Source organism: Neoarius graeffei, chromosome 2 (assembly GCF_027579695.1).
Source record: "Neoarius graeffei isolate fNeoGra1 chromosome 2, fNeoGra1.pri, whole genome shotgun sequence".
Classification (NCBI taxonomy): Eukaryota; Metazoa; Chordata; class Actinopteri; order Siluriformes; family Ariidae; genus Neoarius; species Neoarius graeffei.
Window position 1 is genome coordinate 70,658,229 of NC_083570.1, and position 576,716 is coordinate 71,234,944.

Sequence of the window (576,716 nt, forward strand, 5' to 3'; positions counted from 1 at the left end):
GGCAGGGAAAAAAACCCAAACAACCCAGCAGGTTATTTGTTCAAACGTATACAGCAAAAACAGAAAGATTTCTCATTTTTGTGGAATTAATGTGGCTGTGTTTAGTTTAAACCCTTTCGAGGGGTTTAGTTCCAAACTTACTGTATAGATTATAAAGATTAACTTTAATTACTTTCAGACATTAAGGTCTGTGAATATTCTTCTATTATGATTCAGTATAACTGAATGACAGACATATATAGATGCATATACTCTGCATAGGCAGACACACACACACACACACACGTGTGTGTAAAACTTGCATTTGCAAAGCATGGTGTAGATAGTAGGGCATCCTATGCACCTTTTGGGAGACTATGCTCTCGCAAGGTGAGATGCAGCTAGAGGAGAAGGCAGGCTCGCGGTCAGCAGGGAGCGAGTGGGCCGCCGGGAGAGGCTCTTAACTTCTGTCAGGCACAAATAACCACGCCATTTTTCACCTCCTGATTTTGAGCCCAGCAAGTCTCCCCAGTCATTTGAACTCTACACACATGCCATGATTCAATTTCGACTCTGGACACTTTGAGAGGCATGAAAGCAACAGATCTGAAAACAACACACCATGATGCAACTATTTATCTCCTCACCATGAAGTGAAACAGAAAGTTTTAGCTCTAGGAACTGATTCTTTGTGTACTTTCAACGTACTTTTCAGACGGTCTTTTGTCTCCATATTGAAGGGTGAGGTCTAAAAGTAACATGGTAGATAACATATTTATAATTCCCTCTCATAGCACATTAAAACTGCCTGTTAAAAGATTTTTAACAGGAAGATTTTGTTTGGATACTTGCCGTGAACAGGTGGCGAATGAATGGGGAAGAGGGATTATGAAAGCATTTCAGTCTCAGCTCTCACAGTTTTGATGGAGATCTTTCAGAACTGCTAGGTGGTGCTGTTTGGTAGCACTGCCTATCAGTAAGGCATGTGAAGTTTTGTTTCTCTGTCTATTATGTCAGTGGTAATCTGTAGTCATCATCAATCCTGTCAGTCAATATTAACTATATGATTATATTCCATTTTAGTTAAATGGCAGTAATGTGACTAGTGACATCAGATTTGAGAAAGGTTATTACCAAAGCCTTCTCGATAATGGACAGCTTGTAGATTTATGTCTTGATGAAGACCAAATGTCCCCACAAGGAGAGAAATTTGACAGTTCTGACCCTGTGATGACATTTGTCCGGAAACTGCTTACCTTGTTTCCTTGTCGCTACTGAGCTTAATGTTGGGGTTAGAGTTGGGTGTAGGCTTAATATTAATTAGCTGCATTAATACATATGTCAGTGGAAGGTCCTCACAAGAATAATAATACAAACATGTGTGTGCATTTGTATGTGTATGTCAGGTCTGTCTGTGCCTTGCTTCACATTTCACATCAGTCATTGCTTTGAACTGCCACAAACGTGTCACTCTATCTATCAGTTTGATGCTTCTGTCAGATCAGGATCTTAAACACATTCGTTCCCCTCTGTATTCACTCTGCATTCTCACCATCATTCCAAACTGTCATTTTCTTTCCATAAATGAATAATATGTGGCTCATATTGCAGATAATGGATTTATTTTTGCAATGATATGAAGTAAATCATACTTTATTTCTGTCTATGTTCTATTTGAGTGCTGTATTGGTTTTGTACAAACTATATGTACACCTTGCATTTATCAGACAATTAGCAAGGAAAAAGTTCTTTCTATTTTTACATAAAGTGTAACAAAGGTAAAAGGGGGCAATATTCAATTACAAGCTCATAAGTGAGAAAGAAAATCCATACAACTGAGGGTCTTTCCCCTGATATCTGGTCTCGATCGATCAATCGATCGATTGATCGATCGTTCGATAGATAGATAGATAGATAGATAGATAGATAGATAGATAGATAGATAGATAGATAGATAGATAGATAGATAGATACTTTATTCATCACAAAGGAAATTAAGGTATCCAGTAGCTTATATCACACACACACACACACACACACACACACACACACACACACACACACACACACACACACAAACCTTATATTTACTATGAAACCATAAAATCTGAATCTGTAAAATTACCATGTATATGTGGAGCTATGGTTTATACAATAGGTTTGATTATATTATCCATCCATTATCTGTAGCCGTTTATCCTATGCAGGGTCGCGGGCAAGCTGGAGCTTATCCCAGCTGACTATGGGTGAGAGGCAGGGTACACCCTGGACAAGTCACCAGGTCATCGTAGGGCTGCACATAGACAACCATTCATAATCACACCTACGGTCAATTTAGAGCCACCAATTAGCCTAACCTGCATGTCTTTGGACTGTAGGGGAAACCAGAGTACCCGGAGGAAACCTACGCAGACACGGGGAGAACATGCAAACTCCACACAGAAAGGCCCCTGTCAGCCACTGGGCTCAAACCCAGAACCTTCTTGCTGTGAGGCAACAGTACTAACCACTACACCACCGTGCTGCCCCAGTCTCCTTTATTTATGCTTTATTAAAGCATCTACAAAAGTAGATGGACTGAAAGTGTGTGGTTGGGCATTCCATAATAAAAATGCCTTTTAGTGTCAAATTGGACTTAATTCTTTCCTCATTTAAAATAACTCAGATTAGATCAAGTTCTTTTTACATCATGTAATTTAATCTGTTTTTATAAAATTATAATTAAAATTCCCAAAATGTACATTTCTGTCTAGATTTTATAATAACTCTTCCTTAGTGCTGGTCAGTAACTCCCGTGAACAAAGTGTAGCTCAGTAGTAGTGTGTTTTGAGCTGCAGTCTTTAGCTGGTGAATGTCCTGTCTGGGGGCCTGCGCTGTCCTCTTCTTCTGCTCTTTTGATTTGAAATATTGTCTTACATAATGAGGGAGAAAAATAGAGCGAGCATGCACTCCTGTGCCAGTGTCAGCTTAATCAATCATTTTTAAACACAGGCAGGCGTGGAGCGCCTCCTGCCTCCCATCCGACGCATCCTTCCCCTGCTCCAGCGTAGCACAGCGGCAGCAATTCATCATCACTCCAAAAATTAAGGCGCCGTCATATCACACTCGTCCTTGCCTCCTTTCCGCGTTAAACACAGAGGTTGGGGGGAGGGGGGCTGAACGGTGGCCGCATGATTAGTCGTGTGAGGACAGAGACTTTGAGTTTTCCCTTGATGGTCTCACTCTTTCTTTGGTACATATTCTTTCTTTTGTACACTTTCCCTCTCTCTGTCTTTCTCTTGTGCTCCAGTTTCTCCCCGTTCCATGTCATACAGCTGCACCTGAGAAAGAGGAAGGGAGGACTGTTGGAGTCAAGGTGACTGGGTGGGATTGCTGGAGGTCAGAGGATCAGAGCACCATGGGAGAGGTGCAAGAAGAGACAGAATAGGTCTCATCTCAGTGATGCGTGATAGTTCTACCTAATTTTTTTCCCTGGAACACTGACCTCCATCAAGCTTTTTCCAATTGTACTGTAGACACTTGGGATTCCACGAAGCAAAGTTCGAGTGTACCTTTTCAGTCTCATTTCAGTTGCTCAAGCTGCAGGAAAAATGACTCTTGCTTTCATCATATGAGTTTGAACACCACAGAGAGTGTCAGCTTGAATGACTGGAGGGACCCAGCATTGGCTGGTCAAGCCCACCATGATCGAAAGAGATCCACACTTTTCAAATATGTCTAGACCGTCACAAGGGGCTGCTGTGCGGGCTGGTGGAAAGAAGCAATTATTTATTGAGACATGCATTGTGGAGTTCTCAGTTTCACTGGTGGCTGGTCTGTTGTTTCAGACTGTTGGGTCACACCTGGTTGTTGGAGACACACAATAAGTAGTGCCGGAGTATGAGGGTGTTTTACACATACATACATACATACATACATACATACATACATACATACATACATACATACATACATACACACACACACACTGACATTTAAAGCATAAGTGTAATTAGAACTTCCCATATAATTCCCATGTTCATGCTCTGCTTTTGTACCAGGAAATGCCATACAATGGATAAATAATTCCCATACACTTCCACAGCAGCATGTATTCTCTCCCAGCCTTCAAATTTCCTCTCACCACAGGGTATCATAAGTCAAGTCAATCAATTTCTTACTCACAGTGAACCCACAGTGACTGACATAATTATTCATGCAGAGTATTAATTGCCTGGTTTTGTTTTTTGAACGTATCCTCTGTTTTTAATTGCAAGCTCCTTGCTGTCTCAGTGATGGAAACTCAGAAGAACACACTGAACAGGAGCGCAAACAAATGCAAACAAGATTGTTCCCAGCTTCTTTTAAACCAATCATGCAAGTAAAACAGTGTGCAAACAATTACCTTCAGTCACAATAGGTAACGCTGGTGTTCGAGCTCATTAGGCCTGGCTGGTGCTCTGTACATGATAATGATGACTGTGAAGCACAGCTGGAACTGAATATCAATATCTGAAAGGAAACACAGTGAGTATGCATCTGTTTATGATAATTCCCACTTTAATTTCTTGTTTAAGAGATTGGCACGATCTGATTCAGTGTGCTATTCTGAATATTTATACTTGATTTTACATGTCTATTGCAGGACACTATATACAATTAACATTTTTGCACGAACATTTTGGACAGATTTTGGACACAAGAAACTGTTACTGGTTCTTTGTATGATTCTATGTTTCTTAGTGCCTTCTGAAAGAGATCTCTGCTGTAGGGTTCAGTATAAAACCTGTAAAAGTTCCCCGAGTAGGACACAAATGTTAGATTTACTCCTTATATCAACCCCACAATTTTTTTCAGTGTTTTTATTATATTGGTTACAGAATTACGGCACTGCCATACGGCACTATGCAAAATCTGTGTAAAGAATTTCTGTGAAATAAAAATGTTTTAGAAAGAATTCATTATTAGCACGTCCAGCCAATAGGCGAGGACCTTATGCCATCCTGTGTTGTCCAGCGTCTGTCCGGCGTCGTCCACATTTCACGAAAATTGCTTCTTCTCTCTCGATTCTTCACTGATTTTTATTATTTTTGGCAGGAAGGTAGGTCTGCCTGGGATGCATACCCAATTTTCTACCCAAATTTGCATCAGCTCAGCTCAGCTCATCAGCGACCTCGGTCGGATCTCCATCACAAATTTTCTCCATAATTCACGATCTTCCATAGTTTTTGGTAAATTTGCATAATTGCAATTAATAATGAAGATATGGAGTAATTAAGCCCTAACAAGCAGTTTCCACAAAAATCGCTTCTTCTCCATCAATTCTTCAGTGATTTTGATTCTTTCTGGCATAAAGGTAGGGGTACCTAGGGTGCATATAACTTCTACCCAGATTTGCTTAATTACAATTATTAATCAAGTTATGGACTAATTAAGCCTTAATAAGCAGTTCAACAAAAATCTTTTCTTCTTGGTCAATTCCTCGCCATTTTGGATTCTTTCTGGCAAATACCGCTAGGTAGGTATTCCTAGAGTGTACAGTATATAGCTTGCAACATTTATTGCACAAGGTGGCCCACTTTAGATCGTTCCTTATGGAACAGACAGGGCTGGAGTGAGCCACGCCATCATCGACGGTCTCGTTTCTTTTATTCACTGTTTTTCACTGGGTAGACAGATAGTCTATCCCAGGAACGCTGGGTACAAGGTGGAAATGCCCGAGATAGGACACTAGTTCACCATCCATGCACACATTTAGAGTACATGGGTAATTTAGAGTACCAACTCTAACTCTCTGCAATGTTTTTTGGGAGACAATAGGAAACTGGAGAACCTGAAGAAACCCACTGGGACATGGAGAGGACATGCAAATTTCTGTTCAGAGACTAACACATGCTCTGGATTGAACTGGAGGCCCTGGAGCTGTGAGTCGTAAAAATAATAAATGTAAAACGACAAAAATGTTCCTATAAAGAGCAGTCAGCAGTAAAAAAATAAAATAAAATAAATCCCTATTCAAATACATATTTGCTGTGACCATCCTTTGCGTTTAAAAGTGCATCTTTGGTACATTATGGAAGACAAACCTAAACGTATGCAGACTAGATTGCTTAAAACTTTGCACAGCATTGAGCACAAAACTGTTTTGCTTATAATAACACCTACATGAGACTACAAAAGCCCATAAGATCTTTCCCTACACTTTTCATCTAAGCAGTGCTTTATATTGCAGCACTGAGCATTATGAGCTCCTGAGATTCCTGCAGCTTTTCCACACACTCCTCTGCTATTAATGACAAAAGAAAACCTCAGCATAAATAACATGGAGCAGCATATGCTGTATGCCTTTCAGCCGAAGTTATTGAGAATTGCACTCATCTGTTTTGGTGCTGGAAAGGGCTGAGAATGCAATATTGGAATTTAAGCTTATCTTCCTAGAGAACATCTTTTTTTTTAATTTTTTTATTTTATTTATTTATTTATTTTTTTGGACTGCCTTGCTGTAAACTTTCACAAGAGCAGGAGAAAGCCTTTGTAATATTTCTGAGTTATTTGTTTTATATATATATATATATATATATATATATATATATATATATATATATATATACATATATATATATATATATATATATATATATAAAGGACAAACAAATTTTGGGAGCCTTATATATGCTGTTCTCTCAGGGAATTAAAGGAATTGTGTAACATGGCAGACACAATAAACATCTCAACTCTTGATATACAGCATGTCTGTGATTTTAGGGTGCTTTCTGGATACATCTGTTTTGTTTTAGCTTGTGTTTGACAGTAGGATTAAATGATGATGGTTTCTAACACATGATCTAGGGAAAGGTAAGCTAGGGAAAGATTATGCTGTATATTAGACACATAGTAAAACAAATACTGATTAGCAAAGTCAGCAACAAGATCTTAGTGTTGTATTTAAACCTGATATCACAAAAAAATGTGCCTTTTTATCACATAACCTCCTGCTGCTTTTCCTTGGCAGTGCTAAGAGCATAGATGTATGCAGTTACAGATTTAGGTCACACCACATGAACGATTAGGCGTCTATAAATTTACATCAAACAGTAGATTTGTTGTTTGGTGTGAAAAGTGTACGACACCCTTCAAGCAATATATTATGACACTTACAGAGTTAATATGAAAGTATTCACTCTGCATGCCACTCTACAAATACCCTTGTCAGTCAACATGTTGACTTTATTCCCTTTTAATTTCAATTAGTACTTAAGATCTCAAAAGTGCTGTTTAATAATATACGTATACTGGAATGGCAGAAAGACAGTGCAACCAGTGAGAGAACTACCCTGAGAAATAAGAGATGATGACAAACAGATGAGGACAGGCCTGACGACATGGCACTAAAAGCTGTTTGCACTGTAATTAAAACTCGTAGCATGGCAGTAATTATCCCTAAACAAAAGTTACGTAACACAAACGTTCTATCAGAAATCATTTGCACATATTATATCCATTGCGCCAGATGAAAAACCGAAAGACATGGACATCTTGAGCTACAGACGCGCAGCTTGTGAACAGGCAAGGCAGGCAACTGCTTGGGGCCCCCTGAGAGTCGGGGCTCGAGGGCTTATTTATTTTGTTTTTTATTGTTTTTATTGTTCTTTACCATTGTATTTTCACATTTGGAATTTAAAAAACTTTGGTTTCATACATTTTTCATTGGTGTCAGATTATAACATATTGGTGATGAACACTGGTCAGAAGGGCCCCCTGGAAATTTTTGCTTGGGGCCACAACAGACTCTAGAATCGCCTCTGTTGAGCTATCATAACTGTAATGATAAATATGTTGCCTTTTTTAATCTACTTTAACACCTTGCTTATCTTATCACTGTCTGTAATTAGAAATGGACCAAAGTGATGAGAGAAACTAGCGAGGTGTTCAGCGGGAGAATGATCCATGCGGGAGATATTACGAAGTGTAATGCAGTTGCTGCTTCTCCAGCATTTTGGAGAGCTCAAAATGAGGTGACCATTAAGAGGACAGCGGGAGCTGTGAAACCATCATTTAGTCAGGCCAGCTGTCAAGGCTTTACATGCTCTTTCAGCGTTGTAAGAGAATATTTAACACATACACGAGTGTGAAAGCAATATAACAACATAGAATGTCTTACTCTCAGCAAAATATGGCACATGGAAAACAAAACGCATCAGCAAAGAGGGAAAACAGTGAGCATTCATTAATGGAGAAATGAATGCACTTATTGCAATAATTATTTAATGAAGAAGTTTTCTGCCTAAATTCTAGTCTTATGTGAGTCATATACGTCTGATCAGTACTTACGTTATAATAACCTTATAGTAATCCCCCCTCTTTTTTTTTTTGGAATCACAACCAAATTCTGTTGCCAAATGACTTGCCCCATAGGGTGAAATAAAGAAAAATTCATCTGGCAGGCTTTCTGCTTAGGGTAATTGAGAAATTTTTCTGTATATACTGTAAGAACAAGACATTAAAGCAGTTAAAAGGATTTACAATGAAATGTGATGCTCAAAAATGGAAAGACAGATTCAGACATTAATAAATTGTTGATTATAGTTTATGCGTTCTCCTGTAAGAGAACACATAACTTTTCATGAAAATCCAGTATAACTGGTAAAATAACAAATAGCTCCTGATTTGTTCTTGATTATCATGGTTAATAAAAAATAATAATAAAGAATAAAACATGTCAGTTCATAGGGAAATAATCCATGAAAACCCCCCAGCACATTTCAAAATGTTTTATTCCTCTTATACCACAGCAATTTGCTAAACATGACCGATTTTAATTTATTAATAAACAATGACAATGCATTTGTATCCATTTACAGTTACCCATATTGTTATGGAATATCCAGGAGACGAGTTAGTTTTTGTCGCCGCTTATAGCAGCCATAAAAAGTCTTTCTGTTCACTCTCTTTTTTTCTCTCTGTTGAAATTAATAAGACAAAAAAAAAAGAAAAAAAAAAACCTCTACAGCTTATAATGTTAAGGAGAAACCAGAAAGTGTAAAATCCTACGTTGTGTCCTGAAGAATCTTGTAACACATTTCAGTGTCAGTTTACTCCCTCCATAAATGATAAATAAACATCTCCCCACAGAAACCGTCACGATATCAATGATTATACATTTCTGATTTGTTAAATAACAACACATAAATCCATTTCAAATCCATTTATTATTAGCCTTGGATTACAGCTTGTCCACCATACAGCTGTCACTGCGAATGAGCTGTTACTAATGGTAATGTATTAGAATAAGCAAATATATAATCGTGTTTGAATTACAGCAGGAACTACTGTCAGAACAATGGTTTTATAGAAAATTGTTGAATTCACTAGCTATGTGGTAAAAATGTTCTTAAAAGTACAGAATGTTTAAAAAAATTTGGTATCAATCTATGTGATAACTTAGAAGAAGAAACCTTTATTTGTCACATGCACACTTCAAGCACAGTGAAATTCATCCTCTGCATTTAACCCATCTGAAGCAGTGAACACACACACACAGAGCAGTGGGCAGCCACACTACAGCGCCCAGGGAGCAGTCAGGGGTCAGGTACCTCGCTCAAGGGCGCTTCAGCCCAAGGCTGCCCCACGTCAACCTTGTCTAGGCTGCAATATTACTATTATATTAATATATATTATTAATATATTATTCCCTTTTCATATACTCCCTCAGTATGCACACTCAACTCTATGGAAACCCACGCAGACACAGGGAGAACATGCAAACTCCACGCAGAAAGGCCCTCACCGGCCGCTGGGTTCGAACCCAGAACATTCTTGCTGTGAGGTGACCGTGCTAACCATTACACCACCTTTTCCGATTCTCATTCAACTGACCTCAAATTTTGACAGCAGGTGTGGAAACAGGTCAAAATTTAAGTTGAATGTTTTTTGTTTTTATCTTTTTAGGTATAGAAATGACATTCACTGGAAAAGAAAAGGCGTTTTGTGTGTTAGAGTGCCGTATCTCAGGCAGCGCATATCCTGAAAATTTCATTCATGGAATCCACAAACCTTTGAGGGACGGCACGGTGGTGTAGTGGTTAGTGCTGTCGCCTCACAGCAAGAAGGGTCGGGTTTGAGCCCCGTGGCCGGCGAGGGCCTTTCTGTGCGGAGTTTGCATGTTCTCCCCGTGTCCGCGTGGGTTTCCTCCTGGTGCTCCGGTTTCCCCCACAGTCCAAAGACATGCAGGTTAGGGTAACTGGTGACTCTAAATTGACCATAGGTGTGAGTGTGAATGGTTGTCTGTGTCTATGTGTCAGCCCTGTGATGACCTGGCGACTTGTCCAGGGTGTACCCCGCCTTTCGCCCGTAGTCAGCTGGGATAGGCTCCAGCTTGCCTGCGACCCTGTAGAACAGGATAAAGCGGCTACAGATAATGAGATGAGACAAACCTTTGAATTTCTAATTCAAATTTTGAGGAATAAATCTTATATTGCTCAACATTAAGCCCGTTCAGTTTCATTTGCCTAGACTATGTAATTTCTGGGATATTTACATCTCAAATAATATCAATTTTTTTTGGAAACACCCTCTACTTTGAGCAATTGATGATATAAATGATATTTATTTATTTGTAACTGTCAAGGGAAACATGGGGAAATTGAAAAATAAGATTACTTTGGTATTATACAACATATTAATCAAGGCTTTATTTATTGGTCATCTCAACCATATCCAGTTGGTACAGTACACAGTTAAAATAATTTAAAAAATACGTTTCTCCAGGACCATGGTGCTACATTAAACATCACAGGACTACAAATCTACAGTACAACGTAAAGTGCAACGAGTGCAACACTGCAGACAATAAACTGCACAAACAATGTAAAGTGCAGAGTTAAGTGTGCATACTGAGGGAGTATATGAAAAGGGAATAATATATTAATATATTAGTAATATATATTAATATAAGAGTAATAGTAATAGTAATATTGCAGCCTAGAGTAGCCTAATCCTGTGTAAGCTCAGTGATTCCTTCTTATGTTCTGAATGCAGTAATGTTATTTTCAACTACATTTCTTTCCATATATTTCCTACTTGATGAAAAGCTTATCTGACTACAGTTCAGATCCCAATTAGAATGGCAAGCACTGTCATCTTGCAAGGCATGGCACAATATGGAATTGTTTTTTTCCCCTGAAAACAGTATAAAAACAAAAAGGTACTCTGGGTGACAAACCTGATTTCTTATTGCAGGAAAAGATAGCTGCAGTATGAAAGAGAGACCTTGAAGTCTTGCTGCAGTTTGAAGTTTGCTGATGGATTTTATTTGGCTGGGGGCTATCATCAGTGTAAACACAGTGTCAACAAGCCTTGAAGAGAGGCAAGCACGAAAAACACAAAACTGAGCACCAAGTTGGGTGATTTTCAGTGGTAGAATTGCAGATGTTGTGTGTTAATATTAGACGATCATTACTTTTGTTTTAACAGGCAATACAATGTTTTGAACAAGAGTCTAGGTTTGCATGTTTCACTGCCCAGACAAACCACATGAACAACCACGTGTCATCAAGTGTCATTAATATTTGACTTGCATGTAAGATGACAGTATTACGCAGTGTACTATAAGCTTTGATCAGGTTTGTGACTTTCCATGCCTAACCTTTATACTGATGAACCCTCTTTGTTATTTTAGTGAATTATCATTGTGACTTGTTACTGAGATTTACTTGTTTGGATTTTATTGTATTTAATTATTAATTTTTAAAACCTACAGGTACAAATGGCAATTTTGGTCATGCCAACTATTTTGCAGATTCCTGGATAAATCACATCCATCCATCCATCCATCCATCCATTCATCTATACTACTCATCCATCAGGGTCGCAGGTGAGCTGGAGCCAATCCCAGCCCAGCTGATTTCAGGCGAGAGGTGGGGTATACCCTTAACAGGCTGCCAATCTTTGCAGGGCTACACAGAGAGACAGACAGCCATTCACACTCACATTCACACCTATGGGCAATCTACAGTAGCCAGCTGAGCTAATCCCAATGTCTTTGGACTGTGGGGAAACTGAAGCACCCGGAGGAAACTCACACAGGCATGGGGAGAACATTCAAACTCTACACAGAGTTTGAATCCATTCGGTTGGCAGGTTTGAATCCAGGACCCTCTTGCTATGAGGCGACAGAGCTAACCGTGCTGCCCAAGCTGTAATATGTCTTCTCTTACACTGTAGCAACAAAAATATAAAAACTTATTGGTGACCACTGCATTAACTGAAACAGCAAATTTAAGCTCCACACACTCAGCACACTCACTTCTTGTCATATATCCCTGGAAAGCTTGTTTCCTGATATATATTTCAGGGTATATGTCATCATAATATACATCTCACTACATTCTGAAACTGTTTTACCCTCAGAATCAGTTCTTTTCTATAGTGAGAGACAAAAATCTCAGTTATAAGATCAGCTGCATTCATGCAATTTTCCATAATCCCCAATTTGAAGGACATTAGGGAGGAATATCCCCAAATGGTTGGTTGGTTATTGCTGGATTACATTAAACCTTAGACTGGAAAGTAGCATCAAATATTTTTATAACAGTGCATGGTATATACTTGAATGAAATGATAATCCAACAAACTTTTCTGTAAGTATATCTCTTGAAAGTGTCTTCAGAGTGAAATCCATCCATCCATTATCTGTAGCTGCTTATCCTGTTCTACAGGGTCGCAGGCAAGCTGGAGCCTATCCCAGCTGACTATGGGCGAGAGGCGGGGTACACGAAATTGGGCGGCACGGTGGTGTAAGTGGTTAGCCTCACGGTCGCTTCACAGCAAAAAGGTTCTGGGTTCGAACCCAGCGGCTGGCGGAGTTTGTGTGTGGAGTTTGCATGTTCTCCCTGTGTCTGCGTGGGTTTCCTCTGGGTGCTCCGGTTCCCCCCACAGTTCAAAGACATGCGGTTAGGTTAATATGGGATGGCCTTGGGCTGAGGTGCCCTTGAGCAAGGCACCAAACTCCCGACTGCTCCCCGGGTGCTGTTAGCATGGCTGCCCACTGCTCTGGGTATGTGTGTGTGCTCATTGTGCATGTGTGTGTTCACTGCTTCAGATGGGTTAAATGCAGAGAGGAAATTTCACAAGTAAGAAAGAAAAGAAGCTTTCTTCTTTTCTTTCTTTCTTACACCCTGGACAAGTCACCAGATCACTGCAGGGCTGACACATATAGACAAACAAACATTCACACTCACATTCACACCTACGGTCAATTTAGAGTCACCAGTTAACCTAAACTGCATGTCTTTGGACTGTGGGGGAAACCGGAGCACCCGGAGGAAACCCACGCGGACACGGGGAGAACATGCAAACTCCACACAGAAAGGCCCTTGTAGGTCACAGGACTCGAACCCAGGACCTTCTTGCTGTGAGGCGACAGCGCTAACCATAACACCAAATAAATATTTTAAGTATAACCTCAAAAGACTAGATTTTAAAAAAATTTAATATGCACATATTCAGGGCGGCACGGTGGTGTAGTGGTTAGCACTGTCGCCTCACAGCAAGAAGGTCCGGGTTCGAGCCCCGTGGCCAGCAAGGGCCTTTCTGTGCAGAGTTTGCATGTTCTCCCCGTGTCCGCGCGGGTTTCCTCCAGGTGCTCCGGTTTCCCCTAGCCTGGCAAGCCAAACTAAATGTGAATATTTAGCCTGGCCTCGATCCGTAGACATTTCCGATGGGTGGGAGTGGAACAAACTGCTGTCTTTCAAACTGTCTCTGTGCTTATAGGCCAACGCTCTGACCAATCAGCGCAACAGTGACTGTGACGTAGTCAGAGCGCGCAGTGGGGGAGACCTTGAAATAAATAATTTTTCAAAATTCGTATTAATTAATAAACAGGTTCTAGATATTAAGGAGTTTGGAGATAATGACCACAAGTTTGGAGTCTGTACCACATACTTAACATACACTTATTTTTTTCAAGTGTTTTTCAAGGGTTTGCTTAAACTGTTTTTGAGAGTTTTTATTTAGTGGTGTTTGGTGAAATAATTTCCCTTAAATTTAAAATAACGGGAAAATAAGAAACAATCAAAAAGTAATGTTTCAAAGCTGTTTATTAATTCTTCGTACTGCACAAACTAGCCCCATCCTTTTGGCTATGAGCAGAGCCAGCTGGTAGATCAGACTTTTGCCATAGCCGGTCGGCAAAACAGCGAAAACGTCCTTCTTGAAAAGGAATGAGCGCTGCGGAGAGCCTCTTCCTGCTCATGTTTCAACGAAAACTCCAAGTCTAATTCTTCTAAAACTGATTCCAAAGCAGAGTCAAACGCGCGCTGTTCACTAGCCGTAGCCATCTTTCCTGCTGTGCTTTCTCCAGCGTCGCACAGCTTTGTCGTCACTCCTGCAAAAGCCCGCCCAAAGAATCCAAACAAAAACCTTGCGTTGTGATTGGTGGGCACCATTTGATGCCCGGGGTGTTTTTGTTTATATGGTGCGAGGCTAGACCCACTCACTAGGCAAAAATATTTTTGGCTGCTAGGCGGGTGGGTCTAATTTACTAGGCTAGGTTTCCCCCACAGTCCAAAGACATGCAGGTTAGGTTAACTGGTGACTCTAAATTGAGCGTAGGTGTGAATGTGAGTGTGAATGGTTGTCTGTGTCTATGTGTCAGCCCTGTGATGACCTGGCGACTTGTCCAGGGTGTACCCCGCCTTTCACCCGTAGTCAGCTGGGATAGGCTCCAGCTCGCCTGCGACCCTGTAGAACAGGATAAAGCGGCTAGAGATAATGAGATGAGAGATGAAAGAAAACTGTCTGAAAAAATTCCAAAGCAAAAACAAAACTTTTAAGACTATCAACAGTCAACTGCCAAATATTTATTATGATATTTATTGTTAAAAAAAAATACACGCAGTGTCTTGCCTTAGGCCTGTGTGTTAGGCCAGCTAGCCTACTTTCTGTCTATGTTACAGTTAGTTGGCAATGTCATTCTTAGTTTTGCCACGTGGAAAATTTCTTTGCGAAAGTCATTTGCAAGTGTCACAGCTTTGCTTGTTCACAGCGCCGCGTTCAGGATTGCTGTAGTTCATTTCCCTGAGGTGTGTAGATCAAAGCCCTGCGGTTTTACAGAACCATGCCAAAGTCCACGTGCGCTGCTTCAGAAGGGCGGGGCTTCAGGGTCACGTGCAGCAGGCGTGGTGTGTGTAATTAGCGGCACGCAGAGACAGACGCTGCCGGAAGAAAAGCAGCTAAGGAGGGAATTCGCCAAGTCACACGGGCATGCGATCAATTTTCGTTGATGGAATGGGTTATGTTTAATAACAGTCGGGAAAGTTTCCTCTGCAGTGACAGGCAGTGAAGGTTTTAGTCAGCTGCGTGGTGCCAGTGTGAATTCAGACCAACTCAATCTACTGAGGGAGATCAGGCTCTGGCTAATCTCTCTCTCTCTCTCTCTCTCTCTCTCTCTCTCTCACACACACACACACTATATTCAGTAGGCTATTAGCTTAGTCCTAGTAAAAACATAAAATAGTCAATCAGTTCCTTAGTATCCTACATTCACTCACTTCTTCCAGCTTGTCCCACTTATGTGTATGGGGTCGCTGCCATGTGGACCCTTATAATCCACATGTCATATTAATTAGATCAGAGATTTACACCAGATGCCCTTCCTGCCACAACCCTCTCATTTCCAGACTTGGGAAACAACCATTCACACCCATGGACAATTTAGAGTGACCAATTAACCTTTGGACTGTGAGGGAAACCAAAGGAAACCCACGCAGACACGGGGAGAACATGCAATCTCTACACAGAAAGGCCCCCGCCAGCCACTGGGCTCGAACCCAGAACCTTCTAGCTGTAAGGCAACATTGTTAACCACCATGCCGCCCGCCCCCTTAGTAGCCTACATTCTTTGTTGAGTTCATTTTTTCAGCTCAACACAACACAAGGTTGTTGCTGTAGCAATTATTAGCCACTTAGAGCAATATAAAGTACATAACATCAGGGTCATCGGTACCAATTTTGGCCCCTCAGACAGGATCATTACACCACCTCGTGCCCTGGCTCAGTCAATTTCCCTGCCTTAGAGACTCCTTGGGCTCCCTGTCTACACCCCTTCTTTTCATCTTCTTTCTACTGGACCCCTGCATAACATGCAACATGTAAATTATCTATAATCATTAACTATCGCCATTATCTATATCTCACTGCGGGTGGAGCTGGAGCCAATCCCAGCTGACTTCGGGTGGGTGCAACATGTTTACAACTTATAATAATAATAATAATAATAATAATAATAGTGTGGGGGGGCACGGTGGTGTAGTGGTTAGCGCTGTCGCCTCACAGCAAGAAGGTTCTGGGTTCAAGCCCAGCAGCCGGCAAGGGCATTTTTGTGTGGAGTTTGCATGTTCTCCCCGTGTCTGCATGGGTTTCCTCTGGGTGCTCGGGTTTCCTCCACAGTCCAAAGACATGCAAGTTAGGTTAATTGCTGGCTCTAAATTGACCGTAGGTGTGAATGGTTGTTGGTCTCTATGTGTCAGCTCTGTGATGACCTGGTGACTTGTCCAGGGTGTACCCCGCCTCTCGCCCATAGTCAGCTGGGATAGGCTCCAGCTTGCCTGCGACCCTGTAGAACAGGATAAGCAGCTACAGATAATGGATGGATGGATAATAATAATAATAATAAAGTCCTTGGTTCAGTCTTGATCTCAGGTTAGCGTCCATGTGTAGCCTACATATCAGTTTTCTCTGGGTCCACCGGTTTCCTTCCACTATCAAAAACATGCAGACTACGCTACATTGCCCCGGGTGTAAAAGAGTGTGTGAATGTGTGTGCATGGTACCCTGTGATGTACTAGCATCCCATCCAGGTGAATTTCCCTGTTATGCAGTATTCCTGGGATAAGCGCCATATCCACAGCGATCCTGACCATTATAACACTGACACTGAAGATGAACCAGTAAACATCATAGACGATGTTTGATTTTATTTCAGCTCCACTTTGTTTTGTAATTTTTTGGGGGGAGAGAGAGAGAGAGAGAGATGAGTAAAATACATAAATGTGTTAAACCTGATTTGAGAATGGTGTTTTAGAAGATAAATGTGAGTGGAAACCTTCACTGACCCACACACCTGTACTTTATATTATACCAAAACATACAGCATCTTAGAGTTGGCAAATATGTCGACATGTATCCGTGAAACCTAATATAAGGGCATGAAAGAGCTGTGGCTCAGTGTGAGAGGGCTCTTAAGAGCGCTCACATCCATTCATCGGCTATTGACAGCCTCTCCCTTCCCCAGTGCTGCTGGAGCTCTCTCTAGCGCTGCCAGTGGACAATCAGTCCCACACACCCTCCTGCTTCTACTCGCCTTTTTTTTTTTTTTTTAAACAATTCTTACTTCGGCTGTAAATTTACCCAGCCAGACGAAGCGTCTCAGCTCGAATCTCATCGCGACGGCTCGTGATATCGCAATTATTAGTATTTTTTTTTTTTTTTAGATTGAAAAAGCAGTTCTGAGATACAACATGGAGTCGCCTCCTGATCCGACGAGCGAGCCGGGTAAGAGCGCCTCCGAGGCGGCGAGCGTGCTCAGGGAGAGCCCGCTGAACCTGGACGCTCTGCGGAAAGCCGAGCACCAAGCGCCGGTGCGCAGACACAGCTGCTCCAGCACCAACAGAGGTAAGTGCGCTCCAATCCCACCTCTATATATCCGCAGCAGTGCTCGTGCACCAAACTTCAAAGTGAATTCTTTCTTCACAAGAATCAACTTCACACGCATAATGGAAATTTATTTACAAAACACACACGAGATTGTTTAGGGAAATAGAACAACGACTGACAAGTGCTGTTGCTGTTCATGACAACACTGGCTTCCAGACATGATCAGAATATTCATGAGAGAAAATTGAACTGATTATAAACAAGTTCAAAGTCTTGATTGTCATATGCACAGTGAAATGCTTAGTTTGATGTCCACCATGAATGCCAATTACAGATAAATAAACAAGCCCTGAATTAGAAGAAAGTGATTAGAAGTTTTGCTGGGCATATTTTTATTTATTTATTTATTTATTTTATTTATTTACACACACACACACACACACACACACGCACACACTTTAGCCCCAGCTGTTTGTCCCGGGATATGTGTGCTTATGCAGGCGTGCAGCGGTGTGGATGTTCCCTGTTTAAGCTGTCAGTACAGCTCGCGTGTCAGTGCACGCGCTTCCGAGCTGGGTGTCACGCGCAGTCGAGACTACAGCTCTCGCGCCTGCATCTCTCAGCTGTCTCGGGATAACGGACGCGTTATTAAAGCGACCAGACGCGCAGAAATGGCTCACTGACGGCTCGGGAGAATCACCGACATGCTCTTTAATCTAACTGATAGGAATACGAGTCCGGTCTGATTAGGAACAGTCCGTGTTTTACAGTAGAGACAGTAAGGGCTGGTTTGGCCACGCCCCCTCGGCTGTGCCTCCATTCAACCGAGCTGTTCCGAGTTGAGCGGAAAATGTAGCTCACATTCACAAAAAGAAGTGTTTTTTTTTTAGGCGAGTGTTTGGGAATGTGCTATGTGTTGTGCTTGACTTTTATTTATTTGCTTTGTCCACGTTTCACACTGGAAGCGTATATTCAGGCGCTGATATGAGGAAGGAGGAATGTAATCTGGTTATGTAACAAGTTTTGCTATAAACAGAGGAACGCGCGCGCATGCGCATGAGAGATAGAAAGAGAGAGGGGGGAAAAGGGGGGGGGGGGTGTCCTGTACTTGCTCAGCTCTTTGAACAACTTTTGCAATCATACACTACGTTGAACCATTTTACCACCTTGAACAAGTTCTGTAAGCACTAAAAGACACAGCTTCCACTTCATCCCTTCACTTGGTCGTTTTCCAAGAGTTATGTAATAGCAGCAGCCAGCAGGTCTATGACAGCATGTCAGTTTGTTAGGCTGGCATGACCAGAGCCAGGCTTTTCTAGTGAAGAAGTGTGGCCATGCTTCACCCCTAACCCCCTGACCTATATTCACCCCGAGATTTTAGTGCTAAAAAGACTAAAGTGCATCGAAGGCAGAGGGGAAGAAGAAGAGGAAGAAGAAGAAAAAAAGACCGCCTCAGTTCTGTTATGTAACATTGTGAATGGGCGATAGAGAAACACAGTGTTCACTTCCAAGGCCCTGATCAGGATTGTTTCAGATACACTACCGTTCAAAAGTTTGGGGTCACCCAGACAATTTTGTGTTTTCCATGAAAAGTCACACTTTTATTTCCCACCATAAGTTGTAAAATGAACAGAAAATCTAGTCAAGACATTTTTCTGGCCGTTTTGAGCATTTAATCGAGCCCACAAATGTGATGCTCCAGAAACTCAATCTGCTGAAAGGAAGGTCAGTTTTATAGCTTCTCTAAAGAGCTCAGCTGTTTTCAGCTGTGCTAACATGATTGTACAAGGGTTTTCTAATCATCCATTAGCCTTCTGAGGCAATGAGCAAACACATTGTACCATTAGAACACTGGAGTGAGAGTTGCTGGAAATGGGCCTCTATACACCTATGGAGATATTGCACCAAAAACCAGCAGCTAGAATAGTCATTTACCACATTAGCAATGTATAGAGTGGATTTCTGATTAGTTTAAAGTGATCTTCATTGAAAAGAACAGTGCTTTTCTTTCAAAAATAAGGACATTTCAAAGTGACCCCAAACTTTTGAACGGTAGCGTATACTCAGATTTTATCCTCTTTGACTTGAGGAACAGCTCAGACGTGACTGAAGAAGAAACCTTTATTTGTCACAGGCACACTTCAAGCACAGTGAAATTCATCCTCTGCATTTAACCCATCTGAAGCAGTGAACACACACACACACACACACACTCAGAGCGGTGGGCAGCCACACCAGAGCACCCAGGGGTTAGGTACTTTGCTCAAGGCTGATTGTGGGGGAAACCGGGACAAACCCATGCAGACACGGGGAGAACATGCAAACTCCACACAGTGAGGCCCTCGCCAGCCACTGGGTTCAAACCGAGAACCTTCTTCCGTGCTAACCACTACACCGCCGTGCCGCCCAGACATTTACAAATCATTGCTCCTCAATGCTGAGGCCCAGGCTTGAACCAGGGACATTTAACACTTCAGTCTAATGCTCTCCCTACTGAGCTATTTCAGCACGTTATACTCAGATTTTATCCTCTTTGACTTGAGGAACAGCTCAGACATGACTGAAGAAGAAGAAGAAACCTTTATTTGTCACATGCACACTTCAAGCACAGCGAAATTCATCCTCTGCATTTAACCAATCTGAAGCACTGAACACACACACGCACACACCCAGAGCAGTGGGCAGCTACACTACAGCGCCCGGGGAGCAGTCAGGGGTTCGGTACCTCGCTCAAGGGCACTCCAGCCCAAGGCTGCTCCATGTTAACCTAACTGCATGTCTTTGGACTGTGGGGGAAACCGGAGCACCTGGAGGAAACCACATGTTTTATTGCAGTTTATAAAATCAGAGATAAGGTCAGGAGATAATATTCATACTGTCTTCATCTCCAGCCCCCATTTTCTTCAAAGTTATCATGATATCAAAATGTAGAGTGAGTAATCATACACCTTTGATATTCTTGTGTTGTCATGCGTTTGGGGCTCAGTAGCCTGTAAGCAATGTTCGTTCATTCATCTTCAGTAACCGTTTTATCCTGGTCACGGTTGCAGTGGATCCGGAGTCTATCCTGGGAGCACCAGGCACAATGTGGGAAGACACCCTGGATAGGACATCAGCTCATCACAGGGCGTCATGCACATAGATTTACCCTTATTCACATCTAGGGCAATTTAATATCCTTAACTGAGATTGTCTATTCTTTAATATGTGATATTGGTGGGGTTTTTTTGTATTGTTAAGTCGTTAGAGCAACATCCTCACTTGTTTTACCATATAACTCGTGTGCGCGCATTAATATCTCGTGCACACGCCTTATAAGTCGTTCCCACGCTTTGTTATTTTTTTATTCACCATGTCCCCTCTACGGCTCCGTAGAAACACAATGTAGCAACAAATTTTTTTTTTTTATTGCACGCCAACCATGACATATGACTGAAGATTTTATCATACCCAGTTATAATGTAGTTTATGATGGCATTTTTTCTGACTAGAATTTGCAATTTGTGTTTAACAAATTATTTCTAAAACCAACAAATATTGCTGCTAATAAATTGTAGCGACAACATATTTTTCTATCTGTTGTCATATCATACTATCCGAACAAAGTTTCTGACCATTGACTTGTGCAGTAAAACGTGTTAGCAAGCCGTCATCCTTAAATGTAAAAGGCAAGTGCAAAAAAAAAGATTATAATATATATTAATTAATTATATAGACATGAGTGTTTTACTGGGAAATACGCCACTCATATTTTTCATACGAACTACATCTGGGACATTGAGTAACATATTTTCCAAAATCTTCACAAGTGAGGATATTGATGAATTGTTTTGATTGACTTGCATAGTTTTTGTTTGTGAATGTGTCTATATAATAAAAAAAAATACACGTTGGTTTAAAGATATGAAGTTTATCTTCTCGTATCGAAAAACTCATATTTTTCATACGAAATGCATCGCGGATCTGAGTGACATATTTCCCTATATTTCATTCTGATGATGTCACTCCCAGTGTTTTCCCGCTGACCAGACGTGCGTTGTCAAAATGGCGACCCAGTTCAAAAGTAAAATTCTTTTGATTAACTTGTGTATTTTTTTGTGGCTGTGTCCATATAATCAAAGGAATATTACATGGTGGTACAAAGATATGAAGTTTATCTTCTCATGTTGAAAAATATTTCATTTTGTTTCTCATCGCATTTACACAGGAACTCCATCCATCCATCCATCCATCCATCCATCCATCCATCCGTAGCTGCTTATCCTACCCCATAGCCCTTCACATAATATTCATTTTAATCTGTATTATTATTATTATTATTATTATTATTATGTTTTCCCATAGCATTACTGCGTTTCGATATGAACCTTTATCTTGTAGCAGTAAAATGTATCTCACTCTGAGGTAAAGTTGGTAAATCTGAACTTTTTTTAATTCAGAAGCACTCACACTCCTGCTGTATTAAAAGCATATTTCAGCATTGGCTCTTGTAAGATATCTGATGGTGCAGAGCCTTAGAGTCTTATGTGTCTGCTAGAGTCATTAATGAAGAGAAAAGGCACCATTATCACGGTGCAGCATCCCTCACCTTTGGAAGAAGACATTTGGAAATAATCAATATTAATGCTGTGATTAATGGCAATGGAAACTTCGACTGTGTGAGGATAGTTGTGGCGCTGTGACTGTGACTTTAATGAAGGTCCTGTTACTTTTCTCCCAGATTCAGCCGTTATTAGCCAGGGTGCGTTCCTTGCTGATTTGAGATGAGCTTTTTGGCATTTATTCTAAAAGCTGACTAAGAAGGATGGTTATAATTTTGAGATGAACATCAATTTGCAACTTCTATCCTTCTACTCAGCCTTGAAGCTGTATTGGTAATTGTGCTACAGCCGAATATGTGGGGGGGGTTTAAGGTTGAGAAGGCTGAATATGAATTTTTCAGTGAATTTTCTATAAATCTGTTGCTACTTAGTGCTGCATAATTATGACAAAATGATGGCACTTTGCTTGGTTGATAGTGGAGATACTAGCTCTACTAGCTGCTAGAGAAATTGAGAGACAGATGTATTTATTTATATCTGCCATATATTTTCTGTACAAGAAATAAGTGCTATATTCTATGCAGTACAAAAAATAATATTAAAATGTTTCAGTAGGTTTGCTATGAATATATATCTTGTTCTCTCTGCACTGTGGCTCAGGCGATTCAGTAATATTGGTAATTGGCAGGTGTGTCTGCTTATCTGGTGCAAAGGCTAATTAATTTATGGTCATCTTAACGTCACATTTTGGTGCCAAATTGAAGCTAATATAACAGTTTTACCACATTCCCTACTAACACAGATGACATCCTATTTGCAGAACGAATGCCTGTTAACTGCGAGTCTCAGTAAACATGTGTGACAAATGATATTGACGTTCTCAGTGGGCAGTTCTGCAGAACACCTGAAATCTGTTAACTCCTGTTGTTGAAACAGATGATATTGATCATCATGCTCAACAATCCCTCACCGGAAGTTTTTTGTTGTTAATCAAAGTACTCATTTGGCCATAGCACTCTTTATAATTAGGCGATCTTCATTTTAAAATGATTTTTCAGTGCTAAATTGTAAACATTCACAAATAACTGAGGCTAAAATTGCATTTTGCATCTGTCTTTTTTTTTGACAGAGTGAGATACGGTTACAGTTGGATGGTTAGTTTTGTCCTGTGTGTGCGTTGATACACTCGTCAGTGCTACATGGGGAGAGATTACATCTTAGGGAATGGAGACTAAATTTGGTTTATATATATATATATATATATATATATATATATATATATATATATATATATATATATATATATAAAACCCCAATTCCAAAAAAGTTGGGACAAAGTACAAATTGTAAATAAAAACGGAATTCAATCATTTACAAATCTCAAAAACTGATATTGTATTCACAATAGAACATAGACAACATATCAAATGTCGAAAGTGAGACATTTTGAAATTTCATGCCAAATATTGGCTTATTTGAAATTTCATGACAGCAACACATCTCAAAAACGTTGGGACAGGGGCAATAAGAGGCTGGAAAAGTTAAAGGTACAAAAAAGGAACAGCTGGAGGACCAAATTGCAACTCATTTGGTCAATTGGCAATAGGTCATTAACATGACTGGGTATAAAAAGAGCATCTTGGAGTGGCAGCGGCTCTCAGAAGTAAAGATGGGAAGAGGATCACCAATCCCCCTAATTCTGCGCCGACAAATAGTGGAGCAATATCAGAAAGGAGTTCGACAGTGTAAAATTGCAAAGAGTTTGAACATATCCTCATCTACAGTGCATAATATCATCAAAAGATTCAGAGAATCTGGAAGAATCTCTGTGCGTAAGGGTCAAGGCCGGAAAACCATACTGGGCGCCCGTGATCTTCAGGCCCTTAGACGGCACTGCATCACATACAGGCATGCTTCTGTATTGGAAATCACAAAATGGGCTCAGGAATATTTCCAGAGAACATTATCTGTGAACACAATTCACTATGCCATCCGCCGTTGCCAGCGAAAGCTCTATAGTTCAAAGAAGAAGCCGTATCTAAACATGATCCAGAAGCGCAGACGTCTTCTCTGGGCCAAGGCTCATTTAAAATGGACTGTGGCAAAGTGGAAAACTGTTCTGTGGTCAGACGAATCAAAATTTGAAGTTCTTTATGGAAATCAGGGACGCCGTGTCATTCGGACTAAAGAGGAGAAGGACGACCCAAGTTGTTATCAGCGCTCAGTTCAGAAGCCTGCATCTCTGATGGTATGGGGTTGCATTAGTGCATGTGGCATGGGCAACTGACACATCTGGAAAGACACCATCAATGCTGAAAGGTATATCCAGGTTCTAGAGCAACATATGCTCCCATCCAGACGACGTCTCTTTCAGGGAAGACCTTGCATTTTCCAACATGACAATGCCAAACCACATACTGCATCAATTACAGCATCATGGCTGTGTAGAAGAAGGGTCCGGGTACTGAACTGGCCAGCCTGCAGTCCAGATCTTTCACCCATAGAAAACATTTGGCGCATCATAAAACGGAAGATACGACAAAAAAGACCGAAGACAGTTGAGCAACTAGAATCCTACATTAGACAAGAATGGGTTAACATTCCTATCCCTAAACTTGAGCAACTTGTCTCCTCAGTCCCCAGACGTTTACAGACTGTTGTAAAGAGAAAAGGGGATGTCTCACAGTGGTAAACATGGCCTTGTCCCAACTTTTTTGAAATGTGTTGCTGTCATGAAATTTAAAATCACCTAATTTTTCTCTTTAAATGATACATTTTCTCAGTTTAAACATTTGATATGTCATCTATGGAATTTTGAAACTTCCACATCATTGCATTCCGTTTTTATTTACAATTTGTACTTTGTCTCAACTTTTTTGGAATCGGGGTTGTGTGTGTGTGTGTGTGTGTGTGTGTATATATATATGCACACACGGTTAGTCAAAATTATGTTAACACGAATGGATTATTTTTCTTCTGCAGATAGACGTACACCATGGGTGACAGATTAAATGGTACCGTTGCTCGCTGGTTGAACACGATGGCGAACAGGTTGAGACCGTCATGTACTGTAAATCATCTTGCACATGTCATGTCTGTTTTGTGAATAAATGGTTTCTACCTTTTAAGTGTTAACATAATTTTGACTAACCCTGTATATCCAGTCTTTTAAAACAACAATAAAAGTTTAATTGTATGGCTTCTGCATTTATTCAGTTTCTTGGCAATATGAAAATGAGCAAGCCTTGAGAGAACCTTTTATAAGGATCCCCAGTGGGAAGTCTTACTTCTTGCACTATTAGATGCTTTTATCAGATGCCTACAGGGGGTAACATCTCTACTCTTAGTTCGTAAAGTCACAAGAGGACTTCCAATCAGTCAGCCAAGTGGATATGAAGTCTCTCTGGCTTAAGCGAAGCTTGTTTTTGTACTTTCCCACATTGTGGGGAGCAGTGGCTTATTTTTCCTGCAAGTGGCAGCACTGTGGGGTCTGCCATCTGTGAAGGACTAGCCTATAATTACTTATTAGTTGGCATGTCAGACAACAATATTTTGCTTCCTCTTTCTCTGTGTTACTGTGCCATGGTGAAATCTGTCACCTGGTGGTGCACTGACTGACTCTCCCCAGCAGGGGCAATAGAAAGACAAGCTGTGCCCTCTAATATGACATGAATCTTGGAATCAGCACAATAAATGTTATTCTGTAAGACTAGTGCTTTACTAGAAACTAGCGTCAATCGCCGAACAAAAACATTCACATTTCCGCACATTTTATCAGCTAGTGCTGTGCTTCACCCTGGCCAAATAGCACCATGTAACTCTGCTTAATAAAAACAAGACACCTCTTAATATAGTCGGCTGGTTAGAGCAGTTGTTTTCATTGGCCGGTCAAAGACATTGGACAGAGAGTAGCCCAACACTTGTGGCCTACAGTGTCTGGTTGCTTAAAGTGGACTCTCACCACCACAGCCAGTACTACTGAACTCAGCACTCTGGCAAGAGTGTGCATCATGCTGCTGACAAAAGACAAATGGGACCTCGAAAACAAGGTTTGTGCATTAAAGCCTTACAAAGCCTGGAGGTGGCATGATCATTACTAGTTTAACTGATAGCCCTGTTTTGAAAAGCCAATGGCATGCTCAAATACCAGGCATTGTTTTTTTTTTTTTTTCCAGAAGAGGCTCCCTGTCGAACACTTGGTGTTGATCTAGGCCTCGGACCTCCTAGATTCTAGGAGCACCTGCTCTGATCCAAGTCCTCACAAACCTGACTTTAGATGAGAGTTTAACACAAATGTGTCAGTACTGCCCACAATCAAGCCCATATCCTGGAACAGACCCAACAAGAAGATCACACAGGGATGACCAAGCAGATGGCCCCCTGACATAATGACATAAGATCTCTGATCTTCAGCAGTCTGAGATGTTGTGCCCATGCTGTGCGTAGAATGTTTGCATAAAGGTTATTGAAGCATCCTATGTGTACTTTGTAAAAATACTCAGGGTAAAGGATTTCCACCACAGAGGATTCTGATTTTGTGGTATTTTCCTGAGTATAACATGCACACTTGCAGTCTTTCTCAGAGCAACACAAAGAGCTTCATGAACGTCTGGGACAGCTACTATGCCAGAGCATATCCGAAAGCTTCCCAAGCAGTTTAGCAATCATTTAGAAATCATTATTAGCACACCAAAGTCCATTTGTGTCTGTACAGTCATCTGCTATGCAAACTTTGAAACTTTGTGTTGCAGACAGGCTACAGTATATCCATAAGATAGCACATATTAATCTTACATGCAATCACTAACGCAATGAATATGTTTTTAAACATGTAGTTATTATAAACCATTAGTTCGCCTCATCATATCGAATACCATTTTTGCATGTGAGCACAAATCTAAATATTACATTATTGTTATAGACATGTCCTCGGACCTTGATTGATTTCAAAAAGTTCATAGCTCAAAATCATCAGGGTCATCCTCAGCATACCCCTGTGCATACTGTTCTGTCACATGCAATTTAAATGACAAATCATTGACAGGAATACTCCTGAATTTATGTTTTGGTATGGCTCATTCACGCAGCCAAAATACTTTCATACCCATCACATACTGCGCCCTCCAGAATTATTGACACTTCATGGAAAGAGCAAAAATTAATATATAAAAATAATAACGCATACAATGAATGATACAGTTGCATGCAAAAGTTTGGGCACCCCAACCAAATCGCATATATTTTATTGCGTTTTGAAGTAAACACAACCACTGCAACATACTATTTGTAAAATTAACATTTTCTTCAAATGTTATTACACAGTTACTTTATATTTCATGAACTTAAAAAAATAAATAAAAAAAGTAATTATGAAATATCCAAAAGTTTGTGCACCCTTTCAGGTGTAAAGTCTGAAAACCTAATTGACTCATGATGGGAGTCATTACTCAGGTCAAGAATCGTCAATAGAAATTGTCATCAGAGCATAATAAATTCTCAGACACTTCAAATTTTGTGCTGACCCTCAGAAAATTAAAGGTAGACCGCCTTTCAGATTTTTCAAGTTCAGGTCATAAAAAGAATCTTCCCTGAGACCCAATTATTTTTGTTTAGTGGACTGAAAGCCACTGAATTCGAATCACAGACTTCCAATTGTATTAGTTTTTTTCTTTTAAATAGAACAATTAATGAATTTAGAGCCACGTGGCCCTAAATTTGCCTCTATTTTTTCCTGCTTCACCATGACCCAATTCAAGATACTACATCATGCGTCACATGGTGGGCTTTCCCTGTTTGCCCAAGGCATCGTGGGACACAAATTTGAAATAGGAGAGGAAAATGGAGGACGTGAGTGTGAAAATGAAACATGAAAGACTGACTACAGTAACAGAAAGTGAGAAGAAAAGACATGATGTTGTGAAGGAAAGGAAACACAGGACCAAACTAATAAATATTGGCGGTCAGCGAGCACCTCGGTGTGATCAGCTGTTCGTTTAGTGACAGAATGATGTAACTGTCAGTGCATGGTCAAAGGTAAACCTGTAGATGGCAGTATTTCAATACTGGATGCCAGTTGCTGTAAAACCCAAAAGAAGAAGGAAAAGAAGAAGACGCAGGTAAACCTGCGCATGCACACACCGGACTTCCTCTGTCTGTTTGACTGCGCGAAGCGAGCGATTTCATGCACATTATTTGCTTGGGAATCCCCTCAAATTAAATAACTTCCCAGCCACAGAATGGCCTGATATTTTTTTTGAGATATTGCAGAAATAAACATATATCACAATGACCAAATTTCAGAGGGAGCTAAATTTCACCGATTTTGTGAAATCGAAAGGCCGTCTAGCTTTAAGATAATTGTTGCCTATTAAGCAGAGGAAGATATCAATGTGCCTCCACCTCACAATTTCAGCTGTCTCAAACGTCATTAAGAAATAGCAGTTAAGGGATCTGTGGAAGTCAAGACAAGATCCGGAGAGCCAGAGGCGTTTTGTAAACTAGTGCTGTGGACTGGTGAAGTTAAAATGGAACTCTCTTGGAGAAAAAAAGAAGCAGAATTTGATTAAATAAAAGAACAGGGATGCCCAAACTTGCATACAACTGTATTTGAGCTCAAACGTAAAGGGACACTGTATAGCTTTATTTAACTTTTTTTTTCACACACTCTCTCTTTTTATTGAAGTATTGCAGTCTTTCTGCAAATCCTAGGTTTCAAAATTATTTGTCCAACTTAAAAAATAGCCTAATATTTAATCATGGTGATGGCTGTGTGATTAAGGCTCTGGGCTACTGATAAGAGGGTTGAGTGTTCAAGCCCCTACACTGTCACGATGCCAGTGTCTGGCCCTTGAGCAAGGCCCTAAACCCTCTTTACCCTGAGTTGCATCATGGCTGACCCTACACTCCAGCTTAGGAACAAGCTGGGATAGTCAAAGAAAACATTTTTATAGGACTGTGTGTGTGTGTGTGTGTGTGTGTGTGTGTGTGTGTGTGTGTGTGTGTGTGTGAGATAGTAAACACTTTCTTTCTTTATTCTTCTTTTGTAAAGCCTTCCCTGGAGAGAATAAAAACACAGTCTCTTTCTTTAATGTCTAACAAGAATGGAGACACTTGTATCTTAGTCCACTTGTACATGTAGAATATTTCAAGCTTCTTTATATTCTTAGGTTTGCGCATGCAGCCTTCCCTCTTCAATTCAGATCTGGATTGAAACCTGGAGACTGTGATGCTCAGCACAAGACATTGATTGTGTGTTTCACACTTTTACCCTTTAGGTGTAGATTTGGAAGTATGTCTGTCTCATCGTCTTCTCAAAAGCTCTATTTATAGCTGAGTCTGGCAGAGGCAGCCAGGTTTTGAGATGGAATACCCTAGTACATAGAAGAATTAATGATACTATCAATTTTCACCAGAGCGCCTGAACCACCAAACGCAAAACAGCCCCACCTGCAGTGGTCCACCTCTTTATTTTACAGAGGGCTATTAGAAGATTTTCATTGAATGCAGTCCACTATTAATACCAATGGTATGCCTGACCAATATGTTTGATTTTAGCCTCAGCGGGCCATAATACATAATGTTAATTGTCGTTATCGGCTGTTTTAAACAGGCTTTTGTTATAAAAGTGGTGTTTAAGAGTTGATTTGGAAACTATTGAAGCAATCGCTTTTAATTAATTTTTATGAAGGTGCCAATAATTCTGGAGGGGACTCTGTTTTTCACTGTGTTTCCTGCTTGACTTTTGGATATGTTACAAGGAACGGTCCTACATCAACATTTCTGATATACTTTCAGAAATGAGTTGTGTGCAGCAAGAATATTGTACCACGTAATTGCACATGTAAAACTCCCTGGTTTTTCATTAAAGTAGGTCTGAAGTGGTCTTAGTGTTTGTGCGTTGCCAGCTTAGAGTGTCAAAACAGGATTCAAAATTTCTCAAATGACTCCAACTTTACCTAAATTAGGCTACGATCATGGGCAGTTTTAAAGTTTAGGGGATGTAAGAAACATGTCCTATATTTCCTATATTATTTATCAAAATACGATTAATGTTATGGTGTCCGGATTAGGCGAAGTTTAGCCTCTTTGAACTAAATTTGAAAGTTGTGCCCTGTTGGGACAACTTATTTTGGAGTGCAAGCCACCAGTGGTGCAACCGGTGCTGGCAAACAGGCCTTCTGTTCGAGACAGGGACCAGATTTTTGATGTCAGATCTCCAGTGACTGGGCACCACTCAGATCTATGTCCCATTTACAGAAGCTCATATCTGAGTTAGATGGTTTAAATAAGAATAAATGAATGTAGTCCACGCTTTATGGGATCGCTTTAAAGGCATCTAAATTTACTGTTGCATGCACGCTGTGACCCAGCTATGCCTGTGGCGTAATTGAAGGCATGGCACTGAGTAGACTCATGAGAGTTGATCACTCAGTGGAATTTTCAGAGCCTGGCACTGAACACATGCAGGTTGGGAAAGGTAACGTGATGGATCAACAGCGTGATGACAAATTAAAAGTTTCTTTTCAAGCAGTAACCTGAAGTGGAAAAGCATAACAATCAAATTCCCCCTGCTCTCATGCGACAGATGAGCTTTGCGTGTGCACTTCCATTTAAAGCGGACTGAAATCGGATCGCTTCGTTTTGTGGGAGTTGTCCAGTGAGGGTCACACACCCAGCGAAGCTAGGATTACTTACTTACCTTTCCATAGTGTCGTGTTGTGTGAGCATGTGCTTTAAAATAGTGAGTGTGAAATCTGTAGCATTTGTACATCATTTCCCTGGAGTTTCTTATCCCTTGTTATTCTCCTCAGTGACTTTCGAATGACTAGTTTTGGCAGAGACAGAGCTGTTCACCCGGCACTTCTGATGAATGTGTGGCCAGAAAATGAAAGGCTAAGTGGAAAGTGTCAGCACCATTTGCTGCTTTAATACACCATGTGGATGTAGCGGTAGAACTGCCAGCTGGTTTGACCTGAGCTCAGTTGTGCATTGTTTGTTTTTCTGACCAGTTAAAGCTACGATTTTTGGTACAAATAACTGGTCTTAGAATAGCATTAAAGCAGTTCTACCCAGAGCTCTGTGTGGGTTACGGATTCTGTCTGAAAGTTGTTGTTTGCGTTAGCCAGAGGTTGTATAATGTTGTCTGCTTTTCATTTTAACACATCAAATTTTCCTTTACAAGGTGTGTTCACCTAGTCATAAAAGCATGTATGGAAACACAGAAGGGACATGAAAATCTAGGCCATTTCCTGGACTTGACTTGATATTTTCTTTGTCCCTGAAGACTGGTTGTGTGTGTGTGTGTGTGTGTGTGTGTGTTGCTCTTTCTGTATGGAGATATCATCTCAGTCATGCTGCCTGGTTTATAATTCATGTATATACTCTTGTGTCTGTCACGAGTTTACGCTTGTATGATTGGATTACCGTTTTAGCAAAAACAGCAACGAAACAAGCCTCATGTATCGAATTTAATTCTTGAGCATCTTGGAAACAGATGCATTCCATGCATATAATTTCCATTTATTTAGCCAAGTAAATAATAAAATTAGTTGACCTTTGTAAACGTGTGCTTTTGTGACTTTCGATGCTTAATTCACATCTAATTAAATCGAATCCAGCCCCCTGTACAAATTAAAGTTTGGTTTAGCGCAGTGATGAGTAATTTTGAATTTTAATTAAATAAAAACACCATCAATGTTTTTATTCATCTAATAAGCACCTACGATGTCTCCTAAATAATTGTTTCCCTTTAGTTTTAGCACATCAGACCTTTAACGACTCTCACACAGGCACATTGGCATTCCTCGAACACCCCTGGTGATCAGCTGCAGTTTATAGTAATTCACTAAATTCTTTAGAGCTCGAACACAAATTTCCCCTCAGATGAAACAACCAACATACTTAATTAATATCAGCTGTCCTTCCTTTTGCATTTTTACCAATTACAATGGACCACAGCGGCTAAACTATACCCATACGCAGACCTATTAATCATATTGAATTCACACCGGATGGGAATCCATTAATTCATTCTTTATTTAAATATTTTGTGGTGTGCTTGTGTTTTGTCCCAGGACTTTGTATCCTTGATGACCTTGAGTGTAAGTCCACGAGGCACTAGAAAAGATTTTGTAATTGAATATTACTGTAACAGGGACATTGTCCCTATTGTCCATGCTGTATGAGAAGTCATTAAATTTATTCGAATTAGCTACTATGAGAACATATTTATATTTCTAAATGGATGAACACTGTGTTCATTCATTCATTTTTTTTTAGTAGCCACTTTTTCTTGGTCAGGCTTGTGATGGATCTGGACGCGATCCTAGGAACACTGGGTAAGATACAGGAACACACCCCGGATAGGACGCCATTCTATCACGGAGCACCATGTACACACATGCATATTCACACACTCGTTCACCCGTGGGGCACTTTTATTATGCCATAGTAGCCAGTTCACCTACCAGCGTGATTTTGGGAGGTGGGAAGAAACTAGAAAAACTGTGGATTGTGTTATTTCTATGATACCCTGATAATTATTGGTCGACTTTATTAAATAAACAACACAAAGCTGCTGAATACTTATTGTAATCAATCTAAAACAGCTGTGATTTAAACAAATATTTTGGCCATGTTTATGTGACTGTCACCATTATTGAATGTTAGCAATCAAGTATAAAGCCATGTGTAAATAATTCTGGGCTTGGGCTCTTCATTCCCAAAGCTGCATTAAATTATTTTATGCGCCAAAACGTGATATTGTTTATACTCTGTAGTTTCAGAATGTCAGGATCAGATTTGTTGGCGTTAGCTAGGATAGCTAATGGGAAAATAACGTTTGTTACTTCACTGGCTGCCTCTGTCTCACTTATCTCATACTGGCGGATTGAAAACAACGATTAAAAAAACAGATATCGTATAAGCTTTGATACCATGTGGTGGTAATGCTGGAGGCTCAGGCCTGATGAGAAAAAATAAAACTATAATGTCATAATACAAGAAATACAAGACCAGCTGGAAATATTAAAGCCACCTGACGCCTCGTAGTGCTACTCATTAATGACTTCAGACAAATTAAAATACCAAACCACTCCTTACTGCTGTACTTCAACCAATTTGATTAACAAGAAACTCTTCCATGAGATATTATTCAACAGAACTGCGACGTCTTTCTTGTTTAATGGGTGGTTAATGGCTGCATATGCGGATGAAGGGTTATGGCGTGGAAATGACACTAAGATAGGCTTCTAATCATCGGTGAGAATGTAATTACAGACTGTGACAGAGAAGAAAAGCCTTTCTCCCCAGGCACATCCGCATCTCTAGGCAAATAGTTTATCCTCCTGGTCTATCAGTGTTTGGCCATTAAAGTCAATTAAAATACTGGGGTTTCAGATGCAGAAATTTATGTTAGGTTATTAAAAATTATACATGACACAAAATGACACAGCAAAATGCAAAGATAAAAACTTCTTCCTTTTGCGGATCCACAAAGTAGATTTTCGGAAAATAGCTTTTGTTCCTATGATGTGAAAAACAAGAAGTTTAAACAAAGTGAAAATTTATTCAAGCACTAATGTTTGAGAAAATCCCCGTGGAAGAATTCAACTTCGAAAATATTGCAGCTGTCAGCTTATGGGTTATCTGAGATCATTAGGATTTGATCCATACAAGTTGAAATGAAATTTGAATAAGCCTGATAGAAATCACCTCAGGGGCACCAGCGAATTTGTCTACCAAATGACCTGCTATGCCTCAGTGCTTGTTAATGAAGCTTATGAATTTTATTATGCAAACCTATAGTTTCCTTACCTCTAAATTATAGTGTCATTTTCATAAAAAAACAAAACAAAACAGGATTTGGTCAAGAAATTTCATCTATGCTTGTGGCACAATGCCAAGTACTGTGATTTGTACCGTACACTTGGGTAGCGTAATGGCCCGTCACTGGGAAGTGGAGGGAATAAGTGGAAGCACCCTGACTTTTCCAATTCATATGGTTAAAATTAAACCCCCAGTCCACAGAAGCACTTGAGTGAAGGGGGAGCTCTGAAATTATGATGTGACAGGCCTTTTATTGAGCACATCTGTCATTCGTATCAACGGGAGTGCATTTGCAGCACGTGGTCCTCGAAACTTCGTCTCACATGACATTGATTGACCAGTCTGTTCTGGAGGTGGCAGTTTGTCCAAAATGTACACTCTTTAAAACACACACCAAGGCAAATGACCGTCCTGCTATTGTGGCTTTCACTCTTACCTGGCGACATGCCACCATATCTTCTCAAAGAGCCACTTCATCTCTGTCAAGGCCAGGTGGAAATTTGCTGCACAGTTCTAATTGGACAAAGTGCCTTTCAAACTCCTAGTTATCACTCACAGATCAGATTAATAGGGCCAGCTAGGTGTCAACATAGTTTCTCTCTCTCTCTCGCTCTCTCTCTCTGTGCCTCTCATTCTATCTGCCTCCTAGTGGTGTAAGGCCTAATTATCAGCGCTGTATGCTCTGGTCTTTCATTCAGTGGTGTGAATAGCAAGCAAATAAAGAGGACACCTTTTTGAACAGCGTACCATTCAAGGAGAGATACCTTTATGCTCTTTTCGGAAAAGAGTTGAAGCAATCTCTCATTTTATGGAGATTTATGGAGATTTTATTCTTACATCTGCTTTTCTACACCTGTAACATTGAATTAATAATGCAGTGGGAATATAAAGCTGATCGTTGACGTGTGAAGAAAGAAACGAGTCATTTGTAGAGTACAAATTGAGATTTGTAACATTTGCTAGACACCTGCTAATTTTTAACCAGTTTCTTTTTCACACTGAAGACATTTGGTACGAATATACAGTACAGAGGAAATGATGCTTTAGACACTTCCAGACTTGTATTGTATTAATTCCTGTAGCCGAGCTCTCCAGTAGACCTTACTTGCAGAGTTTTCCGAATAAGGACTGACAGGACAAAATGGAAATGTCAAATGGCTCAGTTTTCCAACAGCTCCAGCTATGCTTACAGCTCCTGCTAATCGAATAAGCCTGTCACCTTTATGCTAGGTATCAGTTACATGTTTTACAAGCTCGAACCACAGAATCAGCTCGCTGAGAAATCCACTCTGCACATAATAAATAAGTGACAAATAAGCACAGTTGGATATAAAAGCCAGCAGGCAGGCTACAATGCCAAGCGTGTGCACGTCAGCATAGTTGGTTGCGGCCATGAGGGAGAGTGCGGACAGGATTATACTGATAGTGGTGTCCTGACTCGGACAGATAAAAAACTGATGGTGCCCCACAGGCATTAGAGGAAGCATATAGCACTACTGATTTAGGTGAGTGCTTTTCCCACTCGATGCAAATGCGGGGGCACATTAAGCCATTATTCCCAGGAAGATTGTGCCAACATGGCCTCGAGCACTGTACCGCTACTGATTCAGGTATCAGATGTACCTGAGAGAAAATCCCAACAGTCAAGAACAGACATTAATAAAACAGAACACTGGATTGGGTTGCAGATTATGTATGAGTGTTTACAGAGCCATATGCATGCACATATAGTCTCACAGTGCATCATAATTTAGTCATGTTAAACCTCTTTTCGACTGAAAAAGTGCTGGAGATGGGAATGTTACCCGTACCAGGAACCAGTGAAGCTTTTTATAAAATGGTCTATATCTCTACTGGCTTGGGTGCCATAATTAGATGAAGTCATTACTGTGTGTTTTACCTCACAGTTTAGTTGAATCTTGATGTTGACAAGTTTTAACACTTTTAATAATTACTAGAAGCCCTTCCTTAAAGCAACTTGCACCTTAAAGTTACCAAGTGACATTGAAACTACAACTGTAATCGAGTGTTGATGTGTGATGAGCTCAATATCAGAAATTTTGGTCACCTACTCCGTCAGTATGTTTAGTAAACTAATGGGACTGCATATAAGGAAAAAAACAAAAAAAGCCTCATATCCGTAATAAAATATGGCAGGAGATTGCTAGCATTTTAGCTCTGGTTGTTTCTTCACACACACGCACGCACAAAATAAGTATTTTACAACTGGGTTAGATGTAGGGCTGTGCGATATGGGAAAAAATGAATATCCCGATACATTTTCTCCATTTCACGATATACGATATATATCTCGATATATTTAAATCTCCTCTAAAGGACCCCATGAAATCTAACTTTTACTCTTTACTGTTTTCACTACAATCCCTGCAGATTAAATAACATTCTTGGTTAACTTTACAGGTGGTTTTCAGCAACACATTTTAAATTTTCATGTTAGTGATTTAATCACAATTGAGTTGAAATAAGACTATTTTTATTCAACAGAGATGTGGCACAAACTGCAAAAACAATCTTGAAAATTGCAACAAAGGGGCAACACAATACAGAGCTGCTCAGAGCTCAAACCAATAAAGTGCAAGCTCAACACTGAGAAAGACATTTAGCCTAAATAAGAAAAGTGCTCATTCATTAAATTATTTTAAAAAATAGATCTCTAAGCTATTAACCTGACTACTGAGAACCACTGGAACATTCACAATAGAGACAGAGATTGAGGGAGAGAAGAGAGAGATCTGCAAAACATCATTTTTCTCTTTGCACACTTTTGAACTGAATGTTTTCTGGCTCTGCCTCTCAGATGTGTAGAATTCCGGCTGCCCTTAGGGCCTCTGCATGCTCTTGCGACAAGGCTTTCGCAGATAGCTTTTCGCAGACAGTTGTAATTTATTGTTGAGCGGGGAGTAACAGGCGTGCGCGATGTTATTCACCGCCACAACGCAAGGGGGCACGAAGTCGCGAAATCGCTAGGAGTAGTTGGTGGGTGTGGTTAGTGGAGTGTTTATCCTCCGGTTACTTATAATGACTAGAACTGGAGTCGTATAGATGTACGTACTTCCTCACTTCCTCGATCAACCGCTCTTCGTGCTGCTCCATCTTCGCTCGTGTTTTTAAAAATGGCGGTCGTGAAAACAAACCAAACCGGGAAAGTAGGGAAGCGGAAGTGCGTGTACAGCGGATGTAGAGTGGACCAATCAGAGCCCTCTTGTCTGCGACGCTGTCTGCGAGGCTTCTGCGGTGGTCACAATTTTTGGGAGGTGCGCGCAGAGTGTCTGCGAAGGGGGGGCTACACAGACGCCATCTGCGATGCCATCTGCAAGGACTGCGTTGTCAGCATAAATTGACCTTTAGGCAGCCTCTCACGTTACTGCCTGAGGGACAGGGAGAAAACCACCGGGAAAGGTTTTAAACAAACACGAAACGAACGCAAGTCGGAAGATGACCATAAAATACTCGATAGTTACGATATAATAATTTTATGTATCGCACACAGAATTTTCGGCGATATGTAGAGTATATTCGATATATCGCACAGCCCTAGTTATTGTAGATGTGAATAACTGGATGAAACTGAAGAGAGCAGTCCATATGCGCAAATATTAAGGAGGTTAAACTGTTCTGCTTAACCGAGTGACCAGAAGAGACCCAGTGCTCTTATTCTCTTGGCTTGTCCAAATATTAATTGTGGGGTGCTAATTCTTTTGAAACTAGTATCTCATCTCATTATCTCTAGCCACTTTATCCTGTTCTACAGGGTCGCAGGCAAGCTGGAGCCTATCCCAGCTGACTACGGGCGAAAGGCGGGGTACACCCTGGACAAGTCGCCAGGTCATCACAGGGCTGACACATAGACACAGACAACCATTCACACTCACATTCACACCTACGGTCAATTTAGAGTCACCAGTTAACCTAACCTGCATGTTTTTGAACTGTGGGGGAAACCGGAGCACCCGGAGGAAACCCACGCGGACACAGGGAGAACATGCAAACTCCACACAGAAAGGCCCTCGCCGGCCACGGGGCTCGAACCCGGACCTTCTTGCTGTGAGGCGACAGTGCTAACCACTAAACCACCGTGCCGCCTGAAACTAGTATTTTCAAGAAAAAAAAAGTTACTTAAGATATTTTTTTTTATTGACAGGTGGTGCAGTGATCAGCACTGTCGCCTCACAGCAAGAAGGTTCCGGGTTTGAACCTCATGTCTGATAGGGTTCTTTGTGTGTGGAGTTTGCATGTTCTCCTCGTGTCTGCGTGGGTTTCCTCTGGGTGCTCCAGTTTCTTCCCACAGTTCAAAGACATGCGGGTTAGGTAAAAATACCAAGCCACTGGGATTGTACAAGCCAGTATGTGCTTAGTGCAGGTCCCAAGCCCGGAGAGACTGGGGAGGGTTGTGTCAGGAAGGGGAGCTGTTGTAAAAAGCTATGCCAAATCAAACATGCGGATGAGCTGCTGTGGCGACCCTGAACGAACGGGAGCAGCCGGAAGAAGAATTATTTTTTAAAATCATTTGGTTCAGATGAAACTATTGAGCGTACCCACGTTTGATCTCAGTGGAGGTTATTCATTTTATAGATTTATTTTTGCTCATTTTCATTTTCAAACTTCTGGTCATACTGGCACGTGAGGTATTCTTCTTCTGTCTAATGTTCTGTGAGCAGCTCCCCTCAGCCACTCGTTCTCTCTTCCTGTTTCTCTTTTTATTTTCTTTGCCTCAAATACCAAAACTGGTCTAATGAAACATGTGAGCATGCCAGTGGCTTGTGGAATGCACAAATCTTGGAGCATTTATGGTTGTGTGTGTGTGTGTGTGTGTGTGTGTGAGAGAGAGACGCATGTTTGTGTGTGCACCTGAGGTTCTGCTTCACTTATCTCTTTGTAGTTTAACAAAACACGGTTCACAGTTTGACAACACAGCAGTTTGACCTCTCCTAAGGATGCAGTGATCTTTCCCTGACCCTCGTGCTGAGTGTGTTTTGGTGAGGTTTCACAAAAGCCACTCAATAGCTTTTTCACTGCAAATATCCTTTCCTCATTGTATAAAGAAATGCACAACCTCAATGTACTGGGCACTGAGGTTTTCTGTGTTCGTCTGGAGCTGAAAAAAAAAACCAGTTCAAACATAACAAATATTTAAGTTGAATTTCTGGAAAAATTAAAGATGAACACTGTCCACATCTCTCTACCATGTTCAGGGTTCTCCAGAAAATCTGAAGTAGCCGGCTAAAAAAAAGTAGTAGGCGGCTCTGGTGCGCTAATGCTCCCCCCCTCAAGAAAATTTAGAAATTTACATGCCTTCTGGTGGCTTCTGGTGCATTCTTAGCTAATAAATTACTAACCATTTCCCTGTAAAATACTTGTAAAATATGTATGAAATTTCCCTCCAGATGTGTGTGTGTGTGTGTGTGTGTGTGTGTGTGTGCTTGGCTTTCTCAGTTACCCTCTGTAGTTTGCTGCCTGACTCTGGAACATAACTACATATGCTACGGTCATGTGGTCCGGCTCAGCCAATCAGAGCACGAGAATTGATCAACAAATATTGTGCCGCTTCCGGTCATGCTAGACCCGAATCGAAGACAATTTCATGGTGAAATAATTGGATTTGCAGCAAATTATGGGCAGTAGAGACGATATAAATCGCTTGAACATCGAATGGCAAGGTTTTTTTTTTTCTGGGATTGAGTAGCCGGCGCAGACCGTCTGTGTAGGCGGAGAAAACCACCAGTCGCCGGCACTTGTGGACATCTCTGATGTTATGTGGTGTCTGTGTGGTTTATCAAGTGGGTGTGGCTAATGGTTAGTGAACTTGTTGCCTCAGATTCCAGTTAACAAGTAGATATTTAAGGGTACGCTTTTCAGCTAAACCCAACCGATCAGGTCAAAGATTAGCAACAAAGGGCGAATTTCAGAATCAAAAAAAGATTCGATAAGCCAAAATGATTCTCCAAGCAAGAAAACCAAAGAGCAGTTATATAGCAATAATAAAACAATTATATAAGGGGGAAAAAACCCACAAATAAAACCAGAATAAAGAGAGAGCAATAAACAGACCAAGTATTTAAGTACATATGTTTCACTTATTATTTTTATTTGGAGGCAGAGTCTGTTTTCAAACTTTCATTCTTCATAAAATAGTTAATTATAATTCATAGTTTGCTTCTGGATCGTGTAATTTTATTTAGTATTTTTGTCACAAACTCAACACTGTATAATCCTGATTTGTCACAGCCGGTACAGTAGAGTTGCTGAGCTTCTTGGTGTGTGTGAGGCAGATGGTGGAAGGCTGCTGGATAATAGATCTCAATATTAACTCCGCTGCATGCTGGGCCTGATGGTGGATGATGCTCGGTTGAGAAGTGTTGACCTTCTGTGCTGTCATTTAGCCCCCCACGCCCCCCTGCACTCTGCTCAGATTACTTTGTTTTACTCAATTAAAGAAGACGGCTGAGCATGACGAGAGCGGACATTTTTCGCCCGGTGACACACTGCGTGCTCTCACCTGGACTTGCTTGACATTAGTGCTCTGTCGTGGGGTGAAATTGGGAGAAAGATGAAAGGGAAATGGGCCCTTCACTACACTCGCTCAGATTAATGTAGTGGAGGAGTGACGCTTTCACTGCTGTCTCTCACAGCTATGCCTGACACTGAGAGCTGGAGTGTATTACCACAGCGAACACACTGGTGTCACGGGAAATGTTTATCGTTCAGAAAATATGGTCTTAAATAGAAATTACAGTGTCATCAAGAAAATATTGTATGAATAAACAGACACTATGGTAACTATAAATGAACATTTATAGAAATGATCTAGAAATGAACAAATCAATCAGACTGATCCTGATGAGATCTGAAATGTTTAGCTGTACAGATAATAATGTTTTTAATAATAATTATTTAATCAAATTAAATATTCGGGAAAAATTGCCGATAATTATTAGTACTATATCCTGCCTGGGGTGTATGGCTGTGAGTGTCATAACTGATTTAAAAAAAAAAAATCAACTGTGTACACAACTTTCCCTTTTTCAACTTAAAGATGTAATATTATGGGGCTGTCTTTTGTTTTCTCATAATCGATGACAGAACGGCGTAGCACAAAACAATACGTGGATAGTGTGGAGTGTGTGTGTTGATGGTGCTTAACAGTCAGACGCACACAGATTATGTGCTTGAAGGGCTGGAGATCTCTGCCAACAGTGACAGTTGGGCTGGGAATTGGTGAGATCCGGCTGGAAGAACCCACCGGGGTCTGGGGCCCTCTCTTAGTGGCCTTCAGGGGCAAAAGCGACCCCTGGTGCAGCTTGATGAAGAGCCGCTGATGGCTGAGGCCTTTTAAAGGCAGTGTGCTGATTTGAAGAGTGTCTTTTAACTCTCTCCAGCCCAGGCTTGGACAGACTTTTGTTGATCTAGCCATCTTTGCTCTCAATGCCCACGCGCTGTCCTGCCAAGAGGCCCCCAGCGTATGTCATTTGTTTTACTTTCAGCTAAAAGTTGATGGCTTACCAATAAAGTCCCCGAGTTATCGTTTGATTGGTAGTGTGAAGCATATGGAGAGAGTGTTGTAACAACCAAACAGCATTTTCTCCTGCTGCTAAATCAAGATGGCAGGGACAGTTGTAGCAAATTAAAAGCCATACGTCAGACTGATTGAACCATTTGCTGGATGGGGGCAGATTCAGACCCCGATCATGTGTGTCACTGGTCATTCTGGCACTTGCACGTGTGTGTTGTACTGTGGGTACTCCCACCTACCTGCACAACAATGTAAAATCCCCCAACACGTCTTTCCTGAGCATGATTTTAGGGTGAAATCCTGCAGATCTGCATTTAATCTATCAGTACAGATTCTGCTGTTGACTAATGTCTTCTCATGCAGAGTTTTGAGCACAATATGATGAAAAGCATGTTTCCTGGTGCACAAAATTGTTTGTCTATGATAAAGTGTATGCCTTTGTGTTTCCATCTGTACTTTGTCTCTGGTTTTTGTTTTGTTTTTTAACAGTGACAGAAGAGGATGAGCTAGTAATAGGCTTATGATATTAGACTGTATTTAAAAGGTGCAGGACTTATTTTTCTGATCTGATGTCAGGCTGGTGATTACGACTGTCATTTTTGGGATGATGTAATTTCGTGAAATTGTCTGTGTAATACATTCTGAATGCATCCTTAGTTATATTAGTAAAACCTTTTGATTTTTGATTTTTTTTGTGGACATGGCACGAGGATTAAGAATGTGTTTTGCACAAATTGATAAAAAATTAATTACTGTTTACTTTTATGTTTTTTTTTTTCTCTTGTATCAAAGCCACTTTTCAGTGTTGTGTTTCTTTTCCTGTGTTTTTGGAGTGTGCTCGAGTGGTGATGATTTAATGGAGAAAATAAGCAGTCGGTATTAAAATGCCTGCCCTGGAGTGTGTGTGTCTGTATAGAACAGTAGCATAGATCTTACCACAACAGCCAAACCAGGTTGCTTGAACGCTTTATGCTGTTTTGTACAAGTTGTATAACGAGACCGTCAATGACGGCATAGCTCACTCCAGCCTCATCTAGTCCAGAAAGAACGATCTAAAGTGGGCCACCTTGCGCAATAAATGTTGCAAGCTATATACACTATATACAAGCTATATATAGAAGCTTGAATATAAACACCCTCGGAATACCTAGCTATTTGACAGAAAGAATCCAAAATGGCGAGGAATTGATGAAACGATTTTTGTTGAACTACTCATTAAGGTTTAATTAGTCCATAACTTGATTAATAATTGTAATTAAGCAAATCTGGGTAGAAGTTATATGCACCCTAGGTACCCCTAACGTCATGCCAGAAAGAATAAAAATCAGTGAAGAATCAAGAGAGAAGAAGCGATTTTCATAAAATGTGGATGACGACAGACAGATGACGGCCAGCACATGATGGCATAAGCTCATCACCTTTCGGCCAGATGAGCTAATAATTAAAAGGTGGTGTGTATGGTGTTATAAGATGTAATGTTACAGGTCAGAATTGTAGGTCAGGTGGAATTTTTCAACCTAGGTTAGAATTTTTAACAGAGTTCATAATTTGCTACTTGTATTAAGAAGACTTAGGATTTGGGAAGATTTTGTATTTTAAATGACCTGATGATGTAATAAGACTGGACTCATTAATAAATTCGAAATATATATATATATCACTCCTTCCATCGCAGTAGTTGCTGGTCTAGTGGTTAAGGTGTCGGCTTAAGAATCAGAAGGTTCTGAGTTCAAATTCTGGATAAGCAGGGAAAAAAAGATGTTAATTAGGGAGATAGGGGTAGTCAGATAAGAGGAAATACTAGGTAGGTGTAGATAGAGAGGAAGCGGATGGAAGAAAGTGAGACAAAAGAAGTGAAGGAAAATTCCTTTGAAGAATCTTAGACAATCTAAAACGTTACCTAGGTTAAAAATGGGTGGTGTAGTGGTTAGCACTGTCGCCTCACAGCAAGAAGGTTCCGGGTTCGAACCCAGCGGCCGGTGAGGGCCTTTCTGTGTGGAGTTTGCATGTTCTCCCCGTGTCTGCGTGGGTTTCCTCTGGGTGCTCCGGTTTCCTCCACAATCCAAAGACATGCAGTTAGGTTAATGTGGGGCAGCCTTGGGCTGAGGTGCCCTTGAGCAAGGTACCTGACCCCTGACTGCTCCCCGGGCGCTCTGGTGTGTGTGCGTGTGTTCACTGCTTCAGATGGGTTACATGCAGAGGATGAATTTCACTGTGCTTGAAGTGTGCATGTGACAAATAAAGGTTTCTTCTAAATTTTAACCCAAGTCAATAAATAACTCACGTAGGTTGAAATGTTTTGACCTGTAACATAAACATAACGATGTTTAAAATGAAGACCTATAGATTTCAGGACATCGAAGTTACATGAGACGGTCGGTTTTGTTACTTAGAGATGCTTTGTATGCTCCCAGCTGCGTTATTGCTTAAAAACACAAAACTATTTCCACTAAAATATCTTTTCCCGTCCATTTCCTGTGTTCATATCGTCTACCTGTCCGTTCAGCAAGTTCCATGTAGAGGTGTTCTTGACCTGCGACCTCCTTCTTCTTTTTGCATGTGTCAGACAGGGCTTTTTTTATGTGCTGAGGGAATCTGATTGCCCCCCCCCACACCTCGTTACCGACCAACATCTCTGTTTCTGGAGACTCCATTAGGAAGTCCAGAGTGTCCTTGGAAGTCTCCTCTCTCGCTGTATAACTTTTCTCCCCGTCTTGCGACTGTCTCCAGCTCTCGTGCGCTCATTTTTTCCATCGCAAAAATGTAGGGCGGAGGTTATTAGGGTGAATTTGATATAACAGCCCATCTGATGCAATGGAGCGCCCTGTCAGACACAAACAATAGATAAAGTTGGAGATATAATGGGAGGTAAGGAACGTTCTGGTATTCCCAGAGAACGCTCCCTAAAGAGTGAGGAACATTTGTCTGCATATATTTGCTGAGAACACTAGCGGGGAGAGAATGAAGGTCGCAATAAAATAAATCTATTTCCATATTGGAAGAAATTAACTGTAACTCCTTGTTCAGGAAACAGCAGCGGTTCAGCTATTGTTCCTGTAGGACATAGTACAGTTCTGACAAGGGCTCTGAGCTCCTATCAGCCCGGTCCAAAACTTGCTGAAGTCTCACTGTTTAGTGTAGATGCTGATTTAGGTTCGACCACCAGAGGTTTACTGCATAGATTCCAGTTTTAAAGCCAAACATGGAGTATGTAAAGAAGTACCAGATGTTAATGGTTGCGTAATAGCAGAATGAGGTTGTGGGTTCTCTAATGTCAATCAAAAGGTTTTAATTCAGGCTGACCCTGTTTAGGCGGTGTGGGTGCGGATGGGGGATTAGGTCTGTGTGTGTGTCACAGCTGAAATGAGCTAAAAACTTGTAGCTGTGCTCCAAATTTGAACTCGTTGGTATCACGGAAGCTAAACCTTCATATCTTCGAGTGTGCCCATGTAAATCAGTTAATCTTGCAGGGATTAACCCGGCATCTCGGAGTTTGATTTGAATGCTGATGTAGATGTGCTTGTAAAATAATTCCGGAGTCAGGAGCTTGACGCAGTTTTAGAGCTGATGTTATTTTTCATGATGACCACTTTGTGACTTTAAAGCAATTATCATTTCTATTCATCAAAAAAAAAAACCACACACCGCTAGGTTTAATAAATGTCAGTGTTGATTTTTATTAAAGCTCTTTGATACGTTGACATTTTTCAGTGAAGAAGATTATGCAAAAACAGTCCAATTACAGTGTTTTACCCCATCCACGCAGAATCAGTTGTTTTCCTGTCCCTAACAAAAGCGCAGTCATTTTAGCATGGCTATTTTAATTTGTTATTCTCTGGCCAGTATTTCTATAAAATAACTTTTAAATATGATTGTTAATGTTCATTACAGAGATGGTGCTCAGCACATGAAGCTTCGTGTTGAAAGAGTACATTTTTAGCGTTGTTCCCTTTTGGATAAACTTGAAAATGGATCATTTCGACTGAAACTTGTGGGCTATGAATAAGTTTTCGTTGCTGCATGCTGAAAATTTACTGACAGTGATGTAAGACTTATTTTGATTAAAAGTTTCCGACCTTCTCGGTTAAAATATGTTTCTTTGTTGGTATATTTGAGCCACTGCTTTGTCACATACATTTCACAACAAGCGTTAATGTACATAAAAAATTAATAATAATAATAATAATAATAATAATGATGATGATGGTTTTGTAGATGTGTGCTCCCACACAATGGTCAAGTCCACTACACAGGCACCTTGTCTGAGCTGTTCAGACATTAATTCATGTGAAATGTCATTTTAATTAGAACTCATTTTCCATTAATGGAACAAATGAGTGCGTATCTGTGGAGGTGATTCAGAATTGTTACGTCTGAATTAGATGATGCTTCCTCTACTGCATTTATTCAACTGGCTGTGATTTAGCTGGAACCGTGTGTGTGTGTGTGTTTGAGAAATTCAGCAGAGCTCTGTGCTCACACTGACTTCATTAAAAGCGATTAAGGAATAGGTCAGTTTTCTCTGCTTGAGTTCAATGCGCCAGATCCAAGGCAATGTGTTCATCTTCATCTGGCCAGGGTGTGCGGTTCTGCTTAACCAGTGAGGCAGGAAACAAAAGATGTCATATTTTGTATGTGGGCTTGTCTGATTATACCCTGCAATGACTCACATTCATGCATTTTCTGATGTTTTTGGTGTGTGTGTTGATATAAATCATGTTTACATGATTTGCTGAACAGTTTTAATCAACTGTATATATTTAATAAGTCCACATATTATACTGTCGCACATTTTCTTACTCAATCATAATAATTCGATTTATCACACCTAATGGACAGGATTTATTTTTGCACACGACTCCATATGGAACATAGCGCTAATGTCCAGGGAGAGAGCTGACAAACACTAACTGTAAACGTGAAATTAATTTTTCAGGGCACTTTGGCCACCTGTCTGCTGAGACAGAGAACAGGGCTTGCCATTTGGTAAGGGTACGGCGCGAGTGTGCCAATGGAGACCAGGTGGGCAAAAATGTTGCCCCATATGTCACCCGATCACTTGTACACTCCAGGTGCACTGATGGGACAAAGTTATCGGTGCTATTTTCCCCTACCCAACGTATCATCTCCAATTTGTGCACTAATGTGTTACCTGTGCAGTCTCGTCATGTTTGACCGCTTGAGTAAGTGCAGCGGCAGAATCCTTGAGCCGGGTATTTTAGAACAGCGAAAGCATTTGGCTTCAGTTTTAGCAGTTCTGAGTAAGTTAACAGACGGCACGAACACCTGGACGAGAGAAAAACAGAGCGGGAGAGAGAACGAGACTGCGAGGAAAGGCAGGGTTGTGCAGAGCAGCGCATATTGAAGCAGTCTTGGAAAGAATGATTTCACTCAAGCGTCTCTTTGAATTAAGCTGAGAGAGAACAGCTCTTTGCAGTCATTTGTCTTCCTTAATCATACAGCGCGGTGCATTTTTCAGAGGCGGCCCATGATGCACGTTTACGCGCACATCTGTGCAGCAGGAGTTAAACGAAACATGTCCATCCCTCACGATTACGAGCAATGAACCAGAGGCAGTCTGTATGCATGGAAGCAGAAAACTGTTTGCCAGAGAGAAGGTGGTTTAAGGACTGAGAGTGATGGAGAAAATCTTTTAGAAGTGGGATTGAAGGATAAAGGGGGGGCTTTAAGTCGCTGTGGACGTGGGTAGGAAGTTGCCCCATGCTTGTCAGAGTTTTAGCAAGTTGAAAATTGATGGGGCCCACAGGCAGCACGGCTAATTTTAGGAGAAATCACCTAAGTGGTTTGGCTAATTTATCCCTCCTCCTCGCCCTTACCCCCTGGACACCCCTCTCCCTCCCACTGCACCGCCCCTACTTTTCTCTCTTCTTCCTTCTTCGCTTCACTCCTATCGTCTTTGTCATTCCCCTTCCTTCTTCACTTTTCTTTTCTCCTCGCCCTCCTTAACTGTCCAGAGCATGAAGGTCTATCATAACGTGACAGAAGAAACAAATTATGTCTTTCTTCCAGCTGCCTCTAATAGCTCTACATATACAAAGCCAGCTCTTATTTTATAGATTGTTTGTTTTGGTTTGTTTTTGTAATTCATGCATGCAACTTTTATTTTTCCTTTCTGTTCAGGTCAAAAGAAATAATGGGTTACGCGAACAAACAGAGCTCAGGTTCTGTATCTGACATTGTGTTCTGGCAGACTTGTTTAAGCACTATAATAAATGTAGAGGAAACTGTTCAGAAGTTGCCTGCGAAACAGAAAAAAAGCTATAGAGCAAAGCGCTAAAGAAAGGTCAGCCGGATGAAGAATCGGACGAGTGAGTCATGACCTTGCTGTGAAAAAAGCGACTCTCTATTCTCATACACTCCAGGACTGGGATGAATAAACCTGGTGAAAGTTTTGTTGAAGTGGCAAAACGTTCTCCAATATCAGGACATTTAATCCCTTGGTTAATGTTCATGGTTATTATTTGGCTTATTTTTTTAAGGGCTGATTTGTTAATGTGACTTCAGGTGTGTTAATGCTGAAGGGTAGGGTTCGTGTTAACGAATATATTAAGTAATAATAATGCACTCAATTAAGGGACCGTAATCTAAAGCATTACCTATATAATAATAATAATAATAATAATAATAATAATAATAATAATAATAAAGAATTATTTCCTTTATGTAGTGCTTTCATTTTGAAACTACCACCCCATGTTTACGCTCTCACAAACCACAGCTTATCCGACATTTATCTTTGCTCTTCCACTTTCAGGAAACTTGGGTCCCAGGCCGTCTCTTTTCCCGTGATGCTGCTGCCAGAGCCACCCATAAATAAACAATAAATAATTTCAGCCCTTTTACTTAGAGTATTAAGAGAAAGGCATAGTCTGGTACAAGTCCGGTAAGAACTGCTAAAGATTTTTATACACATCCTCTATGTAAGAATGATTTGCGGAAGTTTTATACATACTGGCCCAGATCCACAAACAACTAACCGGGGGGTCTCGGAATTAACCCAGTACTCCAGTTAAGAGAAAAGATTGCCACGATGTTGAGAGATCAGTGCAGAAATAATAATAATAATAATAATAATAATAATAATTATTATTATTATTATTATTATTATTATTATTTAGCTTAGAGGGAAGAAATAAAACCCTGACCATCCAGGTGAGATATTAGATGTATTTTGTGATTTGTGACGTATAAGGGAATGAGGTTGGCACATGAAGATTGTCTAAGTTCTTTCACCATTTTTAAAGATGATTAATGTTAGCATGACAGTAAATAATGTTATTCAAAGTGTCCTCATGAAAACATAACTATAGAATATTGGTATAATGTGACAGTTCATATTTTCTGTCCGCTTATAGATATTCCATACCACTACTCTGCCAGCATCACTGCACTCATCCTGCACTGTTCAGGGATGGGTTTCCCCAATAACATTGCACTTTAGGGCTAAAGAGCAAGTTTAAAGACACTCTTAAGCAACAAACGTTGTCTCTGTACATGGTTTTTCCGAACTTACTCGTAAGAAGGAGTCTTGAGCAACTTTGCTAAGAGTGTCTTTTGTACTGTAGTTGCTAGGCATTAGTAGTTTCTAAATCCAGTCGATAAGGTCACATGATGTTCGTTTTTAACAACAACAACAAAAAATAAATATAAAGTGCTTAAAATATGTTAATATATTGTATCATTGTGAAGCATAATGTGGTAATTAATAATTAAAACTCATCTCATCTCATTATCTCTAGCCGCTTTTATCCTTCTACAGGGTCGCAGGCAAGCTGGAGCCTATCCCAGCTGACTATGGGCGAAAGGCGGGGTACACCCTGGACAAGTCGCCAGGTCATCACAGGGCTGACACATAGACACAGACAACCATTCACACTCACATTCACACCTACGGTCAATTTAGAGTCACCAGTTAACCTAACCTGCATGTCTTTGGACTGTGGGGGAAACCGGAGCACCCGGAGGAAACCCACGCGGACATGGGGAGAACATGCAAACTCCACACAGAAAGGCCCTCGCCGGCCCCGGGGCTCGAACCCGGACCTTCTTGCTGTGAGGCGACAGTGCTAACCACTACACCACCGTGCCACCCCATAATTAAAACTATTTTACATTTTTGGACAATAATATTTTTTAATTCCAAGCGTGTTTTTTTTAATTAAATAAATAAACGTTAACACGAAAGAATGAGCAATAAATAAATAAATAAATGTTTTTCCTGTGCCTGCTCATTTCACTGTTACCAAACATGCAGTCAGGATTATTTCAACTCTTATCTACAATACCAAGTTGGCAATGTTCTTCCTTATATATAAATATACACACACACAATGTTCGAGGTGGAGAAATTTGTCTCATTTATGACACTAAATGAAATAATCACTCGCCTAATGGAGTTAGGTTTTGTTAAAATATACCGATATCAGTGTGACATTACAATATCCTTATGTAATTCCATAATATATTGAAATATATTGCATATATTTATTTAATAATTAACTTAATGTACTTGCAATGTACAAGAAAAATAATTGAACATCTGCAGCAGATTCAACACCAGTCTCTGCCCACTGATTGTGAGAGTGCCTCAGGCCCTGTTTACATTATTTCGAATCAGCGGATCATCAGATTAACGTTTTTAAAACGATTCGCGTACACACACAAAATTTCTGTGCCCGCAACAAAACCGTTCCCCATGCACACAGCAACGCCAATACACGGATACGCTAATCACATGACTAATTAGACGGCACGTCACATGATCCCAGTGCATATCGGGCATGCGCAAGTCACTCACCACTTGCAAGTGGAAGGATGTCGTTGTAAAAAATGAAGTATGCCAGTCTGTTATCGGCGGTACTGGTACTACAATGACGCCTTTTTTACACCGTGTATGGCCTTCGTGTTTATGCTAGAAGGATCTAACAGTGTTCGGTACACTCTTCACCTCGCAGAACGGCCGTTTTTTGCGATTACAACAAGACTATTTAGTGCTACAGTAACCAACACACTTCCTGTATTGCTCATTCACTTAATGACTTCCTCAACACACTTCCTGTATTGCTCATTCACATGACCAACGTGGCATGACCAACGCCAGCGAATCAGGAAGGCGGATGTCACAGTGACGTTGTCCAATGACGACGTCAGCTAGAGCTCAGCACTGCGTATCCTCGTTCCTCAATGTTTACACAGCACCGGATCAGATACGTACTGGGTTGAATACGTGGGCCCTGGCGGATTCAAACTGTTCCGCCTGTGGAGTCGTTTTCCGGCATTTTAATGTGCACGGACAGTGCATCTGCAACGAAAACGATACGGATACGGTCTAATGTAAACACCACCTCAGAGACACATGTGCATTCTGTGTATTCGGCTGTGAGGAGACGCTCTTTGCTGTGAAAGAGTGATTCAGGTTCATCGTAAGTTAGCTTAACGATGGCTCTTAAGAGCCAGTTAAAGTCTCTCTTAGGCCCTGTCCACACGGCAACGGATTCAGGTGAATCCAATACAATTGTTTATCGTTTCGGCCTGGCGTCCACAGGGCACTGGCGTTTTGGGTGCCCCAAAACGCAATCTTTTGAGAACGGGTTCCAGAGTGGAAAGATCTGGCAACGTTGCCGTTGTGAAGTCGTCTGGATGAGTAGAACGGATTTGTTTACGATGACGTCACAACCACATGACTGTGAGTGCTTCACGCCGGGTAGAAGTGTAACGAACTCGATGCGAGTTGTCAACAAATCCTATAACTTGGTTCATGAAACGCGGTTACAAAATATTTTCACTGTGAATATTTATTGTGTAATGGTGCAAAGTGAGAGAGAGAGAGTGTGAGAGTCAATCCCGCCAGCAAAAATAGGGAAAAAAAGGAGCGATCTCACCTCTTCAGATGTTGGTTTAAGTCCTACAATACATTCCTCAAAAAGGGCGTAGAAGAACAAATTAATCCATCAACGTGTAGCATTCAATTTATTCCGGACCATTAAAGATGCCGCCTTCCGCGTAGAATCATACGTCATCCTCGCCGCCATATTGGATGGGGCAAAGCGGAGAATAAAGATGCCTCATTCATGTGTTGCGTTTAACTGTACCAACAGGTTTGCTGTCCAAACGAGATCACATGGGATTACCTTTCACAGGTGAGACTGGAAAAATACTCATCTCATCTCATTATCTCTAGCCGCTTTATCCTTCTACAGGGTCGCAGGCAAGCTGGAGCCTATCCCAGCTGACTACGGGTGAAAGGCGGGGTACACCCCGGACAAGTCGCCAGGTCATCACAGGGCTGACACACAGGCAACCATTCACACTCACATTCACTGGAAAAATACTTTTCATTGTATTTGGTCATTATAATGTAATTTTACGAACAGATTTTTCTGACTTTGTGGCTAATATGAAGTCTCGCGCATAATAGTTTATGTGCATGCGTCCTTACTTCTTCTATTGTTCTGGTGTCTCTGAAGGGACCGTCTTACAGCACCCCTAGAGGTGTGGCATGTGTATTGCATCGTTTTCAGCAAGCGTTGCGTTGCCATATGGACCTGATATTTTACTGATCGTTGCCCATGTGGATGCGATATTTTTTTTAAATAACATCTCGTTGCCGTTGTTGTGTGGATGTAGCCTTAGCCTTCAGAGGCTTTCAGGAAACCCACCCCAGTACTTTAACATGCCATTTACACTACAAAATGGACCACTTGCATTGTTGCACAGACTGTGCCACTTTATCCCATAGTATTCTTGTGCATATAAACAGCTGTACATGTGTGTTCGTACTGCTGCTGCACAGACTGACACTTTATTGTACATATAAACAACTGTACATATATCCTCAGTACTGCTAACTGTACATACAAACCTAGATACTCTCAAATTCTGTCCACTTCCCCTCAGTAAATATCAGTGCTGTAGCTGAGTCACTAAACCTCGAGTCTGAGTCCAGTCTCGAGTCCCCAGTGTTCAAGTCCAAGTCAAGTCCAAATCATTCAAGAAAATTTCGAGTCGAGTCCACTATTGATCTGAGGCCCTGTCCACACGGCAACGGATTCAGGTGAATCTGATAAAATTGTTTATCGTTTCGGCCTGGCGTCCACACGGCACCGGCGTTTTGGGTGCCCCAAAACGATATTTTTTGAGAACAGTTTCCAGAGTGGAAAAATCTGGCAACGGCGCCGTTGCGAAGTCGTCTGGATGAGTAGAATGGATTTGTTTACGATGGCGTCACAACCGCATGACTAGAACAAGCAGCACTCTCGCTGTTTTGTATGAACCACTGCATTGCATTCACTTTTGTATACAGCTTTTCTTTTAAATAAACAAGTAACTGAACCATTTCTTGAATTTCTTTTTTTTATTGGATAAGACTGCTTTTCAAAATGTTCACACACAATATAAAAAGTTATCTAAATTATATAAAAATGCTTTTCAAAATGTTCACACACAATAAGAAAATTAAGTTATATAAAACTATGCACACTAATAAAACTAATTTGTACACACAGAAGGCACGATTTCCTCGCGTAGTCGCAGCCATCTTCTTCTTGTTGTGTGTTTGTTCCTGACAGTGCTTCACACCGGGTAGAAGAAGGGGTTTATGCGCATGCGTGTACTTCTATTGTTCTGGTGTCTCCGATGGGACTGTCTTACAGCGCCCCTAGAGGTGTGGCATGTGTATTGCATCGTTTTCAGCAAGCGTTGCGTTGCCATATGTACCTGATATTTTACTGATCCGTTGCCCATGTGGACGCGATATTTTTTTAATAAAATCTCGTTGCCGTTGTCGTGTGGATGTAGCCTGAGTCGAGTCCGAGAACAAGACTTCAACCACACCATTTGATGGTGGCCGTTTCTGCCTTTATGTGAAACCGTCTCTGCTGCTGTGTTGGACTAACGTTACTGCTCGACTGCCCCGTTTTAGTTAATAGGCTACAGATAAAAAGCTTGTTCATCGTTCAGCAAGCCCCGCCCACTATCAACAGGGCAAATAACATGAGAGAGGGTTAACACTAGCTAGTTCATCGCTCAGCAAGCCCTGCTGTCAACAGAGTAATGAACATAGCATATCACTTATTTCTCTGGGTGGAGTCTTGCCAAATGACAAGTGAAGCTCGAGGTTGTCCCCGTCGTCTCCTCGATAGTTCTTCTACATATGGAACGCATAGCAGTGCATTTTTCCCACTGCACGAGAAGTCTGTATAAGCAAAGCGGACAATCCTCGGGGCGTTCTCTCCAGGCATTTTAGCGCCATTAACGTTAGTTTGTTCCTGAACATGACGTATGAACAGGTGAATGTGCGTTCTCTGGCACGAAATTAGCATAAAACTGAATGTAGATATAAATATCTTATGCCAAATTATTATGGCATGTTACAAAAAATAAAGAAGAAATCCGAGTCCTCGTCTCCAGTTTACGAGTCCGAATGCAGTTAATTCAGAAGTCCGAGTCATCAGTGCCCAAGTCCAAGTCAAGTCACGAGTCCTTATAAATAATTAGGGCATGAGTCGGACTCGAGCACGACAAGCCTGGTAAATATGCATTTAAATATTTACAAACATCAAGTCAAAGTCCCTTCCCATGCCGTGTGGCGCATAGGGCAGCGCCGATCTCCATTTCCGTAGCCCTCAGCCTCTCGCCTATTACATAGCTGGGGTTACAGTGGGGGCCTAGTCCTCTGGTAACCGCGAGAGTTTGAGTTATAGCATCACTATGCTGCAGTATTTACTTCTGGCACTTAGCTGTAAATAATACTGTATTTTGCACTTCTGATTAGATGCTAACAGCATTTCATTGGCTTTGTACCTGCATTCTGTACCATGACAAAGTTGAATCGAATTGAATCTAATCTATGTTTAATGTTGTGGAAGATCCCTGAAACAAGTTACGTCCTGTTATTACTTTACACTATAGCAGTAAGAAATGGTAATTCCTTTACTAATCTCTCTCGAATTTCTCTTGAATTTAATTAGAAAAAAAAAAAACACACCAGAGTTTCTGATCCTGAGAAACTGGTAAGTGCAAAGCCCTCTGTCCTGCAGACTGTACTATGGTGGAAAACCTCCTGACTATGACACCTGACAGTCCTTCCATAAGTGACCAAGCTTTGACCAAGTTATATGTTTAAATCGTGTGTGCTGTTAACATTTCAGACTTGTTTAGATTCAGCGTCGTCTCTTCTGCCTTTATTCTGCCTCTACATTTATCCTTCCTCTTATTCTGCACAGCGAATGTGATGACTTAATCATTTTTGCTTGTTTATTCACAACTCAAGAAATAATAAGACAGAAACTCTGCACAAGAGGGTCAGCTTGTCAGCATATTTATATTCAGCACTTGTAGTGCTAATAAGATAGCAGTGCCTGCGAACACAGAAGCATCGCTGACTTCTGAAACAGACCACTTGTGGTTTTGCTGGGATTTGTATTATTATCTTCTTTAGTGCCACCTAATTGAATTTCAAGCTCTTATCAGGTTGTTGAGGATTAAAGAAAGAATACTATTGTGTGCGCTACATCACAGGTGAACGAGCCATGCAAGTACATTTACTCACGATATAAAGAACGCCATTGCTAAACGTCAGTATTAATATCTGGCCGATCGCTTCCATCCATTCTTTCTAAAGGAGAGCCGAGGGGAGCTGATAGCGGCGAGTCTATTATGCATTAGAGTCCTGTGAACCCTTACATTCAGAATGAGTTTGAGACAGAGGACGGAGTGTCTCCAATTCCCCTCTCAACATTTGTGTCACACTGATAAAAATCATTAGGACAGTCTCTGGTTCCCTGTGCCTGTCTGTTAAGTGCCTTCCCTGCTTCCCCATCCTCAGCCGTGTCTCACAGAGCTGAAGAAAATGATATCTTTGCAGTCTTGCATCGAAGCCAACCGCTCTTGGCAGCATGCAGTGCACGGCTCTGCTTGCCAAGCACCTGGTCAAACTGAACACAATGAGCAGCTTATGGATGCTGTCCATCCTCAGACATCATTTTTAGCCATGATATGCTGCGAAATGGTTGAGTTAGAAGGGAATTCTTGTGGGAAGAACTTGAAAGGAAAAGTCAACATTTTTTTTCTTTTCTTTTTTTTTTATTCCTGCAGAATTTTTTAAGCATTGCTGCGCCTCGCCCGCTTCCCTTCCCCAGACACTGAAGAGGATTTGACTGCTAAGTAGTCTTCTGCTGCCAGTTTTGTCTTTTCATAATTAACTCATCGTTGTTTTCAGTTGGTTTGCCTTTTTATGTTGCTCGGTACAGTTGTGCTTATTTCCTGTTATGGATGTTTATTCTGTAATGGATCCAAGTTAGGAACAATTGAGCGTTGCTGTTTGTTTGTTCACTCAGAGTGGTATTTTTTCCATTTCATCTGCTAAAATGCAGACAGGAAAATGGTTTAAACAGAAAACTCAACTTTAATCGCAACTGCATCCTCTGCATCCACCTTCTTTTTTTTTCTTCACAATTCACATCATGTTGGTCTTCTTTTTTAGTAAAAATAATCAGAACAAATGTATGATTCAAATTACATTTAATTGTCATGCACGAAAGAGGGAACTATTATACATGGGTTCTTTTTTTTAAGCATTTAAAAATGCTTTTAAGAATTGCTGTGTCTCAGAGCCAACAACTGCAGGCAGTCTGAACTCACCGTGCCGAATGAGAGGACTGGGCTTGGGCGTCACACTGCAGCCTTTTACTGAAGTGAGGCAATGTGGTTGAAAGCATGAATTTTACACTGGGAACATCTGCATAATTTCTGTTTTATTCCACTGTTTAGTACATTCAGATATCTGTTTATTATAAAATATGTTTACTACAAATATCTGATTTATTATAAATCTGTCAGATTATACATGACCATATATAGAAAGTTTGTGAGTAACAAGGTTTTGAATTTCAGATTTTAACCAACACAAACGGTCAGACTGATGCGGGTTACAGCCTAAAGTATAGCTCATGTGTTGTTTAGATCATAACCACATCATGTCAAATACAGTGCGAATTAAAGAACTGAAGGCAATTTTTTTTATTATCAAAATTCTATTTATCTCATTTTATTAAATACAGGAATGCATTTTTGATCGATATTTTGTCGCTGCTATAGCAAGTTATGAGTGTTTGAAATATGCTATGTAATGTATATCAGTCCATATGTCAAAGCAATGGCCGTAAACGAGCTTCGTTGAGACCTGTGCGAGACATCGTAGGACGGAAGTAAAACGTACAGCGGAAATCAAAGTGACCAACATCTGCCAACGTCGTCAAAAGACTCGTGCACCCTCTTTCGAATGCTGATGTAATCAAGCTGGAAGTTGTTTGTTTGTTTTGATAGCAATCAGGAAAGTTTGAAAAAAGTAGGCAGTAATCGTCATTTAAACTCGTTTTTGTGCAATATTTTGTTTGGAAAACAGTTTTCAAAATGGCGGCACTGACACCTGGCTGACACTTCACGTTTCGAAGTCTCGCACAAGTCTGGTGAAGATCGCGCGGATAAGCGACGCCTGCCGTGGACCAAACGAACTACATTCAACACGGCTAAAAACCGAACAGGCCGATAAGTATAATATTTAATTGCAATTAGTTGCCAATACGAATCACGATATAAGGTTACTAAAACCGAAAACGTAATTGAATAACACGTTAATTAAGAAATAAAGCAAGTTTAAAAATGACTTCATTTCTCCTTTAAGGGTAGATCTTGAATAATTAAAATGTCTCGACGATCCTTTTCTACAGAAAGATCAAGAGTATCATGATATGAAACTTTTTTTTTTCAGATACACTGAAAACTCTCATATATGGTATCTCGTTTTTTTTGTTTGTTTGTTTTGTTTTTTTTGGACACATGCTTTGACACCTTCTCTAGTCTTGCGTTTTCCCTGACAGACACATGACCAGAACAATAATAGTCAAGAGTAGGAGGTTCCTTAGCGTACGTCCCTCCTCACTTTGTATGGAACTGCTAGATTTCACACAATGACACGGCTCAAACAATGGTTATTTGCAAAATATGCAAAGACAAGACTGGCATGCAGAGGAAACAATAATAATTTTTTAACCACTAAGAAAGCATCCCAAGAAGTGTGCTGAAATTCGCAGGGCATGCATGTGAACGTAGCAGCACCACAGTCAGAAACAGCACTGAAGTAACCAAATGTGTTTGGCACTACTGATGAGAAAACTAACGAGCTCTGGAAAAACATCACTGATGCCATGGCAGTTTACCTGGCCAAGTATATAATACCCATCAAAATGGGTTTTTAGAGACTTCTAAAAATAACTGATCTTTAGTATAACTTACTGAGTTTGAAATATTTTTCCTCAGGTCTACACAGAATGCTATGCTGGCGTATTAGGGCCATTGTAGGTAAAAAAAAAAAAAAAAAAAAAGGTGTGTGTGTGTGGGGGGAATATTCTGAGGAAAAACTCAGAATTTCCAAGATTAAGAAGCCCCAAATTTACAAGGAAAAAACCTCTCATGCTTCCTCGCTGCAGTGCAATCTGGGAAATGTAGGAGAAAATCTCTCATGGCGGCATTTCCTGTAACTCTTGGCTCAGCCATTTCAAAGTAACAGAGATTTGGGAAGATGAGAAGAATCCAGGCACTGAAACTGCTGTTCCACTATAATGATGCATGCATAAACAGCTAAGACACAAAAATGAAACGGATAAACAAAGATGTGCAGTTAATATGTTCATCTCGCATTGAATCCAGGAAGCACAACAATCAATTCTGTTTTTCCTGGCTGTAGTGCATTCTGGGAAATGCATTTGAAAATCTCTGAGAAATTTATTGTTTTATATTGCATGATCGAGGAGAAAAGACTGCATTTCTTATCGCTCTCGGCTCAGCCATGGCATCTGTGGTGTGATGATGGTGATCCTTGCAGAGTGAAGTGATCGGGTTCCTTGACAAAAATTAAATTAAATTAAATTAAAAATTTAAAAATACACTACCGTTCAAAAGTTTGGGGTCACTTTGAAATGTCCTTATTTTTGAAAGAAAAGCACTGTTCTTTTCAATGAAGATCACTTTAAACTAATCAGAAATCCACTCTATACATTGCTAATGTGGTAAATGACTATTCTAGCTGCAAATGTCTGGTTTTTGGTGGAATATCTACATAGGTGTATGGACCCTTTTCACGTGACGTCACGACAAACGCGGCCGCCATTTTGGACATGTACTACCAGTAGTTTACCACAGCCAACATTGAGGAACGGCAGCAAAGAAAGTGTTTATTTTCAGCAAGACTTCCATCATGCCACTATATTGTTGTGCATCTGGATGTAGTAACCATCAACAAACAAGGCAAGGGTTATCATTTTATCGGATCCCGGTAGATGCTGACCGACGGAGAAGATGGATAGCGGCATACCAACGCTTGTGTACTGACCACTTTGTTGGAGGTAAGACGAATAAAATTAGCCAGAAAAGGCATTACATTGCTGTTAACATTCCATTCTAGTTTACTGTAATTATGATCTGGCAGCTATTTACACCGGATCCAGTGTAAATAGCTGCCGGAGCCAACGTCCGAGGTTCCGGAGCGCGCTAGCTCGCGGCCCGGCCGGAGCGCGCTCCGGCAAGCTCAGACATTGGCTCCGGCAAGCTCAGACGTTGGCTCCGGCAGCTATTTACACTGGATCCGGTGTAAATAGCTGCCAGATCATAATTATAGTAAACTAGTAAATACAGTTTTCTGCATCTCGCTCCTTTTTCTTTTATGTTTATCGCCTTCCTCGCATTCAAACCGATTCGAGCCGAAGTCCACTACATGTCCAAAATGGCGGTCGCGTTAACGAAGGTCACATGACTGAAAAGGGTCTATAGAGGCCCATTTCCAGCAACTCTCACTCCAGTGTTCTAATGGTACAATGTGTTTGCTCATTGCCTCAGAAGGCTAATGGAGGATTAGAAAACCCTTGTACAATCATGTTAGCACAGCTGAAAACAGTTGAGCTCTTTAGAGAAGCTATAAAACTGACCTTCCTTTGAGCAGATTGAGTTTCTGGAGCATCACATTTGTGGGGTCGATTAAATGCTCAAAATGGCCAGAAAAATGTCTCGACTATATTTTCTATTCATTTTACAACTTATGGTGGGAAATAAAAGTGTGACTTTTCATGGAAAACACAAAATTGTCTGGGTGACCCCAAACTTTTGAACGGTAGTGTGTATATATTTTTAAAAAAAACTTTTTCCAAGTTTTTTTTTTTTTGTAAATTCTTGACTTTCAATCTTGAAATTTCTTACTTTTTTTCTTGCAAATTTATGACTATAATCTCAGACAATATCTGATATTTTTTTTCTCATAAATGTCCCACTTTAATATCACAAATTCTGATGCTTTTTTTTGGTGTATATTACCCCGACCTTCAGCTCTGTATTTTTTTTACCCTACAATGACCCAAATATGCTATCATAAAATGACATGAGAACTGAAGAAAAAAGAAAAAAAAAACCATGAAACAAAACGAGTATATAAACCAACTCTGTTAATGTATTCATTAATTAAACCAAGTTAAATACTCACTTGCCTGTCAATCACCTTTCCATTTATTACTTTTAAATACTGAAGACGTTAGTAGAGGCGATGTCCTTTTTATTTAACATTTTTAAAATGAGCTATCCACGCTTGATTGCTTTCATTTTAGAAATCAATTTGTAATTTTGTTGTAAATACACTTTGTTCAAATTAGTTTGAATTTCTTACAGCTACATTTCCCTCAGTAGGCAAATTAGTGTGGTTGCACTAATAATGTGGTTCAGTAACTTGCAAAATAGCTTTCAAAACAACATGCAAAATATTCACGATGATATTGTGCAATGTGATCCAACCTGAAAAAAAGATGATGTGATATTTTTGCCAGATTCCTCACTCATGGTAGGATTAAAGGTTAATATTCTCTCCACAATCACTGGATATGAGCAATCACACGCTCTGATTGGCTACTCTACTACGAGGATATCAGCTCATATACCATGAGTAGAGAAAACAAAATGGCGGAGCGTGTTGCTGAACCAACCGAGGATGAAATACAAAACCCTAAAAAATACAAAAAGCAACAAATTATGGAATAAAAGTATTTGATGGTAAGAGTGTATCTTTTTTTTATTTTTCAAGAATTATGATTATAGCATATTTCACAAATTGCTTCTGTCATTTCGCCAGTTTGTTTACATCCATCCATCCATTATCTGTAGCCGCTTATCCTGTTCTACAGGGTCACAGGCAAGCTGGAGCCTATCCCAGCTGACTATGGGCGAAAGGCGGGGTACACCCTGGACAAGTCGCCAGGTCATCGCAGGGCTGACACACAGACACAGACAACCATTCACATTCACATTCACACCTACGCTCAATTTAGAGCCACCAGTTAACCTAACCTGCATGTCTTTGGACTGTGGGGGAAACCGGAGCACCCGGAGGAAACCCACGCGGACACGGGGAGAACATGCAAACTCCACACAGAAAGGCCCTCGCCGGCCACGGGGCTCGAACCCGGACCTTCTTGCTGTGAGGCAACAGTGCTAACCACTGTGCCGCCCCGGTTTGTTTACATTCTAAGTGGAAATGATTTTGTCCGACATTTTGTATAAAGTTTTTATTTATCAAATTTGCAAAAAAATAAAAATAAAAATGCCATGTTTCTCAAAATCCACTGAATGTGGATAGAATAAAACAGTTATTCTACTCAATCTCATCGTACATGGCTTATAACCTATCAGCTCATGTACGGCTTGCTTTCGTGGAATAACTTTTGTATTTTAAATAGATAGATAGATAGATAGATAGATAGATAGATAGATAGATAGATAGATAGATAGATAAGCACTGCCTAAAAGTGGAGCTCCCGATGAGTCTAAAATCTGTTAGTAAAGATTCCTACAGTATGTGGTTTTATTGAAAAGCAAAAAATAAATGCTGGATAAAAACCCATCTGTCTTATGTAAATAGAGATACAAATTTTATTTTCTGGTGGTCATGTGTTTAAGCTACATTGCCTTGCATTTATGATCGGGTTCCCCGTGGTGAACGTACGTCGTTCATATGTACAGACGGGCGTCATATGGTCGCAAAAGCCATCAAAAATCAGGTCTATGCATTACTATATTCTCTTAAGTATGGAGCTTTTTTCTGCTATGATGAAGAAGAAAAAACAAACACTTAAATTATTCCTTCAAAATATTCCATAATTCCTGGGGACATCGTGGCTCAGGTGGATAAGGCGCCATACCATAAATCCGGGGACCCGCGTTTGATTCCGACCCGAGGTCATTTCCCGAGGTCATTTCCCGATCTCTCTCCCGCTCATTTCCTGTCTCTACACTGTCCTATCCAATAAAGGTGAAAAAAGCCCAAAAAAATATCTTTAAAAAAAAATTCCTTTATAAAAATAGAATTAATACAATTAGTAAAAATTTCTGTCGATTCCATATACATCTCAGGTGACCCCATAACCTGTGCTGTATATGTATGGATGATTGGTATAGTATCTTGTCCCTGCTCCCTTTTAAATAATTCTACTTAAACTTCTACTGTTAGTGATGCTCCGCATCTCACACTTTATGCTGTTGTATGGCATACCTTTTCTTTCACAAATTAAATTATTACGCTTATATATTCTATCCTCTTTCTCATGTCTTCCATGGATGCTCCATAGTGCATGCTTTTCCTTTAACACAAAAGGATGAGCGATTGAGACCTGAGTGTCACACTCGTGCGGATCTAATAATGGATGGTGCAGATGGGGTTTGCTGGAATGGAGCAGTGTGCTGACTCCATGGGGTTGAGGAAAGCGCAGTGTCAAAGCGACTCCCATGCTGAACGCACTAGTGGGGAATGGATGCCGTCTGGCAGACAGGTTGGCACTCTGCTCTTTCCCCCTGTACCTGCGCTGGAGGTAGTCCAGGGTTAATTATAGTTGAGCACTTGAGTCTAGTGTCAGCACGCCGTACAGAGGGGGTGTCACACGTCCATGTCCTAAACAGCAAAGACAAGAGGAAAGGCATGCTCTTCTTTGGCCTATGTTTCACCATGCCCTCTGCATAATGTAATAAAAAATATATCTGTATAAATCGCTTGTAGTAACAGGTGTCATGTGTGTCTGCTTTCGAAGAGAGCAACTTGTCAGAATTTTTGTCCAGTACTTGCTGCTGGTGGTTGTGGAAATTTTTCAAAGTCACCTCTTTAAGAGGAGTTAAAAGATATTTTTGTTCAGCTATTCATTTTTCCATCACGTACAGTATAATCAGTTGCTTTTCTTATACACCGTGAGGCTCGCACTGTCGAGTCACGCCGGTGTTCTCTGTCCTAGAAAAAAAAAGAACACTTTGCGTTTCTAAAAGTTTTGTTCTTGCTGCCCAGTTATTTTTACGATGGCCCATTTCCGCGGTTGTTGTACCATTATTTTGACCTTACACAGAGCACCTTCTCCCAAGTCAAATTAGCTTTCACCATTCAGAGAAACAGAGTAATGTAATGGCTTGACGGGTTTTTTTTTTTTCTTCTGGAACGTGAAGAAATGGAAGACGTGTGTCATTGGGGTTAATAATATTCCTTTTCTTCAACAAGTACCGAGGGATGCAGGGCGTCCTTGAAAACGACAGCACCTCATTCCGCTGTCCGTTTTCCCTCACGCTGCAACATGACCCAAAACATATCTGTCAATGAACTGATCGTATCTGTGAAACATTTTAAATATGGCGTACAACTAATGTAGTTCTTCTAACAACACAATTCTCACTGGGAGTAAGAAGCGTATCAATGGATACTCAACAGATTTTTGTTTCAACGGAACGCAGGCAAAACTGGGAGGACGTAAGTCATGCAAGTCAATGAACACCTGGGGACTGAGCTTCCAGAGGTGGCTGAACATGATGAGGGAGAGGAAGGGAGATGTAGAGTGAAAGAAGGAGTTACACTCTGTGTTATTGTTTGATAGGATGAGAGTGACTGGGAGGGGAGCTCAGTCTGAGGCCCGCCGAGGTTTGCGCCACCTGTTTGTTTTCCTCCTCATCCGTGCATAGAGCTTTTAAATGCCTTGCTGTAGCCAGCCCCGTGGGACCCAGGGGTGTGAGATCCAACACAAAAAAGGTGACAGAGGAGTCATGGGTTGTTGTATTAACTTGGGGATTTATGATTTATTAATCTGCACTTCTTTAAATCTGAACCGAAACGTTGCGAGGTTACTCAGCTCAGTCCCCCCAGGAGTAATCTTGCTGCTGAGAACAATTGAGAAGCGCTGCATTTTTTTTGTCTTCTTTAACTGCCGGAAAGTGCTCACTCCATTACTCCTCTGAGTGCAGCTGGGGGACAGGGGCAGTAGAGACCGAGCGGAGGGAGAGAGAAGAGAGGGGGGAGCAAGAGAGCTAGGAGAAGGATGCAAGGAGAACGCAAAAGAGGAGAGGGTCATGCACGGCCCAGCCACAAGAAAGTTTGTTATTCCTCCGAGGGCTTTATTTTCATCCTCCACTCACAGCGATTCCTCATTTTTCCGCAAATTGTTCTGGGGAAGAAAAAAATCTCCTGCACATGAAGGAGTGTGAGAAGAAGCAGTGTTTATGAACATTCCCCCCACCCGTTCTTCCGCTGCTGTCTTTCTATAAAATACCGACACGTTTACGTAACATGTCTCATAATTTATCACTCGCACTTATCGACTCACACTTAATCTAGGAATAAAGCACAAAACTGCCACCTTGCATGGAACCAATTGTACGTACAGTGTGCAAAGTTTCCTGCACGTGATGGAGTGCTTCTCCTTGGTACCGTGACTGCTTAAATCAAAGTCATTCGCACCTGAAAGGCTGAGATTAGGCGAAAGTCACGCTGAAGGTACAGTAATGGCCCGAGGTCTCTACTCCTCCACAGTGGAGACACATTCAGCAGGAGAGAAACAGGGCTGGTGCCAGACAGATCTTTGGCAGGCCTCTCTCTCTTCACTTGGCCGGGTGGTCGATCACACCATCACAGCCAACAAGACGGTTAAAAAAGCAACAACATGGACGTGCAGGCGGTGGAAGCTGTCAGCATGCAGTAACAATGCTGGTGTTTTACCTCCTTTAGTCATGGAGGATGGATGAGTAATGCATCAGCACCAGGCTGGAGAAGGTGTCGTTATTTTCATATTAATAATATACCACATGTTAGTGTGGTATACTGTATGTATTTAGGGGTTTTCATTTAAAAATTTTCATTTTGTAGAAACAATTTTGTGTGACCAATCCACTAAATGTGTATTGCATAACTGAAACAAGGGCCTAAAACACAAATTCTTACTCGTTTTTAGTCCCCCGGCATATAATGCTGGGGGACATAGCTAATCGCTCTGTCCGTCTGCCCGTCCGTCTTTGTCTGTCCGTCCATCTTTCTGTCTGTCCGTCTGTAACCATTTTACAGGGTGTTTCAAAAAATTTGATATTATTTGAGATGTAAATATCCCGGCGGCATGGTGGTGCAGTGGTTAGCGCTGTCGCCTCACAGCAAGAAGGTCCTGGGTTGGAGTTTGCATGCTCTTCCCGTGTCCGCGTGGGTTCCTCCGGGTGCTCCGGTTTCCCCCACAGTCCAAAGACATGCAGGTTAGGTTAACTGGTGACTCTAAATTGACCATAGGTGTGAATGTGAGTGTGAATGGTTGTCTGTGTCAGTCCTGTGATGACCTGGCGACTTGTCCAGGGTGTACCCCGCCTCTCGCCCGTAGTCAGCTGGGATAGGCTCCAGCTTGCCTGCGACCCTGTAGAACAGGATAAGCGGTTACGGATAATGGATGGATGTAAATATCCCAGAAACTACATAGTATAGGCAAATGAAACTGAACAGGCTTAATGTTGAGCAATATAAAATTTATTCCTCAAAATTTGAATGAGAAATTCAAAGGTTTGTGGATTCCATGAACGATTTCACAAGTTTTCAATATTCGTGAACTCGCTCGACCGTCTCTTCCGATGCTGGCGGTCGTCCAGATCCTTTTGCCCTGCACACACAGCCTTCCTCTTTGAACTTTTTGTGGCATGTCCAAATCTGCATTGCAGTTGGTGCATTTTTAGAGAATTCTCTTATAAATACACGCTGCACAGTCTGGTTCGACTGTGTTCGAGCGTACTCTAACACACACAGCGCCTTTTCTTTTCCAGTGAATGGCATTTCTATACCTAAAAAGATATAAACAAAAAAACATTAAACATAAAATTTTGATCTGTTTCCACACATGCTGTCTGTGAAATTTTGAGGTTAAGTTAACAAGAATTGGCAAAGTTATTACATTGTGAAAGGATATCAAATTTTTTGAAACACCCTGTAGTTTCCCGGAGCATAATTCAAAAACTATTAGGATTTTTTTTTTTTTCACAAAACCTGACTGTTATGTTAAGTGACTAAAGGAGTTGTGCCTTTTGACATTTTGGGATTTATGTGATTTATTTTTTTTCCCCCCCATATTTCCATGGCAACCAATTCAACTTAGGAAAATTTGGAGTGGGGTTTCATGTGGGGGCCGGGAAGATACGTCATCTCCTGATGATTCTCTTTTTTCTCTTGTTGATATGGTGATGTTCATCTGTAGGCCAGATTTTGTGGAAACATCTGCAATTGATTATGCTGCTATATTTTCCATTGATGGTACCGTATGTGTCATTTTGAAGCATCTTGTTGAGTTGCAATTGAGATATTTACAGTTACATTTCTCATGACAGCATGTTCTGGTTTCCTTTTTCCTGTCAGACTGTTTCAAAAAAATACTTTTGTGCGTAATACTAGAAGAAGAACATACATCTGGGGTTGTGAATATATAAAAAGAGCTTTTCATTGTTTTACACATCTTACTTTATAATATTAAATTATTCTTTAAAATGTGAACACGTTTGTCAGCAAAATACAGTTTGCTAACCTATAGTGCAGGAAATTTTCACTCATTCATCTTCAGTAGGCGCTTTATGCTGATCAGGGTTGCGCTGGAACAGTAAACAGGACGTAACAGTTTATTCTTCTGAAGTAACTTTCAAAGCATGGGCTTTTTGTTGTCGTAATTTGATAAAAGATACAATATCCTGGGATAAACTCTGGATCTCCCATGCCTCTGATCAGGATAAAGCACTTGCTGAAGATGGGGAATAAAAGAAGAAGAAGAAGCTAAGCTAAGAAGCTAAGCAGCCTTTATTTGTCACATGTACACGCAAGCACAGACGTACAGTAATCACACAGTGAAATTTAACCTCTGCAATTAACCCATCTGAGGCAGTGAACACACACATGCACACACAAGTGAGCAATGAGCACACACACATCCCCAGAGCAGTGGGCAGCTATGCTACAGCGCCCGGGGAGCAGTTGTGGATTTGGTGCCCTTGCTCAAGGGCACTTCAGCCCAACCTCAGGCCATGGCTGCCCCATGTTAACCTAACCACATGTGTTTGGACTGTGGGGGAAACCCACACAGACACGGCGAGAACATGCAAGCTCCACACAGAAAAGTCCCCGTCGGCCACTGGGCTCGAACCCAGAACCTTCTTGCTGTGAGGCAACAGTGCTAAACACTACACCACCGTGCTGCCCAAAATACATCTACACTGTAAATCTGCCAGTTATAGTTTCACTTATTACCCCAGAAATTATTTCATACTGTTTCTTGTCAATGGTGTCATTCGTTCCTCATCCATAGTAGTTTCCTCTCACTGTTTGAATTACTTCACTTGAGTTGAATCATGATCATGATTTTGTCTCCAGACTGTTTGGGCCACTAAAATGATCATGTAATTGATATACTTCATCCACCAGCGTAGTGTAATTCAGTGTGCAGGACTGAGTGTGTGGGTTTTTTTTTTTTTTCCCAAACTGCCAGAAATTTGCATAAATTTGAAAATAGACCACACAGATGTCTGTTAGGAGCACAGACCTTGAAGACTAAACAAAGTGGTTCATACATGAGTCAGTAGAGGGAAAATTTGTAAGAGAAAGTGCGCTCGCAACACATGGATAGCTAAAATAAGAAGCAAAGCTCTGATTAGAATCGCAGCAGATGGATGTTGGAGGAATAAAGTGATGCCAGTGTTGTTCTGTGCAGTCAGGTGCCAGGTCTGGGCTCTGAGGAGCAGCGGCGAACCGAGCAGAGCTGATGTAATATGACAGCTTTGCTGTTCTCAGAACAGCCACTCCAAGGTCACTTTGGCTGGAGCACACTCTGGAGAGAAAAGGGTGGTATGTTACATTGATCAAAATAGTGATTAATATGAATACACACTGAAAGGCTCACAAACTATGCTGTGTATGTGTGAGTATGTGTGTGTCTGAGTGTTTGTGCACTCTAATATGATGAATGAGATCCTTTGCGAGGTTTAGCCACACAGGGAAACTATCATTCTGTTCTGTTACTACTCTCGTCAGGTTTTGCTGCCACTGACTGTGCATGCATGTGTTTAAAATGCCAGATCCAGATTTCACTGTTCCACCTCTATCTAAGGATCCTGTCTGAAGTTCCTTAATGAGTTTGACAAAGTTTGAAAATGTCAGTTCTACCTGTAAAGTTTCAGAGGAACCGGAGGCTTTTTTACCCCATGCACAGGCTGCGCAGAGCAGCGTGGTTTGCTAGTTAATAAATCATGCAGGATGAGTTTATCATGGAGATAGAAAAGCCCCCTCTAGGCTCCGCTGGGTAACACTGTGTTTCTGGGAGCTGCTATAACGCATGATGAAATGCTGCTGTCAAAAGCATCACTTTTATAGCTGCAAACTTTTTATCTTTATCGCCGTCAATAGCAGGGTTAGGAGACTTGTTTATGAAGTTTGATATGCATTGCAAACTAAGTAGAAAGTAAACAAGAAGGCATTTCTCATTGTTCAGGTAGTCATATTATTAATAACATTCTAAGGTAAAATTTGCTTTGCTCTTTTGTATAAAGTCCTGCATGAATTAAAGACAAAGGGTGGTTTGATAGCTCCCTTATATTTGTCAAACACACACACACATACATTATATATATATATATATATATATATATATATATATATATATATATATATATATATATATATATATACACATAGACACAAGTGTTTTACTGTGAAATACACCACTAATATTTTTTATACGAACTACATCCAGGACATGGAGAACCAAAACCGTGACATAAATCTCTATATGTCACTTCTAAGGAAATCGATGAATTGTTTTGATAAATTTCTGGACTTTTTGTTCGCGAATGTGTCGATATAATAAAAACAACATCACATGTTGGCTTGAAGATATGAAGTTTATCTTCTCGTGTTGAAAAACTCACATTTTTCATACAAAATACATCACAGGTCTGAGTAACATATTTAACAGTTATTCCACGAAATCGGGTCGTACATGAGCTGATAGCCGATGAGGCGCATAGCACCGAGTTGGCTATAAGCCATGTATGACGAGCCTGAGTGGAATAACTCTTTTATCCTATCTACATTCACTGGATTTTGAGAAACAGAGCATTTTTATTTTTATTTTTTGCAAATTTGATAGATAAAATCTTTATACAAAACGTCTGACAAAATCATTTCCGCTTAGAATGTCAACAAACCGGCGAAATGACATTAGCAATTTGTGAAAAATGCTATAATAATAATTCTTGAAAATAAAAAAAGATAACGTTCTTACCATCAAATACTTTAATTCCATATTTTGTTGCTTTTTTTTTTGTATGCTTTGGGGTTTTGTTGTTGTTCTTCTTCTTCTTCTTTAGGGTTTTTGGCGGGTGGAAAACCAACTTGAAGGTGCATTACTGCCACTGACTGGGCTGGAGTGTGGAACGGCGATACTGGGAGGAAAACCTATATTCTTTGAGCTATTTCTGTTTCTTTTAAATTCTTGATAACGGTTTTGGGGGTTTTGTTTTTGAGTAGAGTTTTTATTTCATCCTCGGTTGGTTCAGCAACATGCTCCGCCATTTTGTTTTTCTCTACTCACGGTATATGAGCTGATAGCCTAGTAGTAGAGTAGCCAATCAGAGCGTGCGATTGCTCGTTTCCAGTCAATGTGGATAGAATATTTCCCGATATTTCACTCCGATCACATCACTCCCAGTATTCTCCCGCTGACTGGATGCACATTGTCAAAATGGCAAACGGGTTCAAAATGAAAATTCTTTTGATTAACTTGCGTATTTTTTTTTGTGTGTGGATGTGTCCACTTTGCTCACTCATGAAATATGTTCACCACTTGAAGATAAACTTAATATCTTCGCACCACTGTGTAATATCCTCTCTCTATACAGGTAGTCGTCGACTTATGACCTATGCGACTTACGACCAATCAACTTTATGATCGTCTGGTTATGACTGGCAAGTGTTTCCCAGCTGAGCTAGCTGAGCTTACGACAGTTTCCGCCCCAGCTCCCGGCAGCGCCCAGCATCCAGCCAGTGTTGCCAGATACTGCTGATGGTTTCCAGCCCAAAATATGTTCAAAACCCACTAAAATGTACTTAAAACCGCCCAATCTGGCAACACTGCATCCAGCCTCTTCTATTATGTGTGCAGTGTTTCGCTGGACAAACAACGCGTGAGCTACAGCGCGCGTACAGCTTAACCAGATCTTGTGCTATAACGTGCGCAGCTGGTAATCAAAGTAACTTTCACTTTTCTGTTCTGTTACACTGTTCTGTGTCCAAAATGAAAAGTTAGTTTTCAACTGTTCAGCTAAAAAAATGTAATTAAAACGATTGTGTTGTTGAAATGATGTGTTTGCAATTTATTTATAATCAAAAACTGATACAGGTGGATGAAAGAGTGATAGTGTGATTAAAAAAAGTACTATACTAGTACTACTGAGTGATAAGAAGTCCTAGTGAATGCTTGATAAGTAGACAATAATAAATAATTAGCTGTATTTTTCGGCGCTCGCTGCGCGCGCGCACTATGGCTCAAAATAATATACCGGCAAGAAATAAAAGTTACTTTTACCCCTGAGTATGCAGTGTTTGACTTAAACCAAATAATGAGCCAAGGTAATGAAATAAAATGTTGATAAAATAAGTCTTTAAGATGATTACAATATCATTACACATCACAATATACTTACGTTCATTTAACATGGGCCGACTTACGACCAGATCGGTTTACGACCGGTCAGTCGTAACCAAATGCAGTCGTAAGTCGACGACTACCTGTATATGTATATATGTAATGAGGGATGTATCCAACTACTAGGTTAATCAAAAACAGATAATGTTTTCTAAGTAGAAACGAATATAGAAAATATTTACCAGAAAGCTTAACAGGACATCTAGTTGAGACTAGTGGTTAGCATTTGGACTGGTGAGTGGGAGGTTTTAATTAGGCTACTAGACAGTGCTGGTATTTCTGTCTCTGGATTTTTCCCGTTGTCTTCTACTGTTTCTGTATTTAATTGAAAAGAAAAACCTTCTGGTTTAGGCCACACCTAGGTATTTTGGGTTTAAATCTGAATACAGTTACAGACAGGATTATTTGGAGCACTAAACAGATACAGATAAAAATACATTGTGTTATACCCCAGAACAGTCTAACCAACACATTTTGTATAAAGATGCATAAGACACTGTTTTACCCACTGTTTGAGCCAACACATTTACCTGTATTTCCATTTATATTTTCGGCAGATTGAATGAAAGAGACATTATCCACTGATGTAATTAAATGTCCATTAAGCGAAGACACTAGAATAATTTGTTTTTCTCTTTTCCAGAATGTGTTATGTCTCACTGTTCAGTCTGTGGCGTAATTGCTTCTCAGAACACACATTTTCGGTCAAGGCTCCAAACTCTTGAGAGTGACTTTGAAGATAGAGGAACAGCAGTGCCCCAGTGCTCCGGCAGCGGCGGCACATTTTAGGGAATAGAGGAGGCAGTAATGGGAATCTCAACTAATGACTTGGGAGAACAAACCTTGGTCTCTTAACATCAAAACCTTATTATTTTTAGCTCTGGCCAATGTTAAGCTTATCCCTGTTACTGGGACTATTCTTTGTGCTATCAGATGTGGAAATTAAAGCTAAATGACTTAAGGGGATGACTGTTCATACTACAAGTAGGCTAGGCTGCCCTTCAACAGAGCTCAACTTGACATCTCTGTCCATTATAGGCTTTCTCTTTTTCTCAAATTGCTCTCAGTTTGGCAAAAGGACGTGATTCCTCTGACCGTAGTGGGGTTTGATGTCACATAAAGACCTAATAATAACTTACAGATGTGTTAGCAGGTAATCTGACAGACTAAAAAAAAAAGTCTCCAGGCACTACAAAAATTTGGACGAATTATCATCATCTTGACTAAAATTATGTAAAGTACTTGTCTAAAAATACTTTTTTATCTGATTGTTGTGTGATTCATAATGCTGATTTACTTCCATTATCATTTCTTTGGTTCCCAATGATGAGAGCAACATCAAGTGATTCTAGATGCAAATGCAAAATCTAGACTCAACTATAGCTCTTTTGATCTCGTGCTTATGTAGTTGCACACATCTTTTTAACAAGTGACTGACTAGCCAATTCGCCATTTACTCACAGTACCTTGAAACAAGAGCTATGGCTAAGACTCAAGTGTGTCTCATCCAGTATAGTTGTAAAGACCCTCAAGGTCATGTGTACTAATGCAGCTTGTTTACTGAGGACATAATCAGTCTACAATACTTCGTCAAGTCAAAGAACAGACTGAGAGTTTTTCTTTATTCAGGTGGAAATAGTACAATTTAATTTCTCTGTCTTATAGATTTATTTCATGTTTCTTGTATTAAGGGCTTAATTTAACAAACTACAAAGTCGCCAAACCTTAAATTTTTAACCTTTTCTTATTAGTTTTGGCATCACAATATGTTCTGATTTTGGCAAAGATATATGATAAAGTGCAACCTTTAAAATTAGCAAATTAACACATTTCCTTTATTGATAAACTGTAGAGTAACACTGTGGTGCAGTGGTTAGCACTATTGTCTCACAGCAAGCAGGTTCTGGGTTCGAACCCATGGTCAACTGGGGCCCTGCTGTGTGGAGTTAACATGGTCTCCCTGTGCCTGTGTGGGTTTCCTCCCACAGTCCAAAGACATGCAGGCATACATTAGGCATTAGGCATGCATTAGGTTAACTGGATACTCTAAATTACACATAGGTGTGAATGTGAGTGTGAATGGTTGTTCATTTCTGTGTTAGCCCTGAGACAGATTGGTGGCCTGCCCTGGGTTTACCCTGCCTCTCGCCCAAAGACAGCTGGCATTGGCTCCAGTTTTCCCTGCAACCCTAATGGGTAAGCGATATAGATGGATAAAATGTACATTACGCAATTATTATTGTCATTATATTTGCACTACTTCACCACTACTACCTCTGCCATCTCTCATCGATGCAATTATTATGTGCAATAATATAGGTCTTAAACTATTTTTATACATACTTATATATATTATACAGAGTCTACCTGTAATGTGCAATTTTTCCGAGCCTCTCAATAAGGCAATATTTCTATACTTTTTCACGGTAGATAATGCAAATAGCCCTCTGTATTTAATCCTTCGTTTGTCTGATTTTTATTTCAGTTTTATTTTGTTATCTGTATGACATTATCTTGCTACTGTAACACGTGAATTTCCCTGATGTGGGATCAATAAAGTGAATCTAATCTAATCTAATCTAATCTAATCTAATCTAATCTAATTAATGACTGCACTTTGTAGGTGTACTGTCTATACTCACTGTCCAAATGATCTTTTAAGCAGGCATGTTATTTGAAATAGATTATGCTGAACTTCCTTTTTTTCATCATGGCTTGTAGTATTGGTCACACATGGAAACATGAAAAGAGCCACATTTGGCTTTTAAGCAATACTTCACAAAGAAAGACAAACAAAAATGGGGTTAAATGCTCTATGGGAAATGGCTAAGATCAATATAAAGACTGGACTTCTATGAAAACAACATGGTAGATTGAGGACTTTGCATTGAATGAAAAACCACACCCAATGAACTGCCTGCTGTTTGTTATCTGACTTCTTTCTGGAGGTTTCTGACTCTTTCGGCATCACTGAATCATTGGTTCACTGTGTGAGCTACTGTCTGTGTGGAGTTTCAGGGAAACAACAGCAGATGATACCGCAGGATGTGGAAAAGCATCATTGTGATCATGTTCAGCCCAGGGTAGGAAGTGAGCCCACTCATCTTGGCAGTTGTAGCAGTAAGTCCTTAGAAACCTCCAGAGATCCTAGTTTGCAGCTGTAGTTGACCATTGGCCTGCGGGTGGTAGCCAGAGTTGAGGCTTACAGTGACCCCCAATCTTTTTAAGAAGTCTCTCCAGACTCTGGATGTGAATTGAGGTCCTCAATCCGTGACTGTGTCCTCTACGCTGCTATAAAGTGAAAAGTTAAACAGTATATTAGCAACCTGAAATGCAGTAGGTCCAAGATTTAGGTCGTTTTCACACTTGAGGTTTTTCTAGACTTTGGGTCATCCCCCCCGAGAGTTCAGTAAGTTTGGTGAAGTATGAAAGCTGTTTTTGAGCCTGGGAGCGGTCCGCAGAACTGATCTGGTCCTGTAGAAAATGGTGGTCTGGGGTGTGTTTCAACTGATCCGTGGTGAAGTCCACATCAGGTGTGGAAGAAGTAGATCTGCTGTCAGTCCTGCATGGTGAGTAGCATGATGGGTTCAACTTCTCAGGTTATTTCATATTTCCTAAGTTTCTTAATGGCCAGGAAACTGTTATTATGGTCAGCAGATGAGGCAGAATGCCTTACTGATGTATATGGAGTGAAGAAGGCATTCAACACACTTGGTCCCAATTCATAAAAACTCTGAATTGTTTGAGAGCAGATTCAACTCAAAGGGTTCACTTGAACAGTTTATCAGTGCTGAAATAAAATGTTTAAAAAAAAAACTGTCAGCAGTATTAAGTATGTAACTCATTGAAAAAGACAAGAAGCTTAAAAGAAGAAAAATAATTTTATTGGGACAGGAGCAAAGTTTCTGTAATTAGCTCACCTTTATAGTCCTTAGTAAGTGAACACTGCATCTTGCCATCCTCATCTCATCTCATTATCTCTAGCCACTTTATCCTGTTCTACAGGGTCGCAGGCAAGCTGGAGCCTATCCCAGCTGACTACGGGCGAAAGGCAGGGTACACCCTGGACAAGTCGCCAGGTCATCACAGGGCTGACACATAGACACAGACAACCATTCACACTCACATTCACACCTACAGTCAATTTAGAGTCACCAGTTAACCTAACCTGCATGTCTTTGGACTGTGGGGGAAACCGGAGCACCCGGAGGAAACCCACGCAGACACGGGAGAACATGCAAACTCCGCACAGAAAGGCCCCCATCGGCCACGGGGCTCGAACCTGGACCTTTTTGCTGTGAGGCGACAGCGCTAACCACTACACCACCGTGCCGCCCCTCTTACCATTTTGCATGGCTAAAAATCTTTTTTTTTCCCCCTGTGAGTTTCATACTTGCAATTATGAGCCCTCAAACAAACCCAAAATCTGTCCTAGGTACAGATTCAAGTATTCAGTTCAAATGTGGGATGAGATGGCAAACTTTTGAAACTAATTGACTGCAACTACTATTGTAAACTTCTAAAATTAACAAGTCAGTCATAACGTCAAAGGAAAAGTGTGAGCGCAGTCATTTTGGTACCAGCATCAGAGAGCATGAGCATTTGTTCATGTCAAAGGGGCTTCATGAAACATCATCCATGTACAACAGCTTGAGCCAAAGTAGGCCACAAAAATGCTGAAAGGGTCTGTGTAGTTTGTGTGATACCCAGGTGTCCTGTAACTATTTTGGGACGTGCCCATGTGATTAGGAGGTCACGTGGGTGTGTAGATTTGTAGCGTGAATGTCTGGACCTGGATCAATGTGCGTTCCTCAAAGTTGCCAAGTACAGGAGCCACAATGCACGATACACAAATTATCAGAGAGAATTTGGAAAAGTAAGACAAGTCGTCTAATAGTAATGGCTAATGTGCTAACTACTAATTTCTACTAATAAACCTGTTGATGAGTAGGAATGAACTGGGATCAAACACTCAAAATATACCAGGCAAGCTAAACTCGTAATCCCTCATAAGCATCTGAATGGCTATATTTCCTGGTAGCCCACGTGTCTGCATAACATATGATCACTTTATTTGAATGCTATAATCCTGATATGATGACAAGTGAATATGAAGCAGGTTTTATACTGGTTATATCTGTCATTATTATATCCACATTCACTGGATATGAGCAATCGCGTGCTCTGATTGGCTCCTCTACTACTAGGATATCAGCTCATATACCATGAGTAGAGAAAAACAAAATGGCGGCGCGTGTTGCTGAACCAACCAAGGACGAAATAAAAACTCTACTTGAAAACAAAACCCCCCAAAAATAAAAAAAAAGCAACAAAATATGGAATGAAAGTATTTGATGGTAAGAACATGTCTTTTTTATTTTTCAAGAATTATTATTATTATTATTATTATTATTATTATTATTATTATAATAGCATTTTTCACAAATTGCTACTGTCATTTCGCCGGTTTGTTTACATTCTTCATCTTTAAGCATTAAAATTTGTTGAATTTTTTTAGACTGGTTCAAAAGCTCAAAGAAGTTTGAAAATGACAAAACTGAAATATCAAAGGAAGAATTAAATAAATGTCTAAAGCTAATCTGTACCTCGGCACGACAGCAAGACGGCACTTTCTAAAAAAAACAAAACAGCACTAAAGTCAGTTCATGCAGTCATCAATAGGTTTTTAAGCAGTCCACCTAAACGGAAATGTTTTTGTCAGATGTTTTGTATAAAGTTTTTAATTTATCGAATTTGCAAAAAATAAAAATGCTCTGTTTTTCAAAATCCAGTGAATGTGGATAGAATAAAACAGTTATTCCACTCAACCTTGTCGTACATGGCTTATAGCCGCTATCAGCTCATATATGACTTGATTTCCTAGAATAATTGTTAATTATAATGGCAAAAAACTAAATCCTAGAAGTCTTGCTAGATGTAAGAATATGCAGACAATTGTGGAGAAAAAAACTTTTGCACTCTGTCTTCTAGTAAAATTATATCTTTAATTTATTATTCAAGCAAATAAGCAAACAAATCGGGTCAGTTTAATCCATTTTTATAACCTTTATTTTGTCCTTTTAATGATCTCCCAGCAGACAAAGTCATACCCAACAACAACAATTTTCTCGACTCTTTCAAAGTGTCCATCACTCTGTGATTGGCAAAAATTTTCAGTCTCAACCCATGGATGAAAACAGCAAAGTACAGCAAGTAGCAGTGGTCAAAAACTTTTTTCCAACATGAGCTGTCCAGAAAAGCCCTACTTGTACAAATCTCTTTACTCTGAGCAAGTCTAAAGCAAAGATTGTTATTTATTTCAGAGGATGTTTTTGTAACCCAATTTAGCTCATTTCTACATCCGTCTGCCTGAAACCCACTTAGAACCGTAGAACCCACTACAATGGAACATCTTCCTTGTTTATTTAATGGGATGTACTTCAAAGTGGCAGTCAGGAGCCGAGGATGTTGGCTTGACCAGTGTGGATAAGTGCATTTCCATTCATTGGATGAGTGTTCAGTAAATGATAGAGGGATATGCTGATCAACAACTGCATTTGAAGGAAGCTGGCCTCTCTCAGACAGGTCTTGGTATGACACAGGAAAGCTCTCTCTCTTTCAAAAAAAAAAAAATCCCTCCTCATCTAGGACAGACTTGAGCTGACAGTACACGGCTCAGCTCCTCTGAGGATACTGGACCCAGACAGGCTGACTTATTTATCTGTATTGTGCGCTATACTCCAAGATCACATATGGACACTGTGAACTTTTCTTCTGCTAATTCAGTCTGGGATTTATCTTAAAACAACAGACCATTTATTATTGATGAGAACATGCCCTTTTAAGCTGTATAACGTGAACGAGTTCACGTTTTAATGAAAGTTCGAAGTAGGGTAGTTGTATTTATTAGGCCTGAGCTTGAGGCACCGTATCCCATCCTGAAGTTTAGCTCTTTCCCACTCTTTCTAGTACTGGAAAGAAGATAAGCAGAGAAAATCTCAAGATGCCTGCCAACAGGCTTTGGAATATATTTAGCAAAGTGTTTATGATGCCAACGACCTGGGCTGGCTTCTCATTAGCTGATAAACCACTCACAAGGGTTTGGGGCGACATTAGTCTTTTGGGTGCTTCTTCAAACACATCCCATATTTATACTGTACCCATCAAGTGGCAGCGACTTCTTCTCCAGACGCCCTCATGCACATAAAAAAAAAGTTGCTTAGTTCAATGCCACCAAATGAATGCAAAAGTGTGCAGTAAACTTGAGGAGATCAAACGCACGGGCGGATGTTGAGATGCTGGCCAGTGTTCGGAGTTCTGCATAATTCATGATCTCCAACTTGGGTCCTCCCTAATGATGATCTCGTGGCTGTTTTTGGATGTTCAATGCACTGAGGAGGAGAAAAACTTGCTTGTGACACATGCATACTGAAGCGGCAAAAGCCTCTCAGCACCAGCACAGAGAAAAGAGATACTGCCTCTAACTAGAGAGAGCACTTAAGGCAGATTTGGTGAGTGCACCTTAAACTGCAATCACTCAATTACTTAGCAGCACATAATCACAGCCAAATTGCTTGGTTTGTTCCAACCTATTGCAGCTAATTACACCATGTCCTAGTGACTAGTCAATTAGGGAAGCATTTTCATTCGAATCATTTCAAGCAACATTAAGCCTGAAGCTAGAGCTTTGCCTTGGAACACACAAAAACTAAATGACTTAAATACACAAAACATGCAGGACTGACTGTATTTAGAAATCTAGACACTGGTTGCGTAATTAAAGCAGTAGAAATCAACACTACAGGTCTCAATACTCTGTGTCAGTTATTCTTTTGCATCAGGCAAGGCTTGTACCAAAGCAATACTGCTGGCTGTGCAATCAATCACTGTAACAAAATAGGGATTATCACACCAGGAGGGACTGCTTTAGAGTGAGCTCCTCCTAATCAAAGCTAGTGTAACCACAGCAGTTATTAATACCAGAAATCCCCTCTCCAGTGGACACCAGTGTTGCTTAACCATATAATCATTTCATACACTACCGTTCAAAAGTTTGGGGTCACCCAGACAATTTTGTGTTTTCCATGAAAAGTCACACTTTTATTTACCACCATAAGTTGTAAAATGAATAGAAAATCTAGTCAAGACATTTTTCTGGCCAATTTGAGCATTTAATCGACCCCACAAATGTGATGCTCCAGAAACTCAGGCGCTGTCCACACGGCAATGGATTCAGGTGACTCCGATACAATTGCTTATTGTTTAGGCCTGGCGTCCACACGGCACCGGCGATTTGGGTGCCCAAAACGCAATCTTTTTGAGAACGGGTTCCAGAGTGGAAAGATCTGGCAACGTTGCCGTTGTGAAGTCGTCTGGATGAGTAGAACGGATTTGTTTACGATGACGTCACAACCACATGACTGTGAGTGCTTCACGCCGGGTAGAAGTGTAACGAACTCGATGCGAGTTGTCAACAAATCCTATAACTTGGTTCATGAAACGCGCTTACAAAATATTTTCACTGTGAATATTTATTGTGTATTGGTGCAAAGTGAGAGAGAGAGAGAGAGAGAGAGAGAGAGAGAAAATAGCCCTTAGGGCAGAGTCAATCCTACCAGCAAAAATAGGGAAAAAAAGGAGCGATCTCACCTCTTCAGATGTTGGTTTAAGTCCTACAATACATTCCTCAAAAAGGGCGTAGAAGAGCAAATTAATCCATCAACGTGTAGCATTCAATTTATTCCGGACCATTAAAGACGCCGCCTTCCGCGTAGAATCATACGTCATCCTCGCCGCCATATTGGATAGGTCAAAGCGGAGAATAAAGATTCATGTGCTGCGTTTAACTGTACCAACAGGTTTACCGTCCAAACGAGATCACATGGGATTACCTTTCACAGGTGAGAAACAACAAATTAATCCATCAACGTGTAGCATTCAATTTATTCCGGACCATTAAAGACACCGCCTTCCGCGTAGAATCATACGTCATCCTCGCCGCCATATTGGAGAGGTCAAAGCGGAGAATAAAGATTAGCTGCGTTTAACTGTACCAACAGGTTTGCCGTCCAAATGAGATCACATGGGATTACCTTTCACAGGTGAGACTGGAAAAATACTTTTCATTGTATTTGGTCATTATAATGTAATTTTACGAACAGATTTTCCTGACTTTGTGGCTAATATGAAGTCTCGCGCATAATAGTTTATGCGCATGCGTCCTTACTTCTTCTATTGTTCTGGTGTCTCCGAAGGGACCGTCTTACAGCGCACCTAGAGGTGTGGCATGTGTATTGCATCGTTTTCAGCAAGCGTTGCGTTGCCATATGGACCTGATATTTTACTGATCATTGCCCATTTGGACACGATATATTTTTAAATAACATCTCGTTGCCGTTGTCGTGTGGATGTAGCCTCAATCTGCTCAAAGGAAGGTCAGTTTTATAGCTTCTCTAAAGAGCTAAACTGTTTTCAGTTGTGCTAACATGATTGTACAAGGGTTTTCTAATCATCCATTAGCCTTCTGAGGCAATGAGCAAACACATTGTACCATTAGAACACTGGAGTGAGAGTTGCTGGAAATGGGCCTCTATACACCTATGGAGATATTGCACCAAAAACCAGACATTTGCAGCTAGAATAGTCATTTACCACATTAGCAATGTATAGAGTGTATTTCTGATTAGTTTAAAGTGATCTTCATTGAAAAGAACAGTGCTTTTCTTTCAAAAATAAGGACGTTTCAAAGTGACCCCAAACTTTTGAACGGTAGTGTATATGTATGCCAGGCGGCTCTACTTACAGCCTTATAATACGAAGGTCACTGGAAATATGATGGAGATACAGCATAATGCAATCTTATATTACTAATGTTACAGAAAAGTGTAAATGGACACTATGTACAAAAGTTTATGGACAGTCCCATTCCCCATTCCAGGGTTCTCACTTGGCCTTTTCAGCGTATCGGGCCAATACACAACATTACCTTACCACTACGCCCACAATACTGCCGGCACGCCTGTAAAAGTTGCCGCTACACTAATAAAAAGACTTGTCAATCTTGAAAATGTAGTGTTTTGATTAATTTTCTCTGATTATTCCCACGCGGCAGCGACGGTGCACCACCAAGCGAATGTTCTACATTCTGACATATTCCACTCCCCACCCACATAAGCGTCCAGTGCAGAGCTTCCCGAGTAGTTCTGTGTGGAGACTGTCACTGAGGATGCTAGTCCGGTTTACCTCCTTCCTGTGTTCACAGTAAAGTACCATCCGTGTTAAGAGGCACTTACGCGCCATGCACACAATACGTGCCGGTCAACGGCAATTTTTTTATGACGCAACACAGTGCATTGAAACCATCGGAGTAACGGTCAGTAGCGGAAGGCCTGCCTACCTAGCCTAAGGCCTAGCAATGCTGGGCCTAGAGTAATTCAAGAACTCATCAGCTGTATCTGGATATGATCACCATGGATAAATTTGTTGTCAGGGCTACTGGAAGCACTGCAGTTGCAAATTCAGTGCCACCTAACCAACTGGCTGTTTTATTCTTATTCCATAAGTATGTCACCAATATAGTTGATTATTATACATACGGGCCACTTTTTCCATCGAATAAAAACATGTATTCTATTCCCTTCTTGCAGGTTTATTGATGGGATGCAATATTGTTGTCATATTGCTTATCCTCCATGTATTATGCCACTCTCCCCAATGGAGAATGAGCATGCAATATTGTTATAATATTGCACGTTGTCAAGACAACACGACGTCACACGTTGGAGCTCATGTGGAGATCCAATGATGAAACTTTTCTGCTGTGCATGCGCAGAATCATTTCTTTGTCGGTTGGGAAAGAGAGAAGACGAGGCTAATCCAGTGCTCGGTTTAAGCACTAAATAAATAAACTGAAAACTGAAACTAAAGATGCATTGAACACCCGAAAGGCTGCCAAAACTTCATTATATGTTCTTCACGCATATTTACAAGGGAAAAACATACCAACGGACATTGAAAAACTGGAAAAGAGACACATCAGAGATGTAAAACTTCTGCGTGAGCGAGTGACTGACAGTTTGTAAACAAACATGGCCGCGCGGTTTGCTTTGTTAAAAGCGGAAGATTTAGAGAGAATTTTGGCTGCCAGGTCACTCCATTGTGTGTAGTTGTCAATGTTGATTTTAAAAGTAGCTAAGTAAATTACACAGAGAAAATATAATAATGACTGCACTAGCATTGGCCTGTGCTAACACTACACCAGCTAGAAGGTAACTGGACTGCCGCGCTAACAGCACCGGGTTGCGGGTAAGCTAGCATTGGCCTTCGAGAATGCTGAAATGAAGAGTGTGTATGTATTATAATAATAATAATATTGGGTGGCTTTTTTTTCGTGGTCTATCAGATATATTCCATGAAGCTAGCATGATATTGAATGAGTCGAAGACAAGTTCAGTATCATTGTAGCTGAATGGAATATATCTGATAGACCACTCAAAGCCAGCCAGTATTATCTCATCTCATCTCAGTATCTCTAGCCGCTTTATCCTGCTCTACAGGGTCGCAGGCAAGCTGGAGCCTATCTCAGCTGACTACGGGCAAAAGGCGGGGTACACCCTGGACAAGTCGCCAGGTCATCACAGGGCTGACACATAGACACAGACAACCATTCACACTCACATTCACACCTACGGTCAATTTAGAGTCACCAGTTAACCTAACCTGCATGTCTTTGGACTGTGGGGGAAACCGGAGCACCCGGAGGAAACCTACGCGGACACAGGGAGAACATGCAAACTCCACACAGAAAGGCCCTCGCCGGCCACGGGGCTCGAACCCGGACCTTCTTGCTGTGAGGCGACAGCGCTAACCACTACACCACCGTGCCGCCAGCCAGTATTATTTAAATGTTAATTATAAAAAGTCTTCAATCACAAACAATCACACAACTAAGAGTGACTTTCAGGGAGGCCTGCAAGTGCCAGGAAGTGCACTAGAGTGCATCTCTGAGCATCTGGAACCCGTGAGCTTTCAGGGGTCTAAGGCGGTCCCCGAACCCCTGACCGTTATGACTGGCGCCACTACACTGATATTTTGGTCTAGTTAGAACCCTGCCATTCATTTCGTCCTCCTTTGCTATTAAAATAACTTCCACTCTTCTGGGAAGACTTTCATCTCGATGTTGGAGTGTGGCTCTGGGGATATTTTTGCTCATTCAGCCACAAGAGCATTAGTGAGGTCATGCACTGATGTTGAGGAGGCCTGAGGTGCAGTCAGCGTTCCAGTTCATCCCAAAGGTGTTCAGTGGGGTGGGGTGAGGGCGATGTGCAGGAGTTCTTCCATTCCATCCTTGGCAAACTATGTCTTCATGACCTTGCATTATGCATAGGGGCGTTGTGATGTTAGAACAGGTTTGATCCCTTAGTACCAGTGAAGAGAAATTGTAATGATATCCTGTATAATAGTGTCCTTCCAAGTTTGTGGAAACAGTTTGGGGTGTCAGATCACGAAATCCAGGGACACATGTCGGCCCGGGGGCATTTTGAGTTATTGACAGATTCAGAAAGTACAGTTTCTAAGCTTTCCAATGATGCCTTCCATGTGGAGATCTGACAATATTTGAAGAATGTGTGGCCTTTTGAAAGTTCATACCTCTTAAAACAGGAAAGGGAGAAAATCGCCCTCAAAGTTTTCCTTCTCAGTTACTCTGGGTGTAGGGCGGGCACATAATGGTGCTCATTTGCATGACATTAAGGAAAGCCCTACCCCCTACTAGCTAGCACGATGCTACTTTCATGTAAACAAAGATCACCACTTCAATTTTCCTTCCATGCAAAGTATGCCCAAAACAATTATGAAGTACAAAAATAAGTCCTAAAGTATACTTTAACATTTTGTGGTTGAAAAATTACTCACACCGTAAGAAAGAAAGATAGCACGATGATAACAACTAACACAACGCTAGCTTCATGTAACCAAACCACAACACTCTCCGTTACATGCAAAAATAACCACACAACCTTAGATTAATAACCTTACCCCATCAGAAAGAGAAACGTCGCCTTGCACACACCAGTGCCTCCGATGGAATATGTAGTCCTAGAACACTTCCTTTTGGTTGCGGTTTTTTTTTGCTAGAAATGGTCATCTCCGATGTAACTACCGTGCGTCTGTTTGCTTCGCGGTGTTTCAGCTCCTCTGCGATCTGTTTAGCTTGCTCCATATTCATTCCATAGTGAAATTACATGCCTGTATGCAACTTAAGTAGCCACGAGCTCAGCTCGTATCATACAGCTGATTGGCGAAAAAAAAACCAAAAGACTTAAATCGTTACGTGAATGGCCCATATGGTAATTTACCCACACCCCCCAGCAGGCTACAGTCCTGACAAAAACGAGACAATTTGCAACAAAAAAATTATGCTTTTCCAACAAAACAATCTATTATCTGAAATACTGATTGCATTCTTCAAGATCTCAACTTGCACATTATGGAAAAAACCGAAAATCACACATTTAAAAAAAAAAATGCTTCTTTTGCAATTTTCTCGGATTCGTTTCGGCCGACATGTGTCCCTGGATTCCGTGAAGTGACGTGTGTGATGTTCGGGTGTCCACAAACGTTTGGTCACATAGCGTAACTGGATTTGCACAACTACTAATTTCTACTAGTTGGCCGGTATGAAGACTTTTACAAGCTTTAAGCAAAGCCTGTTTCAGGATATCACTATTTTAGGCTGGTTTATTTTTGTGCAGCAGTGAATGTCAAACCATATTTCAGTTAACTCCAAATTAATTTTCCTGCTTCAGTACTTTTTAGATTACATTGTTAATGAATAAATAAATCAGTGCAATAAATGTGCATAATAATAAATCTGTATATCAAATTGCATTATTTTAGCATGTGCCAGTTGATAACACCTCGTGTGCATGAGGTGGCAGCTCAGCTGAAATCGTTGATTCTGAAACTGAGAGCATGCAGCACGGAAGCTCCTTAGCGCATAGTGATGGGTGGAGGATGTAATGCCTATAGCAGCATCGGGGGTGGTTCTGATATGTTCAATTTTGGCCCTAGTAGCATCCAAAAATCTTTGAGATCACACATCAAGGCTTCATACAAAGTGGTATCAAAGTGTTAATGATAAAGTAAAGCAAAATAAAATAAAACAAAACAAGAAGACAGAATCATCTACAGTGCCTTGCAAAAGTATTCATTTTTTTAGGGTAGGTCTTGACTGATAATATCGGTTATCGTAAATCATAGAACTTTTTTATTGTTATCAGTATCGGAGCCAATAATCCCTTACCAGTCAGGTGCTAGTGGTTATTCTTGGGTTTCAGTCACGTGACTTTTCTTAGCGATTTCACTTCCGATAAAACAGCTGGTGGTCTAGCAAACCAAAACGGCTGCTGTAGTGCAAACAACTAGCGATGACTTATCAAATTATGCTCGTAATCTAGAAGCCACTGCTCGCTTTAGATATGTTCAGAAGATTGCTATGTGCAATGGAACAGACACCTACAGTCTGGGAAAGAAGGATTTGTCATATGATCTCAAAAACTACCCTTCAGTCGAGTTCCCCGACATCTCGAACTATCTGGTGTTGCAGACGTCCTTCTACACCGCGAAACAGATGAAAGCGTGGAAGAGTATGGAGGCTTACAACTTTTTTGTATGTGGCTGGGTAAATGACCTCGGTATCAAGTCACTGCTGAATGAATCCTGTATTGTTTTTGCCCGTGTAAGTAGGTTTTAAAGCTTTTCATTTGTGTCTTTACAACGAAGCGCTGCAAGTTGAAGTGTAAACAAACAACAGTTCCCTTGATTCTCACTTGTGTTGGCTCTTATCTCTCAGGTAAATCATTCACAAAGATCATCAGAAACCCCTTTAAAGACCTGGATCTTAGTTAAACAAGACGGAGTAGTGATCACGGCGCATCGTAACTGTACGGCTGGGGAAGAATTTTGTCGCAACCTTCATGCATATGGACTTTGTAAGGAGTAAACAAAGAAACATCTGGGGACTTGAACGCTTCGTGACTAAAAAAAAAAAAGTACTGTAAAATAACGACACATACCGTAGCAAGAAAAGTACTCGGAAAACACTAAGGACATAGCTGAGAGGGAGATACAAACCTTTCACGAAGTGATCACTGCAAACTCGAGCATGCCTCGACTCGGCTCCCTTTGATTTCAGTGAGAGGCTCAAAAGCCACCTTTCTCGACGTCTTTTTGTGAAATCCTGTTTGTTCACCTTTTTTTTAATTAGTTCACCAGGAACCCTGAAGAAATTTATCAGTTTCACGGTTTGATCAATTCGAACAACCTAAAACAACGCAAGCGTAAGACATTTTTCATGCAAGCAATGCGCCTTCTCCGTACAAATGCTTTGTCAACTGAGCTTTGGTAGACCACCAGCTAAAGTTCTGAATAACTAATGAGGCAGATGTGACATCACGTGAAACCCAAGAATTAGGGAATATATTTGTTGACTAGTCTATGCAACCCCTAAAGGTAGCCCATACAGTATATATACAGGGCTCGAAATTCATATATTTTTTCACCAGCCAGCCGGACTAGTGACCTTCCAAAGTAACTCGCCAAACAGAAAATCAACTCGCCAAAATTTGTTCATGTATGAATTTTACTTCTGTCAAAAATAACACAAAAGAGAGTAGTTACCATTGTTCATGACTAATGTGCATTTATTTCAAGACCCGAGTATTTTGATCCTGTTTTTTTTTTGCACACTTTACAAATTGGCATTTGCTGTTCCACGTCCTCCTCGCGATATCCAAAAAAATGCCAGATGACTGACCCCTTACTAGTTCTTCTCATCTCATTCTCATTATCTCTAGCCGCTTTATCCTTCTACAGGGTCGCAGGCAAGCTGGAGCCTATCCCAGCTGACTACGGGTGAAAGGCGGGGTACACCCTGGACAAGTCGCCAGGTCATCACAGGGCTGACACATAGACACAGACAACCATTCACACTCACATTCACACCTACGGTCAATTTAGAGTCACCAGTTAACCTAACCTGCATGTCTTTGGACTGTGGGGGAAACCGGAGCACCCGGAGGAAACCCACGCGGACAACATGCAAACTTCACACAGAAAGGCCCTCGCCGGCCCCGGGGCTCGAACCCAGGACCTTCTTGCTGTGAGGTGACAGTGCTAACCACTACACCACCGTGCCGCCCCCTTACTAGTTCTTTTAGGAACCAATTCGTCCGCTTCCACGGTAGCCTATGCAACACCAGCGATTGCACGAACTGAGTCAGCGCTGTAAACCAAAACTAGGAAATCTTCCCGCAAGTTCCTTTCAGCACTTAGATGTCGCCCGGGATTGGTTGGCGAGTGCGTGACTTTATTGTTTTTTTTACCCTTAGGCAGCCTCTCACGTTACTGCCTGAGGGACAGGGAGAAAACCACCAGAAAAGGTTTTAAGCAAACGCAGCAAACACGAAACAAACGCAAGTCGGCAGATGACCATAAAATACTCGATAGTTACGATATAATAATTATATGTATCTCACACAGAATTTTCGGAGATATATCGAGTATATTCGATATATCGCACAGCCCTAGTCTGAATCTTCGCTTCATATATATTTTTTATTTTCAACTAGCCAGCCGGGCTGGCTAGTGACAGGAATTACCCGCCAAATGACAAATTAAGTCGCCTCGGGCGACCGGACCACCGCAAATTTCGAGCCCTGTATATATGTGGTGTATATTTGTAGTAACCCCCAGGAAAAATATAGTCGACAATGTTAGTCCCTGTTTAAGCTCATTCTAGCTCATACATTCTTTACACAATTTCTTTAATTTTATATTCATTTTGCTCATGTTTAGCTTCAAATGCTCTTTTCACTTGAACTCAGCACTAGTTTGTATATAAATCTGTTTCATCTTTTTGATGAAGTGTATCACTGCCAGCATTTAAAAACTGGAGAAATATTTACACGTTTACTGAAGGACACTTAAATAGATTGCAAATAAAATAAGAAAATTGGATGGAAAATGAATGTATAAATATTTCAGAGATGTAAAAATGTTCATTCAACAGTTATGTAAATTCAACCGTTCGAGCCAGATAAAAACTATTTACCTATGAACTATTTAACCTCTTAAAGCCGTCAGCAGGTCCAGATTTACACTGCTCCCTTTTAACTACATAGCCGTTGCTCTTTCACCACAGTTACTGAATAATACACTTTAAGAGGAATAACTGAGTAATCCCCAACTGAATTTCACTGTTTTTCTCATTTCAAAGTCTCTGTGCCTGTTCTCAAAGTGAGACCTAAAGAGCTCTTCTCCTCTCATATGGGATTCATTGAACGTTTATAATCTACACTTCTCTTTTATATTTGCTTCTCTGCAAGTTACAATCAACAGATTATTACTATAAAGTTACGTGTCTTGCTATTGCTGGTAATAACTGCAACTTCAAAAGATTTAGTTTGTATCTTAGGGCGGCACGGTGGTGTAGTGGTTAGCACTGTTGTATCACAGCAAGAAAGTTCTGGGTTCGAGCCCCGTGGCCGGCGAGGGCCTTTCTGTGCGGAGTTCGCATGTTCTCCCCGTGTCCGCGTGGGTTTCCTCCGGGTGCTCCAGTTTCCCCCACAGTCCAAAGACATGCAGGTTAGGTTAACTGGTGACTCTAAATTGACCGTGAATGTGAGTGGTTGTTTGTCTATGTGTCGACCCTGTGATGATCTGGTGCCTTGTCCAGGGTGTACCCCGCCTCTTGCCCATAGTCAGCTGGGATAGGCTCCAACTTGCCTGCGACCCTGTACAGGATAAGCGGCTACAGATAATGGATGGATGGATAGTTTGTATCTTTAAGCAATATCGCACGAGCAAGGGTGTGGTTATTCTGAATATCGGCTTGGCTGTAGGCATGAGGCTACAGGTAATCACAGCCATCTCACTGCACAATTGCAAGTGTGATATCGCTTTTATACAACAGTTTTACAACCCCAATTCCAAAAAAGTTGGGACAAAGAACAAATTGTAAATAAAAATGGAATGCAATGATGTGGAAGTTTCAAAATTCCATATTTTATTCAGAATAGAACATAGATGACCTATCAAAATGTTTAAACTGAGAAAATGTATCATTTAAAGAGAAAAATTAGGTGATTTTAAATTTCATGACAACAACACATCTCAAAAAAAAAGTTGGGACAAGGCCATGTTTACCACTGTGAGACATCCCCTTTTCTCTTTACAACAGTCTGTAAACGTCTGGGGACTGAGGAGACAAGTTGCTCAAGTTTAGGGATAGGAATGTTAACCCATTCTTGTCTAATGTAGGATTCTAGTTGCTCAACTCTCTTCGGTCTTTTTTGTCGTATCTTCCATTTTATGATGCACCAAAAGTTTTCTATGGGTGAAAGATCTGGACTGCAGGCTGGCCAGTTCAGTACCCGGACCCTTCTTCTACGCAGCCATGATGCTGTAATTGATGCAGTATGTGGTTTGGCATTGTCATGTTGGAAAATGCAAGGTCTTCCCTGAAAGAGATGTCGTCTGGATGGGAGCATATGTTGCTCTTGAACCTGGATATACCTTTCAGCATTGATGGTGTCTTTCCAGATGTGTAAGCTGCCCATGCCACACGCACTAATGCAACCCCATACCATCAGAGATGCAGGCTTCTGAACTGAGCGCTGATAACAACTTGGGTCGTCCTTCTCCTCTTTAGTCCAAATGACACGGCGTCCCTGATTTCCCTAAAGAACTTCAAATTTTGATTCGTCTGACCACAGAACAGTTTTCCACTTTGCCACAGTCCATTTTAAATGAGCCTTGGCCCAGAGAAGACGTCTGCGCTTCTGGATCATGTTTAGATACGGCTTCTTCTTTGAACTCTAGAGTTTTAGCTGGCAACGGCGGATGGCACGGTGAATTGTATTCACAGATAATGTTCTCTGGAAATATTCCTGAGCCCATTTTGTGATTTCCAATACAGAAGCATGCCTGTATGTGATGCAGTGCCGTCTAAGGGCCCGAAGATCACGGGCACCCGGTATGGTTTTCTGGCCTTGACCCTTACGCACAGAGATTCTTCCAGATTCTCTGAATCTTTTGATGATATTATGCACTGTAGATGATGATATGTTCAAACTCTTTGCAATTTTACACTGTCGAACTCCTTTCTGATATTGTTCCACTATTTGTCGGCGCAGAATTAGGGGGATTGGTGATCCTCTTCCCATCTTTACTTCTGAGAGCTGCTGCCACTCCAAGATGCTCTTTTTATACCCAGTCATGTTAATGACCTATTGCCAATTGGCCTAATGAGTTGCAATTTGGTCCTCCAGCTGTTCCTTTTTTGTACCTTTAACTTTTCCAGCCTCTTATTGCCCCTGTCCCAACTTTTTTGAGATGTGTTGCTGTCATGAAATTTCAAATGAGCCAATATTTGGCATGAAATTTCAAAATGTCTCCTTTCAACATTTGATATGTTATCTATTGCCGCTTTTCCACTACAAACGCGGCTGAGCCGTGCCGTGCTGAGTCGAGCTGAGTCGGGCTGAGCGGGGCTGTTGGAGTTGCATTTCGACTACAACCGCGCTGAACCGTGCTGGCTGGAAGTGGGTGGACACATTGGGTGGAGTTAGCGAAAGTGGGTGGACGTCACGTGATGTCGTTAAGCAGCGCAAACAGTGACATCAGTGACAGTGGCGGAACAAGTCAGAGCCGGGCCAGGGGCGGGGCAAATGACCGGGCCCTTTATTAAAGCTTATCATAACATCATTTTAGGCTACAAAATGTCCGCAACTGCGGTGTTTACCAATTTCAACACTACCGGGTGCAACTATGTTATTTAGTACCTCAAGTCCTTCAAACGAACATGTAACTCAGAAACAAAAAACATTAGGATACTGTACATGGCTCATAATAAAACATCAATAGCCTATACTGCGCACATTATTTGAAGGGCATACGAATGAGCGCTCAGAGGTTGCAACGGTGACAGGAAGAGTCAGAAATAAAAGGAGGGCGGTGCAAACCTCACTGAATGCACTGTGTTTACCAATTTCAACACTACGGGGTGCAACTATGTTATTTTGTACATTAAGTCCTTCAAACGAACATGTAACTCAGAAACAAAAAAACATTAGGCGACATACTGTACATGGCTCATAATAAAACATCAATAGCCTACTGTGCGCATTATTTGAAGCCTTGCACTCCGCGAACTCGTCCACGATGCTCTGTATGTCACTGATTCAGTGATCTTTTAAGCGGTAGTCTCACGACCCGAATAGTAAACAATAAACATGGAGGACATGGAGTCGTTAGTGTTGCTGGTCTTGGTGCTGTGGCTTGTTGTCACCGACAACGCGGACAGATACTGGCAAGAGCGTATAGATGAGGCGAGGCGCATAAGGCTTCAGAAATTCTCGTAATTCGTAATTCTTCTTCTTCCGGGTTTGCGGTGTTTACAGATCCCAGCGTGCTCGCGGGGCGTGTGTGGGCGTGTGAGGACACTCCTCCTCACCAATCAGTGCACAGGGGAGTGTCTGCTCACGCCCCCAACCTCACTCGGCACGGCTTGGCTCGCTTCAGCCCCACTCCAAAACCGTGCGAGTTTTAGGGGCTAAGCAGGGCTGAAACGAGCTGAGTCGTGCTGGTTTTTGGTAGTCGAAACGCGAGCCGTGTCGGGCTGAAGTGAGCTGAAGCGAGCTGAAAAAGGGTAGTGGAAAAGGGCCATATGTTCTATTGTGAATACAATATCAGTTTTTGAGATTTGTAAATTATTGCATTCCGTTTTTATTTACAATTTGTACTTTGTCCCAACTTTTTTGGAATTGGGGTTGTATAAATAATAAATTAAAATAGGGTAACTGACATTTCTGGCACAACATGGCCAAATAATTTGTTAGCTCACTGGCCGTAGGCAATGAGCTATTGCCATCACGCGGCGTCCATCCGTCCATCCGTCTGTCCATCCACAATTCACAAAAATTGCTACTCCTCCCAGAGTTTTCAATGGATTTTCATTCTGATTGTTTTCTTTGGAAGATCTAATCAGTCTGCACAAAAGTTACTCCCTGGTTTTGTGATTTCTCATTAACAAGTCGCTAATTAGGCTGATTAAAGAAAGTATCTCGTAAATAAACAAATTGAGCTAAAAGTTGGTCTTTATGTCTGTCCTCAAGCTGCATGTTGAATTTGTTATTCACGATATAACCACTAAAGTGATGAAAATAGACGGGACTATTTTTTGTCATGGAGGCCGCCATAACTCCATCGTGCATGATGTCATTTTCCACGAGCACAGCGGAGGTGTACAAGTGCATGCTATATTAGTGTCAGCGGGACAAAGTATTTTGTCAGGGATAGTTGGAGACGGATGTAAGTGTAGAAGATCTTTATTATAAAGAAAAGTGCAAACAGGCAAACAGTCCAAATCGGCAGGCATATATCGTGAATGGTAAAACAGGCAAAAGGTCGCGTGAGGCACAAACAGAATATCGTAGACAGAAGCAGGGTCAAAAACGAGGAACAGGAATCAGAACCCAGGAAATCAGTCAGGAAGCAAGGCTCAGGAATGTGTCACAACAACGCAATACTTCGCCAAGTAAGTCTGCATTCTGAGTCCTTATTTAGGCGCACTGATTGCGCCTTAATCCTGTGCAGGTGTGAGTCAGCTCGGAGCGCGCGCTGTCCAGAGCGTGCGTGAGAGTCCTTCTGTTGTGACAGAAAGAGTATAGTATAATATTATGCTCTAGCGTGACTTCTCGGTCAATTTATTTGCATTTCTCCACAAAAATTATGACAACAGAGTATTAGAAAAAGAATCAAAATAAAGTAGTGGCTAGTTTATTGACTGTTTATTTTTAAAAAAATATATTTCCCTGCTTATCTTCCATCCGTTTGATGCATGACACGGTATGCTGTCGTGCCAAATCCTACATCACACAGCACCACCTTCGTTTTCCCCTTCTAATACAGTGGTGCTTGAAAGTTTGTGAACCCTTTAGAATTTTCTATATTTCTGCATAAATATGGCCTGAAACATCATCAGATTTTCACACAAGTCCTAAAAGTAGATAAAGAGAACCCAGTTAAACAAATGAGACAAAAATATTACACTTGGTCATTTATTTATTGAGGAAAATGATCCAATATTACATATCTGTGAGTGGCAAAAGTATGTGAACCTCTGCTTTCAGTATCTGGTGTGACCGCCTTGTGCAGCAATAACTGCAACTAAACATTTCCGGTAACTGTTGATCAGTCCTGCACACCGGCTTGGAGGAATTTTAGCCCATTTCTCTGTACAGAACAGCTTCAACTCTGGGATGTTGGTGGGTTTCCTCACATGAACTGCTCGCTTCAGGTCCTTCCACAACATTTCAATTGGATTAAGGTCAGGACTTTGACTTGGCCATTCCAAAACATTAACTTTATTCTTCTTTAACTATTCTTTGGAAGAACAACTTGTGTGCTTAGGGTTGTTGTCTTGCTGCATGACCCACCATCTCTTGAGATTCAGTTCATGGACAGATGTCCTGACATTTTCCTTTAGAATTTGCTGGTATAATTCAGAATTCATTGTTCCATCAATGATGGCAAGCCGTCCTGGCCCAGATGCAGCAAAACAGGCCCAAACCATGATACTACCACCACCATGTTTCACAGATAGGATAAGGTTCTTATGCTGGAATGCAGTGTTTTCCTTTCTCCAAACATAACGCTTCTCATTTAAACCAAAAAATTCTATTTTGGTCTCATCCGTCCACAAAACATTTTTCCAATAGCCTTCTGGCTTGTCCACGTGATCTTTAGCAAACTGCAGACGAGCAGCAATGTTCTTTTTGGAGAGCAGTGGCTTTCTCCTTGCAACCCTGCCATGCACACCATTGTTGTTCAGTGTTCTCCTGATGGTGGACTCATGAACATTAACATTAACCAATGTGAGAGAGGCCTTCAGTTGCTTAGAAGTTACCCTGGGGTCCTTTGTGACCTTGCCAACTATTACACGCCTTGCTCTTGGAGTGATCTTTGTTGGTCGACCACTCCTGGGGAGGGTAACAATGGTCTTGAATTTCCTCCATTTGTACACAATCTGTCTGACTGTGGATTGGTGGAGTCCAAACTCTTTAGAGATGGTTTTGTAACCTTTTCCAGCCTGATGAGCATCAACAACGCTTTTTCAGAGGTCCTCAGAAATCTCCTTTATTCGTGCCATGATACACTTCCACAAACATGTGTTGTGAAGATCTGACTTTGATAGATCCCTGTTCTTTAAATAAAACAGGGTGCCCACTCACACCTGATTGTCATCCCATTGATTGAAAACACCTGACTCTAATTTCACCTTCAAATTAACTGCTAATCCTAGAGGTTCACATACTTTTGCCACGCACAGATATGTAATATTGGATCATTTTCCTCAATAAATAAATGACCAAGTATAATATTTTTGTCTCATTTGTTTAACTGGGTTCTCTTTATCTACTTTTAGGACTTGTGTGAAAATCTGATGATGTTTCAGGCCATTTTTATGCAGAAATATAGAAAATTCTCAAGGATTCACAAACTTTCAAGCACCACTGTACATCCATGTATCTGGCTAGTATGGCTGTGCCTGGAGAAATGGCCAACGGACTGATGTTACAACTTTAACATGTTTTTTAAGCTAAAGTCCACTTATTTTTTCCATCTAGAACATCTTGTATTAATATATAATGATGACATTTCATAATCCCATAATTTCAAAATTTCCTGGTTAATCGCTTTAACAAACTTTCAGGAAAATCACTACTCCTCCCTCAGTTTTCAATGGATTTTGATTCTGATTGTTTTGTTGGGAAGATCAAATTGTTCTCATGAAGCTAATTATAAACTTAGCTAATTATAAATGAGTCTGGTTTCTCATGGTACGGTCGTGTGAGCTACTGCGTCGCTGACACTCTGGTTTACTTTTGCGCCACAAACTGAAATAGATCCTGAACAAGTCACATTCACTGGTAGCTCACAATGACTTCTAAATTCGTATTAAAGGTGCAAATTGGCTTCCCTTCTTCCTTTACCTGACGATCTGAAATATGTTAAGGCGGAAGTTATATTCATGAAAAGTGTATCATTTTCATTGTCTGCCGATGAATTCGCTAACTCTGTTGTAGTAATGGTGTCGGTGGGACTGCTGCTAGAATGGGATTCACACAGAAAAGCAGAGTGATACAAAGAGTGAAATGTCCCAGTGCGGTTATACTAAATATGAGCACTCTAAGAATGCTGCTTATCCAATCAAATTTGTGGAGCGTAACTAACTGTTGTATAAAGATTGCATATACTGTAGATGCTGAAAATTAGATCCGCACCCCTCCTCCTTTTAAAAGAGAACTAAAGGCAAATTTTTAATTGTCAAAATTCTCTCTCATTTTATTAAATAGGCGGCACGGTGGTGTAGTGGTTAGCGCTGTCGCCTCACAGCAAGAAGGTCCGGGTTTGAGCCCCGGGGCCGGCGAGGGCCTTTCTGTGCGGAGTTTGCATGTTCCCCCCGTGTCCGCGTGGGTTTCCTCCGGGTGCTCCGGTTTCCCCCACAGTCCAAAGACATGCAGGTTAGGTTAACTGGTGACTCTAAATTGACCGTAGGTGTGAATGTGAGTGTGAATGGTTGTCTGTGTCTATGTGTCAGCCCTGTGATGACCTGGCGACTTGTCCAGGGTGTACCCCGCCTTTCGCCCGTAGTCAGCTGGGATAGGCTCCAGCTTGCCTGCAACCCTGTAGAACAGGATAAAGCGGCTAGAGATAATGAGATGAGATGAGATTTTATTAAATATAGGAATGCATTTTTGATCACTATTTTGTCACTGCTATAGCAAGTTATGAGTGTTTGAAATATGCTATGTAATATATCAGTCCATATGTCAAAGCAATGGCCGTAAACGAGATTCGTTGAGACCTGTGCGAGACATCGTAGGACGGAAGTAAAACGTACAGCGGAAATCAAAGTGACCAACATCTGCCAACGTTGTCAAAAGACACGTACGCTGTCTTTCGAATGCCGATGTAATCAAGCCGGAAGTTTTGTTTGTTTTGATAGCAGTCAGGAAAGTCTGAAAAAAAGTAGGCAGTAATCGTCATTTAAACTCGTTTTTGTGCAATATTTCGTTTGGAAAACAGCTTTCAAAATGGCGGCACTGACACCTAGCTGACACTTCACGTTTCGAAGTCTCGCACAAGTCTCGTGAAGATTGCATGGATAAGTGACGCCTGCTGTGGACCAAATGAGCTACATTCAACACGGCTAAAAACCGAACAGGCCGATAAGTATAATATTTAATTGCAAATAGTTGCCAATACGAGTCATGATACAGTATGAGGTTGCTAAAACCGAAAACGTAATTGAATAACACGTTAATTAAGAAATAAAGCAAGTTTAAAAATGACTTCAGTTCTCCTTTAAATTCTCTGTCTGAAGATTTGTCCCATGCTAAGAGATCAAACAGGAATGTGGCGTTGCTTGACTTGACTTCTGCAAGTTGTACCGTGAATATCTGAGTCTCTCTCTCTCTCTCTCTCTCTCTCTATGTGTCCATGAACCTGTGTGGCTTTGTTTGTGTGTTCTTATATGTGTGAGACAGTGTGTGAGAGTGTGAAGTCACGACTATATCAGTGCATGCCTCATGCAGTAGTGACACACTAGACCTTGACACCTCTATTCCCCCTCCTGCAGGTAAGTGATCCTGATTAGAATCTATGAACGAGAGTGTGGTGGAAGATGCCGCGTCAAACACTGCCTCCTTCTGCTACTTGCCCTGCTAACTCCACTCTCCTGAATCAAGGGATGCTGTAAAAAGGGCTGTTTCCATGGCCATGACAACATGAGGAAAGAATGAATGTGTGAATAACATTTACTCCCTTTTTATAATTACCATTTCTGCTGCTGCAACTCGGCAACCCGCATTTCAAAGGACATTGATTGTCATCAGGTGAAAAAAAAAGTGAACTCGGTTTAAAAAAAACAACAACAACCCAGCTTTATTGTGCTGAATAATACGCTTAGCCCTGTGTTTCTATAGAGCAGTGCTGCTGTGTGGATAGTTCCTTGTGCCCTCCAGGTCATCCGTGGACACAGCAAGCTCTCTGTTGCCTGCAGAGGAACAAACAACACGTGTCAAAGGAAAATCCCACACTCACCTCTACAGCTCCTGTCCCTATATGACCCCCTACCTACACAACACAGCACCATTTTCTTCTGTCAGGAGCCCGAGCTTGGATATGACCCCTAATTGAGCTTTTTTGATGTGCTGATGCTTTGTCCTCTGACTCAGCTCTGAGTGCAGCACTGACTCCGCTGCCTCCTTGCTGGAAGAAAGATGGAGAAAATAAATGGCTTTGTTCAGATCAGTATGACCCATGTTCAAATTTTAAAATGAAAAAAACAATACTCAAACGTTTGACGTTTTCTAACGTGAATCTGTGTGTAGCTTAAATATGCTATTTAAACCAAACCATGCACATTTTTCCTTGCGTGAAGGAAGCAAGGCAGTGAACGCAATTTCCAAAGGTCTTTTTTTTTCCATTCACTTCTCACTCTGTGTCAGTCTTTAGCAAAACTGTGTATTTCTGTAGCTTGAATTACAAATGCTTGTATACACAATTACAAAATGGTTACGCTTAGTAACTAAAACTAGCATGAAAATAAACTCGCTGTCAGTATGTTAAAGTGACACAGGTTGATGTATTAAAAAGATGAATAGTACCCTGTGGAGCTAGAATAACCCCTAGGTACTTGAATCACACGCTGTATTGCCCGTTACCTCATGCCTGTGAAGGAGAATGAGTTGGAAAAACACTGCACGCTAATGTTTACACTTGGGTACGGAAACAGCTGGTTTATCCTCATTATAATATTATAATGAGCGAGGTCACAACAAACATGGCGGAAACAGCGGCCTCCGACACAGAAACAAGCGCTCCATCGGGAAAGCTGGCCAGCAATATTTACTCGGTTTGTCTGTCGTGTTTTTTCCCTCTCTTTTCTGGCGCGTTTTGGCTCTGACAATATCCGATACTTCCTTAAAATTGTCTTTCTTGTTTTTTTTAAAAACTCAATTTAGGCGTCTACGTTCAATCTGGGCGATCCGCCATGTTTGCTGTGGCTCCGCAGTCGCGACCTCTGACCCGCGCATGACCTCACGTGATTTTTCCGAACTGGCTGCTGAGTGAGCGGTTTGTAAACAGACTAACATGCCGTTAGGACGCCCCACATTAGGAAATAAAATGTATTGAAACAAGATGATGCATACCAGTGATGGGGATGGGTATCAGCTCGAACAATTCAGAAAGGGGAGTGGATTAAATGGTTCCTGAACCAGCACATCAACCTGTGTCACTTTAAGTCACAAATAGTAAATTGGACAATACACAAAGCCAAAAAAAAAAAAAAAAAACCACCACTCTGTAAATGGTTATAGAGAAAAACCTTATTGAATGTATATAAATAGGCCAATCACAGCTGATTCCCCATTCCCATCTGACCTCCTACTCAGGTGCTGGCCATCTGTAATACAAAAAAAAAGAGCACTTCTGAAATTATTTCGTTCATTTTATTGGATCCTACAGAATAAAGATATACAAAACACTTTTTCAGCTTTGTAATAGGTTTTCTACAGTTGTGAGGGTTTTTTTTAAAGGGACAGTATGCTCTCTCTCCCCTTGTCAGTCACTGTGACACTAAGCAATAGTGAGTGTGTGTGAGCTCATGTATCCCCAGGAGGGTAGATGGTACCTTCCTCCAAGTCTCTGTGATGCAGCAGTTTAGTTGAATCAGTTAAAGCTAGACAGCCTTTCAATTTCATAAAATCAGTGAAACTTAGTTCCCTCTGAAATTTGGTCACTGTGATATATGTTTATTTTTGTAATATTTAAAAATAAACAGGGGGGCGGCACGGTGGTGTAGTGTTTAGCGCTGTCGCCTCACAGCAAGAAGGTCTGGGTTTGAGCCCCGTGGCCGGCGAGGGACTTTCTGTGTGGAGTTTGCATGTTCTCCCCGTGTCCGCGTGGGTTTCCTCCGGGTGCTCCGGTTTCCCCCACAGTCCAAAGACATGCAGGTTAGGTTAACTGGTGACTCTAAATTGACCGTAGGTGTGAATGTGAGTGTGAATGGTTGTCTGTGTCTATGTGTCAGCCCTGTGATGACCTGGCGACTTGTCCAGGGTGTACCCCGCCTTTCGCCCGTAGTCAGCTGGGATAGGCTCCAGCTTGCCTGCGACCCTGTAGAACAGGATAAAGTGGCTAGAAATAATGAGATGAGATGAAAAATAAACAGGTCATTCTGTGGCTGGGAAGTTGTTTAATTTCCCAAGCAAATAATGTGCATGAAATCACTTGCTTCACACAGTCAGGCAGACAGAGGAAGTCCGGTGTGCGCATGCGCAGGTTTACCTTCTTCTTCTTTTGGGTTTTATAGCAGCTGGCGTTCACAGTGTTGCATTATTGCCATCTACAGGTTTACCTTGACGGTGCACTGACAGTTCCATCATTCTATTGCTAAACGAACAGCTGATCACACCGAGGTGCTCGCTGACCGCCGATATTTATTAGTTTGGTCCTGCGTTTTCTTTCCTTGGCCACATAACGTCTTTTCTTCTCACTTTCCGTTACTGTAGTCGGTCTTTCACGTTTCATTCGCACACTCACGCCCTCCATTTTTCTCTCCTGTTTCAAATTTGTATCCCACAATGCCTTATGTGAACAGGGAAAGCCCACCATGTCATGCATGACGCAGTATCTTGAATTGGGTCATGGTGAAGCAGGAAAAAAATAGCAGAGAATTTAGGGCCACATGGCCCTAAATTCATTAATTGTTCTTTTTTTTTTTAACTAATAAAATTGGAAGTCTGTGAGTCAAATTCAGTAGCTTTCGGTCCACTAAACAAAAATAATTGGGTGTCAGGAAAAATTCTTTTTATGACCTGAATTTGAAAAATCTGAAAGGCGGTCTACCTTTAATGCTGAACATACTCATTTTAATGTTTAATTGTTTCATTTGTTCATGGTTAGTCAATAACTACTTATTAACTGAGTGCGAGGTCTTTACGGGAAACTGCTACAGCTTGGTCCGTAAAGACCGAGGTCTGATATTTTCCTGTAAAGACAGAGCAAGTGAGGTTAATAAGGAGTTTATTCATCTCATCTCATTATCTCTAGTCGCTTTATCCTGTTCTACAGGGTTGCAGGCAAGCTGGAGCCTATCCCAGCTGACTACAGGTGAAAGTCGGGGTACACCCTGGACAAGTCGCCAGGTCATCACAGGGCTGACACATAGACACAGACAACCATTCACACTCACACCTACGGTCAATTTAGAGTCACCAGTTAACCTAACCTGCATGTCTTTGGACTGTGGGGAAAACCGGAGCACCCGGAGGAAACCCACGCGGACACGGGGAGAACATGCAAACTCCACACAGAAAGGCCCTCGCCAGCCACGGGGCTCGAACCCAGGACCTTCTTGCTGTGAGGCGACAGCGCTAACCACTACACCACCATGCTGCCAGGAGTTTATTATATGTCTTTTTTATTTATAAGATAAATAGACGGTCATTATAATGAGGCATAACGCTGCTTTCGGTCACATCAAATTTGTAACATAGTTGAGTCACCATGCAGAATAAACAGCTAGTGGTTTAAAAACTGAATTTCTGTTAGCGGTTAGCGGTTTCTGAATGCTCTTTGTTGCTCATATCTTGAATAACTCGGAGACTCTTGTTTGTCTTTTGTGTTTCAGACGTTTTTGATTCTGTTTTGATTTCCAGTTAATCTTTTTTTGTCTTTTTTTTTGCATCATTGAAAGCCGGCACCTTGGAAAGAAAGACCGTTAATCGTCCACGAGCATTACGGGAAAATAGTGCCTGCCAAGGAACCAATCAGAGCACACGATTTTACCGGAAGTAGCTCGTGCCATATAATAATGAGGAAGTAATGCTGAACTGATCATTATTACAGTATGTCCACTGCTTGGTAGTTTTGTTATTCCATTCCATTGACTGCCTGTGCAGTGATGTCTCTTATCCTGTACTGACATGATCAGATGTATACTGAACCCTTTGCTGTTCTCTTGCTGTACCCAAATCCTTTGTGTGAGAGAGGAAAGCAGTATCCAGCCCCGTCAAATATCCTATCTTCTTACTGTTGCTAAACATTGCGGCATTGAAATGATGCCAGAGCCTTTTTCTCTCTCTGGAAAATCTGGAAAATTAGCATTACAGAGTGGACTCCGGGTTGAGATCCCAAATTGCTCTGATGAGAGTGCTCAGAGCAGCGCGGCTTTTCAACGAAAACAACTGTCTTTTTCTCTTCTGCTCAATACTAATGAGTCGTGTTTCATCCAGGATCAATTAAACCGGTGTTGTCAAGAGGCAAGCGATTTTTCGAGTGACAGTTTACAGAAAACACCAAAGGGAACGATATGTTGGACAAATAGGGTATTTGCCCGTTCTGTTGTGTCTGTTTAACAGCTGTGTCAAGGCAAGACACAATAACAACAACAAAACGTTGTGCAAGTTCCATCCCCCTTTTTTCTGTGAAAATGGCCGTGGCAGCTGCTGATGTATGATCACTGCTTCTTCTTCTTCTTCTTCTCCTCAGAGCTGACAGAGTGGGCAGGGCCTGCATGTTCCATGACATTTAAATGCTTATTATGGCCATTGTCATGGTGGGCGGATCTTTTCCTAATGCTGCCCACTGACATTCGATTTGTGGCATTGAGTAATTAAATTAAAGGTGGCTGGTGGGTGTGTCGGCGCAGTGCGAGGAGGCGCAAGCCACCACCCCTCTGCTTCCCCACTGCCCACTCGCTGACTCAGTAAATGCTACATTTGCATAATTATCTGTTTAATTGGCGAGCCTGAGCCATCATGTCCCTTTATTGTAAGCCTGGGAGTCTGGGCTGCTCTGACTGCAGCAGAATGAGAGATTACTATGCCAGCAAATCGCCAGCTCATATCATTACGTCTCTCTCTCCTGCTTAACCTGATAATGGACCATGTTAATAAACTGTTTCGTGCACACTTGTCCACTTCAGCTACTTTCTCGCACCAAATTTGCTAGATGATTAAAAAAGATTAGCAATGACTCTGCCTCCTTTCAATTAAAATTGAAAAGATTATTATCAGAAATCCCATGGCTGCAGATGCTAAGCATTACTGTTTTCCTGTGAGGTACACCAACATATAATTGCCACATGAGTCAGTGGTTTATAAAGAGGAGAAAATGATTTGTAACAGAATAATGGCAACAAATAAGTGCAAAGCTCAGGATTATAGAAACAAGCGAGGTTACGCCTGGGTGAATGGCCTCAAAGTGTAACAATGGCTTTTGTTGAGCTGTTTTCAAATGAGCTCGGTAAAGAAGGCTTGTTTGAGATTAGGTAAGTCAGCTCTGTGTGGAAACAGAGAAAGACAGAATGAGAGCAAAAGAGAGTTGAAAGTGATGAGGCATGAGGTGTGTGTGCGTGTGTAAAGAATGAGTTGGATATGAGGGAGTCCCATCTGGGCTTAACAGTCCACTTCAGATAAACTCATAGTCGTATTAGAGACCTCCAGCTTGACACGCATCCAAAATGATCTGGGGAAGTGTGAAGTATAATTAACGTGGGTCGTATTTCATATTTTATCTGGAAAGGAAACAGCAACAGCTTCCTAATGACACTAATATCAAACAATGCTCCATATTAGTAAACCTCACTGTGTAAAGGGGTTTTGCCGATTTTTTTTTTTTTTTTCTCCCTCAGTACTTCCAACGAGGATAATGTTAAGTGCTTGACTCTGGTCTGTGACCATATGGCCAACCGATTGGCTTGTGTGTCGCTTAGCGACGGGGGAAATGGGGACCTTACTGTATCATCATTCTCTCTTAATGAGAACGCAGCCAGTTACATCCTTTAGAAAAGAGAAGGGCTTTGCAGTTTGCACTTGCTCAGTGAGCCAATAATATTTGTGTGTATTTTATTGGCTTGCCATGGATAAATAGTTTCATTTGCATATTATTAATTCTACAGGAAAATTATAGGCACTTTACATGGAGCTTTCGAAAGCTTTACCTCATGCTGTGCTAAACCTAGCTGTGGATTTAGTGGATCATCTCTGTATGGTCAACATCAATAATTGTTTCTGTCATCTGGGCAAATTTAAATAAGATTGCACTACGAGCCACTTTAAGAAGAGAACATATATTGGTTCTTTGCTGCTTGTTGTCTGTGGTGCAATAGGATTGCGTGAGGATGATGAAGGTGTGTGTTGAGGATGCGGTGCAGCCTGAGATCTGTCTGGGTCGAGTCTGCAGAGGACAGTCTCTCCTTTCAGTTCTTTTCTAGTGTTCAGAAAGTAAAGCAGGAAGTCTCCCAGGTTTTGCTCTTTGATGTGCTCCCTGACAGCAGTCATCTCTCTGCTGCAGAGCCATTCCGTCCCTAGCAGGTGGAGGTAAAGGGAAGATGGACAGAGAGTTAATCGGTTAGTTACAACATCTAACACCAGCTCCTGTTTCAGTCTCAACTTAATTTTCTCGCCATATCGATGTGTTTTTCATCCAAAACTTTAAATACAAACTCAGAAAACAAAGGAAGTATTCGCTCACGTGTGTGTGCATGTGTGTGTTCACTGCTTCAGATGGGTTAAATGCAGAGAGGAAATTTCACAAGTGTGTGATGAATAAAGTTGTGCTTTCTTTCTTTTCCTTTTATTTTTTTTTTAGGATATCTGAGGGTTGGTGGGGTTTTTTTCCCCGTCAAAGACTGAGGCCATAATCAGGGATCATATTTCCAAAGCACACATCACAGTGATTTCATGATTTCTTGTCAAATTAGACACTAACTTTTTATGGAATAAAACACACAAGGTGTACTGTTATAAGAAAATAATCAATGACCATCTATAAATGAATTATTTTATAATAACAGCGTTTTTATACGCTGTTATTTACCATGTTGTACATTTTATCCAGGCGGCACGGTGGTGTAGTGGTTAGCGCTGTCGCCTCACAGCAAGAAGGTCCTGGGTTCGAGCCCCGGGGCCGGCGAGGGCCTTTCTGTGTGGGGTTTGCATGTTCTCCCTGTGTCCGCGTGGGTTTCCTCCGGGTGCTCCGGTTTCCCCCACAGTCCAAAGACATGCAGGTTAGGTTAACCGGTGACTCTAAATTGACCGTAGGTGTGAATGTGAGTGTGAATGGTTGTCTGTGTCTATGTGTCAGCCCTGTGATGACCTGGCGACTTGTCCAGGGTGTACCCCGCCTTTCGCCCATAGTCAGCTGGGATAGGCTCCAGCTTGCCTGTGACCCTGTAGAAGGATGAAGCGGCTAGAGATAATGAGATGAGACATTCTATCCATTTATAGCCACGTTTAATGTTTTGTAACAGCCACAAAACAAATTAACATGTATTTAACAGTTATTCTACAAAATCGAGTCGTGCATGAGCTGATAGCTGACGAGACACGTAACGCCGAGGTGGCTATAAGCTCATGTATAATGAGATTGAGTGGAATAACTGTTTTTTATTATATCCACATAGACTGAATTTTGAGAAACGGAGCATTCTTATTTTTTGCAAAGCCAACAAATAAAAACTTTATACAAAACGTCCGACAAAATCATTTCTGCTTAGAATGTGAACAAACCGGCGAAATGACAGTAGCAGGTTGTGAAAAATGCTATAATAATAATTCTTCAAAAATAAAGTTATGTTCTTTTTTTTCACCTTTATTGTATAGGACAGTGTAGAGACAGGAAATGAGCAGGAGAAAGAGACGGGGAGGGATCAGGAAATGACCTTGGGTCGAACCCAGGTCCCCAGATTTATGGTATGGCGCCTTATTCACCTGAGCCACAATGCCCCCAACAATTTTGTTGCTTTTTTTGGAGGTGGGTTGTTTTCGAGTCCAGTTTTTATTTCTTCCTCGGTTGGTTCAGCAACACACTCCGCCATTTTGTTGTTCTCTACTCACGGTATATGAGCTGATAGCCTAGTAGTAGAGGAGCCAATCAGAGCGTGTGGTTGCTCATATCCAGTGAATGTGGAGAGAATAAAAACTGTTATTCTCTGTCTAGCTTCTTCTTTCTTTCTCTCTCTTGAAGTTAATAATACAAAAAAAGAGCAGTGAAAATACTGTTTTTACCCATTTTATATGGAGCAGCCACTCTCGGAGTCCCCATGAATGAACTATTACTATAGAAGCAATAAAGCATTAGAATGAGCACAATAATGTAAACCTGTGATTTGCCTTGAAGCCGGGACAACTATCAGAGCTGTGCTGTTAGGGTAAATTAATCAACAATTTCTGACCAATCAGAAATGAGAATTCAGCAGCGCTGCAGTCTATATTTATACAATCTATAGTGTCCATTCATCTTTTCTATGGGATCATCATGACAGTGCAGCAGACTCCTCACAGACTGCTTGGCTTATGAGAGCAATGGTGAAGGTCGGTGAGGAGCAGTTGCTGTTAAACACACTTAGCAAACACTGTTATGCTAATCAGGGTGTGTAAGGGTGTTATATTTGAATAAACACAATTGTATTTCTCAAATAATTTATTTTAAATCCCAATTGCAATTCTATCCCTAGTCCGAAGTATCAATATTTAAATGGTGAAAAAGTTGATATGTATTAAGAAACATACTTACTAATAAGTTTATACAGAGTATTTTGCAGAATTATATACAGTTCTATGCAAAAGTTTGGGCACCCCGTCCAAATGATGCTTTGTTAATTTTTGAAGTGAACACTTCAACACAACGTCCACAGCAACCTTGGTTGTTGGTTTTTGTTTTGGTTTTTTTTATAGTATTTTCTGCAAATACTTATGCATAGTTACATTATAATTGATGAATTTAAAAAGAGAAAAAATTATGATCATTGTGGCAAATATGGGCTCTTCTGTGCTCCTCTAAGTTGGTTGCTGAGGTTTGAAGAGTCAGAAAAGTATTACTTGCTGAAATTATTCCAAATGACAGTTCTTGACCTGTCTAGCAATTCCTAAAGTCCGAAAGAGTCAGTTAAGGCAAGTTAATGATGTTTTGATATTTTACAACTGGAAGGGTTTCCAAACATTTTCACATGCCACAATTGCTTTTTTTTTAATCTGTTTTAAATAGTTTGCTGCAGAGGTTATGTTTACTTCTTTTCATTTACAAAATGAATAAAATATGTACTTTGGCCAGTGGTGCCCAAACCTTTGGATACAACTTTAGAACTTCACTAGCAAGGATTTAGGGTTGGAAATGTTTCCAATGTTTTCCAGATACACTGCTTTTTCAAAATGTTACGCTGGTGTTCTCAATAATCTAATATGAAACTAGCATTATTTAACATTATTTTACAATGACTGTAAAAGTAAATAAATTAATACATAAATACATTTCATGTGTGTCCAGAATGATATATCGTAGTGTATATTATTCTAATATGATAGAGAAAGCTATGTAGCACTGAGAAACATGGTGTAAAAATAAGTACCCTATGGGTACATGTGACTGCTGCTTATAAATAAAATTTTCTGATACCATGTCTATACAGTAAATATAGCATATTTATTTATTTATTTATTTATTTACTCTATGAGGCAGTAGTCACAAAAATGAAGCGTAATCCAAAAATGAACAATTTAAAAATCACAAAAGTAAAATATACCAAGTGTCTGTACTTTATATTATTCTACTCTTACCTCTTATAGTTTTCGAAACTGAAACCTCCGAACCGAGGCTGACATACACACGCTGTCGCCATGACCCAAACTCTTATTTCCCGGAAAAGGCCCGGCGCTAGAGCTCAGTGGTCTCAATACTCTTTTCAACAACTTCCCGTAACAACTCGGAAGTGCGTCACATCAATATCACACATGGGACCACTGGCTGAAGAAGGCGAGGAAAGGGGGACAACCTGGAGTAGATTTTAAAATAGGAACGCACTTTCCCTCGGTAATAAACATAAACATGTCTGAAAGCGATTTCTTTCGTCTAGTCCATTTATTTCGAATGGTGAACCGAATTATATACACTCACCGACCATTTTAATAGGAACACCTGTATGCGTACTGTATGTGCAGTGTGCTATTATTACACTCATTCTTACAACACGATGACAGTAGTGGCTACAGCCTCTATGAGGCAGAAGCCACAATAAATGATTTGGAAAGCAGTGATCTTGCAGTGAGCAGAAACTGCAATATACAATATATTGTATGTTTGCAGTATATCAGCCATTTAATACCCCCCCCCCCCCACACACACACATACATACATATGCTTGAAATTCTTAATAACATACCTCATATATGGTTTTGAATTTTGTAGATCTACAGGGTGTACATTTGAACATTTGGCATGTTTTCGTTTACAAAGCAAAAATTGAGGCAGAGTTAAAGTAGCAGGAATATTAACTCCCAGTGGTTTGTGCTGTAAGATTGATGCGAGGCGGCCTTTTATCTCCGAGGAGAATGTGCTTTCATGATTTATTCCAGCACGTAGGCCTTGGAGTACTGGCTCTTTTGGGGCCTAGGTTTATTTGGTAACGTTTGGCAAATGGAGGACTAGAGAACACATTTTGAGGAAGAAGTGATTCATGGCACAGAGCCGAAGTCATTAGATGAGTGTTGGACTCTTTTGTCCCATCAGACTCTGAAGGTGCACCACTACTGTTCTCCAAACACTGGCATATGACATTGCACCGCAAACAGTTCTGCTTCGTCCACACAGTGAGTCGTAATCCCCTTTGGAATAATTGTGAATAAAGTGCCTCCCTTTTAGACAAACAACAAAGTCAGAGTAGGCTATCACAGAGTGTATCTTTTCATGGTGGCACATCCACACACACCCCAAACAGATTCTATCATGTAACATAGCTTGATGGAGAACTGTCCACTGAATCTTGTCATACTTGTACAAAGACAATGTTTGTATTTATATTCACTTGGTAGTAAGGCTCTACACTCTCAGAATTAAAAGGTACTAACTGTACTCTTCCTTGTTCCTGAGCCGGTACCATCAAGGGTGCATCTTTCACCTTTACAAATAAGGCACATATGGTAATTGCACTTTTAAATCATAATCTAAAAGTTAATTTTAAAGGTATATCACGTGCACATTCCCAGGTAAAAGACATACTAAAGATATAAAACCTTGAAGATCTTTTGATAGTCCCTCTGCCGTGACGAGGAAAAGTATACCTTTATTTCTGAGAACGTACATGCACATAAAAGCCTGCTGTTGCTAAAGTGCTTGTAATTGGTAGAGAGGATGAGAAACCAAAGGGGGAAAAAAAATTAGGGAGGACCTTTTGGTCACTTTTCTTTTGTCAAACCTATTGCAGCTGAAGTGTTGCCAGGACAACAATCTATCACAACTGAATGGAGTGTACGGTATTTGTGAGGGAACACACTCGCTGCTCTTAGGCCTTCATTGTGTTAAAATTGCTTATAAATAACTAATGCAGAGGAATTAAAACGTGCTTTGTGACTCCGCTTCACAACGGCTTAAGTTGTCTTTGTGTAATGTAAATCCAATAAGCACGTTTTGAGCAAAAAGAAAAAAAAAGAGGCAAATTAATGGTGATGAAGTTAATCAGGAGATGTGGACAGGTTCTCATTATTATGGAGTAGTGAGGAGGTAAAGGATAAATTGATATAGCTGAGGCTAAGCAAGCAGGATTTCCAGGTGTTTTTTTTTTTTTAACAGTTAGGGACCCCTTTAACAGTAAAATAATATATAAAAATAAATAAAATAAAACATGTGGGCGGCACGGTGGTGTAGTGGTTAGCGCTGTCGCCTCACAGCAAGAAGGTCCGGGTTCGAGCCCCGTGGCCGGCGAGGGCCTTTCTGTGTGGAGTTTGCATGTTCTCCCCGTGTCCGCGTGGGTTTCCTCCGGGTGCTCCGGTTTCCCCCACAGTCCAAAGACATGCAGGTTAGGTTAACTGGTGACTCTAAATTGACCGTAGGTGTGAATGTGAGTGTGAATGGTTGTCTGTGTCTATGTGTCAGTCCTGTAATGACCTGGCGACTTGTCCAGGGTGTACCCCGCCTTTCGCCCGTAGTCAGCTGGGATAGGCTCCAGCTTGCCTGCGACCCTGTAGAACAGGATAAAGCGGCTAGAGATAATGAGATGAGATGAAAATAAAACATAGGCACATTTATTCAGAGGTTGTATTATTTCTGAACTTTCTACCCATAGATCTCATTTTATTAAAATGATCATTAGATTCCTGTTGACATTACGTAGATCAAGTTTGATAACGATCGCTTGTGATTTCCACCACTGTAACAAAATTTCTGTATTATTATTATTCTAGAAAGCTATTTTTGTTGGAGTGTTTCATCCATATATTCACACGTATCACACTTGCTGTTCTGTAACAGCAAATAACGCACTGCATTATCCCACCCTTTCATCTCCTCCATCTATTTTCTTAGTTTCTAATCTCCTGGACAGATAGGAGCTTTGCCACGACCGGCTCCTTTACACCCATTGGAACCAATTGTTGGAGAAGGGCTGTCTTGGATGGCCCTGGTGGAGTATGGTGGGCCTCATTAGTTAAATCCCCACTGAGGGTGAAAATGTAAAGTGGGAGGGAGAGTAAGACATTTCTGCTTTCTCTCTGTCTTTATTAGGGCTCTCTCTGCTTTCTCCACTCTCTCCCCTCCTCTTTTTCTCGCAATTTTCTGCATGCATCAGCAATAGCCAAGAGGCCAAGCCACAGCCGCAGTGCTGTTCTGAAGCCGCCCCTCCACCCCGAGAGCAAAGCACTGTGGGAGTTTCATAAGGTGAACTCTGACTGATCAACTCAAAAGCTCAGCTTTTTTCTTTGGGATTGCACCAGATGGAACTCGAAGCTTGCTGTTAAAAATCCCTTTCACTGATATCACGAGCCTCTCGTTAGGTGTGCTGATATCTGCTTCCATGCCAGCAGCCTTGACCCCACCTATAATGGGGGAAGAGGGAGTGGTTTGGGGGCGAGGCTGTACATAGCTGCATATCCATTATGCCAACCAAAAAAGTGCACGCCATTTGACCTTTCCCTTCGGTAAGTGGGCTAAAGCTCTTGTTTTGTTGGTAATGACGAAGTGGGAAAAGGGAAGGTAACGGAGGCAAGCAGGTCCCCACTTAACCAGAATTTATCTTTTTGGCACTTAAAGGAGGGGTGTGCAGCACCATTATCTATGGGCTCCCCCCTGAACAAGCAAACAGCCCATTCATTATTAACTCAGGATTAAGGTAGAGCATTAATCCTGCCTGACAGTGAGCCTACTTGTTAAAGCAGCCCAGCTCTCCAACCACAGCAGATGGCTTTCAGCTGTGGCTATCTCAGTGTTAGAACCACAGGTTTAAACCTGCACTAACAAACACCACTGCGGTGAGTTGGTGAGTTGGACTTAACACTTAATTGACACGACTGTTTTCAAATTCTGCTGCTTCAAATGAGTCTCAGGTCTGCCGCTCCCACCGGATGGGACAAGGTTGCATCAGCTGAACAAGTCCTCCACCGAGATGTGAACATGCTTTATTTCTGGAGGCCGCTCAAAGCGAAAGGTGTTGAGACCCAGACAAGAGGGAGGGATTCATGACGGTTTTGAGGAATGTGCAGTGCTCCGGAGTCACTCCATACGGGGCTGCTGCACCTGCTCTCTGCATGGCCTGCTGTGGCCACTTAGTGCTCAGCTCCAGACAAACCATAGACTGCTCAGATGCATCCATGTTGGTGCAGCTTGACCCTGCTGCTTTGAGCATTCCATCATTCCCTCCTCGTCATTCCCTTCCCATAGTCTTCAAATTCTCTTTTGGCCTAGAACTTCTCTGATTTACATGTTGCTTCTGCTTCACGCTTTCTAAGACTCTTTCTATTCACCTGTGTATGCATATTTTTTGAAGACATAGTTTTAAAAAAAATCCTGTCCACAAAAAGTTTGAGAAAATACTGGATCTCCATCCACATTGAAACCGCTCACATCAGGACATAAGCCCAATGATGGTACGTCAATTAACAGTTATTCCACAAAATCAAATCGCACACGAGCTGATAGACGGCGAGTCGCGTAGCGCCAAGGTAGCTATAGGCCATGTACGACGAGATTGAGTGGAATAACTGTTTTATTCTATCCACATTCACTGGATTTTGAGAAACGGAGCATTTTTATTTTAATTTTTTGCAAATTTGATAAATAAAAACTTTATACAAAACATCCGATAAAATAATTTCTGCTTAGACTGTAAACAAACTGGTGAAATGACAGTAGCAATAATAATAATTCTTGAATTTAAAAAAAAAAAGTTACGTTCTTACCATCAAATACTTTTATTCTATGTTTTGTTGCTTTTTTTTTTGTATTTTTTGGGGTTTTGTTTTCGAGTACAGTTTTTGTTTCGTCCTCGGTTGGTTCAGCAACATGCTCTGCCATTTTGTTTTTCTCTACTCATGGTTTATGAGCTGATAGCCTAGTAGTAGAGTAACCAATCAAAGCACGTGATTGCTCATATCCAGTGAATGTGGATAGAATAAAAACTGTTATCAAATACATTCAAGGATAACATAGAACAAACACATTGAGCAGAAGAAGGTGAAATGTGGGGGGAAGAAACACGCCAACGTGGCCAAAAGTTTTAAAACAAAACGACAAAGATTCATATGTGATATGTGTAGACTGATGATGAGGTATTATTTATTGCTTAAGCTTGCACTTGAATGCAAAATGTTCGCCTGGGTCTCCATTCACAGTACAGTTTGTCCTGCTGGAGTGGAGGGTTTAGGAGCAGTACAGCGTGTATCACATTCTGGCACTTCACCATGTGGGTGCAGTAATAAAACAAGGCGAAACTGAATCACAAACATGCTATCAAATAAGAAATTACGGACCAAAAATAGTTTGTTTGTTTTGTTGGGTGTGTGTGTGGACAGAAGACCAAAATGCAGAGGGGGGAAAATACTATTTTACTACTGTTTTCAAAAATGTCTGTATTTATGTGGACAAGGCAGAAATGTCCTTTCTCTTTACCATTCCTTTCTTTCCTGTCTTTGGCTTTCTAACTTTATTTCTCTTTGTCTGTCTCTCCATTCACATTGCGTAATGGGTCCTGATGATTGTTGAGCCAGCTGCTGGGGAGCATGTCCTGACATGAACTGAGCTGCTAAACTGACTCACCCTGAGAGAGAGAGGTAGTCTGAGAGATATTTAGAGAGAGAGGGGAGGAGGGTGAGTCTGAGAGACACCCCAGTGTGGTTCGCTGCCTCTGGCCAGGCCATTTCCTTTTTCCTCTATAACAAGCTCTAACAAATCCCACCACTACTGACCACTGCTGGGTGAGCGTGTGTGATTATTCGAGTAAAACCTCATTTACATTAACGTTTAGTTTCTTTCTGCATATTTTTGTATTTGAATTACATGTCAAATTATATTTTCATCCTTTGTCCAACTTAAAGTAACTCTCCTACAATATACATTAGTTGGAAGTATGACTGCAGCCATGGTGAGCACGTGTTATATATTGTCTGTAACCATATGGTCTGTAGTCTTTACTTTAGACTTCATTGAGCTTGATATAAAAGCAAATAGTGCGTTTTAGTTCTTAACATATGCACTGGTGACACAACCTGTAGTAGAAACCCACTTTACTTTTAGCACATCTGCTTATTTCATGTGAGCAGTTTGTCCAAGATCTTCTACAGCTGGCCACAGTCCTATAAACTGCAGGGAAAAGCAGGCAGGATGGTGGATTGGAGCCAGATGCTGACTGATACCAAAGACCGCCACCATCAGGCAAAGTTACCAAGAAACAAATTCCAGACATGTTCGTAATTCATCTATTAGTCTGTTTTGGGATGTTTAAAAGTTGAATGTATTTGTTCCTTGACTTGTCTGCATATTGAGCATTTAAGTGATCTTAAACAGTCTCAAACCCACATTCTGTGTGTTGATGATCTTTGGAGAAACTAATGATATGATAATTGTGGACATACAGTACCAGTTAAAAGTTTGGACACACCTACTGGTAGTTCAATGTTGTTTCCTTATTTTTATTAATTAAAAGACACTTCATGTCTTAAAGTAATGATGGATGTCGTTTCTCTTTACTTAGTTGAGCGGTTCTTGACATAATATGGATTACTACAGTTGTGGAATAGGGCTATTTACTGTATTATTATTATTTACTAATTGATCTCAAACACATCAAGAAGGCAAGAAATTGCAGTAATCAACTCTTGACAAGACACCTGTTAATTGAAAAGCATTCCAGGTGACTACCTCATGAAGCTGGTTAAGATACCTATTGAGGTATTTCACCTGACGTCACAGGGTCCCGTGACGCCCTGGTGTCCGCCATTTTGAAGGTCAAGCTAGCTAATGTCAACAACATAGTAGCTAGTATGTTACTGTAGCAATGTTTACGTTCAGTCATTTGGATGACTGTTAAAACCTTTCAGTCTCAAGTTTTTCCTTTACTGTATTTACTAGTTTACTGTAATTATGATCCGGCAGCTATTTACACCGGATCCAGTGTAAATAGCTGCCGGAGCGCGCTCCGGCTTGCTCCCCCTCAAATTAAGCAGCGCGCTCTGGCTTGCTCCCGGAGTGCTCCGGCCGAGGTTCCGGAGCGCGCTCCGGCTTGCTCCCCCTCAAATTAAGCAGCGCGCTCCGGCTTGCTCCCAGAGTGCTCCAGCCGAGGTTCCGGAGCGCGCTCCGGCTTGCTCCCCCTCAAATTAAGCAGTGCACTCCGGGAGCAAGCCGGAGCGCGCTGCTTAATTTGAGGGGGAGCAAGCCGGAGCGCGCTCCGGCAGCTATTTACACTGGATCCGGTGTAAATAGCTGCCGGATCATAATTACAGTAAACTAGTAAATACAGTAAAGGAAAAACTTGAGACTGAAAGGTTTTAACAGTCATCCAAATGACTGGACGTAAACATTGCTACAGTAACATACTAGCTACTATGTTGTTGACATTAGCTAGTGCTAACAGCTAGCTGCTAGTACACTGCTACAACACAGACACTGACCCTAATGATACAGTTCTTGGTCATTGCCTGGTAACAGCAAATTTATAACGGGCCATGTCTCGACAGACTAAGAAGTTATTTCAATGACATTTAATAACATTTTGTTTATCCTGAGGACCGAAAGTAAATGAAAATGTGAACAAACCTTAGCTGTAATAAGATGGCGACCACCGGCTCCAGGGACGACCCGCTGATGTAGGCATGTTACCCAGCCTGACACAAAATATTTGTAGGCATCCAAACTCTTATACGCTTTCAGATCAATACCTGTGTATGGCGATGGGTTTTTAACGACATAGGTATACAGATCATGTGGGCCGAAGTCAGGTAAAGACGAGGGCTTCGTGTACTTCCGTACGTTAGTGAACAATCCTGGTGGAAGCAGGTAAACGTCGTTCTCTAAGCCTGCTAACCTCAGTTTTTGCAAATACCTCTCCCTCTGCTCGCCCTGTAAATGCCCTACGTCGCTGGATAGTGAAGGTGTTTTCTGCATCTCGCTCCTTTTTCTTTTATGTTTTTCGTTTGTTGCCTTCCTCGCATTCAAACTGATTCGAGCCGTGACGTCCAAAATGGCAGCCTAACGATGCATCACATGACTTGGTCACATGGGTGAAAAACCTCAATAGTGTGTAAAGTGTCATCAAGGTAAACGCTGGCTACTTTGTAGAATATAAAATGTGAAACATATTGTTTTTCTCAAACACTTTTTTGTTAAAGAGAAACAACAGTCCAGCGTTACTTTACTTTAAGACATGAAGTATCTTTTAATTAATAAAAGTAAAGAAAAACCATTGAATTAGCAGGACTCCACAAGACCTCTGAACGTGTGCTGTGGTCTCTGACCACAGCACAGCTGTAAGTTGCGAGGTAGGGCCTCCAAAGATCTGACTTTTGTCCAGCACATCCCACAGATGCTGAGACCTGGGGAATTTGGAGGCCAAGTCAACACCTTTAACTCTGTGTCATGTTCCTAAACAATTTTTTATAGTGTGGCAAGGCGCACTATCCTGCTGAAAGAGGCCACTGCCATTAGGGAATACTGTTGCTGTGAAGGGGTGTACTTGGTCTTCAACAATGTTTAGGTCAGTGGTATGTGTCAAAAGTAACATACACATGAATGCAACCACCTAAGGTTTCCCAGCAGAACATTGCCCAGTGCATCACACTGCTTCCGCCAGCTTGCCATCTTCCCATAGTGCATCCTGGTGCCATCTCTTCCCCAGGTAAGTGACACACACATACCTGGCTGTCAACATGATATAAAAGAAAATGTGACTCATCAGACAAGGCCACCTTCTTCCTTTGCTCCATGGTCTAGCTCTGATACTCGTGTCTATTTTGGTGGTGGACAGGGGTCAGCATGGGCACTCTGACTGGTCTGTGGCTATGCAGCCCCATACATTGCAAGCTGCAATGCACTGTGTTATGACATCCTCCTATCATAGCTAGCATTAACTTTTTTCAGCAATTTGTGCTACAGTAGCTTTTCTGTGGGATCTGACCAGACAGGCTAGCCTTCACTCCATGTGTATCAGTGAGCCTTGGGCACCAATGACCATGTCACCACTTGTCCTTCCTTGGACCATTTTTGGTAGGTACTATCCACTGCATATTGGGAACATTCCACAAAACCCACCATTTTGGAGATGCTCTGATGTAATCGTCTAGCCATCACAATTTGGCCCTTGTGAAAGTCACTCAGATCCTTACACTTGCTCATTTTTCCTGCTTACAACACATCAACTTTGAGAACTGACTGTTCTCTTGCTGCCTAATATATCCCACTGCTTTGCAGGTGCCATTGTAACAACATAATCAGTGTAATTCACTTCACCTGCCAGTGATTTTAAGGGTGTTTTCACACCTGGTCCCCTTTAAAGGAACCAGACTCAGTCCTCTTTAAGTGGACCAAAAAGTGGACCAACAGAAAAAGAACTCAGTTCTTTTTGTGTTCACACTGTGAACTTATTACAAAGAGAACTGGGTTCTCTTTCTGGTCCAGTTAAGCTTTGATGGGGCCTCAGTCCTCTTTCTGTTCACACCAGGTCCTGTAGAGCCCTCAGACCCCCAGTGCACGGAATTCTGGGTAATTTTCTCTTGAATCAAAATGTCTGCTGCCATGCTTGCCCTGCTGTATTCTTTGATCAAAATAGTGCGGATTAAGGAAAATAACAGTAAGTTCAGAGAACTGTAAAGCAGCTGTGGTAAGTTCCAAAAGGAAGTTGAGTTTCCCTGCTACAGTCACGTGACCAATTACGGCAAACGAAGAAGGTTAAACTACAGTGAAAAAGGCGAAGTGAACCCGGTGCACTTTTTGTTCATAATGCGCAGATTAGGCGAACCGTACCATTGATTTTTAGTGAACCGTACTGGGACCACCTCCTGAGGTGGTCTCAGTTCGGTTCGCTTTAAAGGGGTCTGGGTACGGTTGGAGTGTTCATATATGCGCAAAAAATGCTGAGTCATCGATCTGCGTTCGGTTAGATGGCTGAAAGGGACTAAGTGTGAAAACACCCTAATATTATGGCAGTTTGGTGTATATTATGATATCACCTGGATTGTACCTTGAGGAGACAGCACGGTGGTGCAGTGGTTAGCACTGTCACCTCATAGCAAGAAGGTTCTGGGTTCAAGCTCAGTGGCCGACGGGGGCCTTTCTGTGTGGAGTTTGCATGTTCTCCCCGTGTCCACGTGGGTTTCCTCCGGGTGCTCTGGTTTCCCCCACAGTCCAAAGACGTGCAGGTTAGGTTAACTGGTGGCTCGAATTTGACTGTAGGTGTGAATGTGAGTGTGAATGGTTGTTTGTCTCTATGTGTCAGCCCTGCGATGATCCGGTGACTTATCCAGGGTATACCCTGCCTTTCACCCATAGTCAGCTGGGATAGGCTCCAGCTTGCCTGCGACCCTGCACAGGATAAGCGGTTATGGATAATGGATGGATGGATGTACCTTGGGGGACAGAAATGGACTCCTACTGTACCCCTGTTTCTGACAGTGTAGGGAAATTCAATTAAAGTGATTATTAATCTACATTATGTCTTAGTATGAACTTAGGCCCTATCCACCAAGCACTTTTGGATGCAGGAGTCCTAGAGTGAGCTGAACTTTCCAGCATTGGCACTCTTCTGCAGGGGGCCCAGGCTAGATGGACCGGCCGTGTTGTTAGGGTGCCAGACATTTGATTGTCCAAGAGGTTGTTGTATGGAGAGCTGTGCCGGGAGAGGCGCTAATTTGGGGGGCAGAGGAAGCACTTTGGGGACGGTCTCAGGGTGTCCCTCAAGGCTCTGGGAGTCAGCCTCAGCTCCTGGGGGTCACTTGTTCGGGGTCGTCCAGCATGGCAAGCGGGGCTCGCCAGTGGCGCACATGCAGCAGGGATGGGGCGCAAGCTGCATGGAGAGCTCGAATTGTCACCACCCCCACTGCAGCACCTGCCCACGTGTGCCTGACATGTGGGTGTACCTTCAAAGCCTGGATTGGCCTCATCAGTCACCTCCGTACCCACAACCGCCACCTGCTGAATTGAAGTCATGGTCATCTTCGACCCGAAGGATGAACATCATCATATCACCCAGCATATGCTATGCCTACACCTAAATTTAACCTTAGCCTTAGTAACTTAAAGGATATACTGTGTTTATTTTTTGTTTTGTTTGTTTAAAACTACATTAAAATTTGGGCCGTGCAATTCTTTTCTTCTTTTTTAAGGTAAAAATACCATATATTCCTAGGTACTGCAGTGCATTTTCTTGTCATCTGTACATGCACGCATACACACATACGTACTGAACTGTGGACAGTAATAATCAAAGTAACAGATTTTATCAAACCTTGCTGACCTTGCAATCATCATCCTTTTTGTCATGGTTCCTGCCCTGAAAATATTCTCGATCCACCATTTTGCCTTGCCTTCCATACAGCAGCTTTATCTTAGCTCTCCTCAGAGACTGCTATACAGGCAGTCGACATAGCCTGCTTCCCCCATGGCACCACACCAGACATCTATATGCACTCACACTCACTTAATTATTTAGTACAAAATGAAACAATGGAATCTGCAGAGACTAAAGATGAGCTGTCATTGTTCAGAGACTAATCAGTGTCTTATGCAAGTAGAGTAAGTTAATCATATACTGGCTTAGCCTTGGAGCTTTATTCCACATCTGTACCTTAGCAGCAGGTGCAGTGTGTACCATGTTTGTACAGCACTGGATTGTGTAACAATTTGCACCAGCTCACATTAGATCCAGGGAAAGAAGCTTGACGATGAATGTTTATTAAGGAGTTTGATGTACAGAAGAGTGAGCAAAAACAAATCTTCGAGCTAAAGAAGTAAGAAAACTTAAAACGTAATAAAAATGTGGCTTATTTTTTCTGGCTTGCTTTGTCATAGCATCAATTACTCAAGCTCAGCAGCCCCAGGCGCTGTCTGTAGCACTGTTTATGATACACTAAGCTGTATTTTCTTACACCATACATGGTTTATTTGACTATGTAGTAACTAATTTCTGTAGCGTAGGAATTTCTGAAATCAAGATAACATGCAATTAACAGAAATGACAAATGATTATGTGTCCCTTATGTCAATGAATTGCACCAAAATAGCCTCCATAGGAACAAACACAAGTTTTAAAGACTAAAAAGTTTGGTTTAATCCTTTTTTTTTGTTGTTCCTAATTTGTATCAGTGGCAAAATAGCATTCTCACATATGTCTGTATTCAGAATTGGCAACAATATTTGTGCAGGGGAAGTCGCTTGTGTTCAGAATCTGTTTATGCAGGTACTTCAGTCAATTTTCTGAACAGTCCATTCAGATGCGGCATGGTGTTGTAGTGGTTAGCGCTGTCGCTTCACAGCAAGAAGGTCTGGGTTCGAGCCCCGTGGCTGGCGAGGGCCTTTCTGTGTGGAGTTTGCATGTTCTCCCCGTGTCCGTGTGGGTTTCCTCCGGGTGCTCCGGTTTCCCCCACAGTCCAAAGACATGCAGGTTAGGTTAACTCGTGACTCTAAATTGACCGTAGGTGTGAGTGTGAATGGTTGTCTGTGTCTATGGTGGTGTTTACATTAGACCATATCCATATCGTTTTCGTTGCGGATGCACTGTCCGTGCACATTAAAACGCCGGGAAACGACTCCACAGGCGGAACAATTTGAATCCGCCAGGGCCCACGTATTCAACCCAGTACGTATCTGATCCGGTGCTGTGTAAACATTGAGGAATGAGGATACGCAGTGCTGAGCTCTAGCTGACGTCGTCATTGGACAACGTCACTGTGACATCCACCTTCCTGATTCGCTGGCGTTGGTCATGCCACGTTGGTCATGTGATGCGACTGCTGAAAAACGGCGCGGACTTCACTTCCTGCTATTTGTGTGTGTACGCGAATCGTTTTAAAAACGTTAATCTGATGATCCGCTGATTCGAAATAATGTAAACAGGGCCTATGTGTCAGCCCTGCGATGACCTGGTGACTTGTCCAGGGTGTACCCCGCCTTTCGCCTGTAGTCAGCTGGGATAGGCTCCAGCTTGCCTGCGACCCTGTAGAACAGGATAAAGCGGCTAGAGATAATGAGATGAGATGAGCCCATTCAGATTATTAAAATTACCTGCATATAGTCTAAGTTTTTAAGGTGGCCTGAATTCTCTTGAGTATAGGTTTCTGAGATGAGGTTTTTCAGTAGTGTCTTGACTACTCCTTTAAAAAACAAGTGTTAGCCTTTAGACCTGAAATGAATAGGAATCTAGAAAATGCAGACTGTAAGTAGCAGATTAGGTTTTTTTGTATTACCGTCTCGCTTCACACTCCAAATATGGCCCTTTGTGCAGCAGCCATTTAGAAAATTCACACCTTACTGCTCTCGGATAGCTTACATTACATAAAAACACTGTTTCTGCTGAATGAAATAAAGTCCATGCAGTTCCACTTGATCACCTGGGTGTTAATAATACACTGCATTGCATTGAATTCCCTATAGTGTACAAACTACACTATACTAAAAGTATGCAAACTGGGACAAGGTGAACTTACTGATGGACACACAACAGGTTTTAAAAGGCACCCAGTTAATCAGACAGGTTCTTCTCATCACCCATTGACATTCCCTGATCTTCTCTGTGCCCTGTCAGTTATCTGGCCTCACCCCCCTGCCTGCTCCTGATTCTATATGGGCTTTGTATATGCTTTACAAGTGCACAGGATGTTTCTTAAGGTGTTTTGTTGATGATGTTGTTCCATCCATCCATCCATCCATCCATCCATCCATCCATCCATCCATCCATCCATCCATTATCTGTAACCGCGTATCCTGTGCAGGGCTGTGGGCAAGCTGGAGCCTATCCCAGCTGACTATGGGCGAGAGGCGGGGTACACCCTGGACAAGTCACCAGATCATTGCAGGGCTGACACATAGAGACAAACAACCATTCATACTCACAACTTAGAGCCACCAGTTAGCCTAACCTGCATGTCTTTTGGACTGTTGGGGAAACAGGAGCACCCTGAGGAAACCCACGCAGATGCGGGGAGAACATGCAAACTCCACACAGAAAGGCCCCTGTCGGCCACTGGGCTCGAACCCAGAACCTTCTTGATGTGAGGCGACAGTGCTAACCACTGTCTGCCCCAAATGTGGACATGTTTACAGTAAATCACTGCACAGAGCAATGTCATAGTATCATGATTTGTTCATGAATTCTTTGAGTTCTACAGACACCATTATGTTAATTTCCACCATATTGGATTTTCTATCGTTTATCTTTTTTTTTTTCAAAAGCAGGTTTTTTTCTTTCTTTTCCTGTAGATTTTATCTAATTATCAGTAAGTATGGATGATGGTATTGTGAGACCAGCCCAAATTGGATATTTCTCAGATATTGACACCAAACTTACATATGTATACAACATGACCTCATGTTATCAAAGAAGTTTTGATTCATTTGCACCTTCGGAGGGCCACTGAGAACTAGACAGCAACTGCTTTATGCTTTGCCATCAAATTTACCATCTCAATGTGAACATATGCTGTTCATCCCAATGGCTTCTGGTTTCCTCCATCGTTAAGGGATAAGGCCTGAAAGTGCTTGGCCTGCTAAATCGCATTTATATTCTTTCCTCAAGCCATAGTTCTGCTCTCTGAAGATAGTAACAATGAAATGTTTTTACAAGTTCACTTAGTACAAATCTAAATATTATTGCACGCGTACATTTTCATTATATTTCTTCATATTTTATCCTGTCAAAGATTCCCCTCTATCATCAACCGACTTCTGTTTTGAGCGTGTACTGTGGAACTGTAAGGCCCTTTTTTTTCCCATTTACTTATTATTAATTTTGTAATTATTGTCCTTGGAATGTTTTCTGGGGACGTTTGTTATTAATGGAGTTGGAAAATCCATACCAATGTACAAAAGAATAAATATTTCTGTGGAAAAGTGCCTTTAAAGAAAGTAAATATCTACAAAATCATTGTGGTTTACTTCAAATGGCAGTACACTCACAGATCAAAGCAAATGTTTCTTACATCCATCAGCCTTTTAGAAAATAACTTTCAAGATAAATAAATCATTTTATCAAAGTGCTTTCTCTTTTTGCAGCCCCCCCCAACACACACACACACACACACACACACACACACACACACACACACACACACACACACACACACACACACACACACACAATAACCTTTGTAGTCTCACTCTGGATGATATGGTTGGATGTGACAGATGCCAGCTAATTCTGAACCATCTGACACACCCACAGGGGTCTAAGCGTGAGCCTCTCTCTCTCTCTCTCTCTCTCTCTCTCTCACAAACTGTATACACAAAGCTCATTTTTTTTATTTTATTGTGAAAGAATCTGCCACCAAAGCACTCCAGTCTGTCAGGGATACCAGCGGGCTGCGTTTCTTGTCATTCTCAGAATGCTGGTGCTTTTTAACAACCAGGAAGTTCCATTAAAAGCTCATGTGGCTCGAAAAAAATAAGACAGCACTCGGCCTGGGGTTGCTGCAAAGAGGGCTTTGAGTGCCGCGTGCTAACACACTGGGACACATAAATCAATAGGGACCTGTGGGAATAAGGTGTGAGGCTGGGGACGTAGAGAAAAGAAGAAGGTCTCTCATGTTTTAGAGTCCACCTTTTTTCAGTTTGAAGCAAAATCAGTCCCTTAGTGGCACTGGGAGCCTGTGCTGACATGAAGAGGCATCCTGTGATATCAGCTCTGAATAACAAGATAGACTGGTGCAGTCTAGAGCTGCTAACAGCACCATCTGAGAAATGCTTCTGTCCTGGAGGAGACTGCTCTCTTATCAGTGATTTTTACACACACACACACACACACACACACACACACACACACACACACACACACACACACAGAGAGGTCCTCATCTTACTGTCCTCGTGAGGACCAAAATAGATTTTGAAGCAGCTGATTAATATTATGCCTACACATATATACCTAGCAATAACTATTACACCTCTGTTAGGGTTATTGCTTTTTTTTTTTTTTAAATACATGCTGCCTTTTTGTAAAAACAAAACAAGCAAGGAAAAAAAAAGGTATCTAGACAAATGTCCCCACAAGATCAAAACTGTTAGATTGCCCTATCCATTTGGTCCTCAGAAAAATATAAAAACATGTCTGTCTGATTGTCCCCCCCCCCCCCCCCCCCCCACACACACACACACACAGCTCATTTCTTTTTTTTTGTACCTTTTTATAGTCTTCGGTTCGTTGTTTGATCACTAACAAGCAAGACCATTTTGAAAAATGTAGTCCTTTGTAAAATGATGTGCTGAAATTAAATATTAAAGATTGCAGACAATTACACTGGTAAGACTTTCAGCAAGTGCAGCAAAAAAATAGTCAAAAAGATGTGAAAACTTTTGCACAAAAATAATTCTAACATAAATTACATGGAGTATATTCGGAAAAAAAAAACCGACCAGCCATGCCGTTTCGCGAAATGCCGTTTCTCACGGTCTAAGCTTTCCATAAACACATCAACAGTGCCAGGACAGAGGTTGAGGATTAGCGCGCTGAAGGATAGGAAAAGTTCAGTCGAGTGACCAAACACGCGAATGAAATGGAATATCATATTTAGTGTGCTCGCTTAATTCGGATTAGGCAAAAGCAAACATTTAACCAGACTCGGCTGTTTGGAGGGGAATGCAAATGTCATTTGGTTTGCTCCTCACTGGAAAGTCTGAAATCACAGCTCAAGATTGAAAAGCTCTGGGATCATGCTTTCAGCAGAAAGAGAGAAGGAGAGAGAAGAGAGAAAGAGGGAGGTGACAGTCAGAGCAGGGTCTAATCTCACCAGCAAGGTTAGATAGAAGGCAATGCATGGGCCTCATCTTCTCTTTCAGCTCTCTGCCTCTGTCCATCCTGCGTGAGTGCATGCGTTTATGTGAGTGAGGAAGAGTGAGGGAATGTGTGTGTGTGTGTGTGTGTGTGTGTGTGTGTGTGTGTGTGTGTGTGTGTGTGTGTGTGTGGGCCCGCTCTACACTGTGCTGGGGGCCAAAACACTAGAGATTGCTTTGATCTGGATTCTCGGTGTCTCGTCCAATCACAGTCATGTCACCGACTCGCCCAAGGCACCGCATACTTACTCCGGCTGCTGAGCTGAGCCACGACGTTCCATTGTGTTATATCCATTTTATTATACGCCTGCACAGGAAATAGGCTCCCCTCATTTGTTTTAGGCAGCCCAGGCAAAAGGCCAAGGCCTCAGAGTTCATGAAGTGACAGTAACACTGTGCACTCATCAGAGCTTTTACACGCTCTCTGAGGAGCTCTTGGAGGCAAAAAGACATTGTTATAAAGTATCTCTGTGTGTTTTACTTTTCTTTTTTTATATAGTTCAATTTGCTCATCGTTCTACTTTATGATTCCTCAATTGCCGTTAGACTCAAATCGATCTGCTGTATTCAGGAAGAAGTCGGCGAGTGGAAAATAATCAGGCTGTTCGATGGTTAACGCCCAGCTTCACCTTTATATTCAGAAACTCCTCCCACCTTTCCAGCTTTATTTTATTTCCAAGATGCAACAGTAAACTTCTAATGGCATTACAACACAGCATGTGATGTTGTTTTTGTATGTCTCGTAGCACAACTCATCAAAATGCTAAACATAGCTGGGTGTTTTTTTTTTCTTTGCTAAGTTGTTGCATGGAAATGCAGGTAGCCTAATAAGCATGCAGTCAGCGGAGTGACTAACTGACAGTAAGACAAATTTGTTGATAACACACCCTGACACTGAGTGATGGGGGACCAAATTGTCTATTCTCATTACCTTCTGAAATTGAAATACAGGTTTTGTCATTTCCTGGTGTAGCCATGGCAACCTGGCCTCTGTCTACTCTGGCCTGCTGTATAAATTGCGAAGACAGAAGAACTTAGTCGTAGTGCTTTCCTCTGTGCATGGCTCATAGATCATTGTGTGGTTTGAGCTTACTATCAAAGAAGTGACACGTCTGTAATGGAGGGTGAATTATGATAGTGATTATGATGTTAAAGGCTGAAAGCAATTGCGAGTCATGAGTGTAGATTAAAAGTTGTGAGGGTTTTTTTGTCTGTCCATGGCAAGTCTGAGCATTATATGTAAGTGTTGAGTCAAGTCCAGGGCGGCACGGTGGTGTAGTGGTTAGCACTGTCACCTCATAGCAAGAAGGTTCTGGGTTCAAGCTCAGTGGCCGGCGAGGGCCTTTCTGTGTGGAGTTTTCATGTTCTCCCCGTGTCCGCATGGGTTTCCCCCACAGTCCAAAGACATGCAGGTTAGGTTAACTGGTGGCTCTAAATTGAGCGTAGGTGTGAATGAATGGTTGTCTGTGTCTATGTGTCAGCCCTGTGATGACCTGGCGACTTGTCCAGGGTGTACCCCGCCTTTCGCCCGTAGTCAGCTGGGATAGGCTCCAGCTTGCCTGCGACCCTGTAGAACAGGATAAAGCGGCTAGAGATAATGAGATGAGCCAAGTCCAATGGGGTAAAGATGGTTTTATTTATATGTTTAGTAAAGGGCAGCGCAGTGGTGAGCACTGTCACCTCACAGCAAAAAGGTTCTGGGTTCTAACCTGGTGGTCGACTGGGACCTTTCTGTGTGGCGTTTGCATGTTCTTCCAGTGTCTGTGCGGGTTTCCTGCAGGTGCTCAGGTTTCCTTCCACAGTCCAAACACATGAGGATTAGGTCAACTGGCTGCTCTAAATTTCCCATACGTGTGAATGTGAGTGTGATTAGTCTCAGTGTTCGACCTGCGATAGATTGTCAACCCACCCAGGGTGAACCCTGCCTCACACCAGAATTCAGCTGTGATTGGCTCCAGTTTCCTCTTTGACCCTGACGGATAAACAATATAAATAATGGATGGATGGAAGTTCAGTTAAACTTTTTAAATTCAGATATATACCTCCGTTTCAGGGCGGCACGGTAGTGTAGTGGTTAGCGCTGTCGCCTCACAGCAAGAAGGTCCGGGTTTGAGCCCCGTGGCCGGCGAGGGCCTTTCTGTGCGGAGTTTGCATGTTGTCTGCGTGGGTTTCCTCCGGGTGCTCCAGTTTCCCCCACAGTCCAAAGACATGCAGGTTAGGCTAACTGGTGACTCTAAATTGACCGTAGGTGTGAATGTGAGTGTGAATGGTTGTCTGTGTGTCAGCCCTGTGATGACCTGGTGACTTGTCCAGGGTGTACCCCGCCTTTCGCCCGTAGTCAGCTGGGATAGGCTCCAGCTTGCCTGTGACCCTGTAGAACAGAATAAAGCGGCTAAAGATGATGAGATGAATGAGACCTCTATTTCACAAAATCCTGTAATCCTCCTACTGGTGGAGTTTGGAGAAACAGTCACACTCTGAGAATCTAATAAAAAATTTCAAACGCTGTCAGAAATTCGTCGTTGGCTGCCATAGCACTGTAAACAATGATTTGTTGTTTTAGCTTAAGAAAGTTAGAACCCTGTTTGCCTTAAAATTTTGAGTTCATTGAAACTCATATAGTAAGTTAGCACAATGAGGTAATCAGTTAGTATTAGTTGATCCAACAGCCCAGTTCTAACTTTTTTTTTTAAGTTAAAACAACAAATCATTTTTGTTAGCTCAGCCTTTGGCTGTCTGTATATGTATGTTTAACCGAGTTTGAGCGTGTTTAAGAATGTAATTGGCATGCTGCCTCAGGTGGCGATTCCACAGTTGTGGTGTGGTGCCACTGTATACCGACTATGTAAGTGCCATGTTACATGACCTCGGGTCATAGTGTAATCCTCCATGGCTGAGTGGTCTACAGTGCTGTCTGGAAAAAGAACAGACTTTACAACGCAGGTTTGAATCCTGGAGTTGGCATATTTCTGAGAGGGCTTATTTTTCCTATTTATGTACCGTAGCTTCTATCTCCCAATCAGACAAAGGCTGAGCTCAGACCTGCACAGTTTACAGCATGGTTGGAATGGTAAACCGTAGGTGCTAAAGAAGGCAGCTGGACTTGCTTGAAATCCTTGAAGACCTTTCATCTGAAAGCTTTCTTCAGTTCTGCCTGACTAGTGGGGAGTTCCAGGTATTTATCCTCTAGTAGACCAAAAGCAGCCCTAAAGAGAGCCGTTGAGGTCATATGGGTTGTTGACACTCTCAGTCATCCTGTAGGTTGTTAGGGTCACTGGGAGCTGGGTGTGAACGGTGTTAGCAGCCTTGTTATGGTGATGTGTGGGTTGTTGGCTCTCTCTGCTATCCTGTGAGTCATTGAAGTCAGCTGAGGCCCTGTTTACATTATTTCGAATCAGCGGATCATCAGATTAACGTTTTTAAAATGATTCGCGTGCACACAGCAACGCCAATACACGATTCGCGTGCACACAGCAACGCCAATACACGGATACGCTAATCACATGACTAATTAGACGGCACGTCACATGATCCCAGTGCATATCGGGCCTGCGCAAGTCACTCACCACTTGCAAGTGGAAGGATGGCAAGCGAACACCTTCTCCAGCAGATAAACACACCTGGCTGTGATGTTCATGTTCTCACTGAGTTTAAGCGCCTGAAGGAGGTTGAAATGTGTAAATAAACCTCAGTGCAGCTCAGCGCTTCTTCCTGCGCTCCAAATCACTCCGCCCTGAACAGCGAGTGCCCTCTGGAGGGTGCGCACTCCGGCCCTGCGCAGCTCACAGAGCGCGCGAGTGAAGCACACGAGCAGTGATTCGGGACTGAGCCGCTGTGTGTGTGATCCCAACGCCAACGAATCAGGAAGGTGGATGTCACAGTGACGTTGTCCAATGACGACGTCAGCTAGAGCTCAGCACAGCGTATCCTCAATGTTTACACAGCACCGGACCAGACACGAACTGGATTGAATACGTGGGCTCTGGCGGATTCCCGTTTCCCAGCGTTTCCCGGCGTTTTAATGTGAACTGACAGTGCATCCGCAAAGAAAATGAGACAGATACGGTCTAATGTAAACTTGGCCTGAGTCTTGGTGTGGATGTGTATTCAGTTTTCTGGGAAGTGTGCCAAGGACTGCACTGTAGGTGGCTGATAACTGGTGTCTCAGACCGCCTCCTGTATTCAGCGATGGTCATTCCAGGTTGACGAAGATGGCTTCTGGTCTTCTCTGGCCTTCTTCTTCATTGTAAACTTCTCACGGTTTACGATGACCTGGATAACTGAGAACCTTCACAGACAGTTGGAATGGTACTTGATAATCTATGGGAGAACACTCACATTATGTAGTTTAAGACTGCCAATATCAACACAAGACCAAAGAATCCTTTTTTACGATGTGTGATTTTTGCCTGCTATCCCAAAATCCAGCCAAAATCACATACCGGGCTCAAAACACTCCAACTGAGTGTCTCTGACCTATCAGAAACATAAGATTTAACAAAACATCTAGATTGCTGCTCTGTATATTGTGCGTAAAAAACTTATTTATGCACAAAATCATAGAACAATGTACCAGGCAGCAGGATAAACTGTCTTTTTCTGTTCATTTTCAAGGCAATTTGATGATGCAAGGAAAGGATTCACACTGACAACCTGGGACTTGACAGTTGGCTCAGTGTCTCTAATATTACAAGAAATAAACTGCATCTCTCTCATTCAAAAATTTGTGAAGTAGCAATGTGCTAAAAAAAAATAGCTCGAGGATGCATTCCCTCCCACCCCATCTTCTTCCTAATTTATTCGTGGCCAATTCCCACCCACCAGACAGCTCTCCCCATCATATGATTGATACCAGCCAGGAAGAGTGAAGGCTATTGAGTGCATCTTTTTCAAACTGCTACTCATGCAACATCAGGGGGCGGAGTAACGCACTCGGAGGAAAGCGCTATCCGCCCATCTCCATATGCATGAGCTTTCAGACACCCATGATTGGCTAGCATTACTCTAATTGACAGGGGACAGAGATTATTCCACCCATCCCTCCCTGAGAGCACGGCCCAGTGTTGCTCTCTCGGGCTCCTTGCTAATGATAATGGCTGTGGCATCATCGGGATTCAAACTCATGCTTTGTGGTTTATAGGGCTCGGGAGCACATGGTTTTTAACAAAATAAACATGAGCTCAATCTTAAAGGGGAACTGAAGGCAAATTTTTTATTATCAAAATTCTGTTTATTTCATTTTATTAAATATAGGAAAGCATTTTTGATCGCTATTTTGTCACTGCTATAGCAAGTTATGAGTGTTTGAAATATGCTATGTAATATATCAGTCCATATGTCAAAGCAATGGCCGTAAACGAGATTTGCTGAGACCCGTGCGAGACATCGTAGGACGGAAGTAAAACGTACAGCAAAAATCAAAGTGACCAACAACTGCCAATGTTGTCAAAAGATGCGCACACCCTCTTTCAAATGCTGATGTAATCAAGCCGGAAGTTTTCCCTGTGTCCGAAATCGCTTCCTACTCACTACATAGGGCACTATATAGTGGGGACGCCATTTTGTAGTCCTATCCGAAACCTTAGTGAGGATTATGTGGGAAATACGCTCAGTATAGTATGTATTTATCACAAAAATACATGCATGTATTTATTATTTTGAAAACCCACCAGCCGCCTGATCTGGCACATTTTAATTGTGCGACAGTAATGACGTAAATACTAGCGTGACGGACTAGTCCTTATCCTGTCGTCTTTCCAACTCTACTCCATGTTGGTTCGAAGTCGTATGGAATAATCTCCATCGCTGATGAAGCTGGCAAATCTTGAAATTAATCTAAATTGGAATGATATGGTGATCTGGCCGCTGTGTAAACAGTTTTCAAAATGGCGGTGCTGACACTTCACATTTAAAGTCTCGCACAAGTCTCGTGAAGATCGCGCGGATAAGCGACCCCTGCCGTGGACCATACAAACTACATTCAACATGGCTAAAAACCGAAAAGGCCGATAAGTGTAATATAATATGCCAGTATGAGTCACGATATAAGGTTAATAAAACCGAAAACATCTCATCTCATTATCTCTAGCCGCTTTATCCTTCTACAGGGTCGCAGGCAAGCTGGAGCCTATCCCAGCTGACTACGGGCGAAAGGCGGGGTACACTGGTCATCGCAGGGCTGACACAGAGACAAACAACCATTCACACTCACATTCACACCTATGGTGAATTTAGAGCCACCAGTTAGCCTAACCTGCATGTCTTTGGACTGTGGGGGAAACCGGAGCACCCGGAGGAAACCCACACGGACACGGGGAGAACATGCAAACTCCGCACAGAAAGGCCCTCGCCGGCCCCGGGGCTCAAACCCAGACCTTCTTGCTGTGAGGCGACATCGCTAACCACTACACCACCGTGCCGCCATAAAACCGAAAACATAATTGAATAATACATTAATTAAGAAATAAAGCAAGTTTAAAAATGACTTCAGTTCTCCTTTCAGTTGTTTTTTTCTGAGAGTTCACAGCTCTTATCGTTTTCTTAAAAAACATAATCTGTCTCATGTAAGTGGTCCAAGCACTCGCATTACCGTCTCAGTCTTTGTCTGGGTCTGACCCAGTCAGCGCTAAAAGAGCCTTTGCAGCACCGTTATGCCACACTGCAGCAACAGAAGCAGTAGTGCGTAGTTGAAGAGGCGCGAGTGTCTTCTGTGCAGCAGCACAAGTTGTTTTTGAAAGCAAGAGTTCTTGCATCTAATCGCAATGTCTATTCCCGTGAGCTTACTGGTTACGGCTGTCTCGCTCCTCTACCTCGCTGCCAGGAGTCGCTGTATTTTTAGGCTGTTGTGAAGTTTCCTCCACTGCATAGGCAATGAGGCACTTGCCTTTGGGGGGATGTCGAGTTTGAAGATGATGTCCTTTGGATTTGATTAATTCAGTATTGTGAGAGAGAGAGAGAGAGAGAGAGAGAGAGAGAGGCTGAAAATAGAATGCCTGTAAATGACTGTATCGTACTTGTTTTCCCTGACTTTTTAACTTGCCTCTGTCTTGTAGCCACTTATCTGCACATTACGGTGGGAGGGTAAATAAATGAGTCAGGGCCAAAAGAAACAGTGCATCTGGATTTATTGTGTGTGTTTTTGCTTGTCTGCCTGTTTACTATGTATGCGAGCACACAGAAATATTCTCTTTTCAAATCAGCCAGTTGTTTATTTATTCCCCTTTTCCTCTTATCTATCCATTCTCATTTTCCTTTATCACTTGTTCTCAATCACTCTTTGTCTTTTCCACATCTCCCATCTAGGTGATAGCGCTCTGATTTCTGTTGTACTGTACAGTACAGTCAGTGCGTTTACATGCACATAGAGAAAATCAAATTTCTGCCGTTGCTCGACTGAAATCGAAGTTCTAAATGCCATGGAAACACCTTAGCTCGGCTGAAATCGAACCGAACTTGATTTCTCGTAATCGAGCTACACGACCTAGATTATGCGATTTTTGCCGAGCTACTTAGTGCATGTAAACCCTATCGAGCTACGTAGTCGAGCTACTTACTTCAGCACTGCCCCTTCCGGAAGTGACGAGTGACGAGACCACAAGCGGGAAACATGACAGCCTCGGTCGGCATGACAACAGTAGTAGCGAGCAGCAGAAGAGGTCAGGAGGAACAAACGAAGAAGAGAAAATGGCGAGCAGAAACGTGCACTTCTGGAGCAATGAGGAGACAGAGTTCATGCTCATTCAGCTTAAGGAAGTTGAATATATTAAAATTCATGGACGGGAGAAAAACGCGCAATGGAGAACACGGAACTGATAACTTTGTTTATACTCTTGAATAGCTCTTCTTCATGATGACAACCGGAAGTGTACCAACACGATGGGGCGTGTAGCGCCACCTGTGGCTCGGGTGCACAGTGTACCTCACACAATAGCTCGATTTCCTTGTGTGCATGTAGGATTGGATTTTTCTGGCACCCCTGCTGGGACCCTTAGCTCGATTACCGACAGCAGCTCGATTTGGATGTGCATGTAAACGCACTGAGTGTGTGCTAAACAAGACTTTGGTCCTCCCTACCAACACATATCTAAATGCCCCCCCCAAATACTTGTGAACTGAAGTTACAAGAGAGAGTTTGCGTGAAGCATAAATAAAAACTTTTTACCGAGTAAAAGAGTAAAATACGAGTACGGCTGCCCGTGCATTGCCTTATTTCCTGTAGGAGACTTGACCCGAGTTCTTGTTGTAATCCAAAATGATTGTTCATTTAACCCATGAGCAATACCACAGACATTCTCCAAATGTGCTGAAACGCTTGAACAATGTTTGAAACATTGTTCTGTGCACCAGAAAGTAAAATGTGAAATACGTTCTTCGTGAGATCAAATCTGTTTTTAAAATTAATTTTGTCATGACTTGAACTTTCCAAGAGCTGTTCCATGACCAAGAGCTGTTTTTATTTCATTTGTTGTATTAAAAAAAAATAGGATTTTACTAAACCGTATTTGTGAAATGAAATGACATAAGTCTTCACTAATTACGTTTACATTAAATTTGCTTTATTGGCCGACCCTTTTATACAAAGCGACTTAAAATTGAGACAGGATACAATGTAGAAATATAGCCGAGTTGTTTTAGGTTAAGGGTTTTGCTCACGGGCCCTGCAGCGGTATGCTAGATTTCCTGGGATTTGCTTTTCCAATAACTAACTGTTTTTAAAGAACATACCATTTTAATCAAATGTATGGCATTATGAAATGTGCCACAGTGTGCAGGATGCTGTGATCTCAGACTTTAGTGTGTTCAAATTTCATGACTTCATTCTCGTATGCAGCAACAGGAATTAAATATAAAATGCACCACTGAGGCAAGTTTTAATTAATTTTTGTTTTCATTAAGTTTATAATCTTTGTGATAATATTGATTTACCCTTGCAATTTCTGAACAAGTTCAGCCTTTTGTTCTTCAACCAGTTAAAATATATTGCAATTTTGAATAATGTAATCTTAAATCATAAACGTTAAATAAGGGTTTATATTATATCGACATGAGTGTTTTACTGGGAAATACGCCACTCGTATTTTTCATACAAACTACATCCAGGACACCGAGTGACAGATATTTAAATAATATTGGCTGGCTTTTTTTCGTGGTATATCAGATATATTCCATTCAGCTAGCATGATATTGAACGAGTCAATATCATGCTAACTGAATGGAATATATCTGATATACCACAAAAAAGCCAGCCAATATTATTATTATTATTATTATTATTATTATTATTATTATTATTATTATACATACACATTCCTTTCAGGTGTTCAATGCATCTTTCTCTTTCAAAATTCTCTCAAAATCTTCCATCTTTAACGAAGCAAACCTGGCGGCCATGTTTCTTCACAAATTGTAACAGTCGCTAGCTAATGCAGAAGGTTTACGTCTCCGACGTGTGACGTGTTGTCTTGACAACCATGCAATATCGTAAACCATATTCAACACTCATTCTCCATCAGGTAGAGTGATGTAATACACGTAAGATAAGCGATATGCTAACAATATTGCATGCTATCAAACCAAATGAATGAAACCCGCTAGAAGGGAATAGAATACACGTTTTTATTCCACCAGTAAAGTGTCCTGTATGTATAATAATCCCTGATATTTCACTCCGATGATGTCACTCCCAGTGTTTTCCCGCTGACTCGGCATGCGTTGTCAAAATGGTGAACTGGTTCAAAATTAAAATTCTTTTGATTAACTTTTTTTTTTTAAACAGTGGCACAAAGATATGAAGTTTGGCTCACACGTGAAATATCTATTCACTACTCGAAGATAAACTTCATATCTTGACGCCACTGTGTAATATCCTCTATATATGCAGCTTTATGGACTTTATGATGCTCAGAGTTTTGGACCATAATATATGAGGAAAGGTTTGTATGAACAAAGCAAATGTGTACACATTTCATCACTGTGAAATAATAGGTGTATGTTCATGTAAATTGATGTAAGATGTAACTGAATACAAGTACAGTATTCAGAATGAACAGATGATGTGTTCTAAATAACTACACATAGGAGTTTATTTATTTATTTATTTATCTATCTGGCGGCACGGTGGTGTAGTGGTTAGCGCTGTCGCCTCACAGCAAGAAGATCTGGGTTCGAGCCCCGTGGCCGGCGAGGGCCTTTCTGTGTGGAGTTTGCATGTTCTCCCCGTGTCCGCGTGGGTTTCCTCCGGGTGCTCCGGTTTCCCCCACAGTCCAAAGACATGCAGGTTAGGTTAACTGGTGACTCTAAATTGACCGTAGGTGTGAATGTGAGTGTGAATGGTTGTCTGTGTCTATGTGTCAGCCCTGTGATGACCTGGCAACTTGTCCAGGGTGTACCCCGCCTTTCGCCCGTAGTCAGCTGGGATAGGCTCCAGCTTGCCTGCGACCCTGTAGAACAGGATAAAGCGGCTAGAGATGATGAGATGAGATGAGATTTATCTATCTATCTATTGAAGACAGATCGCCGGAAAGGTTCTGATTCAGACGACAGAAAAAAGTCACGTGAGAAGGATGTTTTAACTTTCATACGGGTGTGAAAGTGCTTGGTCTGGCTGCTACTAATTACATTAAATGATATTAGGCTACTGATTTGGGAAATGGAACTAATAATATTTGTGAGAAAATCATGCCGGCTGGTACAAAACAAAAATTAAAACTGCATGAGCAGGATTTTTAAAAAGTCCCGTGCCAATTATGAACTTGATTGATGAGGTGATGAATACGGATACAGGTACTGATACTAATATTTGGAGCACTAAACAGTGGCATTGTGTTCCAGCCCTAATGTTAACGCAAGTCACTTTTTGAGTGTTGGTCCAGTTTTAATCACCATCTTCTAAAAACCATTAAGCTCTTCACCCCAACAAAGAGAGCTAGCTCCTCATTTTCTTATTACTCGGTGACATTTTTAAGAAGCTACCGTTATTTCTCCATGTTGTACGGTTGTATGAGCAACACTATTAGAATTCCGATTCGTTTATGGTCTTCGAGTGAGATTAATGACATGAACAGTTCTTACATCAAACCGGGAAAGATGAAAGGAAGTTAAAACAAAAGCTCATTTATTTCTACTTTCATATGCTGCTTTGATTCGATGCTAATGAGATCACGAGCGGTGTCTTCTTGCTTAAATCTATTCACATCCTCTAATTAGAACACACAGACACATCACAGCGAGGTAATATGTCAATATTTCATGTGTTTTGGTGACGAGGACAACAAACGGACTGTCAAATAGTGACAGAGGGCCAGTGAGGATGTGAGCGTGGCTTGGTGATTTGTCTCAGACTCGGCCTTAGGAGGAGCTGGACGCCAGTGATAGCCACAGCGGCTTCTGAAGGGGCTAATTGTGTGCCTGAGTGAACTGATCACATCTCCTTAAACAGCTAATGAAGAATCTTTAGCTTTTGAGCATACCATTCAACCTCCATTAGAACCTTTTCTCATTTTAAATGTGCCCCGTTCTGCATACTGAGGCATCATTAAAACAGGTTTGGACCGTACAGAGCCCGTTTCTTCTGAAGATCTTTCTGCAGAAGTGTGTTTTTTCTAAAGAAAGATGCTTTCCGTTCTGTCTCAGCCTGGCATAAACACAGCAGCTGCATAATTTGCATGCAGATTTATACAAATGAGCGTCATGCTTAATGCAGACTTTAGATAATAGGGGAGAAAACGAAAAGCATTTTAAACCAGAAGGATCTGAATTCTGAGACGCACAGAAAGGCTGTGTATCAAGCAGCAGCTTATGTACCACCGTCTTTGTTTGCATTCTGCGCATGTCCTGGGACTTATCTGATCTATTTTCACTCTTACGCTTGCTGTTCGCTCAGCCATATATACTTCCAATTGATTGCACAGCTTATGCTATCTGCAGCTAGTCTCGCTGGAAGGGCTGCATGACAAGGAAACGATGACCTTCCACTTTCCTGGGTCAGTATCAGAGCGGTGAGCTGACTATGGAGGCGGCAAATCACAGGCAAACACTCAAGGCTAGCAGCTTCGGTTGACAAAAACAGTCACTGGTGTGAAAATGGCTCAATTAGAGGAGCTGTATACTCGTTAAGGCTCACATAGGACCCACTGAGGGCCAGTACTGAGTTTATGCTGGTCGCAGCAGTCAATATTGTTTCATCACATTAAAACGCAGGGCTGATGGGCGCTCAGGAGCATGGGGATGTTGACAGGAAGTGGTCTCCTGGTGGACGTGTAAACAAAGGAGGAGCCTGATCTGCCACTGCTGCACAGGCACAATTACACATGCTGTTTTCCTGGGGAGAGGAACAAAAGCCAACCCAGCAGCCTTGGCTCTCTCTCCTGCAGGCTAATAGCAGGGTTTCATGCTTACGGTTTTTTATGCTTGGCAACAGAGTGTCAGAATCAAAACATGCCATCCAGTAGTCAGAGATCAAAGCCTTCTACTGTGAAATCGGTGGCCTGCAACAGGTACTAAAGATATGGGGTCCTTCTGATTGTGAAGGAGAGATGGGGAGAGAGATAGTGACTAAGAGTGAAATTGTCACAGAGCACACCTCTCAATGAAGACAGAGAGGATGAATGCACACAGACAGCAGGATTAGAGTGTCAGTTTGGGATGCCTGTAGAGCAGCTTGCCCTCTATCTCGGTGTCTCTGATAATTAGACTCTACTTCGACAGGGCTCCCTGCTTCAGTCGTCACGTTAAGAGAATTTGTCAAATTTTCAGCCCATCAAAAGTGCAGGGTGGGCTAGCTACAGTCAGTCATTCCCCCATTAATAGCAGCCCCCGATTAGCTTCCCACCATGACGTGCCCAGTCGAAGAAAAAAAAACTTGCAGTGGAGAAATCATTTATATGAGCCGCATCTCATTCGGCCTCTGTCGCACTGCCATGCTGAGCTTCGGCAGGTCCTGCGATGCATCGGCCGATGCATAATACATCAGACGGCCCATGAGACGACCGCAAGACATTCATCACTGTCCACCTTTCAAATTAGATCTTCCAGACATGGCAATCAGTCAGTGTTCAGCACTCAGAGCTGGCAGAAGCCTCTCATATGCAGCGACGTGCTCAGATGCTCTCCGCTACTATAGGGTTCGGCTAAATTCCCAGATGGCCTAACACACTCCCCTAAAGACTTTTTCAAGTGCTTAACTCAGCATATGACAGGGACCTCGGTCCCTGTGGACATCCAGTAGTAAGAGTGTCCTTTTCTCCTAAAGCAGTGGGATCAGTCTGACGTGTGTTCAGGTGATTTCTGCGACGTACTGCCTTTCACTTGGCTGCCTGTTAGTGTTTGTTGTTGTTGTTGTTTATTGTACAAAGTCTTTAAAGTGTTTAATGTCCAGACTAGGGAGTGTAAATGATCCTTAGGAGATAAAAGTGCTGAAAGCATATCCGCAGAGCCATGGCCTCACTTTCGTTTATAAATGCCTTGAGACCTCAAGAATGGCACAGGAATAGTTTTAAGCGTTAAAATAAATCTAATATAGTCAGTTTTACGATTAAAATGATTCATATAGCTTGCGGTCTGAGTGAATGACCTTAACGTCCATAACGTCACAGCAGGAAGTCTATCGGTCTCATAACCATTTTTGCTATACTAAAACACAGAGCTGACTGCAACTCCGATCCTCCATTTTGAGCTAATTTATCGCCATGCCACGTAGATGTGTTGCTGGCGGGTGCAGCAACACGACAGAAGGTGGATTTATGTTGCATTCATGGCCCAAGAATGTTCAAACTGCAAAGATTTGGACGCGTTTTGCGAGAAGTTCATGGGCACATTGGGCGCCTACGAAGTGGTCTCTCCTCTGCTCTGCACATTTTACTGAAGACTCGTACAAGACCTCTGATCTGTTGAGCAGTGCTGGCTACAAGTCCGTATTGAAAGAGGGTGCAGTACCAACAATTAAAGGAAAAGAAAACTACAAGAAAAGGAAAGTATTTATTTATTTATAAAAGGAAAGCGAGTTCAGTTGCACCAGTTCTCCCAGAGTAAGCCGAGGATCGTTGCTAAAACCCGGGACGGAACGGGACAGGACATATTGCTCGGGCAGTGACCTCCCCGCAGTTGTTGCTAAAATCGGTGACATCCCATTCCGTCCCGGGTTTTAGTAATTGCCTGAGCCAAGCAGTAATGGCAGAACGCACAGTATGAAGAAAAGTGTATGAGTGTAGCAGCTGTCTTATTTCTAAACTGGATATTGCTGCCATCTCGCCCTTACGTGGAAGAAGTGAATGAACGGAGAACTGAAAGTCAGATTGTTTCAAAAACAATCGGCCACAAGATCGGCCTTCAAGAAGCGAGAACACATGGGTAAGCTCCGACTCTCATTTGGATAAAAAAGCCCACCACGTTGTTTACCTGCATTTAGATTAATACATGTAACTTGTATTGCATGTTTAAGTTAGCGGTATAAGATTATTTAATTTGCTTCAGAATGCGATTGTCTCAGTTCATCTGATTATTTAATTCGCCTTTTACGTTTTATCAGTGAAAATGCATGCATGTACGTGTATGTTGCATAAGTTATAACACCTATCCTGTTTTAATGAGAGTCAACCCACAATCAATGAAGTCAAATCAGTCTTAGCTGAGCAAGTCGGTAACGGGATTTCTTACTTTCACCATAAATGATTTATTTATATGACTTTGGTCTATAGCTGTAAAAGGCCTCGGCCTTAAAACCGGTTACCGCTGTGACGTCACGCACTCAGGGCTGGCTGGCTCAGCGGGGCAGCTCGAACGCCAACTTTGCGGTCGATTTTAACTCTCAAAAATATATATTTTTTATTCCCATTTATGCAGCATACAAGAGTCAAGGATGGAGATAGTATCCACTCAGAAATGTATTTAAAAATAAAGGCTCTGCGTATCTCCTCTAAAGATTGAGCTGCTGTGAGGAAATTCAGAGACTTTCTGTTTTTCTCAGACGTTTCCTGCGTGTTGTTTCACTGCACAGGATAATGTCCCTGTGGTTTATAAAAACGAGTATTTTGTTTCTACTGATGAATTTAAACTGACGAACAAGTGGTCTATTATATTCAGACTTTCCTCTGGTGTGTATTCCAGTTCCCATTTGGTATTCCGAGACAATACTTACAATCAGGGCCGGACTCAGCTCTCACTAACAGGGTGGGCCAGGAAGATTTTTTTTTTTTTTTGGGGGGGGGTGGGGGTGGGGGTGGGGGGTGTCAAATGTTACATACATATGACTCTCTCTTTTTTTCTCTTTGGGTGGGCGGGCCAGCCTTGTGATTGGGTGTGCCAGGCCCACCCTGGCTCCCCCATAGAGCCAGACCCGCTTACAATACAGTCCTACAATATTGTACTCTATCAAAGGAGCTTAATATATAGCTTCAGTAACATTCCTGTGACAGTGTTGGAATAATAAAATTAAACATGCACTCTTTTAACTTTTCTGTAAAACAAAACAAGGAAAGCCTCATCTGCCTTTTATTTTTATTACCATAGTTTAATCGCAGATGAGCCGAGTTGAACGGAGCACTCTCACGTTTCTTGAGGAATCAGCCAAGGTTGTTGTCTTCAGCATATAACCGCAGAAATTATACAGCCTTTAACACTCAAGCATCACTGTAAAACCTCTGTGCTTCCCAGACTTTCATGGTCATAAATGAGATTGAGCATATTATGCTGTAGTTATGGTACGTGTGTATGTGAGAGGAGTTGCGTTTGAGAGAGAGAGACAGAAAGAGAGAGAGAGACGGGTAGTGTGGTGGAGTTGCTGTGGTATGTTACTGAAATGCTTTCCTTAGCTATTACAAATAGTTAATTGCCTCTAAAATGGAAACAGTTTGGCTCGTTGTGGTTGCTCATGTGAAGCCGGAGTGGAAAAAACACTTCCTTTAGTCCAGAGAGAGAGTAACGTCAGTAGAAACTGGTAGATATAGCACATTTTATTTCTCTTCAGGCAGTAATTATTTCAGGACGAGACTTGTGGTTTGAACTCGGAGTGGAATAAAGTTGTTTTGGTGGGTGTAGTTCCTGGATTATGTGATGTATAATTTGTGATGCACGTAAACACATTAATGAATAAAAACTTGGCAGAAGTGTTGCAAAATTAAAGACTGAAAAGAAGGGTGTATGTATTTTGTGATTAAACTTTAAGGATGAGCACCGTGGAGGCAGTAAGTGAAACAGCAGGTAACCCTTTTTTTTTTTTTTTTAAATCTCACTTTATCTGCTTTTTTTGATGGATATTTTTGGTTGGTGCACTGGTGAGACATACGAAAGGCAAATGTTTCATCTCAGAGTTGATCACTATCCAGTAACCTTCTACCCTTCTGTCCTCAGAACCAGCTGACTCATTTCAGGGTTCTACTCTTGGGTCTGTATCACCTGAAAGTGCAGCTTTTCTTTGGGATTAAATCATGCACTCATATTTCTTCAGCATGCAGGGCTTCTGTCAGATACTGGTTCCATCTCATGTTGCTGGGATAATTAAGTAGACCTCAACTTCACTTCCATACAGCTATTAACGATAGTGTGAAATTGTGTTTTTATTGCATATAGTGAACTTCTCTCTCTGGAAATTATCACCAGCCAATTTATTAGGAACACTTGTACACCTGCTCATTCATGCAATTATCCAGTCAGCTATTGTATAAAACCATACAGTTCATAAACCTCAGATAACATTCATATCAAACATCATAATGGGGAAAATGTGATCTTGGTGGCTGTGACATGTTGCTGATGCCCAACTGAGTATTACAGAAACCAGCATCTCTGTTCACAAGAGTCTCTAGATTTTACATAGAATGGTGCGAAAAATAAAAAACGTCCACTGAGAGTCAGTTCTGGGCGCTGAAACTTCTTGCTGATGAGGGAGATCAGAGGAGAATGGTCCAACTGGTTTGAGCTGACAGGAAGGCTGTGGTAATTCAAATGAGACTGTGGTGTAGCTCACTCCAGCCCAAATCTGGGTAGAAGTTATATGCACCCTAGGTACCCCTACCTTCATGCCAGAAAGAATCAAAATCGGTGAAGAATCGAGGGAGAAGAAGCGATTTGTGTGGAAACTGCTTGTTACGGCTTAATTACTCCATATATTCATTATTAATTGCAATTATGCAAATTTGGGTAGAAGCCATATGCATCCTAGGCAGACCTACCTTCCTGCCAAAAAGAATAAAAATCTGTGAAGAATTAAGGCCCACTTTACACGGGGACGGTCTGAAACAAAAACGCAAAAGTCCGTTTTCGTTCTCACTTTTCTCCGCGTCTACACGACCGTTTTCAAGGAGGAAATCTGCGTCTATACGGTGACGCATAAATGTGTGGAATTCAATTGGATGTGCATGCCAGGCGGCTTAGTGGTGCTGTGAAAGACCTCCGCTATGTCTGCACGCATGCGCAACGTCTTCCGTCTTGTCTGATCTGCACATCTGCGCCGCGAAAACTTTGACTACTCTGGCTATGGCTACTCGTGAGGTTGCCAGAGCAGCTTGAAGGTCCGTTGGATCGATGTAATCAGACATGCTGTAGCCGTTCTATATGAGTGGGTGGAGCACAGAGGACGGCAGGACAGAGATCAGGTTTACAAATAGGCTTTATTGCCACACTTTTCAGTCTAACAATATTTTTAAACCAACAGACACACACGCAACCGGCGTCTAGCTTGGGGATGAGCTTCTCTGCTCTCCCTCTTTAAATAGGGCGCGGTCACTGGGAAGACACACAAACACAGGTTAATTGACATCAGGTGTAGTGATTCTGCCACTTACCTTCCCTGACTCCACCCTCCTGTCACAGACCGGCGCTTGACCACGCCCCCGCTGCCACACATACTCTTACTATGACGTAAACGCGTACCCGACGTGAGCAGATCCGAGCAGAGTTTCGCGCATTGGGTAGTTTAGACGGATATGCAACGGGGGCTGTTTTTAACTTATCCACTCTGGAAGGCGTTTTCAATTTTTTCCGTTTTTCAGCCTCGAAAACGCCGTCCCCGTGTAGACGAAAGGCAATAAGGCGATAAAATGTTTAGTCGTTTTTACCCGACAGCGTCCTCGTGTAAACGGGCCCTAAGAGAGAAGAAGCGATTTTTGTGAAATGTGGACGACGATGACGACAGACAATACATGATGATACAAGTTCATCGCCTGTCGGTCGGATGAGCTAATAACTCTTTACACCGTGGTGAAAAGGAAAGCATCACTGAACACACAACATGTCAAACCTTGATGTGGATGAGCTACAACAGCAGATCACATCCACTCCTATCAGTCAAGAACTGAAATCTGAGGTTACAGTGGGCATAGGTTCACCAAAACTGGGTGGACAGTTATTTTTATTGAGATATAAAGAAATTACTTACTTCTTACTGAGGCCACCCACAGGCGTGTCTGCTGTCTCACACGCCAGTCATCCCGATTGTCCATACATGCTGTGAGTTCCTCTTTTGTGTTGACACCAACATCATCCAGTGTTGTAGTCGAGTCACTAAACCTCGAGTCCGGGTCCAGTCTTGAGTCCCCAGTGTTCAAGTCCGAGTCAAGTCCAAGTCATAAAAAAAATTTCGAGTCGAGTCCAAGTCGAGTCCGCTATTGATCCAAGTCGAATCTGAGTTGAGTCCACTATTGATCCGAGTCGAGTCCAAGAACAAGACTCCAACCGCACCATTTGATGGTGGCTGTTTTAGCGCCATTAACATTAGTTTGTTCCTGAATATGATGTATGAACAGGTGAGTGTGCGTTCTCTTTGTCAGGGAGTGCAAAGTATTCTGTCAGAGATGGTTGGGAGACGGATGTAAGTGCAGAAGGTGCGTTTATTAATACAAGTGAAGATAGATAAACGATCCAGAATGGCAGGCAAAATCGTAAAACTGTGAAACAGGCAATCGGTCGAGCGAGACACAAACAGGCTATCGTAGACTCGGCAGAATCAAAGACAAGAAACAGGAAATCAGGGATCAGGAAACCAAACAAGGAAATAAGGCTCAGTAACTTGTCAGCAATTCAACTCAATACTTCCCAAAGTAAGTATGTTTTTGCAGTTTTTATATTGGCACGCTGATTGCACTTTAATCCTGTGTAGGCGCGAGTCGTTTACGGCATGCACGCAAGAGTCTGCATTTAACCCATCTGAAGCAGTGAATGCACACATGCACGCACAAGTGAGCAATGAGCATACACACATACCCAGATCAGTGGGCAGCTATGCTATAGCGCCCGGGGAGCAGTTGTGGGTTAGATGCCTTGCTCAAGGGCACTTCAGCCCAACCTCAGGCCATGGCTGCCCCATGTTAACCTTACCACATGTCTTTGGACTGTGGGGGAAACCGGAGCACCCGGAGGAAACCCACGCAGACACGGGGAGAACATGCAAACTCCACACAGAAAGGACCCCGTCGGCCACTGGGCTTGAACCCAGAACCTTCTTGCTGTGTGGCAACAGTGCTAACCACTACACCACTGTGATAAAGGGCTTAACAAATGATAGTCTCTAACTGAACACCTACAAGGGAGAAAGCATGAGTGCGCGACAGAGTGAGCGAACATGGAACCAAAAAGTCTGAATACTTCTCCAAGTATGCCATTTCAAGTCCTATGCGTGGCAGGGCCTTTTAAGGGGTGGCAGTATATGTTTGAGCAGCTCATTTGTGCGTTATGGAAAGGAGCGAGGCTTCACGAGGGATATAGAGAGTGAGAGAGTGATCAATAGCTGACAGGTCGTGCATGCATAGTGTGACGGTAAAGTGGGTGAACAGACTCCTCTTGGGCATGCATGTCTCCAGACTCTAAGCTATAAGATCACTGACAGCAGGTACACACCCCTCTACCAACACACACACACACACTCTTCACACACCTCATGGGCTTCAGTGCCACCAAAGTTCTGCAGGGAGAGAAGTCTGCCAGGCAGAGGATGTGGCCTGCAGGAGTGAGCAGCCTCTAGACAGGAGAAAGATGACAATCAAGAGTCGTGATCAGGCTTCTTCTTTCTTTTTTTCCCCCCCGTGACTGATTTCCAGCTTCACCAATTCTTTCATGGGACTTCCACATCTGCAGGATTGCTCCCACTTTAAATGTTAATTCACTCAATATTTTGGGTAGTAGTGGCATAGACCTGACAAGAAGCGTAAATTTTTAATCGCTTGCACAATTTTACAAGATGAGAATTTTCTAGAGCGTTTTTGCATACAGTATTTGAGCACTAGTATTTTTTTTTATTTGCGTGTTAAAATTTCTCTAAAATATCCATAGCTTACAGATATTATGAACACAAAGAATTGTCAATGTTATGTGGCGGAAAGCTATTTTAAATCCTTCTGAACTTAAACCAATAACAGCTGTGGGTTTTTTATGATGATTATTATTATTTTCACTGTAGACGTAGATTTAAAATTTCCCGATCTGTATGCATGTGGTGTAAGAGGTGCAGGGAGTGCTTTGGATTCCTGCAAGGAAATACAATTACTTACATGAGAGAGCACGCCTCTATAAATGAGCTTTTAACAAATCAAACAAGCAATCGGCAGGTGCTGCACCATGTTGGTGGTTTATGCATTCTGCTCAGCCAGGCAAATCAATAGTCATAATTTAATAAGAGAAAATGGACTTGATGGAGAAAATGAATTGCCCATCTCGAGCATCAAAGAAGCTATTTAGAGTCATGTTATTATTTGTAGTAATGAGATGGAGGCTCGGTGTGTCACAGACAGATCAGTAACTCCAAACATGTTGTGTACTGAAGGAGGGAGGCGGAATATGATTTTATTTTTGATGCTTCATTTGAATTGTATCACGAGATGCTCAGTGATTCTCAATATCATTATGAATCAACCTGATATTCTCATTGTTCAAAATATTGTAAACACGTATGTAAGTCTACACACAATATTGGCATCGGAGAGCTTTTATGCATGAGTTATGTTCCATAGATCACAAAGACATACTGCAGTCTGCTGGAGGAGATCAGAGGGATCCAGAGCTTTGGCTTTGGTTGGGGGAAAAAAATGCTCTGCTCTCTGTCTCATCCCCACATTCTCCTTGGTCTGGCCACCATGCCTATGGCACTGCATGGACGTTTAACAGTCCTCTCGCTGTGGACAAATATTTCTGCAGATATATTGAATTGAGCATACTTCAATATTGCATCCAGGGGTTTTGAACACACCCAGACCAATACTAAATGGCTTAATGGAGGTCCAACAAATAATCCGACAAATAAATACCAGCAAAGCCCTTCTGTGTTGGTGCATGGCTTTAGTGAATGGAATGGATGGCAGGAGGAAAGATGAAGGGACATAAGACTGAATACCCTGTGCACTACACTCTCAGAAGAAAAAAAAAGAACTAAACTGTACGTTCCATGTTGCTGGAGTTGTACCATCAAAGTGTGTATCATGTACTTGGGAAGGTGCATATATTATATTTTTAGCCTAAAATCTAATTTCAGTCCATATATATATATATATATATATATATATATATATATATATATTGTCAGCCTTGCGATTAAACTGGTGACTTGTCCAGGGTGTACCCCGCCTCTCGCCCGTAGTCAGCTGGGATAGGCTCCAGCTTGCCTGCGACCCTGTAGAACAGGATAAGTGGCTACAGATAATGGATGGATGTGTGTGTATATATATATATATATATATATATATATATATATATATATATATATATATATATATAAAACATGTGTATGTATTCTATCCACATTCACTGGATATGAGCAAGCGCACACTCTGATTGGCTACTCTACTACTAGGATATCAGCTCATATACCGTGAGTAGAGGAAAAACAAAATGACGGAGTGTGTTGCTGAACCAACCGAGGACGAAATAAAAACTCTACTCAAAAACAAAACCCCCCAAAGATGCAAAAAAAAGCAACAAAATAAAAGTATTTGATAGTAAGAACGTATCTTTTTTTTTTTTTTTTCACGAATTATGATTATAGCATTTTTCAAAAATTGCTATTGTTATTTTGCCGGTTTGTTTACATTCTAAGCAGAAATGATTTTGTCGGACGCTTTGTATAAAGTTTTTGTTTATCGAATTTGCTGAAAATAAAAATGCTCTGTTTCTCAAAATCCAGTGAACGTAGATATAATAAAACAGTTATTCCACTCAGTCTCATCATGCATGGCTTATTGCCAACTCGGCAGTATGCGACTCGTCGGCTATCAGCTCATGTACAACCCGATTTCGTGGAATAACTGTTAAATATTCACACATTTATCATTAGGCTGCTCTGACTAATGTATATAATTTATATTATATTATAATATATTATATATGTGACTAATGTGTGTGTGTGTGTGTGTGTGTGTTTATCTAGAAGAACTGAAGTAATTTTTAAACTTGCCTTATTTCTTAATTAACGTGTTATTCAATTACATTTTCGGTTTTAGTAACCTTATATCATGACTCATATTGGCAACTATTTGCAATTAAATATTATACTTATCGGCCTGTTCGGTTTTTAGCCGTGTTGAATGTAGTTCGTTTGGTCCACGGCAGGCATCACTTATTCGCGCAATCTTCACCAGACTTGTGCGAGACTTCGAAACGTGAAGTGTCAGCCAGGTGTCAGTGCTGCCATTTTGAAAACTGTTTTCCAAACGAAATATTGCACAAAAACGAGTTTAAATGACGATTACTGCCTACTTCTTTCAAACTTTCCTGACTGCTATCAAAACAAACAAAACTTCCAGCTTGATTACATCAGCATTTGAAAGAGGGTGTGCGCGTCTTTTGACAACGTTGGCAGATGTTGGTCGCTTTGATTTCCGCTGTACGTTTTACTTCTGTCCTACGATGTCTCGCACAGGTCTCAACAAAGCTCGTTTACGGCCATTGCTTTGACATATGGACTGATATATTATATAGCATATTTCAAGCACTCATAACTTGCTATAGCAGTGACAAAATAGCGATCAAAAATGCATTCCTATATTTAATAAAATGAGATAAATATAATTTTGATAATAACAAATTTGCCTTCAATTCTCCTTTAAAGGTACACTCAGTGGCATTTCTCGATTTTCTGGTGAGATTTTTCAACTTAAAGGATATACGCAGAACCATGGCCTCACTTTTTGTTTATAAATGCCTTGAGACCTCAAGAATGGCACAGGAATAGTTTTAAGCATGAACAATAAATCTAATATAGTAATTTTTACGATTAAAATGATTCATATAGGTAGCGGTCTGAGTGAATGACCTCGACATTTGTGACGTCACAGCAGGAAGGCTATCGGTCTCATCGCCATTTCCGCTATACTAAAACACAGAGCTGACTGCAACTCCGATCCTCCATTTTGAGCTAATTTATCTCCATGTCACGTAGATGTGTTGCTGGCGGGTGCAGCAACATGACAGAAGGTGGATTTATGTTGCATTCATGGCCCAAGAATGTTCAAACTGCAAAGATGTGGACGTGTTTTGTGAGAAATTCACGGGCACATTTTACTGAAGACTCGTACGAGACCTCTGATCTGTTGAGGAGCGTTGGCTATAAGCCTGTATTGAAAGAGGGTGCAGTACCAACAATTAAAGGAAAAGAAAACTACAAGAAAAGGAAAGTAAGTTTAGTCACACCAGTTCTCCCGGAGTTTGAGCCGAATAGCAATGGCGGAGTACTCAGTATGGAGAAAATGGAGAATGAGTGGACCAGTCGTTAGATTTCTCTGCTGGATATGCTTTTTTTCCCGCTGGATATGCTTGCCTCAGCAGCAGTATCTCGCCCTTACATGGAAGAAGCGACTGAACGAAGAACTGAAAGTCAGATTGTTTCAAACCAATCGGCCACAAGATCGGCCTTCAAGAAGCGAGAACACAGACGGGTAAGATGCGACTCTCATTTGGTTACATAACAACAACAACACTCGTTGTTTACCTGCATGTAGATTAATACATGTAACTTGCATTGCATGTTTAAGTTACCGGTATAAGATTATTTAATTTGCTTCAGAATGCGATTGTCTCAGTTCATCTGATTATTTAATTAGCTTTTTACATTTTATCAGTGAAAATAAATGCATGTACATTGCGTAAGTTATAACGCCTATCCTGTTTTAATGAGAGTCACATGAGCCTGTCAGTTCAATTCCATCCAATTCTCTAGACAGCTTTGTTCTCTGGCTTTATTTCGTAAGGTGGGAGGCTACGTGGCCGACGTGTTACTATTGGATTCACTTTCCGATGGTTTGAACTGATACGGTTCTACGTGTATAGCAGTACCATGTACACACACTCCAATTTCAGGACTATCACAGTCAGATGTATTACTATCTGAGGAATCCGAAGAATCTCCAATAAATCTGAACAAAGAGGCCATTGCAACCACTCTCGCCTGCCGAGTCTGGCTTTGGTCTATAGCACCGGTTCCCGCTGTGACATCATCCACCCAGGGTTGGCTGGCTCAGCGGGGCAGCTCGAATGCCAACTTTGCATTTGATTTTAACTCTCAGAAATATATATTTTTTAATTCCCAGTGATGCAGCATACAGGAGTCAAGGATGGAGATACAATCCACTCAGAAATGTATTTAAAAATAAAGGTTTTGCGTATCTCCTTTAACCTCCTAGGGCTTAGCGGTCACATGCGTGGACAGCACTTTTTAGAAATTTGGAACAAGAATCCACATATGTGGACATACTTTTTCTCTAAAAGTACATCTTATCAAAGATGATGCTTAGTTTTTATTCTAATCAGGTTCTAATAAGCCCAAATAGCAAAGAGAAATAAAAAATGCATGTAAAAAAACAGCTTGGGCCTTAGGAGGTTAAGCACAACATACACTCTTTTAACAAAGAAATAATTACCACACAGACTCAAAGCAGGTGTGGTGACCATGTCTACTGGCTGCGGTGCAGCTTGGAAACAATATCATTGCTCCTGCACCGACCCGGCAGCACCTAATTCATGTCATTTTGAACTTATGAGATTTCACCTCCTCTTAATCAATGAAAAAGAAAGAGTAGATTAGTCCATGGTTCATGGTTCTTTGAGAACACGTTCCTCAACATTTGTGTTGACTCAATGAAATTCACACTGCTCCCTGTAATGTATAGATATGATATAACATCTCAAATTAGCCTATTTTACCAAAAGTACCAAAAATTATTCTGGATGAGTGATGGCATTGTTGATGCATCTACATTAATAATACAGCATTAATAATGGAGCTACTACACAGCTAGGTAGCTTATCTGCTACATTAATCCTAACTCTGTTTAGTTCTAGCTTAGCGAGTTAGCTCGCTTAGAGCACTACATTTCAAATAGCTAAAATTAAACAGACAGGTGCTTTTTAAATTCCATTAAAAACATACCATGATGCTTTTGTCTCCTTTCTTCCTCATTTTTCCTCTTCTTTCTCAACTGCGCCCCAGATGGCTTTGATCTTTTCATTAGTACAGACAGACGGGCAGCAAATTTCAACAGTGAACTTTGCAGTGAACTTTCAACTGGTGCACTCACCCACCGTCCACCCCTGCCCCCCCATCATCTCACTCGTATAACAAATAAATAAGTCTTAATGCATGTGTTATTCACTTCCAGACTGAACTGGAATACAAACAGTACAGTCAAAACTTTGGCTACACCTTCTAATTCAATGTTTTTTCTTTATTTTTATTAATTAAAAGACACTTCATGTCTTGAAGTAATGATGGATGTCGTTTCTCTTTACTTAGCTGAGCGGTTCTTGACATGATACGAATTACTACAGTTGTGGAATAGGGCTATTTACTGTATAATTATAATTATTATTTACTGTTTGGTCTCAAACACATTAAGAAGGCAAGAAATTGCACTAATGAACTTTGACGAGGCACCTGTTAATTGAAAAGCATTCCAGGTGACTACCTCATGAAGCTGGTTAAGATAATGCCAAAGTGTGTAAAGCGTCATCAAGGTAAACGCTGGCTACTTTGAAGAATCTAAAATATAAAACATATTTTGTTAATCACTTTTTTGTTCACCACATAATTTCATATCAGCAGCACGGTGGTGTAGTGGTCAGCACTGTCATCTCGCAGCAAGAAGGTCCTGGGTTTGAGCCCAGCGGCCGACAGGAGCCTTTCTGTGCGGAGTTTGCATGTTCTCCCCGTGTCCGCGTGGGTTTCCTCCAGGTGCTCCGGTTTCCCCCACAGTCCAAAGACATGCAGGTTAGGTTAACTGATGGCTCTAAATTGAGCGTAGGTGTGAATGTGAGTGTGAATGGTTGTCTGTGTCTATGTGTCAGCCCTGTGATGACCTGGCGACTTGTCCAGGGTGTACCCCGCCTTTCGCCCGTAGTCAGCTGGGATAGGCTCCAGCTTGCCTGCGACCCTGCACAGGATAAGCGGCTAGAGAAAATGGATGGATAATATAAACTAGAAGAGCACTCAGTAGAGTGTATACCGCTGCTAAGCCACATATTCGGATTTGCATCAAAATCTAATCAATTGTTCTTCTAGTTTATATTATCCATCCATTATCTGTAGCTGCTTATCCTGTACAGGGTCATGGGCAAGCTGGAGCCTATCCCAGCTGACTACGGGCGAAAGGCGGGGTACACCCTGGACAAGTCACCAGGTTATCGCAAGGCTGACACAGAAACAAACAACCATTCACACTCACATTCACACCTACAGTCAATTTAGAGCCACCAGTTAGCCTAACCTGCATGTCTTTGGACTGTGGGGGAAACCAGAGCACCCGGAGGAAACCCACGCAGACACAGCGAGAACATGCAAACTCCATACAGAAAAGCTCCTGTCGGCCGTTGGGCTCAAACCCAGAACCTTCTTGCTTTGAGGCGACAGTGCTAACCTCTACACCACCATGCTGCCCCGAGTTTTTATTTTTATTATGATGATGATGATGATGATGCAGCATGGCTGTGTCCAAGTAACCGAGTACTTACAATATGGACGTAGAGTGGTTGGTTGCTTTGAGGGGTAAAATCCAAGAAAAATGTCTCAGGATCTTTTTATGTAAATTAACTTAACGTAAAATCTAGACTTCCTTCCTGTATAAGCAAGAGTTACATATATTTAAGTTATTTTTGCTCCACTTCCGAAATGTACTTACTTAGCAGTCTCTTAAATCACTTTAAATCACTGTAAATTTGTAAAGCCATTATCACAAAATGACATTCTTGCTGACATTATTAGTTCATATTTGTTGCATGAAATAATTAATTTATTTAAACATTCACAAAAGATCCATATTAAAACAACATAATGTGTATCCTTGAAGATACCAACCCAGTGACATGGAAAAGCAGTCTAAAGTGCTATTGTTTTCTGTGAGAGGAGTGAGCATGAAGGCCACATATCATATGTGTGTGAGATATATGTTTGATGTTTGATAGTGTGTGTGTGGGTGTGCATGCGCACATATCAGCACTCATTTCTACACTATCACAAGCAGACTGAGCACAAGATTCATTAGTAGGGGGCTTGAACAGAATGTCCTGAACCTACACTGTAAGGTCCTATGATGTCTTAACTCTATACACACACACACACACACACACACTCTTATCTCGAGCATTCCTTTGAGATATTGTGGGGGCATTTAGTGAACACGACACTATGTATCACTTCATCCTTCATTTCCCTTTTCTCTCTCAGCTTTTGGTGGTTGCATTATTAGATATGTTTTCCCCCAGCTCAGCGGTTTATGATATGAAGACTTTGCCAAAAAAGCCAGATAGAACCATGTAATTTCAGTCCTCAGTGAATATTATGTGACATGTTCTACACTGCAGTATTAATTAAAAGTATAAAATATATCAAAGTAAAAAGTTGTATTGACTTTGATTTATTGTGGCTCACAGTTGTGTGGCTCAAAATCCTAAAATCACATAATTGTCGGAGAGAAACATATAATTCCAAGGGCTTGATATTTACATATAACTGTTAATTAGGGCTGCATTTTCTGAAAATTATCCCAAATCTTAGCCTTTGCAAAAGAAAAGTATAAGGAATGAAATTGTACAGCTTTTCATCATTTGTCATCAAAGTAAATTTCCGTGTTCTGAGTTTTATTTCAGCCCTTAATTAGAGAAACGTATCCAGTGCTCTTATACGGCAATGTCAGCATTCTTATTTCCCACACTTTTTTACCCTGAGATGATGTCAAGCATGTTTCGAATCAGCATTCAGCGTTGCTTGTTTATAAACTGCACTTGCAGTAGTTTTTAATGCTGAATCTGAGTTTGTTGTTTGTTCAGTGCCTTCTGTAAAATTTTGCACCCTTCATCCAGAACTCAGACAAGTGGGATAGGAAATTGTTGCCTGGGTATTGTTTGTTGAGCTGGCATCAACGGCATGTGGGTTCTCTGGCTAGCAGAGGCGTGCTTGGCTTGGCATGGTCCATGGGTGGACCCAAGAATTGCCTTGGAGAGATACACACACACACACACACACACACACACACACACACACACACACACACACTATTACTTTTTTATAGTAGCGTCTGGGGGAGTGTCAGAGTCAAAATCCCAGGCTAAGTGTTTTGACTCAACCGAAATCCTTGTAGACGCCATTAATGGAGTGCACACTCTACCCTTCACCTACCAACACTAAAACAACACCAGATGGAGTCTACTATGTGTTACACTTTTCCTACTCCCTCCTGCCTCTTTCCCCTTACCATAATCTCTGCACTTAGATTATTCGTTTGAATATGCGATTAGGAAAAAAAAAGTCAAGCATGGCTAAAGGGCCAAGTAGTGTAGGGAGAATGGTGCTGAGGAAGTAGAGGGGGTCAGGAATGTAAAAATAAGAAGCCCAGCAGGAGCGGAGAGCCAAGGTGACCCGAGCTGCAGCACCAGGGCCGGGCTGGGCCGATCGAAGACATGGCGAAGGGGCTGCCGGAATTGTGGCCACCAGTCTCTCAGGACTGCTTCAGGAAGATCTGCTGCCATACCTGAGGCAGCCGCTCATTTATCTGGAAAGCAGCGCTCCGAACTGCTAACGACCAGCTCAAATTGGACTATTTTTTCCCATTTGTCAGCCAAGCAGCTGCACTAGCTCCGCTGGCACATCTGCGCAAAGAGGGAAAGCATAGGGCAAAGAAAGTTTTGCGCTCATTTTTCTCATCTCAGTCTCTTTCCTCTGCTTCTCCCGCTGCTCAATCTTTCTCTCCATCCTGTGCTTCTCGGCATATTCTTGGCGTCTATCAGTCTTGGAGACATGGTCTGAGCTGCCTCCAGTCTCAGAGGGAACTGTGCCTTTGGCATTTGGCAAAGTCGTTTCCTCTGACATATTTTAGGTCTCGGCACAGTGGGAGCTCCTTATTGAGAGTTGTAATCTGGTTTATAGCATAACAGTTTGATTTATTCCCAGACATTTTGTAAATGTCTTTCTTATAATAGTGACACATCACAATATTAATTAGATTTTTGTTGCTTACACTTCTTTTGACCTATTGACCATGTGGGGGGAAAAAAGAAGCCTGTGTAAAAGCAAGAATAAAGACTTGATCAAAAAGTTTAGTGACTCAGAGTTTCTTTGTTTTACTGATTTTCAGCAGATTGAGTGCTGTTTTGGCATTGGACTGGATTTGGATTTCATTTTTTCCTGTCTTTTTTTTTTCCCCTATGATTTTTTTTCTGAAATCGACCTTCAATAAATGAGATTTTTGTAGTTGTTTAGCTGTTTTTGCTTTAAATTTGAACTTTATTTGGACAATCACAGATGCATAACTAAAGCCAGAATTGCCCAGCCAGTTGTCCGGCCTTAGTCATACTTTTCCCGAGAAACAAATTCAGCTGGCTGATTGTTGTAAAACTGAACCAAGTAAAATATTTACAAACCTGTTCTTCCTCAAGAAACACATCATTAATTTGGATGCAGGCCTCTCACATTTAATTGAGTTAACCTTCTCCCCTTTCTCTCTTTATATGCCTCACAACCAGATGCTGGGGCCAGACGCAACGGGAACAGAATTTTTATTTTATTTTTTTCAGCTGTTGTCTGTTTTACCTTCATGGAAATCTGCTTTCTGACTTGCTGCATATACGCATGTTTACGTGATTATCTCATTTACATCATTGAGATTTTATTACTATTCTATTTTATAATACTGTACTGTATGCTGTCTCAGGTTGAATGACGTCGTTGTGCGTACTGGGATGACAGAAAATTCATAACACGATACTTGAAGGCATTTCAATAGTGCATAATATGTATCATGATAAACAGACGACCAGCGAAGCAACAGTATTGCATTTTTAAAGATATCTGTGAAAAACTAAATTTAACCGAGATTTCCAGTCTATTAAAGAAAATCAGTTTCTAATTGTGATCCGAGATATCTGACATATTTTGTGACATAATTTATCACAACATTGATATTATATTGCCCACCCCATGTGTATATGTGCATCTGTGTTTGCATGAGTGTGTATGCAGTGTGTGTTTTCACGTGTCTGTGGGCTAGCGTGCAATTTTATACACCATTTGATCGTTTGAAGATTCATCATGCTTGATTTGGAATAAATGGTCTGCTGTGATCTTTAGCTGTAGCCCGGTTAAGAGAGCAGGAGTGGAAGGTATCTGGTGTAATAGTGCTGAAACTGGTGTTTGGTGCCAGAACAGAGGTATTGTCTTTGCGTATTACTGATGCTGCAGCAAATTGTCAGTGTATATTCAGCTTGTCTCAGTTTGTTTGGATGATGAAACCTTTTTGCAATCGGCCCATGGCTACGTTTTGCTCTTTCATGTGTCCTTTGCCGCTGTACCTTCGGATTTCTTTGAAATCACTGAACACATCTGTGCAGTTGAGGTCGACTTTCATTTCCGCTCGGGTAATAGTTTGAAGTCCCCGGTAAATCTTTTCAAATGTAGTCGCTGTTCGACACAAAAAGCGATAATACAACGAAAGGGTGATGGTCCTCACTGAAAAAGGACACGTAACATTGCAATTAGGACTTAAGGTGAATGAATATTTTAGTGTGGGTGCGCGTTTAGGTTTCTGTGAAGTGCAGATGAAGTTGATTAGGCTGCTGTCTTGCAGACGGTGTGTAAATTGTTGTGAGAGTCGGTCATCCCTCAGGACCCTTGCTGTCGACAGTGGTTGTGTTAATATTCATCACAATAATGTGTATCTATTGCTTTGGTAGGAAAATGGAGATGGGAAATACATTGGGTTTTTTTATGATTCCATATTATTTTTGAAAGAAGTAATATACATCCGCATGGACTTGGATAAAAATACACTTTTTGATATTGTCTCTTATATAGTGTCAGGTTTTTATAAATAGCACCTTTTTTTGCATCCATTTTCATCACTTCCTGTACTTTTCTTTTCTCCTTCATTAATTAAACTTAAAAACACTGTCTCCCCGTGTCTGTGTGGGTTTCCTCCGGGTGCTCCAGTTTCCCAGACAGTCCAAAGACATGCAGGTTTGGTTAATTGGTGGCTCTAAATTGACCGTAGGTGTGAATGTGAGTGTGAATGGTTTAGAGGTCGACCGATATGGGTTTTTCTAAAGCCGATGCCGATACCGATATTTAGAGGTCAGAGTCAGCCGATGGCCGATATGAGCTGCCGATTTTTTTGGGCCGATATGCTATCGTATTGTCCTTAATTGGCATGCTAAAATATCATACTAGTAAGAGGACGCACAACACTTATAAACTTAACACGATTTATTGAAAATTGAACACTCTGAAAAAATGCCTTCAATGTTACTATGTTACTATATGTTAATGAAAGAAATTATTAATTTCATTTAGATTTTATTATTCATAACATATATTTATTTTATTCATTATAAATAACATAGGGCGGCACGGTGGTGTAGTGGTTAGCGCTGTCGCCTCACAGCAAGAAGGTCCTGGGTTCGAGCCCCAGGGCCGGCGAGGGCCTTTCTGTGCGGAGTTTGCATGTTCTCCCCGTGTCTGCGTGGGTTTCCTCCGGGTGCTCCGGTTTCCCCCACAGTCCAAAGACATGCAGGTTAGGTTAACTGGTGACTCTAAATTGAGCGTAGGTGTGAATGTGAGTGTGAATGGTTGTCTGTGTCTATGTGTCAGCCCTGTGATGACCTGGCGACTTGTCCAGGGTGTACCCCGCCTTTCGCCCATAGTCAGCTGGGATAGGCTCCAGCTTGCCTGCGACCCTGTAGAAGGATAAAGCGGCTAGAGATAATGAGATGAGATAAATAACAATATATAGTATAAATATTATGTATTATATAAAAATGACTGTACTCATCATAACAATAAGAATTAACAAATTAATGACTTAAACGTATTAAAATGAATAATCAATAGACTAACAGAGTGCAAGAAGACTTCCATGATGTGACAACTTCAGATAGTTACTTCAAAACGGCAAAATACATGTTCAAGTTATACAGTTTCACTGTGGAACTTCCATGCCTTGAACTTTCACACGTTTCCGTTTCAACAATATAAAACTCCGTCTCCCAGCATGCTGTGCAGGAAACCGGAAATAGGAACTGCAGAGGTCTAGCATCGGTCTCTGGTTCACAATCAAATCAAACATGTATACATCACGAAAACGAATGGACATGGGATGGCAATGTTATAATACGTTCACAGGTTAGTTTTGCGTCCTCTTTTTGTTAACTTTTCACTTAGATTGTCCGTTACTACAGTTTAGATCGGAACATAGCGGTCACCAGCGTTAAGGGTGCTTACATAGTCGACGCATTCCCGACGCACTCGCGGCCACAAGGCTACGCATCGCAACGTTTCATTTCAAGAGGAATTCTACAACTCTGATGCAGTTGAAATGCTATTCGTTTTTCCTTTCGCTAAATGAAGCAACACATCACAGATTACAACTATCATGAGAGCAAATATACGACTTTAGGACATTGAAATGTAAGAATTGAAGCCTTACCTGTAGGCTATCTCTGCTGACTCCTGAAACGTTTGTTGGCTTGGGTCTTTTGCACGCCGCATTCTACGTAGCTGTCGTGCCTGACTTTAAATCGGCGCGACCAAATAAGAAAATCGGCCGATGCCGATTCATTAAAAAATGGCAAAAATCGGCCGATTAAATCGGCCGGCCAATAGATCGGTCAACCTCTAGAATGGTTGTGTGTCAGCCCTGCGATAACCTGGCGACTTGTCCAGGGTGTACCCCACCTCTCACCCATAGTCAGCTGGGATAGGCTCCAGCTTGCCTGCAACCCTGCACAGGATAAGCGGCTACAGATAATGGATGGATGGATGGATGGATGGATGGATGGATAAAAACACTGTGGTCCATCTGTGGATGATATTTGGTCGTGCTTTCCAGGTGGGAGGGGTGACGTAGTCTCTCAGTCGCCGGTGTGTTTGAGCTCATATATGTCAAAGATGGTGGTTAGCGCTTTACTCCATGTATGTTACGCTGCCCTGTGATGCAGCATCAGCAAAGATGCTGTTGGTTTGCTTCACGTGTCTCAGACGACTGTGGCCCTTTTTACATATTGACAATTGAATGGATATTTGTCTTAAAAGGTAACCTGTCAGAATTTCCTTTTGCTATATGGACATCTCAAACCCACATTACTGTGACAAGGTGTGAAGAGTCCTCCACTGTTGAGTTTCAGATGCTGTCCTGAGAGACTACAGGAGCTCTTGTATATGCTACTGATATTGTTCTACATTATATTATGCACAGTAGCATACGTTCCTGCACAATGCCACTCATGGTATAGATAGTTCTCACTCATACACTCGCTCACTTTCAGTAGCCACTCGTCAGGGTGGGTCCAGAGTCTCACTCCCAGAATACTGGAATCCATTCCAGTCCAATCCTTCATCTTACCCAGTCCACCTACTGACATGTTTTTGGGAAGTGGAAACTGGAAAACCAGAGGAAACCCACCCTTATCAAAAAGAAGTATACTTCAAGTTCATTTTATGAAGTATACTTAAGTCAACTTAAAGTACATTTCCTTAATTATACTTTTGTGTACCAAGTATACCGATATCAATGTACTTACAGTATACTTGTAAGTAAACTCAGCTAATACTTCTTGGGACTAAATTGGCCCACTTTTAGTTCATAAAAAGTATACTTTAAGTCTAAGAGAAATAAACTTTGAGTATACAACTAGTATTTGTATTTTGTACTGCAAGTATACCACAAGTAAACGTATATCCTAATAGTTTACTAGTACTGTACTTGTAGTCCACTCTTTAGTTTACAAAAGCATACTTAATAGTATACTGGAAATATACTATGAGTTTACTTGCTTTATACTTCTAGTCCACTTTTTAGTTTACTAAAGTATACTTTGTAGTATACTGGAAATATACTATTGGTTTACTCGTTACACACTTCTAGTCCACTTTTTAGTTTACAAAAGTATACTTTATAGTATATTGGAAATATACTATTAGTTACTGGTTATATACATCTAGTCCACTTTTTAGTTTTGAAGTATACTGCAATTACCCTTCTAGGTATACTATTAGTTTTCTAGCCCTAACCCTTGCCTCAGGCACACTACCAGTAGACAACTTAAGTGTTTTGAGCTGACTACAAACTTATGGTACATGTAGGTGTAAAAGATGGGATTTAAAACATGCTGCCGTATATCACAAAGAAGCCAATATGTGTGAAAAATAAGTATTTTTTAGGCTACTATCAAAAGGATAAACACAAATACAGGGCAAGTATACTTAAACATCTCATCTCATTATCTCTAGCCGCTCCATCCCTCTACAGGGTCGCAGGAGCCTATCCCAGCTGACTACAGGCGAAAGGCGGGGTACACCCTGGACAAGTCGCCAGGTCATCACAGGGCTGACACATAGACACAGACAACCATTCACACTCACATTCACACCTACGGTCAATTTAGAGTCACCAGTTAACCTAACCTGCATGTCTTTGGACTGTGGGGGAAACCGGAGCACCCGGAGGAAACCCACGCGGACACGGGGAGAACATGCAAACTCCACACAGAAAGGCCCTCGCCGGCCCCGGGGCTCGAACCCAGGACCTTCTTGCTGTGAGGCGACAGCGCTAACCACTACACCACCATACTTAAACATAAGGCACAAATATTTTAATACTTTATTACACTTTTGTTAAGTATATCTTGATCAAAAGTTTAAGTATGAGCTTAATATACTTAGACTTTTCTATATACTTTTCAGTATAAGCCAAGTATACTTATGTATAACTTTATGAAGTATATCTCTGATAAGTAAATAAAAAGTAAACTGAAAGCATACTCTCTTATTTTTAGTTTAAAAGAAGTATACTAGAAGCGCACTTGAATAAACTTCTTTTTTGTAAGGGCACCCAGATATGGGGAGACCATATGAAACTCTACACACACAGTAACCAGAGTTTATGATTGAACCCGGGACTGTGGATAGCCATACTTCAGTGAGTAGTGCTGAGGTGAAAGTTTCTGTGAATGGATTTGAACCTGATCTCATGAGAAATATATACAGATTTTAAAGTGTTTAGATTTTGTTCGATTACGTACAGTATGTATATGAAGTTGTAAGAAAATGCATTATATGAATTCTAACCCAAACACTAATCCTATCTTTATCCTTCCTGATAGCAAGTGTGTAATGACCCAGTGATGACTCACGCCTACCACTTCATCTGGTCTATATATCATCATGGAATGATGAAATTGAATTCATCCAAAGCTGGCAGCTAGATCACAGCTAAAGCTAAGCCTAGATGAGATCATAAGTTTACAGCTGGCTCACTTTCTGCCCCAAATTAAAACGCAGCACAACCATTAGTTTCATTTGGACCATTTTTGTCAAGGATTCCAAATGCTGTTAAAAACTTTAAATGTAACTGCTTACCATTGGACCACTTCAGGCTCAGAATAGACGTGCTATTGCTGTCACTAGCTCTCATGTACTGGCCCTTATGCAACCATATTTGGCCTGCTATTTTCATACAAATGGAGTCAGGCGAAATGTTAACAATGTGCAAGTGTGAGACCATGTTAGTAGATTCATTTTGAATCCTGGCTTTGCTCTGTGCTGCCTGTGGCCAAAGATAAATGTGCTCAAGAACAATTTCCTATCAGGAAGAATAGGAGGAGAATATTGTGAGGTGTGAGGCAATGATGTTGTGCACTCTGTTGAGTATTATTGTCCAAAATTGAGATATTTGCTGCGAGTCTGGTAGTCTAGAGGCTGTTAACAGGATATTGAGGTTTTAGAAAAAAAAACATTATCCTGCTCACATTACTAATCTTCTAATGTAGATAGATGAGCTCCAGTTACTGTTGTTATGGAGTTTCGCGTATTCTTCCTCATATCCGTGTGGCTTTCCTCTGTATTTTTCGGTTTCCTCCCACTTCCCAAAAACATGACGAGAGGTGGATTGGCTGTTTCAGATCACTCCAAGTATGTGGGTGTATATAGCTGAGTTTCCATAGAAGGCTGTTTGTTGATTGAGGAGATTAAAATGGAAATTGTGTATCATGTTTTATGAATGTCTCCTGTACAAAATCTTCTTTTGTTAAACATTAGAGGATACTTGAAGTTGCAAAAAAAAAAACCCTACATTGCAAAATTACGGAAAAACTACACTGGATTTGGGCAATTTTTAAAAGCAGCAGCTTTACGCTTTGTGTTGAGGACGGTGGCCACCTAGTTGTCAAACATAATGGTCCTTTTGCAAGTGTAATTCAAAGTCCTTGTCATCATTTAACAAGGATGTAGTCAAAGTAATGATCTAATGGCCCAGAACACATTAAATGGGCAGTGTCTTGTAGCGGTAACGTGGACAGTAATTTCATTTCGCTGCTTGTACATTTGCATATTAATAATTATGATAATTACCTGACACATAATTATTCTACATTGGCCATTATGAGCTTGACACCTCAGGTTATTGAGAAGCTAAAGTTTCACAATTATTAGGTGATATACTGAACATATAGTGATACAGTGAATGGGGGGGGGGGTTCTTTTTTTTTTTTGCAACAATACTTTTTTTTTTTTTAAGGAAATTACATAATTACGTAGAGCTTTTTATCAAATGTAGATACATCCGGAGCAAAATTTGTAAATATTTTCCATGCCTTTTTGTGGCTACTGCCTCATAGAGGCTGTAGCCACTATGTCATCGTGTTGTAAGAATGAGTGTAACAATAGCGCACTGCGCATACGCATATAGGTATTCCTATTAAAATGGCCAGTGAGTGTATACAATTCGGTTCACCATTCGAAGTCAATGGACTAGACTAAAGAAATCGCGTTCAGACATGTTTATGTTTATTACCGAGGGAAAGTGCGTTCCTATTTTAAAATCTACTCCAGATTGTCCCCCTTTCCTCGCCTTCTTCAGCCAGTGGACCCATGTGTGATGTTGACGTGATGCACTTCCGAGTTGTTACGGGAAGTTGTCGAAAAGAGTATTGAGACCACTGAGCTCTAGCGCCGGGCCTTTTCCAGGAAATAAGAGTTTGGGTCATGGCAATAGCGTGTATGTCAGCCTCGGTTCGGAGGTTTCAGTTTCAAAAACTGTAAGAGGTACAAGATAAAAAGTAGAGTCACTTGGTATATTTTACTTCTGTGATTTTTAAATTGTCATTTTTGGATTACGTTTCATTTTTTGTGGCTACTGCCTCATAGAGTAAATAAACATATATCTCATCTCATTATCTGTAGCCGCTTTATCCTGTCCTACAGGGTCGCAGGCAAGCTGGAGCCTATCCCAGCTGACTACGGGCGAAAGGCGGGGTACACCCTGGACAAGTCACCAGGTCATCACAGGGCTGACACATAGACACAGACAACCATTCACACTCACAGTCAATTTAGAGTCACCAGTTAACCTAACCTGCATGTCTTCAGACTGTGGCGGAAACCGGAGCACCCGGAGAAAACCCACGCGGACAACATGCAAACTCCACACAGAAAGGCCCTCACCAGCCACGGGGCTCAAACCCAGGACCTTCTTGCTGTGAGGCGACAGCGCTAACCACTACACCACCCGTATGGACATGGTATCAGAAACTCATCTCATCTCATTATCTCTAGCCGCTTTATCCTGTTCTACAGGGTCGCAGGCGAGCTGGAGCCTATCCCAGCTGACTACGGGCGAAAGGCGGGGTACACCCTGGACAAGTCGCCAGGTCATCACAGGGCTGACACATAGACACAGACAACCATTCACACTCACATTCACACCTACGCTCAATTTAGAGTCACCAGTTAACCTAACCTGCATGTCTTTGGACTGTGGGGGAAACCGGAGCACCCGGAGGAAACCCACGCGGACACGGGGAGAACATGCAAACTCCGCACAGAAAGGCCCTCGCCGGCCACGGGGCTCGAACCCGGACCTTCTTGCTATGAGGCAACAGCGCTAACCACTACACCACCGTGCCGCCCAGTATCAGAAACTATTTTATTTATAAGCAGTAGTCACATGTACCCATAGGGGACCTATTTTTATTTTATCTCTTATATGCAGTAATGGAGGTTGTGACACCTCTGGGATTCTTGTGTCCAGTGTTCCTGAGTAGTCTCCATACCCTGATTAGTTATTAAAGATGATTGAATGAATGACAGAACACGAGAGTGAGTTTGTTTACACCTCAAAATTGGCACATTAAATACAAATCATTCTCCAGTTTCAGGCTTCACTGTTCATATGGTTAGTAGGTGTCCTGCAGTTGAGAGTAAATAACAGTCAGTATAAACAGGTTGTGTTTATCCATTTAGTCTGGACATTGATTTGTTGATTTGGAGTGAACACGTGAATATGAATGCAACCGATTTAGCATGCCTCAGTGTGTCTCCCTGCATCTCACTGTGTGTCTATGTATATATATATGTGTGTGTGCGTCTGAGCCTGTCCTCTGTTTGTTTGTTGTCAGTGAGGTGTGGTGTGACAGGCCCGGCCTCAGCTCAACATGTCACTCCGGGAGCACAGTAACAGGAAGTGACACAGTGTGAGAGATGGTGTGACATGCACAAATCAGTGCTGATGTGTGATGACAAGATGAAGGCACTCCACACACCTGTATGTGTGTGTGTGTGTGTGTGTGTGTGTGTGTGTGTGTGTGTGTGTGTGTGTGTGTGTGTGTGAGAGAGAGAGAGAGAGAGACGTTAGAATCACTAACTCCGTCTTTGTTTCCCACACTCCTCTGCTTATGCCAGAGTAGTTTTGTACTTGCTCGGATGTACAGTTAGGTCCATATATATTTGGACACTGACACAAATTTTGTTTTTTTACCTGTTTACTGAAACATATTCAAGTTATAGTTATATAATGGACATGGACATAAAGTCCAGACTTTCAGCTTTCATTTGAGGGTATCCACATTAAAATTGGATGAAGGGTTTAGGAGTTTCAGCTCCTTAACTTGTGCCACCCTGTTTTTAAAGGGACCAAAAGTAATTGGACAATTGACTCAAAGGCTATTTCATGGGCAGGTGCGGGCAATTCCTTCGTTATGTCATTCTCAATTAAGCAGATAAAAGGCCTGGAGTTGATTTGAGGTGTGGTGCTTGCATTTGGAAGATTTTGCTGTGAAGAAAACATGCGGTCAAAGGAGCTCTCCATGCAGGTGAAACAAGCCATCCTTAAGCTGCGAAAACAGAAAAAACCCATCCGAGAAATTGCTACAATATTAGGAGTGGCAAAATCTACAGTTTGGTACATCCTGAGAAAGAAAGAAAGCGCTGGTCAACTCATCAATGCAAAAAGACCTGGACGCCCACAGAAGACAATAGTGGTGGATGATCACAGAATAATTTCCATGGTAAAGAGAAACCCCTTCACAACAGCCAACCAAGTGAACAACACTCTCCAGGAGGTAGGCGTATCAATATCCAAATCTACCATAAAGAAAAGACTGTATGAAAATAAATACAGAGCGTTCACTGCACGGTGCAAGCCACTCATAAGCCTCAAGAATAAAAAGGCTAAATTGGACTTTGCTAAAAAACATCTAAAAAAGCCAGCACAGTTCTGGAAGAACATTCTTTGGACAGATGAAACCAAGATCAACCTCTACCAGAATGATGGAAAGAAAAAAGTATGGCGAAGGCGTGGTACAGCTCATGATCCAAAGCATACCACATCATCTGTAAAACACGGCGGAGGCAGTGTGATGGCTTGGGCATGCATGGCTGCCAGTGGCACTGGGTCACTAGTGTTTATTGATGATGTGACACAGGACAGAAGCAGCCGGATGAATTCTGAGGTATTCAGAGACATACTGTGTGCTCAAATCCAGCCAAACTGATTGGTCGGCGTTTCATAATACAGATGGACAATGACCCAGAACATAAAGCCAAAGCAACCCAGGAGTTTATTAAAGCAAAGAAGTGGAATATTCTTGAATGGCCAAGTCAGTCACCTGATCTCAACCCAGTTGAGCATGCATTTCACTTGTTAAAGACTAAACTTCAGACAGAAAGGCCCACAAACAAACAGCAACTGAAAACCGCTGCAGTAAAGGCCTGGCAGAGCATTAAAAAGGAGGAAACGCAGCGTCTGGTGATGTCCATGAGTTCAAGACTTCAGGCAGTCATTGCCAACAAAGGGTTTTCAACCAAGTATTAGAAATGAACATTTTATTTACAGTTATTTAATTTGTCCAATTACTTTTGAGCCCCTGAAATGAAGGGATTGTGTTAGTTCCTCACAGTTTTATGCAATCATTTTGTTCAACCCACTGAATTAAAGCTGAAAGTCTGAACTTCAACTGCATCTGAACTGTTTTGTTCAAAATTCATTGTGGTAATGTACAGAACCAAAATTAGAAAAATGTTGTCTCTGTCCAAATATTTATGGACCTAACTGTATATGTTGGTGCAGAGTTAGACATTTCACCTAAATGTGTACTTAAGTTTCTCATTATTGTAATACTACATATATTTGTTCAGGATGCCGCAACACACAGTATGAGGTTTTGATCTAGGTCCAGGATAATCTACCTGGTGTGCATTTACAGTGGAATGCACAATGTAATCGCTTCGGGTTATTAAAAAGAAACTGTCTGTTATTCTTCAGATTATATTTTATTGAAACATGAAATTGAGAAATTCCCCCATCATTAGTCTGTGAGTAATGCAAATTGATTAGCTACATTAATAAAGTGTGGGTTGTATATGCATTTGCAAGTGTGTGTGCGCGCATATCCCTGTGTGTATATGTTAGTGTGTTTATATGTTTGGGGTGAAACGACGGGGAAGTTTTACACATTCCTGTTGTGTTTACTACACACTCCTTTACAACAAGTGAAGCAGAAATTTAATCATAACTAATTAGCTCCCAATAGGATTAATTGGACCTGCAATCTTTATTCCCTACTTGATCTGAGATGTAGTACTAACATTAATCTCCTGAGGTGAAGGAGAAAAGCAATGCAGAGAGCGAGCGAGAGAGAGGGAGAGAGAGAGAGCTCGGAGGAAGTGAACTTGAAATTAATCTGTAACAAGCTTAATTTCTGTGCTATCTTTCTCTAGCCCGTCTAATTGAATGTGCAAGTGCCAATGTCAAGCAGCATTACACTCCAGCGAGGACCAGGTCAGTCCGAAACTTTGTTCAGTTGTCTGATGATATAGTGCCGGCGACTCCTCACTGACACTGGATGTTAATGGTAATGAGAGGCACTTCAGCGTTCAGTGTACCGAGACTTTTAAAGGGTGGCTGGCTCCAACTCCAGCTCTGAACAGGTGAGACGTTCCTTAGAGAGAGGACATGTTTAAAAAAAGGACAGTTGTTTCATTTGGATGTTCTCACCTGAGAACTAAAGAGGCTACTACAACCCACCCTCCTTTCCCCACAACAACAACACACACACACACACACACACACACACACACACACACACACACACACACACACACACTACCATCTGTCCACCTTGACTTTGTGAGTAACTTAACTGGGATAGCGGCTCCTCTCGCTGACATTCCACTGTACCAGTTCATCCCTGTTTGTCCTGGATTAGGATTTAGGCCTCTGGCATATTGTTCATTTTCTCCTTGATGAATTGCATGAGCGTGATGAGAGGTTAAAACAACTATGAAACAACCAAAACAGGATATTGGGTCTCGGAGAGTTAGTTTAGCTTGGAGAGAGAGAGAGAGAGGTATAAAATACCTCATGAGGTAAAAGAGAGCTAGAAAGAAGGCGTGGCACAGGAAATATTTATCCTTCCCAGACTATCATCTATTGACAACATTGTACATCCTGTTATGTTTCTATAGTGACTAAATGTTCCCTCTAACCCCATTCATAACTAAACAGTAGGATCATGAACTTATAGTGTCAGTTCGCCAGGGTGACAATTATTTTCTCTCGGCACAAAGCATTTCGTTAACCAAGCTTGTTTCCATTCATTAGGCCTGGATCACAGGCTGTGCGTGCTCGCTGGCTTAGGTTTCAGCCCGGGATATGATCTCATAACTGCGGCTTTTAATTTGTACTGAGACACTGCATATACGTCTTCATGTTGAGAGGTTCTATTTTTAGCGGCGTGACAGGCAAACAAAAGTCGTCTCTGACACGCTGCCTCTTCTGTGTTTGTAATGAAGCGCTGCAATGTAGAGGGGAAAAAGTGCAAAGGATAAGCAGCAGAGAAACAGAGGAGCAGAACATTCGCGTTTAGGAGTTATGTCATTTGATTTTTCCACTCTTACAGCCACTGAGCCTTGGACACAATTCTGATCTAACTGACTCCAACAGCACACACTGAACCACATGCTGCTGAACTCACTTCCCCTGATTTTCTCTGTCTACATTCTCTCTCTCTCTCTCTCTCTCTCTCTCTCTCTCTCTCTCTCTCTGTGTGTTTAAATAACGGCTTTCTGGAAAATATTTCACCTCGCGCTGTCTCCCGAGTCACTGTGTGGTGCAGCGGCTTTATTTTGAACCACATAATGAGAAAGCATTACACGTGGCGTCTCACGTCTGTCAACACATAACTGTTTTAAAAGCATTAGACTTCATCACATTCCACAGGAAGCGTCACTTTGTCAACTCAGTGGCACGGCTAGAATAAGTCGTCAGAAAACAAGCCCCATAGGAGGGTTGAATAACAGTGAATTGATAAACAGGGAGAATGTTCATGCACAGTGTCACTAAAGTATGCAAGACGTGCAGGTGAAGGCAGAGAACGAGATTAGCATGTCCTGCTGGGACGTGATAAGAGGCCAAGGCCCAGGCGCAGCATTCTTAGTTTCATTCCTCACTGGCGTATGTGGCAATATACAGATATTACCCACCAGAAAGTGTGTGAATAAATAAATAAACAAACAAATAAACCCTGTGTATGATGTAGTCATTACAGAAATGCAAGTCATTTGAAGGAAATAACACCTTTCTTTAAAAAATGGCAAACCTTTCCTATATTGTTCATAATATTTAGTATAATATGTTCTGATATTAAGACATCATTTGTTGGTCGAACACTTCTTCTCGTCCTGACAGGTTAAAAATCCTAAGCAAATCTCACCGAATTGTCATACAGTCAGTCGCCAGAATAATTCAGAAAAGTGAAGGGAGTCCTGGTGTTCAGTTTAATATTATAGCCGTCTCATAATACAACCCCGATTCCAAAAAAGTTGGGACAAAGTACAAATTGTAAATAAAAACAGAATGCAATAATTTACAAATCTCAGAAACTGATATTGTATTCACAATAGAATACAGACAACATATCAAATGTCGAAAGTGAGACATTTTGAAATTTCATGCCAAATATTGGCTCATTTGAAATTTCATGACAGCAACACATCTCAAAAAAGTTGGGACGGGGCAATAAGAGGCTGGAAAAGTTAAAGGTACAAAAAAGGAACAGCTGGAGGACCAAATTGCAACTCATTAGGTCAATTGGCAATAGGTCATTAACATGACTGGGTATAAAAAAAGAGCATCTTGGAGTGGCAGCGGCTCTCAGAAGTAAAGATGGGAAGAGGATCACCAATCCCCCTAATTCTGCGCCGACAAATAGTGGAGCAATATCAGAAAGGAGTTCGACAGTGTAAAATTGCAAAGAGTTTGAACATATCATCATCTACAGTGCATAATATCAAAAGATTCAGAGAATCTGGAAGAATCTCTGTGCGTAAGGGTCAAGGCCGGAAAACCATACTGGGTGCCCGTGATCTTCGGTCCCTTAGACGGCACTGCATCACATACAGGCATGCTTCTGTATTGGAAATCACAAAATGGGCTCAGGAATATTTCCAGAGAACATTATCTGTGAACACAGTTCACCGTGCCATCCGCCGTTGCCAGCTAAAACTCTATAGTTCAAAGAAGAAGCCGTATCCAAACATGATCCAGAAGCGCGGACGTCTTCTCTGGGCCAAGGCTCATTTAAAATGGACTGTGGCAAAGTGGAAAACTGTTCTGTGGTCAGACGAATCAAAATTTGAAGTTCTTTATGGAAATCAGGGACGCTGTGTCATTCGAACTAAAGAGGAGAAGGACGACCCAAGTTGTTATCAGCGCTCAGTTCAGAAGCCTGCATCTCTGATGGTATGGGGTTGCATTAGTGCGTGTGGCATGGGCAGCTTACACATCTGGAAAGACACCATCAATGCTGAAAGGTATATCCAGGTTCTAGAGCAACATATGCTCCCATCCAGACGACGTCTCTTTCAGGGAAGACCTTGCATTTTCCAACATGACAATGCCAAACCACATACTGCATCAATTACAGCATCATGTCTGCGTAGAAGAAGGGTCCGGGTACTGAACTGGCCAGCCTGCAGTCCAGATCTTTCACCCATAGAAAACATTTGGCGCATCATAAAACGGAAGATACGACAAAAAAGACCGAAGACAGTTGAGCAACTAGAATCCTACATTAGACAAGAATGGGTTAACATTCCTATCCCTAAACTTGAGCAACTTGTCTCCTCAGTCCCCAGACGTTTACAGACTGTTGTAAAGAGAAAAGGGGATGTCTCACAGTGGGAAACATGGCCTTGTCCCAACTTTTTTGAGATGTGTTGTTGTCATGAAATTTAAAATCACCTAATTTTTCTCTTTAAATGATACATTTTCTCAGTTTAAACATTTGATATGTCATCTATGTTCTATTCTGAATAAAATATGGAATTTTGACACTTCCACATCATTGCATTCCGTTTTTATTTACAATTTGTACTTTGTCCCAACTTTTTTGGAATCGGGGTTGTATTATGATATCATAATATTCTCCTGGGCATACAGAAGATTGTGCACAGCATTTATCAATGTAGACATCATCATTATGGACAATATCCTGGTAGCGAAGAACTCCAGGCCAAATTCATTTGAGTTGATGTACAGTATATAAGGGCCGGTTATATGGCAATGGCATGTGTCTTGTGATCAAAATAATAAGTCGCCATATTTAAATATTTCAATGGCAATTAGAATCTGGGTAAAAATGTCCCAAGTGCAACTAATGATTGTGTGGCATTTACATTTTGGGGTTGAAAGTGGTTTAGCTGTGAGCTCTACTCGAAAGTATGGTCTCATTAAGGCTGAGTTGTGGCTGTGTTCTGGCAGTCACATCCAGCTGAGTTCATCACCGCAGTGCTATACGGACCAGATGAAGTGGTTAATGTGGGCCAACATTAGACAATTGCTCATTTGCTATCAGGGAATGGCAGTGGCAGCTGATCACAATACAGAAAGGGAGGGTGAATGAATTCTAATACTGATCAGGAACTCTGTGTTGTTACTTCGCCCGCGACGGAGTAAGTGGGGCGAGGCGTTGTAATCAGTGCGGTTTGTTTGTTTGTTTTTTGTTTGTGTGTCTGTCTGTTAACAATCTAGCGTCTAGACAGTTGCACTGATTCAAATTTCAGGGTAGGTGGGCAATGGTCTATAGATTACCTGATTAAATTTTGGAGGTAATCGGGTCAAGGTGAAGGTCGAGGTCACTGGAAAGGTCAATCTTTTGGTCAAAATAACATTTTCCATTATAACTCAAAAACTGTTGCCGATAGACAAATGTTCACTATGATGAGCATATAGGAACTCCTATATGGCCTTTCATTTGGCACCATGAGCTTCGACCTTGAGTGACCTTGAAAGGTCAAACTCAAGGTCACAGATTTTCAGAGGGCTGTAACTTGAAACGGTTGATGGTAGACAGATATTTACCATTATCAACTTCTTGGAAGTGCCATATGGGCTTTCATTTGGCACCATGACCTTTGACCTTGAATGACTCTGAAATGTCAAACTCAAGGTCATGGATTCTCATAGGACAGCTGATGATTGAGAAATATTACCATTATCAACATCTCATCTCATTATCTGTAGCCGCTTTATCCTGTTCTACAGGGTCGCAGGCAAGCTGGAGCCTATCCCAGCTGACTACGGGCGAAAGGCGGGGTACACCCTGGACAAGTCGCCAGGTCATCACAGGGCTGACACATAGACACAGACAACCACTCACACTCACGGTCAATTTAGAGTCACCAGTTAACCTAACCTGCATGTCTTTGGACTGTGGGGGAAACCGGAGCACCTGGAGGAAACCCACGTGGACACGGGGAAAACATGCAAACTCTGCACAGAAAGGCCCTCGCCGGCCATGGGGCTCGAACCCAGACCTTCTTGCTGTGAGGCGACAGCGCTAACCACTACACCACCGTGCCGCCCATTATCAACATATAGGTATAAAATAAGTGCTGCCGGGCGAGGTCTGTTTTGCCCGGCAACACTTGTTTATTATTATTCTGAACATTATGGCTGAGATTTACAGCATAGCATCTTATCATAGGCATAAAACTATTATACAGACACATATGAACACACTCACTGAAGGCAAGACCATTCATGATTGCTATTTTTTAAGTGATTCGAGTCTGTATTCGAATTTGTATTTAAACAAATTAGCTTCAGTTCAATCTGAGATGGGGGGGCGTTTCACCAAGTAACATTCAACTCGACTGGTCAGTAATACACTGTCTGGTTTGAATCTACACTCTGAGCAAGAAAAAACTCAGCCCTAATACCTACTTCATACCTTTCTATATGTCTTTACTTAGAACCATTTGTGGTGCTTTTGTTCTTGGTTCTGCAAAAGTAAAAAATAATCCAGTGTAAGCCATTTAACACCAGTTGAGACGATGTGGTTGGCAGGAGTGTTAAAATCAGATGGCTGATGGAAAAAATTTGACCAAATTAGTTTAAAATAAATGTATTATTATCTATCATCACTGATGATAAATCAGTTATTATCTAAGGGCAGATAACTGGTGTATAAAAATATCTACGTTTTTAAACGTTGTGTGTGAATAGGCTAGTAAGGTGATTTAACTTTGATTAAATAGTCATTTTTATGTCATTATCATTCACAAAAAAAAAACAATGGCCCTTTCCCAGATTCTGAACAAAGCTGGTTACATGTCAGTCGGAGGCCACTGAATTGTATTGAACTGTATTGAAGCAGATTCAATGATCTTGTTAAATATCAAATCATTGCCTTAAGAATTGAAATTGTCTTAAGTTTACACCCCCTACGTGATGCCAAAAAAACCCTGTGCCTTATTTTTTGTGTTGTTTTTGTTTTCATTGGAAAAGATGGAGCGATTAGTCCTGCTGGCTCATTTGAATATACTATGATCAATCTTCCTATTCAATCGAATCTATATCAAATATGTCTTCTGTGCATTTCTCTTACAAACAGGTTTCGGCAGAAAATCTGAAGTAGCCGGCTGAAACAAAATAGGAGGTGGCTAATGCTAATGCGCTAATGCTAGAGGGGTCTGGGGACCCCCCCAGAAAATTTTGAAATTTACATACCTTCTGGTGGCTTCTGGTGCATTCTCAGCTAATAAATTACTAACCATTTCCCTGTAAAATTCTTGCAAAATATGTATGAAATTTCCCTTCAGATGTGTGTGCGTGCGCGCGCTGGCTTTCTCAGTTACCCTCTGTAGTATGCTGCCTGGCTCTGTAACATTACATACGCTACGGTGTGGTCACGTGGTCCGGCTCAGCCAATCAGAGCGTGAGAATCAATCAACAAATATGCCGTCGCTTCCGGTCATGACCTGAATCGAAGACAATTTCATGGGGAATTAATTGAATTTGCAGTAAATTATGGGCAGCGAAGACGATATAAATCACTTGAACATCGAAAGGCAAGGTTTTTTTTTTCAAGTAGCCGGCGCAGACCGTCTGTGTAGGTGGAGAAAACCGCCAGTCACCGGTGCTTCTGGACATCTCTGTACAAGATTGACATTACAGACCACCATAAAGATAGAACTTAGAATGAGGCACCTCACTTCCTGCCATGTAAAGAAAAGCAGACCCTAAATATCCTAAACCTAAACATTTTGTTTCTAGGTGACAGGGACAGTAATTACTTCACTGAAATTGGAGCCTGCTAGTCCTTCTGGGTATTGCAGGTGAATGTAGAGACAATATTGGAATGTAGTAATTGCAAAGTCAAGCCAAGAGGCCTGAGAATAAGTGTGTGTGTGTGTGTGTTGTAGGCAAGGGGCTGTGCTTTACTGAGAAAGGTCAGAAGTACCCAACAGCAAATGAATGATGTCTGGATCACACTTATCACTTTCATCTTGCCTAATCTGTGCCAGGCTGCCAGAACACAGCCAGACCTCAAACCTGATGAGAGATATCTCAGCCATGATATATACTGATAACTGAGGCATGTTCAGGTCAAAAGTATGATCCCACCCAAGCATCACAGATTACCTACATTTGGGCCGGTTTGGTCCCAGATCGCAAACTTGAATGCGGTGAGCTCACGTAGCTCGAGTAACAAAGTAGGGCCACAATATCTATCATCTCAACACTGAATACATAAACGAGGTTATGCTTCTTTATTTCCCTCCTTACTTTCTCTCCACAAATGATTATTTTATTATTTGATGAATGCACTCCTGCTATTGTCACAATACTTAGACATTTCCAGCTAAGGCGAAAGACAAACAGTCGCAATTTATTTCTCCAGATTAAATATTGATCAGTGGTTCTATAGTGAGCGTCAGGTGTCTCTCTGATAAATGAATGCCAAGTGATGAACATGCTGAGAGGTGTTGTGTGTGTGTGTGTGGGTGTATGTGCGTCCACATCATTGTCTCTCTGGGGACTAAGGAATAACTTCAGCTGCACTTTTATGACAAAAATAGCACACATGTCTAATTCTTGTAAAGATACTGAATTGTTGAATCTGAATTTTAGAATGTTCTAGTTAGGATTTTAAGATAAATATGGGACAAAGGTGATCTACTGAGTGCGACATTTCACTGCATGTTCAGTATAAACACATTTTGGAAGGTTTGATGGAGTGTATGAACAATGTCAATATGCTAAAATAAGCTATGCTTGGGCTCCTGAGTGGTGCAACAGAAAATTGTTCATACTATCATCTGGAGATTGCTTGTTCAAATCCCAGTGATGCCACAGCCACCTGTGGCAGGGATCCCAAGAGAGCAAAATCAGACATTGGAGGAGACAGCATCCTAATCAAAGATATTGCTAATCTCACAGACTGGATTTTTTTTTTTTTAATAAAGTTTAAATTAATTTCAGATGAACTGTAAGTGTAGCAGAGTGAGTGAGTGCTCAGTCAGCTTCTCTTTCAAACCTTGGGCATGTATTCTTTACTGAAGAGCACAAAATTAACAAAAACATTGGTGTTATTTTATTAATTCGGGAACCAACAGCAGTGAATTAAAAGTGTGATAAAATTGCGTCCATCCTATATACAATTTTTTGAGCTAGATTAGTTATCATGTGTCTGGGTCTTTAGTACACATTTTCTTTACCACAATTGTTTTCTGGCATAAAAGCAAGTATCGTACACAGTTGTGAAACCGTCCTCTAATGCTTCTACTAAAAAAAAAAATCTGGCAATCTTGAAGGTGCGAACTACACACTTGAATGGAGCACTGCATTATTGTAGCTTAAGCAGCTGTGGAGCCCATCTCTGAATATGCATAAGTTTCCATACATACGTAATGGTAGTAATTATAATGTTAATTATCAAGATTGAACTTATCAAAGTTTCTTTCTCGAGAAACCTAGCTTTATGTGCTTATTAAGAAAAGATTTGATGCTTTATTGAATTAATACCAGAACATTTAACATAATCCCCTCCTTGAATCGCCACCTTAACATGGTGGAGGGGTTTGAGTGCCTCATTGATTCTAGGAGCTATGTTGTCAGGGGCATTTGCCCTTGGTATGGTCTCCCAAGGCAAATAGGTCCTAGATGAGAGATCAGACAAAGAGCGGTTCTGAAGACCCTTATGAGAGAAACAGCAAGGACCTGAGTGCCCTCGCCCAGACCAGGGATACCGGGGCCCCACCCTGGAGCCAGGCCTAATGGAGGGGCTTGTCAGCGAGCACCTGGTGGCCGGGCCTATGTCCGTGGGGCCCAGTCGGGCCTAGCCCAAATGAGCAACACAGAACCACTCTCTTGTGGACCCACCACCCACAGGAGGTGCCGTAAGAGTCCTGTGCATTGTGGATCGTGTGGCAACCAAAGGCGGAGGCCCTGGCGTACTGATCCCCGCCTGACAAAACTGGCTTTTGGGACATGGAATGTCACCCCTCTGGTGAGGAAGGAGCTTGAGCTTGTGCATGAGGTTGAGAGGTACAGATTAGCTATAGCTGGGCTCACCTCAATGCATAGCTTGAGCTCTGGAACCAATTTCCCGGAGAGGGGTTGGACTCTCTTCCATGCTGGAGTTGCCAAGGGTGAGCGGCGCTGGGCAGGGGTGGGGCTATTGGTAGCCCCCCAGTTTGGCGCACTAACATTGGAGTTCTCCCCAGTAAACGAGAGGGTTGTTTCCCTGCGCCTTTGGGTCGGGGAACGGTCTCTGACTGTCATTTGTGCTTATGCGCCAAATGGTAGTAAAGAATACCCGGCCTTCTTGGAGTCCTTGAATGGGGTACTAGACAGTGCACCATGAGGGGACTCCATTGTTTTACTGGGGGACTTCAATGCTCACGTGGGCAGTGACGGTGAGACCTGGAGGGGTGTGATTGGGAGGAACGGCCTGCCCGACCTGAACCCGAGCAGTGTTCTGTTGTTGGACTTCTGTGCCATGCACAGTTTGGCCATAACGAACACCATGTTCAAGCATAAGCATGTCCATAAGTGCACGTGGCACGAGGACACCCTAGGCAGTAGATCGATGATTGACTTTGTAGTTATTTCATCTGATCTGCGATCATGTGTCTTGGACACTCAGGTGAAGAGAGGAGCAGAGCTGTCAACTGATCACTACCTGGTGGTGAGCTGGATCAGATGGCGGGGGAGGAGGCCAGACAGACCTGGTAGGCCCAAACGTGTAGTGAGGGTATGCTAGGAACATTTGGCGGAGGCTCCCGTCTGTCGGATCTTCAACTGCCATCTCCGGCAGAGCTTTAACTACATACCGGGGGAGGATGGGGACATTGAGTCCAAGTGAACCATTTTCCATACCTCCATTGCTGAGGTGGCCATGCGGAGCTGCGGCTGCAAGGTTGTTGGTGCCTATTGTGGTGGTAATCCCCAAACCTGGTGGTGGACACCTGCAGTGAGGGCAGCCGTCAGGCTGAAGAAGGAGTCCTATTGGGCTTGGTTAGCCTGTGAGTCTCCAGAGACAGCTGACAGATACTGACGGGCCAAGCGGAACGCAGCTCTGACTGTCACTGAAGCAAAAACTCAGGTGTGGGAGGAGTTCAGTGAGGCCATGGAAAGCCACTTTCGGTCAACCTTGAGGAGATTCTGGCAAACTGTCCAGCAACTCAGGAAGGGGAAGCAGTGCTCTGTCCCAGCTGTTTACAGTGGGGATGGAGTGCTGTTGACCTCAACTGGGGACATCATCTGGCGGTGGAAGGAATACTTCGAGGATCTCCTCAATCCCACCTTCATGTCATCCAAGGAGGACGCAGAGTCTGAGGGTGCTTGGGAGGACTCGCCCATCACAGGGGCTGAGGTTGTCGAGGTGGTTAAAGAGCTCCTTGGTGGCCGGGGTCCAGGGGTGGGTGAGATTCGTCCTGAGTTCCTGAAGGTGCTGGATGTTGTTGGGCTGTCTTGGCTGACATGCCTCTTCAACATTGCATGGAGGTCAGAGACAGTGCCTCTGGATTGGCAGACTGGGGTGGTGGTCCCCCTTGTTAAAAAGGGGGACCGGAGAGTATGTTCCAACTATAGGGGGATCACACTTTTCAGCCTCCTTGGGAAAGTCTATGCTGGGGTGCTGGAGAGGAGAGTCTGGTCGATAGTTGAACCTCAGATTCAGGAGGAACAATGCGGTTTTCATCCTGGTTGTGGGACACTGGACCAGCTCTTTACCCTTGCAAGGGTACTGGAGGGTGCATGGGCGTTTGCCCAACCGGTCTACATGTGTTTTGTGGACGTGAAGAAGGCTTATAACCATGTCCCTTGGGGTGCCCTGTGGGGGGTGCTTTGGGAGTATGGGGTTCGGGGCCCACTGCTGCAGGCCATTTGGACCCTGTATGACCGGAGCAGGAGTTTGGTTTGCGTTGCCGGCAGTAAGTCGGACTTGTTCCCAGTGCATGTGCGACTCCACCAGGGCTGCCCTTTGTCACCGGTTCTGTTCATAACTTTTATGGACAGAATTTCTAGGTGCAGCCAAGGGGCAGAGGTTGTCCAGTTTGGTGGCATCAGGATCGCGTCTCTGCTTTTTGCGGATGATGTGGTCCTGTTGGCTTCATAAATCTGTGACCTACAGCATGCGCTGGGACAGTTTGCAGCTGAGTGTGAAGCAGCTGGGATGAGGATCAGCACCTCCAAATCCGTTGCCATGGTGCTCAGCTGGAAATGGGTGGAGTGCCTACTTCGGGTCAGGGGGCAGTTGCTACCTCAAGTGGAGGAGTTTAAGTATCTCGGGGTCTTGTTCACGAGTGAGGGTAGGGGGAGCAGGAGTTGGACAGACGGATCGGGGCAGCATCAGCAGTGATGTGGACGCTAAACTGGTCTGTTGTGATAAAGAGAGAGTTGAGCCAAAAGGCAAAGCTCTCAATTTACTGGTCCATCTACGTTCCCACCCTTACCTATGGTCACGAGCTGTGGGTAGTGACCGAAAGAATGAGATCGTGGATACAAGCAGTCGAAATGAGTTTTCTCCGCAGGGTGGCTGGGCTCTCCCTTAGAGACAGGGTGAGAAGCTTGGTCATTTGGGAGAGACTCAGAGTAGAACCGCTGCTCCTCCATATCGAAAGGAGTCAGTTGAGGTGATTCGGGCACCTTGTTAGGATGCCCCCTGGATGCCTCCCAGGGGAGGTTCTCTGAGCATGCCCCACTAGGAGGAGACCCCGGGGCAGACCCAGGACACGCTGGAGAGATTACATCTCTTGGCTGGCCTGGGAACAGCTCAGTATTCCTCCGGAAGAGCTGGTGGAGGTGGCCGGGGAGAGGGAAGTCTGGGCTGCTCTGCTTAGGGTGCTACCCCCGTGACCCGGACCCAGATAAGCAGCAGAAAATGGATGGATGGCATTTAACATAATTAAGTTATTCCACGAAATTGAGTTCTACATGAGCTGATAGCCAATGAGGCATGTAGTGCCAAGTCGACTATAAGCCATGTACGATGAGATTGAATGAAATAACTGTTTTATTCTATCCACATTCACTGGATTTTGAGAAACAGAGCATTTTTATTTTTTGCAAGTTCGATAAATAAAAACTTTATACAAAACATCCAACAAATTAATTTCCGCTTAGAATGTAAATAAACCGGCAAAATGACCATAACAATTTGTAAAAAATGCTATAATAATAATAATTCTTAAAAAATAAAAAAGACATGTTCTTACTATCAAATACTTTTACTCCAACGGGTTTTGTTGCTTTTTTTTATGTATTTTTTGAGGTTTTGCTTTCGAGTAGAGTTTTTATTTTGTCCTCGGTTGGTTCAGCAACACGCTCCGCCATTTTGTTTTTCTCTACTCACGATATATGAGCTGATATCCTAGTAGTAGAGTAGCCAATCAGAGCGCACGATTACTTATATCCAGTGAATATGGATAGAATAATACTGTATATACAGTAGTCAAGGTTTGGATTTTTGGGTGATGGTGTTGTCTAAATGTTCTGATTTTTAAACAAAGCTTGCACTGTTTATCTGCAGAAATACACTGCAACCCCAATATAACGAACTCTTTTACTACAAACTTTCGTATATAACGAAATAAGTTCATGTCCATTGGCTTTAATGACAATGGGTCGGAGTCTTAAAAAAAAAATCACTGAGCCATGCGCTCCTCTTCCCCAGAGACAAACAATAAGTAATCAAGTCCATGGTCAAGTTAATAATACGTGTTAATGCCATAAAACAAAGTCGTAATGTACGAGTATGGTGGCTCGCCTTGAACTGCTGCTGCTCACCTGCACGCCATGCTCAAGCTCATGAAGGCTAATTGCTGTGTACCTGTTGTCTGTCAGAGCGCAATCACAGCACGCACTTATAAGGACTCTGAAAACACAGTCTTTGAGAAGTATACGTGCTGTACCTTGTGTCTCTGTATTGCCGTTCTGGTTTGACTTTGTTTTGTATATTTGGATTCTGCCTTTTGTTCTTCCCTCGGCTATTCTGTTTATGCCTTGTATGACCTTTGCCTGTTTCCTCATTCTGTTTTCACATTACGTTTTGGATCTGTTTGTCATTAAGCATTCTTTCTGTAATTACATCCGTCCATCTGCCTCCTTTACATGACACATAGAAAAGTGTGACTTATTTCTTTTACTTTGTAAATATGTAAACGAATTAAGCAGAAATCTAAATTAAACACAGTTGGTCTTGTTTTGCGTAAGAGTGAGTGTTTGGTGTAACAAGTGGGTCCATTTCAGTATTACAATATACTTTTCCGTATAACAAACGATTTAGACCTCCCCCAAGGAGTTCATTATAGCTGGGTTGCAGTGTAATTCACTAACGTAAGTATCACACCCAGGCCAACAGTGACTGCACACTTTCAGTTTTCTTCTCATTACGGTTTAGTGAAGTAGAAAAAAGACTGAGTGCTTGAAGTAGCCAAGTATGAACAAACCTCCCTGTTTGGCAGTAGAAAGCACATTTCAAGTCGTTCCGGAAGAAACATTCTCTCTATTATACTTAAGAAATAGTCAGAATGTAGTTTTAGGGAGAACTGTAAAGTAAACCAGCAGCAGAAATATTCCAAGGAATAGAAAAGGCCCCATTGATGCTGTTATGTTGTCTGTTCACATTTGGAAAATTTGGAAATGATTACTACAAAGCATGGACTAACACACGTGCATGGCATGCGTGCACACACACACGCACAGGTGCGTGCATACACACAGAGTGGGGGGGAAGAGAAAGCGGGAAAGACAGGAAGGAAAACAAATTGGTGCGCAAAGGAGCCTGGAGATACAGTTACTGACATAAAACAACAAGTTATCAAATCTAATTAAATCCATGCGGCTTGAGGGAACACTAACACGTCTCACTCTGCACACTGTGTACACCATTAAAGAGCTATCACTTTATGATAACTAGATGTCAATATACACATCGAAACCTGACAGAAGATTGTAAAATATAAAGTAGCAACCTGTTAAAGGTCCTTCTTAAGGAAAATGATTCGCTGAGGTCACCGAAGCCAAGGAAAAGGCTTTAATGCCAAATGTGATCACAGAAAAAGACAATGAGGGAAGGTTGCACATTTGTGGTAGTTTAAAGTTTTATAACATATAAATGTTGTGTATGGTTTTCATTTGATTTGACCACCCAGGGCCTTTAAGCCTGGGGTACCCTACTTCCACATAAATATTAAAAGAAATAAGTAGAACAATCGTATCTTTTTGTTTCTTTATTGAAATGAAAACAGTATGACGGCATATTAGGGCCATTGTAGGTTAAAAAATAGAGCTGAGGCAGGGGGTAATATTCTGAGGAGAAAAAAAACCCTCAGAATTTCCCAGATTAAAGTTGTACATTGATGAGGGAAAAAAAAACTCGGAAATTCCTAGATTAAGAATTCACAAATGTACAAGTAAAAATCTCTCATGCTTCACGGGTTCCTGGCTGCAGTTCATTCTGGGAAAATGTAGGAGAAAATCTCTTCGTGTTTTATTCTTTTATGTTGTATGATCGAGGAGGAAACAAACAAACCTGTACAGGCGTTCATCTCCCATTGCATCCAGGAAGAGCAACAGTCAATCAAGTGCTTCCTGGCTGCAGTGCATTCTGGAAAACGCAGTCGAAACTCTCTTGGCGCTTTATTCTTTTGGTGTGTGGTGTGATGTTGATCCGACCTTACAAAGTGAAGCAATGTAGTTCCTTGACAAAAATACTATTTTTCCAATTCCCCCCCCCCCAATAAATTTGTGACTTCCTAAACTTAAAATTTCTGACTTTTTAATCTCTGAATTTCTGAATTTTTTTCTTTATCATCTCAGAGAATAGGCGGCACGGTGGTGTAGTGGTTAGCGCTGTCGCCTCACAGCAAGAAAGTCCGGGTTCGAGCCCCGTGGCCAGCGAGGGCCTTTCTGTGCGGAGTTTGCATGTTCTCCCCGTGTCCGCGTGGGTTTCCTCCGGGTGCTCCGGTTTCCCCCACAGTCCAAAGACATGCAGGTTAGGTTAACTGGTGACTCTAAATTGACCGTAGGTGTGAATGTGAGTGTGAATGGTTGTCTGTGTCTATGTGTCAGCCCTGTGATGACCTGGCGACTTGTCCAGGGTGTACCCCGCCTTTCACCCGTAGTCAGCTGGGATAGGCTCCAGCTTGCCTGCGACCCTGTAGAACAGGATAAAGTGGCTAGAGATAATGAGATGAGATGAGATGAGATCTCAGAGAATATAATCCACCAGCAACCCTACACCTTCTTTTCGATCAGCTGTTTTCACTCTGTTTGCTTTGAGGACTCAGAAGTCTGAAAAGTTTGCCTTTTTGTCTGAAAAAAGTGGGGTGATTGACTCGGCCTAGGATTGACTTTTTGTCTCCGAAAACCAAAGGTACAGAGTAGCCGTGTATATCGTAGTGTATTATTGTCTCTACATGACTCTGGAATGCATGATGTACAGGTGAACTGTTAGTACTAGAGTGCCAGTCAAAAGTTTAGACACACCTTCAAATTCAATAGTTTTTTTTCTTTATTTTTATTAATTAAAAGACACATCATGTCTTAAAGTAATGATGGATGTCATTTCTCTTTACTTAGCTGAACAGTTCTTGACATAATATGGATTACTACAGTTGTAGAGTAGGGCTATTTACTGTATTATTATTATTTAGTATTGACTGTTTGATCTCAAGCGCATTTAAGAAGGCAAGAAACTGCACTAATTAACTTTTGATGAGGCACCTGCTAATTGAAAAGCATTCCAGGTGACTGCCTCATGAAGCTGGTTAAGATAGTGTGCAAAGCGTCATCAAGGGAAACGCTGAATATGTTGAAGAATCTAAAATATGAAAATGTGTGTATATATATATATATATATATATATATATATATATATCCATCTATTATCTGTAGCCGCTTATCCTGTCCTACAGGGTCGCAGGCAAGCTGGAGCCTATCCCAGCTGACTACAGGCGAAAGGCGGGGTACACCCTGGACAAGTCACCAGGTCATCACAGGGCTGACACACAGACAACCATTCACACTCACATTCACACCTACAGTCAATTTAGAGCCACCAGTTAACCTAACCTGCATGTCTTTGGACTGTGGGGGAAACCGGAGCACCCGGAGGAAACCCACGCGGACACGGGGAGAACATGCAAACTCCGCACAGAAAGGCCCTCGCCGGCCACGGGGCTCGAACCCGGACCTTCTTGCTGTGAGGCGACAGTGATAACCACTATACCACCATGACACTCGCTCTCTCTCTCTCTCTCTCTCTCATACAGTATATATAATTTGTTGTTGTTGTTTACCATATAATTCCGTACATGTTCCACATGTTATGTCATAGTTTTGATATCTTCAGTATTGTTCTATACTGTATAAAATAGTCAAAATACAGAAAAAAATATGAATGAGTAGGGGTGTCCAAACTTTTCACTGGTACTGTACATTGATAGTATTTGCTGAATTCAGACAAGAGCTGATTGCTCTAATATGTTATGTATCATGATATTAACAAGCATCTGGAGAGTGAGGTCATCCTGAAAAGAACTCGGCTGGTCCTTCTTGTAGTTACCCCTTAGCAAAAACACACTGTTGTGTCTCATCATCATCCATATCTATATTTTATAAAACTTTATCCTCAGAAATGGTGCAACAGTTGTGGGGAAAAGATTAAAGACACAGGAATTCAATAAAATCGTGTGTGTGTGTGTGTGTAATCAGACATTGTCTCACCTTTAAAATTATACTTAGTTTGAGAAGCAATTTAGTGGTAGATTGTGTGTTTTATAATAGTGTGTGTTCATGTGTGTTTAGCATCCTGTGCTTGGTTGGCAGTAAACGGTTTTGTAAATCTCATTCAAGGAGGGAGAAGAGAAAGATTACAAAAGTAAACACGAGAGAGAGAGAGGAATGAGATGGAAGAGGGGTAAGCAACAATTAGCTTCTCCAGGGGAGGAATAAAAAGCACAGGAAACTAATGACTGTATTGAGTTTACCCGCTGTTATATAATTTATATATCTTGTTAAGTCATCCATCAGCTGAGCGGAGCTACAAGTGTGTGCTGCTCTGATACCGAAACTGCAAGCGGAAAACGCAGGGCTAGGGACAACAGCACTGCTTAAATTAAATCACTATCTTTGTTTCTCACTAAGATGTTTAAATAATATTTTTATTGAATATAATATGCTTCAACAGTGTAATGTAAACTATGTCGTGTATTATATTTTGTTATATTAGCTCATCTCATCTCATCTCATTATCTCTAGCCGCTTTATCCTTCTACAGGGTCGCAGGCAAGCTGGAGCCTATCCCAGCTGACTACAGGCGAAAGGCGGGGTACACCCTGGACAAGTCGCCAGGTCATCACAGGGCTGACACATAGACACAGACAACCATTCACACTCACATTCACACTCACGGTCAATTTAGAGTCACCAGTTAACCTAACCTGCATGTCTTTGGACTGTGGGGGAAACCGGAGCACCCGGAGGAAACCCACACAGACACGGGGAGAACATGCAAACTCCACACAGAAAGGCCCTCGCCGGCCCCGGGGCTCGAACCCAGACCTTCTTGCTGTGAGGTGACAGCGCTAACCACTACACCACCGTGCCGCCTAGATGCAAACATAAAAAGTATAAATTAATCAGACAATTTTTAATTAAGCACAAAAATGGCTAGATAAATATATTCTGGAGTTACAAGTAGTTACGTATTTAATACAGATTGTAAAGTTCACATACGAATGTTACAGTGTATTTTTGTTTTTTAAAACAAGCTGTTTTCATGTGTCATGTTCTTTAGTTCTTTTATTTGAAAGATTTTCAAAGGTCATGCTACATATCCCGATTAGTTTGCGTTCGTTTATGAATAGGTTATGGTGAACAGAATTTGTCAAAAGTTGCATACATTATTAGTTTACTATCTTTATTCTCTTAACTCTGCTTCTTAGAAGAAGCCTTTATTTGTCACATGTACACTCAAGCACAATGAAATTCCTCCTCTGCATTTAACCCATCTGAAGCAGTGAACACACGCATGAACACACAAGTGAGCAGTGAGCACACACATACCCAGGGCAGTGGGCAGCTATGCTACAGCACCCGGGGAGCAGTTGGGGATTCGGTGCCTTGCTCAAGGGCACTTCAGCCATGATGGAGGGAGGGGAAAGTGCTGTTCATTCACTCAACTCCCCTCACATTTTCCCTGCTGGTCCCAGGAATCGAACCAGTGACCCTTTGGGCCCAAGGCTGCTTACTGATGTTTATTAGAACATTTAATGAATTTCCACAGTATGAACAGGCACCAGCAAGATCTGATGTTGCACATATGTTTTCAGTCAGAAACTAGACATATATGAAGTAAAGGCCAATTTATGCTGACAACGCAGTCCTCGCAGATGGCATCGCAGATGGCGTCTGCATAGCCCCCTCCCCTTCGCAGACGCTCTGCGCGCACCTCCCAAAAATTGTGACCACCGCAGAAGCCTCGCAGACAGCGTCGCAGACAAGAGGGCTCTGATTGGTCCACTCTACATCCGCTGTACACGCACTTCCGCTTCCCTACTTTCCCGGTTTGGTTTGGTTTCACGACCACCATTTTTAAAAACACGAGCGAAGATGGAGCAGCACGAAGAGCGGTTGATCGAGGAAGTGAGGAAGTACGTACATCTATACGACTCCAGTTCTAGTCATTATAAGTAACCGGAGGATAAACACTCCACTAACCACACCCACCAACTACTCCTAGCGATTTCGCGACTTCGCGCCCCCTTGCGTTGTGGCGGTGAATAACATCGCGCACGCCTATTACTCCCCGCTCAACGATAAATTACAACTGTCTGCGAAAAGCTATCTGCGAAAGCATCAGTACTGGTTAAATATAACTTTCCTGGTGTCGCATTACGACAAATGTTTCAGCAATTTACACTCACTCAGAGCAGCCTAATGATAAATGTGTGAATATTTAACAGTTATTCCATGAAATCGATTCGTACATGAACTGATAGCTGACGTAGCGCATAGCAGCTGTGGAGCCCATCTCTGAATATGCACAAGTTTCCATACATACATGGTGTTAGTAATTGTAATGTTAATTATAAAGATTGAACTTATCAAAGTTTCTTTGTTGAGAAAGCTAGCTTTATGTGCTTATTAAGAAAAGATTTGATGCTTTATTGAATTAATACAAGAACATTTAACATAATTAAGTTATTCCACGGGTGGCACGGTGGTGTAGTGGTTAGCGCTGTCGCCTCACAGCAAGAAGGTCCGGGTTCGAGCCCCGGGGCTGGCGAGGGCCTTTCTGTGCAGAGTTTGCATGTTCTCCCCGTGTCCGCGTGGGTTTCCTCCGGGTGCTCCGGTTTCCTCCACAGTCCAAAGACATGCAGGTTAGGTTAACTGGTGACTCTAAATTGACCGTAGGTGTGAATGTGAGTGTGAATGGTTGTCTGTGTCTATGTGTCAGCCCTGTGATGACCTGGCGACTTGTCCAGGGTGTACCCCGCCTTTCGCCCGTAGTCAGCTGGGATAGGCTCCAGCTTGCCTGCGACCCTGCACAGGATAAAGCGGCTAGAGATAATGAGATGAGATGAAGTTATTCCACAAAATCGAGTCGTCCATGAGCTGATAGCCGATGAGGCACATAACACTGAGTTGGCTGTAAGGCATGTACGAGGAGATTGAGTGGAATAACTGTTTTATTCTATCCACATTCACTGGATTTTCAGAAACAGAGCATTTTTGTTTTTATTTTTTGCAAATTGGATAAATAAAAACTTTATACAGAACGTCCGACAAAATAATTTCCACTTAAAATGTAAACAAACCGGTGAAATGACAGGAGCAATTTGTGAAAAATACTATAATAATAATTATTGAAAAATAAAAAAAAGATATGTTCTTACCATCAAAAACTTTTCCATATTTTGTTGCTTTTTCGTATTTTGGGGGGTTTTGTTTTCGAGTAGAGTTTTATTTCATCCTCGGCTGGTTCAGCGACAAGCGCTGCCATTTTGTTTTTCTCTACTCATGGTATATGAGCTGATATCCTAGTAGTAGAGTAGCCAATCAGAGCGCACGATTGCTCATATCCAGTGAATGTGGATAGAATAAAATGTGCATCTCCATTAAGTGACACCACCAACCCAAAACTCAGCCCAGAAACATATATATTTCACCCCTTTTATGGTGATCGTAGGTATAAAAGACACCACGCAAGAGTGACGCTTCACATCAATGACACCATGTGTCTATATTAAATAAATGTGATGATATCAATATCAGACTTTATGTAATATACTGTCCTAACATAAAACAATAATATCAGGGAATGTTTTGTAAACCATTTCTGAATGTTCCTGACAGACGGAACACTAAAGTGGAGCATTTGCCTGCTAATGAGGTAAGCAGGAAGCGCGTCAGCCTTTGTGTTAGCGTTGTTGCTATGACTCAGCCCGGATTAGAAAGCATCTGATGCTGTGAGTCAAGCCTTCACCATCTTCTCAGCTCCTTACAAAAGCCCACCCCCTCACATCAACATCCAACAAACAAGCAACGCCTGCTGCCCTGTCCCGTCTCATCAGCGTTACGGCACAGATTCACTGAATTCGCTGTCGTTCTGGTGACAGCCTTCTGATTAAACACCTCAGTAAAATCGAGAGGTGTTATAAAGATGCATCAGTGGAAATTTGGCTTGTACTTTATCCAAATGTTTGTCATTTGGAAAAACAGTGAAGGATAGCTAGTAATGATAGAAGACAAAACCAGCTGCTGATGGAGAAAGATATAGAGAGAAACAAAGTGCCATAAGGATGGATGGTTTGATAAAAGCAAGAGACCACAGTGTAAATACAGTGGGGGGGGGGGGGGGGAGTTATGCTAGCAGGATTAGAGATGAATCAAGGACTGGTGAACATATACTGTGCATAAGATTTTTCTCGTCATGGTCCTATGCTCCTTTTTGTTGAATAATTTATGTTTTGACTTCTTCGCCGGTCTTCAATATGATTGCATGTTCCATAGCTACACACTGAATATGGATGCTCTTTCAAAAGTCACTGTAAAGACGGAGATGAAACAAAAAGATGGGTTTGATCGTGTCACATGCTGTTTAAGGAGCTTGCGCATGTGTATGCCATTGTGCTGATGTCACACAGACTGATGTTTTATCACTAGGTTCACTGACAGATGTATCACTATAAAGCGTCGAGATTATTTTCTGCCTTGTATGTAGTTGCACAAGCGCTTATGGATTTAATAAAGTGCATTACAGCACTGACAAGGTGAAAGGTTACACATCTGCTTGTTCTCTTTGCTTGTTCAGCATTATGTTAGCCACTTATTTACACTGAGGGTCAGATTCCAGCGTAGCACTCACTCGATTTCCCTCACGCTATGTCTGTCAGACAGATGAACAGTGCTCTTTTTAAGTCATTCTCTCTGCTGCCTCAACCCTCTCGCTAAAATGTCTCGCAGTGAGGCTTTATTATTTCCTTATTTATGTATGCCACATTTTTTATTCGGAATCACAATTTAATGAACTCTGTCATTACGGCCTTTAAATTTTTAATTTTCCGCTCTGCATCTGCTTCTGAAGATTGCTAGTGGAATGTCTGTCTCGGGAGGGGTCGAGAGCGCTCCCATCCTCAGCCCCTCCTCCTTCCTCGTTGCCGCTGAAGCCGAGCCCCAAACCCAGACCGCTGTTTTCAAGCGAACCAGAAATGGGTTTCCTGGACCGCACCTGGATTTAAAAATAGCTTTCACACTTGACCAAATGTACTGAACTCTCAGAGCAAAAGGCCTCAAGTCCAGAGGAACAGTGCAAATGCGAAACTGCACCAGAGTTCTTGAAGGGAAAAACCATCTTTCACATATCACACAACCAAAACAAGAGTTTGAGTGCAGACTTTGCAGACTGATTCCATTACCTTCGCTCAAATCCACGAGCATAATTAGCTCCAGCTTGGAGGTTTTTTTGAGTCACAGCCCTTTTCTCATCATCTCCGTCCATCCTTTAGTCAAGTCCAGCCCTGTTCCAGTTCAGATTTCCTCAGCTGAGTCGTGTGCACGCTTCAGTCCTGATAAGGTGTGAATCCTGTCTGCTTCTGACTGACAAGCTGGCATTCACCACGCCGGTGTCTCACACACGATAAAAGAAAATGTCAGCTTGATTTTACAAAATGTCATTTATCTTGCACCTTCCTGGCCAGACACTGTTACCAACCATACTTTTGTTCTTTTCCTGAGATCAGTCTATTTCTCATAACGGGAAAAGCTTGGAATTTAGGTAATCGGAGGCTGAGCAGGGTGAAACCATTAGCTGTAACCACAGAACATGCGATTACTACTATTACTCAACAGCTGTGAACGTGTAGATCTGTAGTTGGCACAAAAGCTGTTGTGTTCGACAAAAGCTCTTTGCTACCATTTGCAATTTCTTCAGTTCATTAAATTCGCTTCTTGAAATGACATTTAAAGAGCACAATTTGTTTTATTTTTTGGCAGCCGGACTAGCAGCTCAGTCATATCTCAGACATTTCTTCAAAAAACATGATCCTATTGCTGTTGCTATGCAGTAAACAAACCTAAGCTGTGGTATTGATCTGGTATAAATGTAGCCTCAGGGGACAGTTCCACAGCGCTATATCCCATTGTGGTATTTCAGCAGTGTGTCTGAGTCAGTACGAGATATATTCAAGCATTATTCTTATCTCCGCTTGAAAGCATATCGCACTGAGAGCTGTGGACATATAGGGATTCAACCAACACAAGACAAAGATCCAATGTAAGAGATGTTACACAAGATCTCTGACGCACATGAGTATGTTTGCGATGGTAACCAAGCTTCCAGATCCACATGCCAGTTTGATTTGCTCTGTTGGCTGCTAGTGTGTGGGGGCTGCTATAGGTTTTTTTTTTTTTTTCTTTACACTGGTGAGGGGAGGTGTTGCTACGTTATTGAGAGAAACAATTCCTTCTCCAAAGATGAGTGGGCTAACAGAAACCATTAATTGGTTTAGAAAGATTTCTCAGTTCAAGTTCCAGTTTTGCCTGAAGGCTAAGAAATGGTTATATTCAGATGTATTCAGCAAGTGCATAGCACCCTCCCTCCTTTAGCAAATGATCTCAGTCAGAGAGGGTGTTTAGCTTTACTTTTAAGCCTAAGGTTTTGATATGGGGGCCTGGTGATGAAGCAAAGCAGAGTTTGTACTCGCGTCATCACTTTTAATGTTGAATTCAAAGCCCAATCTGTCATATATTATTCAATGAGTTTTCGTTTTTCCTCCTGAGCACTATGCTAGCTGTACCTTTCGACTTCGTTTTCACTCAAAGCATCCCTGGTACTAAATCAGAATCAGGTTTGTTTCTATCTTTTCCTTTTTTCTTCTGAGATGTTTCGTCTTGAGTCATCACTGAGTCAAAGTGACAGTTATGGAGCACACTGATGAAGCAATTCTTCCTGGCTCCTTAAGCCATGCTCCCATAGTCTCATACAGAGCACTCGTCTGTGTGCATGTTTTTTATTTTATTTTATTTTTTCCTGGGCCCAAAGCTGCCTCCATGATCTACAACCCAGACGGATCACAGACTGAGAGAGGAATACGTCTTGAACGCGAAACTCCCTGGCAGCCCTGCGGGAACCTACTGAGTGTGTTGTCTCTCGCTCTTAGTCAAATTTATTGCCACTCCATCTCTGATACTCCTAACAAAGGCACTCGGCCTACGATTCCCTGCTTATTTGTCAAATCGCCGCACCTGTGAGGGTTCCAGCTCAAGATAAATTTTAGGTTGGAGTGGCTGGCCACGAATAAATCTTTTCCGCTGTCTTTTTTTTCCCTCTCCCTCACTTGTTTTGTAGTTGCTCTGTTTGGGGGAATGGTGGAGCTGCAAAGGAGCATTTTCTTCTCATGAAACGGAACAGTGAAAGCTGTGATAAATTGCGCTCTTTGTTGACACCTTCATTGGGTTATTTATGGCTCATTAATTGAACTGAAAAAGAGAGTTGTTGTCACAGCAGGGGGGAGAGAAAAGGGAGAGAGCCTCAGTTTGGTTAAAACCCTCAGGCCTTAAATTGAGGAGAAAGAGAAAGAAGGGTTTTTTTTAATTTCTATATCTACTTCCTGTTTCTGTTTGCAGTAGGATGGAATACGTTCACCTGAGATGGAGGTAGAAAAGAAACGACAATTATGAGCCCACCTGTCCCCTTCTGAACCTCCTCTGTCTTTCTTTCTTTCTTTCTCTCAATTTAAATTCTATCAGTGTGGATTTATTTGGTTTGTGGAAGGGAATATACTTTAATCTCGTTGAGGCAGGAATATCCCACACACAGGGTGCTTAGTTTTGCTTTCCTCTTTAATGATTGTGAAACATTTCCTAAAATGTCTCTGTTAAAATCAGTTTGGCGTGTGCTTATTTAATTCCTGGCAAAAAGAAAAAAAAATCCCATCACAAGCAGATTGGTAAAAGTTGGGTCTGTCAGCATTAGTGCTCGACTGTATCAGTGGAACAATGGAGGCAGCTCTTTTGATATCAGCATGCTTTCAGGCCTCGGAGCCTTGCGAGGAGAACGGGACACTTCAGACACCCACTGTTAATTAACAAGTGGATTAAAGATGCTCGTTTTCATGGGTTGAAGTACCTCAAAGCACTTCAAAGTGTGATTGGAGTGCAGCGTGAGGTGCACTAATGAGAGGGTGCTTGAGTGCAGAAAGGCTCTATCTGCTGGGCTTGCATGTCCTTGAGCGGAGCTTGTGCATGGCCTGGCTATGTGCTCGTAGCTCCACTGCTCCAGCTGTCAGTCAGCATGATGCTCGTTCTGCCGTGTCCCTTCCCTTTTTACCTCTCAGGACATTCTTCTCTCCTCAGCTTCTTCCTGAGGTGTGTGTGTGTGTGTGTGTGTGTGTGTGTGTGTGTGTGTGTGTGTGTGTGTGTGTGTGTAATCTTCAGCTCAAGCCATGGATCAGGTGCAGGATCTTCTCCCTCATTCCTTCTCATTCTTCGGGAGTCTGTGACGCTCACGGATAAACCGATTCCGAACCATTTTCCTTTGCTCCAACTCCAGCCATTCTGATAATGAAGTTACAGAAACACAAGTTTAAGCAAAGCCCCAAACAGACACACAACACTTCCTGGTTCTTTAAAAGAAATTGTGATTTGGTGAAACATGAGTAATAGTCCTCTCCAGTGCACTTATACTGCACACCTCATCACATGTGACGTGGCTTCCGGGTGACTGCAGCTGAAGACTGTGAGCTTTGAGGCAGCTGCATCTTGAAAGCTCTCATAAAGAATCCTGCTGAGAGTGTGCATTTATTTACGTGTAAAACGAGTCTGTGTGTTTTCACTGTACGTGTAAATGTGTGTGTGAATACAACATGGGGGGCTAGCATTCACTGAGAAAGATTTTTCAATCTATTTATCTAAGAAACAACTGTATTTGCTCATATAAACGATATACAATTATGATCAACAGTAGTACAATAAAAAGTCACTACAATGAAAATAATTTCATGTGTTTTATATATTTCTGTGATTAAAAATTTATCCAAGCATTCAAAAGGATTTTCTGTGAATTTTCCTTTGGTTTTGGCCGCTTTGCCCTGACCAAATGATCTCATGCTGCTTTAGTTATGCTGTGGTCTGAGGTTCGGTCTTTATCCCAAGATAAAAAATGATGATAGATCAAAATCTTTCAGAATTTAACACTGATTTTGAATAAATTCATTTTATCGTTGGATGAAATGCCCTCAAACCATGACAGAGCCAGTGTCAGAAATCTACAGACAGATTGTGTGTAGCAGCGTGTTTTCTCACCAGCTCCTTCGACATGCTGCTGCTTTGGGGACCCAAAAACTCAAATTTAGGCTTTCTGCTTCTGGTATTCTTATCATTCTTTAAGAATTTTAATGTAGAGAAGCTTGCCTCTCTGCAATATGGCTGCAAAGACCATTTCATCATGACTTCTGTTAATATTTCAAGAATAAACAAGCATTGGGCTTAGACTGTAGGATTTATGGCCTGATTTTGCTGTTAGAGACAAAAATCGTACAAGAAAATGAATGTAAAGGAATTCTTTGTTTGAGATCAGCGACCTCAGAATGCATAATGTGACGGGCTGAACAGTGGCTCGTTGTGTGTCATTGTCTGCAGTGTAATGTAATATATATAGATATATCTGTGTGTGTGTTATTTGAGTTATTCCACTCAATCTCGTCGTACATGAGCTGATAGCCGACGAGGCGCGTAGCACTGAGTTGGCTCTAAGTCATGTACGACGAGATTGAGTGGAATAACTGTTTCATTCTGTCAACATTCACTGGATTTTGAGAAACAGAGCATTTTTGTTTTTATTTTTTGCAAATTCGATAAATAAAAACTTTATACAAAACATCCGACAAAATCATTTCCTATTAGAATGTAAACAAACCGGCGAAATGACAGTAGCAATTTGTGAAAAATGCGAAAATAATCTCATCCCCATCCCATCTCATTATCTCTAGCCGCTTTATCCTGTTCTACAGGGTCGCAGGCAAGCTGGAGCCTATACCAGCTGACTACGGGCGAAAGGCGGGGTACACCCTGGACAAGTCGCCAGGTCATCACAGGGCTGACACATAGACACAGACAACCATTCACACTCACATTCACACCTACGGTCAATTTAGAGTCACCAGTTAACCTAACCTGCATGTCTTTGGACTGTGGGGGAAACCGGAGCACCCGGAGGAAACCCACGCGGACACGGGGAGAACATGCAAACTCCACACAGAAAGGCCCTCGCCGGCCACAGGGCTCGAACCCGGACCTTCTTGCTGTGAGGCGACAGCGCTAACCACTACACCGCCGTGCCGCCGCGAAAATAATCATTCTTGAAAAAAAAAGATACCTCTTCCCATCAAATACTTTTATTCCATATTTTGTTGCTTTTTTTGTATTTTTTGGGGTTTTGTTTTCGAGTAGAGTTTTTATTTCGTCCTCGGTTGGTTCAACAACACGCTCCACCATTTTGTTTTTCTCTACTCACGGTATATGAGCTGATATCCTAGTAGTAGAGTAGCCAATCAGAGTGCATGATTGCTCATATCCAGTGGAATATATATATATATATATATATATATATATATATATATATATATATATATATATATATATATGGGTGTGGGTGGGTGGGTGCTTGAGGTGTGTATACTAAAGTGCTAAAGCGTCACACAGCTGTTTTAATAGCAATTTGCATTTAAATAGACATTTGCATTTTTATTTGCACAGCTGATTCTTATATTTTGCCGAGAATTATTGATTTGTTTACTCAAACAGATGCTATGCTTAGACCAAGGCCCTTTATCCCCAAGCCCTTTTAAGTTGCTTTCACTTATGCAGTACATCACTTTTACATCCTACTTCTCTATGAACAGTGCTTAAGAGCTGTTTGGGTCTGATGCATTCCTTTGTGCTTTCTGTAGACGGCTCTTTCATAGACTCAGTGTGGCATTAATAGACACGTATCAGCATTAGGACATGTCAACATGCCTCTTGTCAAGAATAGATTTGGTCTCATCTCATCTCATTATCTCTAGCCGCTTTATCCTTCTACAGGGTCGCAGGCAAGCTGGAGCCTATCCCAGCTGACTACGGGCGAAAGGCGGGGTACACCCTGGACAAGTCGCCAGGTCATCACAGGGCTGACACATAGACACAGACAACCATTCACACTCTCATTCACACCTACGGTCAATTTAGAGCCACCAGTTAACCTAACCTGCATGTCTTTGGACTGTGGGGGAAACCGGAGCACCCGGAGGAAACCCACGCGGACACGGGGAGAACATGCAAACTCCACACAGAAAGGCCCTCGCCGGCCACGGGGCTCGAACCCGGACCTTCTTGCTGTGAGGCGACAGCGCTAACCACTACACCACCGTGCCGCCCTAGATTTGGTCTGTATGCAGCAATTTATCGGAATGATCACATTAGGATACTGGATCAGAGCACAAATGTGACATGCGTGCATTTTTTTCCCCTGGTATATTTACTTCCATCTGTTCACATATTATTTAGGGATGTTAAAATTGTGAAGCGTTCCCTCACTGTATCTTTTTCTGTTTCTCTTTTCGGGAATGCTGATTTCCGTCCTGCAATGCTTCTTCCAAATCCAACCATGAAGGTAAGCAATTTCACAATTTTTTTATTTGAATCCAAATCAAGTCTAAATACAATACAAGTTAAGAACAGAGGATAGAAAGCATCGACACAACAGTTTAAACCTTTATCAATAGAAATAATTTACCTTGCTTTCATATGCTAAATATTGCTTTAAATGTTTCATAGGGTTTTGAAATGATGGTACTTTTCTTTATTTTAACATAATATTTTCCTTTTTTTTCATTGTGCTTATTCAAATTGTCAACATTTTTATCACGCATTATGGTACACATTGCAAAATATGCATCCTGTCACTGTTTCTATGTCCACCATTAAAGTACTGAGCCCATTATTACAACACTAACACATACACAAGCATTTTTCAAGCTTCGTGTACATTTTTTTTTAGACAGAAAGCATTAATTTCTTTCAGTGCGTCACACAGGATACAGTCACAAAACATTCATCACAGCATACACACCTACTGTCACTCCTGTCACTCCTTTCAGTGGCAGGTATTCAGCTAATCCATGCAGTGAGTAACACACACTTCGAGTACCAAGATGAATGGTTAATAATCTATCTTTTTTGTCTGTTAGTACGCAACTGTATAGAGCAAACATGGAGAGTGATGATAAACAAATTTAATGCAGTTTAATACAAATTTAATACAGTTTATGCCACGTCGTTGTGGAATCCTCGATTCCGATTGGTCAGAAGGCGTTGATTCATTTTCTAAGAGCAGCAGCTCTGACAGTAGTGCTGGCTGCTGGGTAAATTACATGTTTATATTCATCAGCTTGTTATTATTTCTGTAGTAACAAATTGCACGACTTGTACATTGGATGCATATGTACAAAATGTGTTTAGTTGATATGTTGATGTTTTCTGAGAGGGGAAAACATTTATTTAACATTTGTAGAAGGAGTCTCCAGTGTCACAGCTGTGTAACAGTCAGAGTTAAAGCTGTAACTCCAAGTTTTGCGGCACGGCAAACTCTTCAGGATGTAGCTCTTTGTGGTTTCTCAGTAACAGGACAAAGCACAGGTTTTTTTTTTTTTTTTGTCTTATTTACTACAAGAGAGAGAGGCAGGTAAGGGAAAGATTATTTTGAGCTGCTGTAATGCCAGTGATAACATTTACGAACTTGTCTCAGAGATGTTCCTCAACGTTAAAAGTAACTATAAACAAATAAAAAATATGACATATCATTATACTCCTGCTCCGAAGGAGAGGGGGGGATACTGGTTTACCTCTGTCCATCCATCCATTCTTATCTCCATCCATATAAAACACCCTTTTTCTCAGCAACCACAAGTCATAGCCACTTGGTACGAAACTTCAGCTTGGGGTTCTATACTGTGTATATGGTTTTCAGGCCTGTCGCACATCAACTTCCTGTTTACCGACTGAATGTATTTACGAAACGTATAGTGTGGATTTACAAAATTTTCTTAACATTTTTCTCAGCAACTACAAATCACAACTGCTTGATATTTGGTACCAAACTTCAGCTTGGGGTTCTATACCATGTATACCGTTTTCAGATCTGTTGGACATCGACTTCCTGTTTACCGACTGAATGTATTGACAAAACCTATAGCATGGATTTACAAAATTTTCTTAACATTTTTCTCAGCAACTACAAATCACAACTGCTTGATATTTGGTACCAAACTTCAGCTTGGGGTTCTATACCATGTATACCGTTTTCAGGTCTGTCAGACATCAACTTCCTGTTTACCGACTGAATGTATTGACAAAACCTATAGTGTGGATTTACAACATTTTCGTACATTTTTCTCAGCAACTACACATCACAACTGCTTGATATTTGGTACCCAGCTTCAGCTTGGGATTCTATACCATGTATACCGTTTTCAGATCTGTTGGACATCGACTTCCTGTTTACCGACTGAATGTATTGACAAAACCTATAGCATGGATTTACAAAATTTTCTTAACATTTTTCTCAGCAACTACAAATCACAGCTGCTTAATATTTGGTATCGAGCTTCAGTTTGGGGTTCTTTACCGTGTACACCGTTTTCAGGTCTGTCGCACAGCAACTTCCTGTTTACCGACTGAATGTATTTATGAAACATATCGGGTGGATTTTGACACTATTTCAAGAAGCAAAATGCTATTCCAAAATGACAGTTTACCAGGATGCTATTTGAAATCCCTGGGGAGAACACTGCTCTTTACTTACTTGTTTCAGGGTTAATTATTTGTTGAAGTCAACATTCATAATAAGTGTCCTATTCCTTCGATTGCTTGCATTCTGATATAAGTGAGAGCGGGGGGGATACGTAAGTGAGCAGTAGATCACAGTTGATCTTGTTTATTTAGCATATAAAAAATGCTGTAGTATAAGTGGAATAAGAAATGCTTTAGGCTGCATCAAGCGTCAAACCTCAAACCCAGTTGTTTGTTATTTTCCTATAAGAGTACACCCTGTCATGTTTTGATCATGATTATTGTCAAGATTAGACTTGAGAGCAGCATGTTCCCTTTGGATAGTGAAGGATGCTTAGTGTCTTAAACAGATCCAATTTGCAGCCGTGTCCGAAAGATAAACACTGTTGTCGAGTGCTAACGTGTTACAAGAATGAAGTGGTACAAAGAGTGCACAGTATATATTGAATATTTTCCTTTTCCAGTGTTTTTGGTTGTCATCTCTTTCCCTTGTGGATTTTTTAAACATCGGTAATCTGATAGCAGGACAATATGCATACAGTCCTGCAACTTTAACAATTACAGATGTCATAAAACAATATCCTTCCTTTATGGTGACGGAAGAGTGACATGAATAAATCTGTTAATCTTGATTGCAGAAATGTAAATATATTTTACTAAAACCTGGGAAATAGTCTATGCATTTTTTTTTAATGTTTTTGATTGGTGATAGAAAAATCTGGCTGTTCTTGAGTGACATGTTTCCAGGGAAGTACTGCACATTGTGGGTCTCAGAAGAGCACGGCTGTCACCCTGACAGCTTATTGACAGGCTCCTGAGTGGTGCTAGTGTCTGCATGCTGTTTGAATCATATCTGGCACTCCAGCAAATACAATCTCCTCTGATGGCCTTGCACGAAACAGCCTGATGTCCTCTAGCTATAACAGAAATGACAGCTTACAAATAAACCCATAATTATCACATCTCCAGTCATCATCACAGGCTGCATTTGCATAGGCCACCTCATTGAAGGGAACTTCTCTAATAAACCCTTAGGGACCAGCACTCTTTATTAAATGGGGAGCAGACCATACCCTGTGCGACAGCATCTGCGGATGTAAATGTGAAGGTAAGAGCTGGAGATACGCTGCAATGCAAACGCTGGGATTTTACAAAAGATTCCAAATAAGAAAAGTAGACCAGGGGACAAGATTGCTTCTATTGTGTTTCTACTGTGCTTTTCCCTGTAGAGGAAAAATTTATCTTCAGCCTGTTAAGAAGGAAAAAGACTGAGGGAAAAGTGGCCAACATGTGATTTTTTTTTTGAGTGTCCAGAGGACAAATATAAATTTCTCTTTAATTTTGTCTTCAACCCATCACAAGAGCTATGTTCAAGCAAGTCTGAACACAGAAAGCACGAGAGAGCAGACACCAGGCAGCATGGACTCTGTCTGGACCCAGGATTAGGCAACTATTAAAGAACGAGAGATGACAAACAAAGACTGAGGGAATTAAACTTCCTTAAAGAATAGCATGGGATTATACACCGATCATGCATAACATTGAAACCACTGACAGGTGAAGTGAATAACACTGATTATCTCATTACAATGGCGCCTGTCAAGGGGTGGGATATACTGTACAGTATTAGGCAGCAAGAGAACAGTCAGTTCTTGAAGCTGATGTGTTGGAAGTAGTAAAAATGGGCAAGCGTAAGGATCTGAGCGACTTTGACGAGAGCCAAATGGTGACGGCTAGATGACTGAGTCTGAGCATCTCCAAAATGGCACATCTTGTGGGGTGTTCCCAGTATACAGTGGTTAGTACCTACCAAAAGTGGTCCAAGGAAGGACAACCGGTGAACCGGTGACAGGGTCATGGGTGTCTAAGGTGCATTGATTCGCATGGGGCACGAAGGCTAGCTCATATGGTCCAGTCCCACAGAATAGCCACTGTAGCACAAACTGCTGAAAAAGTGAATGCTTGCTAAAACAGAAAGGTGTCAGCATTAACTTTTTCAGCAGTTTGTGCTACAGTAGCTCTTCTGTGGGACTGGACCATATGAGCTAGCCTTCATGCCCCATGTGAATCGATGCACCTTCGACGCCCATGACCCTGTCACTGGTTCACCGGTTGTCCTTCCTTGGACCACTTTTGGTATGGTAGGTACTAACCACTGCGTACCAGGAACACCCCACAAAATGTGCCATTTTGGAGATGCTCAGACCCAGTCATCTAGCCATCATAATTTGGCTCTTGTCAAAGTCGCTCAGATCCTTACGCTTGCCCATTTTTCCTGCTTCCAACACCTCAACTTCAACAACTGACCGTTCTCTTTCTGCCTAATACTGTATATCCCACCCCTTGACAGGTGCCATTGTAATGAGATAATCAGTGTTATTCACTTCACCTGTCAGTGGTTTTAATGTTACTGCCAACTGGTGTAAATGCAGTATAGTGAGTATATGATCTGAAACAAACCTGATGTCCTGGATAAAAATGTACATATGCTCATGACAGCTATATTTACACTATAAAGAGAAAACCGTTTCATGAGCATGTTAAACCGCTCATCTATCTTAGCACATTGTATTTGTGTGTAGTATGTTTGCACATGTGTTTCATGCATAAGTATGTTTTCTCAGACAGGCTGCTTTGCTCCTCGGGGTAACTCCCACCGGACTCTGTCTCTGGGTCCCTCCCACAAAAAGTGCTATGAAAGCTGCGCTCTTTGGGTTCACTTCTTTAATTAGCTTGACTTGGTTGCATGGCTGCCATGAGAAATTCAGATGGGGTGGAGTGATAGCCGACATTTCCCTCTCTCTCTCTCGCTCTCACTCTCTCGTTCTCTCACTCTCTCCTTCGTGCTCTGTTGCTTGCCAGCTCTGCCTTTCGCTCGTTTCCCTGTCTGATTCATCTCATCTTCATTTCCCCAGATCCTGTTTTTAAATTTTTATTTAGGGTGTCATTTATTTAATAAGGGATTATTTATTTAGTGCATCAAATCACTCTGAAATGAATATTTATATATTTGTGGGGGCTTTAAATATTTACACGGTCTCTCTCCTTCCTCTGGTGCCAAGCCCCCATAATGAATGTTGTTGTTGGATATGCAGAAAAATAACAAGACCAGTTTCAAAGTAAATAATCCTTTGCATATATTTGAACTTAATTGCTTTGAATGCATTACGAGAGACGCAGCTCTGATCTAAATGTAATTGAAAGTATAATGTGTGGGCCTGTTTGGCACTGCCGCTGTTATAGCATATGTACCATGAATCTGAACGAAGATAAATTATTCATATAGTAGTTGGGATGGTAGTAAGTAGGTGGTGCCATCATACTTCAAGGTGCCTTTAACTCTTCCTGATTCCTCCATCACCAAAATCCATTAATGCGTAGGCACGCTAGACTAATGCACTTTCAGTCAGTGCCTCTTGTTTTACATGGATTTAGGTGTGTAATTATGGATTACATGCTGCCACGCTTTGTTAATATGAATTGCATGCTACAGCTAACCTGCCGGTCATTATTTTGGCATTTCCCTGGACCGAACAGCCATAAACACTCCCCAACAGTGAGCAAAACCACTGGTCCAGCTGCGCAGACATAACTCCACCTGTGTGTATCAGCGCCCTCCACAGCTAAAGGCTTATTAGTGTTAGCTGCAGGCTGTAGCAAGAAACGCAGCGCCAGCCAGCGTGACTGTTCACTCTGGGTTTACACTTCGCCGCCAGAACCTACGCTTCCTAATGAGGAGCTCCTAGCAGGAGTGTAGGGCCAACAGCGGAGCCCTGATTTGTTCTGCATGCTAAATATGGCCTGTAATTTTTATTCCTCTGAGTAGCTTATTAAAAGTGAAAGGAAGATGAAATCCCCCGATGGCCAGACCATTCCTTTTCCTCCTGTTTATTTGAGGACCCTTTCCCCCCCTCTCTTAATATTAAGGTTATGGTAACCTTAGCGGGTGATTGATGCAGCAAGTGACTGCTGGTAATAATAGCCATGATGGATCCCCACCTGAACCCTGGAGATGTAATCTAGCAGGACGGGGAAGATAAAGTAGTGAGCGGTTGAAAGATACACACATAGATGCAATCCCCATCCAGTAGCGCTGTTTATCATGGGCCAGATAACACCAGGATGCCCAAATATATGACAGCTCACCCTGTCTTTAATATATCAATGCTTAATTCAGAAGCAATTTTTTTTTATTATTTGTTTATCAAGAAGAAGCATGGCTTTTTCAGTGGGAAATACTGTATATGGCATATTTATTGCATGTTTTTTGACATTTACCATCACATGCACATTTACATTGATTATGAATAATAATAAAGAAGAATAAGAAGAAACAACAAAACATTAGCACTTTTTTTTTTATTCCAGTTGTTCTTGGGCAAGGCCATTAAACCTATCAGTTCAACCCATCCACAGTGACCCAATGAAGAAGAAGAAGAAGAAGAAGAAGAAGAAGAAGAAGAATTTCTGACAGCGTCTTACTGATCTTGTTCAGTGTTTAAAAAATAACATAAATAAATCTGTCTTCAATACGTGTGGTGGCCATGTGAAAATCCTTCAAATGGATTTTCTGGGTGTTACAGTTTCTCTGTTTTTCTTTTGCGTGTTTTACAACCACAAGTAAAGTTCGACCATTTTAATATCTGGTTAAAGCCAAAAGTGAAAAAGGAGATAACTGCATCTGAAGATTCCACTCAGGCGATTTATTATTACTACTATTACTATTTAGTAGTTCATTTAATCATTTGCATTTAATTTAACGTGAATATAACATGCAGAATAAAATAATTTAAAAAAAACAACAACTAAATATGGCCATGAAAACTATGCCTCTCATTATTCTAGCTCCTGGTTCCTTATCCACCAAATGTCATCTTTGCAGTACACATAGGAAGGTTTAGAAAGTTATTAAAAATCATTTGGGGAAATATTATGTATGATATGTAGAGGTGCCAAAATGTATAATAGACAGAAAAATCCAATTTTGGTGAACATTTATTTGTTTGTTTGTCTGTCTGTCCATCCATCCATTCATCCCAAATTCAGCAGCAACATCTGTCAGATTTTCCTCGACCCCCTCACACATTGCTTTGCGAGACAATGGATCAAATTAATATTTCAAATATAATACACAGCATCATTATTTTGCATGGAACACTGCTTCATTCTCTCTCTCTCTCTCTCTCTCTCTCTCTCTCTCTCTCTCTCTCTCTCTCTAAAATACATCTGTACAGAGCTACTTCTCATTATAATACAGAACCATGCACTTCAGAAGCCCATCCATGACACTGTCCAAATGCTCAGGTAAATCTGTATAATGATTGCCATTTTAAAGCTGGTTCAATTTTATAACTACAAGGTTTATAGATGTATTTCTCTTAGTACTGCAGCAGATGAAGCACATTTAATCTAAAATTCATTTAATCAGGCCTCAGAGGACTTTATTCACAATGAGGAGAATTTTAATAAGATTAGGCTTCACTAAGTGAAGAAACAAACCTCATACATTTAATAAATTAATTTGTCTTATGCTGTCATTTGTCATCAGACCTCGTTTCGATATATCATATATCTCACTCTGGAAGCTGAGATTATAGTAGTTCACGAAAAAAAGCAACACTAAAAAAAAAAACACATCACGTTACTATAGCATCAATAGACCTTGATGGAAAGTGTGTATAAAATTCATAGAAACACTATTAGAGTATTCTTGTAGATGCAGATGAAGGGTTTTGTAAAAGTGATATCTGGCATGGAGGCAGCATGGTGGTGTAGTGGTTAGCACTGTCGCCTCACAGCAAGAAGGTCCTGGGTTTGAGCCCAGCGGCCGGCAAGGGCCTTTCTGTGTGGAGTTTGCATGTTCTCCCCGTGTCTGCGTGGGTTTCCTTCGGGTGCTCTGGTTTCCCTCACAAATTGACTGTAGGTGTGAATGGTTGTCTGTGTCTATGTATCGGCCCTGTGATGACCTGGCGACTTGTCCAGGGTGTACCCCGCCTCTCGCCCATAGTCAGCTGGGATAGGCTTCAGCTTGCCTGCGACCCTGTAGGACAGGATAAGCGGCTACAAATAATGGATGGATATCTGGCATGTAGTCAAAACAATCTCGGGAGACAAATTCAGGCAAGTATTTAGTTAAAGCGCACAAAATGCAGGTACAATGTACTAAAACGTTAAAGGTGTTGACTGCAAAGTTGAATTCTGGGCAAAATGTTCTATTTCTATCACTGTTGGAGTTTCGAGAAGTTTCGCTACTGCATACACCGTGTACCCTATGTGTAAAAGTTTTGCTGAGATAAAATTCGTCCCGCATTTGAAGATTCTGGAGATTGCCGAAGCAAGTGAGCAACAATATCACGTGACCACCATGGGGCGTGTTTGACACACTTTTAACCAAAACAAGTTGGCATGGGCAAACATGGCGGACTCGGCTCTCCCACCAGCTAAAAACCAGCAGAAAAGAAAAGGAATGTCTGCCTAGTGAGTGCAACTGCAAGATAGAGCAAGGTTAGATGACATGTCATTTTTCTGGACAGATAACTAAATCATTCTAGCTAGTGCTTTGCTGTCTTAGCCTTAGAATGCAGGGGCTCGACTCCACGGTAGCGAGTATGGAGTTATCCACCTCATGTTTTGATCTGACAGAGAAAGAAACGATAGCACAAAAGCAGTAACAGAGAAAATATATATTAATCTTTTGTTTCACGGATCCATTCACAAACGTCAACCATAAATTGCATCCTTGCGACTCAAAACTCTCTAAGGTCAATGCAGAGTCACGATGTTTTCCGCATGTCGCCATCTTGGTGTGACGCAGTTCCATAGTTATGCTAATTAGTTAAAGCTCCTCGCATTCGGCTGTTTCCATAGGGCCATACGGTTTACTTCAGGAGGTAGATTAGATTAGATTAGATTAGATTAGATTAGATTAGATTAGATTAGATTAGATTACTTTAGATTAGATTAGATTAGATTAGATTAGATTAGATTAGATTAGATTAGATTAGATTAGATAGAACTTTATTGATCCTTTTGGGAGGGTTCCCTCAGGGAAATTAAAATTCCGGCAGCATCATTACAGGATAAGCAGAGAACAGAAAATTGAGAAAATTTCTAGTTAAATTAAATTAAGTATTTACATACACAAATATAAAAAAGAATAAGATATGGGAAAAGAAGAAAGAAAAAGAAAAAAGTCCAGCAGGAGAGGTATTGCACATTATATTGCACATTTACATTGCATATTGTCCAGTATTGCTTTTTGTCAGGCTTGGCTAGACCACTGCTCCTTCCCGTCCTCTGTCCTCCTGTTACACCCCCCCCAAGAGGAGTTGTACAGTCTGATGGCGTGAGGGACAAAGGAGTTTTTAAATCTGTTCGTCCTGCGCTTGGGAAGGAGCACTCTGTCACTGAACAGGCTCCTCTGATTGCTGATGACAGTGTGCAGAGGGTGACTGGCATCATCCATGATGTTCAGTAGTTTGTCCATAGACCTCTTCTCTGCCACCGTCACCAGAGAGTCCAGCTTCGTGCCGACCACAGAGCCGGCCCGCCTGATCAGTTTGTCCAGCCTGGATGTGTCCTTCTTGGATGCGCTGCCCCTCCAGCACACCATGGTGTAAAACAGGACATTGGCGATCACGGACTGATAGAACATCCACAGGAGTTTCCTGCACACGTTAAAGGGCCGCAGCCTCCTCAGGAAGTATAGCCTGCTCTGTCCCTTCCTGTACAAGTGATTGGTGTTGCAAGTCCAGTCCAGCTTGCTGCCCAGCCACAGCCTCTACCTCGACTCCCTCGATCAGAACTGGTCGTGACCTTGGTCTGGACCTCCCAAAGTCAATGACCAGCTCCTTGGTCTTCGAAGTGTTGAGCTGCAGATGGTTCCTGTTGCACCAGACGGCAAAGTCCCTCACCAGGCTCCTATACTCCTCCTCTCTGTCGTCCCTGATACACCCTACAATGGCTGTGTCATCGACGAACTTCTGAATGTGACACAGCTCCGAGTTGTAGCAGAAGTCCGTAGTGTACAGGGTGAAGAAAAGAGGGGCCAGCACCATGCCCTGGGGTGCTCCGGTGCTGCTAATCAGAGTGTCAGACATGATGTCCTTCAGCCTGACATACTGCGGCCTGTTGGTGAGGTAGCTGGAGATCCAGGTGACCAGGCAGGGGTTCACTCGCATCCTGTTCAGTTTGTCCTGAAGCATAAGGGGCTGGATGGTGTTGAAGGCACTCGAGAAGTCCAAGAAGAGGATCCTCACTGTGCCATTTCCCTTATCCAGATGCGAATGGGCTCGGTGTAGCAGGTAGAGGATGGCGTCTTCCACACCAATACCTGCCCGGTACGCAAACTGCAGACAGTCCTGGGCGTGTTGCACCTGGGGTCTGAGGAGGCTGAGGAAGAGCCGCTCCAACATCTTCATCAGATGTGAAGTGAGTGCCACCGGTCGGAAGTCGTTCAGCTTGCTGGGCCGGTTCTTCTTGGGAACTGGAACGATGCATGATGTCTTCCAGAGGGTGGGCACTCTCCCCAGCTGCAGGCTGAGGTTGAAGATGCATTGGAGTGGTTCACCCAGTTCAGCAGCACAGGTCTTCAGTAGTCGGGGACACACCTTGTCCGGTCCTGCTGCTTTCCTGGGGTGAAGCTTCCTCAGTTGACCTCTGACCTGGTCTGCAGTAATGCATGGAGGAGTCTGTGTTGAGGTGGGGGAGGAGGGGGCTGCTGCGATGACTGGGGGGAGGTGTGTTGAGTTAAGAAGGAGAGATGGCTGCAGTGAGGGGGAGAGTGGGCGGGACATGGGGTGGTTGAACCTGTTGAAGAAGTCATTTAGCTTGTTAGCTTGTTCGCCCTCTCCACTGTCCCCTCAATGACTCTGGTCTTTGTGATGTGGCCTGTGATGGTTTTCACACCTTCCCAGACCTTCCTCACGCTGTTCTCCTTCAGCTTCTGCTCCACCTTTCTCCTGTAGCTATCCTTAGCTTCCCTCACGCAGCGTTTCACCTCCTGCTGTGCTGCTTTCATCGCCTCCCTGTCCCTGCTCCTGAAGGTCCCAAAATGGAGGAAAGTGACCCTCAGCGCATCAAAATGATCACACCTTGTCTGCATGATATTGTTCTTGCAGGACATAGGAAAATGTCATGCACAATAATTTTTTTTTTTTAATTTCAGATGACTTTGCAGTCAGCGCCTTTAAGCAATTATTTGTAATGTGAAAATGTTATACTGATCAATGTTATATGGAACGTTTGCCTCTGTAGTGATTTTCGAGACATTGTGAGACATGCAAACATAGCAGAGGCTTTTTTGGTCTATAGAAAGATGGCAAATTAAAGGAAAAACACATTTTACTGGCATGCTGTGGGTCCACTTACACTCTTCGGGGGACATATCACTGCATATCAGTACAAAGTTATTCAAACCTTATTCCACGATGAAGCATTTCTATCTTGATGGGAGTGGCGTGCTCCAGGATGACTCCGCCCCCATGCTTAGGCTCACTGAATGATTTGATGAGGATGAAAATGATGTAAATCATACATTGTGGCCTTCACACTCACCAGATCTCAACTCAAACACCTGTTAGGAGAGTTTGGAGTGACATGTTGGACAGCGTCGTCATCACCATCTTCAAAACTGTAATATCTTTGAGAAGAATGATGTTCGTCCTTCTAGTACAGTTCCACAGATATACAGAATCTGTGCCAAGGTGTATATCGACTTTAGACTATTAGAATATCATTGAATATTTAACAGTTATTCCACGAAATCAAGTCGTACATGAGCTGATAGCTGACAAGACGCGTAGCGGCAACTTGGCTATAAGCCATGTACGATGAGATTGAGTGAAATAACTGTTTTATTCTATCCACATTCACTGGATTTTCAGAAACAGAGCATTTTTGTTTTTATCTTTTGCAAATGCGATAAATAAAAACTTTCTACAAAACGTCCGACAAAATAATTTCCGCTTAGAATGTAAACAAATCGGCGAAATGACGGTAGCAATTTGTGAAAAATGCAATAATAATAATTCTTGAAGAATAAAAAAACGTACGTTCTTACCATCAAATACTTTTATTCCATATTTTGTTGCTTTTTTGTATCTTTTGGGGGTTTGTTTTCGAGTGGAGTTTTTATTTTGTTCTCGGTCGGTTCAGAGTATATGAGCTGATATCCTAGTAGTAGAGTAGCCAATCAGAGCGCATGATTGCTCATATCCGGTGAATGTGGAGAGAATATCATCAACTATTTTAATTATTTGGTATGTTTCTCAGCAACAGTCTTTTCAGAATTAATTCTATATCATTAATTTGGTTTTCTTCCCTTCATTACCAAATTATATCCACAAACTATCATTTGGATTTTCCAAAGTAAGTGCATGTAAATATTTAGAAATGTATGTTTTAAGGAATACAAAAGCTTTGGGTACAACAAGCAGAAGTGTGCCTCTGATAACTACTGTATAATAATGCGTGTACACACACAGCTATGGCTTTCGCCTGCTGCTCTACAAATGTATAGCAAGGTGCCACAGTCATTACTCCATTAGCAGGTAATTAATGATGCTCATTTGTGTAACTTTTATTAAGCCCTTTGAAAGATTGTTTGTGTTCAGATGAAATGAAATGCATCCCAGAAGCCATTTATTGTGGCGGGCCGAGATTAAAAGAGCATTGGCGCGCTTTGAAAAATGTTATTTTATCGAGGGCGATTTTTCACCGTAGCCTCTGGGGCGCCGCTGACAGGGAAACACTGCAGTCCTCCTTCATGTTGTACTTCTTTTTTTAGTCCTGGTACTCAGGGAGTAGACTAAGTGTGATTGATTCATCCCATGATCAGTAAAAGGTGTCAGGCAGGTGAGAATGGATGCACCCCAGTATTGACAGGAAGAAATAGCCTCCTTGTTGTCCTGCTCACTCAGACCGGATAAAAAAAGAGCGGTGGAGGGCTTGATGAGCAGCACGTCCTTTACTGTAGCCAGGTGTAGACGGCAAGGTTGGGCCCCATGGATGTGCTTTGTGTAACCTTTGTTCTGTATTTTAACGAGCGGTGCTTATTGTATGATATTACAGTATACGAGTTATGGATAATATGGTCTGGCTGTGTTTAAACCTTTGATCTGTGTCGTCTTTTTTTAAAGGATGTCTTGTTCTCACCAGGTCTGTTTTGCTCGTGCTATTTTTCTCCTTTTCTTTAATTTCATTTACCCCGTGCCTGCTATAATCCAGCCTTTATGATTTCCTGTGTGATATTATCATTTCCCCTCACCGACGTGAATGGGAGTGAATAGGCTGCTTCTCTGATTTTCCTCAAGAGAGGATCATATTGGCTCTTTTCTTCTTTGTAGCCATGCACTAAAGCACAAGGGAGAATTTTTAATGGGCTTTCTGACGTGATACAGTGTGGGAGAAACCAGAGGGGATTGGGTAGAAGAATCAAAAGTAGTTTGTGAACAGACATGGAGGCAGATCTCCTAGTGACAATGCTCCTCATTATACACACACTTATATCCTGACACTTGAGCAGACAAAAACAGGCAAGAAGCATACTTTTTTTTTTTAAGATGTATATTAAGCACTGACTTGCTTATGAAATATATTATAAATGATGTGAATTTATTCCACGTGCACTGACACGGCAACACAACATTATGCCTTGATCTGGTTCGAACCCAAACTGTTGGTTGCCCACGTCTTCCTTTTTAATCAGCGAGTGTTTGGGATAGCCTGCAGCAGGGACCCCGATAAAAGGATTAGCTGAGCCTCGACTAGTTAAACCACGCTTAGATTGTGCCAAGAAGCTCAAAATATGAGCGGAAGATGGATTTAACTATCACTCATTATGGGTATGAAAGAGAACGTGCAAGTTTTCATGTTTCATGACTGATTTTCATGTTCAATGTCTGATTATTATGAATTGATGCATTTTTCTACTTGGATAAACAATATAAAAGGTAATGGAAATGTTGTTGTTGTTGTTGTTATTGCTAGGATTTAATTTATTATAATTGTAGAAGAGCCTTTATGCGACGCTCAAGATGCAGAACGAATACTAAAAAAAACCTCATTTGTTTTGTTTGCTTTAATAACTTTACATCTTAATTACTGATAAAGCTTTTTTTTTTTACCTTTGTAGTAGCCATTTGTATTTCAGCGCATGTGAAAACATTTCCCATTTGCTAGAAAAAACAAATTAAGACGACGGTTAGACAGGTTCCATTTAAATAACATCAGTTCTCATGCTAGTTTCAACCGATCTTTCTTTCTGCACGTGACACATTTTCAAAATATTGGAGAAGACTAGTCAAACGTGTGTGTCATGCTCACACACATTAAAATGATTTTATTAAAAAAGAAGAATGGCGCACGCGATGAGTGCAGAGCCCTGACTCTCTTCTGGCCAGCAGACCAGCGTCTGGATCGCACAGTCTTTTAGAGAGGAATCACCTCTTTTGTCATCTCTGCTGGCATTAGCCTGAGATTTGCATACATTTCTGAAGGAAAGCATTAAAGTAATACAAAAAAGAGACTAATGCACTATTGAAAGACCCCCCTTTCAAGATTAAAAGCCGCTCTATTAGAAATGTATGACTGCTCATGTAGTTTTTATTTTATTTTCTGTCACTGCTCTCCTTCCTCTTGTAAAAGCTTTTGATTATCCTTGAAAAGAGAAAAGAGGAAAGACACAGAGCCAAGGATGCCTTTTGTGTGCGCTGCTTAGAAGTCTGCTATTTTCTTTTTTCCATATTAGCTTCTTCATGGTGTGATAATATTTGGGCATGTTTGAATATTTGTTTCATGATGACTGGAGCTGGAATTTCTACATTCGAAAATGAATCTTGTACCCTTCGCTCACTATTAGCTTATTATTAGTCGTTAAATTCACAGATGTAGTTGGAAGACTTGCTTTGATAAACAGTGAGCGAAAGTTGTGTAAGTGTGTTGCGTCATATTGTTATTACAGAGAGCGCATGTGACAGTGCGGTGGGCAGAGCACAGCATCCTACATCATTCTTCTTCGCAAAATCACACCGTAACCAGCTCAGTCCACGCCACAAACACTCACACACACCTGGAGTGGAGCATGCAGAGGCGCACTCCTCCAGGACCATGCCCACAATGCTTATCACTCTGACCTGAATTCTGCGACAGCGGACAATTTCTCAAGCAGCTGGGGATCAATCAAAACCCACTCCGAATGTGCCCACCTGCCAATTTTACATTAGGATGCCATGCTGTTCAAAATAGGGCGTTTTTCACTTGTGTTTTTGATTACTGCTCAGGCGTAGTTGTACTCCTTACGGGTCCCCAGGAGCCAAATGAAACCTTCCTTCCTTCCCCAAGTGCTATCTCTTCTCCACAGGACTGGTTAATCTGTACTGGGGAGGTGGATGTGGACATGAGGGGGACAGGCTGGAACATGTGCCTTCACATCTGGCAGAGGGGCTGCTTGGCACACGAGTAGCAGGGCTGTAAATCATATATGCGTGCTGTGTTCAGTGCCACGCTGTAGATTTGCTTTAGCTGGATGTTATTAATATGTGGTCAGTTTATGTGTGTGACCAGTCTACAGGACTACTCTTGTTGCTGATCTGAGTTAGGAATAGTGGTGATCTGTGCCTTTTTCTCCTCGCCTTCCTCCTCCTCCTCTTCCTCATCTTGCTGAAGACTAACTCAGAGTCCTTCCTTTCCCAGCAGGTGTCAGTGTAATATTATCAGGCACTCACACACACACACACACACACACACACTCACCACTTGATACAACAGAAAAAAAAAAATCTTACACGCCTTAAAACCACACATGCGTGCATACTACTTCTGTTTTGTGCATATAGAGTTATTTAGAGTGTAGAAAGTAACTCTGAGCTTGAGGGTCAGGGATTAACAGGTGCTGAAAGAGTTGTTCGAGTGTGTTTGGAAAGCAGGTGTGGTGGTGTGATCAGTTGTGCTCAGTTGTGCTGGCTTGGTCTTGCACCTGCACATTTCTCCTTGCGATGGTACAGGATGTAAATGCAAATGCAAATTTAAAAATAGTCATAATAATCAGACGTAAAGTCAGTATTGTACTAATGCAAGGAGATTTAACACGATTACAGAGCCATAATTTCTCTGGGTAGGAGGTTTTTAGATTATAAACTACAGCTAGCTTTGGCTGTGAGGTCATTTATCTTCTGTAACCTACCCTGGCATTCATCACCGAGTCATAAGAGCAACATGAGGCCAGAAAACTCAGCCAGGTTCTTTAAGAAAGGGGTATTTCAAACCCTTTGCATCCACGGACCAATAAATAAACAAACAAACAAATTAATTAATTAATTAGGGCGGCACGGTGGTGTAGTGGTTAGCGCTGTCGCCTCACAGCAAGAAGGTTCTGGGTTCGAGCCCCGTGGCCGGCGAGGGCCTTTCTGTGCGGAGTTTGCATGTTCTCCCCGTGTCCGCGTGGGTTTCCTCCGGGTGCTCCGGTTTCCCCCACAGTCCAAAGACATGCAGGTTAGGTTAACTGGTGACTCTAAATTGACCGTAGGTGTGAATGTGAGTGTGAATGGTTGTCTGGGTCTATGTGTCAGCCCTGTGATGACCTGGCGACTTGTCCAGGGTGTACCCCGCCTTTCACCCGTAGTCAGTTGAATGTATTATTATTATTATTAAGTCTATGATCCTACGTATACGTACAAAAGTAGTTTGCTTATTTACCGGTGCCATCGAGCTTTTTATCTCTTAACCTTCAACTCTCAGAATACATTTGTATTAAAAGTTATTACTTGATATTATTCATCGGCCTACTTTTTCTTTACATTTACCATGTGCTTACATTCAACCGTTCAATTCAAGTGTCCAGTCAAACAGGTTAATATCTCAACAGGTTAAGAACTCAATAATTAATATAATAGTAACTATGATCATTAAAATACCGGGTTGTAGCATTCAATGATATTTTTAACAGGATGCTTCTTCACCAAAGTGATTTTTCAAGAAGGTCCTGTCAAAACTAATTTGTAATTTCCACTAGTGTAATTTTTTATAAATCACAGAGCCTTGGGACTCGCCAAACCTCACATTGAGAACTGTGGCTTTACGAGACTGTGTAGCTAAACTGTAGAAAATTCATCATATGACGTTTTCTCAGCAGCCATGTCTAATCTGGGTCCTCATCTTCCTCATATTTGTGCCTTCATTTAGCCACAAACCCAAAAGTCAGGCCTAGATTTGCCACATATTACTTACCACGCTGTTGCTTTGTCTTTAGGACTGAACCAGAATAATCTAGATTAGCCTGGATAATTATGTTGCCCAGACCTATTAATTCTGTCAGGTGAGAGGGTGAGGGAGCAAGAGGGCCAAATAAATAATCTAAGCCTGTCTTCCGATGCTGGGTCGTAAAAAATGGGCATCCTTCCAAATGCCGCGCTCAACTCATTCTAATTGGCCTCATTGTTGATGAAAAATTAAATGGCCAGCCGGGCTATTAATGCTGACGGTTATGGATGGGATGCCATTGTACTTAATACAGCCTTTCACTTGTCCCTTTTATTTCCTGCACACTGTTCTGTCTGCCTGTGATGTATGCGCTGGCGTAGGGAAATCGCAGACACACAATGGAGTTTCAGCCTACTGGCTGAGGGCCAGCTTTAGGGGTGTCAGGACGTTAGCGTAATTGCTGGTGTGGGTTTTTTTTCAGATGCTGCCCTGTTGCACTGATCTGAATGTTGGCATGATTTTAAGGCGTTGTTTTCTGGTTATCTAAAAGAAATGTTGGGCTTCCGTGTCTAGATTATTAAGGTTAGTGTTTGGGTCAGAGAGGCCGCAGCAGTGTCATGTTTGGGGCTTTGTAGCCGTTCTGCAGAGGTCCACTCTTCCAGATGGAGACCTGGAGATGGAGGAAGCTGCCGAAAGGAGTGTGTCTGAAGGCCCTCATGTATAAATAACAGTGTCTTCTTACTTCTGCCCGAGGCAGATGTTGACTCTTAAAGACAAGCTCTGATTGCAAGCTCTGAGTAAAATGATCCAAAAATGATTTTTTTCCCTTTTTTTTTTAGTATATATGCACTCTTTATGTATAATTTCCTGTCACAATACAATGATTTATACCTTTGACTGCTGAACTTAGCACAATTCTGCTTCTTTCTTCTTCCCCTTCATTGGTCAAGCACTACAGCATTGACAGATAATGCAGGAAATCTGCGAAAGTAAGGAGTTTACATTGCCTGGACTGGACTTTTTCAAACTCATAAAGCAGTCTCTCTGAAGGTTTTGGCAGCCACTGAGCGCACAAACTGCACAAGCTTAAGACTCTAATGGAGACTTGCTGTAGTATTGATCATATGGTTTGCTGTTGTCACTGGAAATTTTGTTGTTGTTATGAGTAGTAGTATTAACCAGATAGCAAAACATTGAGCTAACTGCGCTTATAAAATTCTAAAGGGAATACGATCTCATCCGTTGCTATGGGAACAGAGGTAGGATGAAGATGTTACTGCGTATGATTGTTGCCAAGACTCGCTGCCTTAGTCGTGTGTGTGTGTGTGTGTACATGCTAACAAATATAAGAAAGTTACTGATACAAGTAGTGCATGGAGTGTTATCACCACTGTATCTATACGCAAATGAATTTGTTTGTTTGTTTGTTTATTTTATGTTCATTTGAGTTGATTAATTAATTGTGTTTTGCTGAGAACTCGACTGTTTGCCACATTGAGAAAAGCTATTTCATCATTCGAATGGAAATAACCTCTTGTCTTTAATTGAGTTTTTAATCTGCTGATCTTTTAATAATCCGTTAGTCGCCTTGATTAGCAGTGATAAAGTAGCGGCTTTATTCAGACATTGGCTAGGATATGCCCATAAGTGAGAAAATGATACGCATGCCTCCTCAGGAGTCGTGGAGCAGGTGAGCTTTCTGTCTCGCTCTCTGTAGCTTGAGAGGAACCTAATTGGATTGAGAAGGAGGCGTGTTACAGGGTCCTCCACATGAAAGCCTGTCTGTTAGACTGCAGTGGCTGCGTCTGCACCCCAGACACAGCTGATAGCGCTCAGACTCCTTTCCTTATCCTCTCAGCACGCCCATTCTAATTGGCTGTCTGTTTTATTTTCCATTCCTTGCAATTGCGGTGGATTGTTTTTGAAAGGCTAACATTTTCAGTCTCAGTCTGGGAGGAAGACTTTATAGATACAGTTCTGTCGTAACTCAGTTTGGAGTCTATATAGAGTTTCAGGGTATGGTTGATGATCTCGGATTAGGTGTGGGGTTGGTTTGTTTGTTTGTTTGTTTGTTTGTTTGTTTGTTTGTTTGTTTGTTTGTTTTAGTGTTGCACCGATACCATTTTTTTGGCCCCAATACCGATACCTATACCTGGCTGTGCAGTACCGGCCGATACCGATACCATACCGATACCACTCCATTTGAAATGTGTATATATATATACATATATATATATATATATATATATATATATATATATATATATATATATATAGCTGCATACTTGGATGTAAAATCATTGCTATCATGGCTTTGTCAGGCTGCTGCTTACCTTTGTGAAACAGGAAAAAGACTAATACAAAGTGAATCCAGTAGAAACTCTTTGTGTTCGTTCACGTTTCATCTTCAAATGTTTTATCAGGTTCGAGGTATTGAAACTGGCCGATTTAACTCCACCTCTCGAAACTTTCAGGCCGCAAATCTTGCATGTAGCCATTGTACTCGCCGGAGTTTCTATGCTGAAATATATCCAGACCGCCGACATTTTCTTCTCGTGGTTTGTTTTTCCTCCGCATGAAAAAGCTGCCCCTGTATTGGTTAAGAGCGGCTATTGGCCCGCTCTCATTGGTCTGGAGCAGGTCAATAGCAATAGCTGCTTGGCGTGCTTGGCAGGCATGCACAGTGATCACGTGTGATCACACAACACAGAGTGTAGTGAGTGTCGGGAGAGAGAAGGCTGCGTTCAAGTGTCATACTAGCATCGGTAAATGGTATCGGCGCCCTATTTCTTGCTACTCGCCAATACCGATACCACCATTTTAGTGCCAGATCGGGGCCCCGCCCGATACTGGTATCGGTATCGGTGCAACACTAGTTTGTTTGTTTGTTTAAATCGTGTTCAGTACATACCATATAGCAGAAAATATCCTGTCTGACAGTACTGTATAGGAGTCATTAACATCAGCTTTCAGGTCTCGTCTGCAGCTCATTTAGAGGCATGTGGGAAGCATGAGATGGGTTTCTTGCGGCAGTGGGAGTAATATTGTCTATTTATTTCTAAGGCCAAAAGGAAACATCCACTGCATATACGCACAACAAAAACATGTCCAGGCATGTTAACTCGCCTGGGCAACACTGCACACGAGGAGCCGGCACACGAGAAGAATGCACTTATTAAGTGCAGCACCTGCAGGCAGGAGCATTCAGCCCACACTAACCAGAAGACAAACTCGGCAGAACAGAGGCTGAGTGAGCTTCACGGTGAACTCTCATGCGCTCTTTTTATTCATCTAAGCCAGTTGTCCTCTGCACACATGCCGTGAGGATGAAAATGAAGGATTTTTGGCCATGCAACCTCATTACAGAAGTCTGTTAACATTTAACATACCCCAAAGAATGAGATCATTGATGGCATCAAATCATTTAAATATGTCATTGTTTATCAGTCAGGCACACAAACACCTAAATGGTGCAATCGCACAAAACGTGTAAACATATAAATTCAGCTTTTTTTTTAGTTACTTCTTTTTTTTTAGAAATTAATTGGAATTTAAAAAAAACCCACTTTGAATAACTTTCTTAAGGTGTATTCTACATGTCATTTTCTCTGGTTGAATGTGTTGTTGCAGTTGAGTAGGAATTTCCAACCGTTTGATCAATGCAAAGCAGACCACAACCCACAATATTTTTGATGTAGCAGTGTGTGAACTGTGAAGGGGATCATAGAGAGTCAGGAGTCATAGTGTCATGGGGCATTTTGTGGTCTGTGTGAATTGACTGTGCCAATAAAATTAATTAATTAATTAATTTATTTATTTTTCCCACCATGTTACATCGAAGTTTTACGCTGTGTATTGACCTACACAGATCAGAGTTGTATCACAATTCTGCTATCCGTATCTGTGTAGCGCAGCAAATTTCTCTAACATTTGTTTCTTCAGTATCTCAACCCTTACTACATCACCAGTGTTCCTCACTGGTCTCAACCAGTTGCCCTGTGAATGTTTCGGTCAAGCTTTCTGTCCATTTCTTCCCTAAATCTGGGAATTAAAGGTTCTCTCATCTCATCTCATTATCTCTAGCCGCTTTATCCTTCTACAGGGTCGCAGGCAAGCTGGAGCCTATCCCAGCTGACTACGGGTGAAAGGCGGGGTACACCCTGGACAAGTCGCCAGGTCATCACAGGGCTGACACATAGACACAGACAACCATTCACACTCACATTCACACCTACGCTCAATTTAGAGTCACCAGTTAACCTAACCTGCATGTCTTTGGACTGTGGGGGAAACCGGAGCACCCGGAGGAAACCCACGCGGACACGGGGAGAACATGCAAACTCCACACAGAAAGGCCCTCGCCGGCCACGGGGCTCGAACCCGGACCTTCTTGCTGTGAGGCGACAGCGCTAACCACTACACCACCGTGCCGCCGGAATTAAAGGTTATACCTGATAATAGCCAAATAATAATGTTTTACCACTTTAGTTATTGAGTTTGTTACTTTCTAGACAGCTGAGAAAATTTTGCGATCAGAAGCTATCTGATGGGCGGCACGGTGGTGTAGTGGTTAGCGCTGTCACCTCACAGCAAGAAGGTCTGGGTTTGAGCCCCGGGGCCGACGAGGGCCTTTCTGTGCGGAGTTTGCATGTTCTCCCTGTGTCCGCGTGGGTTTCCTCCGGGTGCTCCGGTTTCCCCCACAATCCAAAGACATGCAGGTTAGGTTAACTGGTGACTCTAAATTGACCGTAGGTGTGAATGTGAGTGTGAATGGTTGTCTGTGTCTATGTGTCAGCCCTGTGATGACCTGGCGACTTGTCCAGGGTGTACCCCGCCTTTCGCCCGTAGTCAGCTGGGATAGGCTCCAGCTTGCCTGCAGAACAGGATAAAGCGGCTAGAGATAATGAGAAATGAGATGAATGAGAAGCTATCTGGATGTGCGGCTGCATACATAAAAGTATGAAAAAGTATTTTGGGCCAGTCCAAAAAGCTTGTTTTTCGATATTTTTTTTACTCTTTCATTTGTTAAATGACTGTATGGGCTTCCCAGAGGAAAACGTGAAGCCCTTACTCACACATTGTTCTGGCCCGATACAAAATGAGCCATGACCCAGTGGTAGAGAACCTCTATTATAAAATATGAGTCTGACAGTGTCACACTGTAATTCTATAAAAAGTAGAAAAAGCTTATTTTTGCGTTTGTTCTCGGAGCAGCTTTCATGAGCCTGAATTGTCACAAGCAAACCTGAATCTGATCTCAGGTCAGTTTTTAAGCACAAGTGAACAGAGCTGATAAGATGTCCATTATAGCAAGGGAGAGATAGAGAAACTCGGAGCATTGTTCTTCCATTTGTTTTTGAGATAAAAAGAGAGACCCTGCTTATCAACACTGCTTAAAGTGTCTCAATTTTTTTATAGCACATTCGCTCCTGAAGTATTTGTTCTTCCGCGCATTGGGCGTTGCACACATCATATATTATTGTGGACGGTCTTATTGGTGTTCTGTCACTCCTGTATTATTACTTATTATGTAACTCATTGAAATAATAACATGTTGTAACAGCTGAAGAGTTGCACATTGGACTTTAATCGTAGCTGCCAGCATCAGCTGTGTGCTCATAGTGTGGGAAAAGAAACCAGACCTCCTAAGACTGAATGACATGTTCAGTTCTCCTTGGAGTTTTTTTTTACACTGTACAAAATGAGCTAATTATGTGCTCATGGATTAACAGCATATGGAGGAATAGCTTTACAGGTGCTGGTGCTCCATCACAGAATTGTTACCCAGAGATTGATCAACATCATTCTGAGAAGGCGTATGAAAATAAAACCCATACATCCATGTACAAAAAATAGATTTTAATAAATATTTTTTTGGACGGAGCATGAAAAAAACCCAGCAAGTAGACTGATTGTGAACAGATGCTGGTACACCTGTAGCACTTCTCATTTGTCCGTGCAGATTTGTTCACTGGTTGACTTCGAGGCTGCGAATGCAGCGGCGTAACAACACGCCGAAATAGGCTGGAATAGACCCTCTGTTTTGGAATCAGCCGAGAAAAAAACCCTCTACAGCTCTTTAATGGTGAAGTATGAGCCCTGTGTTTCAACACACAAATTGTTCCAGGAGCAAATATAGATGTTAATGTTGATGTACATTTGCAGGCAAAATTGATATACACCCTAATAACATAGGCATAAGTAAAAAAAAAAAAAAAAAGAAAGAAAGAACGAAAAGGGGGGAAAAGTAAGTTGAAATCTTATTCGGGTCTTTAGGGGTTTAAGGTTAAGGGGGTTAAGGGTGGCTGGTTTGGAGGTAGAAGAGAAAATGGTTGATGAATTGTAGTAGGCCTCAGTTGCTGATCCTGAGATTGTTGATCTGTGTATTACCAGTGGCACTGCTGCATATCACACTGCCAAGAAATGAGAGACAGAAAGAGAGAGAGAGAGAGAGAGAGAGACTAATGGACTGAATCCAGCCAGTGCGTTTTCTTGCCCAAAGTGCCAGTGCTTGGTCTAAATAGATGGCCAATTTGTAAAATTGTCTGCCTGAACATAAGCATCTTGGGCCACTTTAATTGGTCAATTTCCCACTTGTATTGAGTGCCCAGATTGATTTATTGCCGTTTTTATGAGGCTGTGGGGACCAGTGGGAACAGCTGTGCCAGACCACGAACGCACATGTGATGTAGTGAAAACAATACGCTACACGTGGAGCATCGGACAGCAGTTTAGAGAAGAGAGGAGAGGACATGGAGAGGAAGGGGGAGTGGAAAGAAGCAAAGAAAAGAGCGGAAAGGAAAGCATAAGAGGAGGGCAGACAGCTGGCAATAGCAGTGTCTGGTGTTTGGCAGCCCTGGAGAAGAAGGATTTATCCCAGCAAACAGTGCATTGTGAGCCGAACCCCAGCCCTGATGGAGCTGACACTCTGACGGAGCATGCTTGATTGCTGTATTGTCACGATCGCACAAGTCTTTCACTGATTGCAGGGGGAAAAGAGGGGAGAAAAAAGTTCAATGTGTTGGCTGTGTGCTGCATCGAGTGCCATGTCTATCAGAGTTTGATGGATTGCTATCAAATGTGGCATCACCCATTTACCAGTGCTCCTCATGAATAATCAGTTTATATTCTAAATATAGAGCAATCCCATGAAGGGGGGAAAAAAAGAGATAATGCGCTATCAGGAATCATTTGAAGTCTGACAGAATCCCAAGAACATCGTACATCTTGTGGTGTACTGTAGATTGTAAATTCTGGTATTAATAACAAAACGCATTGACACCGGCGTCGTGAAAAATAGCACAGCCAAAAGCCTTAGGCATAAATGCACACACTTTTTGTCATAAGGTTTAGCGTTAAATGGCTTTGTTTTGATGATATCTCTTGCTTCTGACACCTTTTTATCCGTGACAGATCTTGCACATGCATGGTCATGACAGCCAGACAGACGCTGTAAAATTACCTTCTTAACCACATCCAAACGCCTGGATTTTTTTCCCTGACATTTTTTCCCCACTCACTTCCTTGCTCTTGTGGCAATATTTTGTGTATAGCAGTAGCGCTACAGTGAAGGACAAGTCACTTATAACTGGAATCACTGACATCTTTTACAACTGAGGACGATACACCTTGAGCTGAAGTAATTATTCATGCTGTTTTATCTCGTGAAGTTCACAGACTACTGCGGATTATCCAACACATGCTCCAGCAGAGTTCTTTGCTGCTTTATGGAGGCTTTATTCAGTAGAAATGTTTTGTACCTCAGGGAGGTTCTGTAGGAGAGGGAAAGGAGAAAGTTGAGTATGCCTTATTGGTAAGGCAATTCTTGGAAAATATTTAGCACTGGAGATTATGGACGCTACTTTTCTGCAGGCGTTTTCTCTCGACGTTTCTCTCCATGCAGGCGGGGGGGGGACGATCTGTTTTGAACAGTTCACAAGATATGGCCCAGGATTAAGATGAAAGGAATTTTCGATTTCAGTTTGTCTCTCAGCTTGTCCTGAGCCACGATGGGAAAGTTTTACATTACACTGTATTACATACTGTACACTCACCGGCCACTTTGTTCTTGATTCTAAGATTCCTGTTCTTGGCTGGTAGGAGTGGAACCCAATGTGGTCTTTTGCTGTTGCATGCTGAGATGCTTTTCTGCTCACCACGGTTGTAAAAAGTTGTTATGAGTTGCTATACAAGCCTCAACGCCAGGCAATGCCCGATTTGCCCGACCAAGATGCTCAGGCAGAAATATTTTAGCGAGTTAGGCCCGTTCGGGCACATCTATGGCCGGCTTCTTTAAGCACAAAAATGATTTTCGAGCGAGTATATTACAAAACATATTAACCAGCATCCTCACCTCCCCTGTGATTGCCGTTTTGTTTTTTTCTTCCCGATTTGTAACGGCAATTTTGATTGGCTCACTTTAGGCGTGCAAGCGCGCGCATTTGTGCTTTCCATCATTACGAGTGGTCGGTGGTGCCCTCTATATTTTCCCGGGTTGACTTCAGGACGTCCACATATAGACCCCTTACACTGGCGTCACATTTACCTTAGCAACCGTTGCTTCCTGATGCCTGGGGGGCAAGCGAACTTTGTTCACATACTGAAGCCAAGCAAAGATGTCTGGCGTCTGTTGTCCGAAGAAAACTACAGCTAAAAAAGCTCTACTACTGGATTACTTGGATAATCTTAGTCAGAAAGAAGCAAAAGATAGATATATGGGGAAATTAGAGTTTATAAGCAGTTATGATCCTTACAAAATTCATCAAAATGACTAGAGTGACGGTGCAGATTTGTGGCCTAGCGTTAGCATTAGCTACATGTTGGAGTATACCTTCTTTTTCCCGAAAAGTCCCAACACGGAAGAACAGTTTAAAAAAAAAAACTACAAAAGCAAGAAAACCTTCTTTGTGTAAAGACTTTTCCCCGACATCAGCTTTTGGAAACAGAATGCTGCGAAAGCCAAAGCATTTACTCTCAAAGGACTCCGACCTGAACTGTGGGCTAGATGATATTTCGGCCCTCCATGTCTAATCAACTCCACGGACATCTAGTTACAGGGCTATCTGCACTCTGTCATTTATACAGTGACGCTTATTACTGTTAAAACGATATCTGAAGTGTTATTTGTAAAATAACAAAATATCTTGCTCTAGACTTTCAAACAATGTTGGAAGATTTTATTTTAATTTTATCTAATAGTGGATGGTACAAGACTTACAAACGCTAACAGAATCAGCACATTCCCGTTGTAGCTATAGTCATATAGTAACTATAATCACTCTTGTAATCATAAAAGCTAGTGGTCAGTACATTCAATGAATGGAAAGACATGCTTTTGTGTCTCAAATAGTAAACCACACCCTCTACAGTAAATATATATCATTTACATAGTGAATTATCCCATAGATAAATCTATCTTATCCCATGTATCATTTGACATTGGCCCATCATGCATGTGTAGATGAAGAGGACAGGTTGTTTAATTTCCTCCTAAATGCAATGGCAAACTGAATGATAAGACAGTACTGCAGTACAGACTCCTGTTTTATAATGTTTTTAGTTTTATAATTCATCTTTGCAATATTGCTAGTCATTGTTAGGCAAAACAAAGTGTGTTTTGTGTCCTAAACTCTATATAAAAAGACTCATGACGTACTCACACCGTACGGAAGTCTTACATATATGATATTGATTTATGTTTCATGTTTTCAAGGCTTGTCTTGTTCTTCTGCTGCAGAAATAAGTGCTTTTAAAAATAAATCTTCTTTAAAAAAAAAGCATGTACTTTTGTCTAAATAACTCAATTGTACCCCTAGAAAACATATCAGTATTGCCTTGAACCATGTACTTGAAAACTTGCTGAAATACCACAGAATTTTAGGGCAAAAGGAAATTCAAGGGGGGCAAAACTTTTTTGCCCCTGCAGGGCAAAAGGTGTCAAAAGTTAACGTTGAGGCCTGTTATACAGTGGTGCTTGAAAGTTTGTGAACCCTTTAGAATTTTCTATATTTCTGCATAAATATGACCTAAAACATCATCAGATTTTCACACAAGTCCTAAAAGTAGATAAAGAGAACCCAGTTAAACAAATGAGACAAAAATATTATACTTGGTCATTTATTTATTGAGGAAAATGATCCAATATTACATATCTGTGAGTAGCAAAAGTACTTGAACCTTTGCTTTCAGTATCTGGTGTGACCCCCTTGTGCAGCAATAACTGCAACAAAACATTTCCGGTAACTGTTGATCAGTCCTGCACACCGGCTTGGAGGAATTTTAGCCCATTCCTCCGTACAGAACAGCTTCAACTCTGGGATGTTGGTGGGTTTCCTCACATGAACTGCTCGCTTCAGGTCCTTCCACAACATTTCCATTGGATTAAGGTCAGGACTTTGACTTGGCCATTCCAAAACATTCACTTTATTCTTCTTTAACCATTCTTTGGTAGAACGACTTGTGTGCTTAGGGTCGTTGTCCTGCTGCATGACCCACCTTCTCTTGAGATTCAGTTCATGGACAGATGTCCTGACATTTTCCTTTAGAATTTGCTGCTGTAATTCAGAATTCATTGTTTCATCAATGATGGCAATCCATCCTGGTCCATATGCAGCAAAACAGGCCCAAACCATGATACTACCACCACCATGTTTCACAGATGGGATAAGGTTCTTATACCAAAATGCAGTGTTTTCCTTTCTCCAAACATAACGCTTCTCATTTAAACCAAAAAAGTTCTATTTTGGTCTCATCCGTCCACAAAACATTTTTCCAATAGCCTTCTGGCTTGTCCACGTGATCTTTAGCAAACTGCAGACGAGCAGCAATGTTCTTTTAGGAGAGCAGTGGCTTTCTCCTTGCAACCCTGCCATGCACACCATTGTTGTTCAGTGTTCTCCTGATGGTGGACTCATGAACATTAGCCAATGTGAGAGAGGCCTTCAGTTGCTTAGAAGATACCCTGGGGTCCTTTGTGACCTCGCCGACTATTACACGCCTTGCTCTTGGAGTGATCTTACCACTCTTGGGGAGGGTAACAATGGTCTTGAATTTCCTTCATTTGTACACAATCTGTCTGACTGTGGATTGGTGGAGTCCAAACTCTTTAGAGATGGTTTTGTAACCTTTTCCAGCCTGATGAGCGTCAACAACGCTTTTTCTGAGGTCCTCAGAAGTCTCCTTTGTTCGTGCCATGATACACTTCCACAAACGTGTTGTGAAGATCAGACTTTGATAGATCCCTGTTCTTTAAATAAAACAGGGTGCCCACTCACACCTGATTGTCATCCCATTGATTGAAAACACCTGACTCTAATTTCACCTTCAAATTAACTGCTAATCCTAGAGGTTCACATACTTTTGCCACTCACAGATGTGTAATATTGGCTCATTTTCCTAAATAAATAAATGACCAAGTATAATATTTTTGTCTCATTTGTTTAACTGGGTTCTCTTTATCTACTTTTAGGACTTGTGTGAAAATCTGATGATGTTTTAGGTCATATTTATGCAGAAATATAGACAATTCTAAAGGGTTCACAAACTTTCAAGCACCACTGTATACTTCCTGGCAGCTCAAGCCAATCTGGCCATTTTCCTCTGATCTCTCTTAACAACAAGACGTTTCCACCCACAGAACTGTCGCTCACTCAATGTATTTTTTTGTTTTGTTTTTCGCACCATTCTTTCTGTGTAAACTCTGGAGCCTGTTTGTTGGGTGTGAAAACCCCAGGAGATCAGCAGTTTCTGAAATACACAAACCAGTCCATCTGGCACCAGCACAGTGAAAGTCACAGAGATCACAAGTTTCCCCAGTCTGATGTTTGAAGTAAATCTTAACTGAAGCTCTTGATTTGTATCTGCATGATTTTATGCATTGTGCTGCTATCAAGGGATCGGCTGATTAGAAAACTGCACAAAACAGCAGGTGTTTGGGTGTTCCTAATGAAGTGGCCTTTGAGTGTCCACAGTTTATGAAATACTGCCAAGTGTTTCTTCAACGACTTTGTCAGTGCTGCATGTCCCTGTCCTCAAATCTATTGTAACTGATTGCTTTATCTGAGCTGGAAGAATAATTTCACTGTAATAAATGAAACCGTCTCTCAGTCGTGTGGGGAAGGCCGGATAAAGACTAGTACATTATGTAACATGTGGCCTACTCTGACTATCCACAGACCCCAGTAAAGCTTTCAGAGAACAGGAAGCATATATTGTGTGTCTACATCTGTCTTGCTGCCTGTCGAAAATCAGCTGAATTGTTTTACAAAGCAGAGACTCTTCCCTTTCATACGGTATAGACATTTCCTCTGTCCCAGACTTGATGAAAATATTTCCTTGAGTAGAAACGGAAGATGGGCCAAATGAATCAGAGGGCCAAGGTCAGCTGAAGTATGATGTAACCCCACACTGAAGAAACAAAAGCATGTTGCTTTAAAAGCACTGTTGCAACAGCACTGGGGTTGAATAAATCATAAACCTGTCCCAGGGTTTGGATGCTCAAAACCACATTGTAAAAATAGTGGTAGCTAGCGTAATGTCATAACGTATGACGAGCTAGTTTGCTAGTCTGCATTATTCCAGACTAAGACAAAGAGACACATTTGTGATTATGCTTTTCTAGCAAACTTTCTAATGCAGCTCCTATTATCTGCCCTGAGATACATATATATTATTACCATCGTGAAATACCGTGACCGAGGTCTTGAAAGTACTGAGCGAGGCCCTCTGGGCCGAGGTCAGTATTCAAGGCCGAGGTCACGGTATTTCACCATATGGACCGACCTTAAGCTGGTAAATAATATATTTATTTTTTTCTTTACCAAATTCTAACAGAAAACGAGAGCGCCCGAAAAGGGAAAACCAAGGTGAGCCGCCATTTTGAATCCTCATTCACGGCTGTAATGCAAATGGCTTCCTCCTCGGTATACAAGTGCACTTCCATGGCAGGAAAAAAAACTACATTTTGCCACCTATGTAGTTCCCTATTTATACAAAATTGAGTCATTCAGGATTCAGCTATGTTTTTGCTCGGCTTTAGCAACAGTTACAGGTTTTTAGCTTTCTCCTGAAATGTTTTCTTTTCTTTCTTCTTCCTCAGGGTCGTAAAACTCGTTTTCGCTGTGAACACTGTCGTTATCGCTATCCATGATGTAAAATTAATGCTATTCTCCTGAGAAATGCGAAAATAAATGTTGACAAAAATTGCTACGATGTTTGTTGTTATTGTGAATGAGCGAGTTGCCAGAGGTCCATAACCAGGGTCCGTAACTGGGGTCCGTATCGTAAGCCAATCAGAGCGCAGCCAAACCCACTCACCAGCCAATCAGAGCGCAGGATTTGATGGAAACTGGACCGCGAAAAAAATAAAGTATGTTTTTCTATCCACAGTCACTGGATATGAGCAATCACGTGCTCTGATCGGCTACTCTACTACTAGGATATCAGCTCATATACAGTGAGTAGAGAAAAACAAAACAATGGAGTGCATCAAGTCAGATATATCACTTTATCAAGTATTTACAAGAAACAGAAATCACTAAAAGAATATAGCACCTTTAAGTTGGTTTGCCAACCATCAAAAAATCCTAAAGAAGAAGAAAAACAAAATGGTGGCGCGTGCTACTGAACCAACCGAGGATGAAATAAAAACTCTACTTGAAAACAAAACCCCAAAATATACAAAAAAGCAACAAAATATGGAATGAAAGTATTCAAACAGAAGAATACTATAAGAACGTATCTTTTTTATTTTTCAAGAATTATTATTATTATCGCATTTTTTCACAAATTGCTACTGTCATTTCGCCGGTTTGTTTACATTCTAAGCGGAAATGATTTTGTCGGACATTTTGTATAAAGTTTTTATTTATCGAATTTGCAAAAAATGAAAATAAAAATGTTCTGTTTCTCAAAATCCAGTGAATGTGGATAAAATAAAACAGTTATTCTATTCAATCTTGTACGGTACATGATTTATAGCCTACTCGGCACTATGCGCCTACTCGTCCATCAGCTCATGTACGACTCGATTTTGTGGAATAACTGTTAATTATTTTGAGTCTAACTAGTGACTTCAATTTCGGCACCAAACTTTCATTTCCTCTGTTTCATCATGTTTCCACATACCTGCGTTGTTCCTGATTCTGATTCTCTACTAAAAATCATGAACTGTCACCTAGATCACACCTCAACTGGTGTGTGCAGTGCACCAAGCGATGGGATTTACAAGAGTGTGCTATAGGCACAGCATCAAGGTGTGTCATACTACTGTGAACTTTATTCATTTTAAATATAGCTACGTAGAAAATTCTGTTTTGCAAAAGTGAATAAGGTAGTAGATCTTTTCCCGGTTTGTTAAACCGCCAGGCAACTACAAAAAGTGTGGAAATGTACTCTATTTGTTTTTATATTTTAGTCTAGTTCAAATTAAGCTTCATAAGATTAACAAGATTCGAGGATTGATAAACTCTGGTGTTTACTACACCACAGATTCGTGTGTGTGTGTGTGTGCGCGCACTGATGCTCACCACACTTGCCTGCATTATGACAAACTGCTGGGCCTTACTTCAAAGCTTCTCCTCTCCTTATTGTTCAAACATATGGTGCCAATTGTCGGCATTCTCTCAGGTACAATATTCATAATGTCCATTAAAAGCACCTGTTCAGTTTGTAACTTCATACTCTTTCTCTCTCTGTACAGTAAAATTACGTGTGCTACTAAATTCACCCCCCCCACACACACACATACACACACACACACAAGCTCAGTGTGAGAAATGCATAGAAAAAGCACTACACACACACACACACACACACACACACACATACACACACACACACAAGCTCAGTGTGAGAAATGCATAGAAAAAGCACTACACACACACACACACACACACACACACACACACACACACACACACACACACACACAGTTCAGTGTAAATATGGCACTCTGTTTCTAATACTTGGCTTATCACATGGGAAAAGACGGCTAGCTCAGCTGCAGAGGGCAAATCTGTCTTTTTTTAGGAAGACTGAGAGACGTCCACACAAGCTGCTGTGCAGCTCTTGGATTCTTGTCTCGTTCCAACCTTCCCCTCATCTCCTTTTCTCTTTTTCTCTTCACTGCTCTCCAGCAGCATTCCTTATACACACTCGCAAATTAAAGATAAATGTTGCTAATTGAATGGGAAAGGGCTAAATTGAGTGTTATGTAGTTATTAAAAGGCAAATGTGATTAAGGTGTAAAGTATTTTGATTTGTGAAGTGCTCAGTGTGAAAGGCTAATGCAGAGACTTCAACCAAGCATGTAATGCCATAGCCTTTTATTCACTCATCGCTATGCTGTTGAACGGGATGGAAATAAAAGCAGACTAAAGAAATGGTCTGAGCTTGAATCACGGTTATAAGGGTGTTTTAGCAGGGTTTTTTTTTTGTTGGTTTTTTTTAAACAAAAATTCTTGCTAATATTGTCATAGCCAAACACTCTCTAGTGTGTGTCTCTCCTTTCACACAGTACTATTCTGGTAATGGGGTTTATGATATGCATCTATTGGCAAGTTTCAGTGTGAGTTGTTGCGTCTTTTGTTATGAAACACTAGTATAGAATACCACACCATACTGAACATGTCTTTGAGAAAGTAAATAAATTGCTATTCCATTTCTTTTTCCTTATGATTGTTATATATAACATTATGCAATATTATATACCATATTATATTGTTATATATTGTATGTATCACAACATCTTATATACTAAATTATATTGTTACTTTACTATAACAGCATATATACTTTTAGGTTCTATTTACCATCCTAACGTGTTCTTTGATTTGTCCCTCTGGTGGAGCCCTTAAAGATTGTTTATAGAACATGTTTTTTTTGAGAAAAAAGGTCCTAAGTAGAACCTGTATAGAAACCTAGAACCCTTCTCCCCCAAGTGTATGAGTGTACAGTGCTATTTATTTAAAAAAAAAAAACTGTAGATGTGGGTGAGACAGTTTTTCTTCATCATAAGTACAAAACCCATTTCCAGAAAATTTGTGCTATTTTCCAAAATGCAATAAAAACAAAAATGTGTGATTTGGTAATTCACGTGAATCTTTATTTAACTGACAAAAGTACAAAGAAAAGATGTTGAATATGTTTTACTGACCAACTTCATTTATATTTACAAAATAGAATTAAGTTAGAATTTGATGTCTGCAACACACTCAAAAAAAAAATTTGGGACAGAGGAATTATTACCATCGTATTACATCACTATTCCTTTAATAACACTTTTTAATTGTACGGGATCTGAGGATACTAATTGTTGCAGTTTTGCAATTGGAATCTTCTTGTTTGATACAAGACTTCAGCTGCTCAACAGCCCGTGGTTGCCGTTGTCTGATTCTCCTCTTCATGATGTGCCATACATTCTCAGTAGGAGACAGATCTGGACTGGCAGCAGGCCAGTCAAGCATACACACTCTGTCTATGAAGCCATGCTGTTGTAGCCCGTGCAAAATGAGACCTGGCGTTGTCCTGCTGAAATAAGCATGGACTTCCTGGGAAGATACATCATCTTGATGGCAACATACAGTATGTCTCTCTAAAATCCCAATATACGCCTCTGCATCAATGATACCTTCACACACATGCAACTCATTGATGTCCCCCATACTGTCACAGATGCTGTCTTTTGCACCTTTCTTTGATAACAAACTGGACACAAACTTTTGCCACAGAGAACTCGACATCCAGTTTTCCCAAAAACAAGCTGAAATGTGAGCTCATCTGACCACAGCAGATGTTTCCACTGTCTTACAGTCCATCTGAGATGAGTTCAGGCCCAGAGAAATCAGCAGTGTTTCTGTATAGAATTGATGAATGGCTTCCTCTTTGCGTAATACAGTTTCAGGTTGCATTTCTGGATGCAGCGGCAAACTGTGTTAAGTGACACCGGTTTCCAGAAGTTGTCCCAAGCCCATGTGGCCATATTTGTCACCTTAGCATGACAGTTTCTTAGGCAGTGCCGCCTGAGGGCTCAAAGGTCACGGACATTCAATAGTGGTTTCCGACCTTGTCCTTTACGCACTGAAATGTCTCAGGATTACCTGAATCTTTTCACAATATTATATACTATACATTTTGAAAGACCTAAAATATTGTGGTGGGAAATGTTCTTTTTGAATTGACTAAAGCTGGGCATATACTGTGCGATTTTTGGCCCGATTTTGACACGATTTTCACTCGTGCGACTATTTCGGAGATCGGGCCGAGTTTTGGCTCAATCGTGCATCTCGGATCTTGTAGTATACATGGGGTAACGACAAGCGATTAACACCTCACGACCTCCTCCCGATCGATCGGATGAAAATCAAACCTGTTTGAAATCCTGAGCATCGCATCCGAGTATTGCATCCGAGCATCGGATCGTATAGTGTGAGAACAGGAATCGTAAGCTGCGTGCTGCTTACCCCTGCGATTCACTCGTACAGTATGAGCAGCAGCTGAATACCGCGATTGAAAAAAATCTCACAGTGTATGCCCAGCTTAAGAATTCTCTCACAAATTTTGGTACAAAGTGGTGAGCCACAACCCATCCTTGCTTGCAAAGACTAAGCCTTTGGTGCATACTCCTTTTATACCCAATCATCATACCCTCACTTGTGACCAATTAACCTGCTTATTGTGGAATCTTCCAAAATGGCGTTACCTGAATATCCTGTAAACTTTTCAGTCTTATTTTGCCTCTGTCCCAACTTTTCCGAGTGTGTTGCAGGCATCAAATTCTAAGTTCATTTATATTTACAAAATGTAATGAAGTTGGTCAGTAAAACTATTGAAAATCTTTTCTTTGTCAGTTCACGTGAATTATCAATTTACAGACTTTTGTTTTAATTGCATTTTTGAAAATATCCCAAATTTTCTGGAAATGGGGTTTGTAAATCATGGCCAACTAGCTTTGCTCAGGTTCATCAGCAAACTAACAAACTCATTATTATTCTAAACAATAAAGGAAATTAAGAAAAATAGAACATAGTCGGTGACTTACGTAAGTCAGTTGGGAAAGTTCTCAATTTTATAACTTGGCCTGTGCAGGTGTTTAACCTGATTTTCTGGATGACCCATACAGATTACTGTAATTTCCTTTATACATGCCTTTCAGGCTGCCAGATTTTTCTTGTGTAGGGGTGTCAAGGAAGGAATTTTTCAGTGGAGTCCAGACAACTCCTTTTAAAGCAATTCAATTTTTTAAATCCAGGCAACCGAAAATGCACATTGATAGAACTGATCATATTCTGTTGTTTATTTGAGCTTAAAAGCAAGAGACAGAAAGTTGAGACAGATTTGCCAGCACTATAACGATCATCACTCTTTTAATCCAGCAGAGCTCTCCAGTGAAATGAATAACATGCAGCACATACCATAATACATAGCTCATGAAGTCAGCCACTGCATCTTTTCAAACTGAGGAGGGATATACATCTATGACCAATTCACACAGGGTATGCTGTGTCGGAGATGGGAGTGCCTTCATGATGTATGCACAGTCGTTACACCAAAAGTTCTTTCTGTACTATGTACACCTTATTGTTTTGACCTTTATTATAATTGCTTGTTGTAGTGCTTGGTGCTGTGCAAGTTTTGCTTGATCATTGGTAGGTCATTAGCCTCCAGAAGCATTGCTTGTTTTAAATGTCATCTACATATTATTGTCCAGCATTTCATACTTTGACAGTACTTTGGTTTCTGGAAGAGACGAGAACACTTCATGGAGATTCAACTATACTGAAAAAAATTTTGCACTGAACATTCACACTGAGGCGGCACGGTGGTGTAGTGGTTAGCGCTGTCGCCTCACAGCAAGAAGGTCCTGGGTTCAAGCCCCGGGGCCGGCGAGGGCCTTTCTGTGTGGAGTTTGCATGTTCTCCCCGTGTCCGCGTGGGTTTCCTCCGGGTGCTCCGGTTTCCCCCACAGTCCAAAGACATGCAGGTTAGGTTAACTGGTGACTCTAAATTGACCGTAGGTGTGAATGGTTGTCTGTGTCTATGTGTCAGCCCTGTGATGACCTGGCGACTTGTCCAGGGTGTACCCCGCCTTTCGCCTGTAGTCAGCTGGGATAGGCTCCAGCTTGCCTGCGACCCTGTAGAAGGATAAAGCGGCTAGAAATAATGAGATGAGACATTCACACTGAACTTTTTAACTATTCAGATAAATTTCTCCAGGTTCTTTTATAGTAGGTAAAAGTTGGTAATATTTCCAGATGCAGGAACACACCGTCTGTAGAACTGACTGACATGACACATTCATGGATGAGACTAAGGCCCTGTCCACACGGCAACGGATTCAGGTGACTCCGATACAATTGCTTATCGTTTAGGCCTGGCGTCCACACGGCACCGGCGTTTTGGGTGCCCAAAATGCAATCTTTTTGAGAACGGGTTCCAGAGTGGAAAGATCTGGCAACGTTGCCGTTGTGAAGTTGTCTGGATGAGTAGAACGGATTTGTTTACGATGACGTCACAACCACATGACTGTGAGTGCTTCACGCCGGGTAGAAGTGTAACGAACTCGATGCGAGTTGTCAACAAATCCTATAACTTGGTTCATGAAACGCGCTTACAAAATATTTTCACTGTGAATATTTATTGTGTAATGGTGCAAAGTGAGAGAGAGAGAGAGAGAGAGACTCTGCCCTTAGGGCAGAGTCAATCCCGCCAGCAAAAATAGGGGAAAAAAGGAGCAATCTCACCTCTTCAGATGTTGATTTAAGTCCGACAATACATTCCTCAAAAAGGGCGTAGAAGAGCAAATTAATACATCAACGTGTAGCATTCAATTTATTCCGGACCATTAAAGACGCCGCCTTCCGCGTAGAATCATACGTCATCCTCGCCGCCATATTGGATAGGTCAAAGCGGAGAATAAAGATTAACTGCGTTTAACTGTACCAACAGGTTTGCCGTCCAAACGAGATCACATGGGATTACCTTTCACAGGTGAGACTGGAAAAATACTTTTCATTGTATTTGGTCATTATAATGTAATTTTACGAACAGATTTTCCTGACTTTGTGGCTAATATGAAGTCTCGCGCATAATAGTTTATGCGCATGCGTCCTTACTTCTTCTATTGTTCTGGTGTCTCCGAAGGGACCGTCTTACAGCGCCCCTAGAGGTGTGGCATGTGTATTGCATTGTTTTCAGCAAGCGTTGCGTTGCCATATGGACCTGATATTTTACTGATCGTTGCCCATTTGGATGCGATATATTTTTAAATAACATCTCGTTGCCGTTGTCGTGTGGATGTAGCCTAAAGCTCCAGAGATACACCAGTAATAATAATGTTACCACACCTTCCCTGTAAAGCTAATCCCTGTAAAGGACAACTTTATTGAAGGATCAACTCCCAAAACAAAGCGCAAACGATGCAGTGTAAGTAAGCTACCATGTACTTCCCCTTTTAGTGTTTATGTAGGGAGATAGAATGTAATATTTGACCCTGTAATCCTAACCGCTTCCTCTAACAGCCCAAAGATTGTTGTAATCTGGTAGCATGAGCTCTGGGAAAATCAGAATGAAGAAAATCAAAATCAACTTAAACTTAAAAAATAAATTAAACAGTCCCGTTGTGTTTACAGTGCTTACTTGACTGAGTGAACTCCTTGCTTGTGTTCCCGTGCACGAAGCGTTTTGTATTTTCTTACGGCTTTCTCGTCGTAACCAGCACCCAGCAAAAACGATTTCACTGTGGGTTCTTCTATGATCAGTATATCAGTCTTTCGAAGCTCTGATGCCAATCTTTTAACTTCTGCAGGTAAGTAATTGTTGGAACACCCGTTTCGACAGACGAAGAAGGCTGCTGACTGTCACCCGAAAGTAGAGATGTTCAAAGCGTTCGATATGATATTTACGAGCGCTTTTTTTTTAACCGATTCATTTCTCGAAGTCCACAGAAAAGGCTTTGCAGATTTCTTTAAGCTTTGGTTTAGTTAGTTTTGACACTTCTTTGAAGGTTTTAGGGAGATTTAAATTTGAAAGATTACTGTCAGTCTGCGACAGCATGTTGTTTTAGTTTGTTTATATTTTGGTTACCCCCAAGGCGCAAAGCATTATGGGTAACGTGAAAGTAGTCAATTCTGTCTACATGAGATAACAAACACTATCCTTTCCACCCAGAGCAGGACCAGTTATGCTTTTCGACTCTTGGACCTTTGATGGCTGTAACATCATGGGGATTCAAACTCCTTGCTAAAATATTGGATAGATAAGAGCCTTTAGACACCATTACTAGAGCAGCAGACAAAGGTACACATGTGATTCATACTGTATGTCTACACAGTGCCATTTCTAATGGTTGTTCTCTCTCTGGGGAATAGGGCTGATGTTTGTCCGCAAGTGCTGTGTGTTTAAAATGATGCAGGAACCACAGCTCACCTCACTTGCCACTGCTGCTGGCCATCCACAGCTGATAAATCATTCTGCTCCTGTACTCCCTGAATCTCTGTTTGCTTTTTGGAGCAGCCAATCAATGGGGACTTACTTCATTTCATTGACCTGTGCATAAAGCTAACCGTCTACGTTGAGTCCCTCTCTCCTACTCTCTCCATCTCTCACACAGACAGCAGGGGAGGGTTTTGAGTTGCTTATTGTTCAGCCTGGAAGAATTAATGTGCTGTGAAATTAGCATTTTATCGGACTCCAGATACAGTAATGGAGGCAATTAGAGAGCTGGGGAGAGCCCGGCGCTAGTGCCAAGGTAGAGATGAGGCTCCAGACAGAGATGCTTAGTCTGATAACACCTCCACCGCTGCTCTGATAACACAGCTGAAGATCCTATGACACTATAAAATGCTATCAAATTAGTTTGCAATGGAGAAGGAAGCAGTCCTAAACTGAGTAAAAGATTTCCAATATGCAGTTTTGCTCAGAATAAAATGCTATCAGGCTATCTGTCACATACTTAATGAATGGCAAAAACATTGTTTCTGGAAGCTGTTACAAAAAAGGAGAGAACATTTAGAATAAAAACCCGTTTTGTTTTTGTTGTTGTTGTTTTATCTAACCTGGTTCTTTCCTTTCTAGGTTTTTTTTATTTTTTATTTTTTTAGGATCCAGCTCAGCTGAACAGTTCTGAGCTCTATTCTTCCTGACGAGCACAGAGCCTGAGCTCTGTTGTGCTTTTCCGCTTATCTCGCAGCAACATTAGAAAGTTGATCTGCAGATTAAGAGCTGATGGCAAAAAAAAAAAAATATATCAATGCCATCAGATCCTCTGAAGCAGATATGCTCTCGTTTGCACTTCAGAAGATAAGATAAGAAGATGCCATTACAGCTCCAAGGGTTCGGTTTTAGTCTTTCCACTTCAGGTTTGCATATATACACAATTTTCGAGAAATACTGACGTGTCAAAGTTTTGTACATGCCACATACCCATGCTAGCACAGCATTATTGGACTCTTGAACCTTCATCCACCTTTTTGGCAGGCATAGCTCTGTTGCAATGTATACTATTTTAGCTTCTATAACCTGCCACAGCCACCTCAAATATTGACACAGTTTTGTGTTACCCTGTATGCATTCCTGGGTGTGAGAGAGAGAGAGAGAGAGAGAGAGAGAGAGAGTGTGTGTATGATCTCTGGATTCAGTGCTCACTTTCTTTCTGTTTGGTGGACCTGGGCATGAGGCTGGTCAGACCAAAGAGGATCTCAATGAAGGAACCAGAGGACTCTTACAAGAAATTGCTTTGTGTCAAGTGATGAGTAAACAAGTGGAGATTGGTCTGATGATGCCTATCCATATCACAGCTTTGAGTGTTGAGTGCACTTCCAGCAGCATGGCTAATGGGACCAGAAGTGCCTCGGGAAATTGGAGAGATCTGACACTTGCTGAGTAGGCCCCTGTCCAGTCCTCTTAGCTCTCTGCAGTACAGAGAGTCCATATGAAAGCTGCACACAGTCTGTATCTCAGTTTGACAGATGGACTTGGATCAAAATGGCTTTCTGTTTGTGTAGAAACTGAGCTACACTGTGAGATCCAGTCTACAGGTTTTAAAGCCCGTATTCACAATCAAGCTCAAGCGGACAGTTGTTTTTAGGATCCATTTTTGCTTTTAGTACCACTTGAGACAGATGGGTAGTCCCAGATCAGAGTCCCTACTACAATTTAGTCTCTAGGCCTAAATGTTTGCACTAATATACAGACCTAGATATGTGGCCTTCAAATTCTCCACCTTCACTTCATTCCATTATTAGATTCATAAATGCAACATTTCCATGCATTGTTTATCATGTTGGGTTGTGCCTTTGGAAGCCAAGGTGGAATATTTGTCTGTTTCTCATTTCTATTTCCATTCATTGCTTAGATAACAGTTAAAGCCTAGACTGCTCTTGCCTAGACTTCTCTCGTTGCCCCCATGTGGGCTCTACATGAGCATTCTGATGGCTGGCACTGGGAGATCTAAGGCTTTAATCCCCCTGCCTCTCTCTCCCTCTGCTTTTCTGAGTAAAGACAGCATGACTTCTGCAGCCCTCAGGATCGAGCACAATAAGAACATTATCCTAGTGAGTGCAGCGGGGTGGCAAGACTTACAGATAATGCCCCCTCTGCTCATTTAAAACTCCCTCGCATGCAAAGACCAAGAGGGTGGCTGAGGACAGCAACGATGAACTCCAACCAAGAGGAAGTTATACAAGCAAATACCTCACTCCTGCCCTATTTACACACTGCGTGTACCCTGTTCAAAGTGATCCAGAATACGTGGACAGATACATTTTTTTGATATTCAACTGGATGCCTGTGTCCAGTAATAATCTGATTACAGTTAGGTTGTGTTAGCTTGATTGTCTGTCACCATTTAGATTCTTCAATAGTGCTAGTCAACACTTTTTCCACATGGTATTTGGGATACTTTTGACTTGCAGCTGACGGTTGATGTTTGGCTTTGTCCACAGGCTGGGGGTTGAACGTTTTGCATACTTTAAATTCATTTTATCAATGGTTTGCAATCCAAATAGGTACACTGCCAGTCAAATGTTTGGACACATTAAATAGGCTGTATAGAATATATATTATATGAATGCTAGTTGATTTCTCCATTCAAATAGGCATTATAGATGTACAGTATTAGTCAAAAGTTTGGACAGCTACATGTTCATAGGTATTTCTGTATTTTGACTGTTTTCTACATTGTAGAACAATACTGAAGACATCAATGAAATAACATCTGGAACATATATGGAATTATGTGATTAACAAAAAAAAGTGTTAATAAATAAATGTTTCATATTGACAGCACGGTGGTGTAGTGGTTAGCACTGTCACCTCACAGCAAGAAGGTCCTGGGGTCAAGCCCAGTGGCCAACGAGGGCCTTTCTGTTGGAGTTTGCATGTTGTCTGTGTGGGTTTCCCCCACAGTCCAAAGACATGAAGGTTAAGCCAATTGGTGGTTCTAAATTGACCGTGAGTGTGAATGGTTGTTGGTCTCTATGTGTCAGCCCTGCAATGGCCTGGCGACTTGTCCAGGATGTACCCCGCCTCTTGCCCATAGTCAGTTGGGATAGGCTCCAGCTTGCCCGTGACCCTGTACAGGATAAGTGGCTACAGATGATGGATGTTTCATATTTTAGATTCTACAAAGTAGCCACTGTTTACCTTGATGACGCTTTGCACACTATTGGCATTATCTTAACCAGCTTCATGAGGTAGTCACCTGCAATGCTTTTCAATTAACAGGTATGCCTCATCAAAAGTTAATTAGTGGAATTTTCCTGCCTTCTTAATGTGTTTGAGATCAAACAGTAAATAGTAAATAATAAAAATACAGTAAATAGCCCTATTCTACAACTGCAGTAATCCATATCATGTCAAGAACCGCTCAACTATTTAAAGAGAAACAACATCCATCGTTACTTTAAGACATGAAGTGTCTTTTAATTAATAAAAATAAAGAAAAAACATTGAATTAGAAGGTGTGTCCAAAACTTTTGACTGGGACTGTATTGTATAACAATGAACAGATGGATAGATGGTGGTCATGGTCACTGCTAATCAATCCAAACTTATTCTGACTGATCAGTTATATCCTGTGATGAAACATTCCTATTCTGATGGGAGTGACTTCTTCTAAGATGACTCCACCCCCAACCCCAGGGTCCAAGGGCTCACTGATACCCCTTTTCCACCAAATCAGTTCCAGGGCTGGTTCAGGGCCAGTGCTGGTGCTGGTTCACAACTTGTTCAACTTGCGAGCCAGCTGAGAACCAGTTTGCTTTTCCATAGCTCGCGGTGCTAAGGGAAGCCACATCATTACGTCACTGTATACGTCATTACGTCGCTGTATACGTCATTACGTCACTACGTTTGCATAAACCTTGGCGCGAATATCGAAGCAAAAACAACGCGGAAGAAGCAGCAGCAGCAACAACAACAATAATAATAATGGATGACTTCGCGTTTGTACAGCTGCTGCCTCTCGTCGCTTAAAAATGGCGATCTTTTGCGGTCTTGTTATTGTTGTTGGTCTTAACAACTCCGCCCCCCCGACGTAAGCGGTTCTTTCCTCTGGCCCAGCAGAGAGTTGGTGCTAGCCTGGAACCGGTTTTTCTGGCCCCAGAGCCAGTTCTTTGTCAGTGGAAACAGAAAACCCGGTTTCAAACTAAGCACTGGCCCCGAACCAGCCCTGGAACTGCTTTGGTGGAAAAGGGGCATGAATGGTTTGATAAGGATTAATATAATGCAAAACATCATGCCCTTCACATTCAACACTGAACACCTAGGGGAGATTTGGGAGTGAAGTGTTAGACAGTTCTCTCCACCATTATCTTCAAAACATAAAACTGAGGAAGTATCTTTTGGAACAATGGTGTTCATCTCTTCAGTACAGGTCCAGAGACTTGTAGGGTCTCAGTTACTCAACACCTCAGTATGACACTTTGTTGTTTTTTATTTTAGTTTGTATGTAATGAGACCCTTTTAGTAGTTTGTTGTTGTTGTTGTTGTTGTTGTTGTTGTTTTAACATGGAAAGTGTCAGTACTTCTTGGTCCCAAAGCTGCTTTAGGCTATGGCTTCCCCTTAAAGTAGAATTGTAATATTGCAGTATATGTAGCAGTCATAGTCTTGATTTGGTGGTCTTGAGATAGTCAGATTTTGAGTTTTGGAAATGGACTGGTTGTGTTTCACAATTGGATGGCTATTGGTCTGGTTTTTCACAAAGACCTGGTAACACTGCTGCTAGTGCCATAGTCCCTAATTGACACGCCCATGTGGAACAATGGAGAGAAAAAAATAGCATTTGGCTACAGTGTTTATGGAAGCATTTGGAGGCAAGATGTTTTTTTTTTTTCTTGAATAGTTAAAGTTATAATTTATGTAAGGGTTTTTCCAGAGCTCACTGAAAAAGACAGGAAGACAGGCCCAAGCTGGAGTTTGAGGAATTCTTATACTTGACAGAGTTATGCAGCTATTCCAGCTTGGTTTCAGTGATTTTTTTTTTCCCTTTGGGCAACCCCCAAACACCCACCCCCCCACACCGCCCGGGCTCAAGATGAATGCCAAGATGAACCTATCACCCGTTTGCTTTGCATTAACACACTGCTATGAGGCCAGACCTTTGAGGCTTCATCAGACATTCAGCAGAGGAATGGTTGGTTCTGAGGTCAGCTCTGCCTTTAGGATAAGACTACACATATCGTTTTGTTTAACAGCAAGGTAAATGGTGTGTTTACCGTATCCTCAGTGGAGGACTTAAGCCAAGGGAAAATCGATCTAAATGACTGTCAGATGTAAAGCAGATGTGTTGAAATAAAAGAAATCATGTTTTGGTACATTTTGTAATTTTGCTCTACTCTGTATGAGGACAAATATATTAAGGCAAGTGAGGTGTGAGCTGTAGTTTGGGTTCTGAATAAAGATTATATGTCAAACTAACATAATGAAGTAATTCAGTTAATTGTATAGCACGTTTAACAATGGACATTGTCATAAAGCAGCTTTACAGAAATATATAAATGCCAGATGTAAGTTTTAAATGTATGAATATATCACTGTTATGTGTTCAGTGAGCACGTGTGGTGTGATGGTCAGGTATCCATATACTTTGGCCGTATATTGTATTGATTGGTTGTTATAAAGTCTGCCATTGTTTAGATAATGATAATGCAAAAACCATAAATTTTCGTGTGTGAACAGTGGTGTAAGCACGTCTTTACACTCCTTCCCAGACAGTGCTCCATTAATGCATATTTTGTATGCAGAGCAGTCACACCCTTATCACTCAATTACCCAAAAGTGCAGCTCTGGCAGTGTAGATAATAATACAAATAAGCCTGGACCAGAGTGGATCTCCTGAGTGTGTGTGTGTGTGTGTGTGTGTGTGTGTGTGTGTGTGTGTGTGTGTGTGTGTGTGCTAATGACACCCAGCTGAAGTAGTTCCCTCTCTGTCAGGGAGCATCAGTAAACAGTGGCAGAATGAAAATGTTCAGTGTAAGCCCATCTCCCACAGTACACCAGCCGAGAATGAGAGTGGAGCAGAGCCAGGTCAGCATTAATTACACATACTGCTGGGAGCAGGAGAGAGATTACACACTTACTTTACCACAAATATTTATTCTGCGCCCTGACCCCTAATAGACAGCGAGGGAGAGATAGCGAGAGAGAAAGAGTGGCTGGACTCTGAGAGAGCTGACAGGTCAGGATACAAGCACTGCAGGGTTAAAAGATTGTTACTTTGATGGAGTTTACATATGTCCTACTCCTTCAGCCCCATGCGGAGCACAGATTTCTCTCGGAAAATGTTGGCCGTGCACATGTGGCTCGAAACAGTTAGCGCATATACTGAAATTCTCCTGAACCCTCGTGCATTTTCGAACTAAATTTAGAAAAATTTAAAATGACAATCCAGCAAATAAAATGCTCAAATAATAAGTGAGTATTAGTCACCAGTTTGCAGAGCTGTCGTACACAATCACTGAAATGCATTTTTATATCTGGTCTTTGCTCTTCAAGGGGAATTTCATGGATTTTTCAACAAACGTGTGCAGATTCAGATCGTTTTGGTGCAAAACACACCATTCTAAAGAAACATGCTGAGTCAGAATTTTTTTTTTTTTTTACAAAGGCATTGATAGGTGGTTCTGAAGTATTAAAAAACATCTGAAAGTGACCACACACAGGGTACTTGTTTCAGGAAATGGTTAGAATTTCATTCTCACTGTGATTCATTCAGGTGAGCCCAACACAAAGTCAGTACAAAGTGATTCTGAATACTCACCTTTACTCAACCCAGTAATGAAACTTTTGTTTCCTAATGCATGTGGTCTCTTTGAGAATAACCCCACGCCATCCACAGGGCTTACTGGCTTATGGCTTAATGAGTGTGAAAAATATGCTGTGGTCTTCACAGTCAGCAGATCTCTACCCAGTTGAAGCTCTTTTGGAGATATTGGACTGGCGTGACATCTTCACCACTATCATCAAAAAAACAGTTGAGGGAATATCTTTTGGACGACTGGAATTCATTCTTCAGTATGGTTTCAGAGACTAATGCCGCTTTTCCACTACCAACGCGGCTGAGTTGGGTTGAGCCGTGCCATGCTGAGTTGGGCTGAGTCGAGCTGAGTGGGGCTGTTGGAGTTGCATTTCGACTACAACCGCGCTGAACCGTGCTGGCTGGAAGTGGGTGGACACATTGGGTGGAGTTAGCGAAAGTGGGTGGACGTCACGTGATGTCGTTAGGCGGCGCAAACAGTGACATCAGTGACCTTTTAAGCGGTAGTCTCACGACCCGGAGAGTAAACAATAAACATGGAGGACATGGAGTCGTTAGTGTTGCTGGTCTTGGTGCTGTGGCTTGTTGTCACCGACAACGTCAACAGATACTGGCAAGAGCGTATAGATGAGGCGAGGCGCATAAGGCTTCAGAAATTCTCGTAATTCGTAATTCTTCTTCTTCCGGGTTTACGGTGTTTACAGATCCCAGCGTGCTCGCGGGGCGTGTGTGGGCATGTGAGGACACTCCTCCTCACCAATCAGTGCACAGGGGAGTGTCTCCTCACACCCCTAGCCCTGCTCGGCTCGGTTTGGCTCGCTTCAGCCCCACTCCAAAACCGTGCGAGTTTTGGGTGCTGAGTAGGGCTGAAGCGAGCTGAGTCGTGCTGCTCTGAGGTAGTCGAAACGCGAGCTGTGTCGGGCTGAAGTGAGCTGAAAAAGGGTAGTGGAAAAGGGCCATTATAGACAGAGGTGGACAAAGTACCCAAGTCATTACTTAAGTCAAAGTACAGGTCCCACTGGTTAAATCTTACTCCGATACAAGTGAAAGTTGTCCAGTCAAATTTTTACTGAAGTTAAAGTACTGAAGTACTTGCTTTTCAAAATACTGAAGTATTAAAAGTACATTTTCTGTCAATGCACTATTGTATTATTGCCACAATGCTTACAAAACCTAATGCCTTTGAAACAACTGACTGGATTTTCTGACTAGTTTGTAGAACCTGTAGAGCTGAAGCTCCACCTGACATGCTAGCAAACTCTTTTCAAACTCGAAATCATATTGGGTAGCTAATGCTACTTGAAAAGAAAGATTTCTACATTATGTTTATTTGGCAAGATTATTATTCATGTTAGCGTGACTCTATTTTTACATGCTAACTAACAATGTCCAAGTTAACTAGCTATGTGTAAATGGTAGCCGTGGACAAGGAGATGGCAACTTGGCGGGCAAATCCATAGAAAATCATTTGACTAACCAGACTGCATAGCTATTGCAATGTCATCGCTAGCTCTAAAAGCACAAACTTCATTGCAAGCTTTCTCTTGGAATAAAACATTTACATCCCTCAATATGCTTCCGCAGGTTGGACGGCGAATTTTAGAAGGCTGTGATGTGATTCGTTTTAAGCAAACAAAACAAACATTTAAAACAAAACGAATCTTTAATCCTTTCTGAAAATTGGCCATGGGTGCGTGCATTCTCCAGAAAAAACGCCTCTTTCCGTTCTGCCATCAACTAATAGTGTTCAAAGAATACTACTGAGAAATTGAACTTGATTTTATCTAGTCTGTGGATGTGACGTGACCCTAGTGATTACTGATAGGCCATCTCAGTGTCACCTGTGGAAAAAAAACAATCATGTTTTATAAAAGAAAACAAAAAACATCCACTTTCAAAGCTGTTTCATAGTAACGAGTAATGAGGACCTTGATAGAAATGTAGTGGAGAAAAAAGTACGATATTTGTCTTTCAAATGTAGTGAAGTTAAAGTCATAAGTTTAAAAAAAAACTCAAGTAAAGTACAGATACTCAAAAAGTGTACTTGAGTACAGTACTCAAGTAAGTGTACTTAGTTACTGTCCACCTCTGCTTGTAGAGCAAATACACAAAGCACTGATCACTTGCACTGTCAGGAATAGGGGTGCAGTAAGAGTCCATTTCTGTCCCTCAAGGTACAATCTATATTAATGTACCCCCTTAGGGCTCATTATTGGACTTCAAGGTAACTATGTGTACCTTGTCAGGGACACGAAAGTACATGTATGTTCCTAAGCAGTATAGAAATATTTTATATATATATATATATATATATATATATATATATATATATATATATATATATATATATATATATGGGCAGCATGGTGGTGTAGTGGTTAGCGCTGTCGCCTCACAGCAAGAAGAGGGCCTTTCTGTGCGGAGTTTGCATGTTCTCCCTGTGTCTGTGTGGGTTTCCTCCGGGTGCTCCGGTTTCCCCCACAGTCCAAAGACATGCAGGTTAGGTTAATTGGTGGCTCTAAATTCACCATAGGTGTGAATGTGAGTGTGAATGGTTGTTTGTCTCTGTGTCAGCCCTGCGATGACCAGTGTACCCCGCCTCTCGCCCATAGTCAGCTGGGATAGGCTCCAGCTTGCCTGTGACCCTGTAGAACAGGATAAGCGGCTACAGATAATGGATGGATATATATATATATATATATATATATATATATATATATATATATATATATATATATATATATATATATATATATATATATATATATATAAAACTATTTTAGAGGGGGCGGCACGGTGGTGTAGTGGTTAGCGCTGTCGCCTCACAGCAAGAAGGTCCTGGGTTCGAGCCCCGGGGCCGGCGAGGGCCTTTCTGTGTGGAGTTTGCATGTTCTCCGGGTGCTCCGGTTTCCCCCACAGTCCAAAGACATGCAGGTTAGGTTAACTGGTGACTCTAAATTGACCGTAGGTGTGAATGTGAGTGTGAATGGTTGTCTGTGTCTATGTGTCAGCCCTGTGATGACCTGGCGACTTGTCCAGGGTGTACCCCGCCTTTCGCCCGTAGTCAGCTGGGATAGGCTCCAGCTTGCCTGCGACCCTGTAGAAGGATAAAGCGGCTAGAGATAATGAGATGAGATGAGACTATTTTAGAGGATGCTGCCCCAGTGACAAGACGTTATACCCATAATGATACAATAATGTACTTTAGTGTTTTGTTTTGGGGTTTTTTAGATTATAAAATTTCTTTCTGAGTTAGTTCTGTTTTCATTCATTTAATTGCTGAATTGTTGATATATTATATCTATTACTTGATTATCATTGCCAGTTAATTATTGATTAGCACAGATGAACTATATTGTTTGTATTAAAATCAGGTATAGTGTATCGTATAACCATTAAAGAGTTAATGTTCCCATCCCTCTTTTTATAATGCAATGTTGCCTACTGGCTCTGTCTGACACGCTGCTAGGTGCTTCTCTTCAACGCTGTATCATAATTTAATTCCTTCTTTTGGATATTCTTTAATCTCTTATCTTATTAATCTTTAAAAAGCTGTATTTTTTGCCTGGGGCAGCAGAAGTGGAATTTGTGTTTAGTGGATTCCATCTCCCTGATGAGAAGTGCTAAATGAGTTTGGAGGCTGCCTGAATGCTCTATAATTGTGATGAGGCTCCTCACCTCTGAACAATTAGAGATGCAGCAGCTCTGTAGAGACTGGTGGCCAACCGGGAGAGATCTTTAGAGCACCGGGGACCACAGAGATGTTGTGTGTTTTTTTTTTTTTCTTATGATGACCACTCTTTTTTTTATCACTCATTTTATTCTCCTCCACATTTTATCCTGCTTGACTGCACAGCAGCTGTGTAGGTTGGATAAGTCAAGGTCGGCATTGCATGCTCCGCTCTGATCAATCTATTACCCCTGTCAAAGTGTAGGATAAGGGGTTTGTAAGGGCTGCCAACTTCACTTTTTACTACTCCTCTCACTGCTGTGCAGTTTCATGGACAGATAGTTAAGTCAAAATTGAGCCTTGGGCCTCATTTCTTTGAGCATCTGTGACCTTATCAAATAACAAACTGGATCTACTTCATCAGCAGTATTTCCGAAAAGAAACACCTTCTAATAAATATCTTGCTGATTTATCCATATTTATGTTTATAGTGGAACAAACGATCATGATGCAAAATTTGAGTGTACATTGGATTACATATAAATATTATGAACAGACGACAATAAATATGCTGGCCTCAACTGTAGAGAAGCTGTCATGTGATAATGTGTGAGGCGGGGAAGGACGGAGGCATAATGAAAGGATGAGTGGCAGATATAAAAGAAGCGTGCCTGGCCCTAAGCCAGAGGCCACATGGGGGATGAAAGAGTAATAGGCCATTCAGAGGGTCAATCTACATGAATGCAAATATTTATACAAGCCATTAAAACACCCCCTCATCTCCTGCCCACTCCATTCAAATTAAGCTGCGAAGCAGTTCATTTCCTAAAGGCAAGACTGGAAAAGGAACCAGGAAGGAGTATTTATGTGGACGTAGAAAGAAGGAGAGGGGGCAAGGTAAATGTGAGTCACTGGCTTTCTGGCACAACTGTAGACTAGTGTAGAAAGGGCTTTTATATTTTGGATGCAGATCTCTTTTTAGGCTTTTATCCCCTCAATAACATGTCAAAGGAATTTCACATTGCCATTTGGTGAAGGACAGAGATGTAAAATAGACACATAAGATGTGTGGAGACAGAGTATATACTGCATTAATATATATATATATATATATATATATATATATATATATATATATATATATATATATATATTTTTTTTTTTTTTTTTTTTTTTTTTTTTTTTTTGTGTGTGTGTGTGTGTGTGTGTGTGTGTGTGTGTGTGTATTTGTGTCTGTGTTCAATAGTGGGTAAATGTATAATATTTCTTACTATGAGATTATTATAAATTGTTGAACTTTTATAGAAGTATTATACACATTTAAGTTTTAATTTTATTATCGGAAATGCCACATAAATTGGACTATATTCAGTATATATTTTCATTTGCTAAGATAATTTTTGCAGTGAATATTAGCTTTGTTAGAATATTAAAGGACTGTTCTAGCTTTTTCGAACCTAATCTCTGTCTTCCTCATTTGTAGCATGTGTGTGATTACCACAGTCACTAATTTCAGTACATTTCCCTGTACTAGGAATGGAACAGAATATGAACACATAATTTGGAATGAAGAGATGATCTATTCTAAACAGATACGAAGACAGACATGAATAAGAAGTGTACTATTTATTTATTTATTTATTTACTTACTTACTTACTTACTTACTTACTTACTTACTTACTTGTTCATTTGTTCATTTATTCATTTATTTAAGAAATCTTGCCAAATAGGTTATTAAGGATGCAGTTACAGCATCCTTAGTAACTTACTAACAGGGCTGTATGGTTCAAATTTGGCTACTAGTATACTTAAATAGAAACATCTAATTTTTTTTTTAACTTAATATTATGGGCAAGGAACAGATACTGATACATACAGTGTTCTTGAGATAGGATTGAATAACCATCCATCCATTATCGCTTATCCTATGCAGGGTCGCGGTCAAACTGGAGCCAATCACAGCTGACTACGGGCAAAAGGCGGGGTACACCCTGGACAATTTGCCAGATCATCGCAGGGCTGATACATGGATATAAACAACCATTCACACTCACATTCACACCTACGGTCAATTTAAAGCCACCAGTTAACCTAACCTGCATGTCTTTGGACTGTGGGGGAAACCGGAGCACCCGGAGGAAACCCACACGGACACGGGGAGAACATGCAAACTCCACACAGAAGGGCCCCCGTCAGCCACTGGGCTTGAACCCAGGACCTTCTTACTGTGAGGCGACAGTGCTAACCACTACACCACCATGCCACCCCGGATTGAATAATTTGTTTCATCAAAACTCATTTATAATGGTAATTTCAGGGAAGTGTTGGGATATTGTCTGCTCAGACAACTCCGTGTTATTTCATAGTACATCAACCATCAAATTACTTTTCGATGGTAATCACCTATATGCTACACATGCAGTACATTTTTTTATGCTGTAATGTTGTAATATTCATTTAATGGACCATCCTGCATTGTATCATAAGGCAATCTTGCTTCTTCTCATGCATCAGTGGTATCTGAGTAGAGCATGTTCAGTATGTTTTCATCTGTGTTTTTTCCCCTCTTCTCCTGTATATAGAGATTTGGGAGCACATTAAAATAAGTGTCTCCATTGAATTCCCATAAATCATCTATTGCTTCGATTGTCATACATAGCTTAGGTTTCTAAACATTTTTAAATCACCAGAGAAGCGCTTTGGTGGAGTGAACCATCAACATATAACATGACTCCAGTATAATAACACACAAAATGATGCTATGTATCCTGAGTGGCCCAGTTCAGTGAAATGAGAAACATAAGGAAGAGGTCTATTATACTGTATGTGTATATGTGTATATGAACTTATATGTGAAAGAGACAGTGAGATCTTTCATGGTTATATACACAAACACACACAAGAGTCATCCAAAGAGAAGAACTTCAGTTACTGTTAGTAATATAGTACTATAGTAGATTTTAAAGCAGGTTACGTCATACAAGAGAGTGATGCTGTGCTGTCTTTCACTATTGGAAAAAGTATCTCATCTCATTATCTGTAGCCGCTTTATCCTTCTACAGGGTCGCAGGCAAGCTGGAGCCTATCCCAGCTGACTACGGGCGAAAGGCGGGGTACACCCTGGACAAGTCGCCAGGTCATCACAGGGCTGACACATAGACACAGGCAACCATTCACACTCACATTCACACCTACGGTCAATTTAGAGTCACCAGTTAACCTAACCTGCATGTCTTTGGACTGTGGGGGAAACCGGAGCACCCGGAGGAAACCCACGCGGACACGGGGAGAACATGCAAACTCCACACAGAAAGGCCCTCGCCGGCCCCGGGGCTCGAACCCAGGACCTTCTTGCTGTGAGGCGACAGCACTAACCACTACACCACCGTGCCGCCTGGAAAAAGTATAATATATGCAATAATTATGCACTGGGGGCGGCACGGTGGTGTAGTGGTTAGCACTGTTGCCTTACAGCAAGAAGGTTCTGGGTTCGAGCCCCGTGGCCGGCGAGGGCCTTTCTGTATGGAGTTTGCATGTTCTCCCCGTGTCCGCGTGGGTTTCCTCCGGGTGCTCCGGTTTCCCCCACAGTCCAAAGACATGCAGGTTAGGTTAACTGGTGACTCTAAATTGACCGTAGGTGTGAATGTGAATGATTGTTTGTCTCTGTGTCAGCCCTGCGATGATCTGGCGACTTGTCCAGGGTGTACCCTGCCTCTCACCCATAGTCAGTTGGGATAGGCTCCAGCTTGCCTGCAATAATGCTACAAATAATGGATGGATGAATGAGTTTATGCAGTGCCTAAAAGCAGAGCTCCTGATGAGTGTATGGGCAAAATATTTGTCAGGGCACAAAATCAACCTGAATATAATAATAATAATATTATCGCATATGAACCATCAAATTGTGTAGTGTAGTATATTTCATGTCAATAAATTGCTGCACTGTCTTGTGACAGTGATACCAATAATGAGATACGCATCGCAGTTACAAATACATATTTATTCCTTTCTTTGACACCACATGCCATGCACCAGAAACAACACCATGACATTTATTATGGTGTGACTCTGCTGGGTGCCTGGTGGACAGCAGGGCGCCAGCACTTACACTTTACATCATTACTATATAGTTACGATCCAATATCAAACTTGATGTCAAACAGTTGTCGGGTTACATATAACACATCCACACACGTTGGTGCTCGGACATACAGCACTATTAGGATTAATTGGCATGCACCTGTTCCTGATTAGAGTGCAATCACAGCACATACATATAAGGACTCTCAGTAACACACAAACATTGCGAAGTATGCACTCTGTACTCTGCGTCTGATGTTAACCAGGCTTATATTTTGTATCGCTTTTCTGGTTTTGACCCTGTTTGTGTTTTTGGACTGTGAGTATTGTATTACCTCTGATAGCCCAGGAGTAATAGGGTTATACCCGGAACAAATTAGTAACAAGCTGAAAATTTCAGAATATGTTCAGAATACCTTTAGGAATAACATACTAAAAGTCCCCGGAAATCCCCCTTGTGCTCTCTGAGAAATTCAAGATGGCGTCCAAAATGGCCGCCAAATGGAGATCTGCCCATATCTCAGGCCCAAAACAAAATATTAATGCAATTAAAAGGTCAGAATATATGTTTTGTAGGGTAGGAGAGTAAATTTCAACATGTGTGTATTAATTACATTGTGTATTAACATTATATAATAACAATGTACACATTATAACAGTATATTTGTGTATAGTGTGGCTCCACTGGTTACTCGTTCACTCCGTATTATCCTATTCTGTTCACAAAACAACAAACACAATTACTAGGGGTTGGAGCACTTATTTTCATTAATATTAATTAAAGTAAATTGGTGGTGTAAAATGAAAAATGGCATGTTAAAAGGTCATGCTGAGTTCAGTCATTTTTAAAAGGTCATGCTGAGTTTAGTAATTTTTTGTCCGAACACACTGGCATTGCTAGTAGTAAAGACTGGCGCTAGAAACTCAAAGATTAATTTTTTTCCACCCTTAAACAAGCTTGAATAAATTCCCTACTTCATTGATGGTACAACAAAGGTCCAAGCATTACAACTGAGGCACTGAGAAGTGTTTAAGTCTACTCATTGTTTATAAGCAAGAGCTTTTATTGAGGCAGACCTTTTTGTCATGAAAGTCGCCGGAATGTTGAAGAAGTGTACTGAAACAGCTTGCCATCGTAGTTTTAGAAGATAGAGTTCTCAAATTTAATTTCCCTTTAATATTTTATCAAAGCTTAAAGATGCACTAAATATTAAGGAAATTGATGTCTAATTGTTGTCTTACATTATGTTCATGTATGTAGGTAGCCTACTAAGCTAATCTGTCAATCATGGCAACCATCAAATTCCATGTAATTTCCACATTAATGACCTTGTAATCTTGGTTAATTTTAATTTTAACAGTGTGACAATGGTGAATTTGCATTGCTTGTATGAGAGAACATATAATTTAACATTTTAATTGCATTTATATTATGTTTTATCCCTGAGATATTGAAAAATCTCCAATCGGCGGCCATTTTGGACGCCATCTTGAATTTCTCAGAGAGCACAAGGTGGATTCCCGGGGACTTTTAGTATGTTATTCCTAAAGGTATTCTGAACATATTCTGAAAAATTCAGCTTGTTACTAATTTGTTCCGGGTTGGACTCAATTTTGAGCTAATGCTCTTGGGCTATGATATCGTGTCTGTGCCTCACTCGACCACTGCCTGTTTTTTGACTCTGCCTTTGTCTACGTTTTGGATCTGTTTGCTAGCGTGCTTTCAATAAAACTGTTCCTGCACTTACATCCATCCATCAGCCTTACATGGCAGAAACTGTCAATTGTCCAACAGGTTAGTGAACTAATAAAACTGTTTTAACTAGTTTTATATGAAACTGTTGTGAATATTTTCCATAAAATGTGTTAGTAAATAACCCTATGTTATTTTTTTAAAAGCAAACTAAAAATCAGCGCTGGATAAAAACTCATCTATCTTATATAAATAAAGATACAAATTTTGTTGTCCGGTGGTCAAGTGTTTGAGATACGTTGCCTTGCACTTAGGGTCAGGTTCCCTGTGGTGGTACACATACGGATGGACTTCGTACTGTCAAGCCATCAAATATCAGGTCGATGCATTCTCTTAAGTATGGGGCCTCACTCATGCGCTTTGCATGTGGGGAGCTCCATTATGACCGCAATGAAGCCACACACATTAATGTTTTGCCACTTAACAGAGTTACAATCTTGTAGAAACAAATATTTAAAGTCAAACAAAACCCAAAAATAAACGCTGTTTGCTGAGCATGGCAAGTGCCCTGATGTGCCCTCCGAGGTCGAGAGCTTCTCTGGCGAAGCTCGGCAGGTTTAGAATGAGTAGGTAATGTATTTAGATAAATATCTTCATGAGTTTTTATCATACAAGCACGATAAACATATTGACAGAAACTTTATACTTTACACTTTCCTATGTGCCCACTGCCAAATAATATTATAGTTTTTAAATGACCTACATGAAATGAAGCATAAAACTTGTCACCTTACTCAGGCCAAGTTTACATTAGACCGTATCTGTCTCGTTTTCTTCGCGGATGCACTGTCCGTTTACATTAAAACGCCTGGAAACGCCGGGAAACGGGAATCCGCCAGGGTCCACGTATTCAATCCAGATCGTGTCAGCTCCGGTGCTGTGTAAACATTGAGGATACGCGGATACGCTGTGCTGAGCTCTAGCTGGCGTCGTCATTGGACAACGTCACTGTGACATCCACCTTCCTGATTAGCTGGCGTTGGTCATGTGACGCGACTGCTGAAAAACGGCGCGGACTTCCGCCTTGTATCACCTTTCATTAAAGAGTATAAAAGTATGAAAATACTGCAAATACTGATGCAAATACTGCCCATTGTGTAGTTATGATTGTCTTTAGGCTTGCCATCCTTCCACTTGCAAGTGGTAAGTGACGCGCATGCCCGATATGCACTGAGATCACACACACAGCGGCTCAGTCCCGAATCACTGCTCGTGCACTTCACTCGCGTGCTCTGTGAGCTGCGCAGGGCCGGAGTGCGCACCCTCCAGAGGGCACTCGCTGTTCAGGGCGGAGTGATTTGGAGCGCAGGATGCCTGCGGAGTCGAGCGTATCCGTGTATTGGCGCTGCTGTGTGCACGCAAATCGTGTATTGGCGTTGCTGTGTGCACGCTAATCGTTTTAAAAACGTTAATCTGATGATCTGCTGATACGGTCTAATGTAAACCCCACCTCAGTCACACCAAAGTCGGAGCAATGAGTGCCCACTTACACATTCATAAAAGACTATTCACATGGTAATGGCATGATAATCACTTTCACTCTTTCGGTTTCGATTGGTTTCTCTTTTGCGGTGGGAACGCACGTCGTAAACAGGTTAAAATCTGTCAGACATAGTTTAGGCTATTTGAAGGTAAAACTTGTTGCAAGATGGCATGCGGATTTTATGCGCTTCGGATGATTCAGGACAGCGATTCAATTATCCACCCATCCATCCATTATCTGTAGCCGCTTATACTGTTCTACAGGGTCACAGGCAAGCTGGAGCCTATCCCAGCTGACTATGGGCAAGAGGCAGGGTACACCCTGGACAAGTCGCCAGGTTATCGCAGGGCTGACACGATTCAATTAATGATTCATTTTATGATTCAGGACAGTGATTCAATTTCAGGACAGCGATTCAATTCATGATTCAGAACAACAATTCAATTCAATCTTGAGAACTGCGACACTAATTATGAGCAGTGCCTTTTTAAAATTTTTTTTACTTTGACTCGATCCAGCCAAAGATCAACTGGAGTAAGTGTAAATATTTCTTCTATTTATTATGAGCAGATCGGTTGACAGGGGCATAGCTAGGGGGTGCCCGTGACCCCCCTCCCTTTGTTGGACCATACATTTTTTCAATAGCCACATAAGAATATTAGAAAAGTGCCCACTGTAATTTTTCTAACCTTTTTTTTTTTAACTAGATTGTCACCTCAGCCTCATTAGGGTTTCTATAACCTTGACTTCCTGTGGTTTGGGCACGAAAACCCAGTTTGTCAGAGTGTGTGCAGGAGAGGTGGATGTACAGTAAGTGCAGATATGTTAAATAATACACAGTGTGATATGAGCATAAAGTGCGTGAAACGCACACAACAGGCAAACAGTCTGAAACAGCAGGCAAAGTCATAATCGAGGAAACAGGTAGGAGGTCAATCGAGGCATGGACAGAATATCAGAGGCAAAACTATACAAGATCATGGGACAAGAAACAGGAGTCAAAAAACCAGGAGGTCAACAAGAACAGGGCCAGAAAACAAGGCTCAGTAAGGCACACTAGACGCGGCGTAATACTTCGCTTTGTCCTTGCATGGGCGCAGTCCTTAAATAGCCCAAAAATAGTTCATTGATTAAAGACAGGCGTTCTTTGTTAACGGCGCGCGCGCCGGAGCTCGTTAGGCGTGCACGCAGCCTGAGACGCGCCTTCAGGTGCACGAGCCAAGGCGTGCAGGACTGACACAGTTCTGCGCAACACGATCACACTAGAAAGCATGGTCAAGCTGCCAGTGTAGCTGCAGTCTTTAATTGCGAATTTCAAGTATTTCCTCTTGTGTTAATAATTCGCCATATCAAAACAAGCAAAACTTTACTCCTTCTTTCGACGTGAAGAGAGGTAAGCAATTTATTTTTTTTTTGCTATCAAAGTTGCATTTTGTGGCTTCGAAGCTAAGTTTTAGTGTGCCGTTTCTAGAACACAACATCAAGAAAACGTGGAAGAAACAGCGATAATGGAAGAGCCAGTTTCTAAGCTACCTAAAACTAGCAATGGTAATTATTTTTTTGTTACATAATGTACTCAGGCTGCCAGTCAGTGTGTGAACCCCCTTTGAAAAATCCCAGCTACGCCCCTGGTTGATATGCGTGCGCTGTAGTGCATACACAGGAAAAATGACTGAGCAGTTTTTCCAAAGTTAAAAGTATTTTCCTCAAAAATAGTTACTTTTGCTTGATTTTGAGTTTAGAGAGTAAAATTTGGAGTTGGAGTGGGAGCAAAATTACAGAGTAATTGCATAACAGAGTAACAGAGTTGGCTGTGGCTCTGAACTGAGTAAAACAATACAAGACTTAATTTCAAGACACACTGAATAGAATCAAATATCAAAATAAAGTCAAATACCACATAAATGAAGCTGTTGTAGAAAGCACTTTTAGAACTGTGTTGGAATGTGTGAAAAAACATTACCTTACCTATTGTGACTTGACCTGATGGGATTAAGAGATAATCTGATGAGATTAAGAGATGGCAGTGGGAGGGGTTTTCGCTCTTCTCATTGAAAGGAATGGAAATTTTTCACACTTCTCATTGAATACCCCTCCCACTGCCAACTCTTTATCCCAAAACAATAGGACATAATTTTTTTGATGGCCAGTTAATTGTCCAAATCAATGGAACAGATTTAAGTTTTTGTGCTTGATCCATTCCTGAGACCCAAACAGAATCACCTCAAGTGACCAAAATGGTTTGTCACACCGGGTAAGGTCATGTTTTTTCACACATTCCAACATGGTTCTAAAGCTGCTTTTTTTATAACATCTTCATTTATTTGTTTTTTGTTTTTTTAAGTACAATCATGACATACATACTACATAGATATTATTGTAGCTGAACTTGGGCTGAATACAAAAAAGTCATATGACTTTGAAAATACTGCTTAGATTTGTTGAAATTGATAACAAAATCAGAGCATGCCAAAATCATTAGAGTGCCAGAAAATACCTTCTACCCAGAGGGTTAAATTAAAAATAGAACTTTATAACAACAATTTTTCCATTTTAAAAGTTATGATATTGCTAAAAATAGGCTGACCTGGATGCTACCATTTGCACTGAAACCAGATATCTGCCTGTGATGTAACTGGCCCACAAGTATGCCGTTTGCCTTCATTACACAGAGCCATCAAATAAAGGCTTCTAATTCTAAAAAAAAATCCCCAGGTGCCACTGTTCTCTCTCTCCCTCTCTCTCTCTCTCTCTCTCTCTCTCTCTCTGTGTGGTTTCACTGCTTCAGATGGGTTAAATTCAGAGAAAGAATTTCACTTTGCTGTAATGTATATGTGACAAATAAAGACTTCTTATAATACATAGGGCCAAATTACTCAATTCTGATTGGTCAATCAAGGAGGGCTTTTTTCCTTCACACGGGGCCGTATTTCTGAAATGCTATTGGCTAGTTCGTTGCTTGGTTACAGTTACAAAAATTAGGAAATTTTGTCAACAAAATGGCTTTTGTAAAGAAGTTCCAATAAAATTTTGTAAATCACTTTCAAAATCCTCGTGTCATGTCGCCGTGTCATGATAAAAGACGCTTTAGAAACTGACTCAAACGTGCAAGATAGTCTTGCGCCCTGATTGGCTCAGAAAACGTGAATGAGAAATGTTGTGAACTTGAATGGCTTCCGAAGTATGAATTTGGCCCTATATATTATAAACAAGTAATCGTATGGTTCCTTATAAAATTTCACTCGTGATATCAAAGTTTTGAAATTTTCAAAACTTCGAAATCACTCATGAAATTAATCCTTAATTTTACTCGGCCCCATACGATTACCTATACTAATCATAAATTTTCTGTAACCATGTAATTTTTATTGGCACCAAAATACGCGAATCACAGACTTTATTTTTCTCAAGTTTTAATCTCACTCGGCTAGAAAACGCACGTGCAGTACTGATACAGATACTAGTAAAAACGATGGCAGTTGTCATAACAACATAATTCTTGCCATCTAAAAAGATTGCTTTTCTCAGTGAATAAAAACAAACAAAAGCATGTCACGTAAAAAATACAAGATTTTTTTTTTAATTTAAGTAATCATCTTCAGGGTGGTTTACAACAATTTAGAAGTGATGTGTCCATGAGATCCACTAGCTTCGGTAAGTCATGTAGCATGTAAGTGATGTCACAATCTCAAATTCTCTCGTGTAATTTTCACTCGGAGCGCAATATTTGAACCTTGAAGAGAGTAAGATGTCAGTGCCCAGGGACATTGTTTGTCTTTTAAAATAAAATCTGTACACAGTATACAGCAGGGGTCACCAAACTTTTTTCTCTGGGGGCCACATTGTCGTTCCTGACTGTGATGGGGGGCCGGGTCAGCTATATAACATAGAATTGTATGACCCAGACAAATATGACCACCAGCAGGCCTCATTGTGTAGTAGAGATTACTAGCCTGGCACAGCCATCCCCACTACTATATCCACACTACTATATCAACACTTGATTCCTGGCACATATGTGTTTATCTTTACTAGTGGTTTGCAAAAGTAGTAATCGAGTCTTCACACTTTGTTTTAATTTGAAATACCACTGATATTCCATTAATTTATTTTCTAATAAAAATAACATCAAAGCTGTCAAGGTAAGAAACATCTGCCTATTTGAGGTGATTGACACTGGCAAAGGTGAGTGGAAAATTATAAATTGTAGGTAGGCCTGTTGATATTATTAATAATATTAATAATAATTGTGTGCAGCACTTAATAAAGGTCAAATAAATAGGCCTATAAAATAAATACATTTAAAAAAAACAGTGAAATTATAATAATATGAGCAATAGATCACAGCAGTTGTGCTGTGTCCTGCACGTCATTGCTCTCATCCATGGCCAAAGCAAAAAACTCGAATTCTGACTCTCTCATTCAGCTGGTCATACACGTTGTCCCCCAAATCTTCGGTTCGCCTGGTCATAGTAGGTGCGGAGAGACTCACCGCGTTGAGCGCATCCTTCTTGTCGGGACACACCTCCTCGGCCACAGCAAGCATGCATACTTTAACAAAGTCCCCATCAGTAAACGGCTTTCCATGGGTAGCTAGTAGGTGAGCTACCTTATAGCGAGCTCGGACAGCAGCCTGGTTGATCTGGGTTTGGCGAAGGAATACATTCTGTTGTGCAGCCAGTCCGCATTTCATCCTCCGAATCCTGTCTTCTCTTGTTTGCCCTCGCAAACTAGCATACTCTTTGTGGCGGGTTTCATAGTGACGACGCAGATTATATTCTTTGAAAACCGGCACACTTTCTTTACATACAAGACAAACTGCACGGTCCTTACACTGAACGAACAAATAATCGGTGGTCCACTGTTCTTTAAAAACTCTGCACTCTCTGTCAGCTTTTCGCTTACCGCTAGCCATTTTGCTGTCCTGAACACTGACAGTTCTCTGCGCATGCGCTGCCTGTCACTGCTTGATCGCGAGCATATGACGAAAATTCGGAAAATATGAATAGTTCATTTTATAACTAAATATCAATTTTAATTGATAAAATCAACAAAATACAAGATGCAGACATGTTATTATTTGCCAAAAAGCAATTTAAAAAAATAGGCCATGACCACTTTTGGGGATTGCCTCATAGGGCCGGTTCAAGTGGTGGGGGGCAGAGGGGCTGGGGAGCCGGTCAAAGGGGGGTGGCGGGCCGGATCTGGCCCGCGGGCTGTAGTTTGGTGACCCCTGGTATACAGGTACAAATATGAACAAGTGAATACTCAAACATGTCTTATATGGATATTATCTGTCAGTATGAAGGAGTTTTTATTTTTTGGGTTTTGTTCATCTTTAACCACATCTGTATTCTGACTAGAACATGCATCTTTCAGTTCAAACAAGCAGATGCCATGTCTCTCTAAATCATCCAAATATTATACTGCATTGATCGAAGCTCCTGAAGAAATATGGGCTACATTACCTTCAGTAACTCTTTCAGTGCTTGTCGATGTTCAGTATGTCATGTCTATTATATATCTTTGTTGTACCATAGCGCTGTTGACTTCTTAATTCTGATCAGTTCTGATTCCGGGCAATATGTTATTGTTTCTACAGTAACAACTCATTCATATGAACTTGGAGGGTGCAACTCCACATAACCTAACTCAGCATTCACACGAGAGAGTGACAAGTTGCTCGTGTCATTTGTAGTTTATCTGCTGTGGCAGCAAGCCATGTGTAGCAAGCGCTATTGTCACTTGTACCGTAGGTGTGTCCCACCTGTCAAGCATTTTACATACTGACGAGAAAATGTAGTCTACAGCATACAATCTACAACAGTATATGATTTACTTTTGTTTAACCTCCTAGGGCTTAGCGGTCACATGCGTGGACAGCACTTTTTAGAAATTCGGAACAAGAATCCACATATGTGGACATACTTTTTCTCTAAAAGTACATCTTATCAAAAGATGATGCTTAGTTTTTATTCTAATCAGGTTCTAATAAGCCCAAATAGCAAAGAGAAATAAAAAATGCATGTAAAAAAACAGCCTGGGCCTTAGGAGGTTAAAATGTATTTTAAAATTGTAATAAAGTCGAAAATAAGAGTGAAAACTTGTCATTTGATAGACATTATATGCCAAGCTTCATATTAGCTTTATTAGCAAATTAGCAGTGCAAGCTATCTGTAGTAGCTACATTCACTCTCCAGAGGCACCGCCATGTGGCTATACATCTTCTTATAACTTCCTAAACACATATTAAATAATGCACTTATTAGTGTGAAAACCTTGTTAGTATGTTACATGCTAGGCTTTGTAGTAGTAATTAGCAAATGCAAATAGCAGTGCAAGCTAATTGTACTAGCTACAAACACTCTCCAGAGACACCAATGAGCTCCGTGACTTCCTTTCAAGCTTTATTATCCTTCTTAATGCCTCTATACACATTTAATGAGAGGTTGTGTTTAAGATGAGATGAAACCGTGTTTATAAGGTTTTCTTCTAGAAAAAAAAAATTGTTGTACCGCCTGCACCATACGAGTTTGAATTCATCACTTTACCACGTTATAACTAATTTGCATGAAGTCACTTCTTGCACTGTTACTTTGTGGCCTGACTCTGTTGCTGAAACTGCCGTTCTGTGTTGCGCACGTACAGAGAAAATGAATGGTTGCCTTTCATTCTTTCGCTTGTTATTGTGAATGCAAGTTAAGTCTCATACTAAACAGATTTAAAAATGTTATCTAACAAAGGCACTAATCTAATTGTTCATATGGTGAAGTTTTTAAATGAAAGGCAATGTTGCCTTTTGCTGTTTCTCACCTATGTGAAAGCTGCCTTTTTTTTTTATTATCTTCAAGAGAAACCAAACAGAAATGCTGGTGAGAGAGTGACTGCTTATAGCTGCTATTATTCAAGTGATAACAAGAAATAACTTGACTCATGGACGTTCCACAACATTAAAGGGGAACTGAAGTCATTTTTAAGCTTGCTTTATTTCTTAATTAACGTGTTATTCAATTACGTTTTCGGTTTTAGTAACCTAATGCCGCTTTTCCACTACAAACGCGGCTGAGTTGGGCTGAGTCGAGCTGAGTGAGGCTGTTGGAGTTGCATTTCGACTACAACCGCGCTGAACCGTGCTGGCTGGAAGTGGGTGGACACATTGGGTGGAGTTAGTGAAAGTGGGTGGACGTCACGTGATGTCGTTAGGCGGCGCAAACAGTGACATCAGTGACCTTTTAAGCAGTAGTCTCACGACCCGGAGAGTAAACAATAAACATGGAGGACATGGAGTCGTTAGTGTTGCTGGTCTTGGTGCTGTGGCTTGTTGTCACCGACAACGCCAACAGATACTGGCAAGAGCGTATAGATGAGGCGAGGCGCATAAGGCTTCAGAAATTCTCGTAATTCTTCTTCTTCTTCCGGGTTTACAGTGTTTACAGATCCCAGCGTGCTCGCGGGGCGTGTGTGGGCATGTGAGGACACTCCTCCTCACCAATCAGTGCACAGGGGAGTGTCTCCTCACGCCCCTAGCCCCACTCGGCTCGGCTTGGCTCGCTTCAGCCCCACTCCAAAACCGTGCGAGTTTTGGGTGCTGAGTAGGGCTGAAGCGAGCTGAGTTGTGCTGCTCTGAGGTAGTCGAAACGCGAGCCGTGTCGGGCTGAAGCGAGCTGAAGTGAGCTGAAAAAGGGTAGTGGAAAAGGGCCATTATATCGTGACTCGTATTGGCAACTAATTGCAGTTAAATATTATACTTATCGGCCTATTCGGTTTTTAGCCGTGTTGAATGTAGTTCGTTTGGTCCACGGCAGGCGTCGCTTATCCGCGCGATCTTCACGAGACTTGTGCGAGACTTCGGAATGTGAAGTGTAAGCCAGGTGTCAGTGCCGCCATTTTGAAAACTGTTTTCCAAACAAAATATTGCACAAAAACGAGTTTAAATGACGATTACTGCCTACTTTTTCAAACTTTCCTGATTGCTATCAAAACAAACAAAACTTCCGGCTTGATTACGTCAGCATTCGAAAGAGGGCGCGCACGTCTTTTGACAATGTTTGCAGATGTTGGTCACTTTGATTTCCGCTGTACGTTTTGCTTCCGTCCTATGACATCTCGCACAGGTCTCAACGAAGCTCGTTTACGGCCATTGCTTTGACATATGGACTGATATATTACATAGCATATTTCAAACACTCATAACTTGCTATAGCAGTGACAAAATAGCTATTAAAAATGCATTCTGATATTTAATAAAATGAGATAAATAGAATTTTGATAATAAAAAAATTTACCTTCAGTTCTCCTTTAAATCTAACTATAAGTGGATAAAACATGCACTGTGTAATTCTTTGGTAAATAAAAATTAATATTGGCAAATTGCTGTGATATAAGAGGATTAAACCATCATGTGATGTTTAAAAATTGGTTTGAAGCTCATGGCTGACAGGGTTCTTTCTGTTTGCAGTTTGCATGTTCTCCCTGTGTCTGCGTGGGTTTCCTCCAGGTGCTCCGGTTTCCCCCATAGTTGAAAGACATGCAGATTAGGTAAAATACCCCGCCACTGGGGTTGCATACTTAGTACCAGTCCCAAACCCAGATAGATTGGGGAGGGTTGCGTGAGGAAGGGCATCTGGTGTAAAAACCATGATGATCCGCTGTGGCGACCCCTAACAGGAGCAGCCGAAAGAAGATATGTATGTGTGTGTGTGTGTGTGTGTGTACAGCCATAGCATTAAAACAACTGAGAGGTGAAGTGAATAACATTTGATTATCTAATTACAGAACAAAACAGAAAGGTGCCAGCATTAACTTTCTCAGCAGTTTGTGCTACAGTAGCTCTTGTGTGTGGGATTGAGCCATGTGAGCTAGCCCTCATGCCCCATGCGAATCAGTGAGCCTTGGCCGCCCACAACCCTGTTGCCGGTTCACTGGTTGTCCTTCCTTGAACCACTTTTGGTAGGTACTAACCACTGCATACCAGGAACACCCCACAAGATGTGCCATTTTGGAGATGCTCAGACCCAGTCATCGAGCCATCACAATTTGGCCCTTGTCAAAGTCGCTCAGATCATTACGCTTGCCCATTTTTCCTGCTTCCAACACCTCAACTTCAACAACTGACCGTTCTCTTTCTGCCTAATACTGTATATCCCACCCCTTGACAGGTGCCATTGTAATGAGATAATCAGTGTTATTCACTTCACCTGTCAGTGGTTTGAATGTTATGGCTGATCTGTATGTGTGTGTATGAAGGGCATGTACCATCATATTGTATTCCTTACTTCCCTGCAAGTTTAACTAAATTTGTTAATCTATTTGCATTTTAAAAAAAGGTCTAAGACTTTAACTCACTACATTTCCTCTGTACCTTTCAGTTTTAATTTAATCTTCCACTGAAATATTTTTCTTCTGCTAACTTATAGGCAGAATTAATCATTTCTTGTAGTGGTTTGAGGCATGAAAATGAGTGAGTCAGTGTGGAACCAATCACATTTGATTCACATATCGTCTCATCTCTGTGCGCCGATTCAGGCTGTCCTGAAGTACATACTCTATCAGCGGCTGTCTGATTTTAATTGAAATAAGGACATGCATTTTATGGCAGCTACTGTCTCAGATAGACTTAGAGCAGAAGTGAGAGGTTTGATGTTGTCATATTGTGCTTATGTGTGAGTGTCTAGTGTAGCATCAAGGTTTCGGGCTTTATCAAATTTAATTTAATGTAGATGCTGAAATTCTGTTATTACATCCTCTTTCTTTTCTGTTATGTATTACATCTCTCTTTCTCTCTCTCTCTCTCTCTCTCTCTCTCTCTCTCTCTGTCTAACTTACTTGATGTTCATTAGATCATCATCTGGCAGCCATATCCCTTTCCTGGCACCCACTGGAGCATGTGAGAGCAAAAGAGAGAGAGGGTTAGAGCGCAGATGCTGCATCCGTGAAATGACAGCCATTAACTAATCAACTGCAGTTTATGTAATTGTTGAACATCTTTCGAAGCAAATTGTGTACATGGATTATTAACTGCATAAAAGCAAACATTTCCCCTTCTCTTTTTTCCACTCCCTTTCTCTTTCTCAGCAGCAGTGATAGCTTGAACATAGTCTGGAGCTCAACAACACATCTTTTATAAATATGATTACTTCATCAGTGGCTGTAGGACTCGGTTGAATAGGATATCTCAATACACATAATCTGTGAAGAAAGAATAGAACAGAATGCATGGATGAATAGGAAAAGGAGCATGATCAAACATGTTCAGTCGAGAAGCTCTCTCATTTGGCCTATGTAACATTAATGCTGGTTAATTAATAGTACTTACACACTCACTGTAGGCTTTGAGTCCATCCATGACACTAGTGGATAAAGAGAGTTTTTCTCTTGGAAGTATTCGGACTGTCTGATGTCAGAAGATGTTAGATCAGTTCCTGCTTAAAGCCTTTAGTGGTCATCAGGGCGGATTAAGCGTAGTAGTGCAGAGTTCTCTGATTCCCTACATGCTGCCTCAACCCATCATTCCTGCTCTCTCAGCAACTCGGGCAGAATATAGACACAATGATCTACATGTACAGCACATCTAATCCTGATTCAAGTTAGAGAGCTTTACATTAAACCATACATTAGTACACACACACATATACACACCCACACACACACACAATCAGACTGGCTCGTGAGAGTCAAATGGCTCCAGTTCATTTAAAGCCGCACACAGGGACCAGTGGGTAATAACCGTTCCTTATGTTGCACCATGAATCTTATTTATTGAGCATAAAGTGCTTTTTCAAACCACAGTTTACAGCCTCCATTTAAATCTCATCTATTTTATGTGGAGTTGGCACCTGGTATTCCCTTTGGTGATGTTTAAAAAAGCACCTCAGGATAGCACAGCCCCATCACTATGAACATATCTTTAGAGCTTCCGAACTCAGCTCATTTGAAGCGAAGACCTCCGGGTCCGCTGCTGGCCTCTTGGTCGTCTAATATGAGTTGCACCTCCCTTTTTGTTGAACTCCATTTGTCCTCTTGAGGCTTTTTTGATGAAGCATGGATTGTAGTTGGGAGTGTCGGCTATGCTGACATCAGTGGCATGCAGTCCAAGATGGCAGGGAAAGAGAATGAGAGTGGTTCTTCCGTGCTTCACATTCATCCATGCTGTATGACAGTTTAGGAGTGCCAATGCCAAAACTCTGTGTGTCTGTGTGTGGTGATACTGGCACTGATCCATCCCTATCGAAATGTAGAAGAATGGTTGGCCTTCTTCTACCTCCCACCTCCATCTCTAGGCTTCTCGACCACTCCTTCTTTCTCTTGGTGTCTCCTCATACTGCTTTACATGGCCCGTTGTGACGTGAGGCCATGATTTGTTTCTCTGTTTGGTATTTTTTTTTTCTACGCCAGCAGTGCTCTACTGACCTACTTCATTTTAATCCCTTGATATGACTTTAATAGACTGTATGCAAGGGGAGGGGAAGAAGGGTGTCTCTGAGTGTGAGGGGGAAGAAAGGAGAGATTGAAAGATCGAGACACTGTACAAGGGAGATAAATGAAATGAGAAAGAGAGAGAGAGAGCACGATTTCCTGGTAATGCTTTGGCTAGCAAATGAATTTGATGCCGTTATGTAACCTTCATCCCTTATAATCACATCATCGACTTTGTCAGGCGCTGAAAATAGAGGGATTGTGCAGTGAACTCAGTAGAAAGGTGATTGCAAATGACCAGTCATGTTGATTTGCCACTTCCTGTGTAAATAAAATATCTTTTAACTTTTAATGCAGTGAGCTTGTTTCGAGTCACTGATTATTTCTTGCTCTGAAAAGCTTATTGTGTCAAAAGTTTGTTTTCCTGTTACAAACTGACCCCTAGACATTCACATGCACAGAAGTTTGAAATCTTCAAGATAGCCAGCTGAGTATATAAAAGGACTTAGACACTATGCTGTCGGTGGAGTACACTCACTCCATCCAGCCCGAGGTAAAAACCCTGCTAGAAGGGAGAATGTAAGTGGAGGAAGCTAAAGGCAACCATGATAAAATCTTGCTCATGCAAGCACGATAGGATCTTGACATTTGTTCCTGTTGTGCAGGTAATTAGCTCACAAAAGATTCCAGCACCCCACAGCCCTGATCAGATACAGTCTATCAGCCCATCTTTCTACACTTCAACCTGAAAACTGTTGTTTCATTTCATAGCCAATGTGTGAGAAAACAGCAATGACGACAACAACAACAACAAATCATTGCCCGGTTACTTATGGGACGCAGTCTGATCAACCTGATGTTAATTTTTAATCCCAGAATGAAAAGTAGGAGTGCTGTAAACATGGAAGTTGGGAGACAGTGAACAGTGGGCTTCAGGGGAACAGAGAGAAATAAAATTGTCCAGGAGGACAAAAATTGCATTAACTCATCAAGGGGCCAAAAATTCTTCCGGGTGCCCCTGCTGATGAGTGAAGTGAGGTTAAAATGACGCATTCTAGATTCACAAAAAGTAAAAATAAAACGTTGAGCTTGCTGTTGTCCATTTAATTTAAGCTACAGTAGTGCTTGAAAGTTTGTGAACCATTTAGAATTGTCTATATTTCTGCATAAATATGACCTAAAACATCATCAGATTTTCACACAAGTCCTAAAAGTAGATAAAGAGAACCCAGTTAACCTCCTAAGGCCCAAGCTGTTTTTTTACATGCATTTTTTTTATTTCTCTTTGCTATTTGGGCTTATTAGAACCTGATTAGAATAAAAACTAAGCATCATCTTTTGATAAGATGTACTTTTAGAGAAAAAGTATGTCCACATATGTGGATTCTTGTTCCGAATTTCCATAAAGTGCTGTCCACGCATGTGACCGCTAAGCCCTAGGAGGTTAAACAAATGAGACAAAAATATTATACTTGGTCATTTATTTATTGAGGAAAATGATCCAATATTACACATCTGTGAGTGGCAAAAGTATGTGAACCTCTAGGATTAGCAGTTAATTTGAAGGTGAAATTAGAGTCAGGTGTTTTCAATCAATGGGATGACAATCAGGTGTGAGTGGGCATCCTGTTTTATTTAAAGAACAGGGATCTATCAAAGTCTGATCTTCACAACGCATGTTTGTGGAAGCGTATCATGGCACAAACAAAGGAGATTTCTGAGGACCTCAGAAAAAGCGTTGTTGATGCTCATCAGGCTGGAAAAGGTTACAAAACCATCTCTAAAGAGTTTGGACTCCACCAATCCACAGTCAGACAGATTGTGTACAAATGGAAGAAATTCAAGACCATTGTTACCCTCCCCAGGAGTGGTCGACCAACAAAGATCACTCCAAGAGCAAGGTGTGTAATAGTCGGCGAGGTCACAAAGGACCCCAGAGTAACTTCTAAGCAACTGAAGGCCTCTCTCACATTGGCTAATGTTCATTAGTCCACCATCAGGAGAACACTGAACAACAATGCTGTGCATGGCAGGGTTGCAAGGAGAAAGCCACTGCTCTCCTAAAAGAACATTGCTGCTCGTTTGCAGTTTGCTAAAGATCATGTGGACAAGCCAGAAGGCTATTGGAAAAATGTTTTGTGGACGGATGAGACCAAAATAGAACTTTTTGGTTTAAATGAGAAGCATTATGTTTGGAGAAAGGAAAACACTGCATTCCAGCATAAAAACTTTATCCCATCTGTGAAACATGGTGGTGGTAGTATCATGGTTTGGGCCTGTTTTGCTGCATCTGGGCCAGGACGGCTTGCCATCATTGATGGAACAATGAATTCTGAATTATACCAGCGAATTCTAAAGGAAAATGTCGTGACATCTGTGCATGAACTGAATCTCAAGAGAAGGTGGGTCATGCAGCAAGACAACGACCCTAAGCACACAAGTCGTTCTACCAAAGAATGGTTAAAGAAGAATAAAGTTAATGTTTTGGAATGGCCAAGTCAAAGTCCTGACCTTAATCCAATTGAAATGTTGTAGAAGGACCTGAAGCGAGCAGTTCATGTGAGGAAACCCACCAACATCCCAGAGTTGAAGCTGTTCTGTACGGAGGAATGGGCTAAAATTCCTCCAAGCCGGTGTGCAGGACTGATCAACAGTTACTGGAAATGTTTAGTTGCAGTCATTACTGCACAAGGGGGTCACACCAGATACTGAAGGCAAAGGTTCACATACTTTTTCCATTCACAGAAATGTAATATTGGATCATTTTCCTCAGTAAATAAATGACCAAGTATAATATTTTTGTCTCATTTGTTTAACTGGGTTCTCTTTATCTACTTTTAGGACTTGTGTGAAGATCTGATGATGTTTTTGGCCATATTTATGCAGAAATATAGAAAACTCTAAAGGGTTCACGAACTTTCAAGCACCACTGTACACGCTGTTGGCTCACCCGTGATTTCCTGATAAGTTGATATAAACGTTATCTCACAAGCCAGACTTAGTTACTCCTGTAGAGCTTTCATAACTCTACATGGACAAAAAAAGGTGAAATGCGTATGCAAGGACATGCGGTTTGCCTAGATGTTGATAATTTTTGATATACATCAGACAAGTGCAGGTGTTGAGCTTCTGAGGCTGAGACTAATTATGAGAAAAACTGAGGGAATTGATATCACATCATCATGAGCACTCTCTCACTGCTAAAGTCTTTAGCTCAAGATCCAGTGACCTGTCTAAATTTATAATATTGATTGTGCTTTAGGTGTGATCATCAATCCCTCTTGGCGCTGAAATCTGTCTCAAATGTGAGTGTAAGCTAACAGACAAAAGCTGATGGCATGGGATAGAATTAATCATGAGATATTTTTCAGACCAGCCCAGACTGAAGGCCTAGCAAATAATTCTTTCTCACGTTGTGTCTTATATCCGCTTTCCTTCCCAGCTTCAGGCTGGAACACCGCCAGATAGAGTGTTTATAGGAAGAGGGGGGGACCAAGAGAAAGAAGAAAAAAATCCACTGAATTGGTAAAGTGAGAAATAGTGTTCAGCCCTGTTGTTTATCCTTGTCACTGAATTTTATGGCATATATATCATGTTTGTGTCACTAACCACACTCCAGAGGCAGCCGTGATTGCATTAATTTCAGTCAATATCATGTGTAGCCCCATTCCTGGCGCTGTTTAAGCTAAAGTGATGTTACCCTTACTACTTGCTTATCAACTCAGTTGTCTGCGTGTGTGTTCAGCAGTGCCATTAGCTTGTAGCAGCAAACCAAACCTGCAGAGAGGGGCTTTACCCCCCTCAGCAGGCTCTGTTTGAATTAAGTTAGTAAGCCTTCAGTGCCAGGTATTGGCTCAGGCAGCCAAAGAGGGGAGGGGAACAGGGAAAATACGACAAGGAGCAAAGAAAAAAAAACCAAAAAAACGATGTATCGAGTTAGCTCATACTTAGCGGGAGAGCGAAAAGGGAAGCAGTGATGCGTGAAGCTGTATTATCAAATACAGATTTCCTGGCAAGCTCCAGAGACTCGTTCTGCTGCCGGCTTGCGCCAACTGGCAGCCTGCAATCTGGTGAATGAGACTACCATGATGCTGATGGGCTGTCAAGCTGGTCAGCTGAAGCTCATGGGAGAGGAAAGTCATTCCAGACGCCGTCATCAGGTTTGCACAGATACGCCCTGACGCTTGGTTATGGGCTCCTGGAACATTCTCTGGAAGTGCTGTTTTGTGTCAGCATGTTGCATTGATTGTCTTTTTCTTGGGTGTCACTGGGGTCATTCGAAAGAAGCCTTTTAAAAAGCTTTCTCTCCCTCTCTCTTTCGTTATGTCTCTCTTTTTCGCTGAACCTCAAACTCCCCCTCACAAAAAAACAAAACAACTTTCTGTGTTTTGTCTCCTCTGCCAAAACCAATAAACAGGTAAAGGACTGTGTGAGAGAAAACATGAGTGATTCCTATTCCACTTGCATGTTTTGCATGCTGTCTCTTGTTTGTAACTCAGAATGAAAACAGATGCATGTATGACAGCACCATGCAGGCCCGGAGAGCGAGAGCAGGCTCTGTGGCTCATCTGGCTGAAAACAACAGCTTGACAAATACGTGAGGACCAGGTACTCACATCAGATTCTCACAAAGCCATCTCCTACTTTTCATCAGATGTTTATCAGTTGTGATGAGCAGGCGGTTGGCTATATGCTGTTCTCCCTCAGGCGGAAAGCTGCCAGCCCCTTGGGGAAATGCAGCTTTTGGGTGCTAAGGTATAGCGAAGGCTAAAGCCCACTCTGACAGGACCGATACAAGACGATCAGCCAGACAGGGTTTGTTCCCTTCCTGCCACTTTACATCCACTGCTTCTCCGTTTAATTAGAATCACTTGTCATGTCCCGTATATCACCAAGGCCTGGCTGTGGCAGCTGTCAGCTAAAGAAATGTGATAGTTATTCATTGGCTCGATAGCCGTGCAACAGCAAGGTCGCAGGACAGAATGCACCTTGAGATAACTGGCCGAGTCGTGTGTTAGTACGTGGCTGGAAAAGGGGTGTGTGTGTGTGTGTGTGTGTGCAAGGTGATGTGAATCTATAAGGAAGAGAGCAAAAGGCAGAGAGAAATTAAGAGTAAATGATAAATAGAGGGGTAAAACCCCCCAGATATATAGCCTGACACACATGCAGGTACGGTTTATGTTTATGACATTTATATTGGTATCAAAACTTGAAAGCGGATTATGGATCTCCTGAAAATTTTAAAGGGGAACTGAAGTTATTTTTAAACTTGCTTTATTTCTTAATTAACGTGTTATTCAATTACGTTTTCGGTTTTAGTAACCTTATATCGTGACTCGTATTGGCAACTAATTGCAATTAAATATTATACTTATCGGCCTGTTCGGTTTTTAGCCGTGTTGAATGTAGTTCGTTTGGTCCACGGCAGGCGTCGCTTATCCACGCGATCTTCACCAGACTTGTGCGAGACTTCGAAACGTGAAGTGTCAGCCAGGTGTCAGTGCCGCCATTTTGAAAACTGTTTTCCAAACAAAATATTGTTCAAAAACAAGTTTAAATGACGATTACTGCCTACTTTTTTTCAAACTTTCCTGACTGCTATCAAAACAAACAAAACTTCCGGCTTGATTACATCGGCATTCGAAAGACGGTGCGCGCATCTTTTTTTGGGGTCGCGCTGAAAGAAATCAAATTAAAAGTCTCAAATTTGATTTACTAAAAGGCAGCGACAAAGAAGAAAGTATTCAGCCTTGATTTAAAAAAAACTGAAAGATGCAGGTACTTTGTATTGATTAATGTGGGAAATACTCTCAGTATAATATGGATTTATCACAAAAACACATGCATGTATTTATTATTTTGAGAACCCACCAGCCGCCTAATCTGGCACGTTTTAATTGTGCGACAGTAATGACGTAAATACCAGCGCGACGGACTAGTGTCCGAAAGCGTTTTTTCATTTTACCAATGAGCTCACTATATAGTCCTCTATATCGTAATTCCTTATATAGGGAGTAGTGAACGAATGAGCGATTTCAGACACGGGGAACGTTGGCAGATGTTGGTCACTTTGATTTCCGCTGTACGTTTTACTTCCGTCCTATGAAGTCTCGCACCGGTCTCAACGAATCTCGTTTACGGCCATTGCTTTGACATACAGACTGATATATTACATTCAAACACTCATAACTTGCTATAGCAGTGATAAAATAGCTATCAAAAATGCATTCCTATATTTAATAAAATGAGATAAATAGAATTTTGATGATAAAAAATTTGCCTTCAGTTCCCCTTTAATGGGAAAGGATTTTCATCCTTTACAGTCAATAGATGAATCTCTTAAATTAATTTAAACCACAGCACTGTTGAATTCTCAATTCTGATTGGTCAGAAGGAGGTGATTTAAGTTTTTATACCATCAGCTGTGACAGCAGAGCTAGCTGTCATGTAAGGTTTACAGGGTTATATTAATGTGCTCTTTCTAATACGTTATCGTTTCTATAGTAACTTACACCCGGATTTATATGGTGAATGTGCCACATAAGCTGATTTAAAAAAAAAATGTTTATAATTGTTGATATAGTAAGTTTTCTGTCAGGAGAAGTTTATTTACCATTTTTGTTCGAATTTGTAGCAGTCAGAAATAAAGCTTTAAAGGGGACATATTGTGAAAAACTGACTTTTTCAGTGCTTGTGTACATACATTTTGGTATCTGGAGCCTACCAACCCACAAACTCTGAAATAAGCCCATGCAGTCAGTTTCTTTAGAGTACTTATTTCAGAAAACATGTCCTTCAACAAGTGGTTCAGATTTGGTTCCCCTTCCTCTGTCACATGGGGAGCTCATTAGAATTACATCTTCACTCATGGCTTCAGTGCTGCCTTTATGAATGAATATTCATGAGGAAAGTGCTACCTGATTGGCTGGCAGAAGAGCTGGGGGGCAGGGGTGGGAGGAGTAGTGGCTCATTATCATTTAAAGGAAAAGGCAGTCACATGGGCCGTTTTGAACAGGGCGGTTTAGACAAAGTAAAAAGGGAGCTGTGGTGCTTCATCTTTGTGGTATTTTGACCAAAACATGCCACATATATTTCATTTAGACCTCAGGGAACTGTGTGAATTTGTGGCAAAAGGGTATAACATTTCAACTTTAAGTAAACTTTAAGTTTTACAGCATAGTCAAAGGCGGCACGGTGGTGTAGTGGTTAGCGCTGTCGCCTCACAGCAAGAAGGTCCTGGGTTCGAGCCCTGTGGCCGGCGAGGGCCTTTCTGTGCGGAGTTTGCATGTTCTCCCCGTGTCCGCGTGGGTTTCCTCCGGGTGCTCCGGTTTCCCCCACAGTCCAAAGACATGCAGGTTAGGTTAACTGGTGACTCTAAATTGACCGTAGGTGTGAATGTGAGTGTGAATGGTTGTCTGTGTCTATGTGTCAGCCCTGTGATGACCTGGCGACTTGTCCAGGGTGTACCCCGCCTTTCGCCCGTAGTCAGCTGGGATAGGCTCCAGCTTGCCTGCGACCCTGTAGAAGGATAAAGCGGCTAGAGATAATGAGATGAGCATAGTCAAATCTTTGTGATAAAGGCTTTGTGGTTTCTCAGCTTACAAGCCAATGAATGAACAACTGTTTATAAACGGCTGCAGTGGAAGTGATAATAGGAACTAACTCGTTTCGAAGACGTTCCACACTTTAAAGTGTATGTAATGGCTTTTTGTAATGCTTTAAAATGAATATACATCATTAGTAACAACCAAAATGAATTAATAAACAGTCCCCCCAGGATTTCGCGGGCCTTTTTTGTGATTGTTGCGGGGGTTTTCCAAAAAATTGCGATGAAAGTTGCAGTGTTTTTTTAGGTTTTTGTTGCGATTACATTGCGGGAGGAAGTGAAAGTTGCGAGAAATTGTTGCGATTTTCTCTTTTTGTGATTAAAATTGAGTGATATGTTAAATATTAAGTTATTACTGAAAACTATTGATTAAAAAAACAGACACTGAGAAATGGTCCTATAAACAACTTTACCAATATAAAAGATTACCAGGACTACAAAAATGCAGAAAAATAGGCTTTACTTATCCAAATGCACCTGTTGGTTCAAAAGTTAAAGTGCAGAGAACCTCACAGCACAACATGAAGTTACCTTAAAATATAATATAAATGCCTCAGCTTTCATGCAAGAAAAAACACTATTAATACTAGTACTGTGTGCAGGCAGTCTCTCCTGAAGACTAAATTAAACAATAATTATAAACTAATAAAATAAATGGCTCAGGCTTCATAGAAGAAAAAAACAATTTGAACAGAATCTCACAGTATGATGCTGAAGCTGCCTCATCTCATCTCATCTCATTATCTCTAGCCGCTTTATCCTTCTACAGGGTCGCAGGCAAGCTGGAGCCTATCCCAGCTGACTACGGGCGAAAGGCGGGGTACACCCTGGACAAGTCGCCAGGTCATCACAGGGCTGACACATAGACACAGACAACCATTCACACTCACATTCACACCTACGGTCAATTTAGAGTCACCAGTTAACCTAACCTGCATGTCTTTGGACTGTGGGGGAAACCGGAGCACCCGGAGGAAACCCACGCGGACACGGGGAGAACATGCAAACTCCACACAGAAAGGCCCTCGCCGGCCCCGGGGCTCGAACCCAGGACCTTCTTGCTGTGAGGCGACAGCGCTAACCACTACACCACCGTGCCGCCCGCTGAAGCTGCCTAAACAATGGAAAATAAAATACCATTTTGGCAAAAATGTTGGCATCCATTAATTTCTTGTATTAAGTAAAAAAAATAATGTAAAGTGCACACAGTCCTTCACTGTAAACATAACACACTTTCAGTAACAGAATTTAAGCCTACATAAACACTGACTCGCACATGCAGTGTTGCCAGATACTGCTGACGTTTTCCAGCCCAAAATATGTTCAAAACCCGCCAAAATGCACTTAAAACCGCCCAATCTGGCAACACTGCGCACATGCTGCTTCTCTTGAACGTATACACGGAAGTAAGGCGGAAGGTAGTTTGTCGATGTCACCTCAAGACGACGCCAACGATTGGTCAAATTTGCGGGAAAGTTGCGGTGATTGGATATAACTGCAACACCGCCCTGAATTCGCGGGGATTGTTTGAATTTGCAAATCGCAACATCACGAAATCCTGGAGGGTCTGTATAAAGCAGGAGGAAAGTTTTATAAGTTATTTGTTATTTTATTATCTAGCACAAAACTATTGATAAATCACGGTTTCCGGATCCCAGAAAAAGGCAGCCTTGCCCCGGGGCTAATCTCGCACAAAGTCACATGTGGAACCCTGGTTATCTGGGTCATTTCCGTTCATCTGGCTCCATGCTTGTTTACTCACTGAGATTGGATATTGTTGTAGGAGTCTTGCAAAAATAACGATGGGAAAGTGCTGCATTGTGTTTGGATGTTCAAATTCCTATACAACAGGACATTCAGTTCACGAATTTCCAAGAAAAAAACACAAATCTAAAGCGACAGTGGGTGAGGAGGTTTGTGCAAACGAAGCGAGCAGATTTTGTGTTGCCTGCTATTAATAAATCTGACACATCAAGTGTTCATCACCACCAGAATGACCACATGGGAATTACTGGAGCAAAAAAGAAAACCCATTGATTTATTAAATGACATTTGAGCTGACATTTGGACAGTTCATCGATTCCCCTATTATCACACACACACAGAGTGCACCAGACGCAGGATTATGAGCAACACTTACACGCTCGGGACATCCAATCTTGTCATATCTGATACACGTTAACAGGAAGAAAAAAGCGCACAGGCAGTCAACATCATTAATTATTAACTGAAACATGTTAAAGGAGAATTGAAGTCATTTTTAAACTTGCTTTATTTCTTAATTAACGTGTTATTCAATTACGTTTTCGGTTTTAGTAACCTTAGATCGTGACTCATATTGGCAACTTATTGCAATTAAATATTATACTTATCGGCCTGTTCGGTTTTTAGCCGTGTTGAATTTAGTTCGTTTGGTCCACGGCAGGCGTCACTTATCCGCGCGATCTTCGTGAGACTTGTGCGAGACTTCGAAACATGAAGTGTCAGCCAGGTGTCAGTGCCGCCATTTTGAAAACTGTTTTCCAAACGAAATATTGCACAAAAACAAGTTTAAATGACGATTACTGCCTGCTTTTTCAAACTTTCCTGATTGCTATCAAAACAAACAAAACTTCCGGCTTGATTACATCAGCATTCGAAAGAGGGTGCGCGCGTCTTTTGACAACGTTGGCCACTTTGATTTCTGCTGTACGTTTTACTTCCGTCCTATGATGTCTCACACAGGTCTCAACAAATCTCATTTACGGCCATCGCTTTGACATATGGACTGATATATTAATCTCATCTCATTATTTCTAGCCGCTTTATCCTGTTCTACAGGGTCGCAGGCAAGCTGGAGCCTATCCCAGCTGACTATGGGTGAAAGGCAGGGTACACCCTGGACAAGTCGCCAGGTCATCACAGGACTGACACAGAGACACAGACAACCATTCACACTCGCATTCACACCTACGCTCAATTTAGAGTCACCAGTTAGTCTAACCTGCATGTCTTTGGACTGTGGAGGAAACTGGAGCACCCGGAGGAAACCCACATGGAGAACATGCAAACTCCACACAGAAAGGCCCTCGCCGGCCATGGGGCTCAAACCCGGACCTTCTTGCTGTGAGGCGACAGCGCTAACCACTACACCACCGTGCCACTCTGACTGATATATTACAGAGCATATTTCAAACACTCATAACTTGCTATAGCAGTGACAAAATAGCGATCAAAAATGCATTCCTATATTTAATAAAATGAGATAAATAGAATTTTGATAATAAAAAATTTGCCTTCACTTCTTTAAATGCTCTCAGATTGCAATGTTGCAAAACTCGATTTGTTTTTAGTTTTGTTCAGGAAAACATGATGAAAGGTAACCACCGCATTTGTCACATCTCTCTATCTATCTATCTCTCCATCTCGTGCACACTACAGATGAAGACTGTTGTGAACTGTGAGTGAACTGGCAGTTTCTTGTCTTGGGGGGCTGGAAAAAATAACCATTTACTCCAGAATATCCTTGATGATCATCTGCCCTTTCATCTGACATATAAGAATCCCAATCACTCTCAGAATTCTCTCCAAAACATGATTCCATATCAAGACTGGTCTAACAACTGCTGCACACAGGAACGAAACTGATACCTGGATTGTTACACGTGTGATGTCACACACCCCTTCGGGATCTTCCGGATGAGTCTCGGCAGATTCCATGAAAATCGGCTGATCTTATTGATTTTCCATCAATTTATGGCCTTTTGGATCAGCTATGGTTCGAACACACATGGTCAGTCAACATAATGATTGTTGCTTTGTACAAGGAAAAAAGTGGGGTTTAGAGGCATTACATAAACTTTAAATGTAACTAGAGACAAATGAAAATGTGATGTGCTGATGTTGTGGTGTAATAAAAAAAATTCTTCCTTTCTTTTAAGGGTCATGTTTGTTGTAGCAAGATATGTGGGGTCCCCCCGGGCTGATACCAATACCAGTTATTAGTAATCAGTGACGTCGATAACAGATATTTGGGGGCAATACTAATTTACCATAAATTTGATGACGGTAGTTTGAAAATTTACATAAATCCAATTCTTAATTAGAAGTTACTTTGAATGAGCATAATGTTGAGTCTTTCTTCTTCTTCTTCTTCAGGCTATTTCCCACATGGTGTGGGGTCGCCGGTACTAATCTGTGCCTTCCAATACCTTCTGTCAGTTGCCATTTCCTCTGTCACTCCAACAGCTTTCATATGTTCCTTGACACAGTCTTGTAGACACCGTTTTGGTCTGCCTCTTCCTCTCCTTCCAATGGACATCTCTCTCACTCTTTTTCCAACATACCCTGGGTCACTCTTTAACACGTCCTTACATTCTTAGCCTTGTTTCCATGAGTTTTCCACTCAAAGGCCCCACTCCTAACTTTTGACTTACCACTTCATTCCATACCTTGTCCAGTTTAGTCAGACCAAGAGAGAATCGCAGCATCTTCATCTCTGCTACGTCCATCTGCTTCTCTTGTGCCTTGGTGACTGCCACTGCCTCTATTCCATACGGCATTGCTGGTCTGATGACAGTTTTGTAGAGTTTCCCTTTGACTTTTGGGGCCACCTTTTTGCCACACATGATGCCAGTCACTTTTCTCCAGCTGTTCCAATCAGCCTGGATTCTATAATGTTGAATATTATAGAACATTATTAAAAGTTATTTTTTTTATAATTTTATAATAATGTTGAATATTAGAACATTATAAAAAAATAACTTATCAGAAACAAACTGCGTTGGGTGGGACATATTGCACGTTTGCCAGATGACCGGTCAGTCAAAGCACTATTGAACTGGTGAACTGGCAGAAGGTTCTAGAAAGATTGGTCATCCATTTCTTAGATACAAAGACACTATCAAGGATATTCTAAAATGTAGTGATGCACTACACACATGGAAGGACACTATAACTAAGAGGCCAGAATGGCGGAAGTGCACTTACGACATATGCAAAAAGATAGACAGTGACAGAAAGGAAGACAACAAAAGAAGAGCCAAGCACCATGAGAAGAGAGCTTTGAAAGAAAAGGACACTAAGTGAATCAATGAACTGTCTATCACTGCTTGACTTTCATCAGGAACTTTTGCATCCATGTTTATAGCCGTTCATACATTACCATTTACACGTCTCTTATTTGTATTTACCCGTATCGGGATTGTATGTGTATATATAATATGTAATATATGTATTACATATAAAATATAAAAACTATCCGTCCATCATCTGTAGCCACTTATCCTGTTCTACAGGGTCGCAGGCAAGCTGGAGCCTATCCCAGCTGACTATAGGCAAGAGGCAGGGTACACCCTGGACAAGTCGCCAGGTCATCACAGGGCTGACACATAGACACAGACAACCATTCACACTCAATTTAGAACCACCAATTAGCCTAACCTGCATGTCTTTGGGGGAAACCGGAGCACCCAGAGGAAACCCACGCAGACACGGGGAGAACATGCAAACTTCACACAGAAAGGCCCTCGCTGGCCATTGGGCTCGAACCCAGGACCTTCCTGCTGTGAGGCAACAGTGCTAACCACTACACCACCGTGCCATCCATGCAAAAACTTTTTAAAAAATTGAACAAAAACTGTGTGAAAAGGATACTGAGGACAATCATCATCTCAAAATGTGTGTGTGTGTGTGTGTGTGTGAGAGAGAGAGAGAGAGAGAGAGAGAGAGAGAGAGAGAACGAAATTATACGACAGAATGCATTGTGCTTTTTGCCACCTGCATTGTTTGACCTGCTGGAAAGCTTTTTCAGAACTGTATAAGCATTTCAGCTCTTTGCAGGCTGTCCATCAAACAAAGCGGTGAGGGAGTAAACAAGTACTAATAGGTGGTAGTTCTGTAAAATGGCAACACACTTCAATGGAGGTGCTGCAGTTTTCAGTGTCACTTTCTGTGAGCGAGACTGAATCAGATCGCACCACATCACCTTTCCTACAAGTAAAAACTACAAGTCTGTATCCATCAGTGTCCATACCAGCATGGTTTGGAGAGCTGGGAGATCAGGTTGGGTGTAAAATATGAATGTGGAACAAAGATGAGGGAACAGATAAGGGGTTAGTCAATACATCATGGATATTTTGAAGGCTGGTTGATGCTTCCTTCTAAAATCGTTTCCCAAGTTGACTGAAGATCAGAAACGCAATTAGGAATGAGGTGAGCACACTTCACAAAAATCGCTCTCTGAAACAGAAATGTCTGAACGTTCTTCCTAACACTTCAGGAACTGGTCAGTAGTGATCTAAGAAGGGATGGGAATTGACAGGAGTTTCAATTTGAATGTGTTTAAAGATGTGCTGTCTGAGACCTTGGCCATTATGTTACATTACACTACATATCGCAAAACTACTCCATTTTTCAGTAGCTTTATTTTTTTTTAAATCAAGTAGAGTTTAAAGAGATTTTAAAAAAATTTTGGAAAGCCACATGGACAACAAGTAAAATTCCACATAAACAGTAACCTTTAGTCAGGTTCAAACCAGGGATCATGGAGCCGCCTGCCAATTCCTTTCTCCTCTAGCATCAGTACTGACAAGTCCCTGAAGGTGGCACGGTTGGACATTTCTGTTTCTGAGAATGATTTTTTTTTTTAAATGTGCCCCCTCCACCCCTCTTTACTTTTCTGACCTTCAGAAAGCTTGAGGAATATGTGTCGAAGAAAGTATAAATCATCCTTCAACATATCCGTGATGTCTTCGCTGACCCCACCTGTTCTCTCATCTCTGTTCCACATTCATATTTTACATCCAGCCTGAGCTCTTGCTTCCAGGCAGATACACACACACACACACAGCAGCTCACTGCTAGATGGTATGATTGCTGCTGATGTTGTCCCATCGCTTGCGTTCCTCAGTTGCATGCTGATCTGTCCATCTCTCCACTGGCCTCTGTGATTGCACCCAAAACCTTCTGTAGCTCTTCCTGTCTTCTCCTGCCATCCTTCCTTTCACTCAGGCTGCTAATCAAACCCACATAACTTCAGTCTCTCACTTCTCACATTCCTCACTTTTTTTTCTCACTTGTTACTTATCTGTCTCTCTTTCCTCTTTTTTCCTCTCTCTTTCTGATCATGGATTGGTTTTGGCCAGCGTCCCCCTTACTGCATCTCCCCCAGCCACTTTCTTCATATTAGCACCGGAGGCCACATTGAACAGGCAGATACGCATTGGCTGCCACTGCCTGTGAAAAACGAGCTTTGGAAAGGCAATAAATTGCATCCAATTTAGAGATGAAGGCAGAAATAAATTTCTCTTTTTCGAAGACTGAAGGAAGAGAAGGGAGAAAGAGGGGGGTGGGGTGGGGAGGAAAACGAGGCCTCCAGATAATTTCATCTCCACCTTTTATTTTTCTTGGCAAAATATTCTTTTGAAAATTTCCCTCCTGTATATATTCATTTAGAATTTGTGCAACAATTTGCGCTTCAGTGTTCAAATAGCTTTTTTTTCAGGTCATGAAAATAATCACTTTTGCCTCGGCTGGCGTTTTGCATCTCAACTCGATAATATGTTTTGACTCAGAGGCAGTATTTAGAAGAGGAAAAATTAATCAGACATGATTTGGCATAGACACTGTTTCTTCTCCTTCTTCTTCTCCTTCTCCTCCTCCTCCTCCTTCTTCTTCTTCCTCCGTTATTTCACATCCTTATTGCATTAAACTAAATGAACTGTCTAAGAGACTTAAATTCTTCTGTTGTAGAGCTGTTGAAGATCCGGCAAATGAGCGCTTGTGTGAGGTAGTTTCAGGAATGATTAAAGGAACTGTCTGCTAATGACCACATGAACATTGCTCTTCCCTTCGAACTGCCTGTTTCTTAAATGCTTCCAGAAGCTTCCATTCTCTGACTTCGGCTCACAGCTAAATATCTTTTGAAGTCATGAAACAAATCAGCGAAACACTTCAAGCTGAATTGCTTTGCGTCCGAACAAATATACAAAGTCGATCCTTCTGCTCTTCTACCACCACGCTGAGGATACAAGCCTCACGTTCATTTCCAAAGACGAAAAGGAAGCTGAAATCTGGTGTGTTTGTGTACAGGTGGAGAAAGAGTCGTGGGCCGTAGCTTGTATTACCCTTGCTGACAAACAACAGAGGGAATCATGAGGGGGAAGCACTCTGGAGGATTGTAGCTCATATTGCTTTCTCGCACCCCATGTTTCCACTCACTTAAAAGGGAAAAAAAATATGTTTCAATTCCTTCAGTGCAGTTTTTCCGAATTCTGGCAGCTCATACGTGAGGTGTCAACGCTGGTTAAAAAAGAAATTCCAGCTTATTGTGTTAGATCTTTAAAAATGGATTCCTTGATACTGGAATTTAGTTTGAGCCCTACGTGTAAATATAGTATTTCAGTGCTTTCGTTATTAAATTACATTGAATTCAGTTAAAAGTCATTGCAAACTCCAATCTAATTGCCATATGGGTAATGAATTGTGCCACTGCGTTCAAGAGCCAAGTCTCACTTAAAACTGTGAGATGACTTGTGCATTTCTGTTGCCGTACTGAATCCTTTTCTCAGGCTCAAAATGTAACTTGCACTTCTAGAATTAGATAGGTGGCAAAATTATTCTCAAGTCCAAAGCCATCCATCTGGGAGCTCAGATATTATTATGAGCCATGCAATAGTATTCTTTTGGGAGGAAGACTGCTATATGAGAATATCAATTATGTGAACTAATTTATGACACTAATAACTAGAGTAAAACACACCCATGACAGATGCTGTGCGGTGTGTAAAATGAGCTGGAGTATATTGAAGAAAAAAAAACATGGTTCATTCTGTTTATCCTGCTTTGTACAGTATTTACACAGGGTGTTTGTATAGTCCGTCTCAGCTATTGAATAAATCACCTTTGACTCAGTCTCAAAGAAGATCTCAGCCTCTCTGTGAACCTGCATGAACGTGTAAAATGGTCAGGGGGTAAGGGGGACTTGAGGGTGCTGGGTGATCCTTAATGCACATAGCCTCCGCTGATTGGACATTAGGCTCCATGTGTTTTGCCTTCTACATCAAGACTAAACCTCACTTCTGTCCGTGTTTGCTTTCAACCCTGTAAATTATGGAAGCAGAAAGAGCTAAATGGGCTTGCTAACATCAGTGGAGCTTCCAAAATGATACATATTTAAATAAAGTTTGCAGTGCACATTTGACTAGCCATGGGCACTTTTCTGCACGTACACTGCAGCTGTATAGCACTTTGGGCAGTGCTTGGCATGTGGAAATAGACAGAGTGCTTTTCACCATTTAAAAGTTGTGCTTTTGTTTTTACCTGGCTGTTGAGGCCAGTGGACAGGATCGACTTTTGAACAAAAATTTCTAATTTTAACATGATATCAATAAGGGTGGGGCGGCACGGTGGTGTAGTGGTTAGCACTGTCGCCTCACAGCAAGAAAGTCCGGGTTCAAGCCCCGTGGCTGGCGAGGGCCTTTCTGTGTGGAGTTTGCATGTTCTCCCCATGTCCACGTGGGTTTCCTCCGGGTGCTCCGGTTTCCCCCACAGTCCAAAGACATGCAGGTTAGGTTAACTGGTGACTCTAAATTGAGCGTAGGTGTGAATGTGAGTGTGAATGGTTGTCTGTGTCTATGTGTCAGCCCTGTGATGACCTGGCGACTTGTCCAGGGTGTACCCCGCCTTTCACCCGTAGTCAGCTGGGATAGGCTCCAGCTTGCCTGCGACCCTGTAGAACAGGATAAAGCGGCTACAGATAATGAGATGAGATGAGATCAATAAGGGTGGGTGATGTAAGGAAAATATCAGATGACAATGCACTTGAAAGCATTTTGACGATACATGACGTGTCATGATATGTACAATACAAGTCAAAAGTCTGGACTCACCTACTTACAGTGGCATGCAAAAGTTTGGGCACCCTTACTGAAACTGTCTGTTACTGTGAATAGTTAAGTGAGCAGAAGATGAACTGATCACCAAAAGGCATAAAGGTAAAGACGACACATTTCTTTTCAGCATTTTCTGCAAGATTTGTGTATTATTTTTGTTTTGTACAATTGGAGAGTGAAACAAGAAAAGGAACACCATGCGAAAGTTTGGGCACCCCAATCCATTTGAGTTCTCAGGTAACTTTTACCAAGGTTCCAGACCTTAATTAGCTTATTGAGCTGTGGCTTGTTCAAATTCTTCGTTAGGAAAGGTCAGATGATGCAGATTTCAAAGCTGTATAAATTCTCTGACTCCTCAAACTTGTCCCTAAAATCAACAGCTATGGGCTCCCCTAAGCAACTCCCTCACATAATAATAAATAATAATATAATTGATGCTCACAAAGCAGGAGAAGGCTACAAGAACGTAGCAAAGTGTTTTCAGGTAGCTGTTTCCTCAGATTCTAATGTTATTAAGAAATGGCAGTTAACAGAAACAGTGGAGATCAAGGTGAGGTCTGGAAGATGAAGAAAACTTTCTGAAAGAACTGCCCGTTGGATTGCTAGAAAGGCAAATAAAAAACCCTGTTTGACTGCAAAAGACCTTCAGAAAGATTTAGCAGACCCTGAAGTGGTGGTGCATTGTTCTACTATGCAGTGACACCTGAACAAATATGACCTTCATGGGAGAGTCATCAGAAGAAAACCTTTCCTGCGTCCTAGCCACAAAATTCAGCGTCTGAAGTTTGCAAATGAACATCTAAATAAGCCTGATGCATTTTGGAAACAAGTCCTGTGGACTGATGAAATCAAAATAAAACTTTTTGGCCACAATGTGCAAAGGTATGTTTGGAGAAAAAAAGGTGCCAAATTCCAGGAAAAGAACACCTCTCCAACTCTGAAGCATGGGTGTTGGTCAATCATGCTTTGGGGTTGTGTTGCAGCCAGTGGCACAGGGCACATTTCATTGGTCGAGGGAAGCATGGATTCGAATAAATACCAGCAAATTCTGGAAGCAAACATCACACCATCTGTAAAAAAGTTGAAGTTAAAAAGAGGATGGGTCTACAATAAGATGATGATCCAAAACACACCTCAAAATCTACAATGGAATACCTCAAGAGGCCCAAGCTGAAGGTTTTGCCCTGGCCCTCACAGTCCCCTGACCTAAACATCATTGAAAATCTGTGGATAGATCTCAAAAGAGCAGTGCATGCAAGACAGCCCAAGAAACTTGTAGAACTGGAAACCTTTTGCAAGGACGAATGTGTGAAAATCCCCCAGGTAAGAACTGAAAGATTATTAGCTGGCTACAAAAAGTGTTTACAAGCTGTGATACTTGCCAAAGGGGGTGTTACTAGGTACTAACCATGCAGGGTGCCCAAACTTTTGCTTCGGGCCCTTTTCCTTTTTTGTCATTTTGAAAATGTAAAAGATGAAAATAAAAAATCATTTTTGCTTAAAATATAAAGGGAATGAATCATCTTTAACTTTATGCCTTTTGGAGATCATTTCATCTTCAACTTGCTTAACTGTTCACAGTAACAGCAATTTTGACCAGGGGTGCCCAAACTTTTGCATACCACTGTATTCATAGGTTTTTCCGTATTTTGACCATTTTCTACATTGTAGAACAAAGACATCAAAACTGTGAAATAACATATGGAACATATATGGAATTATTTATGTGGTAAACAAAAAAAGCTTTCAGTACTTTTCAATTAACACGTGTACCTTGTCAAAAGTTAATTAGTGCAATTTCTTGCCTTCTTAATGTGGTTGAGATCGAACAGTAAATTGTAAATAATAAAAATACATTAAATAGCCCTATTCCACAACTGTAGTAATCCACATTACAGTGGGGCAAAAAAGTATTTAGTCAGTCACCAATTGTGCAAGTTCTCCCACTTAAAAAGATGAGAGAGGCCTGTAATTTTCATCATAGGTACACTTCAACTATGAGAGACAAAATGAGGAAAAAAAATCCAGAAAATCACATTGATTTTTAAATAATTTATTTGCAAATTATGGTGGAAAATAAGTATTTGGTCAATAACAAAAGTTCATCTCAATACTTTGTTATATACCCTTTGTTGGCAGTGACAGAGGTCAAACGTTTTCTGTAAGTCTTCACAAGGTTTTCACACACTGTTGCTGGTATTTTGGCTCATTCCTCCATGCAGATCTCCTCTAGAGCAGTGATGTTTTGGGGCTGTCGCTGGGCAACACGGACTTTCAACTCCCTCCAAAGATTTTCTATGGGGTTGAGATCTGGAGACTGGCTAGGCCACTCCAGGACCTTGAAATGCTTCTTACGAAGCCACTCCTTCGTTGCCCAGGCGGTGTGTTTGGGATCATTGTCATGCTGAAAGACCCAGCCACGTTTCATCTTCAATGCCCTTGCTGATGGAAGGAGGTTTTCACTCAAAATCTCACGATACATGGCCCCATTCATTCTTTCCTTTACACGGATCAGTCGTCCTGGTCCCTTTGCAGAAAAACAGCCCCAAAGCATGATGTTTCCACCCCCATGCTTCACAGTAGGTATGGTGTTCTTTGGATGCAACTCAGCATTCTTTCTCCTCCAAACATGACAAGTTGAGTTTTTACCAAAAAGTTCTATTTTGGTTTCATCTGACCATATGACATTCTCCCAATCCTCTTCTGGATCATCCAAACGCTCTCTAGCAAACTTCAGACGGGCCTGGACATGTACTGGCTTAAGCAGGGGGACACGTCTGGCACTGCAGGATTTGAGTCCCTGGCGGCGTAGTGTGTTACTGATGGTAGCCTTTGTTACTTTGGTCCCAGCTCTCTGCAGGTCATTCACTAGGTCCCCCCGTGTGGTTCTGGGATTTTTGCTCACCGTTCTTGTGATCATTTTGACCCCACGGGGTGAGATCTTGCGTGGAGCCCCAGATTGAGGGAGATTATCAGTGGTCTTGTATGTCTTCCATTTTCTAATAATTGCTCCCACAGTTGATTTCTTCACACCAAGCTGCTTACCTATTGTAGATTCAGTCTTCCCAGCCTGGTGCAGGTCTACAATTTTGTTTCTGGTGTCCTTTGACAGCTCTTTGGTCTTGGCCATAGTGGAGTTTGGAGTGTGACTGTTTGAGGTTGTGGACAGGTGTCTTTTATACTGATAACGAGTTCAAACAGGTGCCATTAATACAGGTAACGAGTGGAGGACAGAGGAGCCTCTTAAAGAAGAAGTTACAGGTCTGTGAGAGCCAGAAATCTTGCTTGTTTGTAGGTGACCAAATACTTATTTTACCAAGGAATTTACCAATAAATTCATTAAAAATCCTACAATGTGATTTCCTGGATTCTTTCCCCCATTCTGTCTCTCATAGTGGAAGTGTACCCATGATGAAAATTACAGGCCTCTCTCATCTTTTTAAGTGGGAGAACTTAAACAATTGGTGGCTGACTAAATACTTTTTTGCCCCACTGTATGTCAAGAACCACTCAGTTAAGTAAAGAGAAACGACATCCATCATTACTTTAAGACATGAAGTGTCTTTTAATTAATAAAAATAAAGAAAAAACATTGAATTAGAAGGTGTGTCTAAACTTTTGACTGGTACTATATATGTGTGTTTATATATATATATATATATATATATATATATATATATATATATATATATATAAAATCTCCATCCATCCATTATCTGTAGCCGCTTATCCTATGCAGTGTCGCGGGCAAGCTGGAGCCTATCCCAGCTGACTGTGGGTGAGAGGCGGGGTACACCCTGGACAAGTCACCAGGTCATCACAGGGCTGACACATAGACACAGACAACCATTCACACTCACATTCACACCTACGGTCAATTTAGAGCCACCAGTTAACCTAACCTGCATGTCTTTGGACTGTGGGGGAAACCAGAGCACCCGGAGGAAACCCACACGGACACGGGGAGAACATGCAAACTCCGCACAGAAAGGCCCCTGTCGGCCACTGGGCTTGAACCCAGAACCTTCTTGCTGTGAGGCAACAGTGCTCTCTCTCTCTCTCTCTCTCTCTCTCTCTCTCTCTCTCTCTATATATATATATATATATACAAATAAAATGTGTGTGTGTGTGTGTGTATTTTAGAAATTGTATTGTGACATAATTTATCACAGTATTGTTATTATATAATCATATTGCCCAGGCTTAATATAAATTAATTAATATTTAAAACTTAATCATTTTCGCCATTACAAATTGGTTGTGAGAGCCATTATGATTAAGGAACTGGGTAAAAAAAATGTAATATGAAGTCTTTATTTTAAAGTGGCTACAAATCCAATTCCTAAATGTCCACCCCACCTGCAAAGATATACTGAGGTCTCTGTGTACAAAGCCTCAGTCATATTTAACAGTATAAACCAAGCACTGTACTTGTTTCTCCTGTGTGCCTTGGGCTCAGAGCTGCCACACAGTTAGTGTGTCCTATTCGCTGAAGGGAAATCGATGTTGGCTCTTCATGGAACGCTGATTCTGTCTGACTCCTGTGGAATAATTAAAGAGCCCCTTGCCCTGTTGCCACCATCATGATGACTAATGCACTTCATGGACTGCAGCTCTTACATAAATCAATAGCATTTATATTTATTTATTTATTTATTTATTTATTTTGCTGTCAGTAAAACCTCGAGTTTTCCTCGCGGCAGTTGTGGGTCAGTGTGTCACTGTGCCATGTCAGCGATGTTGATCCGTTCCGACAGGCACCCTTCCTGCAAAAGAAGAAGAAAAACACACATTCCCCTTCCACCACACTGGGACAGGAGATACCATGTTAGTCACAGAGGGTTGAGGGCATGGCATTCTTGCTTTATTATATTAGATGATTAAAAGAATGTTGCAGGGTTAAACATGGGATGTAAGGCCATCTGACTTGTAATTTACATGGTGTTTTTGTAATCAAGCAAAGAAAAAGATAGAACTGAACAATATAGCAGTCTCAAAATACTACCAATGACTGACCTAAAGATAACACAGTAGGGTTAAATGCAGAGGAGGAATTCCACTGTGCTTAAGTGTATGTGTGATAAATAAAGTGTCGTCTTCTTTTTCTTCTTCTTCTAATATGACCACTGAGAGACGTCTGACATTTCATTCACATCCTTGATACATCATATAATTTTACTGTAAAGAATTTTTATCTTTTTCAAACTACAGTGCTGTGTTCAAACCAGTTTGATACTTTAAATGTATTCAACAGATGTGACTACATTGTAGGGTGGCACGGTGGTGTAGTGGTTAGCGCTGCCGCCTCACAGCAAGAAGGTCCGGGTTCGAGCTCCGTGGCCGGCGAGGGCCTTTCTGTGTGGAGTTTGCATGTTCTCCCCGTGTCCGCGTGGGTTTCCTCCGGGTGCTCCGGTTTCCCCCACAGTCCAAAGACATGCAGGTTAGGTTGACTGGTGACTCTAAATTGACCGTAGGTGTGAATGTGAGTGTGAATGGTTGTCGTGTCTATGTGTCAGCCCTGTGATGACCTGGCGACTTGTCCAGGGTGTACCCCGCCTTTCGCCCGTAGTCAGCTGGGATAGGCTCCAGCTTGCCTGCGACCCTGTAGAACAGGATAAAGTGGCTAGAGATAACAAGATGAGATGAGAGACTACATTGTAATAATTCATAAAGCATGTAGAGTATCATGAACTTTATTGTGAAACAAAAATATCCACCAGACACAACTGTAGTGCACATGGTTTTGCACTATTTTAAAAAATACAGTACATTATGTATAATAATTAAATAATATTGGCTGGTGTTGAGTGGTATATCAGATATATTCGGTTCAGCTAGCACGATATTCAACAAGTCGAAGACGAATGGAAATATATCTGATCTACCACGAAAAAAGCCAGCCAGTATTATTATAATACATACACACTCTCTTTTCCAGTTTTTCGATGTCCGTTGGTATGTTTTTCTCCTGTAAATATGCGTGAAGAATATCTAATGAAGTTTTGGTAGCCTTTCGGGTGTTCAACGCGTCTTTCTCTTTCCCAGCGAACTAAGAAATGCTTCTGCACATGCGCAGCAGAAAACTCTCTCATTGAATATTCGCATCAGCTCCGACGTGTGACATCATGTTGTCTTGATAACCATGTAATATCGTAAACCATATTCAACGCTCATTCTCCATTGGGTAGAGTGGCGTAATGCACGTAGGATAAGCGATTATGCTACAGTAACAATATTGCATGCTATCAAACCAAATTAATGAAACCCGCTAGAAGGAAATAGAATACGTGTTTTTATTCCATCGAAAAAGTGTCCTGTATGAATAATAATTAACAATACAGGCTGAACACTGGATATTAATTATAATAACGATTCAACAACTGTTTCCTGAAATATACTCTTAATATAAAGCTGTATACATCAACAATAAGCATACAGAGCCACACATACTGTATATACGTATTCTGTTAAGCCAAGAGAAAAATAAGAATGTGATGGACTGTGATATCCTTCAGGCCTCAGCAGGCATTAGGTTAGGAAACATTAAATCGATGCCCTGTAATGCGAATTGACTGCCGACTTTGATCATCAGCCTTGGGAGTGCTTTAGCATTGAATGCTGTCAGCCTGACTGACTTAAATATTCAGCAGGCAGAGGAAAAAAAGGAAGGGAGGAGGAGGAAGAGGACTGCCACATACATTCAGCTGGAATATTTAAAGAGACATGTTTAGCAAATGAAAAGTCTGAGTGCATGGTTCTATCACCACGTGGAGACAATATAAGAGAACAGACATTTTGCTTCAATTAATGCACAAAGCACTTTGTTGCTCATTTGACACAGTGGGTCAGCACTGACAGCAACAGGTCATGTTCGTTATCGTGTTCTCCCGACTCGTCAAACCGTCTGTCTGACCTTACCTGCCCTTCCACCACTCCAGGTTTTCTAATACCCATATCTGTCTCAGCCTAAGCTGATTTGTCTGATTCTATTAGACTAAATTGTGTTTTAAAAAAAAAAAAGCCCAAAAAGATTCTTAAATCATGCTATTAACTTCAAGAAAGGTCAGAAAACCTCTGTATTCCGAAAAGGGTGCTGTAAATTCCTTGACTCACAGCTTGTACAGCCTTTCAGGGAGGATGGGGGGGAAGGGTTGCGTCTTCCGCTCTATTATTTGCCTGTATACACATGTACACTGTAAAGATGACTATGCTATGGTATGAAGCCACTCACCCACAACTCCAGCCTCCACACAGATTTCTCTCAAGAGGTGCCCCACTTACGCAAATGTATCGAGAGCAGCTGTTGTTTTGAGCAGATTAAGCGTGCTGTTTTCACAGTTAGATACGCAATTAAGGTGTAGCGTAATGTGATCAAGACAAAACAAAGCATACTTATGAACAGAGGAGAAAATAGCTGCCTTCTAGAGGTTTGGACATAAAGAGTGAAAGCACAGAGACGAGAACAGATTACCCGGCCGACGTTAATAAAGGAGGAATAGGAAGTGGTCAAGAAGGACAGAGGAAAAAGGAACCTTTGTGTACATGGCCTGGGTCACTTTAGTTCCTGAACCCAAATGCTGAACGAACTGTGAGAAGCTGAAAAGTAGCACTGCTGCTCGATGCATCTCCTAACAAGCTGAGTGTTCAAAGGCTTTTCCGTGCTCTGGAGAACATGAAAGACGTGTTTAAAAATTTAAAATCCTGATCTGTTCCAGTGCTATAGAGGGAGAGCAGATTTCCTCGTCGCTGTAATCCCCCTGTTGCTTGCATTGTAAATTAATTAAGATGTTTATGATGGATGCTAGCACCTAATGGAATGGTGATTAATAATTACTGCACTGTAACGCTACTATTCTTTTTGCATTGCATAAGAGAGTAGGAAGAAGGCGTGGTCTATGCGAGTGCCCTGTGTATAACCCCTGTGCTTCAAAACATTCGGGTCCTGCAAAAGAATGATGTTTGGGTTTCAACATCATGCAAATCCTATACGGTATGTGTCTCCTACTATGTCCACATCCATCCTGTATGGTCCACTGTCCACCTTTCGTGTTGAAGACCTAAACACAGTATAAGCCATTGTTTTACTGAACGAACATAAACCTGGGCGGCACGGTGGTGTAGTGGTTAGCGCTGTCGCCTCACAGCAAGAAGGTCTGGGTTCGAGCCCCGTGGCCGGTGAGGGCCTTTCTGTGTGGAGTTTGCATGTTGTCTGCGTGGGTTTGCTCCGGTTTCCCCCAAAGACATGCAGGTTAGGTTAACTGGTGACTCTAAATTGACCGTAGGTGTGAATGGTTGTCTGTGTCTATGTGTCAGTCTTGCAACATTGCAGTCTGAGAGCATTTAAAGGAGACGTGAACGCAAATTTTTTATTATCAAAATTCTATTTATCTCATTTTATTAAATATAGGAATGCATTTTTGATAGCTATTTTGTCACTGCTATAGCAAGTTATGAGTGTTTGAAATATGCTCTGTAATATATCAGTCAGAGTGGCACGGTGGTGTAGTGGTTAGCGCTGTCGCCTCACAGCAAGAAGGTCTGGGTTCGAGCCCCATGGCCGGCGAGGGCCTTTCTGTGTGGAGTTTGCATGTTCTCCATGTGGGTTTCCTCCGGGTGCTCTGGTTTCCTCCACAGTCCAAAGACATGCAGGTTAGACTAACTGGCGACTCTAAATTGACCATAGGTGTGAATGGTTGTCTGTGTCTATGTGTCAGCCCTGTGATGACCTGGCGACTTGTCCAGGGTGTACCCCGCCTTTCGCCCGTAGTCAGCTGGGATAGGCTCCAGCTTGCCTGCGACCCTGTAGAAGGATAAAGCGGCTACAGATAATGAGATGAGATGTGAACATAAGCCTTCCGAAATACCATAACATGATGATATGACAGTGGTGTAACCTCCATGAAGTATTACAGACAGTAACACTAACGTGAGTGATCAAACATTAAGCAGTATGGAACAAAACAAGTCTGCTTTAGCTACTTTTGGGTGCTCTGTGTCAAAGCCCACAGAATAAAACATACAGCTAACCTGGAGGACTGAAGTGTCATTTAAGAGTGTGGAGAATAGCACTTTACTGAAGGGCTGTGTTCATAAGGCTGAACCTGCATAAGCTGTTCCTGACATAATTTTACATAAATATTTATACAGGCTTATGCTATGTTCGTCAGTTTTAATGTCAAGTTGACGTATAACATATGAGTCAGGTGACATCATGCTCCGTGGGCTCATTTTAAAATACAGTGACACTTGGCTTTGTAGCTCAGTGTACTTCTGTTATCTCAGAGTCACATAATAGTGATCAAAACCAAGCCAAACTTTTCAGGCCTTTGCGTTGCTGTTCCCATGGCAACAAACCTCGTGTTTTCCTTGTGGTTTTCTTTTCTAGTACTTTCTCCACCCTGTTCTGTCATTGCTGTTACCTGACTGTGTTCACCTGTTCTGTGTTGTTAGTCTTGACTAGTTTGTATACCCTATGTTATTGTTCGCAAAGTCTCATCATGTGTTTAGTGACATTGCATCCAAACCTTTTTTGAAAGTGCATCCTGGTTCTGTAATTTCCTAGTTTTTAATCCTAGGTTACATTCTTGTTTTGATTATGGATTATTCTTGTTTGAGGTTGTCTGCCTATGTTTTGACTGTATTTGCCCCGTTTGCTTGGACTGACCCAAAGCAGAGTTTACATACTTGGGCTACATCCAAACGAATACGTTTTAGTTTTAATATGGCATTTTAACATGAAAACGATCCCTGCCCAGATGAGCATTTTAGCTCCGGATAGGAAATAATCTCTGTCCGTGCTAACATGCCTGAAAATGCATATCACATGATTATTCACCTACACTGGGCATGCACGTGCTGGTATAAACAGCTGTACCGCTTGTTTTCTTCTGGAGAAAAAGTCACATGATTGGAGCATGATGAATCAGGGAAGGATACATTATGACAGATAAGATCCAATTGCATTACACTACATGGCCTTTAGCAGACGCTCTTATCCAGAGTGATGTACAATGAGTGCAAAAGTCAGGTACACGAAGTGCTGAACTTCTAGACAAGAAAGTTCTAGTGCCAACTGAACACGTGACAGCGATACCTAGTGTAATATTTTGAATCAGGAAGTGAAAGTGGGTGTTTGTGGCAACATTGCCAAACTTCTCCATTTTCGTCCGTCTCTACTAAAACACTACCCTGGAGTTTTCAGACTAAAAGAGCACCAGGAACGTTTCCAGACGTTTCCGTTTTCGGGGATCACAAACTCCGGAGGAGTGTGAACGCCAGGTGTAAACGTAGCAAAAGTTAAAACTAAAACATATTCATGTGGACATCTCTACACATATATATCTACACATATGGTCATAACACAACCATACGCCAACAAAACTCTGTCACTTTATAACACCTAAGAACAAGAAGAGATTTTGTAGGTGTCTGTAGCCCTATGAACACCAAAGGGTTATGGCTCATTATTATGCTTGTGTTTTGTTTGCCGATTGTCAGTGGAAATGAGATGAGTTGGATACTAACTTTATAGGCTACGTACCACTTGTATATACATGGGAAATGTACGACATGCATTGGGGCTGAGGTTCATTGGAACCAATAAAACAGTCTGTCCCTGAGCTAATGTCACTAATGAGAGTTTAACCAAGCAGTATACTTGGATGAAATTTGATCCAGGATGTAATAGAGAAACTAGCGTTTGTTGATTTCTTTTTCCGAGCCAATTCTCATCACCTCTGCTGTCTGTCATTCCTTACACACATCTGATGCAGCATGCACAGAGCTCTAATGTACTTACCTCTGCACAGAGCTAGACTGTCCTTGCCAGGGCTGTGTTAGATTCTAGTGTCTTCCTGGTTTTTTTTTTTTTTTTTTTTAAGTCAGAGCCCAAACAGGAAACATTGCTGGAAGCTCCTGAGTGTATATCAGGTCTGTAAGTCTCTATTGTTAAACAGTATGATTTCCTGAGTTTTGTTTGAAGGTTTTTGTTTTTGGAGATGATTTTATGACCACTGGTCAAGACACAGAGGCATCTGTCACACCTGCTATTCATATGTCTTCACAATAGTTTAACTTCACTCAGATAACACAGCAGACGCAGCGTGAACAAGCCGAAGGTTGTATCTAATGACATGAATTGAGTTATGACTTAATATAATGTTCTTGTCTTGATTGAGATATTATCCTCACTTTATTTTCCGAGGGTGTATTTGTGGGCGAGCATGCCGATTTTGTCTTTTACTTTATTCAGTTTGATTTAGGAAGGACAGGAATTACAATCTATGCCTTGTGAATTGAGTAGTTTTGGGTGAAGGGCAGGAAAGCGAAGAGAAAGAAAGAGCTCATCTCAGAAGTTCCAGAGAATCAGACAGAAAGCTGCAAAGACTTGTGTTACTTTTGCATCAGTAGGACAAATTAATTAATAAACACCTTCAATCTTCTCATTATATTACATGCTGTATGCTCAACTATGACTTCTGTTCTGGTAAGAAGTTTGTTTCGGGACAGACATTGTGAATTTTCCAAATACAACAATTTTCCATTGTTGTATTTTGTTTTTCACTAAATATGTAATTCTGTTATGTAGAAGGCACTAGGCATTACACAACGTCTATCCATGAATAATATTTAACAGTTATTCCATGAGACCTGGCGACTTGTCCAGGGTGTACCCCACCTTTTGCCCGTAGTCAGCTGGGATAGGCTCCAGCTTGCCTGCGACCCTGTAGAAGGATACAGCAGCTAGAGATAATGAGATGAGATATTCCATGAAATCGAGTCGTACATGAGCTGATAAACCATGTATGATGAGATTGAGTGGAATAACTGTTTTATTGTATCCACATGGACTTTTTTTTTTAAGATTTTTTTGGGGCTTTTTCCACCTTTATTGGATAGGACAGTGTAGAGACAGGAAATGAGCGGGAGAGAGAGACGGGGAGGGATCGGGAAATGACCTCGGGTCGGAATCGAACCCGGGTCCCCGAATTTATGGTATGGCGCCTTATCCACCTGAGCCATGACGCCCCCTATCCACAGGGACTTTGATAAATGGAGCATTTTTTATTTTTTGCAAATTCAATAAATGAAAACTTTGTACAAGAGAAAATCATTTCCGCTTAGAATGTAAACAAACCAGCGAAATGACAGTAGCAATTTGTGAAAAATGCTATAATAATAATTCTTGAAAAATAAAAAAGATACGTTCTTACCATCAAATACTTTAATTCTATATTTTGTTGCTTTTTTTGTATTTTTTGTGGATTTCTGCTTCTTCTTTAGGGTTTTTTTTTTTGCCGGCTGGCAAACCAAGTTAAAGGTGCATTACCGCCACCGACTGGGCTGGAGTATGGAACAGGAGCTATGGGAGGCGGGACTATATTCTTTTAGCTACTTCTATTTCTTTTAAGTACTTGAAAACAATTTTTGGGGTTTTGTTTTCGAGTAGAGTTTTTATTTCGTCCTCGGTTGGTTCATCAACATGCGCTGCCATTTTGTTTTTCTCTATTCATGGTATATGAGCTGATATCCTAGTAGTAGAGTAGCCAATCAGAGTGTGCAATTGCTCATATCCAATGAACGTGGATAGAATAAAGTCTAATATAGTATTCATTTTCCCTGATATTTATTTATCTATTTACCATGCTTTCGATTTCTCACCAGCCTCTCTGACTGATGGCTTGTTGGCATGTGAATAATTGCATGACGTCGCTGATTTAAGTGTTTGTGTGAGCAGGAATGTGGAGAGTGGCTCCTCGGATGAACACTGATCTCTATTAGGAGTATCTTTGATCTTTTCTGGGCATTCAGAAAGCATGCACAAGCTTCAGCTTTTAGTTACAAAAACCATGAAAAATAGACGACGTGTAAAGTGCCAGGCATGATGGCAGGCATGTAGTGGTGCTTTCTGCTTCTGCCTCAGCAATACTGGCAGATATGTTGAGAAACAATTTTCACGTTCAGGTCCAGAGGCTACACAGCAGTTCTGTGTTATTAATTGGATCATCGATGGACCTGTAATTCCACTCACAAAACACTTATTACCTGAGAGAGTTGTTGGGGCAGTTAGCGTTATTGGTCAGGGCTTAGCACAGGCCAAGTTCATTATCCCAGTTGTACGATTACATTAAAATCCATCTACTGTCCAGCGTGTGGATCTAAAAGCAGCACCTGTGCTCTTGGCCTTGGCAGCTTTCTCTGCGGGCAACGCGAGCTCTCTAGACTTCTGCACTTTTCTTTACTCACACTCTGGCTTTCGCTAGCCGAGACAGAGTGTCCGACAGGGATTATGAGGGATGTTTAATTCATCTGTGCTCAACCTGCTTGCTTAACATTCTGTCTGCTCTGCCACATTGAGGTGTCTGAGGAAGAGAGAGGAGAGGATAAAAGTAAAAGAGAATTAGATAAACAGTTCAGATGAGGTGATGTAGGAGGGAGAGATGGTGGTAGACTTGCATTTTAAGATGTGGTTTGCTTTGGAAATCACCCCAGCCCACTCTTTCTTTCAGGATGTGAGATGCGATAGATTTCACATAAATGGTCGAATAAAGACGGGGAAAAACAGATACGTGGTGGCTCTGCAGTCATCCATGAGAATGCATTCAGATTTGGCAGCTAGACACTCTTTCCTATAAGATGTTTAAAGCTGTGACATTTTGAGATAAATGAATGAAGAAAAAAAAGTCATGAGTGGAATTTCTCACTCTTCTCTTTATGAGTCACAAAGGCCAGGCTGCGAATCAGCGTCCAGCGTTGAGTAAACACTCAATAGCCATGCATCACTGTTTTGCATGTTCTGAGGAAGCACTAAACCATGTGGCGTATTGCTGTGGTTTTCTGCAGTACAGTTTTGCTGACAAACATCGTTGGCACCCTTGACCACAAATGAGTGAAATCTAGAGGGGAGGAGGGAGGGATTGTATCTTTTCACAGGTGTTAAACAGTAAGTGAGATCGCTGTGGCCTTTGCTGAAATTTCCAAACACTGGTACAAGATGGCATTTACGTGAATGTAGAAATAACTTGCACGAACCTACGTACATGATAGAAGAGGAAATATCAGAATTTTTTTTTTAACTCAATATTGTACTATCATGAGAACACTCAGTGGCCCTCAGTTACACTCGGCGAGTAAAAGACTGAAATAATGAAAGTAAATACAGTGTGTTAATTTACACTCTATGTTGACATTGTTTGTGAGTGTGAAATGTGGAAAGAATAAAATAAAATAAACATATTTCCTCCATTGTACTGTGTGCTACATAAAGTCGACACTATTTTTTTTAGACTCGGAAGCTGCTGATATAATCTGTTCTATATATTAGGATGTACAGTATGATTTACACCAAAGCAAGTAAGTTATCCTCTAAACAGACAAATACATTTGGTAACACTTTCTGTGTAGCCATACCCATACTTACCTGTTAATACATTCATAATATGTTTAATCCAGGCATAAATTATTATATACAATATTAAATTATTTATGAAAAATGCATTAACCTCTATAGCAATGTCTATTTAACAGTTATTCCACAAAATCGAGTTGTACATGAGCTACAAGCCATGTATGACGAGATTGAGTGGAATAACTGTTTTATTCTATCCACATTCACTGGATTTTGAGAAACAGAGCATTCTTATTTTTATCTTCTGCAGATTCTGTCAATAAAAACTTTATACAAAACTTCCACTTAGAATGTAAACAAACTGGCAAAATGACAGTCAAGTCAACTTTATTGTCAAATATGCTATACATGCTCGAGATACAGCACAGATGAAATTTCAGTCCTCTCTGACCCACGGTGCAAACAGGCAATGCAATAAATAAAAATAAAAATAGAATAATTGAAACAAACAAACAATATAAACAGTATAAACACTCTAGATAGGAACTAGACATAGACTAAACACTCAGACAAACAATATAAACCGTATAAATAAACAGTATAAACACTAGATAAGAACAAGACATAGACTAAACACTCAGACAATATAAACAGTGTAAACACTAGATAAGAACTACACACAGACTAAACACTCAAACAGACAATATAAACAGTATAAACACTCTAGATATGAACTAGACGTAGACTAAACACTCATATATACATACATACACACACACACACACACACACATATAAACAGGAGCAATTTGTGAAAATTCCTATAATAATAATAATTATTGAAAAATAAAAAAGATATGTTCTTACCATGAAATACTTTTATTCCATATTTTATTGCTTTTTATTTTTTTATTTTTGGGGGTTTCGTTTTTGAGTAGAGTTTTTATTTCATCCTCGGTTGGTTCAGTAACACACTCCGCCATTTTGTTTTTCTCTACTCACGGTATATGAGCTGATATCCTTGTTGTAGAGTAGCCAATCAGAGCGCGTGATTGCTCATATCCAGTGAATATGGAGAGAGTAATATTGATTATGTGTTGTGCTAAAGACATATTAAGTAGCCTGTGCCCGTGAAACTAGCGCCAGATGTGAATACGTGAGGAGGTGCAGTGCAAAATGTGACTTGATGCAGCCACAAAGTGCATTTGTAACGCGTTTGACGTTAATGTTGAATTTACTAAACCTGTCGCTCATCACGCAAGAGATATATAGTCAAATTGTTTATTAAAAGGTGCTGTAAAATGGTGGAAATAGCTATCAAAAATCTGCAAAATTGAGCTATTTTGTGTAAAAAGTATAGAATTAAACTTGTATTACATTTAAAAAATTTTCAGTGTTAAAAAATCCTGTTTGAGTTTGTTTGTGGTGCATGCTGTGTGCTGTGAGAGAGCTGCAGGACAAGGACAAATAATATTAAAGAACATAGTTTGCCTAAATAGTTTTTTAAACCAAGATTAAAATGAAATGAAAATGGAAAAAAAAGAATAGAATATCTATGAGGATGAATGAAAAAAGTTAACTTGTGCCGTCAGTTGAAAAATGGCCCATATGTATAGGGGAAACTGCCTACCTGGTAACGCTGCCTGTAAACTGGCGATGATTCATACCTGATTTTTGGATGTGGACAAAATACCTGGCCACCGCTTATTAGTCAAAGTTTAGTACAAGAAATAGAATATGTAATTATCTGCACTTCCCATTTCTCATCATGCTAACTTCCCAGTTTGTGTGCTACCTTACCTCAAATGCATATGTATGAGGGAGAGAAGCACATGTTCTAAAATGAATATTTAGTCTCAGCAGCGGTTCAAACCGGCTGTGTCTTTTCAATGTGTGTGAGAGACACATCATATGAATCAGTTACGCTTCCATTTTAACCCTTTGATGCAAAACATGGGTCAAAAGTGACCCGGCTGAGTTTTTATCTTCTATATCTTTGCAATAAATTAATTCCATCATTCAGTATTCAAGGTATTCCTCAATTAACTTGTTTTTGATCATCATACATCCTTATTTTATTTTTTCCTTTCTTACTTTTTGAATAAAAACCCTTTTTGTATCACTACCCTTCTAATGCACAACATGGGTCAAAAACGACCTGCATTCATTTTCCAGGTTATTTCATGTATGGCTGAGTGTTTCTACAGTGGGGCAAAAAAGTATTTAGTCAGTCACCAATTGTGCAAGTTCTCCCACTTAAAAAGATGAGAGAGGCCTGTAATTTTCATCATAGGTACACTTCAACTATGAGAGACAGAATCGGGGGAAAGAATCCAGGAAATCACATTGTAGGATTTTTAATGAATTAATTGGTAAATTCCTCGGTAAAATAAGTATTTGGTCACCTACAAACAAGCAAGATTTCTGGCTCTCACAGACTTGTAACTTCTTCTTTAAGATGCTCCTCTGTCCTCCACTTGTTACCTGTATTAATGGCACCTGTTTGAACTTGTTATCAGTATAAAAGACACCTGTCCACAACCTCAAACAGTCACACTCCAAACTCCACTATGGCCAAGACCAAAGAGCTGTCAAAGGACACCAGAAACAAAATTGCAGACCTACACCAGGCTGGGAAGACTGAATCTACAATAGGTAAGCAGCTTGGTGTGAAGAAATCAACTGTGGGAGCAATTATTAGAAAATGGAAGACATACAAGACCACTGATAATCTCCCTCGATCTGGGGCTCCACGCAAGATCTCAACCCGTGGGGTCAAAATGATCACAAGAACGGTGAGCAAAAATCCCAGAACCACACGGGGGCAGGGGCGCAGATAGGATTTTTGAACTGGGGGGGACTGAGCTGTCAGCAAATGATTCCATTTTTGTGTGTGTGTGTGTGTGTGTATATATATATATATATATATATATATATATATATATATATATATATATATATATATATATATATATATATACACACACACACACACACTACCGTTCAAAAGTTTGGGGTCACTCTGAAATGTCCTTATTTTTGAAAGAAAAGCACTGTTCTTTTCAATGAAGATCACTTTAAACTAATCAGAAATCCACTCTATACATTGCTAATGTGGTAAATGACTATTCTAGCTGCAAATGTCTGGTTTTTGGTGCAATATCTCCATAGGTGTATAGAGGCCCATTTCCAGCAACTCTCACTCCAGTGTTCTAATGGTACAATGTGTACCATTAGAACACTGTGTTTAGAACAATGTGTTTGCTCATTGCCTCAGAAGGCTAATGGATGATTAGAAAACCCTTGTACAATCATGTTAGCACAGCTGAAAACAGTTGAGCTCTTTAGAGAAGCTATAAAACTGACCTTCCTTTGAGCAGATTGAGTTTCTGGAGCATCACATTTGTGGGGTCGATTAAATGCTCAAAAGGGCCAGAAAAATGTCTTGACTATATTTTCTATTCATTTTACAACTTATGGTGGTAAATAAAAGTGTGACTTTTCATGGAACACACAAAATTGTCTGGGTGACCCCAAACTTTTGAACGGTAGTGTATATACATGTTATTTCACCTCCCTCACTGCCATCACCAGGAACTACCTGCAGGCCAGGACAATGATAACATTTTAACATAGCCTATGGAAATCCAAAGTTTACACATTATCATCACATACAGAAACTGCAAAACTAGTTTTAAAACCGCTAAGTTCCAACTGTTAACCATAGCGAGAGGCTGGGCTACGTGTGTGTGTGTAAAGTGCAAACCAGTGCATCCTGACTTTCTAACTATGCCTGTGTGTTGCGTGAGCGGCAGTCAGTCAACAACTCTTCACAAAGTTTCCTTATGAAACTATGCTCGCTGAAATTATGGCAGGGAACGCCAGATTAAACATTAAAACTGCCTTCTGAGCACTGTATCTACAGGCTGCCACCGAAAGAAGGAGGCTACCAGAAAGGCATCTCTACTCCGTACGATTTTACTTTCACTACGACATTACTTTGAACAGACTATCAAAAAATTGCAAGGTGATATGATAAAGTAAGGCACAGTTTACTTACAGTCGGGTTTTTTTTTTTTTTTTTAAACGATGCAATCGTTTTCTGCCTTTTGGCACCCTTCATCATGCCGTGTTGGGGTCCTGAACTAGGAGGCGCTGTCCCCGATATGCCTGTCAAACTTGTGTGTAACTATAGCAACCAAGCTCGAGCTCGCAACCTGTGCAGTCTGCGCAGTTGCAACTACATCTGTACTGCTGTGCACCTCAATAAACCGAATGGTAATCAGTCTTTTGATTTTTCCGTGAGGTTTGCCTTATGAAAAGAAAGACAGCATAGACGTTTTTTCCTCCCTATAAGTGGGGGGGACCGAACGAGGTGAATTTAAATCTGGGTGGGACGAATCCCCCCCGTCCCCCCCTCTATCTGCGCCCGTGCACGGGGGGACCTAGTGAATGACCTGCAGAGAGCTGGGACCAAAGTAACAAAGGCTACCATCAGTCACACACTACGCCGCCAGGGACTCAAATCCTGCAGTGCCAGACGTGTCCCCCTGCTTAAGCCAGTACATGTCCAGGCCCGTCTGAAGTTTGCTAGAGAGCGTTTGGATGATCCAGAAGAGGATTGGGAGAATGTCATATGGTCAGATGAAACCAAAATAGAACTTTTTGGTAAAAACTCAACTTGTCGTGTTTGGAGGAGAAAGAATGCCGAGATGCATCCAAAGAACACCATACCTACTGTGAAGCATGGGGGTGGAAACATCATGCTTTGGGGCTGTTTTTCTGCAAAGGGACCAGGACGACTGATCCGTGTAAAGGAAAGAATGAATGGGGCCATGTATCGTGAGATTTTGAGTGAAAACCTCCTTCCATCAGCAAGGGCATTGAAGATGAAACATGGCTGGGTCTTTCAGCATGACAATGATCCCAAACACACCGCCTGCGCAATGAAGGAGTGGCTTCGTAAGAAGCATTTCAAGGTCCTGGAGTGGCCTAGCCAGTCTCCAGATCTCAACCCCATAGAAAATCTTTGGAGGGAGTTGAAAGTCCGTGTTGCCCAGCGACAGCCCCAAAACATCACTGCTCTAGAGGAGATCTGCATGGAGGAATGGGCCAAAATACCAGCAACAGTGTGTGAAAACCTTGTGAAGACTTACAGAAAACGTTTGACCTCTGTCATTGCCAACAAAGGGTATATAACAAAGTACTGAGATGAACTTTTGTTATTGACCAAATACTTATTTTCCACCATAATTTGCAAATAAATTCTTTAAAAATCAGACAATGTGATTTTCTGGATTTTTTTTCTCATTTTGTCTCTCATAGTTGAGGTATATCTATGATGAAAATTACAGGCCTCTCTCATCTTTTTTAGTGGGAGAACTTGCACAATTGGTGACTGACTAAATACTTTTTTGCCCCACTGTATGATATACTTTTGAAATAAATTCATTTTGTCATTGGGCGGCACGGTGGTGTAGTGGTTAGCGCTGTCGCCTCACAGCAAGAAGGTCCTGGGTTCGAGCCCGTGGCCGGCGAGGGCCTTTCTGTGTGGAGTTTGCATGTTCTCCCCGTGTCTGCGTGGGTTTCCTCCGGGTGCTCCGGTTTCCCCCACAGTCCAAAGACATGCAGGTTAGGTTAACTGGTGACTCTAAATTGACCGTAGGTGTGAATGTGAGTGTGAATGGTTGTCTATGTGTCAGCCCTGTGATGACCTGGCGACTTGTCCAGGGTGTATCCCGCCTTTCGCCCGTAGTCAGCTGGGATAGGCTCCAGCTTGCCTGTGACCCTGTAGAACAGGATAAAGCGGCCAGAGATAATGAGATGAATTTTAAATCACACTTGGATGACCCATGTGTAGTAATATAAAAAGTATTTTTGTTCATAAAGTAGGAAAGAAAAAATTAAATTAATGATTTGTGGTAATTAAAAACAAGATATTTAAAGAATACTTGGAATATTCAATCATAAAATAAATTGATTTCAAAAAATAGAGCAAAGAAAAACTCAGTCAGCATGAAATAACCTGGAAAATGAATGCGGGTCATTTTTGACCCATGTTGTGCATTAGAAGGGGTGTGCATATGTTTTGCATCAAAGGGTTAACAAGGAGTTTTATCTGCACATGCTGTGTCAGAGACGCACAGAAATAAATTGAAGTCGCACAACCACTTTCCACATGCTGTTAACTTTATTTACAGTCATAATCTACAGTGATTGTTCAACTTGTAGATTTATAGAATAAGAGTGTTTGTATGATAGTGATCCTCCTGGATAAGCGTAAAAAGGCTATTTATTCAGTAGCTTACTGTATCATGTCATGTTGTTTTTCTTGAGCTGTGTTGTAATTACAGCTGCCCAACTTCAGCTGTCCCCATCCACTGTGTTTCATTAACAAGGCTGGACATTTGGGCATTAGTTTTCTTGATCAAAATGAAGTGAAGAATGTGTTTATTGTGGATTGAATGGACGGTTGTGATACGCCAGCCCTGCAACACGACTGCAACTCGTGTGACGCAGCCGGTGTAAATAAACCTGAAAATATGTGCAAGCAGTTTAGTACAGGCCCTGTTAAATTCAGTCTCCAACCAATAATAAACATCACTTGTAAGCAATTTATAGAAGGTTCATGAAGAGGAACTAGAAGAAATAAACATGAACACATTGTAACAAAGCCTTGAAAAAGCCCGTGTTTTCCTAAATGCAGCCACATTAATTATTCTCTCATAATGATTGAGTGGTATGCCAGTGAAGAGTGCTCTGCAGTACTAGAGGGTAGTCTGATGCATCTTTATTTTCAGTGAGGCCATCGTAGGTTCAGGTTTCATGTGGAGCTCAGCATGGGTCAGAAGCAGATTAAGGGGGAATGGGAACATAAAAGTGTGTGAGAACACGTTCAGAGTGTGAAAGGGGCTGAGAAAGACATCTAACGTGTGGTACTCTTAGGGTTGCCAAGTTTTAGCAAAATTTCCATCCCTGTTTCATCTCAAAAACCAAACAGAAAGATCAAAAACTAGCCCAGAATGTTAAGGCGTTTCAAACACTGGAAAAGGGAGACAAATTTTTCTTCTTTTTCTCCAACTGTGGATGAGAAGCAAGATCACTCTTAGAAAATCAAGTACATTATTACAGTACATTTTAAAGCACATTAGGAAGCCATGGCCTAATGGTTAGAGAAGCAGCTTTGGGACCAAAAGGTTACTGGTTTGATTCCCTGGACCAGCAGGAATGGCTGAAGTGCCCTTGAGCAAGGCACCTAACCCCCAACCACTCCCCAGGCTGCTCTGGGTATGTTGTACGTCGCTCTGGATAAGAGCGTCTGCTAAATGCCTGTAATGTAATGTAATGTATTGTGCCTTTAGAGATGCAACAGTTTGTCACTGGGGCAGTACCCTCTAAGGTACAGTTGTGGTCAGAAGTTTACATACCGTGACATGAATGTCATGGCAATATTTGGGCTTTCAGTAACTTCTTTGAACTGTTCTTTTTCTGTGGCAGAATGATTGTACAGCATACATCTTTAATTAAAAAAAAAACCCACTAGAGTTTGGTCCACAAGTTTTAATTTTCTTTGGGTTTTCTGAAATCAACATAGGGTCAGAATTATACATACAAGGTCAAAAATTTACATACGCTCACTTAGATTATTAATTCAGAGGTGCTGAAACTTCCAAAATGTCTCTTATCTAGTCTCTTATATAGTGAGCATGACTGACTACAGCTGGTAGGTTCTCTGTGCCTTCATAAAAAGGGTTTGTTTACAGCACTCACTGGATTGACCAACACACAGTAAAATGGGAAAGTCCAAGGAGCTCAGTGCAGATCTGAGAAAGAGAATCGCGGATAGACTCAACTCTGGAATGTCTCTTGGAGCCATTTCTAAACAAATGCAAATTCCAAGATCAGTTCAAACAATTGTATCCAAGTTATTGTGAGGTGTAGTCACTTTGCCAAGCCACTTTGCTTCAAGAAAACCCAAACTGTCACCCTCAGCTGAAAGGAAATTGGTTTGGATGGTCAGGAACAACCTGGGAACCATCATGGCACAGAGTCCTGCCATGAACTGGAAGCTGATGGATCACTGTCTACAGTTCAGATCACCATAAACTAAGAGGCTACTATCCAAGAAATAACCCCCTGCTCCAAAACTGACACCTTCAAGCTTAACTAAGGTTTGAAGCTGACCACACGGACAAAGAAAAAGCCTTCTGGAGGAAAGCTGTATAGTCAGATGAGACAAAGATGGAGTTGTTTGGCCACAATGACCACCATGTACAGAGGGACACTGTACCAGCTGGTGGTGATGGTAGGATCATAATGGTCTGGGGCTGTTTTTCTGCCAGTGGAACTGGTTCATTGCACAAAGTGGATGGAATAATGAAGAAGGAGGACTACCTCAGAGTTCTTCAGCATAAACCATCAGAAACTTGAACATGACTTGGGACTTGTGAATTACAACAGGACAATGAACCCAAACATGCATCAGAGCTGGTTGTGAAGCATAAAGCAGGCTAACATTAAGCTTATAACAAGTCCTGACTTCAATCCTATTGAAAATATATGGACTGTGCTTATAAGTCGAGTCCATGCCAAGAAAAAAAACAAATTTAATTGAACTCTACCAATTCTACCATGAAGAGTCGTGAAATATCCAACCAGAATTCTGCCAGAAGCTTGTTCATGGTAAACAAAAATGCTTGGTCAAGGTGACTCTTGCAAAGAGACATTTTACCCAAATATTAGATGTGCTGTATGTATATTTTTGACCATGTGTGTATAATTTTGACCCTGTGTTGATTTCAGAAAACCCAAAGAAAATTAAAACTTGTGCACCAAATTCTAGTGTTGTTTTTATAAATTATTATTAAAGATGTATGCTGTACATTCTGCCACAGCAAAAGAACAGTTCAGAGAAATTACTGAAAGCCCAGATATTGCCATGACATTCATATCCAAGATGACATTCATGTCATTGTATGTAAACTTCTGACCACAACTGTACTTATTTGTACCCTTTATATACTGCTTGCGAACATATATGTACCTTTTTGTCACACACTTTATCACTGCCTTGGATAGACATCATTCACTCCATAATTCCCCTTTTTCTCTCCACTCAAAATCTTTACAATATAACTTCACAGAAATGGTTCTGTATATTGTAGATGGACTGTCTGCACTTATACATTCCCTTTGTTTGCCATAGCCTATGTTTGCAGAAAGTATCTCATCTCATTATCTCTAGCCACTTTATCCTGTTCTACAGGGTTGCAGGCAAGCTGGAGCCTATCCCAGCTGACTACGGGCGAAAGGCAGGGTACACCCTGGACAAGTCGCCAGGTCATCACTGGGCTGACACATAGACACAGACAACCATTCACACTCACATTCACACCTACGCTCAATTTAGAGTCACCAGTTAACCTAACCTGCATGTCTTTGGATTGTGGGGGAAACCGGAGCACCCGGAGGAAACCCACGCGGACACGGGGAGAACATGCAAACTCCACACAGAAAGACCCTCGCCGGCCACGGGGCTCGAACCCGGACCTTCTTGCTGTGAGGCGACAGCGCTAACCACTACACCACCGTGCCGCCTGCAGAAAGTATATTAGATTAAATACTGATTGCTTGTTGTAAAATAAGATTCAACCACAGACTATTTTTAAACCAGCCTAAAAAGAAACACCACCCATGGATTTGCTTTTCCACCCACAGTCTTGTTCCAAACCAACCCAATTTGCTGTACTGTATAAACCATGATCCTGCATTATCTTATCAGTACGTTGACTTACTTTTTTGACTACTTAACGCTTTTTGTGGAAGTAAATATGAATTTTCCTTATTTCTCTACTATCTAGTGGCTCTGTTCACACACTGCTGCCTTGAACCACTCCTGAGTCTGGGTGGACGGGCTTGCTATGTGTTAAGGGACTGCTTCTCTGTAATCATCGTTTGTTTTAGCACTCGGCTGAATGGGTTTGTGTTGTGCTGCATCTTCAGCATAACAATAACGCTTATCGGCTGCGTTCCCTGCAGAACAATTAAAATTCCATCAGAGTCTCCGATCTGCCTGCCAGCCATGCCTGCTGTTCGGGTGCCCTTCCTGGGCTCATGTCAATCCCTATGGCTGCCATGTATTATTCACGAGCCTCAAGACAGTGTTCAGGACTCACCTGGAGCCTCCCAACACTAATAAAGAAGCACGACAGTGAGGTAGATGTTGCATTGTCCGTGGCCTATAGATCACAGTTTCACCTGATGATACTCAGACTCGCTATGACCTCCACACTGGATTATTACATCAGAGACGTTTGTTTTCTATCTTTTTTTTAAATAGCCCGTGCCAAAACCTGGTGTCTGGTTTTCATTTTGTTCTCCTTTTATTTTTAGTCTGTCTTGACACTAAAGCAGCATAATTTCCATGTCCTCTAAAACTAATTTGGATGTAAATCTGCTATTTGCAGAGAAGTGTGCGGCAGTGTGGTTAGAGGGAACCTGTGGATCCAGCAGAGTTGGGTTGCTTTTAGTTAAAACCAATTAGAAATGACCAGAAATAACAGCGCCTGGAGATGAAGAAGTCATTTTTCTCTTTAACCTCCCTGGAGAGACAGAGACCTCTCCATGGAGTTACTTAAGTGTTTTAGAATATTAGGGAGTGGCAGATGATGAGAATCATTATGCTTTTTTAATCATTGCATTTTTGTATTTGGAAGTTTATGAAAGTATAATAAGGCTAAGTGTGTCAGGAAGAATGTTGGCATGACTTTGACAGAACTTGAGAAAATATATGCCCTTTGCTCTGATTCTTTGTTTGTACAATTAAAGTCTTTATTGTTCACCTTCGATACTTTCATCACATTTCTTTAAAAAAACAACAGGTTGGCAGTATATACAGTATATTTATTGCTATTGTGTTAATATAATATATATTTATATATTATATATGGGCGGCACGGTGGTGTAGTGGTTAGCACTGTCGCCTCACAGCAAGAAGGTTCTGGGCTCGAGCCCAGCGTCCAACGGGGGCCTTTCTGTGTGGAGTTTGCATGTTCTCCCCATGTCCGCGTGGGTTTCCTCCGGGTGCTCCGGTTTCCCCCACAGTCCAAAGACATGCAGGTTAGGTTAACTGGTGACTCTAAATTGACCGTAGGTGTGAATGTGAGTGTGAATGGTTGTCTCTGTGTCAGCCCTCCGATAACCTGGCGACTTGTCCAGGGTGTGCCCGGCCTCTCACCCATAGTCAGCTGGGATAGGCTCCAGCTTGTCTGCGACCATGTACAGGATAAGTGGTTACGGATAATGGATGGATGGACGGATATTATATATACATGAGATTATATTGTATTACATATATTATATAACCTTCACCATTTTTAGAGCCTGACACACTCCAGAAAACACGTATAACAAGCATAGCCCCACTGTGTCGTATTCATTGCTCACCCGCAACCTATAACTGCCCAAACACGAGTCCATGTAAATGTGACCTTTAATTAGACAGATTTAGATCAACATTACAGGTCGACTTTATATTGACAAATTTTGCATTCAGAAATAATTTTCCATTCCTTTACCATCATTATCCTTCCAAATGAAGTCAACTATAATTTTGCTCCTGTTGTCGGTGATATTTGTATCCAGATATAAATATTATTAGTGACCTAATGAACTGAAACATGTATGTAATATACTGGATACATGGTATAAATAATATTTCGATCTTTTCAGCAACGTGCCTTGTTTGTGGTCTTATATCACCCTTTTTTCTGACCTCGAAAGCGTTTCTGTTCCTAAGAAGCAAAAAGGTCTTGTATAATTCAGGTCTGAAATTTTTACAATTACAGTTAAATTATTAATAAAGTATTGTTTTGAATGACCGGTAAAGCAAAACGGTCCATTTTATTTATTAACCTGAGATTCATAAATTATTGTGTTGTACATCCTGTAATGGCCTCCGTGCGTTGTGTTTTATTGATTTTTGCCTCACACAATACTAGCTAAGCATCTCACTGTATAAAAAGTTGGACTCGTGAGCATTCCTGAAAGGAAGTAATGTGAGAGAAAAGCAGAACTGGTAATCTTTTCGAAACAGCCTTGAACATGGTCATTTATGAATTAAAGGCCGTTCTGACTTAGACGACGTCCTCTTCCATACAAGTCAAGTGCATTTGTCGCTGTGGTGGTAGTTTAAAGGGTGTATCTTTTCTACCTTTGATTAGTATATTTGGGAAGCAGACAGATTTTTGTAAAAAAAAACAAAACACTAATTAATTTTGTCTGTAAAGTCAAATTACATGCTTTACTCGTTTTACAGGTATACTACAACCCCGATTCCAAAAAAGTTGGGACAAAGTACAAATTGTAAATAAAAACGGAATGCAATGATGTGGAAGTTTCAAAATTCCATATTTTATTCAGAATAGAACATAGATGACATATCAAATGTTTAAACTGAGAAAATGTATCATTTAAAGAGAAAAATTAGGTGATTTTAAATTTCATGACAACAACACATCTCAAAAAAGTTGGGATAAGGCCATGTTTACCACTGTGAGACATCCCCTTTTCTCTTTACAACAGTCTGTAAACGTCTGGGGACTGAGGAGACAAGTTGCTCAAGTTTAGGGATAGGAATGTTAACCCATTCTTGTCTAATGTAGGATTCTAGTTGCTCAACTGTTTTAGGTCTTTTTTGTCGTATCTTCCGTTTTATGATGCGCCAAATGTTTTCTATGGGTGAAAGATCTGGACTGCAGGCTGGCCAGTTCAGTACCCGGACCCTTCTTCTACGCAGCCATGATGCTGGAATTGATCCAGTATGTGGTTTGGCATTGTCATGTTGGAAAATGCAAGGTCTTCCCTGAAAGAGACGTCGTCTGGATGGGAGCATATGTTGCTCTAGAACCTGGATATACCTTTCAGCATTGATGGTGTCTTTCCAGATGTGTAAGCTGCCCATGCCACACGCACTAATGCAACCCCATAGCATCAGAGATGCAGGCTTCTGAACTGAGTGCTGATAACAACTTGGGTCGTCCTTCTCCTCTTTAGTCTGAATGACACGGCGTCCCTGATTTCCATAAAGAACTTCAAATTTTGATTCGTCTGACCACAGAACAGTTTTCCACTTTGCCACAGTCCATTTTAAATGAGCCTTGGCCCAGAGAAGACGTCTGCGCTTCTGGATCATGTTTAGATACAGCTTCTTCTTTGAATTATAGAGTTTTAGCTGGCAACGGCGGATGGCACGGTGAATTGTGTTCACAGATAATGTTCTCTGGAAATATTCCTGAGCCCATTTTGTGATTTCCAAAACAGAAGCATGCCTGTATGTGATGCAGTGCCGTCTAAGGGCCCGAAGATCATGGGCACCCGGTATTGTTTTCCAGCCTTGACCCTTACGCACAGAGATTCTTCCAGATTCTCTGAATCTTTTGATATTATGCACTGTAGATGATATGTTCAAACTCTTTGCAATTTTACACTGTCAAACTCCTATTGCTCCACTATTTGTCAGCACAGAATTAGGGGGATTGGTGATCCTCTTCCCATCTTTACTTCTGAGAGCCGCTGCCACTCCAAGATGCTCTTTTTATACCCATTCATGTTGACATATTGCCAATTGACCTAATGAGTTGCAATTTGGTCCTCCAGCTGTTCCTTTTTTGTACCTTTAACTTTTCCAGCCTCTTATTGCCCCTGTCCCAACTTTTTTGAGATGTGTTGCTGTCATGAAATTTCAAATGAGCCAATATTTGGCATGAAATTTCAAAATGTCTCACTTTCAACATTTGATTTGTTGTCTATGTTCTATTGTGAATACAATATCAGTTTTTGAGATTTGTAAATTATTGCATTCCGTTTTTATTTACAATTCGTACTTTGTCCCAACTTTTTTGGAATCGGGGTTGTATATTCACATTTCCAAGTGAAAGATAAAGATCTAACGGTGAGGGTACTACCCTATCAACCTGTGAGGGCTCCATCTCTCTTTTAAGTTACACATCACTTGTTACTTTACCCGGGTGTTGTTGCGCTCAGTGTGTCCTTGCACAACCAAGGGAACCTTCATCCCCCTCCTCGTCTCCACAGGAGTGAATGAGAAAAAGTGAGAAGTAGCAGTCAATGAATCAAGCATTCAGATCGGCAGCAGCCTGGGGGGAGAGCGGCCGGTATCCATGTCCATCCCCTCGGGATGGGCCTCGCATTAGGAAGTTCCTCGTTTGTGTATTTCTGCCACAGGTTAAATGGATCGCTCCCATTAGCTTGGTGAGAGGACTGCTCCATTACATGAAGGAGACTGTAACTTTGAATGTCACGGCGCACTGAACACCAGGGTAGCATGGCCGCTCTCCGCAAGGGAGCTAGCCTGACAATAACCATCCATGATCATCATCTGCTGTCAGGCGCTAAGGAACCTGGAATTATGACATACAATCTGTCTGGCAGACAGGAGCACCATGAGACAAGCTCTTCTCCACTCTCCTACTCACTTACAGACAACTGATCTCAAAGAACACTTCTAATACGGTAGAGATTAAGACTTTTGGAATGACGCGTAGTCGTCCCGGCCTACCTAATCAGCCTTTCTCTAAGCATGGTTTTGGGTTGGTAAACTTGCTATCAAATGCCTCTTGTCTCTTTCTGCTCTTTATTACTAACATGTACAATGCCAACTGGTCTCGGCAAATGTAGTACGGAAGCGATGTAATAAATAGTGACGCACATGGCAAGATTTTTCTTCATGGGGAAATGGATGCCTGTGATTGTTTTTAACAGCCATATGTTTTCATTAATTATCAAAACTAGTTACAGCAACTGGATGAAGTATTGTACATCATTAATAGAGGGAAAGGAGTACTTTAAAGCATGAAATAAATGTGATGTAAAAATAATCTGAAGTGTAAAAACGCTGAGGGCAAGAGATCAGAGATTAATCAGGTCATGTTGTATGACTCGTAAGTGTGTTTCCGACACAATGGCTGATGCAAAGAGCAGAAATGATCATGAGTAACTCTTTACCCTTGAGCTGACTTTTCCTGAAGCGGGTGCTGAACTGTAACAAGCTCGTCTTTATGATTGTGAGTCAGGTACACTTACCTTGCTGTTTCATGCATAGTAATTATCTTCTCATTCAACACACTTCTCATCGATTATAAGAAAGGAACAAACAAACTGCTTATCTTGTGGCTCTTTCTCATCAGAACACCGTCACAGTGTGTTTATATCAGAGAGCAGCATTATCAGCTTTCTCCATGATGTTGTTTGATATTTGACTTCCCCGTCTGTCAAGGATGATTTCACCTCCATACTGACCCTCACCCTGTCCTCCACTAGAACCTGGCAGGCTCGAGAGGTGTCAGGGCCCAACCACCTCCTGCTCCGTACTCACTCGCTAGCTCTCTGAATGACACACAGAGGAGGAAGTGAGTGAGGGCTGAACCCTCCCCCTCTCCCACAGCAACAGGCCATTTTACTGGAATGAGCCCCAGATCATTGTTTTCATAGTAATGATTTGCGATCACAGACATAGCTCTGTGTTAAGATTTGGTTTTCAAATCTGAATGGCTGTTGTGATTTGGGAAGAAATGGAGATGGACAGATCGCTGAAGAATGAGGATGGAGAGCAGGCAGAGACAAGACTCCGACTCTGACTGCGTTTTACAGTGTTGCTCTTTTCTCTGTTACCAGCCTTGACATCCATCCATCCATTATCCGTAGCCGCTTTATCCTGTTCTACAGGGTCGCAGGCAAGCTGGAGCCTATCCCAGCTGACTACGGGCGAGAGGCGGGGTACACCCTGGACAAGTCGCCAGGTCATCACAGGGCTGATACACAGAGACAAACAACCATTCACACTCACATTCACACCTACGGTCAATTTAGAGTCACCAGTTAACCTAACCTGCATGTCTTTGGACTGTGGGGGAAACCGGAGCACCCGGAGGAAACCCACGCGGACACGGGGAGAACATGCAAACTCCACACAGAAAGGCTCCTGTTCAGACGCTGGGCTCGAACCCAGGACCTTCTTGCTGTGAGGCGACAGTGCTAACCACTATACCACCGTGCCACCCCAGCCTTGACAGCTGCACAGTATTTAATAACCAGTCACTAATTTGTTTTTGTTTCACTCGAGTGCGTAAAATAATGCATTTGTGTGTTGCTCACACACTGATAGCATATCAGCCTCAAGCGCTCCTGTATTGATTCATGTTTGTGGTTGGGTCAAGCATGTTTTCAGTGTGTGCCTCTAAGAGAACCTCTCAGTGTCTATACTCGCACTCAGAAAAAAAAACTTAAATGCATTTTGATATGGATTTTTGGTCAGAGAGTATACAAATGGAAACCAACATTAGAGAGTCAAACAAAATCCTATCTTTTTATTGAGCAGAAAGAAACAGAAATATTGCACGTCCACATTATGACCACATTTGTGATGTCTGAGGGTCTGCTAAGAAAGAAGACAGGCAAAATAGCAGTATTTATTGAGTTATATATATATATATATATATATATATATATATATATATATATATATTTATTTGTTTGTTTGTTTGTTTGAATAAAATTGCTGATTTCCTTTGACACTTGATGTAATAATTACACCAGAAATCTCCACTTGGCTTTTGTGATGATAACATACCAGCTTCTAGAATTAGTTGAATTAGCAGAGAGGTGCTTGTTGCCCAGAGCGCTCGTGACACTGTTAGCCCCGGCTTGACATCATGGCTCAAGGAGGCTAAAGCTGATGCTGACTGCTGTGTGATTTTAATTGTAGGCAGGAGTTTCAGGGGGATTACTGCCTCATTTTTTCCCTTCAGTGCCACTTTTTCTGTCAGCTTAGTCTTCCTGTGGAGTAATGAAACATGGCATCCACATTCCTGACACCATCACGTCACCACACTGGTATGTACACATATGCATAAGACCTACAGTAAATACACATCACAATGAACACATCCAGTGACCAGCAGAGCAGCGAAAGAGCAAATCCACAGCACACTGACCCTCAACCATAGTGCAGAACAATATACTGGTTTGTTAGGTCAGGTGTAAAGATGCACTCATAGCCTGTGGGCTCTGATTACAGCCGGAGAAAACGCTCACAGCATTCCTACCTAGCATTCCACACATGCCCCACTCTTTATTTTCATCACGCAGAGGTCAGCCATGACAGTGAGGCAATTGGCTGGTTGGTATTGTGACTGCATGCTGACCTGTTTGACCTTGCCTGGGCACAGCCTGTGGCAACACTGAGCAACTTCGTCACAGTCAACAGCAGCCTTTGGCCTTGGGTCAATGTCAGGACTTAGAGTTGCGACATTCAACAAGGCTGTTTGTGCTGCATTTTGATACGTCTCACAACTGCTCTTTTGAGGACCTTCTTTTTTTTTTGTCCTTATGATATGTGTGTTTGGGTTTCCTCCTAGAAATATGGCAGTAGGTGGATTGACGACCCTAAATTGCCCCTAGGTATGAGCATACATGTCAACCTTTGGTCAATCAAACCTGTATAACCAACCTCCAAAATCCGTATTTCCCTTATAAAATCCGTATAAGATGCAAATTAAAATAATTTACCTAAAATTTGAATGATAATTAACAATGATATATCCCAGTTACTTTTTATTCAATATTAATAACAATAAACCTTCAGAATGAATACAAAGCTCCAATGTTTGACAAAAACACAAAGTGTTATCAGCGTAGTTACGAAGGAAATACTTCGTTGTTTGGAGACAGGTTTCACCGAGCGGCTATTATGCGCGAGACTTCATATTAGCCACAAAGTCAGAAAAATCTGTTCGTAAAATTACGTTATAATGACCAAATACAATGAAAAGTATTTTTCCAGTCTCACCTGTGAAAGGTAATCCCATGTGATCTCGTTTGGACGGTAAACCTGTTGGTACAGTTAAACGCAGCACATGAATGAGGCATCTTTATTCTCGGCTACTGTTGAAGAATCTCCACTTTGCCCCATCCAATATGGCGGCGAGGATGACGTATGATTCTACGCAGGAGGCGGCATCTATGTTTATATGTCTATGACTTCACGGTTGGCGGGATTCTCGCAATGCGGTGTGCGCATGATCAAAAGTGGAACGAAGTCTCGCTACCACAAGATAACGCGCGATTTCATAAGACTCTTTACTGGCTGTCTGTGTTGTACAGTACGTTTGTAAATGTTATGCGCTCTTTTATCATCGTGGGAATTGATTATAGCTCTAAATAAATATTGAAGTTTTTTTAAAGAATCCATATAACTTTATTTATATGCCCGTATACTACGTTTATTGAATCAAATCCGTATAAAATACGGACATTCCGTATAGGTTGACTTGTATGTATGAGTGTGTGTGTGTGTGTGTGTGTGTGTGGGGGGGGGGGGTCATGCAATGGATTGTTCTATCCAGGGTGTATGCCCACTTCATGCCCAGCGTTCCCAGGATAGGTTCCGTATCCACCACGGGCAATTGCTCTAAGACAACGAGGGAGGCTCAGCCTCCTCTAAAAATGACGAACATCGTGTAGGATGAATTGCGCTAGGCTTATGTTATAGCCGACCTTATAACATTGCTATTTCAGATCCAGAATCATAGAAATATATGTGCTCAACCCACTACAGTGCGAAATCATTCCGTTATAACTTTCCCCAGTTCGCCTAATGTGCGCGTGAGTTTTTCCCCCTCATGACAGCGCGATGCAGCCCAGCCTCAGTGGATTGGGAGCTATGTGCTTGTCAATCTCAAAATGCAAGACGATTATTGGACAAGTACTGCGAAAACGCCCGCCCACGGAGTCTCACGGACTCCCAGCCTCAATGGACTTCAACGGCATTTGGGAGCTATGCGCTTTTCAATCTCAAAATGCAAGACGGTTATTGGACAAATACTGCGAAAATGCCCGCCCACGGACTCCGAGCCTCACATGGGAGGGACATGGCAGTTTCCGCAAGGAGACTGGTGATTGGTGAAAGCGGCCGGATATTTTCTTTGATTGACAGCTCGTTTCAACTATAGACAGGCAGCGGTACAGTGTTGCCAGATTGGGCGGTTTCCCGCCCAATTGGGCGGTTTTAAGTGCATTTTGGCGGGTTTTGAACATATTTTGGGCTGGATAACGTCAGCAGTATCTGGCAACATCAGTTCAGTCCCATGCGGATTCGCAAGTGCTGTGGTGTATTGTAAGAGATCAGCTTACATTTCGATTTCATTCATTACATATGGTTTCTACCAGCTTTTTTAGTTTGTATATATTTTCATTGTAAATAAAGTGTAAATATAGTGTTGTCAAGTTTGCTATCTTAGTTCCAGAAATTTCGTTTATTTGAGTGACTGAACTTGAGGGGGCTAGTCAGCTAGCAAGAAAGCTGCGCACGGATGCCAAGCATTGCTGATTTAATTTTGGCGAAGCCATTTGCCAGTCTTCCTTTCGAGGAAAAAATTAAAATTAAAGAGCAGGGTAGGCCAACGCCTCAAATTGACTTGGTGAAAAAGGTAGGGAATAATACTCGTTCCTTTCAGCTCTCCTGGTACGAGAAATTGAATTGGCTAACAGCAAGTGACCCACATCAACAACAGTAAATAGGCTACTTTAGTAATATGTCATGGATGGACCAAAAATATAGAATCTATTTAAAATGTTTATGCTGAGTATATTATATTGGAATATATATTTTTCTGGATATGAATTAAACACAGCTACAATTTGGAAAACGTTTTTAAACAAAAACACAGCCGAGAACATTTCACACTACAGACCTGGATTAAAAGTGAAGGGTTATCAAAATTGTCAATAAAACATTTCTCAGTCAAAATAAGTAAAATATAGGGAAAGTGTCATTGAATGAAATGTGTGGCACCCAGCTCTATGTCTGGCTCCCCAAGGTCAGTGCTTGTGCCTATTCCAGAACACTCTGCTGTTACTGCTGAGGTTCCTGACAAAGAGCTGCTTTCAATAATGATCAATTTTTAAACAACATGCCACAATTTTAAAATATAAAATGTTAAAATATACCCCCCCCCCAACACCACCATCATGTATATTGGACAGTAGGCTAATGGGCCAAAAGAACCTGTTATTTCACAGTTTGTGACGCTGCCAACAATCAGCCAGATCAGAGGCAAGAGTATGGGCAAAATTGATGTTTTTTTCTTTTAAAATCTGGAAATATCGTAACCGACCAGCCTCCCCTGTTTGAAAGACTACCAGCCGCCACTGGTATCCACCATGACCCTCACCAGGAGGTTACTGAAGATTAATGAATGAATAACTAACTACATAAAAAACAAAACAAAAAAAACTTAACTTGTACTGTTTTTGTGATACCAAGATGTACATATTAACTTCTCTCTTCCATGGTTTTAGCTTTAGTTTTCTTCCACCCTGACCTACTGCATTGATAGCATAAAGATATGATTTTGACAGAGACTACAAAACACTTCTGTAAGTCATAAGGACGTCTCCTGAATGCTGGTTATGTCGTGTATATGTAAATGTGTTTAACAAGGGTTCCCTTTGTTTTTCAGGTATTTCAGTAACCAAGAAGACACATACTTGTGAGTACTGAATATTCTACACAAGCTTCGGTTTTTGAATGTGTTTACAGTTTAAGTTTGCAGTTATGGATTTACAGTCTTCAAAATGTCAGACCTTAAAAGAATAATAAGAAGAAGAAGCGGAAGAAAACTGTTTTTAGCAGTTAAAATGATTTTGATTATGAAACTGAGACCCCTCCATTTTAAGTGTTCGTCAGGAGATCTTTGTATAATGGCCAGTGAAACAGATCCAGTTTGTTGAAACATCATATGACTGTTTCATTCCAGCTCTTTCTGGCAGCATTCTGTTGTCTGTTCTGCTTGCAACTGAAAAACAAGGATGTGGTTTGCATGTGACCTTTGTGAGGGGAGGTTAAAAACTCTGAACTGCCTTTTACATTCTAGCTCGGGGAGATAGACATCAGCTCAGAGCAGGAGAGAACGTGCAAATCTCACGGATTAAGTTTTTATCTCCAGTCTCCTCCTTCAAAAAGCTGTTGCAGAATGCAGTGGGCAATAAGCAAACAGACTACGATGAAACCTTGATATGATAATAGGCCTAAAGCAACGTAGATATAATTTAGGATTAAAGCACATGCGCGTGCGTGCACACACACACACACACACACACACACATGCGCACACACACAAGTTCCACTGGATTTGTAAACAATACCAGCACTTTTAATTCCATATAAATTCACTATCCTGTAAGATAGCTTTGCATGGTCACCCTTTTGTTTAAAAATTAATTATATATTTTACATTTTATTTTAATATTCTGCTAAAGTAAAGAGTGTTAGTCTTTCTTTCTTTTATCCAGTGGCCTGCTGCTATCTTAATTAGAACCCGATTGCCCCTGCTTAAGAGCAAGGAAGCGAAATCAAAGAGCATGTTTCAGAAGAGCAGTCTCAAAGCCACGGACACAGTCTGGACCACACTATTTAATCTCAGTGAAAGAAATGGTAATGACGCGTGTCACTGAGTGAAAAGAGAGAGAGAGAGAGAGAGAGAGAGAGAGAGCACTGGAGGCATGCTGGCTCTGAGGTCCTGGGTCAAAGCCATGCTGTGCAGCAGAGATGATTCAAAGGACATGTAATCGTGGGAGGAAAGGTCTTGTCAGTTACAAGGAGAACAGACATTTTCATTGACTGTAAAGTGCTAATGAGGCTTGGGTTATGTCTGTCGTGTTCTAACACCTCAGTAAGAAGATGTAGCTCTGTACACTATTTGCCTCAGTTAATGCCTATGGAAGTTCATGTTGATTTATTTTTTTAGCAGTTTGTATAGCATTTGAAAGTCAAATTTGCTATTTATTATCTATAGTCCATTGCATAGTTTGCATATGCAAATGTTTGCATCCCCCATGTTATTTGAATGTAAATAAAGGAAAACATGCCTCAATTTTGCAATTTATCTTCAAATGAATGCAAATTCACTTGAAGATTGAGGTATGTTTATATACGGGGCGGCACGGTGGTGTATTGGTTAGCGATGTCGCCTCACAGCAAGAAAGTCCGGGTTTGAGCCCCATGGCCGGCGAGGGCCTTTCTGTGCGGAGTTTGCATGTTCTCCCCGTGTCCGCGTGGGTTTCCTCCGGGTGCTCCGGTTTCCCACACAGTCCAAAGACATGCAGGTTAGGTTAACTGGTGACTCTAAATTGAGCGTAGGTGTGAATGTGAGTGTGAATGGTTGTCTGTGTCTATGTGTCAGCCCTGTGATGACCTGGCGACTTGTCCAGGGTGTACCCCGCCTTTCACCCGTAGTCAGCTGGGATAGGCTCCAGCTTGCCCGCGACCCTGTAGAACAGGATAAAGCGACTAGAGATAATGAGATGAGACAGTACTGTCCACTTAGGGTCTGAGGCACCCTTTTTTCCTACTAACTTTGTTATATATTTCTATTTTATGACGTCTACATTATCAAGTCGGTACAAAAAACTTTTAGAGTTCCAAACGTTCATTTTCCAGCACAAAATTAAATGTTACAGGAAAAAAAATTTATCTGAGCAGTACATTACATAAGAGAGCACTTTTCAGATTAAAAAAGAAAACATAATGAAGGCTACTGAGTTTTGGTGCAAAATGAAAAAGCGAGTGTGACAGTCAAAGTGTCCAGAAGAACTGGGGCTGATTCTGTAAGATGCTCAGTAAAACCTACAGCTCATTTCCTTATAAAACTGCACTCACTGTACATCTCATCTCATCTCATTACCTCTAGCCGTTTTATCCTGTTCTACAGGGTCGCAGGCGAGCTGGAGCCTATCCCAGCTGACTACGGGCGAAAGGCAGGGTACACCCTGGACAAGTCGCCAGGTCATCACAGGGCTGACACATAGACACAGACAACCATTCACACTCGCATTCACACCTACGGTCAATTTAGAGTCACCAGTTAACCTAACCTGCATGTCTTTGGACTGTGGGGGAAACCGGAGCACCCGGAGGAAACCCACGCGGACACGGGGAGAACATGCAAACTCCACACAGAAAGGCCCTCGCCGGTTACGGGGCTCGAACCCGGACCTTCTTGTTGTGAGGCGACAGCGCTAACCACTACACCACTGTGCCGCCCTTCACTGTACATGAGACTACTATTTTTTTTTTAAAGCAAGGGTCAAAGGGTCGTCTCACACCAAATATCGATTTTGTTTCATTTATTTTGGCTTACTGCTGTTTATAGTATTTTTTTTTTTTTTTAAATGTTGAAACATGGGCGGCACGGTGGTGTAGTGGTTAGCGCTGTCGCCTCACAGCAAGAAGGTCCTGGGTTCGAGCCCCGGGGCCGGCGAGGGCCTTTCTGTGTGGAGTTTGCATGTTCTCCCCGTGTCCGCGTGGGTTTCCTCCGGGTGCTCCGGTTTCCCCCACAGTCCAAAGACATGCAGGTTAGGTTAACTGGTGACTCTAAATTGACCGTAGGTGTGAATGTGAGTGTGAATGGTTGTCTGTGTCTATGTGTCAGCCCTGTGATGACCTGGCGACTTGTCCAGGGTGTACCCCGCCTTTCGCCCATAGTCAGCTGGGATAGGCTCCAGCTTGAACTGCGACCCTGTAGAAGGATAAAGCGGCTTGAGATAATGAGATGAGATGTTGAAACATTTCATTTTATTATTTTTAATAGTGCCTGAGACTTTTGCACAGTACTCTGTGTGTGTGTGTGTGTGTGTGTGTGTGTGTGTGTGTGTGTGTGTAAATATATATACACACATACACACACACAAACATAAGAATATTCTTGGGTTTGTGATTGTGGACTTCCCTCGTCAGTTCGGGCCTCAGGTTTTCAGTAGGGTTCTGAGACTAAGATGGTCATTGCAATATACTGATTTTTTTATTCTTTTAATATTTCTTTGTTTTGATTTGATAGTATATTTGGCTCTTCTTGTTGGCCAAGTTTGAACCTCCTGGCAAAGGAAGCCAGTCTTTGAGTCGAAATATCCTGGTATTTCACAGAATTCATGATGTCATCAATCTTCACAAGAACTCCTGAACCACCAGTCGCAGAATCTTCCTCTGTATTTTACACTGGGGCTTTCAAGTGTTCCTTTCCTTGTATGACGTTCCCTTTTGTGACCAAATGTGCTAATGGTGTTCATGACCAAATATTTTGGTTTCATCTGACCACAATACACAATGCCAGTTGCAGTTCTAATGCCGCTTGGTGAGGTTTGTGAAGATTGTAAAGTTCTTCCAGAAAGAGTTTATTTTATAGAAACATTTTTACTCTTTTTCATGAACAGTGGCAATATTTTTGGAGGTCATTACATTTAATTACCCTCTCTGTCTCCAGACCTAATTTTTTTTTTTTTTAGTGCATGACATCTAGCAGCATGATAACATATATGTGAAGGAGACAATTTGCCAAAAACTCAGACAAGCAATCTGTTTAGAATAGATGCTAAAGTAGATTTCAAGGAAAATGAGACAGGGAGACAAATATTCAAACCAAAAGCTGGTCAAAGGATACAAATATGATTCAGAAAGGCAATCGACACATAGGGACTGAATTTATTTCACTTTCAATCTCATACACTGTTTTGATAACTTGTATAACTATTTTTGACTTCTGATAAAAAGGCGACATCTGTGAAACACACCGAGAACACATCTGTGAACATCTGTGAAACCTAACACCAAATATCTTGTTGCTGTAAAGTGGATTTCATTGTCTTCTTAATTTTGTCATAAGCATCTGCAGACTTTTGCACTTAGAGACACCAAGATATAGCAGGAATCCTTGGAAATGCGACTTGTGTACACACACACACACACACACACACACACACACACACACACACACACACACACACACACATAGCTCATTTTTCCACTCTTGCTTGAGTAATCAAGCCACTTACAGAGGGGCAGCTGTTGGCTAGCGGCGTCTCCTGATCCCCACACGGCCCGACTCGTAATAAAAAGAAGTCCTCTCTGGGAGATAATAGATACTTCACTCTTCTTTTTGATGACCACTGATATGGCCACTTCTCCCTCCATTCACTACTTTTTTTTACCCAGCACTGCCTTTCTTGAAGAAAGAACATTGGGTGGAGTTTGAGTGGAGCAAATTCATGGTCATGAAATAAATCCATGAAAGGAACTTCTTTCTTTGAATTCAATTCTTTGAAGTTCTCCAGTGAAATGAATCTTTTTTTTTCTTCTTTGTCTTTTTTCTGGCATCCAAAAACTTGCATATAATCCTCCCAATTCACAGATCAGGATCATAAAATTTTGATTTACATTTGAATCCAGGAGATATTTAAATAATATTGGCTGGTGTTGAGTGGTATATCAGATATATTCCATTCAGCTAGCATGATATTGAACGAGTCGAAGACTCGAAAAAGACCACAAAAAAAGCCAGCCAATATCTCATCTCATCTCATTATCTCTAGCCGCTTTATCCTGTTCTACAGGGTCGCAGGCAAGCTGGAGCCTATCCCAGCTGAGTACGGGCGAGAGGCGGGGTACACCCTGGACAAGTCGCCAGGTCATCACAGGGCTGACACATAGACACAGACAACCATTCACACTTACATTCACACCTACGGTCAATTTAGAGTCACCAGTTAACCTAACCTGCATGTCTTTGGACTGTGGGGGAAACCAGAGCACCCGGAGGAAACCCACGCGGACACGGGGAGAACATGCAAACTCCGCACAGAAAGGCCCTCGCCGGCCACGGGGCTCGAACCCGGACCTTCTTGCTGTGAGGCGACAGCGCTAACCACTACACCACCGTGCCACCCGCCAGCCAATATTATTATTATTATAATACATACACATTCCTTTCGAGTGTTCATCGCGTCTTTCTCTTTCAAAATTCTCTCAAACTCTTCCGTATTTAACAAAGCAAACCTGGTGGCCATGCTTGTTTGCAAATTGTCACAGTTGCTCGCTAGCGCAGAAGTTTTACGTCTCCGATGTGTGACGTCATGTTGTCTTGACAGCCATGCAATATCGTAAACCATATTCAACAATCATTCTCCATTGGGTAGAGTGATGTAATACACGTAGGGTCAGCGATATGCTAACAATATCGCATGCTATTAAACCAAATGAATGAAACGTGCTAGAAAGGAATAGAATACATGTATGTTATTTACTAGCTGGGAGGTCCGTATCGTGAAATATCGTGACCGAGGTCTTGAAAGTACTGACCGAGGCCCTCTGGGTCGAGGTCAGTATTCAAGGCCGAGGTCACAGTATTTCACCATACGGACCGACCTTAAGCTGGTAAATAATATATTGATTTTTTTCTTTACCAAATTCTAACAGAAAACGAGAGCGCCCGAAAGGGAAAACTGAGCCGAAGCGAGCTGCCATTTTGAATCCTCATTCACGGCTGTAATGCAAATGGCTTCCTCCTTGGTATGCAAGTGCACTTCCATGGCAGGAAAAAAACTACATTTTGCCACCTATGTAGTCCCCTATTTATACAAATAGGAGTCATTCAGGATTCAGCCATGTTTTTGCTCGGCGTTAGCAACAGTTAGAGGTTTTTAGCTTTCTCCTGAAATGTTTTCTTTTATTTCATCTTCATCACGGTAGTAAAACTCACTTTCACTGTGAACACTGTCGTTATCGCTATCCATGCTGTAAAATTAATGCTATTCTCCTGAGAAATGCTGGCAAAAATTTATAAGATTTTTGATAATCTTATAAATAAATCTTATTAAAAAAAGATAAGTGTTGACAAAAAATGCTACTATGTTTGTTGTTGTTGTGAACGAGCAAGTCGCCAGAGGTCCATAACCGGGGTCCGTAACCGGGCCCGCTCGCCAGCCAATCAGAGCGCAGGATTTGATGGAAACCGGACCGCGAAAAAAATAAAAGTTTTTATTCCATCGAAAAACTGTCCTGTATGTATAATAATATATACTGATCTATGTGTTTACTTAGTTCTCCTCAAAAGCATGAAGTCCATTCGGTCAGCAAGATCAAACAGTAGACTGTAGAAAGTGTCAGAGCTAGATTAAAATACAAAGGAAATGATGATCGAGCATGAAGTGACTAGTTTTCTATGAAACATTATTTATTTCATTCGTCATACTGAAGTAGATTAAGTATTCCCCCATATTGTCAGTAGATGATATATTGCCCATTATTAATGTATAATTGCCTGCATACTATTTTAATGGGTGTAGTATATATTTCTACAGTAGTGTGCAGTCTGTTTGTTTGGGAGAAAAGTTCAGTGTGTCTGTGCGAGCAGTTAGTATTGTTGTAACTTGTTGGGGAAATGACAAGAATCGCTGATAAGCAGTGCAAGCTGATTGTACAAGATTGCTCAGGTCCTTATTTCTCATTTGTGTACATGTGCATGCGTCCTGCATGACACCCTCATGATCTCGGGTCTCCTGTGTGTAATCGTTTCTGCTTATTGCACAGATAGCAGCTTTGTAGTATCAGAGTATCTGTCTGCTGTGCTGAAGTCCAAAGTCTATTTGTAAACCTTTGTAATTAAATTAGACACACAGTCCACCTGGCACCTCGAAAGTCTCCTTACATTAATCTTTTTCTTAATATCACCCATAGGACTAACTCGTTCTGAAATCATTGAATATTTTACATGTTTTATTGGGCTTCAAATATACTTTTACTTTCATATCAGTAGATTTGAGGTTTGCATTACGCAAGTTTATGAACCACACTTGGTTTTCTTGTAGCTGCTGGATATTTGAGGATTTTGTCCCAGTTGTACTTCCATAAATAAGCATCATATAACAACAAACGACAAGCATGCAACACTCAATTTGTTTCGAAAACAAATTATATTTATATAATGTTGTGAATTTGTCAAAGACTTCAGGTTGAACGTGTTCGATATGCTAAAGATGAATTGACTCAGTGTTGTGTGTGTGTGTGCACTTTGTTATTCTGAAATGAATTACTCTTCCGAACATATTGAGTAAATAAAGTGTTTGATAATTTGTGCCTGCAGTCATAGCCATGTTAGTGAAGCTTATATGAATTACACTTGGGTTAGTCAGGACCATGTGGAAGCGGTCACTGATCCAGAGAGAGAGAGAGAGAGAGAGAGACTGTGAGACAAAGGGGAAAAAGCAAGGGTGAAGTGCAGTCAGAGCTTATCTATCTCCATAGTGCAGACAGGCGGCAAGCCCAGACAGACTAGACTTATTGAGAAGCATCGCCTAACCCCTGCTCCTTCATTTGTTTACCTTCCTATTGAGTGCTGTGAGACTCTCCGAGAGGCAGCCTCGCTTATCTCAATCAAATGATTAAGACAGCCAACTTCACCGAAACCTGAAAGTACTCAACAGCCCTAGGGCTATCATTAAACTGGCCTGCATCGAGCAGAAGAATTAGAGTATTGTTATGCTCCCTCTCATATAAAGCAGATGTTTTACAGAAAATAACCCACTTATACAAACCTGTAAGAGGGAACAGACAAATAAACACAATTACCCTGTATTTGTCATATACAAATTACAGCTGTCAAATTGAATTGAAATAATGGATCACAATTACAATTAATCACATTTTTTTTTGTGCAGTGAATTGCAATACCATAAAGATTTTGGGATTGTTTTTTTTAATTTGCAGCATTTGAGACATGTGACAGCATTGGAGACTCTGCTGTTCTGGAGAAACACTGTGACAGAGCATCGATGACTGTGATATTTGTAATATCAGGTTTGATATTCTATAGTAACTATTAGGGCTGTAACGATATGCGTATCGAAATCGAAATCGCGATACGCAGAGCCACGATCCGTATCGCGATACAAGAAGGCAGAATCGCGGTACACCCTTTCAAACTTCTCCTCAGCCCAAAAACAGAGGCGCTTCCAAACTTCAATTTATGAATACTTTACTTTTTATTTAAATTACATTTTAAACTTACTTAAATTACTTTTTTTTTTTATATCTATTAGTAAGTCGTTTTTTCGCCGACCTGCGACAATCTTCTGCGAGTCACGCAACGTCCACACTCGCCACTGGCAGAGCATTCATTTCTTTTAAGTGGTCGCCATTCTGGTTGCGACGCGGGGAGCGAATCTGTAAACAAGCAGCTCATTGGCTGGCTAGGTGTGCCACAAGCCAATCACAATCACTTGACCGGAAAGGCATGCAGTGTTGCCAGATTGGGCAGGTTTAGGTGCTTTTTGGCTGGTTTTGAACATATTTTGGGGTGGAAAACGTTAGCAATATCTGGCAACACTGAAGGCATGTCTGCTTGGGCGGAAGCCTTCTGCGGCAGTTACATTTTGACACGCGAGCAATGTTTCACCATAAAAATTCCGTAATTTCCATCTGTTTTCCGCGATCACAGAAAATCATTGGCCCTATGAGAGTGAGACAGTGAGACAGCCGCCCCCCCCCCCAAAAAAAAAATCTTAACGGATTTACACGATTTGGAAAAATGACTTTTTCAGAACCTAAAAAACCAGAGCTTCCGGCTCAACAGTATTATTTTGAGAAATAAAACAATCTTTGGATATACATTTGTTCATTTTTGCATACATATTACTCATTCTCTGCAGTGGTCTGAATTATTTGTTATTAAATAGTTAATGTAAGTAAGTAAATGTTAATAAGTCAAATTTACTACTTTAAAAAAACATTTTTAAAAAAATCGTGGGCGTATCGAATCGTGGGTTAAAAATCGCGATACGAATCGAATCGTGAGTTGGGTGTATTGTTACAGCCCTAGTAACTATATAGTAATGATGTAAAGTGAAAGTGCTGGTTCTCTGCTGTCCACCAGGCACCCAGCAGAGTCACACCATAATAAATGTCGTGGTGTTGTTTCTGGTGCATGGCCAGAAACAGTGTCAAAGAAAGGAATAAATATGTATTCATAACTGTGATGTGTATCTCATTATTGGTATCACTGCCACAAAACAATGCAGCAATTTATTGACGTGAAATACACTACACAGTTTGATGGTTCATATGCTGTAATATTATTATTCTATTCAGGTTGATTTTGTGCCCTTGCAAATATTTTGCTCATACTCTCATCAGGAGCTCCAGTTTTAGGCACTGGCTAAATATCTGTATTAGATTTGAAAACACTGTGAACTCTGAGATGGTAATTATGTTTTTGATTAATGTTTTGCTACTGATTGGCAAGTTTAGACCTCCTCAGTGACCTGCATCTGGCAGGTCAGACCCGCAAAATGATAGCCAGCTGACCCGCCAAGACATGAAAAAACCCGCATCAGAAAAATCTAAAGAGTAACGTAAATGATCTGTGAGGATTTATAGCCGAGCGAAGCTTAAGAGAATATGGTAATGCATCGACCTGATTTTTTGATGCCTTTTGCGTCCACAGGGAGTGCAAGGCAGCGTATCTCAAACACTTGACCATCGGACAACGAAATTTGTATCTTTGTTTACATAAGATAGATGGATGTTTATCCAGTGCTTTTTTTTTTTAAATTTGCCTTTTTAAAAATGACACAAGATTATTTACTAACACATTTTACACTCATCGGGAGCTCCGCTTTTATATACACATGTATAGGACCTGTACGTCTTTGGTATGTATGGGGTTAGTTGATTGGGCTCCTCTGGTGATCATGTTGACAAGTCTCATCTCATCTCATTATCTCTAGCCGCTTTATCCTTCTACAGGGTCGCAGGCAAGCTGGAGCCTATCCCAGCTGACTACGGGCGAAAGGCGGGGTACACCCTGGACAAGTCGCCAGGTCATCACAGGGCTGACACATAGACACAGACAACCATTCACACTCACATTCACACCTACGGTCAATTTAGAGTCACCAGTTAACCTAACCTGCGTGTCTTTGGACTGTGGGGGAAACCGGAGCACCCAGAGGAAACCCACGCGGACACGGGGAGAACATGCAAACTCCGCACAGAAAGGCCCTCGCCGGCCCCGGGGCTCGAACCCGGACCTTCTTGCTGTGAGGCGACAGCGCTAACCACTACACCACCGTGCCGCCGCATGCATGTACAAATGTAAGTTAATGTTTCTAATTATTAACCTCTACTGTATGTAATTTATATCAGTCATTTGTGTAATCATGTCATATTATGATGGACCAAATACAAGGATACTAAAGAAAAGAAAGCGTGTGCATTCATAAATGAAGTTCAATAAAGAGTGGTGTTTTGCATTTCCGTGTACACAGCCTGTGAAAGATTAGCCAGGCACATCTTTCTGCACAGTGAGTGTATATTATATTTAATAACTTGTTTACAAGATCGAGACCTAATGCTTAAATGTCCCTTTATATTACTGATTTGTAAAGAGACCCAAATGGTGGAAATATCCCAGTGTTTTAATGTGTCTAATATCTCAATCTGCATCTGATAGACTCTAGTGTAGGTCTATAATAGCCTAATGTCTGTAATGATCTAAGACTAATGTGTAATTTTATCAAATGTCAAGGTCGTTGCCCCTTCAGAATAAACACTGCTCAATGCTCTCAGATCCTAAACGTGTGGTTAAAGGAGAACTAAAGGCAATTTTTTTATTATCAAAATTCTCATTCTCATTATCTCTAGCTGCTTTATCCTTCTACAGGGTCACAGGTAAGCTGGAGCCTATCCCAGCTGACTACAGGCGAAAGGCGGGATACACCCTGGACAAGTCTCCAGGTCATCACAGGGCTGACACATAGACACAGACAACCATTCACACTCACATTCACACCTACGGTCAATTTAGAGTCACCAGTTAACCTAACCTGCATGTCTTTGGACTGTGGGGGAAACCGGAGCACCCGGAGGAAACCCACGCGGACACGGGGAGAACATGCAAACTCCGCACAGAAAGGCCCTCGCTGGCCCCGGGGCTCGAACCCAGGACCTTCTTGCTGTGAGGCGACAGTGCTAACCACTACACCACCGTGCCGCCCTATCAAAATTCTATTTATCTTATTTTATTAAATATAGGAATGCATTTTGATAGCTATTTTGTCACTGCTATAGCAGGTTATGGGCGTTTGAAATATGCTCTGTAATATATCAGTCCGTATGTCACAGCAATGGCCGTAAACGAGATTTGTTGAGACCTGTGCGAGACGTCGTAGGACGGAAGTAAAACATACAGCGGAAATCAAAGTGACCAACATCTGCCAACGTTGTCAAAAGACACACGCGCTCTCTTTCGAATGCTGATGTAATCAAGCCGGAAGTTTTGTTTGTTTTGATAGCAGTCAGGAAAGTTTGAAGAATGTAGGCAGTGATCGTCATTTAAACTCGTTTTTGTGCAATATTTCGTTTGGAAAACAGTTTTCAAAATGGCGGCACTGACACCTGGCTGACACTTCACGTTTCAAAATCTCGCACAAGTCTCATGAAGATCGCGCGGATAAGCGACGCCTGCTGTGGATCAAACGAACTAAATTCAACACGGCTAAAAACCTAATAGGCAGATAAGTATAATATTTACTTGGAATTAGTTGCCAATATGAGTCACGATATAAGGTTACTAAAACCGAAAATGTAATTGAGTAATACGCTAATTAAGAAATAAAGCAAGTTTAAAAATGACTTCGGTTCCCCTTTAAAAATGTCAGGAGATCCATAATCCGCTTTCAAGTTTTGATACCAATATAAATGTCATAAACATAAACTGAACTGCTTGGAAAGTCCCTATTTCAATGACACTTAAAGGTGCCCTTCCACCAAAAACGTTTAATACTGGCTCTTTTTGACATACCATAGTTCACTCCGAGTTGCATATGCATGCTGCATGTGAAAATGTAATTCTACCCCCATTCCCTGTATTAGCTTATGAAAGAAAATAGTCTGAAAAACAAGCGAATCTGAAAAGGCCCTACGAACTTACGTCACTTCGAAAATTAGTATTGCTTCGAGGTTGTTTTTAATACTTGGATCTGTAGTCAAGACGATCGACCACCAGCTCACAAGCTGTAAGTAAAACATGAACTTTTTGTTCGAAGGTTTTTGTTACAAAATAGCACGTTCATATTCTCCACGTTAGCATGCATGACATGGTCACAAGCTAGGCAGGGACGAGAGTTTCCTGCTTTTCGGCAGATTTCCGCTTTTTCTGAGTAAAAAACGACCTTTTTATATTATGCCAAATCTGTTGAGAATTTTTTTTATTAATTTCGGGGGGTTGGGGTATGTTCCTTCATGGTGTTCAAACTTTATTAACTCCAACGATGTTTACACATTATTTGTAAGTCGCCATCTTTAGTCTCGTTTAAATCTCGTTGAATGTGATGTAAAATTCGTGTTATCTACATTGTTATTGGTCAAAACATCGATGTCGAGACCATAATAGCCAATCAAAACAGTTTTTACAAAGACACCCACATCCGCTTGTTCTGACCCACTGGAGGTAGCGTCACAGTGCTGTTAGCCAATCAGAGGTAACACGTTTACTGATTGCTGTTAGCCAATCAGAGGTAACACGTTTACATGTCATGAATATTAATGAGTAAGAGCTGAAATCCTGTCGTTCTCCCGCCACCCACTCCTCCACCAAACTAGAACAGCCTGAAACAGGAGAACCACAGCATTTTTTTCACCAAAACCGGCTCACAGGGCATTCATTCATCCGAGAGACCACCGCACAATTAATGAAAAAACGATGCAAGGAGACCTTTAAAAACAATTTCTGGGGGAGACCCCCAGACTCCTCAGTGGGAGGGGGTACCCTCTTTTGCACCCTGCCCCTTGCTGGCTTTGCCACCATTGATTGGCCGCTGTGTGGCCTCAGTCTCTGGCATCACTTCAGAAATGGACCAGCATTTGAAAGTTGGAAACTTGGGACCTATGAAATTCGCTTGCTAGCAACTGTCTATAACGGGTTGGTCCTTGTCTTCAATGTGTGATATGCTGTAAACTGTTTGCAAATGCATCGCTATAGAGGATGTGCAGTCACGTGACCTGCACGTGTGTACTCCGCCATATTGGACGGCATCAGGATTGTTTACCTTGCATGAACGTAATGGATCCAGGGAGTAATCCCCAAGAAAATTCGGAAAATACCCCATCTACATCACGCGATAACTTGTCTAAGTTTGTTCAGCATCTTGAAGGTGACGTGAGGCAGCGTTACGTGGAAAAGTGTTCCAGGTTGGGGATTGCAGATCCGTACAACTTGCCGCAATCCTTGTTCAGGGAAATTCGGAGCTGCGGTGCCGGCGATTTGCCCGATCTGGCCTACCACGACATTTACAATTTTCTCGTTAATCGTGAATCGTGTTACACTGGCAAAGCCCTCAAAGCTTACAAGAGCCTGGAAACTTATAAATATTTTATTGCGGGATGGGTATCTCAACTATACCTCTGGAAGGTTCCGAAGAAGAATGTCTACTTGATAACCTCACGGGTAAGTGGCATTAAGACGTTTATCATAAAGAGACTATGCAGGACGTTTTATCGTAAGAATGTTCGAAATCTAAACTCAGTTCCAGATATGAGAAGAAAACAGTAAATCAGAAAGCTGCGCACATTTGCGCAGCTTCCACGAAAACGTGCGCAGCTTTCTGATTTACTGTTTTCTTCTCATACTTCCTATGTTTCATGGACTGTAACAGCATTTGCTTATTTAGTAATTTTAATACAGAATTTACTCTGATGAAATTATTCAGACACTCCAACGCCCCCCCTAAAAAAAAAATCGGATCTGCACGATTCAGCGGTGAAAAAGGCGGCATCCGCCAAAAGGCGCACCGTTTGCATCCCTGTTTAAACTCATAGGTTAACCGACTTTAACCGGCTAATGAGGCTCGGTGGTCGGTCAAGATTTTTTTTAGTTTTCGCCATCCCTACTATGGATTGGCCTTTCAAAGGCATATATGAGCCAAAAAGATAAAACATTGTCATAGACTAGGCCAGGGTAGTAGGGCTAGGCATAGCCATTTTAAACGTTAGAGATCAAGCGGACTGACGGCCACAAACACTGTTCTGTCTAGTTTCTAAGTATGCAGTTATCATTCAATCCGAAAATCAACTTAACAGATGTACTAGGAATATTGAATTAGAAGATTGCACCTACCTGATATGAAGTGTTCACTACAAATTCAGCTGGTAGAACTGGGGTACCAGTTTTCTCTTCGCACAGCGGACACCCATTTTGCGCGTCTCTCCTCGTCTGCGGGGAATCTATGAAATGACAGGCCCTCCTTTTGGCCCTGTCTATTGGTACAACCAAATGCTGAACAAGATATAACCATTCTCGAAAGATCTACTCCCACACACTTAATAATTAGAACGGGTTCGTCTAAGTTCTATGCGCGGCCATGCCGTCCAAGATGGCAGATAAACAAATATCACGTAACCTCGTGACTGTAAATATACAGCACTGTGCAAAAGTCCTGGGCACCCTATTTTCTTTTTCATACAAACTTTGTTATAGGTTTCTATTTTATGACTTCTACATTATCGAGTCAGTACAAAAACATTTTAGAGTCCAAACATTCGTTTTCCAGCACAAAATTAAATGTTACAGAAATAAATGTTTGTATCTGAGCAGCATATGACATAAGAGAGCACTTTTCAGATTAAAAAAACAAAAAATAATGATGGTTACTGGGTTTGGTGCACAATTAAGAAAGTGTCCAGAAGAACTGGGGCTGGTTCTGTAAGATGCCCAGTGAAACCTACAGCTCAATTCCTTATAAAACTGCACTCATTGTACCTCAGACTACTATTTTTTTAAGCAAAGGGTCAAAGGGTCGTCTCACACCAAATATTGATTTTATTTAATTTATTATGGCTTCCTGTTGTTTATAGTTGGTTTTTTTAATGTTGAAGCATTTCATTTCGCTATTTTTTAAGCCATTTTTGGTCTACAGCATTTCTTTGCATGTGCCTAAGACTTTTACACAGTACTGTATATATTAAAGTTATTCTCTGGAGCACAGAATATTTAAGTTAAAAGGGAATGTAAGACTGAGGATTTACACATCCTGTCTTGCTGTTCACACACTCTGGAGACATAATGTATTGTATAGTGGCTATACCTGTGTACTCCTGTAAAGCCCAGGGCAAGTACATGATTCAGAATGTAGCACCACAAGCACTGTTTGAAATTGTGCTGTCTTGGTTTGTCACAAATATGGATATGTGACACTCCCCGGTTGAAAGCTGTGCAATGTAGGTAGTAATCTTGAGAAATTTTGTAGCTGAAGCTCAGGATAGTCAGCAAACTTGTGCAGGTAATTGGTAAGAAAAGGCTGATTATAAGATGTGGTGCTTTTATTATACAGCACATATCACTTTGCGGGCAGCACGGTGGTGTAGTGGTTAGCGCTGTCGCCTCACAGCAAGAAGGTCCGGGTTCGAGCCCCGCGGCCGGCGAGGGCCTTTCTGCGCGGAGTTTGCATGTTCTCCCCGTGTCCGCGTGGGTTTCCTCCGGGTGCTCCGGTTTCCCCCACAGTCCAAAGACATGCAGGTTAGGTTAACTGGTGACTCTAAATTGACCGTAGGTGTGAATGTGAGTGTGAATGGTTGTCTGTGTCTATGTGTCAGCCCTGTGATGACCTGGCGACTTGTCCAGGGTGTACCCCGCCTTTCGCCCGTAGTCAGCTGGGATAGGCTCCAGCTCACCTGCGACCCTGTAGAACAGGATAAAGCGGCTAGAGATAATGAGATGAATGAGATATCACTTTGCAGCACGTTATACCGAGTAATATCTTTTTCACTTTCATCAGTATAGATATGACAAAGTGTTTTGCTTTATATACACTGTATGTTTGTCAGGATGATGACAGCATGTAGGGTTTTTTTCCCCTGAAGCACTGTAGCAGTAATCTTAGTGTACATTAAATGAAGCAAAAATGGTTGCGATCTTCTGTAGAAAGGGTTGTTTAAAATCAGCAGAGCATCTCCAAAGTGTGCGCTTTGCCGAAGCAATTTCATTCTCAGCATGCCACAGAAATGTGAGGTTTTCTACCTCAAATAACAAGAGACGCTCAGAGGGAAGAAAAAGCACTTCACTCTATTTGACAGCCTCCAATTTTAACAATAAATTGTGTTTCATCTTTGTGTATTTGTTTGTTTCATGGAAAGATTTTTTTTTCCTTTCTGGATGCTTTGCTTTAATCCATAATAGTCAGCCATTTTATTTTTATTTTTATCTGAAATAGGTCAGTATAATCACAACGGAGAAGGATGGGCCGCCACGGCGAAAAGGAAATCAATAGAGATATCTATTTGTCGTAAAGCAGGACGGCTTGATTTTTATCCTTTTCTTCTCTTTCCTCTCTCCACTTTTTCTTCCATCCACACAATATGACAGGCCCTCATTTTTCAGCACAAGCATTTTTTTATGTTTTTTTTTTTTTAAATTATTATTTACTGGCCATTTTGTGAAATCACAAATAGACCTTTGTGAATGCACTTTGTTTGCATAAGTTGTTCAAAATGAAGCCAGCCTTTTTGTACCTGCTGCTCACGGTTAGAGGGGATGAAAGAAAGAGGCTGGGCATTGATGGAAGGTACTGCGGCATCTTTGTTGTCATGCAGGAAAAGGCTGAGGGCTGGATGTGTCTGCTGATGCAGTAAGAGTTCCTCGACTCAACGTACTGGACCACCTTGGTTCTTTGTAACCAGTTAATCTGAATCCCCCCCCCCCCCCCCCATTGTGTGAGACTTTAGCTTTGTCAGCTTTTCTGCTGTCTGTCGATCCCTTTGTGTGTCTTCCTAACCTAAAAGGCCTTGTTGTGCAGCTCTGTCGGACCAGCCAAACATCAATGAAAGATACACATCACACAAACAGACGCTGCATGAGCGCTTCCTAAAATAAAGTGTCCCATCTGCTCGGGTAGCTGACAAAGTGTGGAGATGTGTGAGTAATCTGTAGCTATACCTGAGAAGATGAGGGGTGAATGATGCACTCCGGTATTGTGATGGCTCTGTGCATGGTAGAGTCACTCAGTGCGTTTACATGCACATCCAAATCGAGCTACTGTCGGTAATCAAGCTAAGGGTCCCAGCTAGTCTGGTTACCACCAGACCATATCACAAGTGAAATATGGTCTGGAATCCGCCTATTGAATTTCTCGTAGGGGAGGTGTGGTTTACGATTGTCAACATTGGACGTTGCGAATGTCTATCATTTGGCGTATACGTAGCCCATGGCCAATCATGGCAGTTGTACCCGGTGACGTAGTTAGAGCGATGAAGAGGCGAAGAAAGACTGTAACGCCAAACGCTGTTCTTTTTTTAAAACAAACTTTCGCTCTAAACTATTCAGAACAGTGTCTAAAGCTTGATCGAAAGTTTGGTTCGTATCGCTCGCCGCCATGTTAAATGTGATCCGTAAACAGTCCCAAATAAACTACAAGCTTCCGTTTGTCGAGTAGTACGCGTCACCGTCTTTCCACCCCTACCCACTCTCTGATTGGCTCCCTAACTCAGGCGAGCCTTTAGACCATAGTTTCCATGCTGTCTTTTCAGATCAGAACGATTGTGCAAAGCAGCATGGGATTTCCCAGGCTAGGTCCCAGCAGGGGTGCCAGAGAAATCCAATCCTACATGCACACAAGGAAATCGAGCTATTGTGTGAGGTACATTGTGCACCTGAGCCACAGGTGGCGCTACACGCCCCATCGTGTTGGTACACTTCCGGTTGTCGTCATGAAGAAGAGCTACTCAAGAGTGTAAACAAAGTTATCAGTTCCGTGTTCACAAGAAGAATGAACAGAAGTGTTCCTAATAGAATGGCCACTAAGTTGAAGTTGATCTGTAATAGTGAACATATTAACTGTTAGCCTGCTAACATGCTAATAACTGACCAACTAATTGGAAATGGGTGCGTACGTGCCCAGACACAAGTGTTCCTAATAAAGTGGTGGCTAAGGTGAAGTGTCATGCCGACCGAGGCTGTCGTGTTTCCCGCTTGTGGTCTCGTCACTCGTCACTTCCGGAAGGGGCAGTGCTGAAGTAAGTAGCTCGACTACGTAGCTCGATAGGGTTTACATGCACTAAGTAGCTCGGCTACAATCGCATAATCTAGGTCGCGTAGCTCGATTACGAGAAATCCAGTTCGGTTCGATTTCAGCCAAGTTAAGGTGTTTCCATGGCATTTAGAACTTCGATTTCAGTCGAGCTACGGCAGAAATTCGATTTTCTCTATGTGCATGTAAACGCACTGAGTGGTCTTGGAGCAAAGCCTAATGAGCAACGGTCATAATTCTCCAACAGAAATAATCGTCCCTGACGTCCCCTGCTTATGTTTTAAGATGCCACTTTTGAAATATCCTTGTGTCATTAGGCTACTATCACACTGTCTCGTAACTTGCCATGTAAGCATCGTGTGGGTCAAACGCCAAGAAATGAGGCGTATTTTGTCCAAAATTAAAGTCCTGTGACGTACACAGCGCATGTGTGGCATTCCTGTGGCATATCTGGGGTTTGTATGGGGTTCAAGGGACGTAAAGTTATGGCTTACTGAGGCGTATGTGTGGTGTATGATGCGTTGCCACGGCGTAACTGTTTCGTTGCCTTCGTTGGCGTGGCGTTTCGTTCGTACGTGTGACGTTGCTCCTGCGTACCTGCGGCGTATCTGCTGCGTTCACAGATGGATATAAAAGGGGGCCCCACTCTGCATTCGTTGTCATTCATCACAGTCAAGAAAGCATCATGCCAACGAAAGCAAGCAGAGAATGTTGGTCTTTTATCGATACACATCATGCGACCTGTCACGGAACGCCACAAATACCAAAAAACACTGTGTAGGAACACCACAAATACTTTGACAATGCAACATCTACACAGCGGCAACAACACGGCAGCGAAAGGTACGTAGTATGTACGCCGTACAGACGCCAGGATATGCCAAAGAAACAAAAAATACGCCATTCATATGCAGCTGATACGCAGTGGATAAGAAAAGAACGCTGTGGGTATGCAGTGGCAACGCTTTGTACGCCACAGTTATGTTGCATGTCAACTAAAGCATTCTCATGGCGTAATAGGTGTTCGAGCACCATCACTGCTGCGTAGCTTTCGTTTTTATGGCGTACACATGATGTATGTGTGACGTATCAAAGCTGCTACATATGTGCTACGGATTTTTAAGTGCGGACTTAAAAATATGCCGCACCCTGCCGTACAAGGAGATTGTGTTACACATCTTAGAGTATTAGCTACGTGAGCTGGCGATGCTGTACCGTTCCTTTCTTACTGCCACGTATTCTGATACGCCATACATATGCGAGGCTGAATCACCAGTGTGTGAACCAAGCATTAGAGAGCAACAGCAGCTTTACTACCGAGCTGAGACTGTAGGTACATATTGCCAGAACAACACTTCATTACACACTATTTCTTAATACTTTAATTCCTTTCTATTGTAATGAGGACAAAAAAGCAAAACATAACCCTGTGTCCGAAATCGCTCCCTATTCACTATATAGGGCACTATATAGTGGGGACGCCAATTTGTAGCGCTGTCCAAAACCTTAGTGAGGATTATTTACACCCTATATAGCGCAAAGTATCCCACAATGCAGCACAAAAAGTAGTGGACAACAGTGGTCATTAACCAAAGCAATATATCCCATCATGCATTGCGGTTGCGCTGAAAGGAATCAAATTAAAAGTCTTAAATTTGATTGAATAAAAGGCAGCGGCAAAGAAGAAAGTATTCAGCCTTGATTTAAAAGAACTGAAAGATGCAGCAGACACCAAGTACTTTGTATTGATTAATGTGGGAAATGCTCTCAGTATAATATGGATTTATCACAAAACCACATGTATGTATTTATTATTTTGAAAACCCACCAGCCGACTGATCTGGCACATTTTAATTGTGCGAAAGTAATGACGTAAATACCAGCGCGACGGACTAGTGTCCGAAAGCGTTTTTTCATTTCGCCAGTGAGCTCACTGTATAGTCCTCTATATAGTAATTCTCTATATAGGGAGTAGGGAGTAGTGAACAAGTGAGCGGTTTTGGACTCAGGGATAGTCTATGAACTCCCAGACTGATCTCCGTCCCATATTTGTAGTCATACAGCTCAATAGGTTTTTTTTTTTTTTTATATCTAACTTGCATTTAAGGTAACCATCCGTAAGCATATTGTGGTTTTCTATGCTGGACTATGATCCTCCATCGAAAACCTGATTTTAATATTTGATTTAAAACAGCAGTGAGCATAAGAGCATAGCTGTGATTATGTGCTGCTGAAATAATGAGACCTATAATTATCATGCAAAAATGTAATACTGTAGAAGAAACTAAGCAACTATGCAGATGTCTACATTTAAGTGATAATTATACGGTGTGAACAAAAGACAATTTAAGCTTCCTCGACGTGTGTGTGTGTGTGTATGTGTGCATTTGAGGTGAGGTATACAGAATGGTGGACTGGTGTATACAATAAGTCTACAATAAGGAGGAGTGTGCACTTAGGTGGAGCAAGTCAACCCAATGTACAGTGAGAATATATGTGTAATATACAGGCATGCAGGTCTTTATAGATGTTTATGACAGACTTCCATCATTAAGGGTTGAGAAACAGATAGGTGTGTGTGTGTGTGAGAGAGAGAGAGAACAGTGTGTACTGATATATATATATATATATATATATATATATATATATATATATATATATATATATATAAACTGGCGTCACAGTGGTGTAGTGGTTAGCGCTGTTGCCTCACAGCAAGAAGGTCCGGGTTTGAGCCCCGTGGCCGGCGAGGGCCTTTCTGTGCGGAGTTGGCATGTTCTCCCCGTGTCCGCGTGGGTTTCCTCCGGGTGCTCCGGTTTCCCCCCACAGTCCAAAGACATGCAGGTTAGGTTAACTGGTGACTCTAAATTGAGCGTAGGTGTGAATGTGAGTGTGAATGGTTGTCTGTGTCTATGTGTCAGCCCTGTGATGACCTGGCGACTTGTCCAGGGTGTACCCCGCCTTTCGCCCGTAGTCAGCTGGGATAGGCTCCAGCTTGCCTGCGACCCTGTAGGACAGGATAAAGCGGCTAGAGATAATGAGATGAGCTATATATAAACTATGAAATAACACGTGGAACATGTATGGAATTATGTGGTAAACAAAAATTCTTCAAAGACTCTTCAAAGTAGCCACTGTTTCCCTTGATGGGGAAGCCATGGCCTAATGGTTAAAGAAGCAGCTTTGAGACCAAAAGGTCACCGGTTCAATTCCTTGGACTAGTAGGACTGGCTGAAGTGCCCTTGAGCAAGGCACCTAACCCCCAGGCTCCCCAGGCTGCTCTGGGTATGTTGTAGGTTGCTCTGGATAGAGCGTCTGCTGAATGCCTGTAATGTATGATGCTTTGCACACTATTGGCATTATCTTAACCAGCTTCATGAGGTAGTCACCTGGAATGCTTTTCAATTAACAGGTGCCTCGTCAAAAGTTAATTAGTGCAACTTCTTGCCTTCTTAATCCGTCTGAGTTCATAGTAAACTGGGTGTCAAGAACTACTCAAATAAGTAAAGAGAAACGACAGTCCGTCATTACTTAAAGATATGAAGTATCATTCTTTATATATTATCTCTAGCCGCTTTATCCTGTTCTACAGGGTCGCAGGCAAGCTGGAGCCTATCCCAGCTGACTATGGGCGAAAGGCGGGGTACACCCTGGACAAGTCACCAGGTCATCACAGGGCTGACACATAGACACAGACAACCATTCACACTCACACCTACGCTCAATTTAGAGTCACCAGTTAACCTAACCTGCATGTCTTTGGACTGTGGGGGAAACCGGAGCACCCGGAGGAAACCCACGCGGACACCATGCAAACTCCACACAGAAAGACCCTCGCTGGCCGTGAACCCAGGACCTTCTTGCTGTGAGGCGACAGTGCTAACCACTACACCACTGTGCTGCCTTATTCTCCCTCTGTCTCTCACTCCTCTTCCTCCTCCAACTCATATGCATTCATGTGTAGGCTGTTGTCTTTGCCCACTCCACCTGCATAGCGCTTACAGCTCTGTAGGCAGGCGCGGTGCTGATTAAGTGGCAGCCTCCCTAATGATATGCTGAGCTTGCTGCAAATATCAAGATCATTTCTCACTAGATGGTCATTAAAGAGTTCACCTCAATAATTTCTGCTTGCATAATTCACACAACTTTCAACGTGTCATGGGGTGGCTAATATAAGAAGCAATTCTATGTAATTAAACATGCAGCACATGTCAGGCAGCTAATAAAATGATATACGACCAAAAAATAAACAATAAAAAGTGACCTCTAATTAGCATTGCTTGTCTTTTACATTGCAAATTTGAATGGCTAAGGTGACTATCTGTATATACTTTTTGTCTTACAGGTGAATCTATGAATCTAGTGTTCATTCATTCATTATGCATACATATTGTCTCTCTCTCTCTCTCTCTCTCTCTCTCTCTCTCTCTCTATATATATATATATATATATATATATATATATATACACACATTCATATATATATATATATATATATATATATATATATATATATATATATATATATATATAGTGAATTAATGAGGTTTTTTCTCTCTCTGAAAAGTGGCCAGTGCTTTTTATTACTGAATCATGTCCACACACACACACACACACACACACGAGACACCCAGCTACTTTATCCTTTAATCCTGTGCTTTGGGTTCAAATAACCTTTTCTCACCTAATCTGCTGAAATAAAATGACAGACGTAAAAACATTTTTGTTTGCTCGCAGACCTGCATTAGGTGTTTTAATTCAATTTCTTTCTGTGTAGCATGACAGAATGACATTAAGGACATTACAGATTTCTGCTTTTTTTCCCCCGTGTTTGTTATTCAGTAGTTCTGAAATTATGACCATATTTTGAGAACATCAGTATTTGTTTATTGTAATGAGAAAGTCGAATGGAGATCACTGTGTGAGAATACTAGATTAGATTAGATTAGATTAGATTAGATTAGATTAGATTAGATTAGATTAGATTAGATTAGATTAGATTAGATTAGATTAGATTCAACTTTGTCATTGGACATGTCACAGGTACAAGGCAACGAAATGCACATTGCATCTAACCAGAAGTGCATAGCAGTAAATAACAAGTGTAATATACAAATATAAATGTACAGGAATTACAGGGTATGGAATGGTATAATGATATGATAGATATTTACAGTATGTACACATGTGCAATATGAATGAACTATAGTGCAATGGTATGATATGATATAGATATTTGCAGTGTATACAAAACATCTCATCTCATTATCTGTAGCCGCTTTATCCTGTCCTACAGGGTCGCAGGCAAGCTGGAGCCTATCCCAGCTGACTACGGGCGAAAGGCGGGGTACACCCTGGACAAGTCGCCAGGTCATCACAGGGCTGACACATAGACACAGACAACCATTCACACCTACGCTCAATTTAGAGTCACCAGTTAACCTAACCTGCATGTCTTTGGACTGTGGGGGGAAACCGGAGCACCCGGAGGAAACCCACGCGGACACGGGGAGAACATGCAAACTCAGCGCAGAAAGGCCCTCGCCGGCCACGGGGCTCGAACCCAGAACCTTCTTGCTGTGAGGCGACAGCGCTAACCACTACACCACCGTGCTGCCCTATACAAAACATGGTATGAATAAATAGTACTGCAAATGGTGATAGTGCAGATGTGGATCCCCAAGAATTTGAAGCTGGTCATGCTCCACTGCTGCACCGCTGATGTGGATGGGTGTGTGTGTGTGTGTCAGCATTCCTCCTGAAGTCCACGATGAGCTCCTTGGTCTTATTGGTGTTGAGCAGCAGGTTGTTCTTGCTGCACTACACAGCCAGGCGGTCCACCTCCTCCCTGCAGGCTGACTCATCGTTGTCCTTGATGAGGCCCATCACTGTGGTGTCATCCACAAAATTGATGATGGTGTTAGTGCAATGTACAGGTCTGCAGTCATGAGTAACAATTAGAGTGACAATTCCCAACTTTCTTAAAAGAAAAAGCGATGATTAGTTTTCAGCTATTGTGAACAAATTGTCATTAATGATTATTGAAAACGATTCAACAATAATATAAGTGACCAAGCACTAAGACCTTTAACATTATGCATGCATGAATGTTAAAAAAAAGCAGTGTAACAGCACAGTGGTGCTGATCGTTAATGTCTTTAATAACCCTCTAGAATGATTAGAAATTTTTCTCGAACAAATGCTAAGGGCCCGGTCCCACAACACCGATAACTATAATTCTACCTATAACTACAACTATGACTATCCCTCTGCCTGAATTTGATTCCAGTCTGGAGCAGTCACACCACAACTGTAATCCTGACTATAATATATCAGTTGGTCCTGACACTCAGGTAAATAAATACATGCAGCTTAGGAATAGTCATGGAAGTTTTTTCCAAATAGTAGCACATTATTCTGGGTCATACAGTACAGCTTGGACTTCAGAACAACCCATGCACACACTTCGGTGTTTGATATAATACAGATAGGTCACGGATAATGAAAATATAATGAAAAAGGATACAAAATACGGAGTGGTTACGGATTTTAATACGGATGCATCACGGATGCTCATAATTTACGGATTGGTCACGGCCGTTTCAGTATATTACAGATTGGTTACCGATTTCATACAGATGATGCATGACGGATAAAAAATTAAGAAGTCTAAAACAATTAAATGTTTGGACTGCTGTAGTGCATAATTAAAATATCTTACCTGCATTTATATGTTTACTTTATTAATTTAGTATTGATCTTTCATGGAAAATCGCATATCCGTGAATAAAAGATCCGTGCTTTGTATGATATTTTTTTTCCATGAATCTGTATTCCGTGACTTCATGATGCAACAAGGATGTACAAAGATGCCTGGGGAAAAATAGCACATGCTCAGACAACATCACATGTAAACAATTACCTCATTACTCAGATGTTTTATCGGATCAGGTCCAGGCCTGGAAAAATCACTCCAGAAGCAATCTCACTGATACCGATAAACCCAGGCCTGGGCTATAGGTATTGTTATCGGTCTGGTGTGACCACCAACCACATAAACTGCAGGGGACCCATTTATTTTTATCCATCCATTATCTGTAGCCGCTTTATCCTGTCCTACAGGGTCGCAAGCAGGCTGGAGCCTATCCCAGCTGACTACGGGCGAAAGGCGGGGTACACCCTGGACAAGTCGCCAGGTCATCACAGGGCTGACACATAGACACAGACAACCATTCACACTCACATTCACACCTACGGTCAATTTAGAGTCACCAGTTAACCTAACCTGCATGTCTTTGGACTGTGGGGGAAACTGGAACACCCGGAGGAAACCCACGCGGACACGAGAAGAACATGCAAACTCCACACTGAAAGGCCCTCGCTGGCCACGGGGCTCGAACCCGGATCTTCTTGCTGTGAGGCGACAGTGCTAACCACTACACCACCGTGCTGCCCTATTTATTTATAGTTGTAGTTATAGTTATCAGTATTGTGGGACCGGGCCTTAATCCAGCTGTTTTCTATAAACCACTACAGTACACTACTTACAGCTCGGTGCTTTCAACGTGTAGCTCTGCATGAAAATCACGATTGCCAGATAATAGTTAATCTGACACACATATGTGCAGTCAGGCACACTTGGCCATTGAAGAGATGCCTTAGGTGACGTTTTTTCCTTACATAATGATCCCAACCCATTAGAAGCACATCATAATTATTTCTGTGGTTAATCTGATGCATAAAGCTTTCTGTCTAGCTCTTATAGTCCAAACCATTTTGCTCACTTGGCTGCATCTACTTTAGTCACCAAAGGGAGACTTTTAGGAAACGATCATAAGACTGAAATGTAAATGACAATCCATAGACTCTTCCTGTAGCTCTTCAGCAAATAGGTGAGGATATTTTGGAAACGATGTCAAACTTCTGAATAACCTTTAAAGATGGGATTCTGTGAGCTTTTCTCAATCTGTTGACTATATCTTGATCTGAAAAGCTCACATTGTTTGTTCACAAATAAGCTAAGTGTATAATAGGTATAAGACACTGCGTGGGCTGTGCCGTGGGTGGAACGTCTAAGGCTGGGGCTACAGCTAATCAGAAACCCATCCATTATCTCTAGCCGCTTTATCCTGTCCTACAGGGTCGCAGGCAAGCTGGAGCCTATCCCAGCTGACTACGGGCAAGAGGCGTGGTACACCCTGGACAAGTCGCCAGGTCATCACAGGGCTGACACTTTTACCCCTTTTACACCAAATCAGTCCCAGGGCTGGTTCGGGGCCAGTGCTGGTGCTGGTTCACAACTCGTTCAGCTGAGAACCAGTTTGCTTTTCCATAGTTCGCGGTGCTAAGCGAAGCCACGTCATTACGTCGCTGTATACGTCAGTTACGTGGCTACGTTTGCATAAACCTTGGCGCGAATATCGAAGCAAAAACAACACGGAAGAAGCAGCAACAACAACAATAATAATAATGGATGACTTCGCGTTTGTACAGTTGCTGCTTCTTGCCGCTTAAAAATGGCGATCTTTCGCGGTCTTGTTATTGTTGTTGGTCTTAACAACTCCGCCCCCCCGCTGACGAAAGCGGTTCTTTCCTCTGGCCCAGCAGAGAGTTGGTGCTAGCCTGGAACCGGTTTTTCTGGCCCCAGAGCCAGTTCTTTGTCAGTGGAAACAGAAAACCCGGTTCCAAACTAAGCACTGGCCCCGAACCAGCCCTGGAACTGCTTTGGTGGAAAAGGGGCAGTAGACACAGACAATCATTCACACTCACATTCACACCTACGGTCAATTTAGAGCCACCAGTTAGCCTAACCTGCATGTCTTTGGACTGTGGGGGAAACCGGAGCACCCGGAGGAAACCCACGCGGACACGGGGAGAACATGCAAACTCCGCACAGAAAGGCCCTCACCGGCCACGGGGCTCGAACCCGGACCTTCTTGCTGTGAGGCGACAGTGCTAACCACTACACCACCATGACACCCCAACCAGAAACCATGTGGGGGGGGGATGCTGGTTATATTAGTAGCGTTAAAATTTTTAGCATTTTAATTGTTTTTTTTTTACTTTTCCTTTATGGGAAGTAGATGTAATGTTTGGATTATTAATGTCCTTAGAAACCATTAGGCCTTCTCTGGGGTTTGCAGTAAAAGACACATGAAAGCATCACTCCAAACTTTTTTCCATGAAATCAATTTCCCATGTTGTCCATATCGAACGATTTATAGTCAGGCGTATAGCCGAGATGTGTGACGACCATAGCCGTGCCGCACGTGTCCAGGCCGAGGAAACTTAAAGGTGCTGTGAAAGACTAAAAGTGGGCCAGATGCAGAGGCCTCTGTGTGACCTACCTTGCTCAAAGGTTTTTAGGGTGAGAGAATTGTGACAGGCCTTCCTCCTCGGTGGAGAACATTACTAATGTGTGCAGGGTGTGTGAAGTAGCAGGGCTGTGATGAATCGCTCACACACACCCATGGCATCCTCATAAGTCAACAGTAAAAGAGAGGGTAGGTACTAGGTACCGCCAAAAAAAGGGGAAAACGCGAACATGGTAACCTAGGGCTTAACAGTAGGACTGAAGGAGAAAGCAGAATAGCCTGAAGATCTCCCTCAATCTTCAGAGGAAAGCCTGTCCCTCTGGTGGGCTCCTGTCTTAATAGACAGGGTGTTTTAAAAAGAAAGTTATTTTCACTCCAAGACAATGGTGATTTTAATAAATGAGTGTAATATGGGCTATGGGAGGTGGGAGGCCTCTACGGTCCATTCCTCTCCATTAGAAAGAAAAAAAGACCTGTGATTTAAAATAAATTAGTCTTAGCAGACAAAGGCAAGTCGTGGCACGTAACAAATTATCATATTTTTTGAAACGTTTTTCACTGCATGGATAAGAGAATCAAGGCCTTTATTAGTTCTTTACTAATTTCATTAACGTGAACATTTTATTTGAATGCCATGTTGCTGCATATTGTGTGTGTGTGTGTGTGTGTGTGTGTGTGTGTATTATATATATATATATATATATATATATATATATATATATATATATATATATATTAGGGTGCATCAGTTGCCCCCTAAAAATGAAAAGTTCCTCCGATCATGATGCATTTTTGTTTTTATGTTCCTTTTGGTAAGAAAACACACTGGGTGAAATATTTTGACAAAATTCAAAAGTTTAATGGTGGAACCAGGAGCTCAAAGTTATGGAAAAAGCTGCTATTTTATGACTTTTATGACAAAATTTCGATCACTTTTCATGAAACATTATGGCACCTTATAGAGTATCCCAAATATCTTAGATACACATTTTTAGTACATATTCTAAATCTATCATCAAGCACAGTTTGAGTTTCAGCTGTTCATTGAATCATTGTTCAACTACTTTTAAACAATACAAATGTATTATGAATCACATTAATGCTTCTCGGGCGGCACGGTGGTGTAGTGGTTAGCGCTGTCACCTCACAGCAAGAAGGTCCTGGGTTCGAGCCCCGTGGCCGGCGAGGGCCTTTCTGTGCGGAGTTTGCATGTTCTCCCCGTGTCCGCGTGGGTTTCCTCCGGGTGCTCCGGTTTCCCCCACAGTCCAAAGACATGCAGGTTAGGCTAACTGGCGACTCTAAATCGACCGTAGGTGTGAATGTGAGTGTGAATGGTTGTCTGTGTCTATGTGTCAGCCCTGTGATGACCTGGCGACTTGTCCAGGGTGTACCCCGCCTTTCACCCGTAGTCAGCTGGGATAGGCTCCAGCTTGCCTGCAACCCTGTAGAACAGGATAAAGCGGCTAGAGATAATGAGATGAGATGAGATTAATGCTTCTCAATCCCTTGCAAAGGTTCTTAACATGATCTCTGGGTCACTAGAAATCAATAAATGGAGTCCAACATTGTGATTCAAACCTTACGCGAAAACATAAGCGTTTTTTGGCAAAAAAAATGAACCTCATGGTGCCACCATTAGACTTTTGAATATGGTCAAAAAATTTTACAGGATGTCTTTATTGGTGAAAAGGAACACCCAAACAAAAATGCATCAGATTTTATGAAAGTGAGGGCAACTGATGCACCCTAATATATATATATATATATATATATATATATATATATATATATATATATATATATATTCTGTTTCCTTCATTCCTTCAGATAGTTGAATTGTTGAATGGAACTGAAGGGGTGTGTGTGTGTGTGTGTGTGTGTGTGTGCATGCGCATGCATGTTTTGTATCTTGGAGGATAGGAATATCTGACAGGTTTAACCTTGTGGGGACACTTGGCTGGCCTTCATGAAGAAAACTGCCTTTTTTTTTTTAAACAAAAACTGCAGTGTTTGTTTAAAAATAAAAAGAGCCAAAAGGTTTCCTTTAGAGTTTTAGAGTTTAGTATAGATTTAGAGTTAGGTATAGTGTTAATTAGCTTCATTAATAATTATGTCAGTGGAAGGTCTTCATAAGGATAGTAAGACAAACACGTGTGTGCGTGCGCACAAATGTAGCCGTGTGTGTGTGTGCACGTGTGTGTGTTTTATTGACGTGAGGTCATCCATCACATACTCCAGGGGGTCTCCCTGGTATGCTCCTCAATAATGAACTTCATTCGTTAAGTTCTCTCCTCAAAGGCCACGTTCACCCACTGCCCTTTTCAGCCGCCGCATCTCGCTGCAGCCGCAACAGCGTGGTAGAAAAAAAAAACAGTAATCATGCTTTTCCTTGCGACAGTCACACTCATGAAGGATAAGCAGCACTATTACCAATCCCTCATGCCTAGTTATGGCCATAATTATCACGCCCAAAATCTCCTGTCCTACTTCATGCAGGAGAGGAAGAAGCGAAGGCACTTCTCTAATCACCCCTCTCCCTTATCCAGTTCTCTGCAATATGGAGAGAGGGATGGCTTATCTTTTTTTTTTTTTGGAGTGTGTGTGTGTGTGTATGACTGGAAGTGAGGGATCATTAGAATGGAAGAGGAAGATGCTGTGCTTCCTTACCTAGCCAGCCTCAGTCGCTACCACATGCTGCTATGTGTCTGTAGCACCAACCACCTCTTCCTCTCCTCTCCGCACTGTCTCTGTCTCTGTGAGAAAGCCTGTTCTCGTCCTCCACTACTGCAAGCAAAAGCTTGGCATGCCTTGGAGTGCAGCAAGTTAATATGAATTGAATAGCACCACCCTTTTAAACGCACATACAGAAAAAGAGAGCTATATAGGGTTCTGAATTAAACTGTTTTCAGTTAAAAATCCATCCATTATCTCTAGCCGCTTATCCTGTTCTACAGGGTCGCAGGCAAGCTGGAGCCTATCCCAGCTGACTACGGGCGAAAGGCGGGGTACACCCTGGACAAGTCGCCAGGTCATCGCAGGGCTGACACACAGAGACACAGACAACCATTCACACTCACATTCACACCTACGGTCAATTTAGAGTCACCAGTTAACCTAACCTGCATGTCTTTGGACTGTGGGGGAAACCGGAGCACCCGGAGGAAACCCACGCGGACACGGGGAGAACATGCAAACTCCGCACAGAAAGGCCCTCGCCGGCCACGGGGCTCGAACCCAGGACCTTCTTGCTGTGAGGCGACAGTGCTAACCACTACACCACCGTGCCGCCCTCAGTTAAATAAATTATTAGTAGTAGAAGAAGAAGAATCAGTTTCCTTTAGGCAATTACAATTGGGCGGCACGGTGGTGTAGTGGTTAGCACGGTCGCCTCACAGCAAGAAGGTCCTGGGTTCGAGCCCTGCGGCCGGCGAGGGCCTTTCTGTGTGGAGTTTGCATGTTGTGGGTGTGCTCCGGTTTTGCCCATCGTCCAAAGACATGCGGTTAGGTTAATATGGGATGGCCTTGAGCGAGGCCCCTAACTCCCGACAGTGTGTTCACTGCTTCAGATGGGTTAAATGCAGAGAGGAATTTCACAAGTGTGTGATGAATAAAGTTGTTCTTTCTTTCTTTTTCTTTACAGTGCAAGCTATCTGTGCCGAGTTTCCCAAAAGCATCGTAGCACAAAGATCATCGTTAAATGGTAGAGCGAGCAGCACAATGAACACTCTCTCTCCTAGTTAAGCTGCTCTTAATGTTAAGAGGCTTTTGGGAAACCCAGCACTGTCTTTCTCTGTAACAGCTTTGTAAACATAGGTGTTTGACTTTTTAGCAGAAAAATCACATGGCACAAATTCAGAAGAATTGGCTTGTCCTTTCGTACTAATAAAACTAACAGAGCAATGACCACAAAAACAGTTTCCAAACAGCTGCTTGAGGCAATATGGAGATTTCAATTAGAACAAGCAGAAGAGGGCTTATCAGAATTGCCCCTGCCAAATGTCTCCAAATTATTAATACCTGGAAGGCTCTATGTTTAATTTGGTGCAAATATGCTCTCTTGTGCAGAAGAGGATCGCAGCGTTTTAAGCATCACATCAAAGCTAGTTTGAAATAGTCTCCTTCTTGCTATTCCTTCATATTGGCATTCAGAACACTACGTGTAACTATTATAGGGAGCAGGATTAGTGATTAAATAAATGATTTCATACACTACGTTACACAGATTTACTCATTACTACAACACTATTCACTAACTTATTATCCACACAGTTATTTTCCTGGGACATTAAAATAGACACGTGAACTATAAATCTTTCCCTTACATTTTTGAGGAGAAGTGTGAATGAGTATTACCTTCTTTGCTTGCTGTATTTCTGAGGCCCTGTCCACACGGCAACGGATTCAGGTGAATCTGATAAAATTGTTTATCGTTTCGGCCTGGCGTCCACACGGCACCGGCGTTTTGGGTGCCCCAAAATGAAATCTTTTGAGAACGGGTTCCAGAGTGAAAAAATCTGGCAACGGCGCCGTTACAAAGTTGTCTGGATGAGTAGAACGGATTTGTTTACGATGACATCACAACCACATGACTGTCAGTGCTTCACACCGGCTAGAAGTGTAACGAACTCGATGCGAGTTGTCAACAAATCCTATAACTTGGTTCATGAAACGCGCTTACAAAATATTTTCACTGTGAATATTTATTGTGTAATGGTGCAAAGTGAGAGAGAGAGAGAGAGAGAGAATAGCCCTTAGGGCAGAGTCTTTAGTCCAAACACTGCGTAAGCAGTACCAAACCGCGCAACGCCCGTGTGCTTTCCAAAAACAAAAACAATCCCGCCAGCAAAAATAGGAAAAAAAAGGAGCGATCTCACCTCTTCAGATGTTGGCTTAAGTCCGACAATACATTCCTCAAAAAGGGCGTAGAAGAACAAAGTAATCCATCAACGTGTAGCATTCAATTTATTCCGGACCATTAAAGAATTCTGGAGGATATCAGAATGTTGCCGTACCGGCTTCCATCTACCCCCGTTCATTCCTCTTTCCACGTCTTTCGTTTTACGCTACTGATTAATAATCAAAACTTTATGTGGCTGATGCTACAGAAGAAGGGGTTTACGCGCATGCGTCTACTTCTTCTATTGTTCTGGTGTCTCCGATGGGACCGTCTTACAGCGCACGTAGAGGTGTGGCATGTGTATTGCATCGTTTTCAGCAAGCGTTGCGTTACCATATGAACCTGAAATTTTACTGATCCATTGCCCATGTGGACGCGATATTTAAAAAAAAAAAAATCTCGTTGCCGTTGTCGTGTGGATGTAGCTTTAGTGAACACAAATCAAACCCATCAATGCTGTGCATCATAGCTGCTAGGTTACACTGTTAGGACACTACCTATGTATCTTGTTGCATTATGGGATTAAATAAGTGCAATGGATAGTCTCCACTACATTATATTACGTTACATTAATGGCGTTTAGCAGACGCTCTTATCCAGAGCGACGTATAAGATACCCAGAGCAGCCTGAGGAGCAGTAGGGGGTTAGGTGCCTTGCTCAAGGGCACTTCAGCCATTCTTGCTGATCCAGGAAATCGAACCGGCAACTTTTTGGTCCCAAAGCTACTTCTCTAACCCCTAGATCATGGCTTCTCACATTACGTTTATGGACGCTGGTAGAAAAGGCAGGCTCCGATAATAGTTCACAATTTAGTGAATTTCTATTCAAAAGCTGTTTTTCTCAACTTAATGAATATTACATCGAAGATTTTCATATATGCAGCGATCAATTCTATATACAGATTTTAAAAAACTTTTTACTGCACAAAATTCTTGGGCATACCCAAGCTTTCAACTCCTTCATGAGCCTTCATCAGGGATGGGACGTGACGTCCCATCCCTGATGAAGGCTCCTGAAAGAGTTGAAAGCTTGGGTGTGTCCAAGAATTTTGCGGACTAAAAAGTTTTTTTTAATGAATATTAATAAGAAAAGATAGACAAATGGGAATGGCACATACCTATGTTATGAGCTCCAAAGCGCAAGACAGCCCTTTTGTCCAGAACCTACAGAGTCATTAGATATTTCCGGTACAACCTCAGTAACATTGACGCTAACTGTTGTGTCATTAGCGTATGAAGTTTTTGATGTACTCGGTTGATGTAGCACTCGTTAGATCCGTTTATTTGACCTTTAACTGAAATCAGCTTGTCTTCTATTTCTTGCCGGTTATATTCGGACCAGATATCAGAACGGCAAGTTTGTATGAAAATAGTATGACTAGTACATGAATAGTATGTCCTTGGAATTTACGTGCATCTTTTCTCCATTTCTCCATCTTCTCCCGCATCCTTCGTGTTTGAATGTTATTGTAATGGTTTGCTTTTCCTCTAAGAAAAGAAACCCAATAGTCTTGTCTATTTATCCTGAAAATAGATATTCCCCGTGTTGTCTGAGTGATTTATTGAAGTCCTCCTCACAGGTGGAAGCTACAGGAAATTGCCTGGAATAGCTTTAAATTGGTTTATAATGTCTCAAATGGGTTCGTGGTTTTTTTTTGTGGTTTTTATATTGCGGGTTTATATTTATATTAAATACATGTACCGTTGACTTTCGATGTATTATTTACGTGTTAATTTAAAACCCGTATGAAGATGCTATAATGTTAGACTGACTGTTGTGTGCCTTTACTGCAACCTGCATAAAGCCACAATGAAATGCGTTGTTTCACTGATATGTTCTGTACATTTTTCATTGGGTGTCTCATCGCTGGAAAGTCCTCTGAGCTTTTCTCTAAGAGTCCCTGCTCAGAGAAATATGAGATATGGTTTTGCTTTAAGATAGACAATGAGTGATTGGTATGGAGCCGTGTGTAAAAACGTCTGTTTTGTTTGCAGTGGATGTGAAGTGCATCATACTTACCGTGTTGAAGTAGGCCATCAAGTGTGTACTCTTGAGTGCATTAAAAACTCAAGGTTCTTTAAAATCCATTTCTCTCTCTCTTACTCTTTCTCGGTTTGGTCATCTTGTCTCTCTCTCTCTCTCTCTCTCTCTCTCGGTTTCTCTGGAGCCATGGTACAGCGCTGAAGCTGGAAGATCAGCTGCTGTGTGTTGAGGCCGTGTGTAGGATGGCTACTGACAGACTGCTAATGAGACCATTATCGGCTGCGGTCCTCTCCTCTCTCCTCCGGGGCACCGGTGGCTGCTCCTCGTCTCCTCTCAATTGAATTCCATCCCACAGGGCTTGTTTACAATAAATACATTGGCTCAAATTAATCAGAACAGGAACGGCAGACACTTTACTCGGGCCGGCATTTATCCACAGAGACAGAGGAGTCGGGGAGAAGGCAGACCACTTCTTGCTCCCTCTTAGCTGCGGTCAGAGGGAATTTATGAAGCGTCTTTGGGGGGGAAAAAAAAAGCTGAGCGAAAATGAATACATACTTCCAGCATTAAGTAATTTGTCTTCTTTATTAAAAATGAGTTTGGACTAATATCTAGGAATAGTGACTAACGTGTTAGTTGTTGCAGTCAAAATGTGTGAGGTGTGCATGGTTGTGCATGGATTTCCATATCATTTAAAGCATTTTTTTTTTTTTTTTACCACTGACAGAAAATCCAGGCCCTTATATCATCCACATAGCACATTTCCATAGGCTTCGCATTATTGGATTGGCAGCAGCCGCGCTCATTAACACCAGCTCTTTCTGTGGCCTACTGCAGCCGCCGCTTTGCTGTTCCAGCGGAGAGAGCTGAGAGAGAGAGAGAGAGAGAATGAATGTGAGAGAGAGTGTGAGTGTGAAAGATCTCCAGTGACACAGCAGAGATGAGATGATGCACTGACAAAGAGGATGATATGTGTATTATTATAGTTTAGTGTTCTGTGTGGGTCATTTTTTAAAGTCATGATACTAAAGCTATGCACCGCACTAAGACACTAATACTGAGAAATAGGAAATGCTGACATAGTATTATAGTGCTTCTTGGAATAGAAACGTGTCTGCTAATGTGGGCTGCAGATGCACATCTGCATTGGCATATGCGTAATCAGACACGCCTTCCTCTCTGCATTTCATCTATCACTTTCTGTATCTCATTGCTACAGACATGCAGATTGTTTTTCTGCATTATAGATAACGTGCATTTAATCTAAACTTCACTTTATCTGACTGTCATCTTCAGAACCAGAGAGATAAGGTGTGTGTGAGTGCTTTTGTGAGTCTTCGTTCAGCCTTTTGAACACCAAGTTATGTGTCCAGAGGGTATCGCATGCTGGTTAGTGAGTCTTTTTTCCTCTCAACAGCTCCTATTTGAATCGTTGCTGTTGCTGCACTCCTCTGCAGCTCTCTGCCAACCACAAGAAAAGCAGTGCTGCAGACCTGGCAGTTGAAGCTTACCACTCATCTAAAAAACATGCCTCTGTGGTCAAACACAGCCTGACACGAAACAATATAGCTTCTTCGAGCTAGCACTAACAATTAGCAGCCTGTGCCGTGCGGTCCCCTTATGCTATAACGTTTCCCAGCATGGATCAAGGATTTGCCTCATTTGTTAATCAAGGCAGTGAAATCTCATTTGGTTTATTAGGTAGCACTGGAATGACAGACCATTGTTGACATAGTATGAGTTCATTTATTTTTACTGCCTCTAATTGATTGTGTGTGAGGTCGTGATCAGACGGTAATTTTTGCCATTTGCAGGATCTGCCCTGGAAATGAGAGCTCGCATGTTTTTCTCGACCGAACTGAAAGCACTGCTGTGATGTTTTTTTTTTTTTAAACAAACACTGTGGATTATAGGTTTTATTTTAGACTTTAATGAAAGACATCTTTGACAGAAGGGATCTCTTTTGATTTATGAGATTCAGTGACTGATATTTGCTGCTCTTTCTCACTGAGGATTCTTGATTACTTTTTATCAGGCACACTTTTGACAACATTTCATGAGAAATATATCTGCAGATACGTGTTTATGTCGAGAGCAAATACTTGTTTATGGAAATTCCAAACAAAGTGAGATAGTTGGCCAGAGCTAGCTTTACAATAAGAGCACAATCAAGAGAAGCCAACTGGTTCAGAGCCTGAGGAGATTATTTGGGGGGGGGGAGAAAGAATGGATGAGTGGCGATTTCAGAGGAAGTAATGGAGGGAGAGAAAATGAAAAGGTTGGCTGGAGAGTGAAACTCATCAGACAGTTGCTGTGTGGTGGATAGGATCAGCAAGGCCTCCCCCCCTCTCAATCTCTCTCTCCCTCTCTCTCTGAGCTATCTGCTGGAGCTCAGCTGCTGGGGCAAGCAGTGTGAGCCACTTTGCCAGCAGGCAGGAGAGAAGAAGGGGAGAGAGGAGAGCATGAAACCAGCTTCCTGGAGGGAGGTCAGGAAGAGCAGCCAGCATCTCTCTCTCTCTCTCTCTCTCTCTCTCTCTCTCAAAACATCTGGAGAGGCATCCTACCTCATCTGCCCCCTCATTAATATCAGCATGAGCTGAGGGAGAAAGAGTGCTGCAGAATCAAAAGGGAAAGGATTACTCTGTCCTCCACTATCCCTCTATCCCTCATATTAAAGCCATTCCTGATTTTTTTCCATTGTTAGTGTTCTATCCTCTATCTTGCATATTATTATTATTATTATTATGGGCGGCATGGTGATGTAGCGATTAGCACTGTCGCCTCACAGCAAGAAGGTCCTGGGTTCGAGCCCCGCGGCCGGCGAGGGCCTTTCTGTGCGGAGTTTGCATGTTCTCCCTGTGTCCGTGTGGGTTTCCTCCGGGTGCTCCGGTTTCCCCCACAGTCCAAAGACATGCAGGTTAGGTTAACTGGTGACTCTAAATTGACCGTAGGTGTGAATGTGAGTGTGAATGGTTGTCTGTGTCTATGTGTCAGCCCTGTGATGACCTGGCGACTTGTCCAGGGTGTACCCCGCCTTTCGCCCGTAGTCAGCTGGGATAGGCTCCAGCTTGCCTGTGACCCTGTAGAACAGGATAAAGCGGCTACAGATAATTTATTATTATTATTATTCCCCCACCCCCTTTCCTTTCCTTTCCTTTCCCTTCTCTACCGTTGAGCTGTGCAGTCAGCCAGGGGAAAACACCGCCCATCCAGGGGAAAAAGCACCGCCCCTAATCACGCCCCCTAAAACAATTCGTTGCCTGCTTTGCCAATCAAAGGTGTAGGGGGGCGGGCTGTGCGTTGATGTCACAGTCACGTGGACGGTGGTGTGGTGGCGCGCGAGCGAGTCGGAGCGGCAGAGGCGCGCTGGCCAGCTGCTGCCGGAACAGCAGGGGAGAGAATCCGCTCGCGCTGCTCCCGCTTTCGCTCGCTTATGGACCGCCGAGCTTAATGATGTATTTTGTGATTTCAGCGATGAAAGGTAAGCGTGAAGCGGCTTGTTTTGTGCTCTTCCAGCGACAGCGCGGCTCGGGCTGAGTAACAAGTAGAGAGCAGCCGTTCGGGCTGAGGGTTGTGTGCTCCCAGTGTCCCAGTAAGAGCACAGCGGGTCGGGCTGCAGCGCCGGTTCCGCTCGCTCTTACTGTTTAATCCTGTAATCTGCGGTTTCGCACGGAGCCGCAGTCTGACAGCTCCCCCTCGCAGCGGCACGAGTGTGGGAGTGAGAACTGGAAACGCGTTTATTCGCCAGTAACTCCGCTCCAGCAGCCCTGACTCTCAGCCTCACACACAACATCCGCTTACAGCTGCTTCACAGAGGCAGAGAGAGAGAGAGAGAGAGGCAGAGAGAGAGAGAGGCAGAGAGAGACAGAGAGTGTCAGAGAGGCAGAGAGAGTGTGTCAGAGAGAGAGGCAGAGACAGACAGAGAGAGAGAGGCAGAGAGAGAGAGGCAGAGAGAGAGAGAGAGGCAGAGAGAGAGAGAGAGTGTGGCAGAGAGAGAGAGAGGCAGAGAGAGAGAGAGGCAGAGAGAGAGAGAGGCAGAGAGAGAGAGAGGCAGAGAGAGAGAGAGAGAGTGTGGCAGAGAGAGACAGAGAGTGTCAGAGAGGCAGAGAGTGTGTGTCAGAGAGAGAGGCAGAGACAGACAGAGAGAGAGAGGCAGAGAGAGAGAGAGAGAGGCAGAGACAGAGAGAGAGAGGCAGAGAGTGTCAGAGAGAGAGAGTGTGTCAGAGGGAGAGAGAGGCAGAGTGTCAGAGAGAGAGAGGCAGAGTGTCAGAGAGAGAGAGAGAGAGAGAGAGGCAGAGAGTGTCAGAGAGAGAGAGGCAGAGACAGAGAGAGAGAGAGAGAGAGGCAGAGAGTGTCAGAGAGAGAGAGTGTGTCAGAGGGAGAGAGAGGCAGAGTGTCAGAGAGAGAGAGAGTGTGTCAGAGGGAGAGAGAGGCAGAGTGTCAGAGAGAGAGAGAGAGAGGCAGAGAGTGTCAGAGAGAGAGAGGCAGAGAGAGAGAGAGAGAGAGAGAGGCAGAGAGTGTCAGAGAGAGAGAGTGTGTCAGAGGGAGAGAGAGGCAGAGTGTCAGAGAGAGAGAGAGAGAGTGTCAGAGAGAAAGAGAGGCAGAGAGAGAGGCAGAGAGAGAGAGTGTGTCAGAGAGAGAGGCAGAGACAGACACAGAGAGAGAGAGAGAGAGAGAGAGAGGCAGAGACAGACACAGAGAGAGAGAGAGGCAGAGAGTGTCAGAGAGAGAGAGAGAGAGTGTCAGAGGGAGAGAGAGGCAGAGAGTGTCAGAGAGAGGCAGAGAGAGAGAGTGTGTCAGAGAGAAAGAGAGGCCGAGAGAGAGAGTGTGTCAGAGAGAGAGAGAGTGTGTGTCAGAGAGAGAGGCAGAGAGAGAGAAAGAGAGAGTGTGTCAGAGAGAAAGAGAGGCAGAGAGAGAGAGTGTGTGTCAGAGAGAAAGAGAGGCAGAGAGAGAGTGTCAGAGAGAAAGAGAGGCAGAGAGAGAGTGTCAGAGAGAAAGAGAGGCAGAGAGAGTGTCAGAGAGAAAGAGAGGCAGAGAGAGAGAGAGTGTGTCAGAGAGAAAGAGAGGCAGAGAGAGTCAGAGAGAAAGAGAGGCAGAGAGAGAGTGTCAGAGAGAGTGAGGCAGAGAGAGGTAGAGAGTGTGTCAGAGAGAGAGACAGAGAGTGTGTCAGAGAGAGAGAGAGAGTGTGTGTCGCAGAGAGAGAGAGTGGCAGAGAGTCAGAGAGAGAGGCAGAGAGAGTGAGAGAGAGTGTGTCAGTGAGAGAGAGAGAGAGAGAGAGTGTGTCGCAGAGAGAGAGAGTGGCAGAGAGTCAGAGAGAGAGGCAGAGAGAGTGAGAGAGAGTGTGTCAGTGAGAGAGTGAAAGAGAGAGGCAAAGAGAGTGAGAGTGTCAGAGAGATAGAGTGAAAGAGAGAGAGAGGGTGTCAGAGAGTGGCAGAGAGAGTGAGAGTGGCAGAGAGAGTGAGAGTCAGGGAGAGTGAGAGGCAGAGAGAGAGGCAGAGAGAGAGGCAGAGAGAGGCAGAGAGAGTGAGAGTGGCAGAGAGAGAGAGTCAGAGAGAGAGAGAGTCAGATGGCTGTAAAGTGTAAATGAGTCTGTTAAGCTGCTGATGTCTATTTTGAGTGTTGGGTTAAAAATAACCCTCAGCTCGATTTAATAAAAATGAGCTACAGGAGATTTGATCCGGAGCTTCAACCCGAGCCCCGTTTGTTCCTCTTGGTGCTCCATGTGCAGCTCTCAGGGACTGATGGAGTGCTGGAGGGAATGCATTGGACTCTATTTTGCTGTGTGTCCAGACAACTAAAGTGTGTGTGTGTGTGTGTGTGTGTGTGTGTGGGCTGGAGGAGTTGATGTGTGTTGTGCTCCACTGACCTATTATTTTGCCTGCTGGGTGAGTTGCACAGCCCTGAAAGCAGGGTGAGTGCCTTCTCACTATACTGATGGTGATCCTGCATCCTTAATCCCCCTCCCCTTTTCAGTCACCACCATCTCACACACGCACACCATCATACCCCATCATACCCCATCATACACCATCATACCCCATCATACCCCATCATACCCGGGCACACACTCGTACCAGCTGCCTCGGAGTCCAGCAGGCCAAGCATGCACTGTATCTGCTTCTTGTCTGTGGTATGAGTTTGTCATTAAGTCTCTCTTTCTCTCTGTCCGCCTCAGACACACACTCTTGCACGCACGCGCGCACACACACACACACACACACACACACACACACACTTCATGCATATAGCCCAGACTTTCATGCACTTTACCATTCCTCCTTTCCTCTGTCTCTCTCTCTCTCTCTCATGCACACACACACTTGCACAAAGTACAACACACTTCATGCATACAGCCCAGGCTTTCATGCACTTTACCGTTCCCCATTCCTCCTTTCCTCTCTCTCTCTCTGTCTCTCACACACACACACACACACACACACACACACACACACACACACACACACACACACACACACTTCATGCATATAGCCCAGACTTTCATGCACTTTACCATTCCTCCTTTCCTCTGTCTCTCTCTCTCTCTCTCATGCACACACACACTTGCACAAAGTACAACACACTTCATGCATACAGCCCAGGCTTTCATGCACTTTACCGTTCCCCATTCCTCCTTTCCTCTCTCTCTCTCTGTCTCTCACACACACACACACACACACACACACACACACACACACACACACACACACACACTTCATGCATATAGCCCAGACTTTCATGCACTTTACCATTCCTCCTTTCCTCTGTCTCTCTCTCTCTCTCTCATGCACACACACACTTGCACAAAGTACAACACACTTCATGCATACAGCCCAGGCTTTCATGCACTTTACCGTTCCCCATTCCTCCTTTCCTCTCTCTCTCTCTGTCTCTCACACACACACACACACACACACACACACACACACACACACACACACACACACACACACACACTCGCACACACTCGCTGCCTGTACTGTAGAGCAGCTGTCATTTTGCATTAGGTGAGAAGTGGTGGGAATGGAAAAAGCGATTGGGTGTTAGCAGATAGCCACCTAGCTTTTCCCTTTACACCCTGCATGTCTGTGCACAGCTGAGCGTTCCCTCAGAGTGCATCCTATATCACTGTTCCAACCATGATATTGTGTGTGTAAACCTGATTTAAATGAACGTGTTCAAGTGTGAGTTTATTTGCTTTCATACAAATTATATCACAATAAGTAGAATGACCACTGACCCTAACCGTGACCTTAACCTTTGTTCACTGTATCCTACAAATTGACTCCGTAATGTGGACTGTTATTGATTTGCACTTGCGAGCGTGAGTCACACAGACTGGTCAGGTTTACATCCGTGTGTCAGTGTAGGGAAGTGTTTGTTTTCTATCTGCCTTTTTTTTTTTTTACTTCTTCAGTCACGTGTGTGTGTGTGCGTGCATGCGTGTGGGCTCATGAGCATGCTAATGGTTGCATGCGGATTTGAGTGAGTGTATGTGTGAAGTGTGTATGCCAGTGTGTGAGAGTATATGGCGTGATGAAGCAGGTGTAAAAGATGAAGCCCCTAACCCTGGATCTGATGTGTGGGTTGGATTGGAGAAGCTGCTTGGCTGAAAATAGAGCTGAACACAGCATTGTATCTCTCGTCACGTCTCATAGCAAACTTTCCTGCACCACAGAATGGATATGAAGTCATACTCTCTTGCCATACTCTCGCTGTAATTACTGTATTATTATTATTATGCAAAAGAATGTTAAATGCTTTGTACGTATCGTCAGATTTGTTTTGCGAAGCCACCCCCTTTCATTGCTCTGAAATGGGCATCAAAGTCTGACCGTCAGTTTTGGCTAGAAATGAGACATTTCGTCTCCCTGCAGGTCCACAGCCTATATGATGACCACTCGTTCTTTTTTTTTTTTTAAGGATTTTTTTTGGGCTTTTTTCACCTTTATTGGATAGGACAGTGTTGAGACAGGAAATGAGCAGGAGAGAGAAGGGGAGGGATCGGGAAATGACCTCGGGTCGGAATCGAACCCAGGTCCCCGGATTTATGGTATGGCGCCTTAGTCGACTGAGCCACGATGCCCCCCGTTCTTTTTTTTTTTTTTTTTTTTTTTTATGTTTTTTGTTCTCTCACTCCTCTCCTGGTCTCCAGTCTCCTCGCCACACAGCTGCCTCTCAGGCCCATATAATTACCTGTAATGGAAACATCCTGCTCATTACCCCATGCAAATTACCCACCCTCTTCTCTCAGTTCAGATGAAAATATTCCAGATATTTATTGCATGATTGCAGAAAGATGTTTGATGTGCTAAACCTAAAAACAGGAACGAAGGAACAAAAACTAGCAACCTCTTCTTCTCATTAACCTGCGGATAAGCTCAGAAAGTCCAGGGACGTGTCCAAAAATGATTAAAATGCGTCACAGCCAGTTTCACAAGACGAAGGGAGCTGTGAGGCATTGGAGAGTGTTGTGCTTTCCAGTGCTTTGTGCTCGCCAGACTAGAAATGATTGAGCATAGACGTTACAAAGAAAGTCAAACGAACAGTATTTGCATGCTCAGGTCTCTCTCTCTCTCTCTCTCTCTCTCTCTTTTTCCCCCACCACGTTCCTCAGTCCCACAGCACAGGTTAACAAGCTTGGCTATTATCCCATTAGCCACAAAGGACACACTGAGTCCAGATAAACACGTGAACAGATAAGCCCAGAACTGAGGGTTACAAAATGAAGTGCCAGATAACTAACTGACTGACAGGAGAGGATGTGTGTTAAGTAGGATATTTCTGTAAAGGCACCAGATTGAACTGGGTAAAAAGATTACCCTCACTCATCATCTGACTTGAGTTACCAGTAGAAGCTCCTTCTTCTGTTTTTCCTTTTTTCTTAATGGTTTAAACTACAATTCAAGTATTGGACCATGTTCTAATCATTTACATCATCACCTTCTCTCGAACATATGGAGAAATTATTTCCGCTCGTCACTACCTGCGGCTGCCAAAACACAGGCTGGGAGCAAAGCAATGCTTTCCAGCCCAGCGTGGAGAGAAGTGCACTCTGGGCTGTTGGGAACAGGGGATTTGGACAGAGGGTGTACACACGCACACACACACACACACACACACACACACACACACACACACACACACACACACACACACACAGATGCTCCGTACTACTTCATACCATCTTTTATCTTGAGGATAACTGAGTACCATTTCTACACATTATTAAAGGTGTGTGTGTGTGTGTGTGAGAGAGAGAGAATGAATGACTGGCAGGCTGTGTGAGTGTGTGTCAGTGCTATGAAATGCATTACCTGCCAGCATGGGCAAGGCAGCTGCTTAATGAGATATTGACTGGCCACTGGGAGCATAGTTTTTTTTTTTAACTCCAGTTCTGTGTGTGTGTGTGTGTGCATGCAGGTAAGACAGAGCTATCGAGAAGGAGAGGGTGTAACAGTCTGGCACCGTTCCTCATTGCCTATGCCATGCACAGACACACCCAGCCTTATACACTCGCCGTCTTCTGGCACCTCAGACAGTTTGGCATGGACCATGTGTGCCAGTTTTACCTCCCTCTCTTTCTCTCTCCTCGCCTTCCTTTTCAGTCTCTCTCCATCATCTTGCATGCTCAGCTGTCAGTATGGCACTCATACTTCTCTCCTCCGTGTTACATCAGATGCTTCTTTCTCTCAGTTTAATCACTGGGCTAATTTTATCAGACTTAGCACAACCTAACTGGGGCTGCAGAAAACTAATCACGCCTGATTACAGAGGCCCATGCGGATTGCGTGGTCGTCTCCGAGATGTTTGCCGTACGGAAGTAGTGGGTGATGTTTGATTGTTCGGAAGGCAGGGCAGGCCGCTTTCTCACACTTTTACGCTAATTTCCCGCATCGTCTTTCAGGCTTTATTAAAGGCCACGGTTGTACCGCAGCCTTTGAAGTCTTGGCCTGTCAGGCTGTATTTCAGGCCTGCCAGAATACTCCCTCTCTCAGCACTCAGCTGATAACACATTCACCACAGGTCCAGCTGCACCTACACACACAAACACATTGACTCTCACACACACTCTGCTTTTCACTCTCAAACACCGCGAAGGGAAAAAAGAGATTATTTTCAGCCTTGGAATTCAGAGGAGGGAAGGCAGAGAGAGAGATTATTTTCATTTAGTGAGAGACAGATTAGGACTTTATAGGGCCAAGCCAGCGAGCAGCTACTTCAGACTGAGAGCAGTGAAGGGATTGCTTATTACAGCACTGACCATCTTCAAAGGCTTTCTCTGGCAAGCGACAGCTCTGTGTAACCAACAGCAATGATCAGCGCTACTCCTCACTACACATGCTACGGCCAAGTCCTTGAAAAAGCATTTTGAATACTAATTATGCACTCAGTCAATCATGTGGCAGCAGCGTAGTGTGTAAAATCACAGAGATACAGGTCATGAGGCCATTATTAAAAAATGTTCTGTTTCCGGTCCACCGGCCGGGTGAGTGCCGTTTGTGCGGTTGAAATTTATTTTAAACGCCGGTTTTTCGACATTTTTTCGGGTTCGTAAATCTAAAATCGAACTTGACATTTACGCGTTCCGCGCAGAATATAGAATCGAATCAGCTCTGCGCATGCGCCGTGCGGCACAAAAAAATGGCAGCCACCATGAAGGAAGGAGATCCGGAGTTTTTAAACATTTGCTTAAGTGTGAAATCGCAAAATGGTATTCTAGCGAACAACAAAATAGTAAAGATTCAATAAAACAAATCATTCAGTGATCATTTTAATAGTGTAATTTCATCCGAACTCGGCCTAATGCTCGATTTAGAACTACAAAAAGTCCGTGTTTTTGTACAAGTTTCAGTTGATTAAACTGTCTTTTTTTTTTTTTTTTGTAATAAAGTACTGAAAGAAAAAGCAAACACAGCATTGCAATTTCTTATCCATCCATATATATATATATATAGTGATTCCACGCTTATGGGTACTGAAATGGGGACATGAACTTATTTTTAAAAATTCACCTAAAACCATTTCTTTTTTTTACCATCAGGTCACAAAACATGTAATCTTTAATGAATGATATGTTAAAAGATAACTTTAATTTTCTGAGATGTAATAAAAACATATTTATATGCCAAAGTCAGAACGTAACAGAAGTGTTGTGGACATATATATTCTCAATTTTAACAATGTAGAATTACTTTTTGAAACATAGGAAGGTGATGTTTTAGCAAATATAATTAATAAACATGTGTAGTAGAATAAACATACACATTCTTTCAATAAGATTAACATGGTATATAGCTAGATTGTAATTAATTTGTAACAGACGCGAGATGGACAATCGTAACAGAAGTAATGGAACAGACATCATTTTGGAACTCATAGGCTTGACTTTGGCATATAAATATGTTTTTATTACATCTCAGAAAATTAAAGTTATCTTTTAACATATCATTCATTAAAGATTGCATGTTTTGTGACCTGATGGTAAAAAAAGAAATGGTTTTAGGTGAATAAGTTCATGTCCCCATTTCAGTACCCATAAGCGTGGAATCACTCATATATATAATAAAAATCCCTCCCTACTGAAATTTTTTTTTGCTCACCCGGTGGACAGGAAACGGATTTTTTTTAAAGGATGGCCTGAGCTTAAGGGCCCGTTTACACGAGGACGCTGTCGGATAAAAACGACTAAATATTTTATCGGAAGTGCCTTTCGTCTACACGGGGACGGCGTTTCCGAGGCTGAAAAACGGAAAAAATTGAAAACGCCTTCCAGAGTGGATAAGTTAAAAACAGCCCCCGTTGCATATCCGTCTAAACTACCCAATACGCGCAACTCTGCTCGGATCTGCTCATGTCGGGTACGTGTTTACGTCATACATATGTCATATACTGTACATGCCAGCCCGGGAAGTAAGAAAGTAAGTAAAAAAGTAAGAGCATGTCTGATTACATCGATCCAACGGACCTTCGAGCTGCTCTGGCAGCTTTAATAAACATCCAGGAGTCCTTCGAACATCTATACTGAATCTGCACATATACCGTTAATGAACAGAGGCGGGTATAGTATGCTCTTACTTTTTTTACTTACTTTCTTACTTACCATAGCCAGAGTAGTCAAAGTTTTCGCGGTGCAGATCAGGCAAGACGGAAGACGTTGTGCATGCGTGCAGACATAGCGGAGGTCTTTCACAGCACCACCTAGCCGCCTGGCATGCACATCCAATTGAATTCCACACATTTATGCGTCACCGTATAGACGCAGATTTCCTCCTTGAAAACGGTCGTGTAGACGCGGAAAAAAGTGAGAACGAAAACGGACTTTTGCGTTTTTGTTTCAGACCGTCCCCGTGTAAAGTGGGCCTCAGTTATCATTCATACTTGACATCAGAATAGGGACAAAATGTGAGCTCAGGGACTTTGACTTTGGTTGTGGCATGGCTGTTTTTAGAAACTGCTGATCTCCTGGGATTTTCACACACACACACACACACACACACACACACACACACACACATACACACACACACACACACACACACAACACCCTATAGTTTACACAGAATGGTGCGAAAAACAAAAACCCTGCAGTGACTGGCAGCTCTTTGGGAAGAAATGTCTTGTAGGTGAGAGAGGAGAATGGCCAGATGGGTTTGCGTCAACAAGAAGGCTACGCTAACCCCAATCGCCACTCTGTCGATAAAACATCTCCAAATGCAAAGCACAGAGACAGCAACAGCAGGAGATTTCTTTGTGCTCCATTACTGTCAACCAAGAACAGGAATTTGCATCTATAGTTGGCACAGGTTCACTGAGTCTGGATTCGAAAAGCATTGTCTGATTTTTTTTTTCTTCTTTTTCTTCTGTCCAGTTTTGGTAAACATGTACCCATGTAGCCACAGATTCCAGTTCTTAGCTGATTCTTTGGTTGTAAGTTGAGTTAAGGGTTGTTTTACAATCAGGGTACAAAGTTTGTGTCACAGGGGTCCAAAATTCAGATTGATTCAAACTGGTTCTTGTACCAGTTTTTAAGTGAAGGACAAGTTAAAGAACAGATAGGCATGTGGAATAGTTTGTATTATAACAAGATTTATGCTGTGTTCACACTTATACCGGTACGAAAGTGGTATAACTGTATCGATACAAAGTATACCGGTACAGTTTAGTGCATCTGTCCACACTAGCGAGAAATGTTTGCGGGTTTTTTTCACGGTAGTTGAAATGCGCGTCCACGAAATGTTTCCGTGGTTACCGAGTAACTTCCTTCCAAGAATATATGGCATCCGTTATTTCGAGATCTCTAGAAAACAAAACAATTATTCCGTGATCTCGAGAAAACAAAACAGTTATTTCATGATCTCAGCTGGATCACTGTATCTCCGTCAGTAGAGACGAAGCCGGGCCAGTCTTCTGCGGAGGTGCCGCGGACTAATTTTGAAATTATCCCTTATTAAAAGACTTAATGCAATCTCTCCCTGTGTCAACCCCTGATCAAAATATTGCCTTATTAGGTGATCGATTATTCCAGACATTCTAATGACCAAAGTTGCGTCTATACAGAATGAGAAATAGCCCCAAAGTCAGCATATCACAAGTCTCTTGGCGCACCTGAATGAACCATTTCTCAGCTGTTTACTCGAGATCATGAAATAACGGTTTTGTTTTCTCGAGATCTCGAATTAGTTGTGTTGTTTTCTTGAGATCCTGAATTAATTATGTCGTTATCTCGGGATAACAAGGTGAATAAAAGAAAGGATTACATGAAGGGCCTCTCTCGGCTTCCGTACGGATGAAACAACGTGTGTGTGCTTTTTGTTGTCAGTGTACAGTCTGTATTTCTGGTGGTCATTTATTCAGTTGAATCGTATAAAACACGCGAGGCAGTCGAGAAAGAAACAAAGAAAACGAATCTCCGTTCTTCACTATTTTATTCAGCGAAGACATCGATTGAGGTGTGTGACTTTGCGCATGCGCATTATATTTGTATCAATACAGAGCCGCTTCATCTGTCCACACTACAGCGAAGCGCTACAGTACCGATACTGTACCGGTACGAAACCCATACATTTGTGGGTTTCGTACCGATACAGTTATACCGCTACAGTACCGGTATAGTTGCTAGTGTGGACAGGTGTTGCGGTACGAAAGTAGTTTCATATCGGTACAAAATCCCTAGTGTGGACAGGGTATAAGTGGTGCTTTAAGCAGGGCTGGGAGAAACAAATGAAGTGATTCCCGGAGAGGACATTTTTTTTGACAATTCAGAATCCACTGCTTCCATAGTGCTTTTAAATATAAGGCTGTAAGCTGTGTGTTAGTTGTCTCTAATATTTATGTCCCAATATCTTGACCACATTTTAGGATGAAAATAATCATTTTAGATATGTTATTTTATATTGAAAAATTAGCTGTCTCGGAGAGGACATTTTTTTGACACAATTACATACTAATTTGATCAAAATAGTCTGAAAACTTACTGGCATTCAACACTAAAACTTAACTATGTTTCCAATGATATGGAACCAAATATGTGTTTTATGGTATAAAGAATGATTTAAGTGCATCCCTTTTGGAGCTACCTGTGGTCAAAAAAGCACTTTTTCTAAATGACACGAGTAATTTTGCTAAATATGACATATATTGCCATACATTCACCAAAAATAACGTTATCACCAAATTTTTTTTTGCATGAAAAATAGAGCTATCACAGGGCTACAATAAACAACCAAGCTTATTTAGTCAAGCCTTTTGATATTGAAGATAATAAGTGTTAAATGTGATTTTTAGCTTGCGTAGCCTGATTGTAAAACAACCCTTAAATAGTTGTAAAGCTCATTTATGCTTCCTTTACATACGAAAAATAAATACATCCCTTTGAAATTATGCAACCATCACGGTCCACGTACTTTCATGCATCCTTTACGTTGGCATGGACGTTAAACAATACAGCCACCAGAGGGCAGCGCAGAGTCAAAACTTTCTGACAACAACAAACATGGCGACGGTGGAGGAGAGCGTAATAACGTGCCTGTTAAGAAAGAGGCAAGAGTAAAGTAACATCATGTAGATGGCTAACATTTCTTAGTAAATCGCATAACATGTCCTTCTACCATTTTTTAAATTTCCTCATCATGTCTCGCTTGAGATGTCGGCCACATTCCCCACATGATTTTCGGTGGTACTGCTCCGTTTCATCTGTATCCATGAGCTTTCAGACAACGTGCTCAAATGCAGACAAAGTGAAAGCGGATTATGGAAAGAAGACTCTGTTTATATCTGTATATATGCAATGTTCTAGCTAGTTTATTTTACCAGGGTGCCATGCCCTGCCTTCAAATACCAGCGCCATGCTCAAATTGATGTGCGCCTTATCCATAATTTTCCAGAACTTTCAAAGCGCCCAGCACGTGCGTTCTGCGACAGAAAGAAAGTGTGCCCTAATGTGTGTTGCCAACTTGCAGTGAAGGTAACGCATGTTGGCCAATCACAACACACTATTAGTGCGGGGTCATAGACGTGCTCTGTTGACCATTTTGTCTTATTACAATAATGAGTCAGTGAATCAAGGTGCATTTGAAAAGCAGCCATGCCTACAAACGCACGAAAGACAAAAGGATTGGTTAAAGCAGCAAAGGGTTCACAGAACCTAGCGTCTGTGTTTGCCAGAACGTAAGTAGATCTAGAAGCTGAGGACTTAACAAATTCAATCAAAAGTTAGGACCGATAGATCTATGGAAAATCTAGTCACTAACGGTAACGTTACGTGTTAGACTAGATCTAATCTAACATTTAATATCCCGGACTAATCAATCAATTAATGCTATTAGTATTTTTATCCCCCGCTGGCTGAAAGGCCCAAAGGGGGATTATGTCGTGGCGATTTCCGTCCGTCCTGGGAAGAGTGCTCACCTTCTGAACTCAACTCCTCTCACAGTTTTTGGAATAATTTCACAAAACTTGGCAGGATTCTTTATTATATGTCGGTAATACGCATATTGTAATTTCATTAAATTGTGTCACATTTTACCAGAGTTACAGCTCTTGATTAACAAAATTATACTTTGACAATTTAATGAGTGTGTTTTCCTTCTGAAATCAACTCCTCTCACAATTTGTGGAGGAATTTCAGGAAACCTGGCAAAAGGCCTTGGTATGTCATTAGTACGCATATTGTTATTTTGTTCAAGTCAGTCGTATTTTACCAGAGTTACAGCCCTTCATTAATAACCTTGTACTTTGACAATTTCATGAAGGTGTGCTTTTCTTCTGAAATCAACTCCTCTCACAATTTTTGGACGAATTTCTCAAAGCTTGGCAAAAGGCCTTGTTATATGACAGTAATATGCATATTGCGATTTAATTTTGTTTGTGAAAATTTTACCAGAGTTTTGACCCTTGATTAAATAACATCGTGAGGATGTACATTCTTCTGAAATCAACTCCTTTCGCAATTTGTGGAGGGATTTCACCAAACTTGGTGAAATATGACAGTTATACACTACCGTTCAAAAGTTTGGGGTCACCCAGACAATTTTGTGTTTTCCATGAAAAGTCACACTTTTATTTCCCACCATAAGTTGTAAAATGAATAGAAAATCTAGTCAAGACATTTTTCTGGCCGTTTTGAGCATTTAATCGAGCCCACAAATGTGATGCTCCAGAAACTCAATCTGCTCAAAGGAAGGTCAGTTTTATAGCTTCTCTAAAGAGCTCAACTGTTTTCAGCTGTGCTAACATGATTGTACAAGGGTTTTCTAATCATCCATTAGCCTTCTGAGGCAATGAGCAAACACATTGTACCATTAGAACACTGGAGTGAGAGTTGCTGGAAATGGGCCTCTATACACCTATGGAGATATTGCACCAAAAACCAGCAGCTAGAATAGTCATTTACCACATTAGCAATGTATAGAGTGGATTTCTGATTAGTTTAAAGTGATCTTCATTGAAAAGAACAGTGCTTTTCTTTCAAAAATAAGGACATTTCAAAGTGACCCCAAACTTTTGAACGGTAGTGTACATATATTGAAATTTCATTTAATTTGGGCAAATTTTACCAGAGTTCTGACCTTGATTAGGCCAAAAAAAAAAAAAAAAGTGTTTTTCCGGTAACATGAAATACTAAAATAAGGTCGGTAGGTAGGAAAAAGGGTTTTTTTTTCTTAATTTTTTTTTATTTTGTTCGAAAAAATTAACACAAGTAAACTTCTTACAAAATAGTATTTTGGCACAGAATCCTTTATACCACACATCATAATAAAATAAAAGTGTTTTAAATCTTTAAACGAATAAAAAAAATATCGCGAGAGTTCGAGTTATGATCTACGGAAGCGTATTGCTGCCACACTCAAAAAAATTGGCTTAGAATCAAGTAATTACGTGAAAAGATATTGTTAACAAAGTTATCACGTTTTTACAATATATTTATCATGTAATAACATATCACGTAATTTCATGATACGAAATTATCACGTTATTTCATGATATTTTCATGTAATAACGTGAAAACACCTTATCAAGAAATAACGTGAAAATAACGTCCTAGGCTAGGCTACTTCCATTATAAGCAGACGGCCTAGCCTACTGTAGAACTTGGGTTGAGCAAAAACACGGAGCAAAAACATGGCTGAATCCTGAATGACTCCTATTTGTATAAATAGGGGACTACATAGGCGGCAAAATGTAGTGTTTTTCCCTGCCATGGAAGTGCACTTGTATACTGAAGAGGAAGCAATTTGCATTGCAGCCTTGAATGAGGATTCAAAATGGCGGCTCGGCTCAGTTTTCCCTTCCTCCTTCAGTATACAAGTGCACTTCCATGTTTATGCAGGAGGGCTGATAGAAGTGGCGAAACATTTTACTTTTTATCGTTTCTTTCACAGCTTGAATGTTGAATGCGTTGAAACAAAAAATTATGACAAACTAACGCCGCTTACACTAAAATATCGAGGGAAATTTGTAATAAAAACTTTACGGTCGGCAATTTCGACGCGGAAATTCTCGATCGGTCGGGTTACCGGAAACACACTTCTTTTTTTTTTTTTTTTTGGCCTTATTAACAAACTTGCAGTTTTTGGCAATTTCATCAAGGTGTGCTTGCTTCCTGAAATCAACTTCCCTCACAATTTTTATTATCCCCCACTGGCTGAAAGACCCGAAGGGGGATTATGTCATGACGATGTCTGTCCGTCCTGGGAAGGGTACTCGCCTTCTGAAATCAATTCCTCTCACAGTTTTTGGAGGAATTTCACCAAACTTGACAGGATTCTTTATTATATGTCGGTAATACACATATTGCAATTTTGTTCAATTCAGTCGCATTTTACCAGAGTTATGGCAGAGTTGCCAGCGGGGGATATTGTGCTCTCAGAGCACTCTTGTTATTATTGTAAGCATTAACTAACGTTAGACCTACAGTAGTCAAGGCAAGGCAAGTTTATTTATATAGCGCATTTCATACACAGTGGCAGTTCAATGTGCTTTACAGAAGTAAAAGCAAAACAGTAAACAATAGAAAATAAAATTTACATAAAATAAATGGGGAAGAAAATTAACAAGAATTAAACAATAGTAGAAATAAAATAATAAAATGAGAAGTTCAATTAAAAAAAAAACAGTAGAATAAAATAGAATAAAAGTTAAGTAAAATCACAAGGCGAATCACAATTGGATTGCAACCATTTAATTTTAAATAGGCCTAACTGTTACGTCTGCCATTAATATTATAATACAGTAATAAATCTAAATGGTAGATCTTTACAGTTAGGCTGCTGTACGTCAATAAACTTAACGTTATTGGTCTGTATTTGGCCTATGATTTGGTCTTCAGTGATGATTTACAGATTGATATTATCAAATTTTTGTGCTAATATTAATTAAAACTAACAATCCCAATGCACCATGTTTTTGGTGATTTTTGTAAAATACAGATATATGGTCAAAGATAAATTTATTAGTTTTGTTATTAGTGTTTGGAGTCCTTATATCCGCACGCTGTGATTGCGCTCTGATCAGGAACAGGTGTAAAGAAAGTCTTTGCAGCGCGCGCTACTCGCTCAGACGGCAAATGTGCATGGATGAAAGTGACAGTTTGAGGCGCACCTAGCGTGATTGCGCATGGATGTGACATTATGAAGCATTGTATTAAACTGGTTAACTAAGAAGTTTCAGATTTGCTTACTTTATTTAAAGCTGTGTTCACATATATACCGGTATGATAGTGGTATAACTGTATCGATACAAAGTATACCGGTTCAGTTTAGTGCATCTGTCCACACTAGCGAGAAATGTTTGCGGTTTTCTTTCACGGTAGTCGAAATGCGCGTGCGCGAAATGTTTCCGTGGTTACCGAGTAACTTCCTTCCGAGAATATGGCGGATGAAACAACGTGTGTGTGCTTTTTGTTGTCAATGTACAGTCTGTATTTCTGGTGGTCATTTATTCAGTCGAATCGTATAAAAAAAACGCGCGAGGCAGTCGAGAAAGAAACAAAGAAAACGAATCTCTGTTCTTCACTATTTTATTCAGCGAAGACATCGATTGAGGTGTGTGACTTTGCGCATGCGCATTATATTTGTATCGATACAGAACCGCTTCATCTGTCCACACTACAGCGAAGCGCTACAGTACCGATACTGTACCGGTACGAAACCCATACATTTGTGGGTTTCGTACCGATACAGTTATACCGGTATAGTTGCTAGTGTGGACAGGTGTTGCGGTACGAAAGTAGTATCGTATCGGTACAAAATCCCTAGTGTGGACAGGGTATTACAGACGCAATCTACCTTGCATAGTTGCCCAGTATGGCCAATTTTGCATGATAGATTCTTTGTCTGTAGTGATGCGTGCAAAATTGCCCTAGATGGACAAAATATTGCCCGTGATAATCATTAGCACCCTGCCCTCTTGGAAAGCTAGCTGGAACACTGATATGTATTTAACATTGGGCATAAATGAGCCATTAGAACATAATGCGACATGCTCAGTGGTGAGTCTAGTGCAGCTGTGGCCAAAGATGGCCAGCTCTACCGTTTTTCATGAAACTGCTGCTATGACACTCATCTAAAAGCCACCAATAGGAGGATGACGTGAAATTAGAAATGAAATGTTCCTGTTTGAGCAAGCGATCATTTAAAATCCTGACTTGCGCCTGTGAATTAACAGAACGTAACCACCAGCATACACGCCTGGCCCCTTGTACAGCGAGGTATAAAGCTAACGCACAGAATAATATCCTCAAGCTCTCTTTGAACGATGGACATTTCGTTTTGTCGGCTTCTTTTAGCCAGTCGCAAACAGCTCCAAACGTGTCACCTTTTAAAAAATATTTTCTCGGGGTTATAAGGTACTCGGCTTCTGTTCCACTGAGCGTGGGGAGGGCTGTGGGCGTATGGGCACGCTTCAGTATGCATGTGCTCAGACGCGCACAGTGTGTTTGAGTGTATGGGTACACATGCTGTCGTACAGGACAGGTGCGCGCGCACGCACTGAGCGAATGAGAATGTCGTGTCCAGTCTCTGTCACGCTAAACCTCCCAGATTTCCATTCGCTCAGACTGAGCTGTGAGCAGCGTGCCTGCTCTGGAAGCAGTTTTTTAAACCACATTCCAAGCATTTTTTTTTCCTCCTGTTTCCTTTTCACCCCTGTTTTTTCTCTCTCTTTCCCCTTGCCTGGCCCTCTGGAGGCTTGTCCACTGGCTTTTTGAAGTACCATCAAAGAGGAAATAGGAGAAGGGAAAAACAGTATTGATTTTGCGTTTTGTCTGACTCGAATGTGGGGGAATAGAGATGCGTCAGGGAGCAGCGGGTGTCTGCTCTTCCTCCCCTCCTCTACCGTGTATGTGTGAGAGTGCTTAGACTCCCTGTGCGTCCTCGTCAGCCTCGCTAGCCTGTTCTCCTCTCAACCTCGCACCTTCGGTGCCCCTCGTCCCCAGTAAATAAAAGCCATTTAGGCAAAACACGCAGACAGACCTGCTGTTTATATTTTTCTCCCTCATAGACGTCAGATCTCTTATCCTCTCTTACGTCAGGTCGGTGTCATCTTCCCATGCCATGACCTGCTTTCTCATACGGACGGACAGAAAGGCCTGCTCACTGGTAATCAAAATCTGCACACCAGGCATGCACGAAGTAGTTTGTGTTTATAAGAAACGCCGAAAGCCAGGAAATCTGATTGGCTCCTCATAAGCAGAGACCTCTACAAGCTGTTTCAATCCTCCTGATTCACCTAATGCCGAATTTGGTAACCATTAGAGATTATAAGCGCTGACCCCAGATTGGCTGAAAAAGAAAAAAAAAAAAAAAGAAAGGCGAAACAGGAGAGAGGCCCGGGCCGTAATTCTGCTGAGCCGGCTGGGAAAATATTTCCCCACATGTGTGAGCATCTCATCTTTCAGAAGCTTTCATAACCGTGTAGCCAAACGTGGTGCTGTGGCGCAAATAAAGCCAAGAGGTTTAGACCCACTACAGGTATCAAAGCAGAATAAAATCCCGAGATGTAGAAAAGATCTACAGGGTCGAACGGCGAAAAAGTCCAAACACGAGGGTGCGATAATCTATTGTAGCACTAAATCAGAACATTCTGTCATATTCTTTTATTTCAAAGGAACGTATATGATGCCAACACCGTGGAGTTTAAAATAGATTACAGAAACACCTCGTGCCTGTGGAGTTTGAAAAAGAAGAGGTCATGGAGTGCACACATCAAGGGTGAGAGAAGGCGTACTTCTCCCCGTCCCACAGAGACGGGCTTTGAAAACTCGAAGAAAGCACAAGTACAATTTTTGAGCTATTTCTTTGAATTTCAATGAGATTAGGGAGCGAGCTGTACGAGGGAGCGAGCAGAACAATAGAAGGAGCCGTTCTCGAGTAGGTGTCTTGATTACAAAAGGAGACGTGCTCCGTCAAGATGATTTCGAGGAGACTCCTGCAGAGGCCGTCAGGATGCTACTTGTGTCATTCGCTTCTCTTTGCGTTCAAGTTCGTCCCTGATCAAGCACCTGCGCTCGCTGGAGCCGGAAATCCTTCTCGCCGTGCTCCGCAACACTAGGCGGCTCTGCGGAAAGCACTTCAGCTCCTCACTTTCTGATTGTACGAGTGGTGCGTCATCTCAGTGCGTTGTATAACTCTGTTTGGTAAATGCTTGCTCTGCAAGCCTGAATGTTCTGGCAGCCAGCAGCGCGAAGAAGCGTCGGTGTATTGTTTCGAGGAGGCCGTCTCATGAGCCTTGGCGTGAAATTATATCTCAAGGTTACTTTGATTAGTCGTGCTGTGTTCCGAACAAAGCCGCATGCCATGAATTTAATTTCTCACAACAAAGCCAGGCGTTCTTATCATTAGCAGCCCCCTGCCTCATGCTTTATATGCACATATATTTATTCCGAACGAAATGATCCCTGTTTCAAGATCAAAGCGATTTATTTTGTTCATTTATTTTTTATTTATTGCTTTATAGCAGGGTTTTTTTTTTTTCTGAACAATTGAGCTTTAAAAACATGAACTTTTTTTTTTTAAGGAAAGATGCATATCTTTTACAGCAATCTTCAGAATATTCATCTCCCCTTTTTATGGAAATGAGACCCTCAGTGAGAATTAATGTCTCATCATCATCGTATTATTGTGAAATCCTTGATTTTTGCATACAAAAGGAAGTAAAACTCTGTGCAGTGTGTGTTTGCGCTGCCTCCACTGGTGTGTATGTCTCGGTGGGGGAGAGAGAGACTATGGAGAGGCCCTTGACCTGCACGAGAGTGGAGCCCGGAGCCCCTACTGTCTAAACAGACACTCTGATTACTGATTAGGAGCGTGTTCCCCGTCGCGCTGAGCAGTTTGCATGTCAGCATCCATTCTCTCCTCTCTGCGGTGATTGAGAGGGAGCCAGAGATGACAGATCTTGAACCGATTGTTTCCCTCTTTTTTTTTTTTTTTTTTTTTATAACACACACACTATCTCTCGCTCGCTCGCTCTCTCTCGCTCTCTCTCCCTATCTGTCTGCCTCCGAAAATGATAATGTCGAGTGCAATTGGCAATTACCCAGAGCCACTCCTGAGCGCTGGGCTTGTTTTGTTGTTGTTTTGAAGTTTTTTTTTTTTCCCCTCCCCTCTTCTCTCGATCTTCCACTGTCTGTTATTCCCTCGGGCTCCTTGTTTCTGGATGAGAGCTCTTCCTATGCTGAGCACAGGTCCTTCTCTCCCTCTCTCTGTCTTTCTCTTTGTGTCTCTGAAGTAGTCCATCCTGAACAAGAGCAGCATCAGCACCAAAGCCAGCTTGAAGTCACTTTTTTTTTTTAACAAACCATCCCTTAAATCATTCCGCCTTTCTTTTGTCCTCAAAAGCCCCGAAGGATAAAACAAAAGTTTCTTACCCTTAGTATACAGAGTTTTGTAAAGTGGAAACTGTAATGCATTCTTCTTCTATGATGGATTTCTGACGAGCTCATAATTTTCGCTCAGAGACACCTTGTGGGGAAAGAATCTTATTAGTTAATATTACGAAGGTGAGTCAAGTGAAACTCTTAAAAGTGCGCCATAAAGTAGAAAGAAATGGAGATTGTGTCGAAAAACGCTGCACTCCTGTGACGCATGTTTACAATAAATTCGTTCGACTCACCCTTGTATTTTTCCTGTGCAAAGTAGGAAAGTTTTAGACACATTAAATTTTGAACGAACATTACTTTGAAATTAGAAACAAACCTTTATTTAAACTCATTAAAATGTACTTCTGATAGAGGCCTCTGGGAAGTATAAGTTTCCATTCTGCGAGTTTTAATATATTAAGCCAGTTTATCTCTTAATAATGTTGAAGCAGACAGTTTTATATCTTAGTTTAGTTTAAACTTTATTATACACAGAATCCAAAAAGATAAACCTTATTTACATTGGAGCTGTGTTTAATTAAAGGAATTATGTATAAGTACATACATATATATATATATATATATATATATATATATATATATATATATATATATATATATATAAAATACATAGTGCCAAATTACTCAATTCTGATTGGTCAATCAAGGAGGGCTTTTTTTCCTTGGGGCCGTATTTCTGAAATGCTATTGGCTAATTCGTTGCTTGGTTACGGTTACAAAAATTAGCAAATTTTGTCAACAAAACGGCTGACTCCGCTGACTCAGCAATGCCACGTTTCGCTGTATTTGACGAAGAAATGATAAACCAATTGAAAGCTGCAAGCGAAAATGAAAATACCAAAAAAAGTACAAATTTTTGGCTTTCCGTGTTTAAGAAATGGGCCGCAGAAAGGCAAATAAACGACTCTCTAGTGGCACTGTGAATGCTGTGAGTTAGATAAGGTGCTATCGTAGTTTTATGCAGAAGTGAGGAAAGAAAACGGGAGAAACTACGAACCAGAGTCTCTTAAAGTAATGCAGGCTTTTGTAAAGAAGTTCCAATAAAATTTTGTAAACCGCTTTCAAAATCCTCGTGTCGTGTCGCCATGTCATGATGAAAGACGCTTTAGAAACTGATTCAAATGTGCAAGGTAGTCTTGCGCCCTGATTGGTTCCGAAAACGTGAATGAGAAATGTTGTGAACTTGAATTGCTTCCAAAGTATGAATTTGGCCCTATATATTATAAACAAGTTCCTCGTAAAATTAAGGATCAGTTTCACTCGTGATTTCAAAGTTTTCAGAACTTCGAAATCTCATCTCATTATCTGTAGCCGCTTTATCCTGTTCTACAGGGTCGCAGGCAAGCTGGAGCCTATCCCAGCTGACTACGGGCGAAAGGCGGGGTACACCCTGGACAAGTCGCCAGGTCATCACAGGGCTGACACATAGACACAGACAACCATTCACACTCTCATTCACACCTACGGTCAATTTAGAGTCACCAGTTAACCTAACCTGCATGTCTTTGGACTGTGGGGGAAACCGGAGCACCCGGAGGAAACCCACGCGGACACGGGGAGAACATGCAAACTCCACACAGAAAGGCCCTCGCCGGCCCCGGGGCTCGAACCCAGGACCTTCTTGCTGTGAGGCGACAGCGCTAACCACTACACCACTGTGCCGCCCCCTATACATATATTTCAAATAAAAATAAGAAGCTACATTAACAATTCTACGTAGCATCAGATGAAATTATATCGAAGGTCAGATTAGTGCCAGTACTTAAATACGTACAAAATACGCAGTTGTCATGAACAGTTTTGCCCTCAAGTTTCCATTAATGAAGAGTTATAACGTCAACGAAACTGACTTCATGTTAAAACTGTTAATATTATAGTCAGGCTGTCTGTTGTTGCCCAAATGAGGATGGGTTCCCTTTTGAGTCTGGTTCCTCTCGAGGTTTCTTCCTCATGTCGTCTGAGGGAGTTTTTCCTTGCCACCGTCGCCACAGGCTTGCTCATTGGGCATAGATTAGGGATAAAATTGGCTCATGTCTTGGGTCATTCAGATTCTGTAAAGCTGCTTTGCAACAATGTCTGTTGTTAAAAGCGCTGTACAAATAAACTTGACTTGACTAATAATTAACTTTAGACCAATAATTATGAGTAAAAGCCCTCACAGAAAAAGATTTCTTGATACTGTCATCAAGACTATTAAACAGTTTGGCAGCAGAAAAGGAAAAAGAACGAAGGCCAGACTTAGACGAAACTTTTGACATATGAATATTATTTCTAGATCTCGTGTTATAATTATGCACTTCTGAATTCAAGCAAAAAAATATTCGACAAATATGACGGGCAAAAGCCATTTAAGCATTTAAATACAATCAAACCCTTAGGAAAATTCCACCTGGCGGTTAAACTAACCCAACCAAGACTTCTAAATAATATTTCTGTTTATTATCGCACGTCACACTCACTGACCGCTTTATTAGGAACACCCATACGCCTACAGCTTGATGCAGTTCTCTAATCAGCCGATCCCTTGACAGCAGCACAGTGCACAAAATCATGCAGATACAAATCAAGAGCTTCAGTTAATGTTCACTTCAAACACCAGAATGGGGAAAATTGTGATCTCAAAGTGTGACTTTCACTGTGGCATGGGTGTTACTGCCAGATGGACTGGTTTGAGTATTTTAGAAACTGCTGATCTCCTGAGGTTTTCACACACAACAAACAGGCTCTAGAGTTTACTCAGAATGGTGTGAAAAACAAAAAACACTGAGTGAGCGACAGTTCTGTGGGTGGAAACGTCTTAAGAGAGATCAGAAGAAAACGGTCAGATTGGTTTGAGCTGCCAGGAAGGATATAGTAACCCATAGCAACTCTTTACAACCGTGGTGAGCAGAAAAGCATCTCAGCATGCAACAGCAGAAGACCACGTTGAGTTCCACTCCTGCCAGCCAAGAACAGGAATCTTAGACTTAAGAACAAGTTCCTATTAAAGTGGCCGGTGAGTGTAGATTTGTTTAGATTTGGTGTAAAACTTTTTTTTTTAACCCTTCAGTGGCATGTAAATAACCCAGTTTTACATCGTCACTCACTTTTTTGTTTCAACGACAAACAAAACAGAATCATCCAATGCTTGGGAATGTTTATGCAAAATAAGTACTTTTGAAGAACACGTTCCTAAATTCTTCAGATAAACTTAGCTCTAATGGTGATGATACACGGGGCAACTTTTTGGGCAATGTTGCCGAGCAATGTTGCTGGCAACGGGCAACTAGGTGAGACACAGGGCAACTTTTCAGGGCAACTAACAATGGGCAACAACAGTTAGCAACGGCAGTTTACAGTTAGCAAAAAAAAAATCGATGTCTTAATTTTTGCTGTGACCATTTAATCAAGCTGTCTGTTGTTTTTTAGAGCTTTGGTGAGGTAAATTCCTCCATATAGAATATTAAAATAACAACTTGCCGGCGTAAAAACAGATGAGGAGTCTCTCCATCTCTTCACTCCACTGACACTGAGCGGCCGCCATATTTGTTTGAAATTTCTGATCCGAACCTCACCGGAGGTCACATGACTCGATACTCGTGTTCTGATTGGCTTATCTCAAAAAGTTGCCAGAGATTATCAAAACCATTCAGAAAGAAACAATGTTGCCCAATCTCAATAGAAAGGAGTCAAAACGCAATTGCCCAGCAACATTGCTCGGCAACATTGCCCAAAAAGTTGCCCCGTGTATCATCACCATTAGTCTGTATCATTCACAGGTGCGTTTTTTTCAGGTTTTTACAAGAGGTAAGGATTTGTGGCTACATGCCACCACTCTAGTAGCGTGGGTCTGATCAGACCATGATCGCTCACAAACCCTTCAGGGAAGTGTCAAGTCACTAAAATAAAACTCAATGAAAACAGCTTTGATAAGACTTTCTCTGAAATCTCTCATTGTAGTTAGTGTGTAACAGTTTTATCTTATAGAGCTGCTTTATTTTGTGCATTTCTTGGTCTGTTATTACATTTAAAGGAGATACGCAGAACCATGGCCTCACCTTTTGTTTATAAATGCCTTGAGACCTCAAGAATGGCACAGGAATAGTTTTAAGCATGAACAATAACTCTAATATAGTAATTTTTACGATTAAAGTGATTTATATAGGTAGCGGTCTGAGTGAATGACCTTGACATCTGTGACGTCACAGCAGGAAGTCTATCGGTCTCATCGCCATTTCCGCTATACTAAAACACAGAGCTGACTGCAACTCCGATCCTCCATTTTGAGCTAATTTATCACCATGCCACGTAGATGTGTTGCTGGCCGGTGCAGCAACACCACAGAAGGTGGATTTACGTTGCGTTCATGGCCCAGGAATGTTCAAACTGCAAAGATTTGGACGCGTTTTGTGAGAAGTTCATGGGCACATTGGGCGCCTACGAAGTGGTCTCTCCTCTGCTCTGCACATTTTACTGAAGACTCGTACGAGACCTCTGATCTGTTGAGGAGCGTTGGCTATAAGCCCGTATTGAAAGAGGGTGCAGTACCAACAATTAAAGAAAAAGAAAACTACAAGAAAAGGAAAGTAAGTTCAGTTGCACCAGTTCTCCTGGAGTGTGAGCCAAGGGTTGTTGCTAAAACCCGGAACAGGATGGGACAAGACATATTATCACTCGGGCAGTGACCTCCCCACGGTTGTTGCTAAAACCGGTGACGTCCCGTCTCGTTCCGGGTTTTAGTAATTGCCTGAGCCGAGCAGTAATGGCGGAGTACTCAGTTTGGAGAAAATAGAGAATGAGTGGACCAGCCATCTGAGTTCTCCGCTGGATATGCTTGCCTCAGCAGCAATAGCTCACCCTTATGTGGAAGAAGCCAATGAACAGAGAACTGAACAAACAACTGAAAGTCAGATTGTTTTAGAACGATCAGCCTTCAAGAAGCGAGAACACAGACGGGTAAGATGCGACTCTCATTTGGATACAAAACAACAAAAACAACAACACTTGTTGTTCACCTGCATTTAGATTAATACATGTAACTTGTATTGTGTATTTAAGTTACCGGTATAAGATTATTTAATTTGCTTCAGAATGCGATTGTCTCAGTTCATCTGAATATTTAATTAACCTTTTACGTTTTATCAGTGAAAATGCATGCATGTACATGTATGTTGCATAAGTTATAACACCTATCCTGTTTTAATGAGAGTCAACCCACAGTCAATGAAGTTAAATCAGTCTTAGCTGAGCAGGTCAGTAACGGGATTTCTTACTTTTGTCATAAATTATTTATTTATATGGCTTTGGTCTATAGTTGTCAAAGGCCTCGGCCTTAAAACCGGTTACCGCTGTGACGTCATGCACTCAGGGCTGGCTGGCTCAGCGGGGCAGCTCGAACGCCAACTTTGCGGTCGATTTTAACTCTCAAAAATATACTTTTTTAATTCGTATTTATGCAGCATACAAGAGTCAAGGATGGAGATCCTATCCACTCAGAAATGTATTTAAAAATAAAGGTTCTGCGTATCTCCTTTAAGGTTCTATCAGACCAGAGGGACTGTTTCATAGTTGTTTGAACTGTTCAAGGAAGTTCCACCTTTTTCATGTGTGTCTGCACTGTGTAGGAACTGAGGACGGTTGTAGTTCTTGAAACGCCATTTTGAGGGACTTTTTTTTAGCTCGTACATCAGGGTAGATTCTCTCCCAGCACAAGAGGAGCCCTGAGAGATGTAAGTGTACATTGTTTGGTTGAACACATGACCATTTTTAAAAATCATATGAACATTAGTTGTGCAAACAACAGCTCTAAACACTTGTGCTTTTTTTAAAAAATGGGAAAAACAAAAATGATGGACAAATCTTATTGTTGTTGCATGTTGCCCAGAAGTGATGTCACTATAGACCCTTTTCAGTCACGTGACCTTCGTAAACGCGACCGCCATTTTGGACATGTAGTGGACTTCGGCTCGAATCGGTTTGAATGCGAGGAAGGCGACAAACATAAAAGAAAAAGAAGCGAGATGCAGAAAACTGTATTTACTAGTTTACTGTAATTATGATCTGGCAGCTATTTACACCGGATCCAGTGTAAATAGCTGCCGGAGCCAACGTCCGAGCTTGCCGGAGCGCGCTCCGGAACCTCGGACGTTGGCTCCGGCAGCTATTTACACTGGATCCGGTGTAAATAGCTGCCAGATCATAATTACAGTAAACTAGAATGGAATGTTAACAGCAATGTAATGCCTTTTCTGGCTAATTTTATTCGTCTTACCTCCAACAAAGTGGGCACTACACAAGCGTTGGTATGCCGCTATCCATCTTCTCCGTCGGTCAGCATCTACCGGGATCCGATAAAATGATAACCCTTGCCTTGTTTGTTGATGGTTACTACATCCAGGTGCACAACAATATAGTGGCATGATGGAAGTCTTGCTGAAAATAAACACTTTCTTTGCTGCCGTTCCTCAATGTTGGCTGTGGTAAACTACTGGTAGTACATGTCCAAAATGGTGGCGGCGTTTGTCGTGACGTCATGTGAAAAGGGTCCATACCAACCGTTGGCCAGCTTACGTCACTTCAGCGTTCCTACTGACGGTGCGAATGCAAACAGGAAAAGCCTGTAAGCTATGTAGTTCTCAGGGGGACTCGCCAATGGGCAGTTCCTCTCAATCAGTTCCTAGAAATGTGTGGTCCGGAAGCGCCTTTATACTCGGTATAGGAAACATGTTAAACATGCAGCAGATTAGAGCACCCTTTAATTTATTATAGCCTTTCAGTGAAGCAGGGTAAAGGCAAATGGACGGACGATAGGACGATGTACGCAGCTTGTGAAATGGGTTAATACACAAATATTTCCGTTTTGCTTCTAATACAAATGAGAAAACGAGCAGCATTTTAATAATTATGAATTTAGTCGATGGCGTAGGCTAAAAATAGACTAGCGAAGAATAAAACGAGATGCGGTCTATAGTCTAAAGGTTATTTGTTATTTATAAACGTTTAGATTTTTACAGCATGTAAAATTTTAAAATGGAACTATAATGATTTTAAGTGGTTTTCATTGTCGACGACTGACTAAAATACAGCAAAACAAATATTTTAGCAGTGCACTTCCTTCCTTTGCGGTTTCTTCTCCTCCGCTTTTGGTTCAGGCTGTGTATTTTTAACATTTAATATGATCTCCGTACCTGTGTGCAGGAAGCGGGTGGGATACGACTGTGGACTTGTGCACTTAGCAGCTTTTTAAAGCCGTGTTTATCCTGAAGAAGCTTCTGATTGAAATGTGCGCAGGAACTAGGAACCCAGCGTGATCAATGAGAAACACTGCTGTGAACTTTTTTTTATCCATGGGAATAGTGGGCAGGGTGTGTGTTTCATCAGTAATCGCAAGTTTCCACAAAAGAATGTTGTTAGAATTATATTTTGAGCTGTTTTAGCAGCTCATCTGTCATGTGCATATATATACATATTTTTTTTAATGCATGTGGATTTCCTCAGAATCACAGACGTGCATACTGAATTAGCACGGAAACAACACACAGCAAACCCACAGCCATGTCTTCAGTCTCCAGACAGCAGCCGTCTCTCTGCAGGACGTCTGAAGAGCGGCACACTGTCGCAACATGTGCATGAGTGTGAATAATATAGAGCCATATTGGGCGAGCACAGTGAAAACATTTTTCAGACCATTGCATCAGGCTGCATGCACTTTTATCAGACTGTCAGAGGAGCACGTGTGTATGGACGTACAGTAGATTCCTACACGTGCAATGTATATGCCGTGATATTAGCTATCGCCTTTCCTGCGGTTCGTTTCCTCGAGGCTGATTTTACAGTGTGAGAGAAAAGCATGTGCAAGCTTCAGAATTCAGATATCAGTTGTGGTTGCAACTCTTTCTGCTCGTGCAGGCTAGCAGTACAAGCAGCCTGTTTGGCAGAGGCAGAACGTGCTTTGCCGTGTGAAAGAGCGACCACATTATCTGAAACCCATGATAATGTGCACGCACACGCGCGCACAGACAGGGGCGCTGTGGAGAACGCACTGGGGATTTGCTGCAAAGTGCGTGAGACAGGCTGAGGAAAGGATGTGTTCACTTTGTTTATGTGTAGGTGGTGGCTGCCATGTGGTTTTGTCTGTGTGTGTCTGCGTGCGTACGTACATGTGTGTTGAGCTGAAAAAGAAGAAAGAAAGAAGTTCTGCAATGCATATGTATGAGTGTTCACCTCTTGGGTTTAAAAGAATATAAACATAATGAAGACTATACACATAAAACACACACACATTAAAAAAAAAAACCCAGTATACTGTACATTTGTATTTGTGTTTATATCACAAGCCGTGTTGACATTCCATGCTATAATGCTTGTAAAAGCAGGATAATATCTGTGTGGCATAATAACCGGGAATGTCGAATATCATGTGTGCTGCTGCAGTAAAAAACAAAAACTAATACCCTGTCCACACTAGGGATTTTGTACCGATACGAAACTACTTTCGTACCTGTCCACACTAGCAACTATACCAGTACTGTAGCGGTATAACTGTATCGGTACGAAAAACACAAATGTATAGACCCCTTCGCAGTAAACGTCATTCATACGTAAATGGAAATTGCGCGCGCAGCCTGGACCCAAAAAAGACTCAGAAATGCCTAGTTGTTGTGTTGTCGGGTGTCAGAATCGTAGCAGTGACAGGGTTAAAACGTACAGAATTCCAGCAGGATCTCACCCATTCCAAAAAAATCGCCGACGTCTATGGCTACAAGCCATCAAACGTGTAGACTGGGATGAAAGCACCATCAAAAATGTGCGGGTTTGCAGCGCCCACTTCATCACAGGTAAGATCAGGCTATTTATTAAATCTTTCTTTTTTATTCTTTCTAGTCTTCGTTTATTGATGTAGCAAAATACTTTGGTAGCGTTTGTCTGATTAGCTGGGTCATAGTTACACAATGTAATGAATATTGTTAGCATGTTAGCTTAGCTTTGCATGCAGTTTTGTTTGTAGGAGAGGTCTCGCTTGACTCAAGCAGTCCAGATTTTGTGCCATCATTATTTGTGTATGCCGAAAATCACAATTTTAAAGCAAGGATGGAAAGGTAAAATTGTGTGCCCTCACTCTAAATGCCAACTTACGTTGACTGCTCTAACCTACTGTAGCTCCCGCCCCGTTCAGTTTCATTTCTGCTCTCTGCCTCTCGCTTTTTACGCAGCTCTGATTTCTCTTAGCTGCACTCTTTACACTATCATTCCTTTCACGCCATTACCTCCTGCAAATTGCTGTTTAGTAGGGCTGTAACGATACACCCAACTCACAATTCGATTCGTATCGCGATTTTTGACCCACGATTCGATACGCCCACGATTTTTTAAAAATGTTTTTTTAAAGTAGTAAATTTGACTTATTAACATTTACTTACTTACATTAACTATTTAATAACAAATAATTCAGACCAGGGTGGCACGGTGGTGTAGTGGTTAGCGCTGTCGCCTCACAGCAAGAAGGTCTAGGCTTGAGCCCCGTGGCCGGCGAGGGCCTTTCTGTGTGGAGTTTGCATGTTCTCCCCGTGTCCGTGTGGGTTTCCTCCGGGTGCTCCGGTTTCCCCCACAGTCCAAAGACATGCAGGTTAGGTTAACTGGTGACTCTAAATTGAGCGTAGGTGTGAATGTGAGTGTGAATGGTTGTCTGTGTCTATGTGTCAGCCCTGTGATGACCTGGCGACTTGTCCAGGGTGTACCCCGCCTTTCGCCCGTAGTCAGCTGGGATAGGCTCCAGCTTGCCTGCGACCCTGTAGAAGGATAAAGCGGCTAGAGATGATGATGATGAGATAATTCAGACCACTGCAGAGAATGAGTAATATGTATGCAAAAATGAACAAATGTATATCCAAAGATTGTTTTATTTCTCAAAATAATACTGTTGAGCCGGAAGCTCTGGTTTTTTCGGTTCTGAAAAAATCATTTTTCCAAATCGTGTAAATCCGTTAAGATTTTTTTTGGGGGGTGGCTCTCTCACTGTCTCACTCTCATAGGGCCAAGGATTTTCTGTGATCGCGGAAAACAGATGGAAATTACGGAATTTTTATGGTGAAACATTGCTCGCGTGTCAAAATGTAACTGCTGCAGAAGGCTTCCGCCCAAGCAGACATGCCTTCAGTGTTGCCAGATATTGCTAACGTTTTCCACCCCAAAATATGTTCAAAACCAGCCAAAAAGCACCTAAACCTGCCCAATCTGGCAACACTGCATGCCTTTCCGGTCAAGTGATTGTGATTGGCTTGTGGCACACCTAGCCAGCCAATGAGCTGCTTGTTTACAGATTCGCTCCCCGCGTCGCAACCAGAATGGCGACCGCTTAAAAGAAATGAATGCTCTGCCAGTGGCGAGTGTGGACGTTGCGTGACTCGCAGAAGATTGTCGCAGGTCGGCAAAAAAACGACTTACTAATAGATATAAAAAAATAAAGTAATTTAAGTAAGTTTAAAATGTAATTTAAATAAAAAGTAAAGTATTCATAAATTGAAGTTTGGAAGCGCCTCTGTTTTTGGGCTGAGGAGAAGTTTGAAAGGGTGTACCGCGATTCTGCCTTCTTGTATCGCAATACGGATCGTGGCTCTGCGTATCGCGATTTCGATTTCGATACACATATCGTTACAGCCCTACTGTTTAGTGTTGGTATTTGCTGTTGTAGCTAAAGCCACATTGCCATCACATCACTGGCATAATTTGATTAAAACAAAATGAATATGAATGTCCCATTGTTAATCAAGTTGTACATGCCCACACATAACATAATCATATGCGTCTAAAGACTTGTAGGCACGAAGTTTTTCGTGGGTGTACACTGAAGTCTGGTCAATAAGGTACGAGTATATATCTGGCCATTGTACACCAGGGAACTTACTAACATCGTCCGTCCACTCTTTAATTAAATGCGGATCCGGTAGGCGATGTCCACTTGTTAGAGTTAACTTATTTATGTAGCATTCTCGATCTTGTAACGATAATTGTTTGGCATAATCTGACAGCTCATAATGCCGGTCTATGGGCAGCGCCATTGTTTTTGGGTCCAGGCTGCGCGCGCATCCTGGCAACGGTCAGTTTGTTTACAAACATGCGAAGGGGTCTGTGGGTTTCGTACCGGTACAGTATCGGTACTGTAGCGCTTCGCTGTAGTGTGGACAGATGAAGCGGTTCTGTATCGATACAAATATAATCCGGATGCGCAAAGTCACACACCTCAATCGATGTCTTCGCTGAATAAAATGGTGAAGAACGGAGATTCGTTTTCTTTGTTTCTTTCTCGACTGCCTCGCGCGTTTTATACGATTCGACTGAATAAATGACCACCAGAAATACAGACTGTACATTGACAACAAAAAGCACACACACGTTGTTTCATCCGCCATATTCTCGGAAGGAAGTTACTCGGTAACCACGGAAACATTTCGCGCACGCGCATTTCAACTACCGTGAAAGAAAACCGCAAACATTTCTCGCTAGTGTGGACAGATGCACTAAACTGTACCGGTATACTTTGTATCGATACAGTTATACCACTTTCATACCGGTATAAGTGTGAACACAGCAAAAGTGAGACTGATTTGAGTTTTAAGCAAAGTCTAGAGTCTCTTTCATCAAGCCAGAGAGAGGAGGGCAGTGGAGGAAGGCGCAGTGGGAGACGTTAGGTCTGTAATGGGTCTAGCTGGACTCCACAGCCACGTGTTTCATCTTTGACACATTTCATAGGCATGGATTAGCCCAGACCTTGAGTCTTTGATCTAACGGGAAAATGTTGCCTGGTTTGGAGGTTTAGAGAGTATTATAATTTATACAAGGGGGATTTGCATGTGAGTGCGAGCTTCGCTGTGTGTGTGTGTTTTGTGTTTTCCCAAGCTTGAGCAATCTTAAGTAAACAGTGTGTGCTATTGTGGTGCTTTGCATTATGCTTCTCATTAGCAGTGTGTGTGGTAATTAGTGGCTATATTGAGGAAGGAGATGCAGCGAGATCCAAATCGCCGAACTCAGCCTGGGAGTTACGACTACTACTTCACTGATCCACTCCAGACAGCAAAGATATAATGACTTATTATGAGATGTATATGATTATAGATCTCATCTCATCTCATTATCTGTAGCCGCTTTATCCTGTTCTACAGGGTCGCAGGCAAGCTGGAGCCTATCCCAGCTGACTACGGGCGAAAGGCGGGGTACACCCTGGACAAGTCGCCAGGTCATCACAGGGCTGACACATAGACACAGACAACCATTCACACTCACATTCACACCTACGCTCAATTTAGAGTCACCAGTTAACCTAACCTGCATGTCTTTGGACTGTGGGGGAAACCGGAGCACCCGGAGGAAACCCACGCGGACACGGGGAGAACATGCAAACTCCGCACAGAAAGGCCCTCGCCGGCCACGGGGCTCGAACCCAGACCTTCTTGCTGTGAGGTGACAGCGCTAACCACGACACCACCGTGCCGCCATGATTATAGATTTCCAAGATATATCAAAGACCTGCACTTTTCCTCGGTAAAGTTTGGAAAAGACTGCGAAGAAGCTCGACCTGTAAATGTTGCATCATGCACTAGAATTAAAGTAGATGTTTGTTAAAACTCAGTCAGTGCTTTGCTTAACACCTGGGATGAATCATCTGCTTCTTTTGGCTGCTCCCGTTAGGGGTCGCCACAGCAGATCATCATGATCCACACATTTGATATGGCATAGGTTGACGCAACCCTCCCCAGTCTATCCAGGCTTGGGACCTGCACTAAGTACGCGCTGGTTTGCACAACCCCAGTGGCTGGGTATTTTTACCTCACCTGCATGTCTTTGGACTGTGGGGGAAACCGGAGCACCCGGAGGAAACCCACACAGACACGGGGAGAACATGCAAACTCCACACAGAAAGAACCTCAGTTGGCTGTGAAGTTCAAACCCAGAACCTTTTTGCCGTGAGGCGACAGTGCTCAGACCACAGTGCCACCCCTAACACGGAGATGAGTGTTTGGGTGGAAAAAAAGCTAAAACTATCTGAAAGACAAATTTTGTGCAGTGAATATTAGTATTTTTTGTCAGGAAGCGCATGATGAAGAAAATTTTGCATTTTATTGTTATCGTCTGTTTGTGCTAACGTTATAGCACTTAGAAATGCAACTAAAAAAACAAAAACAGAAGATGAAGAGTAGCTAAGAATGTCAAGAGCATCACAGAATTCACAAAAATATTAGGACTTACTATCCATCCATTATCTCTAGCCACTTATCCTGCGTAGGGTTCTGGGCAAGCTGGAGCCTATCCCAGCTGAGTACGGGTGAAAGGCGGGGTACACCCTGGACAAGTCGCCAGGTCATCACAGGGCTGACACATAGACACAGACAACCATTCACACTCACATTCACACCTACGGTCAATTTAGAGTCACCAGTTAACCTAACCTGCATGTCTTTGGACTGTGGGGGAAACCGGAGCACCCGGAGGAAACCCACGCGGACACGGGGAGAACATGCAAACTCCACACAGAAAGGCCCTCGCCGGCCACGGGGCTCGAACCCGGACCTTCTTGCTGTGAGGCGACAGCGCTAACCACTACACCACCGTGCCGCCTTAGGACTTACTACTTTTTTTTTTCCCCTCTTCCTGTCTTGACTGCCTTGTTTTTTAGATTTTTTCTTCTATTATTATTTTCAAAACCTTTTTGATATTTTAGCCAACAAATATGTGTAGAAGTCAGATATTACAGGATGCACAGGCAAGCAGATGCTGTCAGATCTGTCATATTGTCACAGACATTTAGAAGGCCTGTTCGGTATGTAAGAGAGATGATGCAATCTCGGGCCTAGTCGACACTAACGTTGGTCGGTCTTAAAATGCATCTCTTCTTCTCCATTTTGCATTTCCACAGAGATGAGAAGTATTCCATGAAAGTAGATAAAGCGGTAAAAACGAAATGGTTCCTGTCAGATACTGTCAATAATACGTATGAACGCTTCAGTCCCAAACAGATAGATATATATGAATGTGCATCTTTTTAACTGAATCTGTTGATTTTAATTGAAACGTTGGTTTGTGTTGAGCACTTCACAGCTGTTCCGTGCTGCATTTCTATTACGCTTAAGCACTGTTTAGAGCAGCGTTTGACGTTCCAACAGTTGCCGAGAGCTCAGGAATCCACAAGAAGCTCCGAGACAGCTGGTTTATTTTTACAAAGTAGGAAAACTGCTGTTTGGAGATTAATTTCAGCGCTGAGCTCCCATTCCGGGGGAAACAAATTGAGCTTTATGGAATTAGCGTGCGTACCGCTGGAACCTCGATCTATTCCTGGATCGTTCAGAGCCGCCGTGTTCAACATGATTGGTTGTGGGAACGGTTTTCGGAGCGCAGCGCGCGTGGCCGGTGACTCGCCGAGGCAGGATTAAAGCCTGAAGTGCACTGTTGATGGCTGTGTGCTTCCCCTGTGCCTGGTGTTTGTCGTCTAAATACGGCTGGGACGAGCAGGGATGCACGCTCGCTCTTGGTGGGGGTGGGGTGGGGTTGGCTTTGCTCAAGGTCGTTTGGGATGATAGCGCGCCATTAATAATTCCCTATTCCCTGCAAATTTACTGCATCTATCTCTATCTCCATCTGCTGCTGCCCTATCTACTGTATCTGTGTCTGCGCGTCCCAGAGGAGATGCACACAGCAGCCGAGTATTAGCACAGAAAGTGCCTGTAAAGACTGGAGATGACGCTTGCAGTGAGAGAACGCATTACACATGCTCATTCACAGCTGCTGAAGAATGTGTTCTCGTAGTAGTGAGCTGTGTGTGTGTGTGTGTGTGTGTGTGTGTGTGTGTGTGTGCTGCTAACTAGGCTACATCCTCTGCGTGCTGTGGTTTTCCAGCAGGCTGTCTCTCTGTGAGTTTTTGGTATTATAGCCTGGAATAGTGCAGCGAAGCCGGCGGGTAATTCCCCGCTCCCGCTCCACAGCGCCTCACGGCCCAGCAGCACCACTACAGGGATGCAATTATCACACTCCCAGAAGCCTGCTGCAGCCACATGACAAGGTGTTACTAGAGGAACCATCAAAGCCTGATTTTAAATGATGCATTTAATTATGTGAGACGGGAATTTGCATGTGCTGTGTGTGTGTGTTTGCCTGAGTTCAACTTTATTTTGTTTTCGTCCTCTAGCAAGTAAAAAAAAAAAAGCTGCGTCTATCAAGCGATAGATGATGCAGGTGTCCGTGTGTGAATGCACATGCTCAAATCTGAGCACAGCAAAGTAGCAGCAGGAAACAACAAGAGAAACCACATCCATGTTTTTTTTTTTCTTTGATAGATCAGCGCAATAACAATATTTCTACCAGAGGTGGAAAGTAACGAATTACATTTACTCACGTTACTGTAATTAAGTAGATTTTTTTGTGTAATTTGTAATTTTTGAAATGGGTAATTTTACTTTTACTCAAGTACATTTTGAACCAAGTATTTTACTTCGCTACATTCGAAAACCGCCCGTTACTGAGTAAAAAAAATTAAATGCAGGGGAAAAAAAACCAATTGGCCTAAACTGAAAGGAAACTGGCGCAGGCGCGCGCACAGAATATCCATATTAGCCTACATGTATCGTTGGATGATGGCTGGTGCCGAGGTAGCCGAGCAAGAGATATGGCCCTTTTCCACTACCCTTTTTCAGCTCACTTCAGCTCGCTTCAGCTCACTTCAGCCCGACACGGCTCGCGTTTCAACTACCAAAGAACGGCACGACTCAGCTCGCTTCAGCCCTGCTCAGCACCCAAAACTCGCACGGTTTTGGAGTGGGGCTGAAGCGAGCCAAAGCGAGCCGAGTGAGGCTGGGGGCGTGAGCAGACACTCCCCTGTGCACTGATTGTGAGGAGGAGTGTCCTCACATGCCCACACACGCCCCGCGAGCGCGCTGGGATCTGTAAACACCGTAAACCCGGAAGAAGAAGAATTACGAATTACGAGAATTTCTGAAGCCTTATGCGCCTCGCCTCATCTATACGCTCTTGCCAGTATCTGTTGGCGTTGTCGGTGACAACAAGCCACAGCACCAAGACCAGCAACACTAACGACTCCATGTCCTCCATGTTTATTGTTTACTATCCGGGTCGTGAGACTACCGCTTAAAAGCTCACTGATGTCACTCTTTGCGCTGCTTAACGACATCACGTGACGTCCACCCACTTTCGCTAACTCCACCCAATGTGTCCACCCACTTCCAGCCAGCCAGCACGGTTCAGCGCGGTTGTAGTCGAAATGCAACTCCAACAGCCTCACTCAACTCGACTCAGCCCAACTCAGCACGGCACGGCTCAGCCCGACTCAGCCGCGTTGGTAGTGGAAAAGCGGCAATAGAGGAGGTCATGGAGGAGGTTGAGGACTGCCAAGAAGAGAATTCCCGTGGAAAGCCTAGGTCACAACCGGACGTACGATTTTTTGGCCGTGCGATTTTTGGCGTTTCCCAAATCGCTGCGTTTTTTTTTTTTTTCGTGGAGAAAGACGCATGTTGGCTGTAAGTTTGTCTTGCAACCTGAAAAAAACCATAAGCGCCCATAGAGTTTGTTTGACATGACAAAGAACCTCTGCGGCCGGTCTACGGCTCGAAAATCAGCACGTCAGACGCGCGCCCTCCGTGCGTTTCTTGCATTTTTTGCACGTAGACCGGCCATAGGAGCACGTACGGCCGGTTGTGACCGAGGCTGAACAGATGCGCCGGACAGCGAGGGAAATCCTTGGCCGTATCTCAGCCAGTACTTTGCATTCAAACGCAAACGAGGCAATAACATAATGCAATGCAAAATGTGCCTGCCCCGCTGTACAGAGCTATCAGTCTACAAAACTTCCACATCAAATCTGTGGAAGCATGTGGTGGTAAGTAGATATGTACACTTACCTGTGTATCCCAAACGTTATATTTATTGTTTGGTTAAAACCTTCCACTGTTAAGTAAAATGTGCCTTCATTATCAATTCTTTTGGCCGCCTAGCATCCATACTGATCACTAACGTTTCAAGTGAAGTAGCCTCAATGAAATGAATCACCTCACGTTTACAAATTTGTTTTATCAGAACGACAGTCAGAAATAATACGAGTGCATGGTTTTAGTTGCAATTGGTCTCTTATGAAAAAATCCTAATTCATGTATAGACTAGCTCCTGGGTTGTTAGCTGTAGCCTAGACTAGGGTGGGGTTTACATTAGACCGTATCAGCGGATCATCAGATTAACGTTTTTAAAACGATTCGCGTGCACACAGCAACGTCAATACACGATTCGCGTGCACACAGCAACGCCAATACACAGATACGCTAATCACATGACTAATTAGACGGCACGTCACATGATCCCAGTGCATATCGGGCATGCGCAAGTCACTCACCACTTGCAAGTGGAAGGATGGCAAGCGAACACCTTCTCCAGCAGATAAACACACCTGGCTGTGATGTTCATGTTCTCACTGAGTTTAAGCGCCTGAAGGAGGTTGAAATGTGTAAATAAACCTCAGTGCGGCTCAGCGCTTCCTCCTGCGCTCCAAATCACTCCGCCCTGAACAGCGAGTGCCCTCTGGAGGGTGCGCACTCCGGCCCTGCGCAGCTCACAGAGCGCGCGAGTGAAGCGCACGAGCAGTGATTCGGGACTGAGCCGCTGTGTGTGTGATCCCAACGCCAACGAATCAGGAAGGTGGATGTCACAGTGACGTTGTCCAATGACGACGTCAGCTAGAGCTCAGCACTGCGTTTCCTCGTTCCTCAATGTTTACACAGCACCGGATCAGATACAAACTGGGTTGAATACGTGGGCCCTGGCGGATTCAAGTTGTTCCGCCTGTGGAGTCGTTTCCCGGCGTTTTAATGTGCACGGACAGTGCATCCGCAATGAAAACGAGACGGATACGGTCTAATGTAAACACCACCTAGAGCTCTGGGAGGTCACTGATAGGCCATCAAAACATTTTCACTGTCTTGGATACTTTGTTTGAGTTTGGTTTTATTTTCTTTTTTTATTGTGGTGTTTGAGTTGGACCATACAATTCAGAATTTGGCACTTTGCTTAAAAATGTTTTATGGGGTGGTCTCAAAATAGTTTGCACATTACCTCTCGACAGGTTGTAAACGTTATGTAGTTAATTTGTCAATTATGTTTTCTATATAAGGAAGAGCACAGTGTTACTAAGGAATCGCTTAGCTGTCTTTAAATCGTGAGAGTCCAGGACACTTTGAGTTTGGTTGGTTTACGTTTCATATGTGTCATTTAGTAAGTCTGGTTTAGTGGCTTTAATAGATTAGATTAGATTAGATTAGATTAGATTAGATTAGATTAGATTAGATTAGATTAGATTCACTTTATTCATCCCACATCGGGGAAATTCATGTTACAGTAGCAAGAAAAATGTCAAACAGATAACAAATAAAACTGAAATACAAATTAAACAAACGAAGGATCAAATACAGAGGGCTATTTGCATTATCTACCGTGAAGAAGTATAAAAAAATTGCCTTATTGAGAGGCTCGGAAAAATTGCACATTACAGGTAGACTGTGTATATACACACATATATGCATAAATTATATATATATATATATATATATATATATATATATATAATCTCATCTCATTATCTGTAGCCGCTTTATCCTGTTCTACAGGGTCGCAGGCAAGCTGGAGCCTATCCCAGCTGACTACGGGCGAAAGGCGGGGTACACCCTGGACAAGTCGCCAGGTCATCACAGGGCTGACACATAGACACAGACAACCATTCACACTCACACTCACACCTACGGTCAATTTAGAGTCACCAGTTAACCTAACCTGCATGTCTTTGGACTGTGGGGGAAACCGGAGCACCCGGAGGAAACCCACGCGGACACGGGGAGAACATGCAAACTCCGCACAGAAAGGCCCTCGCCGGCCCCGGGGCTCGAACCCAGGACCTTCTTGCTGTGAGGCGACAGCGCTAACCACTACACCACCGTGCCGCCATATATATAATAAGTATGCATAAAAATAGCAGGCGTTTGTCAGTAAAGAAAAAAATGGATGATAGAATTTACAAGTTATGCCACATGTACTTGAAAATGTTTTATGGGGTAGTCCAAACAAAGCTTTATACATTATACTGCCTGAAAGGTTATTATGTGGACTAATAGTTCATTAAAAACAATCTGATTTATGACTTGTCCTTTCTTTTTTTTACATCAAATAATTGAAAGTAACAAAGTAACTTTTACTCAAAGTACATTTTAAATTGAGTACTGTTTTACTTTTACTCGAGTAGATTTTTTAGATGGGTACTTTTACTTTTACTTGAGTAGAATTTAAGCAAAGTAAAGATACTTTTACTTAATTACAATTTTTCAGTACTTTTTCCACCTCTGATTTCTACCCTCGCGATCAGTTTTAGCATTAGTTCTAATGAAGGTTAAACATTAGCTAGCGAGCATTTGTGGTTCTTAATTATCAGGTACAAGAGGAAGGACTGCACATGCAGTCTGAGTGCTGATTTTAAATTAGATCAGACAGTAGTGACAATTACGGACGATGGGATGAGGAAAGACAGAGCTTTATACACAAATGATCACGACAGTCAACAAAATAACCAACTTACCACTTTATGGAACATTTCCAGTATAATATTCTTGTGTATTTAATGTTATTTGTCGTATTACATACACAGAACTCCAGGCTGCGTCTTTCATCCTCTGTGTTTTTAACAGGTGCAGTAATTGTGTGTTCTTGTGTCGTGTCAAACACACACGCAGTGCGAGAGTCCAAATGGAAGAAGCCTTTATTTGTCACTTAAGGGGTGTTCACACGGCACATATTTGCATCGATGCTGCACGGATGTATTTTGTTGCGATATATCTTACACCGGTGTAAATTTTGTGGAGCGTTCACACGTCACAAACTTGCTTACTAGAGAGAAGCGTGTTCGCACCGGTGCAGCCCCACTTGCGTTCACACGGCAGTTTTTGCGACCGTGCTATACGATAGTAATAATGCGGAAATGAAATATGCGCATGCGTGAAAATGTACTTCCTTTTCCCGGTTGTCATGGCATCACCAAGCGCCAGGAAAACAACGTGGATGAAGACACCAGTGTTGCCAGATACTGCTGACGTTTTCCAGCCCAAAATATGTTCAAATCCGCCAAAATGCACTTAAAACCGCCCAATCTGGCAACACTGGAAGACACGCAGTTCTGTTGTTGTTGATATTCGCCATTTTGGAAGCGCAAAATACCAGGATGCAAATTATGCAATGCCCGTATGTAATCAACTCTCCTCACGCGTAGCGAGTCTACCCCTGTAGCGTTCAGACGTCCCATTTTATATCGGTGCTGCCCCGCAAACTAGCATTTACTCCGGAGTAAATTTCTTAAACCACCTCCCGAGCAGGGTTAGATTTGCACCGGTTTAAGCAGCTTTCAGGGGCTGCACCGGTATAACTTTGTACCGTGTGAACGCTCTACCGGGGCAGCCCCGGTGCTACACCAGAGTAAAAGTTGCCGTGTGAACACCCCTATATACACTACTGTTCAAAAGTTTGGGGTCACCCAGACAATTTTGTGTTTTCCATGAAAAGTCACACTTTTATTTCCCACCATAAGTTGTAAAATGAATAGAAAATCTAGTCAAGACATTTTTCTGGCCATTTTGAGCATTTAATCGAGCCCACAAATGTGATGCTCCAGAAACTCAATCTGCTCAAAGGAAGGTCAGTTTTATAGCTTCTCTAAAGAGCTCAACTGTTTTCAGCTGTGCTAACATGATTGTACAAGGGTTTTCTAATCATCCATTAGCCTTCTGAGGCAATGAGCAAACACATTGTACCATTAGAACACTGGAGTGAGAGTTGCTGGAAATGGGCCTCTATACACCTATGGAGATATTGCACCAAAAACCACACATTTGCAGCTAGAATAGTCATTTGCCACATTAGCAATGTATAGAGTGCATTTCTGATTAGTTTAAAGTGATCTTCATTGGAAAGAACAGTGCTTTTCTTTCAAAAATAAGGACATTTCAAAGTGACCCCAAACTTTTGAACGGTAGTGTACATTACAGCACAGTGAACAGGCTTTCGTCTAAACGGGGGAACAGGGGCGCTGCGCCCTCTTACTCTCGGCGTGCGCCCCCTTACCGACTCCGTGAAAACATCCCAGCAACACTACGTGACAATGTGTCTGATCATCAAATACGTTATAATTGCTCCAAAAATATTCCAATCATAGTAGATACACCGCCAGACGGTGCAAAACAATCCGAATTGGCGTTTTCCAGACTGAGGCGCCATGTTGTTTAGTTGTTTACTTGTCGCGGCTGCTCTCGCGAGATTTGACATGGGTTACATACAAGGTCAGCTGACTTGTAGAGCGAGATTTCTCGAGACTGAATGACCTTTCACTCACCGGCGCGGGAGCTTTTGACAGAAGTAGTTCGCGAGTTGTTTTTGTTGACACTTGGGCATTTAAAGATGTCGTCCCGCGGCACGAAACGGAAGAAAGCCAAAGACTGTCCGGGGCAGAAGAAGATTACTTCTTTCTTTTTCAATGTTGACAGACAATTCGTTACAATTTCCCTCTCAGATAGCCTCAGAATGTCCCATTGGAGCATTTTTCAAAGGCTTTGCACGGCGGCGGGGGGGGGACAACCGGCACCATCCCCCCCGCTTCTCTCCCTCGCCATGGTGAGCGCCCTCATACTAAATTTTTCTAGAAAAAAACCTGGTGAAGTTCTTTCTTCACATATCCCAGCTTGTCACGAAGTTGAGGTCAGAGCACAGGGTCAGCCATGATACAGCACACCTGGGGCAGAGAGGGTTAAGGGCCTTGATCAAGGGTCCAACAGTCCAACCTTCTGATCAGTAACCCAGAGCCGCAACCTTTGAGCCACTGTTGCCACTGGAAAAAGGAAAAACTTGGAGACATGGATGTGTAGTGCATGTTAGAAAAAGGCAGTTAACCAGAGCCATGCTGCACTCTGTGGCATCTGTATTGATGCAAATGTTGATCTGGTCCAATTCAACTCGATTTTGGATCAACATGACAAGAGGAAAAGATCTAAATGACTTTGACAGAGGGGCACGGCTGCCAGGAGCACCCGTGTATCGATACAAACGGTGACTAAAGTGATAGCTGCATTTCGATCTTTGGGAAAGTAAATAGGGTTGAAAGCACATATTGATTGACTTTGATTCTTGTGCATTAGCACAACGTGTAAAGAAAAACAGAAAGCCACTGTCATGTGAAAGCTACCAGCTAGGGAGGGTGAAGGCTAAGCGCTTTCTCTGAGATGCATGAAGCCAGTCACTGCACCTTATCCAGCTGTTGCACATGGCAGCGTAACATGCTCGGAGGAAAGCGCTGTCTTCCGCAGCGCACAGATGCCCGTAGTCGGTCAGTGTTGCTCTGATGGACAGGGCGGTAATGCCATCCCTCCCACCACAGAGCACGACCAGTTTTGCTTGCTTGGATTCCCAACCAAGGATTTCTGTGGTGTCGTCGCGAATCGAGAAACAGCTGGCTGGGAATATTAATGCAGGCAGGAAGAACAGTCCATCCAAAACTATAATAAAGAGGGATATTCAAGTTGCACTGCATAATCCTCTCACTACAAAGATGAATGTGTGTTTGACAGTTCGGTGGTGTAAAAACCACAGGCACTGGGCTACAAAGATGCTCGTGTGTGTTGTGTTTTTTTTTTTTTTGTGCTCTGTTATGCTGTGGTGGGAAATTTGCTGGCATGGCTCACATCTACTTGTCCTCTTAGAAGAGTAGATACATAGTGTCTTCTTTTATTTATTTTTAATTTTTGAATCGTTTGAAGGAGTGCTGGATTGTTTTTATTTCCAATGCAGTTCATTGTGGTTTTATAATCGATAACACAGTCCTAGGGATCGGAGTTTCAGTGCCACGTTGCAGAAAATTCTACGTTTTATACGTAGTGTGTGTGTGTCTGGGTTTGAGAGAGAGAAAGAGAGCGACAACTGGGTTTAGACAGTTCCTGTGTGTGTGTGTGTGGGGAGAGAGAGAGCGAGAGTGTGTGTGTGTGTGGGGGGGGGGGGGCTAGTGAGCTTTTTGCTCAGTATTCTGGATACGTCATTGTGTAATCTTGCCTTATCGGGACCTACTGCCTGCACAGGCAGAAATTCATATACATATACACACCTGAGCCCAACCTCTGAACATGTGCCTTCATTAGCTGGGCTAAATGTCCCTGCTTTCCACAATCTCCATCATTTCTGGGCTTCAGTTGCCTGAATAATTACTTGCTCTCATTTCCCCTCCCTCTGGCCAGTAGGGAAGTGTCCTGCGTTACATTAGTTTGCATGAAATATTTATCGGAGAAGTGCACATTTTCTCCTGCTGTCAGCTCCTTCCCAGTCTTGACGGACAGCCGTCTGGTTGCACCAGCTGCTATCACAGAGTTAACGGAAGAGTAGAGGCAGTTAAAACTGGAGTTTATTTCCTAGAGAGAGTTTTCAGTCTTTAATTGTCAGCGATTAGGGCTTTGGATGTTTCGTAACATTCCTTGTTGTGTGTCTGCTTGTTATTTTTGTATTTGAGAATTCACATGTTTCGTATCAAGATCATTTTCACTCGCAAGCGATAAAGCAACAGACGATCATTAACTTTCTAGGAGTGCGTGCAAAACCGAGCCAGATTTAGAAGTGACAAAGCAAAAGCATAAAGAAGAGACACTGAGATTTTCTCAATTCTATGCAAATTAGGTAGGAAATGGTAATCCGACAAATGGCTTGCATGACCAATCCTATGGAACACGTGATCTGATATTTCTTCAGTTCCCCACTCGTAACTTTTCAGTTCCTGCTTGCAAATAATTCCCAATTACTGTTTGATGCACAAAAACAGAAGAACTATTACTGTGGTTTCGTTTTTACCCTGCTATAAACAACTGCTCATTAAATGTGTAGAGACTAGAGATGGCACGATACCACTAAGACTGAAACCTCAAGATATTTTTTTTTCTTTAAAAGCCACTAAGCTTTAAAGATGTTTTTTTGTTTTGTTTTTTTTGCTGAAGCCATTAAAAATACAAAAAACATAACTTGCACAAAATCAGTGCATTCACTGCAAAAAACTGAATTTGAGGAGAAAATTGTTTAATACTAGTGAAATGATCTTGCTGCATGGACAGATAATTTTACTTGACAGGCCGTCTTGGAATAAGTTGGTTACAATCTAGAACTAGTTTTAATAATCACAGAGTTGGCGTCTTGTATTCTTCTAATAGGAAATGCTAGATCATTTCAATGATCTCATCTCATTATCTCTAGCCGCTTTATCCTGTTCTACAGGGTTGCAGGCAAGCTGGAGCCTATCCCAGCTGGCTACGGGCGAAAGGCGGGGTACACCCTGGACAAGTCGCCAGGTCATCACAGGGCTGACACATAGACACAGACAACCATTCACACACACATTCACACCTACGGTCAATTTAGAGTCACCAGTTAACCTAACCTGCATGTCTTTGGACTGTGGGGGAAACCGGAGCACCCGGAGGAAACCCACGCGGACACGGGGAGAACATGCAAACTCCGCACAGAAAGGCCCTCGCCGGCCACGGGGCTCGAACCCGGACCTTCTTGTTGTGAGGCAACAGTGCTAACCACTACACCACCGTGCCGCCCCAGTGTTGTTGTTGTTATTATTCAGTGACACTTTGACACAAAAATTGCTTACATTGCAAAGATAATAAATGTAATAAAGTATCAGTATATCTGAACTCATCAGGAACCGCGAGTTGGCCTAGTGGTTAGTGTGTCCGCCTCTCAATCGGGAGATTATGAGTCCTACTCAGGGTTGGGTCATACCAAAGACCATCATGAAAATGGCACCTACTGCCGTTTGGCGAGGCACGCTGCAATACAGATGTGAGTGGGGAGTCAAACTCTCGCGGTTACCAGAGGACTAGCCCACCACTGTCACCCTAGCTATGTAATAGGCAAGAGGCCGAGGGCTACGGAGATTGGCGCCGCCACATGGCGTAGGAAGGACTTTGATTTTTTGATATCTGAATTCAAGGTGAACAAAAATACAGTCAAGTCTCTGTAAACCGTCCAGAGAAATCTTTTAGAATTCCAGTTTTAATCTTTTAATAATGTGCATTGCGCAACTTTAAATGCTGAACAAAATTCCAGGTTGTTGCTTTTGCATTTGATCTTCTCGAACCACAGGTTCAACCGTTCTTGCCCATGTTGCAACCCTTTTGACACCGCTGCCTAGCCTCTAACAGGTCAACTAAAGGCCACACAGCTCCAAGCAGCAAGAGTAACAGGTGCGATACAACCGGGCGAACACTTATTAGCATCGGGTTATGCGTGTGCCATGCAGCGAATGCATAAAGCCAAGGTCTGAGGAAAAACAACAAAACTAAATAACCAGACTACGCGTGATCATTCCCACCCTTAATGTTAGATTCTTGTCAGAGCCTCCTGACTTTTATCAGGTGCGGTAGTCCTGTCAGAGAGGCACTATTATCTCTCTTCCTCTTCCATTTCTCACCTCCAGAAATCAGCTGCTCTTCAGAGATATCGCCCGGGATAGCATGGGAAGCAGTTCACAGCAAATGAAAAATTCTCTTTCATATAAATTCCCGGTGAACTCTGCTGTGGCAGGTTGTTTAATCAGAGTCTCTGGTTGAAGTCAGGATGTAAGGGCCTCATATCTCCGGGTTTTCTAGGTGTCTCCTGTAAGAGACCTGTGGAAAGCATTAATGATGGGATGTGAGGCAGTGGTCACTTTAATGTCTAACGAAGCTGGCTGTACTGCCCGGCCTCTCGTCTTCACGCAGTAGCTGAGCACTGAATTTGAAGGGCTGCCTCCTGAACCTCATTCAAATCGTATTGGATCACTAATAACGTTGGGGAAAGACTGTCATGACTTTATAAGAATGGTCTCCACTGGCACTATGAGTCTACACCAGATACACCATATGGGCGGCATGGTGGTGTAAGTGGTTAGCACGGTCGCCTCACAGCAAGAAGGTCCTGGGTTCGAGCCCAGCGGCCGGCGGGGGCTTTTCTGTGTGGAGTTTGCATGTTGTCTGCGTGGGTTTCCTCCGGGTTCAAAGACATGCGGTTAGGTTAATATGGGACGGCCTTGGGCTGAGGTGCCGTTGAGCGAGGCACCTAACTCCCTACTGCTCCCCAGGCGCTGTTAGCACGGCTGCCCACTGCTCTGGGTGTGTGTGTGTGTGTTCACTGCTTCAGATGGGTTAAATGCAGAAAGGAATTTCACAAGCGTGTGATAAATAAAGTTGTTCTTATATAATATTTGTTCCACATGCAGTGGCACGGTGGGCCGCATTGATCCTGAGCTCAAGGTTGCTCGCAGAACCTCAGCATTTCTGTGTACGTTCTAACCGTAGCTGTGTGAGTTTCCTCAGGGTTCATCGATTTCCTCCTACACTAATAGGTGGATCGGTTAAAACTAATTGCCCCAGGTATGACCGAGTGTGTGTATGTGCATGATGCACGACGGTCTGGACTCGCATCCAGGGTTTATTCCCACTACACACCTAGTGTTCCCAGGATGAGCTCCAGATCTATCTGATCAGGATAAAGCGGTTAGTCAAAACGAATGTCTGTGCCATAGGAATTTATTCTATCCACATTCCCTGGATATGAGCAATCGCGCGTTCTGATTGGCTCCTCTACTACTAGGCTATCAGCTCATATACCGTGAGTAGAGAAAAACAAAATGACGGAGCGTGTTGCTGAACCAACCGGGACGAAATAAAAACTCGACTCGAAAACAGAACCGCAAAAAAATACAAAAGAGCAACAAAATATGGAATGAAAGTATCTGATGGTAAAAACGTATCTTTATTTCTCATCTCATCTCATTATCTCTAGCTGCTTTATCCTGTTCTACAGGGTCGCAGGCAAGCTGGAGCCTGTCCCAGCTGACTACGGGCGAAAGGCGGGGTACACCCTGGACAAGTCGCCAGGTCATCACAGGGCTGACACAGAGACACAGACAACCATTCACACTCACATTCACACCTACGGTCAATTTAGAGTCACCAGTTAACCTAACCTGCATGTCTTTGGACTGTGGGGGAAACCGGAGCACCCGGAGGAAACCCACGCGGACACGGGGAGAACATGCAAACTCCGCACAGAAAGGCCCTTGCCGGCCACGGGGCTCGAACCCAGACCTTCTTGCTGTGAGGCAACAGCGCTAACCACTACACCACCGTGCCACCCGAATTTGCAAAATATAAAAATAAAAATGGGCGGCACGGTGGTGTAGCGGTTAGCGCTGTCGCCTCACAGCAAGAAGGTCCTGGGTTCGAGCCCCGGGGCCGGCGAGGGCCTTTCTGTGCGGAGTTTGCATGTTCTCCCCGTGTCCGCGTGGGTTTCCTCCGGGTGCTCCGGTTTCCCCCACAGTCCAAAGACATGCAGGTTAGGTTAACTGGTGACTCTAAATTGAGCGTAGGTGTGAATGTGAGTGTGAATGGTTGTCTGTGTCTATGTGTCAGCCCTGTGATGACCTGGCGACTTGTCCAGGGTGTACCCCGCCTTTCGCCCGTAGTCAGCTGGGATAGGCTCCAGCTTGCCTGCGACCCTGTAGAAGGATAAAGCGGCTAGAGATAATGAGATGAGATGAGAAAAATAAAAATGATCTGTTTCTCAAAATCCAGTGACTAGATATAATAAAAGTTATTCCACTCAATCTCGTCGTATATGGCTTATAGCCAACTTGGTACTATACGCCTCGTCAGCTATCAGCTCATATACAAATGATATACCTGGCTCCATAATTATTGGCACCCTTGGTATTTATTATTTTTAAAGCCCTTCTTTACCAGTGGTGGCAATGATTATGGAGCTGATTGTAGTAATTTGAGTTCGATCTGAATAGGATGTAATGCATTTTGAGATCAGTCTTGGCCTTAAACTTGCATTCAAATATAACCGTTAGAATATCTGAGAAACCAAACCAGTGTAAACAGTCATTTTATGGCACCAATCATTGATTAATTGATTCATTCATCTTCAGTAACTGATTGATTTATCGCAGTCATGATCACGGTGGTCCAATGGGATGCCAACTTTATAGAGGTCTTTTTTTTTTTTTTCTTCTGTCTGCACGTCCTGGAACAGTATGAATGACATACATTGCATTTCAGCATCCATCACTCATTCGTAGCACTCCAGTGACCTGGTTACACACATCTGACTGGCCTACATCAACCCAGCCAGCGTGTCCACCATACTCGATTTGTTTTTGTCTTGTTTATCTGTCACCTGCGTTCCTATTAAAGCTTAGTGTATAGAATTACACATTGCGTAATGAAGCTGCACCAGGCCATCCAGGGAGAGCTCTTTAGCAGGAACGGGATCCAATTTGTGAATAATCACATGCGGCATGACAGAATGTTCTCAATACGACGTGGAGCAGCACCAGTCTGAGAAACAACAGAAGAGGCTCTGCTAGGGGATTTAGAGCTGTTTTATTTTTATTAATATATATATATATTTTTTTCTTTCCCATTATTAGATCTAATGTTGACATTATTGTCCATGATGCGTGAGTAAATAAACAGATTAAACATTTTTAAGCAACACGTCTTCGGATATTACGGAGTGTGAAGTGTGTCTAATATTATGGGAGCTGTAAGTGGCTGACTTGAGCTTGCACAGCTCTTATAAATGCTGGATGCACTGGGCAGGTCAGGGGAGGGCATGGTACAGTGTGTAATCTCCTCAGTACTCCTACGTGCGCAGCCACCTCCAGCACGACAGCACTGCAGAAGGAGTCGGAAACTTACCTGATGTGATTAGAGCACGGCTTTGCCACTTCATCTTTTATTGCAGCGTAGCCTTCCCTCCTACAGGCAGCCAGTGTTGTGGCTAATTAAAATAATCTTCTCTCCACTCTCCGTTTGGCTTCCATTACAGCAGCATGTCTCAAATTGAAAATAAATTTATAGATAAATGCTTTTACCGCACTGACAAATGATACAGCCGTAGCTCAAAGCATCACCTTGTTTATTTCGGGAAGGAAATGAAATGGAAGAAAACAAAAGAAACGAGGCACTGAGTACGTGGTTTAAGAGATTAATAACCCCCACAGCCTGGCTTTGGAATCAAGTTACAAACGATTGGCTCTTCAAATATCCTTCCTCATTATTGTAATTATAGATGCTATATTATGTTGTGAATTAAGTATTCATTTCAGATTAAGGAGGGATTGGAGCTTGTTGTGGGAACGTGCAGCGCTCTGACAGAAGAAAATCGTTTTTTAATCTCTCCAGCTGGTGACTGTTTTCGTAGTCGGGTGTCTTATATCCTCTTGGTTTTTGTCTTTCCTCAACTCAGACTTCCTCACATAAACACACACCTTCGTGTGTATGTAGACCTGCGCATTTATTACATACATCATCCTCTTTCCTTCTCTCTCCCTCTTTCTTTGTAACTCCAGTGTACCTTGCTGAATCCCACAATGAAAAGGCGTATAGAGTCTGTCACCGAGACAGCATAAGCCTTTCATATGCATAGCAGAGATAAGAGGAAGCCATTTTTATCAGCCACTTGCCCCCCCCACCCCACCCCCACAATGCCAACCCCTCCTCATTTACCCCATTGCAGGCCCCTGCCCCCTCCACCATTACTTACCGTACGTACATCATCCACGGTGCTGCTTCTAGATCCCCAGTCCTGCTTAACGACACCACCTTGTCTCGCCGCATTCAGATCGCTTTTGTTTTTCACACTCTAACCTGGCAATTATGCCAATTACAGCCAGGCAGTGCTGTTGTCAAACACGCCAGGAGATTTGCGTCGCAATCTGAGTTATCAGAGCCCCCACTGCGACCTCCACTGTAATTTAAGTGGAAAGAAATAGAAAGAATAGAATGGAAATAAATTGGGCAGCAGTGCCCTGAAACAGTGTCTGTGTGTGAGACGAGGTATGGTCTAGTTCATATTTGGTGTAGTTCATGTCATATGCTGTACTAGTTCATGTTTCATCAGGAAGGTATGCAGTCAACCGGCTAGTAAGTGTGGACAGTGTTTGAAAACTTCAGCTGTGTCCAACAGCCACCAAAGCAGGCACTCTGCACACCGATGCGCTCGTACCGGTGTCAGTGCTGTGCTGAGAATGAGCCATCCATCCATTATCCGTAACCGCTTATCCTGGACAGTAGGGGTGTAACGATTCGTTTCAACAACGATTCGTGGTTGCCGATACGATTCAAGGACGATTTTGGTTCATTTAGAACGATACGATCCGAAACTTGAAATCGATTCAGTAACTTTTTAGCCAAAAATTAAACCAGGCTTCTGCAGAGCTTGCACCTTGCGCTGCTGCTGAACGCTGCGAGAGGTGCCTGGACTGTCGGTGTTAGTCGGTGAAATCCCATGGCGCCTCGGTAGGTGGTTGGAAAGATTCGTGGTGTTGCCGCGGTACTTAACTTGAGCTTTACATAGCCTACATACAGCGAGCGACTTATTTAGGACATCTCCGTCCTTGCAAAATCCAAAGTGTTTCCACACACTGGACCGTAACGCTGGTTTGAAAATTTCCCGCTCGCCGGCTTCTCCTCTGCTGTGTTTTGATTTGTGCTGCTGCTGGCGCGTGACGATGACGTCACAGACAGGCAGACTGAATCGGGTAACGTTTAACGCCTTTATCATTAAAAGTGCTAAAAAAACACATCAATATAAAGTCTGACGTGCTTAAATACGTGCAATACTTTATAAGGTGACTCTCTCTGTGCAATACTTTATAATGTGCAATACCGCACTCCATAATGTGAAACGCAACACATACACCTCAGGACTGTGCACCTTACCTTACCTTGCAATACTTCATCTCATCTCATCTCATTATCTCTAGCCGCTTTATCCTGTTCTACAGGGTCGCAGGCGAGCCGGAGCCTATCCCAGCTGACTACGGGCGAAAGGCGGGGTACACCCTGGACAAGTCGCCAGGTCATCACAGGGCTGACACATAGACACAGACAACCATTCACACTCACATTCACACCTACGGTCAATTTAGAGTCACCAGTTAACCTAACCTGCATGTCTTTGGACTGTGGGGGAAACCGGAGCACCCGGAGGAAACCCACGCGGACACGGGGAGAACATGCAAACTCCGCACAGAAAGGCCCTCGCCGGCCACGGGGCTCGAACCCGGACCTTCTTGCTGTGAGGCGACAGCGCTAACCACTACACCACCGTGCCGCCGCAATACTTCATAATGTGTAATATTTTATTTTATAATGTGACTCTCTTCGTGCGATAATTTATAATGTGCAATACCTCACTCCATAATGTGAAACACAACACGTACACCTCAGGACTGTGCACCTTACCCCCCTTACACCCTCTTTTTTTTTTTTTTTTTTCTCTACACGCTGTTTGCACTGTTATTGGAGTTGCTTTTAATCTCATTGTACATGTGTATAGTGACAATAAAGGCATTCTGTTCTATTCTATTCTAAATCCAATGCATTATTTCCTAGTATCTATACAATCGATTGATTATCTTTTAAAACGATATTAGATCGATGTATGTCGTCCGGAAGGCCAACTTGCCGAGCACAGATCGTTGTAGTTGGATTGTAGAAAAATAAATCAATTCATCAATGTAGTGGATGAATCATTACACCCCTACTGTACAGGGTCCAAGCTGACTACGGGCGAAAGGCGGGGTACACCCTGGACAAGTCACCAAATCATTGCAGGGCTGACACATAGACACAGACAACCATTCACACTCACATTCACACCTACGCTCAATTTAGAGTCACCAGTTAACCTAACCTGCATGTCTTTGGACTGTGGGGGAAACCGGAGCACCCGGAGGAAACCCATGCAGACACGGGGAGAACATGCAAACTCCACACAGAAAGGCCCTCGCCGGCCACGGGGCTCGAGCCCAGAACCTTCTTGCTGTGAGGTGACAGCGCTAACCACTACACCACCGTGCCGCCCGAGAATGAGCCAACACTCATATATCATTGGTGGCCTTGTGATGGCCCTTTTCCACTGATGGATGAGGTAGCAAATTTAATACCTGCACTTTGGTACTACTAATTTGCGCATGTGGTGATTTTAATACTTATTAAATCACATTACTGATGCAAAATGAATTGATTTGCACTGGGAGACAGCTAGGAAAGTTATCCTGGGACAGATAGGGTTCCAGAGGAGCCACTGTTGTGTGGATTGTCATATTTGATCAAAGTACATTAATACAAGCGCTATGCACATCTGTGCAACAAACACCTGCATGTTATGACTGTTACTGATGTGATTCCTGTGCTGAGAATGATCCACCACACAGATATTATCTGGTCAGCAGCGATCTTATGGTAGTCCCTGTCCACTGATGGATGAGGTGGAGTTGGACTGACACATGGTACATAGCGACACATGGACTGCAGTTACAGTAGTAGCTGTAGACCTACAAAGTAACTTATGGAAGGTTTACTTCATAAAGTGGTCAGTGATGTGTATATGAAAGTGTGTAAGGCGTAGACAGAGGACTAGGAGTGGCATCTAGAAGGACGTCAGCGGAGATCATGTTTCTTGCTTGTAGGAACTGGATCCAGGCTAGATGATACCTCGAGAGGGTGCGTTCTCTCGTAGCCTTTAAAGTGTAATAAGCATGTAGGCGCTCTCCCAGTGCTTAAAAAGACCTGTGTGATTAAATTGAAGAGAAAAGACGGAAACTCAAATCTGAAAGCAAACGTACAGTGAATAGGGTTTAACGCAGAAATCATAAGAAGAAGACGTTATTAAGACTCCAAGTAACTAAACCAAAGGCATTAATTTGCATTTGTAATCAAACAACTTATGTGTGCAGTTAGTGTGGATGTGTTGTAGGTGATTTTGAAAGAGAAATTTCTTTAACAATAATGTTGCGTGCAAAATAGAGCTGGAAACAAAGTAAACTGCGGTTCTTTGCGAGTTTTGCTGGTTGCAGCAAGTTTGGTTTTCAATCAAGAAGAGTCAAACTGAAACTCGAGTGGAACAGCAAATAAAACCAGTGACATTTTGAAAAACTTAAATACAATATGAACATGAGCACTGTCGCCTCACAGCAAGAAGGTCCGGGTTCGAGCCCCGTGGCCGGCGAGGGCCTTTCTGTGTGGAGTTTGCATGTTCTCCCCGTGTCCGCGTGGGTTTCCTCCGGGTGCTCCGGTTTCCCCCACAGTCCAAAGACATGCAGGTTAGGTTAACTGGTGACACTAAATTGACCGTAGGTGTGAATGTGAGTGTGAATGGTTGTCTGTGTCTATGGCCAAGTTTACATTAGACCGTATCTGTCTCGTTTTCTTCGCGGATGCACTGTCCGTTTACATTAAAACACCGGGAAACGGGAATCCGCCAGGGTCCACGTATTCAATCCAGATCGTGTCAGCTCCGGTGCTGTGTAAACATTGAGAATACGCGGATACGCTGTACTGAGCTCTAGCTGGCATCGTCATTGGACAACGTCACTGTGACATCCACCTTCCTGATTCGCTGACGTTGGTCATGTGACGCGACTGCTGAAAAACGGCGCGGACTTCCGCCTTGTATCACCTTTCGTTAAAGAGTATAAAAGTATGAAAATACTGCAAATACTGATGCAAATACTGCCCATTGTGTAGTTATGATTGTCTTTAGGCTTGCCATCCTTCCACTTGCAAGTGGTAAGTGATATGCACTGGGATCACACACACAGCGGCTCAGTCCCGAATCACTGCTCGTGCGCTTCACTCGCGCGCTCTGTGAGCTGCGCAGGGCCGGAGTGCGCACCCTCCAGAGGGCACTCGCTGTTCAGGGCGGAGTGATTTGGAGCGCAGGATGCCTGCGGAGCCGAGCGTATCCGTGTATTGGCGTTGCTGTGTGCACGCGAATCGTGTATTGGTGTTGCTGTGTGCACGCGAATCGTTTTAAAAACGTTAATCTGATGATCCTCTGATACGGTCTAATGTAAACCCCACCTATGTGTCAGCCCTGTGATGACCTGGCGACTTGTCCAGGGTGTACCTCGCCTTTCGCCCAGAGTCAGCTGGGATAGGCTCCAGCTCGCCTGCGACCCTGTAGAACAGGATAAAGCGGCTACAGATCATGGATGGATGGATGGATGAACATAAGCATGTGGCACAAGTGAGAATCTGATATGAAACTTTATAGGTGCACAGAAGCTCATCATTTTTAGAAACTTTCTTGTTTTAAAGCTTGCTTCCGATAAATATACGCATTTCTCAGACTTGGAAATTAAACTCATTGTATTTTACATTTGATCACAACTGATTGAAACTTGTTTCTGCAAATTTAATACCTACCCATTGGGCATACTAATTTGCGCATATTGTGCATGTTCTGACTTTAAGGCTTAGTAAATTAGGGCGATGGGTACAAAATTTAGCTAAATGGTTTGCAGAAGCATCACCCTGTGTTTTGCACTATAAGGTACAAATCTTACAACTTGTTTAATCTTTAAAGCGAGACGGCCTTTCGATTTCATAAAATCGGTGAAATTTAGTTCCCTCTGAAATTTGGTGCTTGTGATGTATGTTTATTTCTGTAATATCTCACAAAATATCAGGCCATTCTGTGGCTGGGAAGTTGTTTAATTTGAGGGGATTCCTTAGCAAATAATGTGCATGAAATCGCTCACTTCGTTCAGTCAAGCAGACAGAGGAAGTCCGTGTGCGCATGTACAGGTTTACCTTTGACCGTGCACTGACAGTTCCATCATTCTGTCGCTAAACGAACAGCTGATCACACGAGGTGCTTGCTGACCGCTGAGATTTATTAGTTTGGTCCTGCGTTTCCTTTCCTTCACAACATAACGTCTTTTCTTCTCGTTTTCCGTTAACTGTCATCGGTCTTTCACGTTTCATTCGCACACTCACATCCTCCATTTTTCTCTCCTGTTTCATATTTGTATCCCACAATGCCTTATGTGAACAAGGAAAGCCCACCATGTCATGCATGATGTAGTGTCTTGAATTGGGTCATGGTGAAGCAGGAAAAAAAATAGCAGAGAATTTAGGGCCACATGGCCTAGTCTGGCTGACGCGACTTCAAAGCTCTGTGAGCATTTGGTCTGGCAAAGATATTCAGCCCAACCGTTTCCCAAAGCGCGTGGTTGACCCGCCTCCCTGAAATGCCTCAGTTTGCTACTGGTCTAAGCCAGAAAAGGCTGTGACGAAGCTTAAACCAATCACATCACTCTTTCCTCTGACGTATGCGACGCGACGGGGCTAACTGGTAGATTAAACTCTTACCGAAGCCGGTCGGGAGCAAGGCGAAAACGTCCTTCCTTTCAATAAATACCTCCAGGGCTGCTCTTTGCTCCGTTTTCAATGAGAACTTGCTCCATGTTCGTAATGTTTCTAGTGAATGAAGCGCTTCCGGCATAGATTCTGTAAACAATCTATGGCTTCCGGTCGCAGTTCTACTACGTCAGTGCCTTGAACACGCCTCTACCCAGGGCCGTTGGAGATGCTCAAAGTTGATTGGCTCCCGATTTTTCGGGAGCTTGGAAGAGCTGTAGATAGCTTGCCTGGCCAGACTAAGCTCGCAACAGGCCCTCGTGTTGCATCACGCTTAGGATGGGCGGGGCCAGGCTACACATGGCCCTAAATTCATTAATTGTTCTATTAAAAAAAAAAAGCCTAATGAAATTGGAAGTCTGTGATTCGAATTCAGTTCACTAAACAAAAATAATTGGGTTTCAGGGAGAATTCTTTTTATGACCTACACTTGAAAAATCTGAAAGGCGGTCTACGTTTAAGGCAAACTTGCATTTTGCCTAGGCGAAAGACCCTGATTAGTAAATCAACTTTGTATGTTTTTCACACATGAACCTCATCCTAAATCAAAGTCATAATGCATAAATGCAATATTTCAGATTGCATCTGATTGTATGATGGTTATTCAAACTAGAGCCACCATTCTTTAGAAGCTCTATTAGAAACCGGTTTGCTGTGTTCACATGATAACATGTGGGAAGCCATGGCCTAAAGGTTTAGAGAAGCAGCTTTCGGACCAAAGGGTTGCTGGTTCGATTCCCTCGGCCAGTAGGAACGGCTGAAATGCCCTTGAGCAAGGCACCCCGAACTGCTTCCCAGGCTGCCTACTGCTGTGGGTATGTCAGGGTCCTGTCGTACGTCGCTCTGGATAAGAGCGTCTGCTAAATGCCTGTAATGTAATAACACACATCACTCTAAGCATATAAATTCTCATATTCCAGCAGGGTTAGGTCATGACAGTGTACTCCCACAGTGACATAATGTTGGCTTGTGTGGAGCAGAGGTTCTTGTGAATATCAGTGCGTGATCCAGCATGCAGTAAACGAAATGCTTGCGATATTACATAGTGGGATATTTGAATGCAGTAAATCTGAATGGATAAATACAATGTTGGGTAGGGTACTTTGGAAGCACCGATGGGCTCTGAATAGCCCGAATCAGAGGTGAACTCAGGTACATGGCGTTTATCCTTACTTACCTGTAAGGGTGGCTTAAGAGTGGTTTAATCCTGGTCATGGTATTTTAGGATGTGGACATGGCTTGCTTCTTTCCAGAAACTCGAATAACCCACTACTACTACGACGACTACTACTACTACTACTACCTCTGTCTCGTGCTCTCGCGCTCTCTCTGTTGTGTAATCTGTTTATCATTAATGTGCAAACAAGAAGAGCATCATGCCTTTTCCACACAGTTGGGAAGCTGTTGGAGCATTGCTCTGCACTGCAGGCTATTGATAGAAGTTGCTCTGAACGACTGCTGTGAGAGCAGGGGTGTGGTGCGTTTTCTCTTTTCGAGTGAAGATTAGGATTGGGAAAGGAATCCTGTATCAGTGTTAATGAGTAAGGACATAAGGGCACAGTGCAAAACCGCCAGCTGTGCTCTTCACACAACACGCAAGGCTTCACGGCAGTGTTTCTGCAAGGTGTGCACTAAATCTGCCTTTTTTCATAGCCGTTCATAGCTTGCATGGTATAATGCGCCTCACTTAAAAACGTCTCCACAACGACTTAACCGAGGCGTAATGCAAATCCGATCACTTCTGAACAGGTTGGTTATTATTTTTGCATCTCTGCAAATTTGTGCCCAAGAAACAAATCCTACAGCCATCAGGCCAGGAAAGTGCGCAGTGTTTATCACTAGCCTATACAAGGCAACCTCATAGCTGTAACTGTAATTTTCCATTGCTAATCAATGCACAGCGTAGCCGGGTCTTTGCCGTGCTCTCATCAGTGTCCTGGCTCCAAGCTCTGCGTGTGATTTCCACAGCTATCAGATGAGCCGCTCCTGCTACACGATCCATTATTGGGCCTCTCGATTACAGAGCAGATACTCATTCATTTCCATCTCCCTCCATCCAAGAATAGCAGGCATGCGTTTAACTCCAGGCATGACCAAGCCGTTATGTAAGAGCATGTCGAACATGCCTGCTTGGGTTTGGACATTTTAGTTTGCGTGTGAATGTGAGACCAAAATGATACTAATGTTGAGTGCATTAGGTTCATCCCCATTATGAGCAAGGAATAGTTTGTAGCCCATTTTGTATTCCGGGCTGTTAACGTTTCACGTTGGTGCGACGCACATCAGTGATGTAACTATCACGTGTTACTTGTTCTGAATCAGACCACCTAATGCATCAAACACACCAGCTGAGATGCAGCCTGATCAAATCTGCTTTCCTCAGTGGATTAACAAGCATGCACGGTTGAGGGATGATCTTTTCACAATCAGTAAAAATCAGGTGTGTGGAAATAACTGACGAAACCAAGCAAAATTAGAAGGGCACTCAGGAGAGTGCATACCTCCACCATTATCACCATCAGAATTAAATCGCTGGAATAATAATACTGGCGGCACGGTGGTGTAGTGGTTAGCGCTATCGCCTCACAGCAAGAAGGTCTGGGTTCGAGCCCCGTGGCCGGCGAGGGCCTTTCTGTGTGGAGTTTGCATGTTCTCCCCGTGTCCGCGTGGGTTTCCTCCGGGTGCTCCGGTTTCCCCCACAGTCCAAAGACATGCAGGTTAGGTTAACTGGTGACTCTAAATTGACCGTAGGTGTGAGTGTGAATGGTTGTCTGTGTCTATGTGTCAGCCCTGTGATGACCTGGCGACTTGTCCAGGGTGTACCCCGCCTTTCGCCCGTAGTCAGCTGGGATAGGCTCCAGCTTGCCTGCGACACTGTAGAACAGGATAAAGCGGCTAGAGATAATGAGATGAGATGAGATAATAATACTCAGGCTGTACACCAAAGTTCATCAGAATCTGTTAACTACGTTTTGAGTTATGGTTAGGTTTTTTTTTTTTTTTTCCTTTTTTATCAGACATCTAGTTTTAGGTTTGTTTACCTGACATGTTTCGACGTACGTAACTGTCGTCTTCGTCAGAGTGTCACCGGATGTTATTGGTGATGCATCTTATCAGCTGATGTTTCCGAAGGCGTGACCTTCCTGTCTGGTTTGATAGGTCGGTCACGTCTTCTGCTGTCCGTTCCCTCCAAGATGGCACTCCAGGCCTTCGGAAACATCAGCTGATAAGATGCGTCACCAATAACATCCGGTGACACTCTGAGGAAGACGACAGTTACGTACGTCGAAACATGTCAGGTAAACAAACCTAAAAATAGATGTCTGATAAAAAAGGAAAAAAAAAAACTAACCATATCTAATATAAGACATAATGAAAGTAATCGAGAGGTTTTGAGTTATGTTGGAGAAGGGGGGGGGATCCTGGATCCACGTACAGTACATATCTGGATTTGCATCAAAATCTAATCAGTTGTTCCTTGGCCCATGGCCCACCTTTCCTCCAAATTTCATCAAAATCTGTTCACTGCTTTTTGAATTACATTGGGAACAAACAAACAAGCGGAGGTGAAAACGGTCTCCTCCAACAGAGCTGGTGGAGGGAATAAAGTGCAGCACAAAGTTGTCCTATAGTCTTTTGCGAACACAACACACAAGTTGAAAGAAAATAAAAACACTAGCCAGACATGAATGATATCTTTTACTTGCTACACAAGGACAGAACACCATCTCATAGTCAAAACCTTGGCCAACACCGCTGACGTGCTACATTCAGGGCTCATCCAGAGGATAATAATTGTATACACACGTTTCCCTGAGTTTGTATTAATGCACTTAACTAGCAGATTAGCTTGTTATATGTTATTACTTTAGCTACATACCTCGCTTTTACAAAGTCAGTTCTCAGAGAACCAGAACATGAGACTGGTGTCACATTGGGGTTTATACAGTGACCACACGCTGCTTCAAAACCACCATCATTTTTATCCATAGTAAAAAGCACTCAGCTTAATGTATTTCCAGTCTTGGTGGCGGAACAAGGTTCCTTGTCTGAATCCTTTTTGGATTTTGAAAATATTCCCATATCCTCGCATTCAGATATGTAAGAACTAATGTTCTATAGTTGTATTTATTTGATGCAACTCAGTCTAAAATGTAATATCTTAATAAGTAATTGTAATTATTAAAATCGAATCCAATCTATGGCTGCACGGTGGTGTAGTGGTTAGCGCTGTCGCCTCACAGCAAGAAGGTCCGGGTTCGAGCCCCGTGGCCAGCGAGGGCCTTTCTGTGTGGAGTTTGCATGTTCTCCCCGTGTCCGCGTGGGTTTCCTCCGGGTGCTCCGGTTTCCCCCACAGTCCAAAGACATGCAGGTTAGGTTAACTGGTGACTCTAAATTGACCGTAGGTGTGAATGTGAGTGTGAATGGTTGTCTGTGTCTATGTGTCAGCCCTGTGATGACCTGGCGACTTGTCCAGGGTGTACCCCGCCTTTCGCCCGTAGTCAGCTGGGATAGGCTCCAGCTCGCCTGCGACCCTGTAGAACAGGATAAAGCGGCTACAGATAATGAGATGAGAAATCCAGTCGAAAAAAAAAAACAAATTGAAAGCCCAAGCTTGGAATTATTGACATTTCAATTAGAGCGGAGTGATGTGATGATAAAATATCGATATCATGATAAATGCATTTTTTTCTGAGATATCATGGATATTGCGATTTACATTTTATTTGTTTGTTTATGAATGAATGAACAAATTTAATTACAAACTGACTGGAATCAGTCAATTCAGTGCTCTTTAAAACTGTAGTGTGAACATCTTTGCAGATATCTTTTCAGTGTTAAATATTTATGACTAATACAAAGTATTTTATTTTATCTCATCTCATTATCTCTAGCCGCTTTATCCTGTTCTACAGGGTCGCAGGTGAGCTGGAGCCTATCCCAGCTGACTACGGGCGAAAGGCGGGGTACACCCTGGACAAGTCGCCAGGTCATCACAGGGCTGACACATAGACACAGACAACCATTCACACTCACATTCACACCTACGCTCAATTTAGAGTCACCAGTTAACCTAACCTGCATGTCTTTGGGGGAAACCGGAGCACCCAGAGGAAACCCACGCGGACACGGGGAGAACATGCAAACTCCGCACAGAAAGGCCCTCGCCGGCCACGGGGCTCGAACCCGGACCTTCTTGCTGTGAGGCGACAGCGCTAACCACTACACCACCGTGCCGCCCTATTTTATTTTATATAATTTATAACTTGTTTGTTTGTTTTTAGTCATGTTGTCTGTTGTTGCCCAAATGAGGATGGGTTCCCTTTTTGGTGATGATACATGGGGCAACTTTTTGGGCAATGTTGCCGAGCAATGTTGCTGGCCAATTGCGTTTTGACTCTTTTCTATTGAGATTGGGCAACATTGCTTCTTTCTGAATGGTTTTGATAATCTCTGGCAACTTTTTGAGATAAGCCAATCAGAACGCGAGTATCGAGTCATGTGACCTCCGGTGAGGTTCGGATCCGAAATTTCAAACAAATATGGCGGCCGCTCAGTGGAGTGAAGAGATGGAGAGACTCCTCATCTGTTTTTACGCCGGTAAGTTGTTATTTTAATATTCTATATGGAGGAATTTACCTCACCAAAGCTCTAAAAAACAACAGACAGCTTGATTAAATGGTCACAGCAAAAATTAAGACATCGATTTTTTTTTTTAGCTAACTGTAAACTGCCGTTGCTAACTGTTGTTGCCCTGAAAAGTTGCCCTGTGTCTCACCTAGTTGCCCGTTGCCAGCAACTTTGCTCGGCAACATTGCCCAAAAAGTTGCCCCGTGTATCATCACCATTTGAGTCTGGTTCCTCTCGAGGTTTCTTCCTCATGTCGTCTGAGGGAGTTTTTCCTTGCCACCGTCGCCACAGGCTGCTCATTGGGGATAGATTAGGGGTAAAATTAGCTCATGTTTTAAGTCGTTCAAATTCTGTAAAGCTGCTTTGCGACAATGTTTATTGTTAAAAGCGCTATACAAATAAACTTGACCTGACTTAATGCAACACTACTGTGTTGCTGGTATTCTGTAAGCAAAGCTATGTGTTGATACTAAACATGTATCTTTGAAATGCCTTTGTGAATCATATATTTTTTTTTCTCATGTTGCCCAACCCAATTTTCAAAATTAAAAAAAAAAGTCTTTTTGATGTTGCAAAATCCTCCAAGAGTGACTGACTTCAGATGCATTTTATGATTTTATATTTTGAGTTTAAATATATGGGTAACATTATTTACTCACAATAATCCACAACCCAGTGGATGCACCCTACAAAGAGAGTAATACCTAGAGAGTGTGTGTGGGGGTGTGAGAATGAGTGTTTTAACCGTTCCCAGACCTCATGGGTCTTGCTTTCGGGAAAGTAGATGCACAGTGTGGGTTTGACACCTTTTGGGTTTGTAATATTAGATGCCTCTTTGTGGAAACTGACAAACAGCAGAGGTAGATTCCCTGAGACAATAGTGAGCTTCCGTTGCTTATTAGAAACGCTTGGATTTAGAGCACATTCATAAGGCATTTTATTTTACCTGTCGAATTATCAGGCAGGGTGGAGAGAAACAGACTCCTCTTTCAGCTGATTTTTGGGATTTTTGAAGCCTATTCGTTGGGCTGTAATTATCTGGGACGGAATGTCAAAACAGAGTTCAAATGACTGGAGAAAGACCAACCCATTTCCCACCGACCCTCATTCAACCATCTCTTTTACTGTTTTCTTTATCTACCTCTTAGTTTTGATAATGAAAAAAGACCCGCCAGTCAGCCTGGCTAATGGAATGTGGGGTTTTTTCTTTTTTTTTTCCTCTTTAAATTCTTTCAAAGAGAACCGCAAATCGGAAAAAACCTCATCAACCCTTTTTCATACACACACACACCAGCACTGACAGGCAGGCCCTGTTATTTGACAGCTTGAGGACTTAAAAATACCTGACTCCCAGCGAATTAGACATATCATAATTTGCTTCTAAAGTGAAAGATAAATGTGTGTGTGTGTGTGTGTGTGAGAGAGAGAGAGAGAGAGAGAGACACACACACACTTTCTATATATTAGTTTCCTGTTTGTCTGTCTTCCTTAAGAAACCCAACAGAAATAGTAAACAGACAGTGTAATTTGTTACGGAGCGGATCACCGTCTCGCTGTATTCGGTGGTGCGAAGTAGCCGACTTCCTCGCTCGTCTCTGGGGCCGGCAGCAGTGCTCCCTGTGCATCTCCCCGGCATCGGGTCCATTAATCATGAGCTTAGCTACACTACATGCAAGGTTATTGCCATCGCTCAGAGTTTCCTTGTGTTACATTTCTATCAGACACTAAATCTGACAACATGACCCATATGTGTAGAGCGCTTTGGAAGGCGCTGTCGCTACAGCAGTAATCTCTCTTCTCGCAGACACGGACACGGCAGCGCTATGAATCTCTATCCGGGCCGTCATGGACAATTGCGTCCCATGACATTGAAAAGCAACCAGCGTAGCAGCGTGTGAGATTTTGCGCACTAGTTCTTATCGCTAAACTAGTTTTAGTAACCAGCGAGTGTACCGCTGGAGGAGGAGCTGTAGGGTAAGAAAGAAGTTGTTAATTTGAGTTCCCGAGAGGTCGTCTGCTTACTTTTAAATACTCCACAGCAAGGACGTGTTATCCTAATGGGCTTTATGGGCAGCTGCCCAGGGCCTCGGCCACTAGGGGGCCTCGGAGGTAGCGAGATTGGAAAATATGAAACGATATTTTCAGAAATTTTGATCATATAACATTTTTGATGCATTTCGCCACCCGTAAGGAAGCCCACCTTGTCCCGTCGCATAAATCACCCGTCATTGTCAATATGATCACTGTCCACCATGTCTTCACACGCTACGCCAGCTTGAGTTCAATGATTTAATTAATGACTTCGCTTTCCAGAAAAGTAGGAAAGTGCCCTTGTAAGTTGACCCATGGCTGTCAAACTGAACGCGCAAAGCTGTGTGCCACTGCTGTTTGGGACATTACGTGTGTGAAAGGATGAAATGTTTCACACAGCCTAACATTTTGAGATTTATTCCTGAGAAGCAAGATATTTTTCTTTCTTTGTTTTCACAAGTTAAAAGTCGCCTGGATTCCAAAATGAAAACGAACGGTTATATACCAAATGAATGTTCTTGTTCTGAATACTAAAGAAACTGTTGTAGGCCGAGGTTATGCTCTTGACATGTTGTTCATTGACTCACTCATTCAAAGGCTTCTGGAGGCTAAACTTTAGTTAACCAGACTTGTTAACCGTGATGTCTGATGGATTTTTTCACCATGCAGTTGCCTATTTCACCATTGCTTTTTCTCGATTAAATAGGTGTTGATGGATATAAAGTTTTGTCATTCAATAGTATTTCTAATTGTGCCACTGTCATTATTTAAGTTTCTGTGTCTAGTTAGACAGGCACGTCTGAGGGGGTGAATTTGCTGAGCGCAGTTGACAACAGGCGGGGGTGGGGCCTCGGGGGCGGGGCCTTGGGGAGGGGGGTGTCTGCCCAGGGCCTCGGCAAGGGTTAACGCGGCCCTGCTCCACAGTACTGTTGTTCCTTCATCAAGACTCAGTAGGACATGTTACTTTTTCTGTAGTTGAATATCAACATTGCTCTTAATTTGCAGCATCATGAATCGCAGTGCTGCTGAAATGCACTACAAGTGTCCTTTTCTCCTCATTACCTTCACGCAGCTCTGTGGTCATTTTCCACTGGACCATATGTTCATAATTTTGGCCTGGCTACACAATTCGGTTAAATTGCTCCCAGTTGCTACTCAGTGTGGAGGATGGACAGTGGTGCTTTAAAAACCCTGGCAGTGGCCCTAAGTGAACCTGCTAGATCAGACCTGGGCATTTTCCGGCCCGCGGGCCGCATCCGGCCCTTTGGTTCATTCTGACCGGCCCGCGTAAGGTTAATGAGAAATTACAAAATAAACGTATTTTCTAATTTTACCTCATGCATGGACTGAATGTGCATTGCTTTTATTTTGAAGTTGTGTTCAACAAAAACGCAATGCGCGCAACATGAAAATGACATGAAATCCCACGAAACCTAATCGCGCGATAACTACTTCCGTAATTTGTCCAGACCAACCACAAACTTGTACGTCATCCTTCAAACGGTCCAGCCAGTCACATAGTGTGACGTCACCAGCAGGCACCGGAGCCGATCTCCGGCGAAAAACACCAAATGAGGTGATTAAACTACAAATGTGGGCATCATTATTATAATATGATGTATCTTGCTTGATATTTGGAGTAGAAAGACAATATTGTGATGTCTTTTTTTGTGTTTTGGGGTGAATGTGACTGAAAAAAAATGGTACAAACGTTCACATTTTGTTAACCATTGTTTTGGGAAATTTGATTGAATAAATGACATTTTTTTGTAAGGCAACCTCGTTTTTTCCATACTCTTACCAGTCTTAGCAGTTTGTAAGAACAATGTTATTTATTGCTTTATATAAAGAAATACAATTAATATTATGCAGAATTTAGTTCAGCCTTTTGGTCCGGTCCTCCACAAAATTTTGTTTCTCATGTGGCCCCATGGAAAAAATAATTGCCCACCCCTGTGCTAGATGAACAGAGCTGGATGTGATGTAGTGGACACCGATGTTGAAGCCCATACTGTATCTGCTCTGGTGCCTATAGTGAGACACTCATCCACATATGTTACTTTCTCATTAGAGCCAATTAAGGCTTCGAGTTCTCTCCTCATAGATGCTCAGTCAGTGCTCAAAAAACCTCATGTCCGATTGTCCGAGACAACTAAAGTCTGTGCAAGGACGAATAAAACTTTAATGGTAATCGTCCGATCGGACGACAAAAGTTAGTGCTGGCAACCTAAGCAGCACAGGCACACAGGCACTAAGAGAGCAGGGAACCAATCTAAAGTAGCTCGTCTCATTTCACTGGAAATGCATTAAGTTTTATTCATCAACACGACAATATATAAAAGTACGAAAAATATTTTGAGGAAATCATTCAAATTTCCTTGTTTTTGGTTATAATTCGTCGAAGTATGCATGTATTCGAGTGTACTGGAAAAGCTTGGCTCAGAGGGGTCCACGGAATGACGTAATTATACCAATTGGCTAAGGGCGACGAGGGTCACGGACATCGTGTGCCAGCAGCACGGTTGAAGCGGGCAGGTGTCAAACTTGGAACTTTTATATCACGATTGGAGTTAATAATAAACGATATCACTGAATAATGTTCTTTACCTCTAACCAGTGTGTGTGTGTGCATATATTTATTGTTTTTGATAGTTTCATATATTTCGTAATGATATCACTTTTATTTTATAAATATTTATCAACATACCGCCATTGTGGCACGGGAGCCTGTGATTGGTGGACAGCTGACAAAGGGTGTCTCCCACTGGTCATAAATCATTACATAAAAATTGCAAACACGTACGGGACCCGCTAATCGGCTGTTCACATACTGAAGCCAAGCGGAGATGTCTGGCGTCTGTTGCCTGAAGAAAACTACAGCTAAAAAACCTCTACTACTGGATTACTTGGACAATCTTAGTCAGAAAGAAGCGCAGGATAGATATACGCAGAAATGAGAGTTTATTAGCGGTTCTGATCTGTACAAAATTCCTCAAAATGACTGGAGTGATGGTGCAGATTAGTGGCCTAGCGTTAGCATTAGCTACGTGTTGGAATATACCTTATTTTTCCCGAAAAGTCCAGACACAGAAGAACAGTTTAAAAAAAAAACTATAAAAGCAAGAAAGCCTTCTTTGTGTAAAGACTTTTTCCCGACATCAGCTTTTGGGAACAGAATGCTGCGAAAGCCAAAGCATTTACTCTCAAAGGGCTCCGACCTGAACTGTGGGCTGGATGATATCCCCACCCCTCCATGTCTCATCAACCCCAAGGACATGTAGTTACAGGGCTATCTGCATCCTATCATTTATACAGTGACGCTTATTATTGTTAAAACAATATCTGAAGTGTTGTTTGTAAAATATCTTGGTCTCGACTTTCAAACAAGATTGCTAGATTTTATTTTAATTTTAGTGGATGGTACGATAATTACAAACGCTAACAGAATCGGCACATTTCAGTTGTAGCTGTCATCATCTCATCTCATTATCTGTAGCCGCTTTATCCTGTTCTACAGGGTCGCAGGCGAGCTGGAGCCTATCCCAGCTGACTACGGGCGAAAGGCGGGGTACACCCTGGACAAGTCGCCAGGTCATCACAGGGCTGACACATAGACACAGACAACCATTCACACTCACATTCACACCTACGCTCAATTTAGAGTCACCAGTTAACCTAACCTGCATGTCTTTGGACTGTGGGGGAAACCGGAGCACCCGGAGGAAACCCACGTGGACACGGGGAGAACATGCAAACTCCGCACAGAAAGGCCCTCGCCGGCCACGGGGCTCGAACCCGGACCTTCTTGCTGTGAGGCGACAGCGCTAACCACTACACCACCGTGCCGCCCAGCTGTCATCATATAGTAACTATAATCACCCTTGTAATAGTAATTTCAGGAAGTGGTTAATGTTCGGTTCCCTTTTCATTAATTCTTGATTCAAAGGCACAGCTGAGTCACACAGGTTGATCAGTGTGTAACGGACAATAACCATCTTATCCAAAATAGTTTTTCCTGCTTTAGTCGATTTATTTCCATTTCACATGCGTGCAGCTGGTGTAAAGTTCAGTGTGTTTGTGTAGAACTCTCTTGAACTTGTAGGTTCATTTCTACACTCTGGTTCCACGGTGAAATGTTGCACAGGACTGTGTTCCTTTGATAACAGAAACAAAGCTCCAGCATTATTATTATACTCATTCAAAACTCTCCACAGCTTAATATACCCTAAATTATTCATTCCTCTGCTACTCGAACTTCTTTCTTTCTGAATGTGTCGGCATATATTGGGGTTATGGTTTTGTGGATTTATAATAATTATGCTGCTTCACCTATTAAAAAAAAATCAACTGCATTCTGTCCTCTCCAAAATAAAGTAAAGCTCTGGGCAAGTGGAATTGTTTTTCGGGCAAGCATGTTTTGGGTGCTGCACGCCCATTGGGCAAGTAAGGCTGGGAGATTTTTTTCAAGGACTGTCAGTGTTGCCCCTTTCCTCCTTGTGTGGGAAGCATTTTCCTGCCTTTTTTTTTTTTTTTTAAAGACACCCTGTATTTCACGGCACAGTGGTGTAGTGGTTAGCGCTGTCGCCTCACAGCAAGAAGGTCCTGAGTTTGAGCCCCGTGGCCGGCGAGGGCCTTTCTGTGCGGAGTTTGCATGTTCTCCCCGTGTCCGCGTGGGTTTCCTCCTGGTGCTCCGGTTTCCCCCACAGCCCAAAGACATGCAGGTTAGGTTAACTGGTGACTCTAAATTGACCGTAGGTGTGAATGTGAGTGTGAATGGTTGTCTGTGTCTATGTGTCAGCCCTGTGATGACCTGGCGACTTGTCCAGGGTGTACCCCGCCTTTCGCCCGTAGTCAGCTGGGATAGGCTCCAGCTTGCCTGCGACCCTGTAGAACAGGATAAAGCGGCTAGAGATAATGAGATGAGATGAGACCCTGTATTTCGTTCTCATTTCGTTTAATCTCTTCTGTTATTACACAATGCATCTTGCCCAGGCGCTGACAGCGAAAGGGGAGTGCAGCCGCTAGAATCTTCTAAACGTCAGCGCCGGCAGTCTATTAACAGAGTCACTGGATAAACCGTTAAAACAGACACCAGGGCCAGAGAGCATTGATTCTTTAATTAACTTTCGATTAACGTCTATTTGCTGAAAACAAGCAAGGCATCCATGCTCACTCTATCTAAACCACGTTTGATTTCTCCCCCCTCTCCGGAGCATTCGCATCACTTCTATGGTTTGTATCAGATCAGATCTTTTATGATATTAAAAAGAAGAAAAGCCTACTCCACTTTATTTACACACCAAGGCTCTTAGCCTGCATCTGTATTTTGCTAATGCAGTGTTCGCTCTATATTTGGATTGTACTGGAGTGGATTAGGAACTCTGTACTGCAAACCCACGGGATTCTGGCAGACATATAAAGAGGGGAAGTGCTGTTTGCATCCAAGCTGTAACGAATAACCGCTCATTTCAAAATCGACTGTAATTTCATGCATTCAGATAGATGGGAGAAATGTGCGCTTTGATGTATAAATCCACGATTCAGTAGAGATTACACCCCCGAAAGGTTAGGATTGCTAATTACAGGAGATTGGTTCTACGTATCTAACGAGGAAAAGGGGAGCCTTATTAAATAAGGGGATCCATAAAGGCAGAGGATTAGGCGATATGATAACAATTCATTTTAATTGTTTTGCCAAGATAACTTGTGAAGGTCTTAGCTGGAGAACACATGGTGTGTCAAGTGCTTTCCTCTCATGTAAGCATGTGAAAAGGCATTTGGATGAAACTTGGATGGTAATTAGTGATACAGTACACCGTACGTTTCCACTAAAAAGGCCTCTATGAGCTTTTCTTAAAACCAATTATTGAAATTTTGATATTGAATTAATATAGTTTAATAATATATTAAAAAATAAATTAAAGGCTACATCAATCTGTTTTTCCAGATGTTTGAGAAATACTTATGAAATGTTTAAAAAAAATTGACTTTATTGATTATATTGTAGGGGCGGCACGGTGGTGTAGTGGTTAGCGCTGTCGCCTCACAGCAAGAAGGTCCGGGTTCGAGCCCCGTGGCCGGCGAGGGCCTTTCTGTGCGGAGTTTGCATGTTCTCCCCGTGTCCGCGTGGGTTTCCTCCGGGTGCTCCGGTTTCCCCCACAGTCCAAAGACATGCAGGTTAGGTTAACTGGTGACTCTAAATTGACCGTAGGTGTGAATGTGAGTGTGAATGGTTGTCTGTGTCTATGTGTCAGCCCTGTGATGATCTGGCGACTTGTCCAGGGTGTACTCCGCCTTTCGCCTGTAGTCAGCTGGGATAGGCTTCAGCTTGCCCGCGACCCTGTAGAACAGGATAAGCGGCTACGGATGATGGATGGATGACTATATTGTTCACAGATCTTTTTAAATTTAATTGTTTGCATGCATGTCGTAACGATTCATAATTAATTCATTCAAATGTAGTCATTTGAATCTTGATCAATTGCAGTGATCCCAAGTTTGACACTTTTTTTTCCCTTTTGAAATGTTTTTGATCTGGCAACTACTATTCAATAAGGGTTAAATAAATTAAAAGGAGGATGATAATAGAGGGATGAGAGAAAGCTTGTTTGTTGTGGTCTATATTACGGTAATTCCCTGTTGTGTTTATTTAAACATGTTTAGCTTCTTATTAAAATGTCTTATTTTGCGCTAAAGCTTAGTTGTTCCATTACCTCCCATTGCTCTGCACCTCTATGCCCTGCCTCCCACTGACTCTCCCAGCCCTCCCTGATGGTTAGATTTAGAGCTAATCTGGCCCTTCTTCACATGCATCTAAATTAAACATGTCCGGACTGGGTGGACGCCTGTACCGCCCCAGGAAACACTGTTTCATCTCCTAATGAATGTGCCTGAAGGGGTGCCGCCCACTGGGGGTCCTGCAAAGGGCCTACACTTCAACCCTCATTAGTCAGGGGCGTTTGCCTGCTCTCACACTGAAGAGAGACCTTCTGGAAAGGAGCATGATCAGTGCTGCCCATTCGCCCCTGGAGCTTACGCCTGGATGTCCACTGTTGTTCTGTTTTTCTGGGATCATCAGGGTCCAGCTGCAAAGCTTTCTCTCCAGAGTAACAGCTTGTTCATGAGGAACTGGCTGCATTTCTAACAATGGTTTATTGATGGACAGAGAAACGTCCTTCCTAGGTACGCGCAGACCTTTTTTGAACCTCATACAAGTCCCTGTGAAATGGCTTCTTGGCTGTTTTTCGATTCTGTATGCTGATACATTTCCCTTCGAAACAGGAAGTCCGAGTGAAGTTGCGTCGTGCGTGACTGTTTTGCACATCAGCCAGTAGTGTTTGAGATATGCCACAAACCTGACAGTAGCTTAATGAACTAGCTAAATATGGAGAACAGCGGAGAGATTCGAAAGAGTCTTTTACTTACTTGTACTGATGGAGAATCCTGAACAATGTATAAAGACGGAATCACTCGGTCTGATGGAGCGACATATTCCAACACTGAAGTTGGTAAAACGCCTCTGAAAATTTAAAACAAATAAACTCCGACCATTTTTTTTTTCTCAACCAAGGGTTGCACAAGGGAATAGTGTTTAGGTATATGATGTGCACAGCCAAGCAGACCTTCCATCCAAAACCATGTTTGATGCTAATGAGATACTATTCCTGCTGCAACACGCTGCTGTTATAGAAGTGTATGATTCTAGAGAGCATTTCATTGGATCACAAATATTAATCATGTTCCACAGAATCAAAAAAAAAAACAAGAATATCTCCAAAACTAGATATAGTATTGTATGAGGGTCCATAAGACTGACTGACAAGTTCAAAAGGCTCTGAAACACCGGTTTTGATTTCAGAGTGTATTGGAGCTGATCAGAGGCCTCTTGATATTTTCAAGGTTGTTATTTGTGACTGAAAGAGTACGAGCTGTTATGGTATGAGAACGGACCACTCATGGAAGCAATATCCAATGTCAGAGCGAAGAGGGGGAAAAAAGATAAAGAGGCGTGTAAGCTTCGTGTGTTCCTAGGACACCAGAGACGAAAAGGAAGGCTGTCCAGTTTTGTCAACTGAGCAAGTGTCTTTCTAATGTGATCAAAAATGACACAGCTCAGGGTTTTTTCTAGAAAAATGTAGTATGAGGGCGCTCACCATGGCGAGGGAGAGAAGCGGGGAGGGGGGGGGGGTGCCGGTTGTCCCCCCCCGCCGTGCGAAGCCTTTGAAAAATTGAGGCTACAATGGGACATTCTGAGGCTATCTGAGAGGGAAATTGTAACAAATTGTCTGTCAACATTGAAAAAGAAAGAAGTAATCTTCTTCTGCCCCGGACAGTCTTTGGCTTTCTTCCGTTTCGTGCCGCGGGACGACATCTTTAAATGCCCAAGTGTCAACAAAAACAACTCGCGAACTACTTCTGTCAAAAGCTCCCGCGCCGCTGGGTGAAAGGTCATTCAGTCTCGAGAAATCTCGCTCGACAAGTCAGCTGACCTTGTATGTAACCCATGTCAAATCTCGCGAGAGCAGCCGCGACAAGTAAACAACATGGCGCATCAGTCTGGAAAACGCCAATTTGGATTGGTTTTGCACCGTCTGGCGGTGTATCTACTATGATTGGAATATTTTTGGAGCGATTATAATGTATTTGATGATCAGACACATTGTCACGTGGTGTTGCTGGGATGTTTTCACGGAGAAAAGATCGTTTTGAGAAAGATTGCATGTTGTGCAGTAGCATACAAGTGCATGGCCCAAGTGTGACTTGGGGTTCAATCAGCATTTCGGTAAGAGGGCGCAGCGCCCCTGTTCCCCGGTTTAGCCGAAAGCCTGGTGATCCTGTACTCTGTGCATCTCAGCACTGGTCTTGGAGCTACTTCTGCTTTACCCATTTGTTTTTATTCCTGGTATTAATCAGGCAACACAGGGAGCATGCCAAGCCACGTCCTAGGATTTGCCGCCAGTCAGCTGACTCTGAGAACCTTTCGGTCCCTGCAGAGTACGGCTGTGTATTATCCAGGCCTTTAGGGAATGTGTTTATGTAATCATTAATCTCACTGCTGTGTTTGAGTGACCAGGATTACAGCTCTATCTTAGCGATAGCCTGTCGTTGAGATAGGCTCAACCCACTAACACACACAGCACAGACATAACAACACCTACACGTACAACAAACAAAAACACACATGTAACCGTGCAAAGCGAGGGAAGAATGCTTTGTACCTCCCTCACTGAATGGAAGCAGGCCAGAGTTCACAGCGCTGCGTAAAACAGTGGCGCGGGAGACACTAGCGTGGTGTACAGACTCTGCCGAGGCCACTTCTCACTCTGCATGGCCTGTGCTTTCTAACGAAATATGCTAGAGAGGAGAAATGCAAAAGTGTATTGCTTTTTTATCTCGCCGTTGCTTTTCTTTATTTTGTCGAAACAGTGCTCCAATATGCAGGAGTTTCATGAGAAATAATAGCAAAGGCACAGGAGTGATATTAAACTTAACTGTTAGCATTGCATCAGGGAAATATTCACTTCGCCTGCATTTGTTATAACAACAGCAGTGTTTGTCTGAGCAAAGAGCGAATGATTCAGTCGTTCGCCACCACAGAGTCTTTCTAGCACAGTCCATTGTTACTGGACATGAAAGCCCTTCATCTCTCCATTGAATTCAAGTGCAAGTTACAGCTTCATTTGTCCCAGGTCTCCGTTCCTCAGCGTTTCTCGCTCTGTCTGTCTCTTCAAATTCACCTGCCAGACATGACAGGAATCCATAGGTCAGAATATTGTAACTGTGTAAGCGCTTTCCTGAGAAAAGACAAGGACTCAGACAGTAACCGAGAGAGAGATAAAGAAGTAAGCAGATGGAAGAAAAGAGATAGCAGTCAGCCGAGCTGAATGCCTGAGAACGCTCTCTTTTGGAGGCCCCATGACACAGCAGATCTGGGGAAAGGTTGGGTGCGTCTGGTTACAGCTCTATCGGGGCTTTATCAGCCGATGAAGGGATTCAGTATCGCTCGCTAATGCAACAAGCCCCATTTGTCTCAGTCACACATCTCTGGAAGCGTCTTGCTGAAGCCATTGATGTCATTCATCTAGTCTGTCCTTGGCTGCTCCGTTCCGTCACTGATGAGAGAACAGAGAAGACTCTCAGGACTAGAATTACCCCGCCTGTTGAGTCGTTATAAACTCAGAAGATGCTGTTAGATTCACACAGTATCACCAGAATCATTATAGATTCCTTTATAAAGTCATCTAGACCTCATCTGTTTCTTTGCCTTTGTTCCGATTTGACCTTAAGAGGTCACAGCACGTGGGCTGTTAATGCAAACTGATATGTGACTTAGCAGAGCGACGCGTTCATTAAAGAACCAAGCCACTACGAGGGCTGCCAGTTGGGTCAGGAGCTACTGTCCTCGCGATACTGTACTCTGTAGATTGATCATGTAAACAAAAGCCAATGGCCATGTGAAGGATGTAAACAGTCTGCGTTAAAGCATGGCAAATCAAGAGTGCATACTACGGGTTGCGTACGGTAGATTAGTCAACGAATACATTCACTAGTCGCCACCGTGAGGCGCTGTTGAACAGTCGAGGAGGTGGGAACATTTTTTTTCTTTTGGTTTAAATGAAGGTGATCACTTTGCCGTCACTTGTGTGAAATGTAGAAGTGTGCAAGATTGTTTTGGTATTGCAGCTGTTTCTATGAGGAAAGGATTGCAGGGTGGGACACGAGCGTGGAATGACATGGAAAATACAAAAAAATATATGTTTACCCGACTGTATCAGACCTGTCATGCTTTATGTATTTTGCACAAGAGCTTTACATTTTAACGTCGGAGTACAATGGAATGAATTATTGCTCACTAATAACTAAAAGAGCGGCCTTCTTTCTTCCGTCTTGAAGTATACGTGTATCGAACATCAGTTATCATTATCAGGCTTTCATCTAAACCGGGGAACAGGGGCGCTGCGCCCTCTTACTGAAATGCCAATTGAACCCCAAGTCACACTTGGGCCATGCACTTGTATGCTACTGCACAACATGCAATCTTTCTCAAAACGATCTTTTCTCCGTGAAAACATCCCAGCAACACCACGTGACAATGTGTCTGATCATCAAATACGTTGTAATTACTCCAAAAATATTCCAATCATAGTAGATACACCGCCAGACGGTGCAAAGCAATCCGAATTGGCGTTTCAGACCGAGGCGCCATGTTGTTTACTTGTCGCGGCTGCTCTCGCGAGATTTGACATGGGTTACATACAAGGTCAGCTGACTTGTCGAGCGAGATTTCTCGAGACTGAATGACCTTTCACCCAGCGGCGCGGGAGCTTTTGACAGAAGTAGTTCGCGAGTTGTTTTTGTTGACACTTGGGCATTTAAAGATGTCATCCCACGGCACGAAACGGAAGAAAGCCAAAGACTGTCCGGGGCAGAAGAAGATTACTTCTTTCTTTTTCAATGTTGACAGACAATTTGTTACAATTTCCCTCTCAGATAGCCTCAGAATGTCCCATTGGAGCCTCAATTTTTCAAAGGCTTCGCATGGGGGGGGGACAGACAACCGGCACCATCCCCCCCCGGCTTTGCTCCCTCACCATGGTGAGCGCCCTCATACTACATTTTTCTAGAAAAAAACCTGATTATACAGGGGGCTGCAAAAGTAGGTATACAGTAATGAAAAACAATCTGTTCGCACAAAACGTTATTTTATTGATTATACAAACGTATCAATAATAAACATTTTAATCCCTCAGATGTTCAAACTGTTTGCCCCTGGCATTCACAGTGTGGACACCCGTGCACACTCTGGCACAAAGGTCTTTATCAGCATCAATTTCCTGGCAAGCTTCCCACATGAACAGAACGTGGCTTGCGTGCGAAAACCCTATCTTTTACACATCCCCAGAAAAAGGAGTCCAAAGGGGTGAGATCCGGCGAATGTGGTGGCCAGTCAACAGCTCCCCGACAGCCAGTCCACCTGTTGGGAAATTCTTTGTCGAGTAGCGCACGCACATTGAGTGCGAAGTGCGGTGGCGCCCCATCCTGCTCAAAATAGAAGTCATCCTGCTGCTGTTGTTCGCGTATAATCCTTACTGTAGACCTACTTTTGCAGCCCCCTGTATTTATTCCGAATGCACCAGAAATGGTCAAAAATGAAAGACCAAAATTTGGGTGGCAAGTCTGCTGTTTTTATAAGAATCCTTGTCCTGTGGTTTTGTTTTATATTATTGTATTAACCAGTAAATGATAGACAGTAAAAGCCCTGGCTCAACAGGATGACTTGGTCTGTGTTTTTTTTTTTTTTTTTTTTTAAAGGCTGTATTAGTTTGAGTATTGACAAGCTTGTGGGTTGTTTGTTTGTTTTGTTTTTGGTGAAAGTTCTAAAAAAAACCGGTGAAGAAAAGTTTGCATTCGTCAGCCCTAATGCATATGCATTGTTTAAAGAATCTCTGCATTCAGAAAAGTGATTTATTTTATATATTTTTTTAAATGGTTGCACTGCGTCTGTCCAGTGCTTCTTATATATAGCCAGGCTTGAGCTCTATGAATAACAAGCTGCTAAGAATAGCTTTGCACAGGCCTGAGTCAAGAGAAGGGGGTGTGAGGAAATTCAGGAAACTATGCGTTAGACACGAACAGCTCGGCCTGTGTATCGTGTGGAGATGCTTGGAGCCGGTGGGCAAAATAACAGGCCAGGTGTTTATGCCAGTTTCCCTCTCATGTGCAGAGACACAGAGCCAGTTTCTGGGTTTATGTACCTGCTACTAAAGCAAACATTCAGGAGATACATACACATGCCGTCATATCGCATACTTCGTTCAACACCACACAGCCATTGTGTATGTGGAAAATATTTGATGCCAGCTGCTTTAGTCAGTTCAGTGTCTCCTAAATGTGTCTCTCGTAGCAGTATCAGTGGTGTATGGGCGGCCCAGAACAGGAGTCTATAAAAGTATGCTTTTCTACTCTGAACTCGATCATGTCAATAAAATAAATAGATATAATATTTTATATAATAATAATAGAAATAAAAACAATGTATTATTTACATACACAATAATATGTTTATATAGTAAATAAGTTATATCTAATAATAACTGCTTTTGTTTGTAATAGTAATATTGTTGAAATAATCTACACATATTTGCAATCTTTAATTTATATTTAATCCAAATTCAGTGCAAATGGATTGTAAATTGGTGGAAATTAAATTATAACTGCATGAGCAATATTTTCATGCTGACTGTGTTGGTAGATTGGGCAGAGTGTTGATAGGGGACCCAGCTGCAGGGCAACTGTTAGTACCTTTCACTGGCTGCATTAGCTGTCTACACACACACACACACACACACACACACACACACACACACACACACACACACACACACACACAAGACTGGAAATGTTAACTGTTGACATTACAGAGATTAGAGCTTCCTCCTGGGCTGAGCCAAAGCAGCCTCAGGATGGGTGTGTGTAGGGGTTTGGGAATTCACTCACACACACGTTCGCGTGCACACTTTTTTTTTTTTTTTTAAGATTTTTTTGGGGCTTTTTTCACCTCCATTGGACAGGACAGTGTAGAGACAGGAAATGAGCGGGAGAGAGAGACAGGGAGGGACCGGGAAATGACCTCGGGCCGGAACCGAACCCGGGCTCCCGGATCCATGGCATGGCGCCCCACATACAGCACACATTTAAAGAGTTAGATGTAGTAGGATTCCTTTCAGTTGCGTTATTCTGTATGATCATCATGTTGATGGCTGGGTGCCATGTATCTCACTTCCTGATGACCAAATGTACTCGTATTGCAGTGCAGGTCTCAAGTGGGGACTAGGGACCCCCAACCCCTGGACCATGATATACTGTGTGTGTGTGTGTGTATGTATATTTTTATTAATATTTATTTATTTGGTTTTTTTATTTATTTACGGTGATGGAAATCACATTCCACCTTCATCAAAATTATTACATTTTATGATTAAGGTCCTACAGTTAGTGCTGGGCAGTGATGACAGAATATTGATGTTGTGTAAATATTTAACTCATATAAAAATTTCCTTTACTTTTTATGCATTTGCGTAGGCATAAAATATTCAAATATATATATGCATTTTTGTATAAATTAAATAAAGTGTTTGTTTTCATAACAGTTAAAGGGATCCCTGGCTGCAAAAGTTGGAGAGCTCTGAATACATGACCATTTTGATGAAAGGTCTAAAATGAGCTTTTTGGTCTGTCTGCTACAGGCTGGTAAACTGAAAAAATTTACTGGCCAAAATCTTTTTCGCCCAGGCCTTGGAAGGAGAGTAGCCAGTCAACTTGTGTGCTGTAGTGTTGAAAGTTTGTAGTGAAGTACGCCAATTTCAGCAACCCGCTAGTGGTAGACTGACCTCCTTTATTTTATTCACCAACACGAATAACTCGCATTTTTGTGAGTGATGGACGCTGATTTCGGATCCTTTTGACGCTGATAAGAATTCACGCTTTTCTTTCAACTGCGCACATTTTCTTCTGTGGTTAAGGTGATGCGTAGGTTTAAGTGTAGGTAGGTGTAGTGTTATTCAGATTAGAGAGTAGGGGTTAATGTAAGCCTTGCTTGTTTTGTCTGTTATTACACAACTTGTCAGTTGTAAAAGATCATCTCGCACTCTCAGATGCACCCACACAGCTACCCTGCGCTCCGGATGTGCACCCGTGTGGCAGTCCAGCTGAGTGCGAGAGAGCTGATCAGATTCAACGCAGCAGCAGCAGCGGCAGTGAGGTCTCCTGCAGAAGAGCATATTAATGCAGCAGTTACAGGCGTAAAGCATCAGCGCTGCTTGCTGAGCAAGAATGAGAGCGAATTCCCTTGTGCTCAGGAACGCGCCGCTTTGTTGTTGTGTAAAGGTTTTCTCGGTGTAATTGCGCAGGCCGGGTTGGAAGCTTTCATCATATATATTCTTTCACCCACTTCTTTGTTATCCGGCACACGGGACTGGCTCGCCTGCGGGGCCTGTGAGGACTGAGTCACTGTTTAACTAAAGGGATGGCGCGCTCAGTCAAGGCTTAGAGCTGCTTCAGTGTGTGGGGTTCAGATGCCTCGGCACGGCTTAACAAGCAGCATTTGTTTTTTTGCTCTGACTGAAAGCTTTGGTGGAGTGCATCATGCTTGTGTCAAGTAGTAATTTTATATCACAAAATAATACCGAAACAAATAATAGGAGTAAATAAATTTTATTTTATTGAAGAATTCATAATAATAACAATAATAATAACAATAATAATAATATCATGTGGGCGGCACGGTGGTGTAGTGGTTAGCGCTGTCGCCTCACAGCAAGAAGGTCTTTACCCTGTAGAACAGGATAAAGCGGCTAGAGATAATGAGATGAGATGAGAAATAAAGATACGTTTTTACCATCAGATACTTTCATTCCATATTTTGTTCCTCTTTTGTATTTTTTTTTTCCTAATGCTTTCTCTCTCATAAATGGTTAAATACAGAAAGCATGTTGGACATATTTTGGGTGCTGTAGTTGTAATAGTAAGTATATTTGTTTTCAATACTCATACACCAAGTTGCCAAGTTTTCCAATATATTATTATTTGTTGATATTATATTATGGTGCTCTGTGTTGTTCTCATTTATGTATTTAACAACAGTATCAGAATACTCGGGTCTTGAAATAAATGCACGTTAGTCATGAACAATGGTAACTACTCTCTTTTGCGTTATTTTTGACAGAAGTAAAATTCATACATGAACAAATTTTGGCGAGTTGATTTTCTGTTTGGCGAGTTACTTTGGAAGGTAGCTAGTCCGGCTGGCTGGTGAAAAAATATATGAATTTCTAGGCCCAGGTTCGAGCCCCGTGGCCGGCGAGGGCCTTTCTGTGCGGAGTTTGCATGTTCTCCCCGTGTCCGCGTGGGTTTCCTCCGGGTGCTCCGGTTTCCCCCACAGTCCAAAGACATGCAGGTTAGGTTAACTGGTGACTCTAAATTGAGCGTAGGTGTGAATGTGAGTGTGAATGGTTGTCTGTGTCTATGTGTCAGCCCTGTGATGACCTGGCGACTTGTCCAGGGTGTACCCCGCCTCTCGCCCGTAGTCAGCTGGGATAGGCTCCAGCTTGCCTGTGACCCTGTAGGACAGGATAAAACAGCTAGAGATAATGAGATTAATAATAATAATAATAATAATAATAATATCATGAATATCGGAATAGTATTTCTTTTAATATTATTCTAATAAGCATACATAGAATTCTTAGTCTGTTCATTACTATTATTATTATTAGTAGTAGTAATATTAGTAGAAGTAGCATTGTACCAATTATGAGACATCATGACACTGGTATAAGATGTTAGTTGAAAACCCAGAACAGGACGTGCAACAGCGTTGCTGCTGCATCAGCCGGTTAGAAAGCTCTCGTGTGATGTTTCAGCTTCGCCGAGTCCCGGTCTCTGCAAAGTGCGACATCAAGCCTCGTCTCGTGTGTGGTGTCCATGACCAAAAATAGCAGACGGTGGAACGCAGAAGGCTTCCACTCCACGAACAGCTTTTAATTCCTCATTCCGCAGCAAACGTGCGTAGTTTTGTGGAGCAAATGACAAATTTAGACGCCCCAAATGATTGACATATCAAGTGTTTTTCCTCAGGCTTCAGCTTGACTTATCGATCGACTATAAATATTTATGCTTGCGTCGAGCTCACACCTGCGCTGTTCCTTCCAACTAATGTATTTGATTCATGTTTGTTGGAAAAGCGCAGGGTTTAGGCACAATGCAAAATATTCCTCTCGCTCTCTCTCTTTCTCTCTCTCTCATATGCCGTGTCGCTCCTCTGGGAGAAGAGCATGCAGTGACACGGTGAGACACGGCCTTCCTGTGGCACGGGAGTCCCCACATCTAAAGAATGTGCTTCACCTATCATTGATCAGAGACATGGAGCTCAGGTGGGGTGGTGGGGCAGAGCAGAGACCTGAACACGGCACACATGCTCCCCTGCATACCTTTTTTTTTTTTCTCCCCCTCTCCCCCTTTTTCCCCTGAGCATGTGCGTGCACATGCACACGTTTGCACACAGACACTCACATCTGGGAAGCTTGTCAATCTTTGCCCCAGCAGCACATAAACGAGTGCCCACATTATTCCTCCTCCGTAAACCAACACAATAGGAGACACGGAAGATGTTTCGGTATACTTCAGAGACTCGAGTGTATCCAGTAAAAGAGAGAAACATTTTAAATGTGTGTGTGTGTGGAGGGGGAAGCGGAAAAATTAATGGCATTACGTGCAAACAAACACAGATGCACACGAGTTCCCTGTTGAAAGCAGCCCAAAGGCAGGCAGCCAGAGTGGAGTTACACAGCCACTTCAGCCTTTACAGGAAAAGCCCATGAGTGAAGAGTGTTTAATCTCTCTCTCTCTATCAGCCTCACTGCCTCTCAGATCTGTTCATGTCTCTTGTGGCTCATAACAGATGAGCAGATGACCACGATTACAAGTGAAGAATTTAACAAACACACAGACAAAATAACCCAGACAATGTAATTAAAAATTTCATCAATATTTATATCATCACAGATGTTTTATTTTCCATTTTGCAACCTACAATGCGAGTTGCTGACATTTATTATGGAATGGTACGAGTGTGCACGAGTCTGTGCGTGCCTATGTACAGATATGTGATGCGTCTCGATGAAGAACACACCGTTGGGTCTCGTGGTAATACGCCAACGAGCTACAATCCCCAAACAAATGACACATTTATGCTATTCCGTCTGTGCCCGTGTGCCACTGCTGTCCTCCGTCACTGACATTCAAATAACCTTCCCTCGAACGCTCGAAGGGGAGTGAAGAAAGAGAGCCTGCTCTGTACTGTTACATTACAGCATGACTCTGCTGCAAAAAAAAAAAGGCAAGGCCGTCCATCCATCCATCCATCCATCCATCCATCCATCCATCCGTCCGTCCGTCCGTCAGGGTGGGTCACGGAATACATCATTTGAATATTGTTTGATAAAGTTTACCACAATATTTCTGTCTCTGTAATCATTACATATTCTAAAGTCTATAATCTAATTCCGTTTAAATCACTATCATTGCTCGGTTGAATTCCCGAATCTGATTGGTCAAAAGGTGTTGAGTAATTTTCTCTCACAGCAGCTCGGACTAATTTCAGCTGTAAGGCGTATCACGGATTTATATTAAGGCAGTTATTCTAATGATGTCTATAGTAACAATTCATTCCCGATGGTAATATAACCTTAATAATAAACAAGTAAAAAGTGTTATTTATTAGTATACATATATAATCGTTGCTATGCTGAAGATTTTCTATTAAGTCTCCGGTGTCAGCTTTGGAACGAGTCAGTAAATCAGATGGCTTCACATTACCTGGTTTCTCAATACCACGACAAGCTGTATGTTTTTGTTTTATTATGTTTGAGAAAGGGGGGCGGGGGAGCGTGGCTGGTGAGGGTACGAGTGGCTTATAGCTGCAGTAATGTAAATGATAAGAGGAATTTTTATCACTGACGTTTCATATCATTAATTATTCTATCAACATTCATTGGATATGAGCAATCGCACACTCTGATTGGCTACTCTACTACTAGGATATCAGCTCATATACCGTGAGTAGAGAAAAACAAAATGGCGGCGCGTGTTCCTGAGGATGAAATAAAAACTCTACTGCAAAAAAGCAACAAAATATGGAATAAAAGTATTTAATGTTTTCAAGAATTATGATTATAGCATTTTTCACAAATTGCTACTGTCATTTCGCCGGTTTGTTTGCATTCTAAGCGGAAATGATTTTGTCAGATGTTTTGTAGAAAGTTTTTATTTATTGAATTTGCTAAAAATAAAAAGTGCTCCGTTTTTCAAAATCCAGTGAATGTGGATAGAATAAAACAGGTATTCCACTCAACCTCGTCATACTGTACATGGCTTATCGCCAACTCGGCACTTTGCTATCAGCTCATCGGCTGATCAGCTCATATACGACCCGATTTTGTGGAATAACTGTTAAATATGACTATAAACTGATCAAATTTCTTTCTCCTACATTAGTATCTCATTCTCATTATTTCTCATTATCTCTAGCCGCTTTATCCTTCTACAGGGTTGCAGGCGAGCTGGAGCCTATCCCAGCTGACTACGGGCGAAAGGCGGGGTACACCCTGGACAAGTCGCCAGGTCATCACAGGGCTGACACATAGACACAGACAACCATTCACACTCACATTCACACCTACGGTCAATTTAGAGTCACCAGTTAACCTAACCTGCATGTCTTTGGACTGTGGGGGAAACCGGAGCACCCGGAGGAAACCCACACGGACACGGGGAGAACATGCAAACTCCGCACAGAAAGGCCCTCGCCGGCCACGAGGCTCGAACCCGGACCTTCTTGCTGTGAGGCAACAGTGCTAACCACTACACCACCTCTTGGTACATGTTAAAGGGAAAGAATCAGCTTTGTGGTGGTACAGTAACAGCATCATCCACTACATTGTTGATTCATTTTCTATAGCAGAATGCCCCATCTTTTTTTTTTTTTTTATATTCCTTCCAAAATAGAATAATGTTTATTAATTTATTCTACACTTTATCACATTCTGTTTCTTTCATTGAAATGCAAAAATATTACTTGACAGAAATACAGGGAAATATGGTGAAATCTTTCTGATGAAGCTGCCATTTGTTCGTTTCAAGCTGGAAGACCCTTTGTTAATCTGGCTGTAATGCTGCACTGCACACAGTTCCAGCATTACTGTCCAATCGCTTACATAAGCCTCTGACATGAACACACTGGCTTGCGTCACTCGGTCACTGACAGCTGTCAACACACCCACATTAGCGACCACATTGCATGTTATCTTGTAGAATAAGCATTTATTTAAATGTTCAGCCTGGAGAGTTAGTGCAAAGTTTTTTGTTTTTTTTTTTAACTTCCATCTTGTTGTCTTTGTCCACAGCTCCATCTGTGTCTTTAACCCAGCGTGACATACTGGGTTAATCTCAGGGCTTGAGGAACGTCCTCTACTGCCAGATTGGGACAGTTTTTGGCAAGAGTTTAACACAGTTTGTGCACAATATGGGAATACTCAAAAGTATTTTGTAGAATTTTATTATTTTTTTTTAAAGTTTCTCATCGAACTCCCCAAGTAGCTGTTATTATGTGACAAATAAAAATGCTGATATGAGTTGGGAATCTGCATGCAGTTGTCTTAAAGTGCAGAAGCTGCTTAATGCAGAGACAGAAGCGTGCGTGTGATGAAGCTAGTACTCAGCCCTCCCTCCATTAGTGAGGCAAAGCCTCTGAATATTTCACACGCCTTCAATATATTGTGTCAACATCCCACTTTTGCCTCTCTTCTGAATGACGCTCTTCAGGTACAAATGAGGCGAGAGCGCATTAAAGGAGCTCCGTGGCAAAGCGCTCGGCTCGCAAAACAAGTGCCTTTTTTTTATGCCAATGTCAGCACTAATGTGCTGAAAGAATGGTGCGCCTGTGACAGGCTAGCGCTGAGCTGTTAGCACACGTTATACTGTAATGATCTTTGTCTCCGTTTCTGATGAAGTGTCTTTTTTTTTCCCTTTAACTGACTTCACTGTCTTCATTTGTTCCTTTTCAGTGCAGGAAGTCTGGCTTGACTAGAGCAAAAAATGTTCTGCTCATAATTGCCGTGTTTCATGCTGTCGGCCCAGCTCAGACAACCAATCTCGACGAGGCGCTCTATTGCTGGTGAAATTATGCTATGAAATACTGGAATTTATGCACATGAACGACATGTTTCTACCAATTACAATGGCCTTTTGGTGCACAAGTGACAATTGTGTTTGATGATGGTGGGAATGGAGGGTCTGCTCTAAGCCACTGGAGAGGATTTGCTCACATAGGCCTTGATCTGAGGGCAGAGAGAGAGAGAGAAGGGAGGGAGAGGTGGAGGGAAACAGACAGCCAGACGGAGGGGGTAGGGAGGGAAGAAAAGGATGAGTGAGAGAGAGAGAGAAAGAAAGAAACAGACAGGGCCAGAGAGAATGAGAGCGACATGACACATCACCCTCTCCTCTGCATCCCTGTCGCCTCTGACTCACTGACCTTGAACTGAGCTCCAGGGAGTTACAACAGAGCTCTCAATCAGCATCTCGCTGTAAAGATGTTCTCTCTGAATACACACTAAGTGCTCTTTCTCTTTAAATACACACAGTGGGTTCCAAAGTCTCAAATCTCTCTCTCTCTCTCTGTATCTGTCCCTGTAAACTAGGGCTGGGCGATATGGCTGAAATCTGTATCACGATATAAGTGTTTCATATTGGTCGATATCGATAATTATTGAAACATTTTATGACCTATTTAAAATAAGGACCAGGAGGGAACAATACTAAATTCAAACCTTTATTTTAAACTTAAACTTCCTCTGACAGCCAATAAGCAAGGAATGTCAACACGCATGTTCAATGTTACGATCACAACAAAAACTGAGCAATTATCAATAATAAAGTGCTTAAAAAACTCAAGTGTTATAAAAACATGAGCAAAGTGTTAAATGTAAACATAGTAAAACCTGCTATGTGAGAAGGACTGTCATATTTTTAATTTTTTACTGCAAGTTTAGTGCAAAAAAAGTTCACCCTCTGGTGAGTAACATTTAAAAACATAAATAAAAATATGCAGTGCTTTATAAACATAAAAGAAATTGAGTGAAACTGAGGTAGACTTAGACTATTCTTAAACTATTCAAGTATATTTTCATTGAAGGTTTAATAAAATAAAAATAGTGTTTTGTAAACATAGAAGAAATTAAAGTAAAACTGAGGTAGACTTAAGACTTTACATCTGTAACATCTGACCTTACTGACTTTATCCACAATTTCCTCGCTCGTTCCGGCACTCATCTTTCTTTTCTTGGCCACGCTGTTTCTGGAAAAAAAATAAACACGACCACGAGACAACGAGATGGTGCAACCAAACCGATACTGTTACATGATTGCTATCAGCGTGTCACTCCCTATGCGTTGCTAGGCACCAGAGGACGAGTGCCTTTGCTCATGCAACCAAGCTTGCTTCGCAACAACAGTTGATTGAAAGCGGACCTAAACCAGAGAGGGCTCTGGCTAACGCTTGTTTCTTGAAAAAAAAAAAACATTCTATCGAAACGTTCTATCGAACGCATTTTCTATTGATATCAAGTATGTGTCTATCGCGATATGTATCGTTATCATTTTATCGCCCAGCCCTACTGTAAACCCTCAGAATTCATGAATTAAATCAGATTGTGTAGTTGCATTAGCTGCTTGTGCAAGTGTGTAAATGCCTGGTAAATCCATAGCTAATGTTTGCTTTAAATTTATGTGCCACCCCCCCAAGAAAAGAAAAAAAAAACACTTTTTGCCAACCCTACATTTAAGTATCACTTTTCTTGGGTGACTGTACATTTTTATCAAACTCTGTGAAATTGTAAACCTAATGTCGAAATGGAGATATCCATTTGATAGAGGGGTCCAAGGTGAATATTAAAAAAATCTTTGTTTAAAATATTTTGTATTTCATGCAGAGTTTCGGAAGGAAAAGTCAGCGTTATGGATGTGACGAAATTCCGTTATGGATGTGACGCGTCTGAAATAGACATGGCGTATGTTTAGAAAATCAGCAATTTAACCACCATAACCCTTTGAAAAACTCTCTAAATATCAGCTAAAACTATCAAAGTTCTTAAATAATATTTAGGATGGCTATTGTTTTGCTGTTTTGTGGATTTTAGCATACATTTCTGTGGCTTGTGGCAATAATATAGAATTGTACATGATCAAAGTTATTAGTGTCATTAGCTAAAATAGTGAAGGCGAAGGGAACAATTCTTGTGACAAATTGGTTCAACTTATTCACATCTGTAAAATACAGGCCTAGGTGATATCTCTGGGAGTGGTTTTGATGTATTACATGTTGCTTTATTTTTGCATGGTGAGGTTGACATTTACATGGACTTGCCCATAGCTGCCAACTACTATGAATAAATCGTATTTATTACGATTTGTCGTTTTGATTACGAAAATACGAATTTACTACAATAAAATACGATTTTGCCAATTTTCATGGGTCATTTTCAAAGTCTATCACCGGTGGGATTCGTATTTGATAAAACACCGCTTCGTTCCAAGCGGCAGATACTACGCCAAATTTCATTGGCTATTGCTTGTTCTCTCAGCCAATCAATGATGCTATTAGATCATCCATGGCACGCTATCGTCTGGCCTTTGTTCACGAAGTTTCTGAACAAAGCATGGCGTTTCAAGCTTTTGTTATGAAGATGTAGCGTAGTACTAATCTCTAAAGAAAGCATGGCTAAGGGGAAGGGCCAGCGCTTCAAGGACTCGTACCGAGAGGAGTTTCCCTTCATTTCTAAGTCAAGTAAGGGCGATCACTAAGCGTTTTGTGCTCCATGTCGGTGAGACATTTATGTGGTGCAATAACATCAACTGTTGACTGAGTGAGCTCTGGTCTATTTCTCTAATGTGTACTTTGTCAAAAGTTATATGTGCCAATTGCATTGTTTGAAGTTTTTGCCTGATTCACTGACTTTTCATACATTGTTGAAAAGAGCTTTGCAAATTAATGTAAGATGATAGTTTAGTTTGTAGAATAAATTTTGTCAAACTATTTTGTTTTAGTATGATTTTTCAGGGTAGTTTTGCAAGAAAGCTTTGGCGGCGGGGGGGGGCGAGCAAGACTCCGTACCCAACCTTGTATTACTATTTACAATTTCGGAATGTTGGCAGCTATGCATTTATGATGAGGTGCGACAGTAAACTGCTTCCTGTATATGTCTCGATGAATGATCAGATTCCTTTATTCTCTCCAGTTCTCTGCTTTACAAAAGGGAAAATCCGATCGCAAATTCTATGTTAAAAATATCACCAATTCAAAAAAAAAAAGAAGAGCATGCGCATCCAAATCATTTCAGAACATGATCCATAACCTACTTCTTTAGAAGCAACATTCACTGATGAAATTAAGGATGTGATGAACATTCATAGACGTTGTGTCTGACATTCATTAAACAACCCCCCCCCCCCCCCCCCCCTTTTTAAAATATATATCTATTTTATTTTATTTTATTTTTTGTGCATGTAGCTTCTCCAAACATTCTGGATTCACCAAACCAATCTGTCTGTGCCTCAGTCTGTCCACTAACACTGGATTTCATGTCAATAGATATTGACTAGCAGAGCCGCAGTAGCCTCTCCACAAGGCTCTCTTTCTGTGATAACCTCTGTGTGAATTTGTTAAAGTCCTCTATCAAAGCACTCCCAGTGAAGATTTTTGGGCTTGGGTTTAACGCGCTCTCTCTAGACAAAAGAAGCAGCGAGTGAGTCCCAGAGCCCCCAGTGTGAGCCAGACCGTTCACAAAGAGCTCTGTGAGGGTTTCATGTGGAGGCCTGGAGAAAGGGTACTGCTGAGAGAGAGGCACTGTGAGCGTTTGCTCCCAGGGCCCCTTCCTACTGTATCCTTCACACTGGGCATGGAGTCATACCCAAGCCAGTGCCTAGCACACACGTTGTGTCTGCTTCATCTCCTCTGCCCTTGCCTAATGTGGAAGTCTCAGTCAGCTCGATTGCCCACCTCTACAGCCGCTAAGATGGAGGGCCCTTTGAGCAGTGCCTGAGGAGAAAGAGAAAGCCAGCAGCCTTCTCCCTTCAGTCTGGCACCCACAGCCAAGACTGTGATGCCAGCCTTGTGGAGGATGGGAGGAGGGAGGAGGAACAGCGCTCCACTGCCACCTGCTGGTCAGACCCCATTAGTGCTGTGCCTTTCCCGGACCTCGACCACAGCCAGCCTTAATTACTGCACGCCTCAGTTGTTCTAAGTGCATGTCAGAACAAATTATGTAAGTAATGAGGCTGAAAATGCTAAAGGAGCAGGAACACGCTGGCACTCTAATGCTCATGGCGGGAGAACATAAAAACAAACAGTCGAGTACTGTGTATGCACGGCAAGCGCCCACCGCACCAAAAAAAAGGCAGATAATTATATATATATATATATATATATATATATATATATATATCTCTTACAATATTCCTTACAGAACGATCTCTCGTTCTTAAGTGATCTGACTGCACCGTGGTGTAGCGATTAGTTGATAAGGACCACACTACCACTTCTGCGGAGAGCCGGCATAGCTGCTGTCAGCATGTGGCCTGTGCTGTGCTGACTGAAGTGTTGGCTGGTACCCTGTTCACAGGCTGTGAGAGAATGCCAACAGGATACACTACTCGCTGGTCGAGATTAGAGGTTACAGGATCTGCTGCTCCAAACGAGAGACAAACAATTGTGCCCTTTGGGTGCATTGTAAGGCTGTGACATTTATGCAGATAGGTCTCAGGTAACTGGTAACAGGTTCTCATGGTCGCCTGAAAAAGAAACCCAGAGGTAGAGCTGTTAGCGCTATTAGCCTGGTGTGTGCATGCTGGCCCTGATGGCTCCTCAGCCTCAGTTACGTCATTTGCATTCGAATTTGCGTTCAAGTTTAGATCAGCTGCCGCTGTGCAGCAGGGGTGTGATAGCAACATGCCGTGTGACATCGTGCTGTCAATATCAGGACCAGTGTTGTGCGTTTTTGTGACAGCGCATTTGCAGTTTTACCCAGAGAGCAAACATCAAATCGGTAACGGATTTAAGCAGGCCTACGGCAATGAAGCAACAAGCCGGGCAAGGTGTTTTGAGTGGCATTCACACTTCAAGGGGCCAGAAATCAGGGCGTTCCAACGATCCTGATGCGTTTACATTACAGGTATTTAGCAGACGCTCCTGTCCAGAGCAACGTACAACAGAACCCTGACATATCCGCAGCAGTCGGAAGCCTGGGGAGCAGTTGGGGGTTAGGTGCCTTGCTCAAGGGCACGTCAGCCATTCCTACCGGTCCAGGAAATCAAACTGGCAACCTTTTGGTCCCAAAGCTGCTTCTGTAACCATTTGGCCATGGTCATGCACAGCGTGCCTCAATTTCTCGGACATTTTCAAGGGCTGTGCTCGTGCAGCATTTCAGGTGTCTCCGTTGCTGATTTCCTGAGTTTGACACATAATTTGATGCTTGCTCTCAGCTCAAGTTTGAAGTCCATAGTAAAATCACAACTGCGCACACCCACTTTGTCGCAAAAACACGTGTAACACGGGTCCCGATGTTGACAGCACGATGTCGTGTGGCATACTGACTCAAAAAGGTACTGCTCGCTCCTGTGGCACGCACACGACCGTCCCAAGCTCTGTTCGTTCACAACAGGAACAGTCTCAGAACTTTTTATAACATGTTATATTGTTACTGCAGCCCCTGATATCATTAGTCACAGTGTTGTGCTGTACCTCTCACCAGTTGTAAAAGACACTGCTGAGGTTTTAATACACAGAAGCTGGTATTTCACTTCTGAAATGAGTCCAGTCGTGTACTTAGGAGGTGTGCTTTGTCAGACAGTTGGCCTCTTATTGCTCCCTGAAGGGTCTGCTGGAGTAGTGTGTGTGTGTGTTTCCTTTGTGTAGTTTGAACTGACAATGTTATTGCAATGGTTTGCAGGGGGTTGTATTCAGAGTTAAGATGGTCTCCTCTGTAAAACTGTGTAGTTTTATCTGTCGCTGTGTGGCAGGGAACAGATTTGTTTGAAGCTCCGCGCTGTTTCATGTAGCGACACACAGCCGTGGCGGAGGTGTCGTGCTGCGCCTGGTGACAGCCAAGAAAATCCTGACTGTTTCTTTTCTCTTTCTCTTTCTTCTCCGTAGCTCAAATTGAAATTATTCCCTGCAAGATCTGTGGAGACAAATCATCAGGCATCCATTACGGTGTGATAACATGTGAAGGCTGTAAGGTAAGCAACCAAACAAGTGTGTGCGCGTGTGCACGTGTGTGTGTTTCGGCGGGTAAGCATGAGCTTTGTGTTTTGAAAACAACAATATTTGAATACATGCTTGAATAGGAGGGCTAAATGAAGGTACTGAAGGTCTAAACACGAGTGTGTTCATCATCATTAATATGACACAGCAGGCTTCGATGAGCCACACTCCGTCATTATTAGGACAAAGTGACTCCTGCGACTTGTTTTCTTTCTGCACTCACCGGCAGATTTTTTATGACTTTGGCTCTGCAGTTACTGCGTGCTTCACAAATAAAACTGTCAAAGGGTGCAGTGCTTTGAAGTATACCACATATTTAGCTATTTTGCTGTCGCGTTTTCTTTTTTTTTTTTAAACCTGAAACTACTCTGTTTGTGTTTGTTTTAAATACGCCATCCAGTCAGCAGGAGGAATTATATGCTTACTGTATCTTCTTGTTAGTATTTTTAAGGTTGTTTGTTCCGACTCTACAGGCAAGCACTGCACAGCGTAGCAGAAATGAACAAACTTTGTGATCCGACTCTATTTTTGAATAAAAGGCAGACTCTACATTCAGCACACTGCTCGCTCACAATACGGTGTCGGAGAAGAGGGGGGGAAAATGTACAGGCCGGAAGAATAAACTGCTGAAATGTATCTTTAATGATTGCTAATTACTTCAGGCAGAGAGGCATTTAATGATATGTGCGAGCACACCGCTCTGGCCCATAAATCATAGCATTATAAAGGAGCGCTGCTTGTCACCAGCAGTTCTACCCCACTTTCATAATGGCTGCCATTAGAAAGCAACTTGGCAGCTGTCAGCTGTTTTCTTGTAATTAAACAGCCAATGAGCAACTAATTAAGACATATGTGTATCGAGCAGTGGAGTGGGGTATGTTAATGGTGTGCTGGAATCAATTCATTAAGTAAAAGGGATGAGGTATCAACTCATTGTGATTGCGTGCTCTCTCTCCGTCTCCCTCTGTACATGTCTCTCTCCCTCACGCTGCGTCTCTCGACACCCACTGGTTTTGAGATCTGTTATTTAACTAATAACCAGACAAACTCAACGTTATTTACAGTCAATGCGCTTGAAAATTAGCTAAGCGACTTTCACGAAAGTGCATCCCTATACAATGGCTATTCATTAAGGCTACGTTCACACTGCAGGCTGAAGTGACTCAAATCCGATCTTTTCGCCCATATGTGACCTGCATCCGATCTTTTATTGACAATTTGAACGACACAGATCCGATTTTTTCAAATCCGACCCAGGCCGTTTGGATATGTGGTGCTAATTCCGATTCCTATCCGCTCTTTTCATATGCGACTTCAGTCTGAACCGCCAGGTCACATTCATCCGACTTACACGTCATCAACAAGCCACAAACGTTACTATTCTGCGCTGAAGTAGGCGGCGGGTCTCTCAAAAAAGTTACAACAACATGGCGCATAATCACGGGCGCAGATAGAGGGTGGGACGAGTCATATTTAAATTCACCTCGTTCGGTCCCCCCTACTTATAGGGAGGAAAAAACGTCTATGCTGTCTTTCTTTGCATAAGGCAAACCTCACGGAAAAATCAAAAGACTAATTACCATTCGGTTTATTGAGGTGCACAGCAGTGTATACATAGTTGCAACAACTCACATAAAACAAAACAAAGACTGATATTCGGTTGGTTGAGCTGCGCAGACTGCACAGGTTGCGAGCTCGAGCTTGGTTGCTATGGTTACTAACAACAAGTTTGACAGGCATATCGGGGTTGGGGTTGGTTTGCTGGCAGCTTTGTCCCCCCCCCAGTTTTTTGTCCCCCCCCCCCAGTTCAAAAAACGTATCTGCGCCCCTGCGCATGACATCAGTGCGAGGGACGCTTCGGGCTGTGAAGGTTCTGAATCTTCTCAATGGAAGGACGCAGAGGTTAGGGAGCTGATTTCCATTTGGGGGGATGCAGCTATTCAAGCTAGATTGGATGGGTCATACCGCAACCGGGCGGTTTTACTTCCGTAAACACTGGCCATGCTCACTGCATGTGACGTCGTCGTATCCCGCAGTGCGCATGCGGAACACTTTTAGGTCGCTTTTCGTTCATACTGAGGATCACATACAAGTCGCATATATTTGTTAATGTGAACGACCTCACAAAAAAATCGGATTTCACAAAAAAATCGGAATTGAGCATTAAGCCTTGCAGTGTGAACGTAGCGTAAGTATGCCTGTCCTCATAAGACATGTCATCTGTGTGATCTGGAGCTGGAAGTGATCTCATCTATGACCCCTGTGTATATGGTTATGGCTTCATCCATAGTTCCTGTTTATAGAAAAGAGCATGTTGTGAGTTATGGAGCTTTCTACTACAGCCACTTCTCTCTCTGTTTGTCTCTCTGTCTGTGTCTCATTCATGCAGGGTTTCTTCAGGAGGAGTCAGCAGAGCAATGCGGCATATTCATGCCCACGTCAAAAGAACTGCCTGATCGACCGTACCAGCCGAAATCGTTGCCAGCACTGCAGGCTGCAGAAGTGTCTGGCCGTGGGCATGTCACGGGACGGTGAGTGTGCTGCTGTTCCTGGTCTAGTGTGCACCAGGGAACAACAGCCCCCTTCCGCATGAAGGGCTTCGGGGCCTTGCCAACACAAGCTGGAAAAATACGTGGAATGGAATTTTGAGCTTTAGGCAATCTACAGTGAATGTTTCTTAAACCTGGCTTATGGTTCATCAGAAGTGTTTCTGAGAGCCTGGAACACTCATGGTTGTTCAGAACAGTCAGACGTACTTAGTATTTATAGACTGGCTGCCAATCAAGGGGGTGGAGTAGTAGAGCAGTAAACAGTGAGCAGACAGGTGAACTGCATAGTGCCAAGCCGCAAAAGTGGCATTGCAGTTTTCTGTGTGAATTTTTTTTTTTTTTACTGAGGATGTTATTGGGCATGGTATGGTGTCTTAAAATATATAGTTATTTCTGGGTGCCCAAGTGGCACAAGCGTTCACCCTATCATCCAGAGATCGCGAGTTCATGACCAGCCATCCATGGCTGGGAGTCCATGAGAGCAGAACTGCCCATGCTCTCTGGGTGGGAGGAATGGAATACTCCCTCTCTCTGTCTAGCCGGTCATGGGTATCTGTGAGCTCGTTTTTGCAGAAGAGGGTAGATAGCGCTTTCCTCCAAGTGTGTTGCTCTGTCCTGTGACACAGCATGAGCAGCAGTTCGAAAAGGTGCAGTTGACTGGCTTCATATGTCTCGTGTCAACCTTCACCCACAGTTCTTGGTCATTGTATGATAGGGGAGAGCGGGTTAGCGGGTGGGAATTGGCCAAATTAGGGAAAAAAATAGGGGTGGGGGGGATGACGACTAGTTATTCCCAAAACACTGCTTCCATAAGAAACAACTCCACTTTGTTGGCTTAAATACATTACTGAAAGCACAACCCTGGTCCTGGAGTGCCCCCCTGTCCTGCACGTTTGAGTGTTTGCTGCTTTAACACATCCAGTTCAACTCAGGAACAGCTGTTAACTGGCTGATTAGTTAAGTCTGGTGTGTTGGGAGCAGTTAAATCAGGGGTCGAAATTAAGCATGTACCGATGGACATGGGCGAGTCATTCTCATACTCGGGCAACAATAAAATGATCACTAGTTGTCCGTCGGACAGCTGTGTTTGAATGTCTATTTTACCAAGAAAAATTAAGTTGTTGTGATTCCTAACAGAAACAGAACGAAAACTTTATTTTTCCCGTCTTCTCTTTCGTTTGTCCTTGACTTTGGTTCGTTGCGGTAGTTGACGCTTCCATTCGCGAGATGGCGCTACATGATATTACGATTATTCACACGAGGCGCCACTGTCCCGTTGGCTAGAACGAACGAAGCGTCTTTTTGGACTGATTTTTAATCCTGATTTGATCAGTTACACTTGACCATGATGACATGATGTTTTCTGACTGTTTAACATGTTTAATAGAAGATACTAGTAGTTATACCTAGTTGTTTTACTGTTCATCATGATGAAATAAACACCAAACATATGAGTGTTATAACTTTATTTCTATCGATCAGTAATCAAACAATGGCAAAACAAGTTGAAATATTTTATTGCGTACTCTATAATATACATCCAGATTGCTTTTTATGCAAATTATTTACCCAGTCAACCTGCAAAAAAGTAGGGCAACTGATACATGCATGCGGGCAAGTACATTTTTGGGGTTGGTTGCCCTGAGGGCAAGTACATTCAAAGTTAATTTCGACCCCTGTTAAATACTAAAATGTACAAGACCGGAGATACTCCATGACCAGAATTGGGAACCTGAAACTTAAAGGAAAAGGCAACTTTTGTACAAAATCACCACAAATGGATAGATAAATATATAAAGTAATCGATCATGGAATTTATAGAGAAAGAACAGACCGCATAACAGTATCTTTTAACTTTTAATAATATGGGCTTGCGCTGAGCTCAGCGAAGATGCGTTCCGCCATATTGATCTACTGCGTGACGTCATGCGGCCCACCACTGAAAAGAACTCTTCAGTGCTTCATGGTAATAAGGTAAAAAACCAGTACAATCGCTTCTTCAAAGTTTCACCAAATGGTTTTATTTATGCAACTTAAAGCTCATAATACTGTAGAACTTTGGTTGAGTAAAAACACGGAGCAAAAACATGGCTGAATCCTGAATGACTCCTATTTGGAGTTATCCTACCAAGCCTACTGCGCATGCGTGAAGCGGCTCGGCTCGGTTTTCCCTTTCGGGCGCTCTCGTTTTCTGTTAGAATTTGGTAAAGAAAAAAATAAATAAATATTATTTACCAGCTTACCGGGTCCATGAACATAAATCTGACAGCTGACAAGGTCGGGATATAAACGAATCGAATACAAGCCACCCGCCGGGACTCCTAATCACAGTGATCTGCTTGTAAACACTGTCTTCATGGGCCCAGTGACGTCACAGATCAGAGGGAGGCGCATTAACGAAAGATTCTGATTGGTTTATAGTTGCCCACAATCTCAAAATGGCTGCCTCCTCCAACTTCGGCTCCTCTGTGTCAATTCATGATTTCAAAGCTAAAAATATTTTTTCATGTTCGATATATAATGGAAATAATTAACGGAATTGATTACGTATATGTTTTTCACCTGGTTTTGTACAAAAGTTGCCTTTTCCTTTAATGGATTGTCGATATGTATTATGCAGGCTGCATTAAGAAAATAGAATGGTATAGTTTTTTATTTACACGTTTTGTTGCTCGCAAGATAAAATACTTCTTACAAATGACTTGATTTATAAAGGAATGTCATTTCCACTTGCTGCTTGGAAAAGTATTGAACTAATAAGTTTGTTGCATTGCATCTGGCACAGCCTCTCTTCAAACATGTTTGGCTTGTCACAGCTGCAAGGTTGAAGCTCCAGCCAAATCCCATCCTTTCATATATCACTTCTGACCAATCACTGAGGATTTACCTTTCCGACCTTCTGAAAGTTTTGGAAGCCTGTTTGGAAAGAACCATAAACTATCCTTTAAGGACTGATATATTAAATGCATGTTTATTGTCTGGGTAGAAGGAAATGTTTTGTAATTCTTTTTTTTTTTTTATGTCTAGACGTTTGTCCATAACGAGCCTAAATTCTGCTTGACGTAAATACATTTGAGGGGGGGGAAAATGTCCTTTATGAAAGGGGATGTTGGAAAAGCTCAGCCATTTCGGTATAAGCGCTAATCATGGATATTTTTGTTTCAATTCCTGCACTGGCTGTGGTAAGAGAGGACAATACTCCTTTGCAAGCCAGTGACAAGATCAATGGCCTCGTACTCGGTTTCCTCAGTTAGGTCTCATGTTGCACTTCAGGCAAGGCGGAGGATTTGTGACAGCAAGTGGCTTTTATTAAATGACTGTCATTAGAAAGGCCCATTAAAGCCAGTGCAGGTGAGCAGCATTAACGGGAACACAGGTGAGTGTGTGTGTGTGTGTGTGTTGAGGCCCCCTGCAGGGCTTCTGACTGGGTTGTGTGACTGTGGCCTGTAACAGGAAGCCGTAATCAGGCCAGGCCTTCAGAGTGTGCCGGGCTGCTCTCTCACACACAACCAGGACAGGCAAGGTGACTTCTGAGTTCACTTAGACACGAGCCCCCTTCTGCCTTTCCACAAGCACACACACATAGACGCATCAGCTCTGGGTTGTTTGTTCTTTATCTGTAAGACCTGGACTCTAGCATTCTCTTCTCTTTATTATACAGTCAGTCCCACCAGTTACACCTTCATTACTCCTCTCTGCCTGCCAAGAGCAAAAAGCTCTCATACTGAGATCCACACTCTCTTTTTTTTTTTTTAAAGCTTTCCTCTGTTTTAATAGTTCAACACTGTCTGTTCACAGGCCCAGTGCCAGTGCTGGAGTCTTAGTCAAACCCCAGCGCATAACCAACTACTTGTAGTAGATATATTTGTGTGGGTGACGAGCATTACTCCGAACCATCCAGGCTCCAGCAATAATCTCAAATCTACCTCACTGAATGTAAAAACGGTCCATTGGCAGACAAAAGCAATAGCTCTTCTGTATTCACCATTTTGTTGTGTGCTGTATTGTGCACATTGTACTCTGCACGGAGGCATGTCCTTGTCTCGTTCACTGCAAGTTGTTCTAGCCAAACCTGCTGCCCCTGTCTGAGTCTGGCAGGTTAAAAAACAGCAGAAAGTTGCCGTGAACGTGTCAAAGTGGCAAAGTGTTTTATACCCATTCCTCGGCTAATGTGCTGGGAGAGAAATCACTCCCACTGCTCTGGCTGCTACATTAAGCTCACTGTCTTAGGGCCATGTCCCCCAGGCAAGGAGACTCGAAAATGATTCCAGTGGTGAGATCACTGTTGTGTATTATCTAACTGATTAATAACTTTAATGAAAGATTTGAGTTTTGATTTTTGACTTTCCCTTTAGCGGTGAAGTTCGGGCGCATGTCAAAGAAGCAGCGGGACAGCCTGTACGCTGAAGTGCAAAAGCACCGTCTCCAGCAGCAGCAGAGGGAGCAGCAGCAGCAGCCAGGTGAGGCTGAGCCGCTCACGCCCACCTACGGGCTCTCAGCAAACGGCCTCACCGAGCTTCACGATGAGCTGAGCGGCTACATGGACGGCCACACAGCTGACGGCACCAAGCCTGACTCAGGCGTCAGCAGCTTCTACCTGGACATCCAGCCCTCGCCCGACCAGTCCGGCCTGGACATCAACGGCATCAAGCCCGAGCCCATCTGTGACTTTACGCCAGCCTCAGGCTTCTTCCCATACTGCTCCTTCAGCAACGGCGAGACCTCCCCCACCGTCTCCATGGCCGAACTAGGTGAGCACAGCTGAAGTGCTGGATGGATGGAAATATATGATATGGAGAAAACAGGAAAGATTTGAGAGAGCTACGCAGTATAGGAAGAGATAGGGAAAAGCTAAAGACATGTTGTAGGGAGGAGATGTAAGAGAGACATTGGATATATACACACTAGACAATATGTGATTGGAGCTGGGGTGATGGGGCACTGGGGGGTTTAGAGATGGGGAAGAACTCAACCGTGGGGCAAATGACATAAAGGTGGCTTAAAATAGCAGAAGGTTGGAGACTCATCTCCGAGACTCATTAAAAGTGCCTCTTTTTTTGTAATTAGTTTCCATTAATTAGGGCCAATCAGGATCCAGCAGGGCACGAGCCAAGGGAAATAATTTTTTTTAGGTTTCCCATGTGCTCTGGGACTCCTTATAACAGATGTGTTTTCAACATGATTGGATTTTTATACTTGTGTTTTTTTTCCCTCTCCTTTATGCTCTTTTTTTTTTTTTTTTACTGAAAGCAAATGTGACCTTTGTTTCTGTGGGTAATGTGTATATACTCTACTCTGCTTATATCACATGGTAGACACACAGTTATCCTACTACTCCACGATGAGCTTCCTGCTGGCGACAGCAGAGGAAAATGTCAACAAACTTCTAAATCAAATTTAACAGCTCTACTTCAATCATGACATTTAGCCATCTGAAAGTAGCCTCTTGTTATTGGTGAACTGGAACTCATGCAGTATGTCTTAGACAGGTAGAGCAAAGTATGTGTGTGTGTTTTGGTGCATGTCTGAGTCTTTGACGCTGTCCTGTCTGTTGTCTGTTGCAGAGCATCTGGCCCAGAATATCTCCAAGTCCCACATGGAGACGTGTCAGTATCTGAGAGAAGAGCTGCAGCAGATGACCTGGCAGGCCTTCCTGCAGGAGGAAATGGAGAGCTACCAGAACAAGGTAGCACTCTCCCACACACACTACCACCACAATCGCCTGCATCTCTGCAGAAAATTTCATATCCGAGTGTTTCTGTTGCACAGTAGGCTGCACAAGTCTGAGCCCACTGTCAACAACAGGGCTCATTTATCAAGCTGGATATGAAAGAAATTATTTGTAAATCATTCACAGGAGCATTTACAAAAGAAACGTGATCTTCATGAAAATCCCATTAGTTTGAAAAAGCATTTGTAACCTCAAATATTTGTCAAGAGCTCCGGAGTTTTGTCAATTTAAGTATAAAGAGACACTAATATAAACATTGACTCATAGGCTTCAAAACGTATAATAGGAGTTGATTTATTACAGGTTTAGTTCAAATATTCTATTTTGAGTAACATTTTGTATTTATTCACACTAGTTTTTTTGCTTATATTCTATATTTGTCTGCTTGCTGCATACAGTATTTATGCTGCAGTATGCAGTCTGTCTAAACGGCACATCACTATATTTCAACTGTGGCATCGGCCACCCTTGCAGTCAGTTGTAAATCAGATTTTATGAACATTGTAACTGCCACTGAGGAGTGAAATCTTGTTAGATTAGTATCTTCAGTGCAAACGCGTGTTTTTACTAATCTGAGAGTCCGTAAAATACGTGCACATTACATTTACTCACCCATTACAAGAAAGCACAACTAAGCCGTACTCTAAAAACAGCACCAGGTTTTGTAACGCTTGCATGGTTTTGCGCGTATCCAGTATGGTTTTATATAGTTTTTAACAGACCACGCAGTACAGATTTCCTAAAAATATCCATAGCTGCACTACGTGGATAGTCCAAACTGGTACTAAATTGGAACTGCATATTATTTAACATCAAGCACCAGTTAAACCTTCATCTCACCATAGTCTCTTTAAACTGGTATAGAAATGGAGTCAAGTGGAATCTCAGAAAATGTATTCTGAAATGTACATTTTCATGTCTTTGAAGAAAACGAAAACGAAGTCAGAGCACAGATTATGTTTCTAACACGGCTAATCAAACGAACTCTCCTTGCCTCAAGCCTTTCTGATTTTATAAAAACGGATATTTCCATCTGAAAATGGTGTATGTGCAAAAGGATCCCACACATCTCCAAATTTCGATAAGAGCAGAATCGACTGGAGGTCATTTACCTAAGTGTTCATGTGAGAAGTCTGGGGTTTAATACCATTAAACAGACTGTGCTTTTAGGAGATATTGATATTTTTTTCAGCATGTTTTTTTTTCCTGTTCCACCAGCCCAGAGAAGTCATGTGGCAGTTGTGTGCCATTAAAATCACCGAGGCCATCCAGTACGTGGTGGAGTTTGCCAAGCGTATCGATGGCTTCATGGAGCTCTGCCAGAATGATCAGATTGTGCTACTCAAAGCAGGTAGTGTGTGTGTGTGTGTGTGTGTGTGTGTGTGTGTGTGTGTGTACACACACATTACAGTGATATGGTGGTTAGAATTCATATTTGTGACAAGATGTTATGGGCTTCACATTGTATTTATTTAGTCCAAAGATGAATTCTGAAGTATTTTAAAGTTGTTCATGATCTTTAGCTCTCTCGACCCTGTGAACCCAACTGACTCACACTGCGTCCAAATTCACTTCCCCAGTTCTTGGTTTAATTGCTCACGAAGTATTCGTCGCAGCGAGGTGTATCGCATATCACATAAAAAGGCACGACTTGATCTTTCAAGTGATGCTAGTTACTTGTCTACACAATGAAATCTTAGCAAGAAAAATGATTTTGAATTTACATCAAATGTAATCACACTTCCAGTCTGAATATAGCTCTGCATCCCTCTCCACACTCATTACTCTTGCTTGAATTACTCATGAACTCGTTATTGCAGAGGTGTGCAACATGCATTACAAGAAAGAGCCAAACCGGAGCTTTCTAATGATGCTAGTCAAATTTGTACAGTAAAAAATACATACCGAATTAATCATGTTATGAAACAGATCGAACTTCTGCAAAGTAATATCTTTATTAATTTCTTCACCCATTTTCATACTGCTGCTTCTCGGCTGAATACAACCCCGATTCCAAAAAAGTTGGGACAAAGTACAAATTGTAAATAAAAATGGAATGCAATAATTTACAAATCTCAAAAACTGATATTGTATTCACAATAGAACATAGACAACATATCAAATGTCGAAAGTGAGACATTTTGAAATTTCATGCCAAATATTGGCTCATTTGAAATTTCATGACAGCAACACATCTCAAAAAAGTTGGGACAGGGGCAATAAGAGGCTGGAAAAGTTAAAGGTACAAAAAAGGAACAGCTGGAGGACCAAATTGCAACTCATTAGGTCAATTGGCAATAGGTCATTAACATGACTGGGTATAAAAAGAGCATCTTGGCGTGACAGCGGCTCTCAGAAGTAAAGATGGGAAGAGGATCACCAATCCCCCTAATTCTGCGCCGACAAATAGTGGAGCAATATCAGAAAGGAGTTCGACAGTGTAAAATTGCAAAGAGTTTGAACATCATCATCTACAGTGCATAATATCATCAAAAGATTCAGAGAATCTGGAAGAATCTCTGTGCGTAAGGGTCAAGGCCGGAAAACCATACTGGGTGCCCGTGATCTTCAGGCCCTTAGACGGCACTGCATCACATACAGGCGTGCTTCTGTATTGGAAATCACAAAATGGGCTCAGGAATATTTCCAGAGAACATTATCTGTGAACACAATTCACCGTGCCATCCGCTGTTGCCAGCTAAAACTCTATAGTTCAAAGAAGAAGCCGTATCTAAACATGATCCAGAAGCGCAGACGTCTTCTCTGGGCCAAGGCTCATTTAAAATGGACTGTGGCAAAGTGGAAAACTGTTCTGTGGTCAGACGAATCAAAATTTGAAGTTCTTTATGGAAATCAGGGACACCGTGTCATTCGGACTAAAGAGGAGAAGGACGACCCAAGTTGTTATCAGTGCTCAGTTCAGAAGCCTGCATCTCTGATGGTATGGGGTTGCATTAGTGCGTGTGGCATGGGCAGCTTACACATCTGTAAAGACACCATCAATGCTGAAAGGTATATCCAGGTTCTAGAGCAACATATGCTCCCATCCAGACGACGTCTCTTTCAGGGAAGACCTTGCATTTTCCAACATGACAATGCCAAACCACATACTGCATCAATTACAGCATCATGGCTGCGTAGAAGAAGGGTCCGGGTACTGAACTGGCCAGCCTGCAGTCCAGATCTTTCACCCATAGAAAACATTTGGCACATCATAAAACGGAAGATACGACAAAAAAGACCTAAGACAGTTGAGCAACTAGAATCCTACATTAGACAAGAATGGGTTAACATTCCTATTCCTAAACTTGAGCAACTTGACTCCTCAGTCCCCAGACGTTTACAGACTGTTGTAAAGAGAAAAGGGGATGTCTCACAGTGGTAAACATGGCCTTGTCCCAACTTTTTTGAGCTGTGTTGTTGTCATGAAATTTAAAATCACCTAATTTTTCTCTTTAAATGATACATTTTCTCAGTTTAAACATTTGATATGTCATCTATGTTCTATTCTGAATAAAATATGGAATTTTGAAACTTCCACATCATTGCATTCCGTTTTTATTTACAATTTGTACTTTGTCCCAACTTTTTTGGAATCGGGGTTGTAAGTCACAAAGTCCGTATCACTTTACAGCACATCACATATCAGAATAAACAGCAGATGATTTCCGCCCTTTCCGATGATTCTAGACGTTTCTCTCTGTGACAAAATGGTGTTAAGTAATCCAGCTTTGAACTCGCAGCAAAGAAAACAATGACCTTTTTTCTGTTAGCCACTAAGCACATACTTTTGCAGATTAAGTCATAGAGTTTTCCACCATCATGGTTCTGATATTGTCAGATTCCAGACAATCTCCTCTACATAATTATGAAACAATATCTCTGCTGCCAGCATTTTATGGTCAGATACCTATAAAAACAACAATTTAATTGCATTTTTTTTTCCTTGATAGAAAGGTTTGTATAAAAATGTGCATGTATTATCATAACAAAAGGTGAAAGTTCTTGATCGCCTAGACTATTCTAAAAAGAATGAACAGATACACTGTGTAGGGTTAGCCCTTGTAATGAACAAGATAAGAGCGTAAAAGTTAAAGGTAGTGAAATTACCCTGAAAATAGCCTAGGGTTCCTAAGGTTAATTCATTAAACATATTAATTTGTGATATTAGTGAGTTTATTAGAGAGCAGTTTGTATTGAGACTGCTGCCTGCATTCATACTTTAATCCATTACTTTTATTGCATGCTGTGTTATTGTATGCATTTTATTCATGACAAGTTTAATTTATTTATGTAATCTAATGCGTTAAAAGATCATTGCTAAAAGAATGTTTCTGTGAAGCAGTTTGTTGTCTGCATTTGAATGACTTGATGCTCATTAATGCACAGTGTGAAAGAAAAGCCTGATTTCTGTTAAGGTCAAGTGCAATATATTATATTTAGAGATGGTGCTTCTTCTTTTCTGATACAGATACTGAAACCTCGAGTACCTGCCAGTGCCACAAACACAGCCATCAGCTGCTGTTTTCATTGAAAACTACTTAACTTTAAAATGTTGGAGTTTTTCTTAAGTAACTGAAGCACTGCACATCAAAAATCACTTGCATTATAACTATAATAAAGTATAGCACAAGAAAAAACAATCAGGTCTCTTGGAAGAAATTTCCAGTTCCAAAAATACATTTCTTTTCCAAATCCAGTTCCAATTTTTGGTATTTGTTGCAAAATTCAATATCCTATGTGGTTTTTTTTTTTTTTCCTCCGATATCTGAGCCCCGTTTTTTGCGGATATCTGCTCAGTGCTGATGCTGGGTATCGGATCAGCGCCATCTTTAATTCTTTGTTGCTGAATATTTGTTAGAATTGTTCCAATTTCAGTATGAAGCAAAACAGTTGTAATTACCATTCATTCATCTTCACATACAGGTCAACCTATACGGAATGTCCATATTTTATACGGATTTGATTCAATAAACGTAGTATACGGGCGTACAAATAAAGTTATACGGATTCTTTTAAAAAAACTTCAATATTTATTTAGAGCTATAATCAATTCCCATGATGATAAAAGAGCGCATAACATTTACAAACGTACTGTACACCACAGAAAGCACTGACAGCCAGTAAAGAGTCTTATGAAATCGCGCGTTATCTTGTGGTAGCGAGACTTCGTTCCACTTTTGATCATGCGCACACCGCATTGCGAGAATCCCGCCAACCGGGAAGTAACATTTTGTTTGATTTCCACCTGAGCGACTTTCACTAGCGACTGAAAAGATTCTGAATGGGCACTCCGGCAAGATCAACACAGACACTTGCTGTGACATGCAGCCTAGTGAGGTATTGGTGCAGACTGCTAAAAAAGCTGTCATGGAGTACAATTCAGAACATTAGAGTGACACTTTGTGTTTTTGTCAAACATTGGAGCTTTGTATTCATTCTGAAGGCTTACTGTTATTAATACTGAATAAAAAGTAACTTGGATATATCATTGTTAATTATCATTCAAATTTTAGGTAAATTATTTTAATTTGCATCTTATACGGATTTTATAAGGGAAATACGGATTTTGGAGGTTGGTTATACAGGTTTGATTGACCAAAGGTTGACATGTATGTCTTCAGTAAGTGCTTTATCGTAGTCAGTGGATCCGGAGCTTATCCTGGGAGCACTGAGGATATAATGGGAATATACTTATATACACACACACACACACACACACACACACAAAAGTCCATCAAAGGGCACCGTTCATAAACACACACACTCATTAATTAATTAGGGCGAATTTAACATGGCCAGTCCACATACATCTGTGAAGTTGGGAGGAAATTGGAGAACTTGAAGGAAACCCATGCAGACACAGGGAGAACATGAGAACAGACAGTGAACCAAAGCTCAGGACCATGGAGCTGTGAGGCAGGAACACTTCTCGCTGTGTCACTGAGCTGCCTATGATTGCCATTTTAACGCTTACTGTTTATCCCTAGACATAGCACTGAACTAATTAGGAACTGAAGCTCAATTAAAGATAATCTTCCTCAGTTTGTGAGTTTCCTCTTTAAATCAAAGGCCTAACTGCTCTGTCATAGACCCAGAAAAACCCCTGAAGCTCTGTCCTCCCTCCGTGTCTGAGTTTATAATTTGTGCTGTTGTAGTCAGTAATAAAAATGACAAACTAACTGAGATCCCTCAGCTGAAGTGACATCCTAAAGCAGTGGCATCTCACTATAGCTTTGTAATGGCTTCCATTAATGTGCGTTTATCTACTAATCCACTCTTCAGTGGAATTACATCTCCCACTCAGAACAACAATATGACACACCACCTGACTCTCTCTCTCTCTCTCTGACACACACACACAGAATGCAAATATGCAAAGAACATATATACAATGGGAGATTACCATGAACATGGAGGATTTCTCAGTCTCTCCGTATATTTGTAGATCCAGATAAAACAATCAAAATGTCACATTTATTGTGGCTCAAACTTCTAAACATAATCACTGTAAAAGCCAGAATTTAATGCCACAAACACTGCCTTTATTGGTTCTTTATGCTGGTGTTTATTGTCTATCTCTAGGCTCTTTGGAGGTGGTGTTTGTCAGAATGTGTCGTGCCTTTGACCCTCAAAACAACACAGTGTATTTCGACGGAAAGTATGCCGGCCCTGATGTGTTTAAATCATTAGGTAAGTGGATATGCATCTCATGTTTTGTGTTGTAGGAAGGAAAGCTTCCCACACACCCTCCCAAGCTGTGTGTGTGTGTGTGTGTGTGTGTCATTCTGTGTCTTCTCTTGTTTTGTTTTGTTTTGTTTTTTCTCCCAATCAGACCTTACAACGAATTAGCGAAAATGAATTGAGACTCTACAATTTAATTTGCATAACTGACAACTCATACGAAGCTTCTATCAACACACGCACACGCGTGCGCGCGCACACACTGATGTAGACTGCTAATAAATCAGTCCCTGCTGTTAACGTAGTGCAGTCTCACTTTTCCTGCTGAAGTACACTACGTTAAACTATAGCTCAACCTTCTGCATATTTCTTGTGTATCTGGGGGAGAAACATATGGAAAATTGAGTGCCTGCTTTGAGAGTTTTTATCAACCCTACAAACCATACAGTCACAATCCAAGCAGTGCATTTCTCTAGTGTAAGCAAATAACATTTATGTTTGAATGCCATGGCATTAGTAAAATCCCTCCACTGTATTTCCTTATGCACATCCAAAGCCTTTTCAGGCAGAAAGCTGTCCAAATGCCAGAGTGAATACAAATGTGAGCGGGGAGAGCGTGAGGGAAAAAGAAGCAAGGGGCTTGTGTGTGTGTGTGTGTTTGTCTGTTTATATTAAGCAATCTCAGTGTGTGCATTTGTGTGGGTGTCCTTAGTGATATAGCAACAATAAAGTCTTATTCAGTGTATTTGCGTATGGACAACAAACCAGCCTCTGTCCTCCATGCTTCCATGCTCTGGAGAATACATCACATGGGAAAGAGAGAGAGAGAGAGAGAGAGAGAGAGACTCAGAACCTCTCTGGCCATTGAGTTTATTAAAAGTCCTGTAGCACTGATCAAGGTTGCATAACAGCACTCGGCTGCCTGAGGATGATTAGTAGGTAAAGGGGAGAACAGGGTACAAAGTAATATGGACAATTCACTTACTCTGTTCTTGTTAAATACTTGTGTGTATATTGAGGCTGATAGAGTGACCTTCATTCTCATCTCATCTCATTATCTCTAGCCGCTTTATCCTGTTCTACAGGGTCGCAGGCGAGCTGGAGCCTATCCCAGCTGACTACGGGCGAAAGGCGGGGTACACCCTGGACAAGTCGCCAGGTCATCACAGGGCTGGCACATAGACACAGACAACCATTCACACTCACATTCACACCTACGCTCAATTTAGAGTCACCAGTTAACCTAACCTGCATGTCTTTGGACTGTGGGGGAAACCGGAGCACCCGGAGGAAACCCACGCGGACACGGGGAGAACATGCAAACTCCACACAGAAAGGCCCTCGCCGGCCACGAGGCTCGAACCCAGGACCTTCTTGCTGTGAGGCGACAGCGCTAACCACTACACCACCGTGCCGCCCGTGACCTTCATTATTGAAATATTATTTCAGTTTTTATATGTATTTAAGTCTTTAAAGGTCCCATGGCATACATTTTTCAATTATTTTATATTATTCCCAGAGATGCTTTTGTAAAGTTTGCGTTTTTTAATTGGGGGGGGGAAACAAGCCGCTTTGGTTCTTTTTCGCATGGTATAAAAACCCCTTAGGATAAAACTGGCTGATTCCGGGGGTTTGCCTTTAAATTTAAAAACATACACTACCGTTCAAAAGTTTGGGGTCACTTTGAAATGTCCTTATTTTTGAAAGAAAAGCACTGTTCTTTTCAATGAAGATCACTTTAAACTAATCAGAAATCCACTCTATACATTGCTAATGTGGTAAATGACTATTCTAGCTGCTGGTTTTTGGTGCAATATCTCCATAGAGGCCCATTTCCAGCAACTCTCACTCCAGTGTTCTAATGGTACAATGTGTTTGCTCATTGCCTCAGAAGGCTAATGGATGATTAGAAAACCCTTGTACAATCATGTTAGCACAGCTGAAAACAGTTGAGCTCTTTAGAGAAGCTATAAAACTGACCTTCCTTTGAGCAGATTGACTTTCTGGAGCATCACATTTGTGGGGTCGATTAAATGCTCAAAATGGCCAGAAAAATGTCTTGACTAGATTTTCTGTTCATTTTACAACTTATGGTAGGAAATAAAAGTGTGACTTTTCATGGAAAACACAAAATTGTCTGGGGGACCCCACAACTTTTGAATGGTAGTGTAAATTGACTCACTGTGACAGAGTTGGATGTTGGCTAGTCAGAGCGAAGCTATCTCACGAACTGGCTGAGTTCAAAATTGCACCATGCTGCCTAGACAAGTGCACTACAAAGAGAATGTTATAATGGCGTGTACACCCGGTGTAGTGCATTCGTATAAATGCGGTTTGGAATTTGGCTAAAAGGCTAAAGCTAAAAACTAAAGTATAAAAGCTGTGCTGGTAAAAAGCTGCAGTCCATCAAAATGTAATAATTCTCAATTTATTGATATGGGCCATTTTAATTTAATTTTACTTTTACAGGTCTAATAAGGTCGTTGTGACATAGAAAGGGGAACCAAATCTCCATGGCTTGTTGAAGCACATGCTTTCTGATCTTGGCAGCCCAAAAGAAGCTGACTAGGTTGTCTTATTTCAGAGTTTGTTGGTTTATAAGCACTCCAGATACTCAAATGTACACGCACAAGAACTAAAAAAAAAGTGAGTTTTTCATGGCAGGTCCTCTTTAAAATCCCGTGTTCTACTTTTAATCATCTAATAAGTCTATTGAAAACATGCAACTCTTCTATTGACCAAATGATTCTTGTTGAAGGAAAATGGATCTGAATAATCCTTTCCGACACCCACACAAGATTCAGCTTAATTGCGTGTTGTCAGGGCTGAAATACAGTACCGGTCAAAAGTTTGAACACCCCTACTCATTCATAGGTATTTTGACTATTTTCTACGTTGTAGAACAATACTGAAGACATCAAAATGATGAAATAAGATGTGGAATTATGTGGTCAACAAAGCAAAATGTTTCATATTTTAGATTCTTCAAAGTAGCCACTGTTTACCTTGATGACGCTTTGTACGTACACTGTTGGCATTATCTTACCCAGCTTCATGAGGTCGTCACCTGGAATGCTTTTCAATTAACAGGTGCCTCGTCAAAAGTTAATTAGCGTAATTTCTTGCCTTCTTAATGTGTTTGAGAGCAAATAATAATACAATAAATAGCCCTATGGTGGCACGGTGGTGTAGTGGTTAGCGCTGTCACCTCACAGCAAGAAGGTCCGGGTTCGATCCCCGTGGCCGGTGAGGGCCTTTCTGTGTGGAGTTTGCATGTTCTCCCCGTGTCCGCGTGGGTTTCCTCCGGGTGCTCCGGTTTCCCCCACAGTCCAAAGACATGCAGGTTAGGTTAACTGGTGACTCTAAATTGACCGTAGGTGTGAATGGTTGTCTGTGTCTATGCGTCAGCCCTGTGATGACCTGGCGACTTGTCCAGGGTGTACCCCGCCTTTCGCCCGTAGTCAGCTGGGATAGGCTCCAGCTTGTCCGCGACCCTGTAGAACAGGATAAAGCGGCTAGAGATAATGAGATGAGATGAGATGAGAAATAGCCCTATTCCACAACTGTAGTAATCCATATTATGTCAAGAACCGCTCAACTAAGTAAAGAGAAACGACATCAATCATTACTTAGATATTGAAGTATTCCTGTGATGAAGTTAAAGATTTTATCCAGATCTAGTTAAGAATTGGCAACAGGAAGCATTACACTAGCTGAATGTATACAAATAAATGTTAAAGGTAAAATATGATATTACCTCACTGGTATATTATATAAAACATGGGCTGGTTGCATTCAAATATAGAATTACAATTAGAATACAATTTTGGGGGAATGTGTTTATACTTTCATGCTGCCAAGGATCAGTAGTATGCTTGGCACCTTTGCCTGCATCAGTCTTAACCCCCACATCCCCTCTCTCTCTCTCTCTCTCTCTCTCTCTCTCTCTCTCTCTCTCTCTGTGGCAGGTTGTGATGACTTGATCAGCTCCATCTTTGAGTTTGGGAAAAACTTGTGTTCTATGCACCTGTCTGAGGACGAGCTCGCCCTGTTCTCAGCGTTTGTGTTGATGTCTGCAGGTAGGAGCAGAGCTCACAGCTGCTACAGAGTTCTAAAGCACTCGCACACTGCTCTGTACATCAAGCTGCATACACGTCCTTGCACGTACATGTTCACACTCGTACACAATGGTATTTGTTATATCAGATATTATATCAGATATTTGTTCTATATAATATAACCTAAACCAGCTTGTGTTTCATTGTTAAATGCAATAGAAATTCAGTGGGTGATACTCTGTTTTACATACAGTGACTTCTTCATTATGTCTCATACAGAAAGTAAAGTTTGTGTATGCACACACTGAACTAAATTTCAGTCATTTACTTTAATATGCATAGTTATTCAAAAGTGTAGAAACACCCATGGAGGAGTATTAAAACGATCAGCACCGGAGAGCTCAATGTTAAACCTGTTCCTAATATTGTTCTGTTCTTTGTTGTGGTGTGGTCAGACCGCTCTTGGCTCCAGGAGAAAGTGAAGGTGGAGAAGCTACAGCAGAAGATCCAGTTGGCCCTTCAACATGTCCTGCAGAAGAATCACAGAGAGGATGGCATACTAACGAAGGTAATGCATATAAACAGTTTTTTTTTTTTTTCACATACGTGTGGTGAGCCTTCATCTTTACATATAAAGAGGATGGCTCTCTCACAAAGGTTGTGTGTGTACACGCACCCATGGACCACATGATAAGACAAAGCTCACGATTACAATTCAGATATTAATGCACAAAGCTGGTAGATACACGTTTTTAGTGGAGCTCCTCACACCTGCTTTGCACACGTGGAGCAGAGCCCCATACGTAACAGAAATGCATTGGCCTGATTTTTGATGGCTTTGACCGTATGACGAATGTGTACCACCACAGGGAACCCGACCATAACTGCAAGGCAACGTATCTTATGAACACTTGACCACCAAACAACGAAATTTGTATCTTTATTTACATAAGAAAGATGGATTTAATCCAGTGCTTATTGTTAATTTGCTTTTTAAAAATAATGTGGGATTATTTACAAACACGTTTTACAGAAAATATTCATGAAACTTTCATATAAAACTAGTTAAAACAGTTTTATTAGTTCACTAACTTGTTGGACAATTGACAGTTTCTGCCATGTAAGGGTGATGGACGGATGTAAGTGCAGGAACAGTTTTATTGAAAGCACGCTAGCAAACAGATCCAAAACGTAGACAAAGGCAGTCTCGAAAAACAGGCAGTGGTCAAGTGAGGCACAGACACGATATCAGAGGTAACACAAGACTCACAGTCCAAAAACACAAACAGGGTCAAAACCAGAAAAGTGATACAAAATACAAGGCTTTCATAAAGTCTGTGTGTTGGTGAGAGTCCTTATATGTATGCACTGTGATTGAGCTCTAATCAGGAACAGGTGCATGGTAATTAGTCCTAATGGCGTGCACACGCTTTACAGTCTGCAGCTACGCACTCCAAACGCCAACGTGCGTGGACATGACAGATGTAACCCGACAACTGTCTGACATCAAGTTTGATATTGGATCGTAACTATATAGTAATGATGTAAAGTGTAAGTGCTGGTGTCCTGCTGTCCACCAGGCACCCAGCAGAGTCACACCATAATAAATGTTGTGGTATTGTTTCTGCTGCATGGCATACGGTGTCAAAGAAAGGAATAAATATGTATTCGTAACTGTGATGCGCATCTCATTGTTGGTACCACTGTCACAAGACAGTGCAGCAATTTATTGACGTGAAATACACACACACACAGGGTTAGTCAAAATTATGTTAATACTTAAAAGGTAGAAACCATTTATTCACAAAACATACATCATATGTGCAAGATGATTTACAGGACGGTCTCAACCTGTTCACCATCATGTTCAACCAGCGAGCAACGGTACCATTTAAAGAATAATAAAAATAAGAATAATAAAAACAATCCATTAGTGTTAAAATAATTTTTACTAACCCTGTGTATGTGTGTGTGTGTATATATATATATATATATATATATATATATATATATATATATATATATATATATATATATACACACACAATACCGTTCAAAAGTTTGGGGTCACTTTGAAATGTCCTTATTTTTGAAAGAAAAGCACTGTTCTTTTCAATGAAGATCACTTTAAACTAATCAGAAATCCACTCTATACATTGCTAATGTGGTAAATGACTATTCTAGCTGCTGGTTTTTGGTGCAATATCTCCATAGGTGTATAGAGGCCCATTTCCAGCAACTCTCACTCCAGTGTTCTAATGGTACAATGTGTTTGCTCATTGCCTCAGAAGGCTAATGGATGATTAGAAAACCCTTGTACAATCATGTTAGCACAGCTGAAAACAGTTGAGCTCTTTAGAGAAGCTATAAAACTGACCTTCCTTTGAGCAGATTGAGGCCCTGTCCACACGGCAACGGATTCAGGTGACTCCGATACAATTGCTTATCGTTTAGGCCTGGCGTCCACACGGCACCGGCGTTTTGGGTGCACAAAACGCAATCTTTTTGAGAACGGGTTCCAGAGTGGAAAGATCTGGCAACGTTGCCGTTGTGAAGTTGTCTGGATGAGTAGAACGAATTTGTTTACGATGACGTCACAACCACATGACTGTGAGTGCTTCACGCCGGGTAGAAGTGTAACGAATATCACCAGGATATCACCAGGAAAAAGCCTTACAGAGCACTAGTGAGAGTGAAACACGAGCTTGGATATTATTATTATTATTATTATTATGTTCAGTGTTAGTTCACAGTAGTAATGCAAGAAGCAGAATAGTGACAGTAATAGTGAAGCAAAAACATGCAATTGTACAAACACTGCAGCTCTACAGCAAAATATTCATTTATGAAATGGTCTGATTCTTAACACCAGTAGTGCCAATGATCTTCTCATTGCGATGCGATGCGAGTTGTCAACAAATCCTATAACTTGGTTCATGAAACGCGCTTACAAAATATTTTCACTGTGAATATTTATTGTGTAATGGTGCAAAGTGAGAGAGAGAGAGAGAGAGAGAGACTCTGCCCTTAGGGCAGAGTCAATCCCGCCAGCAAAAATAGGGAAAAAAAGGAGCAATCTCACCTCTTCAGATGATGGTTTAAGTCCGACAATACATTCCTCAAAAAGGGCGTAGAGGAGCAAACTAATCCATCAACGTGTAATAGTGTAGCATTCAATTTATTACGGACCATTAAAGACGCCGCCTTCCGCGTAGAATCATACGTCATCCTCGCCGCCATATTGGATAGGTCAAAGAGGAGAATAAAGATTCATGTGCTGCCTTTAACTGTACCAACAGGTTTACCGTCCAAACGAGATCACATGGGATTACCTTTCACAGGTGAGAAACAACGAATTAATCCATCAACGTGTAGCATTCAGTTTATTCCGGACCATTGAAGACGCCGCCTTCCGCGTAGAATCATACGTCATCCTCGCCGCCATATTGGAAAGGTCAAAGCGGAGAATAAAGATTAGCTGCGTTTAACTGTACCAACAGGTTTGCCGTCCAAACGAGATCACATGGGATTACCTTTCACAGGTGAGACTGGAAAAATACTTTTCATTGTATTTGGTCATTATAATGTAATTTTACGAACAGATTTTCCTGACTTTGTGGCTAATATGAAGTCTCGCGCATAATAGTTTATGCGCATGCGTCCTTACTTCTTCTATTGTTCTGGTGTCTCCGAAGGGACCGTCTTACAGCGCCCCTAGAGGTGTGGCATGTGTATTGCATCGTTTTCAGCAAGCGTTGCGTTGCCATATGGACCTGATATTTTACTGATTGTTGCCCATTTGGACGCGATATATTTTTAAATAACATCTCGTTGCCGTTGTCGTGTGGATGTAGCCCAAGTTTCTGGAGCATCACATTTGTGGGGTCGATTAAATGCTCAAAATGGCCAGAAAAATGTCTTGACTAGATTTTCTATTCATTTTACAACTTATGGTGGGAAATAAAAGTGGGACTTTTCATGGAAAACACAAAATTGTCTGGGTGACCCCAAACTTTTGAACGGTAGTGTGTGTGTATGTTTGTGTGTATATATATATATATATATATATATATATATATATATATATATATATATATATATATATACATACACTTGTGTATGGTCACATTTGTGTGTGTGTGGTCAGTTGCAAGTTAGGTGCAATGTAAAGAAATACACTGCAGCGATGCCAACATCTATCATCATAGTGTTTATGATTTTTGACTCCTTGCTAAGGCGATACGATATAATAACGCGATAAAGTTCACCCAGCAGAAAAGCTAATGGTCTAAAGGGAGAAAATGTGCATTTATTTTGGTAGTTGTTACTTTTCACTTTGCCAGCATTATCTAGATGAACTTTGACCTGTGAGTACTCTGTACACATGACTATCTGTCCATTTCTGTATCAGTAGGCAAATAAAATGAAGGACAAATAAAAAGGAACGATGTACTGACCATCGCCATTTAATATTTTCTCTCAGTATGTAGGTAGTCATTTTTGTTTTATTTTTGTTTTCGTTAATATGTTGAGTGTTTTGGGTTCCTGTTTGAGGACAATGTGTGTCTTTTATTGTCTATAATGAAGTAAAGACCAAATGTTGTACGGTACCGATGCTCAGATTTACAAATATTTCCAAAAAAGTGAGCTGATCAACAGTAAGTTTCTTTCACTATAGTCATAGACAGTTTATGTGGACATGGAGCAGATACCCATGTCATGTTTGCAATAAGTGTGTAACGGAACCTTATACACTCAACCAGTTGCTTATAAATACAAACACTTTTGCAGATTGCAACTAAATATCAGTTCAAACGCACATTTTGTCATTTATGCTATTAGCATGATTGAGGCGTCTCGTCTGCAGACATGCATCAGCGATTCTTGTAGTAAAACTCCCCTCTCTCTCTCTCACTCATTAACTGTTAGCATTTTATTGTAAGCGATGTTGGCATCTCTGCACTTATCCATATTTGTTCTAAGACTTCTTGAGCAGTGGAGTGAAAAATATATTTTTCTTTCTTTCTAGTTGAGTGAAGAAAAGTATTTTATGGTTGAATTTATTAAAACAGTAGCTAATGTGCATAAAAGAGGAAGGCCATCTGCGCTGTGCCATGTGTGGGTGAAGAGTTGCTGTAACCCTGCAGCAAGTGAAAGAGAAGAGACTGGGGTGACCCTCCTCTTCCTCTCCTCTTCATCTTTGAACTTCCCTACTGAATCCCAATAACAGACCTGTCTATGGTCCCCCCCCTCTCTCTTTCTCTCTCTCCCTCTCTCTGCAGTTAATATGCAAAGTGTCGACCCTGCGAGCGCTGTGCAGCAGGCATACAGAGAAGCTGACCGCTTTCAAAGCAATATACCCGGACATTGTGCGTACCCACTTCCCGCCCTTATACAAGGAGCTCTTTGGATCAGACTTTGAGCAGTCCATGCCTGTGGACGGGTAGCGGCCCCTTCGTCTGCCCGGCTCTGTGGGGCCACAAACACCGTGGGGAATGTCAAGCATGAATCTGAGACACTTTACCAGTGCCCTGCACCTACACACATACACAACGCAGACACATACACAGAACAGGACAGCTAAGCTGCTGCACACACTTTCCTTTTTTGTTGTTGTTGTTGTTGTTCTTGTTGTTGTTGATTTCCTTCGGGAGGGGGGGGGGGGGTACAGCAAGATGACTTTTATTTGGAGGGTTTGATTTTTGTGAGGTTTATCCCCTCCTTTTTTGACACAAGTGGGATTGGGAGGGCCCCGGGGAACGGATGAGGAGTTGAAGATGCTTGTTTTCTCTCTCTCTCTGTCTCTGTCTCTATCTTTCTGGCTTAACCTGAAGCACTCATGCATACGACTCCAGAATGGTCCCATGATGATTTCAAATTATCACCAGAAAAAAACACGTTTCCTACAAGACATCCTTTTGAATCAAACCTTTCAATTGAAGGCAACCATTTGGATTCTTCTGGAAAATATGCAGTTTGGTATAATTTTTGTATAAAAAAAAATTATACTAATAATAAATCAGTGAGTCATTACTTATTACACCCTCCAAGTTCAGATACTAACATTACCAAAAAATAAAAGGAATTGTGACCAGTGCAGGAGGCATGTGCTGGGTTTAGCTACCTCTCAACTCTTTCTGTCTTTTGCTGAGAAGCTGCTGCTCAGAATGTAAACCAGCAGTAAAAGAGGAGAGCCAGATGAAGAGAGAGAGGGTGATGAAAGGGGGAGAGAGAAGGAGAGAAAGAGAAACGAGCACGGGGTACGTGGAACGGAGCCGTCTGCATGGGGTGACGCGAAACTGACGCCTTTCTAAGGACAATCGTTTAAAAAAAAGAGAAGAAAGAAGAAAAAATAAGTAGAATTCTGGTAATTCTAGTTTTTAAAAAAAAAATGCAATTACTTTTAGCTGTTGAGCACTTCGTCCACCGTGGTTGCTTAGTGAGATCATATAAGGCCATCTGCTATTAAATCCTTTTTCTGGACAGATGCTGGCAGTTTAACTGAGCACACCGCCACAACGCAAGGGTCCATTCCACCTGTTTTCTAATGTGCTACAGGGTATACGGTCATAAGTACTTACTATACAGAAAAGAAAAGTAATGTTTATAGAATCTATTTTAAATAACATGTATGATATTAGTAGCTAGATTATTCTTAATTGTCAAAATTGATAAGGCACTTTTATTTGCACCTTTCTTTAATTTAAGACTTGTATATTTACCTAGTGATGTGTTGCATGTGCAAACAAATACAAGCGAAAAACCACCGACTCTCAGAGGCTACATGTTGGAAGCTCCTACAGGTGTGTGTGCGTGTGTGTGTATGTGAGTGTGAATGACAGCAAGTGTGTAAGGATAAGATCAATGCTGGGTAAAGGCTGACCGAGAGGTGTATAGAATTGCACCGGGGTTTTCGGGCTCAGATCTGTTCTAATGCTTTACAGACTGAAGTGTGGGTTAAAGCTGAACCTGATCCTACTACAGCAGCATGTTCTACAACACTGCCAATCCACGTCTCACCTTGTCTGAAACCGGTGTTATGATATATGATATGATATGTTGGCAATCTTGATTTCTTCTTAGGCGTAATGCCCATTTTCAGCACAAATGTAAAGCACAATAGTTAAATAATTTCCATTAAACTGTGTGGAAAGCAGGCGCTGGGATTTAGAATAACAAATCTTCGTCACGTAGTGCAAGTTAGGAGCTAGTCAATGGTTCCATCTAGTGGTGAAGATCCCACAACACTGCTCAGTATCTGCACATATGGCTTGAGAATTCATGTATTAATGCTCCAGCATGCAGATACTTTCTTGTTTAATTAAACCCAGGCTGCTTTTTAAAGAACAGCGATTTGAGTTGGACTGAGACTTTCATCCTCAGCCTCTCTGTAACAGCCTTTGCCCAGCTGTACTGGTAGTAAGGAGACAGTTAAAGAATCAGTGAAATATTCAAAGCCTTGTCTGGTAGTAAAACTTCTATTTTTCTAAGATGTACAGTGCATAAGCTGATGAACGAAGGAGAGGGAGAGAAAGAAAGTGAGATTATAAAGCACTTATTCCTGCAATAATTCGATTTTTGTGTCTTTACATTTTGTCGGAAACAATAGTAGTATTAGTGCTTTTTTTTTTTTTCCCCCTCTCCCCCCCGGAATGTGTAATTGTTGTGTCTAGTTGTTGAGTCTAAGCCCTTCAAGCGTGCCATAGAAGTTTCTCCTAATGTTAAGTCCACGGAACATTCCAGTTAAATTATAACGTGACTGATAAAACACATACATGATACAGAGACACCACACTGATGGATAACCCATGAACAAACATTTCTGCGAGTCATTAGTAATTCTGTAATCACTTATTCCCTCACACACACACACACACACCTTCTCATTATGCTCCTTGTACAAAATATGATGTATTTTCCTCAGGGAAGAGTTGTACTTCTAACTCTGTTTGACTCAGTTAATGTTCATTTTTATCTGATGATTGGTCCTGCCCTCCTGTATCTACATTCTCGATATATACCATACTTATGTTACCAGGGTCTGCATGACTCATTAACTGACATTACAGCATAATGCACTAAAATTAGACCTGACATTTATTACTATAGAGAACGTGTCTCAGTAATCACGTAACTTCGACACAGTGCATCTATAATATATTTGATTGATTGCTGCTGGCCAGAGATGGTGAAATTACACAGAAACATTCATCAGATCTGTGAGCGACAATCCAGCGGAACATTTGAAATTGGCAGTGTGTGGACTTAAATACCAAATGCTCAGGGAGAACATTTTACTCAAAGTACTGCGGCAGACCCTTTCTGTAACATAGCAACGTTACATTTCCTGTTGTTGGCGTTTGACTTGAGGTTGATTTTTTTTTTTTTCCTTTTTTCTTAAAGAAGTGCTTCTCTGGTTAGTGTATAATACGGTTCATCATCGCATGTTCACTTATCACTTAAACATTTCACCGCATCTCAGAAATGTCTAAATCAGCGGTTCAAAACGGTTCAGTGCACTCGCATTATGCTACCAACAGGGTCCAAATCATACAAAAACAAGCAATGAGCTATAAGCTCACCCCTTTTTAGTGTAATTTTCACACACGTTGTGTGAATCTATGTGCCAAATACCTCTTGTACAATTAGCTCCACTAGCAGACTCTGCCCATGAGCCAGGAGTGCGTAGTGTGTTACTAATACGGGTTTTGACAGGGTTAGCCACTGCTGTGGAGTTCCCTCTGAACAAGCTTTGATACGCAGAAGACTGTTGTAATTCTGTTCTTTTCAGTCTACTTGATCCATATCGTGGTGTCCTAGTTAATGCTAATTACAACAATACCCATTTGCACCATTAAAAAAACAACAACAACACTGTACTGATATTTTTTTTGTCAGTGTAGTTAGTTTTAGGTATTAAAAGCAATACAGGCTGTAAAGTAGAAAACTTTGGACAAATTTATTTTTTCAATCAAAAGTACTGAACCATCTGGATTTGTGGTATTGACATGTCAATGTACAGATAAATATTCTCACTTGTAAAAGATCCAGTTGCGTATCAACAGTCTCCATATTGTGTGTTGTATTTTGTGTGTGAAACAGTGTCTTGAGCTCTTTCTACCCTCTTTGTTAATTCTGTAAAAAGCAATATATGTGTGTGTGTGTAAGTCAAACCCCAGACAAGGCTTTAATAAAGTAGATAAGGAGCAGCAGGGTCAGCTGGTGAAGTAAATGGTATATGGATATCTTAGTTTTCCCAGGTTTTACATACTTTTCGTAGCAAGTTTGAACTCATCCATCAGGCTGGACAAGCATGACACAGTGCACACCATTATCTTATTAAAATCCTTCACACCTACATTATGCAAATCTGCCACTGACGGGCCTATGCAGTCACAAATACCGCAGAACGAGTTTACACTGTACCATCGTAATAACTCCGTCATTCTTTCTTAGTGAGGGCGCTTAGACTGCCAGAAGCCATTTTAATACAATTCAGTTCATGTTCTAATACGTGGAATTAATGTGTGATGTCATGCTTGTGACGCCATTTTGATTTGAAGGTGAAAGTGTTATTAAGATGTATAGATTACCAATCATTTTCTTTGCATTTTTTTTTCTAAATGTGACCTTTTATCCCGAAAGCACAGCTAATAAAGTGAGATATGTTTTAGAATATAGAGCAAAAGACAAAAAAAGAACACAGTCAAAAAAAAAACCTTTAGCCATAATCGAATGTCAAGCAATAATATATATATATATATATATATATATATATATATATATATATATATATATATATATATATGGATTATTATTATTATTATTATTATTATTATTATTATTAATCTTTGTGCATAGGCTTTGGACACCTGCATGTAAATACACGTCTTATTTATCACATTTTGTTTGTTTTGGTTTGGTTTTTTTCTCTGATTTTTTTTTTGTTTGTTTGTTTGTTTGTATATTTGACTAGTTCTGTTCCCAGGTGGAGAACTAAGAACTTCATATGGCCTGTAAACTGTACAGCTTGATTTCCCTCTCTTTCTCTCTCCCCCTCAGCTTTCTGCTTTTAATTCACTATATTTAATGTTATTATTGATCACGTGTATAAAAAGTAACTTTGTAACATCTGTCTGTATAGGTAAAAAAAAAAGAAAAAGAAAGAAAATACTGCTATTAAGACCTACTCAGTGCAAATATTTATCTGTTTATTGGATACATCATGCTGTACAGTATCTCTGTTTTTAGTATACTTCTCTCTTTTAGAGTTAGTTTGGTAGCGGTAGGGCGTGCTGACATTTAATTTTGTGTTAAACTGACGTGTGGTGCTAGGTAAGTTACTTTCGTGAACAAAAAAAAAAACCTCTTGATGATGATTCGTAGACAAGGCCACTCGATTAGTTCATTCATTTCACTAAGTATTGATGCATTCTTGATATTAGGACTCAATAAATGATAAGGATAATGATAAAGAATAATGATAGTGGTAAATTTACTTACTTGAAATCCCCAGCAAGTACCTGTATCAGTGTGCTAGTCTCGGGATTGCGCTCTTGTTTCCTTCTCACTTTAAGACTATAAGTAAAAGCGGTATCATCTAATTAAGATGCTATTATTAAACGTTGCATTTCTGATTTGTCACAGTTCTTTTTTTTTAAAATGTTTAAGCTAAAGAGAAGCAGTATTGTCTTGATCCTTTCGATTATGAGAACCACTGGCTAGACTTGTAGCTGTTCACTTTTGCAAAAGCAATGCCTACTGGTACTTTTCTCAGAAATCCTACGCTGGAAAAAGTCTTTAGATACACGCTACACAGATACAAGAGAGTGCATACAGGATGACAGAATTATTGGCAGCCTCATTTTGGTTCTCTCTATTTTTGTTTTTTTTGACTTGGCCTAGAAAACAGCTTCATACATGCGTATTTATTTTTTTTTCTGCACTATTGTGTACGACATCACTGTCAATAATTAAACTTGGCGCACACGCACTGTGGGTTAAGTGTTAAACGTGTAAGAGGTTGAAATTGTCAGTTGTAGGTTCATGTTTGCGAAAATATTTCATTTCCTCTGTAGCAAGTATGACAGCTATCCTTGCAATAATACACAATAAACACCACTGAGTGCCTCTCAGTGGTCCAGGATGCAGAAATGACGTAGTTTTCACTGTTCACTGTAGTCAAATGGTCATGTATTTGCACATGTAGGTGAATTCTGTCCAAATTCTATTCTTCTTGTCTCTTTTCATGTAACTGTTCTGTACATTTGTTTTATGATCATGTGAACATTTTCCATTGCTTGTAGTTTTCTGTACGTTTCATTTCTCAAACTCTTCTTGCAATGTTCCTTTCCTCTTTTACGTTTCTGTTGACAATAATGTAACCTTGTGGAATAATAGTTTTTAAAAAAAAATGCATTCTGAATGTTTTATTTTCAGAACCTGGTTTGTGCATTTGTAAAGGACAATAGACAATCTACTCTGTTTTCCCCCATTGACAATACTTCCAATTTCTGTTTCAATGACAAATGACTAATGCATTGTAATTTAATTATTCACATGTGTATGTAAGAACTGCATAATACACGTTTGGATTTCTTTCCTGTTGTGGGTTAAATGTGAGCTTGCAGGGGGACTGGGTTTTACTCCACACACAGGCAGCATATACACGGGGAGGGGAAAAATGCCAAGACAAGTTTGTGATTGTCACAAATTTTTACATCACACGTTTGCTACTGATCTAACCGTGGGGAGAGATGATCATGTACCTTTTTATCCAGCTCTTTTGAACTCTACTTAGGAGGTAGTATCTTCACAATAATAGTTTTGCTCCTTCTCTTCGTCTGATTCTTGAATATGAAAATTAAGTATTTTGATTCATTTTGTAAATACAGCTGTAAAGAAAAATAAGAAATTTAATGTTGTCTTTTAAATACTTTTCATTCTAATATGAATGTTGTTATATTGTACTTAGAAACTGTACCTTTAATATTACCTTTATTAAAAGTGCATTGGACACATCGATTTTAGATGTGCTTTATGTGCTGTTATCCCATAATAAAATTTACCGCTTGTAATTGGCTCTTATTTACTGTGTGACTTTTTTAAAGGTTATATTTACAGGAATTGTGAAACAAGTTTTGGGAAAAAAAAAAAAAGCATAGAGTGGCACAGCAGACAGCGTTGCTCCTCACTTCGAGCCTGAGCTCACATTACTCTCTGTGTAGGGTTTCTTCTGGGTTCCCCAGTTTCATCACACCTCCCAAAAACATGCTGGAGAATTGGCTATTTTAAATTGCCCCAAGTGTAAATGGACGTGTGTACATGGCACCCTTTGATGGACGGAGTATATTCTCATCTAGCACGCAGCACTCCTAGCAGGTGTGGAAAAAGTAAAACTAATATTTAACTACAGGTACTGAATCAAAAAGCTGCCTAAATTTAAAGTAGAAGCATGGAGCCAAAAATCTACTCGAGTAAAAGTATCATATACACTACCGTTCAAAAGTTTGGGGTCACTTTGAAATGTCCTTATTTTTGAAAGAAAAGCACTGTTCTTTTCAATGAAGATCACTTTAAACTAATCAGAAATGCACTCTATGCATTGCTAATGTGGTAAATGACTATTCTAGCTGCAAATGTGTGGTTTTTGGTGCAATATCTCCATAGGTGTATAGAGGCCCATTTCCAGCAACTATCACTCCAGTGTTCTAATGGTACAATGTGTTTGCTCATTGCCTCAGAAGGCTAATGGATGATTAGAAAACCCTTGTACAATCATGTTAGCACAGCTGAAAACAGTTGAGCTCTTTAGAGAAGCTATAAAACTGACCTTCCTTTGAGCAGATTGACTTTCTGGAGCATCACATTTGTGGGGTCGATTAAATGCTCAAAATGGCCAGAAAAATGTCTTGACTAGATTTTCTGTTCATTTTACAACTTATGGTGGGAAATAAAAGTGTGACTTTTCATGGAAAACACAAAATTGTCTGGGTGACCCCAAACTTTTGAACAGTAGTGTGTATACACACATACATACAGTACAGTGGCATGCAAAAGTTTGGGCACCCTGACTGAAAATGTCTGTTACTGTGAATAGTTAAGTGAGCAGAAGATGAACTGATCACCAAAAGGCATAAAGGTAAAGACGACACATTTCTTTTCAGTGTTTTCTGCAAGATTTGTGTATTATTTTTGTTTTGCACAATTGGAGAGTGAAAAAAGAAAAGGAGCACCATGCAAAAGTTTAGGCACCCCAATACATTTGAGTTCTCAGGTAACTTTTACCAAGGTTCCAGACCTTAATTAGCTTATTGAGCTGTGGCTTGTTCAAATTGTTCGTTAGGAAAGGTCAGATGATGCAGATTTCAAAGCTGTATAAATCCTCTGACTCCTCAAACTTGTCCCTAAAATCAACAGCCATGGGCTCCTCTAAGCAACTCCCTCGCATTCTGAATAATGAAGTAATTGATGCTCACAAAGCAGGAGAAGGCTACAAGAACGTAGCAAAGTGTTTTCAGGTAGCCGTTTCCTCAGATCGTAATGTTATTAAGAAATGGCAGTTAACAGAAATAGTGGAGATCAAGGTGAGGTCTGGAAGATGAAGAAAACTCTCTGAAAGAACTGCCCGTTGGATTGCTAGAAAGGCAAATAAAAACCCCTGTTTGACTGCAAAAGACCTTCAGAAAGATTTCGCAGACCCTGGAGTGGTGGTGCACTGTTCTACTATGCAGTGTTGTATAGTAACGAAGTAAAAATACTTCACTACTGTACTTAAGTACATTTTGGGAGATTTTGTACTTTACTTGAGTTTTCAAATTTTTGAGAACTTTCACTTTTACTTCACTATATTTTTTAACTTAATTGCATACTTTTACTCCGATACATTTTCAAAGAGCCGTTTAGTTACTCGTTACAAAAAAAGAAAGGGGAAAAAATGTGTTTTAACCCCACTCACTGCAACGAAGTCAGGACGTGCCTGGGCTTGTTCACCACTTGTGCATGACAACCAGTAGGCTACACCTGTTGGCTTCACGCATGCCCCTTTTCCACCAAAGCAGTTCCAGGGCTGGTTCGGGGCCAGTGCTTAGTTTGGAACCGGGTTTTCTGTTTCCACTGACAAAGAACTGGCTCTGGGGCCAGAAAAACCGGTTTCAGGCTAGCACCAACTCTCTGCTGGGCCAGAGGAAAGAACCGCTTACGTCGGGGGGGGGGGGGGGGGGGGGAGTTGTTAAGACCAACAACAATAACAAGACCGCGAAAGATCGCCATTTTTAAGCGGCGAGAAGCCGCAGCTGTACAAACGCGAAGTCATCCATTATTATTATTATTGTTGTTGTTGCTGCTGCTGCTGCTTCTTCCGTGTTGTTTTTGCTTCGATATTCGCGCCAAGGTTTAAGCAAACATAGCGACGTAACTGACGTATACAGCAACGTAATGACGTATACAGCGACGTAATGACGTGGCACCGCGAGCGATGGAAAAGCAAACTGGTTCTCAGCTGGCTCGCAAGTTGAACGAGTTGTGAACTAGCACCAGCACTGGCTCCGAACCAGCCCTGGAACTGATTTGGTGGAAAAGGGGTAGCAGTAAGCAGAAAGCTAGCTTCGCAATCAACAGCCCTGATGGAAGAGGAGACGGAGACAGCAGCTACTTCAGCTACAAATGAAGAGGAACCTGATGATGAGCACCCCTGGCCGTATTTGAACACAATGTTCTCTTACGTTGATGTGAAGGATTCGTCCTATCGAATGAAGTGCCTCTTATGCCTTCCAAAAAACGTGGAAATTCTATCTTATAGAAACTCCCCGTCCAATCTAAAGAAACACATCGAGGTTTTCTCAGGTTTTTCAGTTTTCTCCAAATTACTTTTTTCTTTTGATTATTATGACAGCAATTGGTCGTGTATGCACCTCCATAGTTTATAAAGTACAATAACAGTAGCAGCTTTTGTTATGTTTTTTTTTTCTTAATGGTGTGATGTATGCCTAATTTTCAGTACTTTCTCTTAGTTTAAAAAACAAAGGGAAAAAATGAGAAAAAAAGTGTCAAAACTGTGGTCTCCATCTTCAGATGCCAGATAGGCAGCTTCATTTTTCTCCCAATTTATTTTTTTCTTGTTTATAATGGTTGTGTGTGCACCTCTATTTTCAGCAGTGTAATTGCTTGTCATGAACCATTGGTGACAAATTACCTTCAGTTTACCAAAATATTAAAAATATTACAAATTCAGATTGCCTTTGCTTGTTTACTTTTACGTGTACTTTTAATTACATTACTTGAGTACATTTATTTTTGCATTACTTGTCATACTTAAGTGCAAGAAATGTCAGATACTTTAAGACTTTAACTCAAGTAACATTTCAGTCAGTGACTTTGACTTTTACCAAAGTCATTTTTTTGGAAGGGTACCAATACTTTTACTTGAGTGTGATTTCCCAGTACTTTATACAACACTGCTACTATGCAGCGACACCTGAACAAATATGACCTTCATGGAAGAGTCATCAGAAGAAAACCATTCCTGTGTCCTAGCCACAAAATTCAGCGTCTGAAGTTTGCAAATGAACATCTAAATAAGCCTGATGCATTTTGGAAACAAGTCCTGTGGACTGATGAAATCAAAATAGAACTTTTTGGCCACAATGTGCAAAGGTATGTTTGGAGAAAAAAGGGTGCCAAATTCCCGGAAAAGAACACCTCTCCAACTCTGAAGCATGGGTGTTGGTCAATCATGCTTTGGAGTTGTGTTGCAGCCAGTGGCACAGGGCACATTTCATTGGTCGAGGGAAGCATGGATTCGAATAAATACCAGCAAATTCTGGAAGCAAACATCACACCATCTGTAAAAAAGTTGAAGTTAAAAAGAGGATGGGTCCTACAATAAGACGATGATCCAAAACACACCTCAAAATCTACAATGGAATACCTCAAGAGGCCCAAGCTGAAGGTTTTGCCCTGGCCCTCACAGTCCCCTGACCTAAACATCATTGAACATCTGTGGATAGATCTCAAAAGAGCAGTGCATGCAAGACAGCCCAAGAAACTTGTAGAACTGGAAGCCTTTTGCAAGGACGAACGTGTGAAAATCCCCCAGGTAAGAACTGAAAGATTATTAGCTGGCTACAAAAAGTGTTTACAAGCTATGATACTTGCCAAAGGGGGTGCCCAAACTTTTGCTTTGAGCCCTTTTCCTTTTTTGTCATTTAGAAAATGTAAAAGATCTCATCTCATTATCTCTAGCCGCTTTATCCTGTTCTACAGGGTCGCAGGCAAGCTGGAGCCTATCCCAGCTGACTACGGGTGAAAGGCGGGGTACACCCTGGACAAGTCGCCAGGTCATCACAGGGCTGACACATAGACACAGACAACCATTCACACTCACATTCACACCTACGGTCAATTTAGAGTCACCAGTTAACCTAACCTGCATGTCTTTGGACTGTGGGGGAAACCGGAGCACCCGGAGGAAACCCACGCAGACACGGGGAGAACATGCAAACTCCGCACAGAAAGGCCCTCGCCGGCCACAGGGCTCGAACCTGGGCCTAGAAATTCATATATTTTTTCACCAGCCAGCCGGACTAGCTACCTTCCAAAGTAACTAGCCAAACAGAAAATCAACTCGCCAAAATTTGTTCATGTATAAAACAATAAATGAGAACAACACAGAGCACCATAATATAATATCAACAAATAATAATATATTGGAAAACTTGGCAACTTGGTGTATGAGTATTGAAACAAATATACTTACTATTATGACTATAGCACCCAAAATATGTCCAACATGCTTTCTGTATTTAACCATTTATGAGAGAGAAAGCATTAGGAGCTTCATATTGACTAGGAATCAACTTGAAAAAATTTAATTATTCCATAAAAATCGTATCGCAGCCAAGGCCTATCCTGCTCCCACGTTTGCTTACAAGTCCTTTGTCATTTCTCCTTCTCATATGCTTTATCGGCAGCCTTTTTCTCCTCTTCAGACCGAGGTCGCTTTGTCCCTGTCTCTGGCGGTTTCTGTATACCTTTCAGAAAATTCCACATCGCAACATAGCTTTGGCAGATGTAGATGTAAACAACAACAAAAATGTGTTTAAATGGGCAATAATGTGGCCACATCTATTGAATTTGATAATGTGATGTGGCAGCGGGGGCGTGGCCAAGCGTCGGTCTGTGAATGGAGGGCGGAGTCAGGGAAGGTAAGTGGTGGAATCATTGCACCTGATGGGGATTAACCTGTGTTTGTGTGTCTTCCCCAGTGACCGCGCCCTTTAAAAGGAGAGGAGAGCAGAGAAAGGGAGCTCTCTCTCCCCAAACAGAACACGGGTGTGCACGCGCGGCTGGGAAGTGATAAAAGGCTGAAAAGCTAGCAATAAATAGTTCATTGAGAACTCAGTTCTGGCCTGCCGTGCTTCTGTGCTCCACCCACCTGGTCCAATACTACATGTGATTACCGCGATATTCAACGAGATGCGTTATATGCATGCGCAGTAGTGAAAAAAACGACAGCCTAACTCATACACAATATGATTAGGACTTCTTCGGTATTTTCCGTCCTGCCGATAAACACATCGATTAACACAGACATGGCACACGCTTAATATGTGGTGGCTTTAGTTGACGGTGTGTCTGAATCTTCGCTTCATACATATTTAACCCCGCCGACAGTAGTCGGAGGGGTTATTATTTTCACCTGCGTCAGTCTGTGTGTGTGTGTGTATCTGTCTGTCTGTCTGTCTGTCTGTGTGTCTGCAAGATATCTCAAGAACCAATGGATTGATTTGGACCAAATTTTGTACATGTGTTGCCAATCACCCAGGAAGGAAACCATTAAATTTTGGAGGTCAAAGGTCAAGGTCATGGCAGAACTTCGAAATTTTCGCCCAATGTATTTTAATAGGGAAAAGGCGGGGTTTGCACTCGTTAGAGTGTCCCTGTCTAGTTTTTATTTTCAACTAGCCAGCCGGGCTGGCTAGTGACAGGAATTACCCACCAAATGACAAATTAAGTCGCCTCGGGTGACCGGACCACCGCGAATTTCGAGCCCTGCATAGGGCTCGAAATTCGCGGTGGTCCGGTCGCCCGAGGCGACTTAATTTGTCATTTGGCAGGTAATTCCTGTTACTAGCCAGCCCGGCTGGCTAGTTGAAAATAAAATATATTTTATATATGTGTGTGCATATATATATTACATTACTAATAATTTATTTACATTTTTGTTTGTTTTTGTTGAGATTTTTAACAAGTACTTTAAAGGCAGGGTCAGTCATTTTGGAGAAATGAGTAAGAGTTAGCTAGATTTAAACCGTAGGTGCTAAAAGAAGGAAACTGGACTTGTTTGAAATTCTTGAAGATGTTTCACCTCTCATCTGGAGCACTTGCATGTGACGTCACAGCCGATCCAGATTGTGACAGACGCCGTCTTGTCGGTCAAACGCCATATTCCGCCTTCTACTTCTGGTTCTACTTCTGCTTTTACTTCTACCTTTTCTTCTGGAAAACCCTACTATATACAATTCTACTACAACGGCTGTGGCTACAAGCTCTCCCTACCTGTGCACGTTTTTTATGTTTTTTGTGTGTATTTTTGCGTGTTGTTCGTCTGTACCGGACTTCAATATCCACTACAACCGTATGGACTTACTGGACATTGGTTTCCAGCAGAAAATGACGGTTTGTAGCGATTTCCATCGCATGCACAACATTCCGGACGAGATAGCGAGACCAGCGGGGTCTCCGTGGATTGTTATTGGAAGCAAAGCGAAGGAGGCGGCGTCGGGAGCGGAAGCAAAAGCGAGGCTGCAGGCAGAGCCGGCCTGTTGACTAAGCTCAGAAAACAGCCACTCAAACCTCCACTGCCAAGCCTCTACCTCTCCAACGCCAGATCCATGTAAATAAGACGGACGATTTGGAATTACAGCTGGAATTACCTTATTCTATTCTATAATCGGCTGGTCAATGCTATACTCAATACTTAAGTGACTTACCCATCCAATGAGGATTCTTGTTTACAAGATGCCACATCTGAGTCGCTGACAAATCCTGAATTTCTGTAAAGATAACTGTCCAGAGATTTATAAGCATGCAGTGCTTCACCACTGAACAGCTAGGGAAAGTTAATGAGGTAATTATACACGTCTGGGTATTCCGCTGGCAGTTCAAAATCCGGTCATGAAAACTCCGTCCGGTAAGCCATAAGGGTCACTAATCTGTAGATCGTTTATTTTAGACATATATCTAGTTATCTGTTCATTAGAAAAATGAGCCGTGTAGTCCATCGGTTGAAATTGATCCATTCTGTACACGAGTGCAGCAGTATTCAGCGGTGTTTTTGACCGACAAGATGGCGGTTGTGTACTTTCCGGTCACGTGACTGCAAGATCTCTGGGGAGTTCCAGGCATTTATCCTCTAGTGGACCAAAAGCAACCCTCAGGAGAGTCGTGAAGGTTACCTGGGCTGCTGAGTCATCCTATTGGTGTAGGTCACTGGGAGCTGGGTGTGAACAGTGTTAGCAGCCTAGAGAGTCGTTAGGGTGATCTGTGGGTCGTTGGTTCTCTCTGTCATCCTGTGAGTCATTGAAGTCAGCTGAGAGGCTACATCCACACGACAACGGCAACGAGATGTTATTTAAAAAAATATCGCGTCCAAATGGGCAACGATCAGTAAAATATCAGGTCCATATGGCAACGCAACGCTTGCTGAAAACGATGCAATACACATGCCAAACCTCTAGGGGCGCTGTAAGATGGTCCCTTCGGAGACACCAGAACAATAGAAGAAGTAAGGACGCATGCGCATAAACTATTATGCGCGAGACTTCATATTAGCCACAAAGTCAGGAAAATCTGTTCGTAAAATTACATTATAATGACCAAATACAATGAAAAGTATTTTTCCAGTCTCACCTGTGAAAGGTAATCCCATGTGATCTCGTTTGGACGGCAAACCTGTTGGTACAGTTAAACGCAGCTAATCTTTATTCTCCGCTTTGACCTCTCCAATATGGCGGCGAGGATGACGTATGATTTTACGTGGAAGGCGGCGTCTTTAATGGTCCGGAATAAATTGAATGCTACACGTTGATGGATTAATTTGTTGTTTCTCACCTGTGAAAGGTAATCCCATGTGATCTCGTTTGGATGGTAAACCTGTTGGTACAGTTAAACACAGCACATGAATCTTTATTCTCTGCTTTGACCTATCCAGTATGGCGGCGAGGATGACGTATGATTCTACGCGGAAGGCGGCGTCTTTAATGGTCCGGAATAAATTGAATGCTACACGTTGATGGATTAATTTGCTCTTCTACGCCCTTTTTGAGGAATGTATTGTAGGACTTAAACCAACATCTGAAGAGGTGAGATCGCTCCTTTTTTTCCCTATTTTTGCTGGCGGGATTGACTCTGCCCTAAGGGCAGAGTCTCTCTCTCTCTCACTTTGCACCATTACACAATAAATATTCACAGTGAAAATATTTTGTAAGCGCGTTTCATGAACCAAGTTATAGGATTTGTTGACAACTCGCATCGAGTTCGTTACACTTCTACCCGGCGTGAAGCACTCACAGTCATGTGGTTATGACGTCATCGTAAACAAATCCGTTCTACTCATCCAGATGACTTCGCAACGGCAACGTTGCCAGATCTTTCCACTCTGGAACCCGTTCTCAAAAAGATTGCGTTTTGGGCACCCAAAACGCCGGTGCTGTGTGGACGCCAGGCCTAAACGATAAGCAATTGTATCGGAGTCACCTGAATCCATTGCCGTGTGGACAAGCACTGAGATGAAGATAGCCTGCAGAGTCCTGGCCTGAGGAAATGGCTCTCCTGTGTTGAGCCATTTGCCTGTAAAGTGGTTGTTTTGTTTCCCCAATTACCTGGATGACTGAAAACCTTCACAGCAGTGGCAGCTGGTAGTCTTTCAAACAGGGGAGGTTGGTCGGTTACGATATTTCCAGATTTTAAAAGAAAAAAGAAAAAACGCATCAATTTTGCCCATACTCTTGCCTCTGATCTGGCTGATTGTTGGCAGGGTCACAAACTGTGAAATAACAGGTTCTTTTGGCCCATTAGCCTACTGTCCAGTATACATGATGGTGGTGTTGGGGGGGTATATTTTAACATTTTATATTTTAAAATTGTGGCATGTTGTTTAAAAATTGATCATTATTGAAAGCAGCTCTTTGTCAGGAACCTCAGCAGTAACAGCAGAGTGTTCTGGAATAGGCACAAGCACTGACCTTGGGGAGCCAAACATAGAGCTGGGTGCCACACATTTCATTCAATGATACTTTCCCTATATTTTACTTATTTTGACTGAGAAATGTTTTATTGACAATTTTGATAACCCTTCACTTTTAATCCAGGTCTGTAGTGTGAAATGTTCTCGGCTGTGTTTTTGTTTAAAAATGTTTTCCAAATTGTAGCTGTGTTTAATTCATATCCAGAAAAATATATATTCCAATATAATATACTCAGCATAAACATTTTAAATAGATTCTATATTTTTGGTCCACCCATGACATATTACTAAAGTAGCCTATTTACTGTTGTTGATGTGGGTCACTTGCTGTTAGCCAATTCACTTTCTCGTACCAGGAGAGCTGAAAGGAATGAGTATTATTCCCTACCTTTTTCACCAAGTCAATTTGAGGCGTTGGTCTACCCTGCGCTTTAATTTAAATTTTAAATTTTTTCCTCGAAAGGAAGACTGGCAAATGGCTTCGCCAAAATGAAATCAGCAATGCTTGGCATCTGTGCGCAGCTTTCTTGCTAGCTGACTAGCCCCCTCAAGTTCAAGTTCAGTCACTCAAATAAACGAAATTTCTGGAACTAAGATAGCAAACTTGACAACACTATATTTACACTTTATTTACAATGAAAATATATACAAACTAAAAAAGCTGGTAGAAACCGTATGTAATGAATGAAATCGAAATGTAAGCTGATCTCTTACAATACACCACATCACTTGCGAATCTGCATGGGACTGAACTGAAATTCACCCCTGCCTGTCTATATTTGAAATGAGCTGTCAATCAAAGAAAATATCCGGCCACTTTCACCAATCACCAGTCTCCTCGCGGAAAGCTTTCCCATGTCCCTCCCACTGTGAGGCTGGGAGTCTGTGGGAGTCCATGGGGCGGGCGTTTTCGCAGTATTTGTCCAACAACCGTCTTGCATTTTGATATTGAAAAGCGCATAGCTCCCAAATGCCATTGAAGTCCACTGAGGCTGGGAGTCCGTAGGCGGGCGTTTTCTCAGTATTTGTCCAATAATCGTCTTGCATTTTGATATTGAAAAGCGCATAGCTCCCAAATGCCATTGAAGTCCACTGAGGCTGGGCTGCATTGCGCTGTCACGAGGGGGAAAAACTCAGGCACACATTAGGCGAACTGGGGAAAGTTATAACGGAATGATTTCGCACTGTAGTGGGTTGAGCACATATATTTCTATGATTCTGGATCTGAAATAGCAATGTTATAAGGGCGGCTATAACATAAGCCTAGCGCAATTCATCCTACACGATGTTCGTCATTTTTAGAGGAGGCTGAGCCTCCCTCGTTGTCTTAGAGCAGTCGCTCATGCTTCACAGACTTAGCTAGATTTAGAAAGTATCCAACTGAACCCCCCCCCCCCCCCCCCAAAAAAAAATCTCCCTCCAAAGACATACCTCCAAAACACATGAATGCGCACTGCCTGATTACTTACTGCTGGAGGACATGTCCATGAGAAAGAACATGGGGGGAGGAGCATAGCACATCGTTGTCATATCCAAGTATCTCATGTCTCATTCACATGTAAGAAAACCTCTAACATTATTGGAATGAATAGCTTGCTAGCTTCTGCAATATGTCTGCCTAGCCTTGTAGATGACTGGTCACATGCAATGAGTGAGCAGGTAGACAGACAGGTAGGCCATCAGACCAAATGAAACGATTGGATGGGCTTTTACAGCCCTGCAGCTGCCACAGATTATGGGTTTTATTTATTATATAATTTGATTTATTCATTGGTGTCAGGCTGTAAAGAGAATAGACCTCCTCGGCTCTGTTGGAGTGCTGTGGTCACATGGTTTGAAATGGGTAAACAAACGCCTACACGCCTCATGTATTTGTATGGATTATCTGTATTTATGAACTCCAAAGTCTGAGATATAGCTCAAAACGGGACATTATTGTGCAGCTTATGGCTGCAATAACAATTCAACTGAGAGCAGTCTATCATTTCATTCTTTTCTGAGCAATAAAAGACTTCAGGAGGTAAGAAATTATTACATTAACAAATGAATTTGCATTGTTTGGTAGTTATGTGCTCTGTAGCATTGAAAACTTCATCTTGCTGAGCCAGTTAAATTTGTAATTCTTGTATTACAAGAATTAAAAGAGATAAAAGAAAAGATTTCAAGCTATCTAATTTGACGAAAGTGTGTTTGGCACATTTTAGTGAGGAAGATTATATTAATACCGAAAGCAAAGTAAGGAGATTCAAACCTGATGCTCTGCCGAGTCTTGAACAGAAGATTACAAGAAAAAGGTCACTTTCTGCAAAGCTAGAGGAAATCCATAGACATAAGGTCTTGCTGAAAGATTAAGAGACACAAACCGCCTCAGAAGGGGAAGGGGATTTTGAGCTAACAGGCAGTGAAAATATGGTTTCAAGATTGTCCTTAGTGAATATTTCGCAGCCATGTGGATTTGTGTTTACCTATTTCAGATCACGTGATCTTGAGTCCAAGGTGTGCATATATATATATCATCTCATTATCTCTAGCTGCTCTATCCTTCTACAGGGTCGCAGGCAAGCTGGAGCCTATCCCAGCTGACTACGGGCGAAAGGCGGGGTACACCCTGGACAAGTCGCCAGGTCATCACAAGGCTGACACATAGACACAGACAACCATTCACACTCACATTCACACCTACGGTCAATTTAGAGTCACCAGTTAACCTAACCTGCATGTCTTTGGACTGTGGGGGAAACCGGAGCACCCGGAGGAAACCCATGCGGACACGGGGAGAACATGCAAACTCCGCACAGAAAGGCCCTCGTCGGCCACGGGGCTCGAACCCAGACCTTCTTGCTGTGAGGCGACAGCGCTAACCACTGTGCCGCCGTATATATATATATATATATATATATATATATATATATATATATATATAGTCAAGTTTATTTGTATAGTTCTCTTAACAATAAACATTGTTGCAAAGCAGCTTTACAGAATTTGAATGACTTAAAACATGAGCTAATTTTATCCCTAATCTATCCCCAATGAGCAAGCCTGTGGCGACGGTGGCAAGGAAAAACTCCCTCAGACGACATGAGGAAGAAGCCTCGAGAGGTGAGGAAGAAGCCTCGAGAGGAACCAGACTCAAAAGGGAACCCATCCTCATTGGGCAACAACAGACAACATGACTATAACATTAACAATTTTAACATGAAGTCAGTTTCATTGATGTTATAACTCTTCATTGATGGAAACTTGAGTGCAAAACTGTTCATGACAACTGCAGTCCTAAAGTTAGCAAGTCAACTGTAGTCCTCAGCCATAAAAGCATTACTGTAAGTGTCCAGAGCGTCTTCCAAGTCTGACTTTCAACTGTCCATATGGGCCCATCCTCCACAGGAGTGATGTGATGAGACTCCGACCAGACGTAGGGCATCAGGATGGATCAGGCAGGTCTGAGGAGCAGAAAAGGTCAGCATCTCGATCTCAGGATTGACATGTAACTCAGAGGGACAGATGGGGGGGAGAGAGAGAGAGAGAGAAAACACAGGTTGTTCGGTATGCCCAATGTCACCTGAATAAGTAGGAACAGTATACATTTTGTGCTGAGTACAAGCAGGGACTCCGGCAACTACACCGTCAACAAACTCAAGTGAGCAAGCGAGTGGGGGACTGACAGCATCCTAGTTTACCAAAACACTCTGTCTGAGGACCTTCCAGAGCTACTCCTTTACCTCATACCTCATGGAGAGGATTGTTCTCTCCCACCTCCGACACCTGGTGAACAGCGAGATGGACCCCCTGCAGTTCGCATATCGACTGGGCATTGGTGTGGATGACGCTGTCATCTACCTGCTGCACCAGTCACTTTTACACCTGGAGGGCACTGGGAGCACTGTGAGAGTCATGTTCATTGACTTCTCCAGTGCTTTTAGCACAATCCAGCCATCACTGCTTGGGGGAAGCTGGAGGGAGCTGGTGTCGACTGCCACCTGGCTGCATGGATCATCGACTACCTCATTAACAGACTCCAGTATGTGAGGCTCCGCGACTGTGTGTCTGATGTGGTAGTCTGCAGCACGGGGGCTCCACAGGGTACAGTGCTCTCTCCTTTCCTCTTTACACTTTACACATCTGACTTCAGCTACAACACGGACAGCTGCCACCTCCAGAAGTTCTCAGATGATACAGCCATCGTTGGATGTGTGTCAGATACCCCTTTTCCACCAAATCAGTTCCAGGGCTGGTTCGGGGCCAGTGCTTAGTTTGGAACCGGGTTTTCTGTTTCCACTGACAAAGAACTGGCTCTGGGCCAGAAAAAATGGTTCCAGGGTAGCACCAGCTCTTTGCTGGGCTAGAGGAAAGAACTGCTTACGTCAGCGGGGGGGCAGAGTTGTTAAGACCAACAACAATAGCAAGACTGCGAGAGGGCGCCATTTTTAAATAAGCGACGAGATATCATGGATGCAGTAAAGCAGCAGTCATCCATTATTGTTGTTGTTGTTGCTGCTTCTTCTTCTTCTCCGTGTTGTTGTTGCTTCGATGTTCGCACCAAGGTTTATGCAAATGCAGCGACGTAACTGACGTATACAGTGACGTAATGACGTGGCTCCCCTTAGCACCCCGAGCTATGGAAAAGCAAACTGGTTCTCAGCTGGCTTGTAAGTTGAACGAGTTGTGAACCAGCACCAGCCCCGAACCAGCCCTGGAACTGATTTGGTGGAAAAGGGGTAAGAGGGGGACGATCTGGAGTACAGAGAGGTCATCACCAACTTTGTCGACTGGTGCGGACTGAACCACCTGTGCATCAACGCCAGTAAGACAAAGGAGGTGGTGATCGATTTCAGAAGGATGGCTCCTCAAATTGCACCAGTGAACATCCAGGGTTTGGACATTGAGATTGTGGTGGAGTACAAATACCTGGGTGTTCACCTCAACAATAAACTGGACTGGACAAATAATACAGGTGTCCTGTACAAGAAGGGCCAAAGTTGTCTCCACCTGTTGAGAAGACTGAGGTCTTTTGGTGTGTGTAGGACACTGCTTAGGACTTTTTATGACTCTGTGGTGGCATCAGTGATTTTCTACGCTGTGGTCTGCTGGGTCTGTGGAAGTTCAGAGAGGGACAGGAAGAAACTTAATAAACTGGTCAGAAGGGCTGGCTCAGTCTTGGACTGTCCTCTGGACTCCATTGAGGTGGTGGGTGAGAGGAGGATGTTAACCAAGCTGACCTCAATCATGGATAACCCCTCTCACCCCCTACATGAGGCTGTGGGGGCTTTAAGCAGCTCTTTTAGTAGTAGACTGCTACACCCAGGCCCGCCGACAGGGGGGGACAAACGGGTATGTTGTCCCGGGCCCAGGAATGGGGGGGCCCAGAACTGGGCTCTCATGAAGTTGCAATTATTTTATTTCATTTCAAAATGTGTTGATTTGGTGGCGAAATGTGCTATATTTGCATTCAATAAATGATTTCTAGATCTTTTGCCTTTATTGTCTTTGAAAAAGGCGTCAAGAACCCCCTACCACCCCTAATGCAAAAATGGTTTGGTCTGACTCTTTGATTAAGGGGAAAAAAACGACATCGTTCGATCATAGCACTTCGACAATCAGCGTGTGTGCCATTTGCCAACATGCACAAGTCAGGAGCACAGAAAAGAAAAGAGAAAAAGAGAGGAAGAAACCAAGAGACTCAGGGGCTCACTGCATAAATATTTTAAAAAAGATTCGGATGATGCAGCAGGTACTAGCAAAGGCAGTGGGGCAGCTGAGCCAGGTAAGACCAGTGTTGGGCACGTTACTTTCAAAAACTAATTAGTTATAGTTACTAGTTACTTTTCCCAAAAAGTAACTGAGTTAGTAACGGAGTTACTTTGTCATAAAAGTAACTAATTACCAGGGAAAGTAATTATTCCGTTACATTTTGTTCCCCCTCAAAAAAATCAAATTCAATTAGTGTAATCATAATAAAAGTGAATGTTAAATGTGTTTAATGACTGAAATGGACACTTAACAGAACCAATTAGTAATGTTATCTACACTATATTCATATTTTTGTGGGACAATGTGAGATAAGACATCTATCAAATGTAATATATTTTTGTAGTTATTAAAATTGTTACTAATTACTGGCCACTGACGAGGACAAACGCTTTGTTCCTCGACATAATGTGCATTGCACGTACACATTTTTGCCTTTTATTTCAAGTAATGAAAAGTCCTGGCTGTATTTCCAGTGTGAAAGCGCAGTGCTGGGCTCACCGCTCGCCATCGCTGGGTCTTCCGATTGAAAGCGTGCGCAGTAGTGCAGTAGGCGTGGCCTACCTACGTATGTTGTCCAAATCTACTCTGATTGGCTTACTGTGCCGTTGTCTCGTGTCTCCCCGCCCCACACTAAAGCAGAGTAAAGAAAGGCTGAGCGAGCAGCGTGCCAGATGAGAACAGCTTTAATAAAGTAACGCATAGTATTTTATTGTAAGTAACGGGAACGGCGTTATAACGATGTAAAAAGTAATTAGTTAGATTACTCGTTACTAAAAAAAGTAATGCCGTTTATTTGTAACGCCGTTATTCCCATCACTGGGTAAGACACAGCCAACTTTTTCCAGCCCCGTACAGTAACCCCAACCAAGGCACGCGCGGCACGCAATTCATGTTGGGGGGGCCCATTCAGAGCATTTTGTCCCGGGCCCAGCCAAAGCTGTCAGTGGCCCTGGCTACACCCACGGTGTAAGAAGGAGAGATACCGCAGGTCATTCATACCTACTGCTGTCAGACTGTATAACACCCACAACGGCCCAATCCCAATTCTAATTTCTACCCCTCCCCCTCCCCCTTCCCCTCGGCCCTTCCCCTTGAAACTGAGCTACAAGGGATAGGGCTTGAAATTCAACCCTTACGTATTGGGATAGCCCTTCAACGATCGCATACGTCATCGCGTACCTCCGTCAGCGTTTACGTTAGCAAAACGCGACGCGTCATTGGCTGCGACCAGCCGCTACAGTCAGAGGCAGAAATCTCTGCTGGCAGGGTGTGATTTGTTAACTAACACCACTGAATGGGATATCTTTGGCGCTTCGTGCACCACATCCGACAGAATGAGGTGTCAGAACACTCATGTAAACAATAAAAGCAAGAATAACAGAACAAAACGTACGCAGTAAAGCAACCGAAAACAATACTCACTCCCAAAGCTTTTTAGCAGCAGCTTGGATTTCAGAAATCGCTGCTCATTCTCAGCTCGAAAGCGAATCAAGCGGCGTGTTTCCTCTGGATAACAACTTAAAACACGTAAATAATGGAGAAAATACATTTATGACAATCTTTCGCCGCGGGAACCGCCATCTTTCTGAAATCCGCATGAAATCTCGCTGAAATCCGCATGGCATTGTGGGAAATCACTCAAACCCCTTTGTTCGGAGTCTGCTCCAGGAAAATCTCCGTTTGGAGGGGTACAGAAGCCCTACCCCTTCCCCTCCCCCTCCGCATTAACTGGGATTGGGATACCCCTACCCCTTCACATGAACGCGCAAAATGGAGGGGAAGGGCCAAGGGGTTGGTCCAAGGGGTGAAATGGGATTCGGCCAACTTGTAATGTAGCACCAATAACCTGTTTGTCGTTATATTTGCACTACTTCACCACTACTACCTCTGCCATCTCTCATCAATGCAATTGATATGTCAATCTTTACCTCCGCCAAGGAGGTTATGTTTTCGGTAGCGTTTGTTTGTTTGTTTGTTTGTTTGTCTGTTAGCAACATTACAGAAAAAGTAATGAACGGATTGCTCTGAAATTTTTTCCAGAGGTGTGACTGGGCACAAGTAACAATCCATTAAATTTTGGCGGTGATCTGGATCACCTTCTGGATCCCGGATTTTTTTAAAGGATTCTTGGCGGAGGTCTGCGCTCTCCGAGTGCTTTTCTAGTTTTAATGTTTTGTTTGTCTAATTTTTATGCCTCCGCCACCGTAAAGTGCAGGAGGCATTATGTTTTCGGGTTGTCCATCTGTCCGTGCGTGCGTCTGTGCGTGCGTCCATCCTGAAACCTTGTGAACGCGATATCTCAAAGACTAATGAAAGGAATTTCACCAAACTTTCACCATTTGTGCGCTTTGGGACAAACATGAACTGATTAGATTTTGAGATCAAAAGGTCTAAGGTCAAGGTCACTGTGAGGTCAAACGCCTGTCCGAAAACCTTGTGAACACAATATCTCCAAGGCAAATGAAAGGAGTTTCACCAAACTTTCACCATTTGTGCATTTGGGGACAAACAGGAACTGATTAGATTTTGAGGTTAAAAGGTCACAGGTCAAGATTACTGTGAGGTCAAATGTCCATCCCCAAACTTTGTGAACACCATATCTCAAAGACTAATGAAAGGAATTTCACCAAACTTTCACCATTTGTGCAATTTGGGACAAAGATTAAATGATTAGATTTTGAGATCAAAAGGTCTAAGGTCAAGGTCACTGTGAGGTCAAATGTCTGTCCGAAAACCTTGTGACCCCAATATCTCCAAGGCAAATAAAAGGAATTTCACCAAACATTCAGCATTTGTGCGCTTTGGGACAAATATGAACTGATTAGATTTTGAGATCAAAAGGTCTAAGGTCAAGGTCACTGTGAGGTCAAACGTCTGTCTGAAAACCTTGTGAACACAATATCTCCAAGGCAAATGAAAGGAGTTTCACTAAACTTTCACCATTTGTGCATTTGGGGACAAACAGGAACTGATTAGATTTTGAGGTTAAAAGGTCACAGGTCAAGATTACTGTGAGGTCAAATGTCCATCCCCAAATCACAACTTAATAAGGCGTGTAGTCTACCAGGCGGAGGCATCCCCATCGACGCTGTTGGCGTTGAGTTCCATCTAGTTACTTCAATTTATCTGTATGACAATTTCTTGCTACTGTAACAGGTGAATTTCCCCGATGTGGGATCAATAAAGTGAATCTAATCTAATCTAATTTAATCTAATAAACACCATTAACAAAAGGCTTGACTAAATAGATATGTTTTCAGCCTAGACTTAAACACTGAGACTGTGTCCAGGGCCGCTGACAGCTTTGGCTGGGCCCGGGACAAAATGCTCTGAATGGGCCCCCCCCCCCCCCCCGGACCAACCCACACACCCACCCACCTCTCTTATCCCGGTCTCTACTCACTCCAACCCTTAAATGACAGGTATTCAAAAACCATTCAACCGGTCAACAACCATTTCATTTTAGCATTTCAACATTTTTAACATTTCCTTAGTCTGCAACTATTCAGGTGCGAAATGCAATGCGCTGGACTTTTGTTGTGCGTGCGTGCGTACTGTCCAGTGTGAAAAGCAGAGAAGAACACACCGCTCGAGAAACGGCGGGATATGATTGCGGGCTAATGTGAATATTCTTAGCTTCAATCAGATATATGAAACACAGTGTTATTAAGCCGTTGTGGTTATGAAATGATTCAATGCCCTGTGCGTTTGATATGGTGTTCAGTGTGACTTGCTCTCCCCTCGTTTGTAACATGAATTGCGTGCCGCGCGTGCCTTGGTTGGGGTTACTGTACGGGGCTGGAAAAAGTTGGCTGTGTCTTACCCAGTGATGGCAATAACGGCGTTACAAATAAACGGCGTTACTTTTTTTAGTAACGAGTAATCTAACTAATTACTTTTTACATCGTTATAACGCCGTTCCCGTTACTTACAATAAAATACTATGCGTTACTTTATTAAAGCTGTTCTCATCTGGCACGCTGCTCGCTCAGCCTTTCTTTACTCTGCTTTAGTGTGGGGCGGGGAGACACGAGACAACGGCACAGTAAGCCAATCAGAGTAGATTTGGACAACATACGCAGGTAGGCCACGCCTACTGCACTACTGCGCGCACTTTCAATCGGAAGACACAGCGATGGCGAGCGGTCAGCCCAGCACTGCGCTTTCACACTGGAAATACAGCCAGGACTTTTCATTACTTGAAATAAAAGGCAAGAGTGTTTACGTGCAATGCACATTATGTCGAGGAACAAAGCGTTTGTCCTCGTCAGTGGCCAGTAATTAGTAACAATTTTAATAACTACAAAAATATATTACATTTGATAGATGTCTTCTCACATTGTCCCACAAAAATATGAATATAGTGTAGATAACATTACTAATTGGTTCTGTTAAGTGTCCATTTCAGTCATTAAACACATTTAACATTCACTTTTATTATGATTACACTAATTGAATTTGATTTTTTTTTTGAGGGGGAGCAAAATGTAACGGAATAATTACTTTCCCTGGTAATTAGTTACTTTTATGACAAAGTAACTCCGTTACTAACTCAGTTACTTTTTGGGAAAAGTAACTAGTAACTATAACTAATTAGTTTTTGAAAGTAACGTGCCCAACACTGGTCTTACCTGGCTCAGCTGCCCCACTGCCTTTGCTAGTACCTGCTGCATCATCCCAATCTTTTTTAAAATATTTATGCAGTGAGCCCCTGAGTCTCTTGGTTTCTTCCTCTCTTTTTCTCTTTTCTTTTCTGTGCTCCTGACTTGTGCATGTTGGCAAATGGCACGCACGCTGATTGTCGAAGCGCTATGATCGAACGATGTCGTTTTTTTCCCCTTAATCAAAGAGTCAGACCAAACCATTTTTGCATTAGGGGTGGTAGGGGGTTCTTGACGCCTTTTTCAAAGACAATAAAGGCATAAGATCTAGAAATCATTTATTGAATGCAAATATAGCACATTTCTCCCCCAAATCAACACATTTTGAAATGAAATAAAATAATCGCAACTTCATGGGAGCCCAGTTCTGGGCCCGGGACAACATACCCGTTTGTCCCCCCCTGTCGGCGGGCCTGACTGTGTCTGATTCCCAAACACTTGGAAGGCTGTTCTATAACTGTGGGGCTTTATAAGAAAAGAAAAAAAAATTATATATACAGTATAAGTTACCCTGCCTTTAAAGGTCAAAATTAAAGTGCAATTAGGAAAAAAGTTGTTCAAAAAAAAAGTCTGCTGTAAATTTACTTAAGCACAAGTATCAATACTTAATATTCAATAATGCTGGAATAAAAATCCCACAGCCTGGGATCAGCTGTGTGTCTCTTCATCTCTGTTCCGGATAAAGTGCTGACTGAAGATGAAAAGATGAGTCGAAACGTTTTGGACATTTATTTAATGATTATATAATAATACTGATACGTTTGCGGATTCAAATAGAGACAGTGAGTTTTTATTAAACACCAAACTCACTTGGCCTGACTCGAGCACGTTAGTCATGTAAACTGAATGATAAAATGTGAATATAATGTGAAAGCCGATAAAGCGGAACTATAACGTCATTCATTGTTCCTACACGGTCACTTTTCTCTGTTGCGCTGTTTGTACTGGTCTGGAGTTTATGTTTGGCTATGTGAGATGTAGAAGCCGTTATTTTATACCCTATAGTGCACTCGGGTCTGGAAAAAACGAGCTGTTTTTGAGTCGATATCAGCAGTGTGTTTTTTGTCCACGGTCATGGAGCTGAAATGGTAAGATAAACGCGATAATATTCACTCTACTGATTATTTATTATGTCGCAGGTTAGGTTAGTGTCACGCGGACGCGTAGTTAGACAGATATAAGGCATTAAAGATGTTTTGTTCGCTTTAAACTGAAAGACTGTGTATGAGAGTGAGACTGTGCTGTTGATTAACGCAGCTCTGTGCACAGGGATCAGGCTCCTGTTACAGACCCGGGCCCCTTTTCCAAAGATGTCTTTGAGAAATTCTCTCTGGCACCAACCATGAAAGAGCTCTGGGACATTTTACAAAGGTAAAGTTTTGCAGTAGTTTATAGGAAATTCATATATCCTTGGCAGGTTTCATACTGTGGGGAAAAAACCCCAACAACAACTGTTCATAACTGTCTCATTTCTCATTATCTGTAGCCGCTTTATCCTGTTCTACAGGGTCGCAGGCAAGCTGGAGCCTATCCCAGCTGACTACGGGCGAAAGGCGGGGTACACCCTGGACAAGTCACCAGGTCATCACAGGGCTGACACATAGACACAGACAACCATTCACACTCACATTCACACCTACGGTCAATTTAGAGCCACCAGTTAACCTAACCTGCATGTCTTTGGACTGTGGGGGAAACCGGAGCACCCGGAGGAAACCCACGCGGACACGGGGAGAACATGCAAACTCCGCACAGAAAGGCCCTCGCCAGCCACGGGGCTCGAACCCAGACCTTCTTGCTGTGAGGCGACAGCGCTAACCACTACACCACAGTTTCTGTTTGCCAAGACATACAATATCAGGGCTGTCCTGAAGGCATGCTTTATGGCTTGATGAGTCACTCAGAATGACCCATTTTCACAGAACAAATCCAGTTTTACACAGTCACATTTCTGGCACAATTAAAATCACACGTCATAAAACAATCCTTTGGATGTGAGCTGAGATCTGCAGGCTTCGATCTGTGACATGTTCACCAGCAGCCATTTGTGACCAAAGATTGTAGTTGACAAAGTTCTGGCAGTGTCCAACAATTTCGAGTAAATTCTCAATGTGTGTATGCATGTATGATAAATGCCAATTTTCCTGGAGGTTCTTATACACGCGCTGGTCTTGTGTACACCCCTGGACTTATGCTCTGGTTCTAGTGACAGAGCACCTTGAATCTATTGGCAGGTTCAGGTTGGGTTTACAGTGGGGCAAAAAAGTATTTAGTCAGTCACCAATTGTGCAAGCTCTCCCACTTAAAAAGATGAGAGAGGCCTGTAATTTTCATCATACTGTAGGTATACCTCAACTATGAGAGACAAAATGAGAAAAAAAAAATCCAGAAAATCACATTGTCTGTCTGATTTTTAAAGAATTTATTTGCAAATTATGGTGGAAAATAAGTATTTGGTCAATAACAAAAGTTCATCTCAATACTTTGTTATATACCCTTTGTTGGCAATGACAGAGGTCAAACGTTTTCTGTAAGTCTTCACAAGGTTTTCACACACTGTTGCTGGTATTTTGGCCCATTCCTCCATGCAGATCTCCTCTAGAGCAGTGATGTTTTGGGGCTGTCGCTGGGCAACGCGGACTTTCAACTCCCTCCAAAGATTTTCTATGGGGTTGAGATCTGGAGACTGGCTCGGCCACTCCAGGACCTTGAAATGCTTCTTACGAAGCCACTCCTTCGTTGCCCGGGCGGTGTGTTTGGGATCATTGTCATGCTGAAAGACCCAGCCACGTTTCATCTTCAATGCCCTTGCTGATGGAAGGTTTTCACTCAAAATCTCACAATACATGGCCCCATTCATTCTTTCCTTTACACGGATCAGTCGTCCTGGTCACTTTGCAGAAAAACAGCCCCAAAGCATGATGTTTCCACCCCCATGCTTCACAGTAGGTATGGTGTTCTTTGGATGCAACTCAGCATTCTTTCTCCTCCAAACACGACAAGTTGAGTTTTTACCAAAAAGTTCTATTTTGGTTTCATCTGACCATACGGCATTCTCCCAGTCCTCTTCTGGATCATCCAAATGCTCTCTAGCAAACTTCAGACGGGCCTGGACATGTACTGGCTTAAGCAGGGGGACACGTCTGGCACTGCAGGATTTGAGTCCCTGGCGGCGTAGTGTGTTACTGATGGTAGCCTTTGTTACTTTGGTCCCAGCTCTCTGCAGGTCATTCACTAGGTCCCCCCCGTGTGGTTCTGGGATTTTTGCTCACCGTTCTTGTGATCATTTTGACCCCACAGGGTGAGATCTTGCGTGGAGCCCCAGATCGAGGGAGATTATCAGTGGTCTTGTATGTCTTCCATTTTCTAATAATTGCTCCCACAGTTGATTTCTTCACACCAAGCTGCTTACCTATTGCAGATTCAGTCTTCCCAGCCTGGTGCAGGTCTGCAATTTTGTTTCTGGTGCCCTTTGACAGCTCTTTGGTCTTGGCCATAGTGGAGTTTGGAGTGTGACTGTTTGAGGTTGTGGACAGGTGTCTCTTATACTGATAACGAATTCAAACAGGTGCCATTAATACAGGTAACAAGTGGAGGACAGAGGGGCCTCTTAAAGAAGAAGTTACAGGTCTGTGAGAGCCAGAAATCTTGCTTGTTTGTAGGTGACCAAATACTTATTTTACAGAGGAATTTACCAATTAATTCATTAAAAATTCTACAATGTGATTTCCTGGATTCTTTCCCCCCATTCTGTCTCTCATAGTTGAAGTGTACCTATGATGAAAATTACAGGCCTCTATCATCTTTTTAAGTGGGAGAACTTGCACAATTGGTGGCTGACTAAGTACTTTTTTGCCCAACTGTATCTCCACTTTACCCTGGTGGGTGTTCCTCAGCGTTGTCATGTTGGTCCTCAGCTATTAACTCTTCACAATCTACTGCTTTAGAAAGTGTTGCCATTTCACTGCAATGCTGACGACATTGAATAATACAGAATATCCAGAGGTTGAACTGATTTGTTCCCTAGCTATCTTTTAATCTTCTTCTTCTGGCCAGTCCCGTACATTCAGGGTCACCATAGCGGATCTGTTCTGCATATTTGATTTGGCATAGGTTTGATACCAGATTCCTGACTCAACCCTCCCCAGTCTGTCCGGGCTTGGGACCGGCACTAAGGCATTTACCTAATCTGCATGTGTTTGGACTGTGGGGGGGGAAACTGGAGCACCTGGAGGAAACCCACGCAGACATGACAAGAACATGCAGACTCCACACAGAAAGGCCCCTGTCAGCCATGAGGTTTGAACCCGGAACCTTCTTGTTGTGAGGCGACAGTGCTAATCACTGCACTACTGTGCCATCCTCTCAGCTATCTTTAATCAGGTCAATAATCGTTCCCTGTACATTCTCTGAATTTCCCTGAATAGCTTTATTTACTTCCTTCCCAAGTTGGCATCACTTCAGAGTCGTTTTTTTTTCTTTGGTCATGACATCAGCATGACCTCACGTGTCATGAAAACCACCCAAAGCCAGTCTATGACCGGTTCTTCCCTATTCTGTAGCAGAAACCATCACTCATTTGTCAAACCTGAAAGACTAATTATGGCAGTAGTGTTTTGTTGGAGGAGCTGAATAGGCTGCAACATGTCTGGCTGCTAAATTCCTAACGTTCACTGGTATTTCCCATGAGCGTGTTAACCCCACTCTTAACGGTTTACACAGGCTTCTAGTCTTGTGCCTTCCTCTACATTCTGATTCATACATTATAGACATTTCAGTATTATAGACCTAAAGCTGGAAGGCTCTGCGTTAACCTTTTATGTTTATACCTCCTTGTCCACAAAACAGATGATTTTAATATGACGACATCATCTCAAGAAGAGGAACAACAGAAAGGCCATTGTAGGAACAGGTCTTTATAACTGACATAATTAAGTGGTAATAGGTGTGAGTAAGTGATTACTTGTTTTGTGGATGTTCCACAACATTAAATGTAACTATAAATGGATAAAATGTATGATGTCATCCTTTATCGCCAAAAAATATCGTCGTCATCACAGCCGAACCCGATCCAGGCTTGAGGTGATCCATGCTTGGTTGACTTGGCCAGTCACTCACACACATTCACACCTACGGGCAATTTAGAGTCACCAGTTAACCTAACCTGCATGTCTTTGGACTGTGGGGGAAACCGGAGCACCCGGAGGAAACCCACACGGACACGGGGAGAACATGCAAACTCCACATAGAAAGGCCCCAGTCAGCCAATGGGCTCGAACTCAGAACCTTCTTGTTGTGAGGGGACAATGCTAACCACTACACCACCGTACCGCCCATAAAAAATATAATCATTTGCAAATTGCCGTGGCATGAGAGGAATAAAACACTTTGTGACATGTTGTTGGGGGGAAAAATAAAATGAACTTTGTATTTTGTCTTTCTTTTCTTTCTGCTGTGTTTTTATTTTTCATTGTATAGTTTTGGGGTAACTAAAGATTCTGTTGTTGTTAACTCAGGCTTATGCTACTTTTATAAAGCCATTCATCATGTAATGCTTTACTTTTAAAGCCCTGATGAAAAAGCTGGCATGAAAGAAGACACTAAGATAAATCCAGCTGCTCACTCCTCCTCACAAACCGATTGTGCCAACAGTAACAAAACCACGCCACAGACCAACACCAGACACAGCCACGGAACTTCAGAGGGCAAAGAACCTCTTCCTGAGTGTAAGAATACAGTTTCTGAGTCTACGGAACAGGACTGTTTCCCTGAACCGAAAGTGCCGTACCCCTGTTTCTCGTCTCTCATCCGCAAAGAAAGAGCGATGTGTATTTACTCCATTAAGAATAACAAGCAGGATACCGCTCCACAGGTAAACTCGGTGCCATCATCATCATCCTGCTTCAGAACTGCTTTGAAGAATGCTTAAAAACCTAGAAACTTTCTTTCAACTTTATATATTATTATTTTTTTTTTTAAATTTCAGATATTAAGAGAGAAGCTGAAGACTGAGGTGGCAGAGTTTATGAAGTACCTGCAAAATGTCTCTAAAGTGTGCGCTGATGATTATAACTTCATGCCCATGGGAGCTACTCGCTATTCCGAGGTACAGCACTATTCCTCAGTGTTGCAAATTCTGCATGCCCTTAAGCAGCGTCTCTTCTCCTTGTCTTTGCATTGCAGCTCACGGTCATTTAAACAAAACCGACTTTTTATGCTTTGATTTTCACTTTGGGTTAACAGGAGTATTTTAAGCATTGCTTGGACCACATGAGGAACTACCCGCAAGTGTACAGTATTCAAGAAATCACCAGTTTAACAGGCGGGAAATTTGTCTCGGACATTTCGCTCAACTTTGAGAAACAGCTGCTTGCGATGGTAGGATACTTTTTTACAATTTATTATAACATCATTTGATGTAGGCGTGGACGATATGACCGAAATATCTTATGATTTTTAAAAAAAAAAAGCACGTATCATGAAATATACTGTAGGTTTGCTTGCAAACTGCATTTAAAAAAACAACTGTTTGATGTTTTTGTCATTTTTCTGTGGGAAAAAGAAAACATTTATACATTTTTAATAGTTGACAATTTTATAAAATTCTAACATCAATCAAGTGACTCCAATACATTTGTTTATTATTGTTGTTGTCGTTTATTTTATTTAATTCTAAAAAGATATTAAGATATCCATACATATTGTGACATCATTGATCACAGTATTGCTATGATATTATATTGCCCCGCCCTAATTTGATGGCATGTTTTGATCACTCCTGCACCTTCTCATTAGGGCTCCATAGAGATGGTAGAAAAACGAATGCTGCCAGAAAACACCCAACTTGCAGTGGATTACGAGTCCATTTCAGCTGTGAGCCCTCCAGTTAAAAAGGCCACTCGTTTCCACACAGTAAGTGATGACGCTTTAATAAAAAATGAGCCATTAGTGCACTGAATACAGTTGTGAATAAAGGTAGCGTTGCAGCTTCACAGCCCCAGGGCCATTCTTCAGTTCCGAGTTCAGTTCAGGTCACTGTCTGGGCGGAGTTTCTGTTCACGCTGTGCCATGATCCTGAGAGTGATGCAACAGTTACTTTAATAATAATTAGAAATAATAGAGTTTTATGGAATTAAGCTTTAGCTTATCTTTATATTCAGGTTTTTTTTTTTAATCCCCCGCTGGCTGAAAGGCCCAAAGGGGGATTATGTTGTGGTGATGTCTGTCCTTCCCGGGAAGAGTGCTCACCTTCTGAACTCAACTCCTCTCATAGTTTTTGGAAGAATTTCACGAAACTTGGCAGGATTCTTTGTTATATGTCGGTAATATGCATATTGCAATTTCATTAAACTCTGTCACATTTTACCAGAGTTACAGCTCTTGATTAACAAAAGTATAATTTAACAATTTCATGAGAGTGTGTTTTCCTTCTGAAATCAACTCCTCTCACAATTTGTGGAGGAATTTCAGGAAACGTGGCAAAAGGCCTTGGTATGTCATTAGTACGCATATTGTTATTTTGTTCGATTCAGTTGCATTTTACCAGAGTTGTGGCCCTTGATCAACAACCTTGTACTTTGACAATTTAATGAAGGTGTGCTTTTCTTCTGAAATCAACTCCTCTCACAATTTGTGGAGGAATTTTTCGAAGCTTGGCAAATATGGAATCAATTTTGTGCCAAAATGTTCATACAATACTTTTGAAATATCAAACAAAAACGACAAATCAAAATACAAAAAAAAAAAAAAAGGTAATTTTTTTAGACTGGCAAACAAATTATTCGTGTAATCGTGCAAAATATCAGTCTATTACTCTTCAGAAACCTTTTATTTTTGTTCCGTGGCTTTCTCAGTTTTGCTTGACGTAATTTATTTTGGTTGCGATTCCAGCTTTCTCATTTGCGCTCCCTGACTTTTTGCTTGCAGTTTTGGCACAAACTTCACGTGTGGGTGGGCTGTCCAGGAATGCATTCCCATTGGCTAACTTGTGTTTGACTGACAGCTACGCTCAGCCATTCCCTACTTGGATTCTGGCGGACTGTTTGACGAGTGACCGATCCATTGACGGTAAACAAGGATCGAGTGGACTTTAGTGGCGACTATGATATTGAATTTACACTTTGTTGAATTAATTCAATATCATAGTCGCCACTGAAGTCCACTCGATCCTTGTTTACCGTCAATGGATCGGTCACTCGTCAAACAGTCCGCCAGAATCCGAGTAGGGAATGGCCACAGCAGCCTCCGGGGAATGGCTGAGCAGAGCTGTCAGTCAAACACAAGTTACCCAATGGGAATGCATTCCTGGATAGCCCACCCACACGTGAAGTTTGTGCCAAAACTGCAAGCAAAAAGTCAGGGAGCGCAAACGAGAAAGCTGGAATCGCAACCAAAATAAATTACGTCAAGCAAACTATTGCAATCTGCAATAGGTAAATTACTTTTTTTTTTTTTTTGTATTTTGATTTGTTGTTTTTGTTTGATATTTCAAAAGTATTGTATGAACATTTTGGCACAAAATTGATTCCATAGGCAAAAGGCCTTGTTATATGACGGTAAAATGCATATTGAAATTTCGTTTAATTTAGGCAAATTTTACCAGAGTTTTGACCCTTGATTTAAATAACTGACAATTTTATGAGGGTGTACATTCTTCTGAAATCAACTCCTCTCACAATTTGAGGAGGAATTTCACCAAACTTGGCAAAAGGCTTTGTTATATGACAGTTATACGCATATTGAAATTTCGTTTAATTTGGGCAAATTTTACCAGAGTTATGCCCTTGATTATTAACAAACTTGTACTTTGGCAATTTCATCAAGGTGTGCTTGCTTTCTGAAATCAACTTCCCTCACAATTTTTATCCCCCGCTGGCCAAAAGGCTTGAAGGGGGATTATATTGTGACGATGTCCATCTGTCTGTCCGTCCGTCCCAGGAAGGGTACTCGCTTTCTGAAATCAACTCCTCTCACAATTTTTGGAGGAATTTCATGAAACATGACAGGATTCTTTGTTATATGTCGGTAATGCGCATATTGCAATTTCATTCAATTCGGTCGCATTTTACCAGAGTTATGGCAGAGTTGCCAGTGGGGGATATTGTGCTCTCGGAGCACTCTTGTCTAAGAATGTTTGTTTGTTTTTAAACCGTGTTGGAACTTTTTTGCTCAGGTCATTTTGACCGAATATCAAGGATAAGCTAAATGTGTTTGATCTGCGTAAATAAAATCATAAACTTATTATTTCAGCTTCTGTCACATTGCCTTCATATCTTGTTCCTACTCTTATCTGTGAACACACGTGCCATCAAGAGCATCCTTTAACAAGCGGATTGGCTATGGGTATTATTTCCATGGGTTTTGTTGACACTGCCAATATTTTATATGAATCTAAGCTTCATTAGCTGAATAAATGGTACATTTGGATTGCTATATTAATTAAAAAGAGAATTAAAACCTGCAGTCAGTGGATGGACTCGGCTGAGTTTGGTGAAAGAGCCACTAGAGGGTGCTGTTAAATCTGCGTTGGATTAAGCTGCTTGATCATTGTGGTTATAGTTCTTTCACAGTCGTTTTAACTCTGTTTTTATTTTGCAGCCTATCAGTAGTGACACAAATGCAGAGAAGCTCAGTGCTACATATGAACCACATGTGTGTCTAGCGAAAGAGGCCTTCCTCCAGCTGCTGAGCAACAGTATTGGGTTTACTGAGGCATGGGAACTCCCAGTCTGGGTGAAAGTAAACCCTGCAAAAGGTAAGAAGTTGCTCATCATCCTTTATCTGATGCAGATTCAGAATCACTTGTCATTCAGGCTGTATGTGACAATCAGATGAGGAAGGTTATACTAGAGCAGGCATCACCAAATGGCGGACCTCGGTCCGGAGCCGGACCCAGTGATGGTTCTGTCCGGACCCGTGACCAATGGTAAATTCACGAGATTAAGTAATTTTCATGGAGCATTATTTTGGATGGTCGTGGCTATTGACAGCAGGCACTGCTACTCCAGTTAATACGACAGCTTCACTCAGTTGAGCCAATAAAATCGTTAGTTTACCCAGCACACTACAGCACAGCAACAAGCAGAGAGGAAGAGAGTTAAGTTAAGAGACAACATGGCTTGCTCCAAAAGGGGGCGGAAAGTAGACAAGGAAAATCGTTGTTTTGAAGATGAATGGACGGAGAAATATGTTCATTCTTCCGGCGAGCAGTTCAAAACCAGTGTGCCTCATATGCTCCGAAAATGTGGCATTAATTAAAAGCGGCAACGTGAAGCGCCACTACGAAACGAAGCACAGCTCTTTTGAGCAAAGTTATCCCCTGAAGTCCGAGCTGAGGGCATGCAAAATAACCCAACTGCAAGCACAGTATGACGGGTCTACCCGACTCATCACACATACATTTACAGCCCAGCAACGTGCAAATGAAGGTTCCTTAAAAGTAGCGTGGATTTTGGGGCAACATAAAAAAACATTTAGTGATGGGACAGTTGTGAAGGAGTGCTTAAATGCCGTTGCTGAGACATTGATCTGCTCATTGATCTGCAAGGAAATGCTGCATTTAGAGAGCATTTTGAGACAACTGACCCTGCTACTTTCTGGTTACAGACTGTTTCTGAGAGCGTGTTCCTTGGTAGCACTGCACACCTTGACTATGGCTACATCCACACGACAACGGCAACAAGATTTTAAAAAAAAATCGCGTCCACATGGGCAACGGATCAGTAAAATATCAGGTACATATGGCAACGCTTGCTGAAAATGATGCAATACACATGCCACACCTCTAGGTGCGCTGTAAGACGGTCCCATCGGAGACACCAGAATAATAGAAGTAGTAAGGACGCATGCGCATAAACTATTATGCGTGAGACTTCATATTAGCCACAAAGTCAGAAAAATCTATTCGTAAAATTACGTTATAATGACCAAATACAATGAAAAGTATTTTTCCAGTCTCACCTGTGAAAGGTAATCCCATGTGATCTCGTTTGGACAGCAAACCTGTTGGTACAGTTAAACGCAGCACATGAATGAGGCATCTTTATTCTCCGCTTTGACCCATCCAATATGGCGGCGAGGATGACGTATGATTCTACGCGGAAGGCGGCGTCTTTAATGGTCCGGAATAAATTGAATGCTACACGTTGATGGATTAATTTGTTCTTCTATGCCCTTTTTGAGGAATGTATTGTAGGACTTAAACCAACATCTGAAGAGGTGAGATCGCTCCTTTTTTTTTTTTTCCCTATTTTTGCTGGCGGGATTGACTCTGCCCTAAGGGCTATTCTCTCTCTCTCACTTTGCACCATTACACAATAAATATTCACAGTGAAAATATTTTGTAAGCGCGTTTCATGAACCAAGTTATAGGATTTGTTGACAACTCGCATCGAGTTCGTTACACTTCTACCTGGCGTGAAGCACGTGTGGTTGTGACGTCATCGTAAACAAATCCGTTCTACTCATCCAGACGACTTCGCAACGGCGCCGTTGCCAGATCTTTCCACTCTGGAACCCGTTCTCAAAAGATTGCGTTTTGGGGTACCCAAAACGCCGGTGCCGTGTGGACGCCAGGCCGAAATGATAAACAATTTTATCAGATTCACCTGAATCCGTTGCCGTGTGGACAGGGCCTATGTTTGGATCGACTTACAGCTGTGAGCCAGCTTTTTCCACTATGTCAAAACCAAGTACCGTTCTAGGCTCAACAATGAACACCTACATATCTGCATGAGAATGGCACTAACTCCATTCCAGCCAAGATTTAAATTACTGGCAGGTCAGCCACATGCCCGTTTTTCTCATTAAGAAAAGTAAAATAAGAAGAATTAAAAGAGAAAAGTTCAAAGAAAAATGTTCTGTTTGCATTTCCCCCCCCAAAAAGCCACTTGTTTTCTGAAGATGTGGACTTTTTTTTTTCTTGAAAAGTAGGCCCTCATTTTTTTAGGCTGGGACCTCCTTATTTTAAGAACAAAGAAGAGAAAATGTGAAGTCAATGCTCTGTTTGCACTTTTTAGTTAATGTTTTCTGAGTTGACTTTTTTTTACTTGAAGTGTAGGCCTTCAATTCTTGCAGGTTGGGACCGCTTTAAGAGAAAAAGGAGTTATTCCACTCTGTTTGCACTTTTTTATTTATTTTATTCTGAGGTTTCTGTTTTCTTTAATCTGAAATAAAGGCCTTGAATTTATTTCCTGGGACTACTTTTATTTATGGTAAAAGAGATAGTTGTGCACTCAGTTCATTTCCTGCATTGGAAATTAACAATAAATATTGTTGAAACCATATGAAAATGTGGACATAGGGGAAGGCTATAAGACACAAGTTGGACTTCGGTTCGGACCTTCTACTTGGACAAAATTTAATAACTGGACCTCAGTGACTTTTAATTGAATACCCCTGTACTAGAGCTTGGCTAAGCTGAGAATGACATAGGACACTGTTCAGTAAATTTTAGCCATTTTAGCTGTGACCCACCTTATCAATAAGCACTTGGAGGATTCTAGCTCATTTGCATGTCTTTTATTGGTTGATTTTAGTTCAGCTTTTAATACGTTGCAGCCACATCTTTTAATTAGCAGATTAAATGATTTTGATGTTCATCCTTTTTATTATTAAATGGTACTTTTCGTTTTTAACAAATCGCAGTCAGTGTTAATGGAACTTTATCTGAAACTAAAACTCTAAGCACAGGTGCACCACAGGGATGCGTGAGTTCACCGGTTCTGTTCACTCTGTACACAGATGCGTGTAGAAGTTTTTATACAAACAATCGCATCATTAAGTTCTCAGGCGACACTGCAATTTTATCACTGTTGAAAAAGAATCATGATGTATCTGACTACTTTTTGGAAATTCAGAGGTTTGTTGAGTGGTGTGACGATAACCACATCATTCTGAATGTGAATAAGACGGAAGAAATGGTGTTCGACCCTCGAGGAGTGGGTGACCACAGGCCTGTGGTCATCCACAATCAAGCCATTGCCCAGGTGCAGTCATACAAATATCTGGGTGTCTTTATTGACAACGCACTCACCTGGAGCACACATGTCGACAGCCTCTGTTGCAGACTACAGCAACTGTTGCATTTTCTTCGTTGTCTGAGAATTCATGGTGTTGATCAAAGATTTATGTTTTTTTTTTTTTTTTTTTATAAGGCAGTCTTAGAAAGTCTGATCATGTATAGTATCTCAGCTTGGTTTGGTAACCTCTCTGTGCAGCTAAAGAACAAACTGCTTCGGCTAATTCATGCTGCTGGAAAAGTTATTGGCGTTAAAGAGCACTTCTCTATTCAGAGTATTTATGAACAGGCCACTCTGCAACAAGCAAATAAGGTTATCTGCAATCCATCACACATCATGCATGGCGAGTATGAGCTGCTACCATCTGGTAGAAGGTTTAGAGTTCCTCACTGCAGACTGAACAGATTTAAAAACTCTTTTGTTCCTGTGTCAATTAAGCTGGTAAACAAGGTCAGATAAGACCAGAGCACAGATGACTTGTGGTTGTTTGTTTTGCACAGGTTAGTATTTTTACTTATTAGAATTTTAGCAGGGCGGCACGGTGGTGTAGTGGTTAGTGCTGTCACCTCACAGCAAGAAGGTCCTGGGTTCGAGCCCTGTGGCCGGCGAGGGCCTTTCTGTGTGGAGTTTGCATGTTCTCCCCGTGTCCGCGTGGGTTTCCTCCGGGTGCTCCGGTTTCCCCCACAGTCCAAAGACATGCAGGTTAGGTTAACTGGTGGCTCTAAATTGACCGTAGGTGTGAATGTGAGTGTGAATGGTTGTCTGTGTCTATGTGTCAGCCCTGTGATGACCTGGCGACTTGTCCAGGGTGTACCCCGCCTTTCGCCCGTAGTCAGCTGGGATAGGCTCCAGCTTGCCTGCGACCCTGTAGAACAGGATAAAGCGGCTAGAGATAATGAGATGAGATGAGATTACACCTATTAGGTGTTATTTATTTTTAGTATTTTTTTTTTTTTTTTTAATTCACAATGTTTTTTGCACTTTTAGGCACCTTGTATGATATGGATGCGCATATCTATTGTATGTTTGTTATTGTGTTGTATTGTATGTTCTGTGTTGTGGCTGCAGCACGGGCGAATGGCCCAGAACAAATTTCTCACTTTGTGAGACAATAAAGTTAATCTTGAATCTTGAAATTAATGTTTGAACATAAGCCCTGACTGGACCTAAAATGTACCTGACGTGTAAGATGTTTGCTGTCCAGGTAGCACTCAGAGTAAAACAGTGTACATCGACCCTCCTCTGCTGAAGACCGAGATGACCTGGAGAGAGAGAAATCACCTCTTTCATGAGGAGAGTGTAAAACTGGCATATAAGAAGACGGGCTCGAATCCTGTGTTTTTCCTCATGTCGGAGGACTACGGCAATAGAACCGACTTTGCCACAGAAGTAAGCGTTTAGGAAAACGTCAGCCCGTTTCAATCCGTGGTCATTGTTTTAAAAACCAATAAGCATGATCTACTATTTTGATGCATTTTTTTTTCCTTGTTTTATGTTCTTTAGGAAACGAGCAGTAGACCAGTCGTTTCATTTGACAGCACTGGTATAGATTTTGAAGTAGATTTAACCGACTTGGAGTCATTTGGGGAGTCTTGTCAACCGAAAAAGAAAATAAAGAACAATGATTTGAAAAATCAAGCACCCTCTAAAAGTGAAACACAAGGATTATCCAAACCTAAAGTAGATTTAGATAAAGACAAAACATCGCACATGTTAACCGAAGAAGCTTCACCAATGAAAGACATTATATCAGCACTTCCTATGCCAGCAAATGAAGAAGCAGCCACCAGGGCGAGTGTAGAGGACAGCTCAGTGGACAAGAGTGCTGAGACTACTTTGAATTCTGTATCTGAAGAGGAGCTTTTGAGTTCTACTGTAGAAGAGACCGCAGAGCGTACACCAGCCAAGCGAATAAGGCATTCCTCTGGAAACATTGATTCTGATGAGGAATGCCTCATTATTGATGACTCCGGCTCCCCACTGAGCGGCGTCGCAAATAAGAAGAACCAGGTGACCCCAGCAGTTCCGGAGAACATCACTGACCCCAACACATCCTCTGTGAGCGATCTGAAGGTGCTCATGAGTCCCAGCAGCCCTGCTAAAGGAGCTAGGAAAGGAGTCAAAAGACCCAGAGTCTCAGCAGATTGCGACCAATTAGGGCATATTTTGCGAATGCAAAACGCCATGCTGAAATCCACATCAGCTAAAAGCCAAGAAGTTGCAAAAGCACCAGCAACAGACTGTCGACCAGCAGAACCAAAACCCAACAACCACCCGGTGTCTCTGGTCAAACGTAGCGTGTCCTCGTACCTGGACATGGAATACAGAGAAGGGCTGCAGAATGAAGCTGCTGCTCCTGCCGTCTCTCAGCCCACGGCACAAAGAAAAAGTAAGTTTTCATTTCTTTCTGGGTAAATCCAGGTGATATCACTGAAGTCCTCTTGGCTGACCGTGTCAGATTCGCTTCATACTTCCATAGATTAATGTCAGTCCTAATAAACGGTGTGTAAAACTTAAGCCTTACATCTTTTTTGGTTTGATATGTAGGGGCATGAATAAAGGAGCGTGGCTCGAATTTTACTGTAAAAATGAGTGCTGTAGAAAAAAAACTGAAGCTCCATAAGCCATTACTTTCGAGCTGTATAGGTTAGATGCATGAATTTTGCGCCCATATTCCAAACGCTTATTACTCATGTATAACACAATCTACCATAAAGAATTATGCCAATGGAAAGCGCAGGTCTTAATTAGCATATGCACAAAATATGAAGTTGGTATCTTCAACCAAACTATATTTATTAAGGGATCAAATATGCCTTGTTTTACTACGGATGGAAATGTAAAAATAGAAGCACACTTATAATACAATCACAAAACTCTCTGTGTGTGTGTGTGTCAGGGCTGCTGAAAGAGGAGCTGCTGGTGAGTGCTGAGGATGAGGAGGATTATGAAGCTCCCGAGGAGGGCAGTGTACTATATAAACTGTACAGCTTGCTCGATGTGCTGCTGATGGTGCGCAGCACTGTGTCCATTGCTCATCCCAGACATGACCAAGAAACATTCAGGGTGAGTGGTGAAAATCTCAGAAGCTAAAAATAAAATTTGTGGGTATATCCTGAAACAATCCAAAACTAGCTATTTAGAGAGAAGCAAAAGCGAGAATATAAAGTTTTGTGGTGACCAGCTTAGTCCGAGCTGATTTGAAAAAGGGAGTGTACAACATCTGGCAGGGTTGAAATAGATGTATAGTACCAGTCAAAAGTTAGGACACACCTTCCAATTCAATGGTTTTTCTTCATTTTTATTAATGAAGACACTTAATGTCTTCAAGTAATGATGGATGTTGTTTCTCTTCATTTAGTTGAGCGGTTCTTGACATAATATGGATTACTACAGTTGTGGAATAGGGCTCATCTCATCTCATTATCTCTAGCTGCTTTATCCTGTTCTACAGGGTCGCAGGCAAGCTGGAGCCTATCCCAGCTGACTACGGGCGAAAGGCGGGGTACACCCTGGACAAGTCGCCAGGTCATCACAGGGCTGACACATAGACACAGACAACCATTCACACTCACATTCACACCTACGGTCAATTTAGAGTCACCAGTTAACCTAACCTGCATGTCTTTGGACTGTGGGGGAAACCGGAGCACCCGGAGGAAACCCACGCGGACACGGGGAGAACATGCAAACTCCGCACAGAAAGGCCCTCGCCGGCCACGGGGCTCGAACCCGGACCTTCTTGCTGTGAGGCGACAGCGCTAACCACTACACCACCGTGCTGCTGGAATAGGGCTATTTACTGTATTATTGTTTACTGTTTGATCCAAACACATTAAGAAGGCAAGAAATTGCACTAATTAATTTTTTGACGAGACACCTGTTAATTGAAAAGCATTCCAGGTGACTCCCTCATGAAGCTGTTTAAGATAATGCCAATAGTGTGTAAAGCGTCATCAAGGTAAATGCTGGCTACTTTTGAAGAATTTAAAATATGGAAAAAATAAAATTTACACATTTTGTTTGTTTGCCACAGAATTCCATACAGTGGTGCTTGAAAGTTTGTGAACCCTTTAGAATTTTCTATATTTCTGCATAAATATGACCTAAAACATCAGATTTTCACACAAGTCCTAAAAGTAGATAAAGAGAATCCAGTTAAACAAATGAGACAAAAATATTATACTTGGTCATTTATTTATTGAGGAAAATGATCCAATATTACAGATCTGTGAGTGGCAAAAGTATGCGAACCTTTGCTTTCAGTATCTGGTGTGACCCCCTTGTGCAGCAATAACTGCAACTAAACATTTCCAGTAACTGTTGATCAGTCCTGCACACCGGCTTGGAGGAATTTTAGCCCATTCCTCCGTACAGAACAGCTTCAACTCTGGGATGTTGCAGGGTTTCCTCACATGAACTGCTCGCTTCAGGTCCTTCCACAACATTTCAATTGGATTAAGGTCAGGACTTTGACTTGGCCATTCCAAAACATTAACTTTATTCTTCTTTAACCATTCTTTGGTGGAACGACTTGTGTGCTTAGGGTCGTTGTCTTGCTGCATGACCCACCTTCTCTTGAGATTCAGTTCATGGACAGATATCCTGGCATTTTCCTTTAGAATTCGCTGGTATAATTCAGAGTTCATTGCTCCATCAATGATGGCAAGCCGTCCTGGCCCAGATGCAGCAAAACAGGCCCAAACCATGATACCACCACCATGTTTCACAGATGGGATAAGGTTCTTATGCTGGAATGCAGGGTTTTCCTTTCTCCAAACATAACGCTTCTCATTTAAACCAAAAAGTTCTATTTTGGTCTCATCCGTCCACAAAACATTTTTCCAATAGCCTTCTGGCTTGTCCACGTGATCTTTAGCAAACTGAAGATGAGCATCAGTGTTCTTTTTGGAGAGCAGTGACTTTCTCCTTGCAACCCTGCCATGCACACCATTGTTGTTCAGTGTTCTCCTGATGGTGGACTCATGAACATTAGTCAATGTGAGGGAGGCCTTCAGTTGCTTAGAAGTTACCCTGGGGTCCTTTGTGACCTCGCCGACTATTACACGCCTTGCTCTTGGAGTGATCTTTGTTGGTCGACCACTCCTGGGGAGGGCATCAATGGTCTTGAATTTCTTCCATTTGTACACAATCTGACTGTGGATTGGTGGAGTCCACACTCTTTAGAGATGGTTTTGTAACCTTTTCCAGCCTGATGAGCGTCAACAACGCTTCTGCTGAGGTCCTCAGAAATCTCCTCCTTTGTTCGTGCCATGATACACTTCCACAAACGTGTTGTGCAGATCAGACTTTGATAGATCCCTGTTCTTTAAATAAAACAGGGTGCCCGCTCACACCTGATTGCCATCCCATTGACTGAAAACACCTGACTCTAATTTCACCTTCAAATTAACTACTAATCCTAGAGGTTCACATACTTTTGCCACTCACAGATATGTAATATTGGATCATTTTCCTCAATAAATAAATGACCAAGTATAATATTTTTGTCTCATTTGTTTAACTGGGTTCTCTTTACTTTTAGGACTTGTGTGAAAATCTGATGATGTTTTAGGTCATATTTATGCAGAAATATAGACAATTCTAAAGGGTTCACAAACTTTCAAGCACCACTGTATATGTTCCATGTGTTATTTCATAGTTTTGATGTCTTCAGTATCATTCTACAATGTAGAAAATAGTTCAAATACAGAAAAACCTATGAATGAGTAGGGGTGTCCAGACTTTTGGCTGGTACTGTATGGTGACTGAGGAAAACCCTTCATGGTCATATTTTGACATTTTATACTATATAGATATCAAAACTACAGGGTTTTTTTCTGAATCGCAATGTGTTGCCCTTTTGCATGTTTCTCAGTCAGCAGTCAAATTCTAGCACTTCAGGGTTCTAACTAGACCAAAATATCAGCGTAGTGGCACCAGTCATAACAGCCAGGGGTCAGGGGCCGCCTTAGACCCCTGAAAGCTCACGGGTTCTACATGTTCAGAGATGCATTCTGGTGCATTTCCTGGCACTTGCAGGCCTCCCTGAAAGTCACTTTTTTTTTTTTTTTTTACTAATATTAATGGGGTTTTTTTTTTGGTAAAAGTTGCTGTGATTTTGTTTTTGATTGAAGACTTTATTAATATTCAACTATATTGGTGACACATTTGTAGAATAAGAATAAAACAACCAGTTGATGTTCACCAAGTGTCAGCTTTATTTTCAGCTGCAGCTATTCAATTACAGTACATGACTATCCAGATCTAACTCGGGGACCGGCACGCATTATGTGCATGGCACATAAGCGCCTCTTAACACGGATGGCACTTTACTGCGAACACAGCGTAAGGAAGGAGGTAAACCGGACTAGCATCCTCAGTGACAGTCTCCACACTGAACTACTCGGGCAGCTCTGCACTGGACACTTATGTGGGTGGGGAGTGGAATATGTCCGAATGTAGAACATTTGCATGGTGGTGCACCGTCGCTGCTGCATGGCGATAACCAGAGAAAATAATCAAAACGCCACATTTTCAAGATTGACAAGTCTTTTTATTAGTGTGGCGGCAACTTTTGCAGGTGTGTCAGCAGTATTGTGGGTGTAGCGGTAAGGAAACATTGCGTATCGGCCCGATACGCTGAAAAGGCCAAGTTAGAACCCTGCACTTAAAATGAACAAGAAGAAAATCACATTTACATGACATTAATGGAATTTAGCAGATACTCTCATGTGGGGCGATGTACACCACACCCAGAGCAGCCTGGGGAGCAGTTGGGGGTTAGGTGCCTTGTTCAAGGGCACTTCAACCATTCCTGCTGGTCCAGGGAATTGAACAGGTGACCTTTTGGTCCCATGGCTTCCCCATTTTTAAATATTTTATTCCATTTACACTGCAAGATGCCTGATCTACCTCTACATTTATAGCCTAATCTGCTAATAGAAAAATCTCATCTCATTATCTCTAGCCGCTTTATCCTTCTACAGGGTCGCAGGCAAGCTGGAGCCTGTCCCAGCTGACTACGGGCGAAAGGCGGGGTACACCCTGGACAAGTCGCCAGGTCATCACAGGGCTGACACATAGACACAGACAACCATTCACACTCACATTCACACCTACGGTCAATTTAGAGCCACCAGTTAACCTAACCTGCATGTCTTTGGACTGTGGGGGAAACCGGAGCACCCGGAGGAAACCCACGGGGAGAACATGCAAACTCCGCACAGAAAGGCCCTCGCCGGCCACGGGGCTCGAACCCGGACCTTCTTGCTGTGAGGCGACAGCGCTAACCACTACATCACCGTGCCACCCTAATAGAAAAATATTACAGCCAAATAGTATTGCATTGGTTTACAAGATGAAAGGAGCTCTGATTATTAGCATAATCCACATCAGTCTCTGTCTCATCACCAGATCTAAAAGTCTCACAGAGTATCTGGCAAACCGAAGCCTTGTAATTTCTTCACTCACCTACTCTCTGTTGACAGTAGCATCAATGGGGTAATAATCATGAATTAATTCAGTCACTTCTGTTTGGTTTACTGGATTCCTTGTTAATATCTTTCACTGGGTAATTTTAAACATTTTAAAACTTTTTGTCCTGTGTCTTACAGTGCAGGAGTGTTGGAGTCAGTATCTGATTATAAACTGGATTGATTAGGCTTATGTCCATTACAATCTGGGTCCGGTTGTTCAAAACATGGCTATTTTTTAACCAATGGTTAAATCACTATTTAACATTATGTTAAATATAACCTACTGTTAAATTGTTGTTCAAAACTCTGTTAAAGTTAACACACCTCCCAGCCTCTGTTATCTTTTAACCAAGTGGTTATGTAAACATCAAAACAGCGTTCATCTTACAGGTGAACGCTGCTGGCATGTTGTCCAAAACAATTCAGACGAGGACCAAATGAGTTACTTCGATACAATGACACAGAACTGCGACATCGGTACCAATTTTGATTTGTTGCAAGATTTGCAAGGCGAAGAAGCCAAGCATTGTCTGTTGAGGAGCAGGTGCTCATTGCCCTTAGATTTTATGCAAGCTGCAGTTTTTTCCAAGTCAGGAGACTTGCTGGGCGTGGCATTATGGGATTGATTTTGACACGGTGTGATGTCATAACCGACTGGTTAGGGCTAAACCAGCTGGTTTGCTAATGGTCAAATTAGCTTCAAGAAACAATTTTTTAACAGCTGGTTAACTAAGGGCAGGTTAAAATTTTAGTGGGTGGTTACAGGTTAACCTGCCTTTAAAATAACCATGTTTTGAACAACCGGACCCTGGCATGTAACAATCCAATAACTTGATCAAATTGTGGGAAAAACATTCAGCTAGCAAGGTTTTATTGCTGTGTCCATAGGTTAAACTAACTCCTTACCCAACATGATCTTTTTGGCCAGACGGCAAAGCGAGGTTGGAAAGTAACTGAAATAAAAGATTTCCATGTCATTTTGGTTAAATAGATTTATGATTTTGAAAAAAACATTTATTGATGCTCAATTTTGGTCAGAAATTGAGCACCAATATTTTGGGGTTGTATTCCATAAAATTGCATCCAAGGGGTTTTTCTGGGCTGCCTGTTCAGACGATATGCATGAGGCTGGAGGCAGATATAAAGGAAAAGAGTAGGCATTTGTGATGTGTGATAATGATGGAACACCTGTGAAACCTAACATGCTAAATACCTTGTTGGTATAAAATACATTTCAATCAAAGATCCAGCAAACATCAGCTGATTTATGTTTTCAGATTTGACTTTCCACATTCATTCTCGCTAAACTGCAACTTAATTTGCTCCTGAGCAACATGGATGGAAAAGTAAGACATGACAACTTGGAAGTTGCTGACTGAGTTACATTATATAGCCAAAAGTTTGTGGACACTACATGATTGATTGATTGATTGATTGATTGATTGCTTTATTCTGAACAGTAAAGAAGATATAAAAACAAACAAAAAAAATGCAATCATCAAAACATCGTCAAACAAACAGAATAGCGTAGCCACAAGGCAGTAACCTAATAATGTTCGGAAAGGATTAGGAAGAAGTAAATAACTTATCAAATCCTAACCCTTTATACCACCGCTAATCAAACGTCACTTTCCACCATAATAAACTATATATACAAAAGAAAGCAAAATCAACAAAAAAAGAAAACCAAAATGGTATAATATCGACCAAATCAAATCATATATACAGATACTTGTTATGCATATATGCACACATACAATACATATACTGTATACAGTACATATACACATACTATACGGTAACTATACACATCCATACGTACACAAACACCATATCATAATTATGCATATTATGATTATATACAATTATGTGCATATATATATATATATATATATATATATATATATATATATATATACACTCATTTTATATATCCGTATGTACCTATACCCACATATATACACTTATTATCAATAGAATGTTATTGTAATTCCTCCTCCCTATACCTCATAAAGATCTGTTCCTTATACCTTTTTTTTTTTAACTGGTTTATAGTTGTACATTTCATGAGCTCCACATTCAAACTGTTCCATAGCTTTACTTCACAAATAGAAATACTGAACATTTTTAACGTTGTCCTAGCACTACGAATTTTAAATTTCAATTTCCCCCTAAAATTATAGCCCCCTTCCCTATCCGAGAACATTGTTTGGATATTCCTTGGTACTTTATAATTCCTTACTTTGTACATTATTAAGGCAGTTTTATATTCTATAATATCCCTGAATTTTAAACATTTTGAATTTAAGAATAGTGAATTAGTATGATCTCTGTAACCAGCACTATGAATTATTCTTGTAGCTCTTTTTTGAAGTATAGTTATTGCATGAAGTGAACATTTATACGTATTTCCCCACACCACTGAGCAGTGATTTATAGGGATGTCCCGATCCGATCACGTGATCGGAAATCGGGCCCGATCACATGGTTTCAGACTCGATCGGAATCAGGCATTGCCTCCCGATCAGGGATCGGATATATATCTATATAATATATTCTCATTTTTAACACATCAATAGCTATGCATTGGCACAGAGTGAGACCAGACCTCTTGTCTCAACACAGCAACATCAACGCGTGCGGCATGACATCACTTTGTAGCGGAGACGCTATTGGTTATTGGCTGCCTGTTGCCGGCAAAGTTGAACACGGAAGCAGTTCGAAGCGGAAAGCAAAGCATGAGATCTTTTTTTTTTTCGTTGGATGACAAAAGAAACGGGCTCAAACCTGAAAGGGTAGAAATGCTTGTTTTCATCAAGAAAAACGTTCATTTCCTTAATTGAAATTACTGTACACCACTGTGAGATGTGTTCTTAAAAGCAAATTACCGGCACTGTGGCACTTTATTTTTTTTATTTGTTTACATTCCTGCCAGATATTTTAAGGTTATTTTTTTTAAATTTGTTATTTATTGTTGAAACTGCCTCACGTAAGTGCTCTGTTTGCTAACGGAGTTGTTGGATGTTAAAATAAGGTGTTAAATAAAAAATGAGGAACATCCTGGATCCGTTTCTTTCCTTGTCTTTATTTTTTATGGATTATAAGAAGTATCGGATCGGGACTCGGTATCGGCAGATACTCAAAATCAAATGATCGGTATCGGATCGGAGGGCAAAAAAACCTGATCGGGACATCCCTAGTAATTTAAGTACGGTAAAACCAGGGAACAGTAAAGAATGCAGAGTGAATTATAGTCCAGGACGTGCTTAGCTATACTCAACACAGATATGCTTCTTGATAGTTTAATTAGTATGTATTTTATATGTGATTTCCAATTAATTCTATCATCTGTTATTACCCCAAGAAATGTATTATTAGAAACTTTTTCTTTCAATATCAACACCATCTACCTGTACATTTATTGCCCTATTTATTTTATAATTATTAAATAACGTGATTTTTGTTTTAGACAGATTTAATGATAGTTTATTTCGATCAAACCAACTTTTTAACCTGCACAATTCTGAAGAGATTGTTTGTTTTCTAACTCATGTAAATTTGTTCCAGAACAAAACATATTTGTGTCATCTGCAAATAATACCATCTTTGATACATTGCACATATCATTTATATAAAGAATAAACGGTTTAGGACCCAATACTGACCCCTGAGGGACACCACAATCAATATTCAAACGAGTTCAGACAGAGTCACCCAACTTCACAAATTGTGTCCTGTTGCTCAAATAACTTCTTATCCAATTTAATACAACTCCCCTTATCCCATATTGTTCCATCTTATTAATTAATATATCATGATTAATAGTATCAAAAGCTTTTTGAAGATCAATAAATATCCCAGCAACATATTTCTTATCTATAGAGTTACTGATTTCTTCAGTTGATTCCATTAGTGCCATCTCTGTTGTTCTATTTGCTCTAAATCCATATTGACCATCACTGAGTAGTTTTGTATCTTTCAATGAATTTATCTAATGTTTGAATAGTTTTTCAAGAATTTTGGAGAACTGAGGAAGTAAAGAAACAGGTCTGTAATTTGTGAAGTTGTGTTTGTCCCCAGATTTATACAATGGAATAACTTTTGCTATTTTCATATTGCTTGGAAAAGTACCGATTTGAAATGACAAGTTACAGATGTATGTTAATGGTTTAGAAATCCCCCCCAATAAGTTTTCACTCTTCATATCAATATCATTACAATCTGTGGATATTTTATTACTACATTTATTAACTATATCAATAATTTCCTTATCTACTGGTGTAAGAAACATAGAACAAGAATTCCTCTTTATAATATTATCTATACAATCATCATTTGCTACTGGATCAGAGATATTTTGAGCTAATCTTGGTCCAACATTAACAAAAAAATTATTAAAACTATTAGCAACTGCATCCATGTTATAATTTTCGATACCTTTGTCATTAAAGTATTTAGGGTAAAGTATTTGTCCAGAGCCATCTTTAATAATACTATTTAATATATTCCTTTAATATTATTTTTATTATATATTAATTTACCATAATAATCCTTCCTACATTTCCTTATGATACTCTAACTTTTTTTTTTATATATTTTTTATATTTATTTTCTGCCGCTTTGGTTCTTAATTTAATGAATTCTATATATAGTGTTTTTCTTCTTACAGGCATTTTGTAATCCCTTAAGCCTCGGTCACAACCGGCCGTACGTGCTCCTACAGCCGGTCTACATGCAAAAAACTCAAGAAACGCACGGAGGGCACGCGTGTGACGTGCTGATTTTCGAGCTGTAGACTGGCCGCAGACTGGCCGCAGAGGTTCTTTGTCATGTCAAACAAACTCTACGAGCACTTACGTTTTTTTCAGGTTGCAAGACAAACTTACGGCCAACGTGCGTCTTTCTCCATGAACCAAAAAAAATGCAGCGATTTGGGAAACGCCGAAAATTGCATGGCCAAAAAATCGTACGTCCGGTTGTGACCTAGGCTTTAGTAATCCAAGGTTGGTCATTATAGTTTTGTTTTGTAGTATATTGCTTCAGTGGGCAATTTTTATCATATAATAATAATTTAAATATACTTAAGTTATCATATGCTCCATCAATGCTATTCTCTATATAAACTGATTCCCAGTCTTGTATTAATCAATCATTATTTAATGCAAACATGGCTTCCTCAGTCCTAACTCTTCTATACTTAAGTTTATGGTCTGTCAGATTTCTCTTATGATTACAGTCATAAATTGTAAAAACTGGTAGATGATCACTAATATAATTGATTAATATTCCACTTATGTTATTATCTATATCATTGGTAAATATATTATCTATTAAGGTAGCACTATGGTCAGTAATTCTGGTGGGTCTGGTAATTTTTGGGTGGAGACTCATACTGTACATGGTATTAATAAATTCCTCAGTCATACTGTGTTTATTAGGGTTCAGCAGATCAATATTAGTATCCCCACAAATGAAGATAACTTTTTTTTTTTTTTTTTAATTATCTACTGTAAATGTCTTTTCTACCCAGTCCTTAAACGCCTCTATACTAGTTTCTGGCGCTCTATATATACAGCTAATTAATACATTTCTACTTTTTTCAATATTAATTTCGATTGTTAAACATTCTAAGTTATCAGTCACCATTGTCATGCCATCTATTAACTTATAATTCAAATTACAGTCCACATACACCGCCACTCCTCCTCCACCTTTATTTTTCCTATTTATATAATTCAATTCATATCCAGCCAGTTTGAAATCCACTCATTTCTCCAGGTCAATCCAGGTCTCTGATATGGCAATTATGCTGAATGGATGAGTAAACTGACTTAAGTATTTCTTGATGTGTTTGAAGTTAGTGTACATGCTTCTGCTGTTGAAGTGCATTATTGATAATTTTCCCAGAGCCTTAGTGGACTGATTGTACTGTTCCTCTGTGTAATAGTGGCAATTGTCATTAATGGTTGAAAAAAGTTATTGTCCAGGTCTGTGTCATTTTCTGTATCCAATAGTTTATGGTCAGTGAATTCATGTGGTTTCAGTTCCAGGTTTTCATAATCAACAAGCATTTGCGTGAGCCAAGTAGTGTTCCGGGTAATGGATGAAAGAGTTATTTCGGTGTGTGTCATGGTTGAGTTTGGTGTAGTGTCATGTCGGTATTGATTATCCATACAGTCCCAATAGCATCACTGGTATTTGTCCAAGTCCTCGATGTTTCGTATGACCAGAACTCTCGCCTCCTCCGGTGTACCGTTCAGCTTAATGAATACTTTGCAGTTGGTGATCCATGTAGATTGAATTTTATTTTCTTTCTTCAGATGTCGTGGGGCGGCACGGTGGTGTAGTGGTTAGCGCTGTCGCCTCACAGCAAGAAGGTCCGGGTTCGAGCCCCGTGGCCGGCGAGGGCCTTTCTGTGCAGAGTTTGCATGTTCTCCCCGTGTCCATGTGGGTTTCCTCCGGGTGCTCTGGTTTCCCCCACAGTCTAAAGACATGCAGGTTAGGTTAACTGGTGACTCTAAATTGACCGTAGGTGTGAATGTGAGTGTGAATGGTTGTCTGTGTCTATGTGTCAGCCCTGTGATGACCTGGCGACTTGTTCAGGGTCTACCCCGCCTTTCGCCCGTAGTCAGCTGGGATAGGCTCCAGCTTGCCTGCGACCCTGTAGAGCAGGATAAAGTGGCTAGAGATGATGAGATGAGATGTCGTGCTTTTCTGGCGATGTCAGCATTGCGTTTTGTCAGGTGCTCGTTTATGTAGATGTTTGTTCCTTTCAGTTTCCTTCCTTGTTTTAGCAATGTAGCTTTATGTTTCTGGCTGATGAATCTCATGATGATGGCGGTGTTCTCCTTGTCTCTCCTGAGTAGAATGTGGCAGGCCTCGACATTGTTGCAATCAATATCGATTCCCTTCGAGTGTAGGAATGCCGACACTTGTTGCTCCACGGAGTTGCTGCCCAGTTCATCAGATTCTCCCTCCCTTGTCACTACTTTTGCATATGACCGGGGTTTAATCTGAATCCCAGTGACGATGAAGTCATTCATCCTGGTGTACTGTTCTAATTCAGCAACTCTGCTTTCCAGGTGGGCGAGACGCCGGTCCTTCTTGGCATTCTGCAGCCTGAGTGACTTTACTTCCGTCACCAGGTCCATGATGGTTTTCTGTTGCTGTTTAATAACAGAAACTTATCACAACCTTATGTGCTCGTTGAACATCCCATTCCAGATGTAGTCCCCCTTTGCTGTTCTATTAACCTCCACTCTTCTGGGAAGGCCTTCCACAAGAGTTTGGCGCAAGGCTGTGGGGATTTGTGCTCATTCAGCCACAAGAGCATTAGTGACATCAGGCACTGATGTCTGGTGAGGAGACCTGGGGTGTGGTCTGTGTTTCAGTTCATCCCAAAGGTGTTCGGTGGGGTTGAGGTCAGGTCTCTGTGCAGGGCACTCGAGTTCTTCTACTCCAGCCTTGGCGAAGCATGCGTTCATGGACCTTGCTTTGTGCACAGGGGCATTGTCATACTGGAAGTTTGGGCTCCTTTGTTCTAGTTCCAAGAGAAAGTATAATGCTACAGCATAAAAAGACATCCTCTAGAATTGTGTTTTTCTAATTTTGGAAGAAAAGGAACTTTTTTTTTTTCTGTGAATAATTTTATTTCAGTATTAACACTAGATAGGAGTGAAGTTATGGAAAAGCTTCATCTGTTCATTTGAAAATCAGATTTCTGGGGAACTTGAAATACTTTTACCATTTAAGTTCTAAATAAATATTTTCAAGTACTTATAAAGCCAGATCAGGTTATTAGTTCAAAGCATAGCCTTTTTGCACATTGTGGTGTTTGCTGTCACTAGGACACACAAGGTTATTTTATTATAACTAGTCAAAGTAGTACAGGAATAAATATTGAGGTAGAATGCAGCTTTGTGAATTGTATTCGTGTATTATATAGTGTACCCCACCCAACCCTATTGGGGGGGGGGGGGGGAACAGCATACCTGTTAAACATGGCATTTAGTTACAAATCAGAATCTGGTGGAAGTCCACCCTCGAGTGGAGGTTGCACACCACCTTGGTCTAGCCTAATCTTGTAGCTCAACGACTACTGATTGAATCCTGTGATATGAATAGCAGAGTGTGCCGTTACTTATCTGTGTATCAAATAATGGTGCAATCTGTGTTGGTACAGGCGGTGCCTGTGCATGTGCTGCCTAAACTGGAGTACCAGCTGTGTTACGGAGCTGAGAGTCTGACCCATACTGAGGTGTGCCAGCTGTGGGCTGAGCAGCAGCTTCACTCTAGCGTGGCATCTTTCATAGGTAAGATGGTCACACGGCTTCAGCCAAGCTGCATGTTTCACTAAGGCTTCTGTGCATTTATCATCAGGTAATAATAGCTCTGCACTACCAACAGCATGGCCTTGTAGTAATGACAGACTAATGACTCATGAGTAAGCCCTTTAGCTGGGGCTGGGTCTTGCAAAATAAACAACGTAGTCCTTAAAGTAAACATACGAATCAGTGTCTATTTTCCATGGCCATACTCAGAACTGTTGTTTTTTTCCAGTTAATGCTGGAGAAGTTCCCATTAAGTAGTGGTGCTGTACAAGTTTAGGTAAGGATTTCTGCCTAGAGTAGCTCCAGAAAGTGTCGACTCTGAGTCAGTGTGAAAAGGATGGGTGGAGTCAGTGGTTAGAGGAAGCATACCCCATCCCCAGCCACCACCACATGCCTCACGCATGACGCACATAACCGTTGTGGCTGTTTGGAGCGGCTATTGCCATAGCAACTATTATTTGTTTATTATTTTTTAAAATCAGTTGGTCAAAAATGCATAGTTTGCACAATTTTCTAGTCCTGGATAAGAAACTGATTATAAAGCCACACTGGTTGTGTAGTTAGTCCAACAGTCAAAGCACCATGTGTATCAGACACATTATACTTTAATATATAGACATGAACAGAGAAATTTTGAAGATTTGTTCTGAATTTGCCCAACTGATTTGCTACAGAAAGCAGTGGCTAGAAAAGTATGCAGTCCTCAAAGAATGTGGTGGGAGACACAATCTTATCCTCTCTTTTCAGTCAGACATTCTTTTAGCTTTGTTAAGGAATCTAGTGTTTTTATTGGGTTTAGGCCAGGATCTAGCTTGCTCAGTGACAAACTGCCCAGCCTTGGCCTTGCTTTCATACTGACTTGATGGGTTTCTCTGACAAGGTTTTGAGAAGTTGTACCCTGGCATCAGGTGTTTGTCTGTGCTTTTCTTTGAATGTTCTCAGTCCTGACCAGTCTGACATTTGCTTTTTCGGGTAAACTAAATGTGTTGTTACAATGGATGGACCAGATGAAAATGCATAATTGGTTGATCTTTGGAAATACTACAATATCTTTTTTAGAATGTACTCATCAGTTTACTCATAGAGTAAACAGAGAGAAAGAGAGCAGTGGTGCCTGGGGATTTTTTTTTTTTTAATTTTAGAATTAGAAGCCTTTATTTGATGAGAGAGAGACCGATCTCTATTTTATGTCATTGCAAATGATTAAGTCAAAGTGAATTCACTACTAACACAGGAGCAGAGTAGTTATGGGTGTTGCCTCGACTTCAATAAGATCTCTCGCTGGAAAGCTTGTGTCTCTAATTGAGGTACTGCGTAAAAACTAAGATGTCTTTTGAACAAGTAGCCATGCACAGAGGCCAATGAATATTAAATATACAACCCCGATTCCAAAAAAGTTGGGACAAAGTACAAATTGTAAATAAAAACGGAGAAAGTGTATCATTTAAAGAGAAAAATTAGCTGATTTTAAATTTCATGACAACACCACATCTCAAAGTTGGGACAAGGCCATGTTTACCACTGTGAGACATCCCCTTTTCTCTTTACAACAGTCTGTAAATGTCTGGGGACTGAGGAGACAAGTTGCTTAAGTTTAGGGATAGGAATGTTAACCCATTCTTGTCTAATGTAGGATTCTAGTTGCTCAACTGTCTTGGGTCTTTTTTGTTGTATCTTCCGTTTTATGATGCGCCAAATGTTTTCTATGGGTAAAAGAGCTGGACTGCAGGCTGGCCAGTTCAGTACCCGGACCCTTCTTCTACGCAGCCATGATGCTGTAATTGATGCAGTATGTGGTTTGGCATTGTCATGTTGGAAAATGCAAGGTCTTCCCTGAAAGAGGCGTCGTCTGGATGGGAGCATATGTTGCTCTAGAACCTGGATATACCTTTCAGCATTGATGGTGTCTTTCCAGATGTGTAAGCTGCCCATGCCATACGCATTAATGCAACCCCATACCATCAGAGATGCAGGCTTCTGAACTGAGCTCTGATAACAACTTGGGTCGTCCTTCTCCTCTTTAGTCTGAATGACACGGCGTCCCTGATTTCCATGAAGAACTTCAAATTTTGATTCGTCTGACCACAGAACAGTTTTCCACTTTGCCACAGTCCATTTTAAATGAGCCTTGGACCAGAGAAGACGTCTGCGCTTCTGGATCATGTTTAGATATGGCTTCTTCTTTGAACTATAGAGTTTTAGCTGGCAACGGCGGATGGCATGGTGAATTGTGTTCACAGATAATGTTCTCTGGAAATATTCCTGAGCCCATTTTGTGATTTCCAATACAGAAGCATGCCTGTATGTGATGCAGTGCCGTTTAAGGGCCCGAAGATCACGGGCACCCAGTATGGTTTTCTGGCCTTGACCCTTACGCACAGAGATTCTTTCAGATTCTCTGAATCTTTTGATGATGATATGCACTGTAAATGATATGTTCAAACTCTTTGCAATTTTACACTGTCGAACTCCTTTCTGATATTGCTCCACTATTTGTCGGCGCACAATTAGGGGGATTGGTGATCCTCTTCCCATCTTTACTTCTGAGAGCCGCTGCCACTCCAAGATGCTCTTTTTATACCCAGTCATGTTAATGACCTATTGCTAATTGACCTAATGAGTTGCAATTTGGTCCTCCAGCTGTTCCTTTTTTGTACCTTTAACTTTTCCAGCCTCTTATTGCCCCTGTCCCAACTTTTTTGAGATGTGTTGCTGTCATGAAATTTCAAATGAGCCAGTATTTGGCATGAAATTTCAAAATGTCTCACTTTCGACATTTGATATGTTGTCTATGTTCTATTGTGAATGCAATATCAGTTTTTGAGATTTATAAATTATTGCATTCTGTTTTTATTTACAATTTGTACTTTGTCCCAACTTTTTTGGAATCAGGGTTGTAAGTCAACTTTTATGAATACTGTCCCTTATCTCTGTCAGTTATTCATGATTTTCTCGAAACCCCTTGTCTCTAAAGCTGACAGTTGAGCTTGGAGTTCTCCACCCATAATGAACAGCTTGTGTTGGTGATTGCATTTATTCATCTCGTAGGTGGATCTGTTTGTGATCATGCACGCATTCATTCTACTGGATCATTGGGAAGTTTTTCACAGTTCCTGAGCTCATGCAGCATGTGGAGACATGTCTGTTCTATATGCTCTGCCTTAAAATGGCTCATGTGAACTTCAGTGTCAAATTGAGTGATGCAACACTAGCTTTGCAGCAGCAAGTCACTGCCTGATTGTGCCCTACTTGACCCTGACCATCTATCAGAAGTCTTGTCTTGTCTTCATCTGCTTATCCGGGGCCAGGTCACGGAGGCAGCAGTCTCAGCATGGAAGCCCAAACTTCCCTTTCCCCAGACACCTCGGCCAGCTCCTCGGGAAGAACACCGAGGCGTTCCCAGGCCAGCCGAGAGACCAAGTCCCTCCAGCGTGTCCTAGGTCTTCCCCGGGGCCTCCTCCCGGGGGGAGATGCCTGGAACACCTCCCCAGGGAGGTGTCCAGGAGGCATCCGAAAGAGATGCCCGAGCCACCTCAGCTGATTCCTCTCGATGTGGAGGAGCAGCGGCTCTACTCTGAGCTCCTCCCGAGTGACTGCGCGTCTCACCCTATCTCTAAGGGAGCACACAGCCACCCTGCGAAGGAAACTCATTTCGGCCGCTTGTATCCGCGATGTTGTTCTTTCGGTCATTACCCAAAGCTCATGACCATAGGTGAGAGTCGGAACGTAGATCGACCGGTAAATTGAAAGCTTCACCTTTTGGCTCAGCTCCTTCACCACGATGGACCAGTAAAGCAACCGCATCACTGCGGAGGCTGCACTGATCCTCCTGTCGACCTCACGCGCTCTCATTCCCTCACTCGTGAACAAGATCCCGAGATACTTAAATTCCTCCACTTGAGGCAGAACTTCTCCACCAACCTGGAGAGGGCAAGCCACCCTTTTCCGGTTGAGAACCATGGCCTCAGACTTGGAGGTGCTGATTCTCATCCCAGCCGCTTCACACTCGACTGCAAACCACCCCAGTGCATGCTGAAGGTCCTGGTTTGAAGAAGCCAACAGGACATCATCATCCGCAAAAAGCAGAGATGAAATCCTGTGGTTCCCAAACAGGATTCCTTCCGGCCCCTGGCTGCACCTAGAAATTCTGTCCATAAAAATTATGAACAGAACCGGTGACAAAGGGCAGCCCTGCCGGAGTCCAACATGCACTGGGAACATGTCTGAGTTACTGCTGGCAATGCGAACCAGACTCCTGCTCCGTTCGTACAGGGACCGGACAGCCCTTAGCAAAGAGCCCCGAACCCCATACTCCCGAAGCACCCCACCACAGAATACCACGAGGGACACAGTTGAATGCCTTCTCCAGATCCACAAAGCACATGTGGACTTGTTGGGCAAACTCCCATGAACCCTCGAGCACCCTATGAAGGGTATAGAGCTGTTCCAGTGTTCCGCGACCAGGACGAAAACCGCATTGTTCCTCCTGGATCCGAGGTTCGACTATTGGCCAAATTCTCCTCTCCAGTACCCTGGAGTAAACCTTCTCTGGGAGGCTGAGAAGTGTGATTCCCCTATAATTGGAGCACACTCTCTGGTCCCCTTTCTTAAAAAGAGGGACCACCACCCTAGTCTGCCACTCCAGAGGCACTGTCCCCGACCGCCACGCGATGTTGCAGAGGCGTGTCAGCCAAGACAGCCCCACAACATCCAGAGACTTGAGATACTCAGGGCGGATCTCATCCACCCCCGGTGCCTTGCCACCAAGGAGCTTGCAAACCACCTCAGTGACTTTGGCTTGGGTAATGGACGAGTCCACCTCTGAGTCATCAGCTTCCATCTCCTCAATGGAAGACATGACGGTGGGATTGAGGAGATCCTCAAAGTATTCCTTCCACTGCCCAACAATGTCCCCAGTCGAGGTCAGCAGCTCCCCACCCGCACTGTAAACAGTGTTGGCAGAGTACTGCTCCCCCCTCCTGAGGCGCTGGACGGTTTGCCAGAATTTCTTCGAGGCCGACTGATAGTCCTTCTCCATGGTCTCCCCGAACTCCTCCCAGTTCCGAGTTTTTGCCTCCGCAACTGCCCGAGCTGTGGCACGCCTGGCCTGCTGATACCCGTCAGCTGCCTCAGGAGTCCCAGAGGTCAACATGGGCCGATAGGACTCCTTCAGCTTGACGGCATCCCTTACTTCTGGTGTCCACCACCGGGTTCGGGGATTGCCACCACAACAGGCACCGGAGACCTTGCGGCCACAGCTCTGAACAGCTGCGTCTACAATGGAGGTAGAGAACATCGTCCACTCAGACTCAATGTCCCCCGCCTCCCTCGGAAGCTGGGAGAAGCTCTCCCGGAGGTGGGAGTTAAATACCCCCCTGACAGAGTGCTCGGCCAGACGTTCCCAGCAGACCCTCACCATACGTTTGGGCCTGCCAGGTCTGTTTGGCTTCCTCCTCCGCCAGCGGATCCAACTCACCACCAGGTGATCAGTTGACAGCTCAGCCCCTCTCTTTACCCGAGTGTCCAAGACATGGGGCCGGAGATCAGATGAAACGACAACAAAGTCGATCATCGACCTCCGACCTAAGGTGTCCTGGTGCCACATGCACTTATGGACACCCCTATGCTCGAACATGGTGTTTGTTATGGACAAACCGTGACTAGCACAGAAGTCCAATAACAAAACACCACTCGGGTTCAGATCGGGGAGGCCGTTCCTCCCAACCACGCCCCTCCAGGTGTCATTGTCGTCGCCCACGTGAGCGTTGAAGTCCCCAGTCTGAGCACCTCTCAGTACCTCTCCCAGGGACGCCAAGAAGGCCGGATACTCTATACTGCTATTCAGCCCGTAGGCACAAACAGCAAGAGCCCTCTCCCCAATCCGAAGACGTAGAGAGGCGACCCTCTCGTTCACTGGGGTAGACTCCAACACATGGCGGCTGAGCTGGGGAGCTATAAGCAAGCCCACACCAGCCCGCCGCCGCTCACCATGGGCAACTCCAGAGAAGTGGAGAGTCCAGCCCCTCTCGAGGAGCTGGGTTCCAGAGCCCAAGCTGTGCATGGAGGTGAGCCCGACTATCTCTAGCCGGTACCTCTCAACCTCCCGCACAAGCTCAGGCTCTTTCCCCCCTAGCGAAGTGACATTCCATGTCCCAACAGCTTGCCGCTGTGTTTGGGGATCAGGTCGTCGAGGCCCCTGCCTTCGACTGCCGCCCAATCCACACTACACCGGCCCCCTACAGCTACCTCTGTGGGTGGTGAACCCACAGGAGATCAGGCCCACGTCACCGCTTCGGGCTGAGCCCGGCCGGGCCCCGTGGGCAAAGGCCCGGCCACCAAGCGCTTGCATACGAGCCCCAGGCCTGGCTCCAGGGTGGGGCCTCGGCTGCGCCATACCGGGCGACGTCACAGTCCTTGATTGATTATTCTCCATAAGGGTTTTGGTGAACTGCTCTTGGTCTGGCCTGTCACCTAGGACCTGTCTGCCTTGGGAGACCCTAACAGGGGCGTAATGCCCCCGACAACATAGCTCCTAGGATCATTCAAGCACACAAACCCCTCCACCACAATAAGGTGGCAGTTCTAGGAGGGGATCTATCAGAAGTGAAATTAGTATATCAGGAAATCAATAAACAGAAGTTCCACTGTAGTGTGTAGTGTATACTGCCTAAAAATCACCTGTTACTCTGAACACTGTGTTTCTGTTCTCTCTCTCTCTCTCTCTCTCTCTCTCTGTGTGTGTGTGCGTATGCACGTAGGTCGGATTAATGCACACACATCAAAGGTAGTGCAGCTGCAAGAGCTCAATCCTGACTGGATCCAGAACACCACCTGTGATTTCAAGTATACTCCCTGCATGTCCCTATTCCCCTTTTCCTTTCATTTACTAAGCTAGTTTTGGTGTGTAAAGTCAGGTATCACATGATTGAGCACCTCATTGCATGCATTAATGTTTTACTAGTTTTAATATTTTTTAATTCTTCAATCTGAATTTGTCTTCACAGACATTATTCACTTTTTACCAAGACTTCTTTTTGTCTTGCAGACCAGCTAGGTGCTTGAACACACTCCACCACATACTAAAAAAAGTGATGAGGTAAGACTTTTTCTCGAAGCCAAGGATTGATTTTTGTTGAAAATTTTCTACTCTGTTATTCCCAACATAACACTTGCTGCAAAATTAAGCCACATGTTTCTACCGTTGTTTATATATATTAGGGCTGTCAAACGATTAAAAAATGTAATCGCGATTAATCTCAGAATTTCATATAGTTAATCGCGATTAATCACATTTTTTTAATCTATGTAAATTAATAAGGCTTTTAAAGTGAAATGTTACAATTAAAATGGTGAACACATTTTATGCTAAAAGTACTTGTTAAAAACTGCTGGGACAAGAGAAAATGGTAAGGGAGTTTATTCACTCACATACTAGGCAGTACTGAACATACAAAACACAAAATTGGATTTTGTGATGGATTAGGGAGCTGTAGTCTCATATAAAACATGTAGTCACATACTACTGTGTCTCAGTTCAGACGTGTGACAAAAGAAAATAAAAATGAAATAAAACTTCAGTTGTGCTGGAGTTGTATTCAGTCACAGCCTATAGGACTCACAGTACTGTGCAAACAAAAATAAATTGCAGTTGGACTTCAAGAAAGACATTTAGTGTCATATCACAGTGCTACGGCATACTGAAATCTCACTTTACAAAAGTATTTTAGAACTGCAAAGTGCATACCAAAACCAACTCAATCTCACACTTCTTTTGAAATGAAACTTCCCGTTTAACAGACCTTTCTCTATCACTCACACTTACTCTTATTGAAGCAGTGAGCGACAAGCCTCAACATGGACTATGGGTGACTCGCAGTGCCAAATTAGAATTTGCGTTAACGGCACTATTTTTTTTTAATCACGATAAATTGAGATCGCGTTAATGCATTATTATCACGTTAACTTCGACAGCCCTAATAAATTTTATATATATATACACACACACACACACAAGGACAAATGAAAACAATCTTTATTTATGAAAATAACAAAGCTATTTCTCTACATGTCCTCCATTTAAGTCTAAACACTAATGCAAGCGATGTTTCCATCGGAGAATTCCTTCTTTGTATTCCTTTTTTGAATTCCTTTTGAAATGATCTCTGTCTTAGAACTTTTTGACTTACCCTTGTGTGTGTGCATATGGATGGACATATAGATTTCTATTTTATGACTTCTCCATTATCGAGTTAGTACAAAAATATTGAGTTTCAAACGTTCATTTTCCAGCAAAAAATTAAATGTTACAGGAAAAAAAGTTTTTGTATCTGAGCAGTATATTACATAAGAGACCACTTTTTAGATTAAAAAAAAAAAACCTAATGAAGGCTACTGGGTTTTGCTGCAAAATTAAGAAGCAAGTATGACAGTGTCCAGAAGAACTGTGGCTGGTTCTGCAAGATGCTCAGTAAAACCTACAGCTCATTTCCTTATAAAACTGCACTAACTCTACCTGAGACTACCATTTTATTTATTTTTATTTTTTAATAAAATTTTTTTTTTTAAGTAAAGCGAAGGGTTGTCTCACACCAAATATTGACTTTGTTTAATTTATTATGGCTTACAGCTGTTTTTATTTATTTAAATATATATAAATATTGAACTGTTTCATTTAATTATTTTAAGCCATTTTTGGTTTGCAGCATTTCTTTACATGTACCTAAGACTTTTGCGCGCACGCGTGTGCGCGCGCGCACACACACACACACACACACACTGTATATACACTGGGAGTAGTGTTGCTTTATTACAGCTCCAGGGTTCAATCCTGAGTTCTCCGTTTTCCTCCTCCCACTTCTGTATGCCAGTACATGGATTGGTTACACTAAATTGCTCCTAGGTGTGAAAGTGTGTGCCAGTTTCATCCCAACCAGGGTGCTGCAGTGCTACCTTGTGCCTATTGTTCCTGGGATAGCCTCTGAATTCCCCACAGTCTTAAAGGTCCCATGGCATGAAATTTTCACTTTCTGAGGTTTTTTAACATTAAAATGAGTTCCTCTGACCTTCTTAAGTCACCCCAGTGGCTAGAAATTTCATAATGTGTAAACCAAACTATGCCCAACATTTGAGAATGGCGCGTCAAAACGGCGCATTGATAAGCTCTTCCCTTTACTACGTCAGCAAGGGAGATGATCCCCACGCCCCCCCTCTGGATTCCCACCCACTGTATGGATTGCCCCGCCCAGTTGTAGTGAGGAGACCATAGAGGACACATGGCATCACCTAAGCGAGCGAAACATGGAAATTGCGCTGTACATGGATGTGACAACACACAGAGTCTGTTTTTACTGCCGACGGGAGAGCCCCTGAAGACGCAGTGGCTTAATTTTATTTACTGCAATAATACGCCGTCGAGTCTACCTAAGACGGTGTATGTTTGTCGGAAGCATTTTCCTGGTAAATGTTTCCACAACTTGGGACAGTACAGGGCAGGTTTTGCACATCAACTGTCACTGAAGCCTGGGTCCGTACCAAGCATCCCTGCCGCATCAGCAACAAACACCGAACAAGTAAGTGTATAACTGGTCGTTTTGCCGTGTTTTAAAATCGGTGCGTTAGCCTAGCAATGGCTACATTAGCTGTGCAGCTAACCGCTTCCTGCAGTTAGCCAGGTAATCTGCGCTACAAAACTAGAGCATGCAGCATGCTCTGTTAAACTGAGTTTAGTCTGGAAATTGACTGTAACTTATGAGCTTATGTTTGACTATTGCTCCGCAATGCATGTCTTCTGTTGGATAAGCGATATGTTGCTGTAGTTGCTGCTTCTATCCTCTTTGGTTATGGAGTGTGTGTTCAAGCCTAGGGTATTATACGTTCGTAAACTACCACTCCGAACACTCTCACTCTCTGTTCTCTGTGTTACGTTGAGTTTACGAAAGGAGTCCGAGGGAGAACGGGGTTTTGTCTTAGCAGCGTGGCTACAGGCGCTGATAGCAGCGAGTATGTGTGTGCGCAGCTTGGTCAAGCCCCTTCCCCCATGGCCCGTCCCCACCCTCTACCCTTCCCCGCCTCCTGCTTCTCATTAGCAAAACGACGCACTGGGAAAAGCGCTGAAATGGGGCTTTCTCCCAGGAGGCTATATTTACGTGCCGAGGGTTCATTTTGAGAAAGGCTACGGATATAACATCCGGAAGCCTCCACGAGCCCGTTTAAAGCATCAACAAACCACCATGCCATGGGACCTTTAACCATGATAAATCATGAGTGATGGATTGTCTGTGAAGGATTTTTTTTTTCCCCCTTACACTCAGCAGTATGAAATCTTATACATAAAATCATACAAACCTCATATGCAGGACACCCATCTGTTGCACCCATACAGCCTTAACTTGACAGATTTTAAGAATATTTCTTTCATTTGACAGCTCGTTTAAAATTTTGTATTGTAGATAATTATGAATGGTAATATAGCTAAATTGTCTCAGCTGGCTACTGTAAACAGTATCACCTTTTAATGTAGTTTGGAGCATAATTAACCTCTTTTGGCGAATTTTTTATATTTCATAACACGTTGCATGCTCCTGCACAAACACTTCTTCCCACCTGCCATCTTTACTGTAGCACCCAAAGAATGGCATAGTGTTTGGGTTTGTGGACTCTTGGCTTCAGAGTGGCACATTAGGAATCTGGAGAATCACGTTTGTCCAGCATCGATACGGTCATTGGTTAAACCTCTCACTTTCGTCTCTGAGGGATGTAATCAAGGCTGATGTTACACTGTATCATGTTACGAGCTACACATGAGCTTTGTGTGCTTGTACAGGAATGTTGCGATAAGGTGACCAGGCAGTCATGTTGATTGGTAGTTGTTTGACTTAGTGTTGCTTTTGCCTTTTAAAAAAGATGGAAACCCTATCTTCTCTACATTTATCTATGTGAACTGAACAGAGCTCTGACCTGAAACCACCTGCATGTGTACCTTTTTCAAAATCAAAAATTTCTACATGCCTTATCCATGTGTGAACAACAAGAAGAAATGGCAAATTTGTATGCATGAGAGGAGCCAGTATTGATGTATACAAGCCCAGTTATAAGATGCATGCATTTAAAACATGCAAACTTCAGTCTGACTGTCTCTTTATGATTGCGTGAACATGTATTAAATGTGTATACGCTTTAAGACCACATATGAAAGTAGCTGAAATGTTGTAATGTGAACACACGGTCATTTATTATGTCCACTCTAATTTTAATTCCTATGGCTGCCCATATTCTTCTACCTGTTGTTTGGCCCTCCTGACTTTCCAAAGTTCGTCATTTCTTGTTTACAGTTGTGCCCTGTTGTAATTAGTTCCACATGTTCCTCATTTCAACCTTCCATGTTTAAGGTTTTCTTGAAAGTTTTTCCTGGTGTGCCTTGTGAATTATTTAATGTATGTTACTTAAGTTCTAAGCCACATTTCCCAGTGATTTTCCTAGTTCCAAGTTCATAATGTCCAATAGTGATGCAAATTCTAAATCATTTAAGATCTTTAAAAAATTAAACAAAATTAAATAAATGCTCTAAACTGCCAATGATGTGACGTGCCATATGCATTATGCTGTACGTACAGAGCCTCTTCATAAATTCAATTTCACTGTGCTGTGCTTCATTGACACCATTCTGCAAATGCTGCTAACATTTCAGCCCAAACTCTTAAATCTCATTAGGCTTGATATGAGCCATTCCACTGAATCGGTGCCATTTATATGTATAACGGTGCCAATTATATGTATAAATGCACATAAAAATGTACTTTAAAATACATTTCCTTATTACGCAGAATGTCCTGCACATTGATCTGATTTCAAATTTAAGATATATAATTGTAAGGATTAATAAAAACTACCTAAAACACTGAAATAGCATGTTACCTGTCCCCGCACTCTAACTTTTTATACTTAACTATGAAATATTATGATTAAAATCCTTCAGAAACAGTATTTCTTTTGCACTGTTGTGTGACTCCATATCCTATCCATGGTTTAAATATATTTTTTTCATAAGAAATCCACAATATCTTAGTTAAAATACACATTTTAGTCGTGTCCCTGGGTTTTCACTCAGTCCTGTTACCCAAACATATTACCCCATCTGACAAATTTGGAACATTCCATAAATCACATGCTCAACAGGAAGTTACATCAGTTGTGTCTTCTGAAGGCCATGGGAAGACCAAAAGTTAGTTCTCTCATATACAGAAAAGTAAATTTGATGATTTTTTAACTTTGACTGATAAGGTCAATGTCAACATACTGTCCTGTTACTTAAATTATTTCTTAGATATTTGTTTATTTTAAAAATACAGATTTTTGGTTAATCACTAGAATGTGCTAAGTGTGGTCATGCTATTAGCGACGACGCCATGTGGCTTAATTCCATGTATTAGCTAATCCTAGGCTAAAAACTCAGTCCTGTTACTTTCAGATGTCACTTGAGTTTTGGTAACAGGACTGAAAAAAAAATGCAGCCATCTTTGACTTCCAAACCTTGTAAAAAATAAATAAATAACGTAGCCTGAGGTTGACCAATACACATTTTGAATAGTTAAATGTGTGTTATTATAATCCGTGTTGAAAAGATATAACAAATTAAGTTTAATTTGGGAGTGGTACAACAAGCAAATGGCACCCATTCGGTGGAATGTCCCAAATATCGATTGTACTCGGTTCAGTTTTCATCATTTTGATTTACTACATAATGAATCTAACACGTGATGACACATGAGACCTCTACTTTTAAATAGATGGTTTCTAACAAAATCAAATGTTTTGAAGCAGTCTAGCTTTTTTCTTCAATCTTGTGGTTTAGGCTTAATCACAGTTCTAGTAATTATTAATTTGCTGACTTAATAAAACTGTAAATGGAGCCACACAATTGTCCACAGTTCTTTGTTACTGACATGGTATACCTACTGATTTTAGTTTTCTTTTTTTTTTTGTTTATTTTAAATGTTCTAATTTGTTTCTCACATTCTCCTTCCCCAAAATGTCCTTTTGTCATCTTACCACCAGTCTAGCATGTTTCGCAACTTGTTTTAAGGAATGTGTATGTTATCAGTCAGTCTTCAGTGACAATCTGCATCTGAACTGGGTTTGGGCTGTTTCGCAATTGATTGCTGTCACTATCTGAGACTCATTTCATAAGCCAGCATACATTTCTGGCTTCATGGAAAACTCCCATTTTTACCACAGCCTTCTCTTTCTCGGTGTTTGTGTCTCATCTGTTTCAGCTTACAAGAGGGGAGATATCTTTTGGGTCACAAATCTGGTGAAGCTTTTTTGACCATATTAAAAGCTAATGATGGAAAGAAGCCCACTCGCAGTGTCTATGACCTCCAGGCTGTCCACTGTGGACCTGCTATAATCCCAGAGGCCAAAGTTCCCTGGATTCCTGTGGATCCCTACTATCTAATGCCGTTTCACAAGAAATACTGTAGACCTCCATGCACCTTCCCTCCACGTCCACCCACACAGCCTAAGGTATAACCAGCAGCATAGTTCTTTCTGTTTCAAAAGAATATGAACTAATCAGAATTCCTTGCTAATCTATGACTGGTTGATCAATTGGTTAAGAAACTGCTATGTGAGTACCTGCTACACTACAGAACATGCATCAATAAAAAAACAGTATTCCTTTTTCTTTAAAGGAAACCTCATTAAAAATTCTCTCTGAACTGTGGCCATTGTCTCCCAACCCCTGTGAACTGAAAGCATGTAAAGACATGGTTATTTCTCAGATGGGATCCCATTCAACTGAAATGAAATAACAGAAACTCAAACTGAAGCTACTTCTGGGCTACAGGCCAGAGATTAGCCTAGCAGTATTAGCTTATAGGGTAGGCTTAGGAGAGCACTTTTTTTTTTTTTTTTAAACCCACCCATTCTTTTCAAGTGATCAAAAATATTGGAAGAAGTCACTAACAGTTGTTCTTTTGGAACTCAGGTGAGCTCTGTTAAACTGATTAATAGCAATTAATTAAAACAACAAGAAGTCACCTATATACCAACTATATACCAAGTTTCAAGATATTATTTGTCATATTTTTCAAGTTCTGCTGCAGGAAATCAACCCTACCTCTTTACACTGACCTCAGCAGCCCATGGCATAAGCCCACTGGACCTTTGGTCCAGGTGAGCTAAAAATTAAAATTTCTCACATTTCTTAGTATCAAAAGGCACACATCACTTAACACATATACCAACTTTCAAGACCATACCATTCATAGTTTTCAAGTTCTGCTCTGGAAACAAAACCGACCCCTAAGACTAACCTGAGAGACTATGTTTGAAAATGCTTCCATGGAAACATGGAAAAATTAAAAATTTCTCAAATTTCTTAGTATTGAAAGGCACATTTACATCACCTTGTTAACATGTATACCAAGTTTCAAATCCATATCATGAATAGTTTTGGATATATGCTCCGGAAATAAACATTGCTCTTAGAAACTAAGTCAGAATCTATCTTTTATGTAAAAATTTGAAAAATGCTTCCCCCCCTCCTCAAAATAGCAAAAGGCACCAGTTCACATGTTGCTTGATATGTATACAAAGTTTCATGAAGATATCTTCAATAGTTTTAAAGACATGGCCCAGAATCAAGCCATATCAAGCCAGCATCAAGGTTTACATTGTAGCTCTTGGGTTTAAAGAAAATCAGTCAAGCTGTATGATAATATTTTTGTTTTATCAGAATTTAGTAGTTTGATAGAATCTTCTATTTTGCATTGCTGTGCTGCTGAATCTAGTCAAACTCATGAGTTTCATCAGTAACTATCTTCAGTTTAGAAGTGAATATCCATGAATTACCTGCTGCACGGGAGAAAAGGGAGAAAAATAAGAAACTTAAAACATAACCCTGATTTACACAATACTGCAGGTTTCAGGCTCTGATGAATCTCCATTAACACTATCTAATTAATGCTGTACTCAAATCCAACAGTAGTTAAACACAAACGTATCCACAAGCAGTAGATATTGATGGCCAGTATCAATCTCGGTGATGGCACAGCCGTCTGTGGCCGAGAGCCAAGGGAGCAAAAATTGGTCGTGCTCTCAGGATGGGAGGGATGGCATACTCTCTCACCCTTGTCAATCACAACAACACTAGCCAATCCCAGGCATCTGTAAGCTCATGTATGTGGAAGAAGGTGGTTAGCACTTTCCTAAGAGTGTCTTATGCTGTCCTGTGATGCTGCATGGCTAGCAGTTCAAAGCTTAATGTCTCGAAAGAAGCTTGTAGTTCACCTTCACCCTTTACTAGGTTTTAGCTGTCATGTGAGCACTGGCTTTTGGGTGGGAATTGAGGTTTTTCACCTGACGTCACAGGGTCACGTGACGCCCCGGTGTCCGCCATTTTGAAGGTCAAGCTAGCTAATGTCAACAACAGTAGCTAGTATGTTACTGTAGCAATGTTTACGTTCAGTCATTTGGATGACTGTTAAAACCTTTCGGTCTCAAGTTTTTCCTTTACTGTATTTACTAGTTTACTGTAATTATGATCCGGCAGCTATTTACACCGGATCCAGTGTAAATAGCTGCCGGAGCGCGCTCCGGCTTGCTCCCCCTCAAATTAAGCAGCGCGCTCCGGCTTGCTCCCGGAGTGCTCTGGCCGAGGTTCCGGAGCGCGCTCCGGCTTGCTCCCCTTCAAATTAAGCAGCGCGCTCCGGGAGCAAGCCGGAGCGCGCTGCTTAATTTGAGGGGGAGCAAGCCGGAGCACGCTCCGGCAGCTATTTACACTGGATCCGGTGTAAACAGCTGCCGGATCATAATTACAGTAAACTATACAGTAAAGGAAAAACTTGAGACTGAAAGGTTTTAACAGTCATCCAAATGACTGAACGTAAACACTGCTACAGTAACATACTAGCTACTGTTGTTGACATTAGCTAGTGCTAACAGCTAGCTGCTAGTACACTGCTACAACACAGACACCGACCCTAATAATACAGTTCTTGGTCATTGCCTGGTAACAGCAAATTTATAACGGGCCATGTCTCAACAGACTAAAAAGTTATTTCAATGACATTTAATAACATTTTGTTTATCCTGAGGACCGAAAGTAAATGAAAATGTGAACAAACCTTAGCTGTAATAAGATGGCGACCACCGGCTCCAGGGACGACCCGCTGATGTAGGCATTTTACCCAGCCTGACACAAAATATTTGTAGGCATCCAAACTCTTATACGCTTTCAGATCAATACCTGTGTATGGCGATGGGTTTTTAACGACATAGGTATACAGATCATGTGGGCCGAAGTCAGGTAAAGGCGAGGGCTTCGTGTACTTCCGTACGTCAGTGAACAATCCTGGTGGAAGCAGGTAAACGTCGTTCTCCAAGCCTGCTAACCTCAATTTTTGCAAATACCTCTCCCTCTGCTCGCCCTGTAAATGCCCTACGTCGCTGGATAGTGAAGGTGTTTTCTGCATCTCGCTCCTTTTTCTTTTATGTTTTTCGTTTGTCGCCTTCCTCGCATTCAAACTGATTCGAGCCGTGACGTCCAAAATGGCAGCCTAACGATGCATCACGTGACTTGGTCACGTGGGTGAAAAACCTCAATTGGGGAGAAAATGGGGGGAAATTGTACCTATATAAATGAGGCATTTTAAGAAAAGTCTTTTCCAACAACTAACTTGTAAAAGTTTGGAGACGTGGCCCAAGCTGATTGAGGAAGCTATGTTTAGTAAAAGCACCTCAATCACTGCTAATATTTTCAGAATTCTAAAGTACTTGTGTTTCCAGACTAACCTGATTGAAGTAGTTCTGCCGAAGCATTTTGACTCTTGGTGCTTTATAAAGCTGAACATAACATTCAACAGGTTAGATAGGAAAAAGCTGAACAGAAATGCATGTGTAGTTGCAGTCAGAGGTTTACATACACTCATCATGGACATGAATGTTAGAGCAATATTAGGCTTTCGGTGGTTTCTATAAACTGTTCTTTTTTTTGTGGCAGAATGATTGTAAAACAGATCTTTTAATAAAAAAAAATAATTTAGTGTACAATTTTTACATTGTTGGGTTATACAGGGTTAAAATTATACATACACTCACTTAGATTGTTTAATTCAGTGGTGCTGAAAGTTCCAGAATGTCATAACTTGCAAGGCCTCTAACTTTTTCCTGTTAGTGATCATGATTGATTACTAGCTTCTCTGTGCTAGCATATTTGTTTGACAAGTACAAGTTATTGGGAGGTGTAGCCACTTTGCCCAGGTCTGAAAGAAGACCCAAACTGTCACCCTCAGCTAAGAGGAAATTGGTTCTTATGGTCAGGAACCACTAAAGTAAAGGCCTGCTCTGAAGTGGAAGCTGCTGGAACACTGTTACCGGCTCCAGTCTACAGATAGTTTTACATCACCATGGACTAAGAGACTGCCTCCAAATCTGTTATTGTATGTGATTAAAAATAACAGAACAGAGAACCAATTTTCATTCCCACTCAGTCTTCCATAAGGGAAAAGTTCTGGATATCGTGTATTCCTGCCTGACTCTATTTAACAGAATGCTACGGCGTGATAACCATGCAAGACTGGATATGACGTGTAATTCATGAGGTGGCAAGTCCATCATTGTGAAAGGTCTATGATGAGACATTAGCTAGTTAGCAACATGGCACAAGTCGAGCTGCATCACATCTCTATTGAGCGAGTTGTTTTCCTATTTCTGAATATTTGTTTTGTTCAACAAAGACTATTTATAATATTTTTGGTTATACAGTAGGACCATCGTATCTGCTGACTCACGCAAGTATACAAGCATGACCTCTCAACCTACAGTTCCCACATAACCATGCACACCTGCTGAGAGGTTCATTTATTACTCATCTTATTTAAAACCCTGGCTTCTGTTAGTTTGTCTTGCGTTTGTCTGTTTTCCATGCTGATGCTTGTTGTGTTCCTCCCTTCTACTGTCGTGTTTTCATCCCTGGTGGTTTTTGTTGCTTTGATTATCCTGTTTAAATAAAAGGTTTCTGCACTTAGACACACAGAGAGAGAGCGTATATTGTTATAACTGTTTCATTTTATTGTTAGTTACTGTCATTGTGCGTAATTTGCAAAGGAAACATCATAGGTATGTATGTAAATGGGGGGGAAGCTTTATATGTGGACTGTGCTTAAAAGTCAGGTCCATACCAGGAAACCAATAAATTTAATTGCACTTTACTAATTCTGCCAAGAAAAGTGGTCAACTATCCAACCAGAATTCTGCCAGAGGTTTATTGATGTCTGCCAAAAGTATCTGGTCAAGCTGAAACTTGCTATGGGACACTGAACCAAATACAGTGGTGCTTGAAAGTTTGTGAATCCTTTAGAATTTTCTATATTTCTGCATAAATATGACCTAAAACATCAGATTTTCACACAAGTCCTAAAAGTAGATAAACAGAACCCAGTTAAACAAATGAGACAAAAATATTATACTTGGTCATTTATTTATTGAGGAAAATGATCCAATATTACATATCTGTGAGTGGCAAAAGTATGTGAACCTCTAGGATTAGCAGTTAATTTGAAGGTGAAATTAGAGTCAGGTGTTTTCAATCAATGGGATGACAATCAGGTGTGAGTGGGCACCCTGTTTTATTTAAAGAACAGGGATCTATCAAAGTCTGAGCTTCGCAACACATGTTTGTGGAAGTGTATCATGACACAAACAAAGGAGATTTCTGAGGACCTCAGAAAAAGCGTTGTCGATGCTCATCAGGCTGGAAAAGGTTACAAAATCATCTCTAAAGAGTTTGGACTCCACCAATCCACAGTCAGACAGATTGTGTACAAATGGAGGAAATTCAAGACCATTGTTACCCTCCCTAGGAGTAGTCGGCCAACAAAGATCACTCCAAGAGCAAGGCGTGTAATAGTCGGCGAGGTCACAAAGGACCCCAGGGTAACTTCTAAGCAACTGAAGGCCTCTCTCACATTGGTTAATGTTCGAGTCCACCATCAGGAGAACACTGAACAACAATGGTGTGCATGGCAGGGTTGCAAGGAGAAAGCCACTGCTCTCCAAAAAGAACATTGCTGGTCGTCTGCAGTTTGCTAAAGATCATGTGGACAAGCCAGAAGGCTATTGGAAAAATGTTTTGTGGACAGATGTGACCAAAATAGAACTTTCTGGTTTAAATGAGAAGCGTTATGTTTGGAGAAAGGAAAACCCTGCATTCCAGCATAAGAACCTTATCCCAACTGTGAAACATGGTGGTGGTAGTATCATGGTTTGGGCCTGTTTTGCTGCATCTGGACCAGGACGGCTTGCCATCGTTGATGGAACAATGACTTCTGAATTATACCAGCAAATTCTAAAGGAAAATGTCAGGACATTTGTCCATGAACTGAATCGCAAGAGAAGGTGGGTCATGCAGCAAGACAACGACCCTAAGCACACGAGTCGTTCTACCAAAGAATGGTTAAAGAAGAATAAAGTTAAGGTTGTGGAATGGCCAAGTCAAAGTCCTGACCTTAATCCAATCGAAATGTTGTGGAAGGACCTGAAGCGAGCAGTTCATGTGAGGAAACCCACCAACATCCCAGAGTTGAAGCTGTTCTGTACGGAGGAATGGGCTAAAATTCCTCCAAGCCGGTGTGCAGGACTGATCAACAGTTACCAGAAACGTTTAGTTGCAGTTATTGGTGCACAAGTGGGTCACACCAGATACTGAAAGCAAAGGTTCACGTACTTTTGCCACTCACAGATATGTAATATTGTATCATTTTCCTCAATAAATAAATGACATTGTAATATTTTTGTCTCATTTGTTTAACTGGGTTCTGTTTATCTACTTTTAGGACTTGTGTGAAAATCTGATGATGTTTTAGGTCATATTTATGCAGAAATATAGAAAATTCTAAAGGGTTTACAAAATTTCAAGCACCACTGTATTAGGAGTACTGTATGTAAAATTTTGACCCTGTGTTCATTTTAGAAAACCCAAAATACGTTATAATGTGTTCTTTTTTTTTTCTATTAAAGATGGATGTTGTACAATAATGCTTTGTTCTTTTTCTGGGGAAGAAATCATTGAAAGCCCAATACTGTGATGTTCATGTCCAAGATGAGTGTATGTAAACTTCTGACCACAAATGTAGATTAAAACAATTTACTTAGAAGTACAGTAAAATAATTTATTTCAAGCTTTAAAAAAAATCACAGTTCGCTAAAACAAAGTTTAGTTTCGTAACTAAGAAACAAATAAAATTTATTCCACTTCAAAAGAACATACACGGCTAAAATTTAAGCCAACTCTTGCAGTTACAGTACCAGTCAAAAGTTTGGGCACCCTTACCCATTCATAGTAATGACCAGGTGTGTCCACTTTTGGACACAGTGACTGAATTAGGAACCTGAATGTGCTGCTATGAGTGAGAAGTGTGCAGTATGACTTTCTTGACTAGTTTTCAGCTGACTACTTGTCATTTCCCCCCTTAATCTTTAACTCTTTCTTACACACACAATCCTTCAGGTAGAAGGGTGTAAAGGAGCAAGGCCAGGAAACAGCATGACTGCATCTGCACAAGGGAAACAAGGCTCCGCAAGGACGCCCAGTCAAAAGCGGAAGAAAAAGAATAAAAAAAGAAAACCCAAAGGTCAAATAAAAAAACATGCACAGAATGAAGAAGGACATGCAAACTGAATAAATAAGCAGTAAGGAATAACATCTGGTGCAGGTGAAGTTGTTGTTTTATTTTTTGATTACACCCGCTTTACTCATGTTGGGTTAAGAGGCTCCTTAAGTTGGCAGTTGGATTTGAGTAAAAGTAACTCCATGATGATGACGCGTAACATCTGCAAAGTAAAGAGTAAGCTAGATATTTTGTATTCCTGCATCTTCTCAAATGTCAGTTTGTTTGTTTGTTTTTTAATTTGTAATTAAATGCTATTTTTGCTACAACATACTTAAATTTGGGTGTATGTGGAAGTGCTTTCTATATATTTTTGCAAAAAGCCCAAGACCTGTCACTTTGACTGTGAAACCTTTTTTTTTCTTTTCCCCAAAGAAGGTTTGTAATTTTTTTTTTTTTTACTTGTAAAGTACCAATACATTATGAATGTTCATTATAAAATTCTTTTTTTTTTTGCACTGTGAATTGTAGATTTTTCCTCCATGAACATCGGACCTCATGTTTGAAGTTGTATACAAATGAATTTGTTTGTAAATTGTTTGCAGGAGCATCCAGTTCATATCTAACAAGAGCTCCTGAGTTTGTGCAAATTTGCCTATAATGACTCATTCATGTGAACCTCAACTAACAGGATCGAGATTGTGTAACTGGTGTGAGTTAGTGCTAACTTTGTGAAATTCAGTTGTCAACTAATGGCGTATTCACACCTACGTTGTTTGGTCCGGACCAAACGAACCAAATTTCCCTTGGTCCGGACCTTTTGGGTTGGTCTGAATACAAACCACCAAACTCTGGTCCGGACCAAACAAGCGGACCGAGACCGAGCTGCAAGGTCGGACTCGGTCCGGACCAAAGAAACCCTGGTGCGGATCTTTTGGAGGTGTGAAAGCAGACCAGACCGAATCCGACAGTTTTGCTTTTTTGTACCTCGGGAGCTTCCGTCGTTTGTCGAGCATTATGGGAAACAGAGTCTTGACACTCCACCGCAAAGTGCAAACACTGTTTCGGTTGTCAAGGGAACCTTACAACAGTCGTTCAGTCATTCAGACCAGTGGTAGGCTAGACTACAGAGTACAAAAAATGAGTAGGGGGCAAACGTGGGCCGAGGAAGAAACGCGTACCCTTGTGGATATATGGGCAGATGTCCACATATCTGAGCTTTTGGAGAGAACACACAAAAATGCCAACGTGTTTGCTGTATTCAGTGAGAAAATGAAGAAGGGGTTCACGCGCTCCCCAGAACAATGTCGGCTAAAAGTGAAGAAACTCCGTCAGACCTACATTAAAATCAGGGACATTCTTTCAAAAAGTGGCGGTACTAGGGACGCAAAAAAGAGATTCATCTATTGCGTGAAGAGCCAGAACTGTCACGTGATGTGCGCTCATCAGCGCTATCCTCCGTAGCCGCTTTGCCCTTTGTTGTCGTCGTTGATAAATTACTTGTACAACAGCATAGTAATCGCACAATTGTGAAAACAGTAAAAACTGGAAAAAACATATAGCTTTGATGACATTAAAAAGAATAACAGCACGGAAAGCCTCCATGACTACTTTTGAACTTAACGCTTTGTGCGCGTGTCGTCTCTGACCAATAGCTGAACGACCTCAGGGCGCGTGGCTTTGTTGACAGATTTTGGTCCGCTTACTAAAATGTAGAGTGTGAAAGCGAACCGCACCAAAATGAAAAAATAAAAAAAAAACATTTGGTTCGGACCAAAGCAAGTGAACTATCGAACTATCCTGGTCTGAATACACCCTAAGACTAGCCATTTAATTAGGACAAAAGAAATGTCACACTATAAAGGTTAGTGTGTGCTTGCGGTTGCTGATTCGCTGCAGTGGCTGAGCTGCATTATTGGAAGAATTATTGTTTTAAGAATGTCAGTACGAAGAAAATCAGAGATACCAAAACTTTAGTAAGTCTGAAGGTTATTTTTTAGATCAGTTTGGCCTAGGTAAGCATTTATACACAACTTTGCTAAAATATTGATAAATAAGGCCAATTTAAAGTACTTCAGTTACTGTTGGAGTAAAGTTAATGCCTAAAAAAAACCTGAACAAAAATGCATGACTTCATGGTGGACATTTTTAAAAAATATTAATTTGTGATGCTTTGTCCTCAGTGCTGATGTGATGAAATGGCTGCAGTTTGCTTGGCGACTGTCATGTATCTGAAGTTCTCACGTTTAGAAGCGAATGTTTAGTTTAAAGCCTGTTATTATAAGATGATTAGGTTTGAGCAAACACTGTAATCAAATATTTAAAGCTGTATTTTGGTCTCTAGGTGGAACCCATATACTTTACACAATAAGGGTGTGAACAGACACCTTCAGCAAGAATAGATTATTAATAAACATCTTTGCATATTGTTAGAATTAATCTCATCATTCTTGCGCACTATTTCCTTTTGTACTTATGATACAAGATGGAGTTCTTAAGAGTTTTCCTTCATGTAACACTTTCAAATCATCACGGTCAGAAATGGGCATGCCCAGAAGGCTTGTGTTACCGTAGTGCTTGGAGGACTTTGAAATGCTGGAATTGTCCAGGAGGAGTTTCTCCTGCTGTGCACTAGAGGAGGAGGCACTACTGCACTGCCAGGAGGTGTTCCCTCCCTTTAGAAGCTGTGGTATTTTAACCACCACACCCTTTTCACTTCTCTTTTAGCTGGAACTCTTCTGTACATCATCTGCTCACTAGGTAAGTTAAAACCCCAAAACTACTGAAGAACTATGATAGCCTAAAGGTGCTGTAGCAGTTGTCTTGTGTATGGAGGAAAACTGCTCCATTGGCAACCCTGTCGTTGTCATTCTTTCCTACTGACGTGCTTTTCTCAAGTTAAAGCTGCAGTGCCATTTTTCTCTAGCAATAACATAAGGCATCTCTCTTTAAAAAAACATTTTGAACTGAGTCTTTTATTCCCTCTTGTAAACATCTGCAAAATTTGTTTTGCTGTCTTAATCACAGACAGTGATTTAAGGAGAAGTAGTAGACATGGCATGATTCTCACATGCTTTGAGGATTGACCTAGTGTCTGTCTGTCTCTCTCTCTCTCTCTCTCTCTCTCTCTCTCTGGGTGTGTCTTTTCTAGGCTCTGATAATGACAGTATGCATTTTAGCTAAAGTGTAAAAAACAACCACCACCCTCACACAGGACAGCAGCAAATTGACGGCACTTTACCAACCCTATCAAAAGAATCCCCATCTTGCTATGGTATCTTATTTTAAGGCTGCTGTTTCACTGTCTGTTTGGTTTCTATGTAAATAAGGCTGTTCATGTGGCTGATTTTGCTCTTCTGAACAATAGCCAGGAAGTGGAAGGGAAAAAAAAGAAAGAAAAGCCCTGGCAGTACTCTCAAGAGCTTTGCTTTGGACCTCTCCGTTAAAAAAAAAAAAGAAAGAGAGAGAGAAAAAAATCAGGGCTGCCATTTAATCTCCCCACCATTCTCCATTCCTGTTGATTTTGTATTTTTCAGGAGCAGTCCAATGACTCATGGAAGCGCCTACTTTTGAGTCAACACTACCCTCTTTGTGCAAGACTTTAGGAGAATTGGAGCTTGGTGGAAAATGAGGATATTAAAATTGTCTAATCCTGGGCTAACATGACCTTTTGCTTTCTTCAGCTTGATTGTGTAAAGCTCACTCAGTGACTCAGGCAGCATGGGATTCTCAAATACCTCTGTTCTCACTTCCCTTCCAGCTGTTTTTAGAAAATCTGATTGCAGCCCCTTAACTAAATGATAAGCTGTGTCTGTTGTTATTAACATGCACACATTATCTCTTGCAGGACTTCTAAGATGTCTTTGGTATCTGAATTCCTGGGTCAGCTGACACTTAATTTTGGGGTAAGAGCAAAGGAAACCAATTTCTGTCCCACATCAAGGTGAAGTCCAAACTCTAACAGTTCAAATTGCATTCTTTTTAATCACATATTTCAGTCGAGCGAGCCCACCTACCCCACCGTGGTTCCTGCAACTGATTTCGATCCAGAAAAAGATGCTGCCAGAATAGAGACAGCTATCAAAACTAAAGGTGAGCAAAGCATTATGCGCCCTATCCTTGTCTTTCTGGTTCGTGTGAAAGAAAGTTTTTAGAGGTGGCCACAGTGTTCAGTTAACCGAATTTGCAAAAGACCAAATGTTGGCTAGAATCAGGAGCCTTCATGAGTCATCATCCTGTGTGGAAGCTCTTACCCACGTATGGAAAGTTCTGGGTGAGGCATTTGTGGCTGTAGCCTGCAATCAACTGAACATGCTCACTCAAGCCTTTTTTTTTTTTTTCTCTCGACCAGTGGAAAATTCAAATATAGAATAGGCTCTTATGTTAACAAAATACTGTATATATCAATCATACAACCATGTTTCCCCTAATTATCCTGGAGTATTGAAATGGTTTATAATTGTATCTGTACAAAATGGCATTAAAGCTTTTAGTAAAAAATAAATAAATACTCAACGTGTATCTTAGGTGTGGATGAACAGACCATTATTCAGATCCTTACCAAACGGACGTATGCCCAAAGACGAGAAATTGCCTTTTCATATGAGAAGAGAGCCAAGAAGGTCAGAACAATGATGATGATGATTGAAATTTTTTTCTCTTTTGTTTGACCGAGACAAGATGCTTTATCATGAAAAACACCTTTTTTTTTTTTTTTTTCCCCCCTCCTGTACAGGATATGATTTCTGCCCTGAAGGGGGCACTGTCTGGCTCGCTCGAGACGGTTATTTTGGGCCTGATGAAGAGCACTGCTCAGTATGATGCCTTTGAGATTAAGGCCTCCATAAAAGTAACAGCTTCATGTCTCATTCAATCAGCTGGGTAAATACTACATTCATGTGTATATATACCAACTGCTGTAACATGTCTGTGCAGGGTTTAGGAACAGATGAAGAGAGCTTGATCGAGATCCTCTGCTCTCGAAGCAATGCAGAGCTGGTGGAGATTAAGAAAGTCTACAAAGAAAGTAAGTGTGAAAAGGTGCACAAGTCAACTTTAGCTTTCGGTCACTCGCTGATAAGTGGGAACAGCAACAAGCAAATGTGTGTATGTGCAGTGTTCAAGAAGGACCTGGAGAAGGATGTGGCTGGAGACACCTCAGGAAACTTCGCTAAGCTGCTGCTTGCTCTAGTTGCGGTGAGGAACTGTCTGCATTCTGTCCAAAATGGAACACTGTTACCATGTACAGCTTATTACAATCAGCACTCGAGTCTGAGTGAAAGATTATTTTTGTTTGTGTACCTATTCTAATATTGAAGTTATTCCACGAAATTGAGTCATATATGAGCTGATAGCCGACGAGGCACGTAGCACCGAGTTGGCTATAAGCCATGTACGATGAGATTGAGTGGAATAACGGTTTTATTATATCCACATTCACTGGATTTTGAGAAATGAAGCATTTTTATTTTTTGCAAATTGGATGAATAAAAACTTTATACAAAACGTCCGACAAAATAATTTCCACTTAGAATGTAAACAAACTGGCGAAATGACAGTAGAAATTTGTGAAAAATGCTACAATAATAATTCTTGAGAAATAAAAAAGCTGCATTCTTACCATCAAATATTCTTTATATTTTGTTGCTTTTTTTTTTTTGTATTTTTGGGGTTTTGTTTTCGAGTAGAGTTTTTATTTCATCCTTGGTTGGTTCAACAACACGCTCCGCCATTTTGTTTTTCTCTACTCACGGTATGTGAGCTGATTGGCTACTACTACTGACTCTGCACACCGTCATCAGCAATCAGAGGAGCCTGTTCAGTGACAGAATGCTCCTTCCCAAGTGCAGGACGAACAGACTTAAAAACTCCTTTGTCCCTCACGCCATCAGACTGTACAACTCCTCTCTGGGGGGGAGGAGGGGTAACAGGAGGACAGAGGACGGGAAGGAGCAGTAGCCTAGCCTAACAATAAGCAATACCGGACAATGTGCAATATCTCTCTTGCCTCCTTCCCCCCTCCCCCCTTCCTCTCTTCCCCATATCTTCTTTTTGTATTTGTAAATACTTAATTTGTTTTAATTTATCTAGAAGTTTTCTCTATTTCTTTTCTCTGTTTACCTGTAATGATGCTGCTGGAATCTTAATTTCCCTGAGGGAACCCGCCCAAAGGGATCAATAAAGTTTTATCTAATCTAATCTACTAGGCTATCAGAGCATGCATTCCTCATATCCAGTCAATGTAGATAAAGTAATCCATTATATTCCCTTAGCATACATTTAAATTCTGTAATTTATTTGAGGATAATATGTGCTTATCTATTTCTTGTGCATGCATGTATATCTATAGTCAAAGGTCGTGTGTTTAAATGTGTGCAGTTACCAAGACTAATTCCTGATCTCTGTAATATACCTGGCAAAAAAAAATTGATTACTGAAGTCATTTATAATGATCTTGTACCTTCCCAACAGACCAAGAGGGATGAACCAAGTGGTGTTGTTGACTATGAGAAAATTGATGAAGATGCCAGAGTAAGTCATAAAACGTGGATTAAATTTGACATCTTGGTTAAATGAATTGGGCGGCACGGTGGTGTAGTGGTTAGCGCTGTCGCTGCACAGCAAGAAGGTCCGGGTTCAAGCCCCGTGGCCGGCGAGGGCCTTTCTGTGCGGAGTTTGCATGTTCTCCCCGTGTCCGCGTGGGTTTCCTCCGGGTGCTCCGGTTTCCCCCACAGTCCAAAGACATGCAGGTTAGGTTAACTGGTGACTCTAAATTGACCGTAGGTGTGAATGTGAGTGTGAATGGTTGTCTGTGTCTATGTGTCAGCCCTGTGATGACCTGGCGACTTGTCCAGGGTGTACCCCGCCTTTCGCCCGTAGTCAGCTGGGATAGGCTCCAGCTTGCCTGCGACCCTGTACAGGATAAGCGGTTGTGGATAATGGATGGATGGGTTAAATGAATTAACACTGTTTACTACTACACGTCACCTCCGCTCCTTCTAAATGTGAACCAAGCAAGTGTAAGAATTCCATATCCGTGCTTTTTTGCTTCCCAGGCACTGTATGAAGCTGGAGTGAAACAGAAAGGCACTGATGTCAAAACCTGGATTAGCATCATGTCAGAAAGAAGTATCCCTCATCTGCAGAAAGGTGCTTAAGCCCCTTACATTCACCTCTGTTCACTATGAAAATACTGTAAAAGCTAATGAGAAATAAGTTTAATGCATAAGTTGTTTTTAATCAGCCTTATTTCATCTGTAGTATTTGAGAGATACAAGAGCTACAGTCCCTTTGACATGCAGGAGAGCATCAGGATGGAGGTGAAAGGAGATCTGGAGAAATCCTTCCTTACACTCGGTTAGACTCGTTCACTAACCTTTGTACGCATACGTATTCGTAGAGGTGTTACAGTCTCAGAGATACGGACACACTCGGTGTGTACTGGATGTAAACTAAAACATCTCTCCACTCTTTCTGTGCAGTCCAGTGCTTTGAAAACAAACAGCTCTATTTTGCCAGCAGACTTCACGATGCCATGAAGGTAACTGCATTTTTGTCCTGTTTTTCCTTTCCTTTAAAAAACTTTTACTTACAACCTTAAAGCAGAAAGTTTACCTTTTGCGGCAAGTTCGCTGCTGTTGTCATCAGAAGCTTATTTCAGGGAGATTACATCAGGCAGCACAGTTGTGTGTGTGTGTGTGTGTGTGTGTGTGTGTGTGTGTGTGTGTGTGTGTGTGTGTTTATATCTTGGTGGGGACCAAATGTCCCCACAAGAATAGGAATATCAACCTTCCTGGTCCTTGGCTGAGTATTTGCCTTGGCTGGTCCACATGAGGAAAACTGTTTTGTCTGTGTGTGGTTGTTTTTTTTTTTTTTTTAAACGCCAAAAAATGCAGCTTGTATTAAAATAAAAAATCAAGAGTCAAAAGGTTTCTTTTGGTTGCTGGTTCGTTATGGTTTGTGTGAGTATAGCATTAATTAGCTGCACTAATAATTGACAAGGTAAGGTTCTTAGGACAGTAAGACGTGTGTGTTTTTATATACTATTGAGGACCAGATGTCCCCACAAGGATAGTAAAAAATATATATATTCAGTTTCAAACTTGTGGGGACATTTGGATGGTTCCCACAAGGAAATTGTTGTTATTGTTTAATAAAAATAAATAAAAGATCCAAAATGTTTCCTTTTCATTGCTAAGGTTAGGTTTAGGTGCAGGCACCACACTAATTAACTGCATTAATGATTATCCTTGTGAGGACCTTCCATTGACAGTGAGACAAACGTGTGTGTGTGTGTGTGTGTGTTTCAGAGTAAAGGTGCTAAGGAGAAAGTGGTGACAAGGATCATGATCTCGCGCTGTGAGGTAGACCTTAAGAAGATCAGATCGGAGTTCAAGGCCCATTTTGGAAAGTCTCTGTACCAGACCATCTCTGTAAGTTTCATGTTAATGGCAGTTAAGCGCACCCTGAGTGTCTCCTTTATGTTTTTATAATCATATTTCCCTCCATTATCTTTTATATTGTAATACACACATGCATGTTTTCCTGATGATGCACTCTATCTACAGGAGCACACTAAAGGAGATTATCAGCACGTTCTGCTGGGTTTGTGTGGAGGAGATGATTAAAGCAGAGCAGGTAACACTGGTTCCAGGACCCTCAGCTGCTGTGATCCTCAGGAGCCTCTCATCTGCTCAGCCCTGATGTACTGTTCTAGCTTTCTGGATAGTCTGTAATCTTTGGATCTCTCTCTCTCTCTCTCTCTCTCTCTCTCTCTCTCTCTCTCTCTCTCTCTCTCTCTCTCTCTAAGTGGATTCACAGTGTTCCAAAGAGACCAAAGACAAAAATCCCGGTTATGTCATTTATAGACTTCTGAATTAATTAATGACTGCTCAAATCCAGCATTAGTAAACTCATCTGATTGAGTTAACTTATTCACAACCAAGGCAAATGCATCTCATAAGTAAATGGACAAGATTGTATTCAAACGTGCCATATCTGACCATTCTAACACTTTTTCTTTTTAAATAATTATTATTTTATATATTTCTATGGAGCATAACTGCTGTAGCCAATATAAAGCATGAGCTAAAGCTCATATAGGAGTGCAGTTTGTGAAATTCACCACTAGAGAGCAGTAGAGCATCACAGTGCTTTGCTTCTAAACCTCATCTGCTGCCTGCTGAAGCTTCATTTTGCTGTTTTTGAGCTGGTTCTTCTTTTTTTAAAATAAATAGTCCAAAAGTATTTGATCTCCAATATTATTCACACATTTTAATCCCTTGTTTCAAAAAGAGCTAAAGCTTTTGTGCTCCTGATAACAGCCTCGCTCACATGTAGCCTCCAACCACATAGGCTTTGATTAGAGACTCGCCTTAGCTTACTGATTTGTTACTTAAGGAAATCAGGCATTATATTCATTCCAAAACCATTTACATAATAATCACATCGTACAGTAAGCATACCATCCATCTCCTCGGCATTATCTGCCCTGACTGCAAGTCTATTTGGATGGGAATCTCCTTCTCTGACATGTTTTATGGCAGTAATAAAACTCTGTTCACGCTGCCATGCCTTTGGAATGAAGCCTTTGGAATATATTTAGATGGTTTAATCATTAGTGTGTTTTGCTGTGTTTGTTTGTTGCTAATTTTTTAATTAAAAGTGTTAATTTAACCTCCAGCTAAGACAATTAGCATCGCAGAAAGTGGCTGGGGCTTTTGTGCTGTTGAGGATGTGGTCTCTAAGGGTGAAAGAGCAAGCAAAGCGTTGGCATTAATGCATTCCTGATGGAGGAAAACTCCAACATTACTTACACACACACACACACACACACACACAAAAGCAGATGGAGGATGAAGACCTCTGGAGGTGGTGTGACAGGTGAAAATGAATAATATCTTCTTTTACTGATTAAGCCCTCATTAATTATTCCTTTCATCTTTTAGCAGAGTCTCTATCTCTTGTGTTTTATATACTCTGAGTTCAGTGCATAGGCTATCATGTGTTACCACAAGTAGGAAAACAAAGGAGACTACTTTTTACATTAAAAACTATCCCAACACACACACACACCACATGACTAATAACATCATCAAAAACATTCTAAACCCATAATCATAAAGCTTGTGTTTTAAACAGGTTATAAAACTGTGTGTTAACTGATTTAACTGTTAAGCACTCTGGGAAATATTCAAATTAGCAAATCCTTAATTAGACTCAGGGACGCCACTACATTATCTGTACAAAATAATTTATAATAATTTCAGATTAATATTTATATTTGACATTACTGTGCAAAACTCAGGCACATGGAAAGAAAAGCTGTAGAGCAAAGCTGCCTTCAAAAAATAATCAAATTAAATGTTTTTACATTTTAAATATTATAAATAGCAAGAAACAGTAATAAGTCACTATTTGGTGTGATGACTCTTTGCTTTAAAAAAAAAAAGTAGTCTGAGGTACAATGAGTACAGTTTTATAAGGAAATGAGCTGTAGGTTTTACTGAGCATCTTACAGAACCAGCCCCAGTTCTTCTGGACACTTTGTCACACTCGCATCTTATTTCTGCAGCAAAACCCAGCAGCCTGGGTTCATCATGTTTTTATCTGAAAAGTGTCTCTCCTGTAAAATATGCTGCTTTTTAAACTGAGACACAAACATTTTTTTCTTATTTAATTTTGTGCTTGAAAACTAATGTTTGGAAATCTAAAATGTGTTTGTACTGACTCACTGTATAAAAGTTATAAAATAAAAATCTATAACAAGGTTTGTATTAAAAAAGGGGGGGGGGTGCCTAAGGCTTTTGCACAGTCCTGTAAGGCATTTATATTTGTTTATATTTTGTCACACATGAACAATTTATTATTTGGTTAATTCTTCATGTCATCATTAAAAGGAAAGCTACGGTTAATGCTGAAGCTCAGAAGGTTTAATGTTAGACCTGCTGCTCAGTGAGAGCTTCAAATTCTCCTCGCTGTTTTGTGGTCGGAGTGGGAATTCCTTCAAAAGATTATAAGCCTGCAAATTTATTGTCATTTTGTAATAATATTGATGAGAACATTACCCCTTTGTGCTGTTTTATGTTTATTGCCAATAAAAGATAAAATATAGTGTAAAGGCGAGTAAAACAGTATTTTCCAAAAGCAGGGCACAGATTTACGCCAGGCCACGCTGACAGATTAATCTCCACATCATAAAGATGAGAGTAGCGCCCATATTTTTTCCTTTTTATGTGGATGTACAACATGCTGTTGAGCTCCAGGCTGGCCCAGGGGACTTCAGCCACACCCGCAGGGAAAAACTCTCCTGGATTGAAACGATGCAATTTGCCATCGCAAACGCTGGCACTCAATCATTCAGATAGGACCTCAAGCCCATGAATGTCAAATGCAGAGCAAGTCCTAGCGATGTGACACACACACATGCAAAGAGTGCATGAGCGAAGGACAGTGACAGTTTTCACATTTTAAATGTGTCGTGATGCTCAGATATGATCACTAACTCTCTGACTAATACCAGAGGATTTATTTAGCCTATTTTTGCATTTTCCATAATTGGAATTGAAATAACAGTACATAAAGCAACCAAGGTAACACTTCCTATGAAGGCTATATGCATAATGAAATGAACACATTCATAATATATTCATTTATACTGTTATGTTAGTTATAAGGTCCAACGTCAATACCCAAAGATTCACGTTTCCCAAAAAGTGCATGTTTATGTCCATATCTCACCCCTTATTAAGAATTTAAGGATATAAGAACTTTAACTGCTGCTGTCATCATAAACATTGTCAACACACTCAGTACTGTCTGACTATATAGCATAAAACTGTCAAAGAGAAAAGATTTATAATCTCACGATACACTACAGAGCCTCACCTAGAAAAAGATGGGATCTGTTTTTAATCTGGTTCCTCGCAAGTCATCTCAGGAGGTTTTGCCTTGCCACAGTTGCCCCTGGCTTGCTCATCTAGATCTCGCTCTATATCTAGATTTCTTTACTTCGTGTCAATTGTTAAAAGTGCTATACAAATAAAAGAAAGCCTTTTCGTCTTAGACCAAAGTGTCATGCATTCTTATGAACATTTATAACAAGTGTTTCCAGGCAAAACAAACCTCGCCCGGTCGCACTTATGATGAATATGAAGGAAGATATCATGAAAAAAAACAGGTACCTTATGGGTACATGTGGCTACTGCTTATAAATAAAATTGTTTTCTGATCCCACGTCCATACAGTAAATATAGCATATATATTTACAACCCCGATTCCAAAAAATTTGGGACAAAGTACAAATTGTAAATAAAAACGGAATGCAATGATGTGGAAGTTTCAAAATTCCATATTTTATTCAGAATAGAGCATAGATGACATATCAAATGTTTAAACTGAGAAAATGTATCATTTAAAGAGAAAAATTAGCTGATTTTAAATTTCATGACAACAACACAGCTCAAAAAAGTTGGGACAAGGCCATGTTTACCACTGTGAGACATCCCCTTTTCTCTTTACAACAGTCTGTAAACGTCTGGGGACTGAGGAGACAAGTTGCTCAAGTTTAGGGATAGGAATGTTAACCCATTCTTGTCTAATGTAGGATTCTAGTTGCTCAACTGTCTTAGGTCTTTTTTGTCGTATCTTCCGTTTTATGATGCGCCAAATGTTTTCTATGGGTGAAAGATCTGGACTGCAGGCTGGCCAGTTCAGTACCCGGACCCTTCTTCTACGCAGCCATGATGCTGTAATTGATGCAGTATGTGGTTTGGCATTGTCATGTTGGAAAATGCAAGGTCTTCCCTGAAAGAGGCGTCGTCTGGATGGGAGCATATGTTGCTCTAGAACCTGGATATACCTTTCAGCATTGATGGTGTCTTTCCAGATGTGTAAGCTGCCCATGCCACACGCACTAATGCAACCCCATCCCATCAGAGATGCAGGCTTCTGAACTGAGCGCTGATAACAACTTGGGTCATCCTTCTCCTCTTTAGTCTGAATGACACGGCGTCCCTGATTTCCCTAAAGAACTTCAATTTTTGATTCGTTTGACCACAGAACAGTTTTCCACTTTGCCACAGTCCATTTTAAATGAGCCTTGGCCCAGAGAAGACGTCTGCGCTTCTGGATCATGTTTAGATACGGCTTCTTCTTTGAACTATAGAGTTTTAGCTGGCAACGGCGGATGGCACGGTGAATTGTGTTCACAGATAATGTTCTCTGGAAATATTCCTGAGCCCATTTTGTGATTTCCAATACAGAAGCATGCCTGTATGTGATGCAGTGCCGTCTAAGGGCCCGAAGATCACGGGCACCCAGTATGGTTTTCCGGCCTTGACCCTTACGCACAGAGATTCTTCCAGATTCTCTGAATCTTTTGATGATATTATGCACTGTAGATGATATGTTCAAACTCTTTGCAATTTTACACTGTCGAACTCCTTTCTGATATTGCTCCACTATTTGTCGGCGCAGAATTAGGGGGATTGGTGATCCTCTTCCCATCTTTACTTCTGAGAGCCGCTGCCACTCCAAGATGCTCTTTTTATACCCAGTCATGTTAATGACCTATTGCCAATTGACCTAATGAGTTGCAATTTGGTCCTCCAGCTGTTCCTTTTTTGTACCTTTAACTTTTCCAGCCTCTTATTGCCCCTGTCCCAACTTTTTTGAGATGTGTTGCTGTCATGAAATTTCAAATGAGCCAATATTTGGCATGAAATTTCAAAATGTCTCACTTTCGACATTTGATATGTTGTCTATGTTCTATTGTGAATACAATAGCAGTTTTTGAGATTTGTAAATTATTGCATTCCGTTTTTATTTACAATTTGTACTTTGTCCCAACTTTTTTGGAATCGGGGTTGTACTCTATGAGGCAGCAGCCACAAAAATGAAGCATAATCCAAAAATGAACAATTTAAAAATCACAGAAGTAAAATATACCAAGTGTCTGTACTTTATATTATTCTACTCTTACCTTTTACAGTTTTCGAAACTGAAATCTCCGAACCGAGGCTGACATACACACGCTGTCGCCATGACCCAAACTCTTATTTCTCGGAAATGGCCCTGCGCTAGAGCTCAGTGGAACGCACTTTCCCTCGGTAATAAGCATAAACATGTCTGAAAGCGATTTCTTTAGTCTAGTCCATAGCGGGAGAGGTAATAATAATAAATCAACAGAGCGGGGAAGTTTTTAATAAATGGGGTTTAAAAGTGGGCGTGGCCCAAACCCCTTCTTTGCAAACTGAGAAACCATCCAGTGACAGCACAGTGTATGCAAATGAGGCAGGTAGTGATCCAATCAGCGTTTTTGGGAGGAGTCTTTCCAAGGCAGCGCTCCTGCAGTCTGAGCTCAGAGCGTTTTTTTGTTTGTTTGTTTTTTACCTTTTTGGTCACTGTGACCTTGGGTCATTTTGATGACCCTCAAAATGTTGGAGGTTTTATTTGAGACCAATGCCCATCTATCCTGAAAGTTTCATGAAGATTGATCCAGCTGTTTTCCTGTAATGTTGTTAACAAAGAAACAAAAAGCAACCCCACCAAAACAATACCTCGCCCCGCTTACTCCATAGCAGGTGAGGTAACAATGTGTATAATGCCTTGTAGATGCATTATAACCATCCAGGGTCCCGGGTTTAATAGTGAGTCCAGGTTACTTTCTGTGCATGTTCTGCCTGTGTATGTGTAGGTTTCCTCCAGGTTCTCTGGTTTCCTCCACCTCCCAAAACCATGTCCATAGGTGAGCTACCTACTCTAAATTGCTCCTCGGTGTGGATGAGTGTGAATGCATGTGTACGTGATGTCCTTCGATGGACTAGCGTCCCAGACATATAGTGTGTTCTGACATAGTATATTAATTTTGTGCATGTTAAAAGCAACTGGGCTCGTTTGCATACATAACTAAAGACGTACATGATGTTGCCATGTAGAGTATACTGTAGTGTGTGTAAAGGTGAGAGATGCATCTAATAAACAGGTGAAGTTAGAACATAACAATCAGACGTTTTCTTCCACAAGCTGGTCTCTATTATCTGACAGAAAGGACTGATAGATTAGCTTTCTGTCTTTGATTAGGTTGTGCCATCCATGCCTGTAGCAAGCCGAGCCATCCATGTTATGTGTGTTATGGTGTGTTTAATTATAGAACAGGCTTCAGTGATAGTGGTGTGTGTGTGTGTGTGGTAGATGTGGTTTGGGAATGACTATCCCTACAGGCAGGCTAGAAGCGCTGCACGCCTCAGTACCAACTCATGCAGTATGCTGAGATACAGAGGATGCCAGTTCCAGTTCCATTAATGTTTTTTTAATTAGTATTATTTAAGTTTTCTTCGTGAATCTACACTGAAAGCTGTCCTTCTGTTCCTCAGCAGTGAAGCCATGAGCAGGAGAGTAGAAGGTGGCAAAAATGGCTCCGTACCAAATCTCTCCTTCCCTTCAGGCAACTCAGACAGAGTGTGGTGAAGGGCAACTCTTCTGAGACCATCTCTCTCTCTCTCTCTCTCTCTCTCTCTCTCTGGATAAGGAGAGGGAACTGCAGCCTTTGGTGTTGACAGGGCCGTTTCCTTTTATGAGGCTCAAAGTGAGAAAACAGAAGCGGCTCTCATCACACTTCCACTCGGTTGCCTTTGTAAGAGCATGATGAAAACAGCAAGGAAACCATGAAATAAGGTCCTGTCTTTTGCCTCTCAGACCCTCTCTCAGTTATCGTCTAAAAATATTCACTTCTCTAGTTTCATATATTCACAAATATAGAGGACAACTGATGGTCTTATATTTTGCTTTAAATTGCATGTTCATAAATCAAGTAATTATTCATCAAACAAGTCAATAAATCAAGTATAGCTCTTAGCTAACTTCTTTTAGTCATGTATGTATGTATGTAAGTAAATACTTGCATTATATAAAGCTCTTTATGCATTTTCTAGATTTTGATATTGTTAGTTTGTGTTGTTTTGCAGACAGGAGATTTTTCCATGAATGTAACAGCATACTAGATGTACACATCCTGAAGATCCCTACACAAGCCTGAGTGTTGGTTTGTGTTGCTTTATGCATGAACCACAGAAAGCTGGTGCGAAAAAAAAAATATGGATCAGAAGTCATTTGAATTGTCAACCAAATTGTGTTTTGATCATTACATCTTAAAGGAAAGTAATTTTTTCCCCAAAACATCACAAACAGGATTTATCCTTATCCTCAGCATCCATCTTTATAAGAGCTTGAAGATAGATGTGGCTCCAGTGACAGAAAACCTGATTTCCTTTAAGATTTCCTTTAAATTATCTAACAACCATCTAAAAAATGAAAATCTACTCGGATTGGGATTGAATCTTTGCGAAACTGATTACAATTCTAAACAAACAAACAAACAAAAACCCAGCATAAGTAATTATTAATACCAGCATAAATAATTATTAGTTTATTGGTGGATGGCTTATTTGAGATGTACATAATATCTACTTGGCAGATAAATTAGTACATAGTTAAGATTTAATGCTCCGATCCTTTAAACCTTTGCCACACGCGTACTGTTCCTCGTCCTCAGGGTGTATTTCCCGGGCTCTGTGCTACAATAGACTTGTGGTCTCCATAAGGACGTGAGCAGAACCATGGCGCAAAGCCAACGATGCTAATCATGATTGCCTGTGAAGTGGCTTAATCATCTGTTCCAGGCTATAGCCACTCTCCGCTTGTTTGTACAAGCTGCTGGCTCTGTGCACGGTGTGTACATACAAGTTATTTGTAAATGTAATATTCTGAGAACTGGTTAAGACAAACATTACAAGAGGTTGCATATTAATGTGGGCATCCCTGCGATAAAACACAGCAGTTCACCAGGAAGCCCGTTCGGTGTGCATGTGTGTGATTTAGCACTGGGTTAATGAGAGCCACTGCTGCAGGAGTTTGTCCAGGCTGCACGCTTTCTCCAAGTACAAATATAAAATGATAAATATCAGCATGGCATACGTGTTTGTTTCTTACTTTACTGCTTTAATAGGGTCGATAAATAATACTGATGAGAAAAACATTTGTATTTTGTGGGATGTGAACACTTGAGGTCATAATTTTGTGCACAACCCACACACAATAATGCATAAAATCACATTAAAGTAGCTCTCCACTCAAAAATGTGATTTTCAAAATCCTGGCTGGTTTATGGTTATACAGCTAGTGGAAAAGTTGCTCTAATCTGACATTGTTCACAGAGGACTTTGTCAGTAATGTTGTGTGAAACTGAAGGCGTGGTATTGGAACTCAGTGTACTGGGTCCACAGCTTAAATCAATTGTGGTTTTATACTCTCATTTTTTGAGCTTGTTGCTGTAATCGAAAACGTTTAGCAGAACAGAATACCCCTGTTCCAGTAACCACTTACATATTCATCTTTATAATTACGATGTGATCTTTGATAGCATCCAAGATTTATTTTGAAATGAAATTCTGAGTTTTAACATAATCTTTTTTCATTAACATACCCACGTTTGACTACCTGCTGATAGTGGTGCCAGCAGGAATTAGATCTTGCTTCATCTCTATTTAAACAGGGTGGTGCAGCTGCTGCCAGCTGTGCTTTACTACTTTAATAGGCATGTAACGATTCACTCAATTAATGATTCGATTCAATTCATGATACTGGGTTCACAATTTGATTTTCCATAACATTCATGAAAAAAATATTAAATGAAGAAAATTTTATTACCAAAAACCCCAACATTAATTTCCTATTCTTTATCAACTTAAATATTCCTTTTGTTAAATAAAAAAACAGCTTTTATTTCATTTTCTTAATAACCAACGATAATTATTTACCTACATTTGTAAAGGATGAAGTAAAATGTAATAATAGTCTATTAACTAAAATATTACTTTTATTAAAAACAGGCCTTTTATTAATAATCTTTTTACAAGCATTTGTAGTATCTTCATTTTTCTTCGGCTTTGTGCAGTATATACGTTAAATACCTGGACATGGAGGCTTTAAATAAGCTCATTCGATCTTTCTGCTTCTTTCTGCATTGTATATTTAACAGTTATTCCATGAAATAGTTTCGTACATGAGCTGATACACAACGAGTCACGTAGCGCCAAGTTGGCTATAAGCTATGTACGATGAGATTGAGTGGAATAACTGTTTTATTCTATCCACATTCACTGGATTTTGAGAAACAGAGCATTTTTTTTGTTATTTTTTGCAAATTGGATAAATAAAAACTTTATACAAAACGCCCGACAAAATCATTTCCGCTTAGAATGTAAACAAACCGGCAAAATGACAGTAGCAATTTGTGAAAAATGCAATAATAATATTTCTTGAAAAATAAAAAAAGATATGTTCTTACCATCAAATACTTTCATTCCATATTTTGTTGCTTTTTTTATGGGGTTTCATTTTCGAGTAGAGTTTTTATTTCATCCTTGGTTGGTTCAGCAACACGCTCCGCCATTTTGTTTTTCTTTACTCATGGTATATGAGCTGATATCCTAGTAGTAGAGTAGCCAATCAGAGTGCACAATTGCTTATATCCAGTGAATGTGGACAGAATGATTATTTTGCTTATTCTTTTGTCATTTTAAATGGTGCAAAATAAAATTAAATTTTTTTAATGCTACAGCAGATTTGTACAGGTTTATCTGTTAAATACCCTGAGAATATGACAATGCCAGTCAAGGCTCTGAAACTGAAATCCAATTCATGCCTACCTGTGACAAATCCAAGCTAGCTTACTAGCTGGTAACCAGCTGGTTAAGTTTTGTCCTAACACTATCTGCAGTAAAATACAATACAGGTTTTAAGTAGTGTAGTTCTGTCAGTAAATTCAAGTTTGATAACTGAACAAACTGTACTGATATGGTGATTTAGTGATATAGTGATTTATTAGGCATTGAGAAAAACACATTAAACTTTTATTCAATATACATCTTTTAGGTTCTGTAAATTGGGTACTATACACACCACATGCTATAACATGAATAATTTATAAAACTAACTTAATGTCTAACTCAAAGCCATACACGCTAGCAGCCAGTTCATGTCTATGCATGTGTGAATTTTTGCATTTGCCATTGAACCGCTAACCTGTGAGGAAGGTGGGATTGGATGAAAGTGTATTTAATCCATGATTGTCATGCCACCTTAATACCATCTCCTAAAGGCAGGCCTGTCTCCTGTTGTCCTTGCAATACGATAGACACACACACACTTGCTCGGTCACATCTTCATGCGAGAGATGGAAATCAGCCTGCTAACCACTCAAGCATGAACCAAATGTCAGTGGCGAGCCAGACAGAGGTAAGAGGACCTGGTATTAATTAGTCCACTGAGGGAAAAAAATCTGTTTGCATCTGTAAGACAACAATTCAGAATATTGCCTTAACACAGGTGATCCTCCACAGTGCTTAATATGATATTATGAATGATAAAAAGCTTAAAGCACTAATGTGGAGCTCTGTGACTGAGATCATTCTCATGCAATAATCATTCTCTAATATCCAATGGAAAAATAGCTTGCATTTTGACTCAAACATGCTTTTGTCAATTTTGATGTCTCCTCAGTCAAGGGTCTTAGATTTTCGTTGACGTGATGTCATGTTAAGATACTTTTCAGGCTGATCTACATTGTTACCTAGTGAAGATTTTGACAGTAACAATGATTGCACTATAGCAACATACTTATGTAATCTATAATTGTTAGATGTTTATGAATACTTAACACTGTAATGACATATCAATCCCTGAGTTTAATTCGACTATTTGGACAACTTTCTGAAAACCTATCACATCACACCATGGTAATGTCAGTATTATATTTTCTCTGACCCTGTGACTTTGGTTTTGATGTTTGATGTGTAACAGGCGGCACGGTGGTGTAGTGGTTAGCGCTGTCGCCTCGCAGCAAGGTCCTGGGTTTGAGCCCAGTGGCTGATGAGGGCCTTTCTGTGTGGAGTTTGCATCACGGGCGATTGCTCTAAGACAACGAGGGAGGCTCAGCCTCCTCTAAAAATGACAAACATCGTGTAGGATGAATTGCACTAGGCTTATGTTATAGCCGACCTCATAACATTACTATTTCAGATCCAGAATCATAGAAATATATGTGCTCAACCAAACTACAGTGCGAAATCACTCCGTTATAACTTTCCTCAGTTCGCCTAATGTGTGCATGAGTTTTTCCCCCTCGTGACAGCGCGATGCAGCCCAGCCCCAGTGGACTTCAATGGCATTTGGGAGCTATGCGCTTTCAATATCAAAATGCAAGACGATTATTGGACAAATACTGCGAAAATGCCCGCTCACGGACTCCCAGCCTCACAGTGGGAGGGACATGGCAAAGCTTTCCGCGAGGAGACTGGTGATTGGTGAAAGCGGCCGGATATTTTCTTTGATTGACAGCTCGTTTCAAATATAGACAGGCAGCGGTGAATTTCAGTTCAGTCCCATGTGGATTTGCAAGTGGTGTGGTGTATTGTAAGAGATCAGCTTACATTTCGATTTCATTCATTACATACGGTTTCTACCAGCTTTTTTAGTTTGTATATATTTTCATTGTAAATAAAGTGTAAATATAGTGTTGTCAAGTTTGCTATCTTAGTTCCAGAAATTTCGTTTATTTGAGTGACTGAACTTGAACTTGAGGGGGCTAGTCAGCTAGCAAGAAAGCTGCGCACGGATGCCAAGCATTGCTGATTTAATTTTGGCGAAGCCATTTGCCAGTCTTCCTTTCGAGGAAAAAATTTAAATTAAAGAGCAGGGTAGACCAACGCCTCAAATTGACTTGGTGAAAAAGGTAGGGAATAATACTCGTTTCTTTCAGCTCTCCTGGTACGAGAAAGTGAATTGGCTAACAGCAAGTGACCCACATCAACAACAGTAAATAGGCTACTTTAGTAATATGTCATGGATGGACCAAAAATATAGAATCTATTTAAAATGTTTATGCTGAGTATATTATATTGGAATATATATTTTTCTGGATATGAATTAAACACAACTACAATTTGGGAAACATTTTTAAACAAAAACACAGCCGAGAACATTTCACACTACAGACCTGGATTAAAAGTGAAGGGTTATCAAAATTGTCAATAAAACATTTCTCAGTCAAAATAAGTAAAATATAGGGAAAGTGTCATTGAATGAAATGTGTGGCACCCAGCTCTATGTTTGGCTCCCCAAGGTCAGTGCTTGTGCCTATTCCAGAACACTCTGCTGTTACTGCTGAGGTTCCTGACAAAGAGCTGCTTTCAATAATGATCAATTTTTAAACAACATGCCACAATTTTAAAATATAAAATGTTAAAATATACCCCCCCAACACCACCATCATGTATATTGGACAGTAGGCTAATGGGCCAAAAGAACCTGTTATTTCACAGTTTGTGACCCTGCCAACAATCAGCCAGATCAGAGGCAAGAGTATGGGCAAAACTGATGTTTTTTCTTTTTTCTTTTAAAATCTGGAAATATCGTAACCAACCAGCCTCCCCTGTTTGAAAGACTACCAGCCGCCACTGGTTTGCATGTTCTCCCCGTGTCCGCGTGGGTTTCCTCCGGGTGCTCCGGTTTCCCCCACAGTCCAAAAACATGCAGGTTAGGTTAACTGGTGACTCTAAATTGACCGTAGGTGTGAATGTGAGTGTGAATGGTTGTCTGTCTCTGTGTCAGCCCTGCAATGACCTGGTGACTTGTCCAGGGTGTACCCCGCCTTTCGCCCATAGTCAGCTGGGATAGGCTCCAGCTTGCCTGCGACCCTGCACAGGATAAGCGGCTACAGATAATGGATGTTTGACGTGTAACATAATTGCCATTATGGGACCCTTTCAACAAAAACCTTTCATTTGTCTCAGGTATTATAACATCTTGACAGTAAAATTAACCATCTCATCTCATTATCTCTAGCCGCTTTATCCTTCTACAGGGTCACAGGCAAGCTGGAGCCCATCCCAGCTGACTACGGGTGAAAGGCGGGGTACACCCTGGACAAGTCGCCAGGTCATCACAGGGCTGACACATAGACACAGACAACCATTCACACTCACAGTCAATTTAGAGTCACCAGTTAACCTAACCTGCATGTCTTTGGACTGTGGGGGAGACCGGAGCACCCGGAGGAAACCCACGCGGACAACATGCAAACTCCACACAGAAAGGCCCTCGCCGGCCCCAGGGCTCGAACCCAGGACCTTCTTGCTGTGAGGTGACAGCGCTAACCACTACACCACCGTGCCGCCCTAAAATTAACCAAATAACAAGAAATTATAAATGTTTATGTAGGTTTAAGTCAGAGGTTAGGACAAGTATTATGTAAAATATTACTGATTTTTCATGCTTCTCTTACTAACCTTATTTCCAGAAAATTTGGGATATTTTCCAAAATGCAATAAAAACAAAAATCTATGATTTATTAATTCATGCGAACCTTTATGTAACTGACAAAAGTACAAAGAAAAGATTTTCTATAGTTTTACTGACCAACTTAATTGTATGTTGTGAATATAAATGAAGTGAGAACTTGATGCCTGCAGCACACTCAAAAAACACTGGGACAGAGGAATTATTACCATCGTATTACATCACCTTTCTTTTTAATAACACTTTAACATATGATTGTATGGAATCTGAGGGTACTAATTGTTGCAGTTTTGCAATTGGAATCTTTGTCCATTCTTGCTTAATACAGGACTTCAGCTGCTCAACAGTCCATGGTTGCTGTTGTCTGATTCTCCTCTTCATGATGCGCCATATATTCTCAGTAGGAGACAGATCTGGATTCATCTGACCACAGCACGTTTCCACTGTCTTTTGGTCCATCTGAGATAAGTTTGAGCCCAGAGAAATCAGCAGTGTTTCTGTATAGAATTGATGAATGGCTTCCTCCTTGCGTAATAATAATAATAATAATAGATTTCTTGAGCATATTCCATGTAAATCTCAATGCTCTTACAAAATAGAAATAATATAATATGTAAAAAATACGGCGGCATGGTGGTGTAGTGGTTAGCGCTGTCGCCTCACAGCAAGAAGGTCCTGGGTTCCAGGGCCGGCGAGGGCCTTTCTGTGTGGAGTTTGCATGTTCTCCCCGTGTCCGCGTGGGTTTCCTCCGGGTGCTCCGGTTTCCCCCACAGTCCAAAGACATGCAGGTTAGGTTAACTGGTGACTCTAAATTGACTGTAGGTGTGAATGTGAGTGTGAATGGTTGTCTGTGTCTATGTGTCAGCCCTGTGATGACCTGGCGACTTGTCCAGGGTGTACCCCGCCTTTCGCCCGTAGTCAGCTGGGATAGGCTCCAGCTTGCCTGCGACCCTGTAGAAGGATAAAGCGGCTTGAGATAATGAGATGAGATGTAAAAAATACGGCGGCACGGTGGTGTAGTGGTTAGCGCTGTCGCCTCACAGCAAGAAGGTCCTGGGTTCGAGCCCCAGGGCCGGCGAGGGCCTTTCTGTGTGGAGTTTGCATGTTCTCCCCGTGTCCGCGTGGGTTTCCTCCGGGTGCTCCGGTTTCCCCCACAGTCCAAAGACATGCAGGTTAGTTTAACTGGTGACTCTAAATTGACTGTAGGTGTGAATGGTTGTCTGTGTCTATGTGTCAGCCCTGTGATGACCTGGTGACTTGTCCAGGGTGTACCCCGCCTTTCGCCCGTAGTCAGCTGGGATAGGCTCCAGCTTGCCTGTGACCCTGTAGAAGGATAAAGCGGCTAGAGATAATGAGATGAGATGTAAAAAATACATCATATTCAAATACATATTCGCTGTGTCTAAAAATGTCAATCAACAATGTTGAATGGTTATCTTTGATTAAACAAGTAAGTTTTTAGTTTTTTCTTGAAAATTTCACAGGAGGGTGCTTCACATATCGCCAGTGGAATAGCATTCCACAGTCTGGGGGCACAAGTAGAGAATGCTCGTGCTCTGTAGCTGTTGGTCTTGAATTGAGGATTTGACAAGCGCATATGATCCTTGCTTGAACGCAGCATTCGTCTTGGTTGGTGGAGCCTCAAAAGATCACTTAAATACTTCGGTGTGGAGCCACTGACAATCTTGTAAGTCACTAGAAGTATTTTGAAGATAATACACTTGTGAATAGGGAGCAAGTGAAGATCATGGAGAACAGGAGTAATGTGGTCAGATTTCCTCATCATGGTTAGAATACGTGCAGCACAGTTCTGGATGCATTGGAGTTTGTTGATTTCTTTGTCGGGAAGGCCATAGAGAAGACTGTTACAGTAATCAAATTTAGAAGTTACAAATGCATGGATAAGTTTTTCAGCATTGCACTGGTCCAAAAACTTTCTAACAGTGCCAATGCATCTAAGGGCAAATGAAGCAGACTTGCATATACTGTTTAGTTGAGATACCATAGTGAAGTTGTTGTCAAACATTACACTAAGATCACGCACTTCAGAAGTCATCTTGATCTTTGTTCCGTTCATCACAATTGACTCTGTTGGATGATTTTGTAATACAGTTTCAGGTTGCATTTCTGGATATGGCGGCAGACTGTGTTAAGTGACATTGGTTTTCTAAAGTACTCCCGAACCCATGTGGCCATATTTGTCACATTAGCATGACGGTTTCTCAGGCAGTATTGCCTGAGGGCTCAAAGGTCACGCACATTCAATAGTGGTTTCCGACCTTGTCCTTTACGCACTGAGATGTCTAAGAATTCCCTGAATCTTTTCACAATATTATGTACTGTAGATTTTGAAAGGTCTAAAATATTTTGTTGAGAAATTTTCTTTTTGATTTGATGAACATTTCTCTCATTAATTTTGACACAAAGAAGTGAGCCATGACTCATACTTACTTGCAAAGACTGAGCCTTTGGTGCTGCTCTTTTTATACCCAATCATGTTACCAAGTAACCTGCTTATTGTGGAATCTTCCAAAATGGTGTTACTTGAATACCCTATAAACTTTTCAGTTTTATTTTGCCTCTGTCCCAACTTTTTTTGAGTGTGCTGCAGGCATCAAATTCTAACTTCATTTATTTACAAAATATAATTTAGTCAGTAAAACTATTGAAAATCTTTTCTTTGCACTTTTGTCAGTTACATAAAGGTTCATGTGAATTAACAAATCACAGATTTTTGTTTTTACTGCATTTTGGAAAATATCCCAGCTTTTCTGGAAATTAGATTAGATTAGATTAGATTAGATTAGATTAGATTAGATTAGATTCACTTTATTGATCCCACATCAGGGAAATTCACGTGTTACAGTAGCAAGAAAATGTCATACAGATATCAAAATAAAACTGAAATAAAAATTAGACAAATGAAAGATTAAATACAGAGGGCTATTTGCATTATCTACCGTGAAAAAGTATAGAAATATTGCCTTATTGAGAGGCTCGGAAAAAAATGCACATTACAGGTAGACTCTGTATAATACACTACCATTCAAAAGTTTGGGGTCACCTAGACAATTTTGTGTTTTCCATGAAAAGTCACACTTTTATTTCCCACCATAAGTTGTAAAATGAATAGAAAATCTAGTCAAGACATTTTTCTGGCCATTTTGAGCATTTAATCGAGCCCACAAATGTGATGCTCCAGAAACTCAATCTGCTCAAAGGAAGGTCAGTTTTATAGCTTCTCTAAAGAGCTCAACTGTTTTCAGCTGTGCTAACATGATTGTACAAGGGTTTTCTAATCATCCATTAGCCTTCTGAGGCAATGAGCAAACACATTGTACCATTAGAACACTGGAGTGAGAGTTGCTGGAAATGGGCCTCTATACACCTATGGAGATATTGCACCAAAAACCAGACATTTGCAGCTAGAATAGTCATTTACCACATTAGCAATGTATAGAGTGGATTTCTGATTAGTTTAAAGTGATCTTCATTGAAAAGAACAGTGCTTTTCTTTCAAAAATAAGGACATTTCAAAGTGACCCCAAACTTTTGAACGGTAGTGTATATATAAGTATGTATAAAAATAGTTTAGGGCCTATATTATTGCACATAATAATTGCATTGATGAGAGATGGCAGAGGTAGTAGTGGTGAAGTAGTGCAAATATAATGACAAACAGGTTATTGGTGCTACATTACAAGTTGTGGGTGTTATACAGTCTGACAGCAGTAGGTATGAATGACCTGCGGTATCTCTCCTTCTTACACCGTGGGTGTAGCAGTCTACTACTAAAAGAGCTGCTTAAAGCCCCCACAGCCTCATGTAGGGGGTGAGAGGGGTTATCCATGATTGATGTCAGCTTGGTTAACATCCTCCTCTGCCCTACCTCCTCAATGGAGTCCAGAGGACAGTCCAAGACTGAGCCAGTCCTTCTGACCAGTTTATTAAGTTTCTTCCTGTCCCTCTCTGAACTTCCACAGCCCCAGCAAACCACAGCGTAGAAAATCACTGATGCCACCACAGAGTCATAAAAAGTCCTAAGCAGTGTCCTGCACACACCAAAAGACCTCAGTCTTCTCAACAGGTGGAGACGACTTTGGCCCTTCTTGTACAGGACATCCGTGTTGTTTGTCCAGTCCAGTTTGTTGTTGAGGTGAACACCCAGGTATTTGTACTCCTCCACAATCTCAATGTCCAAACCCTGGATGTTCACTGGTGCAATTTGAGGAGCCATCCTTCTGAAATCGATCACCACCTCCTTTGTCTTGCTGGCGTTGATGCGCAGGTGGTTCAATTCGCACCAGGCGACAAAGTTGGTGATGACCTCTCTGTACTCCAGATCGTCCCCCTCTGACACATGTCCAACGATGGCTGTATCATCTGAGAACTTCTGGAGGTGGCAGCTGTCCGTGTTGTAGCTGAAGTCAGATGTGTAAAGTGTAAAGAGGAAAGGAGAGAGCACTGTACCCTGTGGAGCCCCCGTGCTGCAGACTACCACATCAGACACACAGTCGCGGAGCCTCACATACAGCGGTCTGTTAATGGGGTTAGTAAGAGAAGTATGAAATGGGGTTAGTATAAACCCACCTGATCAACCCACAAAGTCATTTTCATTTGTCAGTCAAGCAGCGCTACAAGGTGTGCAGCGTGAACAATAATTTTGTTAACCAGTTCAAAGCCTTGACAGGTGGCTCATATGGTATTAAAGATGGTTTCAGTTGATCCTGAGACAGACGTGAGACAGATAACAGTTTACACATGGCATTTTCATATGTCTTGAATGTGTTTCTAGCTGAGATAGCCAGCTGTCACTTTTGTAATAGTTGTCATTTTTGTGCACAGCTATTCATAGTTCAAATGCTTTCTACAAACACACAAATAACTCTGAGAAGCACCTCTGTTTTGTAAGCTAGTGACTATAAACACTTCATCCATGTGAGAGAAAATCCAACTGACATTATAGGTAGTATCAGATGTATACTCACCATGGGCAGCAATTCACACGCTATCATTTTCCCCTTGTTGGAAAGCATAAATGCAATATACATATGTTTATTGTAGCATTTATGAGCTTAAAAAGCTCCCTGGTTACTTCTGATGGGCCTGAAGCTCATAAACACAGGAAGCTGAGGCTGATGGGCAATTGAGCCAATGAGAACAGCTTTACCTCAAGGTGATGTCTGGAGGTACCGCAGATCAAAGCAGTGCCCTGGGACATATGTACAGATGCTGAGCCAGCACTTTTATTCAAATGGCTACCGACTCTCCATCCTGAGCTTCCCAGACAGGAGGATTAAACATGTTTACCTTCAGAGCTCTTCAACTGGGCGCTGTAAAGGACTAAGGTTTAGATATTCTAGAAAGAGGTCAATATTATAGAAATAGTCATTTTAATGAAACAGGAATTTACTTCCATGATGAATCTTTGGTATCCGAATTGCTGTAAAGCACATCAACAAAATCGGCGGGGGGATTCCTAAAGAAGAGAGCTGGAGCAACATGGAGGAAAACATGAACATCACAAGTTTGGTTTCTGTTTCCTGAAGCAGTACACATAGTTAAGCTTCTTCATTGGTCAGGAATACAAGTAAAAATAAAATAGGTAATTAAAGGTCTTTGCAGATAAAAACATGCACCATTTTAGACAACCTCCACCCAAAATACTATACACCCCGATGCTTTGTTCTGATTGTGAACATCTACACAACCTGGTCGATGTACAGTGGATCTGATTACAGGTCTAGTTGAGTCAGATATTTCTAGATGAGAGCATTAAAACCTGAACTTCTTCAGAGATGGAAATGTTTCTGCTTTTGACAAACATTTAGTACAAGTTAATTAAATTATCTTTATAGAAGCATTATACTGTAGATTGGCAATTCTGTACCTATTATGCAAGGGAGTAACTTTGATTTTGACATTGGTGGGGACACAAAAGTGATGCAAGGCAGAGCTTCTGAAAGGTGTTTGGTTTTTTTTCCATTAGCAATCATAATTTCATGTCATGCAGATCTTATAGGTTAGAGAGGGCAGCCGTGGCCTAATGGTTAGGGATTTGGTCTTTGGATCTCAGGGTTGCAGGTTAAAATCCCACCCTTACCTCTTTCTCCATCCATGGCCCTTGAGCAAGGCACCTAACCCAATATTGCTAGAATCTGATGATTTATTACTTTTACACCACACAATTCCTAATTTGTGTTTAAGCTATCGTTCTGTCTCTTCCACAGAAATACATGAAAATAAGAATTAAAAACTTTAAGTATTTTTAGCATTAAATATTGTTTTTTTTTAAAATTCAATATCTGTATGGTTTGATATGGGGGGGGGGTCCTCAAAATTCACTGACTGCCTTATTGAGACACTCATAAATAGGTGCTACTGGTGGCATTTTCTATTCTGTAATTAAGCTCAAATTTAGTTAAAATGATATTTGGATATATAATTTCGTGATTACCTATTATAGCATGATTATGATTACATTAGTATTGCATTTGTAGTATACCCCCCATTTTTTTTGTCTTTTTGTTGCCCCTCCATTTTCCATATTATGTCTTTTTGTTGCCTGTTTCTGTGTTCGTAACGTGTGTTATGATTTTCACTGCAGATGTGCTTGTGACTTCTTTTATGTTCATGCTGCAGTTACCAATATTCGTCTGTAGGTGGCAGTAAAGGACCATGGATTTGTTGTATCTAGCCTAGCCTAGTAGTAGTAGAAAGAGGTCTCTGTAAAACGGTGAACGCAGCAGACTCAGCGGCTGTCACGCTGTTGATTCTGAAATGCAAGTCGCACATCTGCATGGCCATGCAGTAGCCTACATCTGACTACTTACATTCTGTAAAACCATTAGGTCTATAAATTTAACATTCATTCATCCAGGATCTAACACCAAGTTACATTGCTCCAGCATTCCTTTTCTCTGCAGCTATGCAGTAGCCTAGCTCGTCCTGTCACGTTGCTAAACCTGCCTAAGGAGCCGCAGCAATACTTTTATGAAGGGTTTCCATACATCAAAAGGATTTTGTTGAGTTTTTAAAGCTCGACGGAAACCCTGCACTTACATTCTTGACTTGGAAAAAGAATGAACGAATGTCTCGTTTCTTGGGAGGGGGGCCGTCGTCCATGATACTCAAGTCAGCATGCGAGTCGTAGGGCAAGCATGCATGGACATCGAAGTCCAGCTCAATTTGTAGGCTGACGGAGAGTGGGGGGTGCGTGGGGTAGGTCAGGTGTGTACGTGTGAGATACGGGGGGTTGATGGGCGGGTAGTCACGGCTGCTGTGGGAAGTGTGCTGATTTTACAGCAGATGGAGTGACAGCTGGGATAGCCAACCATGTAAGTTAGCGAGAAACAGGTAGCTAATCAGAGAATGATATCTACGTTAGAGGGGGGATTATTAGCAGTGTCATACATTTAACCCTTTGTGTGCCATATAATCATTGCTCAGGTTAGGACATCGGTTTTATTGATCGTGATTACACAGTAGCGGCTGAATATTGGTAGGGACACGTCCCTAGCGTCCCTACCCAAAATTACGCCCTAGCTATTATGTGACAAATTATTCTGCCCATAGGTGTTTGCTTCTTGAGTGCAGTAACTGAGTGTCACGCCGATTTAAAAACAACAACATTACATTCAAAACTGATTTAGGCCAGACTGCTGCTGTAAATAAAGACACCAGTGAACACTTTTATATAGGCTACTTTAACTGAGTGAACATTGCCAATAGTTGTGTAATGGCAGTAGCATATTTAATATGGTCAGCACTGATGTATGGAGCATTTTGTGCCTTCGTCAGATCTTACTAGTGCATGCTGATGCCAATTTCTTCCTTTTGAGCAACGATGCAAACAAAAGATACCACGTAGAGAGTCCTCTGTCTTCTAAATACAAGCGATTGAGTGACTGAATGTGTGAATGAGTCGAGCCAGATCTATGAAGTACTCATCTCATCTCATTATCTCTAGCCGCTTTATCCTTCTACAGGGTCGCAGGCAAGCTGGAGCCTATCCCAGCTGACTACGGGCAAAAGGCGGGGTACACCCTGGACAAGTCGCCAGGTCATCACAGGGCTGACACACAGACAACCATTCACGCTCACACCTACGGTCAATTTAGAGTCACCAGTTAACCTAACCTGCATGTCTTTGGACTGTGGGGGAAACCGGAGCACCCGGAGGAAACCCACGCGGACACGGGGAGAACATGCAAACTCCACACAGAAAGGCCCTCGCCGGCCCCGGGGCTCGAACCCAGGACCTTCTTGCTGTGAGGCGACAGCACTAACCACTACACCACCGTGCCGCCCCCTCTATGAAGTACTTCACATTTAAATAGCACATTGGTCCCACTCCAAAAAATGTCATGTCTAAGCTCCTATTAGATCATGTTAGATATTTATCACCAAAAGCACAACATGTCCTAATAGTGTTCATATAGAATTAGCTTGGGTAATATAATGATTTTTTAAAAATCTATTTCCAGGTGACCACAGTCACCCAAAGCCTCCCATTTGGCCATATGCCATGTTGCATGCAGATACAGGACCAGATAGGAACTGTTTGGCATACGTAGCTTCTAAATTTCTTGCTGGTTGGACTACTAACAGTTCATAGTTTAAATGTGGAGTAAGATTCAAACTGCATGTTGAATGTCAGTCTTACCAGATGCAGTGCAAACCGTATGTGACATTTTCCGTAAACAACTTTAAGTTATTTCTAGTAGGCTGCTGTGTCCCAACTGGTAAGAACTGGAGTCATTCAAAATGCTCTCTGAGAAGGCTGAGTCTAGGTGTAATACACAGACTTCTGAAACACTGAGAATTTTAAGACGTGCCATTTGGCCAAAGTTCATTTGACTATTTTCCATAAACATTTGTGTCACATAGGGAATTTCAATTGTCTCTGTAAGCGGTATTCCGATTCTGCTGAAATTTTCAAGTTTTGCCACAAAGAAAGTGTGTTTATCATGTTTGGATCATTGACAAGCCTTGGTAAAGTGAATTTTAGAAACAGTGAATTTACACCACCTTCTTATTTGAAGCAGAACAGCCTTCTTGTTGCTTCATTCAGATGCCTGGATAATGTGCACTAGGTGCTCTGACTCCCTGTGATTTGTTAACTTTAGGGTATTATATATAATATTTTTATATATTAGGAAATCAAAACGTATAGCACTAGGTACATACAAGGATGTTTCAATTTTACCCCTTGTGCAACATAATTGGGATCAATAGCGTGACCAGGGCCATAAACACTCATGCAGTCTTTTGAACTCAAATTAATTCATTTGGTTGACGTTTTATCCAAACACAACATACAAATACACCAAGGCACCACTTCCATATTCGGCTTTTTTTTTGCTGGCTTATGTTTACTTTTATGTTTTTGAGGTTTTATTTTCCTTTGACAGGAGTATATAAAATTCACAAGTAGGAAACCATTACTGGGGCGGCACGGTGGTGTGGTGGTTAGCACTGTCACCTCACAGCAAGAAGGTTCTGGGTTCAAGCCCAGTGGCCGATGGGGGCCTTTCTGTGTGGAGTTTGCATGTTCTCGCTGTGTCTGTGTGGGTTTCCTCCGGGTGCTCCGGTTTCCTCCACAGTCCAAAGGCATGCAGGTTAGGCTAATTGGTGGCTCTAAATTGACTGTAGGTGTGAATGTGAGTGTGAATGGTTGTCTCTATGTGTCAGCCCTGCGATGATCTGGCGACTTGTCCAGGGTGTACCCCGCCTCTCGCCCATAGTCAGCTGGGATAGGCTCCAGCTTGCCTGCGACCCTGCACAGGATAAGCAGTTACGGATAATGGATGGATGGAAATCATTACTGCGTGCACATTCCCAGACTATGAATCACCATTTACTTTTACTGCAACTGAAACACACGATGTTATTGATTGATTGATTCTTCTTGATGACTTTAATAAGCCTGATTCTAAATTCACACCAAAAGTGACACTGACAGTGTGGATATTTGGATATTTGTTTGTTCCATAATTCAGAGTAGAGCCCTGTTCTTCAACTTTTACAATTAGTGTTAATATAACCAGTTTAAAGATTTGAGTCAATTAAAAAACCCAGATTGATCCACATTTGACTGTGGAGGTTTAGTGAACAAACAATGTCTCATATATAACTTACTAAAATGTGATTTCAGTCGAATATTATTAGGACTGATCCTCTTAATGATTTTTATGTATTAATTTGTGCTCCACTTGCATTTTCTTTTAATGACATCACAGATCATAGGTCAAAGAGGGTTTTATATATATATATATATATATATATATATATATATATATATATATATATATATATATATATTACCAGGTCCTACCTACTTAGTAAGATTGCCACATTTTTAATCACTGACTATATGCATGTCTTTTGTGGATCAAACCACAAACTTTGACACCCTTGTGTAGGCTTCTTGAAGTATTATTGGAAAAAGACAGAGAGGGGGGAAGAATCAGGTGTTTCTGGCTGGTGCCTGAGGGAACAGGTCAGCGAGACAGGGCTAAGTGACTGATAGAGAGTGACAGTTCCCTGACGAAGGCCCTTCATTATAAATATGTTTTAAAGGAAGCACGGATCAGTAGGCCTGCACGGGGCACAGGCATATCAAAAAGAAAGCTATGATACCTCAGCTTCAACACTCCACTAATGACAGCTTCCCTGACAGTTCCCTTTCATTTGATAGTCTGTCCCTTTATTCAGGGGTTTCTCGACAATTAGTATGAATATTTCATCTCAGTGCCGGAACAGAACAGGCAGTACAGAGAGAAAGAGAGGCGCTAAGATCTGCTAAACAGAGGCAGAATCCCACATGTGCTACTGTAGATCCAAGTGGGAAAAACAAGCCTTAGTAACCAAATGTTTGGCAAGTGTTTGATTCTGCACCAGTGCTGGAACGTAAAGAGGTCATGATTATACTGACATGGAATAGCAAATGTTAGGAAAACAACTGAATACTTCTACTGCTATAGAACGGTAGTCAGTATTTAATCTTCATTCTAAAGAAATTGCTTCACATATTGTTTGTGTCAAGCCTGATCCAGAACATGAAAGCATGTGTAAAATTCATAAATTAGGAAAATGTATGAATTCAATACTTTCATGAGCTGAGCTTCTTCATATTTTGGCTAAACACACCAGCTATAATGCTGCGTTTGATTTAAAGGTAGACCGCCTTTCAGATTTTTCAAGTGTAGGTTATAAAAAGAATTTTCCCTGACACCCAATTATTTTTGTTTAGTGAACCGAAAGCTACTGAATTCAAATCACAGACTTACAATTTAGGGCCATGTGGCCCTAAATTCTCTGCTATTTTTTCCTGCTTCACCATGACCAAATTCAAGATACTACATCATGTGTCACGTGGTGGGCTTTCCCTGTTCGCACAAGGCATTGTGGGATACAAATTTGAAACAGGAAAGAAAAATGGAGGGCATGAGTATGCGAATGAAACGTGAAAGACCGACTACAGTAACGGAAAGCGAGAATAAAAGACGTTATGTTGCAAAGCAAAGGAAACATAGGCTCAAACTAATAAATACCGGCGGTCAGCGAGCACCTCGGTGAGATCGGCTGTGCGTTTAGCAACAGAATGATGGAACTGTCAGTACACGGTCAAGGTAAACCTGTAGATGGCAGTAATGCAACACTGTGGATGCCAGCTGCCGTAAAACCCAAAAGAAGAAGAAGAAGAAGACGAAGAAGAAGGTTAACCTGCGCATGCGCACACCGGACTTCCTCTGTCTGCTTGACTGCGCAAAGCAAGCGATTTAATGCACATTATTTGCTTGGGAATCCCCTCAAATTAAACAACTTCCCAGCCACAGAATGGCCTGATTTTCTGGGATATTACAGAAATAAATATATATCACAGTGACCAAATTTGCGAGGGAACTAAATTTCACTGATTTTATGAAATCAGAAGGCTGTCGAGCTTTAAGAATTATGTCATTTTGTCATTTATGTCAAAACTGATAAAAGATATATATTTATCTTTTCAAAACACCGAATCCTGTAGTCAATGTGATACATAATGTTAATTTTTATCTTTTCAAAACACCGAAAAGATACAAATTAAGATCTCATCTCATCTCATTATCTCTAGCCGCTTTATCCTGTCCTACAGGGTCGCAGGCAAGCTGGAGCCTATCCCAGCTGACTACGGGTGAAAGGCGGGGTACACCCTGGACAAGTCGCCAGGTCATCACAGGGCTGACACATAGACACAGACAACCATTCACACTCGCATTCACACCTACGGTCAATTTAGAGTCACCAGTTAACCTAACCTGCATGTCTTTGGACTGTGGGGGAAACCGGAGCACCCGGAGGAAACCCACATGGACACGGGGAGAACATGCAAACTCCACACAGAAAGGCCCTCGCCGGCCACGGAGCTCGAACCCAGGACCTTCTTGCTGTGAGGCGACAGCAGTAACCACTACACCACCGTGCCGCCCACAAATTAAGATAATTATTATTATTAAAAATTAAGATAATGTTAAAGAGCAAAACAAAAGTCTGTATGCTGATTAATGTAAAGCCAAATACTATACTAGTATATCCTATTTAAGTCATTTAAGCTGATCCTGTGAGCGGCCATGCTGATTTGATATCACACACTGAACTCAGAGCTAAGAAACCCATCCCTGCAGAGGAATTTCACATTAATTCTCACTCCAGTACAGTATTCTCATTAATTCCAGAGACAGACTTCCATACATTCCTCCAGTAGTGTTAATGTATAAAAATAAATATATGCTTACATTCTATTTCAAAGCACTTTTCCAGCTAGAACATGGCTTAGAGACATTTCTACTCTTTCTACTGGTATCAGACAGATAGGAAACGCACCATTCAAAGTGGACGAAAAGATTAAAACAGGATCTGAAAAGTACTCGTCCTTGCAGCTCTTAAAAAAAAAACTCCAGCTCTTCCTCACTATTTGATTTCTGCTCACTGGCTCGACACTGTAGAATTTTATCTTTGAATAATCAGTTAAACACAGTGGTGCGGCCCGGATTCACAGTAAGAGAGAAGACGAAGGAAGGCATGATGCTTTAGCATCATATCACCATCTGTTTCCGTCCCGTGTGTGACACCAGTCCTCTTCAGACCTCCTGTCATCAAACACACAGCCTGCCATGTTTGAGCTAATTATACATAAAAACAAGACCACTTCAGGGAACAAGCATGCGGTATGTAGTGGTAATTACCTGGTCTTGAGCCTTTATGGTGTTGGGAGGTTTCTGTCAGACTTGACCAAAGAAAGGCTAGTGAAGGGCTTCCATTATCACATTACTGATGGTCCCTCATGGATAATGGAACAAGGAGTTCATTTTAATGATAAACACAATGACTGGCAGACAGCGAGAAGAGAGGATCAGTAGAACACAGCCCCTCCCTGCTGCCCAGCCTGACCGACGCCACATATGCAAAACACCACT

At 41.7% G+C, this 576,716-nt stretch overlaps 3 protein-coding genes across 5 annotated transcripts; all 3 read left to right on the forward strand.

The window, feature by feature from the left end:
- Positions 1-17,306: 17,306 nt before the first annotated feature.
- roraa (RAR-related orphan receptor A, paralog a) lies at positions 17,307-465,469 on the forward strand. Of its 2 annotated transcripts, XM_060914866.1 has the most exons (11): positions 17,307-17,628; positions 313,002-313,031; positions 440,676-440,761; positions 443,176-443,317; positions 447,691-448,086; positions 448,900-449,021; positions 450,285-450,417; positions 455,652-455,759; positions 459,719-459,829; positions 460,264-460,376; positions 465,091-465,469. In XM_060914866.1, exons 1-11 carry the CDS (start codon positions 17,475-17,477, stop codon positions 465,253-465,255), a joined length of 1,560 nt encoding a protein of 519 aa, XP_060770849.1. In that variant the 5' UTR covers positions 17,307-17,474; the 3' UTR covers positions 465,256-465,469. The 2 variants fall into 2 exon arrangements, with proteins under 2 accessions (XP_060770849.1, XP_060770850.1); XM_060914867.1 differs by lacking the exons at positions 17,307-17,628; positions 313,002-313,031 and adding an exon at positions 350,911-351,062 and having other exon boundaries at positions 465,091-465,468.
- A 26,937-nt stretch (positions 465,470-492,406) lies between these two features.
- On the forward strand, positions 492,407-543,335 carry ice2 (interactor of little elongator complex ELL subunit 2). 2 transcript variants are annotated; one of them, XM_060914868.1, is made up of 15 exons: positions 492,407-492,555; positions 492,737-492,838; positions 497,036-497,339; positions 497,454-497,573; positions 497,711-497,845; positions 498,263-498,379; positions 501,065-501,221; positions 505,691-505,875; positions 505,990-506,875; positions 507,386-507,552; positions 520,147-520,276; positions 527,053-527,137; positions 527,340-527,390; positions 533,566-533,815; positions 540,801-543,335. In XM_060914868.1, the coding sequence occupies exons 1-15, from the start codon at positions 492,542-492,544 to the stop codon at positions 540,969-540,971; spliced, it is 2,874 nt and encodes a 957-aa protein (XP_060770851.1). In that variant the 5' UTR covers positions 492,407-492,541; the 3' UTR covers positions 540,972-543,335. The 2 variants fall into 2 exon arrangements, with proteins under 2 accessions (XP_060770851.1, XP_060770852.1); XM_060914869.1 differs by having other exon boundaries at positions 497,120-497,339.
- Positions 543,336-543,552: 217 nt separating this feature from the next.
- Positions 543,553-550,146, forward strand: LOC132881867 (annexin A2-like). The gene is made up of 13 exons (XM_060914870.1): positions 543,553-543,660; positions 544,748-544,805; positions 544,899-544,992; positions 545,428-545,522; positions 545,636-545,749; positions 545,836-545,926; positions 546,017-546,096; positions 547,372-547,431; positions 547,956-548,049; positions 548,161-548,256; positions 548,382-548,440; positions 549,210-549,332; positions 549,468-550,146. Exons 2-13 carry the CDS (start codon positions 544,758-544,760, stop codon positions 549,525-549,527), a joined length of 1,014 nt encoding a protein of 337 aa, XP_060770853.1. The 5' UTR covers positions 543,553-543,660; positions 544,748-544,757; the 3' UTR covers positions 549,528-550,146.
- Positions 550,147-576,716: the final 26,570 nt, after the last annotated feature.

What these genes read in the sequence shown, in the direction of transcription:
- roraa (XM_060914866.1), top strand. Translation starts at nt 17,475, where the DNA reads ATGGAGTCGCCTCCTGATCCGACGAGCGAGCCGGGTAAGAGCGCCTCC. An exon ending in CTGCTCCAGCACCAACAGAG is followed by an intron (nt 17,629 to 313,001) that starts GTAAGTGCGCTC and finishes TTTGTTTTTCAG; the next exon opens with GTATTTCAGTAACCAAGAAG. An exon ending in GTTTGTGTTGATGTCTGCAG is followed by an intron (nt 459,830 to 460,263) that starts GTAGGAGCAGAG and finishes TGGTGTGGTCAG; the next exon opens with ACCGCTCTTGGCTCCAGGAG.
- ice2 (XM_060914868.1), top strand. An exon ending in CTCTGGGACATTTTACAAAG is followed by an intron (nt 492,839 to 497,035) that starts GTAAAGTTTTGC and finishes TTACTTTTAAAG; the next exon opens with CCCTGATGAAAAAGCTGGCA. An exon ending in GAGCTACTCGCTATTCCGAG is followed by an intron (nt 497,574 to 497,710) that starts GTACAGCACTAT and finishes TTGGGTTAACAG; the next exon opens with GAGTATTTTAAGCATTGCTT.
- LOC132881867 (XM_060914870.1), top strand. Translation starts at nt 544,758, where the DNA reads ATGTCTTTGGTATCTGAATTCCTGGGTCAGCTGACACTTAATTTTGGG. An exon ending in TAAGAAAGTCTACAAAGAAA is followed by an intron (nt 545,927 to 546,016) that starts GTAAGTGTGAAA and finishes GTGTATGTGCAG; the next exon opens with TGTTCAAGAAGGACCTGGAG. An exon ending in GACTTCACGATGCCATGAAG is followed by an intron (nt 548,441 to 549,209) that starts GTAACTGCATTT and finishes TGTGTGTTTCAG; the next exon opens with AGTAAAGGTGCTAAGGAGAA.